The sequence below is a fragment of the Musca domestica genome, unplaced genomic scaffold (assembly GCF_030504385.1).
Source record: "Musca domestica strain aabys unplaced genomic scaffold, Musca_domestica.polishedcontigs.V.1.1 38, whole genome shotgun sequence".
Classification (NCBI taxonomy): domain Eukaryota; kingdom Metazoa; phylum Arthropoda; class Insecta; order Diptera; family Muscidae; genus Musca; species Musca domestica.
In genome coordinates this window covers 6,759,135-7,198,972 of record NW_026712324.1, presented here as the reverse complement: position 1 = coordinate 7,198,972, position 439,838 = coordinate 6,759,135, and the positions used below count along the sequence as shown (strand labels likewise).

The 439,838-nt window shown below is 35.6% G+C and overlaps 15 protein-coding genes across 37 annotated transcripts; 14 read left to right on the top strand and 1 right to left on the bottom strand.

Annotated features, from left to right (window-relative positions):
* Positions 1-5,344: 5,344 nt before the first annotated feature.
* LOC101889113 (G-protein coupled receptor Mth2) lies at positions 5,345-366,929 on the bottom strand. 8 transcript variants are annotated; one of them, XM_059126418.1, is made up of 12 exons: positions 366,840-366,929; positions 272,288-272,445; positions 208,496-208,580; positions 136,948-137,014; positions 46,981-47,059; positions 12,491-12,656; positions 8,507-9,122; positions 7,644-7,808; positions 7,344-7,580; positions 6,077-6,206; positions 5,837-6,013; positions 5,345-5,759 (listed from the first exon to the last, which is right to left on the bottom strand). In XM_059126418.1, the coding sequence occupies exons 7-12, from the start codon at positions 9,099-9,101 to the stop codon at positions 5,666-5,668; spliced, it is 1,398 nt and encodes a 465-aa protein (XP_058982401.1). In that variant the 5' UTR covers positions 9,102-9,122; positions 12,491-12,656; positions 46,981-47,059; positions 136,948-137,014; positions 208,496-208,580; positions 272,288-272,445; positions 366,840-366,929; the 3' UTR covers positions 5,345-5,665. The 8 variants fall into 8 exon arrangements, with proteins under 8 accessions (XP_058982401.1, XP_058982402.1, XP_058982405.1 ...); XM_059126419.1 differs by lacking the exon at positions 12,491-12,656; XM_059126422.1 differs by lacking the exons at positions 136,948-137,014; positions 208,496-208,580; positions 272,288-272,445; positions 366,840-366,929 and adding an exon at positions 128,295-128,661.
* LOC101900985 (odorant receptor 85b-like) lies at positions 12,173-30,482 on the top strand. The gene is made up of 6 exons (XM_059126427.1): positions 12,173-12,512; positions 12,586-12,678; positions 12,740-12,845; positions 19,982-20,294; positions 20,419-20,623; positions 29,723-30,482. The coding sequence occupies exons 1-6, from the start codon at positions 12,207-12,209 to the stop codon at positions 29,933-29,935; spliced, it is 1,236 nt and encodes a 411-aa protein (XP_058982410.1). The 5' UTR covers positions 12,173-12,206; the 3' UTR covers positions 29,936-30,482.
* On the top strand, positions 55,161-76,817 carry LOC101894839 (G-protein coupled receptor Mth2). 6 transcript variants are annotated; one of them, XR_009342892.1, is made up of 8 exons: positions 55,217-55,579; positions 63,349-64,032; positions 64,096-64,281; positions 64,368-64,613; positions 69,880-70,057; positions 70,137-70,337; positions 75,755-75,945; positions 76,047-76,817. XR_009342892.1 is itself a non-coding variant. In XM_005175004.4 (8 exons), the coding sequence occupies exons 2-8, from the start codon at positions 63,363-63,365 to the stop codon at positions 75,784-75,786; spliced, it is 1,599 nt and encodes a 532-aa protein (XP_005175061.1). In that variant the 5' UTR covers positions 55,217-55,579; positions 63,349-63,362; the 3' UTR covers positions 75,787-76,817. The 6 variants fall into 6 exon arrangements, 5 of the variants coding, with proteins under 5 accessions (XP_005175059.1, XP_005175061.1, XP_005175060.1 ...); XM_005175004.4 differs by adding an exon at positions 70,495-70,580 and having other exon boundaries at positions 75,755-76,817; XM_005175002.4 differs by having other exon boundaries at positions 55,161-55,301; positions 75,755-76,817.
* LOC101899086 (G-protein coupled receptor Mth2) lies at positions 90,969-127,563 on the top strand. 2 transcript variants are annotated; one of them, XM_059126416.1, is made up of 6 exons: positions 90,969-91,124; positions 111,259-111,933; positions 112,015-112,203; positions 123,140-123,400; positions 123,477-123,675; positions 125,645-127,563. In XM_059126416.1, the coding sequence occupies exons 2-6, from the start codon at positions 111,267-111,269 to the stop codon at positions 125,844-125,846; spliced, it is 1,518 nt and encodes a 505-aa protein (XP_058982399.1). In that variant the 5' UTR covers positions 90,969-91,124; positions 111,259-111,266; the 3' UTR covers positions 125,847-127,563. The 2 variants fall into 2 exon arrangements, with proteins under 2 accessions (XP_058982399.1, XP_019894526.2); XM_020038967.2 differs by lacking the exon at positions 90,969-91,124 and having other exon boundaries at positions 111,388-111,591; positions 111,657-111,933.
* LOC101899380 (G-protein coupled receptor Mth2) lies at positions 136,321-152,038 on the top strand. 2 transcript variants are annotated; one of them, XM_011296719.3, is made up of 7 exons: positions 136,321-136,733; positions 147,897-148,588; positions 148,670-148,855; positions 148,918-149,142; positions 150,891-151,035; positions 151,109-151,297; positions 151,364-152,038. In XM_011296719.3, exons 2-7 carry the CDS (start codon positions 147,904-147,906, stop codon positions 151,479-151,481), a joined length of 1,548 nt encoding a protein of 515 aa, XP_011295021.1. In that variant the 5' UTR covers positions 136,321-136,733; positions 147,897-147,903; the 3' UTR covers positions 151,482-152,038. The 2 variants fall into 2 exon arrangements, with proteins under 2 accessions (XP_011295021.1, XP_058982397.1); XM_059126414.1 differs by lacking the exon at positions 136,321-136,733 and adding an exon at positions 136,793-136,911.
* Positions 158,610-170,002, top strand: LOC101894951 (G-protein coupled receptor Mth2). The gene is made up of 7 exons (XM_059126415.1): positions 158,610-159,166; positions 162,941-163,100; positions 163,166-163,354; positions 163,416-163,670; positions 163,755-163,908; positions 169,558-169,752; positions 169,826-170,002. Exons 1-7 carry the CDS (start codon positions 158,672-158,674, stop codon positions 169,908-169,910), a joined length of 1,533 nt encoding a protein of 510 aa, XP_058982398.1. The 5' UTR covers positions 158,610-158,671; the 3' UTR covers positions 169,911-170,002.
* Positions 177,505-194,617, top strand: LOC101899552 (G-protein coupled receptor Mth2). Its single transcript, XM_005189558.4, has 7 exons — positions 177,505-178,128; positions 184,500-184,659; positions 188,482-188,670; positions 188,749-189,006; positions 189,082-189,238; positions 194,113-194,307; positions 194,374-194,617. Exons 1-7 carry the CDS (start codon positions 177,592-177,594, stop codon positions 194,504-194,506), a joined length of 1,629 nt encoding a protein of 542 aa, XP_005189615.2. The 5' UTR covers positions 177,505-177,591; the 3' UTR covers positions 194,507-194,617.
* Positions 201,445-215,975, top strand: LOC105262434 (G-protein coupled receptor Mth2). Its single transcript, XM_011297449.3, has 7 exons — positions 201,445-202,106; positions 205,532-205,691; positions 205,878-206,066; positions 206,134-206,391; positions 208,460-208,616; positions 215,450-215,644; positions 215,704-215,975. Exons 1-7 carry the CDS (start codon positions 201,570-201,572, stop codon positions 215,852-215,854), a joined length of 1,647 nt encoding a protein of 548 aa, XP_011295751.3. The 5' UTR covers positions 201,445-201,569; the 3' UTR covers positions 215,855-215,975.
* LOC131804080 (uncharacterized) lies at positions 220,871-222,322 on the top strand. The gene is made up of 3 exons (XM_059126428.1): positions 220,871-221,035; positions 221,183-221,444; positions 222,224-222,322. Exons 1-3 carry the CDS (start codon positions 220,996-220,998, stop codon positions 222,270-222,272), a joined length of 351 nt encoding a protein of 116 aa, XP_058982411.1. The 5' UTR covers positions 220,871-220,995; the 3' UTR covers positions 222,273-222,322.
* On the top strand, positions 223,960-231,231 carry LOC105262435 (G-protein coupled receptor Mth2). The gene is made up of 7 exons (XM_059126417.1): positions 223,960-224,456; positions 228,304-228,463; positions 228,529-228,717; positions 228,870-229,124; positions 230,570-230,723; positions 230,839-231,033; positions 231,093-231,231. The coding sequence occupies exons 1-7, from the start codon at positions 223,962-223,964 to the stop codon at positions 231,148-231,150; spliced, it is 1,506 nt and encodes a 501-aa protein (XP_058982400.1). The 5' UTR covers positions 223,960-223,961; the 3' UTR covers positions 231,151-231,231.
* LOC101895631 (G-protein coupled receptor Mth2) lies at positions 247,134-257,430 on the top strand. 2 transcript variants are annotated; one of them, XM_005191140.4, is made up of 7 exons: positions 247,134-247,768; positions 251,329-251,488; positions 251,616-251,804; positions 256,343-256,597; positions 256,655-256,808; positions 256,863-257,081; positions 257,145-257,430. In XM_005191140.4, the coding sequence occupies exons 1-7, from the start codon at positions 247,268-247,270 to the stop codon at positions 257,239-257,241; spliced, it is 1,575 nt and encodes a 524-aa protein (XP_005191197.2). In that variant the 5' UTR covers positions 247,134-247,267; the 3' UTR covers positions 257,242-257,430. The 2 variants fall into 2 exon arrangements, with proteins under 2 accessions (XP_005191197.2, XP_005191198.2); XM_005191141.4 differs by having other exon boundaries at positions 247,138-247,768; positions 256,887-257,081.
* On the top strand, positions 260,507-266,924 carry LOC101895928 (G-protein coupled receptor Mth2). The gene is made up of 7 exons (XM_059126411.1): positions 260,507-261,306; positions 264,796-264,955; positions 265,036-265,224; positions 265,283-265,534; positions 265,594-265,747; positions 266,458-266,652; positions 266,720-266,924. The coding sequence occupies exons 1-7, from the start codon at positions 260,794-260,796 to the stop codon at positions 266,850-266,852; spliced, it is 1,596 nt and encodes a 531-aa protein (XP_058982394.1). The 5' UTR covers positions 260,507-260,793; the 3' UTR covers positions 266,853-266,924.
* Positions 271,319-358,954, top strand: LOC101897422 (G-protein coupled receptor Mth2). Of its 4 annotated transcripts, none has more exons than XR_009342891.1 (9): positions 271,325-271,740; positions 306,328-306,358; positions 343,014-343,606; positions 349,458-349,809; positions 349,895-350,161; positions 353,693-353,864; positions 353,931-354,125; positions 356,938-357,125; positions 357,447-357,612. XR_009342891.1 is itself a non-coding variant. In XM_059126405.1 (9 exons), the coding sequence occupies exons 3-8, from the start codon at positions 343,061-343,063 to the stop codon at positions 357,065-357,067; spliced, it is 1,662 nt and encodes a 553-aa protein (XP_058982388.1). In that variant the 5' UTR covers positions 271,328-271,740; positions 306,328-306,358; positions 343,014-343,060; the 3' UTR covers positions 357,068-357,107; positions 357,447-357,612. The 4 variants fall into 4 exon arrangements, 3 of the variants coding, with proteins under 3 accessions (XP_058982386.1, XP_058982387.1, XP_058982388.1); XM_059126405.1 differs by having other exon boundaries at positions 271,328-271,740; positions 356,938-357,107; XM_059126403.1 differs by lacking the exons at positions 356,938-357,125; positions 357,447-357,612 and adding an exon at positions 354,239-354,911 and having other exon boundaries at positions 271,319-271,740.
* On the top strand, positions 363,543-370,634 carry LOC101897867 (probable G-protein coupled receptor Mth-like 9). 4 transcript variants are annotated; one of them, XM_059126409.1, is made up of 9 exons: positions 363,543-364,059; positions 364,517-364,911; positions 366,049-366,193; positions 366,250-366,441; positions 366,510-366,743; positions 366,804-366,960; positions 369,923-370,126; positions 370,196-370,275; positions 370,341-370,634. In XM_059126409.1, the coding sequence occupies exons 2-9, from the start codon at positions 364,705-364,707 to the stop codon at positions 370,373-370,375; spliced, it is 1,254 nt and encodes a 417-aa protein (XP_058982392.1). In that variant the 5' UTR covers positions 363,543-364,059; positions 364,517-364,704; the 3' UTR covers positions 370,376-370,634. The 4 variants fall into 4 exon arrangements, with proteins under 4 accessions (XP_058982392.1, XP_058982389.1, XP_058982391.1 ...); XM_059126406.1 differs by having other exon boundaries at positions 364,329-364,911; XM_059126408.1 differs by having other exon boundaries at positions 364,325-364,911.
* A 9,089-nt stretch (positions 370,635-379,723) lies between these two features.
* Positions 379,724-397,276, top strand: LOC101898033 (probable G-protein coupled receptor Mth-like 8). 2 transcript variants are annotated; one of them, XM_059126412.1, is made up of 7 exons: positions 379,724-379,910; positions 380,468-381,283; positions 392,678-392,869; positions 392,937-393,155; positions 393,228-393,378; positions 396,793-397,005; positions 397,078-397,276. In XM_059126412.1, the coding sequence occupies exons 2-7, from the start codon at positions 380,527-380,529 to the stop codon at positions 397,127-397,129; spliced, it is 1,584 nt and encodes a 527-aa protein (XP_058982395.1). In that variant the 5' UTR covers positions 379,724-379,910; positions 380,468-380,526; the 3' UTR covers positions 397,130-397,276. The 2 variants fall into 2 exon arrangements, with proteins under 2 accessions (XP_058982395.1, XP_005187337.3); XM_005187280.4 differs by having other exon boundaries at positions 379,724-381,283.
* The last annotated feature ends 42,562 nt before the right edge of the window (positions 397,277-439,838 follow it).

The window sequence follows — 439,838 nt, the reverse complement described above, 5'->3', positions numbered from 1 at the left end:
TAGCCTCCACCTTACATTATATAGAGGGTAGATTAAGTTCGTCATAGGTGCAGACAGCACATATGTATGCAAGTAAGTCCCCACATTATCGTGATTCACCACACATAGTGTGGAGGGTATATTAAGTTCGTTATTCCGTTTTAACTCATGGAAAAAATAATTTTAGACATAACAAAGTATATATATTCTTGATCAGTGTAAAATTCTAAAACATTTTAGACCTGCCAGTCCATTCGTCTGTCCGTCCGTTCGTCGCTAGAGTCAAAACGAATAAAGACAGGGAGCTAAAATTTTCCACAGATCAGTCTTTTGTCTGCAGGCAGGTCAAGTTCGAAGACGGGCTAAATCGGTCCACGATATCGTATAGCGCCCATATAACGGAACCCTTCCATATTCGGTATTTTGATGATTGTAGCCAAATTTTTCAATGAAATTGTCCGAAAATCCACAAAAGGAGTTCCTACTGAGTACTTTAGCCCATGGAAGAGTATTGTCTATATAGGTCCACGGTATCGTATATCCCTTCCTATATCGGTATTTTGATGATTTAGCAACATTTTTTTTTAACGGAATTGTCTAAATATCCATACTAGAAGTACTTTCTAAGCACTTTTGACCCCTGGAAGTGAAATGTCTATGGGCCCAGGATATCGTATAGCCTACATTCAACCCCCGATATTCGATATTTTGACAATTTTTGGGACATTATTTACTGAAGTTTTTTCAAATTTCGTATTTAAAATTCGTAATGGGTATTATAGCCTATGACAAAAAATTGCGTATGCAGGCCCAAGTCTTCGTATAGCCCCAATATGACGGTACATCCCAATATTCAGTAATTTAATGATTTTGGCGACATTATTCACAGGAGTTGTTTCGAATTTCGTACAGTATTTTTTGCTTACCTGCACAATCAAAAATTGCACGACATCTTGTGCAGCAATGCCCAAAATGCAGGTAGCTTCATTGCACTTATCTGCACAATGAAGCAGGTATCTTTAATTTTACTTACGTGCACAAAAAGTGCAGGTATCTTTAATTTTCTATTCGTATGTATTTGAGCATCAGTGGTGTTTTATCCAGCATAACCATCTTTTAGTGTGGCAGAGGAAGCGAGAATATGTTTTTAATGCATGCTCTTTTCTTGTGTTGTTATTGTTTTTGCGAATACAAAAACAAAACGAAGTGGTAGTTTCTAGTGTCTTTTTTGAGTTTGCAAACAATTTTCTTGTGCAGATAAATACAACTTTTGTAACCACATTAAAAAAAAATTACCAAATTTTCGAGGCAGGAATGTCCAATGTGCAGCTATCGATTGGGCACTTAAATACAATTCAAATAAAGGGATTCAGAAAAAAATGGCATAACAAAAGTTTTTTGGTCTGCAAAGGCCAATGCGCAGCTAATGTTGATGCAGGTAAATAGAAACCACTGTATTTAGAGTTCGTAATGGGAACTACACTCTATAACAGAGAATTGTCTACGCAGGTTCAGGTTTTCGCATATGCCCCATATATGAGTACCTCCCTATATTCGGTATTTTGACGATTTTATGTACAATATTCACCAAGATTTTTTTTCCGGATTTTTTTCAGATTTCTTATTTGAATATTGTAATGGCTTGTGACAAAAATTGGCTATGTAGGTCCACGTCTTCGTATAGACCTCAATATAATGGTAATATTCGGTATTTTTAAGAAATTTACAGAATTTTTAACGAATTTTATTTTTTTATACCCTCCACCTTGGAAAGGAGGGTATATTAACTTTGTCATTCCGTTTGTAACATCCTTATATATTCGTCTTAGACCCCATAAAGTATATATATTCATAATCAGCATAAAATTCTAAGTCGATTTAACGATGTCCGTCTGTCTGTCTGTCCGTCTGTCTGTCTGTCTGTCTGTTGAAATCACGATACAGCCCACATTATTTGACGTAGAGCTCCAAAATTTAGCAGAGCTATTTGCATTGTGTCTAGGATGGTTGGTATTGAAAATGAGATATATCAGTCCACGTTCTGGTATAGTCCCCATATAACGGTATCTCCCGATATTCGGTATTTTGATGATTTATGCCACATTTTTTCACGGATTTGTCTTAAAATTGGTATTTGTAGGTCATAGCGGGTCCCTGAGCGTGTGGCAAAACATTGCATGTATAGGTCCACGTTGTGGTATAGCCCCCATATAAAGGTACCTCCCGATATTCAGTATTTTAGTTTTTTTTTACCACATTTTTTCAGGGATTTGTTAAAAATTGTTATTTGTGGGTCATAATGGTTTCCAGCTCCGGTGGCGGAACATTGCATTGCATAATTTGGTATAGCCCCCATATAACGGTACCTCCAGATATTCGGTAATTTGATGATTTTTGCAACATTTTTTCACGGATTTGTCTGAAAATCGGTATTTGTTGGTCATAATGGTTTCCAGCTCCGGTGGCGGAACATTGCATGTATGGGTCCATAATTTGGTATAGCCCCCATATTACGGTACCTCCCCATAATCGGCATTTTAATGGTTTTTGCCACATTTCTTCTAATGTTTCTTTTACCCTAAGGTGGAGGGTATTAAAAGTTTGGCCCGGCCGAACTTAATGTTTTTTTACTTGTTTTTCGTTCCAACTGCTGAACTTAATGCTTTTTTACTTCTATAACTTGATATACCCCGTAGAATCTCTACACTTATCATGTTTTATATTGAACTTCATATCTCGATATTTTCATCTGCAATATTGCCGAAGACACCGTGCATCTAAAGTGCACGGATTTCAAGGAATCTTAATCCGAAAACTCTCAAAAGTGTGTAAGAGGGAAAGGCTGGGTTAAAGGATTGATGGAATTGATACTTGAATTGAAGTGACGAATATCCATGAAGAGATTAACGTGTCGTCTTTAGTCATTTTTGGCTTCATGACCCTATATTACAGAGACCTTGTGATTATTTCCACCATAACTTTTATGTCAGATTTCGCCATGGAAATGAGCGACCTTGATCTCCTTTCAGAGATCACTGGCCAAATTTTCTTGGAGGCATTACAAGACCTTCCATTTAGCCAGTTTTGTTGTAATTTTTGTCTATATGAGAAGAAGTGTGTTAATTGAATTTAATTCTTTGGTTCCTCTTCTTTTGAGGTTACGACCATGGTAACTCCCTGCATTATCCCCCGGTAAACATTAAGGATTTTCTCCAATTTTTTCCATAAAAATTGCAACAATTGTGGGATTGAGCCAAACGATTTCGCAAGGACAACATGAATCAATGGTATCCCAAACAAAATGCCAACACTGTTCTATTTAATTGTCCAGTTTCTTTCCCATAAGGTCAAAAATTTAAATACCAATAATCATAACACTCATTAAATGCGAAGTGATTGCCCCGGTTCTCTTCAAATATCTTCGCTTATTGAGGGATCTAAATAACTGAATTTTGAAAAATATAATCTTTGGAAGAACATACTAAACTAAAAAGCGAATTTTCAAAGACCATTTTATGGAGTACCGACTGAGCTATAAAAGTGAATTTTAAAGAATATTTTCTAAAGGACACCCGAAGTTACAAAAGTGGATTTTTGAATAATGTTTTGAAGGGCATCTAGTGTGAAGAAAATTAAATTGAAAAAATACTATTTTCTGAAGGACACATGAATCAAGAGAAGTTGTTCAAAAACATGTGGTGAAAGAACATCTTAGCTATAAAAGTGGATTTGTAAAGAATATTTTGTAAAGGTCCACTAGAGCTTTATTTAAAAAAAAACGTTTTCTAAAAGACACGCCGAACTATAAATGTAGATTTTAAACGCTTTTTTAAGAATATTATTTAATTTGGATTTTCTAAAAGTATTTTTAAGGACTATCAGCACTAAATGTATTAAACTTGTATTTTCCTTGTTACTTCTCCTACATACAGGGTGAGATAAAAACAAGTAAAAAACATTAAGTTCGGCCGGGCCAAACTTTTAATACCCTCCACCTTAGGGTAAAAGAAACATTAGAAGAAATGTGGCAAAAACCATTAAAATTCCGAATATCGGGAGGTACCGTTATATGGGGGCTACACCAAAACGTGGACCTATAATTACAATGTTTCGCCACACGAACTAGGACCCTTTATAATCCACAAATACAAATTTTTAGACAAATCAGTGGAAAAATGTGGCAAAAACCATCAAAATACCGAATATCGGGAGGTACCGTTATATGGGGGCTATATCAAATCATGGACCCATGCATGCAATGTTTCGCCACCGGAGCTGGAACCCATTATGACCAACAAATACCAATTTTTAGACAAATCCATGAAAGAGTGTGGCAAAAATCATCAAATTACCGAATATCTGGAGGTACCGTTATATGGGGGCTATACCAAAACGTGGACCCATACATGCAATGTTTCGCCACCGAAGGTGGAAACCATTATGACCTACAAATACCAATTTTTAGACAAATCCGTTAAAAAATTTAGCAATAATCATCAAATTACCGAATATCGGGAGGTACCTTTATATGGGGGCTATACCAAAACGTGGACCTATACATGTAATGTTTTGCCACACGCACAGGGACCCGTTATGACCTACAAATACCAATTTTCAAACAAATCCGTGAAAAAATGTGGCATAAATCATCAAAATACCGAATATCGGGAGGTACCGTTATATGGGGACTATACCAGAACGTTGACCTATATATCTCATTTTCAATACCAACCATCCTAGACACAATGCGAATTGCTCTGCAAAATTTTGGCGCTCTACGTCAAATACTGTGGGCTGTATCGTGATTTCAACAGACAGACAGACAGACGGACAGACAGACAGACAGACAGACAGACGGACAGACAGACAGACGGACATCGTTAAATCGACTTAGAATTTTATGCTGATTATGAATATATATACTTTATGGGGTCTACGACGAATATTTAAGGATGTTACAAACGGAATGACAAAGTTAATATACCCTCCTTACCAAGGTGGAGGGTATAAAAACTGCAACAAAGTCAAACGCCATAATTTTTATATAAATATTTTTTAAATTTAATTGAATGAAATAGCATCAAATTTTAAAATAAGTTTAGATTTGTTCGAATTGGTCACCTTTGGCACAAATTATGGCCTTCAAAATATATATATATATATATATATATATTTGTATATATATATAAATATATATATATATATATATATATATATATATATATATATATATATATATATATATATATATATATATATATATATATATATATATATATATATATATATATATATAAATATATATATATATATATATATATATATATATATTTGTGTGTTTATAAAGTAAATTTCGTATTTCATATTTAAAATTCGTAATGGGTACTACAGCCTATGACAAAAAATTCAGTATGCAGTCCCTCGTCTTCCTATTGCCTCCATACAACCGTACTTCCAATATTCGGTATTATGACGATGCGACATTATTCACCGGAGTTGTTCCAAATTTCGTATTTAGATTTTCGTATATAGGGTATTCAAAGTTAGGCCCGACCGAGGTTACTGTTTTTTACTTGCTGATTTTAATATAAACGGTTTGGTATTCCAAATTTAACATATTCTACTCTTTTATTATTTAATCTTACTTTGATAAATATAGTGGTGGAGCGTTAAAAACTCCATGTTGCTAACAATTATGTTGAACAGGAAGAATATCTCCCATTTCCATTGCTGCAGCATTGGTGTGGTAATCCTCAGGAAAATATCGATCACAACGATGTCTTAAAATGACATATGAAATAAATAAAACAAAAATTGTTATTCGTTCACGAAATACAAAATCAAAAAATCATAGTACCTCCATTTCAATCCAAATAGCAAAAATATTACAATGACAGGAGGGCCATTAAATAATCTGCTTAGATCAACCAACCAATTTGCGCTTGGTGAATCATAAATAAGTGTTATGTTTGCTATGAGTTCAATTAGACAGCATATAGTCACCGCGAAAAGCAAGTAAGCATAAAAATAGTACCTAAGGCAAAAGGGACATAATCAAATTGAAAATTAAGTTTTTATTTTTTTTTATTCAACATACGATTCGGTTGGGGGTGACAGCTTCTTTTCGGTCTTCAGAGTTCTAAAAACAGTAACAAGGTAATAGTAATCCGGACATAGAAGAGTGGCATTTAGGCCAGAACTAAATATCAATGATGGCCAGTTGTAGGCTGAAAGATAAAATGGCAATCTTTTACGTTAAAGGGAAAATGAGGTTAGACAAAAACAAGTAAAAAACATTAAGTTCGGCCGGGCCAAACTTTTAATACCCTCCACCTTAGGGTAAAAGAAACATTAGAAGAAATGTGGCAAAAACCATTAAAATTCCGAATATCGGGAGGTACCGTTATATGGGGGCTACACCAAAACGTGGACCTATAATTACAATGTTTCGCCACACGAACTAGGACCCTTTATAATCCACAAATACAAATTTTTAGACAAATCAGTGGAAAAATGTGGCAAAAACCATCAAAATACCGAATATCGGGAGGTACCGTTATATGGGGGCTATATCAAATCATGGACCCATGCATGCAATGTTTCGCCACCGGAGCTGGAACCCATTATGACCAACAAATACCAATTTTTAGACAAATCCATGAAAGAGTGTGGCAAAAATCATCAAATTACCGAATATCTGGAGGTACCGTTATATGGGGGCTATACCAAAACGTGGACCCATACATGCAATGTTTCGCCACCGAAGGTGGAAACCATTATGACCTACAAATACCAATTTTTAGACAAATCCGTTAAAAAATTTAGCAATAATCATCAAATTACCGAATATCGGGAGGTACCTTTATATGGGGGCTATACCAAAACGTGGACCTATACATGTAATGTTTTGCCACACGCACAGGGACCCGTTATGACCTACAAATACCAATTTTCAAACAAATCCGTGAAAAAATGTGGCATAAATCATCAAAATACCGAATATCGGGAGGTACCGTTATATGGGGACTATACCAGAACGTTGACCTATATATCTCATTTTCAATACCAACCATCCTAGACACAATGCGAATTGCTCTGCAAAATTTTGGCGCTCTACGTCAAATACTGTGGGCTGTATCGTGATTTCAACAGACAGACAGACAGACAGACGGACAGACAGACAGACAGACAGACAGACGGACAGACAGACAGACGGACATCGTTAAATCGACTTAGAATTTTATGCTGATTATGAATATATATACTTTATGGGGTCTACGACGAATATTTAAGGATGTTACAAACGGAATGACAAAGTTAATATACCCTCCTTACCAAGGTGGAGGGTATAAATATACACTTACGGCTTATCCAACAAAAATCTCCACTAATTCCCGACTTAAATTCACTTGAAATATTTAAATAATCCAATGTTAATAAAATTATAGTCAAACCCATTGGTATGCCCACGGCATATACAGCAAAACGTTTATCATCCGTCTGAGAAGTTCTTGCCGTTGCCACTCGCCGTTGGTATAAATTAAAATATATTACATTTAACCAGGAATGTTGGACCGTCTGAAAAAAATAGCCACCATAACCTACGGCATACAATGTCTATATGAATCAGTAAGACAAAGATTTTAAAGAAAAAATACTTTTACCCAAGAGTAAACACAAACATGGTGGAATTGTTGAATTATACGTTTCGACAAGCCATTGAAAGATACTGCCAAAAATTGTGTATAGCAACAGCGATCGTTCAATTTTTCTTACTCGTTGAATGGCCATATAGATGTACATGAGTATTCCTCCTACAGGTGAAAATACTTGTGAATAAAAAAAATATAAATTATTAATTATAGTTCTGAATTTTTCAAGTATATTTCTTAAAGGACAAGACTTGGATTTTAGGAATATTTTCTAAAGGTTGTGTGTACTTGTGTGTGTATGTGTGATATTCAAATCCAGGATTTTAAGGAACCTTTTTTAAATGGACAATCAATCGTACATTTTATAAATTTAAAAACTTTTCCTCTTAAAAAAATCCATGATTAGTATTCTTAAAAAAATATCAAAAATCACTATGAGATGTTTGGAAAATATCCTTAAAATCCATTATAAGTCTATAATTAGTTATTTAAAGATATTTTTGCAAGCGGACAGTCATGGATTAATACTGGATTTTTAAGAATTTCTTTTAAATATTTATTTTTAATGATATTTTCCAAAGAAGTAATCGAATCGGATTTCCGAAGAACAAATCGAGGATTTTTTAATTTTTTTTGCCAAGGAACAGTGGATTTGAGGGAAATTTTCCAAAAATCTAATCGTGGTTTTTGAGAATGTTTTTACAATGTTTTCCAAAGGACTGACGTGGATTTTTAAGGTTAATTTTAAAGGATATTTCGAAGAATTATTTCCAAAGGATTGAGGATATCAATATACATGGATATTTTTCGTGGATCATGGTTTTTAAAGGAATATTTTTTAAGGATATTTTATAAAGCATTTATCGTGAACTTACAATTAATAATTACAACATCCCGGCTGATCTCCTCGTTGTTTATCGTTAAACACAACATGGGAGTCAATATCATATCTATGCCACTCTTTTTTGGTGTCAACATCAGGCAATAGTCCTGCGGTGACAAAAGAGTTTCTCCATTCTGTATTGACAGTGTTCCATTGGCATATAAGTTCCACTCCATATTCATCGAATTGAGGTTTTGACACGGTTTATCCGAAAACAATTCGAAATCTTCCAAACCATTTGTTTCACAGCCAATGTTGGGATTGGTAATATACATCCCCGTGGATTGTTGACAACAAAATTGCAGACAATTGTTTTCTCCATCACAAATACAAGCACGTGCATGCGGTTCTATGGGAATGCGTTTGCCATCATCAGCAACTTCTTCATAATCGTACATTACAACTTGCTTGGCAGGTATGAAAATTTTGCTTTCATATAAATAGGATCCATTGGGGAATCTATGGGCAAGCCTTAAGTCTATCGTGTCTTCAAATTTGCAGGAATTTATTGTGTCGGCACTGCTAGTGTGTACCACATACAATAATGCTAGTAGCGGCAGAGAGGAAATTTTGTTTTTCGGATTCATGGCAGATTATGAAATAAAAAGCTGAAAAAAAGTTTTTTTTGTATTTTTAATTTTTTTTTTTAATATTGAGGTGTAGTTTGAGGTCAGTAGAATTGTAAGAGGTCGTCTATGAAGTAAAGAACTATCAGAGGTCTTATATCAGAAGTCTTCAACCTTTGTGGTTCTGCTAGAATATTTAAAATATTTTTTTTTCAGAGATCTTGAATCCATAGAAGACCAGTCAGGGTTCAGAGTTATGGAGAAGTCTTAAAAAAAATTGGAAACCTATTAGAGGTTTTAAGGGCTTTTAAGAATATATTTTAATGAACTAATGTTGGAGTTTTGAGGATATTTTTCAAAATTATTTTCCAAAGCACTAATCTTAGATTTTTTAAGAATATGTCCAAAAGACTGAGTGTGCATTTTCAAGGTTAATTTTAAGAATATATCCAAAGAACTAATTGTATTTATTTAAGGATATATAAGAATTATTTTCAATGTAACAATTTTGAATTTTTAAGAATTTTTCTCCTCAGAACATGCCGTAAATTTTTAAAGAACTTGTAAAGAAGGTTATCGAAAGAGCACATCGTGATGATATATCTTAGAATTTTGATAAGGACAAATGGTGGAATTTTTAAGGATATTTTTATGACATTTTTTTTTAGAATATTTGCTAAAGCAGTATTCATAGATATTTTAAGGATATTCTTTAGAATATTTTCCATAGGACCGATCTCCGATTTATAAGCATATTTTCTTCATCTGATTATGTTAAGGTACCATTATATGTGCGCTGTTGACAAATGTGTACCTTGATATTCAAGGTTCTTCTACTGGAGCCTAAACGCATTACGAACTATAAATACCAATTTTTAGACTTAAACCATCAAAATACCGAACATTGGAAGGTACCTTTGTCCGGGCAGAATTCGTTAAAAATTCTAAATTATAAATTTGGAACAAAATTCCGTTAAAAAATGTTTCAACAATTGTCAAAATGCTGAAAATCAGGGGCTACAGTTATATGGGGGTTATACCAAAACATAGACTGATATATCTCATTTTCGATACTAACCATCCTAAACACAATACAAACTATTGTACCAAATGTTACTCTAAGTTACATCTACGTCAAATAATAACGGTCTGTATCGTGATTTCAACCGACAGACAGGTAGACAGACGGCCATCGTTAAATAGAATTGACAAATTTAATATACTCTCCTTTCCAAGGTGGAGGTTATACAGATTATATGTTTACGTTTTTCTACACTCCACCATACATTGTATGGAGGGTAGATTAAGTTCGTCATTCCGTTTGTAACTCATCGAAATAATAATCTTAGACACAACAAAGTAGGTATATTTTTGATTAGCGTAAGATTCTAAGACGATTTAGCCCTGTCTGCTATAATCACGCTTGGGTCAAAACGAATAACGAAGATAGGAAGCTAAAATTTTGCACAGATCAGAGTCTTTTGTCTGCAGGCAGGCTATATCGAAGATGGGCTATATCGGTCCACGATATCGTGTAACGCCCATATAATGTTATTCCCCATTATTCTGTATTTTTATGATTGTAGCCAAATTTGTCAATGATATTGTTTGAAAATCCTTCGGAGTACATTACTCTCTGGAAGAATATTGTCTATATAGGTCCACGAGATCGCATATCGCCAACATAACGGTGCCTCTCTATATATTTGTTATTTTTATGATTTTAGCCGAATTTTTTAATGGAATTGTCTAAAAATCCATGCTAGAAATTCTTTTTAAGCTCTTTATCACCTGGAAGAGAAATGTCTATAAAGGTCTACGACATCGTATAGCCCACATACAACGTACAACCCCAAATATTCGATATTTTGACGATTTTAGGGACATTATTCACCGGAGTTATTTGAAATTTCTTATTTGAAATTCGTAATGGGTACAGCCTATGACAAAAAATTATGTATGCAGGCCCACGTCTTCGTATCTCCCAATATTCGGTATTTGGATGATTTTAGCGACATTATTCACCGGAGTTGTTTCAAATTTCGTCTTAAGAGTTCGTAATTACAACTTCAGTCTATGACAGAAAATTGTCTATACAGGCGCAGGTCTTCTTATAGTACCTCTCTATATTCGGTATTTTGATGATTTTAGGTACAATATTCACCGAAATTGTTAGAAATTTCGTATTTGAAGTTCCTAATAGGTACTACAGCCTGTGATAGAAAATTGTCTATACAGGTCTATGTTTTCGTATAGGCCCAATATAACGGTACCTGTATTTTGATGATTTTAGCTACATTATTCACGGGGCTTCTTTTCAAGTTTCTTGCAATGTCTTATGAAAAATGTTTCCTATGCAGGTCCACGCCTTCCTATAGATCCCAATAGAACATATGGTATGTCTTGGATTTTAAGAGAATTTCTAGCAAATTCCAAATTAGTCCGAAATTATGGAGAGTATTCAAAGGCATATTTACAGACTCTTTAACTTGTTGAATTTTTATTTTAAATACCAACGGAAGATTTACTTGATCGCATGTTATTATGAGACCCTGGACAAAAGAAACGGCCGAACTTTATAGTTCTCATAGAAATATATCATTAAAATTAGTTTATTAAAAAAACAAAAATTATTTACGACAAATTTGGTACTTTTCAGAATTCGCTGTAGATTTTCTTAGGACTGCACTGTGCCACTGCCAATTTGTTGAGTATAAAATTTAATGTGTATTCGGTTTACAGATCAAAGCCCCAAAACGATTTTTGGTTTCTCAATATTTTCTAACAACTATGAAAAAATGAAGAATTCATCGTCATATCCATTTAAAGTAGAGTACTACATCCCCAATTGTGAAATTGGTAGGTGGGGGGGGGTTAAGTTTAGGCGAAGTTAATTGCTCTATTATTAAAAAACAATCAACTCTAGTGTGAAGTGTTATCGTATTCAGTTAATTCGATACATAAATATATACATCACATGTTGTAACGCCACTAAACCTATGATTATTATCATTATTTTTTTTTGAAAGTTTATAGCTCATCACGGCTATAAAAGTGAAAGGATTACACAAATTGATAACACAATCGCGTAACCCTTGTCAAGTGTCGGTTTGGTAATTTACTAAAATGAAAGATAAATTTAAAACGTTTATGCGCGACTTTTTTCCTTCGAACGTGGAAAAGGGAGAAATCGGTTCGGTCAAACTGAATATTTGGTTGGCACAAATCACTGGTGTGCCCATAATAGGTCTGAAGAACGAATCGAGTCTGATCAAAAACCTAATTTTGTTATATGGCATTTTTACAACAACTGTAGTGACTTTCATCTACACGGGTTTTGAAATGTACGACTTGTATATGAATTGGCACGATTTGGATAGTTTAACACAAAATACTTGCCTATCTCTTACCCATGTCTCGGGCGCCATAAAGGTTGGCTGGTAGTTGCATGTTTTTTATGTAGATTTGAGAACGGTTTTACATTTTTTTCTCATTTTCATTTCAGACGGTTAACATAATTTTCCATCTGCCACGCCTTGAGGGTGTCATACGCAAACTGAAACATGTCACAAAAACCTATATAAAATCGGAAAAACAAGTAAGTCTGAAGTTTGAAATTGGGTGGTGTGGTGTTAAATGTTTCGAGTTTTTAATTTTAGTTGGTTGTTTTCTACGATGGTGAGGTGGAGAACAAATTGGTTCTTAGTATTTACATAGGCATTGTGGGCTTTACCGGATTCATGGGCATGATAATGTTATATATGAGTAAGTTGAAATATTCAATATATATATTGCGAAATTCCACAACACAGCTTCTTAAGACTAATGATCACACTGAGCGGCAACAATTCAATTTTTTCAATAATTACAGGGAAAATCCAGCAGATTATGAAAGTAGAGTTAAAAATAGTAGACACGTTTATCGACGTTTTGAAAGCTTACATTGCAAAGTAAGACAAGTTCACCCCTCTTTCATATTTTTTGCAATTTTCGGATTAGCATTGCTTGAAGTCCCTCAGACTCAGGTATTAGTATTATGGTCAATATTGCAGATAACAAGTTATAAAGTATCAGTCGGTTTTGCCGACGGAGGTTCAGTTATTCTCATATATAGTTTGACTTCGGTTATGATTATTCAAATTGTTGACCCTCAATGGAGTAGGTTCTCAAGGAATGGGATAAAATTTTCCATTTCCTATGGAACCTAAATATATGTCATATAAATATTGCGACGTGCCAAGTTTGGACTATATTGGTTACTTCCTGCACTCTATAGGATATATGTGATTGTTTTTAGAAGGAGGTTGCATGCTTATTTTACTTCTTTCGAGCGTTTTTATACCCTACACCACATAGTGGTAAGGGTATTATGTCTTTGTGCATTTGTTTGTAACATGAAGAAGGAAGCGAGATAGACCCATAGTTACTTTTGAGGATCTCCATAGAATCACTTTCTGAGTTCATTTATGCATGTCAGTCCGTCTGTCCGTCCGTCCGTCTGTCCATGTATTCTTGTGAACAAAATGCAGGTCGCATTTATTACCCGATTGAGATGAAATTTTGCACATATCATTTGTTTGGCCCAAGGACGAACCCTATTGAAATTGGAGATAATCGGTCAAAATTTAGATATAGCTCCATATATATCTTCGTCCGATTTGCCTTTTATTGTGCACCAAAGGTGTAATAATAGTTCGAATAGGATGGAATTTTGCACGTACGATCAGATTGGACCTGAAAATAAGTATGCCAAATTTGATCGAAATCGGTTAAGATATAGCTATAGCTCCCATATATATTGTTCATCCGATTTGTTATTTTTGTCCACCGCCGCCGTAATATGCATTCTACAACAACAATTTTTGGGGAAATATATCAAATACAGCTTAGAAATACATTTGCTAAATTTTATCGAGATCGGTTCAGATTTGGATATAGCTTCCATATATAACTTCGTCCGATTTACCTTCTATTGTGCACCAAACGTCTAATATTTGTCCAAATGGGATGAAATGTGGCACTTACGACCGAACTGAGTCTAGAAGCTAGTATGTCAAATTTGGTGAAGATCGGTTCAGATATAGCTATAGCTCCTATATATATTGTTCGTCCGATTTGTAGTATTTGTTACCCACAGCCGAAATATGCACTCCGTAACAACAATATTCAGGGAAATATATCAAATTAGGCCTGAAAATAAGTATGCCACATATGATCGAAATCGGTTCATATATAGCTTTAGCTCCTATATATATGGTTATATATATCTTTATATATCTTTATCCGATTTTAAATTAATTTAGCACCAAATGGGCAATACAAGTCCGAATTTCGGCATATTTAGTCCTTTGAACTTTAAATTATAATTATAATCATAGCGTGTATGATTGAATTTTCCCATAAAAACTTTTAATTGTTATGTGGAGCTCTACTAAATTAGCAAAGTGGTGTAGGGTATCAAAAAGTCGGCCTCGCCCGACTTTAGGACTTTCTTTACTGGTTCAAAATTTCGAACACTATTTGGGAAGATACCAGAAGAAACGATCCAATCTCTACCATCGTTATAGCAGATCTTGGGTTAATGGAAATAGTGAGTGTACGTAAGTCTGAATGGAATCAGAAGTTAATTTCACGTTTTACGAGTTATTAAAAATTCTGACCCTTTGTGGGAAAGTTAAAAGAAGAAGTGTATCGATATATTCCATCTTCACCTCGGACCGTGGGTTAATAACATATTGTAATGTGTGTAATTTGAGGAAAATCAGGCACTTACATTAAATTTCAATAAGAGCTATAATTATTCAATATTTTGACTCATTGTGGCAGAGATACTTCATGGAGTGCACCGATATTGTCCATTTTCTCACATGACCTAGAGCTGATGCAAATATTTAGATTTGCAAAGATGAAGCAAAATCGGATGATCCTTTGTGGCCAGTAAAATATTTCTATGAAAATGTCGACCTTTTGTGAAGGAGGTACCAGAAGTAGTGGACTGATATTGTCAATCTCCGATTGTTTGATAATAAAATTACGATGTATCAAGTTTGGACCAAATCGAGTAGCCCCTTCGCTAGATCGACTACAATTGTCCTGAAACGTTATTTCGATGAGGCACGTTTTTGTCTGTATCAAATGATATATACCTATCCTCTCTCTCTAGCCATATGGCTGAATGTATAAAAAGGAAAAATTCTAATTTTGCAATTTTGTTCGCAAAATTAATGCATTAAAAAAAAACAACAATATTTGTATACAGTACAAAAAATTATATATTTTGTACAGTACAAATTATACACATTAACTTGATTTCGCCTCCAAACGGTTAGTGTCAGAATTGAAGCGAATAACAGCAATAATGATATGGCAATAACTACAAATATCAGGTTCTTGTCAAGAATAAATAAATAGGAAGAAAATGATGTGGCTAACTGTGGACGCCATAAATTCGAAAAAAAAAACAATAATACTTTGTAAGTCAAAAAACATTCATAGGTAAAACTCAGCAGATTATGAAATAGAGCTAACAAGAAACCAGTAAAGAAAGTCTTAAAGTCGGGCGGGGCCGACTTTATGATACCCTACACCACTTTGCTAATTAATTAGAGCTCCACATAACAATTAAAAGTTTTTATGGGAGAATTCAATCATAAACGCTATGATTATAATTATAATTTAAAGTTCAAAGGACTAAATATGCCGAAGCATTTCTATCTTTTAAATTCGGAATTGTATTGCCCATTTGATGCACAATTAGTTTGAAATCGGATGAATAATATATATGAGAGCTATATCCAAATCTAAACCGATCTCGATAAAATTTGGCAAAGATATTTCTGAGCTGTATTTGATATATTTCCCTGAATATCGTTGTTACGGAGTGCATATTACTGTTGTGGGTAACAAATATAACAAATCGGATGAATAATATATATGGAAGCTATAGCTATATCTGAACCGATCTTCACCAAATTTGACATACTAGCTTCTAGACTCAATTCGGTCGTAAGTGCCAAATTCCATCCCATTTGGGCAAATATTAGACGTTTGGTTCACAATAAATGCTAAATCGGACGAAGTTATATATGGGAGCTATATCCAAATCTGAACCGATCTCGATAAAATTTCGCAAGTGTATTTCTGAGCTGTATTTGATATATTTTCCCAAATATTGTTGTTGCATAGTGCATATTACGGCGGCGGTGGACAAAAATAACAAATCGGATGAACAATATATAGGGGAGCTATAGCTATATCTGAATTTTGGCATACATATTTTCAGGCCTAGTTTGTGTGTATATGCAAAATTCCATACAATTCGGGCTGATATTACACGTTTGGTGCACAATAAAAGGCAAATCGGACGAAGATATATATGGGAGCTATATCTAAATTTTGACCGATTATCTCCAATTTCAATAGGGACAGACGGATGGACGGACATGTATAAATCGACTCAGAATGTGATTATATGCAGATTATCAAAAGGAACTATGGGTCTATCTCGTTTCCTTCTGCCTGTTACAAACAAATGCACAAAGACATAATACCCTGACCACCTTGTGGTGTAGGGTATAAAAAGCAGTAAATATTTTTTTTACCTCCACCATTTGGAAGGAATTTAACAAATTTCAACGAATACCGAAAAATACCAATACCATGCAAATGATGACCTTTATACGGCGGCTATAGGAAGACGTGGACCAGCATAAGTTATTTTTTCATTGGCTGTAGTACCCATTAAAATCTTCAAATACGATATTTAAAACAAAGTCAAGTCAGATTGTCTTTAAATTTAGCTCATCTCAATACTACTTCCAACACGAGATCTGGTATGAAAAACCCATAGAACGGACCACTTCTTTTGCCACCTCTGGCTAGTGAAAATTTTGAAAACGCGAAATGAGCATCCGGCAATATTTCTGCCAACACCAAACTAGGTGTGAAAATGAAATATATAAGACAACTACTTCTGGTACCTCCCTTACTACGAGTTTAAATTTTGAAGAATTATAACCGCCATCAAATGCGAAATAAACATTCGATTCTCTCATCTCGATTCGAAGCACAAAACAAATAAAAATAGGGAGCTAAAATTTTGCATAGATCAGCCTTTTGTCTACAGGCAGGTTAACTTCAAAGATGGGTTATATCGGTTGACGAAATCGTATAGCACAAATATAACGGTATTTGGTATTTTAATGATTGTAGCCAAATATTTCAATAAAATAGTTTGAAAATCCACGAACGGAGTTTTTTTCTGAGTATATTATCCCCTAGAAGAGTATTCTCTATATAAGTCCACGATATCGTATATCCTCCATATAACGGTACCTCCCTATATTCGGTAACAGGGTGAGATGAAAAAACTGCAACCAACATCAGACTGCTGTCATTTCTAAGCCACTCGTCCGACAGCTGTTAAAATTATTCCAGTGACAGCACATTATATTGTTTACAAGCGAACATAAACATTTTGGTGACAATTTTCCAGAAAAAAAGTTATTCGTGAAGGAATTCAAGCGTGATAGTGTGATTTCTTTACATTTGACTGGAAAACAACAAGTGGCTATCGTTAGAGCACTCCAGCATTTAAATGTGAATAAATCTTTTGTGTCTCGTACCGTCGCTCGTTACCGTGGTACTGGTAGTGTAGCCCGACGTCAAGGAAATGGACGGAAGAAAACAGCAACATCAGCAGAAATGGGTCGAAAGGTAAAGAAGCGACTCGATCGAAACACGCGTCGCAGTGGCCGAAAAATGGCTCGTGAGCTGAACATATCGCAATATGCCATTCGGCAAATATTGAAAAATGAGCTCGGAGTAATGCCACTGAAATTCCAAAAAGTGCAATAACTTACACCGCAACAGAAATAAAATACACTCAGAACAGCTAAAAAGTTTCTTCGCTTGGCCGAAAGTGCTGAACTGCCGAATTTGGTTTTCTCCGATGAGAAACATTCCAGCAGTTTGTAAACAAACAAAATGATCGTGTTTACTTGCCAAAGAGTTCAGCTGAAAATGTGTACCTTCGGCTGGCCATCAGAACTCAAGCGCCGGCCATGGTGATGGTGTGGGCCGCCACAACATCCGATGGTTGCTCTCCGCTGGTAGTAATCGATAGTGGCATCAGAATAAATGTCGAATATTATCGCTAAAATATTCTGGAGGGTGTAATAAAGCCTTGTGCACGCAAACATTTTGGCCGCAGACCTTGCAGACATTCCAACAGGACTCAGCACTAATTTTTTGGCAATTTCTAAATTCGTTCCAAATGGGGGAACTTTTTGCTTTTTTACTTGTTATTCTTGGTATATATAAATGTTTCTTCCAATTAAGGATCTGATGTGAATATGGAATTTATCGAACACTATTTTTCGGACCTCTCCCACAAAAGAATAAAATTTTGATTAACAATTACTCACGTAATAATTCAAAATAAATGTTCGATTTTCTTTAAATTTTGTATATCCCAATATTTTTATAAGTATTGGATGAAGTGGAATAGCTTGGTTCACTATATCTGGTACCGAACACCCATTTCAATATTTTCAAAAAATTATCAGTGAAGGAAATTGTCGATATTGTCGACATTGACTTAGGTCAGAAACGAATTGGACCGTTACAAGTTCCTAATGACAGAAATAATGTATACCGCTCGAATGCGCCTTAAAGTTCGAACCGATCGACCTGAGGTGCTTTTTATACCCTACAACACTATGTGTTGGGGGTATTATAAGTTTGATTGGGCCAGAATTTATGTAACACCTCAAAATATTGGTTTCCCACATAGGAAAGTATATATGGATCTTCCTAGCTCGCCGAGCTGAGTCGATCTAGCTATGTATGTCCGTCCGTCCGTCTGTCCGTCTGTCCATGTTAATTTGTAATCACTCCACAGGTCGCAATTATGGCCGGATCTTCACGAAATTTAGAATGGAGGTGGGGCTTAGGTCAGAATAGAACCCTATTTCTTTTGGAGATGATCGCATAATATTTAGGGGTTCAAATGGACCAAATACTGAAAAAATGTCGGATTTTGCTGTAGCTATACAGGTCTCAATTATAGACCAATCGACGCGGAATTTCGCATGTAGCTAGGGTTTAGGGCGGGGAAGAAGCCTACCAATTTGGGTGGTCATCGGATAATATTTAGCGGGTAAAATAGACCATATCTGTTGTGTTGAAAAAATTCAAAAATTTTCATTAAACCGCGAATATTTTAAATACCGGCGAAATCACAAAGCCATGACAAGGTTCCTTCTGACCTTTAAATTGATGTTAACATCCAACAAATCGGATATATAGCGAAATATGTGCGATATATATGTCTATCAAAGAAGATATGCTTGAAGGATCTCTTATATGTCGAGAACGGCTGAACTGATTTCGACAGTTCTCATTAATTCACAATGGCCTCTTGGCAGGAAACATAAAACTTCTAAAAAAATCGCATAAACTCTTTGTAGAATTCAGAAAGACGCACTTCTGACTATTTCGTTAACGCTGATTTCGTTGAAGAATATAGTCAAATGTCTGTATCTCATATAGATGCGTTTCAGTCAAAAACCAATAATAAATGTTAATCTTTTGCCACTTCTGAGAGATTATAGGTCTTTGGGAAATATTGGTTCCAGATCTAGGAAGACCATTTACGTGCAACATCTACCAATAAATTGGAAATGAGCAAATTAGCTTAAGTTGCTATTATTCGAAAATTAGAGAACGAAGCCTGATGGTTTTCTTTTATAATTTGTCACAATATCTTGTGGAATTCTTTCGAGTATCTCGCCTATATAAACAGTATCGTTTATTATAGTGTTGTAGGGTATTCAACGGTCGGCCCCGCTCGACTGTAGCCTTTGCTTACTTGTTTTTTGTTGTTTCCTCTATATTTTCAGATCCTGAGGCTGTTGCTGGTAAAATCTTCCCCTATCGTGTCATCTTGCCAGACTGGATGCCACAACAGCTACAACTGCTCTACATGGGTTTGAGTGTCATTATCTTTGCCATACAAATCATTGCTGTGGATTATTTAAATGTGACGATCATCAATCAAATTCGTTTTCAACTAAATATTTTAAATTTGGCTTTCGATGATCTGATTGTTGAGACTCAAGCGAATAGCAGGGAAACCAAAAGTTTGGTGTTATACAAAGATGATCCGGTGAAGAGAATGGATTCCATAGTCGAACATCATTGTCTGCTAAGAGAGTGAGTCAGACTGTGTGTGTGTGTGTGTGTGGGAGTGGATACTTCTTTCCTCCACCAGCTACTTTCCCCAATATCGGATTTTGTTTTGACTCGTTGTTTTTTTTTTTTTTTTGCCTTGTTCTAGACTACGTCAAGAAACTGAGGATATTTTTAGTCAACCTATATTGTGGCAGTTCATGACATCCGTTATTATCTTTGCCATGACTGGTTTCCAGGCAACCGTTCGCTCCAGTGGCAGCAGTGCGGCTGTACTTATTTATGCCTATTGTGGTTGCATTTTTTGTGAACTTTTCGTTTACTGCTGGTTTGGCAATGAAGTCTCCGAACAGGTAAGTTGTGAGCCGTGAGTGAGCAATGACGGAGAATGGAGGGGCGGGTGGAGGGGGCGATGTTGCCAATGGGATGTTAACGATTAGTGACTTGAACATACAATAAGGTTCGCTTGAGAAAAACATTGCAGAGGGTTCAACATGTTTATGTTCTTGCGGTTGGAGGGTTACCTACATCGATGCCTTCCTTGCTTCCTTCCTTCTGTGGCTTACGATGGATGGCAGACACGTGATAAAGAAAAACAAGTTTCCTGTCAAAACCAGTTTTCGAAGGAAGAATCACATTAAAGCCAACGATCTGCCACAACGCTCAGTTTGAAGTCAATGAATGCTTACATACTACCACCAAAGTTAAGATAAGTTTAAATTTCTGTCCGTTTCGAAACAAAACAGAGAGGAACTAAGTAAACCCACAAAAAATAAAAATAATAATAATCAGAAACACGTCTGCGAACATGCGTAGAAAGGTTAAATAACGCATTTAATATATTTTCCTGAGTGATAGGCGGCAAGCTACACATGATATGGCAAAATGTTGTCCAGAATATAAAGCAGAACGGATGAACAGATTAATAATGGTCGGTCCAGTACCCAGTGGCGTATTTTGTTGTTGACAACTGTGATATTAATTTCTTTTGAAAAAGGTGAGAAATGTGGAACAAGAATGATGGATGAGTCCATGGTTAGAGATGCAAGCCGCATATTTAGTTAAAAGTTGAAATGGTAGTGGGAAACAGTGGTATTGATGGAGAGGGTTCGTAAAAAATTAAATATTAAATTATTTGGAAGAATGGATTCTTAGTAATCACAGGTCACAAGTAACAATAATATAATCGTGATTTTCTGGGATACCCTTTTGAAAGCCCAACGCGGCTATAATGATTGACGTCTTAACGAATTAAAAAGCATCAGATGTATACCCTTAGGCAATGATCGACTCTGTTATGATTATTCAAATTGTTGATCCTCTATAGAGCAGGTTCCGAAAGAATGGCCCAATATTGTACATTTCATACCGGACCTAAATAAATATGATATACAGGGTGAGATAAAAAAAACTGCAACAAAGTCAAACGTCATAATTTTTACATTTTTTTAATTTTATTGAATGAAAACAAGAAATGTCGGAAATAATTTCAAATTTTAGAATAAGTTTAGATTTGTTCGAATCGGTCACCTTTGGCAAGAATTATGGCCTTCAAAGGGCAATGACGCCGTCACACGCTGCCCGAATGTCGCTCTGCGGTATTTCGGCCCATTCCCGGCGAAGCGCTTGCTTGGGGTAGTCGACACTTTGGTATTTTTTAGTGCCAACCTTGCTTTCCAAAATATTCCAGACACAATGGATCGGTATCCGGAGATTTTGGTAGCGAGGAACTTAATTTTGTAACCGTTGTTGGGTGTCGCGTGCTGAGTGCAATGTCCTGTTGGAATGTCCAAGGTCTGCGGCCAAAATGTTTGTGTGCCCGCCCAAGGCTTAATACACCCACCAGAATATTTTCGCGATAATATTTGGCATTTATTCTGATGCCACGGTCGATTATGGTACGATGGTACGAGACACAAAAGATTTATTCACATTTAAATGCTGGAGTGCTCTAACGATAGCCACATGTGTTTTTCCAGCCAAATATAAAGAAATCACACTATCACGCTTAAATTCCATCACGAATGACTTTTTATACCCTACACCACAAGGTGGTCAGGGTATTATGTCTTTGTGCATTTGTTTGTAACAGGCAAAAGGCAACGAGATAGACCCATAGTTCATTTTGATGATCTGCATAGAATCACATTCTGAGTCGATTTATGCATGTCAGTCCGTCCGTCTGTCCATGTATTTTTGTAAACAAAGTACAGGTCGCATTTATTGCCCGATCCAGATGAAATTTTGCAAAGATCTTTTGTTTGGCCCAAGGACGAACCCTATTGAAATTGGAGATAATCGGTCAAAATTTAGATATAGCTCCCATATATATCTTCGTCCGATTTGCTTTTTATTGTGCACCAAACATGTAATATCAGTCCGAATTGTATGGAATTTTGCATATACACCCAAATTAGGCCTGAAAATATGTATGCCAAATTTGATCGAAATCGGTTCAGATATAGCTATAGCTCCCATATATATTGTTCATCCGATTTGTTATTTTTGTCCACCGCCGCCGTAATATGCACTATGCAACAACAATATTTGGGGAAATATATCAAATACAGCCCAGAAATACATTTGCTAAATTTTATCGAGATCGGTTCAGATTTGGATATAGCTCCCATATATAACTTCGTCCGATTTACCTTTTATTGTGCACCAAACGTCTAATATTTGTCCAAATGTGATGGAATTTGGCACTTACGACCGAATTGAGTCTAGAAGCTAGTATGTCAAATTTGGTGAAGATCGGTTTAGATATAGCTATAGCTTCCATATATATTATTCATCCGATTTGTTATATTTGTTAGCCACAACCGTAATATGCACTCCGTAACAACGATATTCAGGGAAATATATCAAATACAGCTCAGAAATATCTTTGCCAAATTTTATCGAGATCTGTTCAGATTAGGATATAGCTCCCATATATATTTTTATCCGATTTCAAATTAATTGTGCACCAATTGGGCAAAACAAGTCCGAATTTGAAAGATACAATTGCATCGGCATATTTAGTCCTTTGAGTTTTAAATTATAATTATAATCATAGCGTGTATGATTGAATTCTCCCATAAAAACTTTTAATTGTTATGTGGAGCTCTACTTAATTAGCAAAGTGGTGTAGGGTATCATAAAGTCGGCCCCGCCCGACTTGAAGACTTTCTTTATTGTTTTTTTTTTCAAATCTTGAACCCTATGTGGGGGAGGTACTAGAAGAAATGGTCCGATCTCTACCATTTTTATAATACATCTTGTTTGAATGAAAATATTGAGATGTGGCAAGCCTGAATGGAATCGGATGTTAATTTCGCGTTTTATGAGCTTTATGGAGAATTTTGACCCTTTGTGAGGGAGGTATTTGATGGAGATATTTTCCATTTTTACACCTGCCCTAGCACCGATGCAAATAGTAGGATTTGCAAAGTTGGAGCAAAATCGGACTATCTTTTCTCTTTCTGTGCAGCAGAATATTTTTTTGAAAATGTCGACTTTTGCGGGGCATGTACCATAAGCACTGGACCGATATTGCCCATCTCATAACTCGATCTAAGTTTGATTATAATATTATGATATACCAAGTTTGGACCAAATCGGATACTTCCTTCGAGAGTTATCGTGCGCACCAGCCAGAAGACAGAATGACAGACAGACGGAAGGACGGACATCGCTAGATCGACTTCAAATGTCTTGAAACTGATATGGTCTAGGGTCTAAAACCGTTATTTCAATGAAACACATTTTCCTGCCATAAGGCAGGAACATCGTATTTTCTTTTAATATTTTTCTGCTAGAAATAAATATTTTGAAAAAAGTTCACAATTTTAATGCTGTTCATAGCGATTATCTTTAAAAAAATAAAGGAATACATAAAAATTTTGTTTCTGCTGTTACACAGCTTGTATCAGCCAAAACACAATGGAGTGATGACATCATTTTTGTCTTTTATGATTTGCTTCTTTTATGCATTCGGTTTTGCCAGAATTTTGTGGCTGTCAATGAACTTTTTTCGTTACACTCAGAGACGAATGAGAACTTTGCACCCCCATTTGAGGCAGTGTTTCGTTTGTTGAGGTGATGAAAATGATTATTATTGCCTTAAAAATTAAAAAAAAAAACGAATGAATGAATGCATGCCATTGTTTGTTGTTTGATTTAATTACATGTGGATTTTAGAGAAATTTTTGTTATTGCCAAAAAAAATTTTGTTGTGAAAACTTGTATATTTGCGGGATTTTGTATAGCACTGACACCTTTTTGGAATTTTTTTGTAATTCACATTTTTTTTTGAATACACAATGTAATTGTATTCCAAGTAAATGTTCAAGAATCTCGAAATGCTTATTTGATACCCCACAACGCTCATAATATATTTTAAGAAATCTTCAAATTCCATATATGAAATTTTACGACAATAAGTGTCGGCGGGTCGGCCACTTTTTATACCCTACACCACATAGTGGTAAGGGTATTATGTCTTTGTGCATTTGTTTATAACATGGAGAAGGAAGCGAGATAGACCCATAGTTACTTTTGAGGATCTCCATAGAATCACTTTCTTAGTTGATTTATGCATGTCGATGAAATTTTCCAAACAACATTTGTTTGGCCCAAGGACGAACCCTATTGAAATTGGAGATAATCGGTAAAAATTTAGATATAGCTCCCATATATATCTTCGTCCGATTTGCCTTTTATTGTGCACCAAACGTGTAATATCAGACCGAATAGTATGAAATTTTGCACATACAACCAAATTAGGCATGAAAATAAGTATGCCAAATTTGATCGAAATCGGTTCAGATATAGCTATAGCTCCCATATATGTTGTTCATCCGAAACCTTTGCTAAATTTTATCGAGATCGGTTCAGATTTGGATATAGCTCTCATATATAACTTCGTCCGATTTACCTTTTATTGTACACCAAACGTCTAATATTTGCCCAAATGGGATGGAATTTAGCACATGCGACCGAATTGAGTCTAGAAGCTAGTATGCCAAATTTGATCGAAATCGGTTCAGATATAGCTATAGCTCCCATATATGTTGTTCATCCGATTTGTTGTATTTGTTACCCACAGCCGTAATATGCATTCCGTAACAAGGATATTCAGAGAAATATATCAAATACAGCTCAGAAATATCTTTGCCAAATTTTATCGAGATTGGTTCAGATTTGGATATAGCTCCCACATATATCATTAACTGATTTCAAATTAATTTTCCACCAAATGGGAAATACAAGTCCGAATTTAAAAGATACAAATTCTCCGGCATATTCAGTCCTTTGAACTTTAAATAATAATTATAATCATAGCGTGTATGATTAAATTCTCCCATAAAAACTTTTAATTGGTATGTGGAGCTCTACTAAATTAGTGTGTAGTGGTGTAGGGTATCATATAGTCGGCCCGCCCGACTTTAGGACTTTCTTTACTGGTTATTGTTTCATTTTTTTGTTCATGAAAAAATGTGCAATATTTCCACATTTGTGTCAACAATCCCCACACCATGTGTCGTACAAAAATAAATATTTGCAGTCTTCCTCAAAACAATAACATGATAAAGACCAATATAATATGAAAAAAAAATTTCAATAATAAGATATTGAAAGTAGTAGTATAGTTTATAAATCGGATTTAAAGATATATTTGGGAGTTATATCCAAATCTCAACAGATCTCAATAACATTTGACAAATGCATTTCTGAGCTCTATAAGATATCTGGTACCAAATATCATTGTTGCGGAGTGCATATTGCGTATGTGAGGGACATAAAGACCAAATTGGATGAGACATATGGAAGCTATAGCTATATCTGAACCGATTTTCACCATATTTGATGTACTTGCTTCCAGATTGAATTCGTCCGGATGTGCCAAAATTCAGGGCATTGGGCCTGATATTGGCCATTTGGTACACAGTTAACCCGAAATATGGTATATATGGGAACTATATCCAAATCTGAACCGATCTTGACAAAATTCTGAGCTGTATCTGATATCTGGTACCAAAGATAATTGTTGTGGAGTACATATTACGCATGTGCGGGACTTAAAACCCCAAATCGGATGAAACATATATGGGAGCTATAGCTATATTTGAACCGATTTTCACCGAATTCTAAATACTTGTTTCTAGGATGAATTCAATCGGAACTGCCAAGATTCATGTCATTTGGACTGATATTGGTCATTTGGTACATACTTAACCCGAGGTCGGACGAAGAACTATATATTATATATATGGGAGCTATATCCAAATCTGAACCGAACTTGACAAAATTGTAGGCACTTATATCTGAGCTGTATCTGATATATGAGATGTATCTGATGCAAATTATGCTATGAGGGACTTAAAACCTCAAAGCGTATAAAACATATACAGGGTGAGACGAAGCAAGTAAAAAAAAACATTAAATTCGGCCGGGCCAAATTTTTAATGCCCTCCACCTTAGGGTGAAGGAAACATTAGAGCCCATTATGACCCACAATTACCAATTTTTAGACATATTCATTGGAAAATGTGCCAAAAATCATCAAAATACCGAATATCGGGAAATACGGCTATATGAGGCTATACAAAAACGTGGACCTATACATACAGTGTTTCGCCACAAGAGCTAGAACCCATTAAGACCAACAAATACAAATTTCTAGACAAATCCGCGAAGAAATGTGGCAAAAACCATTAAAATGCCGAATATCGGGAGGTAACGTTATATGGGAGCTATAACAAATCGTGGACCTATACATGCAATGTTTCGCCAAAGGAGCTAGAACCCATTATGACCTACAAATGCCAATTTTCAGACAAATCCGTGAACAAATGTGGCAAAAATCATCAAAATTCCGAATATCGGGAGGTACCGTTATATGGGGACTACACCAAAACGAGGACCTATAATTACAATGATTCGCCACACGAACTGGGGCCCATTATGACCTACAACTACCAATTTTCAGAGAAATTCGTGAAAAAATGTGTCAAAAATCATCAAAATACCGAATATTGGGAGGTACCGTTATATGGGGACTATACCAAAACGAGGACCTATAATAACAATGATTCGCCACACGAACTGGAACCCATTATGACCTACAACTACCAATTTTCAGAGAAATCCGTGAACAAATGTGGCAAAAATCATCAAAATTCCAAATATCGGGAGGTACCGTTATATGGGGACTATACCAAAACGAGGACCTATAATTACAATGATTCGCCACACGAACTGGGACCCATTATGACCTACAACTACCAATTTTCAGAGAAATCCGTGAACAAATGTGGCAAAAACCATTAGAATGCCGAATATCGGGAGGTACCGTTATATGGGGGCTATACCAAATACATGCAATGTTTCGCCACCGGAGTTGGAACCCATTATGACCAACAAATACCAATTTTTAGACAAATCCGTGAAAAAATGTGGCAAAAACAATCAAAATACAGAATATCGGGAGGTACCGTTATATGGGGATTATACAAAAACGTGAACCGATATATTTCATTTTCAATACCAACCATCCTTAACAGAATACAAATTGCTCTGCTAAATTTTGGCGCTCTACGTCAAATAATGAGGGCTGTATCGTGATTTCAACAGACAGACAGACAGACAGACGGACATCGTTAAATCGACTTAGAATTTTATGCCGATTATGAATATATATACTTTATGCGGTCTACGACGAATATTTAAGGATGTTACAAACGGAATGACAAAATTAATATACCCTCCTTTCCAAGATGGAGGATATTAAAATGAAAAATTATGGCGTTGGACTTTGTTGCATTTTTCTATGTCTCTATGTAATTTAGAAAATATTCTCAAAACTTCAAAAGGATTTCAAGTTCTTAGATCAAACTTATAAACGGATCGAATGTTTACATTTACACCACTGTTAACCACAGCTAAAAAAAAAAACTCTATATTGTGATTTTAACCACAAAAGATCTGTCTTTCCCTCTCAATCTCTCCCATTTAGCTGGAAGATAGTAACAGCGAACGGCAACATATATAATGCTTGGTCTAAGGTGTGAAGAAAAACGACATAATACATGAAAACGGCGACATTCAAAATTTGTAACACGTAGCGCAGACACAATTTGAGGCGGGTCTGCCCCAACAAGAACAACTGCAAAAGAAAAAACAAAATTACCGACTAAAAACGCGGGTGACTTAGACGTTGCTGTCTGGTGTCTCTCTGTCTGTCTTTTCTCCGGGTGACGTTAATCTTTTTGACATATGTCGTTGATTTATGAAGTCATTTAAGTCGGAGTAAAGAGGTTGCAGTTTTTCCAGATTAAATTGCTAAAAATAGGCGTGAAGTGTGTGGCAGATTGATTGTTCTCATGGTTGAGGGTGGATACTTGGCAAAGCACGAATTGTGAAAAGATATCGAAATCATGGAGAGTAATAATTTAGAATAATTTATGACAAACTAGAACAAAATATTCTTAATTATATAGAAAAAAAACAACAAAAAAACAATACTGGTAGCGTAGGCCGGCATCAAGGAAGTGGACGGAAGAAAACAGCAACATCAGCAGAAATCGTTCGAAAACTAAAGAAGCGACTTGGTCGAAACTCGCGTCGCAGTGTCCGAAAAATGGCTTGTGAGCTGAACATATCGCAATATTCCATTCGGCAAATATTGATGAATGAGCTCAGGGTAAAGCCATTGAAATTGCAAAAAGTGCAAGAAAATAGACCCAAAAGAGCTTCGCTCGGCCGAAAGTGGTAAACATTCTTTGTCCAACAGTTTGTAAACAAACTTTTCAAAGAGGTCAACTGAAAATGTGCGCCTTCGGTTGGCCACCAGTACTCAAGCGCCGGCCATTGTGATGGTATGGGCCGCCATAACAGCGAAAATATTTTGGAGGGTGTATTAAAGTCTTGGGCATGCAATCGATTTGGCCGCAGACCTTGGACAATCCAACAGGACTCAGCACCATTCGCTTCATTTCCAACGCACAATGGCCATTAAAATTTCCGGATACCAATCCATTGGACTTTTGCGTCTGGAGTATTTTGGAAAGCAATGTAGGCACTAAAAATATCAAAGTGTCGATCACCCCAAGCAAGCGCTTCGACGGGGATGGGCCAAAATACCGCAGAGCAACATTCGGGCAGCGTATTATGGTTCTATTGGCCGTTTGAAGGCCATAATTCGTGCCAAAGGTGACCAGTTCGAACAAATTTAAAGTTATTCTCAAATTTGATGCTATTTCCGAAATTTTTGCTTTCATTGAAAAAAATTAAAAAAAGAAAACTGTAAAAATGATGGCGTTTGACTTTGTTGCTGTTTTTTTATCTCATCCTGTATATATAATGGTTGGATCTAACCCTTGACAATGCATTTCCCCACTACACATTTTAAAATTATTGACCCTTAAAAAATAATTGATTTGAATGTGAATTTTCCATTCTCTTTTCAGAGCAAAACTCTCGGAACCAGCGGATTTCACTCATCATGGTATCATTTTGATCGACGTTATGGCAAATCTCTTCTGATATTTCTCACAAATGCCCAGAGACCATTTGTATTCACAGCTGGTGGGTTTATGGGCCTCTCTTTACCCAGTTTTACGGGAATATTAAGTAAATCGTACTCTTATATTGCGTTGCTGCGACAAATCTATGGCAAATGAAACGAAGAAGAACAAAGAGAACCTTGGATGGAATTAAGTTGGAGATAAGGAGGAAAACGAATGGTTCGACCAACACTCACACACACACACACACCCGCTAGCTGATTTTACTCTCTTTATTGTTGTTGGCACAATCAGTCAGACATTAACCGATTACTGTTGTTTTAATTAAAATGTAAACAAAACAGTCTAAGCACAATGTACAATGAGGGCAAAATACCAAGAACAAAAATGAAAAAAAAAATAATATAAATAAATGAAAAATGTATAAACAAATAATGATTCATTATTAACAAAATCTGAATGAAAAAAAAAACATTGTTTTAATTGCTCAACAATGTAGATTTCCATTTTTTATTATGTGCGAAAAAATTGGGGATTAGAAACATGAAATGGACACCTAAGGTCCCTGGCCCAAATCTCCGTGGAAAAACATTCTTAAAAGAAGCTTAAAGATTTCTTCCTAAAAACTCTTAAAAAAGCTCTGTTATTGAGGAAAATCTGTGATGATGGGTCTGATAGACATCCGGAAAACCCCACACAACGATACTTTAATTGTTCCCATTATACATACATAATTATATTACCATCGAGGGAGCAGATTACAAAGAATATAAATTATTGCTATTATTTTGAAAAAAAAAAAAAAAAAAACAACAATTGTTATTAATTAACATTGGAGATGATGAGGATGATGACTGACTGACAAATTGTCCAAATACATACAAAAACAACAAGGAAACTGATTAAAATAAATATTTTAATATATACATATATATATATATATATATATATATATATATATATATATATATATATATATATATATATATATATATTTTAATCAACAAAAATTTATGTGACATTTTTATGACGCAAATTATTGCTCCAGTGCTGGGCTGGGTGACTGGCTGGCTGGCAGCAGTACCACATTGGAAACAAACACAAGGTTCCTTATTGACATTGAGTCGCCGCCTCAAAAAAAGGGAAAGCAATTGCAAATAAATTCTTGTTGAATTGTTTCAAATGGAGTAGATGGTAATACGATTTTCATATGACACCATCGCCAGCCATTGGTTCGTATGTATATTTACCGCAAAACATGAAAGGAAACATATCTGAAGACAAATCGCACCACAGAGTGGTTGGTAGTTCAATATCCGATTGAAGCGTAAAATTAAAAAAAAAAAACAAGCAAAGGCTACAGTCGAGCGGGGCCGACCGTTGAATACCCTACAACACTATAATAAACGATACAGTTTATATAAGCGAGATATAAACTGCACGTAAATGGTCTTCCTAGATCTGGAACCAATATTTCCCAAAGACCTATAATCTCTCAGATATGGCAAAAGATTAACATTTATTGTTGGTGAATTGTGAATTCTCCAAAAAGTCACTGGAATGGACATTTTCGTATTTTGTCTACAAAAGTTGGCAAACTCTTTCACACATTGAATATTTTTGGATGGCCATCCAAAACTGTTTGGTTTGTGCAATGTCCGGTAACCTCCATTCAAATCTGCGTGAGGATTGGGCGATAATTACGACCTGCTGACAATTTTGCAGTTTTGTTGGTCCATTTCAACCCCTAAATATATGGCGATTATCTCCAAAAAGAGTAGGCTTCTATTCTGACCCTCATCTTATCCCCATGCAAAATTTTGTAAGTATCGGGCCATAAATGTGATCTGTATATGATATCCTGATATCCTAACTACTTAGTTCTGTTAGCTGTAGAAATATTACCAAATGTTTAATTCAAAATGAAAATATGCCAAAAATATGACAAAATTGAAAAAATATGAGAAAATGTTACAAAATCAATATTTTTATCTTTAGAGAGATATTTTTATGCGATTTTTTAGACGTTTTTTCTTTCCTGCCAAGAGGCCATTCTGAATTAATGAGAATTGTCGAAATCAGTTCAGCCGTTCTCGACATATAAGAGATCTTTCAAGCATATCTTCTTTGATAGACATATATATCGAACATATTTTGCTATATGTAAATAAATGTAAAGATCAGAAGTAACCTTGGAATGGCTTTGTGATTTCGCCGGGATTTAAAATATTCGCGGTTTAATGAAAAATTTTGAATTTTTTCAACACAAAATATACCCGCTAAATATTATCCGATGACCACCCAATTTGGTAGGCTTCTTCCCCGCCCTAAACACTAGCTACATGCGATTGGTCTATAATTGCGACCTGTATAGCTACTGCAAAATCCGACATTATTTCAGTATTTGGTCCATTTCAACCCCTAAACATTTGGCGATCATCTCCAAAAGAAATAGGCTTCTATTCTGACCCTAACCCCACATCCGTGCAAAATTTCGTTAGGATCGGGCCATAATTGCGACCTGTAGAATGATTACAAATTAACATGGACAGACGGACGGACGGACATACATAGCTAGATCGACTCAGCTCAGCGAGCTAGGAAGATCCATATATATTTTCCTATATGGGAAACCAATATTTCGAGGTGTTACATAAATTCTGGCCCAATCAAACTTATAATACCCCCAACACATAGTGTTGTAGGGTATAAAAACCAACTGAAAGGTTTAATAATATGAGTAGTTCGTGGAAGTTATGTGCAAATTGTCTAAAGTCTGACGGTAAATATCAGTTGATACGTCCAAAACGTGTGCTATGTCTCTTTGGGCCAAATTCTACCATTAGTATTTGTGTTAGGTCAGGTACGAAAAGTGCCAATATTGGCCCATTTTATCAAGTACCTCTCCCACAAAGGATCAAAATTGTGAATATTCATAACTTTTATAAAATGTGAAATGAGATCCCGATTCTTCTCCAATTTCGCAAATGCCAATATTTTAATAAACATAAGATCTGCTAGTAATAGTGTGAGGTGAAAAAAACTGCAAACAACTTCAGACTGCTGTCATTTCTAAGCCACTCGTCCGACAGCTGTTAAAATTATTCCAGTGACAGTTCATTATATAGTTTACAAGCATACAAAAGCATTTTGGTGAGAATTTTCCAGAAAAAAAGTTATTCGTGATGGAATTCAAGCGTGATAGTGTGATTACTTTATATTTGGCTGGAAAAATACATGTGGCTATCGTTAGAGCGCTTATGTGTCTCCTACCATTGCTCGTTACCGTGATACTGGTAGCGTAGCCCGATGTCAAGGAAGTGGACTTAAGAAAACAGCAACATCATCAGAAATGATTCGAAAGGTAAAGAAGCGACTTGAACGAAACCCGCGTCGCAGTGGCCTAAAAATGGCTCGTGAGCTGAACATATCGCAATATTCCATTCGGCAAACATATAGAAAAATGAGATCGGGGTAAAGTCATTGAAATTCCAAAAAGTGAAAGAACTTACACTGCAACGTAGAGAAAATGCGCTTCGCTTGGTCGAAAGTGGTGAACTGCCGAATTTGGTTTTCTCCGATGAGAATACATTCGTTGTCCAACAGTTTGTAAACAAACAAAATGATCGTGTTTACTTGCTAAAGAGGTCAGCTGAAAATGTGCACCTTCTGTTGGCCACCCGAACTCAAGCGCTGGCCATGGTGATGGTGCGGGTCGCCATAACAGCCGATGGTCGCTCTCCGCTCGTGTTAATCGACCATCGTGGCATCAGAATAAATGCCGAATATTATCGGGAAAATATTCGGGAGGGTGTATTAAAGCCTTGGGTACGCAAACATTATTGCCGCAGACCTTCCAACAGAACCCAGCACATGCCACCCAAGAATGGTTACAAAATTAGGTTCCTCGCTTCATTTCCAGCGCACAATGGCCACCAAAATCTCTGGATACCAATCCGTTGGACTATTGTGTCTAGAGTGTTTTGGAAAGCAAGGTTGGCACTAAAAAATACCAAAGTGTCGATCACCTCAAGCAAGCGCTTCGCAGGCAATGAGCCAAAATACCACAGAGCAACATTCGGCAGCGTGTGACGGTTTCATTGGGCGTTTGAAGGCAATAATTCGTGCCAAAGGTGAGCAATTCGAACAAATGTAAACTTATTCTAAAATTTGATTCTATTTCCGACATTTTATGCTTCCAGTCAATAAAATAAAAAAAATTTTTGCAGTTTTTTTTATTTCACCCTGTATAGCGGACAATATTTGCAATTAACTCCCCCACAAAGGGTCAACATTTTGAATACTTATAACACTTATACCATGCGATGCACTCGTCGGCGATTCTCTTTAAATTAACTATATTTCAAAGATTCGGTCGGGTCAAAATTTTGAATATCTATTGAGCTCATAAAAAGCAAAAATTACATCTGATTCCATTTAGACTTGGCACATCTCAATATTTCTTTCAACACAAGATCTCTTATAAAGCTGGTAGAGATCGGACTATTCCTTCTGGTACCTCTCCCACAATGAGCATCCAAATTTCACACATACAAACATTTTCGCTAAAACAAAATCTGTTGGATATAAATGTTGGTTTTTTTGTAATTTTGCCCATACCAATGTCTTTATCTGTATTAGGCAAAGTATGAAATTTGAATACTTCGGTCGACTATATCTATTATTACTATCTTATATAAAACAAGTAAGCAAAGGCTATATTCGAGCGGGGCCGACCGTTGAATACCCTACAACACTATAATAAACGATACTGTTTATATAGGCGAGATATTCGAAAGAATTCCACAAGATATTGTGACAAATTATAAAAGAAAACCATTAGGTTTCGTTCTCTAATTTTCGAATAATAGCAACTTAAACTAATTTGCTCATTTCCAATTTATTGGTAGATGTTGCACGTAAATGGTCTTCCTAGATCTGGAAACAATATTTCCCAAGGACCTCTCAGAAGTGGCAAAAGATTAACATTTATTATTGGTTTTTGACTGAAACGCACCTATATAAGATACAGACATTTGACTATATTCTTCCACGAAATCAGCGTTAACGAAATAGTCAGAAGTGCGTCTTTCCTGTATTTGTGAATTCTCCAAAGAGTCACTGGAATGGACATTTTCGTATTTTGTCTACAAAAGCTGGCAAACTATTTCACACATTGAATATTTTTGGATGGCCATCCAAAACTGCTTGGCTTTTGCAATGTCCGGTGACCCCCATTCAAATGTGCGTGAGGATCGGGCGATAATTACGACCTGCTGACAATTTTGCAGTTTTTTGGTCCATTTCAACCCCTAAATATATTGCGATCATCTCCAAAAAAAGTAGGCTGACCCTCATCTTATACCCATGCAAAATTTCGTAAGGATCGGGTCATAAATGCGATATCCTGATATCCTAACTACTTAGTTTTGTTAGCTGTAGAAATATTACCAAATGTTTAATTCAAAATGAAAATATGCAAAAAATATGACAAAATTGAAAAAGTATGAGAAAATTTTACAAAATCGATATTTTCATCTTTAGAGAGATATTTTTATGCGATTTCTTTAGACGTTTTTTCTTTCCTACCAAGAGGCCATTCTGAATTAATGAGAACTGTCGAAATCAGTTCAGCCGTTCTCGACATATAAGAGATCTTTCAAGCATATCTTCTTTGATAGACATATACATCGCACATATTTTGCTATATATCCGATTTGTTGGATGTTAACATCAATGTAAAGGTCAGAAGTAACCTTGTCATGGCTTCGTGATTTCTCCGGGATTTAAAATATTCGCGGTTTAATGAAAAATGTTGAATTTTTTCAACACAAAAGATATGGTCTATTTTACCCACTAAATATTACTCGATGACCATCAAAATTGGAAGGCTTCTGCCCAGCCCTAAGCTCTAGCCCCATGCTAACTTTCGCTTTAATTGGTCTATAATTGCGACCTGTAGAGCAACAGCAAAATCAGGAATTTTTTCAGTTTTTGGTCCATTTCAACCCCTAAATAGTATGGAATCATCTCTGACCCTAGACCCACCTCCATTCTAAATTTCGTGAAGATCGGACCATAATTGCGACCTGTAGAGTGATTACAAATTAACATGGACAGACGGACGGACGGACATACATAGCTAGATCGACTCAGCTCGGCGAGATAGGAAGATCCATATATACTTTCCTATGTGGGAAACCAATATTTCGTGGTGTTACATAATTTTTGGCCCAATCAAACTTATAATACCCCCAACACATAGTGTTGTAGGGTATAATGAAGGAAGTAATATAGTCCAATATAGTCCAATCCTGGCACGTCGCAATATTTATATCATATTTATTTAGGTCCCATACGCAATGGACAATATTGGCCCATTTCTCGGAAAAAGGGGGTAACAATTTGAATAATCACAACAGAAGTCAAAATATATTTAAATAATCGCGCATTGGCTAATCTATTGGTAAAACCGACTGATACATTTTAACTTGTTGAAGAATATTTTTTGACAAGGAACATTGAACCAGTAAAGTCAAAATTATTAACTTCCAAAAAAGATGTGGCAATCGTTTTACAGAAACTGTTTTGGTTCTCTCATTGTTATTAATCATCGGAGAATACAGGCTTTCGTACACATACTTTTCGTATTAGCCGCATTAATGTCATACACGATTTATATTCAAAATTTATGTTTTTTTTTTTAAATTATTTTCCAAAAAAGGCTTGTAGATTTGAATGTTGTGATTGGGCGACCAGATGTCGAATAATTTATCATTGTTTTCCAGGAAAGACATAACTGTATGCATGAGCACATTTTCATTAAAAGAAATATTACATTGAGCAATTTACTGAGACGAAACAAAGGATATGAATTTAAAACACACACAGCAAATATGTATGGCGAACATGTCCAGTCAAACGATAAAGAATGGCGCCCACATGAAGTGGCGTGATAATGGCACACATATATAGCAGGCCATATGCAACATTGGAGTCTTAAAACCAAAAGTAAGACAATTAAAAAAGAAATTAAAATTATAATCAATAAAACTGGAATCACACCAAGAGAATTCTTCAAAAAAAAAAAAAAAAAAAAAAATACAATTATTTTATTTAGGAAGAAAGTGAGTCCCCCTTAATCAAACCGTGTTCGAGAACATGAGCCGAAAAAAGAGATAATTTAAGAGAAAATTAAAATTCTCTTCTTCTTTATATTTTACGATTCCATTTAATTGTTGAATGTTTGCCAAAATAATTTATATAGAAAATGGATAAGAAATATTTGTATAAATAATGACTTAACACTGCTTTGTTCTTGATTTAAATAAACATAGAGAAATTTGACTGTAAAGAGATATTTATTCTTGAGCAGCGCTGTCCTTAATTCTAGCCACGTTCCATGCAACAGCATTCATCCAGTACTTTTGAAAGTACCGCCTGTCAGAGTAGACAGACCACTTTGAATTCAAATTATGATATCTTGATACCTTAAACTACAATCTCAATTGAGCAGCGATTCTATATTCAATTGCCATCCATCATCATAAAACTGGGACGAGTGAATAATTGAACCGCTGATGGAACTGCCAACGGTTTGTAATAAAAATGAAATGTGCGGATTTGCATTTGGTTTTGAATGCAAAAATAAAGACAAATTGATAAGCTGTTCGAATACACATTTATGCCTATTAAGTGTAGCCCCGGATTCATAAATGCTCTTCAATAATTCATTATGGGTTTGTTGTTCTTGTAATACCCCCAGCCATGTGACTACCCAGAGTATATATCAAAAAGTGCCTCATCGGCCAAAACGTGCCTCTCGAAATTACGGTTTTAGATCCTAGGTTTCTTTGGACCAAATCCGTTTCAACACAAAATTGGAGTCGATGTACCGATGTATGTCTGTCTGCTGGCTGGTGCGCACAATAACTTTCGAAGGGAGAATCCGATTTGGGCCAAAGTTGGTACATCGTAACATTATTATCAAATCTAGAACGAGTTTGGAGATGAGCAATATCGGTCCTCTCCTTCTGGTATCTGCCACCTAAATCTCAAAGTTTTAAAAAAAATACTTTACTGCACAGAATGAGAAAGGTTAATCCGATTTTGGTCAAACCTTGCTAATCCTAATATGTGCATCAGTGCTAAGTTGAGTGCGAAAATGGACAATATCGGTCCACTCCATCAAGTACCTTCCCCATTTAAACCATTAAAAGTATTATAAAATGTGATTTAAGAGCCCGATAGTCTTCAAATTACACACATCATAATATTTTGATTAACCTATGGTCTGGTGTGAAGTAGGAATATATCGCTCCACTCCTTCGGGTACATCCTCCACAAAGGCTCAACTTTTTGAATAACCTAAACGATTATAAAATCCGAAATAAGTATTCTATTATCTTCATATTTCACACATCCCATTTTTATACCCTCCACCTTGGAAAGGAGGGTATATTAACTTTGTCATTCCGTTTGTAACATCCTTAAATATTCGTCTTAGACCCCATAAAGTATATATATTGATAATCAGCATAAAATTCTAAGTCGATTTAACGATGTCCGTCTGTCTGTCTGTCCGTCTGTTTGTCTGTCTGTTGAAATCACGATACAGCCCACATTATTTGACGTAGAGCGCCAAAATTTAGCAGAGCTATTTGCATTGTGTCTAGGATGGTTGGTATTGAAAATGAGATATATCGGTCCACGTTCTGGTATAGTCCCCATATAACGGTACCTCCCGATATTCGGTATTTTGATTATTTATGCCACATTTTTTCACGGATTTGTCTGAAAATTGGTATTTGTAGGTCATAACGGGTCCCTGAGCGTGTGGCAAAACATTGCATGTATAGGTCCACGTTGTGGTATAGCCCCCATATAAAGGTACCTCCAGATATTCGGTATTTTAGTTTTTTTGCCACATTTTTTCACGGATTTGTCTAAAAATTGGTATTTGTTGGTCATAATGGTTTCCAGCCCCGGTGGTGAAACATTGCATGTATGCGTCCATGATTTGGTATAGCCCCCATATAACGGTACCTCCCGATATTCGGTAATTTGATGATTTTTGCAACATTTTTCACGGATTTGTCTGAAAATTGGTATTTATTGGTCATAATGGGTTCCAGCTCCGGTGGCGAAACATTGCATGTATGGGTCCATGATTTGGTATAGCGCCCATATAACGGTACCTCCCGATATTCGGTATTTTGATGGTTTTTGCCACATTTTTTCACTGATTTGTCTAAAAATTGGTATTTGTGGGTCATAATGGGTCCTATTTCGTGTGGCGAAACATTGTAATTATAGGTCCACGTTTTGGTGTAGCCCCCATATAACGGTACCTCCCAATATTCGGTATTTTGATAATTTTTTTTTACGAATTTCTCTGAAAATTTGGTAGTTGTAGATCATAATGGGTCCCAGTTCCTATGGCGAGTCATTGTAATTATAGGTCCACGGTTTGGTATAGCCCCCATATAACGGTACATCCCGATATTATGTAATTTGATGATTTTTGCCACATTTTTTTCACGTATTTGTCTGTAAACTGGTATTTGTAGGTCATAATGGGTTCTAGCTTCGTTGGCGAAACCTTGCATGTGTAGGTCCATGATTTGGTATAGCCCTCATATAACGGTACCCTCCGATATTCGGTATTTTGATGGTTTTTGCCACATTTCTTCTAATGTTTCCTTTACCCTAAGGTGGAGGGTATTACAAGTTTGGCCCGGCCGAACTTAATGTTATTTTACTTGTTTTTAAATACGTTTGTCTATTTTCCTCAAATAATCACTTTCGTAAAAGTATGGCTGGCAAGATGTCAAATGTGGGCACATTTTTTCGCATCTTAATATATTTGCCAAATTTTAACTAGATGTTAGGACATTTTCTAGCCAAAAATAGTGGGTTCCTTAAAGGAATTTCCTAAACATGATTCGTGGTTTTATACCCGCAGCTATATGGCTAAACATGCCTCATCGAAATAACAGTTTAAGACCCTAGGTCTCTTTGAACCAAATCCATTTCAGGACATTTAAAGCGATGTCCATTCTTCTGTCTGGCTGGCTGGCGCACACGATAACTCTCGAAGGCAGTATCCGATTTGGTCCAAACTTGGTATATCGTAATATTATTGTCAAACTTAGACAGAGTTCGGAGATGGGCAATATCGGTATGCTTTTTCCCATAAAAGGTCGACATTTTCAACCAGTAAAGAAAGTCTTAAAGTCGGGCGGGGCCGACTTTATGATACCCTACACCACTTTGCTAATTTAGTAGAGCTGCGCATAACAATTAAAAGTTTTTATGGGAGAATTCAATCATACACGCTATGATTATAATTATAATTTAAAGTTCAAAGCCGAAGAATTTATATCTTTTAAATTCGGACTTGTATTGTCCATTTGGTGCACAATTAATTCGAAATCGGATAAAAATATATATGGGAGCTATATCCAAATCGGAACCGATCTCGATAAAATTTGGCAAAGATATTTCTGAGCTGTATTTGATATATTTCCCTGAATATCGTTGTTACGGAGTGCATATTACGGTTGTGGGTAACAAATATAACAAATCGGATGAATAATATATATGGGAGCTATATCTATATCTGAACCGATCTTCACCAAATTTGACGTTCTAGCTTCTAGACTCAATTTGGTCGTAAGTGCCAAATTTCATCCCATTTGGGCAAATATTAGACGTTTAGTGCACAATAAGAGATAAATCGGACGAAGTTATATGTCGGAGCTATATCCAAATCTGAAACGATCTCGATAAAATTTAGCAAATGTATTTCTGAGCTGTATTTGATATATTTCCCCAAATATTGTTGTTACAGAGTGCATATTACGGCTGCGGAGGACAAAAATAACAAATCGGATGAACAATATATATGGGAGCGATAGCTATATCTGAACCGATTTCGATCAAATTTGGCTAACTCATTTCCAGGTCCAATCTGATCGTACGTGAAAAATTCCATACTATTCGGACTGATATTACACGTTTGGTGCACAATTAAAGGCAAATCGGACGAAGATATATATGGTAGCTATATCTAAATTCTGACCGATTATCTCCAATCCAATTTCAATAGGGTTCGTCCTTGGGCCAAACAAATGATTTGTTCAAAATTTCATTTGGATAGGGCAATAAATGCGAACTGTACTTTGTTTACAAAAATACATGGACAGACGGACGGACGGACAGACGGACGGACGGACGGACATGCATAAATCGACTCAGAATGTGGTTCTATGCAGATCATCAAAAGGAACTATGGGTCTATCTTGTTTCCTTTTGCCTGTTACAAACAAATGCACAAAGACATAATACCCTGACCACCTAGTGGTGTAGGGTATAAAAATGGATAATAGAGACCGACTCCTTCCAGTACCTCCCTCACAAAGTGTGAATAATCTCAATGCTTCTAAAATGTGAAATAAGAATCCTATTGCCTTAAAATTTAGCATATCCCAACATTTCTAACAACTCAATTTCTGGTATGTTGATGGGATGGGTCGGATCACTCCTTTTGGTACCTCCCCACAACGGGCTAAAATTTTGAATACCTATATCTCTTATGAGACACGAAATAACCACCAATTCTCTTCAGTTTTCACAAATCTAAATATATCGGTCCACTCCTCCTGGTTTTTTTAGTGATCAGTATTAAACACATTTTATAATTTAATAATTTTCAAAATAAAAGTTAATAATAATTTAAATAATTTTAATTTATAACAACTTGCTGAATCATTTGTTCCGTCAGATGTTTTTTTGTTTGGCACAATATTTATTGTAAAATAAGTTTTGTTTTCTTGTTATTTTGTTCTTAACTTTTTGAAATGTTTTTCACATTCTCAATAAACAACTGATTGCATTTGTTCCAAGGCTATGATGAAAAATAAAAATAAAAAAAAAATATTGTCGCATTCCGTGGCAGTCTCGGAGAATTTTTCTTGGCATTTCTTATCACTACTACTATTTTCTAGCTTAAAAAAACGAGATGAACGATTTTCTTAAAAAAAAAAAAAAATAGAAAAAACTAACAACTTGAGCCAGAAGATAATTCTTGAAAATAGGTAAACTAGCGAGAATGATAAGGGCTAAACAAACAAAACAAAATGCATTGTAAATAAATGAAAATTGATGTGAAACAAATAAGAACAATGCAAAGAAACTTCAGACATGACATGAGTCATTAAAATAATATGCGATAATAATTGTGGGGGTTTTGCTCCGCTTTACTCTTTATTTACAGGTCTTTACATATTTTTTAATATCGCAAATGGAGTAAACAATGTAGTATGTCCATGTGTTTGCGTAAGAAGGAATCGCTTAGAATATTATTTAACCAGTAGGGAAAGGTCAAAAGTCGGGCGAGGTCGACTATATGATACCCAACACCACTATGCGTATGTAGTAGAGCTTCCGTAACCAAACAATTTATATTGGTAATTTATGTGAAGTATATCATAATATGCACCAAATACAGTGCACGTTATGACTTCGATAAGGATTATATTCAAAACCACTAAGGAAAAGTCAAAAGTCGGGCGGGGCCGGCTATATGATACCCTACACCAATATACGTGTTTAGTAGAGCTCCCGTAACAAAGTAATTTTTTTTGAAGTAGATCATACCACCTATCAACATTTGGGCTTAGAGCAGTTATAGTTTGGTTTTAGAGAGTACTAATATACGGGAGGCATATCCATTGGGAGGCATTGGCCATTTTGGATACGTAGGAACTATATCCAATTCTTAGTCGAACTCGATAATATTTGACGAAGGTATTTCCGATATATCAATGAATATTACGAATTTGGGGAACTTAAACACCAAATCGGATGAAACATATATATATAGCTATATCTGAACCGATTTTCAATTTTTTGATGTACCCGTTTCTAGAATGAATTCGGTCGGATGTACCAACATTCAGGACTTTTGGTCAGATATTGGCCATTTGGTGCACAATTAACTCGAAAACCTGGCGTGAATGAGTATGGACTGAATATGAAGGAATGTATGGGGCCACTCCTTCTGGTACTTCCCTCATAAGAGTTCAAACTTTTGAATAAGAAAACGCTTATAAATGCGTAGTAGGCATCTAATACTCTTCAAATCACAATATGTTCGTTAACAAGAGATCTCCTGTGAAGATGGGTTATATCGGTCCACTTCATTAAGTAGCACAATTCTGAATATCAATGTAGCTCATAAAACGAAAAATTATCATCCAATTCCATTCAGACTTGGCACATCTCAATACTTGCATTAACAAAAGATCTGTGGTAGAGGTCTGACTACTCCTTCCGGTACCTCCCACATAGAGGTTCAAGATCTTGAAAAACAAAACAAAAAAAAAAAAAAACCCTCAAAGAAAGCGAAATAAGCATCCAGCTCTCTTCAAATTTCTCACACACAAACATTTTTGCTAACAAATGATCTGTTGTGGAGATGATATACAGGATGAGATAAAAACAAGTAAGCAAAGGCTACAGTCAAGCGGGGCCGATCGTTGAATACCCTACAACACTATAATAAACGATACTGTGTATATAGGCGAGATACTCGAAAGAATTCCACAAGACAAATTATAAAAGAAAACCATCAGGTTTCGTTCTCTCTAATTTTCGAATAATAGCAACTTAAGCTAATTTGCTCATTTCCATTTTATTGGTAGATGTTGCACGTAAATGGTCTTCCTAGATCTGGAACCAATATTTCCCAAAGACCTATAATCTCTCAGAAGTGGCAAAAGATTAACATTTATTATTATTTTTTGACTGAAACGCATCTATATGAGATACAGACATTTGACTATATTCCTTCACGAAATCAGCGTTAACGAAATAGTCAGAAGAGCGTCTTTCCTGTATTTGTGAATTCTCCAAAGAGTCACTGGAATGGACATTTTCGTATTTTGTCTACAAAAGTTGGCAAACTATTTCGCACATTGAATATTTTTGGATGGCCATCCAAAACTGCTTGGCTTTTACAATGTCCGGTAACCCCAATTCGAATGTGCGTGAGGATCGGGCCTGCTGACAATTTTGCAGTTTTTTGGTCCATTTCAACCCCTAGATATATTGCGATCATCTCCAAAAAGAATAGGCTTCTATTCTGACCCTCATCTTATACCCATGCACCATTTCGTAAGGATCGGGCCATAAATGCGATCTGTATATGATATCCTGATATCCTAACTACTTAGTTTTGTTAGCTGTAGAAATATTACCAAATGTTTAATTCAAAATGAAAATATGACAACATTGAAAAAATATGAGAAAATTTTACAAAATCAATATTTTCATCTCTAGAGAGATATTTTTATGCGATTTTTTCAGACGTTTTATGTTTCCTGCCAAGAGGCCATTCTGAATTAATGAGAACTGTCGAAATCAGTTCAGCCGTTCTCGTCATATAAGAGATCCTTCAAGCATATCTTCTTTGATAGACATATATATCGCACATATTTTGCTATATATCCGATTCGTTGGATGTTAACATCAATGTAAAGCTCAGAAGTAACCTTGTCATGGCTTCGTGATTTCGTCGGGATTTAAAAAATTCGCGGTTTAATGAAAAATATTGAATTTTTTCAACACAAAAGATATGGTCTATTTTACCCGCTAAATATTATCCGATGACCACCCTAATTGGTAGGCTTCTTCCCCGCCCTAAACTCTAGCTACTGCATAATCCGATATTTTTTCAGTATTTGGTCCATTTCAACCCCTAAACATTTGGCGATCATCTCCAAAAGAAATAGGCTTCTATTCCTTCTATCCCTAACCCCACCTCCCTTTTAAATTTCGTGAAGATCGGACCATAATTGCGACCTGTAGAGTGATTACAAATTAACATGGACAGACGGACATACATAGCTAGATCGACTCAGCTCGGCGAGCTAGGAAGATCTATACATACTTTCCTATATGGGAAACCAATATTTCGAGGTGTTACATAAATTCTGGCCCAATCAAACTTATAATACCCCCAACACATAGGGTATAAACAGCAACCAACTTCAGACTGCTGTCATTTCTAAGCCACTCGTCCAACAGCTGTTACAGTTATTCCAGTGACAGCTCATTATATTGTTTACAAGCGCACAAAAGCATTTTGGTGAGAATTTTCCAGAAAAAAAGTTATTCGTGATGGAATTCAAGCGTGATAGTGTGATTTCTTTTTATTTGGCTGGAAACCACAAGCGGCTATCGCTAGAGCACTCCAGCATTTAAATGTGAATAAATCTTTTGTATCTCGTACCATCGCTCTTTACCGTGATGCTTGTAGCGTAGCCCGACGTCGAGGAAGTGGAAACAGCAACATTAGCAGACATGTTTCGAAAAGTAAAAAAGCGATTTGACCGAAACCCGCGTCGCCGTCCAAAAATGGCTCGTGAGCTGAACATATCGCAATATTCCTTTCGTCAAATATTGAAAAATGAGCTCGGGGTAAAGCCATTGAAATTCCAAAAAGTGCAAGAACTTACACCGCAACGGAAAGAAAATAGAGCTAAAAAGTTGCTTGGCCGAAAGTAGTGAACTGCCGAATGTGGTTTTCTCCGATGAGAAAACATTCGTTTTCCAGCAGTTTGAAAACAAACAAAATGATCGTGTTTAATTGCCAAAGAGGTCAGCTAAAAATGTGCACCTTCGGTTGGCCACTAAACTCAAGCGCCGGTCATGGCATAGACAAATGAAAATATAGACAACGAAATGCTCTCACCGCTTATCTTCGAAAAAAATCGAATCAGCAGATGTCGTCTATATCGTTTCAGGGGTTTGAGTGGGAATATTGAAGTCACTCAATTCTTAAACGTTAAAAATAACAAAAACTGTAGGATGTTTGTCAGTTGGAAATTGTTCCATAATAAAAGAAATGTGAAAATTACGTGATGACATCAAAAAATTCCGGAATAATCAAGTGAAATTCTTGAAAAACGATAAAACGAAGCATGTATACTATGCAAAACATGAAGAGAGCCACCCGGATAAAAAGACAAAACTAACTTTTCGTTGTCTATATCTTCATTTGTCTATGGTCATGGTGATGATGTGGGCCGCCATAAGAGTCGATGGTCGCTCTCTGCTCGTATTAATCGACCGTGGTGTCAGAATAAATGCCGAATATTATATTGAAATTATTCTGGAGGGTGTTTTAAAGCCTTGGGCACGCAAACATTTTGGCCACAGACCTTGGACATTCCAACAGAACTCAGCACCATCGCACTCAGCACGCGCCACCCAAGAATGGTTACAAAATGAGGTTGCTCGCTTCATTTGGCCACCAAAATCTCCGGATACCAATCCGTTGGACTGTATTCGGGCAGCGTGTGACGTTTTCATTGGCCGTTTGAAGGCCATAATTCGTGCCAAAGGTGACCAATTCGAACAAATCTAAACTTATTGTAAAATTTAATGGTATTTTCGAAATTCAATAAAATTTAAAAAACAAAAAAAAAAAAAAAAAATGTAAAAATTATGGCCTTTGACTTTGTTGCAGTTTTTTATCCCACCCTATATATCTGCCAACCCCCTCTGGTACCACACCCACAAAGTGCCACAATTGTCTGCGATTCTTTACAACATGCTATATCTAAAAATATTTCTCTCAACCAGAAACCTGAGATGAATATGGAATAAAATTGGATATAAATGTTCGATTTTCTTGTAATTTTGCCCATACCAATAATTTTCTCTGTATTAGATGAAGTGTGAGAATAGAATACTTCGGTCGACTATGTTTGCTACATCATGCACATTTTAAAATTTTCTCCTATAAAGCGAAGGAATTAACCAACATAGTCCAAACCTGGAACGTCGCAATATGTATATCATATTTATTTAGGTCCGTTACGAAATGGACATTATTGGTCCATTTCCCCAGAATCTACTCCATAGAGGGTCAACAGTTTGAATGATTATAACTGAAGTCAAAATATTTTTTTGTAATAGAACGTTGGCTAAGGGAATTCATATGTCGGCAAAACCGACTGATACTTTATAACTTATTTTACTATAATATTTTCTTGCGTAGGTAATTCAGCTAACAAATTAATGATGTCATTAATACTTTTATCCGTAGGGTAATATCTTATAAATATGTGTAAGTTGAATGAACTTGTTGTCCATGATAATGGAATTACCATTGTAATGGAATATTTACATACCTGCAAGTGAAACCTTCCGTGAGAGCAATGTAATCTTTTCGTCTCTCTTTCTTCGTGGACTTATGAAACGGGAAAAAATCTGAAAGTAAATTAAATTAAATGTTTGTATTAATTTAAAATGAATATTTGTGGAAAAATAATGTATGGATTTATGAATGTAGAAAACTACGCAAAAGAATCTTCCAGTACAGAAATGCAAAAAAAAAAAATAAATAAATAAACAACACACACACAAATCGAGAAACATGCATTTTGTGTTAGCCGCTTGACAGTTGTGAGAACGTGTCCAGCAATTATAATTGACATTAGTTTTGTTCCCTTACTTTCTTGTTTAACATAAAATTAGTAACAGAGTGAAATGAAATAAAAATCACTGCTGAGAAATGAAGGCAACGTTAAAAAACCGTTAAAAATTTTCCATGGATTCTTTAAAAAATCCACGTTTATAATTTCGAAGTTCCTTGGAAAATATTCTTTAAAAAATCCACGTTTATAATTTCGAAGTTCCTTGGAAAATATTCTTTAAAAAATCCACGTTTATAATTTCGAAGTTCCTTGGAAAATATTCTTTAAAAAATCCACGTTTATAATTTCGAAGTTCCTTGGAAAATATTCTTTAAAAAATCCACGTTTATAATTTCGAAGTTCCTTGGAAAATATTCTTTAAAAAATCCACGTTTATAATTTCGAAGTTCCTTGGAAAATATTCTTTAAAAAATCCACGTTTATAATTTCGAAGTTCCTTGGAAAATATTCTTTAAAAAATCCACGTTTATAATTTCGAAGTTCCTTGGAAAATATTCTTTAAAAAATCCACGTTTATAATTTCGAAGTTCCTTGGAAAATATTCTTTAAAAAATCCACGTTTATAATTTCGAAGTTCCTTGGAAAATATTCTTTAAAAAATCCACGTTTATAATTTCGAAGTTCCTTGGAAAATATTCTTTAAAAAATCCACGTTTATAATTTCGAAGTTCCTTGGAAAATATTCTTTAAAAAATCCACGTTTATAATTTCGAAGTTCCTTGGAAAATATTCTTTAAAAAATCCACGTTTATAATTTCGAAGTTCCTTGGAAAATATTCTTTAAAAAATCCACGTTTATAATTTCGAAGTTCCTTGGAAAATATTCTTTAAAAAATCCACGTTTATAATTTCGAAGTTCCTTGGAAAATATTCTTTAAAAAATCCACGTTTATAATTTCGAAGTTCCTTGGAAAATATTCTTTAAAAAATCCACGTTTATAATTTCGAAGTTCCTTGGAAAATATTCTTTAAAAAATCCACGTTTATAATTTCGAAGTTCCTTGGAAAATATTCTTTAAAAAAATTTGATGAGAAACCATCAAATTATCTAACAATCAATAGGTGGCAACCACGCTTTTTTTGTTTATCAAATAAAAATGCCGGCAATTTAAAATACACAAATTTTATGTGAAGGAACAAAGCTAAGGTCATTAATATTTATTAATTTCTCTGACTTCTCAACAATAACAAAAATAAATTGTACTGTTTTTTTTTTTTTTTAGTTTTGAGAGCATTCAAACTATGCCACCAATTTTAATTAAAAAAATTTAATAAACCTTAAAAATTTATGAAAAAAATGTACGTTGTTAAATTTTTATGCGGCTTTTGCTATATGTATACATGTATGTATCAGGGACCTACGGGGGGTTGGGGCCCGTGATTTCTACGAAATGATTTTTTTTGCCACCTTAAGTGGAAAAGTTAACTTGTTTTTATTTAAACATTTCTCCACCCCACCACCAAAACGACACACTTACTTTCACGTCTCTAGTATTTATGTATGCATGTACAGTGAGCGTCAAAAGAAAGTTTACACCAACATGCACGTTATTATTAACGTTTTATTTATGCTTCTGTGACATTATGTGGTCATCACATATTTCTGCAATGACAGCTCTATTACTCTGATCCTAGCTCAAAAATTCACGCAGCAACAACAAGTGTTATTAAAAACAAGTAAAACATGAAGTTCGGCCGGTCCGATCATTTTGTATGGAAAACATTTTTATATAATATTATCTAAATTCAAGCGTGTTCCGCTTTAAACTACAAATACCAGTAAGACTATTTGGATAATGCAATATAACGTTTCAAAACCAGTAAATAAAGTCTTAAAGTCGGGCGGGGCCGACTTTGTGATACCCTACACCACTTTGCTAATTTAGTAGAGCTCCATATAACAAATAAAAGTTTTTATGGGAGAATTCAATCATACAAGCTATGATTATAATTATAATTTACAGATCAAAGGACTAAATATGCCGAAGCATTTGTGTCTTTTAAATTCGGACATGTGTTGCCCATTTGGTGCAATAATAATTAAAAATCGGATAAAAATATATATGGGAGCTATATCCAAACCTGAACCGATCTCGATATAATTTGGCAAAGATATTTCTGAGCTGTATTTGATATATTTCCCCGAATATCGTTGTTACGGAGTGCATATTACGGCTGCGGAGGACAAAAATAACAAATCGGATGAACAATATATATGGAAGCTATAGCTATATCTGAACCGATCTTCAGCAAACTTGATATGCTAGCTTCTAAACTTAATTCCATCCCATTTAGACAAATATTAGACGTTTGGTGCACAATAAAAGGTAAATCGGACAAAAATATATATGGGAGCTATATCCAAATCTGAACCGATCTCGATAAAATTTGGAAAGGACATTTCTGAGCTGTATTTGATATATTTCCCGAAATATTTTTGTTGCAGAGTGCATATTACGGCTGCGGAGGACAAAAATAACAAATCGGATGAACAATATATATGAGAGCTGTAGCTATATCTGAACTTTGAAATTTGGCATACTTATTTTCAAGTCCAATCTGATCGTACGTGCAAAATTCCATACTATTCGGACTGATATTATACGTTTGGTGCACAATTTCAATAGGGTTCGTCCTTGGGCCAAACAAATGATCTGTGCAAAATTTCATCTGGATCGGGCAATAAATGCGACCTGTACTTTGTTTACAAAAATACATGGACAGACGGACGGACGGACATGCATAAATCGACTCAGAATGTGATTCTATGCAGATCATCAAAAATAACTACGGGTCTATCTCGTTTCCTTTTGCCTGTTACAAACAAATGCACAAAGACATAATACCCTGACCACCTTGTGGTGTAGGGTATAAAAACCATAAAGTGAGTGAATCCGTTATATGGGGGACCATACTAGAAAAGGGTACCTATACAGACAACTTTATACTACAAGTTTCATGCTTTTTTTTTTTTGAGCTTCATGGGTATTCAAAATTGTAAACCTTTGTGGGGGAGGTACCAAAAGGAATGGTTCGATCTCTTCCATCTTTATAACTGATCTTGAGCTGATAGAAAAAATTGAGATGTACATAGTCTGAATGGAATTGGATGTTAATTTCGCGTTTTGTGAGCTTCATGGATATTGAAAATGTTAACCCTTTTGTTGGGGAGGTACCAGAAGGAGTGGACCGGTATAATCCATCTTCACACCAGACCTTGGGGTGGGTAATACAATCGGTTCATTCATTCCCTCTCTCTTTCTTTGCAGTAAAATATTGTTTTTGAAAAAAAAATAAATAAATAAAAAAAAAATACTTACAATTTGTTTATTTATTTAAAGTTGTGTTTGTCGCTGAAGGTATGTCTGGCCACTACAATGGTTTTATAAAAACTGAAGCGTTGATCATATTGAGATGATAAACAAATAAGAATATAACAAATGTCTTGTGTCGTCAAATGATATCATTATTAAATCCTATTGGTTGAAAATCAGGTGATATGATTTTAATATTACAAAATATATGTATGTATTTAAATATGTGTGTATGGTCAATGTGGAGAGTTTTTGAAGCGCATTCAAATTGAAATAAATTCAAACACGACAGATGAGTTGGAGTCTTCGCTGGACTTTTGAAATGTCTCTTAGGGATAGAGAACGCCTAGACTTAGGGTCGTGTATATGTCTTCTACAAACTGAAGGCTCTTAAAAAGTCATCCATATATACACTGGTGGCCAAAACTAAAGCAACTGAAATTACAAGGAGAATGAGAACCCTGTAACTTTTTCAAAAATTAAGAAAATGAGAAAGTTTTTCTTGTTTTAAATTAGGTACTTTATTCACTTTTTAAAAACCTAAAACATAAAACCAAAATTAATTTTTATATAAAAAATAATGGTTGGTAAAGTCAATTAACCCGATTTTGGCTTGGACAAAACAAAAGCAAGTCTTTTGTACATTCATATAACCGCTGCAATTTCAGTTGTTTTTACTGTGATATTTATCGCTTTTTGCTTCCTTCGATAATTTCGCTTGTCATAAATCCTTTTTGAGAAGTTTTTTACAACATTATGTGTTTTTCTTTTCGTTTTTTAAGTACTGCCTAAAAAATTTTAAAAATGGCTAAAAGCAAATACAGTACCTGAATAAAACAGCAAATTATCAGTGACTATCAAAACAACATATCACAGAAAATGATTTCCGAGAAATATTTCATAAATATTTATGTGATTTCATAATTATTTCTGTATACTAAATCGGTTTTTTGAACCCGGATCAGTAGTAACAGTCTATAACGGATGAAGGCCGTGAAAAACTTCAGCCCGTACTGATCCACAAATTGTGAGAGAAATAAAAAACAACTATTTAAGAGTTCAACTGGATTGGTGAGAGAGAAATCAATGGATATAAGCTCGAGATCAGTGCGTAGACGAGTAGTGGCAGCTGGTCTGCATGCCCGTAAGACATCAAAAAACCATTTATATCTGAAAAAATCAAAAAGGCTTTCGGAAACGATAATATTAAGTGTAATCAAGCTCAATGGAAAAAACATTATTTCTGGGATGAGTCTACGTTTAATATTAAAGGCTCCGACGTGAAAAATTTTACGGTGAGAAGACCAAAAAATGAAGGACTCAAGCCGCAGTGTTGCAAAGGTACAGTGAAGCATGAGGGAGGGTCAAAAATGGCGTGGCACTGTTTTTCTTTCTATGGACTTGGGCCTATCCATAAAATAAAGGAAGTTGTGGATCGGTTTGTTTACAAAGATGTGTTGGACATCACGTTGTTCCCTTACGCTGAGTAAAATATTCGGCTGATTTGGGTGTTTCAGCATGACAATGATCCCAAACTTGTATTAAAACTTGTCAAATATTAGTTGCTGGAGTCAAAAATTCATGTTTTGTTATGGCCGGCACAATCACCTGACCTAAACTCCTTAGAACACCTTTGGAGTATCGTAGATAGGAAGATCAAGAGAGATTCGGAAATAAATAAGCACAACATTTTCTAAAGAATTCGGGGTGCCTGGGAAAGCACACCCAAGGATCAAATTGAGCGTGTTATAGATTCAATGCCTCGTAGGTGTGCAGCTGCTATCAAAAATAATGGCTATGCTATCGACTACTAGCCAACATTTAATTATTTTAAAATAAAAAATCAAAAGTTGCTTTAGTTTTGACCAAGCAAAAATTGGGTCATTTTAGTTTTGCACATATTATTTTTCGTTCAAAATTATTTGTGTATTTTTATTTTTAGTTTCTTAAAAGTGAATTGAACCCCTCATTCAAAACTGGAAAAATAATTACGATTTATTTATTTTTGTAAAAGTTACAGGACATTTATTGTCTTTGCGATTTAAGTTGCTTTAGTTTTGGCCACCAGTGTAGCTAACCCTTAAAAGGTGCTCTGTAGACAAAAGGTACGTGAAGGAATAGGACGATAAATTCCATATTTACATCTCTGGTTGAGAGAAATACTAATATAAACCAAGTTTGAATAGAATCGCTAACTTGATTCGCAGATTATGAGAGATATATGCCATTTAAAATTGTAAGCCTTTGTGGGAGAGGTGCCAGAAGGGGTAGGCCGATATATATTATTTTCACATCAGATTTTGTGTTAGTATATATATTGGGATGTGCCGAGTTTGAAAAGAATCGATTGCTTATTTCGCGTTTTATGAGCTTTAGGATCATTCAAAATTGTAACCCTTTGTGGGGGAGGCACCAGAAGGTGTGGTCCGAAAAAAAAACCCATCTTCACATCAGGTCTTGTGTTAATAAAATTTGAAGAAAATCGAATTTTTTTTTTCGTATTTTATGAGTTTCATGGTTATTCAAAATGTTGACCATTTGTGGGGAAGGTGCCAGAAGGTTGGGTCCAATATATTCCATTTTCAGATCTTGTTTTGATAGATATTTCGCATTTTATAGGAGTTATCATTTTCACATCTTTCCTAGCTCTCATAAAAATATTAGGATTAGCAAAGTTTGCATAAAATTGTATGATATTTCATTGTTTAATAAAGTAAATTATTTTTTTTGTTAAAAATGTTTGTGAGGCAGGCATCAAATGGTTGATAATAATATTAAAATGTACCAAGTTTGGATCAAATCGTATGCTTCCTTTGAGGGTTTTCGTGCACACCAGCCGACCGGCAAGACAGACGGATGGACACCCCTAGATGGACTCCAATTATCCTGAAATGGGTTTGGTCCAAAGACACCTAGGGTCTAAAACCGTTATTTCGATTTGCTCGTTTCGTTTTGGTCGTATCAAACTATATATACCCTCTCTAATCATTTGGCTGAGGGTATAAACAAGTATTCTGAATGAGTCTTCAACTTTTCCACTCGAGCCAATTGCGAATGAAAAGATTTAATAGTCTTTAATAGTGCTAAAAAATACGAAACGTACTAATAGGTACAATTTTTTTTTTACGTGGGAAAGCTATAGTGGTGGAGATCTAAGATTTGGTTTTATGCTCACGTTGTTATACATCTGGTACTGGTCGATACCGCTATATTGAGCTCACGTCAAAATAGCTCAATCGTTTGACGGCCGTTATGTTTGAACTACCCTTAATCATGAGGTTGACAAAACTACAGGGTGAGATAAAAAACTGCACCCAACTTCAGACTGCTGTCATTTCTAAGTTACTCGCCCGACAGTTGTTGCAGTTATTCCAGTGACAGCTCATTAAACAAATCAAAACTTATACTAAAATTTGATGCTATTTCCGACATTTTTTGCTTTCATACAATAAAATTTAAAAAATGTACAAATTATGGCGTTTGAATTTGTTGCAGTTTTTTATCTAACTCTGTAAATACTCTGTTGCGCAAGTTATAACAGATAAAAGTATTGAAAATGTGCGTGAGGTACCGGAAGGGGTTAGAAGATATATATCATATATTAGCTAAAATGTTTGTATCTGTGAAATTTGAAGAGAGTTGGATGTTGTTTTCTCTTTCTTTGAGCTTTTGTTTTTCAAAATTGTGATCCTTTGTGGAGGAGGTACCAGTAAGAATGGACCGATTTCTACCATCTTCATAACAGATCTTGTGTTGATGGAAATATTTAGCCTGAATCGAATCGGATGTTAATTTCACGTTTTATGAACTTCGTGGATATTCAAAAATTTGAACATTGGTGGGGGAGTTACTAGTGGGGGTGGGCCGATGTTAACCATCTTAACACCAGACCTTGGGTTAATAAAAATATTGTGCTGTGTGCAATTTGAAGACAATCGGACCCTTACATCTCATTTCATGCGAGTTATAATTATTCAACATTTTGACCCTTTGTGGTGGAGGTACTTGATGGAGTTGACCGATATTGTCCATTTTTGCTCCTGACCAAGAACTGGCGCAAATAACAGGATTTGAAAAGATGGAGAAAAATCACTATATTTTTTCTTTCTGTATAGCAAACTAATTTTTAATTCATTGGCCGTTTAAAGGCCATAATTCGCGCTAAAGGTGACCAATTCGAACAAATCTAAACTTATTGTAAAATTGTCTTGTTAATCTCACCCTGTATACCTTCTCTAGCCATATGGCTGAGGACATAAAAAGCCCTAGATCATAGATCTTTTAAAGGTCTTCTGGCCATGGTAGATCTTTGAAATATCTTTTAAATGCCTTCTGCGCACAGATTTCCTTTCAATGGTATTTTGTTAGTGGAAGGGGACACTTAACTCGGACTTTTAAAGAGTTTTCTGCAGAACTTCAAAAAAATACACACATATATATATATATATAAAAGTTTCTTCTTCCGTATTTTTCAATAATACATTCGTTACCAGTTCACTTTGATATTTTTTCTCCAAAAGAGAACATGACTCTTTGAAGAGATCGCATGAATTGGCAATTCTCACCACCACTTGGCTGTTTAAATGAATGGCCCAAGAGCTCTCTCGATCGTATCAATTTAGTTTCTGTTCGACCGCCTAACAGTATGGGTGCCACACAAAAATGTGATCACGCAAAGTAAACGGACGCGTTATGAGACATGTAAGGAAGGGCTAACGTTTCTGCCGGCATAAAAACACGTGAAATATGCAACGCCCGCAAGAGGCGCGTGAACTTGAATGTGATATTAGATGCCTCATGCATGAAGTCACTTAGGAAAAATGCAAAAGTGAATTAAAAAACTCAAATAAATACAGGCAAAGGAATAATCAATAATTTCGGAATTTGTATGTTACTCGTATTACTCATACAAAATAATTAACAATAAGTATTTGAAAAGGTGTTAAGTTATTCCGTGTAATTAAACGGTATATATGTAGGTATGTGTTGCGGGGTTTTCGTTTTGTTTCCCGTTTTGTTAAAATGTATAATAATTAATGTCGAAGTAATATTTAATTCTACCAAATATGTGCAATAAATTATAAAAGTATTTACAAAATAAAAGTATTGCAAGGAAAGTGTCGTTTAACTGAAATTATTCTCAAAAAAAAAAAAAAACAAATGCAATCAAGAAAAAAAGTAAACATGTTATGAATTTTCAATTCAAATGGTGTTCCCAAAGTATTAAAAAAAACGTAATAAAAATATGATTCAAGCGATTTTTTCTATTGCCACTCTATCTTAAAAATTGATAAGAGCGCCAGGTGATAAGGCCCGTTCAAACGCCTAATAATTTAGCAATAATTCCTTCTGTGCTTTCTATTTAAAAAAAAAAAAAAAAAAAATATATATATATATATATATATATATATATATATATATATATATATATATATATATATATATATATATATATATATATATATATATATATATATATATATATATATATATGTGTCCGAGCCGAAATACTTTGACTCTACCTTAAAACAAAGATAACGGCGAAAATAAACAAAGAACAATAAATGATATATTGCCCAAACAAATAGAACAGTGTGGCTTGTTTGTTCGGGATACCGTAGTATTTTGTTGTTGCAAAATGGTCTGGCTTTATCCCTTTATTGTTGTTTTTATAAAAACAACGTTTGTTTATAGTGGAGAACGATGCTAATGTTTACCAAACAAATATGAGGAGTGTTTTGTGATTCCACGAAATTATTGTCGCTGAACGAAATTTTCAGAAAAATCAGGCTTGTTTTGCGTCAAAATTGGAACTTTTAGACATATACAAAACTGGTAAGGCTTAAAATGTCTGTTTCTATTCACAACAATAGCCATTAATAAGTAATGTAAACAAAGAAACTTGTGCATTACCAGTAAGATGAAAATAATGGGTTATTTCTTTAACAAATAACAAAAAAAAAAAAAAAAAAAAAACAAGTTTAAAAGTATCAGACGGTTTTGCCGACAGTTATATAGTTTCAGCCAATATTCGATTAATTAATTATATCTGTGTTGTGTTATAACCTTCTATGACTTAGGTTCCGAAGGAATGGTCCAAGATTGACAAGTTCATATCGGACTGAGAAAAAAACAAGTAAAATAGTATCAGTCGGTTTTGCCGACAGATGTATACCCCCAGCCTTATGTTATAAACGTGACATATTTGGATTATATCGACTACTTCTTGTACTTTACATGAGATATGTACACATTTTCGGAAATATGCGTCAGGTAACAGATATAGCGGACTGAAGTATTCCATTTTCATACTTCATCTAATACATATAATATATAATAATGGGTATATGCAAAATTTGAAGAAAATCGAACATTCGTATCCAATTTTATGCGAAATCATAAATTCCGACAAATTACATATTCATATCAGAATACTGGTTAAGAGAAATATATAGATATATCAAGTTGTTAAGAATCACCGACTTGTTTCGCAAGTTATGGCAACTATAAGTTGGCAGATCTTGTGTTGATGAAAATATTAAGAAGCTCCAAGTCCGAATAGAAGCGAATGTTAAATTTGCGTTTTACGAGTTTCATGGATACTAAAAATGTTGACCTTTTGTGGGGGAGGTACCAGAAGGAGTGGACCGATGTATTCCATCTTGGCACCGGACCTTGGGTTAATAAAATTATTGGGATATGTGAAATTCGAAGACAATCGGTCTCTTACATCAGTTGGAACAAAATCGGATTATCGATTCTCTTTCTGTGCAGAAAATATACTTTTTTTGAAAATCTCGAACATTTGTGTGGGAGGTACCAGCAGGAGTGGACCGATATATTCCATTTTAACACCAGACCTTGGGTTACATTAAATATTGGGATGTGTGAAATTTGAAGACAATCGGACGCTTACATCAATTTAATGAGAGTTTTAATTATTTAATATCTTGAGCCTTTGTGGGGGAGGTACCAGAAGGAGTGAACCGATCTTGTCCATTTTCACACTTGACCTAGTACTGAAGCAAATATTAAGATTTAAGCAAAATCGGTTTATCGTTTCTCTTTCTGTGCAAAAAAAAATATATATTTTTTTTAAATTTCGACCATTTGTGGGGGAGGTACCAGAAGGAATGAACCGATATATTCCATCTTAACATCAGACCTTGGGTTAACATAAATATTGGCATTTGTGAAATTTGAAGACAATCGGACTCTTATACCACATTTTATAAGAGTTGTAATTATTTAAAATTTTGACCATTTGTGGGGGAGGTACTTGATGAAGTGGACCGATATTTTCCATTTTCACACTTGACCTAGAACTGACGCAAATATTAAGATTTGCAAAGTTGGAGCAAAATCGGATTACCCTTTCTCTTTCTGTGCAAAAAATATTTGTTTTGAAAATTTCGACCTTTTGTGGGGGAGGTACCAGAAGGAGTGGACCGATATTGCCCATCTCCGAACTCGATCTAAGTTTGTCAAAAATATTACGATGTATCAAGTTTGGACCAAATTGGATAATCCCTTCGAGAGTTATTGTGCGCACCAGCCAGCCAGACAGACAGACAGACGGACGGACGGACGGACGGACGGACATCGCTAGATCGTCTCAAAATGTTCTGAAACGGATTTGGTCCAAAGAGACCTAGGGTCTAAAACCGTTATTTCGACTAGGCACGTTTTCACCGTACCAAATGATATAAACCTTCTGTAGCCATATGGCTGAGGGTATAATTATATAGATATTGTGACGTGACAGGTTTGGACTATATTGGTTAATTTCTTCACTTTTTATGAGATATGTGATAGTTTTTAGAAAATGTTAAAATGTACGTAAGGTACCAGATATAGTCGACCGAAGTATTCCATTTTCATACTTCATGTAATACAGATGTGCAGATATTGATATATGGGCAAAATTACAAGAAAATCGAATATTTATTTCAAAAATGTGGAATCATAAATTCCATATTCATCTCAGGGGTCTGGCTGAGAGAAATACTTAGATATAGCAAGTTGTAAAGAATCGCTTACTTGTTTCGCAAGTTATGACAGATAAAAGTATTGAAATTTTTTTTCGGTGAGGTACCAGAAGATGTTTGCAGATATATATCATCTTCACAACAGATCTTGTGCAAGGAAAAAATTTTTATATATGCGACATTTGAAGAGAGTTGGATGTTTATTTCGTTTTCTTTGAGCGTTTTATTTTTCAAAATCTTGAAACCTATGTGTGGGAGGTACCAGAAGGAATGGTCCGGTGTTGATGGTAATATTGAGATGTGCAAAGTCTGAATGGAATCGAATGTTAATTTTGCGTATTATAAATGTTAAAACCTTTGTGGGGTGTTAACCCTTTGTGGGTTAGGTACAAGAAGCAATGGACCGATATGTTTCATCTTCACACTAATAAAAGTATTGTGATGTGTAAAATTTGGAGACAATCACATCACATTTTATAAGAGTTATAATTATTCAAAATTTTGACGCTTCGAGGTACTTGATGGAGTAGGGCGACATTGTCCATTTTCGCACCTGACGAAGCACGGCTGGATTTAGGATTAGGATTTGAAAAGTTGGAGCAAAATCGGTTTATCCTTTCTCTCAGCTAGCAGACTATTATCATCAAACTTAGATCGAATTCTTAGATGAGAAATGTCGGTTTGTATAACTACAGGGTTGTTCAATATACGCCACGCGATAGCTCTGAAATAGTTGAAATTTACATTCAACAACATTTTTATAGACACAAGATCTGGTGTAAAGACAATCAAATTTCAGAGATCATTTCATTTCAGATCAAATTTTAGAATAAGTTTAGATTTGTTCGAATTGGTCAACCTTGGTACGAATTATGGCCTTCAAACACACGCTGGCCGAATGTAGCTTGAGGTGATCGACACTTTGGTATTTTTTAGTGCCAATCTTGATTTTCAAAATAGTCCAGACACAATAGTCCAACGGAATGGTATACGGAGATTTTGGTGGCCATTGTGCGCTGGAAATGAAACGAGGAACCTCATTTTGAAACCATTCTTGGGTCTGCTGCCAAAATGTTTGCATGGCCAAGGTTTTAATACTCCTCGTCCTCCAGAATATTTTCGCGTTAATATTCGGCATTTATTCTGATGCCACGGTCGATTAATACGAGCGGAGAGCGACCATCAGCAGTAATGGCGGCCCACACTATCACCATGGCCACGCTTGAGAAAACCAAATTCGGAGAAAACCAAATTCGGCAGTTCACCACTTTCGGTCAAGCGAAGCAACTCTTTGGCTCTTTTGAGTCTATTTTCTTTCTGTTGCGGTGTAAGTTTTTGCACTTTTTGCTACGAGCTACGCTACCAGTAACGAGCGGTGGTACGAGACACAAAAGATTTGTTCAGCTTTAAATGCTAGAGTGCCAGCCAAATGTAAAGAAATCCCACTATCGCGCTATATATATATATATATATATATATATATATATATATATATATATATATATATATATATATATATATATATACATATATATATATATATATATATATATATATATATATATATATATATATATATATATATATATATATATATATATATATATATATATATATATATATATATATACATATATATACATATATATAAATGATATTTCTTGGCCAACACCGAAATTGACAATAATGCCCCACTTCTTCGGAACCTGCCCCATAAAGGGTCAATACTTTGAACAGTCACAACGCAACTTAACTAAAATACCTGCAGTCGAAATATTTGAATTTTGATGTTAATTTCGTATATAAACCTCTTAATCTAATTTCAGTAAATATGTTGTAATAATCATCCATTCATGCTTTTGGAAAGTTAATAGGTCTCATATGTCGTCTTGGCCTTCGAAAAGCCCTTATACACAAAGCATTGTTAGAAATCCATTACATCAAACAAGCCACTTTAGAAGTTTGCCGGTAGTTTTTTTTTTTTTTTGTGAATGGATGACGATGGAAATTAGTCATTTCCGTTTGAAATAGAAACAAATGTAAACGGCTGGCGGGCCATTGGCATTTTTATATTTTCCCATTATCGATTAATACGAATTGGGCGGATGCATAATTTTTCCAAATGCTTTACAAACACAACAAGCCGTCAATGACATAAGTGAGATGAACAAGCAAACATCTGTTTTTATTCGTCGTCTAGTTTACACACGCTACACAGGGCAACACAATTTAACAGAAGCAATTGTTTCGGTTTTGTTTTTGTATTTTATGAACCCCGCCAAAAACCCGTGAGCCTTATGAAAAGAATAGCGCATTAAACCCATTAAAAAAGTTGAAAGGTCATAATGTCGGCAGGGCCGACTTTATGATACCCTACACCACTGTGAACATTAAGTTCAGCTACCGGTGTGTAATTTATGTAAAGTAGATAATACCAACTATGAGACTTTACTAAATGCGTATTATGGCTTTAAAGCAGCCATAATTTGAAACGGAGGAAAGAAAAATATGAAAGGCATACGCAATTTATGATATATTGAATCGATTTACACCAAATTTGACGGAAGCATTTGTACCTCTCGTATCAACTAACGTTAATGTAGAGTGCCTGATATGACTTTGAGAGGGATTATATCAAAACCAGTAAAGTCTTAAAGTCGGGCGGGGCCGATTTTATGATACCCTACACCACTTTGCTAATTTAGTTGAGCTCCACTTAATAATTAAAAGTTTTTATGGGAGAATTCAATCATACACGCTATGGTTATAATTATAATTTAAAATTCAAAGGACTAAATATGCCGAAGCATTTGTATCTTTTAAATTCGGACTTCTATTGCCCATTTGGTGCGAAATTAATTTGAAATCGGATAAAAATATATATGGAAACTATATCCAAATCTGAACCGATCTCGATAAAATTTGGCAAAGGCATTTCTGAGCTGCATTTGATATATTTCCCCAAATATTGTTGTTACAGAGTGCATATTACGGCTGCGGAGGACAAAAATAACAAATCGGATGAACAATATATATAGGAGCTATAGCTATATCTGAACCGATTTCGATAAAATTTGACATACTTATTTTCAGGCCTAATTTGGTTGTATTCGGGCTGATATTACACGTTTGGTGCACAATAAAAAGCAAATAGGACGAAGATATATATAGGAGCCATATCTAAATTTTTACCGATTATCTCCAATTTCAATAGGGTTCGTCCTTGGGCCAAACAAATGTTGTTTGCAAAATTTCATCTCAATCGGATAATAAATGCGACCTGCATTTAGTTCACAAGAATACATGGACAGACGGACGGACGGACAGACGGACTGACATGCATAAATCAACTCAGAAAGTGATTCTATGCAGATCATCAAAGGAACTATTGGTCTTTCTCGTTTCCTTTTGCCTGTTACAAACAAATGCACAAAGACATAATACCCTGACCACCTTGTGGTGTAGGGTATAAATATTAGTATGGGTAAAATCACAAGAAGATCGAACATTTATATGCAATTTTATGCGAAATCACAAATTCCATCAAGTTTCCTCAAGTTTCTGGTTGAGAGAAATATTTAGATTTAGAAAGTTATAAAGAATCGCTGACTTGTTTGGCAATTGTGCGATGGAAATGAGGCGAGGAACCTCGTTTTGAAACCATTCTTGGGTGGCTCGTGCTGAGTGCGATGGTGCTGAGTCCTGTTGGAATGTCCAAGGTCTGCGGCCAAAATGTTTGCGTGCCCAAGGCTTTAATACACCTTCCAGAATATTTTCTCGATAATATTCGACATTTATTCTGGTCAATTGATACGAGCGAAGAGCGACCATCGTTTGTTATGGCGGCCCACACCATCACCACGGCCGGCGCTTGAGTTATTGTGGCCAACCGAACGAAGGTGTACGTTTTCAGCTGACCTCTTTGGCAAGTAAACACGATCATTTTGTTTGTTTACAAACTGCTGGACAACGAATGTTTTCTCATCGGAGAAAATCAAATTCGACAGTTCACAACTTTTGTCCGAGCGAAGCAATTTTTTAGTTATTTTAAGTCTATTTTCTTTCGGTTGAGGTGTAAGTTCTTGAACTTTTTGGAATTTCAGAGACTTTACCCCTGCGACGAGGGTTTCGATCAAGTCGCTTCGTTACTTTTCGAATCATAACCTTAGATACAAAAGATTTATTCACATTTAAATGCTGGAGTGCTCTAACGATAGCCACTTTAGGGTTTCCAGCCAAATATAAAGACTATCACACTATCACACTGGAATTCCATCACGAATAACTTTTTTTTCTGGAAAATTCTCACCGAAAATGCTTTTGTACGCTTTTAAACAATATAATGAGCTGTCACTGGGATAATTTTAACAGCTGTCGGACAAGTGGCTTAGAAATTACAGCAGTCTCAAGTTGACTGCAGGTTTTTCGTGTCACCCTATATAAATATATATATTATATTTCGAGGTGTTACAAACGGTATGACAAACTTAATATAACCTCCATAATATGGTGTAGGATATAAAAACGAGAAAATATTTCCAATTTCTCTTGATCAATCTTTATTCGAGCTGACACCTAAATTAACATAATATTTATTTTGATGCAAAATGTGCAAAAAAAACTAATAATAAAATATACATCTAGGTATAGTCCTTGACCAAAACAAAGCTTAAGAAGTCCTATCAAAGTTCGGAGATTCAAAAAAAAATTCATAATAGCTAATTAAATCAAACTAAATAGCTAATTTGTTTTCATTTCAGTTATATCCATCAAAATGCATCTAAAAACAACTCTTCACGTTATACTTGCCTGCACATTCTTTGCATTTTGTATGGGCTCGGGAGATATAATTCCAAAATGTGCTTTCGAAGATACTGTCGATTTGACAAAGAGTCAAAAGTTCAATAATGGTTCCTATTTGTATGAAGATATTCTGATAACTCCCGATCAGATCAATATCTATGATTATGAAGAGATTTATCAGGGCATTCGACTGCCAAGGGAACCACATCCGCGAGCGTGTCTGTGCCAGGGACAACGAAGTTGTGTTCGCTTTTGTTGCCATCCCGCCCGGGAACTTATTGCCAACTATAGTCGTCGATGTTCCGGTGAAATGTTGCAGAAAGAGCTGGAATACGATCCATACATAAATGTGACGCTCAACAATGGCTCAGTGGTGAGCAAACATGTTACAAAAGAATTTACTGTGATCCAGGGTGTGCCCTGTGCTGGAGCCTATGCTTTGGCGCCCCAATACGATGAGGAGGACAGTTGGGTTATTTTCGAAAATGGTACCCTGCTGCGACACTATGACATGGCTTATCTAAGTAAAAGGGACTACTGCCTATTGCCAATGGAATTGGATACTGGGGAATGGGTTTTGAATCCCATGAACTGTCCCATTCTAAATGAAGCCTCACTTTCATTGCAGATCAATAATATCGGTGAGTCAAAACTGGTGGAACAGACTTTGTTTTTAGGCATATTCAAACTTGTTTTCATTACAGCCATGGCCGTGTCGGTTCCATTTATTATTTTAACCATTATTGTTTATGTTTTTATACCGGAGCTACGCAATCTGCATGGCAAGTGTCTGATTTCATATCTTTGTCCCCTGGCCGTTGGATATTCGATTTTAAGTACCATCTCACTATCCGAAGTTGTATTTCCCAATCTGGTATGCAGTTGTTTGGGTAAGTTGGTCATTTTGCTCTTTTTCTTGAAATATTTTCCAATAGTTTACGACCGAATTAAAAAAAAAAAATATTTTCATTTTCAGGTTATGTTGCATATTTTTGTTTCATGAGTGCCTTCTTTTGGCTGAGTGTGATTAGTTTCGATTTATGGCAAAATTTCCGCCTAACCGGTTCCATGCGTTTTGGCCAGCGTAAACGTTTTTGCTTATATTCCATCTATGCCTGGGGCATACCAGCATGTCTGACGCTTATAGTTATAGCCTTGCAGAATTCCAACATGAATGAATTGTATAAACCCGGCATTGGAGACAATTATTGTTGGCTGAAAAGTGAGTAAAGTAAATGAAAAGAACATCGAACCGTTTCGGGCCGACTACAACACTGTGCCACAAAATTCTAATTATGAAAGTAGAGGCAACAAGGTAAACACATTAAGTTCGGATGTGCCAAACGTTCAATACTTCATCCATTTGGCATTTTTATTTTTAAAAAGAAATATCGATTCTCAAACACCAAATTTGGTAAAAAAAATAGTAAAGAAAGTCCTAAAGTCGGGCGGGGCCGATTTTATGATACCCTACACCACTTTGCTAATTTAGTTGAGCTCCACTTTATAACTAAAAGTTTTTATGGGAGATTTCAATCATACACGCTATGATTATAATTATAATTTAAAGTTCAAAGGACTAAATTTGCCAAAACATTTGTATCTTTTAAATTCGGACTTGTATTGCCCATTTGGTGCGAAATTTATTTGAAATCGGATAAAAATATATATGGGAACTATATCCAAATCTGAACCGATCTCGATAAAATTTAGCAAAGGTATTTCTGAGCTGCATTTGATATATTTCCCCAAATATTGTTGTTACAGAGTGCATATTACGACTGCGGAGGACAAAAATAACAAATCGGATGAACAATATATATGGGAGCTATAGCTATATCTGAACCGATTTCGATAAAATTTGGCATACTTATTTTCAGGCCTAATTTGGTTGTATGTGCAAAATTCCATACTATTCGGGCTGATATTACACGTTTGGTGCACAATAAAACGCAAATCGGACGAAGATATATATGGGAGCTATATCTAAATTTTTACCGATTATCTCCAATTTCAATAGGGTTCGTCCTTGGGTCAAACAAATGTTGTTTGCAAAATTTCATCTCAATCGGATAATAAATGCGACGTGCATTTTGTTCACAAGAATACATGGACAGACGGACAGACGGACTGACATGCATAAATCAACTCAGAAAGTGATTCTTTGCAGATCATCAAAAGGAACTATGGGTCTATCTCGTTTCCTTTTGCCTGTTACAAACAAATGCACAAAGACATAATACCCTGACCACCTTGTGGTGTAGGGTATAAAAACTCCCTCTAAATGTGATCGCAACCAATCACAATATCCTACACAATTTATTTGCTACAAAGTCTCACTATAGATTCCATTAAAAATAAAAACAACTAAAAAACAAAAAGTTCGGCCGGGCCCCCACCATTGCGTAAAAAAAAATATTTTTATATAAACGTTTCTGAATCCAAGCGTTTTCCTCTTTAAACTACAAATATCAGTATAATAATGTTGTTAAACTTTTCAAAAAACCATAAAGTGGGTTAAATGCGGGGGCCATACCAAAACGGGAACCTATATAGAAAATTTATACTTTAGGGATTTTCATCTACCAAATCTTCTTAAATACCAAATTTGAAACAAATTCGTGGTTAAATGTGACTAGGATTATCAAAATACCGAATATCGGTGCATATCGTAATAGAGGGTAAGATAAAAAAGCTGCAACAAAGTCAAACGCCATAATTTTAAATTTTATTGAATGAAAGCAAAAATGTCGGAAATAGCATCAAATTTTAGAATAAGTTTAGATTTGTTCGAACTGCTCAGCTTTGGCACGAATTATGGTCTTCAAACGGCCAATGAAACTGTCACACGCTGCCCGAATGTTGCTCTACGGTATTTTGGCCCATTCCCGGCGAAGCGCTTGCTTGAGGTAATCGACACTTTGGTGTTTTTTAGTGCCTTTCCAAAATACTGCAGACATAATTGTCCAACGGATTGGTATCCAGAGATTTTGGTGGCCATTGTGCGCTGGAAGTGAAGCGAGGTACCTCATTTTGTAACCATTCTTTTGGTGGCGCGTGCTAAATGAGCCCTGTTGGAATGTCCAAGGTCTGTGTCCAAATTATTTTGATGCCACGGTCGTCTACACCTTCACCGTGGCCGGCGCTTGAGTTCTGGTGGCCAACCGAAGGTGCACATTTTAAGCTGACCTCTTTGGCAATTAAACACGATCATCGATTGTTTGTTTTCAAACTGCTGGACAATGAATGTTTTCTCATAGCAGAAAACCGAATTCGGCAGTTCACCACTTTCGACCAAGCGATGCAACTCTTTAGCTTCTTTGAGACTATTTATGGAATTTAATAGCTTTACCCCGAGCCAATTTTTCAATATTTGCCGAATGGAATATTACGATATGTTCAGCTCACGCTACTGCCGCTACTGCGACGCGGGTTTCGATCAAGCCGCTTTTTTACTTTTCGAACCATTTCTGCTGATGTTGCGGTTTTCTTCCGTCCACTTCCTTGACGTCGGGCTAAATTACCAGCGTTCACATTTAAATGCTGGAGTGCTCTAACGATAGGCACTTGTGCTTTTCCAGCCAAATATGAAGAAATCCGACTATCACGCTTGAGTTCCATCACGAACTTTTTGTGGAAAATTCTAAGCAAAATGCTTTTGTACGCTTCTAAACAATGTAATGAGCTGTCTCTGGAATAATTTTAACAGCTGTCGGACGAGTGGCTTAGAAATAACAGCAGTTTGAAGTTGGTTGCAATTTTTTGATTTCACCCTGTAAGTGCGCTATAGCAAAACTCATCTCATTTTCAATACCAGTTATCTCATACACAAGACAAGTTGTGCTGCCAAATTTTGAAGCTCTACGTCAAATAATGTGGGCTGTATCGTGGTCGAACTTTGAATAGCCTGCACCATTCGGAACTAACTTGCTAATTTTCAATAAATTAAATAAATAACCGTTGAAAAATACTACTCCAATTATAAAAATGGCGGCTATAGCGTATAGTCACCGTTATACGAAGACGTAAATCTGCATGAGAAATTTTTGTCATCGACCATTACGACATTCAAATACGAAACTTGAAACAATTTGGCTGAATAATGCCGCTAAAATCTGGAAAATACCGAATATAGGGAGGAACCGTTGTACGGGGGCCTGGACCTGCATATGCAATTTTCGGCCAAATATGGTAGTACCCATTAGGAACTTCAAATACATAATATAAAACAATTCCGGTGAATCAGGTATCTAAAATCATCAAAATACAGAATATCACTAGATACACTTTCTATGTTCTATGCAAGAGCGTTTAATAAGTTGGGGAAAAATTCTGCAAATCCGGGTTAAAAGTGTTACTAAAACACTAAAAATACCTTGAATCTTTAGGTACAGTTATACGGAGGCTATATCAAAACGTGGACCAGACGGACGGACATCGCCTAATCGACATAGAATTTAATGCTAATTAAGAATATGAAAGTAGGTTGATAAACATTTTACTCAGATCTCCTCCACATAACTGTACCTCCAGATATTCGGTATTTTAATCATTTCTTTCACACTCTTCACCGCTAATGTTTCAAACTTTGACTTTGAAGTTCCTAAAAGGAACTTGACAGAAAATTGCTCTTACGTCGTCTTCGTATAGTCTTCATATAACGGTACCTCTTTATATTCGGTATTTTGAAGATTTTAGCGACATAATTCACCAGAAATTGTTTGAAATTTCGTATTTGAAGTACCTTACAGGTACTACAGTCTGTGACAGAAAATTATCTTTGCATGTCCGGGTCTTCGTAGAGCCCCCATATATCGGTATTTTGATGATTTTATATGCATTGTTCATCAGATTTTTTTCTAGTTTCGTATTTGAATAGTGTAATGGCCTATGAAAAAATTGCATTTGCAGGTCCACGTCTTATTATAGGCCTCAATATAACGGTAACACCTAGTTTGTTAAACGATTTTTATACCCTACACCACAAGGTGGTCAGGGTATTATGTCTTTGTGCATTTGTTTGTAACAGGCAAAAGGAAACGAGATAGACCCATAGTTCCTTTTGATGATCTGCATAGAATCACTTTCTGAGTTGATTTATGTCAGTTATGTCAGTCAGTCCGTCCATCCGTCCGTCCGTCCGTCCGTCCGTCCGTCCGTCCGTCCGTCCGTCCGTCCGTCCGTCCGTCCGTCCGTCCGTCTGTCTGTCCATGTATTCTTGTGAACAAAATGCAGGTCGCATTTATTATCCGATTGAGATGAAATTTTGCAAACAACATTTGTTTGGCCCAAGGACGAACCCTATTGAAATTGTAGATAATCGGTAAAAATTTAGATACAGCTCCCATATATATCTTCGTCCGATTTGCGTTTTATTGTGCACCAAACGTGTAATATCAGCCCGAATAGTATGGAATTTTGCACATACAACCAAATTAGGCCTGAAAATAAGTATGCCAAATTTTATCGAAATCGGTTCAGATATAGCTATAGCTCCCATATATATTGTTCATCCGATTTGTTATTTTTGTCCTCCGCAGCCGTAATATGCACTCTGTAACAACAATATTTGGGGAAATACATATATCAAATGCAGCTCAGAAATACCTTTGCTTAATTTTATCGAGATCGGTTCAGATTTGGATATAGCTCCCATATATAACTTCGTCCGATTTACCATTTATTGTGCACCAAACGTCTAATATTTGTCCAAATTGGATGAAATTTGGCACATACGACATACGACGAATTTAGTTCAGAAGGTAGTATGCCAAATTTGGTGAAGATCGGTTCAGATATAGTTATAGCTCCCATATATATTGTTCATGCGATTTATTGTATTTGTTACCCACAGCCGTAATATGCACTCCGTAACAACGATATTCAGGGAAATATATCAAATACAGCTCAGAAATATCTTTGCCAAAATTTATCGAGATCGGTTTCGATTTGGATATAGCTCCCACATATATTTTTATTCGATTTCAAATTAATTGTGCACCAATTGGGCAAAACAAGTCCGAATTTAAAAGATACAAATGCATCGGCATATTTAGTCCTTTGAACTTTAAATTATAATTATAATCATAGCGTGTATGATTGAATTCTCCTATAAAAACTTGTAATTGTTATGCGGAGCTCTACTAAATCAGCAAAGTGGTGTAGGGTATCATAAAGTCGGCCCCGCCCGACTTTAAGACTTTCTTTACTGGTTTCTAGTTACGTATTTGAATAGTGTAATGGCCTATGAAAAAATTGTATTTGCAGGACCACGTCTTATTATAGGCCTCAATATAACGGTAACTCTTAGTTTGTTAAACGATTTTTTTTGCGTATTAATTCCAAATGATGGACGGTTTTTAAAGTTCGCCCCGGTCCTGCTTTTTAATTGTTTGATATTTTTTCATAATCTACTGCGATTTCCCGCAGTTATTTTTTGTGTAATCATTGTTTTTTTTTTATAAAAATGGGATTTTTTCTTCTTTCAGCCAACGATTGGTCTGCCATGATGTACTTCTTTGGGATCAATCTAATAATTGTACTTATCGACATAACCTTTTTCACCATGACCTATTTCAAGATCACGGTAATGCAAAGGGACATTGACAAAATTATTCGAAACGATACGATTGAAGGAAGACACCAGCTGAGGACACACAAGAACAAGTAAACGTCAACATCAATTGAATTTGGCAAATTCTTTTTGGTTTTGATTTTGGTTTGATTTTTGCATTATCTCTTTCAGTTTTGGTCTATTTTTGCGTTTGTTCCTCATCATGGGTGTCTCTTGGCTACTGGATATTGTTTCGTACATTGAGACCATAGTCTATCCCAATGACATTAATCCCATCTATTATGTTTCGGATTTTATGAATGCCATCTTGGGTCTGCTCATCTTTGTTTGTTTTGTTCTAAAGCCCAAGGTTTTGTCGTTAATCAAAAAGAGGTAAGTTCCGTTCTGAATTGCTGATGCTTTTTATTGCAGCCGATATGTTTCATAAAAAATCGGAAATGTTTTATATGACTTTCTTTATTGTGGCTTAAACTATTTACTTTTATTTGCATTTGCATTCCGAAAACAAAAACAAAACAAAAAAAAAAAGATTTTATGGTAAGCCAGATGAAACTGACAACTCTACCCATTCTGAATCCGAGGAAGAGGAAATCTCTTTGAATATTATTGGCTCAGGTACAGAATTTGTAAAATAGTTCGAAATTTGCTTTACTTTGCATGTAAATAATTAATTTTTGTTGTGTGTTTTTGTTGTTGGCAAAAATTTTTATTTTGTTATTTTTGTTTGTGTTGCCACGATTGCCCTAATTATTGAGCTGCCATCAGGGCTGCCATGGTTGTGGATTGCACGGTTTTTATAAATATTACACTCTCTACACCCCATCTATCTCCATAAACTCTTCGTATAGCTAATGGTGAATGCAATTTCAATTTCAAACTAATATTTTTATTTATCATCTAATAAAGCATTAAATGCAAGTGGAATTTCTGAATATACATCGTTGAAGAAGAAGAAAAACATGTTATTTATAAAAACAAGTAAGCAAAGGCTACAGTCGAGCGGGGCCGACCGTTGAATACCCTACAACACTATAATAAACGATACATTTTATATAGGCGAGATACTCGAAAGAATTCCACAAGATATTGTGACAAATAATAAAAGAAAACCATCAGTTTCCGTTCTATAATTTTCGAATAATAGCAACTTAAAATAATTTGCTCATTTCCAATTTATTGGTAGATGTTGCACGTAAATGGTCTTCCTAGATCTGGAACCAATATTTCCCAAAGACCTATAATCTCTCAGAAGTGGCAAAAGATTAACATTTATTATTGGTTTTTGACTGAAACGCATCTAATGAGATACAGACATTTGACTATATTCTTCCACGAAATCAGCGTTAACGAAATAGTCCGAAGTGCGTCTTTCCTGTATTTGTGAATTCTCCAAAGAGTCACTGGAATGGACATTTTCGTATTTTGTCTACAAAAGTTGGCAAACTATTTCACACATTGAATATTTTTGGATGGCCATCCAAAACTTCTTGGCTTTGGCAACGCCCGGTAACCCCCATTCAAATGTGCGTGAGGATCGGGCAATAATTACGACCTGCTGACAATTTTACAGTTTTTTTGGTCCATTTCATCCCCTAAATATATGGCGATCATCTCCAAAAAGAGTAGGCTTCTATTCTGATCCTCATCTGATCCCCATGCTAAATTTCGTTAGGATCGGGCCATAAATGCGATCTGTATATGATATCCTGATATCCTAACTACTTAGTTTTATTAGCTGTAGAAATATTACCAAATGTTTAATCCAAAATGAAAATATGCCAAAAATATGACAAAATTGAAAAAATATTGGAAAATTTTACAAAATCAATATTTTCATCTTTAGAGAGATATTTTTATGCGATTTTTTTAGACTTTTTTTCCTGCCAAGAGGCCATCCTTTAATCCATTAATGAGAGCTGTCGAAATCAGTTCAGCCGTTCTCGACATATAAGAGATTTTTCAAGCATATCTTCATTGATAGACATATATATCGCACACATTTTGCTATATATCCGATTTGTTGGATGTTAACATCAATGTAAAGATCAGAAGTAACCTTGTCATGGCTTTGTGATTTCGCCGGGATTTAAAATATTCACGGTTTAATGAAAAATTTTGAATTTTTTCAACACAAAAGATATGGTCTATTTTACCCGCTAAATATTATCCGATGACCACCCAAATCGGTAGGCTTCTTCCCCGCCCTAAACTCTAGCTACATGTGAAATTCCGCGTCGATTGGTCTATAATTGCGACTTGTATAGCTACTGCAAAATCCGACATTTTTTCAGTATTTGGTCCATTTCAACCCCTAAATATTATGCGATTATCTCCAAAAGAAATAGGGTTCTATTCTGACCCTAGCCCCACCTCCATTCTAAATTTCGTGAAGATCGGGCCATAATTGCGACCTGTAGAGTGATTACAAATTAACATGGACAGACGGACAGACGGACGGACGGACATACATAGCTAGTTCGACTCAACTCGGCGAGATAGGATGATCCATATATACTTTCCTATGTGGGAAATCAATATTTCGAGGTGTTACATAATTTTTGGTCCAATCAAACTTATAATACCCCCAACACATAGTGTTGTAGGGTATAAAAACAAATTCAATTAGGTCCTGGGAAAAAAAAAAAAACTTTTTTTAGGAAAAAGACTTTTGAAATAAGGCTTTAAAATATGTAACTATGTCCATACAAATATTTTCTTCCTTCAGAGTAGACAGACAAAGAATTCCAGAATTACAGCCTTATTTTAAAAGTCGCTAAAAGTTGATTTTTTTATATTCATAAATGACCCATGTCGGTCCACGTTTTCGTATAGCCCCCTTATAACGCTATATCCCGATATTCGGTATTTTGATGATTTTAGCGGCATTTTACACCGGAAATGTTACAAATTTCGTATTTGAAGATCTTAATGGGTGCTGCAATCGACGAAAAAAATTACTATGCAGCCCCTCGTTTTCGTATAGCCCCCATATACCCAAATTTTTCAATGAAATTATCTGAAAATTCACAAAAGCAGTTCCTTCTTAGAAATTTACCCCGTGGAAGAGTTTAATCTATATATGTTCACGATATCAAATTTGAATTTGAATTTCATGTTCCTACTAGAAACTTGATAGAAAATTGTTCTTACGACTTAGTATAGCCCCTATATAACGGTACCTCCCTATGATCGGTATTTTGATGATTTCAGCTACATTTTTCAATAGAATTGTCTAAAAATCCATACTAGAAGTTCTTTCTAAACACTTTACCCCCTGGAAGAGAAATGTCCACGATATCGATAAATTGCGTATGCAGGCCCACGTCTTCGTATAGCCTCCATATAACGGTACCTCCCAATATTCGGTATATTAGTGATTTTGGCGACATTATTCACCGGAGTTGTTTCAAAGTTCGTATTGAGAGTTCGTAATGGGAACTACAGTCTATGACAGAAAAGTGTATATGCAGGTCCAGGTCTTTGCATAGGCCCCATATATCCCTATATTCAGTATTTTGACGATTTTAGGTACAATATTCACGGAAATTGTTTGAAATTTCGTACTAATAGGTACTACAGCCTGTGACAGAAATTTGTCTATTCGGGTCCAGGTCTTCGTATAGCCCGATATAATGGTCCCCCCTATATTCGGTTTTTAGATGATTTAAGCTACTTTATTCACCGGATTTCTTCAAGTTTCGTATTCGAATATTTTAATGGCTATACAGGTCCACGTCTTCGTATAGCTCCCAATATAACGGCTATATTCGGCATTTTTAAGATTTTTAACGGATATTATTATACCCTCAGCCATATGGCTACAGAGGGTATATATCATTTGATACGGTCAAAACGTGCCTAGTCGAAATAACGGTTTTAGACCCTAGGTCTCTTTGGACCAAATCCGTTTCAGAACATTTGGAGTCGATCTAGCGATGTCCGTCCGTCCGTCCGTCCGGACTGGCTGGCTGGTGCGCACGATAACTCTCGAATGGAGTATCCGATTTAGTCCAAACTTGGTACATCGTAATATTTTTGTCAAACTTAGATCGAGTTCGAAGATGGGCAATATCGGTCCACTCCTTCTGGTACCTCCCCCACAAAAGGTCGAAATTTAAAAAAAAATATATTTTTTTTTGCACAGAAAGAGAAACGATAATCCGATTTTGCTCAAACTTTGCAAATTTTAATATTTGCATCAGTACTAGGTCAAGTGTGAAAATGGACAAGATCGGTCCACTCCTTCTGGTACCTCCCCCACAAAGGGTCAACATTTAAAATAATTAAAACTCTCATAAAATTGATGTAAGAGTCCGATTGTCTGCAAATTTCACACATCCCAATATTTAATGTGACCCAAGGTCTGGTATTAAGATGGAATATATCGGTCCACTCCTTCTGGTACCTCCCACACAAACGATCGAGATTTTCAAAAAAATGTATATTTTCTGCACAGAAAGAGAATCGATAATCCGATTTTGTTCCAACTTTGCAAATCCTAATATTTACGTCAGTTCTATATCAGGTGCAAAAATGGATAACATCTGTCCACTCCATCAAGTACCTCCCCCACAAAAGGTCGAAATTTTGAATATCCAACAAGCTCTTATAACACTAAATGATCATCCGATTCCATTAAGACTTAGCACGTCTCAAAACTTTTATAAACGCAAGATCTTTTATAAAGATGGTAGAGATCGGACCATTCGTTCTGGTACCTCCCACACAAAGGACCTAAGTTTTGAATAATCAAAACGAGCAAAGAATCCGAAATAAACATCCGATTCTCTTCAAATTACACACTTCCCATTATTTCTACTAACTCAATATCTGGTGTGAAAATGGGATATATCGGTCCACTCCTTCTGGTACCTCCCCCACAAAGGATCAAAATTTTGAGTATCCATGAAGTTCATAAAACGCAAAATTAATATCCGATTCTATTCAGACTTGGAGCTTCTCAATATTTTCATCAACACAAGATCTGCCAACTTATAGTTGTCATAACTTGCGAAACAAGTCGGTGATTCTTAACAACTTGCTGTATCTAAATATTTCTCTTAAACAATCTTCTGATATGAATATGTAATTTGTCGGGATTTATGATTTCGCATAAAATTGGATACGAATGTTCGATTTTCTTTAAATTTTGCATATACCCATATATTTTATCTGTATTAGATGAAGTACCTGACGCATATTTCCGAAAATGTGCACATAGCTCATATAAAGTACAAGAAGTAGTCGATATAATCCAAATCTGTCACGTTCATAACTTAAGGCTGGGGGTATAAATCTGTCGGCAAAACCGACTGATACTATTTTACTTGTTTTTTTATTTTTTTAACATTTTTAAATTTTTCCAAATGGTGGAGGGTATTCAAAGTTCGGCCTGGCCGGACTTAGTGTTATTTTACTTGTTTGGTCTATTGAGGGTTAAACAATACTTGGAATAAAATCAACATTATGAGGTTGCTGGGTACTTAAGAAAAATTGGGAAAATACCACGTTTAATGGTCTGTAGTTTCGTAAAAACATTATTTATAACTTATTATTAACAATGATTTTGTGTTCAAGTTTATAACAAAATATTGGTGTATTTTAGTACCTTTTGTTTTTTTTTTCCTAACGCTCTTTTCAACAATTAACCAGCAAGGGATTGTATTTAATGGCATGTAGTGTTGTTATATGTTTTTGGCATTTAAGTAAAATAAACGCTCTAAAAATCAAAAATTAAAATAAAAAAAAAAATCAAATCGAAACAAGACTAATTTTGTCTTCTCTTACAGATGTCAGCAAACAAAGGGAGGCGCTCAAATGAGACCAATGGTAAAACGGACCACAACATCGCAACTCAGCCTAACGAACATCAAGATGACTCCAATTCCGACACGTTGTTCGAACATGCAAAGCTGAATTGCCAATTCCATAGCATATTCATATGTCGAATAAAACCTTCGCCCTGCCAAAAAGCTCTAATGTAAACATACTATTATTTATACAAAATTCAATTATTCATTAAATTATTAAAATATTCGCGTTAAATTACACTGCGACAAAATTTTTTTTTAATAATTACAGAAAAAATCGCGAGTGGATTATGAAAGCAGCGGTGAAAATAGAAAAACTCGTGTATGATGATCAAGAAACTAATCCTTAAATGTTTATATGTAATATTGCCGAATACCTAAATTGTAAGGACTCCAAGGAAGCTTGATGTGAAAATTTCAAAAATGTAGAAGATGTTGATGATATTTGCCTCCTCTATTTAGGTTGCTTAGCGATGTTACCATTTAAAGCTCTGATACACGTGTCTTCCATTCTTAACTCTGCTTTCATAATCTGCTTAATTTTTCCCGTAATTATTGAAAACATTTAAATCTGTTTCACAGTGTAATTGTTTGGAAAATAGACATACACTAATATTAACAAAAGTATTATGACAGCTGTAAGTGTGCTTGTATGAACGTATTTGCAACCTGCAACATAGTGTATTACTGTAAGGTGTAGTGACAATAGAAGATTATTTTTTTACTGTTTTGTAAAATAAAATTAAACGACTTTAAAACCAAAATTTTTTTTTGTTCTATGTAAGTGAAAGATGCCTAAAATAATTGGGCTTTTTAACGAAATTATTACAAAATTACAATGAATAAATTAAGACATATGTTTTGAGAAAGAAATGGATTTGTATTAAAAATCCTGGAACGGACCCCATGCAATTCTACAAAAATCATCACTTATACCTCTTTATATAGATTATATATAAGTTTGTAGCATTTATTTTTACTTAATTTATTTGTAGAATAGTTTGTAATTTCAATAAATCAACATTACGTTTTTTACAAAAATTTTTACAATGTATGTGAACGTCTTTCCCAAAGGTATTGGAAAAAAGAATCTGAAGTATCCGCCCGTTTTTCCGACAGATGTATACCCTCATAGCAATAACCGTATCATTAATATATATATATTTTAATTTGTATTGTAATATGTTGACTTTTTTCCATTCGCACCTGACCTAAGTGTAATATAAATATTGTGGGATTACTCTTTATCCACTTCATATGAGACTAGCTGAACCCGGTGCGCTTCGCTACCCCTTTTTATACCCTCCACCATAGTATGGAGGGTATATTAAGTTTGTCATTCCGTTTGTAACACCTCGAAATATACATTTTAGACCCCACAAAGTATATATATTCTTGATCAGAATAAAATTCTATGTCGATTTATCAATGTCTGTCCGTCTGTCCGTCTATCCGTCTGTCCGTCTGTCCGTCTGTGGAAATCACTCTAGCTTCCGAACGAAATGAAGTAGGTTGATAAAATTTTACTCAAATGTGTACTATGTCTGCAGGACTTTTGGTATTGAAAATGGGCCATATAGGTCCACGTCTTCGGATAGCTCCCATATAACTGTACCTCCAGATAATCGGTATTTTGATGATTTTAGCTACATTATTTACCGAAATTGCTTCAATTTTGGTATTTGAAGTTCGTAATGGATACTACAGCATAAAACAGAAAATGGGCAATGTAGGTCCACGTCTTCGTATAGTCCCCATGTAACGGTACCCCCCGATATTCGGTATTTTGATCATTTTAGCCACATTATTTACCGGAATTGCTTCAATTTTGGTATTTGAAGTTCGTAGTGGATGCTACAACCTATCACAGAAAATTGTCTGTGCAGGATCACGCCTTCGTATAGCCCCCATATAACGGTACCCCCGATCTTCGGTATTTTCATGATTTTAGCGAACCTATTTACCGGAATTGTTTCAAATTTCGCATTTGAAGTTCGTAATGAATACTACAGCCTATGACAGAAAATTGTCTGTGCAGGTGCACATCTTCGTATAGCCCCCATATAACGGTACACCCCGATATTCGGTATTTTGACAATTTTAGGTACAATACCCACCGAAATTGTTTGAGATGTGGTATTTGAAGTTCGTAATGGATGCTACAGCCTGTGACAGAAAATTGTCTATGCTGGTCCAGGTCTTCGCACAGCTCCAATTTAACGGCACCTCCTTATATACGATATTTTGATGATTTTAGCTACATTATTCACCGTTTATTTCAAGTTTCGAATTTGAATGTGGTAATGGCTTATGACAAACAATGCCTAAGTATGTCCACGTCGTATAGACCCCAAAATAACGGCTATATTCGGTATTTTTAAAATGTTAACAGAATTTTTTAAGGATTTTTAAGGTGGAGGGTATTAAAAGTTCGGCCCGGCCGAACTTACTGCTTTTTAACTTGTTGATTTTATACACATTCAAAATTTTATATACGAAAGGCGTTGTGGGTCAATGCTTCTTAATAAAATCATATTCCAATCTGAACCGATTTCAATATAATTTGACAAAATTTACTTTTACATCAAATTCCGTCACATCTTCCATATTTCATTGAAATTGGTGCGTCACATATGGGAAATCGACCGAGAAAATATATACGGAAGATGTATCCAAATCTTAACCGATTTTCAATTAATTTGTCAAATTTATTATTGTAACCAAATTCCGCCACACATTCTGAATTTCATTGGATTCGGTTATATATATCCTGTTTGGTGCATAACATACATGAAATCGGCCGAAATATATGTGGGAGCTATACCCAAACCTCAACCGATTTCAATATAATTTGGCAATTTATTTTTTTTTTGTCTGCACCAGATTTTGTCTCTCTCTGTCCGAATTTCATAGGAATCGGGCATACATAACGCGTTGGGTGCATCACATATGTGAAATCGGCCGAAAATATATATGGGAGTTATATCCAAATCTGAACCGATTTCAATACAATTTGGCAAATTTATTTGCGTACCAAATTTAGGCACTCATGCCAAATTTCATTGACATCGGAAATACGTATCGTGTTTGCTACATCAAATATGTGAAATCGCCCGAAAATATATATGGGAGCTATATCCAAATATGAACCGATTTCAATATAATTTGACAAATTTATTTTCTGATCAAAATCCCGTCACACATTCCAAATTTCATTGGAATCGAACATACATATCGTGTTTTGTGCATCGAATATGTGAAACCGGCCGAAAATATATATATGGAAGCTATATCCAAATCTGAACCGATTTCAATATAATTTGGCAACATTTATTTTTGTTTCAAATTTCGTTACGCCTTCCAAATTTGGACGCTGTAGCTGTATTCGATCAGTAGTTATGTACATATAAAATCTAAATTTTTGGGAGGTACCTCCGATTCTGATGCTATATCTCCAGTTTCAAGTGGAATTTCAAAAAATTTTATAGCCTATGTTACTTTCAGGCGATGTTGTAGTATACTTGGAAATTTTCATAAAAAATCGGTTCAGCGGTTTTCGAGTCCATAAATTACAAACAAAGAAACATACAAACATTTTCCTCTTTTATAGATATAGATAGATATGTAATAATTTTAAGAAAATGTTAAAATGTGCGTGAGGTACCAGATATAGTCGACCTAAGTATTCCATTTACATACTTCATCTAATAGAGATAGAAGACAGAAATATTAGTATGGGCAAAATTACAAGAAAGTCGAACATTTATATCCAATTTTATATATAAATTCAATATTTATCCCAGGTGTCTGGTTGAGAGAAATGATTAGATATAGCAAGTTGTAAAGAATCGCTGACTTGTTTCGTAAGTTATGACAGATAATATTATTGAAAAATACGACCTTTTGTGGGTGAGATACCACAAGAGGTTCGCAGATATATATCATCTTCACAACAGATCTTGTGCTTGCAGAAATGTTTGTATATGTGAAATTTAAAGGGAGTTGAATGCTTATTTGGTTTCTTTGAGCTTTTTGCGTTTCAAAATCTTGAACTCTATGTGGGACAGGTAGCAAAAGAAATGGTCCGATCTCTACCATCTTTATAACAGATCTTGTGATGATGGAATATTGAGATGTACCATGTCTGGAATGGAATCGGATATTGACTTCGCTTCTTATGAACTTCATGGATATTCAAAAATTTGAGCGTTTGTGAGGGAGGTACTAGAAGGAGTGGACTGATATATTCCGTCTTACTACCAGATCTTGGGTTCATGAAAATAGAAGGATGTGTGAAATTTGAAGACAATCGGACTCTTACATTACATTTTTTAAGAGCTTTAAATATTCAAAATTATGACCCTTTGTGGAAGATAGAGTGGACCAATGGAAGATAGAGTGGACCAATATAAGTGGCACTTGATAGAGTGGACCAATATTATCCATTTTGGCACGAGTCCTAGAACTGACGCAAATATTAGGATTTGCAAAATTAGAGCAAATTTAGATTATTGCTTCCCTTTCTGTGCACAAAATATATTTTTTGAAAATTTCGACCTTTCGTGGGGGAGGTACCAAAAGGAGTGGTCCGATATTGTCCATCTTAACACCAGACTCTGGGTTAATATAAATATGGGATGTGTGAAATTTGAAGGCAATCGGACTCTTACATTAAATTTTATGAGAGTTGTAATTATTCAAAATTTTGACCATTTGTGGGAGGCACTTGATGGAGTAGACAGATATTGTCCATTTTAACACCTGACCTAGCACTGGCGCAAATATTAGGATTTGCAAAGTTGGAGCAAAATCGGGTTATCCTTTCTCTTTCTGCGCAAAAAAACATTTTTTGGAAAATTTCGACCTTTTGTGGGGGAGGTACCAGAAGGAGTGGACCGATTTTGCCTATCTCCGAACTCGACCTACGTTTGACAAAAATATTACGATGTACCCACTTTGGGTATCGTGCGCACCAGCCAGACAGACGGCCGGACGAACAGACGGACATCGCCAGGTCGACTCCATATGTTCTGAAACGTATTTGGTCCAAAACCGTGGAGTGGACAAATATATTCCACCTTCTACATTTTGATTTTGGTATATTTCGTGTTATCAAAGGTATAATTTTGAAAAATTGTAAACATATGATGGCACAAGATTATCTTCTTAATTCTACCATGAAACGTACTTCAACTTATCGAATTTTAACGCCAATGTGCCTACACAGACCGGTCATACTACAAAACAAATACGAAACACTGTTCACTAATATACGTATATTGGACGGGAAATGTCCACATCAGCACTGGCAAAGGAGAAAAAAATAAATTGTTTTTCCACCAATACAAAACTGTAAATAGAAAATCTTCAGGGTGGTGTAACATTCAAAGTGCAAATATTTATACCCAACACCACAAGGTGGTCAGGGTATTATGTCTTTGTGCATTTGTTTGTAACAGGCAAAAGGAAACGAGATAGACCCATAGTTCCTTTTGATTTATGCATGTCAGTCCGTCTGTCCATGTATTCTTGTGAACAAAATGCAGGTCGCATTTATTATCCGATTGAAATGAAATTTTGCATACAACATTTGTTTGGGCCAAGGACGAACCCTATTGAAATTGGAGATAATCGGTCAAAATTTAGATATAGCTCCCATATATATCTTCGTCCGATTTGCCTTTTATTGTGCACCAAACGTGTAATATCAGCCCGAATGGTATGGAATTTTGCACATACAACCAAATTAGGCCTGAAAATAAGTATGCCAAATTTGATCGATATCGGTTCAGATATAGCTATAGCTCCCATATATATTGTTCATCCGATTTGTTATTTTTGTCCTCCGCAGCCGTAATATGCACTCTGTAACAACAATATTTGGGGAAATATATCAAATACAGCTGAGAAATACATTTGCTAAATTTTATCGAGATCGGTTCAGATTTGGATATAGCTCCCATATATAACTTCGTCCGATTTACCTTTTATTGAGCACCAAACGTCTAATATTTCCCCAAATGGGATGGAATTTAGCACATACGACCGAATTTAGTCTACAAGGTAGTATGCCAAATTTGGTGAAGATCGGTTCAGATATAGCTATAGCTCCCATATATACAGTTCATCCGATTTGTTATATTTGTTACCCACAGCCGTAATATGCACTCTGTAACAACGATATTCAGGGAAATATATCAAATACAGCTCAGAAATATCTTTGCCAAAATTTATCGAGATCGGTTCAGATTTGGATATAGTTCCCATATATATCTTTAACTGATTTTAAATTAATTTTGCACCAAATGGGCAATACAAGTCCGAATTTAAAAGATAATTTGTATCTTCTTCGGCATATTTAGTCCTTTGAACTTTAAATTATAATTATAATCATAGCGTGTATGATTGAAATCTCCCATAAAAACTTTTAGTTATAAAGTGGAGCTCAACTAAATTAGCAAAGTGGTGTAGGGTATCATAAAATCGGCCCCGCCCGACTTTAGGACTTTCTTTACTGGTTTTATTTATGTTTTTTTTCTACACATTTAATATTGATACATCCCAAAAAACTACATTTAGTCTTTGTTAGCAATATAAAACTGATTTATTGTTTTATTATTATACTGACGATGGGATTATTATACGAACGGTGGAAAAAATATTAAATTTGCCATCTGATTTTATTTCGAAACTCTTAATTTCCCATCAGTAAAAGACCACTTGCATCACCATCGTTGAATGCAATCGGAATCATTTGTACTATGATCTAATGCACAGATACGGATACTCTGTCTGATATAGAGAATGTTATAAAATTTGTAACCTTACCTTACAACACTGTATTTTTTCGAAACTCCTAAAATTGGTCCCGTTGGAACTAGTAAAGGTACGTATTTTTCAGCAATACTTTACAAACTGAACTTGCCTAAGCGGACTGCAAAATTATGTTGTTTAAAAACTGAACTTGGCTGAGCGAAATGCAAAATGATGATTGTATGAGTTGTTATTAACCCTGTACTGTCGCAAGGGGTGCATGTGTACTTAAAAGTATCGTAAAGTAGACAGAATTAGTTTATGAGTGCCGCGGCTTTGCTACAAAAATTATGTTATGGCACAATACGATGTTAAATGGTGATCTTTCCTGACTAGAATTTGTATCACATTCATATCAAAACGTGGAACTATTTCTACTTGCATATGGCAATAATCCATCCAATGAGAACACGAAATTCATTAGGACTTCAATCAGTGAAATAACGAATATGAAGAGGCACTGTAAAGTAGAGTGAATTTAACATGAAAAGGATTAGTCCCTTCCAAAAATTCTTCCGTATCCTTAAAGATACCTTAAATCATTGGTCTATTTATACGGGGGTCTGATATAAATATATGTAAGTCCGATATAGAACAGTGTGGCTTGTTTGTTCGGGATACCGTAGTATTTTGTTGTTGCAAAATGGTCAAGCTTTATCCCTTTATTGTTGTTTTTATAAAAATATAAAATATAAATATTACAAAGTGCCAGATTTGGACTATATCGAGTACTTCATTCATACTTTGTATGAGATATGTGCAAATTTTTGGAAAATGTGAAAATATGCGTAGGGTACCAGAGATAACAGAACGAAATATTCCACTTCATGTAATACAAATAAAATATTGGTATGGGCAAAAACTGGTTCAGAGAAATATTTAGATATAGCAAGTTGTAAAGAGTCGCCAAAATGTTGAAAATTGTGACCCTTTGCGGGTGAGATACCAGAAGTTATAGTCCGATCTCTACCGTATTTACAACAGTTCCTGTGTTGATGGATAAATTGAGATGCGCCAAGTCTGAATGGAATTTGATGTTAATTTCGCGTTTTTTGAGCTTCATAGATATTCAACCCCTTTTTTTGACTCTTTGTGGGGGAGGTACCAGAAGTAGTTGACCGATATACTCCATTTTCACAACAGACCTTGTGTTGATAAAAGTTTTGTGATATGTGTAGTTTGAAGACAATCGGACTCTTACATCACATTTAATAAGAGTAATAATTATTCAAAATTTTGACCCTTTGTGGGGGAGGTACTTGATGGAGTGGACCGAAATTGTCCATTTCCGCACCAGACGAAGCACGCAAATAATAAGTTTATGCTTTCTCTTTCTGTGCAGCAACATATTTTTTTTTTTTTGAAATTTCGACCTTTTGGGGGAGAAGTACTTCAAGAGGTTTCAATGTTTGATAATAATATATGTACCAAGTTTGGACCAAATGGGATACTGCCTTCGAGAGTTACCGTGCGCACCAGCCATCCAGACAGGCGGGCGGGTAGACATCGCTACATCGACTCCAAATGTCCGGAAACGGATTTTGTCCAAAGAGACCTAGGGTCTAAAACCGTTATTTCGATGAGGCACGTTTTAATGTACACCCCCTTTAGCCATATGGCTGAGGGTATAATTAGGCTTGCTTACTCATAGACTAAGGAAAATATAGACGAAGAAATAATCAGCAGATGTCGCCTATTCGGTTTCAGGAGTGTATGACTGGAAATATTGAAAGCACACAATTCTAAAATGTTAAAAATATCATGAACTGTATGATATTTTTCGGTTGAAAATAATTTTCAATTGAAAATGTTCCATAATAAAAGATAAGTGAAAATTACTTGTTGACATTGAAAATTACGGGTATAATCAAGTGAAAATCTTGATAAACAATAAGATAAACAAGTAAAAAAGCTGTAAGTTCGGCCGGGCCGAACTTTTAATACCCTCCACCATTTGGTACAAATTTGGCAATTTCCAAAAAAAAAAAAAATAAAATAAAATAATAAAATCCGTTAAGAATTCTGTTAAAACCCTAAAAATACCGAATGCTTATACGACGACGTGGACCTGCATAGGCAACTTTTTCATAAGTTATTACAATATTTACATGCGAAACTTGAAGAAAAATCTGTTTATAATGTAGCTAAAATCATCAAAATACAGAATATAGGGGGTACCGTTATATGGGGGCTATACGTAGACGTGGACCTGCACAGACAATTTTCTAGCATGGGCTGAAATATCCATTACGAACTTCACATGCGAAATTTGAAACAATCCCGGTGAATAGTGTCGCTAAAATCATCAAAATACCGAATATCGGGGGGTACGGTATATGGGGGCTATACGAAGACGTGGACCTACATGGTCCATTTTCTGTATTATGCTGCAGTATCTATTACGAACTTCAAATACCAAATTTGGAACGATTCCCGTGAATAATGTCGCTAAAATCATCAAAATACCGAATATCGGGAGGTACCGTTATATGGGGGCTATACGAAGACATAGACTTGCACAGACAATTTTCTATCTTAGAGTGTAGTATCCATTTGGAACTTCAAATACCAAATTTGAAACAATTCCGGCGAATAACGTCGCTAAAATCATCAAAATACCGAATATAGGGGGGTGGCCCATTTACGAACTTAACCTGCCTACTGGAAAAATAAACATATGTGCAAAATTTAAGCCATCTATCTCAATTCATTCGAAAGATAGCGTGATTACAACAGACAGACGGACGGACAGACAGACGGACATCGCTAAATCGACTTAGAATTTTACGCTGATCAAGAATATATATACTTTCTTGGGTCTGACATGAGTATTTCGAGGAGTTACAAACGGAATGACAAAGTTAATATACCCTCCATAGTATGGTGGAGGGTATAAAAACAGTAGGTCGAGCGTGTAAACCAGCATGTTGACTGTCCAAAAGCGTGCTGAGATCTACCTGCATAAAAAGACAAAACTGACTTTACCTTGTCTATACATTCATTAGTCTCAGACAAGAGCCCAATACGCTGTAATGAAAAATGAAGCATATTTTTAGGCATTGACAAGATCTTTGCTAAAGCAATCGTATTTAACATGAAAGAATTTAAAATTGAAAAAAAAAAAAATGGTCAGGCATAGAAATTTTTGTTAATTTTGTTGATGGACGGTTCCAAAAACTTCTATACATGACTAGAATTTTTTGGAACCGTCCATCAGCATAAGATTCTATGTAGATGTAGTTCCGTTCCGTTCGTCTTTGAAAATCACACTAACTTCCGAACGAAATTAAATAGGTCGACAAACTTGTATAACCCCATATAACTGTACCACAGGATATTCGATTTTTTATATTTTAACGGCATATTGTCAACGATATGTTTTTACATTTTGCAAGTATCTTTCAAATAGTGGAGGGTATTAATGGTTCGGCCCGGTTGAGCTTAAGTTATTTTTTGCTTGTTAAATAAAAACATATTGCAAGTGTTTCTTTGCGTAACTACATATAAACAGACAGTAAGATAACATGTAAATTGGTATACAAACTCTGTCCATTGGTATACAAAAATCCAATGGGTTAACCCCTATATTTGTAAACTTACTGAAAGACTGCAACGCTTCTTGGTGTACAGTACAAATGAAACAGAAGAAAGAAAAAACATGCTAAAAGGCACATACAGGGTGAGATGAGAAAACTACAACCAACTTCAGACTGCTGTCATTACTAAGCCACTCGTTCGACAGCTGTTAAAATTATTCCAGTTACAGCTCATTATATTGTTTACAAGCGTACAGCCTTTTGGTGAGAATTTTCAAGAAAAAAGTTATTCGTGACGGAATTCAAGCGTGATAGTGTGATTTCTTTATATTTGGCTGGAGAACTACAAGTGGTTATCGTTAGAGCACTCCAGCATATAAATGTCAATAAATCGTTTGTGTCTCGTACCATCGCTCGTTACCGTGATACTGGTAGCGTAGCCCGACGTCAAGGTAGTGGACGGAAAAGTAAAGAAGCAACTTGATCGAAACCCGCGTCGCAGTGACCGAAAAATGGCTCGTGAGCTGAACATATCGGGATATTCTATTCGGCAAATATTGAAAAATGAGCTCGGGGTAAATCCATTGAAATTTCAAAAAGTGCAAGAACTTACATCGCAACAGAAAGCAAATAGACTCAAAAGAGGTAAAGAGTTGTTTCGCTTGGTCGAAAGTGGTGAACGGCCGAATTTGGTTTTCTCCGATGAAAAAACATTCGTTGTCCAGCAGTTTGTAACAAACAAAATGATCGTGCTCACTTGCCAAAGAGGTCAGCTGAAAATGTGCACCTTCGGTTGGCCACCAGAACTCAAGCGCCGGCCATGGTGATGGTGTGGGCCGCCATAACAGCCGATGGTCGCTCTCCGCTCGTATTAATCGACCGTGGCATCAGAAAAAATGCCAAATATTATCGCGAAAATATTCTGGAGGGTGTATTAAAGCAAACATTTTGGCCACAGATCTTGGACATTTCAACAGAACTCAGCACGCGCCACCCAAGAATGTTTATAAAATTAGGTTCCTCGCTTCATTTCCAGCTCATAATGGCCACCAAAATCTCCGGATACCAATCCGTTGGACTAGTGTGTCTGGAGTATTTTGGAAAGCAAGATTGGCACTAAAAAATACCAAAGCGTCGATCACCTCAAGCAAGCGCTTCGCCGGGAATGGGCCAAAATTTCAACATATGGGAAGCGTGTGACGGTTTCATTGGCCGTTTGAAGGCCATAATTCGTGCCAAAGATGAAAAATCAAACAACTCTTAATATAATGACGTTTGACTTTCTTGCAGTCTTTTTATTTCACCCTGTATACTTTTTGGGGTCTAACATTTATATTTCGAGGTGTTACAAACGGAATGACAAACTTAATATACCCCCCATACAATGGTGGAGGGTATAATAAAGAACACCTAATTGACTTCAACAAAGACCAGGTGGAAAGCTGTCATAGACTAATGTGGCACTTGATCCGCCCTCTATTCGTTGTTTGACCCTTAACTATGAAAAAACTACCTAATTCTTTACAAAAAATTTCCTGAGCGAACACTCGTATTTGTTCATTGTTCAAATCAAATCACTCTCAGAACAATGAAAAATATGTCCCATCCCTAACAAATGAGAGCATTTATCGAAAAAAAAAAATATTACATTTAAAAATTAAAAATAGAAAAATTTTATGAAATTTTAAAAATTATTGGGAAGACTGAAAATTATGAATGAAAACTACAATGTTGAATGGCGTATGTACATTCAAACGAAAGTACATTTTGTTTTCTCTCTCATTCGAGGTATGCATTTTGTCGACGAGTTGAAATTTCCACAGAAAACTGAAAACAAAAGAGGCAATATTTTCAAAATGTTTGTATCTGAAGAACAAAATGTTTGACAAGTGTCTCTCCAGCAGAATTTAGAAATAGAAAAATACAAAAATATGTTCGAAATATCAATATTTACACAAAATGTTGAAAACGTGAATGAAATTTGTAAAATTAATAATATTATAAATCTTTGGGAGAAAAACAATAGTTTCTTCTATTCATATTAGTGAAAATTTCATGTATCTTCGTATAAATTCGTATTAAAATCAACAAACAACATTTTTCAAAAAGGGAATTATTTTACTTCGAATTTCGAATCGTGCCGTATGAATGGCATTCTGAGAGCAAACAACGTTATTGAAAGTGTAATGAGAACATAGCATAAATTTAATTTGAAATTTAACGGAAATATGTAAGTACGCTCAACTTAAAGGAGCCATACATTTTTTTTATCGATAATCTATCCAACACGTCAAGACGATATGCATGAAATCGTGGCATGACAACGAAATGGTTATTATTTGCGTTTTTGTTGTCAACACCATTGGGGACATTTGTACCACTAAAACAGCTAAAAGGGCAAAAATATTCTCCTAACTTATATAGAAATAATTGTATATAGTTTCTTGTTCAGTTCTCTTTGTGTGCACATTAGCACAGCGATATGTTTAAATAGCTGGGTGTGACATTCGTGTTATCGATTCGATTTAACCCTATGTGTGGGCAAAAATAAATGTTTGTATTAACGATAATGTTTAATATTTGGGTATAAAAATAATTGTGAACTTATTTGTTTCAAGTAATTTTTCAAATAAAATTTGTTTTAATTTCTAACATTTTTGCATATGACGAATGAAATATATGACGGAATGAGCTTTTATCTTTGGTATTCGGCGGATTTTATGACCATATATACGGAAAAACTATAAAAGAATATTTTTACAATCATTGAGAGCACATAAATCTAATTTTTGATATTCACAAGTCAAGTACATTTAAATCTCAGTAACAATTTGAGGAGAGTATAAGCCATTCTTAGCATTACTAGTAATGACAAACACATACCCGTTGCATTAGCAGCTGGCTCAAAAATAATGACTTACTTCTATAGATTTTTTCTTATTTGCCATGACGATCCCGTATTTAAAGATTATGAAAAATAAATTCCCATTGCATTACCTGTAAAGGCATGATGGAATGCGGGATAAATGTATCAAAGGTTTTCCGAAAATCAAAATTGATCGTTATGAAAAATTTTAAAACGGTACAAAAATTGTTAAACGTTACCATTTGGTATACTATGTAAAAGAATAGAGCTAAAAAATTGGTATTACTATCAAGTTGCGATTGGAAGTTTGATATTTGATGGTGGGTTTGGAAAAGTGTTCTACTGTTGTTCGAAAAGTTTTAAATTGACCTAAATTAAGGATTGAGAAATGGAAAGGTATTGCAAATAAGTATTAAAATTACTAAGGGAAGTACTAAGTCTTACTTAACTTGGAATTGTGGAAACGCATAGATATTTAGCCCTACAAGCCTACCTTGTGTAAACAAATCAGAATCTATATATATATATATACATATATATATATATATATATATATATATATATATAGATTCCGATTTTTTTACACAAAGTAGGCTTGTAGGGCTAAATATCCGCATAAGTGCCACAATTTATTTATACCCTATATATATATATATATATATATATATATATAGATTCCGATTTTTTTACACAAAGTAGGCTTGCAGGGCTAAATATCCGCATAAGTGCCACAATTTATTTATACCCTCAGCCATATGGCTAGAGGGGGTATAAATCATTTTATATATACTCCAAAACTTGCCTCATAGAACTAATGGTTTTAGATCCTAAACCAAATCCGTTTCAGGACATCTGAAGTTGACCTAGCAATGTCCGCCCGTCTGTCTGGCTGGCTGGTACGCACAGTAACTCTCGAAGGGAGTATCTGATTTGGCCCAAACTTAGTTCACCGAAATATTATTATCAAACTTAGATCGTGTCCGGAACTGGACAATATCGGTAAACTCCTTCTAGTAGTTTCACACCCCCCCCATCCCTCACCACCCAAAAAATTTAAAAAAAAAAAAACCAAAAAAAATATATATATATATATATATATATATATATATATATATATATATATATATATATATATGTAAAAATAATGATTGATATATTGAGATGCGATAAGTCTGAATGAAATCGGATGTTATTTTCGCGTTTTATGAATATATATAAATATAAATATATATATATATATATATATATATATATATATATATATATATATATATATATATATATATATATATATATATATATATATATATATTTATATTTATATATATTCATAAAACGCGAAAATAACATCCGATTTCATTCAGACTTATCGCATCTCAATATTTCAATCAACACAAGATCTGCTCTAAATATGTTAGAGATCGGACTATGACTTTTGGTATCTCACCCACATAGGGTCACAATTTTCAATATTTCGGCGAATCTTTACTACTTGCTATATCTAAATATTTCTCTCAACCAGTGCATATGCAAGTAGTAGTAGTTCCACGTTTTGATATGTATGTGATACGAATTCTAGTCAGGAGAGATCACCATTTAACATCGAATTGTGCCATAATAGAATTTTTGCAGCAAAGCCGCGGCGGCTTTATGCACACATAAACAAATTCTGTCTACTTCACGATACTTTTAAGTACACATGCACCCCTTGCGACAGTACAGGGTTAATAACAACTCATACACTCATGGTAGAAGAATGTAGGTCGGCGCATCGACACAGCTGCTGGGACAACGAATTGTCAAACCGATTTTGGAATTAAAAATGTTGAATGAAAAATTATTTAAATTTATAAAAATTGTCGAAAAACGCATATTATAATAATCTCCGAATGACGTCGTATAAGAAAACATATAAAAGTCTATTTATTTTTGGAGAAACATTGAAAAAATTTGGCATTTCAATGTTCCCAAGTGTTGATGCATCTAGCTGTATTAGTCTACCATGCACACAAACATTATTTTGCAATCCGCTCAGGCAAGTTCAGTTTGTAAAGTGTTGTTGACTAATACGTACGTTTACCAGTTCCAACGGAACCAATTTTAGGAGTTTTTAAAACAAATGCAGTGTTGTAAGGTAAGGTTACAAATTTTATAACATTCTCTATATCAGACAAAGTATTCGTATCTGTGCATTGGATCATAGTACAAATGATTCCGATTGCATTCAACGATGGTGATTGAATGCAAGTGCAAGTGGTCTTTCACTGATGGGAAATTAAGAGTTTCGAAATTAAATGAGATGGCAAATTTAATATTTTTACCACCGTCCGTATAATAATACCATCGTCAGTATAATAATAAAAAGATAAATCAGTTTTATGTTGCTTACAAAGACTACATGTATTCATTGGTATGCATCAATATTAAATGTGTAGAAAAAAAAAAAAACATATTTGCAAATTGTATACACAGCTTTACAGCTTTGTATTGGTGGAAAAACAATTTATTTTTTTCTCCTTTGCCAGTGGTGATGTGGAACTTGTTGAATAGTGTTTCGTATCTGTTTTGTAGTATGGCTCGTCTTCGTAGGCACATTTATATGCGCTTCTCGTATAGACGCTTCGTATAGACCCCATATAACGGTAACTCCCTATAGTCGGTATTTTGATAATTCTAGCGGTATTATTAACCGGAATTGTTTTAAATTTCGTAATAGGTTCTAAGGTCTATGACAAAAAATTACTTTTGAAGGAAAATGTCTTCGTATAGCCCACATATAAAGTGTTTCATTTGAGAAGAATTTTTACGATTTTTTTAAGTTCCTTTAAATGGTGGGGAGTAATCAGTAATAAGTTCGGCCGGCCGAACTTACTTGCGTTTTGACTTGTTTCTTTTGCGATTTATAATCGAATTCGTCACGAAACTCTTAATGTCCTTTACGATTCTTCTCTTTTCCGAAAAAAAAACAAAACTTTTAGAATATTTGGCAATCTCGCACATTTTTGTTCCGAGTTCGACATCAGAATTGGAAACATGTGCAGATTTATTTTTTATTCATGAAAAATATTAGCTCGATAATCAGCTCTCAGTTGATGGAGTGTCGAGCGACATCATCACCTACAGCTGCAATATTTTTGGTCGATCGAACTGGTCGAAGGCGCGTTGTTGCCTAACAGACCCAGTTTTGGAAATTTAATCTCTTTACAGTTGACTCTTTTGAGCATGGTTGTGACCCGAAATTGATAGCCGCAAAACTTTAACAATGAAATTTATTATACACGTATTTCCATAATCAACACACACGCAAGAGTGAGCTCATTGATACAAAGCACACAAGGAGGGGACTAACAGACTGTATGACACTGTACACCACTCTAAATATTTCATAGCATTGCTTCAGCATTCCATTTCTTACAGCGGAAACCTTAACAAGTAAAAGAGCAGCATACCCTCCACCATTTGGATAGAACTTACAAAATGTTAAGAAAATTTCGTCGAAAAATACCGATTAAATGCAACCGTTATATGAGAGAGAGAGAGAGAGAGATCTATATGAAGACGAGGAGCTGCATGCGCAATTTTTCGTCATAGGCTGTAGTAATTTTTAAAAAAAAACAAGTAAAAAAGCAGTAAGTTCGGCCGGGCCGAACTTTGAATACCCTCCACCATTTGGAACCAAAGACATAAAAGTATAAAGATAGGACAAGACAGAGTAAAATATGGCAACCCTATGAAAAATACCTCTGTTGTTATGATATCGTAACAACATAGTTACCAATGTTAAGCAATTTAAACCGCTAAGGCAGTATGCAATTATTTGGGAAGGTATATGGAATAGAATTTTGAAACCAATATTTTGGATTGTCCAAACTTTTATCTGACATTATTTCCTATAATTGTGTTTTTTATATTAACATGCCTCCGTCAGGAGCTGTTATTCAAGGTAGCATAGCCACAAACCATTTGCTCAGAATGCATTTTGTCTAGTCTTTACCATTTTAGGTCTTTGTTGGAACGAATTAGAAAATTTTCAAAAAAATTAAATCCAATAAAAATTCTTTTAAAATCTTTAAAATATCTAATATAGGAAGGTGCCGATATATGGGGGGATATACGATATTGTGGACCTATAAAGACAAATCTATGTCTGCGTGTAAAGTACTCACAAGGAACTCCTTGTATGGATTTTCATATAATTCCATTGAAAAATATGGCTAAAATCATCAAAATGCCGAATACCGGGGGGTACCGTTATATGGAGGCTATACGATATTGTGAACCTATATAGATAATTCTCTACCGAGGTATAAAGTACCCACAAGGAACTACTTGTGTGGATTTTCAGACAATTCCATTGAAAAATGTGGCTAACATCATCAAAATACAGAATATCGGGGGTACCGTTATATGGGGGCTATACGATATCGTGGACCGATATAGCCCATCTTCGAACTTGACCTGCCTGCAGACAAAAGAGAGATCTGTGCAAAGTTTCAGCTTCCTATCTTAATTCGTTTAGACTGTAGCGTGATTACAACAGACGGACAGACGGATGGATGGACAGGGCTAAATCGTCTTAGAATTTTACGCTGATCAAGAATATATATACTTTGTTGGGTCTAAAATGATTATTTCGATGAGTTACAAACGGAATGACGAACTTAATATACCCTCCATACCTTTGTTGGTGGAGGGTATAAAAATGCTGTAAAAATGTCTCTAATATGATCAAACTGGAAACAATTTCTATGAATAATGCCGCTAATATCATCAAAATACAAAATAAGGCCATATGAAGATTTTGGACCTACATAGACAATTTTTCGTCATAGGTTGTACTACCCATTACGAACTTTAAATACGAAATTTGAAACAATTCTGGTAAAAAATATCGTTAAACCATCCAAATAGCAAATATCGAAAGGCATAGTTGTAATGGGGGCTACACGATATGGTGGACCAATATTCTCTTCCAAAGGGTAAAATACTCAGAAGGAACTCCTTGTGTGGATTTTCAGACAATTCCATTAGGAAAATGTGACTAAAATCATCAATATACTGAATATCGGAAGGAACCGTTATATAAGAGATATACGATATCGTGGACCCATATAGGCAATTCTCTTCCAGGGAGTAAAGTACTCACAAGTAACTCCTTTTTTGGATTTTAGGACATTTCCATTACAAAAAGTGGCTAAAATCATCAAATGGTCATAGTCATGGGTACCGTATATGGGGGCTATACGATATCATGGACCGATATAGCCCATTTTCGAACTTGACTTACTTGCAGACAAAAAACAGATCGGTGCAAAATTTTAACTTTCCGTCATAGTTCATTTTGACTCTAACGCGATTCGTCCTAGAATTTGATGATGGAAAAAATGTATACTTTGTTAGGTCTAAAATTATTATTTCGATGAATAACAATCGGAATGACGAATTTAATATACCCTCCATACTATGTATGGTGTAGGGTATAAAAAGAGTAATACATGAAGAATGAGAAAAAATAGAACTCACTGTATGTATGTGAGAACATGCATGTATAATGCATCTCATATGAGCATTATCGCATGCTGAAGCATAGCGAACTTAAAAAAAAATACAAAAACAACTGTGAGTCAGTTGACGTGAATAACCTTACACGACTTGTTCGGAGAATTTTGTGGTGACTGTACCCAGGGGAGCTCAAAACAAGAATTGTCGTTGTGTGCGTGAGAGTAACAGAATATGCACTGTAAGAAATGGCAGGCAAGATATACATGGTCTGACGGTAAAATGAAAAAAAAAAATACGCAAAAAAACAAAGTGTGTTAATTCAAAAGAAATTTTATAGATAGCAGTCAATACTGATTCGAGTTTATGGGTTGCAGTTTTTGTATGTTTTTGCAAGAGAAAAAAAATTGAATTCGATACATTTCACGATCTTTTAATTTTGCAAGAATAATCTTTTATTCATCTGCAAAAAAGATGTGAGGAAATATTTTGTTAAATTTAATTATATTTCAAATGAAAAATTAAATAATTCAGTGGAAGCTCAAATAAGTTTCAAAGACCAAAATAAAAGCTAATAATATTAAAATATAAAGTGCGTTTTAAACAAAATGGTATGAAATAACTAAAATTTGATAAAAAAAAACATGCAGTATTTTTTAGTTAAAAATATAGGAATACGAAATAAAAGATAAAATTCATCAATTAAGTAAAATATTTGTAGAGAAAACCACTTGTCATTGAATATATATTTATACATAAGGCAAAAAATGTATGTATTATTTAGCAATGTCGTCTTGAATTCAAAATTTCTAGTACTTGGAATAAAAAAACGTAAACTGTGTGCTGAGTGTTTGAATAACAGTTAATTTTATGAAGAAATTTTAAAATATTGCAATTATTTACATTCCATACAGGAAATATATAAAGCTTGTAAGTTTTGGAAGATCATATCTAATCATACAATGTATAATTTTCACAAATTAAGACTGTTGCTTTAAAAGGAAATGCCAGCATTTCTTATTAATAAAATGCTCCTCAGCTGTGTGGAGACTAATTTGTTTCTATATTTAGAGCAAATATACTTTAGGTCAGAAAATATTTGTTCGCAAATATAAGTTGAGGCAAAATATGATGCACATTTATATGATATATCTTTTAGATAAGGATAATCATTTTTGTCGATGCTTTTCCAAAACTCATCAAGTTCGATTTCTTGTGGGGCTTCCATTTCGCTACGTAGTATTATCAATTCCGTTTGATATTGTAGCGGATATTGAGATACATCACATGTAAATGGATTTTCGTACATGTCCAGCATTGGTTGAATTAGTTTGAAATCGTTGAATCTTTGTTGCATGTTATTAGCAAGTTCTTCTATGATTGATATATGTTCTTGTTTTTTTAAGCAATAGTCTTGGCTTTGAATTTGTGCAGTTCTCGGAAAACTTGTGAAGATATCTGACTTTAAATCTTCCTTTAAAAAATTTAACTTATTTTTAAAGTCAACAACTAACTTCCACAAATTATTTAAAGTGGAGCCTTTTCCTTGCAGTTTTTTGTTTAATTCATTCAGAATGCATGATATGTCTGCCAAAAATGCCAAGTCAGTTATGAAATTTTTATCTTTTAGTATGTTGTACTCTTCCATTTTTTCCAATTCTAAGAACTCCATTATTTCATTCTTTAAAGCAAATAATCGGTTTAAACAATCGCCTCGACTTAACCACCGTACCTCACTGAACATAATTAAATCATTATATGGCGCCGATTTATCTTTCAAGAATTTTACTAGTTTTCGGTGTGTTAAAGAGTGATGTCCCCCTCTAATCTTTTTAATAATTTGATCCGCCTTTTTCATTGGTGGAAGGTTGGTCATAAATTTTGATGCTAGGGCTACCTGATGGATTATGCAGTGGAAGTTTTCAAATTGAAAATCATACTTGTTTAATTGGCCAATAAATCCATCTTTTTTTCCACACATAACATACGCACCGTCAGTGCAAACACCAGCCAATTTATTAGAGTCCACAATTGAAAGAAGTTTTTCATTTACGACATCAAAAAGTACCTTTCCAGTTACATTGGAATGTAACGGAATTGCTTCAAATGTTTTATAGTCATTGTCTATGCATCGAATACAAATAACTAACTGGCTTATGTCATTTATGTCGACGCTTTCGTCCATCGCAAATGAAAAATATACGCAACTTTTTAATTTGTCTATTAACTGTTTTTCAATAATTGATCCTAACAGGAGGCAGTTGCGGGCAACACTCTGACGGGATAAAGGCAAAGATTGTGTAAATTTTAGGTCACGACTAAGATTGTTCATGGTGTTCATGAGAATTTTTTTTATATACGGGCCATCAGTAAACGGCCTTCCCTGCCTAATAATGTCAAGACATATATTTCTTGAAATTTCTTGTTTTAATTGTTTCTTACTGGTCTTATTTTCATCTTTATCTAAATTATATAGCCAGTTTTTTATTTGTTGCACAAAACTGTTCTTTTTTTGTACAAACAAATTTCTTTTTTCCTCTTCACTTAACTCGGAAATCTCTCTATGAAAATTAATAAAATGATTTTTAATGTCACGCTCTAATTTATTTTTTATTGTTTTAAAGCAAAACAAACATTGAGCTTGGTCATATGCATTACTAATCATAAAATATTTCCCCCGTGCAGTGCATACATGAAAATAATGCGCACACCATCCGCTAACATGTTGCTTTGTTGACATCTCAACAGCGACTGATTCACTGAGAATAAGAATGTGTGTGACTTCGCTCATGTTCTAGAACACGGTTTTGAGCAATCTGCTGTACCGCAGTAATGCATGACGAAAGCAGTCAACTGCAGACACTCATTTAATCTCAAATGTACAAAAGCACTTATTGGAAGAGAGAAGGAAAAGGAGGGTGAAACTCTTTGCCGAAGTTTGCAAGGCAGATCTATTGGTTGGCGCCTCAGCAATTTGTCAAAACAAAAACCTGTGTTTGTACCATATATGAATAAAAATGTTTAATATAATTCCCAAAACCAAATTTAAAAACAAATACATTTTTTAAGAAATTTAATAAAGATTCGCAATTTTAAATTTTGATGCGAATACCCAGTACAATTGCCTCTACAATTACGCTTTGTGTTTAATTCGCAATACTTCTTTGTTTGATTTCTCTTGATTGCAACTTCGCGTTGATATAGAGCAGGGATGCCAAATTCCGTAAAATGTTATTTTTTATACCCTAAGCCATATGACCACGGAGCGTATATATCATTTAATACGGCCAAAACGTGCCTCATCGAAATAACAATTTTAGACCCTAGGTGTCTTTGGACCAAATCCGTTTCAGGACATTTGGAGTCGATATTGCGATGTCCGTCTGTCATCTCGAAGGGATTTGGTCCGAACTTGGTACATCGTAATAGTATTATAAAACTTAGATCGAGGAAATGGGTCATATCGGTTCACTCTTTCTGGTACCTCCCCACAAAAGGTCGAAATTAAAAAAAATAAATATTTTTCTGCACAGAAAGAGAAAGGATAATCCGATTTTGCTCCAATTTTGCAAATCCTAATATTTGCATCAGTGCTAGGTTAGGTACGAAAATGGACAATATCGGTCCACTCCATCAAGTACCTTCCCCACCAAAGGGGTCAACATTTTCAATAGTTATAACTCTTATAAAATGTGATGTAAGAGTCCGATTGTCTTCAAATTACATACATCACAATATTTTTATTGACCCAAGGTCTGGTGCGAAGACGGAATATATTGGTGCACTCCTTCTGATATCTCCGCCATAAAGGGACAAAATTGTGCAAAAGACACAAAACTATCATCCCATTCCAAGACTTGGCATACATCAATATCTTTATCATCACCAGATCTGTTTTAAGGATGGCAGAGATCGGAACATTTCTTCTGGTACCTCCCCCACAAAGGGTCAACATTTTAAATAACCAAAACGATCATAAAATCCGAAATCAGCTTCCGGTTCTCTACAAATTCCACACACGCCATTATTTTTACTAACAAAAGATCTGCTATGAAAATAGGATATATCGGCGCACTCATTCTGGTAACTTCCCCACATGGTGTTCAAAATTTTGGAAAACAAAATGCGATTTAAGTGTTCGACTCTCTTTAACTTTTACACATCCAAACATTTTTGTAACGCAAAATCTGTTGTGAAGATTATAGATATCTGCCAACCCCTTCTGGTACCATACCGACAAAGGGTCACAATTTCCAATGCTTATATTTGTCATAAATAAAATTGGATATAAATATTCGATTTCCTTTAAATCTTGCACATATCAATATTTTTTATCTGTATTAGATGAAGTGCAATACTTTGGCCAGCTACATCCGGCACCTCACGCATATTTCCAGATTTTCCAAAAATTTGCATATACCTTATATAAAGTATGGGAAGTGGACGATATAGTTCAAATATGACATGTTGTAATATATGTATCAGACTTAGTTCAGATACGAATTGTACAATATTGGTCAACTTCTTCAGAACCGCCCCCATAAAGGATGAACACTTTGAATAATCATAATTCAAAACTGGGGGGTATACATCTGTCGGCAAAACCGACTGATACTATTTAACTTGTTTTTATTTTATTTTTAATATTTAGATGTGGCATTGGAACGTACGCTGGGACAAATCTTTTAAAAATATTAGATGATTTTCCAAAATCCGTATCAAACGTATGAAAAATATACCGAAATTTTCATTTCTTGTTTTGCGAATTTGAATCGAATTCGTCACGAAACTCTAATGTTGTTTCAAATTTCGGAATCTTGGGAAATCTCACACAATTATGTTCCGAATTCGAAATCAGAATCGGTAACTTGTGCAGAGTTATTTTCCGAATCCAGAAAAAAAAAAATTAGCTGGGGATTTTGTTTGGTTGTTGGCAACCCCGAACTTATACTGTTTACATTTATTATATATATGTGCACTCAAATACATACATACGTATATATTCGTTTCTAGATTGTACACAAATTCTTTGGAAAAAACAATTTACATTAATCAGCGAATATTGTTGCCCCCTCGTTTGAACTCAACACAAAGCATTATCTAAATAAACAAATATATATATATATATATATATGTACGTCGTTCGTAGACAAACCCAGTGAACTAAACTGTCCGAGTTCGGTCGGACTTCGAACCGAAAGTCTAATGAAACTTCCGATTTCGGATGCGTGTTCTGTCCGACTTCTCACCGAAAGTTATATTTAGTTGTTGATGTGTTGTCGGACCGAAAGGACGGACGGAAGTTTGAAGTTTTAGCCAACTTTCGAACCGAATTCGCAAAATGTGAACTCTTAAGCGAGTAACCAAAGGGGTCATTTTGTCCTTTTTAACATTTATTAAAAATACATTGGTGCGAAAATTTACCACCGAAAGTTATAGAGCATTAAGACAAAAGATGTCAAAGACAAATAAGTTCTTTATGAAATCTGACATTTGTGGTCACCAAAGAAAGGAAACCTCTAATTTCCATTAGATAAAACATTTGCCCAATGCTTTAATGCACTCTCCAGAATACTTTCGCGATAATATCGGCATTTATTCTGATGACACACTCCATTAATACGAGCGGAGAGTGACCATAGGCTGTTATGGTGGCAGACACCATCACCATGGCCGGCGCTTGAGTTCTGGTGGCCAACCGAAGGTGCACATTTTCAGCTGACCTCTTTGGCAAATAAACACGATCATTTTGTTTGTTTAAAACTGCTGGACAACGAATGTTTTCGCATCGGAGAAAACCACTTTCGGTCAAGCGAAGCTCTTTTGAGTCTACTTTCTTTCTGTTGCGGTGAAAGTTCTTGCATTTTTTGGAATTTCAATGGCTTTACCCCGAGCTCATTTTTCAATATTTGCTGAATGGAATACTGCGATATGTTCAGCTCACGAGCCATTTTTCGGCCAAAATGCTTTTGTACGCTTGTAAACAATATAATGAGATGTCACTGGAATAATTTTAACAACTGTCGGTCGAGTGGCTTAGAAATGACAGCAGTCTGTAGATGGTTGCAGTTTTTTCATCTCACCCTGATTATGCAGTTGCTCTACAGGTCGCAATTATAGATCAATCAAAGCGGAAGGGTTGGGCTAGAGCTTAGGGCTGGGCAGAAGCCTTCCAATTTTGATGGTCATCGGGTAATATTTAGTGGGTGAAATAGGCCACAACATTTGTGTTAAATAAAAGTCAAATTTTCCATTAAACCGCGAATATTTTTAATCCCGACGAAATCACAAATAGACGAACGGGTCAATTTTGACCGTTACGTAGATGCCGATAGTAAGTATATCGGTTATATATAGCGAAATATATACAATGTATATATACAAAGGAAGGGGATGTTAGTTAGAATGCTTATATCTCAAGAATTGCTGGACCGATTTTGACAAATTTTGTCAATTCAGAATGCCCTCCTGTCATTAAAGTATAAAATCTAAAAAAATCGCAGAAAAATATGCCAATAATGGTGTTAATATGGATTCTGTAGTATTTTGTGAATTTTTTTTTTATTTTCATATATTTTATCGCAATCGATTTTTTCAATTTGACTTATAATATTGAAGTGTATATTTTGTAATATTTTTTTTACCTTACAACACAGGTTGGGGATATTATATAAGTATTGCAAATATCGTTCGATCCGCACGAAAATTTTCGCAAGGGTACGGTTGGGCTCAGAAGGGCTAGGCCTATTGTTTTCAAAGATGTCCGCAATATATTAGGGGTTGAAATGGACCAACAACTAAAAATTTTCCTGATTTTGCAGCCGTTATAAAGGTCACAAATAGAAACCAAAGGACACGAAATCTGGCATAAAGTTAGAGTTTAGGACAGCGGGTACAATGGACCACTAATTTTGTGTGAAAAATACCAGCATTACTTACAGGCGATATCCGAAATACACAAAAGGCTAACTTCTGGCTTTTTTATGCTGATTTCGTTGACGAATATAGGCAAATATCGTAGACAAGCAAATCATAGAGATGAGTCTAAATTTGGAGATACGGAGGGGCTGCTTGCTTTTGGAGATGATCGCAAAATATTTAGAGGTTCAAGCGAACCAACAGAAAAACTTCCTGGTCACAATATTGAAGCCAATCGACACGCCTGTGAAGAGAGTTAAGGACAGGGAAGAATTCTTGCATTTTGGATGACCATTGGATTATATTTAGCTGTAAAATGGACTACAACAACTTGTTAGTTGCCCGACGGAGGGCAGAAATATTGGGCAAATGTCCCTAGTCAAAATTCTAATTTCAAAAGCGACTAACATATGGTAGTGTTGTAGGGTACAACATAGTCGACCCCGCACGACTATAGCCTTTGCTTATTGTTTTATTTGAAAATATTCAATGAGGTTGTTAATAAAATTTGTGATATATTTTGCTTGTTTTTTTTTTAATTATGCAGTATAAAATATTAAAATTTTAAATTCCAAAATGTAAGATTTCAAATATTTAAATTTTTAGGCGATTTTTTTTTGGATTTATCCTTTTCTGTCTAGATACAATTGCGAATTTATCTGAATCATTAAAATTATACCAGCGGTTCTTGAGTTATGAGCATAGTAACTAAGACAACTTTTATACTTTCTTTTATATATATAATAGATTTGAGAAAAGTTTGTGCAATATAAGTGTTTCTCAAGCGTTGTTAAAAAAAATGTTCTGATAAACTATTTTTATAATATTATTCTCAAGCTGTATTGTATTTTGGTATGTTGGGAGTGTTGGTGATGACACAGACATTCCATGGGATACTCTTTGCCTACCCCTGCTTTAGAGATGTAAATGAATATACATTTACATCTTACAACAAATGTTGATTGCAAACAATTGAATTAGTCGTCTCTGAGACTTCATTCCGGCTAGCACAACGTAGATTTTTTACTGCGCCTTTACTAAACTGTCGGGAATCAATTATACAAAAACATTAATGTGAAAAAAAACGTTAGTACCATGCATGGCATAATTACAGAGGATAGAAGGAAGCTACCCCATAAATACAATTTTTTCCCTTCTTTCGCGGGTTTTTTTTTTTTTTCAAATACAAAAAATTTGTTAAAGAAAAATTTGACACTATAATGCTAGGAACACAATTGGAGCGAACGACGAATTTTTTCGCGGCGTATGTTCGTCGTCAAAAATAAAACACATGTGTGTATATGGAAGTGCACACAATCACGGCACCGGCGAAAATTTCGTCGGTCGCCGCGAACTCAATTAGCTTTATTTCTATTTCATACGCCGGCGACCGGCGAACAAAACAGTACAAGGTGGCCATACTTGTACGAATTTTATGTGTTTTAGTAAATAAAGTTACTTTTTACTTTAAAATTTGTTATGGTCACTCTACTATCTGTTACTCGTATAAAAAAAACATAATTAATTTGTTTATTTATTTGTGTACTTGCGCCTGAGTGAAGATGGATATCAGTGAATTTATAATAGAGAAGATGGACATAAGTGAAATTATAATAGAGAACGTAAAGAATTATGTGTTCTTGTATAATTCATTGTAGTCAACAAATGAGCAAAAAGTAAACAACTTCATCAGCTGTTTTTTAATTTCGTCGGTATTGTGTTCCATACGACGAATTTTCGCGGCTCATTTTGTCGCCGCGTAGGGCGAAATTCGTCGTTCGCTCCAATTGTGTTCCTAGCATAAGACTCCATCACAGAGTTGCGTTTTTGTAGTATCTTTGAAGTTGAGTAACCTTTCTTACTGAGCCATGGTACAATGGTACAATAACAAGGTAAAACCACAGCTCAGATTTGCTCATTTTCACTTGGGAGAGAAACTTGCTCGCAAGCAGGATTACACAAAAAGTGGCAGTTTGAACCGAGTCTACACTTTTGTGTGGGAGCACTCCTGTTTGATAAATTAGATTGGGAGCAGAAACAACATAAAAAGATCAAGAGTTTGCTTTAAGCTGGCCATAGACGAACGATAAATTCGAGCAATTTGTTGGGTTTGTGGTCGCGTTTTTACGTCTGTGGGGTAGTTTGCGAACAAATTGCAAGTTTTTGAAAATTTTCAAAAACTTGCAATTTGTTGGCAAACAAATCATACGTGTGTGGGCTACTGCGCAAATTTTAAGCCATTTTGCCATTTCTGTTGCTCTTCAACCATTGTAACGAAAGGTCATGTAGTGCACACAAAAAATGGCAAGCAAAGACTTTATGATAGAATTTTTTGATGTGTTAAAAAATGAAAATGCCATTTGGCAAACAAAAAGTGAAAAATATAAAGACAAATTAGAAAAACAAAAATCATGGGAAAAACTCGTAACAAAATGGAAAATTTTTATAATCCCTTGGAGTAAGCATTTCCATATTTTTGAGCGTTGCTACATGGGAATGCTTTTTTCTTTCGAGCAACCACTCTTCACTCCATTTTCTTTTTTTTCGATTTTTTTCTTTTCTTGTTTTTTATTTTCCATGTCGAAACATGTATATATAATTAAAAGCGCAGCTGCATCAGCCACTGCATCGTCGCACATGTTTTTTTAAGTTTCCTATCAACAGAAAAAACCAATTGTTAAATAAAAAATTTTCTGCCACAAAATTCAAACAGAAGCACAAACCGAAGTTCAAACACAAAATGAACATCATCCGCTTCGTAGCATATGCTTACTCTTCAACGTCGGCCGAATTATGATTTGTTCGAGAGTGTGTGGAGAAACGATATGCAATAAATCGCAGCAATAAATTTGCAAATCACACCAACAAATCGTTCGTCTATGGCCAGCTTTAAGAATGAAAATGAGTTGAATATTTTTCTGTGTGGCGATTTATGTGTGCTTGTGTGCAACAGCAAACCGGTTTTAATGTTGCTGTGAACTTTGAAGAGACGGAGGCAGGGCGTTCAGCTCGATCGTGTACAAAATTAAATAACACAACAGCAGAGTGTATTGCAAGGAACCGGAGGGTATTGTTATTGTATACAAAACACGTTCCTAGTAGATTTCGAGCCCTGCTGTCATAATTTGTTAGGATGGCGCTTGCAGAGTTGATGTGAACTGTAATTCTAAATATATTTTCCAAAATTTTATATAATTCAAAAAATTGAAAAACTTACGGCTTTTAGTTTAAAGTTGGTGGATGCTCATGTCTACGCCAGCGTTCGAAAATAAACAGTATTGTGCTGTACCGCTCCGAGGTGGAGTGGTACACTAAGATAATGTACCGTACCGGAGCACAACCCTTAAAAATATTTTAACGATTCTGTACGGGAGCATAACGAAAATCGTACTGTACCGCAGTCGGAGCACTGAAAAACGTCTGTACCGCAGTCGGAACACTACAAAATCGTAGTGTTCCGCAGCCGGAGCACTACAAAATCGTAGTGTACCACATAGCAGAACATTAAAAAAAATAATGTACCGGTAGTGTACCACATAATTCAATTAAATTAAAAAAATATTGATTTTTTTGTCATGTATGTTTAGATTTGTTGCGAAATTGAAGAAAGTAGAAAATTGAGAATAGGTAGGACCAAAGAATAAAAAAGGACCAAATCTGAAGTGATAATAATTTGTATTTTAGTGGTTGCGTTGTAATGGGTTATTATGCAAATAATTTACCTGTTATTTTGTGGTACCGAAAAATCAATGAATGTAAGTGAAAAAAACAAAACTAGCAAGTTAAAAAGCAGTCGTATTTGGACTTCGTAATGGATGCTACAGCGTATGACAGAAAATTGTCTATGCTGGTCCAGGTCTTCGTATAGGCCCCATATGTCAGTACCTCCCTATATTCGGTTTTTTGACGATTTTAGGTACAATACTCACCGAAATTGTTTGAGATGTCGTATTTGAAGATCGTAATAGATGCTACAGCCTATGACAGAAAGTTGTCTTTGCAGGTCCAGATCTTCGTATAGCTCCGATATAATAATACCTCCCTATATATGGTTTTTTAATGATTTTAGTTACATTGTTCACCGTTTATTTCAAGTTTCGAATTTGAATATGGTAACGGCTTATGACAAAAAATGACCATGTAGACCCCAATATAACGGCTATATTCGGTATTTTTAAGAGTTTAACATTGTTTGAACATTTCCAAATTCATTCCAAATGGTGGAGGGTATTCAAAGTTCGGCCCGGCCGAATTTACTGCTTTTTAACTTGTTTTTAGTGACACTGTACCGGTACAGTACACTATGCTTGTGTACTGTTTGTTTTCGAAAGCTGGCCGCCTCCTGCTGGGGTATACTCAGGGTGGCAGGGTTCGTCACAGAAATTTATATTTTGCAGTGACGGAGAGGGAAGAAAATCAAGTTTTACTTTAGTTTACAAATTCAATGCCTTCCCTTTTATTACTATTTTACTGTATATATATGTACACAATGTGATTTATCAAAAGTCTGCTACTCGTGGTCTTCGTCGCCTCTGCGTACTGGTCGTCTCCGGCAATTGGTGGTTCCGTGATGATACCTCTTCCGGATTGTATTCCTCTGCTCAGGCCACTCGATGGGAAAAGTCGTCAAAACCAATGTGCGGGGGACCTTTCGGACCTCCTGAAAGCCCTCTCGGTCGTAAAACTTCAAATATTATTTTCGTGAGACCTTCCGGCCCTCTCTGTCATAGAAAGCACTAATTTTAGGTTCGTGAGACCTTTCGGCCCTCTCTATTCAAAAATCTTCAAATATTGTATTCTGGAGACCTTTCGGCCCTCTTGATGGAAAGAAACACTAAATTTAATAGTCGGGAGACCTTTCGGCCCTCTCGATCGGAAAGCACTAATCTTTATATTCGGGAGACCTTTCGGCCCTCTCGATCGTAAAAACTTCAAATATTATAGTCGGGAGACCTGTCGGCCCTCTCGATCGTGAAAACTTCAAATATTATAGTCGGGAGACCTTTCGGCCCTCTCGATCGGAAAACACTAAATTGTATATTCGGGAGACCTTTCGGCCCTCGATTGAATGAAACACTAAGTTTATAGTCGGGAGACCTTTCGGCCCTCTCGATTGAATGAAACACTAAGTTTATGGTTGGGAGACCTTTCGGCCCTCTCGATCGTGAAAACTTCAAATATTATAGTCGGGAGACCTTTCGGCCCTCTCGATTGGAAAACACTGATTTTTATATTCGGGAGACCTTTCGGCCCTCTCGATTGAATGAAACACTAAGTTTATAGTCGGGAGACCTTTCGGCCCTCTCGATTGGAAAACACTGATTTTTATATTCGGGAGACCTTTCGGCCCTCTCGATTGAATGAAACACTAAGTTTATAGTCGAGAGACCTTTCGGCCCTTTCGATCGTGAAAACTTCAAATATTATAGTCGGGAGACCTTTCGGCCCTCTCGATCGTGAAAACTTCAAATATTATAGTCGGGAGACCTTTCGGCCCTCCTGATCGGAAAACACTAATTTTTATATTCGGGAGACCTTTCGGCTTTCTCGATCGTGAAAACACTAAATTTTTATTCGGGAGACCTTTCGGCCCTCTCGATCGTAAAAACTTCAAATATTAATTTTCACTAGCACTTTAGGTTGGGGATTGGGTTGGGGTTACTTTTAATATTTCCTCAGAACAGTAAACTTACCCAAAGATTTTGTCCACCAGCTGCCAGCAATTCACTTTTTTTTTTCCACCGCCGATATTTCCCGAGACTTTGCTATCGCCGTCTTCCGATTTAATGTCCGCGCACGATGGACGTTCTTTACTCACTCTTCCCAAATTCGCTCAGCGCATCCCATTTAAAGCCAGGGTTCAGCCACGGCGAATTGGCGGCTTCGCTGCTATATCTAATTTTCTCTGCAGTAATCGCTCTACTGCCCATTGGCTACCGTCGTCGAACAACTGTACCTTGTTTACCAAATGTAGAAATGTAGATTATTGCGAACTATCACTGTTTTATCCGATGGCAGTCACTAGATAGTGTCTACACCAGAGGGCTGCAACGAGTATGCAAAAATTCAACCACTCTCGGTTTCTTACACGATTTTTGTTGATGCAGTCGTTTAGTTTGATATGAACGAAATGACCGTTTTCGCATCGAATCGAATCGGATCGAAATGAAAGCTCAGTTTGAATAACTTCACTCACAATCAAAAGAGTGTTCGAGACGGTTTGATATGTTCAGCAACATGAGTTGATCGAACACATGAATGTAAATGAGCAATCACAACCGTGGTTGTTTTCTTTGAATGGAGTTCCCTCAGCGTCATTGTTTATTCAACCATTCAATCAAGTTGGGACAGTTTATTTTGACTTTTTTTGATATTTGAAATGGAAGAATGTTGTGGTAGTGCGACCGAAATTGTTGCAAGTAGAAACTACACAGGTGTAGGTAAAAGAAAAGTTCGAAGTTTGGGAAAAATCTTGATAAAAATTTTAAAATAAAAAAATATTTAAACATTTTTTGTTTACTAAATACCAATGATGTGTTTCGGTATTGAAAATATTAATATTGTTTTTTAGAAATAAGTCACTGAAGTCTAACATACCAAAAACCCAAATAAAATGAAAACATTGTCTGTTTATTAAATATAATTTGCACCAATTTTTTAATGGGGACAGCTTTTAGTTATGAAATCCTTTGTAAAATTACAATCATGATTTCGCTCAGTTTCGAACATTTGTGTTTTAATCAAATCAAATCACTCACTTAACTGGGATGAATCAAACCGACAAGACTCCTCATAGATGATCGACCCGTTATGAACAATTCAACATAAGTTCGTAAACAAATAACTCATTGGAGCTGTTTGATTGCGAACACAACACTTCGATCAATACATGTTTGATCACAACTTTTTCGTTTGGCTTGAGCAACTCGAATAAACATGTTAAATCTGACCGACTGATTGAGTTTGATTGTATTTCTACTGTGTGTGATCAAGCATACTCAATCAAACTCATTGCAGCCCTCTGGTCTGCACACGCGACACCTCCCTTCAACTTTCTTGTCGACACTAAGTACTTACTACGAGACAATAGAAAGTAGACAACAGTAGTTTTGTTATTGTAAATGTAAATACTATCGCATTTATTAGTATTAGAAGCGTCGCAGAAGTGGCATCTTCAAATGGAAGTGAGTTACTCAATTCCAAATGCTTGCAGGGTCTACCCGAATTTGAACTCCCACTCAAAAACTAGCAAACATGCCCATTTCTATTCGAGTAACATCGAAAAAATGAGTTCGCTCAAATTTTTTCTACTCCCGGGAGTGCACTCACTCGAATTCGATTGAGTTTCACTCTTTGAGGAAAATCGAACGATTTTTTTGGAGGTCTGGTAGAACAAATTTACAAAAAGAAAAAATGACTAAAATGCATGCCCGTTTCTGTCAAAATCATTTATGACGACAAATATCAAGTTTTATTTACTTATTTTTTTAAGGTTTTACTGAATTCCACAAAAATAATAAATTTGAACTAGAAATTGAATAAAGACTATTTAGGTTAACACTTTTTAGTACTCAACATGGAAAATTTGTTCAGTTTGACAAAATTTTCAAGTAAAAATTTCATAGATCCCTCCAAATTTTGAGATTTTCAAGGTCTAATATATATTTTTTTAATTTTGAAGTTCACAGAGGAGGATATTAGTAATCATTGTACAATGGACCTACATCAATTTTTTCTGTCCAAAACTATTTCAACGTCTCCATAGGTGAGCCCGAAAAATCAACAGTAACCTCAATATTAAGTTTCGGCAATAGTAACATTTAGTAGGGATAATCCAAAATAAATCTACATCTCTCCATACTAGACACCAACAGTGATCGAAATTTAGTACTATTTAGTACTTTTTGAACAATTATTGTAGGCATTTCCAAAACCATTCTGTATTCCAAATTCCAGCCCTATTTCTACACCTAATACCGAATTTAGTACCATTTGTATTTTTCGTACATTTTAAACCACAGCCATACGGCTAAAGAGTATTGATACACACACAACGTGCCTCATCGAAATGATGATTTTAAGCCCTAGGTCTCTTTGGACCAAATCCGTTTCAGGACATTTGGAGTCGATCTAGCGATGTCCGTCCATCAGTCCGCTGGCTGGTGCGAACGATAAGTCTCGAAGGGAGTATACAATTTTGTACAAACTTGGTACATCGCAATATTTTTATCAAACTTAGATCGAGTTCGGAGATGGACAAGATCGGTCCACTCCTTCTGGTACCTTCCCACAAAGGCCCGACTTTCTCCAACTTTCCAAATCCTAATATTTACATCATTGCTATATAAAGTGCGAAAATGGGAAATATGTTTTAAAGCCTTGGGCACGCAATTATTAGACAACTTTCAGCACGCGCCACCCAAGAATAGTTACAAAATGAGGTTCCTCGCTATATTTCCAGCGCACAAATGCCACCGAAGTCTCCGGATACCAATCCGTTGGACTATTGTATTTCGGAAAGCAAGTCAACTGGACTAGACCAAAGAGATCTTAACGCAAGGCTGAAAAAACGGAGATATGTCTTTTCACTACCAAAAGAAAATTGGGGTACCTCGATGAACATGTCTTCCTAAACAAGACATTCAATATTGGCAAAAATGTTAAATATCTGTGCAAAATTTGCGGTTCAATTCTAAGAGTCCGTGGGAGAATGTGGCTTAACAATCAAAATACAGAATACAGGGTGAGATAAAAAAACTGCAACAAAGTCAAACGCCCTGTATACTTACACGCCCTGTATATTTACATTCATGGTAGAGGGTATAAAAACTATGCTGTAGAAACTGGAATTATTTATTGTTCTGTTATAGAAGCTGCAAGAATCGATAAGTTTTGCATTTTTATTCCCCCACAGGGGGTCAAAATTTTGAATATTAATAACAATTATAAAATGTTGTAAGAGTCCGATTGTCTTCAAATTACACACATCACAATATTTTTATTAACCCAGGGTCTGGTGTGAAGATGGAATATATAGGTCCACTCCTTCTGGTACCTCCCCTATAAAGGACCAACATTTTGAATGTCCATGATGCGCGAAATTAACATTCGATTACATTCAGACTTGGCACATGTCAATATTTCTATCAACTAAAAATCTGTTATAAATATGATATAGATGGTACCACTCCTTCTGGTACCTCCCCCATAAAATATCAATGTTTTAAATAACCAAAACGATTATGAAATCCGAAATAAGCATCCTTTATATTCACAAATCTTATTATTTCTGCTAACACAAGATCTGCTGTGAAGATGGGGTACATTCGTGCACTCCTTCTTGTACTGCCCCACAAAGGGTCAACATTTTGAATATTCATAACATCCGATTCCATTCAGACTTGGCCCATTTAAATTTTTCCATCAAAATGGTGGTAGAGATCGGACCATTTCTTCTAGTACCTCCCCAAAATATGGTTCAAGATTCCCAAAAACCAAACTCTCAAAGAAAGCGAAATAAGCATCCTACTCTCTTCAAATTTCACACACACAAACATTTCTGATAACAAAAGATCTGTTGTAAGGATGATATATGTCTGCGAACCAATTTTGATATAAATCTACCAATAATATTATTTATCTGTATTATATGAAGTATGAAAATGGAATACTTCGGTGGAATACTTTGTTGTTTATTGTTTTTTTTTTTTTTTTTTTTTTTGAGATCCTAATAGGAAAATGTGTTATGGCAGGTTTTTCACATTTTTGCCGTTCTGAAACAGCACTTATATTAATGTAATTCTACATTTCCTTTTGACTCTGACTGTATATACCATTTTTCTCTTTTTTAGAACAATATATGCATCGATTATATCATATACTACTGGTTTCCTATGCCTCATACAATTGGGCGTTTGCTGAACCACTTATCTCCCTTAAGCCAAGACCATTATGCAATTTCGACGAAACGGCCAATTTAACAAATGCACATCGTTTTTCAAACGGATCGTATCTTTACGACAATGTTATAATTCCACCTGAACAAGTCACCATATATGATTATATAGAAGTGTTGGGCGGACAAAGGATACCATATCCACCACATCCCCGTGGCTGCGTATGCCAAAATGGTGGTTGCATTAAATTCTGTTGCCATCCGACTAAACAATATCTCAACTCCGAGGGTAAATGTCGTCGCATCGAACATGAAATATCGAATAGTTTTTATGTAAATGTTACTTCCAATAAGGGTGGGACGATGCCGCGCAATGCTATTAATGACTTTATTAAATTGAATGGAAGACCCTGTCAATATCCCGAAGCTCTGCTGCCAGAGATGCACAAAGAGGACGGATGGCAAATTTTAGAAAATGGTATGCTGACATTGCCCCATTATGGAACAGTTGTATCCAAAGGAGAATACTGTCTGACTCTATTACGGACAACGGACGGCGAATGGTCATTGACGGCAATGGTCTGTCCCGTACCCAATGTCTTGTCAACATGGAAACGGGTTTCTAATTGGGGTAAGTGAAATTTGAATAGTATAAATACAAAAAATGGAATGTTGTATGCAAATATTTCACATTTAAATCCTTTTACCATAGGTGTGGTGTTTTCAACATTGTGTCTGATTTTAACTGTGATAGTTTACCTTGCAATACCCGAACTGAGAGGGAGCATCTATGGTTGGTTTATAATAAGCAGTCTGTTGTCATTGGTCATTGGCTATACGGTTTTGGCTATTATTTCATTGTCGGAATATACATTTCCCGAGATGACATGCAGTCTTATTGGTAAGTTTAATGGCAGTTATCAAGTATACCTGTGTGAGTTAGTAAAGCAAGCCATACCACAAATGCAAAATAAGGACATCAAATAGGTTTGTAAAAAAAAAAATTACTAAAATACAATCATGAATAGGAACATTTTTCAAAAAAAAAGGAAAAAGTTAAAAGGTGTCAGATACATGTAATGAATATTGTCCCCCTTTGTGGGGTGACAAATCTTGCGTTAGTAAAAATATTGGGATGTGTAAAACTTAGGGAGAATCGGGTGCTTATTTGACACCCTGTAAGAGTTATTATTATTAAAAAATTTGACCCGTTGTGGGAGAGGTACCAGAATTAGTGGTTCTATATATATATCTGTTCTCCACTCCACATCAGAGGAGGAGGTACCAGAAGGAGTCTTCCGTTATATTGTTTCTTTTATACCAGATATTGGGTTAGTGGAAATATTAAGATGTGTCAAACTAGAAGACTATCGGACTGATATTTCACATTTTATAACAGTTATTGTTCCAAATTTGGACCCTTTGGGGTTCAAACCTAGATCGAGATCAGAGATGGGCAATATCGGTCTACTCCTTCTACAAAAGGTCGAAATTAAAAATTTATATTTTACCGCAAAGAAAGATAAAGAATAATCAGATTTTGCTCCAAGTTTGAAAATCCTAATATTTGTATCAGTGCGGAAATGGACAATATCGTCCTAATCCATCAAGTATACCCCCCCCCAAATTAACATCCGATTCCATTCTGAATTTTCACATCTCAATATTTCCATCAACACAAGATCGGACCATTTCTTCTGGTATCTTCTCCACATAGGTTTCAGGATTTTGAAAAACGAAAAAAGCATCCAACTCTCTTCACACATGCAAACATGTTTGCTTACACAAGATCTTTTGTGAAGATGATATATATCTGTGAATCCTTCTGGTACCTCACCAACAATTTTCAGTACTTGTGTCTGTCATAACTTGCGAAACAAGTCATACATTCTTTACAACTAATATTTTTCTCTACCGGAAACCTGAGATGAATATGCATTTTATGATTTCGCTTTAATGTGAATATAAATTAGCGATTTTCTTGTAATTTTGCCCATACCAATATTTTCATCTGTATTAGATGAAGTATAAAAATGGAATACTTTAGTCGACTATATCAGGTACCTCACCCAAATTTTAACATTTTTTTTAAAAATTATCACATATCTCATATAAAGTGAAGGAAGTAGTCGATATAGTTCAAACCAAGCCATGCAAGAGTTCAGCTCAACTTATATATTTGTACAGAGTTTTTATACCCTACAACACTATGTATTGGGGGTATTATAAGTTTGATTAGGCCAAAAATTATGGATCTTCCTAGCTCGCCGAGCTGAGTCGATCTAGCTATGTATGTCCGTCCGTCCGTCTGTCCGTCTGTCCATGTTAATTTGTAATCACTCTACAGGTCGCAATTATGCCCCGATCTTCACGAAATTTAGAATGTAGGTGGGGTTGAGGTCAGAATAGAACCCTATTTCTTTTGGAGATGATCGCCAAATGTTTAGGGGCTGAAATGGACCAAATACTGAAAAAATGTCGGATTTTGCAGTAGCTGTACAGGTCGCAATTATAGACCAATCGACGCGGAATTTCGCATGTAGCTAGAGTTTAGGACAGGGAAGAAGCCTACCAATTTGGGTGGTCATCGGATAATATTTAGCGGGTAAAATAGACCATATTTTTTGTGTTGAAAAAATTCAAAATTTTTCATTAAACCGCGAATATTTTAAATCCCGGCAAAATCACAAAGCCATGACAAGGTTACTTCTGACCTTTACATTGATGTTAACATCCAACAAAACGGATATATAGCAAAATATGTGCGATATATATGTCTATCAAAGAATATATGCTTGAAAGATCTCTTATATGTCGAGAACGGCTGAACTGATTTCGACAGTTCTCGTTAATTTAGAATGGCCTCTTGGCAGGAAAGAAACAACGTCTAAAAAATCGCATAAAAATATCTCTCTAAAGATGAAAATATTGATTTTGTAAAATTTTCTCATATTTTTTCAATTTTGTCATATTTTCATTTTGAATTAAACATTTGGTAATATTTCTACAGCTAACAAAACTAAGTAGTTAGGATATCAGGATATCATATACAGATCGCATTTATGGCCCGATCCTTACGAAATTTTGCATGGGGATAAGATGAGGGTCAGAATAGAAGCCTACTCCTTTGGAGATGATCGCCATATATTTAGGGGTTGAAATGGACCAAAAAACTGCAAAATTTGTGAACAGGTCGTAATTATCGCCCAATCCTCACGCACATTTGGATGGGGGTTACCGGACTTTGCAAAAGCCAAGCAGTTTTGGATGTCCATCCCAAAATATTCAATGTGTGAAATAGTTTGCCAACTTTTGTAGACAAAATACGAAAATGGCCATTCCGGTGACTTTTTGGAGAATTCACAAATACAGGAAAGACGCACTTCTGACTATTTTGTTAACGCTGATTTCGTTGCGTTTCAGTAAGAAACCAATAATAAATGTTAATCTTTTCCCACGTCTGAGGGATTATAGGTCTTTGGGAAATATAGGTTCCAGATGTAGGAAGACCATTTAAGTGCAACATCTACCAATTAATTGGAAATGTGCAAATTAGTTTAAGTTGCTATTATTCGAAAATTAGAGAACGAAACCTAATGGTTTTCTTTTATTATTTGTCACAATATCTTGTGGAATTCTTTCGAGTATCTCGCCTATATAATCTGTATCATTTATTATAGTGTTGTAGGGTATTCAACGGTCGGCCCCGCTCGACTGTAGCCTTTGCTTACTTGTTTTATATTGTACAGAGTTTAGCAACAAAGTAGCCTTAATCAACATTACACATACAAGCCAAATCGATTGGAAAATGTTTTTAAGAACCCTGAAATAGAGCAAAATCAGAAGATACCTTTATATGGGCGCTACTCCAAAACTTTGAACATCTTCTGTGAATAGGTTTTCTATCCCCTTATAAGCCAAGATGCCAAATACTCCCTGGAAATAGCCAAAATCAGGTGACATCTTCATATGAGGGTTATACAAAACTGTGACCTATGTTGGATATTTTCTTCTTTCTAAAAACTCAAATCACAAACTTTTGCCAAAATTGTTTTGAAAACTGTTAAAAAAAATTGAAAATAAAAAAATATGGCTTTATCCCTTTATTGTTGTTTTTATAAAAACAACGTTTGTTTATTAGTGGAGAACGATGGTAATGTTTACCAGGGGGTAAGGCAGGGAATACCTAGGTTTCGGAAAGAGCCACCAATCCTCATCAGTTCCCTTGTTTTTGTCTGGGATATTCTCCCCAGAAGTTATTTTAAAAATAACTTCTATGACAAAAAAAACATTTTTTACCCAAGTGACGAGATCGTAAGCTCAATAGAAGAGGAACCAAAGAATTAAATAAAACTAAAAATCTCTTGGAAAGTCTTCTAAATCTTACAACCGCACTTATAAACATTTACATCTTTCTCCACTCGTTATGCTTTCGTTCAGCCTGAACGAAGTAGCATAACCATGTAAGTTGGTTTTGTCTGTTACAACAAAACCCCTTCGTAATGTTTACCCCCTGGTAAACATTACCATCGTTCTCCACTAATAAACAAACGTTGTTTTTATAAAAACAACAATAAAGGGATAAAGCCAGACTATTTTGCAACAACAAAATACTACGGCATCCACACTGTTCTATTAATAGACAAGGCACGGTCGACGAAGGGGTTTTTGTTGTAACAGACAAAACCAACTTACATGGTTATGCTACTTCGTGCAGGCTGAACGAAAGCATAACGAGTGGAGAAAGATGTAAATGTTTATAAGTGCGGTTGTAAGATTTAGAAGACTTTCCAAGAGAATTTTAGTTTTATTTAATTCTTTGGTTCCTCTTCTATTGAGCGTACGATCTCGTCACTTGGGTAAAAAATGTTTTTTGTCATAGAAGTTATTTTTAAAATAACTTCTGGGGAGAATATCCCAGACAAAAACAAGGGAACTGATGAGGATTGGTGGCTCTTTCCGAAACCTAGGTATTCCCTGCCTTACCCCCTGGTAAACATTACCATCGTTCTCCACTAATAAACAAACGTTGTTTTTATAAAAACAACAATAAAGGGATAAAGCCAGACTATTTTGCAACAACAAAATACTACGGTATCCCGAACAAACAAGCCACACTGTTCTATAAAAAAATATATATTAAAATTTGCCCTGGAAACCCAAAACCCTTTGGGATTTTCCTCAATTAACCGAATATTCTCCTACACTTAGAATTTCGCACCCACCCTGATAGGGTATATATATCGTATATATATATATATATATATATATATATATATATATATATATATATATATATATATTCTGCATCAGCGTAAAATTCTAAGACAATCTAGCAATGTCCGTCTGTCTGTCTGTTGTAATCACGCTATCTCTCACGCTATTTTGCATACATGCATAGTTTCGTATAGCCCCAATATAACTGTAGCTCCCGATTTTCGGTATTTTGAGGATTATTACCGGAAGTGTTTCAAATTTTGCATTGGGAGATCTTAATGGTTACTACAACCAATGAAAAAAAATGTCATATGCAGGACCACGTCTTCGTATAGCCTCCATATAACGGTACCTCCCGATATTCGGTATTTTCATGATTTTAGCGACATTATTTGCCGGAATTATTTCCAATTTCGTATAAAAAGTTCGTAATGGGTACTACAGTTATAAGCGTAGTAACTAACATAACTTTGTGTGATATGTTAATAGATAGATTGACAAAAAAAAAAAAATAAATAAATAAATAAAATTAAAAAAGAAAAACAAATAGAAACAAGTAAGCAAAGGCTATAGCCGGGTGGGGTCGACCATGTGATACCCTACAACACTACAATATGTTAGAAGCCCCCTTATGTCAAAATCAATTTTGGAAGATTTAGCTTTTGAAATTATTTCACGGAGCACTGCCTAGATATTAGCATTTTGGCCAGGGAAATTTGCCCAATATTTACGCACTCCGTCGTACTGTTAGTTGTTGTGGTCCATTTTAAAGTTAAATATAATCCGATGGTCATACAAAATGCTTAATATTTTGCACTCATCTCCAAAAGCTAGAAGCCCCTCTGCATCTTCAAATTTAGACTTATCTGGTCTACGATAAAAAAAAGCCAGAAGTTCACCTTTTGTGTATTTCAGATATCATCTGTAAGTAATGTTGGTATTTTTTCACGCAAAAGTAGTGGTCCATTCTACCCGCTGTCCTAAACTCTAACTTCATGCGAGATTTCGTGTCCGTTGGTTTCTATTCGTGACCTTTATAAGGGCTGTAAGATCAGGAATGTTTTTAGTTGTTGGTCCATTTTAACCCCTAAATATATAGCGGACATCTTTGAAAACAATAGGCCTTCTGAGCCTAACCCTACTTTTTTAAAAATGTTCATGAAGATCGGACGATAATTGCAATCTATATATAATAACCCCAACCTGTGTTGTAAGCTGAAAAAATATTACAAAATATGCACTTCAATATTATAAGTAAAATTGAAAAAATCGCATGCGATAAAAAATATGAAAAAATAAAAAAAATGTCACAACATACTACAAAATCTATATTAACATCATTATTGGCATCTATTTATGCGATTTTTTTTTAGATATTTTACTTTTATGCCAAGAGGGCATTCTGAATTGACAAAATTTGTGAAAATCGGTCCAGCCTTTCTTGAGATATAAGCATTCTAGCTAACATCCCTTTCCTCTTTATATATACATTGTATATATTTCGCTATACATATCCGATATATTTAACATAGGCATCTACGTAACGGTCAGAATTGACCTGTTCGTCTATTTGCGATTTTGCCGGGATTAAAAATATTCGCGGTTTAATGGCAAATTTTACTTTTATTTAACACATATGTTATGGTCAATTTCACCCACTAAATATTACCCGATGACCATCAAAATTGGAAGGCTTCTGTCCAGCCCTAAGCTCTAGCCCCATGCAAACTTCCGCGTCGATTGGTTTATAATTGCGACCAGTAGAGCAACTGCAAAATCAGGATTTTTTTCAGTTTTTGGTCCATTTCGACCCCTAAATATTATTCGATCATCTCCAAAACCAATAGGGTTCTATACTGACCCTATCCCAACCTCCGTTTTCAATTTCGTGATGATCCGGCCATAATTTACATGGACAGACGGACGGACATATATAGCTAAATCGACTCAGCTCGTCGAGCTAGGAAGATCCATATATACTTTCCTATGTGGAAAATCAATATTTCGTGGTGTTACATCATTTTTGGCCCAATCAAACTTATAATACCCCCAACACATAGTGTTGTAGGGTATAAAAAATATATTAAAATTTGCCCTGGAAACCCAAAAACCCTTTGGGATTTTCCTGAACTAACCGAATACTTCTTCTATCTTTGGAACGAATTGAGATAGAAAATTTTGCATACATGCATAGTTTACCAGTAGGTATGTGAAGTTCGTAATGGGTACTACAGCCTATGACAAATTTGCAGGTCCACGTCTTCGTATAGCCCCCATATAACTGTAGCTCCCGATTTTCGGTATTTTGGTGATTATTACCGGAATTGTTTCAAATTTTGTATTGGGAGATCTTAATGGTTACTACAACCTATGAAAAAAAATGTCATATGCAGGTCCACGTCTTCGTAAAGCCTCCATATAACGGTACCTCCCGATATTCGGTATTTTCATGATTTTAGCGACATTATTTGCCGGAATTATTTCCAATTTCGTATTAAAATTTCGTAATAGGTACTACAGTTATAAGCGTAGTAGCTAACACAACTTTGTGTCATATGTAAAAAGATAGATTGACAAAAAAAAAAAAAAAAAATAAATAAATAAATAAACAAAATTAAAAAAAGAAAAACAAATAAAAACAAGTAAGCAAAGGCTATAGCCGCGCGGGGTCGACCATGTGGTACCCTACAACACTACAATATGTTAGAAGCCCCCCTATGTCAAAATCAATTTTGGAAGATTTAGCTTTTGAAATTATGTCACGGAGCACTGCCTAGATATTAGCATTTTGGCCAGGGAAATTTGCCCAATATTTACACACTCCGTCGTGCTGTTAGTTGTTGTGGTCCATTTTACAAAAGCTAGAAGCCCCTCTGTATCTTCAAATTTAGACTTAAGCCAGAAGTTCGCCTTTTGTGTATTTCAGATATCATCTGTAAGTAATGTTGGTATTTTTTTCACGCAAAAGTAGTAGTCCATTCTACCCGCTGTCCTAAACTCTAACTTCATGCGAGATTTCCTGTCCGTTGGTTTCTATTCATGACCTTTATAAGGGCTGCAAAATCAGGAATGTTTTTAGTTGTTGGTCCATTTCAACCCCTAAATATATAGCGGACATCTTTGAAAAAAGTAGGCCTAGCCCTTCTGAGCCTTACCCTACCCTTGTGAAAATGTTCATGAAGATCGGACGATAATTGCACCTATATGTAATAACACCAAACTGTGTTGTAAGCTGAAAAAATATTACAAAATATAAACTTCAATATTATAAGTCAAATTGAAAAAATCGCATGCGATTAAAAATATGAAAAAATTAAAAAAAATGTCACAACATACTACAAAATCTATATTAACATCATTATTGACATCCTTTTATGCGATTTTTTTTAGATATTTTACTTTTATGCCAGGAGGGCATTCTGAATTGACAAAAATTTCAAAATCGGTCCAGCCATTCTTTAGATATAAGCATTCTAGCGAAATATATACAATGTATATATAAAGAGGAAAGGGATGTTACTCTTTATATATACATTGTATATATTTCGCTATACATATCCGATATATTAGGCATCTACGTAACGGTCAGAATTGACCTGTTCGTCTATTTGCGATTTTGCCAAGATTAAAAATATTCGCGGTTTAATGGTAAATTGTACTTTTATTTAACACAAATGTTCTGGTCAATTTCACCCACTAAATATTATCCGATTACCATCAAAATTGGAAGGCGTCTGTCTAGCCCTAAGCTGTAGCCCCATGCAAACTTCCGCGTCGATTGGTTTATAATTGCGACCAGTAGAGCAACTGCAAAATCAGGATTTTTTCAGTTTTTGGTCCATTTCGACCCCTAAATATTATTCGATCATCTCCAAAACCAATAGGGTTCTATACTGACCCTATCCCAACCTCCGTTTTCAATTTCGTGATGATCCGGCCATAATTGCGATCTGTAGCGTGATTACAAATTTACATGGACAGCTAAAACGACTCAGGTCGGCGAGATAGGAAGATCCATATATACTTTCCTATGTGGGAGGTGTTACATAATTTTTGGCCCAATCAAACTTATAATACCCCCAACACAAAGTGTTGTAGGGCATAAAAAAACTACAAATGTGCATTTGAAAATAGCAAGGCAAAATGAAAAAAAAAAATCATGCAGTATAAAACATTACAATTGTAAATTCCAATTCCAATTTTTTTTTTTTGTTTTTTTTTTTTTTTTTTTTGTCTGAATCGTTAAAATTAGGCCAGCGGTTCTTGAGTTATAACACAACTTTCCTTTGTATATATAGATATGTGCAAATTCTTGAAAATGTGGAAAAATACGTCGGGTAACAGATATAGCGAACCGAAGTATTCCATTTTCACACCTCCTCTAATACAGCTAAAATATTGGTATGTGTAAAATTTGAAGAAAACAAGTAAAAAAGTATCGGTCGGTTTTGCCGACAGATGTATACCCTCAGCCAATGTTCGATTATTTTAAAATCTTTTGACTTCTGGTTAGATTAATCAAATGTTTAAACCTTTATGCAGTTGGTTCCAAAGGAATTGGCCAATATTGGCCATTTCGTGTCGGACCTAACTAAATATGATATAAATATAGCGACGTGCTAGGTTTGAACTGGGTTGTGTTAATGGAAATTTTGGGATGCACCAAGTCATGAATAAAATAATATAATTATTCAAAATGTTTACCCTTTGTGGGGGAGGCACTTGATGAAGTGGACCAATATTATCCATTTTTGTACCAGACCTAGAACTGGCGAAAATATTAGGATTTGTCAAGTTGGAGCAAACCCGGATTACAGCTCCTCTTTCTGCGCAGAAAAAAATATTTTTTTTTGTTTTTTTTTTTTCTATTGGAAAATTTTGACCTTGTATGGGGAAGGTACCGGAAGAAGTGGACCGATATTGTCCATCTTAATACCAGACCTTGGGTTAATATAAATATTGGGATGTGTGAAACTTGAAGACAATCGGACTCTTACATCAAATTTTATGAGAGTTGTAATTATTCAAAATTTTGATCATTTGGGGGGGGGGGGGGAGGTACTTGCTGGAGTAGACCGATATTGTCCATTTTCACACCTGACCTAGCTCTGACGTAAATATTAGGATTTGCAAAGTTGGAGCAAAATCGGATTATCCTTTCTCTTTCTGTGCATAAAAATATATATTTTTTGAAAATTTCGACCTTTTGTGTGGGAGGTACCAGAAGGAGTGGGCCGATATATTCCATCTTAATACCAGAACTTGAGTTAATATAAATATTGGGATGTGTGAAACTTGAAGACAATCGGACTCTTACATCAAATTTTATGAGAGTTGTAAATATTAAAAATTTTGACCATTTGTGTGGGAGGTACTTGATGGAGTGGACCGATATTGTCCATTTTCTCACCTAACCTAGCACTGACGCAAATATTAGTATATGCAAAGTTGGAGCAAAATCGGATTATCCTTTCAATTTCTGTGCAAAAAATAATTTTTTTGAAAATTTCGACCTTTTGTTGGGGAGGTACCAAAAGGAGTGGACCGATATTGCCCATCTCCAAACTCGATCTAAGTTTGACAAAAATATTACGATGTACCAAGTTTGGACCAAATCGGATACTCCCTTCGAGAGTTATCGTGCGCACCAGCCAGCCAGACAGACGGACGGACGGACGGACATCGCTAGATCGACTCCAAATGTTCTGAAACGGATTTGGTCCAAAGAGACCTAGGGTCTAAAGTCGTTATTTCGAATAGGCACGTTTTGACCGTATCAAATGATATATACCCTCTGTAGCCATATGGCTGAGGGTATAATGAAGGTATGTGTGAAATTTTGATAACTTACACAAAACTTACATATTCATATTTCTGGTTGAGAGAAATATTTAGATATACCAAGTTGTAAAGAATCGCCGACTTGTTTCGCAAGTTATGACAGATATAAGCATTGAAAATTGTGACCCTTTATGGGTGAGGTATCAAAAGGAGTTGGAGTTGTGTTAGCAAACATATTTGGATGTGTGAAATTTGAATAGAGTTGGATGCTTACCTCGTTCTAAATATAATCCTATGTGTGGGAGGTACCTGAAGAAATGTTCCGATTTGTACCATCTTTAAAACAGATCTTGTGTTGATGGAAATATTGAGATGTGCCATGTCTGAATGGAATGTTAGTTTAGAATTTTATAAGCTTCATGAATATTCAAAATATCGTTAACAAAAATATTGTGATGTGTGTAATTTGAAGACAATCGGACACTTACATCACATTAGGCAGTACTAATGCAAATATTAGGATTTCCAAAGTTAGATCATCCTCGTATTATCCTTTATCTTTCTGTACGGTAAATTATTTTCTTTGAAAATTTTCTTTGACATTTTTGGGGGCGGGTACCAGAAGGAGTGGACCGATATTGACAATAATATTACAATGTACCAAGTTTGGACCAAATCAGGCAGACGACGGACGGACATCGCTAAATCGACTCCGCTGTTGTGCAAAAAAAAAAAAAAACAAATTGGTTTATTCATGTACACCCTCTGTAGCTATTTGGCTTATTCATATACCCTCCATCTAGTGATGCATTTGTAAATGTCAAATTTCTGTTTCGCAGGTTATGTGGCTTATTTCTTTTATGAGAGTGCCTGCATTTGGTTATCCGTGATTGGCTATCACTTATGGCGTTCAAGTGTCCGAAATAAGGAAACAGCTTCTGTGGATCTGGTAAAACATGGTAAAAGATCCTATTTCCAATGCTTTTTATTTACATATCTGTTAAGTTTTGGCTTAACTTTTGCATTGGTGATCATACAAAACTCGAATATACCCAATGACTTTAAGCCGGGAATTGGTGTTGAATACTGTTGGTTAGATGGTGAGTAGAACATGCATTTTTTTCAAAATCGCTTTCTTAGCTAATTGGAGATATTTTTTTTTCGTTCCACTTACAGTACACATCTGGGCGGCGTTGCCTTACTTTTTTGCCCTGAATGGTGTAATTTGTGTTTGCGGAATAATGTTTACTTACCTGGCGGCCAAAGTTGAAAAGACGGAAATGGAAAAATACAATGATCTCAAACCAATTGTTAGTGAAATCTCCGATCTAAATCTAAGCGGTCGTTTTGCATTTGTACGGGATAATCGAAGAATGTATGTATAAAAGTTACAGATGATTCCATGAAGGAATAATTGGAGATTGCAGATTTCAACATGTCGTTCCAATGAGTTTGCACTGTCATCGCCAAATTGATTAGGTGCAAAAATCAAGAAATTGATTTGCAATTTCTTTCTTATTGAATGTACCATCGATTTTATGGTGCTAAAATCACCAAAATAACGAACAAAGAGACATACCTTTAAATGGGAGCTATACGAAGACATGGACCTGCATACGACATTTTTTTTGACATAGGCTGGAGTACCCATTACGAAATTTAAATACGAATTTTGAAAACAATTTCTGTGAGTAACGTCGGTAATATCATCAAAATACCGAATAAAGGGAGGTATCGTAATATGGGATCTGTAAGAAAACGTGGACCGACATGGCCTTTTATCTCAATTCGATAATGTCACTAAAATAATCAAAATACTAAAAAAAACCGTTATATGGGAGCTCTACGAAACCGACATGGCCTATTTACGAGCTTATCCTGTCTACTGGCAAAACACACACGTCTGTGCTAAATTTTAGCCTTTTATGCATATATAGATATAGTTGGAAAGATTATTAAATACCTATCCAACAAATGGTCACATAATGGAGTTATTTGAAGAAGTTCGTAAGTTATAGTCAAATGATTGATTTTTGGAACCGGATTTTATTTAAAACCCCCAAAAAGTCAAAAAAGGTCCCAATAACGGGGTAACAAAATTGACGTCAAATTAAAGCTGACACTCCTACCTTTTCAAAATGCCACAATTTGTGCTAATAAATTTTTTGGATCCTATATTGCCTATATCGGTTAAGTGGATCCGGGTCTAGCCCAGGTTTTCAACCTTTTGGGACTAAAATCGTACCCAAAGAAAAAAGTAATTTCCTGGAATCATAGTAAAAATACCTTCTTCTGAACCCAAAATTTTGAAAAAATTAAAGAGTTTTTACTTAACTAGAGTTGTTCCTCGACCAATAGCCAAAGAAGTCATTTTAGTATAAATGTATCTGAATTCAAACGTGTTCCAGTTTAAACTGCAAATACCAGTGAGATTGGTTAGAGAATACCGTTAAAGTTTCCAAATATCAATTAAGTGGTTGATATGGTGGCCTTATCAAAATAGGGAACTGTATTGACAAAATTGGGTAAATGTGACTAGGTTCATTAAAATACTGAATAACGGTAGGTATCGTTATATGGAAACTGTGGGCCAGTATGGACGATGTTTTGACACCGGTTGTTGAACCAATTGTGCACTAAAAATACCAATTTTGAAAAAAATCCGATAGAAAATGTGGCCGTCGTTAAAGTCGTTAAAATACTATATAACTGCAGGCACCGTTATATGTGCGCTATAGGAAAACGTGGTTTACATTCACAATGTTCTGCCACCGGAAAACCTAGTACGAAGTGCAAATTTCAATTTTTAAGCACAACCGTGGGCTAAAGCTATAAAAATACCGAATATCGGGAGGTACCGTTATATGGGGCAGTACGAAAACGTGGACCGATATATCACATTTTCAATACCAATAATCCTACACACAATTGGTCTGTTCTAGAACTGTTGCTACGATAACCGATTTCCCTATATGATATCGAAAAAATTGCAAAACTAGTAGGTTCTGGCAGGTTCTGGAACAGATCAAATGCTCACACTTGTGCCAAAATTTAAAAGCTCTACGCCAGATAATGTGGGCTGCATAGTGATTTCAAAAATTCGTCTACCACGAATATTAAGAGGTGTTACAAACGGAATGACAAATTCAAAATTTAAATATGAAATTGTAATTTCGCCGAACAATGTAATGAAAGAATCGATGAGAAAGGCAATAACAACCAAATATCGACATTGATTTTTTTGTTAGTTTTTTTAAAACCGCAAAATTTTTTCCTTCATGCGATTTTCGGAATAAGTTTTGAACTGAATTTGAGTTTTTAATTTGGAAATATTTTTTTTTCAGGATTTCCAACTACTCCCTGCTGTTGCTTGCATTTGTTATAGTCTGGCTTTTAAATATATTATCGTATTTGGGTGAAATGTTGAGTCTAGATAATGGCAATCCTCTTCTCTACACTACAGACATTGCTAACTTCATTGAGGGTCCCTTAATATTGTTTGTACTTGTGATACAAACTAAAGTTCTGTTCTGTCCTAGGAGATAAAAATATATATACTCAGCCGTTTATGTTCATGACCTCACAGAGAGTCAGAGTCATTTTCAATGTTATTTAATTTTTCTAAGCAGTATTTTAAGACGATATTTTTTTGATGTTTTCTGAGTTGTGTTCTTCCCTCTCCTTGTTCGTTTTTTCATCGTCTTTTCGCTGCTTCAATTTATTTTCGTTTTCCGTTTCGTTTTCTCTTATGTTCTATTGTTCTATTTGACGAACCACACGTTTCTACTACGTCAAGTACCAAATTCGCTTTTTCGGAAAGGACATTCAACACATCTGTTCAATATTGAACATTTTGTTTTCATTTCATTCTTGAAGTAATGTCACAGAGTCTTGTAAAAGTTTTATCTTGGCATTTGACCGAAACTACGAGGTCATGCCAATCTTCGTAGCATATACGCCTCATGTTAATGGATATTCAAAACAATATTTGAAAATTTATCTTTCCTCTATATAGTATCCTGTGTCTCCGATATTTAGCTATATTCGTTACAGAAATCACCATCAATATGAAGGTCCATGATTTCGTTAATTTTCGAAATTTTCATATAAAAATGGAGATTTATTTCACCAGCTAAATATTAACAGATAACCATCCAAAATGCCAGGCTTCAGCTCTGTCCTATACTCTGACCTCAAGCTCCAAATCTATTGATCCTTAGTTGAGAACTGTAGAGCCACGAATTCCAAATCTAGACAATTTTTAGATTTTTTAAATATTTTGAGACCATCTGCCATAACACCTGCCAAAAAAATGGCAGGTGTACAAAATACTTTGTACATACTTTTGATACATACAATAGCAATAAACAATAAATATTCTAAAATTAAATATTTCCCAGCCGCCATAAAATATCACATGTGAAGTATTCAGTGATCTTGTGCGCTGACGCATACGATAATCTGTGAGATAATAAAGGTTATGTCCATTCAATGTAGCCCTGCAATGTTCTCCATTCAATATTAGAATAGATAAGAACAATTGTGTGGCTGCGACTAGGTTAAGTTAGATTAGTTTCAGTAGTACGTAAGGAATATATTTAGAAATAAAATCAGAATTGAATCAACAGCCAAACCTTTCGGTTGGTTTTCTTTTCTCACTCAGCAGGGTACCACGCTGCCTAATGCTAGACAAGGTTGCTAGCAAAAGTGATTCATTCGATATCACGCCGGTAGCAAAGACGTTTGAGGCATTGTTCCACCCCAGCGTAATAGAGTGTTTCTCAGAAGCTGCTGATCATCAACAGGGATCCCGCAAATTGCATAGCACAAAAACAGCTTTACACGTTGGATCGTCAATTACATGTGTGGGCGCTAGTTGTACGAGGAATTCCGAAACTAGAAGTCGAATATTCGTAGAGTGAAACAGTGAATTCCCCAATGAGAGTTTATATCTTTGAAACTATTTAACTTCCTACTTTCTGGCATTGAGTTAATAACGAACGCAGTTGACGATATCTGCGACGGCTACATATTTCACAACATGGACAGCAGAGATGAGGCTTTTACTGAAATTACAGGTCGATGGTGTTGTAATTCCGTCCACCAATTACTCTAAGGTTTATGGTTTTATTGAGCCTTTTTAAACAATATAATGATATAAACAGACTTTCAATCATTTTATGTAAGACCTATGATTATAAAGCATGTTCAAAATTTACAATAAATGTTTGCAGTATCAAGCTTTTGCTTTAAAGAAAAATAATTAATTAAATCATTAATTGTTATTATAATTCCTAGCCATTCCCAGGAATCATCCTATATTTTAATGATCACGGATTTGCTGAATAAATTTTGAAATCAATTCATAGACGTGCAAACCAAGGGGTTTAATTTTGGATTCTTCATACACTACCGGTTTTATATAAAAATAATTTTGTTTTACTTGGAAGATTTGTCAAAATTCTAGAAAAAGTTCCAAGTATTCCGTATACACTTCCCAAAACCTGGCTAGCCTGTTGGTTAAATTTTAATAAATTGTTGAATGTAATACGTAAATATTTCATAATATTATCTGAAGGTATATCTACATCATTTATGGATAGCTCTAAAGCTTTACTTTCAGGAACCACATATTTCTTGGTCTCGATTTTAGATGGATTGATTTTAATGTCCCCAGTTATCATAAAATCGCGAAACCTTATTTAAGTGATGCTTAACTTTTCACATTGCCATATTTGGTGATTCATCGGGAGCATATATGTAGTAGTCAGTATATAGAATCCCACAAGAATCTCTTTCTAAATGAAGAATATCATACATTTATATATTATATAAATGTGGAGCCAGTATAGATCCTTGGGTTAACATCGTCCAAGTCTCATATACCAATTGCTCTACAGAGTAGCTTTAAAACCGAAAGCATTAGTTGCACAAATACAAACAAGAATAAATATGAATTTTACACAAAATAAAAAGTATATAGGCGATACGTACGTGTTGTTAATAAGGCACTGGTGGTTTGGGTTTCAATATAACACTTGTATTAATTCAAAAACTCTTGAGGTCTAAATTTATGTTTCATTTATCAAAACAATTATTTTTGTGTGCAATTTTTTAGATTTTTGCTTCTTCTTTCTTAGCGATCGATATTCATTGATAACAATAATTAATCGATGGGGTTTCGATTGCTGGCTTATCGGTGTTGAATCATTAGTGGGATTCTTTAACTCATTTTTTGAGTTATCGACAAAAATCGAAAACTTTCAAACCCAAAATGTTAACATAAAAACGAAGTTATAGTTGACAACATTGGTGTCTAACGGTAGATCTAAAGGTACGGTCAGACTGAGCAAATATTTGAACCAACATTGTTTTCCCATATTTGACTGAACAAAGGTGAATTGGCGGTTGTTATGATATGCAATTTTTTTTAATTTTTACAAATTTGAATAATTGCCCGACTTCTGCCAATTTTGTGTATGTATTTGTTCTTTTGAAAAATAAAAACAAAATATTTTCAAAATCAATGATTGGAAGAAACTTAAATTGCGGGGCGCGTATTAAAACTAGTGACCAGATTAGCCATAGAATTGAAAGATTGAAAACTTAGGATCATATTTTTGAGAGAACATCCAGGCATTTCATTTATATATCGCGCTATTTGACTCATTTCGAAAATGAATGAAAAAATATCAAATAAATGAAAACAAATTCTTGCCAATACTTGTGAATAATTCTGATAGGAAGCGGGCATAGCCTCAGAGCTCTATTTTTGTAGTTTTACAAATCTGTTCTACCTCCTTAATGTACCATGGCTGTATTCCTCTGCCATGGTTCATACGTTTTATTTAATACATATGAAGTGTTTTTATTGTTCGTGGTAATGTAATTAAACTTGGTGAAGAATAAAATAAATAAAATATAGTCAACTAATATGAGGTAAGTAAAGAGTGTTTATTATTATTATTTTTTTAACACTGCCTTTTTCACTGTCATACATCCTGAACTACAGAAACTGGGTCAGACAGATAGACTGACATCGTTAAATCGACTTAGAATTGTATGCCGAATATGAATATACAGGGAGAGATGAAACAATTGCAACTAATTTCAGACTGATGTCATTTGCCAGATGCCACTCGTCCGACAGCTGTTAAAATTATTCCTGTGGCAGCTCGTTATATTGTTTACAAGCGTGCAAAAGCATTTTGGTGAAAAATTTCCTCGTTACCGTGGTACTGGTAGCGTAGCCCGACGTCAAGGAAGTGGATGGAAAAAACAGCAACATCAGCAGAAATGGTTCGAAAAGTAAAGAAGCAACTTGATTAAAACCCGCGTCGCAGTGGCCGAAAAATGCCTCGTTAGCTGAACATATCGCAATATTCTATTCGGCAAATATTGAACCAGTAAAGAAAGTCCTAAAGTCGGGCGGGGCCGATTTTATGATACCCTACACCACTTTGCTAATTTAGTTGAGCTCAACTTAATAATTAAAAGTTTTTATGGGAGAATTCAATCATACACGCTATGATTATAATTTAAATTTCAAAGGACTAAATATGCCGAAGCATTTGTATCTTTTAAATTCGGACTTGTATTGCCCATTTGGTGCGAAATTAATTTGAAATCGGATACAAATATATATGGGAACTATATCCAAATCTGAACCGATCTCGATAAAATTTGGCAAAGATATTTCTGAGCTTTATTTGATATATTTCCCTGAATATCGTTGTTACAGAGTGCATATTACGGCTGCGGAGGATAAAAATAACAAATCGGATGAACAATATTTATGGGAGCTATAGCTATATCTGAACCGATTTCGATACAATTTGGCATACTTATTTTCAGGCCTAATTTGGTTGTATGTGCAAAATTCCATACTATTCGGGCAGATATTACATGTTTGGTGCACAATAAAATGCAAATCGGACGAAGATATATATGGGAGTTATATCTAAATTTTTACCGATTATCTCCAATTTCAATAGGGTTCGTCCTTGGGCCAAACAAATGTTGTTTGCAAAATTTCATCTCAATCGGATAATAAATGCGACCTGCATTTTGTTTACAAGAATACATGGACAGACGGACGGACGGACGGACTGACATGCATAAATCAACTCAGAAAGTGATTCTATGCAGATCATCAAAAGGAACTATGGGTCTATCTCGTTTCCTTTTGCCTGTTACAAACAAATGCACAAAGACATAATACCCTGACCACCTTGTGGTGTAGGGTATAAAAATGAGCTCGGGGTAAAGCCATTGAAATTCCAAAAATATGCTAGAACTTACACCACAACAGAAAGAAAGTAGACTCAAAAGAGCTAAAGAGTTGCTTCGCTTGGCCGAAAGTGGTGAACTGCCGAATTTGGTTTTCTCCGATGAGAAAACATTCGTTGTCCAGTAGTTTGTAATCAAACAAAATAATAGTGTTTACTTGCCAAAGAGGTCAGCTGAAAATGTGCACCTTCGGTTGGCCACCAGAACTCAAGCGCCGGCCATGGTGAAGGTGTGGGCCGCCATAACAGCCGATGGTCACTCTCCGCTCGTATTAATCGTCTGTGGCATCAGAATAAGTGCCTAATATTATAGCGAAAATATTCTGGAGGGTGTATTAATGCTTTGGGCTAAATATAAAGAAATCACGCTTGAATTCCATCAGCAATAACCTTTTTCTGGAAAATTCTCATCGAAATGCTTTTGTACGCTTATAAACAGTATAAAGAGCTGTCACTGGAATAATTTTAACAGCTGTCGGATGAGTGGCTTAGAAATGACTGCAGTCTGAAGTTGGTTGCAGTTTTTTCATCTCACCATGTATATACTTAATGGGATCTACGACATATATTTAACAATGTTACTAAAGGAATGTCAAAGTTAATATACCCTCCTATTCAAGGTGGAGCGTAAGGTTTATTTTATTGAGCCTTTTTTCAAAAACGTTATAATTGGAGAGAGCATCTAAATTCACAATACAGTTATACCGAACACCTAGCTTGAGAAGAGTTGGAAAAATATAATGATTTATAATACATCAGTTTTAAAATTCCTTGCTCCCTGAAACTCATAAGGTGGAGGGTATAAGAATTCGAATCAGCTGATGTCATCTATGTCGTTTCAGGGGTATGAGTAAAAATATTGAAGTCACCCTAACCATTTAGGATGTTAAAACCAGAGATGCCAAACTGCTTCCACTTAAAAATCGCTTCAGATACGTTTTTTTTTTAAATCACCGTAAATCGCTACTGACTAAGCTTAAAAAAGACTATGAAAACTACCACAAATCTCAACTGACAAAGACCAACAAACACTATGTAAACTTGTAAAAGGGGCAAAAAAAAATCATTCGTTACACAGAAAGAGGAAAAAATTAAAAAAATAAGCATATACATTCATACGTATTTTAAAATTCAGTAAATTAATTTAAAAGTAAATATATGTTTTTTTTTTTTAATCTGACTTGAACACAAACTACAAAACCTAATCAAAAAGAAGAATTGATCTCACCCCCACATATGTACAGTTTGTCAAATAATTCTTTGCAAAATGCAAAAAAAGTCGTAATTTTGATATTTAAATTGAAAATGTATAAACAAAAAGGTGACAGTTACTATTGACATTAATAAAAAAAACATGTAATTTTCTATATAAAGCAAACCAAAAAATAACAAAAACAAGACAGAAGCAAATATTCTCTTGTCAATTAAATCTTTGCAAAATGTAAACATAGGTCGAAAAGGAAAACAAAACTAAATAACGGTACATCATTTTCGAAAAAAAAAAATTTGGTCTGCTTCTTTAATTTGCTCTCCACTAATATTTTAATACGATTCATTATTTGGACAAGTGCACATTTAAACAGAAACTGCGATTTTAACCATGCCTGGAAAACGAGTTGATGATAATTTAATTCAGTTAGTTTACGGCAAAAGAATTGGCGGAAATGTTTAATATTAAATTGAGAACCATATATAATATAATTAATCGTGCAGAAAAAGAAAATCGTCTGCACCTTAACAATTCTAAGGGAAGACCACCAAAACTCAGCAGACGCGATCAGTCCAAAATTTAAAAAAAAAAATATAAGAAAATCCGCAAACAAGTCTGAGGCAGTTGGCATTGGACATAAAAAATGAGTGTCATAAGGAAGTGAGCCACGAGACTGTTAGAAAAGTCTTAAAAATCCACAAGTACTCGTCTCATGTAGCCAGAAAGAAGACTTTGCTTTCTGCTGTTAACATTGAGAAGCGGCTTACATTTTCTATTAATAATGTTACAAATGCTGAGGAGTACTGGAACGACGTAATTTTTTGCGAAAAGACAAAAATCATGTTATATCATCATGACGGACCCAGTAAAGTATGGAGAAAGCCAAACTCTACACTTCAACAAAAAAATATAATACCAACAGTTAAGTTTGGCAAGCTCTCTGTAATGGTGTGGGGTTGTATTTCTTCAAAGGGCGTTGGGGAGCTGCGTATTTTTAACGAAACTATGACGAAAGAATATTATCTGGACATTCTGAAAAATGAATTATCCAGGAGTGCCAAAAGTTTCGGGTTTTTTGATCGTCAAAAGCCAAATAAACTTAAGTATAAGTTGTATCAGGACAACGACCCCAAACACAAATCGTTACTTTGCAGGACCTGGTTGCTTTATAATTGCAGCAAAGTTATTGACGCTACTCCCCAAAGTCCAGACTTAAATCCCATAGAAATTTTGTGGGCATTATTGAAGAAAAAGGTTGCAAAACGCGGTCCTACCAATAGAAACGCTTTAGTCAAAGCAATACAAGAAGAATGGCTGAAAATTCATGAATATTACGATATAAATGGACTAATACAGTCAATGCCGCGTCGGCTAAAGGCAGTCATGGATGCTAATGGACACCATACCAAATATTAACCTTCATAGTAAAAAAATTTTAAAGTTTCTGTTGTAATTCTACTATGAGTTTTCGTTTTGCAAAGAATTTATTGACAAGGAAATATTTGCATATGTACAATCAACCGTTTCTCAGTTTATTTCCAAACTCATCAACTTCTACATAGAAAGGTTCTTTACAAGGTCTATAAAAGGTCGGCTAGTAATCTAATCTCTGAGTTTGCGGTCAAAATTCATACAAGTAATAAGTTTATTGTCAAATAGTTGTTACAAGTAGTCTTCTTGTCCAAGCTTATATAGGCTTTGGTCCGTTATTCTTTTTTGTTTGCTTTAAATGTTATGACAATAAAAATCGCTACAACCACTACCTTAAACAGACAAATCGCTACTGTAGCGATTTAAAAAAGAAAATCTCTACAACACTTAAATAGTGGTTTTCATGCGTCAAAAATCACCAAAAGTAGCGGGAAAACTACCAACTTGGCATCTCAGGTTAAAACTTTTAACCACTGTAAGAGATTAATGAACTTTTCGAATTCGAGCGACTCGACCATGCACACACCCAGGGCTGCCAACAAAATTTCAAGAAAAATCGTATTATACGTGAAAATCGGCAAATAATCGGCAAAGTATATATGATTAAATTAATTATAACAAAACACAAGTGTTTATTACATATGCATTTCAATAAAAATAAGCAAAAAAATTTAGCTCCTTCTATGGAGAAGGTTCTGAAGGAAATGGGCCATTCTCATCCATTTCGTATCGCACCTAAGAAAATATGATATAAATAATGCGACGTGACAGTTTTGGCCTATATTGGTTACTTTCTTCACTGGATATAACATATGTGTTAATTTTTTAAAATGTTGAAATATGCGTGAGTTACCAGATATAGTCGACCGAAGTATTCCATTTTCATACTTCATCTAATACCGATAAAATCCCATGTTCATCCCAGGTTTTTGGTTGAGAGAAATATTTAGATATAGCAAGTTGCAAAGAATCGCTGACGTGTTTCGCAAGTTATGACAGAAAAATGTATTTAAAATTATAACCCTTTGTTCGTGAGGTACCAGAAGGGGTTCGCAGATATATATCATTCACAACCGATCTTGTGTTAGCAAAAATATTTGGATGTGTGAAATTCGAAGAGAGTTGGATGCTTATTTCGATTTCTTTGTGCGTTTTGTTTTTCAAAATCTTGAACCCTATGAGGGGAGGTACCGGAAGAAATGGTCCGATCTCTACCATCTTTATAAAATATTTTGTGTTGATGGAAATATTGAGATGAACCAAGTTTGAATAGAATCGGATGTTAATTTCGCGTTTTATGAGCTTCATGGATATTCAAAATGTTTACCCTTTGTGGCGGAGGTACCAGAAGGAGTGGACCGATATGTCTCATCTGCGAACTCGATCGAAGCTTGTTAATAATATTACAATGTATGAAGTTTGGACTTAATTGGATACAGCCTTCGAGAGTTATCCTGCGCACAGCCAGACAAACGGACGGACGGACATCGCTAGAACGACTTACAATATTCTAAAACGGATTTGTTCCAAATTGACCTAGGGTCTAAAACCGTTATTGAGATGAGGCACGTTTTGGCCGTATCAAATGATATATATTATATAGCCATATGACTGAGGGTATAAAAATTAGTGGCCACAAAGTCAGTTAAATGAATAGTATCTCTTATAACGTCATGTTTGATGAAATTATTCAAAACGATTCTAAAAAGAACTGCATTGGGTTAAGTAAATTATGAATTTCGGTAGATGATTTTTCAAATAATTTGTAGGCGTTGACAATATGTGCCAAAAACAAGTAAAAAAAACAGTAAGTTCGGCCGGGCCAAACTTTTAATACCCTCCACCTTAGGGTAAAGGAAACATTAGAAGAAATTTGACAACAACCATTAAAATGTCGAATATTGGGAGGTATCGTTATATGGGGGCTATACCAAATCGTGGAACTACACATGCAATGTTTCGCCAACGGAGCTAGAACCCATTATGACCTACAAATACCAATTTTTAGACCAATCCGCGAAAATATGTGACAAAAATTATCAAAATACCGAATATAGGGAGGTACCGTTATATGGGGGCTATACCAAAACGTGGACCTATAATTACAATGACTCGCCACACGAACTGGGACCCATTATGATCTACAACTACCAATTTTTAGGGAAATTCGTGAAAAAATGTGTCAAAAATCATCAAAATACCGAATATTGGGAGGTACAGTTATATGAGGACTATACCAAAATGTAGACCCATACATGCAATGTTTCGCTACCGGAGCTGGAACCCATTATGACCAACAAATACCAATTTTTAGACAAATCCGTGAAAAAATGTGGCATAAATCATCAAAATACCGAATATCGGGAGGTACCGTTATATGGGGACTATACCAAAACGTGGACCTATACATGCAATGTTTTGCCACACGCACAGGGACCCGTTATGACCTACAAATACCAATTTTCAAACAAATCCGTGATAAAATGTGGCATAAATCATCAAAATACAGAATATCGGGAGGTACTGTTATATGGGGACTATACCAGAACGTGGACCGATATATCTCATTTTCAATACCAACCATCCTAGACACAATACAAATTGCTCTGCTAAATTTTGGCGCTCTACGTCAAATAATGTGGGCTGTATCGTGATTTCAACAGACAGACAGACGGACATCGTTAAATCGACTAAGAATTTTATGCTGATTATGAATATATATACTTTATGGGGTCTACGACGAATATTTAAGGATGTTACAAACGGAATGACAAAGTTAATATACCCTCTATCCAAGGTGGAGGGTATAATGACAGATATATTTTAATTGTTTCTGTATATTTTAGATTTTAAATTAAAATGTGGGGCAGTTTGAGATGATCACTAAAATGTTGTCCTTTTTGAGGCAAAAATCGAAAAAATCGGCATTTCTCAATTTTAGAGTGCATAATCGTCAAAATGCCAATAAATCGGAAAAAATGGCAGCCCTGCACACACCAGACCGCTCAAAAACTATTGTTGCGACATCTGTTAGCTAACGCTTTCGTTTCGTTGAAAGCTTTTATTGTACATATTTTCATTAGTCTATGTTGAAACCGTGATGCTCAAACGAAAAGCTCAAAAAGCTTTTGTCTATGAAAAACCAGTATCTGTATTCGATGAATTTTGTTGTTCGGCAGAGAATAGACAATGCAGGCTTGGCGTTCATGCATGAAAGGAAAGAGTAGTTGGCCCAATGATCGCAGCGGCTTGTTTTTGTCGCACCTCTCCAGAAAACAAAACTCTAGTTGTTTAGATGAGAGAACGATTGTCGCAACTAATAGATAAGTCGGGTTAGAGGCGCTCAGTAATCATTGAAACTTGCTTTGGAGTGGCGGTTCGTGGTTGTGTTCGCAATAAAACGAAGTCCGTTTTTGTATTATTTGTTTATTTGTTACCAAATGTTTTAGCCAAATTGAGATTGGTGGGCGATTAAAATTCAATCTAAGCTACCAAACCTAAAAAGTACGCATAACGATACAAAAAAAAAAAAAATAAAATAAAATAAAATAAAATAAGTTTTAAAAGAAAATTGCAAATGAATTCAATTAAAAAAGTAGGGAACATAAAAAAGCAAAAACAAAAAAGTATTAATTTTTAAAGTTTGGCTTGGTGAATAAGTGTCATTGGAAACGTAATAAAAGTATGATCAAATGGCAGTAGCAAATTATTAACTCACCTCATAAATCCATAGGCTTACAAAAAATCCGAATCGCTGTCAGCCAGCCAGCTTCAAAATAGAAAAACTGAAAATAATAATAACAAAAAAAAAAAAAATACAAAAACAATAAATAAATAATAGAAAAATACTCTAAAACGTGAACGAAAATTTATTGAAATCCAGTTTTTTTGTTTCTTTAATCTCTTTTTGTCTTGTCTTGTTTTGTTTGATGTTTCAACTTTGGGTGAGGTAATCATGCAGAATGGAATCAATGCCATTGTTTTTCCGGCGTATCATAGAAACTAGTTTCGACGGTTTTTGGTATTGCGGCTACGACGATAGATGATAATAGAAAATCCAGCAACAATCCAAATTTGAATAAATATCAACGCCACAATTGTCATCTCATCACCAAATTTATTTATATTAATGCTAATTTTGACGTGCTCTGCATAATATCTTTATTTTTATTTGCTTTTATACACATTTACCGGTATTCACTCAATGTGTCATTTTCGTATTGGCACAAACCAATCAGTTTCCAAATTAATTGTACGGTTTCGAATTGTTTGCTGAAATATACATTTGTATAATATGTCTCATCATAAGTTCATAAAGATACCAGTCAGAAAAGGTCAAAAGCCGGACGGGACCGACTATATGATAGCCTACACCACTATGCGTATTTAGTAGAGCTACCGTAACAAAAAACCAGTAAGGAAAGTTCTAAAGTAGGGCGGGCCGATTTTATGATACCCTACACCACTTTGCTAATTTAGTTGAGCTCCACTTAATAATTATTACGGCTGTGGATAACAAATACAATAAATCGGATGAACAATATATATGGGAGCTATAACTATATCTGAACCGATCTTCACCAAATTTGGCATACTACCTTCTAGACTAAATTCGGTCGTATGTGCCAAATTCCATCCCATTTGGACAAATTTTAGATGTTTGGTGCACAATAAATGGTAAATCGGACGAAGTTATATATGGGAGCTATATCCAAATCTGAACCGATCTGGATATAATTTAGCAAAGGTATTTCTGAGCTGCATTTGATATATTTCCCCCAATTATTGTTGTTACAGAGTGCATATTACGGCTGCGGAGGACAAAAATAACAAATCGGATGAACAATATATATGGGAGCAGATATAGCTATATCTGAACCGATTTCGATAAAATTGTTCATACTTATTTTCAGGCCTAATTTGGTTGTATGTGCAAAATTCCATACTATTCGGGCTGATATTACACGTTTGGTGCACAATAAAAGGTAAATCGGACAAAGATGTATATGGGAGCTATATCTAAATTTTGACCGATCATCTCCAATTTCAATAGAGTTCGTCCTTGGGCCAAACAAATGATAGGTGCAAAATTTCATCCGGATAGGGTAATAAATGCGAACTGTACTTTGTTTTCAAAAATACATGGACAGACAGACAGACGGACGGGCGGACATGCATAAATCGACTCAGAATGTGATTCTATGCAGATCATCAAAAGGAACTATGGGTCTATCTAGTTTACTTTTGCCTGTTACAAACAAATGTACAAATGTACAAAGGCATAATACCCTGACCACCTTGTGGTGTAGGGTATAAAAAGTAAAAAAACTGTGAGTTCGACCGGGCCGAACTTTGAATACCCTCCACCATATGGTACAAATTTGGCAATTTTCAAAAAACTAAAATCCATTAAAAATTCTGTGAAAATCTTAAAAATACCGAATGTAGCCGGATATTAGAGTCTATACGACGACGTGGATCTGCGTACGCAACTTTTGTCATAAGCCTGCACAGATAATTTTCTGGCATAGGATGTAGTATCCATTACGAACTTCAAATACAAAATTTGAAATAATTCCGGTAAATAATGCAGCTAAAATCAACAAAATACTGTATATCGGGGGTACCGTAATATGTGGGCTATACGAAGACGTGGACCTGCACGAACTATTTTCTGTCAGAGGCTGTAATATCCATTACGAACTTCAAATGCGAAAATTGAAACAATTCCGGTAAATAATGTCGCTAGAATCATCAAAATACCGAATATCCGTAGCGGTACCGTTATATGGGTGGATATACGAAGATGTGGACCTGCACAGACAATTTTCTGTCATAGGCTTTAGTAAAGTAATTAAAAATGTCTCTTAACAGTTGTTCCAGAAATAAACAAACAGAACAATGTTGACAACTTTGAGCATGCGAAAACCACTTACAAACACCTAATATAAGAGCGTTCGCTCTGAAATTTGCTATCGCAAATTGGAAATGGCAGCGTACGACGCTTTTCATTGTTTCATTTCATTTCATTGTTTTAAATACAGCGTTTAGATTAAAATGTACGTAGTTTAAAAAAAGGTGGCACAAAAATTCAAAAAAGTGGCTCATTTAGGATCAAAATAAAAAAGTGGCAAAATTGGAAGAAGATGTATATCGAAGTTACATAGAAATCTGAACCGATCTTCAAAAAAAGTTGGCAGAGGTATTTTCGAGCTGTATCGGATGTCCGGTATCATCTAATATCTTTAATGTGGAGGGCACATTATGCATGTAAGTGACTTTAACACCAAATCGGATGAAACATATGTATGGCAGCTATAGCTATATCTGAGTCGATTTCCGAATTTGTAATACTTGCTTCTGGGCTGAATTTCGTCGGAAGTGCCAAAATTAAGTCCATTTGGGCTGATATTAGTTATTTCGTACACAATAAACTGATATCGGATAAAGACATATGTGGGAGCTATATCCAAACAAAATTTTAAGCATTTATTTCTGAGCTGTATCAGATATCTGGCACCTGAGATCATTGTTGTGAAGTGTTCAAATCCGATGAAAAATATATGTGAGCTAAAGTTATATATCAGAACCGATTTTCACCAAATTTGAAGCACTCGATTCTGGCGTAAGTGCCAAAATTCTGTCCATTTGGTGCACAATAAGCTTGATATCGGATAAAGATATATATATGGGAGCTATATTAAAATCTGAACTTATTTCTGAGCTGTATCTGATATCGGGTACCCGAGATCATTGTTGTGAAGTTCACATTACGCATGTGATAGACTTTAACTTTAAATCGGATGAAACATATATATGGCAGCTTTAGCTTGCTCCATATCAATTTGGTGCAGAATAAACCTATATCGGATAAAGATATATGTGGGAGCTATACCCAAATCTGAACCGCTCCTGACAAAACTTTAGGCACTTTTTTCAACCGATTATCACCAATTTCAATGGGGTTAGTCCTTGGGCCAAACAAATATTGTTTGGAAAACTTCATCTCAATCGGATAATGAATGCATTTCGTTCATAAAAATACAGTAAAAGATGTACATAAATCGACTAAGAAAGTGATTCTACGACGATCCCCGACCTTCTTTCTAATATTCTTCTATGAGAAGACCTTCTGATCTGCTTCTATAAAAAGACATCGTGGTATTCTTCTATAAGAAGATCTTGTGATCTTTTCACAAAAGAGAAGACCTTGTTGACTTTTTCTAAAATAAGACCTTGTTTTCTTCTATAAGAAGACCTACTGGTCTCCTTCTATGAGAAGACGTTCCGGACTTCTACTATGAGAATACCTTGTGATCTTCTTCTATAAAAAAAACCTTCTGGCCTTTCTTCTATAGGAAGCCATTCTTTGTGCATGAGAAGAATTTGTGGTATACTTATTTAAAGAGGCCTTGTGGTCATGTTATATACTATGAAGTCCTTGTGGTCTTCTTCTGTAAGAAGACATTGTGCTCTTTATACCCTACACCACATAGTGGTAAGGGTCTTATGTCTTTGTGCATTTGTTTGTAACATGGAGAAGGAAACGAGATAGACCCATACTTACTTTTGAGAACCTTCATAGAATCACTTTCTGAGTCGATTTATGCATGTCAGTCCGTCTGTCCGTCCGTCCGTCTGTCCATGTATTCTTGTGAACAAAATGCAGGTCGCATTTATTATCCGATTGAGATGAAATTTTCCAAACAATATTTTTTTGGCCCAAGGACGAACCCTATTGAAATTGGTGAGAATCGGATCAAATTTAGATATAGCTCCCATATATATCTTCATCCGATTTCGGGTTAAATGTGCATCAAATGTCCACTATCAGTCCAAATTACCTGAATTTTGGCACACCCAACCGAGTTCGGCCTAGAAGCAAGTATATTAAATTTGGAGAAAATCGGTTCAGATATAGCTATAGCTCCCATATATATCTTTCATCCGATTTGGTGTTTAAGCCTCTTACATTCGTAATATGCACTCCACAAGAATGATATTTGGTACCAGGTATTAGATGGAGCACAGAAATAGCTGTTTTAAATTTTATCGAAATCGGTTCAGATTTGGATATAGCTCCCATATATATCTTCATCCGATTTCGGGTTAATTGTGCACCAAATGGCCGATATAAGTCCAAATGGACTGAATTTTAGTACATCGGACCAAATTCAGCCTAGAAGCAAGTATATCAAATTTAGTGAAAATCGGTTCAGATATAGATATAGCAACCATATATATGTTTCATCCGATTTAGTGTTTTAGTCCCTTACATTCGTAATATTCACCCCACAACCGTGATATTTGGTACCAGGTATTAGATGGAGCACAGGAATAGCTGTTTTAAATTTTATCGAAATCGGTTCAGATTTGGATATAGCTCCCATATATATTTTCATCCGATTTCGGGTTAAATGTGCACTAAATGGTCAATATCAGCCCAAATCACCTGAATTTTCGTACATAAGACCGAATTCAGTCTAGAAGCTAATACGTCAAATTTGGAGAAACCCGGTTCAGAGATAGCTATAGTTCGTAAAATGCACGATAGAATTAGATAGATTTTGATTTTGTACCAAATATCTCATAGAGCTCTGAAATGCCCTGTATAAACCCTTTTACGAGAGCTCTACTTAATATGCATAGTGGTGTAGGGTATCATATAGTCGGCCCCGCCCGACTTTTGAGCTTTCCTTACTGGTTTTCTATATGAAGACCTTGTGCTTTTCTTATATAAGAAGATCTTGCGGTCTTCTCCATAAGAATACCGCATAGTATTATTCTTCCAATTAGTAGATCGTCTGTTCTTCCATAAGAATTCATTTTGGTCTTCTATAAGAAGATCTTCTAGTTTTCTGTGATCTTCAGGTCTTCTATTAGAAGACCTTCTGTTTAATTTTATATATCAAAACTGATTTATATATCTTTGGTCCTAACCTAGAACTCTCTTCAAGATAGATCAAAACCGAATATATGGAGTTGTCCCCTAAAAATTGGGATCTGGTCATTGGCAGAGAAAATTCTCCAATATTTCGTTATCTTTCCCGCATGCCGTGCATATGCACATCAAATCTTATGCAGATGAGCTTGTAGACCCAGATGCCCCGAAAGGATGTCTGTTACGCCAATAATCTCTTTCTTACCTAGTAACAAAAGATTCTGCGTTTTTATCTCATGGGAGTTGCCCTAGAGGATTTTTGTGGGTCTTTCTATGCTTTTATTTTCTTCATAGGGTCGATTAAATCCTCGCCAAAAATATTCAATGTAGTTCCACTTGTTGCCGCCAAAGCACCTATATAATGGTACCTCCTGATTTTTGTTACTTTCAAGATCAAGTTGAGCCTTCGAGTTGCAACGGATTTTAACAATCAATCTTAGATTGACTTTTTTTGTCACTTACTTCCGGAGGTGAGGGGAATATATGGATTGCAAAGATTCGATTTGTTGTTTTGTTTTTCTCCCAATTCATTGGGAAATGCCTAGGGTCCATTGCATTGTCTGACTCCAATATGATTCATTTTGAAGTTTTGCATAAAAGCTATTGCAGACATGTATGTTCCAATTTTTTTTATTCCATTTTCTTTTTTAAAAATTGATTCCGACCATAAAGAAAATATTTTGTATATTCTTATATAATTTTTTGTTATCCAAAAAGTCATCTTCAAAGCCAACCAAATACAAAAAAACAATCTTTCATACACTCAATTTCAATTTTTAGGTTTCTCCAAACTGTATATTACGAGCTTTTATAATGACCTAGTTTCATTTTTCTTGAGGAGCAGTTCATATCAAAAAAGTTCAGCGTGTTTGGCTGTCGGTGTACTTAACTTGTAATTAATACGCTTGAGGGCATAGGTTGGTAGTTTACTACCACAAACGGACGGAGCAAAAACGTAACAACTTCCGTTATTTAGAAATTATTTCGAGCACAAAAGTCAAGTGAAAAAGTTGCTAACAACAAATAAATAAACTTGGAAACACAGTTAGAAATCCAACTACTTATGATAGAAATATATATATATAAACCAAGTTGCGGATCTTCTGTGAAAAGATCTGCATATAATCTATAAGATAATACCTACGAGGACAATACCGGAGAAGATTTTCAAAACTTCGGAGGAAAAACATACGGATCTCCAAGAAACATATCGACAGACCTTTAATTGAAATTCTTACTTCAGGCGGAAAAATGGCAAAATTTTGTTATTGATCAATAAAAATCGCGTTGCGAAAAAAATCAGAATTTCCATAATTACAGAATTATAAAAGCGGTTACATAGGGTATATATCATTTGATAAGGCCAAAACGTGTCTCATCGAAATAACGGTATCATTCCCTAGGTCTCATTGGATCAAATCCGTTTCTGAACATTGGAGTCGATCTAGTGATGTCCGTCCGTCCGTCTGTCTGCTGTGCACGATAACTCTCGCAAGGAGTATCCGATTTGGTCCAAACTTGACACATTGTAATATTATTATCCAATAACTTAGGTCGAGTTCGGGGATGGGCAATATCGGGTACCTCCCACCACAAAATGTCAAAATTTTCACAGTAAAAAAATTTACTTCAGAGAACAAGAAAGGATTTTTGATTTGGGATTTTAGCAAATCCCAACATTTTTATCAGAGTTAGGTTAGGTATGAAAATTGGCAATATCGGTCCACTCCATCGAGTACCTCCTACACAGCAACATTTGGAATGATTACAGGGTGAGATGAAAAAACTGCAACCAACTTCAGACTGCTGTCAATTCTAAGCCACTCGTCCGACAGCTGTCATTATATTGTTTACAAACGTACAAAAGTATTTTGTTGAGAATTTTCCAGAAAAAAAGTTATTCGTGATGGAATTCAAGCGTGACAGTGTGATTTATTTATATTTGGCTGGAAAACCACAAGTAGCTATCATTAGAGCACCCCAGCGATTAAATGTCAATTAATCTTTTGTGTCGCGTACCATCGTTCGTTACCGTGATACTGGTAGCGTAGCCCGACGTCAAGGAAGTGGATGGAAGATAACAGCAACATCAGCAGAAATGGTTCGAAAAGTAAAGAAGCGACTTGATCGAAACCCGCGTCGCAGTGGCCGGAAAATCACACTCAGTACGCGCCACCCAAGAATGACTACAAAATGAGATTCCTCGCTTCATTTCCAGCGCACAATGGCCACCAAAATCTCCGGATACCAATCCGTTGGACTATTGTGGCTAGAGTATTTTGAAAAGCAAGGTTGGCACTAAGAAATATCAAAGTGTCGATCACCCCAAGCTAGTGCTTCGCCGGGAATGGACCAAAATACCGCAGAGCCACATTCGGGCAGGGTGTGACAGTTTCATTGGCCGTTTGAAGGCTATAATTCGCGCCAAAGGTGACCAATTCGAACAAATCTAAACTAGCGGTACCTCCCGCACAAAAGGTCAAATTTTTGAATAACAAAAACAATCCTTAAATTCGAATTGAGTATCCAATTGTCTTAACATTCCACACATTCCAATATTGCCACTAAAAGAAGATCTGGTATGAAGGTGGAATATATATGAGCACTCATAACTTTGGCACCTCCCCCACAAAGGTGTCAAAAATATTACTAACCCAAGATAAGGTGTTTAAGATAGAATGTATGGGTCTACTCCTCCTGGTAACTCCTCTACACGGTAAAAATTGTCAGTATTTATATCTCTCATAACTTGCGAAACAAGTCAGAGATTATTGTAAAACTTGGTGTATCTAAATATCTCTCTCAACCAAGGATGTGATGTGAGTAAGGAATCTATGGGCCCATTCTTTGTGATACCTTCCCCACAAAAGTTGAACATTTTGAATATCATTTATTCGAATAAAATTGGAAATAAATATTCGATCTTCTCTAAATTTTGCACACAACAATATTTTTTTTTTTTTTTGGGCATAATATAAAGTGGAATACTTCGGTACGCTACCTAAAGTATATATTTGATTTAATATTCCTGGCTGCACTGAATTTTATGACAAACGTGTTGATGTTTTACCAAAGTAATCCTCGTATTCTCGCATCTGAAATATTGTCGGAGACACCACATATCTAAAATAAATTGAAAACTGAAATATTTAGAAAATGTGGAGAATTTGACCCCTCCATTTGGGTTACTTTGTTATGTAAACTTTCAAACTCAACTTTTATAACCTGCTGGATTCTTCCTGCAAATGTCAAAACAATTAATTCATGCAGCTAATTTTTAAACCCTACAACACTATGTGTTGGGGGTATTATAAGTTTGATTGGGCCAGAATTTATGTAACACCTCGAAATATTGGTTTCCCATATAGGAAAGTATATATGGATCTTCCTAGCTCGCCGAGCTGAGTCGATCTAGCTATGTATGTCCGTCCGTCCGTCTGTCCATGTTAATTTGTAATCACTCTACAGGTCGCAATTATGGCCCGATCTTCACGAAATTTAGAATGTAGGTGGGGTTAGGATCAGAATAGAACCCTATTGCTTTTGGAAATGATCGCCAAATGTTTAGGGGTTGAAATGGACCAAATACTGAAAAATTGTCGGATTTTGCAGTAGCTATACATGTCGCAATTATAGACCAATCGACGCGAAATTTCGCATGTAGATAGACTTTAGGGAGGGGAGGAAGTCTTTGGGTGTTCATCGGATAATATTTAGCGGGTAAAATATACCATATATTTTGTGTTGAAAAAAATTAAAATTTTTCATTAAACCGTGAATATTTTAAATCCCGGCGAAATCACAAAGGCATCACAAGGTTACTTCTGACCTTTACATTGATGTTAACATCCAACAAATCGGATATGTAGCAAAATATGTGCGATATATATGTCTATCAAAGGAGATATGCTTGAAAGATCTCTTATATGTCGAGAACGGCTGAACTGATTTCGACAGTTCTCATTAATTCAGAATGGCCTCTTGGCAGGAAAGAAAAAACGTCTAAAAAAAATCGCATAAAAATATCTCTCTAAAGATGAAAATATTGATTTTGTAAAATGTTCTCATTTTTATACCCTACAACACTATGTGTTGGGGGTATTATAAGTTTGATTGGGCCAAAAATTATGTAACACCTCGAAATATTGGTTTCACACATAGGAAAGTATATATGGATCTTCCTAGCTCGCCGAGCTGAGTCGATCTAGCTATGTATGTCCGTCCGTCCGTCTGTCCGTCTGTCCATGTTAATTTGTAATCACTCTACAGGTCGCAATTATGGCCCGATCTTCACGAAATTTAGAATGTAGGTGGGGCTTGGACCAGAATAGAACCCTATTGCTTTTGGAGATGATCGCCAAATGTTTAGGGGTTGAAATGGACCAAATACTGAAAAAATGTCGGATTTTGCAGTAGCTATACAGGTCGCAATTATAGACCAATCGACGCGAAATTTCGCGTGTAGATAGAGTTTAGGGCGGGGAAGAAGCCTACTAATTTGGGTGGTCATCGGATAATATTTAGCGGGTAAAATAGACCATATCTTTTGTGTTGAAAAATCAAAATTTTTCATTAAACCGTGATTTTAAACCCCGGCGAAATCACAAAGCCATCACAAGGTTACTTCTGACCTTTACATTGATGTTAACATCCAACAAATCGGATATATAGCAAAATGTGTGCGATATATATGTCTATCAAAGAAGATATGCTTGAAAGATCTCTTATATGTCGAGAACGACTGAACTGATTTCGACAGTTCTCATTAATTTAGAATAGCCTCTTGGCAGGAAAGAAAAAACGTCTAAAAAATCGCATAAAAATATTTCTCTAAAGATGAAAATATTGATTTTGTAAAATTTTCTCATATTTTTTCAATTTTGTCATATTTTTGTCATATTTTCATTTTGAATTAAATATTTGGTAATATTTCTACAGCTAACAAAACTAAGTAGTTAGGATATCAGGATATCATATACAGATCGCATTTATGGCCCGATACTTACGAAATTTTGCATGGGGATAAGATGAGGGTCAGAATAGAAGTCTACTCTTTTTGGAGATGATCGCCATATATTTAGGGGTTGAAATGGACCAAAAAACTGCAAAATTGTCGGCAGGTCGTAATTATCGCCCGATCCTCACGCACATTTGAATGGGGGTTACCGTACATTGCAAAAGCCAAGCAGTTTTGGATGGCCATCCAAAAATATTCAATGTGTGAAGGAGTTTGCCAACTTTTGTAGACAAAATACGAAAATGTCGATTCCAGTGACTTTTTGGAGAATTCACAAATACAGGAAAGACGCACTTCCGACTATTTCGTTAACGCTGATTTCGTTGAAGAATATAGTCAAATGTCTGTATCTCATATAGATGCGTTTCAGTCAAAAACCAATAATAAATGTTAATCTTTTGCCACTTCTGAGAGCTTATAGGTCTTTGGGAAATATTGGTTCCAGATCTAGGAAGACCATTTACGTGCAACATCTACCAATAAATTGGAAATGAGCAAATTAGTTTAAGTTGCTATTATTCGAAAATTAGAGAACGAAACCTGATGGTTTTCTTTTATTATTTGTCACAATATCTTGTGGAATTATGTCGAGTATTTCGCCTATATAAACTGTAAGGTTTATTATAGTGTTGTAGGGTATTTTGCTTACTTGTTATTATTGCCGTTATTAGAATAATTAATAATTTTAAATTTTCTACTTCCTTCACAGTTTTAAAATGATAAACGCACATATTATACGAATTGTTTTGCTCGTCGGCTGCTTTAAAACCTACCAAGCTGTCGTTAGTGTTTCATATTGCAATTTTGAAGATACCGTCGATTTAACTCATTCTCAGAAATTCACAAATGGATCCTATTTGTACGGCGACGATTTGATAATACCTGCCGAGCAGGTAAGCATCTACGATTACGAAATCATCTACGACGGAGATCGAATATCACGAGAACCACATCCGCGCGGTTGTGTCTGTCGACCGGGTGAGCGTAGCTGCATCAAATTTTGCTGTCATCCGCAAAGGCAAGCCTTGTCGAACAGCAGCCGCCAGTGTGAAGAGTTGTACGAAGTACCAAAATTTAATCACAACATGAAGGTGATCTCTCTGAATGGTACACGACGCATTGTCGATATAACCAAAGAGTTTACCATGGTCCTGGGCATACCGTGTGACAATGCCTATCCGTTGAATCCATTGATGAATTTGCACGAAAAATGGAATCTGCTGGAGAACGGGTCGTTGGTTTTGTACTATAATTTACGTATTTTAAGTAAGAGTGAGTATTGTTTTATGCCCGAGCTGAGGAGCGACAATGCCATCATTGGGGGCAGTCCATGGGTACTAAGTCCAATGATATGTCCGGTAGCGAAACCGGTTTCCATTTCAAGACTCTTCAATAATGTGGGTGAGTATTGCGGACAAACTTTCTTCCTTAGCTTCCATAAAACATACGAACATTTTATATTCCCCCTCTCCGTTACTCCAGCTGATTGCATATCCATAGTTTTCCTGGTACTCACAATTCTGGTAATCTTGGTGAAGCCCGAGAAAATCAATCTGCAAGAGAACAGTTTAATGTGCTTCCTGGTTGCGCTAACCATTGGCAATATCATTGTGGCTTCGACCTATATTTCTGATACCCAATTGACGGGTATCTGGTGCAGTATTGTAGGTATGGAAGCAGTTAAAAAATTTAAATTTTGACATTTATTGAAGCTTTAATTTGGTTAACAGGACTTGCAGGCTATTTCTTTTCGGTTGTATCTTTCTTTTGGCTAAATGTAATCTTTTTTGACCTGTTGAAGAGCATAGTGAATAGAGAAAACCACTTTGTCACATATTTAGCCTACGGCTGGGGTGTTCCAGCGGCCCTCACTGCAGTACTACTGATAATTCAAAACTCCAATATGCCCGAAAAATATAAACCCGGATTTGGTGAGGAATCCTGCTGGTTCAATTGTAAGTATGAAAAAAAATGTACCTATAAAAGAAGGACTTCTATTCAGAGATGAGAGAAAATGGACACAAAAAGAATGTCTTCCCATCGAAGACCTCGAAGACCTCTTCTCAATGAATAGCATATGGTTGTCTATTCCAATAAGAGCAGGAGGTCTACTCAAAGAAGACCATAGGGCTTTCAAATAGCAGATCAGCTGGCCTCCGCGGGTTTGCGCATTAAAGAGCAAGAAGTGTAGCACACGAACTTCAAATAAACGACGAGAGGGCCTCCTAGGAGAGCACGAGGTCTTCTCATAAAAAAGCATGAGGTATTCTCTTAGAAGAGCAAGAGGTTTTCTCATAGAAAAACGAAGTCTTTTCCTTGAAGAACACGAGGTTTTCTGATAGCAGAGCACGAAGTCTTCTCGTAGCAGAGCATGAGGTCTTCTCATAGAAGGAGGAGTTAATCATCTAACAGAAGACGAGGAGCTCATCTTATAGAAGACAAGCGGGAGGTTTTCTCATAAAAGATGATTTTTTTCATAGAAGAGCAACGATGAATAGTTCTTCGACTAGAAGGCGAGAAGGTTTTCGCATACAGGGTGAGATGAAAAAAAAATGCAACTGCTGTCATTTCTAAGCCATTCCTCCGACAGCTGTTAAAATTATTTCAGTGACAGCTTATTATATTGTTTACAAGCGTACAGAAGCATTTTGATGAGAATTTTCCAGAAAAAAAGTTATTCGTGATGGAATTCAAGCGTGATAGTGGAAAGCAACAAGTGGCTATCGTTAGAGCACTCCAGCATTTAAATGTGAATAAATATTTTGTGTCTCGTACCATCGCTCATTACCGTGGTACTGGTAGCGTAGCCCGACGCCAAGGAAATGGACGGAAGAAAACAGCAACATCAGCAAAAATGGTAAGGAAGCGACTTGATCGAGATCCGCGTTGCAGTAGCCTAAAAGTGAGCTCGGGGTAAAGCCATTGAAATTACAACAGAAAACATTCGTTGTCCAGCAGTTTGTAAACAAACAAAATGATCGTGTTTACTTGCCAAAGAGGTCAGCTGAAAATGTACACCTTCGGTTGGCCACCAGAACTTAAGCGCCGGCCATGCTGATGGTGTGGGCCGCCATAACAGCCGATGGTCGCTCTCCGCTCGTATTAATCGACCGTGGCATTAGAATAAATGCCAAAGCCTTGGGCACGCAAACATTTTGACCGCAGACCTTGGACATTTCAACAGGACTCAGCACGCGCCACCCAAGAATTGTTACAAAATGAGGTTTCTCGCTTCATTTCCAGCGCACAATGGCCACCAAAATCTCCGGATACCAATCCGTTGGACTATTGTGTCTGGAGTATTGTGGAAAGTAAGGTTGGCTCTTAAAAAAATAACAAAGTGTCGATCACCTCAAGCAAGCGCTTCGCCGGGAATGAGCCAAAATACCATAGAGTAACATTCGGACAGCGTGTGACGGTTTCATTGGCCATTTGATGGGCATAATTCGTGCCAAAGGTGACCAATTCGAATAAATCTAAACTTATTCTAAAATTTTATGCTATTTTCCACATTTTTTGCTTTCATTTATTAAATTTAAAAAAAAATGTAAAAATTATGGCGTTTGAATTTGTTGCAGTTTTTTATCTTGCCCTGTAGAAGACGGAAAAGACTTTCGTATGGAAGACGAGAAGGTCTTCGCATAGAATCCACTATTATTTCTTCAATCTATAAAAGTTGTCATGTTATTTATTTATCTTCCAGCTAATAATTTCTCAGCTCTATTCTACTTGTATGGCCTAAATATATTCCTATTGTGTTTGAATATTTTCTACTACATTACGACATGGCACAAGATGAAATCTGTTCTACAACATCAACCCACAAGGAAGGACGATTTGGTGAAGAGGTAGAGGGAAAAGAATTCGTAAAAAATCTCAAAATATTAAATTTAAATTGTGTGTTTTTTTATTACTTTGCAGTGCCGATCAGTATGGCCGTTTATTAATTCTCATGATAGTATTGGCTTGTTTCGAAACCATATCGAATATCGAAAGTGTTCTACATCCGAATAGTGAAACCATATGGTATTTTGTGGCAGATTTTGTTGATGCCCTGGAGGGTCCGGTGATCTTTTGGATATTTGCTGTGAGACCAATCATTGATATAAGGTATGGAATTTATTTGTGATTCGTTAAATTTAAAAAAGAAAAATAATGAAATATTCAATTTTACAGAAGAAATCGTTTCCTGGAAAACGGCAATCGGTATGATCCCTTGGACGAGGGCATTACTTTATCTGATGCTCCGGGTTTTAAAGCGGAAAATGGCCATCAAATTTATGACCGTTTTTAAAACGCTGGCAACGGAGCAGTTCCCGTTTCAGAGGAGAGAAAGCAATATTTTAAACCAAATAAAGACATCATTAATGTTTAAGGCGAAAATATCAAACTGGTTTTCCAAGAAGTACTCTGCGCGCATACCGCGCATTGAGCGTGAAAAGAAAGTACTTAACATTCAAAATTATGTTAGCCATTATAATACAATTTTAATAACTTTAAATGATTATTCGAATAAGACATTGTTCCTTTTGGACGCTCTGCAGACATGCAGAAATATATATATATATATATATATATTATAATATAGGTATATTTAAAAATTATATAAGTATTAAAAACAATGTAAATAGTTCCGTCTTAGTATTTAAAAGCAATCGTTTGGAAAGCCAAGTATCTTTCATGTTCTACCACGACATTATGTTTTTTTTTTTGTTTTTAACAGCAGATGAATTGTTTTGTATGAATTATATTTCCTTGAAATAATACTCTGGGCTGTGACTTTAAATATACTCAGATATCATGATGAATAAAAAAGCTAAGATGTTGAGTCATTTCTTAGCTAAGTTGGAATACATTTATGTCTATTTTCATACAACGGTCGTACAATTTTGAAGTACTGTCACAAGGGAGCTATACCTATATTGCATATTATTTCATAAAAGCAAATGTACCCACATAGAGACCAAAATGCCAAAATAACAGCTAATTGAGCTGGATAATGGGGTCAAATTCTTAAAAATTAGATGGGAGCTATCTATGCCTAAAAGTGAACACATTCGGACTCATAAATCTATGAAAGAGTAGTGAAATAACTGACTGATAGACCTAGAATCAACGACAGACGAAAAGACTGAAGCTAGAATTTTTAAATTTGACGAGGGAGGAGGGTAAACAAATTTATCTATACTGGATATTTTTTATTTGAGGTGGATAATGGGGTCAAATTCTTAAAAATTAGATGGGAGCTATCTATGCCTAAAAGTGAACACATTGGCACTCATAAATCTATGAAAGAGTAGTGAAATAACTGGCTGATGGACCTAGAATCAACGACAGACGAAAAGACTGAAGCTAGAATTTTTAAGTTTGACGAGGGAGGAGGGTAAAAAAATTTTTCTATACTGCATATTTTTTATTTACAGGGTGAGATGAAAAACTGCTACCAACTTCAGACTGCTGTCATTTCTAAGCCACACGTCCGACAGCTGTTAAAATTATTGCAGTGACAGCTCATTATACTACTTACAAGCGTACAAAAGTATTTTTGTAAGAATTTTCAAAAGAAAAAGTTATTCGTGGTGGAATTCGTGATGGAATATATTTGGCTTGAAAACCATAAGTGGCTATCGTTAGAGCACTCCAGCATTTAAATGTGAATAAATCTTTCGTGCCTCGTACCATCGCTCGTTGCCGTGATACTGGTAGCGTAGCCCGATGTCAAGGAAGTGGACGTAAGAAAACAGCAACATCAGCAGAAATGGTTCGAAAAGTAAAGAAGCGACTTGATCGAAACCCACGTCGCAGTGATCGAAAAATGTCTCATGAGCTGAACATATCGCAATATTACATTCGGCAAATATTAAAAAAAAGAGCTCGTGGTAAAGCCATTGAAATTCCAAAAAGTGCAAGAACTTCCACCACAACGGAAAGAAAATACACTCAAAAGTGCTAAGGAGTTGCTTGGCTTGGCCGAAAGTGGTGAACTATCGAATTTGGTTTTCTCCGATGAGAAAACATTCGTTGTCCAGCAGTTTGTAAATAAAAACAACATTTACTTGTCAAAGAGGTCAACAGAAAATGTGCACATTCGGTTGGCCACCAGAACTCAAGCGCCGGCCATGGTGATGATGTGGGCCACCATTACAGCCAATGGTCGCTCTCTTTCTCATTAGAATAAATGCCGAATATTATAACGAAAATATTCTGGTGGGTGTATTAAAGCCTTGGACAGGCAAACATTTTGGCCGCAGACCTTGGACATTCCAACAGGACTCAGCACCATCGCACTCAGCAAGCGCCATCCAAGAATAGTTACAAAATGAGGTTCCTCGTTTAATTTCCAGCGCACAATGGTCACCCAAATCTCCAGATACCAATCCGTTGGACTATTGTGTCTGAAGAATTTTGGAAAATAAGGTTGGCATTAAAAAATACTCAAGCTAGCGCTTCGCCGGTAATGGGCCAAAATACCGCAGAGCAACATTGTGACGGTTTCATTGGCCGTTTGAAGGCTATAATTCATGCCAAAGGTGACCAATTCGAACAAATCTAAACTTATTCTAAAATTTGATGCTATTTCCCACATTTTTTGCTTTCATTCGCAAAACTTGCTTCACTTTGGTAAAACAATTTCACAATGAGTATGCGTTGTTATTTCGTGCAGCACTCCATTTTTGCTTACCTTGTACTGGCAAACAGTAACAATTGTTCATCAAATGTCAAAAAATGACACTTAAAATTGCGCCAAATTTAAAAATTTAGTTGGAACACCCTTTACAAAAAGTACATCATTCAAAAGTCAACAACCTGTCATAATCAATTGTTATTTTTATTAAAATATCTAATAAGAGCTGTGTTGTGCGAGCGGAGCACGTGCTTAGCCGGGGTTTTGCCAAACATTTTATTTTTCATGCGAACTCAATGAAGAAGCGCTGCCAGACAGCGTTGCATTGAGTCACTGCAAATTCTAAGACTTGATTTTTTTTTCTTCTAAATAACACTGGGCGACACAAAAAGTAGTTGCAAGGAAAAACTGGTAGAAATGTCTATTCGAATTTCGAAATTTTAAATCGGGAGGTAACCAAAGTTACTGTCATTTTTATTTTTTATACCCTACACCACAAGGTGGTCAGGGTATTATGTCTTTGTGCATTTGTTTGTAACAGGCAAAAGGAAACGAGATAGATCCATAGTTCCTTTTGATGATCTGCATAGAATCACTTTCTGAGTTGATTTATGAATGTCATTCCGTCTGTCCGTCCGTCCGTCTGTCCATGTATTCTTGTGAACAAAATGCAGGTCGCATTTATTATCCGATTGAGATGAAACTTTGCAAACAACATTTGTTTAGCCCAAGGACGAACCCTATTGAAATTGGAGATAATCGGTAAAAATTTAGATATAGCTCCCATATATATCTTCGTCCGATTTGCCTCTTATTGTGCACCAAACGTGTAATATCAGCCCGAATAGTATGAAATTTTGCACATACAACCAAATGAGGCCTGAAAATAAGTATGCAAAATTTGATCGAAATCGGTACAGATATAGCTATAGCTCCCCTATATATTGTTCATCCGATTTGTTATTTTTGTCCTCCGCAGCCGTAATATGCACTCTGTAACAACAATATTTGGGGAAATATATCAAATGCAGCTCAGAAATACCTTTGCTAAATTTTATCGAGATCGGTTCAGATTTGGATATAGCTCCCATATATAACTTCGTCCGATTTACCTTTTATTGTGCACCAAACGTCTAATATTTGCCCAAATGGGATGGAATTTGGCACATACGACCGAATTGAGTCTAGAAGGTAGTATGCCAAATTTGGTGAATATCGGTTCAGATATAGCTAAAGCTCCCATATATATTGTTCATCCGATTTGTTGTATTTGTTACCTACAGCCGTAGTATGCACTCCGTAACAACGATATTCAGGGAAATATATCAAATACAACTCAAAAATATCTTTGCCAAATTTTATCGAGATCGGTTCAGATTTGGATATAGTTCCCATATATATCTTTATCTGATTTCAAATTTATTTTGCACCAAAGGGGCAATACAAGTCCGAATTTAAAAGATACAAATGCTTTGGCATATTTAGTCCATTGAATTTTAAATTATAATTATAATCATAGCGTGTATAATTGAATTCTCCCATAAAAACTTTCAACTCAACTAAATTAGCAAAGTGGTGTAGGGTATCATAAAATCGGCCCCGCCCGACTTAGGACTTTCTTTACTGTTTTTTTTTTATATTCGTCTTTGGCAAAAATCCAGGGAATATTTTTTGTTAAAAAACTAACCCTCAATCGAGAGACTTTTAGTTTAAAAGATGTAAAAATTGTCGCCCCATTTTGGTTGACTCCCTATGCAATTTTTAAAAAAAAAATATTATTTCGACGCATAGTGTAACGAAATGAGTCAGCAAATGATTTGTGGTAATTTATTTATTTTTTTTTTTTTAGAAAATTTGGTGTTTTGTAATCTTATTTCCATTTGTCAACCTGATTTAGAAATGACTAAATTAATATATAATAAAAACACATCGTAGTCGTAAAAAATATCTACTGTATAATATATAGATTGTAATCTCTTGATCGATTTCATTAAGTATTTCAAAAAAAAAAACTTGTTTTTAGTGACCTAAAAGCTCAGCGATTAAAGTGGTTCTTTGTAAAAATTTAATTTCATTTACATGGCAAATAATATTTGTATTATTCATAGTCACACAGTGGCTATGAAGATGAACAATTTTGCGGAAGCAGAGGATCGTTTTTCGTTCAATAGAAAAAAAGGGTAAACTATAGAAAAAAAAATACCCCCAGTGAACCAGTAAAACCTTTTTCATAATGCAGTTAAACTTATCAAAAAACCATTAAGTGAGTGTGGACGTTATATGGGGCCGTACCAAAACGGGAATCTTATAGACAATTTTATTCGTCAAGGATTGTCATCTATCAAATCTTCTAAAATACCAAATTTGAAACAATTATGTGGGTAAATTTGGCTAGGATTATCAAATATATATGTATATATATACCAAAACGTGGACCAACACATATAATGTTTCGCCACACGAGCTACAACCCATTACGAACTACAAATACCAATTCCTGGACAAATCCGTTACAAAATGTGAGAAAAAAACCATAAAAACACCGAATATTGGGAGGTACCGTTATATGGGGGCTATACAATACAATGTTTCGTCATACGAGCTAGAATCCATTATGACCCACAAATAGCAGTTTTTAGCAAATTTGTTTGTATACCCTCCACCTTGGAAAGGTGAAAACTACTAATAATCCCATTAAACTACTGAGGATCGATTTTTTTCTATAGAAAAAATACCCTCAGCTAACTTAGGATCGATAGTTTTTATAGCAAACTGAAGATCGATTTTTTTTCTGTAGAAAAAAATTGATTGCTAGAAAAAATAGCCTCAGCAAAATGCGAATCGATTTTTTTTCTGTAGAAAAAAATTGTTTTAGCAAACTAAAGAAAAAATACCTCAGTAATCTGAGGATCGATTAAGTTAAATGTAAGTTCGGCCGGGCCGAACTTTGAATACCCTCCACAATTTTTAACGAATTTGGTAAATCTAAAAACAAAAACAATCTGTTAAAATCTTAACAAGTAAAAAAGCTGTAAGTTCAGCCGGGCCGAACTTTTAATACACTCCACCATTTGGTACAAATTTGACAATTTCCAAAAAAAAAAAATCCGTTAAAAATTCTGTTAAAATCTTAAAAATTCCGTAATGCCTATACGATGACGTAGACCTGCATAGGCAACTTTTGTCATAAGTTATTACAATATTTAAATGCGAAACTTGAAGAAAAATCTGTTTATAATGTAGCTAAAATCATCAAAATACCGAATATTGGGGGTACGGTATATGGGGGCTATACGAAGACGTGGACCTACATGGTCCATTTTCTGTATTATGCTGCAGAATCTATTACGAACTTCAAATACCAAATTTGGAACGATTCCGTTAAATAATGTCGCTAAAATCATCAAAATACCGAATATCGGGAGGTACCGTTATATGGGGGCTGTACGAAGACGTGGACCTACATGGCTCATTTTTTAATTTAGGATGTAGTATCCATTACGAACTTCAAGTGCCAAATTTGAAACAATTCCTGTGAATAATGTCGCTAAAATCATCAAAATACCGAATATCGGGAGGTACCGTTATATGGGGGCTATATGATAACTTGGACCTACATGGCCCATTTACGAACTTAACCTGCCTACTGGCAAAATATACGTGTGTGCAAAATTTGAGCCTTCTATCTCAATTTGTTCGAAAGATAGCGTGATTACAACAGACAGACAGACATACGGACAGACAGACAGACAGACGGACATGGCTAAATCTTCTTAGAATTTTACGATGATCAAGAATATATATACTTTCTTGGGTCTGAAATGAGTATTTCGAGGCGTTACAAACGGAATGACAAAATTAATAAAACCTCCACAGTATGGTGGAGGGTATGAATAATGTGGCTAAAATCATCAAAATACCGAATATCGGGAGTACCGTTTTATGGGGGCTATACGAAGACGAGGACCTGCACAGACAATTTTCTGTCTTAGGCTGTAGTATCCATTTCGAACTTCAAATACCAAATTTTAAACAATTCCGACGAATAATGTCGCTAATATTAAAATGTCAAAATACAGAATATCGGGAGGTACGTTATATGGGGACTATACCAAAACGTGGACCTACATAGCCCATTTTTTATGCCAAAGATCCTGCAGACATAACATACATTTGAGTAAAATATTATCAATCTACTTCAATTCGTTCGGAAGCTAGAGCGATATCCACAGACGGGCGGACTTGACTAAATCGACATAGAATTTTATGCTGATCAAGAATATATATACTTTGTGGGGTCAAAAAGGTACAATTCGAGATGTTACAAACGGAATAACAAACTTAATATACCCTCCATACTATGGCGGAGGGTATAAAAATGCCTCGGTAAACTGAGGATCGATTTTTTCTATGGAAAAAAAAATTGTCTCCGTAAATTAGGAATCGATTTTTTTCTAAAGAAAAAATGCCTCAGCAAAATGAGGATCGAAAATTTTTTATAGAAAAAATACCCTTTACGAAATGAGAATCGAATTTTCTTCTCTGTAGAAAAAAAAATTCTCATAATAATGAGGACTATTTTCTCCCTCACAGCAGTACTAAAAGGGACACTGTGCTGGATGGTATACCCTCCGGTTCACTATTATTTTGGTATATAAGTCGGACCAAAGGCACATTTTATTGATGAAAAAACATTGACATAACCCAATGTGCCCTCCTATAGTCAATGTGTGGTTTACAACTCAGCCACTCACTCTCCGCCTCTCTGCGGCATACCTAACCATTGAATCTACATTTATTGTTTTAAATTCCCTGCAGTCAAATCAATACCATTGCAGCGTGAACGACGGCTCGTATAAATGACGCGCATAATTTTCTTATTGCTGTTGTTAGCGATTTCTTCGGCGTTGGCAATACGGACGGGCAAAGAAAAATGTCCTTTCAACGACACGGTGGATCTGTCAAACTACATGCCCTACGACAACGGTTCCTATAGCTATCAAAATATTATAATACCCAAAGCTAATGTCAGTATCTATGAGTATCGCTTGGAATTTCTGGATATTCGGCGTCCCGTACCTGGTCACCCTCGAGCTTGTGTATGCGGTCCCAGGCACCATGGAAAATATTGTATCAAATTGTGTTGTGAACCTGGAGAATTCTACAATGAAACTTCATTGAGCTGTATGGAAATTCCGCGATATCAAAATGTGCCGAGTGAAATGACAATTATGGCCGAGGATTATGAACAGAAGTTGGTAAATGTGTTTCAGAAATTTACATATCAAGTGGGTCTGCCATGTGACAAGCCAAAAGTTCTATCCAGCGATTTGGACACATGGGACATTTTAGAGGTAAGTCATAACGTTCGGATGGAAGCTGAATCACAGGAAAAAAAATTGAACGGTCGGATAAAGTTGTAGTGAGTCAGATGCTGCAGTTACAGTAATTTAGATGAGCAATAAGGTTTATTTTTATAGCGCCAGCAGTTTCAAGCAAGCTTATCATTGGAAATATTGAGAGAAATAAAAGAGATTCTTAAAAAAGAATGTATCTTTCCCCGTCTATGACAAATAGTTAAGAACTAGAAGACGCCTCCAAGATTCTGTATAAGGCAGGGTCCTTTCTAAATTCTCTAATGTATAGGAGAACATTTGGTCTCTTGGTATGCGACATCTCTTTGTGAAATCCATCGTATTTTGGTGATTGATAAACTACCATCAGACCATCTGTTAATAGCATTGGAACCTTTTCTTGATATTTTGTACCAGAAATACCAGTTAAAGTGTAAAGTTGGTCATACATACAATAATTTTCTCGCCTTTTATGAGCTGATCTTCGAGCTACTTTAAGATAAGAAGAGCTTTGTCCTCGTGGATGTGACAGAAGTAGAAAACCAGCTGTTCTTCCGTAAGACATTTTTGTAGGAGAAGGCAACCTGCTCTTTTGATCTCTCCATGAAGAGACTCTTCCTCTTTCTAAGATAAGCCCCTTAAACTTTTATGAGAAGGTAGTTTCGCCTTCTAAGAGAAGACCATTCAGCCTTCTATGGAAGACCTTCTAGTCTTCTATGGGAAGACCTTATAGTCTTCTATAGGAAGACTCTTTGGCCTTCTATGAGAAGATCATTCGGCCTTCTATGGGAAGACCTTCTAGTCTTCTATGGGAAGACACTTTTGTCTTTTATGCGAAGACTCTTTGGTCTTTTATGGGAAGAGTCTTTGGTATTCTATGAGAAGACTCTCTGGCCTTCTTGGAGAAGACCCTCTGCTTTCCTATGGGAAGATACTGTTTTTCTATAAAGAGACCCTCAGATATTCTATGGGAACGCCCTGTGGTCTTCTATGAGAAGACCATTTAGCCTTCTATGGAAGACCTTCTAGTCTTCTATGGGAAGACCTTCTAGTCTTCTATAGGAAGACCTTCTAGTCTTTTATAGGAAGACCTTCTAGTCTTATATGGAAAGATTTTCTAGTCTTCTATTGGAAGACTCTTTGGCCTACTATGAGAAGACCATTCGGCCTTCTATGGGAAGACCTTCTAGTCTTCTATGGGAAGACCCTTTTATATTTTATACGAAGACTCTTTGGTCTTCTATGGGAAGACCCTTTGGTGTTCTATGAGAAGACTCTCTGGTTTTCTATGAGAAGATCCTCTACGTTTTTTATGAAAAGACCCACTGGTCTTCTATAGGAATACCCTCTGGTTTTCTATGAGAATATCCTCAGGTCTTCTGGAGAAGACCCTCTAGTTTTATGGGAAGACCCACTTATCTTCTTTAAGAAGGGAAGACCTTCTAGTCTCCTATAGGAAGACTCTTTGGCCTTCTATGAGAAGACCATTCGGCCTTCTATGGGAAGACCTTCTAGTCTTCTATGGGAAGACACTTTTGTCTTTTAAGCGAAGACTATGGGAAGAGTCTTTGGTATTCTATGAGAAGACTCTCTGTCCTTCTTGGAGAAGACCCTCTGGTTTTCTATGGAAATATACTGTTTTTCTATATGAAGACCTTCAGATTTTCTATGGGAACGCCCTGTGATCTTTTATGAGAAGACCATTTAGGCTTCTATGAAAGACCTTTTAGTCTTCTATGGGAAGACCTTCAAGTCTTCTATAGGAAGACCTTCTAGTCTTCTATAGGAAGACCTTCTAGTCTTCTAAAGGAAGACATTCTAGTCTTCTATAGGAAGAACTCCTAGTCTTCTATAGGAAGACCTTCTAGTCTTCTATGGGAAGACTTTCTAGTCTTCTGTAGGAAGACTCTTTGGCCTTCTATGAGAAGACCATTCGGCCTTCTATGGGAAGACCTTCTAGTCTTCTATGGGAAGACCCTTTTATATTTTATACGAAGACTCTTTGGTCTTCTATGGGAAGACCCTTTTGTGTTCTATGAGAAGACTCTCTGGTTTTCTATGGGAAGATCCTATAGGTTTTTATGAAAAGACCCACTGGTCTTCTATAGGTATTCTATGAGAATATCCTCAGGTCTTCTGGAGAAGAAAAGACCCACGGATCTTCTATCTTATCTTCTTTGAGAAGATCCTTTGGTCTTTTATGGGAAGACCCTCGGGTCTTCTCTGAGAAGGCCCTCTAGGTTTCTATGAGAAGAACCTTTGGTTTTTTTGAGAAGACCTTCGTTCTATGAATATATTGCTATCCATCTATGAAGAGTCCTTAAGCTTTTCTTTGCTGACCCTGTGGTCTTCTATGAGAAGAGCCTCGGGCCTTCTCTAAGAAGGCCCTCCAGGTATCTATGAGAAAAGCCTTTGTTTTTTATGAGAAGACCTTCGTTACTTCTATGTATAATATTGTATATCCATCCATGAAAAGTCCTTAAGCTTTTCTTTGCTGCTGGATTCTTAGTAGAACATGAGAGAGAGAGAAAAAGAAAAGTTAAATGATAAAATTTAGATTCAACGGGGAAAACATTATCCGAATTCAACATTGCCATAATAATGCTTTTTTATACCCTACACCACAAGGTGGTCAGGGTATTATGTCTTTGTGCATTTGTTTGTAACAGGCAGAAGGAAACGAGATAGACCCATAGTTCCTTTTGATGATCTGCATAGAATCACATTCAGAGTCGATTTATGCATGTCCGTCCGTCCGTCTGTCCGTCCGTCTGTCCATGTATTTTTGTAAACAAAGTACAGGTCGCATTTATTGCCCGATCCAGATGAAATTTTGCAAAGATCTTTTGTTTGGCCCAAAGACGAACCCTATTGAAATTGGAGATAATCGGTACAAATTTAGATATAGCTCCCATATATATCTTCGTCCGATTTGTCTTTTATTGTGCACTAAACGTGTAATATCAGCCCGAATAGTATGGAATTTTGCACATACAACCAAATTAGGCCTCGAAATAAGTATGCCAAATTTGATCGAAATCGGTTCAGATATAGCTATAGCTCCCATATATATTGTTCATCCGATTTGTTATTTTTGTCCTCCGCTGCCGTAATATGCACTCTGTAACAACAATATTTGGGGAAATATATCAAATGCAGCTCAGAAATACCTTTGCTAAATTTTATCGAGATCGGTTCAGATTTGGATATAGCTCCCATATATAACTTTGTCCGATTTACCATTTATTGTGCGCCAAACGTCTAATATTTGTCTAGAAGGTAGTATGCCAAATTTGAGGGTCGGTTCAGATATAGTTATAGCTCCCATATATATTGTTCATCCGATTTATTGTATTTGTTACCCACAGCCGTAATATGCACTCCGTAACAACGATATTCAGGGAAATATAACAAATACAGCTCAGAAATATCTTTGCCAAATTTTATCGAGATCGGTTCAGATTTGGATATAGTTCCCATACATATTTTTATTCGATTTCAAATTAATTTCGCACCAAATGGGCAATACAAGTCCGAATTTAAAAGATACAAATGCTTCGGCATATTTAGTCCTTTGAATTTTAAATTATAATTATAATCATAGCGTGTATGATTGAATTCTCCCATAAAAACTTTTAATTATTAAGTGGAGCTCAACTAAATTAGCAAAGTGGTGTAGGGTATCATAAAATCGGCCCCGCCCGACTTTAGGACTTTCTTTACTGGTTGTTATTGTTTTAGAAATGCAAAAGCATAATTTTAACTTTTCTTTAGGACGGTACTCTTATGATCTCCAATTATGATGCGCACTTAGACACGGTTAGTTATTGTCTAACGCCAAAATGGGATGATTCCTTAAATTTAAATGTTTTTATGCCGATGAGCTGTCCAATGAAGTCTGAAGTTCAATTTTCAACAATTCTGAATACCTATGGTAAGTAAGTGTTTGTTTTTATTGTGGCTCAATCTCTAAACACTGTTTTAAACGAATTTCGACAGGAATGCTGTTATCGGTGTCATTTCTAGTACCAACAATTGCCGTTCATTTGCTGTTGAAGGAACTCAGGGAAAATTTGAAGAATAAGATATTGATTTGCTATCTACTTTCTCTGACTGTGGGCTATTTAATTATATCTCTGATTAATATAACCCAGGCACGATTTGATTTTGTTTCATGCAGCATAATTGGTAATTACAACAAATTACGTGGTAAATGTGTTGGTAAATGTAGTTATGTCTTCATTTCTAGGTTATATCGGCTATTACTTCCTCATGGCAGCCTTTGTTTGGATCAGCGTTTTGTGTTTTGAGCTATGGTATAATTTCAAAGCCCAATCATATGAATTCTGTACCAGTCGATGTTTGCGCCGTTTCAAGATCTATTCAATGTATGCATGGGGCTTATCCGCCCTTATGACAGCTATTGTCGTATGGACACAGTTATCGGATTATGTTGATGATTTATATAAGCCCGGTATTGGTATTAAAGTCTGTTGGCTTGATAGTAAGTATGATAAAAAAAAGAGCAAAGCTATCCTGGATTCGAGATATTTATTTCAAATTACGTTTTAAATATTCTATGCAACAGCCAGAAAATGGTCAGCTGCCTTGTATTTCTATGGACCAAACACGATCATTTTGATCTTTAGTGCAATCACATTTGTCTACGTGACCATGAAAATGTATCGAATGCGCTGCGATTCTATTACGAAGATACAAAAACAGAGTTTTTTCCAGGAAAAGTAAGTAGAAAGAAAAGGAAAGTATTGTTACCAATTGCAACTAATTGAAAAAACCAGTAAAGAAAATCCTAAAGTCGGGCGGGGCCGATTTTATGATACCCTACACCACTTTGCTAATTTAGTTGAGCTCCACATAATAATTAAAAGATTTTATGGGAGAATTCAATCATACACGCTATGATTATAATTATAATTTAAAATTCAAAGGACTAAATATGCCGAAGCATTTGTATCTTTTAAATTCGGACTTGTATTGCCCATTTGGTGCAAAATTAATTTGAAATCAGATAAAGATATATATGGGAACTATATCCAAATCTGAACCGATCTCGATAAAAATTGGCAAAGATATTTTAGAGCTGTATTTGATATATTCCCCTGAATATCGTTGTTACGGAGTGCATATTACGGCTGTAGGTAACAAATACAACAAATCGGATGAACAATATATATAGGATCTATAGCTATATCAGAACAGATCTTCATCAAATTTGACATACTAGCTTCTAGACTCAATTCGGTCATAAGTGCCAAATTCCATCCTATTTGGACAAATATTTGACGTTTGGTGCACAATAAAAGGTAAATCGGACGAAGTTATATATGGGATCTATATCCAAATCTGAACCGATCTCGATAAAATTTAGCAAATGTATATCTGAGCTGTATTTGATATATTTCCCCAAATATTGTTGTTACAGAGTGCATATTACGGCTGCGGAGGACAAAAATAACAAATCGGATGAAAAATATATATGGGAGCTATAGCTATAACTGAACCGATTTCGATCAAATTTGGCATACATATTTTCAGGGCTAATTTGGGTGTATGCGCAAAATTCCATACAATTCGGGCTGATACTACACGTTTGGTGCACAATAAAAGGCAAATCGGACGAAGATATATATGGGAGCTATGTCTAAATTTTGACCGATTATTTCCAATTTCAATAGGGTTCGTCCTTGGGCCAAACAAATGATCTGTGCAAAATTTCATCTCAATCGGATAATAAATGCGACCTGCATTTTGTTCACAAGAATACATGGACAGACGGACGGACTGACATGCATAAATCAACTCAGAAAGTGATTCTACGCAGATCATCAAAAGGAACTATGGGTCTATCTCGTTTCCTTTTGCCTGTTACAAACAAATGCACAAAGACATAATACCCTGACCACATTGTGGTGTAGGGTATAAAAAACACCATTTTGATTTTGCTAGCGATACAGGCCTGGGGACGCGAGCCCTATACTATGGGTATTACTATATTTTTAAGAAAAAAGATTTTAAAAACGTGGATTTTAAAAATATATTTTTCAGAGTCAAACTGGGAAGCGTGGATTTTTTAAAATGTAATATATTTTTAAGGATCATCAAGGGCACCAAACATGGATTTATAAGAATTTTCTCCAAGGAACAAGACAACAAAACCTGGTTTATAAAAATTATGATTGAAGGATTTTGGTCCCAGAATATTCAGGCCCAGAAAACCTGATTTTTTAGATAATTTATCAGGACCATTCGAGCTCTATAAGCAGGATTAAAAAGAGTATATTTTAAGAACTATCAGAGCCACAAAACCTTTACCTTTGAAAAAATGTTTGGAAGGATTGTCAAACCATTTGAGAGTATTCTTCTAAGAAAAGTGAAGGCCACAAAATCTGCTTCTTTAGAATGTTTGTAAAGATAAACCTGGGATTTTGGAATCATTTTTCAAGGATTTCTGTTTCGTGGCATGTTTTCGAATATTTTCCAAATGCCATTAGGACTTTATTATTTAGATTATATATTTCACGGACCATCAGGATCTCCAAACCTGGTAATACACTTTAGCTAAACGGAATCGTAAAAGTTAGTATTGAGGAAGATTGATTGATTGAAATTAAAACAAGTAAGCAAAGGCTACAGTCGAGCGGGGCCGGCCGTTGAATTCCCTACAACACTATAATAAACGATACAGTTTATATAGGCGAGATACTCGAAAGAATTCCACAAGATTTTTAGATGTTTTTTCTTTCCTAACAAGAGGCCATTCTGAATTAATGAGAACTGTCGAAATCAGTTCAGCCGTTCTCAACATATAAGATATCTTTGAAGCATATCTTCTTTGATAGACATATATATCGCACATATTTTGCTATATATCTGATTTCTTGGATGTTAACATCAATGTAAAGATCAGAAGTAACCTTGTCATGGCTTTGTGATTTCGACAGGACTTAAAATATTCGCGGTTTAATGAAAAATATTGAATTTTTTCAACACAAAAGATATGGTCTATTTTACCCGCTAAATATTATCCGATGACCACCCAAATTGGTAGGCTTCTTCCCCGCCCCAAACTCTAGCTACATGCAGTCTATATTTGCGACCTGTATAGTTACTGCAAATCCGACATTTTTTCAGTATTTGGTCCATTTCAACCCCTAAACATTTGGCGATCATCTCCAAAAGAAATAGGCTTCTATTCTGACCCTAACCCCACCTTCGTGCAAAACTTCGTAAGAATCGGGCCATAATTGCGACCTGTAGCGTGATTACAAATTAACATGGAGACGGACAGACGGACGGACGGACATACATATCTAGATCGACTCAGCTCGGCGAGCTAGGAAGATCCATATATATTTTCCTATATGGGAAACCAATATTTCGAGGTGTTACATAAATTCTGGCCCAATCAAACTTATAATACACCCAACACATAGTGTTGAAGGGTATAAAAATATATATATACAGTATCAGTCGGTTTTGCTAACAGATATATACCCTTAGCCTAAATCTTGAACCCTATGTGGGGAAGGTACCAGAAGGTATTGTCCGATCTCTATCATCTCTATAACAGATCTTGTTTTGATGTTCGTATTGAGATGTTCCAAGTCTGAATGGACTCGGATTTTATGAGCTTGATGAATATTTACCAGGAGGAGTGGACCAATATATACCATCTTAAAATTTGGCCTTGGGTTAACAACAATATTGTATTGTATGCAATTTTAAGTCAATCGGACATTTTACAAGAGTTATAACATTTCACAATTTTGACCCTTTGTGGGGGAGGTACTTGATAGAGTATACCGACATATATTTTCTCAACTGACCTAGCGTGATGCAAATATTAGGATTTACAAAGTTGGAGCAATATCGGATTATCTTTTTTCTTGCTGTGCAGTAAAATAATTATTTTTTTTTTTTGAAAATTTTGATCTATTGTGGGGAAGGTACCAGAAGGTGTGGACCGATATACTCCACCTTCGCACAACACCTAGGGTTAGTAAAAACATAGTGTGTTGTGTGTAATTTGAACAAATGACTCTTACATCACATTTTATAAGAGTTATAATTATTCAAAATGTTGACCCGTTGTGGGGGTGTACTTGATGGAGTGGTCCGATATTGTATATTTTCGCACCTGACCTGGCACTGATGCAAATATAAGAACTCGCAAAGTTGGAGCAAAATCGAATAATTCTTTCACTTTCTGTGCAGTATATCAATTTTTTTTTTGAAAATTTTGACATTTTTTGAGGGAGGTACCAGAAGGAGGGGAACGATATTGCCCATCTCCGAACTCGACATTAGTTTGACAATAATATTACAATGTACCAAACTTGGATCAAATCGAATACTCTCTTCGAGAGTTATCATGCGCACCAGCCAGATAGACGGACGGACGGACATCGCTAGATCGAATGTAAATGTCCTAAAACGGATTTGGTCCAAAGAGACCAAAGTTAATATAAGTTTTAGTATAAACCCGACAGATATCTGTATCTTTAGATATTCTGTATGTTGATGATTTGTTTCAGTTTTCAACTGGATTGTTTTTTTGGATTTGGTATTTTTGAACTTCGCAATGGGTACTTCCTGCTATGACAGAAAATTATACGTACAGTTCCACGTCATTGTATAGCCCCCATATAACGGTACCTCACGAAAATCGGTATTTTTATGATTTTATTTATATTTTTTTACAAAATTTCAATATTCTTGGTCAACATTTTTAATATCCATGAAGTTCATAAAAGGCGAAATTAACATTCAGTTCCATTCAAACTTCGCAAGACCAACACAAAATTCGGTATTTTTATGATTTTATTAATATATTTTACAAAATTGCATTATTCTTGGTATTTGGAGTTCGTAAGCGGTACCACCTTCTCCGACAGATAACACTGTGCGACCCAAAAAACAATAACGGGGATAATCAAGTCGATTATGAAAGTAGATGTAAAAAAAACCTGTGTATCGACGTTTTGAAAGTTTACATCGGGCAAGTTCCCCTCTCTTTCATACTTTTGGAAATTTTCGGATTAAGATTTCTGGGAATTCATAGTATATAGTGTCCGTCGCAATATTGTGGATAAAAATATGTGGAATAATTTGGCCGAAAGTTGAAACCCTCAGGCCGGTCAATAAAGGGGTATTTTTTGGTCCTTTTTAATATAGTTGATAACATCCTTTATACGGGATCGTAGCAAGTAAAATCATCGACGTTTCAAAAAAAAAAAAAAAAAAAAAACACCGAAAATTATCTCTAATTTATAACCTCAGTCATATGACTACCCTCAGTAATTTGATGCGGTCAAAACGAGCCTCATCGAAATAACCGTTGCAGGACATTTATGGTCGATCTAGCGATGTCCGTCCATCAGCCTGTCTGGCATGTGCACACGATAGTATTCACACGGGAGTATTCAATTCGGTCCAAACTTGGTATATCATAATATTATTATCAAACTTAGATCGAGTTCGGAGATGAGCAATATCGGTCCACTCCTTCTTCCTTCCTCCACCACAAAAGATCGATATTTTCAAAAAAAAAAAAAAAAATCCTGCGCAGAAAGTACAAGGCTAATCCGATTTTGCTCCATCTTTGCAAATCCTGATATATGTATCAGTCCTAAGTGAAAATGGACAATGTCGGTCCACTCCATCAAATAAACCACCCCACCACCTCCCCCCAAAACACTCAAAATTTTGAATAATTACAACTTTTATAAAATGTGATATAAGAGTCCCATTGTCTTCAAATCACAATATTTTATTAACCCAAGGTCTGGTGTGAAGATGGAATATATCTGTCCACTCCTTCTGGTACGTTTACCACAAAAATTCAACATTTTTAATATCCATGAAGTTCATAAAAGGCGAAATTAACATCCAGTTCCATTCAGACTTCGCAAGACCAACACAAGATTTGTTGTGGAGATGGTAGAGACATTAGAGCAGACATTTCTTCTGGTACCTCCCCCACATAGGGTTCAAGATTTTGGGAAACAAAACGCTCAAAGAAAGCGAAATAAGCATCTGAAGGTGATATATATCTGCGAACCCCTTTCTGGTAGGGTCACAATTTCCATACTTTTATCTGTCATAACTTGCGAAACAAGTCAGCGACTCTTAAGAACTTGCTATATCTAAATATTTATCTCAACCAGAAACCTGAGATAATTACTTAGGAGAATTTTTGCATAAACCCATATATGTGTATTTTAGTAATTATAAATTCCCGGCCATTAAGGATGATCTCGAGTTGTGATGTATTCTGGGACTTATAGCAGATCGATCTGTAGAACGGTTAAACATGTTTTTTAAGAACTCCAAAAATATTTTTTTTTAAATAACCCATGCAAATCTTTCAGTGTTGTTATATTAGTTCGCCTCTTCCTTTTAATGGGTATAACCTGGATAATGGACATTCTGTCGTTCTGTGTACGCAACTACCCACAATTCGATATGTTTTTTGTTTTGACAGATTTCTGTAATGCCATTCAAGGTGTTCTCATATTCATTTTATTTGTTATGAGACGTAAGGTGACGTCACTTCTTAAAGCCAAGTAAGTCGAATGTAAAAAGTACTAATTTCATATTCATATGCATATAAAACTAAAACAAATGTCCTCTTTGCAGATTCTTGGGAAAAACTGTCAAAGGAAATTGTGACGATTCGATACAATTTCATAGTACCCTGTCGATGAGTACCAAAGTGACGTAAAGGAGGTTAATGCGTAGAAAATCATGTTTTAAATTTGTAAATGTCTTGTTAAATTTGATGAATAAATAAATAATTTCGTTGCAAAATTCACACAAAACACAAGTTGTTATTTAAAATTTACTCAAAGTACATTTTCAGAATATAATACCAAAGGTAATATGAAAACAGGGTTTTAAGTGGGAATCTTGTTTTTTTTTTCTGGGACAGTGAAACCTTCGCAGTGTTACTATGGATAGTTGCCAATCATTTTGTTTTTTTTTTTTTTTTTTTTTTTTGAGAATCCTTTTTGTCGGAAGTATTCATTGAGTGGGATTATTATAGAATTAAGAGCGAAAATGATTGGTAAAATAGGTTCTACTGTTTACGTTTTTGTATCCAACAACTCCCTGTTGACCTCTTCTACCAAAGGATTTTAATTTTAAATTCTATATCCCAATAAAGAAGTGAAGAGCAAATTGAAAAGGAATCCAGTAGATCGTTTTTTTTTTCTCTGACATGAGGGTTATACAACATTAGATTGGATGTCCCAAGACCTAAAATGGTCACACAATACATTAGGGAAAAATCAAAAAAGAAAAAACATATTTAAAAAAAAAAAAAAAAAAAAGGCCTAAAGTCGGGCGGGGCGATTTTATGATACCCTACACCACTTTGCTAATTTAGTTGAGCTCCACTTAATAATTAAAAGTTTTTATGGGAGAATTCAATCATACACGCTATGATTGTAATTATAATTTAAAATTCAAAGGAATAAATATGCCGAAGCATTTGTATCTTTTAAATTCGGACTTGTATTGCCCATTTGGTGCGAAATTAATTTGAAATCGGATAAAAATATATATGGGAACTATATCCAAATCTGAACCGATCTCGATAAAATTTGGCAAAGATATTTTTGAGCTGTATTTGATATATTTCCCTGAATATCGTTGTTACGTAGTGCATATTACGGCTGTAGGTAACAAATACAACAAATCGGATGAACAATATATATGGGAGCTATAGCTATATCTGAACCGATCTTCACCAAATTTGGCATACTACCTTCTAGACTAAATTCGGTCGTATGTGCCAAATTCCATCCCATTTGGGCAAATATTAGACGTTTGGTGCACAATAAAAGGTAAATCGGACGAAGTTATATATGGGAGCTATATCCAAATCTGAACCGATCTCGATAAAATTTAGCAAAGGTATTTCTGAGCTGCATTTGATATATTTCCCCAAATATTGTTATTACAGAGTGCATATTATGGCTGCGGAGGACAAAAATAACAAATCGGATGAACAATATATATGGGAGCTATAGCTATATCTGAACCGATTTCGATAAAATTTGGCATACATATTTTCAGGCCTAATTTGGTTGTATGTGCAAAATTCCACACTATTCGGGCTGATATTACACGTTTGGTGCACAATAAAAGGCAAATCGGACGAAGATATATATGGGATCTATATCTAAATTTTTACCGATTATCTCCATTTGCAATAGGGTTCGTCCTTGGGGCAAAAAAATGTTGTTTGCAAAATTTCATCTCAATCGGATAATAAATGCGACCTGCATTTTGTTCACAAGAATACATGGACAGACGGACGGACGGACTGACATGCATAAATCAACTCAGAATGTGATTCTATGCAGATCATCAAAAGGAACTATGGGTCTATCTCGTTTCCTTTTGCCTGTTACAAACAAATGCACAAAGACATAATACCCTGACCACCTTGTGGTGTAGGGTATAAAAATAATACGCACCACCATTTGTAAGGAACTAGAAAAATGTTAAAAAATTCCGAAAAATACCGTTGAAATGAAAACCGTTATACAGGGGCTATACGAAGACGTGGACCTGTATAATTATTTTTTTTGTCATAGGCTGTAGTACCCATTAAGATCTTAAAATATGAAATTTGTCGCTAAAATCATCAAAATACCGAATATTGAGAGGTACCAATATATAGGTGCTATACGGAAACATAGACCGACATGGCCAATTTACGAGCAAAATATATCCCTCTATCTCAATTCTTTCGCAAGATAGCGTGATTGAAACAGACAAACGGACAGACAGAGGGGCATCGCTAAATCGTTTTAGAATTTTACGCTGATCCAGAATACAGGGTGAGATGAAAAAACTGCAAGCAACTTCAGGCTGCTGTCATTTCTAAGCCACTCGTCCGACAGCTGTTAAAATTATTCCAATGACAGCTCATTATATTGTTTACAAGCGTACAAAAGCATTTTGGTGACAATTTTCCAGAAAAAAAGTAATTCGAGATGGATTTCGAACGTGATAGTGTGATTTCTTTATAGTTGGCTGGAAAACCACAAGTGGCTATCAGCTATCAGTTATAGCGCTCGAGTATTTAAATGTGAATAAATCTTTTGTGTTTCGTACCATCGCAAGGAAGCGGATGGAAGAAAATAGCAACATTAGCAGAAATGGTTCGAAAAGTAAAGAAGAGACCCGAGACTCGAAACCCGCGTTGCAGTGGCCGAAAAATGGTTCGTGAGCTGAACGTATCGAAATATTCCATTCGGCAAATATTGAGAAAAGAAATTCCAAAAAATGCAAGAACTTACACCGCAACAGAACGAAAATAGACTCAAAGGAGCTAAAGAGTTGCTTCGCTTGGCCAAAAGTGGTGAACTGACGAATTTGGTTTTCTCCGATGAGAAAACATTCGTTGTCCAGCAGTTTGTAAACAAACCAAATGATCGTGTTTACTTGTCAAAGAGGTCAACTGAAAATAATTCGTGCCAAACGCGCTGTACATGTCAAATTTCAATGAAATTTGGAATGTGTGATGAAATTTAGTCTAACAAATTATTTTCCCAATTATATTGAAATCGGTTCAGATTTGGATATAGTTCCCATGTATATTTTCGGATGTTCATGTGTATTCCCAATTTCAATGATATTTTCGGTCGACTTTATGTATTCGATGCACGTTATATTTCCCCAACATCAATGAAATCCGTAAATAAATGCACCAATTATGGGTCGGAATTTGATATGAAAATAAATGATGTCTACTTATATTAAAAGGGGTTCAGACTCAGATATTATTTTATTAAGGAACCTAGGCCCCCAACGTCTTCGCTGTGGTACTAGTCTAACGGTAAAAAAATTGCACAACAATTTATTAGAGGCTACGATTATTACGGAAGAATCTTTCCCATAGCAAAAATAATGCGGTTTAACTTGAAAAGATTGCAGTCTACTGTCGTGTGATACCCCTTCCCGGCGAAGCGCTTGCTTGAGGTGATCGACAATTTGTTATTTTTTAGCTCCAACCTTGCTTTCCAAAATACTCCAGACACAATAGTTCAACGGGTTGGTATCTGGAGATTTTGGTGGCCACAGTTCGTTGGAAAAGAAGCGATGAACCTCATTTTGTAACTATTCTGAGTCCTTTTGGAATGTCCAACGTGGGTGGCCAAAACGTTTCCGTGCCCAAGGCTTTTACACCGTCCATAATTATTTTGCGATAATATTCGGCATTTATTCTGATGCCACGGTCGATTAATACGAGCGGAGAGCGACCATCGGCTGTTATGGCGACCCACATCATAACCATGGCCGGCGCTTGAGTTGTGGTGGCCAACTGAAGGTGCACATTTTCAGCTGACCTCTTTGGCAAGTAAACACGATCATTTTGTTTGTTTACAAACTGCTGGACAACGAATGTTTTCTCATCGGAGAAACCAAAACTTGGCAGTTCACCACTTTCGGAAGCAACTCTTTAGCTCTTTTGAGTCTATTTTCTTTCTGTTGCGGTGTGAGCTCTTGCTCGGGGTAAGGCCATTGAAATTTTTGGAATTTCTCATTTTCGATCAAGTCTCTTATTTACTTTTCGAACCATTTCTGCTGATGTTGCTGTTTTCTTCCGTCCACTTCCTTGACGTCGGGCTTCGCTACCACTATCACGGTAGCGAACGATGGTACGAGACACAAAAGATTTATTCACATTTAAATGCTGGAGTGCACTGAAGATAGCCACTTGTAGTTCTTCAGCCAAATGTAAAGAAATCACACTATCAAGCTTGAATTCCATCACGCATTACTGGAAAATTCTTACCAAAATGCTTTCGTACGCCTGTAAACAACATAATGAGCTGTCACTGGAATAATTTTAACAGCTATCGGACGTGTGGCTTAGAAATGACAGCAGTCCGAAGTTGGTATTTTAATATCACCCTGTAGTGTCCATTCCAAAACCACCTCCTAATCAAAAACCAACCACCAACAGGGACTCCAATGGCAAAATTTCAAAATTCCATTTTCATCCGTTCACCCTAAACAAAATTGTTCCCAATATAAATTAGTACAGTTCGCACACTTAGCACTTACTTCCATATATCAAACCAACTTTTTGTGCATTTGTTTGTAACATAGAGAATGAAGCGAGTTAGACCCATATTTTATTTTGATGATCTGCATAGAAAAACATTCGATCTATGCATGTCCGTCTATAAGTCTGCCCATGTCATTCTGACTAAAAAGTGTATTATCAGGTCAAATAGGATTCACTTGGATGAATATATGCTCAGGTGTAGGGTATCACAAATTCGACCCCGTCCTATTTTTGGCCTTTCTTTACTGGTTTTTATATTTATAATGGTTAATCGAGCTATATGTGGTTTTTGTTGTGTATTCTGTGCCTCTCCCATATTCTCTCCCTTCCTCTCTCTCCGACAACTACCAACTAGCAGTAACTCAACACATCCATATTTTAATTTGCTCCAGTTAAATGTAAATGTAATATTTATTCCTGGGGGTACCGCCGGCCAACATTTTGGAATATACGACAAGAGGGTTGGGATTCAATTTGCGATAATTAAGAAAATGGATTTCCCGCAATGACTTGAGATGACAAACTTCACCTCAAATCATTTCTCCAAACACAGGGCGCTACAACGAACGTACCATAAAATCATAATTAAATTGTAGTTAGCAATAATTTATTCTTGAATGACAAAGACATATAAAGTAATTACAAACACACACACACATTTATATATATGAATAGAAGGCGAATCATGACACTTAATAATAATTTTAAACAACAATGTATTATTTGTGGATGAGTGGAACCAGCAAACATATCAGGTAGTTTATTCATTACCCATGAGAAATTCGTTAGGCGCAAGTGCCACTTTGATTCATCCATACATCTGCATTACCAGCATTCCAAAAATAATTCATAATAAAATCAAAATTATATATATATAGCATTCCAAATAATGAATGCGGCGATTCAGAGTGAACACGCCCGACTGCCATCTATATTTCTAACTATTAACTATTCCAACAGGACTCAGCACAATGCAATGGTGCTGAGTCCTGTTGGAATGTCCAAGGTCTGCGGCCAAAATGTTTGCGTGCCCAAGGCTTTAATACACCCTCCAGAATATTTTCCCTATAATATTCGGCATTTATTTTGATGCCACGGTCGATTAATACGAGCGGAGAGCGACCATCGGCTGTTATGGCGGCCCACACTATCACCATGGCCGGCGCTTGAGTTCTGGTGCACATTTTCAGCTGACCTCTTTGGCAAGTTTAGCTCTTTTGATGTATTTTATTTCTGTTGCGATGTATGTTCTTGTACTTTATATACCCTCCACCTTGGAAAGGAGGGTATATTAACTTTGTCATTCCGTTTGTAACATCCTTAAATATTCGTCTTAGACCCCATAAAGTATATATATTCATAATCAGCATAAAATTCTAAGTCGATTTAACGATCTCCGTCTGTCTGTCTGTTGAAATCACGATACAGCCAACATTATTTGACGTAGAGCGCCAAAATTTAGCAGAGCTATTTACATTGTATCTAGGATGGTTGGTATTGAAAATGAGATATATCGGTCCACGTTCTGGTGTAGTCCCCATATAACGGTACCTCCCGATATTCGGTATTTTGATGATTTATGCCACATTTTTTCACGGATTTCTCTGGAAATTGGTATTTGTAGGCCATAACGGGTCCCTGAGCTTGTGGCAAAACATTGCATGTATAGGTCCATGATTTGGTATAGTCCCCATATAACGGTACCTCCTGATATTCGGTATTTTGATGATTTTTGACACATTTTTTTACGAATTTCTCTGAAAATTGGTAGTTGTAGATCATAATGGGTCCCAGTTCGTGTGGCGAATAATTGTAATTATAGGTCTACGTTGTGGTATAGCCGCCATATAAAGGTACCTCCCGATATTCGGTATTTTAGTTTTTTTGCCACATTTTTTCACGGATTTGTCTCAAAATTGGTATTTGTTGGTCATAATGGGTTCCAGCTCCGGTGGCGAAACATTGCATGTATGGGTCCATGATTTGGTATAGTCCCCATATAACGGTACCTCCCGATATTTGGTATTTTTATGATTTTTGCCACATTTTTTCAGGGATTTGTCTGAAAATTGGTATTTGTAGGTCATAATGGGTTCTAGCTCCTTTAGCGTAACATTGCATGTATAGGTCTACGATTTGGTATAGCCCCCATATAACGGTACCTCCCGATATTCGGCATTTTAATGGTTTTTACCACATTTCTTCGCGGATTTGTCTAGAAATTGGTACTTGTTGGTCTTAATGGGTTCTAGCTCTTTTGGCTTAACATTGCATGTATAGGTCCACGTTTTTGTATAGCCCCATATAGCCGTATTTCCCGATATTCGGTATTTTGATGAATTTGGCACTTTTTCATGAATTTGTCTAAAAATTGGTAAATGTGGGTCAAATGGGCTCTAATGTTTCCTTTATCCTAAGGAGGGGGGTATTAAAAGTTTGGCCCGGCCGAACTTAATGTTTTTTTACTTGTTAGTATTGCAATGGCTTTACCCCGAGCTCATTTTTCCATATTTACAGAATGGAATATTGCGATATGTTCAGGTCACGAACCATTTTTGGGTCACTGCAACGTGGGTTTCGATCAAGTCGCCTCTTTACTTTTCGCACCATTTCTGCTGATGTTGCTGTTTTCTTCCGTCCACTTCCTCGACGTCGGGCTACGCTACCAGTATCACGGTAACGAGCGATGGTTCGAGACACAAAAGATTTATTCACATTTAAATGCTGGAGTGCTCATACGATAGCCACTTGTAGTTTTCCAGCCTAATATAAAGAAATCACACTATCACGAATAATTTTTTGCTGGAGAATTTTCACCAAATTGCTTCTGTACCCTTGTAAACAATATAATGAGCTGACACTGGAATAATTTTAACAGCTGTCAGACGAGTGGCTTAGAAATGACATCAGTCTGTCATCAGTCAGTTTTTCCATCTCACCCTGTATATATAAAGAAGGCAGAAGTAGGGAGAGAGGGTGTTATGGTGGATGGTATTTTATGTTCGTTCATTTATTTGCTATTTTTATCCTTTTGGTTTTTTCTCTCTTTTAATAACTGCATGTCAATTGGTTTGCTGATCTTTCGATTATCTTTTACCTTTTTTTTACTTATATGTATTTACATATGTATTTATAAGAAACTGCTTTGCGGTTTTATTGGTCTTAAGAGAGTTCATTTGCTGTTCTAAGCTTTTTTATGTGCTCTTCCTCGACATGATGGGCATGCATGCGATGTCTTGACACTTTTCGTTTGCAATTGCAGTCTTCAGTTTGGACCATTTGCCAGCGGACGTGTTGTTTTGCAGTGCAGTGAAATGCAATGGCCAGTGATCATACGGTGTTGGTAGTAGTTTTCATTTCCATTATGGTCATCATATTTGGTATAGGTCTGTTTTTGGTGCCAATACTTGGCGCGCCGGAAATTGAACACAGCGAAAAGTGCCCTTTCCGTGATACCGTCGATCTTACGAATCACACGCGTCTTCAAAACGGTTCATATCTTTACGATGGCATTTTGATAGCGGCAGATCAATTGTCCTATTACAAATATCGATTGCAGTTCCTTAACACCACCCAGCCAGCTGAGCTGCATCTGAGAGGGTGTATTTGCGACAATTCTAAGAATAGATTCTGTACGAAATTGTGCTGTGAACGGGGTAAGTTTTTCAATCAGACGTCGCGTCGTTGCGAAACGTTGGCGAATACCAGCGGCGTGCCAGAGGAAATGGAAATTTTGCTGAAAAATAAGTCACACAAAACTTGGAATATTTTTAAACATTTTGTCATACAAATCGGTGCGCCATGCGAGAAACCTCAGGTTCTCTCAATGACAGATGATCCTTGGATATTGTTTGAGGTAAGAAGAGATGTATGCATGGGTGTAAGGAAAATAATTGATCGTTTGTTGACACTGATTCAGAGCTTTAGTATTTGTTATTATTATTAGTATTTGTATTTTTGTTCTGTTCAGTTTGTATACGGAGATAAAGAGCCGCGGTTTGATTACACAGGGGGATTTTGCTTTTGTTGTTTTTACAAATTACACACTGAAACAGAAAAAATAATTACACGAAATAACTTAATGGTTGATCTGAGGATCGAGTTTCGGATATGTCTGATTTTTCTTATATCTATAATATACCTTTTCTCTTGTCCCACTGAAATTCTTCATCTTTACGATGTCAATGAAGTTTGTTCGAAGTATGTATTTATACTCTATACCACAATGTGGTCAGCATATAATAGCATTTGTTTGTAACATGGGGGAGGAAGCGAGATAGTCCCAGATTTCATATAGATCAGATTTGGATATAGATCCAAATTTATTAATATAAGTCCAAATTTAATAAATTTTGGCACATATGACCGATTTCAGCTTGGAAACATGTATGTCGGATCGAAAATCGTTTCAGTTCAGTTCGGCCAGCTATCAGCTACAGCATAGCAATATGTCTGCAAAATTTTATAGAGATCGGTTCAGATTTGGATAAAGTTTGGATACATATTTCTTCATTCTATTTCACGTTTATCATTCACCAGAAGTATAATATCAGTTCAAATATGATAGGCTTTCTGAATTATAGATCTGAAATATACGTTTTAAATTTAACATGCTCAAAGTCGAGAGATACACCTGCCTCCGTCAAACTTATTGAAAATCGACTCTGACTTGGATATACCGCACATATATTAGCTATTTCCGGTTTCAAATTATAACTGATCTACGAGTAAGATCATAATAAGCGTTCAAAAAAAAGATCATCTAATTCATATAAATTCCCAATGTAAATGTTTATTAGTTACGAGTTGACCCCGACCCCGCCCAACTTCTGACCTTTCTTTACTGGTTAATTTTTAACAAAATGTTTATTCACAAACAACATTAGATAGTCATTCAAAAAAAAAAAAAAAAAACTTTTGAAAATTTCACGATTTTAGATAGTTTTTTCGGAGATAGTTTTTCAAACCACCTCAAATAGAAATAGTCCTTTAAAATGTATTTTAAAACAAGTAAGCAAAGGCTATAGTCGTGCGGGGCCGACCATGTGATACCCTACAATGTAGAAGCCCTACTACAATGTTAGAAGCCCCCTTATATCCAAATCTCTTTTGGAATATTTCGCTTTTGAAATTGTGTCACGGAGCACTGCCCAGATATTACCCTCAGCATTTTGAACAGAGACTCCGTCGTGCTCTTATTTGTTGTGGTTCATTTTAAAGCTAAATGTAATCCAATGGTCAACCAAAATGCTAGAATTATTCCCTGTCCATAACTCTCTTCTCAGGCGTGTCGATTGGCTTCAATTGTGTGATCAGGATTTTTTTTTTCTATTTTTGGTCCATTTTAACCCCTAAACATATTGCGGACATCTTTGGAAATAATAGGCTTAGCCCTTCTGAGCCTAACCCTACCCTTGTGAAAATATTCGTGAGGATCAGATGATAATTGCGGACTGTATATAATAACCAAAACCTGTGTTGTAAGGTGAAAAAATATTACAAAATATACACTTCAATATTAAGTCAAAATGAAAAAATCGCATGCGATAAAATTTATGAAAAAATTAAAAAAATTGCACATAATTCACTACAAAATAATTCACATAATTCACTACAAAATCTACAAAAACACCATTACTGGCATCTTTTTATGCAATTTTTTTTTTTTAGATTTTATTCTCTTATGCCAATAGGGAATTCTGTATTGACAAAATTTGTCAAAATCGGTCCAGCCATTCTTGAGATATAAGCGTTCTAGCTAACATCCCCTTCCTTTGTATATATGTATTTTATATATATCGCTATATATATCTGATATATTTACCATCGGCATCTACGTAACGGTCAGGATTGACCTGTTCGTCTATTTGTGATTTCGCCGGGATTAAAAATATTCGCTGTTTAATGGAAAATTTGAAGTTTATTTAACATAAATGTTATGGTCTATTTCACCCACTCAATATTACCTGATGACCACCAAAATTGCTTCTGCTTCTGCCCAGCCTGAAGCTCTAGCCGCATGATAGTTTCCGCTTCGATTGGTCCAAAAGTGCGTCCTGTAGAGCTACTGCAAAATCAGGAAATTTTTCAGTTGTTGGTCCATTTCAACCCCTAAATATAAAGAAATAGGGTTCTATTCTGGCTCTAGCCCGACCTCCATTCTAAATTTCGTGAAGATCGGGCCATAATTGCGACCTGTAGAGTGATTACAAATTAACATGGACAGACGGACGGACGGACATACATAGCTAGATCGACTCAGCTCGGCGAGATAGGAAGATCCATATATACTTTCCTATGGGGGAAACCAATATTTCGAGGTGTTACATAATTTTTGGCCCAATCAAACTTATAATACCCCCAACACATAGTGTTGTAGGGTATAAAAATAAACAAAAGAGATGGCAATGTAAAATTTTTAAAATCCCCGATCATATATGGTTGTCTATTGGTAGAAATTAGAACTGAAATTAAAAAAGGAACATACAGGGTGAGACGAAAAAACTGCAAAAAACCAAATTCGGACTGCTGTCATTTCCAAGCTACTCGTCCGACAGCTGGTAAAAAAATATTCCAGTGACAGCTCATTATATTGTTTACAATCGCACAAAAGCATTTTGGTGAGAATTTTTCAGAAAAAAAATGTTATTCGTGATGGAATTCAAGCGTGATAGTGTGATTTCTTTATATTCGGCTGGAAAACCACAAGTGGCTATCGTTAGAGCATTTAAAGCATTTGAATGTGAATAAATCGTTTGTGTCTCGTACCATCGCTCGTTACCGTGATACTGGTAGCGTAGCCCGTCGTCAAGGAAGTGGACGGAAGAAAACAGCAACACCAGCAGAAATGGTTCGAAAAATTAAGAAGCGACTTGATAGAAAACCGTGTCGCAGTGGGCAAAAAATTACTCGTGAGCTGAACATATCGCAAAATTCCATTCGGCAAATATTGAAAAATGTGCTCAGGGTAAAGCCATTTTAATGAAAGTGCCAGAACTTACACCGCCACAGAAAGAAAATAGACACAAAAGAGCTAAAGAGTTGCTTCGCTTGGCCGAAAGTGGTGAACTGCCGAATTTGTTGTACATCAGTTTGTAAACAAACACCATGGTGATGGTGTGGGCCACCATAACAGCCGATGGTCGCGGAGGGTGTATTAAAGTCTGGGGCACGCAAACATCCTGGCCGCAGACTTTGGACATTCCAACAGGACTCAGCATATCGAACACAGCACGCGCTACCCATGGCTACAAAATGAGGATCCTCGCTTCATTTCCAGCGCACAATGGCCACCAAAATCTGCGGATACCAATCCGTTGGACTATTGTGTCTGGAGTTGGCACTAAAAAATACCAAAGTGTCGATCAGCTCAAGCAAGCGCTTCGCCGGGAATGGGCTAAAATACCGCAGAGCGACATTCAAGCAGCGTGTGACTGTTGAAGGCCAAAGGTGACCAATTTGAACAAATCTAAACTTATTCTAAAATTTGATGTTATTTCCGACATTTTTGCTTTCATTCAATAAAATTTAAAAAACATATATAAAAATGACTTTGTTGCAGTTTTTTTCTCACCCTGTACAAATTTTTTTTAATTTTTTGTATATATAGTCCTTGAAAAATAGTCCTGAAAATGATCATTTTTAAAATCCGCGATCACAGATTGTTGCTGGAAAATAATTTTGAAAAAATCTACGATTGAGAATATGTTTAAAACTTGTTTTTTATTATATCCAAAACTAAGAAATCCATTCGTTATAAAAAGGGTGCCCCAACTAGAATGCAATTTGTAAAATTTCTATGAAATACCGATATTAAAAAAACAACAATAATATCCTCCACCATGTGCAACGAATTTGGAAAATTTCCAAAAATAAATCCGTAGAAAATTCTTTTAAAATCTTAAAAATACCGAATATAACCGTTATTTTGGGGTCTATACGAAGACGTGGATCTGCATAGACAGGTCAATATTCAAATACGAAACTTCCGATGAATAATATAGCTACAATTATCAAAATATCGAATATAGGGAGGTACCGAATAAATATCGGAGGTACGTTACGCTATACGAAGATGCAGTTAGTTCTGGCGTGTTGAACTCTGAATATCCTCCACCATGTGCAACGAATTTAGAAATTTTCAAAAAATAAATCCGTTAAAAATTATTTTAAAATCTGAAAAATATAACCGTTATATTGAGGTGTATACGAAGACGTGGATCTGCATAGGCAGGCCAATATTCAAATACGAAACTTCCGGTGAATAATATAGCTACAATTATCAAAATATGGAATATAGGGAGGTACCGAATAAATATCGGAGGTACGTTACGCTATACGAAGACCTGGACCTGCATAGACAATTTTCTGTCACAGGCTGTAGTACCTATTAGGAACTTCAAATACGAAATTTCTAACAATTTCGGAGAATATTGTACCTAAAATCGTCATAATACCGAATATAGGGAGGTGCCGTTACATCGGGGCATATACGAAGACCTGGATCTGCATAGAGAATTTTCTGTTACAGATTGTAGTTCCCATTACGAACTCTAAATATGAAAATTGAAACAATTCCGGTGAATAATGTCGCTATCGTCAAAATATCGAATACCGTTGTAGACCTATATATACATTTCTCTCCCTGGGGGAAAAGTACTTAGAAACAACTTCTAGTATGGATTTTTAGACAATTCCGTTGAATATAGGGAGGTACCATTGTATGGGGGATATGCAATATCTTGGACTTATATAGACAATACTCATAAGGAACTCCTTTTGTGGATTTTCAGACAATTTCATTGACAAATTTCGGTACAATCTTCAAAATACCGAATATCGGGAGGTACCGTTATATGGGGGCTATACGTTATCGTAGACCGATATTGCCCATCTTCGGACTTGACCTGTCTGCAGACAAAAGACTGATCTGTGCAATATTTTAGCTTCCTATCTTTATTCTTTTTGACTCTAGCGTGATTACAACATACGGATGGACGGACAGTGGCAAATCGTCAAAAAAGTTTACGCTGATACGTTAGACATAAAATTATAATTTCGATGAGTTACAAACAGAATCCATACTATGTATGGTGGAGGGTATAGAAAATCTTGAAACGTTATTGTATCGTAAAGAAGACAAAATGAGGTCAAGGCATATATGGAACAAGATATCGAGCAGAAAATTTCATAAAGTTTTCAATGGTCGTTTGGCATAAATGTGGAGATATTTCATTAATGTGCGTCCAAATTCCTCTTTAAAGGTTTGAGTCGTCATCAGGTTATTCACTTAAAACATCGACCCAAAAAACGCCAATGTCAAAAATCTAATGGTATTAAATAGCCAATTCTGGTCTCCAAAACTCGAAGTAACACGACACGACAAATGAGTGATGCAGCAATTGAATTATTTCTCTGGTTGTATGACATGTGGCGCCGTCTTGTTGAAACCCCATGCCCTGCACTTTCATTTCTCAATTCTATTCAAAAAAATTAATAAATAAATAAAAAATAAATAAAAAATGGTTATCATTTCATGGCACAGAACACAATTTACTATTTGCGCTTGACCTGCCTAATTGTCATAAAGAGGTCCAATCATTCCTCCAGCTCAAAAACCACAGGATACTCTTCCTTTTCACTCATCATTCAAAGAATTTCCTCACCCTCAATGCGACAATTTTGCCTACTGACGAAGTCATCAAGACGGAAATGGGCCTCGTCACTGAAGATGATTTTATCATATCGATGTTCCTGAGTCAGTTGAATTTTGTATTTCGTCATTCGTCAAAATTCGCTGCATAGTGGATTCGGAGACACCAATTTGCTGACCTCGGTGTCGAATTGAGGTGGATGGAGTTTGATCGACATCATCACGTACGGCTGTGATATTTTCGGTCTATCGAGTTGATCGAAGGCGCGTTGTTGTCTTTACATCACTAGCAGACCCAGTATTGGCAAATTTATCGATTAATCTTTTCGCAGTTTACTTTTTTGCAAACAATAACAATTGTTCAAATTTTTAAAATGGCATTCTAGATTGGACACCCTCTCTCGAAGAGGGCTCCCCATTCGAGCCGGAATTTAATCAACGTAATATATTTATCACACTGATTTCTTCTCGGAATTTCCTAACATAGAGTTAACATTTTTGTCTCAGTCTCTAGTCGGGCTGATTTAAAGATGGGCAAAAAAAGTTATTTTTGTTGTTTTTAACATCCTTTATAGAATGGCGAACTGTGGGTTGAAACCGATTACACCAAATTGGATACGGTACACTATTGCATCTCACCACAGTACAATGGAACGAGCAAAAAACTAGAACTAATGGCCATGAGTTGTCCGATGAAAAATGATCCAGACTCTTCAATGGTATTTAACACTTACAGTAAGTATAAACATAAGTATAAACATAAAGTGTCCGTTAGAATCCCCTCTCGATGGAAAAAAGAAAAGGGGAAAATCCAGCCGATTATGAAAGTAGATGAATAAAAAATTACACGTTTTGAAAGTTTGCATCAAATAATCTAAATTGACACTTCGGATTAAGACTCCTCGGAATCAGTACATTTTAGGTACATAGTCTCTTCGACAATATTGCAGATAAAAATACAAGGTATATTTTTGTTGAAAATGTTAACCCTCATATATTAAGTAGAGCAAATTCTTTTGTTCAGAGGCTCACAACGAAATTTGATGTAGAAAAAAGTAAATATTTCTTCTTTTGACACCTTTCAAATTAAGCGAAATGTTATGCAAAAGGGATAAAAAAGCAAGTTCAATGGAATCAGTCAGTATTACCGACAGCTGCATACCCTCATCCGATTTTCGGTTATTTAAATATATTTTAACTTGCGTAACGATTATTTAAACTGTTGATCCTTCCGGTTCCGGAGGTTCCGAAGGAGTGGGTAAATATTTTTCATTTCGTATCTGATTTGCATTTTATAGCGACTACTTCCTTCACTTTATACGAGATATTTGATAGTTTTCGAAAAGCTCGTGTTTTATGAGAGTTATAATTATTTAAAATGTTGACCCGTAGTGGGGGGGTGGGGTACCAGAAGGAGTAGTCCGATACTGTCTATCTTCACAACAGTTTGAAAGCTCATTTCACGTATTTATGAGGTTAATGGTTATTCCACATTTTAACCAGTTGTGGGGGAGGAACTATATGGAGTGGTCCGTTCAGTCCGCTCTTCATACCAGACCTTGTGAAAATATTGAAATGTGCGAAATTTGAAGAAAATCGTTCTATTCTTATAAAAATTATAATAATTAAAAATTTTGAAGCTTTGTGGAGGAGATACCCGAACGAATGGTCACATATCTAAAATCTACACCCCACATCTTGCTTAAGTAGAAGTATTGGGATGTGGAAATTTGAAAAGAATCGGATGCTCATTTCACGTTCTACAAGCTTCATGGTTATTAAACATTTTGAACCGTTGTGGGAGGTCTACCGATATATCTTATCTTCACACCAGATCTTGAGTTCGCAAAAACATTGGGTTGTGTGAAATTCAGACATATGGCTAGAGAGGGTATATATCATTTGATACGACCAAAACGTGCCTCATCAGGACATTTGGAGTCGATCTAGAGATGTCCGTCCGTCTGTCTGCTGACTGGTGCGCACGATAATTCTCAAATGCAGTATATGATTTGGCCCAAACTCGATATTACGTAATTATACCCTCAGCCATATAGCTACAGAGGGTATATATCATTTGATACGGTCAAAACGTGCCTAGTCGAAATAACGGTTTTAGACCCTAGGTTTCTTTGGACCAAATCCGTTTCAGAACATTTGGAGTTGATCTAGCGATGTCCGTCCGTCCGTCTGTCTGTCTGGCTGGCTGGTGCGCACGATAACTCTCGAAGGGAGAATCCGATTTGGTTCAAACTTGGTACAACGTAATATTTTTGTCAAACTTAGATCGAGTTCGGAGATGGGCAATATCGGTCCACTTCTTTTGGTACCTCCCCCACAAAAGGTCGAAATTTTCAAAAAATGTATTTTTTGCACAGAAAGAGAAACGATAATCCGATTTTGCTAAAACTTTGCAAATCTTAATATTTGCGTCAGTGCTAGGTCATGTGTGAAAATTGACAATATCGGTCCACTCCATCTGGTACCTCCCTCACAAATGGTCAAAATTTTGAATAATTACAACTCTCATAAAATGTGATATAAGAGTCCGATTGTCTTCAAATTTCATACATGCCAATATTTATGTTAACCCAAGGACTGATGTTAAGATGGAATATATCGGTCCACTCCTTCTGGTACCTCCCACACAAATTATCGAGATTTTCAAAAATATATATATATATATATATTTTCTGCACAGAAAGAGAATCGATAATCCGACTTTGTTCCAACTGTACAAATCCTGATATTTACGTCAGTTCTAGGTCAGGTGCAAAAATGGATAATATCGGTCCACTCCATCAAGTACCTCCCCCACAAAGGTCGAAATTTTGAATATCCATCAAGCTCTTAAAACACTAAGTTAACATCCGATTCCATTCAGACTTGGCACATTTCAATATTTTCATAATCGCAAGATCTTTTATAAATATCGTAGAGATCGGACCATTCGTTCTGGTACCTCCCACACAAAGGACCTAAGTTTTGAATAATCAAAACGAGCAAAGAATCCGAAATAAACATCCGATTCTCTTCATATTACACACGTCCCATTATTTCTACTAACTCAAGATCTGGTGCCAAGATGGAATACATCGGTCCACTCCTTCTGGTACCTTCCCCACAAAGGGTCAAAATTTTAAGCATCCATGAAGCTCGTAAAACGCAAAATTAACATCCGATTATATTCAGACTTGGAGCTTCTCAATATTTTCATCAACACAAGATATGTTATAAAGATGGTAGAGATCGGACCATTTTTTCTGGTACCTCCCCACATAGGGTTCAAGATTTTTAAAAACAAAACGCTCAAGGAATTCGAAAAAAGCATCCAAATGCATCCATCCCTCTCCCCAAATTTCCCACATACAGACATTATTTCTAACTTATAACTCTCATAACTTGCGAAACAAGTCGGCGATTCTTTACAACTTGATATATCTAAATATTTCTCTTAACCAGTATTCCGATATGAATATGTAATTTGTCGGAATGTACGAATTCGCAAAAATCTGTCACGTTCATATCTCAAGGGTGAGGCTATACATCTATCGGCACAACTGACTGATACTATTTTACTTGTTTTATCAAACTTAGATCGAGTTGGGAGATGGGGATTATCGGCCCACTCATTCTGCTACTTCCACCAAAAAAAAAAAAAAAAAAAAAAAAAAAAAAAAATATATATATATATATATATATATACATATATATATATATATATATATATATATATATATATATATATATATATATATATATATATATATATATATATATATATATAATATATAACAGATCTTGTATTGATATAAATATTAAGATTTGGTACATCTTAATATTTCTATCAATACAAGATCTGTTATAAGGATGGTAGAGATCGAACTATTTCTTCTGCTACATCTCCCATATAGGGTTCAAGATTTTGAAAAACAACTCCCTTTAAATTTTGCATATACAAACATTTTTGATAACCCAAGATCTGTTGTGAAGATGATATATCAGCGAAACCCTTCCGATACCTCATCCACAAAGGGTCACAATTTTCAATACCTTTATTTGCCAAAACATGCGAAAAAAGTCAGCGATTCTTTACAACTTTCTATATCTAAATATTTCTCCCAACCAGAAATTAGAGATGTATATATAACTTATGATTTCACATAAAATTGGATATAAATGTTAGATTTTCTTGTAATTTTGCCCATTTCAATATTTTTATCTGTCTTAGATGATTATGAAATTTGAATACTTCCGTGGGCTACATTTTCTAAAAATTAACATAATGTAAAGGAAAGGGGTTCGCATATACCTGGCACGTAGCAAAATTTATATCATATTTATTTAGAGCCGATACGAAATGGACAATATTGGTCCATTCCTTCGGAACCAAGTCAAAGTATATTTAAATAATCGAATATTACATATGATCGCAAAACCGACTGATACTTTTAAACTAGTTTTTAACTCAACTTTCATAATCTGCTGTATTTTCAATATTCCGTAATAATTGGAAAAAAAATTAATTGAGTCCCACAAATTGTATTTTCTTTCCAGGCATGCTGATATCTGTGGTATTTTTCATACCTACCATCCTAATTCATTTAGCTGTTAAGGAATTGCGCGACAGTTTGACAGGCAAACTACAGACATGCTATCTGATTGCATTGGTGGCAGGATACTCAATTATTGTCTTTATAAACATCTTGCCGGAGCGATGGCCGGAACCAACATGTCAAGCAATAGGTAGGTTCTGCACATACCAAAAATACACCCCTCCTCAACAACATATCTCTCAACTTTATAAAAATTGATTATTTTTAGGATTCTCGGGATATTACTTCTTCATGTCAGCCTACTTTTGGTTGGGCGTCCTTTGCTATGACATGTGGAAAACCTTTGGGGAGTATAGAAAACCTGTGGATAGTAGTCGTGAAATTATGAATCGTTTCATTATTTATTCTGCTTTTGTCTGGGGCACTGCTGGTGTATTGACGCTGATTGTCATCTGGGCCCAGTTAAACAAAGTTGTGCCGAAAATCTATAAGCCCGGCATTGGTTTGGAAATGTGTTGGTTGGATAGTGAGTGAATAAAGATTTAATTCCCTGCCTCAAACACCATTATTAATAAATATCTTGTTTTCTCCCATCATTTAGCTCGTAAATGGTCTGCAGCTTTATATTTTTATTTACCCAACTGTATCATTATGCTGTTTAATATTGCGGCTTTCGTTCAGGTGTCAACGGTGATCTATACAGTTAAGCGAAATGCTTTAAAATATAAAACAAACCAAGATAAAGCTGCAAAAAGGCAGTAAGTTGACAAAAGTTTAAACATCAACGATTATATACTAGCAAAACTTCATAAATCGTTCTAAATTTTCCGACTCTCAAGGTTTTATATATAAGGGGCGCAATAGAAGACTATCGACGTTTTTTGTTGGCTGTTGTTTAAAAAAAAAATGATGGATTATTTTTATACCCTCGGCCATTCTTTGGAGGGTAAAATTCTAAGACGATCTAACGATGTCCGTCTGTCTGTTCCTATGTCTGTTGTAATCACGCTATCTTTCGAAAGAATTGAGATAGAAGGCTAAACTTTTGCATACATGCATAGTTGACCAGTAGGCAGGTTATGTTCGTAAATGAGCCATGACGGTCCACGTTTTCGTATAGCCCCCTCCCGATGTTCGGTATTTTCATGATTTTAGCGGCATTATTTATCGGCCCATGACAAAAACTTTTGTATGCAGATCCACGGCTTCGTATAGCCCCCTGTAACGATACATTCCGATATTCGGTATTTTGAGGATTTCAGCAACATTATTTCTCCTCCAGCAAAACCGGACACCATACAGGGACTTTGAGCGGGTGTGATGGCTCTTCGTTGTGTGCCGTTGCATCGTCGTTGATCATTGCTTTGTAGCACTCACCATTCGCAGTAACAGTTTGGCGCGCGACGTCTTCAAAGAAAAAAAGACCTACGATACAATGACTTTGAGCGGGTGTAAGGGCCCTTCGTGGGTTACACGCGGATTTTCAGTGCCTCAGTAACGTAAATTTTGCTTATTTACGTACCGGCTAAGATGGAAATGGGCCTCATCACTCATGATTATTATACCCTACACCACAAGGTGGTCAGGGTATTATGTCTTTGTGCATTTGTTTGTAACAGGCAGAAGGAAATGAGATAGACCCATAGTTCCTTTCGATGATCTGCATAGAATCACATTCTGAGTCGATTTATGCATGTCCGTCCGTCCCTCCTTCCGTCCGTCCCTCCTTCCGTCCGTCCGTCTGTCCATGGTCCGTCAGTACAGGTCGCATTTATTGCCCAATCCAGATGAAATTTTGCAAAGATCTTTTGTTTGGCCCAAGGACGAACCCTATTGAAATCGGAGATAATCGGTCAAAATTTAGATATAGCTCCCATATATATCTTCGTCTGATTTGCCTTTTATTGTGCACCAAAGGTGTAATATCAGCCCGAATTGTATGGAATTTTGCATATACACCCAAATTAGGCCTGAAAATATGTATGCCAAATTTTATCGAAATCGGTTCAGATATAGCTATAGCTCCCATATATATTGTTCATCCGATTTGTTATTTTTGTCCACCGCCGCCGTAATATGCACTATGCAACAACAATATTTGGGGAAACATATCAAATACAGCTCAGAAATACATTTGCTAAATTTTATCGAGATCGGTTCAGATTTGGATATAGCTCCCATATATAACTTCGTCCGATTTACTTTTTATTGTGCACCAAACGTCTAATATTTGTCCAAATGAGATGGAATTTGGCACTTACGACCGAATTGAGTCTAGAAGCTAGTATGTCAAATTTGGTGAAGATCGGTTCAGATATAGCTATAGCTTCCATATATACTATTCATCCGATTTGTTATATTTGTTACCCACAGCCGTAATATGCACTCCGTAACAACGATATTCAGGAAAATATATCAAATACAGCTCAGAAATATCTTTGCCAAATTTTATCGAGATCGGTTGAGGTTTGGATAAAGCTCCCATATATATCTTTATCCGATTTCAAATTAATTGTGCACTAAATGGGCAATACAATTCCGAATTTAAAAGATACAAATGCTTCGGCATATTTAGTCCTTTGAACTTTAAATTATATATAATCATAGCGTGTATGATTGAATTCTCCCATAAAAACTTTTAATTGTTATGTGGAGCTCTACTTAATTAGCAAAATGGTGTAGGGTATCATAAAGTCGGCACCGCCCGACTTTAAGACTTTCTTATACAGGTTTTTCATGAAAAATGATCTACTTCTTGGCTCATGATTATTTTTCATGAAAAATGGTCTACTTAAGGATGACTTGAGCGTATATTAGACGCGATTGGCGGGCAGCAGCTAACAGCTGATGCCCCATCCGGACTTTGTACGGAAATATCTTCTAATCTTGTAACAAAATTCGCTGTAAATACCATCGACTGCGCTTCCGTGACATCCTCGGCTACAGCAGCAATATTCTCTGCATAACGGATACTCCGGGGTCTTATCTTATCTCCGGGGAATCTTTTGCTATGCCTGTCTCTTCGAGGCTAGCGGCTTAACGTCGCAGGGTTTCACCAGTAGGCGTTGGACGGCCAGGAATTCTGCAACGAAATTCACGTTGAGCCAAAGTCACCCACCGATTATTGGTCAAATTAATAGTCACCATTAATCCGCGATCTGAGCATTGTTTATTAACGAGTATTTCGCATGTGTTTACTACAAAAATTACAAAACAGAACTGACATTAGGGGCCGATCGTAAAATTTATAGAATTTTCTTGTAGAAGGATTACTTTTACTCCTCCTTATATTATCGAACTTTTTTTCTTTTTCGCAACAAAGATCTTCAAAATCTCTCTTTTTTCTGTCCAAAACGCCCCATATCCAAACCCTAGAAACCCACACTGTTGGGGTACCAAATTTTGGGATTCCAGTTCTATCCCTTCACCCAATACCAAATTTAGTACTATTCGTAAAATTATAGTACACATTTCGAAAACTATCCATATCTAAATTAAAGATACCAAGTGAGACCTCACTAACATATTTGAGGATTACAGCCCTATCTCTTGACCCAATACCTTAAGTAGGTTTCGTACAAATCTATGACGCACTTCCAAACCACCATCAAATCTCAAACACAGATACCATCAGAAATCTAAATATCAAATTTCAGAATTTCACCTATATTCATTCACCTAAGATATAATACCACTTAGTACTTTTTGTACAATTATAGCAGACATTTCCGAAACTTTTCGTACAATTATCGTAGAGATTTCCGAAACTACCTTCATATGTCCAGGCTACATATGAACAGGGTCGCTGTTACTTAATTTCATATTTCATGCACTATGTGTGCACCCAATACCGAAATGTACCAAAAATAGTTCTATTTACTGTACTTTTCGGTCACTTGTTGTACACATTACCAAAATCACATTTTAACTCAAACCTACTACCGATCAGGATCCCAATACAACATTTCAAAATTCCTGCTTCATCCGTTCACCCTAAACCAAACTGTTCCAAATTTAGCACAATCTGGAGCAGTTCGCACACCTAGTACACAAAAAAAAACAGTAAAGAAAGTCCTAAGGTCGGGCGGGGCCGATTTTTGATACCCTACACCACTTTGCTAATTTAGTTAAGCTCCACTTAATAATTAAAAGTTTTTATGGGAGAATTCAATCATACACGCTATGATTATAATTATAATTTAAAATTCAAAGGACTAAATATGCCGAAGCATTTGTATCTTTTAAATTCGGACTTGTATTGCCCATTTGGTGCGAAATTAATTTGAAATCGGATAAAAATATATATGTGAACTATATCCAAATCTGAACCGATCTCGATAAAATTTGGCAAAGATATTTCTGAGCTGTATTTGATATATTTCCCTGAATATCGTTGTTACGGAGTGCATATTACGGCTGTGGGTAATATGCACTCCGTAACAACGAACAAATTTGGCATACTATCTTCTAGACTCAATTTGGTCGTATGTGCCAAATTCCATCCCATTTGGGAAAATATTAGATGTTTGGTGCACAATAAAAGGTAAATCGGACGAAGTTATATATGGGAGCTATATCCAAATCTGAACCGATCTCGATAAAATTTAGCAAAGGTATTTCTGAGCTGTATTTGATATATTTCCCTGAATATTTGTTCTTACGGAGTGCATATTACGGCTATAGGTAACAAATACAACAAATCGGATGAACAATATATATGGGAGCTATAGCTATATCTGAACCGATCTTTACCAAATTGGCATACTAGCTTCTAGACTAAATTCGGTCGTATGTGCCAAATTCCATCCGATTTGGGCAAATATTAGACGTTTGGTGCACAATAAAAGGTAAATCGGACTAAGTTATATATGGGAGCTATATCCAAATCTGAACCGATCTCGATAAAATTTAGCAAAGGTATTTCTGAGCTGCATTTGATATATTTCCCCAAATATTGCTGTTACAGAGTGCATATTACGGCTGCGGAGGACAAAAATAAAAAATCGGATGAACAATATATATGGGAGCTATAGCTATATCAAATTTGGCATACTTATTTTCAGGCCTAATTTGGTTGTATGTGCAAAATTTCATACTATTCGGGCTGATATTACACGTTTGGTGCACAATAAAAGGCAAATCGGACGAAGATATATATGGGAGCTATATCTAATTTTTTACCGATTATCTCCAATTTCAATAGGGTTCGTCCTTGGGCCAAACAAATGTTGTTTGCAAAGTTTCATCTCAATCGGATAATAAATGCGACCTGTATTTTGTTCACAAGAATACATGGACAGACGGACTGACATGCATAAATCAACTCAGAAAGTGATTCTATGCAGATCATCAAAAGGGACTATGGGTCTATCTCGTTTCCTTTTGCCTGTTACAAACAAATGCACAAAGACATAATACCCTGACCACCTTGTGGTGTAGGGTATAAACATCTACATATGTCAAACTTACTTTCCAACCTTAATTCTCATAACAAATTTCATGTTTATAGCTCTATCCATTCACATAGAACCATATGGTACCATTATTTTCAGAAGTTTAGTACCATTTTAGAACTTTTCGTAACTTTTTCGTTTTATTACTTTGTTTTTTTTTTTTTTTTTGCCTCTTACAGAGTAATTATCATTCTACGTCTTTTTCTTATCATGGGCATATCCTGGATAATGGATATCATATCGTATTGCTTCCGCAATTATAAGTCGTTGGACTTTCTCTTTAATGTAACCGATTTTTGTAATGCCTCGCAGGGTGTTTTAATATTTTTTCTATTCATATTTCGTCGCGATGTCTTGAAGGCGATTAAACAACAGTAAGTAGTTTTTTGCTGTATTTAAATGTCATTAAAATAAACACGTGTCTTTTTTTAATTTTCTAGATTCGGAACTCGTAAAAAAACTACTGTGAATAAAAGTAACGAAATGGTTCTGACCATACAAAGCCAACTGTCGAAGACCAGTACCATTCCACGTACACCATCTACCCCGCATGATTCTGCACCACTACCATAGAAGACAAACCGAAACAAATGCAGCAGCAAATTTAACAAAATATATGTTTTAAAAAAAATTAAATATATGTGTGCATAGTAAATAAAATGCTTTTGAACATTGGCGAACTTAGGATATTTTTCTCTCAATACAATAGCCGTGGGACTATCCTGAAACCAAATGTTCTAGCCGATTTCAAGCTAATCGTATGCAAAATGCTTAATATAAGCTTGAATTGAGTGGATTTTGGCACCAATGATTTTTATACCCTACACCACAAGGTGGTCAGGGTATTATGTCTTTGTGAATATGTTTCTAACAGGCAAAAGGAAACGAGATAGACCCATAGTTCCTTTTGATGATCTGCATAGAATCACTTTCTGAGTTGATTTATGCATGTCAGTCCGTCTGTCCGTCCGTCCGTCTGTCCATGTATTCTTGTGAACAAAATGCAGGTCGCATTTTTTATCCGATTGAGATGAAATTTTGCAAACAACATTTGTTTGGCCCAAGGACGAACCCTATTGAAATTGGAGATAATCGGTAAAAATTTAGATATAGCTCCCATATATATCTTCGTCCGATTTGCCTTTTATTGTGCACCAAACGTGTAATATCAGCCCGAATAGTATGGAATTTTGCACATACAACCAAATTAGGCCTGAAAATAAGTATGCCAAATTTTTATCGAAATCGGTTCAGATATAGCTATAGCTCCCGTATATATTGTTCATCCGATTTGTTATTTTTGTCCTCCGCAGCCGTAATATGCACTCTGTAACAACAATATTTGGGGAAATATATCAAATGCAGCTCAGAAATACCTTTGCTAAATTTTATCGAGATCGGTTCAGATTTGGATATAGCGCCCATATATAGCTTCGTCCGATTTACCATTTATTGTGCACCAAACGTCTAATATTTGTCCAAATGGGATGGAATTTGGCACATACGACTTTAGTCTAGAAGGTAGTATGCCAAATTTGGTGAAGATCGGTTCAGATATAGTTATAGCTCCCATATATATTGTTCATCAGCTATCGGAGACTTGGAGATTTTGATATAGCTCCTATGTGCAGGGTGGGGCAAAAGTAAACTTCCGATGTTTTTTGGCTGTAATTAAAAAAATAAATTAAAATCGTTGATTCTTCTTGTGGATTATTTTTATTCGCTCTTTTAGTTTTTATACCCTCCACTATTCTATGGAGGGTATATTAGCTTTGTCAGTAGCTCTGTCTGTAACTCCTCGAAATATTTATAATATACCCTACAAATTATATATATTCTGGATCTACGTAAAATTATAATACGATCCAGCAATGTCCGTCTGTTTGTTGGTATCACCCTATATTTCGAATAAATTTAGATAGAAGGCAAACATTTTGGAAACATGCATAGTTGACCAGTAGGCAGTTCGGGCAAATGGGCCATGTCGGACCACGTTTTTGTATAGCCCCCATATAATGGTATCTCCAGATATTCGATATTTTCATGATTACAGCGACATTATTTATGACAAAATTTTTTGAATGTACGTCTACGTCTTCGTATATCCCCCATATAACGGTACATCCCGATATTCTGTATTTTCATGATTTTAGCAACAGTATTTTCCGAAATTATTTAAAATTAAATATGTAAAGTTCGTAATGGGTTCTACAGCCTATGACAAAAATTTTTGAATGCAGGTCCGCGTCTTCGTATAGCCCCATTATGGCGGTACCTCCCGATACTCGAATCGAACATTTAAATCAAATTTTGAGCGAGATCATAAATTCCATTATCATCGTATGTTTCTGGTTAACATAAATATTTAGATAAAGCAAGTTGTAAAGAATCGCTGACTTCTTTGGCAGACAAAAGTATTGCAAATTGTGACACTTTGTGGGTGAGGTACCAGAAGGCCGTCACTGTGTATATGAAATAAATTGGTACAGGTCATATTTATCAAACGAATTGGAATTAGCTCGGTTTCCTAGAGTGCATAACAACTTTGCGCAGTAAATTTGATTGAAATTTTAAAAAAATATAGGAGAGGGGAAGATTACACTTCCTATATTCACAACGGTTGCTTGTAAGACAAGAGATTCAATCCGCTTTTACCTATGCATACCTCTCCACAAGTCATAACTACGTTTACAGAAGCACTCAAACATTCATCGTGCATTGTAACACAAAGAAACAGACAAGCGCTGCTAAATTATCGTATCCATGACCACAATTCACCTGAGAGTTTTTAACAATTTCTCTCTGTTATCCTTGAGATAAATAGGTGTGATTCGAATTTGATCGATATATTCGAAACGCGGGCACCTCGAAAGACTATTCTACAGTACACAGGATGATTACAAAAGAATTATAAAATCGTTTCTCAGTAATGTGTGCTTGGCAGTATATTATTCTAGAAAGACATTTGCTTAAGTCTTTTACGTTATCCAAATGTCCATACATGTTCACTAATACATATGTTAATTGATTTATGATAACAATTAATATTTTTTTTTGTACAGTCGAATCATTTGTTTTTATAACCAGCAAACAAACATAAATATTTAAAAACTAACACAAAAAGTTAGAAAATATCAGTCGGTTTTTCCGATGTTTTTTATACCCTCCACCATACTATGGAGGGTATATTAATTTTGTCATTCCATTTGTAACGCCTCGAAATACTCATGTCAGACCCAACACAGTATATATATTCTTGATCAGCGTAAAATTCTACGACGATTTAGCCATGTCCGTCTGTCTCTCTGTCTGTTGTAATCACGCTATCTTTCGAACAAATTGAGATAGAAGGTTAATCTTTTGCAGACATGTATATTTTGCCAGTAGGCAGGTTAAGTTCGTAAATGGGCCATGTAGGTCCAAGTTATCATATAGCCCCCATATAACGGTACCTCCCTATATTCGGTATTTTGCTGATTTTAGCGACATTATTTACCAGAATTGTTTCAAATTTGGCATTTGAAGTTCGTAATGGTTACTACAGCCTAAGACAGAAAATTATCTGTGCAGGTCCACGTCTTCGTATAGCCCCCATATAACGGTACCTCCTGATATTCGGTATTTTGATGATTTTAGCGACATTATTTAGCGGAATTGTTCCAAATTTGGTATTTGTAGTTCGTAATAGATACTGCAGCATAAAACAGAAAATGGGCCATGTAGGTCCACGTCTTCATATAGCCCCCATATACCGTACCCCCTGATATTCGGAATTTTGATGATTTTAGCTACATTATAAACAGATTTTTCTTCAAGTTTCGCATTTAAATATTGTAATAACTTATGACAAAAGTTGCCTATGCAGGTCTACGTCGTCGTATAAGCATTCGGTATTTTTAAGATTTTAACAGAATTTTTAACGGATTTTATTTTTTTTTTGGAAATTGCCAAATTTGTACCAAATGGTGGAGGGTGTTAAAAGTTCGGCCCGGCCGAACTTACAGCTTTTTTACTTGTTATATAAATATTTTGACTTTCGTTATGATTATTTAAACTCTAGACTAGATATTTCAACTATATCGACTACTTCCATTGCTTTACAATTTTTGGGAAATATTGAAATGTGTTTAAGGTACCAGATATAGCGGACCGTGATACAAATTATTGGGATGTGTAAAATTAAAAGAAAATTAATATGTATTTGCAATGCGAATAATCAAAATGTTGAACTTTTGTGGGGGAGTTCCTAGAAGGGGTTTATCGATCTTTGCTTGAGAAAAATATTAAGATATACCAAGTTTGAAAAGCTCGCTGATTTGTGTCACAAATTACTGTAGATATAAGTATAGGAAACTGTGACCCTTAGAAGGGGATATAGATTGATATTGTCTTTACACCAGCTCTTGTGTTAGTAAAGATGTTGCAATGTGTAAAATTAAAAGACAATTCACATTTTATAAGAGTTATAATTATACCCTCATCAGTCATATTGCTAGGGAAGGTATATCTCATTTGACACGGCCAAAATGTGCCTCATCGAATTAACGGTTTTATACCCTAGGTCTCCTTAGACCAAATCCGTTTCAGGATATTTGGAGTTCATCTAGCGAAGTCCGTCCGTCTATCTCCCTGGCGGGTGCGCACGATAACTCTCGAAGGGAGTGTCCGATTTGGTCGAAATTTGGTACTTCGTAATATTATTGTCACTTAGGACATGTTCAAACAACATTTGTTTGGCCCAAGGACGAACCCTATTGAAATTGGAGATAATCGCTAAAAATTTAGATATAGCTCCCATATATATCTTCGTCCGATTTGCCTTTTATTGCGCACCAAACGTGTAATATCGGCTTGAATTGTATGGAATTTTGCATATACACCCAAATTAGGTCTGAAAATAAGTATGCCAATTTTTATCGAAATCGGTTCAGATATAGCTATAGCTCCCATATATATTGTTCATCCGATTTGTTATTTTTGTCCTCCGCAGCCGTAATATGCACTCTGTAACAACAATATTTGGGGAAATATATCAAATGCAGCTCAGAAATACCTTTGCTAAATTTTATCGAGATCGGTTCCGATTTGGATATAGCTCCCATATATTACTTCGTCCGATGTACCATTTATTGTGCACCAAACGTCTAATATTTGTCCAAATGGGATGGAATTTTGCACATACGACCGAATTTAGTCTAGAAGGTAGTATGCCAAATTTGGTGAAGATCGGTTCAGATATAGTTATAGCTCCCATATATATTGTTCATCCGATTTGTTGTATTTGTTACCTACAGCCGTAATATGCACTCCGTAACAACGATATTCAGGGAAATATATGAAATACAGCTCAGAAATATCTTTGCCAAATTTTATCGAGATCGGTTCAGATTTGGATATAGTTCCCATATATATTTGTATCCGATTTCAAATTAATTTCGCACCAAATGGGCAATACAAGTCCGAATTTAAATGATACAAATGCTTTGGCATATTTAGTCCTTTGAATTTTAAATTATAATTATAATCATAGCGTGTATGATTGAATTCTCCCATAAAAACTTTTAATTATTAAGTGGAGCTCAACTAAATTGGCAAAGTGGTGTAGAGTATCATAAAATCGGCCCCGCCCGACTTTAGGACTTTCTTTACTGGTTTTTATGAAAACAACGTTTGTTTATAAGTGGAGAACGATGGTAATATTTACCAGGGGGAATACCTAGGCATGGACTACCAAGGTTTCGGAAAGAGCCACCTATCCTCATCAGTTTATGTAAAACGAAATTTCATATAAAAGTGGAGAAAGATGAAAATGCTTATAAATTCCAAAAGAATTTTAGTTTTATGTAATTCTTTGGTTCCTCTTCAATTGAGCTTACGATCTCGTCACTTGGGTAAAAAAAGTTATTTTTAAAATAACTCCTGGGGAGAATATCCCAGACAAAAAAACAAGGGAACCGATGAGGATTGGTGGCTCTTTCCGAAACCTAGGTATTTCCTGCCATGCCCCCATAGTAAACATTACCATCGTTCTCCACTAATAAACAAACGTTGTTTTTATAAAAAAAACCACAGTAAAGAGATTAATCCTGACCATTTTGCAACAACAAAATACTGTAGTATCCCGAACAAACAACCCAAAACACTGTTCTATAGTCATTTTTGCTAACACAAATGTTGGATATAAATGTTCGATTTTCTTGTAATTTTGCCCATACCAATATTTTTATCTCTATTAGATAAAGTATGAATATGGAATATGTGAAATTTGGATATTTGAAATTTGAAGAAAATCGGATGATTATTTCGCATTTTATTAGGGGTTTGGTCATTCAAAATGTTGTCCCTTTTTGGGGTGGGGTGGGGTTAGTGGTATTAGAAGAAGTTGGCAGATAAATACCTTCTGTCGAATTTGAAAGGCATTGGATACATATTTCGCGTTTTATATATACTCCAAATTTTGACTTGCTGTGGGGGAGGTACTTGATGGAGTGTTTAGAATTTGAAAAGCATTGGATGCATATTTCGCGGTTAATAAATGCTCCAAATTTTGACCTATTGTGGGGAAGGTACTGACAATTCGTTTGTAAAGAGCATTAACTCCTCAAACTGATGTATTTTCGGTGGTAGCGGACTTAATTGTTCTATGGGTATTAAAAATCACTTAAGAAGTGAAAATATCATTTTTTGTTAAACAACTTATAACAGATGTATACCAACAATATTTGTCCATTTTTGATGAACCTTTATAGTTGATGTACCGTGGAATTGGGCTTATGTTGTGAACCTCGCTTCAGTCTGATATAAATATTACGAAGTGTCAGGTTTGGATTAAATCGACTTTTTCCCCCATTTTATATGAGATATTAGTGCATTTGTTTTAGAAAACTTGGAACTCTTTTCAGCAGTAACCAGAAACAGTTTCAAAGTGGGCCGACATAGCCCATTAAGATACAACATTTTCGAAAAGAATCGCGGACTTTTTCTCGCATATTATAATTATTCAAAATACTGACCCCTTTTGGTAAAGGTATCACAAGAAGTGGACCGATATATCCTATTTCCATCTAGATTTGATGTTGATAGTAATATTAGAATATTAATTCATAGAAATTCAAAATTTTGACCTTTGTGAGGAAGTACCAGAATTGACGATACTTTTTCATGGTATATATTAGGTATACACATTTCTTATGTTTAGAGACTCACAATGAAATCTGATCTAGAATATTTATTCCTTTAAAACTTTCCTCAGAAAATTAATTATTTAGGGAGATTTTGACCATGTTTAAAATAAGAGTTTTGGCCAATATAGTCTCCGTTTAGCTGTACTTTTATAATTTCAACAAACACAAATATAAATTTCAAACTTAAGGTTTTCAACCTATCACATCTTTTGCTGGGTTATGGCAAACATTCATTAATTTTTTATTTTATTTTTTTTAGCTTAGAAAGCTCGTTCAGGAAACTTTTTGCGGTTTTATTGGTCTTAAGAGAATTCGTTTACACTGTCCACTCGTCTTTGTGCACACTCACTCTCTTGGCATAAACACGATGTTGACTAAGATTTCTATGGTAGTCTAAGGTAAATACCCTTAGCAAACGGACGACGGATTGTGACGCCTAGTGATAATTCGCAATGGAAAGCAGCAAAGTTCTATCGGCAGCAATTTTCATGTTCACCATGCTGCTTATAACATGCATAGGTGTTTTTGTGGTACCGGCTTTAATAGATCTGGAATATGAACCCGCGGAAAAATGTCCTTTTCGTGATACCGTTGATCTTTCGAATCACACAGCGCATCGAAATGGTTCATATCTCTATGATGGCATCTGGATAAATGCAAATCAAACGTCGTCGTATAAGCACCGTTTAAAGTTTCTCGATAAACCACAACCCAGCGAATTGCATATTCGTGGTTGTATCTGTGATCGGACCAAACATACCTATTGCGTGAGATTATGTTGCGAACGAGGTAAATATTTCAAGCCCACTTCCCGACGTTGTGAAAAGCTGAGGGATGTTCACCACATGCCAAACGAAATGGAGATTCTGATGAGAAATAAAACACGTACGAAATGGAATATTTTTAAACATTTCGTTATACAACACGGAACGCCATGTGAAAAACCGGAAATCATTTCCCTGACGGAAGATCCTTGGATATTGCGAGAGGTGGGTGGGAGATAAAAAATGTTTCTTTTCTTTTAAATGCGAAGGGAAATTATGTGAATTTATATTTGTAAATCCCCTATCATACATTGAAAGATAACTCTTCTACGAAAATTGTTGGATGCAGAATTCTTGGAATCCTTACATTTTGTGTATATAGTTTCTTCGACAACATTAAAAAAAAAAAAACAAAACAGGGATTATTTCGGCCAAAAACTTTATCCCCCATGCGAGTCACCCGATGGGTCCTTTTTCGAAAATTCGGAAAGTCAAAATACCATACAGGCTGAGATAAAAACAGCAACAAAGTCAAACGCCATAATTTTTACATTTTTTTTCTTAAATTTTATTGAATGAAAGCAAAAAGTTTCCGAAATAGCATCAAATTTTAGAATAAGTTTAGATTTGTTCGAATTGGTCACCTTTGCCACGAATTATGGAATTAAGAATTAACGGCCAATGAAACCGTCACACGCTGCCCGAATCATGCTCTGCGGTATTTTGGCCCATTCCCAGCGAATCGCTTGCTTGAGGTGATCGACACTTTGGTATTTTTAGTGCCAACCTTGCTTTCCAAAATACTCCAGACACAATAGTGCAACGGATTGGCATCCGGAGATTTGCTGGCCATTGTGCGCTGGAAATGAAGCGAGGAACCTCAATTTGTAACAATTCTTGGGTGGCGCGTGCTCAGTGCGATTGGAACTCGCTCTTTTAAGTCTACTTTCTTTCTGCTGCGGTGTAAGTTCTCGCACTTTTTGGATGTTTTTTTTTTTCAATGGTTTTACACCGAGATCATTTTTGAATGTTTGGCAAATAGAATATTGCGATATGTTCGACTCACGAGCTATTTTTCGGCTACTGCGACGTGGGTTTCTATCAAGTCGCTTCTTTACTTTTCCATTACGAATAACTTTTTTCTGGAAAATTCTCACCAAAATGCTCTTGTTCGCTTGTAAACTATATAATGCGCTGTCACGGGAGTAATCTTAACAGCTGTCGGACGAGTGACTTAGAAATGACAGCAGTCTGAAATTTGTTGCAATTTTTTCATCTCACCCTGTGTATAAGCAATTTTCTGTCAGTGGAGATAGTATCCATTTTGAACTCCAAATACCACATTTGATATAATTCTGGTAATAAAAGTGACACAAATCAACAATATATCGAATGTCGGGAAGTACAGTTATATGGGGACTATACTTAAACTTGGATCTATGGAAACATATATCCTGCTCAAAGGATTTTCTCAAAAATGACTATAAACCTCGGGATCGGCCGGTTGTATAAACAACCACTCCACTCGGGGACCTATTGGTCCGTTTTGTTCATCCTAATAAAAGAGGATATTAGTGAAACCATTACCCGATGGACGCACCGACATTTAATTTTTCTATCCAAAACTATTCACAACGTCTCCATATGTAAAGTCTAGAAATCGACAGTGAAATCAATATCAGCCATATCTTTTCAACCAATAAAAAATTTAATAACATTTAGAACACATATCCAAAGCAATCATCTCTCCATCCTAGACAACAACAGTGACCCAAAATTAGTTCCATTTAGTACTTTTCGACCAATTATACGCCTTTTAGAAAAATCTCTATAACTCAACCTCAAATACCAGCAGCGATATTTATGTATAATTTCAAGATTTCAGGACTCGTTATCATAACCCATTACCCAATCTAGTAACACTTAGTGCACAGAAAAAAATCAAATTTCCGGATTTTAGACCTATCCCTTCGCCCAATACCCAGTTTAGTACCACTTAGAACATTTTGAAAAAAATATAGGTCACATTTCCGAACCATCGCCAAATCTCAAAAGCAGATACCATCAGTAATGTAAATATCAAATTTCGGTATTTCATCCCCATTGCTTCACCCAATACCCTATTTAGTACCACTTTGTATTTTTGGTACAAATGTTGAACGTATTTTCAAACCACTTCCGTATGTCCCGCTACACATGAACAGTGATTCTAATAATTAAGATTGTTCACCTGTTCACACAATACCAAACTGTACCAAGTATAGTACTATTTAGTACATTTCGTGCACTTGTTGTACACCAAACCACCTTTATAACACAAACCTACCACCAACATGGACCCCAATACAAATCTTTAAAAATCCTACTTCATCCTTTCACTTTAAACCAAGCTGTTCCAAATTTAATAGCACTTAGTAGAGTTCGCACACGTTTTTGTTGCAATATTTTTATACCCTACACCACAAGGTGGTCAGGGTATTATGTCTTTGTGCATTTGTTTGTAACAGGCAAAAGGAAACGAGATAGACCCATAGTTCCTTTTGATGATCTACATAGAATCACTTTCTGAGTTGATTTATGCATGTCAGTCCGTCTGTCCGTCCGTCTGTCTGTCCATGTATTCTTGTGAACAAAATGCAGGTCGCATTTATTGCCCGATCCAGATGAAATTTTGCAAAGATCTTTTGTTTGGCCCAAGGACGAACCCTATTGAAATTGGAGATAGTCGGTAAAAATTTAGATATAGCTCCCATATATATCTTCGTCCGATATGCCTTTTATTGTGCACCAAATGTGTAATATCAGCCCGAATAGTATGGAATTTTGCATATACAACCAAATTAGGCCTGAAAATAAGTATGCCAAATTTTATCGAAATCGGTTCAGATATAGCTATAGCTCCCATATATATTGTTCATCCGATTTGTTATTTTTGTCCTCCGCAGCCGTAATATGCACTCTGTAACAACAATATTTGGGGAAATATATCAAATGCAGCTCAGAAATACCTTTGCTTAATTTTATCGAGATCGGTTCAGATTTGGATATAGCTCCCATTTATAACTTCGTCCGATTTACCATTTATTGTGCACCAAACGTCTAATATTTGTCCAAATGGGATGGATTTGGCACATACGACCGAATTTAGTCTAGAAGGTAGTATGCCAAATTTGGTGAAGATCGGTTCAGATATAGTTATAGCTCCCATATATATTGTTCATTCGATTTGTTGTATTTGTTACCTACAGCCGTAATATGCACTCCGTAACAACGATATTCACGGAAATATATCAAATACAGCTCAGAAATATCTTTGCCAAATTTTATCGAGATCGGTTCAGATTTGGATATAGTTCCCATATATATTTTTATCCGATTTCAAATTAATTTCGCACCAAATGGACAATACAAGTCCGAATTTAAAAGATACAAATGCTTCGGCATATTTTGTCCTTGAATTTTAAATTATAATTATAATCATAGCGTTTATGATTGAATTCTCCCATAAAAACTTTTAATTATTAAGTGGAGCTCAACTAAATTATCAAAGTGGTGTAGGGTATCATAAAATCGGCCCCGCCTGACTTTAGGACTTTCTTTACTGGTTTTCTGTGTCACAGTGTTGTCATAGTTTCTTGGCTTCCCAACAGGATGGATATCTAGCAATAGATACTGATAATACCACTCTGGATACGGTGAACTATTGTATATCGCCTCAATATGATGGACAAAGTCAAATTCCCAAATTGATGGCCATGAGTTGTCCGATGAAAACTGAAAAAACCCCTTCGATGGTGCTGAATACATATGGTAAGTATACAAAAAAAAAAAAAATAAATAAAATAAAAATAAAATAAAGAAAAAAAATTTGCAAATCGATTGGAATTCAAAATACATGATGTAAATACATTCAATATCGTAAATACAAAAAATATCTCATTCTATTTCTTTTTATTTTAAGAAAATTATTTCCGCACTAATTTCGCTCTCTTCCAGGTATTGCTATATCGGTGGTATTTTTTATACCTACCATCCTTATACATTTAGCGGTGAAGGAATTGCGTAGCTCATTGACAGGCAAACTACAAACATGCTATCTAATTGCCCTGGCAACTGGATACTCAATAATGGGCTACATTAACATGACACAAGGACGTTGGCCAGTCTCAAAATGCCGATCAATTGGTTAGTGTCTCATCATCATGTCTCACCCTCTCCCTGTCTGTCAAACGATTTACATTTTTTTTTTTAGGTTTCACGGGATATTACTTCTTTATGTCAGCCTATTTATGGTTGGGCGTCCTCTGCTACGATATGTGGAAAACATTTCGAGAATGTAAAATCAACAACGAGAAGAATCGGGATAATATGAACCGTTTCATTTTATATTCGGTTTTTGTTTGGGGTACCGCCGGCACGTTCACATTGTTCGTAATATGGGCCCAACTTACCAAGGTCATAATGGAGCAGTATAAACCTGGCATTGGGTTGGAAATGTGTTGGATAGACAGTAAGTAGTAGTAGCAGTATTTTCATTACCATATATATCCTCAGCCATATGGCTACCGGGGGTATATATCTTTTGATACGTCCAAATCGTGCCTCATCGAAATAATGGAACAAATCCGTTACAGGGCATTTGCATGGCGTCCGTCCTTCTGTCTGTCCGACTGGGTGGAGCGCACGATAACTCTCGAAGAGAGAATCCGATTTGGTCCAAACTTGGTATATCATCATCGTCGTATCCTTCTGGTCGCTGTCCCATAAAAACCAAAATTTTCCAAAAAATAAATAAATAAATAAAAAACCAGTAAAGAAAGTCTTAAAGTCGGGCGGGGCCGACTTTATGATACCCTACACCATTTTGCTAATTAAGTAGAGCTCCACATAACAATTAAAAGTTTTTATGGGAGAATTCAATCATACACGCCATGATTATAATTATAATTTAAAGTTCAAAGGACTAAATATGGCGAAGCATTTGTATCTTTTAAATTCGGAATTGTATTGCCCATTTGGTGCACAATTAATTTGAAATCGGATAAAGATATATATGGGAGCTATATCCAAATCTGAACCGATCTCGATAAAATTTGGCAAAGATATTTCTGAGCTGTATTTGATATATTTCCCTGAATATCGTTGTTACGGAATGCATATTACGGTTGTGGGTAACAAATATAACAAATCGGATGAATAATATATATGGAAGCTATAGCTATATCTGAACCGATCTTCACCAAATTTGACACACTAGCTTCTAGGCTCAATTCGGTTGTAAGTGCCAAATTCCATCACATTTGGACAAATATTAGACGTTTGGTGCACAATAAAAAGTAAATCGGACGAAGTTATATATGGGAGCTATATCCAAATCTGAACCGATCTCGATAAAATTTAGCAAATGTATTTCTGAGCTGTATTTGATATATTTCCCCATATATTTTTGTTGCAGAGTGCATATTACGGCTGCGGAGGACAAAAATAACAAATCGGATGAACAATATATATGGGAGCTATAGCTATATCTGAACCGATTTCGATCAAATTTCGCATACTTATTTTCAGGCCTAATTTGGGTGTATATGCAAAATTCCATACTATTCGGGCTGATATTACACGTTTGGTGCACAATAAAAGGCAAATCGGACGAAGATATATATGGGAGCTATATCCAAATTTTGAGCGATTATCTCCAATTTCAATAGCGTTCGTCCTTATGCCAAATAAATGATCTGTGCAAAATTTCATCTGGATCGGGCAATAAATGCGACCTGTACTTTGTTTACAAAAATACATGGACAGACGGACGGGCGGACAAGCATAAATCGACTCAGAATGTGATTCTATGCAGATCATCAAAAGGAACTATGGGTCTATCTCGGTTCCTTTTGCCTGTTACAAACAAATGCACAAAGACATAATACCCTGACCACCTTGTGGTGTAGGGTATAAAAACGCGAAATGACCATCCGATTATTTTAAATTTGTTACATCCCAATATTTCTATCAACACAAGACCAGTTGTGAATATGGAATGTCGGACAGCTCCTTTTGATGCCTCCCCCCAAACGGGTCAAAATTTTGAATATTTATTTCACTCATGAAATGCAAAACTAACATCCGATTCTCTTCAACATCTTAATATTGCTATCAAAACAAGATTTGTTGTGAATATGGTAGATATCGGCCCGCTTCTTATTTCACCTCCCTCAGATTTAAAATGTGGAATAATTATATCTCTTATAAAATGCGAAATAAGAGTCTAATTATCGTAAAATTGCACTCATCCTAATATTTTTATTAACACAAGATCTGGTGTGAAAATGGGATAAATCAGATCACTCCTTCTGGTACCTCGCCCAGAAGGTGGCAAACACTTTGAATAATTACGTCAGATATATAATGGTCAATATTGGTCTAGTCCTTCGGAACTGACCCACACCCCCACAAAAAAAAAAAAAAAAAAGGTGAACAGTTTGAATAATCTTAACGTAAGGCTGAGGGTATACATCTGTCGGCTAAACCGACTGATACTTTTCAACTTATTTTTGATATTAATTAATTCCCGTTTTTAGCTCGTAAATGGTCTGCAGCTTTATATTTTTACTTACCGAATTTTGCGATTATGGTATTTAATATTACTGCTTTTTTCCAAGTGGCCATGGTGATATATGAGGTCAAAAGAGACGTGTCAACCTACGAAACGAATAGAGAGAAAAAACGACGCGAAAAGTAAGTAAGGATTTGTTGTACATCGGTAGGAGCTAAGGCCAAAGCTGTAGTTTGGTATTATAATTTATGTTTAAATTAATATAAGAAAGAGTTTCATAAACAAATAGATAAACAAATATTGTAAACCAAATATTGCAGAAAAAACCAGTAAAGTATGAAAGTAAAACTCACAAGTAACAAGTAAAAAAGCTATACGTTCGGCCGGGCCGAACTTTTAATACCCTCTACCATTTGGTACAAATTTGGCAATTTCCAAAAAAAATAAAATAAAAAAAATCCTTTAAAAATTCTGTTAAAATCTTAAAAATACCGAATGTCTATACGACGACGTATACGTGCATAGCAACTTTTGTCATAAGATATTACAACATTTAAATGCGAATCTTGAAGAAAGAAGAAGAAGAATTTGTTTATAATGTAGCTAAAATCATCAAAATACCGAATATAGGGGGTACCGTTATATGGGGGCTATACGAAGACGTGGACCTGCACAGACAATTTTCTGGCATGGGCTGAAGTATCCATTACGAACTTCAAATGCGAAATTGGAAACAATCCCGGTAAATAATGTCGCTAAAATCATCAAAATACCGAATATCGGGGGGTACGGTATATGGGGCCTATACGAAGACGTGGACCTACATGGTCCATTTTCTGTTTTCTGCTGCAGTATCTATTACGAACTTCAAATACCAAATTTGGAACGGTTCTGTTAAATAATGTCGCTAAAATCATCAAAATACCGAATATCGAGGGGTACCGTTATATGGGGGCTATACGAAGACGTGGACCTGCGCAGATAATTTTCTGTCTTAGGCTGTAGTATCCATTACGAACTTCAAATGCCAAATTTGAAATAATTCCGGTGAATAATGTCGCTAAAATCATCAAAATACCGAATATCGAAAGGTACCGTTATATGGGGGCTATATGAAAACTTGGACCTACATGACCCATTTACGAACTTAACCTGCCTACTGGCAAAATATACATGTGTGCAAAATTTTAGCCTTCTATCTCAATTTGTTCGAAAGATAGCGTGATTACAACAGACAGACAGACACACAGACAGACAGACGGACATGGCTAAATCGTCTTAGAATTTTACGCTGATCAAGAATATATATACTTTGTTGGGTCTGACGTGAGTATTTCGAGGAGTTACAAACGGAATGACAAAATTAATATACCCTCCATAGTATGGTGGAGGGTATAAAAAAGCACCATTTGGAAGGAACTTGAAAAAATGCAGAAAAAAATCCATCGAAAATACCTCTCAAATAAAATCAGTCATATGACGGCTATACGAGGAAGTGATCATGTACATATACGCGATTTTTTGTCGTAGGCTTTGGTACCCATTACGAACTTTACATTTGAACACAATTCCGGTTGAAGTGTCGCTAAAATCATCAAAATACCGAATGTTGGGAAGTACCGTTATATGGGGGCTTTACGAAAATATGGACCACCATGGACCATTCACGAATTTAACCTTCTGGCAAAATACACATGTAGGCAAAATGTTAGCCTTCCATCTCAAATCTTTCCAGACATAGCGTGATTACAACCGACAGACACCCAGACAGCCGCTGATCATAAATATATGTACTTTGTTGGGTCTAACATAGGTATTTCGAGGAGTATGGTGGAGAGTATAAAAAGCAAAGTAAGTTCCACATTTTTTATACCCTCAGTCATATGACTAGAAAGGATAGATATATCAGAACCAAATCCGTTTCAGGATTTTTGGAGTTAATCTAGCGATGTCCCTCCGTCCGTCAGCCTGGCTGGTGAGCATCAACTCTCGAAGGGGGTATCCGAAATCATTCAGACTTGGCACATTTCAATAATTTAATCAACACAATATCTGTTATAAAGATGGTAGAGGTCGGACCATTCCTTTGATACCACCCCCACAAAGCGTCAACGTTTTGAATAACCAAAACCATTTTATTATCCGAAATAAACATCCGGCTCTCTTCATAGTTCACACATCCCATTATTTCTACTAACACAAGAGTGTTATATATCAAGAGAATATATCGACCAACTCCATTTGGTACCTCCCGCACAAATTGTTAACATTTTGAATATCCATGATGCTCATAAAACTCAAAATTAACATCCGATTCCGTTCAGATTTGGTACATCTCAATATTTCCATCAACACAAGATCTTTTTTAAAGATGGTAAAGATTGAACCAAAGTTTTGAATAACCAAAACGATTATAAAATCAAAAATAAGCATCAGTTTCTCTTTATATTTCAAATATCTCATTATTTTTACTTACACCAGATCTGCTGTGAATATGCGATATATCGGTCCACTCCTACTTCGTCAAATGTTTGAATACCCATGAAGCTCATAAAATGCGAAATTACATCCGATTCCATTGAGACTTGGTACATCTCAGAATTTTCATCAACACAAGATCTGTTATAAAGATGGAAGAGATCGGACCATTTCTTCTGGTACCTGCCCCACATAGGGTTCAAGATTTTTAAAAACAAAACGCTCAAATTTCACACATACAAATATTTTTTCTAATGTCCCCTTCGGTACCTCACACACAAATGATAAAAATTTTCAATAATTTTAGCCGTCATAACTGGCGAAACAAGTCGGCGATTCCCTACAACTTGTTATATCTAAATATTTCTCTCAACCAGAAACCTGAAATGAATATGGAATTTATGCTTTCGCATGAAGTTGAATATAAAAAATATTCGATTTTCTTGTAATATTTAGCAGGTGAAATAGACCATAACATTTCTGTTAAAGTAAAGTCAAATTTTCCACAAAACCGCGCATATTTTTAATCCCGGCGAAATCACAAATAGGCGAACAGGTCAATTCTGACCGTAACGTAGATGCCGATAATAAATATATCGGATATATATATATATATATATATATAGCGAAATATATTCAATGTGTATATACTTACAAAGGAAGAGATGATAGCTAGAATGCGTTTATCTCAAAAATGGCTGGACCGATTTTGACAAATTTTGTCAATTCAGAATGCCCTCTTGGCATAAAAATATAAAATCTAAAAAAATCGCTTAAAATAATGTCAATAATTATGTTAATATAGATTTTGTAGAATTTTGTGACATTTTTTTAATTTTTTCATATTTTTTATCGTATGCAATTTTTTCAATTTGACTTAAAATATTGAAGTGTAAATTTTGTAATATTTTTTCACTTTACAACACAGGTGGGGTTATTATATGGGGGCTATATGAAAACTTGGACCTACATGACCCATTTACGAACTTAACCTGCCTACTGGCAAAATATACATGTGTGCAAAATTTTAGCCTTCTATCTCAATTTGTTCGAAAGATAGCGTGATTACAACAGACAGACAGACACACAGACAGACAGACGGACATGGCTAAATCGTCTTAGAATTTTACGCTGATCAAGAATATATATACTTTGTTGGGTCTGACGTGAGTATTTCGAGGAGTTACAAACGGAATGACAAAATTAATATACCCTCCATAGTATGGTGGAGGGTATAAAAAAGCACCATTTGGAAGGAACTTGAAAAAATGCAGAAAAAAATCCATCGAAAATACCTCTCAAATAAAATCAGTCATATGACGGCTATACGAGGAAGTGATCATGTACATATACGCGATTTTTTGTCGTAGGCTTTGGTACCCATTACGAACTTTACATTTGAACACAATTCCGGTTGAAGTGTCGCTAAAATCATCAAAATACCGAATGTTGGGAAGTACCGTTATATGGGGGCTTTACGAAAATATGGACCACCATGGACCATTCACGAATTTAACCTTCTGGCAAAATACACATGTAGGCAAAATGTTAGCCTTCCATCTCAAATCTTTCCAGACATAGCGTGATTACAACCGACAGACACCCAGACAGCCGCTGATCATAAATATATGTACTTTGTTGGGTCTAACATAGGTATTTCGAGGAGTATGGTGGAGAGTATAAAAAGCAAAGTAAGTTCCACATTTTTTATACCCTCAGTCATATGACTAGAAAGGATAGATATATCAGAACCAAATCCGTTTCAGGATTTTTGGAGTTAATCTAGCGATGTCCCTCCGTCCGTCAGCCTGGCTGGTGAGCATCAACTCTCGAAGGGGGTATCCGAAATCATTCAGACTTGGCACATTTCAATAATTTAATCAACACAATATCTGTTATAAAGATGGTAGAGGTCGGACCATTCCTTTGATACCACCCCCACAAAGCGTCAACGTTTTGAATAACCAAAACCATTTTATTATCCGAAATAAACATCCGGCTCTCTTCATAGTTCACACATCCCATTATTTCTACTAACACAAGAGTGTTATATATCAAGAGAATATATCGACCAACTCCATTTGGTACCTCCCGCACAAATTGTTAACATTTTGAATATCCATGATGCTCATAAAACTCAAAATTAACATCCGATTCCGTTCAGATTTGGTACATCTCAATATTTCCATCAACACAAGATCTTTTTTAAAGATGGTAAAGATTGAACCAAAGTTTTGAATAACCAAAACGATTATAAAATCAAAAATAAGCATCAGTTTCTCTTTATATTTCAAATATCTCATTATTTTTACTTACACCAGATCTGCTGTGAATATGCGATATATCGGTCCACTCCTACTTCGTCAAATGTTTGAATACCCATGAAGCTCATAAAATGCGAAATTACATCCGATTCCATTGAGACTTGGTACATCTCAGAATTTTCATCAACACAAGATCTGTTATAAAGATGGAAGAGATCGGACCATTTCTTCTGGTACCTGCCCCACATAGGGTTCAAGATTTTTAAAAACAAAACGCTCAAATTTCACACATACAAATATTTTTTCTAATGTCCCCTTCGGTACCTCACACACAAATGATAAAAATTTTCAATAATTTTAGCCGTCATAACTGGCGAAACAAGTCGGCGATTCCCTACAACTTGTTATATCTAAATATTTCTCTCAACCAGAAACCTGAAATGAATATGGAATTTATGCTTTCGCATGAAGTTGAATATAAAAAATATTCGATTTTCTTGTAATATTTAGCAGGTGAAATAGACCATAACATTTCTGTTAAAGTAAAGTCAAATTTTCCACAAAACCGCGCATATTTTTAATCCCGGCGAAATCACAAATAGGCGAACAGGTCAATTCTGACCGTAACGTAGATGCCGATAATAAATATATCGGATATATATATATATATATATATAGCGAAATATATTCAATGTGTATATACTTACAAAGGAAGAGATGATAGCTAGAATGCGTTTATCTCAAAAATGGCTGGACCGATTTTGACAAATTTTGTCAATTCAGAATGCCCTCTTGGCATAAAAATATAAAATCTAAAAAAATCGCTTAAAATAATGTCAATAATTATGTTAATATAGATTTTGTAGAATTTTGTGACATTTTTTTAATTTTTTCATATTTTTTATCGTATGCAATTTTTTCAATTTGACTTAAAATATTGAAGTGTAAATTTTGTAATATTTTTTCACTTTACAACACAGGTGGGGTTATTATATATAGATTGCAATTATCGTTCGATCTTCACGAAAATTTTCACAAGGGTAAGGTTAGGCTCAGAAGAGCCATTGTTTTCAAGAAAATTTTCCTGATTTTGCAGCCGTTCGATCATCTCAAGCAAGAGGCCCCTCTGAATCTTCAAATTTAGACTCATTCGTTCGCCTTTTGTGAATTTCGGATATCGCCTGTAAGTAATGTTGGTATTTTTTTTTACACAAAAGTAGTGGTCCATTCTACCCGCTGTCCTAAACTCTAACTTCATGCAAGATTCCGTGTCCTTTGGTTTCTATTTGTGACCTTTATAATTGCTGCAAAATCAGGACCTTTTTTAGTTTTTGGTCCATTTCAACCCCTAAATATATTGCGGACATTATTGAAAACAATAGGCCTAACCCTACCCTTGTGAAAATGTTCGTGAGGATCGGTGAAAATCGCCCCAACCTTTCTTGAGATATAAGCATTCTAGCTAACATCCCCTTCCTTTGTATATAAACATTGTATATATTTCGCTATATATATCCGATATATTTAATATCGGCATTTACGTAACGGTCAGAATTGATCTTTTCGTCTATTTGTGATTTCGCTGGGATAAAAAATATTCGCGGGTAAATGGAAAATTTGACTTTTATTTAAGACAAATGTTATGGTTTATATTACCCGATGACCAAATTCAAAATTGGAGGGCTTCAGCTCAGCCCTAAGCTCTAGCCCCATGCTAACTTCCGCGTCGATTTGTCTAAAATTGAGACCTGTAGAACAAGTTTTGGTCCATTTCAACCCCTAAATATTATGCGATCATCTCCAAAAACAATAGAGTTCTTTTCTGACCCTACCCCCACCTCTATTTTCAATTTCGTGGTGATCGGGCCATAATTGCGACCTGTAGCTTGATTACAAATTAACATGGACAGACGGACGGACGGACATACATTGCTAGATCGACTCAGCTCGGCGAGGTAGGAAGATCCATATATTGTTTCCCATGTGAGAAACCAATATTTCGAGGGGTTTCATAATTTTTGGGCCAATCAAACTTATAATACCCCCAACACTTAGTGTTGTAGGTTATAAAAATATTATAAAAAACCATAAAATTGGACCATAAACATTTAAAAATACAGGATGGTGTTCAAAAGAATTTTATAGCAGTTACTCTACGAGGAGTATTTTAAAAATATCAGAACTATACATAATATATTTAATAAATAACAAATAGTCAGTCACATAATAATGAAACTGAATGTGTTTTTTTTTTGTTGGTTTCTTTCTTTTAGTGTGCTTATCATTCTACGTCTCTTCCTGATCATGGGCATATCCTGGATAATGGATATCATATCGTACTGTTGCCGCAAATACGAATCGCTGGACTTTCTATTCGGCATAACCGATTTTAGCAATGCCTCACAGGGTGTTTTGATATTTTTCCTATTTATACTTCGACAAAATGTTTTAATTGCAATTAAGGAACTGTGAGTTAATTAAATTTTAATGTCCATTATCGTCGTATAAATAGTGTTTTTTTTTGCAGTTTGTACAGATTTGGAATAATCAAACGGCCTCCTGCTCCTCCCATAAAATGTCAAGGCATTGGCCGGACAACAGAAGGACAAACGTCGAAAAAGAATACTTCTTCAGCAAGAATATCTTCTAGATTTTCTGTTTCGACGGCACCACCATAAAGGGCAATTATGTTGTTTATGTATTTCAGAATGGCTTCTAAGATACAAGTACATGTTATATGTTTATATTGACGATAAATGTTTATAAGCAAATACATATTTGAAGTGTTGTACAAAGTCAGAGTTTTTTTCTTTTTATACCCTCCACCATACTATGGAGGGTATATTAACTTTGTCATTCCGTTTGTAACTCCTCGAAATACTCATGTCAGACCCAACAAAGTATATATATATTCTTGATCAGCGTAAAATTCTAAGTCGATTTAGCGATGTCCGTCTGTCTGTCCGTATGTCTGTCTGTTGTAATCACGCTATCTTTCGAATGAATTGAGATAGATGGCTAAAATGTTGCACACATGTTTATTTTTCCAGTAGGCAGGTTAAGTTCGTAAATGGGCCGTGTAGGTCCACGTTTTCATATAGCCCCCATATAACGGTACCTCCCGATATTCGGTATTTTGATGCTTTTAGCGACATTATTCACCGGAATTGTTTCAAATTTGGTATTTAAAGTTCGAAATGGATACTACACCCTAAGACAGAAAAATGTCTGTGCATGTCCACGTCTTCGTATAGCCCCCATATAACGGTACCTCCCTATATTCGGTATTTTGATGACTTTAGCGACATTATTTAACGGTATTTTTTCAAATTTCGTATTTGAAGTTCGAAATGAATTCTACACCTTAAGACAGAAAATTGTTTGTGCAGGTCCACGTCTTCCTATAGCCCCCATATAGGGGTACCTCCCAATATTCGGTATTTTCATGATTTTAGCGTCATTATTTACCAGAGTTGTTTCAAATTACGTATTTGGAGTTCGTTATTAGAACTACAATCTGTGACAGAAAATTGTCTATGTAGGTCCAGGTCTTCGTATAGGCCCCATATATCAGTACCTCCCTATATTCGGTGTTTTGACGATTTTAGGTACAATACCCATCAAAATTATTTGAGATGTGGTATTTAAAATTCGTAATGGATGCTACAGCCTGTGACAGATAATTGTCTATGCAAGTGCAGGTCTTCGCATAGCTCCGATATAACGATACCTCCCTATATGCGATATTTAGACGATTTTATCTACATTATTCACTGTTTATTTCAAGTTTCGACTTTGAATATGGTAATGGCTTATGACAAACAACGCCTATGTAGGGGTCCACGTCGTATAGACCCCAATAGACGGCTTTATTTGGAATTTTTCAAAATTTTAACAGAATTTTTTAAGAATTTTATTTTTTGAAAATTTTTAAATTCGTTCCAAAAGGTGGAGGGTATTCAAAGTTCGGCCCGGCCGAACTTACTGCTTTTTAACTTGTTTTTAATTTAACTTTCGGTACACATAGTACATTCGAGTCTTTAATTGTATGGTCGATGTTGAAAAAGTTGTACCATTATAGGTATATGTACGAAAAAGTACTACTCCTGGAAAACTTTCTGTTTTACCGTTTTCCATAAGTATGAAATCCTTTGAGCCACGAATATTTAGTTGAAACTAACTTTCATTTTTTTTTTTGCACGGGAAGGAATAGCTAGTACAATTTGATATCCAAAGTGTAGGTACTAAAATAGTACAACAATTACATCCTCAGCCATATGGATTCAGGATATTTGGAGGGATGTCCGCCCGTCTGTCTGTGTGTCTGGCTGGTTTGCACGATAACTCTCGAAGGGAGTATCGGATTTGGTCTAAACTTGGTGCATCGTGATATTATTATTAAACTTTGATCGAGTTCGGAGATGGGCAATATCGGTTCACTCCATCTGGTCGACATTTTCAAAAAAAATATTTTTTACACAGAAAGAGAAAGGATAATCCAATTTAGCTCCAACATTGCACTTCCTAATGTTTGCATCAGTGATAGATTAGGTGCGAAAATGAATAATATCGCTCTACTCCATCAAGTACCTGCCGCACAAAGGGTCAAAATTTTGAAAAATGCTAACACAAAAAGTGATGTAAGAAGAGAGAATTATACAGATAATACTATTTTTACTAACCCAAGGTCTGGTGGTATACCACTCCTTCTGGTAACTGGTAGCAAAGGCTTTAATGGGGCGGGAACATTTTGAATTTTGAATTTTGTACCCGAAGAAGTGGTCCGATATTTTTCCATCTGCGAACTAGATGTAAATTGCATAATAATATTACGATGTACCAAGTTTGGGATAAATAAAAAAACAAGCAAAAAGCAGTAAGTTCGGTCGAGCCGAACTTTGAATACCCTCCATCATTTGGAACGAATTTGGAAAAAATTCTGTTAAAATCTTAAAAATACAGAATATAACCGTTATATTGGGGTCTATACCAAGACGTCGACCTATATAGGCAACTTCTGTCATAAGCCATTATAATTTTCAAATACGAAACTTAAAAAAAAAAACGGTGAATTAGCTAAAATCATCAAAATACCGGATATGGTGAGGTACAGTTACACGGGGCTATATGGTGGAGGGTATGAAAAAAATAAATTTCAGCAGAAAATTTATATATTAAAAACAAGTAAAAAAACATTAAGGTCGGCCGGGCCAAACTTTAAATACCCTCCATCTTAGGGTAAAAGAAACATTAGAAGAAATGTGGCAAAAACCATTAAAATGCCGAATATCGGGAGGTACCGTTATATGGGGGCTACACCAAAACGTGGACCTATAAATACAATGTTTCGCCACACGAACTAGGACCCATTATGACCCACAAATACCAATTTTTAGACAAATCAGTGAAAAAATGTGGCAAAAACCATCAAAATACCGAATACCGGGAGGTACCGTTATATGGGGGCTATACCAAATCATGGACCCATACATGCAATGTTTCGCCACCGGAGCTGGAACCCATTATGACCAAAAATTCAGAAAATTTCAGATAAATCCGTGAAAAAATGTGGTATAAATCATCAAAATACCGAATATCGGGTGGTACCGTTATATGGGGACTATACCAGAACGTGGACCGATATATCTCATTTTCAATACCAACCATCCTACACACAATGCAAATTGCTCTGCCAAATTGTGGCGCTCTACGTTAAATAATGTGGGATGTATCGTGATTTCAACAGACAGACAGACAGACAGACGGACATCGTTAAATCGACTAAGAATTTTATGCTGATTATGAATATATATACTTTATGGGGTTTAAGACGAATATTTAAAGATGTTACAAACGGAATGACAAAGTTAATATACCCTCCTTTCCAAGGTGGAGGGTATAAAAATCCATAATTATAAAATTTATTTTCTAAAATATTAAAAATTTTCCGAAACTTCACTATTATAACAGGATTCCAAAACATAGTTTATTATGGCTGGGGCCTTAACAATTAATGCCGGTGTTTTTAGTGTTCGAATGTGTAACGGAATTCGGAACAAAAATAAATTTGGCAAATTATATTGAAATCTGTTCAGATTTGGATATAGCTCCTTTATGAATTTGATACCCAAACACGTTATGTATCTCCAATTCCAATAAAATTTAGAATGTCTGATGGAATTCGGTCTATAATTTATTATCCAAATTATATTGAAATCGGTTCAGATTTGGATATAGCTCCTACACGCAGAAAAATATATGTTAGAAATATGTTTGGATCCAAACATATATTTGTTTGGGACTGGTTGCAAACAAATATATTTTTGGATGCAAACATAATTTGTTTCGGTGCAAACAAATATTTGTTTGCAACATTTTGTAACATAACTCAATTTTATTTGTTAGGTACCAACATATTTTATATGTTAGAACATATTTTTTTATGGGTGCGGAGAGGATTTTTTTCAAAGAGCTAAACAACAGAGCTCTCGATTACTTTTGAATTGGTGTTATAGGTGACTTAAAAGAAGACAGGAGGGTGAGAAGTCTGTTTTTGCGTTGATGATGTGTTGGCTTGGTTGGCCGCACAACAAAGCAGAACCGAAACATTTTTTGCTCTCTTCCAAATATAACTGTAAATAGAAGTTGTATGTATGCATGAACATTAGTAAGAAGTAACGTCTCAGCAACAACTAGAAAATACACACCGCACAACAACAACAACGAAAAAACTTTTTGCATGATTTTTCGTTGCTGTTGTGCGGTGTGAATTTTCTAGTTGTTGCTGAGACGTTACTTCTTACTAATGTTCATGCATACATACATACATGCGTTTTTCGCATTAACACCGACATATATACAGAGGAGTCAATTTTTTTGTGTGTTGTTGTTGTAACGTTTTCTTTCTCAAGTAGGCATTTTTTGGTGCATGGACAATAGAAAAGAAATAAACGTCTCAGCAACAGTTTCCATCCCTCTTGCCGCGCACACACCACACATAGTTACAGCAGCGATCGGCAGTGTTTGCTTGGTGAGAGCAAAAGAGCGTAATATTGGCGCGTGTCTCAAGTTGAGATGGGATGGAAACTGTTGCTGAGACGTTTATTTCTTTTCTATTGTCCATGCACCAAAAAATGCCAACAACAACACACAAAGAGCTGTTTGGATGTTTTTTTGTTGCTGAGACGTTGCTTCTTACTAATGTTCATGCATACATACATGCGTTTTTCGCATACACACCGATTTGCTTGATGAGAACAAAAGAGCGTAACATTTGCGCGTGTCTCATGTTGGCATTCTGGTTGTGTTCTTTTTTTATTCTTTTTATTTGTTTTGTGCCTTCGCGTCGTGTCACAAGTGTTGTAATAAATGTTGATACCAACTGTTTTGGGGGAAGACAAATTATTTGTCGAAGCGCCGGAGCCTTTAAATCAGGGGTGCTCAAGAAGAAATATCTCTTTTCAGTCAAATTTCTCTTTGCTTATTTAAATCAAGAACAAAACAGTGTTAAGTCATTATTTATACAAATATTTTTTATCCATTTGCTTTATAAATTATTTTGGCAAACATTCGTGTTTAAAAACAATTAAATAGAACCGTAAAATATAAAGAAAAACAGAATTTTAATTTTCTCTTAAATTATCTCTTTTTTCTGTTCATGTTCTAGAACACGGTTTTGAGCACCGCTGCTTTAAATCTACAAAGCTTTATAAAAGCAGCCAAATTAGAGTTAAAAATTGATGCCTCAAGAAAAATAACAGCCTTAGTGTTTGGTGCAACCATTAAAGAAGACCAGTTTGAAAAAGTAATTCATCAATATATGTCAACACCTACTTTTCAAATTGAGTTGCAATTTGGAGGTAAGTAAACTGGATTTACAGCCTGTTTCTTTATGTCGGAACAAAAAAAATTTCGTTTCAAAATAAAGAAACAGGCTGTTAATATTTTTTTCTTTTTTTTAATTAATATATTTCTTTTTTTAAATAATATATTTAATTTTCATTTAGACTCCGTTCGATCAGTGGCACCAGCATCGACAGTTAGTGGCACTCTATCGGAGTGTGAATCCGTAGGTGGTTTTGGGGATCTTACCCCAAAAACAAATGTTATTTCAACTTTAAAGACTGACATAGAGTCCATCAAGTCAATTCCGGCTGTCAACAAAATATGGAGAATTTTTATTGCCGAAAAACGCCTGCAAAATAAAGATAGGGTGAATATTTCGAAGGCCCTTATTGACGAATGTCTAAAAGAAGACCCTAACAGATTGTAAGTATTTTACTTTATTGAAAAAATAGTGATTGTAATAAAAGGAAAAATAATAAATTAATAAATAAAAATAATAACAAATATTAAGAATAATATTAATAATAATAAATTAAAAAATTAATATAAAATAAAAGTTTTATGAAAACTGGCACGATATAAATTATAAACTTATTAACAAATGTTTATTTTATTTTATCAATAACAACAATATATTATTTATAAAAATTAAAACATAATAAATTAATATTAGAAACATAAGAATAATTTTAAGCATAATAAAAATTGTAATAATTAAAATAATAAAATAATATCAGTAATAAAAAATTGTTAAAAATAATAATATTAAAATAAAAATTCTAATTATAAAGATATTAAAGAAAATAAAAAACTATGTTTCAGTATAAATTATTTATTTTCTTTAATATTTTTATAATTAGAATTTTTATTTTAATATTATTATTTTTAACAATTTTTTATTACTGATATTAATATTATATTAATTATTACAATTTTTATTATGCTTAAAATTATTCTTATGTTTCTAATATTAATTTATTATATTTTAATTTTTATAAATAATATATTGTTGTTATTGATAAAATAAAAATGTGTTAATAATTTAATATTAATTATTAATATCAATATTTTTATTGATTTTAATCAGTTTTATTATTATTTTTTTAGTATTTGCAAAAGTTTTATATTTTTTTGCTTTTATTATTTTTTAATACTTCAATAATTATTGTTATTTATTTATTAAAAAAAAAAATATCTTTCAGACTTAAACGTGAAGATTTTGAAGTTCTGAAGTTATATTATATATTATAATATGTATGAATTTCTTTTATGTTAAATAAAATGTGAATATCAAAAATTGATTTTAAAACTAGTTTGCATTATGGTTGAATTATATCTGCAGTAAGTATACAAATGGACCCAATCATAAATTTATGTTTGCACCCCAATATATATTATGTTTGGACCCAAACATAAATTATATCTAGGTCCAAACACAACTTATGTTTGGACCCAAACATAAGTTCGTTTCCAGTCAAACATACATTATGTTTGGATCTAAACATAAATTATGTTTGCACCCAAACATAAATTATGTTTGAACCCGAACAAAAAATATGTTTGGACCCAAACATTAATTATGTTTGGACCCAAACATTAATTATGTTTGGACCCAAACATAATTTGTTTGCAGCACCCAAACATATGTTATGTTTGGGAATGTTTGCAAACATATATTTGTTTGCTGCAAAATATGTTTGGGACATATGTTAGAGAGGCTTATATTTTTTTGCGTGTATATACATTTGATGCCCAAACAAGTCATGGATCTCCAATTTCAATAAAATTTAGAATGTCTAATGGAATTCGGAATTTATTATCCAAATTATATTGAAATCGGTTCAGATTTAGATATAGCGCCTATATACATTTTCGGCCTATTTCATGTATTTGATGCCCAAACACGTTATGTATCTCCAATTCCAATAAAATTTAGAATGTCTGATGGAATTCGGTCTATAATTTATTATCCAAATTACATTGAAATCGGTTCAGATTTAGATATAGCTCCCACATATATATATATATATATATATATATATATATATATATATTCGGCCGATTTCATGTATTGGATGCACAAAACACGCTATGTATCTCCAATTTCAATGAAATGTGGAATGGTTAACGGGATTTGGAACAGAATAAAATTTGCAAAATCATATTGAATCGTTTCGGATTTACATATAGCTCTCTTATATATTTTCAGCTGATTTCATGTATTTGACGTTATATTTATCCAATTTCAATGAAATCTGGAAACAAATTTATAAAATTACAGTACAGATTTGGATATAGTTTCTATATAACTTTTTTCGCCTGATTTCGTGTATTTGATGCACCAAACATATGATATGTTTCTCAAATTTCAATGAATATTGGAATGTGTGACGGAATTTGGCTAAGTACTCGTAGGCTAACAGTAAAAAAAAAACTACAAAACAATTTAATTGAGTCTACGATTATTACGGGTATGATATGTATTGCTACCTAAAATCTCTCCAATATCTACAAAAATGCAGTTTAACTTGAAAAGATTGCAGTTTCCTCTACCGTTGGCATTTACTATGACAAATAATAAATCCCTGAGACAAACTCTTCTTGTATGCGGACTAAATTTAGCATGTTCCTGCTTTGCTCATGATCAGCTTTACGTGGAATGTTCATGTGAGGGTAGACCTAACGATATGTTTGCTAACGCTTCTATAAAATATATAGGGAAGCCTTTTTGGATACTTCTACCAGACGGTCTTTGAAATAAAAATTTTGTTATTTTTATAATTACTGTCACTTACGGGCTTAGCCCTACAGAGAGCGCAATATAAAGCCAAAGATGATGCATACTTATAAATATCTTAAAAATTCATTTTCTATAAATCATGCCAATGCTGCTGTGGCATATGCAATATTCAGTTTAGAACAAGATCTACAACAAAAATGATGTTGTCAATAAAAAACGTCATAATTTTTCTATTGCTACAAGTGAAAAGACTGCAATTGGCGCCTTTAACAAACGGTGCGTTGTGTCCCTTTAAGGACACAATTGATCTCAGCGGTAAGCGGCCACTTGAAAACGGTTCATATATCCACGAAAACGTGTTGATATCGCGCACCCAAGTCGCCGAATATAAATTTCGTCTGTACTTCGGCAACAATGCACGGGAAACTGAAACACATTTACGTGGTTGTGTCTGTGGTAAACCAAAGATGTGCGTGAAGTTATGCTGTCGCCATGATGAGTTCTACAACGAATATACTTTTCGTTGCGAAAGAATACCCAAAGATACGAAAATAAATGTTTACATGAACATCGCCATGGACAGTGGAAAGAAGCAGCGGGTGAATATATATCAACGTTTTGTATTGCAAATGGGTAGGCCCTGTCAATATTTGGAATATTTATTGGGCGACAAGGATTTGTGGGAACTAAAGGAGGTGGGTAGGGAGGGAATGTTTTAAAATGTATTCATTATTGAAGATGTAACATGTACAAACACGTAGTAGTAACGAGTAAAAGATGTGTTGAGTGTGAACACCATTACCAAATAATTAAAGAAAATAAAACCAGTAAAGAAAGTCCTAAAGTCGGGCGGGGCCGATTTTATGATGCCCTACACCACTTTGCTAATTTAGTTGAGCTCCACTTAATAATTAAAAGTTTTTATGGGAGAATTCAATCATACACGCTATGATCATAATTATAATTTAAAATTCAAAGGACTAAATATGCCGAAGCATTTGTATCTTTTAAATTCGGAATTGTATTGCCCATTTGGTGCGAAATTAATTTGAAATCGGATAAAAATGTATATGGGAACTATATCCAAATCTGAACCGATCTCGATAAAATTTGGCAAAGATATTTCTGAGCTGTATTTGATATATTTCCCTGAATATCGTTGTTACGGAGCGCATATTACGGCTGTGGGTAACAAATACAATAAATCGGATGAACAATATATATGGGAGCTACAACTATATCTGAATCGATCTTCACCAAATTTGGCATACTACCTTCTAGACTAAATTCGGTCGTATGTGCCAAATTTCATCCCATTTGGACAAATATTAGACGTTTGGTGCACAATAAATGGTAAATCGGACGAAGTTGTATATGGGAGCTATATCCAAATCTGAACCGATCTCGATAAAATTTAGCAAATGTATTTCTGAGCTGCATTTGATATATTTCCCCAAATATTGTTGTTACAGAGTGCATATTACGGCTGCGGAGGACAAAAATAACAAATCGGATGAACAATATATATGGGAGCTATAGCTATATCTGAACCGATTTCGATAAAATTTGGCATACATATTTTCAGGCCTAATTTGGTTGTGTGTGCAAAATTCCATACTATTCGGGCTGATATTACACGTTTGGTGCACAATAAAAGGCAAATCGGACGAAGATATATATATGGGAGCTATATCTAAATTTTTACCGATTATCTTCAATTTCAATAGGGTTCGTCCTTGGGCCAAACAAATGTTGTTTGCAAAATTTCATCTCAATCGGATAATAAATGCGACCTGCATTTTGTTCACAAGAATACATGGACAGACGGACGGACGGACAGACGGACTGACATGCATAAATCAACTCAGAAAGTGATTCTATGCAGATCATCAAAAGGAACTATGAGTCTATCTCGTTTCCTTTTGCCTGTTACAAACAAATTCACAAAGACATAATACCCTGACCACCTTGTGGTGTAGGGTATAAAAATGACAGATGTCGTCCGGGACCGACTATGTGATACTCTACTCCACTATGCGTAATTAGTAGAGGTACACGTAACGAATGTAGTGAAGTGTCTAAAACCTATGTTAAATTCGATTAATTTGAGATCGGATTTTCATATATATCCAGGCCCGCCAGAACATCTGCTTGAGAGCGGAAAGCATGTGCCAACGCCTGGAGTACCTCTCTATGTTGTCGTTGTCTCCTTCGGCGTATTCTGGCGGTAGCGACCGCAGACACGCTACGATTAACAGATGCCCGGGTGTCAGAGTTTCTACGAGGTGGTTGGGGTCTGGAGACAGCGATGATATGGAGCGACTGTTAAGCACCACTTTTATTCCTTTTTATGGCTGCTTCCCACAGGCCTCCGACGTGAGGAATCCTCGGAGGAATAAAGCTGAATTGTACGTTCAGTAATCCACCACGGCGGCGTGGTTCGCGAGGTACTTATCCTGTTATATCTAAATCTGAATCGATTTCCACTTAATTTAAAATATTTATTTTGTACAAAATGTTGGAGAATGCTCAAAATTAAAAGCAAGTATATTCTATATATCGAAGCTATAGCTAAATCTTAGCCGATATGGCCTATACTTGGCAGACGACTTTATTTTGAGTCCAAAATCGTATTTGTTATTTCTTATAACGTATTCCAAGAATTCAGTCTTAATGTTCTGATTTTGATTCCGAATCCCATATAAATTCCGTAGGAAATGTATTTTGCCCAGACCAGTCCATATCGAAAAGCTTTGTCGAAAGTAGTTCAAATAGAGCATAAAACTTTTCCAAACGATGCCAAATAAAATTGACTTAAATGTTATTTTTTTTTTTAATATGTAGTTCTGTCAGGTATAAATCGTCAACATACCGAATTTCTGGCATAAACTGTAGGTTCCCATTATGAACTCTAAATACTAAATTTGAAATAACTCCGGTCAATAATATCGCTAAAATCATTAAAACACCGAATATTGTGAGGTACCGTTATATGGAGGCTATACGAAGACGTGCGCCTGCATGCGCAATTTTTTGTAAAATGCTGTACTCGTAGTACCCATTACGAATTAAAATACGCAACAAAGTCAAACGCCACATTTTTTACATTTTTTTACGTTTTTTTTTTATTTTATTGAATGATATATATATATATATATATATATATATATATATATATATATATATATATATATATATATATATATATATATATATATATATATATATATATATATATATATATATATATATATATATATATATATATATATATATATACATACATAGGGGTGTAGGGTGTCATATAGTCTGGTCCGCTTTTTATACCCTACACCACACGGTGGTCAGGGTATTATGTCTTTGTGCATTTGTTTGTAACAGGCAAAAGGAAACGAGATAGACCCATAGTTCCTTTTGATGATCTCCATAGAATCACATTCTGAGTCCGTCCGTCCGTCCTTCCGTCTGTCCGTCCGTCTGTCTGTCCGTCCGGCCGTCTGTCCATGTATTTTTGTAAACAAAGTACAGTTCGCATTTATTACCTTATCCAGATGAAATTTTGCACAAGTCATTTGTTTGGCCCAAGGACGAACCCTATTGAAATTGGAGATAATCGGTCAAAATTTAGATATAGCTCCCATATATATCTTCGTCCGATTTGTCTTTTATTGTGCACCAAACGTGTAATATCAGTCTGAATAGTATTAAATTTTGCACATACAACCAAATTAGGCCTGGAAATAAGTATGCCAAATTTGATCGAAATCGGTTCAGATATAGCTATAGCTCCCATATATATTGTTCATACGATTTGTTATTTTTGTCCTCCGCAGCCGTAATATGCACTCTGCAACAACAATATTTGGGGAAATATATCAAATACAGCTAAGAAATACATTTGCTAAATTTTATCGAGATCGGTTCAGATTTGGATATAGCTCCCATATATAACTTCGTCCGATTTAACTTGGATTGTGCACCAAACGTCTAATATTTGCCCAAATTGGATGAAATTTGGCACTTACGACCGAACTGAGTCTAGAAGCTAGTATGTCAAATTTGATGAAGATCGGTTCAGATATAGCTATAGCACCCATATATACTGTTCATCCGATTTGTCATGCACTTTGTCATGCACTCCGTAACAACGATATTCAGGGAAATATATCAAATACCGCTCAGAAATATCTTTGCCAAATTTTATCGAAATCGGTTCCGATTTGGATATAGCTCCAATATATATTATTATCCGATTTCAAATTAATTGTGCACCAAATGGGCAATACAAGTCCGAATTAAAAAGATACAAATGCTTCGGCATATTTAGTCATTTGAATTTTAAATTATAATTATAATCATTGCGTGTATGATTGAATTCTCCCATAAAAACTTTTACTTATTATGTGGAGCTCAACTAAATTAGCAAAGTGGTGTAGGGTATCATAAAATCGGCCCCGCCCGACTTTAGGACTTTCTTTACTGGTTTTTTCATGTTATATTTAAAATTATCTACATTTCAATTAATTTTTTTTATGATTTCAGAATGGTGAACTTTTTATTAGCCGCACTGGCGATATAATCGATACTGTCAGCTACTGTCTTTCACCATATTGGAAGGAGGATTCGAAAGAGCTTCAATTGATGGCCCTGAGCTGTCCCATACTAAATGAAGCAAAATTCTCACTCGCTTTGAACACATACGGTGGGCAAGAGGGAAAAGATTTTAGATATGTTTGTAACACAAAAAATGATTTCATTTCTTTGCAGCTATGGCAATATCAGTGATCTTTCTGGTGCCTACTACACTGATATATCTATTTGTAGGTGATCTAAGTCGCGACATAAGAGGCAAACAATTGATTTCCTATTTTATTTCCCTGATTGGAGCCTATTCGATATTCAGTTTTATTAATATCTCGGAATATGTATTTGAGGATTTTTACTGTAAACTGTTGGGTAAGTGGTACGAAACGCATCAGTCGGTTTTGTTGACAGACCCAGAGTCATGGACTGAGGCTATATATTTGTCGACAAAATGCTTCTGATATGTTCGCACTAATTTGTGTTTTGTTTGCTTTTAACATATTTTGCCCCCAAATCATTCTCAGGTATATCCAGCTATTTCTTTTTCACCTCCACCTATCAATGGTTATCAATATTATGCTATGACATGCTGCTGAACTTCAGGCACTTGAAAGAAAATTCCTTATATCGAAGGCACACAAAACGTTTTGTTTACTACTCCAGTTATGGCTGGGGTACGGCTCTGCTGTTTACTTTGATTGTAATATGGGCCCAGTTGTCGGACAAGGTGCCGGACAAATTTAAACCAGGCATTGGCAATGAAGCTTGCTGGTTGGATAGTAAGTTTGGATGGGAAGAGTTTGTAATTTTGTTTTTTATATCCTCAGCCATAGGTCATGATGCGGCTAAAACGTGCCTCATCGAAACAACGGTTTTAGATACTCGGTCTCCAAATCCTAGCATGTTTGAAATCGATCTAGCGTTGTCCGTATGTCCTTTTGTCTGTCTGGCTGGTGCGCATGATAACTCTCCAAGAGAGTATCCGATTTGGTCCAAACTTGGTACATCTTAATATTATTAACAAGCTTAGATCGAGTTCGGATGTAGGCAATATCCTTCCCCTCCTACTGGTACCTCCCATACAAATGGTCGAAATTTCCAAAAAAAAAAAAAAAAATATTTTAGAAAGAATAATTCGATTATGCTTCTACCTTGCAAACCCTAATATTAGCATCAGTGCTAAAATAAAGCTCATAGAACGCGAAATAAACATCCGATTCCAGTAATAACTTGGCACATCTCAAAATTTCTATCAACAAAAGACCTGTTGTAAAGATGGTAGAGATCGGACCATTCCTTCTGCGATCTCCCACACAAAGGGTAAAAGTTTTCAATAACCAAACCGATTATAAAATCCGAAATAAGCACCCGGTTCTCTTCATACATCAAACATCGTATTTTTTACTTACACCAGAAACTCGTTCTTCGTCAAATTTTTGAATACCCATGGAGCTCATAAAACGAGAAGTTGACATACGATCCCATTCAGACTTGGTACATCTCAGTATTTCCATCAACACAAGATCTGTTATAAAAATGGAAGAGATCGAACCCTTTCTTCTGCTACCTGCCCCACATAGGGTTGAAGATTTTTAAAAACAAAACGCTCAAAGAAAGCGAAATAAGCATCCAACTCTATTTTCAAATTTTACACCTACACACACATTTTTACTAACACATGATCTGTTATGGAGATGATACATATCTCCGAACTCCTGCTGGTACCCCACCCACAAAGGGTCACAATTTTCAATACTTTCACCTGTCATAACTTGCGATTCTTTACAACTTGCTATATCTATTTCTCTCAATCAGAGATCTGAGATGAATATGACATTTATGATTTCTCATAAAATAGGACATAAATATGCGATTTTCTTGTAGTTGTGCCCATACCAATATCTGACCACCTGTATTAGATGAAGTAAGGAAATTGGAATACTTCGATCGATTTTATCTGTTAACATATCTCATATAAAGTGAAGGAAGTAACCAATATAGGTTAAACCTGACACGTCGCAATATTTATATCATATTTATTTAGGTCCGATATGAAATTGATGAATTTGGTCCATTCCTTCGGAACCCACTTCATAGAGGGTAAATAATTTGAATAATCGTAACAGAAGCCAAAATGTATTTAAATAATCGAACAAATGGCAGAGGGTATACAACTGTCGGCACAACCGACTGATACTTTTAAACTTTTTTTTACACCTTACAGCCAACCAATGGTCTTCGGCCATTTACTTCTACTGGCCAAATTTGATAATTATGTTGGTCAATGTCGCAATATTTTTCTCCTTGTCATTGCATATTTATCGCATCAAACACGACGTGGCCGCAATGAAACTGACAAAGAAATTTTTCGGAGAATAGTAAGTAGAATTTGTTTTTGGAGTTTTCTATGTTTGCTGCTGATTCATTTAATTTATAATGACCACAAAACCACATTGATGTGATGTGAGGCATTCAATTATTATTATCCTGCAGTTGTGTTATAATTCTACGCCTCTTCATTGTAATGGGCATCTCATGGATTATGGACATATTATCGTTTTGCCTGAGAGATTTTGAAATATCCGATTATGTGTTTATGGCCACCGATGTTTGCAATGCCCTACAGGGAGTATTCATTTTTATAATATTTGTACTGAAACATAATGTGATTCAGGCAATCAGGAAAAGGTATATCGACGTTGCCTTCAAAAAGGAGAAAACGAAAGTGATTTTTTTTCTCATTTCAGCTGCTTTCGTGGGGATTTTATTGCAGTTAATTCGAGAGAACGTGCCACATCGAGTTAATTTCTGTTCTCAAAGTTTTATGAAATAAACATAATCAACATATTGAATAAGTTAATTAAAATGAAAAATTTTGGAATGAACGGTCTTGGTGTCCTCCATCAGCCCACTTTAGTACTACCTCGATTCTTGGCCCGGAGAATCTAAAACAAAACCAGTAAGGAAAAGTCAAAAATCGGGCGGGGCCGACTATATGATACCCTACACCACTATGCATATTTGGTAGAGAATTTATTTCAAGTAGATCATACCACCTATCAACACTTGGCTTTAGACCACTCATAGTTTGCTATAGAGTACGGGATATAACTTGGAGAAGGATGATATTAAAAAAATATATATCGGAGCCGAGTTGCACAAAATGGAAATGTACTTTCCGAAAATCACTCCATTTGGACTAATATTAGCCATCATTTGCAGTATCTGTTATCCGGTACCAAATGTCATTCTTCTGGAGTGTATAATACACATGTGGAGGACTTAAAACCCCAGATCGGATGAAACATATATATGGGAGCTATAGCTATATCGAAATTTTAAGTAGTAGTTTATAGGATGAATTCAGTCAAATTCAGTCCATTTGGGCAGATATTAGTCATTTGGTGCACAATAAACCTGATATCGTATAAAGATATATATGGGAGCTATATCCAAATCTGAACTGATTTCTATAAAATTTAAGACAGGTGTTTTCGAGTAGTATCTGTTATCTGGCACCAAATATCATTGTTGTCGAATGCATATTACGCATTTGAGGGACTTAAAACCCCAAGTCGGATGAAACATATATATGGGAGCTACAGCAAAATCTGAACCGATTTTCACCAACTTTAATTTACTTTCTTCTAGACTGAGATCGGTTGGATATGCCAAAATTCAGGTGATTTGGACTGGTATTGGCTATTTGGTGCACAATTAACCCGAAATCGGTTGAGGTTATATATATATGGGAGCTATATCTAAATCTGATCCGATTACTGCCAATTTCAATAGGGTTCGTCCTTGGGCCAGAAAAAAGAGTGTTTGCAAAATTTAATTTCGATCGGATAATAAATGCGAGCTGCGTTTTGTTCACAAGAATACATGGACGGACGGACGGACTGACATGCATAAATTGACTCAGAAAAAAAGTTATAAAGTATCAGTCGGATTTGCCGACAGAGGTATACCCTCTGCCCAAGTGCTATTATTAAAATATTTATGGACTTCTGTCATGACCATTTAATTTGTTGAACCTCTATAGAGTAGTTCCCGAAGGAATGAACCAATACGGACCCTTTCGCATTGGATCTAAATAAATATGATAAAAATATTGCGACTTTATATGACATATGAGATTTTTAGAAAATGTTAAAATGTGTGCGAGGTGCCAGATATAGTCGACCGAATTATTTAATCTCATTATTAACCTAATACAGATAAAAATATAATATTACAGACATCTGATCAGAAAAATAAAGAAAATACAATAAGAGAATGCTGCTGAATGCTACAGATGGCAACAACACATGGTCGGCGTCGAAGCTTGGCGATATTTTGTAAAATTTTGTTATATGTTTAAACAGTATTGTTCCTGATGATCTCTTCCGTTGGAGGACGAAATATCGGAAATAATAAATAATTAAACAACAACAAAGACCTCGAGCTCGTTTTTTTTTATTAAATTTACATTTGTAACAAAAATATAATACATACAAAAATTACAATAAAATCGAAATCATAAATTCCATGTGCAACTCGAGTTTCTGGTTTAGAGAAATATTTAGATATAGCAAGTTGCAAAGAATCGCTTACTTGTTTCGCAAGTTATGACAGATATAAGTACTGAAAATTGCGACCCAGAAGGGGTTTGCAAATATGTATCATCTTGAGAACAAATCTTGTGTTAGCAAAAATGGTTGTATGTGTGAAATTTGAAGAGAGTTTGATTCTTATTTTGATTTCTTTGAGCGTTTTTTTCCAAAATGTCGAACCCTATGTAGAGCAGGTAGCAAAAGCAATGGTCCGATCTCAACCATCTTTATAACAGATCCTGTGTTGATGAAAATATTGTAGATGTACCATGTACCATGTCTAGAAGGGAATCGGATGTTGATTTCGCTTTTTATGAGCTTCATGGATATTTAAAATTTTGAGCGTTTGTGAGGGAGGTACCAAAAGGAGCGGACCGATATTGTCAATTTTCGTATGAGACTTAGAACTGAAGCAAATATTAGGATATGCAAAGTTTGACCAATTATCGCTTCTCTTTCTGTGCAAAAAATATGTTTTTTTTTTTTTTTATTTGAAAATTTCCACCATTTGTGGGGGAGGTACCAGAAGGAGTGGACCGATATATTCCATCTTAACAACATTGAAGACAATCGGATTCTTACATCACATTTTATGAGAGTTGTAATTATTCAAAATTTCGACCCTTTGTGGGGGAGGTACCAGAAGGAGTGGATCAATATTGTCCATTTTCACACAAGCCCTAGCACTGACACAAATATTAGTATTTGCAAAGTTGAAGCAAAATCAGATTATCCTTTCTTATTCTGTGCAAAAAAATATATTTCTGATAATTTCGACCATTTGTGGGGAAGGTACAAGAAGGAGTGGACCGATATATTCCATATTAACACCAGTCCTTGGCTTAATATAAATATTGGGATGTGTGAAATTTGAAGACAATCGGACTCTTACATCACATTTTATGAGAGTTGTAATTATTCAAAATGTTGACCCTTTGTGGGGGAGGTACTTGATGGAGTGGACCGATATTGTCCATTGTCACACCTAACATTGCAATGACGAAAATATTAGGATGTGTAAAGTTAGAGCAAAAGTGGATTATCCTTCCACTTTTTGTGCAAAAAATATTTTTTTTTTTGAAAATTTCGACCTTTTGTGTTGGAGGTACCAGAAGGAGTAGACCGATATCGCCCATCTCCGAACTCGAACTCTAAGTTTGACAAAAATATTACGATGAACCAAGTTTGGACCAAATCGGATACTCCCTTCGAGAGTTATCGTGCGCACCAACCAGCCAGACAGACAGGCAGACGGACGGACGGACATCGCTAGATCGACTCCAAATGTTCTGAAACGGATTTGATCCAAAGAGACCTAGGGTCTAAAACCGTTTTTTCGACTAGGCACGTTTGGACCGTATCAAATGATATATACTCTCTGTAGCCATATGGCTGAGGGTATAGTGATTCTATGAAGATTCTCAATTGTAACAAATAAACAAATGCACAAAGACATAATACCGTTACCACTATGTGGCATAGGGTATAATTAAAAAAATCGCCTATACTTGGCCGCAAATTCCCTTAGAATTTTTATATTTCAAATTGTAAAGTTGTCCTACTAAAAGGGTATGAAAAGTAATAAAATGTACTAAAAGGTTTATGCTTGTTTGAAGTGCAATAAATCTATAATGGTAGAAAACTTCTAAAACCGTATCATTTGGTATTATGTGAACGGATAGGGCTAAAAACTTGAAATGTTGGTATGAGAATCAAGGTTGAAAAGTAAATTTAATATATAAAGGTGATTTTGGGAAAGTGTACTAAGTGTGCGAATTGTACAAAATGGTAATAAATTTTGGAACAGTTTGGTTTAGGATGAACGGATAAAGCAGGAAGTTTGAAATTTTGTACTGTGGTCCCTTTTGGAGATGGTTTAGGAAATGTGAACTACAAGTACTCAATAGTACAAAAGTTGGTACAATGCGGTATTGGTTGAAAAAATAGTGCTTGAAATCTGAAATTTGGTATTAGGGTTCACACTGTTCATGTGTAGTCTGAACATATTGTTGTGGTTTCGGAAATGTGTATTACAAGTGCACGCGAAGTGCACAGAATGATGCTATATTTAGTATTGGGTGAAGGGACAGAAATATAATTCTAAAACTGATATTTAGATTACTGAAGGTTATTGAGTTTGAGATTTGGTTGCGGTTTAAAAATGCGTTCTATATTTGTACGAAAAATACAAAATAGTACTAAATTTCGTATTGGGTAAAGGGATGGAGCTGAAATCCTCAAATTTGATATTGAATTCTCTGTTGCTGTCTGAATTTGAGATATAGTAGTGGTTTTGGAAACATAATTTGGTGTAGGGTGAAGGGACATCCTAAATTTTGATATGGATGTCAGTGATGGTGCATGTGGTTGGATGTGCGTATTACAATTTTACTAAATGGTGCTACATTTGATAATTGGTGAAAGGATAGGCCTGAAATCCTCAGATGTATGTTTTCTGTTGGTATTTGAAATTGAGATATCGTGCTGGTTTTCGAAATGTGTATTCGCTGAAGGAGTTGGGCTGAAATCTGGAAATTTAATATGTATGTCACTATTGGTACCTGTGGTTGAGAAAATAAGCTGGTTTTTTGATATGCATACTATTATTGTTGGTATCTGAGGTTGAAATACAGAGATTTTTTGAAAATGCGTACTATAATTGCTCAAAAAGTTCTAAATGGGTGTGGGATTCTGAAATTTGGTCAGTCGAGGTCATTGTTGGTTTCTTGGGTGTAGATATGGTGATGGCCAATATTTATTATGAAAAAGACATTGAAATAGTTTTGGCCAGAATAATTGGATGTGGAACCATTGTGCAGTGGTGGTAAAACTAACATGCCCTTAGACAAACTTTGGAAAAAGTAATATTTTTTCTTTTTTTCGATAAAGGAAAATCTTAAATAGAAATAAAATGCCATCAAACTGGTGCAGCTGTTTTTGAACCCTACAACACTTTGTGTTAGGGGGTATTATAAGTTTGATTGGGCCAAAAATTATGTAACACCTTGAAATATTGGTCCTCCACTTAGGAAACTAAATATGGATCTTCCTATCTTGACGATCTGAGTCGGTCTAGGTATGTATGTCCGTCCGTCTGTCTGTCCGCGTTAATTTGTAATCAAGCTACAGGTCGCAGTTATGGCCCGATCTTCCCGAAAGTGAAAAATTAGGTGGGGTTAGGGTCAGAATAGAACCTTATTGGTTTTGGAGATGATCGCACGATATTTAGAGGTTGAAATGGACCAAAAACCGAAAAATTTCCTGATTATACCCTACAACACTATGTGTTGGGGGTATTATAAGTTTGATTGGGCCAAAAATTATGTAACACCTCGAAATATTGGTTTCCCACATAGGAAAGTATATATGGATCTTCCTAGCTCGCCGAGCTGAGTCGATCTAGCTATGTATGTCCGTCCGTCCGTCCGACCGTCTGTCCATGTTAATTTGTAATCAAGCTACAGGTCGCAATTATGAACCGATCCTCACGAAATTGAAATGGGAGGTGAGGTTAGGATAAGAATAGAACCCTATTGTTTTTGGAGATGATCGCACGTAATTAAGGGGTTGAAATGGATCAAAAACAGAAAAATTTCCTGGTTTTGCAGTTGCTCTATAGGTCACAATTATGAACCAATCGACGCAAAAATTTACATGGAGTAACAATTTGGGCGGCCATCGGACAATAATTAGCGGGTAAAATAGACCTTAACTTTTATGTAAGAAAATAGGAAAATTTCCACTAAACCGCGAATATTTTTAATCCCAGGCAAATCAAAAATACATTAAAAGATCACTTCTGACCACTAAGTGATGCTAACAGGCAAGAAATCGGATATATAGCAAAATCGGTAAAAAATATATATAAAAAAATGATCTTATTTATTCTGCTTATAAATCAAGAACCCCTGGCAGATTTTCACAATTCCCATCAAATTGGAATGGTCTCTCGCCAGAAAAGGATAAAATCTAAGAAAATCGCGGGATATACCAAAAAAAAAGTTATATATTTTGTTTTATTTTTTTTTTTCATTTTTGTCGAATTTTTTTTATCGCATGCGATTTTTTCAATTTGACCTACAATGTTAAATTTTCTAAATTTTTACACCCACCCAACACTACGTTTTGAGAGTATTAAATCTATGTCGCAATTATCGTCCGATCCTCACGAAATTTTGCATGGGGGTAGGGTCGGTATTAAAGCCTACTGTTCTTAGGATGTACATTTATAGGTTTAAATGGCTAAAAAATTTAATTTTTTTTTAATTTTTAGTCGTTCTGTAGGCCACAATTGAAAACTGATCGACACGGAATTTCGCATCGGAAGAGAGTTAAGGACAGGGAAGAAGCCTAGCATTTTGGATGACCATTGGATTATATTTAGCTGTAAAATGGACTACAACTTTCGTGTGCAATTATTTTGAATACTTAACAACACTACGGAGTGCGTAAATATTGGCCAAATTCTCCGGGTCAAAAACTTAAGGGTAACCTCTGGGCAGGGCTCTCTTGCATTATTTGGATAGAAGAGGACTTCGAACATATTGTAGTGTTGCAGGGTATCACATTTTTAAACAATTACAATTTTGAATTGTACATTTTGTAAAGACTATGTATGTGTTGAAGGTATTATATAAAGGTAGGGTTAGGGTCGGAATTAAAGCCAATTGTTCTTGAAGATGCAAATATAGGGATTCAAATGAACCAAATGAAATAAACCAATCGTAGCCAAACGTAATTTGGACCTAAAGGGTCCTCCAATATATTTTAGTGTTGTAGGGTATCACATGGTCGGTTCTGCACGACTATAGCCATTCTTACTTAATTATACCCTCAGCCATATGGCTACAGAGGGTATATATCATTTGATACGGTCAAAACGTGCCTAGTCGAAATAACGGTTTTAGACCCTAGGTCTCTTTGGACCAAATCCGTTTCAGAACATTTGGAGTCAATCTAGCGATGTCCGTCCGTCCGTCCGTCCGTCCGTCTGTCTGTCTGTCTGTCTGTCTGTCTGGCTGGCTGGTGCGCACGATAACTCTCGAAGGAAGTACTCGATTTGGTCCACACTTTGTACATCGTAATATTTTTGTCAAACTTAGATCGAGTTCGGAGATGGGCAATATCGGTCCACTCCTTCTGGTACCTCCCCCACAAAAGGTCGAAATTTTCAAAAAATATATTTTCTGCATAGAAAGAGAAATTATGATCCGATTTTGCTCCAACTTTGCGAATTCTAATATTTTTGTCAGTGCTAGGTCAAGTGCGAAAATGGACAATATCGGTCCACTCTATCAAGTACCTCCCCCACAAAGGGTCAAAATTTTGAATAATAACAACTCTTATAAAATGTGAAGTAAGAGTCCGATGGTCTTCAAATTTCACACATCCCAATATTTTTATTAACCCAAGGTCTGGTTTGAAGGTGGAATACATCGGTCCACTCCTTCTGGTACCTTCCCCACAAATGGTCGAAATTTTCAAAAAATATATTTTCTGCACAGAAAGAGAAAGGATGATCCGATTTTGCTCGAACTTTGCGAATCCTAATATTTGCTTAAGTGCTAGGCCCGGCGCGAAAATGGACAATATCGGTTTACTCCATCAGGGACCTCCCCCACAAAGGGTCAAAATTTTGGATAATTATAACTCTTATAAAATGTAATGTAAGGATCCGAACGTCTTAAAATTTCACACATTCCAATATTTTTATAAACCCAAGATCTGGCGTTAACATGGAATGTATCGGTCTACTCCACCTGGTACCTCCCCCACAAAGTGTCGAAATTTTGAATACCCATAAAGCTCATAAAACGCCAAATTAATATCCGATTCCATTTAGACTCTCAATATTTCTATCAACACAAGATCTGTTATAAAGGTGATATAGATCGAACCATTTCATCTCCCCCAAACATAGGGTTCAAGATTTTGGAAAACCAACCCCTTCTGGGGTCACAATTTTCAATAATTTTATCTGTCATAACTTTCGAAACAATTAGAAAATTCTTTACTACTTGCTATGCTCAAATATTTCTCCCAATAAGAAGCCTGATATAAATATGAATTTTATCGGAATTTACGATTTCGCATAAAATTGGACATAAATATCCTTTGCAATGTTGTCCAAGATTCCGCTCAATATTTTTATTTTTATCAGATGAAGTATAAATGTGGAATATTTCGGTAGATTCTATCTTGTACATCAGGCACATTTTAACATTTTCTAAAAATTATTACATATTTCCTATAAAGTGAAGGAGTTAGTCGATATAATCCATACCAGGAACGTCGGAATATTTATATCATATTTTTGGGTCCGATACGAAATATACAATATTGGCCCATTCTTCCGGAACCTGCTCCATAGAGGGTCAAACGTTTGAATAATTGTAACACTAGTCAAATTATATTTAAATAATCGAACACAGGCTGAGGGTATATATCTGTCGGCAATACCGACTGATACTTTTTAACTTGTTTTTTTTTTAAATTTCTATCCAAGAAATAATAAACAAATTGTGTAAATACTAAAATAATTTGCTTGAACCAATCTAAAAGGTATTTAAGGTGGACTTTCCGCTGGCGAAGGCGAAGTTGGAAGAGTTTGCCGTTAAACAATAAGATCGCCAGTTCAACCCCTCCATCAGGCACTTCAAAATATAAAGGGTTGACAAACACAAATTCAACTCCTGTATTCTAAAAATAGAACGACAGCGGATTGATTTTAACTGTGAGAAAACAGAATGATTTTAGCTTTTGTGGCCAGGTACGAGATAGAGTAGGCCGACATTGCTTATTTTTCACCTGAACAGAGTCTGAAATACATAATTCAATGTTCGGACTATATCGATTGGGCCCCTCCCTTTATATCACATATTCTTTTTTATTGGGTTTGTTTTATTTTCTTTTGAATCTGGACCGATGTATTTCATTTCATTTTTCACAAGAGATTTGGCAATAATATAGGGTGCGAGTGAGGTTGGAAGAAATCGGATACTGAGAACTCACATTTCTGGAGAATTGATTTTATTATTTAAAATGTTGATATTTTTTGGGTACGAGAAGCAGTGGACGAATTTCGTCCATTTTCGCATTTGACCTAAGCGTAGAAGACGGCATTATTTCCAAACCTCCGGTTTTTTTTCTCTGTGAATTCCAAATTATGTTTTTTCTTTACTATACTTGAATATAAAAAATGTTCGAAAAAAGTACACCAGCCTTATCATGTACATTATACATCATGATTTATTTACAAACTTGGTGGTATTATGCGCGCTGTGCTAAAATACTTTTGCGGTCATTAACCACAATTCACATTTCATATTCGATTATTTTCAATAATTGTAGTATTAACCAGCAAAGACTATATGATACCCTACACCACTATCAACTTTGAACCTTTTGTGTACCCTTCACCATACATACAGAGTGAGATGAAAAACTGCAACCAACTTCAGACTGCTCTCATTTCTAAGCCACTCGTCCGACAGCTGTTAAAATTATTTCCGTGACAGCTAGTAATATTATTTATAAGCGTACAAAAGGTTGTTGGTGATAATTTTCCAGAAAAAAAAAGATATTCTTGATAGAATTCAAGCGGGATAGTGTGATTTCTTTATATTTGGCGGGAAAACAACAAGTGGCTATCGTTAGAGCAATCCAGCTTTTAAATGTGAATAAATCTTTTGTGTCTGGTACCATCGCTCATTACCGTGATACTGGTAGCGTAGCCCGACGTCAAGGAAGTAGACGCAAGAAAACAGCAACATCAGCAGAAATGGTTCGAAAAATAAAGAAGCGACTTGATCGAAACCCACGTCGCAGTGGCCGAAAATTGCTCGTGAGATAAGCATATCGACAAATATTGAAAAATGGACTCGGGGTAAAGCCATTGAAATTCCAAAAAGTGCAAGAACTTACACCGCAACAGAAAGAAAAGAGACATAAAAGAGCTAAGGAGTTGCTTCGCTTAGCCGAAAGTGGTGAACTGCCGAATTTGGTTTTCTCCGATGAGAAAACATTCGTTGTCCAGCAGTTTGTAAACAAACAAAATGATCCTGTTTACTTGCCAAAGAAGTCAGCTGAAAATGTGCAACTTCGGTTGGCCACCAGAACTCAAGCGCCGGTCATGGTGATAGTGTGGGCTGCCATAACAGCCCATGGTCGCTCTCCGCTCGTATTAATCGACCGTGGCATCAGAATTAATTTCAGAAATTATCGCGAAAATATTCTGGAGGGTGTATTAAAGCCTCGGGCACGCAAACATTTTGGCCGCAGACCTTGGACATTCCAAAGCGTCACCCAAGAATGGTTACAAAAAGAGGTTCCTCGCTTCATTTCCAGCACACAATGGCAACCAAAATCTCCGGATACCAATACGTTGGACTATTGTGTCTGGAGAATTTTGGAAAGCAAGGTTGGCACAATAAAATGCCAAAGTGTTGATCACCTCAAGCAAGCGCTTCGCCGGGAATGGCCCAAAATACCGCAGAGCAACATTCGGGCAGCGTGTGATGGTTTCATTGGCCGTTTGAAGGCCATAATTCGTGTCAAAGTTGACCAATTCGAAGAAATCTAAAGATATTCTAAAATATAATGCTATTTCCGATAAGTTTTGCTTTCATTTAATAAAATTAAAAAAAAAAGATTTAAAAATTATGTCATTTTTTATCTCACCCTGCATACCCTCCCTAGCAATGTGGCTGAGGGTGTAAATATTAGGAAATAATTTCGATTTGTTTTTTCAAAATTTATGCAATTATTTATACAATGAAAAAAAAAAAAAGATTTCTTTCCTCCGGTGACTTATATTCGATAAGGAATACTTTTGTCTTTGGTACTATACTTCTAAAATGCTGCCCTCACACACCACCACACCAAGTGCGCCTTTCAGATTTGGACGTATAATGTATTCTGGTACCTAGGAGTAGAATTTTATGATGAATAAATCCGTAGATTACTTTCTTTGTTATATTTTGATTTGCTATGAAACCGCTTAAAGTGAGTTGTTAATCATATTTAGAAAAACGGACCGAAAAACTTCATCGCTGAAAGGCGTTACGATTTTTGGACGGAAATAGACCGCGCATTTTTATCTGAAATATTATTAGTATCTCTAACAATATTTCAGATAAAAATCAATGGATTCCAAGGAAAATTAATCCGAAAAATTCAAAATCTGTCTAAGAGGGGTGAACTTGTCTCCGTCCATTTCGGTTAATTTGCAATGCAAATTTTCAAACGCCAATACCTATTCATTTTGGAAAAAACATCAAATTTGAAACAATTTTAGATTTGTTCGAATTCATACGGCCAATGAAACCGTCGCAAGCTGCCCGAATGTTGCTCTGCGGCCCATTCCCGGCGAAGTGCTTGCTTGAGATGATCGATACTTTGGTATTTTTTAGTCCCAACCTTGCTTTCGAAAATATTCCAGACACAATAATCCAACGGATTGGTATCCGGAGATTTTGGTGTCCATTGTGAGCTGGAAATGAAGCGAGGAACCTCATTTTGTAACCATTATAGGGTGGCGCTTGCTGAGTCGTGTTGGAATGTCCAAGGTATGCGGCCAAAATTTTTGCGTGCCCAAGGCTTTTATACACCCTCCAGAATATTTTCGCGATAATATTCGGTATTTAGTCTGATGCCACGGTCGACTAAAACGAGCAGAGAGAGAGACCACCGGCAGTTATGGCGGCCCACACCATCACCATGGCCGGCGCTTGAGTTCTGGTGGTCAACCGAATGTGCACACTTTCAGCTAACGACACACGATCATGTTGTTTGTTTACAAACTGCTGGACAACGAATGTTTTCTCATCGGAGACGGATAAAACCAAATTCGGCAGTTCACCACTTTCGGCCAAGCAAAGCAACTCTTTAGCTCTTTTGAGTCTATTTTCTTTCTGTTGCAGTTTAAGCTCTTGCACTTTTTGGAATTTCAACGGCTTTACCCCGAGCTCATTTTTCATTATTTGCCGAATGGAATTTTGGCCACTTCGACGCGGGTTTCGATCAAGTCGCTTCTGTACTTCTCGAACCATTTCTGCTGATGTAGCTGTTTTCTTCCGTCCACTTCCTTGACGTCGGGCTACGCTACCAGTATCACGGTAATGAGCGATGGTACGAGACACAAAAAATTTATTCACATTTAAATGCTGGAGTGCTCTAACGATAGCCATTTAGGGTTTTCCAGCCAAAAATAAAGAAATCACACTGTCCCGCTTGAATTCCATCACGAATAATTTTTTTTCTGGAAAATTCTCACCAAAATGCTTTTGTACGCTTGTAAATAATATAATGAGCTGTCACTGGAATAATTTTAACAGCTGTCGAACGAGAGGCTTTGAAATGACAGCAGTGTGAAGTTGGTTGCAGTTTTTTCATCTCACCCTGCATATATTTTGTGCTTGAAAACATCCAACCCAATATACCACCATTTTTATATGTATGTTTATTTATTTTTGAAAAACAACAATTGTTTTTGTTTTAATAAAAAAAATCCAAACAATAGAATGCGTATGTATGCGTATGCATATAAATCTACTATACATATTTACATACTAAGCTACTACATCACACTATACATATATATACACATATATGCTACGAAAAAGTCGAAGGGTTAATTTAAAAGTAACAACATATACACCACTCATTTGTTTTGAGAATAACATTGAACTGTAGTATATTTAATTTTTTAAATAATTGTTTTTATTGATAACGCCACAAATGTCCACTGGTGACATTCATGTATTTAGGAATTTCCACAGCAAAATTTATTAGGGCATACCAAGAATGAAGCATATATTGTGTTTCTTATCATTAAATATTTTTTATAATACACTGTGCAACAGAAATAAAAAAATATTACGGAAAAAGTTGAAAGATTTGAAAGTAACCCTAATAGAGAGAGAGCAGGTTTCGACTTTTCTATATTTTGTAAAATTTTTGGATTAAGATTTCTGGAAATTTATGCATTTTAATTAGATAAAGTCTTCGGCATTTTTACAGATAACAATACGAGGATTGTTTTGGTCATTGATGTTAACCCCTGAGCGAGTCACGGAAGGGGTTTTTGGTCCCTTTTCCATAATATGTTTAAAGCCTTTCCTTAAATAGAATCTAGCAACTCAACATATTCTACAAATGTTACTTCGCTATTTTTATACCCTCCACCATACATAATATCGTGAGTATATAAAGTTCGTAATTCCGTATGTAACTCATACAAATAATAATTTTAGACATAACAGAGCATACATATTCTTTATCAGCGTAATATTCTAAGGCGATTTAGCAGTCCGTCGGTCTGTTGTAATCACGCTGGAGTCAAAACGAATTGCGACAGGAAGTTAAAATTCGGCACAGATCAACCTTTTGTCTGCAGGTCAACTTTGATGATGGGCTACATCATATAGCCACCATAAAATGGTACCCCCGATATTCGGTATTTTAATGATTGTAGCCAAATTTTTCTATAGAATTGTCTGAAAATCCACACAGGGAGTTCCCACTGTGTAGTTTACCTACTGGATGTGTATTGACTATCCATATAGTTCTACGATGATTATACCCTACAACACTATGTGTTGGGGGTATTATAAGTTTGATTGGGACAAAAATTATGGAACACCTCGAAATATTGATTTCCCACATAGGAAAGTATATATGGATCTTCCTATCTCGCCGAGTTGAGTCGATCTATGTATGTCCGTCCGTCCGTCTGTCCGTCTGTCCATGTTAATTTGTAATCACTCTACAGGTCGCAATTATGGTCCGATCTTCACGAAATTTAGAATGGAGGTGGGGCTAGGGTCAGAATAGAACCCTATTTCTTCTTCACCGCCCTAAACTCTAGCTACATCCGAACTTCCGCGTCGATTGGTCTATAATTGCGACCTGTATAGCTACTGTAAAATCCGATATTTTTTCAGTATTTGGTCCATTTCAACACCTAAACATTTGGAGATGATCGCTGATGGTTTTCTTTTATTATTTGTCACAATATCTTCTGGAATTTGTTCGAGTATCTCGCCTATATAAACCTTATTGTTTATTATAGTGTTGTAGGGTATTCAACGGTCGGCCCCGCTCGACTGTAGCCTTTGCTTACTTGTTTTAGCTACATTATTCACCGGAATTGTTTCAAATTTCTTATTTGAAGTTCCCAATGGGTACTACAGCCGGTGACAGAAAATTTTCTATGCAGGTACAGTTCTTCGTATAGCCTCCATACAGTACCTCCCTATACTCGGTATTTTGACGATTTTAGCTACATTATTCACCGAATTTGTTTCAATATTGTAATGACCTATGATAAAAGTTACCTATGCTTGATTACGTCTTCGTTTAGACCCCAATATAACAGCGACTTCCTATACTCGATATTTTCTAGTTTTTACCAAATTTGTTTTTCGAATTTTATTTATTTTTGATAATTTCCAAATGCCTTGCAAATGGTGGAAGGTGTTCAAAGTTCGGCCTGGCCGAACTTAAAGCTTTTTATTTTTTTTTATACCATCAACCATATGGTTAGAGAGGGTATATACCAAAACGAGCCTCATAAAAATAACGGTTTTAGACCCTAGGTCTCTTTGGATCAAATACGTTTCAGGACATTTAGAGTCTATCTAGCAATGTCGGTCCGTCCGTCCGTCTGTCTGTCCACTGGCTGGTATGCATGATAACTTCCGAAGGGACTATCCGATTAGGTCGAAACTTGGTACATCGTAATATTATTAACAAGCTTAGATCGATTTCGGAGATGGCCAATATGAAGCGAGGAACCTCATTTTGTTACCATTCTTGGGCGTCCTGAGTGTGATGAGTCCTGTTGGAATGTCCAAGGTATGTGGTCAAAATGTCTGCGCGCCCAAGCCTTTAATACACCCTCCAGAATATTTTCGCGATAATATTTGCCATTTATTCTAATGTCACGGTCGACTTATACGAGCAGGGAACAACTATCGGCTGTTATGGCGGCCCACACCATCACCATGGCCGGCGCTTGAGTTCTGGTGGCCAACCGAAGGTGCACATTTTCAGCTGACCTATTTGGCAAGCTGGACAACGAATGTTTTCTCATCGGAGAAAACCAAATACGGCAGATCATCACTTTCGGTCAAGCGAAGCAAGTCTTTAGCTCTTTTGAGTCTATTTTCTTGCTGTTGCGGTTTAAGTTCTTGCACATTTTGGAAATTCAATGGCTTTACCCTGAGCTCATTTTTCAATATTTGCCGAATAGAATATTGCGATATGTTCAGCAAACGAGCCATTTTTCGGCCACTGCGACGCGGGTTTCTATTAAATCGCTTCTTTACTTTTCGAACCATTTCTGCTGATGTTGCTGTTTTCTTCCGCCCAGTTCCTTGACGCCGGGCTACGCTACCGAGCGATTGTACGAGACACAAAAGATTTATTCACATTTAAATGCTGGACTGCTCTAACGATATCCACTTGTGGTTCTCCAGCCAAATATAAGGAAATCACACTATCACCCTTGAATTCTTACCAAAATGCTTTTGTACGATTGTAAATAATATAATGAGTTGTAACTGGAATAATCTTAACAGCTGCCGGACGAGTGGCTTAGAAATGACAGCAGTCTGAAGTTGGTTGCAGTTTCTTCATCTCACCGGTCCACTCTTTCTGGTACCTCCCCCCACAAAGGGTCAAAATTTTGAATATCTATGAAGATCATAAAACTCGAAATTATCATCCGATTCTATTCAGACTTGAAACAACTCAATATTTCCATCAACACAAGATTTGCTATAAAGATTGAAGAGAGCGGATCATTTCTTCTGGTACCTTCCCAAAACCAAACTCTCAAAGTAAGCAAAATAAGCATCCAACTCTCTTTGTAAGTAGATTGTTTGCAGTTGAACATTTGATTGATTTGAAATTTTGTCGCAAAGTATAATCTTTGGAGCTTTTCTTGTGGCGATGTTCTGCCTCTGCCTCTGTGTTGTTCTTAAACATATAAACATTTTTGTCAGTCAACTCCAAGTAAAATTGTGTATGGAGAAATACTTAAGCATGACACCGACAATAAACCGAAGAATCGTGTAGGGTGCTTACATTTATACCTCGAAATTATTTCTAATTTTATTTTGCGGGCAGTTGTTGTTGTTTTTCGTGAATTCTTTCTGTGTTCGTGTGCTTTATTTCTGTTCCAATTCTCAGAGAAATCAATCGCAATCTAGTGGACTATAGTTTTCTTTTCGCCACCATTTGTTTTCATTCTTTGGTCATGTTTTCGTGTGTAAAGTAATAATATTCGCGGGAAACGATAAAGAAAAAACTCTTCTGCAAATAAAATGAAGCTAATATTTAAACTGTCGATTCTTGTAATTCTAACGGGACTGCTTAAATGTGAAAATCTAGATTTAAATCTCGCTCCACCAAAATGCCCCTATAGAGATACGGTTGATTTGAGTGATGTGACACCTTTTGAAAATGGTTCCTATTTATATGAAAATGTCTTAATACCCAGTGCAGAGGTATACGAATATAATTATCGTTTAGCATTTCGAAATATCGAAGAAGAAGCCGAAACGCATTTGCGTGGCTGTGTGTGTGGCAAACCGAAGAAGTGCATAAAATTATGTTGTAAACATGGTGATTATTTCAATGAATTAACTGGGGAATGTGAATCGATTCCCGAAGATATGAATATACCAATTTATTTGAATGTAACATCGGCGGAGGATGAAGTGAACCTTGTCAATTTGTATCGGGAATTTGTTCCGTTGGTCGGTAAACCATGTTGGAATTTGGAGAGTCTAACATTGGACACGGATATGTGGACTTTAAATGAGGTAGGTGTACTGAGGGAGGAGTTAAGATTTTGGTTAAAAATTATGAAAAAGATTTTGAAGTCTTCGAGAATAGAGATCAATTTGAAGGAGGATATTATATATTTTCACATTTGCCTAAAGTTTGATTCATATTTACTATGTGCCAAGATTGAAGCAAATTGTAGGCAATTAAGAGCGGATCAAAGTTACATCTGAATTGATTTGGGAAAACCACTTGATCGAATTTGTTTAATATTTGTTTCAGAGTTTGGTATTTGTACCCCGATTACGGGAACGTATTTATTTCTTGGGATTAGACCCGGATACTCGGACATTTGACCGGAAAATATGGGTCCAAGACCCGTTTTCGACCTGCATATTCTAAACCGATGTAAAAAATAAAGGATTTTTTATGGTTAGATATTTTCAAAAGATATCCAATATTATTCTATATTCGTTTCTAGTCAGAGTCTTGAACTAGGACTTTCGGGTTAAATATAATGGTATGCAGGTCCTTCCGGCAGGAAAAAAAATACCTTTCCTCAATCAGAATACAAAAAGCTTCAAAAACAAAAATCCAAGAGTTTCTATTAAATTAGTTACCGTTATATATTTTCAAGCATAATTATACCGCATTGTTATCAGTAATATTGCCAAAGACAGTATTTACCTAAAATATAAGGATATCAAGAAATCTTAATCTGAATAGTTCTAAAAATGTGGAAAAGGTAGCAGATTTCCCCTTACACTTAGGTTATTTTGGAATGTTAGAAGTTGAGCGATCTGGCGGGCCAGAGAGTTTATTCACTTGATACATTTTATGTAAAACAAGCAAAAAAGCAGAAAGTTCGGCCCGACATATGGTGGAGGGCCACCACATGGAAAGAATTTTCAAATTAAAAAAAAAAAAAAACAAGTTAAAAAGCAGTAAGTTCGGCCAGGCCGAACTTTTAATACCCTCCACCATTTGCAACGAATTTGTAAATTTTTAAAAAATAAAATCCTAAAAAAATTCTGTTAAAATTTTAAAAATACCGAATATAGCCGTTATATTGGGGTCTATACGACGTGGACATACATAGGCATTGTTTGTCATAAGCCATTAAGCAAATTCGAAACTTGAAATAAACGGTGAATAATGTAGCTAAAATCATCAAAATATCGTATATAAGGAGGTGCCGTTAAATTGGAGCTGTGCGAAGACCTGGACCAGCATAGACAATTTTCTGTCACAGGCTGTAGCATCCATTACGAACTTCAAATACCACATCTCAAACTATTTCGGTGGGTATTGTACCTAAAATCGTCAAAATACCGAACATAGGGAGGTACTGATATATGGGGCCTATACGAAGACCTGGACCCGCACAGACAATTTTCTGTCACAGACTGTAGTTCCCATAACGAACTTCAAATACCAATTTTGAAACAATTCCGGTGAATAATGTCGCTAAAATCATAAAAATACCGAATATAGGGAGGTACCGTTATATGGGGGCTATACGAAGACGTGGACCTGCACAGACAATTTTCTGTCTTAGGGTGTAGTATCCATTTTGAACTTCAAATACCAAATTTGAAACAATTCCCGTGAATAATGTCGCTAAAATCATAAAAATACCGAATATCGGGAGGTACCGTTATATGGGGGCTATATGAAAACGTGGACCTACATGGCCCATTTACGAACTTAACCTGTCTACTGGAAAAATATACTTGTGTGCAAAATTGCTATACTTGAAAAAATTCCGTCTAATAATTTCTCTAGAATCATCAAAATAATGAATGACCATGGACGGTACCCATTAGGAACTTCCAATTCTGCCTTTGAAATATTTCCGCTAAAAAAGTGTGACAAAAATCAGATATGGTGCTACACCAAAACGTTGACCTATATAGCCCATTTTCAAAGTTCTGCAGACATAAAACACATTTAAGTAAAATTTTATTAACCTACTTAACTTCGGTCGGAAGCTAGAGTGATTTCGACATAGATCAAGAAAGCATTGAAGGTTAGATGGGCTTCGAAAAATAATCAATAAAAATTGATGAAATTGAGGTCAGATGGGCTGTGAAAACCATTTAAAAAAATCCGCTGAAAACTACTCCCTATAAAATTTGTGATTTAAGATGAGATGGATTTTGAAAATTATTTACAAAAATGCACTATTTTAAAATTAGAACTCTCCAATGTATCTCAAAATTAATAAATTTCTAATATCTGTTGTTGTTGTGTATTGTTGACCTGTTATATTTTTATACCCTACACCACAAGGTGGTCAGAGTATTATGTCTTTGTGCATTTGTTTGTAACAGGCAAAAGGAAACGAGATAGACCCATAGTTCCTTTTGATGATCTGCATAGAATCACTTTCTGAGTTGATTTATGCATGTCAGTCCGTCTGTCCGTCCGTCCGTCTGTCCATGTATTCTTGTGAACAAAATGCAGGTCGCATTTATCATCCGATTGAGATGAAATTTTCCAAACAACATTTGTTTTGCCCCAACGTGTAATATCAGCCCGAATAGTATGGAATTTTGCACATACAACCAAATTAGGCTTGAAAATATGTATGCCAAATTGTATCGAAATCGGTTCAGATATAGCTATAGCTCCCATATATATTGTTCATCCGATTTGTTATTTTTGTCCACCGCCGCCGTAATATGCATTCTACAACAACAATATTTGGGGAAATATATCAAATACAGCTCAGAAATACATTTGCTAAGTTTTATCGAGATCGGTTCAGATTTGGATATAGCTCCCATATATAACTTCGTCCGATTTACTTTTTATTGTGCACCAAACGTCTAATATTTGTCCAAATGGGATGGAATTTGGCACTTATGACCGAACTGAGTCTAGAAGCTAGTATGTCAAATTTGGTGAAGATCGGTTCAGATATAGCTATAGCTTCCATAGATATTATTCATCCGATTTTTATATTTGTTACCCACAACCGTAATATGCACTCCGTAACAACACTATTCACGGAAAAATATTAAATACAGCTCAGAAATATCTTTGCCAAATTTTATCGAGATCTGTTCAGATTTGGATATAGCTCCCATATATATCTTTATCCGATTTCAAATTAATTGTGCACCAAATGGGCAATACAATTCCGAATTTAAAAGATACAAATGCTTCGGCATATTTAGTCCTTTGAACTTTAAATTATAATCATAGGGTGTATGATTGAATTCTCCAATAAAAACTTTTAATTGTTATGTGGAGCTCTACTTAATTAGCAAAGTGGTGTAGGGTATCATAAAGTCGGCCCCGCCCGACTTTAAGACTTTCTTTACTGGTTTAAAATTAGAACTCTCCAATGTATCTCAAGATTAATAAATTTCTAATATCTGTTGTTGTTGTGTATTGTTGACCTGTTATATTTATTTTTACTTTAAAATATCCCTGAAGATGCTTTCCGGAGGAAATCAAAATATTGGATAAATAAAAAAGGAAAAATTCAAAAATAAAAAAACATAGTTTTTCAATGATTTTAAACAAAGCAATTATCCAAATAAGTAAAATCTCTAAATTTTCCCGTATTTTTTTTTTTTTTTTTGTTCAGGATGGTACTCTCTATGTGCACAACGATGACGCCCTATTGGACACCGTCAGCTACTGTCTGTCACCCTATCGTTACAATGGATCAAATGAATATGTTCTAGTGGCCCTGAGTTGCCCCATCAAAAATGAGGAATCATTTGCAGTCACTTTCAACACTTACGGTAATGTACAGCGTATTCCGCATAATATTCTAGATTTTTTAAATAAAATTATTATTTTCAATTAAATTAAATTAAATCAATTAATTAATTCAATTAATAAATTAATTTCATGCTACATCATCAATAGCCATGGCAATATCCGTGATATTTTTAGCACCAACTGTGCTCATCTATATATTTGTACCGGAATTGAGAGGCAACTTGAGAGGCAAACTACTTATCTGCTATTTAATCTCGCTGATTGGTGGTTATTCCATAATTAGCTTAATAAATATCTCGGAATATGTCTTCGAAGATATACCATGCAATATTCTTGGTGAGTGTTTGAGAGCTAGAGATCCATTTCAAAATATTTTTGTTTTATTCAAATGGAAATAGTAACATGACTGTACTGAAATCGGTACATATATGTGTGTGTAAATGATTCGGATAAGTTATTGTGAACGATTCAAAAATGTTTTTACATTTAAAATCCACGGCTAATTGCTTAATTGGTTCACTATGGGCAATTGCGCATTTCCTTTGGGGATCGGGCAGTGAACTTTGCGTATAAGATTTTATATTTTGCTTTCGAAAAATCTGCGACTTGAAAAATAACGTTCACAAAATCTTAAAAAAAATTTATGAAAAAACAGTATTGATAGATAAGTATTTTTTTGGAAAATACTCTATCAAAATCCACAGTTGGTATACAAATGGGCTTTGGAAAATATTATTTAAAACCAGTAAAGAAAGTCTTAAAGTCGGGCGGGGCCGACTTTATGATACCCTACATCACTTTGCTGATTTAGTAGAGCTCCACATAACAATTAAAAGTTTTTATGGGAGAATCCAATCATACACGCTATGATTATAATTATAATTTAAAGTTCAAAGGACTAAATATGCCGAAGCATTTGTGTCTTTTAAATTTGGACTTGTTTTGCCCAATTGGTGCACAATTAATTTGAAATCGGATAAAAATATATATGGGAGCTATATCCAAATCGAAACCGATCTCGATAAAATTTGGCAAAGATATTTCTGAGCTGTATTTCATATATTTCCCTGAAGTGCATATTACGGAGTGCATATTACGGCTGTGGGTAACAAATACAACAAATCGGATGAACAATATATATGGGAGCTATAGCTATATCTGAACCGATCTTCACCAAATTTGACATACTAGCTTCTAGACTCAGTTCGGTCGTAAGTTCCAAATTTCATCCAATTTGGGCAAATATTAGACGTTTGGTGCACAATCAAAGGTAAATCGGACGAAGTTATATATGGGAGCTATACCCAAATCTGAACCGATCTCGATAAAACTTATCAAATGTATTTCTGAGCTGTATTTGATATATTTCCCCAAATATTGTTGTTACAGAGTGCATATTACGGCTGCGAACGACAAAAATAGCAAATCGGATGAAAAATATATATGGGAGCTATAGCTATATCTGAACCGATTTCGATCTAATTTGGCATACTTATTTTCAGGCTTAATTTGGTTATATGTGCAAAATTCCATACTATTCGGGCTGATATTACACGTTTGGTGCAAAATAAAAGGCAAATCGGACGAAGATATATATGGGAGCTATATCTAAATTTTGACCGATTATCTCCAATTTCAATAGGGTTCGTCCTTGGGCCAAACAAATGATTTGTGCCAAATTTCATCTGGATAGGGCAATAAATGCGATCAGTACTTTGTTTACAACAATACGTGGACAGACGCACGGACGGACAGACGGACGGACGGACATGCATAAATCGACTCAGAATGTGATTCTATACAGATCATCAAAAGGAACTATGGGTCTATCTTGTTTCCTTTTGCCTGTTACAAACAAATGCACAAAGACATAATACCCTGACCACCTTGGGGTGTAGGGTATAAAAATCACAATTTGAAGACATATGACCTTTGAAAACTAGCCAGTGGGTCTTTGTACAGTAGTCTTGCAAAAAAATCATGATTGGGTGTCAGATGATCTCTGAAAGATATTATCAAATTCACGATTTAAGATAAGCGGTTTGAGATCAGTTTTGTTTTGAAAATGATTCTTGGGAACTACTCTTTAAAAATTCCAAGATGAGCTTTGAAAATATTTTTTTTTAAAAAGTAAAAGGATCAAAATAAGATTATCCTTTCTCTTTCTGTGCCGTTAAATTTTTTTTTTTTGTAAATTTTGACCTCTTCTGGGGGAGGTACCAGAAGGTGTGGACCGATATTGTCTATTTTCGGAGTTGGGATTTATGATTTCGCATAAAATAGGGTATAAATGTTCGACTTTCTATTAATTTTGCTCATACCAATATATTTATCTGTATTAGATGAAGTATGTGAAAATACATCGGTCGACTATACAGGGTGAGATGAAAAAACTGCAACCAACTTCAGACTGCTGTCATTTCTAAGCCACTCGTCCGACAGCTTTTAAAATGATTCCAGTGATAGCTCATTATATTGTTTACAAGCCTACAAAAGCATTTTGGTGAGAATTTTCCAGAATAAAAAAATTATTCGTGATAGAATTCAAACGTGGTAGTGTGATTTCCATGCGGAAAATATTGAAAAATGGACTCGGGGTAAAGCCATTGAAATTCCAAAAAGTGCAAGAACTTAGACCGCGACAGAAAGAAAATAGACTCAAAAGAGCTAAAGAGTTGAAGTAGTGAACTGCCGAATTTGGCTTTCTCCGATGAGAAAACATTCGTTGTCCAGCAGTTTGTAAACAAACAGAATGATCGTGTTTACTTCTCAAAGAGGTCAGCTGCTCAAGCGCCGGCCATGGTGATGGTGTGGGCCGCCATAACAGCCGATGGTCGCTCTCCACTCGTATTAATCGATCGTGGCATCAGAATAAATGCCGAATATGATCGTGAAAATATTCTGAAGGGTGTATTAAAGCCTTGACCACGCAAACATTTTGGCCGCAGACCTTGGACATTCCAACAGCACCATCAGCAACATCGCACTCAGCACGCGCCACCAAAAATGGTTACAAAATGTGGTTCCTCGCTTCATTTCCAGCTCACAATGGGCACCAAAATCTCCGGATACCAATCCGTTGGACTATTTTGTCTCGACTATTTTGGAAATCAAGGTTGGCACTAAATAATAACAAAGTGTCTATCACCTCAAGCAAGCGTTTCGCCGGGAAATGGGCCCAAAATACCGCAGAGCAACATTGGCCGTTTGAAGGCCATAATTCGTGCCAAAGATGACCAATTCGAACAAATCTAAACTTATTCTAAAATTTGACGCTATTTACGACATTTTTTGCTTCCATTAAATAAAATTTGAAAAAAAAATGTAAAAATTATGGCGTTTGACTTTGTTGCAGTTTTTTTGTTGATCTCACCCTTTATAGTGTAATAGCAAAAAATCCTGGAAATATGTTTAGTAAAACAAATTTAGCCTAAGTCGCGTCACTAAATGAATCTTTCAGTTATTTTTTTTTTTCAAAAACGTTAAAAAATTCCATTAAAATGTGATCGTTCGTATCAAGTCCAAATATATTACGAAATTTTTTTATTCTTAACTTGAATTCCATGGAATCCTAAAACGATTAAATTAAAAAAAAATAAATAACAAGTAAAAAAGCAGCAGCCGGGCCGAACTTTGAATACCCTCCACTATTTGGAACGGATTAGAAAATTTTCAAAAAAATAAAATCCATTAAAAATTCTTTTAAAATTTTTAAAATATCTAATATAGGAAGATGCCGATATATGGGGGGATATACGATATTGTGGACCTATATAGACAATTCCGTTTCAGGGGTAAAGTGCTCACAAAGAACTCCGTGTGTGGATTGGAAAATCATCAAAATACCGAATATCGTGGGGTACCACAAAGAACCCCTTGTGACCATTCCGTTCAAAAATGTGGCTAAAAACATCAAAATGCCGAATATCGGGGGTACCGTTATATGAGGGCTATACGATATCGTGGACCTATATAGATAATTCTCTGTCGAGGTATATAGTACCCACAAGGAACTACTTGTGTGGATTTTCAGACAATTCCGATGAAAAATGTGGGTAGAATCATAAAAATATCGGGGGGTACCGTTATATTAGGGATATACGATATCGTGGACCTATATAGACAATTCTTTTTGAGGGGGTAAAATGCCCATAAGGGACTCCTTTTGTGAAATTTCAGACCATTCCATTGAAAAATGTGGATAAAATCATCAAAATACCGAATATCGGGGGTACCGTTATATGGGGGCTATACGATATCGTGGATCTATATAGATAATTCTCTGCCGGGGTATAAAGTACCCACAAGGAACTCCTTGTGTGGATTTTCAGACAATTCCGTTGAAAAATGTGGGTAAAACCATCAAAATACCGAATATCGGGGGGTACCGTTATATGGGGGATATACGATATCGTGGACCGATATAGCCCATCTTCGAACTAGACCTGCCTGCAGACAAAAGAGAGATCTGTGCAAAATTTTAGCTTCCTATCTTACCTCGTTTAGACTGTAGCGTGATTACAACAGACGGACAGACGGACGGACGGACAGGGCTAAACCGTCTTAGAATTTTACGCTGATCAAGAATATATTTACTTTGTTGGGTCTGACATGAGTATTTCGAGGAGTTACAAACGGAATGACAAAATTAATATACCCCCCCATAGTATGGTGGAGGGTATAAAAATCGGTGGATGTTCCCCTCCCTACTTTGCTTACCAAACGATGTAAACATTGAAAACACCGATACATTTTTAGCTTTTCTTCCAAAATCTTTTCGGAATGTAATGTAATTTTGGAAAACATTCATTTTAAGCTTTAAAAAATAACTTTGAGTACCATTCTTTAAAAATAATTGAATTGCTCTTGACCAGGTTTTACATGCTACTTCTCCTTTATGTCGGCATTCCTGTGGCTAAGTGTTCTATGCTTCGATATCTGGCTTAATTTCAAGGATCACAGCGTGGACTTTTCAAGACAACGACATAAGTTGCGTTTCCTTTTTTATTCGTTGTATGTTTGGGGTACAGCCACTTTGCTCATGGGCCTAACAATGTGGGCGCAGTGGTCTGATTTGGTCCCAAAGATTTACAAACCAGGAATTGGGGATGATATCTGTTGGTTGGATAGTAAGTGGAACTCTAATAAAAAAAAACAAACACAATTAAAATGATCTACCCTTTTAGCCAACAAGTGGTCGACCGCCCTGTATTTCTATGGACCGAATTTATTGATAATTCTCTTCAATGTTGGCACCTTTACCATCTTATCGTTGCGTATCTATCGCATTCGCAGTGATGTGGCCAAGTTGACACAAAAACAAATGTTCTTCAAAGAAAAGTAAGCGTCTAAGGATAACGTGTACAAAAATTCAATAATGCACTTCAACAACAGGTATCTGCTCTCAATCAATTTCAGTGGCGTCGTAATTCTACGCCTATTCATTGTAATGGGCATCAGCTGGATAATGGACATCATTTCGTTTTGCCTCCGTGATTATAAGATGGCCGATTATCTATTTTTCATAACGGATTTTTGCAATGCCATTCAGGGAGTTTTGATTTTCATTCTGTTCGTCTTGAAACGCAACGTGATAGCGGCCATACGCAAGAGGTAAGGTTTCGAGTTGAAGCATAAGATCTATCTATGATCGCTAAATACTATTTTACCTTTCAGTGTCAGGCAAAAATACCACAGAAAGCCCAGGCCGAGTGTTACCTCAATATCGACACATTTCTCAAAACTTTCATCTAGTCATTCGACAAATGCCTAAATGGAACCCGATATACTCTGAAAAATGAAGTATGATTTATAGGGTTTCATAGCTGTACTTAATATATCACTTATTATCGATGTATTAGAATTTTATTGAAAAAATATGTTAACACAATTTTAAGGAAATAATAGCTTATTTTAAATATTTGTAGTGCAAAATAAAGACATATATGAATAATACCTAAAACGCGATGGAACCATTTCTTCCCCAAGGTCGTCTATGGATAATAGAAAACAAAAAGTTTCTCAGTAGACACCAGAAGGCCTGAAGCTTTTTTATTGACAATAAAATACCTCAAGGGCTGTCTTCTATGCAATAAAAGACCTCAAGATCTTCTAAACACAATAGAAGACTTCATTTAGACCTTGAGGTCTTCTATACACAACAGCAGACCTCAAGGTCCTCTATAAGCAATAAAAGACCTCAAGGTCTTCCATAGACATTACGAGATCGGAATGTTCTCTATAGGCAATAGAAGAGCTTAAGTTCTTCTATACGATCTAAAAATTTTCTACAGACAGCAATAGGCCTCAAACTCTTCTGTAGACAATAGAAGACCTCTATGTCTTCTTTAGAAAATAAAAAAATTCAAAATCTTCTACAGACAATAGAAATCAAGAACTCAAGGTCTTCTTCCATACAATAGAGGACCTCACCTTAAGGTCTTCTGCGAACAATAGAGGACCTCACCCCTGAGTCTTCTATAGACAAAAGAGGACCTCATTGTCTTCTATAGATAATTGAGAGAAGACATGATCTAGAGTCTAGACAATACAAGACATCAAAGTTTCCACTAGACACTAGAAAACCTCAAGGTCTGCTAAATATAATAGAAGACCTCAACGTCTGCTAAATACAATAGAAGACTTCTGTGGACAACAGAAGACCTATTCTATTGTCTATAGACAATAGAAGACCTCAAGGTCTTCTATAGACAATAGAAGACCTCAAAGTATTCTATAGACAATAAAAGACCTCAAAGTTCCTATGGAAGACCACAAGGTCTTCTATAGACAATAGAAGACCTCAAGGTCTTCTATAGACAATAGAAGACCTCAAGGGCTTCTATAGACAATAGAAGACCTCAAGATCTTCTATTGACAATAGAAGACCTCAAGATCTTCTATAGACAACAGAAGACCTAAAGGTCTTCTATAGACAATAAAAGACCACAAGGCCTCTATAGACAATAGAAGACCTCAAGGTCTTCTATAGACAATAGAAGACCTCAAGGTCTTCTATAGACAATAGAAGACTTCAAGGTCTTCTATAGACAATAGAAGACCTCAAGGTCTTCTATATACAATAAAAGACCTCAAGGCCTTCTATAGACAATAGAAGACCTCAAAGTATTCTATAGACAATAAAAGACCTCAAAGTATTCTATAGACAATAAAAGACCTCAAAGTTCCTATGGAAGACCACAAGGTCTTCTATAGACAATAGAAGACCTCAAGGTCTTCTATAGACAATAGAAGACCTCAAGGGCTTCTATAGACAATAGAAGACTTCAAGATCTTCTATAGGCAATAGAAGACCTCAAGGTCTTCTATAGACAATAGAAGAAGACCTCAAGGGCTTCTATAGACAATAGAAGACCTCAAGGTCTTCTATAGACAACAGAAGACCTTAAGGTCTTCTATGGACAATAGAAGACCTCTTCTATAGACAATAGAAGACCTTAAGGTCTTCCATAGACAATAGAAGACCTAAATGTCTTCTATAGACAATAGAAGAAGACCTCAAGGGCTTCTATAGACAATAGAACACCTCAAGATCTTCTATAGACCATAGAAGACCTCAAGATCTTCTATAGACCATAGAAGACCTCAAGATCTTCTATAGACCATAGAAGACCTCAAAGTTTCTATGGACAATACAAAACCTCAAGGTCTTCTATAGGCAATAGAAGACCTTAAGGTCTTCTATAGGCAATAGAAGACCTTATGGTCTTCTTTAGATAATACAAAACCTCAAGGTCTTCCATAGACAATAGAATACCTAAAGGTCTTCTATAGACAATAGAAGACCTTAAGGTCTTCTATAGGCAATAGAAGACCTTAATGTCTTCTATGGAAAATAGAAGACCTTAATGTCTTCTATAGACAATAGAAGACCTCAAGGTCTTCTATAGATAATAGAAGACCTCAAGGTCTTCTATAGTCTCGCTGTAGCCTTCAAATTGAAGACCTCAAGGTCTTCTATAGAAAATAGAAGACCTCAAGGTCTTCTATAGACAATAGAAGACCTCAAGGTCTTCTATAGGCAATAGAAGACCTAAAGGTCTTCTATATTCTATAGACAATAGAAGACCTCAAGGTCTTCTGTAGACAATAGAAGACCTCAAGGTCTTCTGTAGACAATAGAAGACCTCAAGGTCTTCTATAGACAATAGAAGACCTCAAGGTCTTCTATAGACAATAGAAGACCTCAAGGTCTTCTATAGACAATAGAAGACCTCAAGGTCTTCTATAGACAATAGAAGACCTCAAGGTCTTCTATAGACAATAGAAGACCTCAAGGTCTTCTATAGACAATAGAAGACCTCAAGGTCTTCTATAGACAATAGAAGACCTCAAGGTCTTCTATAGACAATTGAAGACCTTAAGGTCTTCTATAGAAAATAGAAGACCTCAAGGTCTTCTATAGAAAATAGAAGACCTCAAGGTCTTCTATAGAAAATAGAAGACCTCAAGGTCTTCTATAGAAAATAGAAGACCTCAAGGTCTTCTATAGAAAATAGAAGACCTCAAGGTCTTCTATAGAAAATAGAAGACCTCAAGGTCTTCTATAGAAAATAGAAGACCTCAAGGTCTTCTATAGAAAATAGAAGACCTCAAGGTCTTCTATAGACAATAGAAGACCTCAAGGTCTTCTATAGACAATAGAAGACCTCAAGGTCTTCTATAGACAATAGAAGACCTCAAGGTCTTCTATAGACAATAGAAGACCTCAAGGTCTTCTATAGACAATAGAAGACCACAAGGTCTTCTATAGACAATAGAAGACCTCAAGGTCCTCTATAGACATTAGAAGACCTCAAGGTCTTCTATAGACATTAGAAGACCTTAAGGTCTTCTATGGACAATAGAAGACCTCAAGGTCTTCTATAGACAATAGGGCGCACTAATATCAATACAAAATAACAAGTTCACTGTGGTACAGACTTTCAAAATTTCGACTACTGCAATAGATGTACAATGTCTTATGGTTTATTTCAAGTAATTTTGAACACAACACAAGGTGGATATAAATGCAGTATGACTAGTAATGGGTGTCATTGAAATGATTTAAACCACATCTCGATATAATGACCCTCCAAGAACCAAGAAAACTCTATGCTAAATTTATGTTTTGGCGTGTCCGCCGGAAGATTTGATACAATGGTTATCCTCAATGCTTTATTTTATAATCTTGAGTTCTTGGTTTTGCGGTTTTCTCAACGTTTTCGAAAGGCAGAAACTCAATTAGTCACTCTTTCAGGGATCTTTCAAAGAAATTGAAAACAGTTCTTACAAACATTTTGAAAACACAACAAGCAAACAAATTATGCGTTTACATAAATTCGGTTTACATCTGAGCATACTTATACTGGGGACTGCAACAAAGGCAACTTCATCTGAAAACCCTGGCCAAAATCTCACTGAAAAATGTCCCTATAAGGACACCGTGGATTTAAGCAATATCAAACCGTTAGATAACGGTTCCTATGTGTATCATAACACTGTTATTGAAGAACATAAATTAGCTCAATATGATTATCGCTTGGCAGCTTACAATGAGCGTAAAAACTCCGAGTTACATTGGCGTGGATGTGTCTGTGATTCGACGAAGCCGTGTGTAAAAGTTTGCTGTGAATGGGGTGAATATTTCGATGAGACCTCATATCGGTGTGAGAAAATTCCCGATCATTTGAATGTTCCGACGGAATTAACAATTATTTCAATGGATACCCCAGATCGCCTCGTGAATATATACGAACATTTTACCTATCAAGTTGGTTTGCCGTGCAAACATCCGGAAAGTCTTACCATGGAAGATGATCAATGGCATTTATTGGAGGTGGGTAATTGAGTAATGAAGTGAGATTTTTATAAATGGCAGAGATGATTCAATTGAAATTCAATTGAATGAATGTGAGCAGCCGTAATTCATTATTTTATTATTATTCATACTAACCACACAGAGACAAGAGTGCGATCCTCATACATTTTATTAAGATTTATTCAAAGGGAAACCCCCATCGTACGCAAGATACTAAAGTACTAAAAGTACTACAAATTTTGTACTTTTATAACTAGAATCTTAAAATTTGGGATGAAGGTCTCATTTTGCTGGTAAATTTGCAGTGCTAAATAATATTATGCGTTTTCTACGCTGTGTACGAAATTAGGTGTCCTTTGGACATTTGTACTAGAAAATTAGTAAAAATTATAAAAGTACTAAAATGTACTAAAAACAAGTTAAATAATATCAATAGGTGTTGCCGACAGATGTATACCCACAGCCAATGTTCGATTATTTACAGGGTGACATAAAAAAACTGCAACAAAGTGTAATGCCATAATTTTTACATTTTTTTTTAATTTTATTGAATGAAAGCAACAAATGTCTGACATAGCATAGAATTTTAAAATAACTTAGATTTAAGTAGATTTGTTCGAATTTGTCACCCATGGCACGAATTATGATCTTCAAACGGCCAATGAAACCGTCACACGCTGCCCGAATGTTGTTCTGCGGTATTTTGGCCCATTTCCGGCGAAGCGCTTGCTTGAGGTGATCGACACTTTCGTGTTTTTTAGTGCCAACCTTGCTTTCCAAAATACTCCAGACACAATAGTCCAGCGGATTGGTATCCGGAGATATTGGTGGCCTACGTGCGCTGGAAATGAAGCGAGGAATCTCATTTTGTAACCATTCTTGGGTGGCGCGTGCTGAGTGCGATGGTGCTGAGTCATGTTGGAATGTCCAAGGTCTGCGGCCAAAATGTTTGCGTGCCAAGGCTTTAATACACCCTCCAGAATATTTTCGCGATAATATTCGGCATTTATTCTGATGCCACGGTCGATTAATACAAGTGGAGAGCGACCATTAGCTGTTATGGCGACCCACACCATCACCATGGCCGGCGCTTGAGTTCTGGTGGCCGAACGAAGGTGCGCATTTTCAGCTGACTTCTTTGGCAAGTAAACACGATCATTTTGTTTGTTTACAAACTGCTGGACAAAATTCGGTAGTTCACCACTTTCGGCCAAGCAAAGCAACTGTTGTGGTGTAAGTTCGTGCACTTTTTGGAATTTCAATGGCTCACTTTTAAATATTTGCCGAATGGAATATTGCGATATGTTCAGCTCACGAGCCATATTTCGGCAACTGCGACGCGGGTTTTGATCAAGTCGCTTCCTCTTCCTTTTTTTGAATTGAATTCCGTCACGAATAACTTTTTTCTGCCGAATTCCTTTTGCTTTTCTACGCTTGTAAAGTAAAATAATTTTAACAGCTCTGAAGTTGGTTACAGTTTTTTCATCTCACCATGTAAATATATTTTGACTTCTGTTATTATTCAATTGTTGAACCTCTATGGAGTAGGTTCCGAAGGAATGGGCTAATATTGCCCATTTCGTATCGGACCGAAATATATATATATATATATATATATATATATATATATATATATATATATATATATATATATATATATATATATATATATATATATATATATATATACATATATATATATATGTATATATATATATATATATATATATATATATATATATATATTGCGACGTGCCAGGTTCGGACTATATTGGTTACTTCCTTGATAATTTTTATAATCGGCCGAAATATTCCATATTTACAATTCATCTAATACAGATAAAAATATTGGTATGAGTAAAATTACAAGAAAATCCAATATTTAAATTCAATTTTATGCGAAATCATAAATTCAATATTTATTTGAGTTTTCTGATTGAGAGAAATATTTAGATATAGAACGTTGGAAATCGCTGACTTGCTTCGCAAGTTATGACAGATAAAAGTATTGAAAATTGTGACCCTTTGTGAGTGAGGTACCAGAAGGGGTTCGCAGATATATCATCTTCACAAGAGATCTTGTGTTAGCCAAAACGACTGTATGTGTGAAATTTGAAGAGAGTTGGATGCTTATTTCGATTTCTATGAGCGGTTTGTTTTTCAAAATCTTGAACACTATGTGGGAGAGCAACTAGAAGAAATGGTCCGATCTCTACCATCTTTATAACAGTTCTCATGTTCATAAAATATTGAGATGTACCAAGTCTGAAAGGTATCGGATGTAAATTTCGCCATTTATAAGCTTCATAAATATCCAACCCATGACCCATTATGGGGGAGGAAGAGAAGAACCGATACATTCCATCTTTACAGCAGATCTTGTGTTGATGGAAATATTGAGATGTCCAAGGCTGAATGGGATCGGATATTAATTTCGCGTGTTATGAGCTTCATAAATATTCAAAATTTTGACACTTTGAGGAGGAGGTACCAGAACGAGTGGATCGATATATTCCATCTTCACACCAGACCTTGGGTTAATAAAATGATTGTGATGTGTGTAATTTGAAGACAATGGAATTTTTATATCACATTTTAAAGGAGTTATAATAATTCAACATTTTCACCTTTTGTGAAAGAGGTACTTGATAGAGTCGACCGACCCTTTGTAACCATATGGCTGAGGGTATAAAAAAAAAACTACAAAAAAAGATCTAAATATTGTACTATTAGCGCAGAATTCCAAAATTTCAATTATAAAATTTACCTGAGACTGCAAAAAATCTTAACTCTACTTTTGGGGTACGAGATGTACTAGGGGGTACCAAGATGGTCAGTGCGAAAATGGTACAAAATTGTAATTGAGTCCTTGCGTAAGTGGAGCTTGACAAAAAGTAGTAGTAATAGGTGCCAAACTTGATTTATAATTACAGAAACACCACCACCAATTGAAGCGAATTTGGAAATTTTCAAAAAAAAGTTGTTAACATCATAAAATACCTAATATTAGGGCCTATACGAAGACGTGGACCTGCATGGTCAATATTCTATCACAGGATGTAGTATCCATTAAGATCTTCCAATACTAAATTTGAAACGATTCTGGTGAATAATACCACTAAGATCATCAAATACCAAATATAGGGAGGTACAGTTTTATGGGGGGCTATACGAAAACGTGGAACTTTTTTAAAAAGCTCTGCAGTCCAAATACACATCGGAGTTAAATTTGGTCTACTTACTTCATTTCATGCTTCCAAACCTCATCTAAATCTCAACCGTCCACACTAACAGTGATCCTAATTCCAAATTTAAAACACTATCCGTTCACCCAATGTGTTTGAATTTCTAAAAACCCATCGTTATCACACCCCCTCGCACCAACATTGAACCACATTAAAAATATCAATATTCTACTTCCTACGTTTCGCCTGTACGTCGACCACTCATTACTAGAATCTTCAATATATATATCTCAATGAAATATTTGTCATTCTCTTCTCACAGGATGGCATCTTATATATTCTCAACGATGATTCCTATCATGATACGGTTAGCTATTGTCTAACAGCATATCGTTACAATGATACAAATGCCAATGTCCTGGTGCCCATGAGCTGTCCGAAGAAAAATGAAATGACTTTTGAGCTGGCCTTTCACAGTTATGGTGAGTCTGAAGAGTCTGTGGCAAGGAATTGAAACCAAAACAAATTTAAAATATCTGTTTTCAATTATCATTTCATTTAGCCCCACTGGTGACGGTGGTATTTCTAATACCCACAGTCGGGATCTATCTCTGGCTAAAAGAGTTACGTGAAAATATGCGTGGCAAATTGTTGATATGCTATATGATTTCACTGATTATCAGTTATTGCATTTTGGGTTATATCAATCTATCGGAGGTGGTATTCGATGACAACATGTGCTGTATTTTGGGTAGGGAATACCTACATACATATGCACAGAAACTAATATTTCTTTTATAATTTTAAAGGCTTCACGTGCTACTTCTTTTTCATAGCTGCCTTCCTGTGGCTAAGCGTTTTGTGCTTTGATATTTGGATAAATTTCAAAGATACCCGCTTCCCTAGTTCAAGCAAAAATCACACACGCTTTATATGGTATTCTTGTTATGCCTGGGGCATTGCCACCCTGCTGACCAGTATGGCAATGTTATGCCAGTGGTCGGACCACATTTCCGAGGATTATAAACCGGGCATTGGTTATGATGTGTGTTGGTTGGACAGTAAGTTTGTCTGAAAATCCTGACCGGAATTTTTAATAAAATTGCTTTTTAATTTGTAGCCAACAAATGGTCCGCAGCAATTTATTTCTATTGGCCAAATTTGATCATTTTGTTATTTAGCATTGTTACCTTTACCCACTTAACGCTGAGGATTTATCGCATACGCTCCGATATGGCTCAAATGACACAGAGGAAGGAGGTGTTCAAAGAAAAGTGAGTAAAAATGTACAAGGAGAAGAACTCTTTTAGGGATAGAAGACCTTCTATCTAGAGAAGATGTCTTCTATCCATAGAAGTGGTCTCCTAACCATAGAAAAAGTGTTCCATCCACAGAAGAAGTGATAGAAGAGGTCTTCTATCCATACAAGAAGTCTGCTATGCATAGAAGAGGTCTTTTATCCATAGAAGAGGTCTTTTATCCATAGAAGAGGTCTTCTATATATAGAAGGGATATTCTATACATAGAGGGTTATTCCCTCCATAGAAGACCTCTTCTAGGGATAGAAGACCCCTTCTATGGAGAGAATAACCCTCTATGTATAGAATATCCCTTCTATGTATAGAAGACCTCTTCTATGGATAAAATACCTCTTCTATGGATAAAAGACCTCTTCTATGCATAGCAGACTTCTTGTATGGATAGAAGACCTCTTCTATCACTTCTTCTGTGGATGGAACACTTATTCTATGGGTAGGAGACCACTTCTATGGATAGAAGACATCTTCTCTAGATAGAAGACCTCGTCTATAGATAGAAGACCTCTTCTGTGGATGGAAGACTTATTCTATGGATAGGAGGCCTCTTCTATGGATAGAAGTCCTCTTCTATGGATAAAAGACATCTTCTATCAATAGAAGTCTTCCTGAAGCAACGATCTACCAAATCCTCTTCTTTTTACAATTAATACACACTTTCTTTGCAGCGCTGTTGTAATCCTGCGAGTCTTCATTATCTTGGGCCTGTCTTGGATATTGGATATTCTATCATATTTTTTACGCAACTATGAAGCCTGGGATTTTCTATCCATATTATCTGATATGCGTAGTGCTCTACAAGGACTGCTTATATTTATTTTGTTCATTTTGAAACATAATGTCTTACAGTCGATAAGGAGGAGGTATGTGTATAATTTGATTTTAAAATATTGTTAGTAGAACTTTTATATTATCCGATTTTAAAAATAGCATTTTCAGACTGCGCAACACGAACAGACCATCGATATTTTCAAGGCTGTCATTTTCGAAATCGTCTGTGACACATGGACCACAAACCGAAATGGAATATATTGAAGTAAATCCAATTGAACCAAGGGTATAATAGTTAGAAATTTGAAAAAAATTTTTAATTTTTCATGAAGCAAAAATAAATTAACAGTAATATTCGGATGAATGAATGTGTGTATGCATGTAAAATATTTTAGAGAAAGAGAAAAACCTTGCACAGCGACATCTACTCGCCAGCGGACAAGTGATAATATTATTTAGGTTTTGTCTTGGATAATTCAAACCGTTTCTGTTTACGTAAAAATTTCAAATATGATTGTGTAAAAACGACTCGAAATGATGAATGGAAAGAAAGACATATAATATAATAAGATGGCACCAAAGACATACAACTATAAAGATTGGACAAAATCAAAGACATAAAACTATAAAGATTGGATAAAATGCATATGGGCTTTAATTTTTCCATCAGGTAATAGATGGCAGGCGACATAACAGAAACGCATTGGAAATTTTTAGGAAAATTTGTTATTCCGATATCGCCGAAAAATGACGGAAATACGCGGGAAAAATATCAGTTATACAGACATGTATCGATAAAAATCAACAAAAACCCTTAAAAAGTGCCAGTTCTGTTAAATTATAATAAAAAAAATAAAAATAAATTATAATAAATTATATACATACACGAAGGGTTTGTCCTTCGGATTTATTTATTTCATAGCAAATACCAAGCGTGCAGTAAACTGCAATCTTTGGAAGTTGAGTGGCATTTCTATTGCAATTAGTAAATTCGAGATAGCAACATATTTCGCCGTAATAAGCGTATTTCAAATCAATTGTTGTGTTGTTTTTTAGTGTTAGCCTAAGGCGTTGTGGGTCAATGGTTCTTATTAAAATCATATCCCAATCTGATCCGATTTAAATATAATTAAAAAAAAATTACTTTTACACCAAATTCCGCCACACCTTTCATATTTCATTGAAATTGGTGCGTCAAATATGTGAAATCGGCCGAGAATATATATATATATATATATATATATATATATATATATATATATATATATATATATATATATATATATATATATATATATATATATATATATATATATATATATATGGGAGCTATATCCAAATCTTAACTAATTTCCAATTAATTTGTCACATTTATTATTGTAACCAAATTCCGCCACATATTCTGAATTTCATTGAAATCGGCCGAAATATATATGTCTTTGTGTCTCTCTCGCTTTGGGTGCATCAAATATGTGAAATCGGCCGAGTATATAAATGGGAGCTATAATCACATCTGAGCGTATTTGAATATAATTTGTCAAATTTATTTTTGTACCAAATTTAGCCACTCATGCCGAATTTCATTGGAATCGGAAATACGTATCGTGTTTTGTGCATCAAATATGTGAAATCTTCGGAAAATATATATGGGAGCTATATCCAAATCTGAACCGATTTCGATTTAATTTGACAAATTCATTTTGGCTCCCAATTCCGTTACTTATTTTAAATTTCATTACAATTGGAAATACATATCGTGTTTGGTCCACCAAATACATGAAATAGGCCGAAAATATATATGTAAATCTGAACCGATTTCAATATAATTTGGGAAATAAATTTTTTAGATAAAATCTATCATACGTTTCAAATTTCATTGAAATTGGGGATACATAGCGTGTTTGGTGCATCAAATGCTTGAAATCGGCCGAAAATGTATATGGGAGCTATATCCAAATCTGAACCGATTTCAATTTAATTTGACAAATTTATTTTCGGATCAAATCCTGTCACACATTCCAAATTTCATTGGAATCAAACATTCATATTGTGTTTGAGGCATCAAATGAACAAAATCGGTCGAAAATATATATGGGAGCTATATCCAAATCTGAACCGATTACAATATAATTTGGCAAACTTATTTTTGTTCCAAATTCCGTTATGTATTCCAAATTTGGAGACTGTATCTTCAACCAATCAATAGATATATGCATATAAAATCTAAATTTTTGGGTGGTACCTCCGAGGTACCTCCACGTATTTGTATTCGTTTGTCTTAACACATCACAATATTTTTATTGACCTGTGAAGATGGAATATATCGGTCCGCACCTTCTGATGTTCATTAATCGTGAAATTAACATCCGATTCCAGACAGATTTGGCACATCTCAATATTTCTATCAATACAAGATCTATTGGTAGAGGTCGGAATATTTCTTCTGGTACCTCCCCCACAAAGGACAAAATTTTTAATAACCAAAACGATAAAAAAAATCGGAATAAGCCTGTGTTTCTCTTCATACTTCACATATCACATTAGTTCTACTAAAACAAGAACGGCTGTGAAGGTGGGATAAATCGGTCCACTCCTTGTGGTACCTCCCCCACAAGTTTCAAAATTTTGAATATACAAGAAGCTCATTGAAAACGCGAAATTAACATCCGATTCTCTTCAGACTTGGTATATCTCAATACAAGATCTGTTATAAAGATGGTAGAGATCGGGCCATATCTTCTGGTACCTCCCCCACATAGGCTTCAAGATTTTGAAAAACAAAACGCTCAAAGGAAGGGAAATTAGCATCCAACTCTCTTCAAATTTCACACACACACATTATTGCGAATCCATTCTGGTACCTCAATACTTTTATCTGTAATAACTTCCGAAACAAGTCAGAGATTCTCTATCTAATTTTTTTCTCTACCAAAAATCTAAGATGAATATGGGATTTATGATTTCACATAAAATTGGTTATAAATGTTCGATTTTCCTTAAGTTTTGCCCATACAAATTTTTTATCCGTATGAGACGGAGTATGAGCTAGTAAAAAAGCAGCTAAGTTCGGCCGGGTCGGGCCTTTTAATACCCTCCACTATTTGGAAGGAACTTGAACAATAGAAAACAAATTCCGAAAACTACCACTTAAATAAAAACCGTTAGATGGGAATTATGCGAAGACGTGGACCTGCGTACAAAAATCTTTGTCATAAACTGTAGTACCCATTACGAACTTCAAATACCAAATTTGGAACAATTCTGCCGAAAATTTCGCTAAGATCATGAAAATACAAAATATCGGGAGGTACCGTTATATCGAGGCTGTACGAAAACGTGGACCGACATGGCCCATTGACGAACTTATCCTGCCTACTGGTACACTATGCATCTATGCAAAATTTTAGCCTTCCATCACTATTCGTTCGAAAGATGGCGTGATTACAACACAGACGGACATAGCAAGATATATATATATATATATATATATATATATATATATATATATATATATATATATATATATATATATATATATATATATATATATATTGCCTATTATGAATATTTCGAACGCAAGTGATTGCGTGCCCAAGGCATAATACCCCCTACAGAATATTTTCGCGATAATATTCGACATTTATTCAGATTCCGCGGTCTATTAATAAGAGCGGAGAGCGGCCATCGGCTGTTATGGCGACCCACACCATCACCATGGCCGGCGTTTGAGTTCCGGTGGCCAACCGAAGGTGCACCTTTTCAGCTAACCTCTTTGGCAAGTAAATACGATCATTTAGTTTATTTACAAACTGTTGTCCAGCAGTTTACTCATCGGATAAAACCAAAATCGACAGTTCACCACTTTCGGCAAAGCGAAACAACTCTTTAGCTCTTTTGAGTCTATTTTCTTTCTGTTGCGGTGTAAATTCTTGCACTTTTTTCGAATTTCAATGGCTTTACCCCGATCTACTTTTTCAATATTTGCCTCACAAGCCATTTTTCGGCCACAGCGGCGCGGGCTTCGATCAAGTCGCTTCTTTACTTTTCGAGCCATTTCTGCTGATGTCCACTTCCTTGACGTCGGGCTACGCTACCAGTATCACGGTAACACAAAAGATTTATTCATATTTAAATGCTGGAATGCTCTAACGCAGGTGGCTTACCTGCGTATTTCCAGTTAAATATAAAGAAATCACACTATCACGCTTGAATTCCATATAGCTTTTTTCTGGATAATAGTCACCAAAATGAATAAAACTCACCAAAATTTTCTGGATAATACTCACCAAATGCACGCTTGTAAAAAATATAACGAGCTATCATTGGAATAATTTTATCAGCTGTCGGACGACTGCAGTCTGAATTTGATTGCAGTTTTTTTCAGCTAACGCTGTACAGTCCAAATCTGGTACCTCACAATATTTATATCATTTTTATTTAGATCCGATACGAAATGGACAATATTGGCCCATTCCTTCGGAACTCAGTCCATACAGGTCAACAATTTGACTAATCATACAAAAAGTCAAAATATATTTAAATAAACGAACATTGTCTGGGAGTAAACATCTGTCGGCTAAATGGACTGATTCTTTTTTTAATAGTTTAATTCAACCCAGTCGGCATCCCTAAACAACTCAACACACTTCACACCAAAAACAGGTTGGATACCAGCCCCAACTAACAACAATGCAAAGACCTGTTCGATGTGGAGGAACACACGAGAACAACACCGGCGACTGTTGTTCTTCGTTGTTGTTGGAAAGCAACAGCAGCAGCAGCACTTGGAGCTGTGGACAACCAACAACTGTTGATAGTTTTGGCCGGCCAAACAACTTTTGTTTCAGTTGATGCGTAACTTTTAAAGAGGACGGTTAACGCAGAAGTTTTGCTGCGGCAGGCGATTCGGAGTGGTGTGTGCCTTATAGTGTTTCTGCTGTTGTTTTTGTATTTTTATGATAGCATTTTTGTTTATAAAAATTTTGAGAATTTGCAAATGGAGAATGAAATAAATTGCTGTTATTAAATTAACAATTGCCAAAAATAAAAGTGTTGATTGGTTATAAACAAAAGAAAGAAGAAATAAAGAAAAAAACCCAATAAAAATAAAGAGCATTGGAAATTTAAAAGGCGAGTGAAACGTAAATTCCATAACAAGAAATAGAAAAGAATTTCGAAATGTGCGTAATACCCGAATTTTGAATTTATTTATTAATAAATAATGTAATACGTTTTCAAACAAAACTTAAACATAGTTGTGAGGCAAAAAAAAAAAAAAAAAAAAAAAACAATATTTTAAGTTTATTATTTATTTGGGAATTTGATATTTTGTTTTTGTTTTAAGTTATATCTCCAGTAAAGATAGCCGTCGTCAGTCAGTGTCCCCAAAGATAATACCAACCCACCAACTGAAGAGGTGTTGTGTGTGTGGTTTCCCAAAGATATGAAAAGGCGAACAAAAACAAATAATCAAGAAAAGTTCACACTGCAAAATGATAATAAATGTTGTTGTTTAAAGTTTGTTTACTTTTTGTTGTTCCTGCTTTTGTTGGTTGCTTCAATTCAAGGGCCAGTCAGGTTGTCAATGGCGTTTCGTGGTTTATGGTTCTGTGGCTCTGTGGTTGTTTCTGATTTCTTGAATTATTCTTTTGACATTTTATCAAAGCAAAATGACCACAAAGTAAAGTGTGAAATAAAGTGACAATTCGTTGTTGTTGTAGCACTTACCTTGTTCTTGTTTATTTTTTTGTTGCCGATCGCAAAATATTGTCAACGCAGGTCACTCACTGCCATTCAAAATTGTATCAAAGTTTCGTTTTTGTCTCGTTTTACTTCTTCTTTATGTGTGTGTTCACCACAATCGTTTAAGTTTGTCAAGTCGTAAACTGAAATTTAATAAAATTAAAAATGAAATACAATAAAAACATTTAAAGAAATTTCAGCTGAAACACTTAAACGGAAATGATAATCGATCGAACGACAAAGAACAAAAAAAATACAACAAAGTTAATCAAAACCAATTGAAAGATATTAGCTTTATTTTGAACACTACACGGCAATCCAAAAAAAGAAAGAGAGAGAGAGGGGGGTTAGTTGGTGCGAAAAACAATACAGGCCAGGATTTTAAAGTCCATTGGGGAGTTGTAAAAGTTATTATTGGTGGTAAAGTTCAAACGAATTATGGACAAAATTATAAAAAAGCCGAGAAAGTAGAGCTAACAAGTTAAAAAGTATCAGTCGGGTTTGACGAAAGATGTATACCCTCCTCAGCCAAAGTTCGATTATTTAAATAGATTTTGACTTCTGTTATGATTATTTAAATTGTTGACCCTCTATGGAGTAGGTTCCGAACGAATGAGACAATATTGTCCATTTCGTATCGGACCCGAATAAATATGATATTAATATGCGACGTGCCAGGTTTGGACTATACTACTGGCTACTTCCTTCACTTTATATGAAATATGTGATTTTTTTTTTTTTTTTTGTAAAATGTTGAAATGTTTTTGAGGTACCAGATATATTCGACCGAAGTATTCCACTTTCATACTTCATCTAATACAGATAAAAATATTGGTATGTAAAATTGTTTGCGCAATCATAGATTCCTGAACATTCCATATTCATGTCAGGTTTCTTGTTGAGAGAACCAGTAAAGAAAGTCTTAAAGTCGGGCGGGGCCAACTTTATGATACCCTACACCACTTTGCTAGAGCTCCTATAAACAACTAAAAGTTTTTATGGGAGAATTCAATCATTTGGTGCACAATTAATTTGAAATCTGATAAAGATATATATGGGAGCTATATCCAAATCTGAACCGATCTCGATAAAATTTGGCAAAGATATTTCTGAGCTGTATTTGATATATTTCCCTGAATATCGTTCTTACGGAGTGCATATTACGGTTGTGGGTAACAAATATAACAAATCGAATGAATAATATATATGGAAGCTATAGCTATATCTGAACCGATCTTTACCAAATTTGACATACTAGCTTCTAGACTCAATCCGGTCGTAAGTGCAAAATTCCATCCCATTTGGAACAATTTTAGACGTTTGATGCACAATAAGAGGTAAATCGGACGAAGTTATATATGGGAGCTATATCCAAATCTGAACCGATCTCGATAAAATTTAGCAAATGTATTTCTGAACTGTATTTGATATATTTCCCCAAATATTGTTGTTGCAGAGTGCATATTACGGCGGCGGTGGACAAAAATAACAAATCGGATGAACAATATATATGGGTGCTATAGCTATATCTGAACCGATTTCGATCAAATTTGGCATATTTGGGTGTATATGCAAAATTCCATACAATTCGGGCTGATATTACACGTTTGGTGCACAATAAAAGGCAAATCGGACAAAGATATATATGGGAGCTATATCTAAATTTTGACCGATTATCTCCAATTTCAATAGGATTCGTCCTTGGGCCAAACAACTGTTTTGTGCAAAATTTCATCTGGATCGGACAATAAATGCGACCTGTACTTTGTTTACAAAAATACATGGACAGACGGACGGACGGACATGCATAAATCGACTCAGAACTATGGGTCTATCTCGTTTCCTTCTGCCTGTTACAAACAAATGCACAAAGACATAATACCCTGACCACCTTGTGGTGTGGTGGTATAAATATTTGAACATAGCAAGTTGTAGAGTATCACTGACCTGTTTTGCAAGTTACGACACATTAAAGTATTGCAAATTGTGACCTTTGGTGGGTGAGGTACCAGAAAAGGTTCGCAGATCTTCACAACAAATCTTGTTTGTGTGTGTGTGTGAAATTTGAGGAGAGTTGGATGCTTATTTCGCTTTCTTTAAGCGCTTTGTTTCTTGAACCCTATGCGGGAGAGGTGTCAGATATGATATGGTCCTATCTCTACCATCAGATCTTGTGTTGATAAAAATATTGGGATGTGCCAAGTCTGAATGGATTTGGATGTTAATATCGGGTGGGGGAGGAACCAGAAGGAGTGGACCGATACATTCCATCTTCACACCGTCGTACCTGGCCTAGCAGTGATGCAAATTTTATGATTTGCAAAGTTGGAGTAAAAAATATTAAAAATAAATATATATATATATATTTTTTTTTTGAACTTTCGACCTTTTTTTGGGGTTGTGGACCGATATTGCCAATATCCGAACTTGATCTTAGTTTGATAATAATATTATGTTTTATCAAGTTTGGACAATATCGGATACTCCATTCGAGAATTATCGTGCGTACCAGCCAGACAGACAGACAGACGGACTAGATCGACTCCAAATATCCTGAAACGGATTTGGTCCAAAGAGTCCTGTGGTCTAAAACCCTTATCTCGATGAGGCATTCCTTGGATTCCGACCATATTAAGTGTTTTCGGCAATATTAAAATATAAATATAAGAATTAGTACACAAGCCACCATATGTATTTTTTTGGCCTCTCCAAAATGTTTAAACCCTAGCCATATGGCTAAGGGTATACCATATGACTAGGGTATAAACATTTTGGAGAGGTGCGAGTTTGTAAAGAACTGAGGAATTATTTCACATATTATGAGAGTTATGGCTATTATGGGAGTGGTACCAGAAATCTGAGAAAAAATCAGACACAGATTTTACATTTGATAAGAGTTATTAGAATACAACCCTTTTAGTCCTCTTTGGACGGTGGGGTTGTCAGAGATGCAATGGCCAAGAATGTGGGGTCGGGATCCTGGGGATCAGATCCCCTCCGAAATTGTTAAATTTGTGTTTTTGGTAAATTTTTCCTAGTTGGGCTGTATTTCTGGATGCGTCACGTGATCTAAGCCGGATTTAAGTATTACTCCTCGAACTATATGACAAACATTTAGAACTGTTTAGACCCTCAGACATATTGCTACATATAACATTTGATACGGCCAAAAAGAGCCTCATCGAAATTTTAGACCCTAGGTCTCGTTGAATCAAATTCGTTTTAAGGCATTTGAAATCGATCTAGAATATATCTAACCCCACAAAAGGTCGAAATTCTCAAAAATAATATTTTACTGTACAGCAAGCGATCGAATGGTGCGATTTTTCTCCAACTTTGCAAATCCTAATATTTTCATCAGTGCTGGGTCAGGTGCAAAATAGGATAATATCGGTCCATTTCATCAAGTACCTCCCCCCAAAGGGTCAAAATTTTGAATAATTATAACTCTTGTATTATGTGATCTAACAGTCCGATTGTCTCCAAATTACACAAATCACAATCATTTTACTAACCCAAGGTCTGGTGTGAAGATGGAATATATCGGTCTACTCCTTCTGGTACCACCCCCACAAAGGTGTCCAAATTTTGAATAAGCAAAACGCATTTATTGTATGAAGTTACCTATTTCTCTAACATATTTCAAAGACCTTGTGGGCTATATTTTCTTTATTATACCCTCAATCATACGTCTAAAGAGGGTATATATCATTTGATACGGCCAAAACGTTCCCTATCCCCAAATCAGTTTCAGGAAATTTGGACTCGATCTAGCGATGTCCGTCCGTCCGTCCGTCCGTCTGGCTGGCTGGAGCGCATGATAACTCTCGTAGAGAGTATCCGATTTGATCCAAACTGGCTACATCGTTCTATTATTGTCAAACTTAGATCAAGTTCGGAAGATGGGATAGGTCGGACCACTCCTTCTGGCACCTGCCCCATTATGGGTCAAGATTTTGATTACTTATTTATCTTATGGAACACGAAATAACCATCCGATCCCCTTCAGAATTCACAAATCTGAATATTTTTTCTAACCTAAGATCTAGTGTGAAGGTGCTATGTGTCGCCTCAATCTGTCTGCTACACACCCCCTTCCACCCATCCACACTAAGGGTCAACTTTTTGAATACTCTCTACGCTAATAAAATGTAAAATAAAAATTTTAAAATTGAAGTTCATAAAACGCGATATAAGCATCCAATTTATTTTAAACTCTGCACATCTTAATATTTCTATCAACGCAAGATCGTAAGTGGAGATGGGATATATCGGACCAATAATTCTGGTACTTCTCTCATAATAGACCAAGATTTTGAAGAATAATAACTCTCAAAGTGTGCAAAGTTTGTGCATTCTAACCAATAATTTTACTAACGCAAGATCTGGTGTGAAGATGACAGGTATCCCCCACAAAGGGGCGACAATATTCAATACATATATCTCTTATAACTTGAGAAACAAATAAACGATTCTTTTCAAACTTGATATATCTGAATATTACTCTCAGCCAGAGATCTGATGTGAATATGGAATTTATCGTCCCACTCCTTCTCTCTCTTCCCCATTACAGTTTAACATTTTGATTAACAATTGTTAGCTCATAATAATATAAATAATTTTTCGATTTGACCCCCATAAAGGGTCAACAGGTTGTATAATCATAACACAAGTCGCAATAGATTGAATTAAACGGATAGTATCTGAGGGTATATATTTGTCGGCAAAACCGACCGAGACTTTTCAACTCGTTAGCCGTGTCAGTTCAAACACTAGAAATAAGCGGTGAGTTTGCAGAGTTGGATTTGATTCAATAAGTTATATCGGTTGATGTTTCGAATACCACCGGTGGGAGCGCACAACCGTATTGTCACGTAGCACACATATTCAAAAATGATTTCAGTGATTTTCCACAGCCAATAAAAATGACCAATGACAAAATTCGGAGTCTTACAATCTATGAGTCAAGAAAGAATACAGGTAGTGCTGTTATAATTTATATTAAATTATAATTTTTATTATTTACGCCACCAATTTGCATATTTTTTGACGAACGCCACATGCGAAGCATTTTAAAATGTTGAAATCGTTTCGACTCTGTTTAACTTGCGTGTAACTTGTGTGTAAATATGTCACTTACATTCAATACACTGTAAATAATGTAGAATTTCAAAGGTCAACACATAAGTATTCGAATACAAAGCATTCGTATTCAGTTTTTGAATCAAGACGACATTGCCGGCGGGAATGTGGTTGAGTGATACGTGCCTGGGTGGGAGGCATTAATTTGGTATTTTTTTATTGTTTAAATTTTATTATAACGATTTATTTATTATTTATTTATTTATAGTTTACATTTATTATTTATATATTATATATATATATATATATATATATATATATATATATATATATATATATATATATCTATCTTCTTCTTCTATATCTATAAAAGAGGAAAATGTTTGTATGTTTGTTTGTTTGTTTGTTTGTTTGTTTGTTTGTTTGTAATTTATGGACTCGAAAACCGCTGAATAGATTTTCCTGAAAATTTCCATATATACTGCAACATCGCCTGAAAGTAACATAGGCTATATACATTTTTGAATTTCCACTTGGAACTGGAGATATAGCATCAGAATCGGAGGTACCTCCCAAAAATTTAGATTTTATATGCACATATCTATTGATTGGTTGAAGATACAGTCTCCAAATTTGGAATACGTAACGGAATTTGGAACAAAAATAAGTTTGTCAAATTATATTGTAATCGGTTCAGATTTAGATATAGCTCCCATATATATTTTCGACCGATTTCGTTCATTTGATGCCTCAAACACAATATGAATGTTCGATTCCAATGAAATTTGGAATGTGTGACGGGATTTAATCCGAAAATAAATTTGTCAAATTATATTGAAATCGGTTCAGATTTGGATATAGCTCCCATATATATTTTCGGCCGATTTAAGCATTTGATGCACCAAACACGCTATGTATCCCCAATTTCAATGAAATCTGAAACGTGTGGTAGATTTTATCTAAAAAATTGATTTCCCAAATTATATTGAAATCGGTTCAGATTTGGATATAGCTCCCATATACATTTTCGGCCGATTTCATGTATTTGGTGGACCAAACACGACATGTATTTCCAATTGTAATGAAATTTAAAATAAGTAACGGAATTGGGAGCCAAAATGAATTTCTCAAATTAAATATATGGATATGGATAGATATAGCTCCCATATATATTTTCGACCGATTTCATGTATTTGATGCACCAAACACGCTATGTATCTCTAATTTCAATGAAATTTGGAATGTGTAGCGGAAATTAAAACAAATATACATTTGTCAAATTATATTAAAATCGTTTCAGATTTGGATATAGCTCTCATATATATTTTCGACCGATTTCATGTATTTTATGCACCATATGCGATATGTATGTTCGATTCCAAAGAAATTTGGAATATGTAACGGGATTTTGATTAGAAAATAAATTAGTCAAATTATATTAAAATCGGTTCAAATTTGGATATAGCTCTCATATATATTTTCGACCGATTTCATGTATTTTATGCACCATATGCGATATGTATGTTCGATTCCAAAGAAATTTGGAATATGTAACGGGATTTTGATTAGAAAATAAATTAGTCAAATTATATTAAAATCGGTTCAAATTTGGATATAGCTCCCATATATATTTTCCGCCGATTTCACATATTTGATGCACAAAACACGATACGTATTTCCGATTCCAACGAAATTCGGCATGAGTGGCTAAAATTGGTACAAAAATAAATTTGACAAATTATATTCAAATACGCTCAGATGTGATTATAGCTCCCATTTATATACTCAGCCGATTTCACATATTTTATGCACCCAAAGCGAGAGAGACAAAATCTGGCACCAGAAAAAATTGCCAAATTATATTGAAATCAGTTGAGGTTTGGATATAGCTAACATATATATTTCGGCCGATTTCATACATATTATGCACCAAACACGATATATATGACCGATTCCAATGAAATTCAGAATGTGTGGCGGACTTTGGTTATAATAATAAATGTGATAAATTAATTGGAAATTAGTGAAGATTTGGATATAGCTCCCATATATATATTCTCGGCCGATTTCACATATTTGACGCACCAATTTCAATGAAATATGAAAGGTGTGGCGGAGTTTGGTGTAAAAGTAATTTTTGTAAAATTATATTTAAATCGGATCAGATTGGGATATGATTTTAATAAGAACCATTGACCCACAACGCCTTAGGCTAACACTAAAAAACAACACAACAATTTATTTGAAATACGCTTATTACGGCGAAGTATGTTGCTATCTCGAATTCACTAATTGCAATAGAAATGCCACTCTACTTAAAAAAATTGCAGTTTCCTGCACGCTTGGTATTTGCTATGAAATAAATAAATCCAAAGGACAAATCCTTCGTGTATGCATGTATTAACGCATTAAATTAGTGCAATATTTATTTTTTTTAATTTTTAAATTTGTTTTTCTTTATCCAACATATGTTCGTAAATAAAATTTTGAATGCATATAAAATCAACAGGGGTAGCGAAGCGCACCGGGTTCAGCTAGTATATATATATATATATATATGATTGAGAGAAATATTTAGTCGTAAAGAGTCGCTGACTTGTTTCGCAGGTTATGACAGATATAAAAACTAGAAATTGTAACCCTTCGTGGGTGAGTTACCAGAAGGGGTTCGCAGATATACATCACCTTCGCAATAGATCTTGTGTTACCAAAAATGTTTGTGTGTGTGTGAAATTTGAAGAGACTTGGATGCTTATTTCGCTTCTTGAAGTCAGAATGTAATCGGATGTTAATTTCGCATTTCATGAGCTTCATGGATATTCAAAATTTTTACTCTTTGTGGGGGAGATAACAGAAGGAGTGGACCAATATATTTCATCTTTACACAAGATCTTGTTATATATATATATTTTTATACCCTCCACCATACTATGGAGGGTATATTAATTTTGTCATTCCCTTTGTAACTCCTCGAAATACTCATGTCAGACCCAACAAAATATATATATTCCTGATCAGCGTAAAATTCTAAGACGATTTAGCCATGTCCGTCTGTCTGTCTGTGTGTATGTCTGTCTGTCTGTGTGTCTGTCTGCCCGTCTGTCTGTTGTAATCACGCTATCTTTCGAACAAATTGAGATAGAAGCCTACAATTTTGTACACATGTATATTTTGCCAGTAGACAGGTTAAGTTCGTAAATGGACCATGTAGGTCCAAGTTATCATATAGCCCCCATATAACGGTACCCCCCCGATATTCGGTATTTTGATGATTTTAGCGACATTGTTTACCGGAATCGTTTCAAATTTGGTATTTGAAGTCCGTAATGGATACTACATCCTAAGTCAAAAAATGAGCCATGTAGGTCCACGTCTTCATATAGTCCCCATATAACGGTACCCCCCTATATTCGGTATTTTGATGATTTTAGCGACATTATTTAGCGGGATTGTTCCAAATTTGGTATTTGAAGTTCGTAATAGATACTGCAGCATAAAACAGAAAATGGGTCATGTACCCCCGATGTTCGGTATTTTGATGATTTTAGCGACACTATTTACCGGGATTGTTTCAAATTTCGTATGTGAAGTTCATAATGGATACTTCAGCCCGTGCCAGAAAATTGTCTGTGCAGGTCCATGTCTACGTATAGCCCACATATAACGGTACCCCCCATATTCGGAATTTTGATGATTTTAGCTACATTATAAACAGATTTTTCTTCAAGTTTCGCATTTAAATATTGTAAAAACTTATGACAAAAGTTGCCTATGCAGGTCCACGTCGTCGTATAAGCATTCGGTATTTTTAAAATTTTAACAGAATTTTTAACGGATTTTATTTATTTTTTTTTTTTTTTTTGGAAATTGCCAAATTTGTACCAAATGGTGGAGGGTATTAACAGTTCGGCCCGGCCGAACTTACAGCTTTTTTACTTGTTTTTTTTTTTTAATGTGCAAGTTCCTTCCAAATGCAGCTGCTTTTTACTAGTTTGTTTTCCCTGTGTCATTGTCTTGTGAATGGACTGAGGTCGACCCTAGATACAGCGGAGCCCAGTTTACTATACAGTCGGTACCCTATATAGGTTACTATACAGTCGGTACCCTGACTGCAAACTTGTAAAACTGATTAGTCTTTATGTTGGGAGAGTGCCAGAGGTTTAGCTATTTTAGAGCGCTGAAACATCGCCTCGTGAGTCGAAGATTCATTGGCAATCGGGTATTTAAGCCGAGGCTCTAACCTAGTCCCGCTGGATGCCCGCGACTGTTTATTTAATTCGTAGCTTCCATGTATATCTTTTGACTTTCCACTATCTGTAATCTATCCACCAAAACGAGATTTCAATCTAAAGGGCACGAAATAATCTAAAAGTTACAATAACTTATTTATCATTGTAGTTGTAGGGATCGATAGACGCTAGAATGTTAAAATGGCGAAAAATCGAGATTTTCCGAATTTCCCACTTTAAAGGTACACAAAGTACTGAATGGTACAACATCGTGAAGAGCGAAAATGATGATGAAAACCAAAAAAAAAAAAAAAAAAAAAAACAAAAAAATCGGTAATATTTCAAAAAACACTTCCAAAAATGTATTTCACAAAAGTTATTCTCTAATTCTTAAAAATGCTAGGGATAAAAAAATAAAAAAAATAAAACAAATCAGAAATTTACCAAAATTCATAACATTATTGTTCGTCAAATTGCAAAAACAAAACTCAAATGTCCGTCAATGTCCCTATCCCTCTCATTCTCTTCGTCTGTTTGTCTGTCTATTGGCCTATGTATGTTTTATAAATGCCTCAGGCTGACCAGTAGCATATTTTTATCAGACGCCACTCAGTTGGCCTCTCAGCCCTAACAGCAAAGAAACACAACTGTTCGCACACATCACACTTAATGGTCCATTGAGTTTTTATTGTTATTCCTCTTAAAAATAATCATTAACAAATTCTGCGTGGTATACGAGGGGAGGAGAGCAAGGGACTGGGTCAGGTGTTTTCTTCAATCAATGTAAACAATTCGAACTAGCGAAAGATATACTGGAAAAGCATAGAGTACTGTTGCCACTGCCCACCAGCTTTTTGTTCAAGATAATTAATTTGTTTATAAGCGAGTTTTTTTGTTTGCTTAACGCTTGCTGGTCAAAATCCAAAAAAAAAAAATGAGTTTTGTTTGGTGATAATGAGTTTTCAATAGTTTAACGATTTTATTATTTGTTTAATGTGTGCATGTACGTGAACAAAAGTAAATGGCAATTGAGTTTTAAACAAATTATTGGTATGTTTTTTAACAGATTGCAAGCTTCGCGAATTTAAAATACACAAAAATATATTGTCAGAAATAGAAGACCTTTTAGAGGTTATTTAAAACAAAGTTCTGAATCGCTTCGGATAACAGAGGACCATAGAAAGACTTTTATTTACAAAGGCCCTTACAACTTCTCTTATTCATAGAGGAACTTCAGGGCTGTATGAAGCAGAGATAGAACTAGGCAAATCCTCTGGAAGATGACTCTTCTATGAAGAACCATAATACCTTCTACTCATTGATGATTTCAGCGAGGTTTTGTCTATTCTCTGTTTATTCTTCTACCCACAGAAGACTCTTGCCCCAGAAGTTTTCCCAACACTCCAAACCCTTATGAGAGTTTTTTTTATTGAAAACCCTTGGAAAGCTTGTATATAAAGAAAATAATATTACAAATTGGTAGTATTCAGTCCAGCCCTAAACTCTAGTTCCATACAAAATTCCGAATCGATTGGTCTATAATTGTGACCTTTAGAGTAATTACTAAATCAAGAAAATTTTCGGTTTTTGGTCCACTTCCACCCCTAAATATTTCGCTTACATCTTACCCAACAATAGGCCTATATTCTGACCTTAACCCCACCTCCATGCAAAATTTCGTTGGGATCGGATCGTATAATTGCGAACTGTAGCGTGGGTACAATATAAAATGGAAAGAGCTAAAGAGTTGTTTCGCTTGGCCGAAAGTGGTGAACTGCGGAATTTGATCGTGTCGAAAATGATCGTGTTTACTTGCCAAAGAGGTCAACTGAAAATTACACCTTCGGTTGGCCACCAGAACTCAAGCGTGGGTCATGGTGATGGTGTGGGCCGCCATAACAGCTAATGGTCGCTCTCCACTCGTATTAATCGACCGTGGCATCAGAATAAATGCCGAGTGTGTATTAAAGCCTTGGACAGCCAAACATTTTGGCCGCAGAATTTGGACATTCCAACAGGACTCAGCACCATTGCACTCAGCACGAATGGTTACAAAATGAGGTTCCTCGCTTCATTTCCAGCGCACAAAGGCCAGCAAAATCTCCGGATACCAATCCGTTGGACTATTGTGTCTGGAGTATTTTGGAAAGCAATGTTGGCACTAAAAAATACCAAAGTGTCGATCACCTGAAGCAAGCGCTTCACGGGAATGAGCCAAAATACCGCAGAACAACATTCGGGCAGCGTGTGTCGGTGTTATTGGCCGTTTGAAGACCATAATTCGAGCCAAAGCTGACCAATTCGAACAAATCTAAACTTATTCTAAAATTTGATGCTATTTCCGACATTTTTTGCTTTTATTCAATTAAATGTAAAAAATGTAAAAATTATGGCGTTTGACTTTTTTCCAGTTTTTGTTATCTCATCCTGTAATACCTCTAAATATTCGTCATAGACCCCATAGAGTATATATATTCATGATCAGCATAAAATTCTAAGTCGATTTAACGATGTCCATCTGTCTGTCATTGGACGTAGAACTTTAAAATTTGGCACAGTAGTTTGCATTGAGTCTAGGATGGTTGGTATTGAAAATGAGATATACCTGTCCACGTTTTGGGGATAGCCCCCATATAATGGTAGCCCCTTTTTTCCACAAATTTGACTAAAAATTGGTATTTCTGGTACGTTATGGGTTCTAGCTCCAGTGGCGGCACATTTTATACATAGGTCCACGTTTTCGTATAGCCTCCATATAAGGGTACCTTCCCATATTTGGTATTTTGACGATTTTTGCCACATTTTTCCACGGGCTTATTAAAAAAACTGTATTTGTTGTTAATAATGAGTTTCAGCTTCGCTGACAGAATATTCGTTATATAGGTCCACGTTTTTGTGTAGCCCCCATATAACGGTTCTACCCGATATTCTGTATTTTGACGATTTTAACCACATTTGTCCACGGATTTGTCTAAAAATTGGTATTTCTAGCTCCGCTAGGGGGACATTGTACATTCATATTTAAGGTTCATGATCTCGTTTAACCCCCGTTTAACGATTCCTCCCGATATACGACATTTTAACGGTTTTAAGCACATTTTTCCACGGATTTGTCTAAAAATTGGTATTTGTAGTTTGTAATGGGATCTAGCTCCTGTGCTCCAGAACATTGAATATCTTAGTCCACTTAGTCTACTTAAGCCACATTTTCTAATAGATTTATTTGTGTGAAATTTAGTATTTGGTCTTCATAATGGGTTCTACAACCGGTGCCAAAACACAGTCCAAATTCGTCAACGGTTCGGCATCTTCTTCTCTATATCTATAAAAGAGGAAAATGTTTGTATGTTTGTTTGTTTGTTTGTTTGTTTGTTTGTAATTTATGGACTCGAAAACCGCTGAATAGATTTTCCTGAAAATTTCCATATATACTGCAACATCGCCTGAAAGTAACATAGGCTATATACATTTTTGAATTTCCACTTGGAACTGGAGATATAGCATCAGAATCGGAGGTACCTCCCAAAAATTTAGATTTTATATGCACATATCTATTGATTGGTTGAAGATACAGTCTCCAAATTTGGAATACGTAACGGAATTTGGAACAAAAATAAGTTTGTTAAATTATATTGTAATCGGTTCAGATTTAGATATAGCTCCCATATATATTTTCGACCGATTTCGTTCATTTGATGCCTCAAACACAATATGAATGTTCGATTCCAATGAAATTTGGAATGTGTGACGGGATTTAATCCGAAAATAAATTTGTCAAATCATATTGAAATCGGTTCAGATTTGGATATAGCTCCCATATATATTTTCGGCCGATTTAAGCATTTGATGCACCAAACACGCTATGTATCCCCAATTTCAATGAAATCTGAAACGTGTGGTAGATTTTATCTAAAAAATTGATTTCCCAAATTATATTGAAATCGGTTCAGATTTGGATATAGCTCCCATATACATTTTCGGCCGATTTCATGTATTTGGTGGACCAAACACGACATGTATTTCCAATTGTAATGAAATTTAAAATAAGTAACGGAATTGGGAGCCAAAATGAATTTCTCAAATTAAATATATGGATATGGATAGATATAGCTCCCATATATATTTTCGACCGATTTCATGTATTTGATGCACCAAACACGCTATGTATCTCTAATTTCAATGAAATTTGGAATGTGTAGCGGAAATTAAAACAAATATACATTTGTCAAATTATATTAAAATCGTTTCAGATTTGGATATAGCTCTCATATATATTTTCGACCGATTTCATGTATTTTATGCACCATATGCGATATGTATGTTCGATTCCAAAGAAATTTGGAATATGTAACGGGATTTTGATTAGAAAATAAATTAGTCAAATTATATTAAAATCGGTTCAAATTTGGATATAGCTCCCATATATATTTTCCGCCGATTTCACATATTTGATGCACAAAACACGATACGTATTTCCGATTCCAACGAAATTCGGCATGAGTGGCTAAAATTGGTACAAAAATAAATTTGACAAATTATATTCAAATACGCTCAGATGTGATTATAGCTCCCATTTATATACTCAGCCGATTTCACATATTTTATGCACCCAAAGCGAGAGAGACAAAATCTGGCACCAGAAAAAATTGCCAAATTATATTGAAATCAGTTGAGGTTTGGATATAGCTAACATATATATTTCGGCCGATTTCATACATATTATGCACCAAACACGATATATATGACCGATTCCAATGAAATTCAGAATGTGTGGCGGACTTTGGTTATAATAATAAATGTGATAAATTAATTGGAAATTAGTGAAGATTTGGATATAGCTCCCATATATATATTCTCGGCCGATTTCACATATTTGACGCACCAATTTCAATGAAATATGAAAGGTGTGGCGGAGTTTGGTGTAAAAGTAATTTTTGTAAAATTATATTTAAATCGGATCAGATTGGGATATGATTTTAATAAGAACCATTGACCCACAACGCCTTAGGCTAACACTAAAAAACAACACAACAATTTATTTGAAATACGCTTATTACGGCGAAGTATGTTGCTATCTCGAATTCACTAATTGCAATAGAAATGCCACTCTACTTAAAAAAATTGCAGTTTCCTGCACGCTTGGTATTTGCTATGAAATAAATAAATCCAAAGGACAAATCCTTCGTGTATGCATGTATTAACGCATTAAATTAGTGCAATATTTATTTTTTTTAATTTTTAAATTTGTTTTTCTTTATCCAACATATGTTCGTAAATAAAATTTTGAATGCATATAAAATCAACAGGGGTAGCGAAGCGCACCGGGTTCAGCTAGTTTGATATATAGACCGATATTCGGAATTTTGATATTAGTCACATTTCCCCTCGAACTTATTTCCAATTTAGTACTTAAGACTCGCAATAGTATAAAATTGTCTATGTAGGCTCCCTTTTTTACGGCCTCCAAATAGCGGCTCCAACCAATATATTGTTTTTTGAAAACTCGAACTGCATTCACCTACCGATCTTACTGGAGTTTGTTGTTTGAAATGGAACACATTTGAATCCAGATACTTTTGTATAAAAATGTTTTCTTTACCCATTGTTGGAGGGTATTGGAAGTTCGGCTCGGCCGAACTTAATGTCTTTTTACTTGTTTTACTATAAATATGTTGAATTGATAAATATTGCTTAGATGCTAGCCACATTTTTATAAAAAATCCTAGCGTTTAGAGAAGATTAAGACTTTTGATGTATTCTGGCAAACATATTGACATTTTCCGACAAATAAATTTTTAGAATATTTTTGGACTTGCTACGATCCCATTTAAAGGGAGTTTTTAAATTTGCTGAACAAAATAATCCCCGTATTATAGTATTGCCAAATTTTACCAACTTTTATATATAAAATACAATTTTTTTCAGGCATTCAAGAATTTACAGCCTTCCTTTATCTTTAAAATGTGTCACCATTTCCAGGATATTCCAAGACGACATAAAAATTATGTGTTTTATTTTTACTTCCTTTGAGGGAAACACATAAATTGCTATCTTTTGTTTTTAATAACGTTCTTCACGAACAAATTCTGTCGCAGAACTTTCCATCGTTGCTGTAATCAAAAACAAGTTTAAAACTGTCTCTGTTTTATTACCAATAAACATCTGGTTTTATCGCAAATGTAAAAACCATGTGGTCGAAACGCCACTTAAGCTCGAATCTTTTTAACTGGTATTGAGGCGGGTTTTACATTTATTATACCCTACACCACAAGGTGGTCAGGGTATTATGTCTTTGTGCATTTGTTTGTAACAGGCAAAAGGAAACGAGATAGACGCATAGTTCCTTTTGATGATCTGCATAGAATTACAGTCTGAGTCGATTTATGCATGTCCGTCCGTACGACTGTCCATGTATTTTTGTAAACAAAGTACAGTTCGCATTTATTGTGATATCCAGCTGAAATTTTGCACAAATCATTTGTTTGGCCCAAGGACGAACCCTATTGAAATTGGAGATAATCGGTCAAAATTTAGATATAGCTCCCATATATATCTTCGTCCGATTTGCCTTTTATTGTGCACCAAACGTGTAATATCAGTCCGAAAAGTATGGAATTTTGCACATACGATCAGATTGGACTTGAAAATAAGTATGCCAAATTTGATCGAAATCGTTTCAGATATAGCTATAGCTGTCATATATATTGTTCATCCTATTTGTTATTTTTGTCCTCCGCAGCCGTAATATGCACTCTGTATCAAATACAGCTCAGAAATACATTTGCTAAATTTTATCGAGATCGGTTCAGATTTGGATATAGCTCCCATAAACATTTTTATCCGATTTCAAATTAACTTCGTCCGATTTACCTTTGATTGTGCACCAAACGTCTAAAATTTAGCACTTACGACTGAATTGAGTCTAGAAGCTAGTATGTCAAATTTGGTGAAGATAGGTTCAGATATAGCTATATATATTGTTCATCCGATTTTTTATTTTTGTCCTCCGCAGCCGTAATATGCACTCTGTAACAACAATATTTGGGGAAATATATCAAATACAGCTCAGAAATACATTTGCTAAATTTTATCGAAATCGGTTCAGATTTGGATATAGCTCCCATATATATTTTTATCCGATTTCAAATTAACTTCGTCCAATTTACCTTTGATTGTGCACCAAACGTCTAATATTTGCCCAAATTGGATGAAATTTAGCAGTTACGACCGAATTGAGTCTAGAAGCTAGTATGTCAAATTTGGTGAAGATAGGTTCAGATATAGCTATAGCTCCCATATACACTGTTCATCCTATTTGTCATATTTGTTACCCACAGCCGTAATATGCACTCCGTAACAACGATATTCGGGGAAATATATCAAATACAGCTCAGAAATATCTTTGCCAAATTTTATCGAGATCGGTTTCGGTTTGGATATAGCTCCTATATATATTTTTATCCGATTTCAAATTAATTGTGCATCAAATGGGCAATACAAGTCCGAATTTAAAATAAACAAATGCTTCGGCATATTTAGTCCTTTGAACTTTAAATAATAATTATAATCATAGCGTGTATGATTTAATCTCCCTCAAAAAAACTTTTAATTATTATGCGCAGCTCTACTAAATTAGCAAAGTGGTGTATGGTATCATAAAGTCGGCCCCGCCCGACTTTAAGACTTTCTTTACTGGTTTTTTGTTTTGCGTATCGTATTGATTTTTAATTATAAAACTCGTCCGTATTTTTTAATTTCTTTCACTGGTTTAACAAAAGCCGGTGTGATCTGAATTGTAAGCAACATTTGCTTGATTAGCTGTAATTATAGGCTCTAGCCAGACGTTTGGATAATACAAACTCAATATGGTAATTTGTTAGAATTTTTGCGTTTGTTTTTGTTTTTATTTTTTTAATAGAACCCAAATTGATTTAATAAATTATAATAAATATAATTATCTCATTAATTATCTGAGTTTTAATAACAAATAAAATAAAACCAATGAAGGAATTTATGGGTCTAGTGGTGACTTGTTTCCGATTTATTTACCGAAATGTAATAAAAATTAAAGTAAAGGTTGAAATCGCTTTTGATGTTGGAACAGTCACATAAAAAAATCTCCTGTAAAAGGCGTCCCACTTAGAAGTCATTTTTAAGTTTTAAATATTGGATTGGTGATTCTTGCCGAAATCTAGGTCTTTCCTGCTTACCCCCTGGTAGACATTAGCATTGTTCTCCACTAATAAACTAACGTTGTTTTTATGAACAACAACAATAATGCGATTAAGCCTAACTATTTTACAACAACAAAATACTATGATATCCTAAACAAACAAACCAGCACTGTTCTAAAACACAGATATTTAAAAAAAATCTTAATTAAATCTGAAATAAGACAGAATGAGTTTATGTCTGGAACAAGATAAGATGCAGATGGCCGCGCGGCTTTTAATGAAATTGCATAAATGCTGCGGTATTTCATTAATGCGGCGTCCAATTGCCTCTTTCGTCGGACCCAAAAACAAAAGTAACAAATAAAAAAGCCGCTAAGTTCGGCCGGGTCGAACTATAAATAACCTCCACCATTTGGAAGTAACTTGAACAACTTCAACAAATTCTGAAAAATACCGTTTAAATGATGAGCTTTATATACGGGGGCTATACGAAGACGCAGACTTGCATAAGCAATTTTTTGTCATAGGTTGTAGTACGCATTAAGATCTTCAAATACGAAATTTGAAACAATTCCGGTGAATAATGTCGCTAAAATCATCAAAATACCGAATATCGGGAGGTACCATTATAGGGGGGGCTATAAGAAGACTTAGCCTGACATACGAAATTTTTAGACATAGATCGTAGTACCCATTACAAACTTCGAATACGAAATTTAGAACAATTCGGGTAAACGATTTCGTTAAAATTCAAGCGTGATAGTATGATTTCTTTATATTAGCCCGGAAAACTACAATTGGCTATCGTCAGAGCACTCCAGCATTTAAATGTGAATAAATCTTTTGTGTCTCGTAGCATCGCTCGTTACCGTGATACTGGTAGCATATCCCGACGTCAAGGAAGTGGACGGAAGAAAACAGCAACATCAGCAGAAATGGTTCGAAAAGTAAAAAAGCGACTTGATTGCAACCCGCGTCATAGTGGCCGAAAAATGGCTCGTGAGCTGAATATATCGCAATATTCCTTTCGGAAAATATTCAAAAATTAGCTCGGGGTAAAGCCATTGAAAGTACTTACACCGCAACAGAAAGAAAAAAGACTCAAAAGAGCTAAAGAATTGCTTGGCTTGGTCGAAAGTGGTGAACTGCCGAATTTGATTTTCTCGGATGAGAAAAAATTCGTTGTCCAGCATTTTTTAAACAAACAAAATGATCGTATTTACTTGTCAAAGAGGTCAGCTGAAAATGTGCAACTTCAGTTGGCCACCAGAACTCAAGCGCCATGGTGATGGTGTGGGCCGTCATAACAAATGGAAGCTCTCCGCCCGCATTAATCAACCGTGGCATCAGAATAAATGCTGAATATTATCGCGAAAATATTCTGTAGGGACATTCCAACAGGACTCAGCACCCAAGAATGGTTACAAAAAGAGGTTCCTCGCTTCATTGCCAGCACACAATGGCCACCAAAATCTCCGGATACCAATCTGTTGGATTATTGTGTCTGGAGTATTTTGGAAAGCAAGGTTGACATTAAAAATACCAAAGTGTCGATCACCTCAAGGAAGCGCTTCGCCGAGAAACGGCCAAAATACCACAGAGCAACAATCGGGCAGCGTGTGACGGTTTTTTGGCCGTTTGAAGACCATAATTCGTGTCAAAGATGACCAATACGAACAAATCTAAACTTATTCTAAAATTTGATGCTATTTCTGACATTTTTTGCTTTAATTCAATAAAATTAAAAAATAAAATAAATAAAAATGATGGTGTTTGACTTTGTTGCAGTTTTTTTTATCTCACCCTGTATATATGTTTCATAGCTAATTTCGTATGACTAGATTTTCATTGAGAATTACCGCTCTTGTTTATTTGGAATTCAAACAAATTAAACTATTTAAAAACTACATAATTTTTAAAGAGAAAATATAAATAAATTAAGATATTAATTACGTATGCATTCATTCATGAAAATCATTAATAATAATTAATTATGTGACATATTTTATGAATTCCAAGCAAAAGGTGGATTGATCTGTTTTTTTTTTTTTTTGATTCTATACATGCTATTAATAAATTTCGAATAACACAAGGCTACAAGAAATGGTACTAAGAAATATATTAAAATACATATTCATTTTAACACACAACCGGTTGGACATATGTTTCTTTGAAATTAAAAAAAAATGTGTTGAATATATCACATATATATATTTATATATCTATATATTTTTATAAATACTGTACGTTTGTAAGTTGTTGTTTAGTGCAATATATGTTTTTATACCCAACAACAATATAAGTTTAATTGGGCCAAAAATTATGTAACACCTCGAAATATTGGCTTCCAACATAGGAAAGTATGTATGGATCTTTCTGTCTCGCCGAGCTGTGTCGATTTAGCTGTGTATGTCCGTTCGTCCGTCTGTCAATGTTAATTTGTAATCACGCTACATATCGCAATTATGGCCCGATCCTCACGGTTTTTTGCATGGAGGTGGGGTTATGGTCAGATTGGAAACCTGTTGGAGATGATCGCATAATATTTTGGGGATGAAATGGACCAAATACTGAAAAATTTCTTAATTTTGCATTTGCTCTACAAGTCGCTCTACAAGACGCGGAAGTTCGCATGGGTTAGAGCTTAGGGCTGGGTACAAGCCTTCCAATTTGGATGGTAATCGGGTAATATTTAGTGGGTGAGATAGACCATAACATTTGTGTTAAATTAAAGTCAAATTTTCCATTAAACCGCGAATATTTTTTGTAATCCCGGCGAAATCACAAATAGAAGAACAGGTTACGTCGTTACGTCGTAGATGCCGATAGTAAATACATCGGATATATATAGCGAAATATATAGAATGTGTATATACAAGCGATAGGGGATGTTAGCTAGAATGCTTATATCTCAAGAATGGCTGGACCGATTTTGAAAAATTTTGTCAATTCGGAATGCCCTCTTGGCATAAAAGAATAAAATCTAAAAAATCGCCGAGCTACCAAAAAATACCAATAATGACTTTCGATTTTTTAGTATTTTGTGATATTTTTATATTTTTTATCGCATGCGATTTTTTAAAACTTATAATAATGATATTTTTTCACCTTACAACACAGGTTGGAGTTATTATATGCAGATTGCTTTTGGAGATGATCGCAAAAGATTTAGGGGTTCAAATGAACCAAAAACAGAAGAATTTTCCGTATCTCACAATGGAAACCAATCGACACGGAATTTTGTATGAGAAGAGAGTTAAGGGCAAGGAAGGATTATATTTGGCTGTAAAATTTACCACAACAACTAACAGCATAAATATTGCCAAAACGGATTTGGACATAAGGGGACTTCTAATATATTGTAGTGTTGTAGGGTATCACATGGTCGGCCCTGCACGACTATAGCCTTTGCTTACTTCTATTAAATATATTTGTTGAACATAAAATTTTTGTGAAATAAACCTTTTTGATAATTTCATCGTCAGCACTTGCCATTAAATTTTAAACCAAATGGAACATTTAGTCAATGCTAATATTTATGCTATGTATCTATTTTTGGATGACGGGCGGATTTTCTCTTTTAATTACCCGTATGATTTATGTGACACTTAAATTGTGACTAAGAATATATATGTAGGCAGCTAAATAAATAAATTTCTTGGCAAAAATGTATGGAAAGTATAAATAATAGAATTAAAAATATTGACAGTTGGCTTTTTTAAATTCTTTGAAATATTTGTAGAAAATCGATTGGAGCTCCCGTAGACCCTCAAAATTATTTAAACATATTCTCAATTGTGCTCAAGTAGTCCTTAAGAATCCTCAAGACTCAAAAAAGATTCCTTTGAAATAAAATTTCAAAAGCGTTAAGATTGTGGCTCAAAATTATTTTTAAACCAGTAAAGAAAGTCTTAAAGTCGGGCGGGGCCGACTTTATGATACCCTACACCACTTTGCAAATTTAGTAGAGTCCACATAACAATTAAAAGTTTTTTTGGGAGAATTCAATCATACACGCTATGATTATAATTATAATTTCAAGTTCAAAGGTCTAAATATGCCGAAGCATTTGATTCTTTTAAATTCGGACATGTATTGCCTTTTTAATATATATGGGAGCTATATCCAAATCTGAACCGATCTTGATAAAATTTGGCAAAGATATGAGCTGTATACATACAAGCTTTGACATACAAGCTTCTAGACTCAATTCGGTCGTAAGTGCCAAATTCCATCCCATTTGGGCAAATATTAGACGTTTGGTGCACAATAAAAGGTAAATCGGACGAAGCTATATATGGGAGCTATATCCAAATCTGAACCGATCTCGATAAAATTTAACAAAGGTATTTCTGAGCTGTATTCGATATATTTCCCCAAATATTGTTCCAGAGTGCATATTACGGCTGCGGAGGACAAAAATAACAAATCGGACGAACAATATATATGGGAGCTATAACTATATCTGAACCGATCTTCACCAAATTTGGCATACTATCTTCTAGACTAAATTCGGTTTTATGTGCCAAATTCCATCGCATTTGGATAAATATTAGACGTTTGGTGCACAATAAATGGTAAATCGGACGAAGTTATATAGGGGAGCTATATCCAAATCTGAACCGATCTCGATAAAATTTAGCAAAGGTATTTCTGAGCTGCATTTGATATATTTCCCCAAATATTGTTGTTACAGAGTGCATATTACGGCTGCGGAGGTCAAAAATAACAAATCGGATGAACAATATATATGGGAGCTATAGCTATATCTGAACCGATTTAGATCAAATTTGGCATACTTATTTTCAGGCCTAATTGCTTGTATGTGCAAAATTCCATACTATTCGGGCTGATATTACACGTTTGGTGCACAATAAAAGGCAAATCGGACGAAGATATATATGGGAGCTATATCTAAATTTTTACCGATTATCTCCAATTTCAATAGGGTTCGTCCTTGGACCAAACAAATGTTGTTTGCAAAATTTCATCTCAATCGGATAATAAATGCGACCTGCATTTTGTTCACAAGAATACATGGACAGACGGACGAACGGACGGACAGACGGACTGACATGCATAAATCAACTCAGAAAGTGATTCGTTTCCTTTTGCCTGTTACAAACAAATGCACAAAGACATAATACCCTGACCACCTTGTGGTGTAGGGTATAAAAAAAAATTTAGTCCATTTAGACCCCTAAATGTACATGTTAAGAACAATAAGTTTTAATTCTGACCCTAACCCTACACCCATTTAAAATTTCGTGAGGACCGGACGATAATTGTGGCATGGATATAATATCCAAAAAACATAGTGTTGCGGGGTGTAACAATTTAGAAAATGTACAATTCAAAATTGAAAGTCAAATTGAAAATATCGCACGCGATAAAAAATATGACAAAAATTTATCCTTTTCTAGCAAGAGACCATTCGGAATTGAGAAGAATTGTGAAAATCGGCCCAGCGGTTCTTGACTTATAGGCAAAATAATCATTTCCCGACCTAAATATAATACCCCCAACACATAGTGCCACAAAATGTACGAGTCAAATTGAAACAAGCATGGATTCCATGTAGAAGAACTTACGACAGCAAGACAGGACAGATGTCTGAAGTTGCTTCCTTTGTGACTTTAGTGCTAGTAATTCACATTTTGATTGAGTAATTTACTCAAACATCACCCACTGTTCGACATTACGAAAACTACCTTGGATTTGAAGTCAGAACAGCAGCAAACGAACCAATCAATAGGTGAGCAATCATTCATCAAATGTGTATCTACCCAACAACGTGACGAATGCTCACTGAAGAAAAAAAAAAACTTAAACAAAAGACCAGTGGTGAGAAATTGGCAAAGTAATTATCGCAGATGGGACTGATCACCTCTCTGTGGCTAAGCTGGATGAACAGAAGGACGGCTGTCTATGAGTGTCTAGATATGTATGACTCTACAAATATTTCGACGGCGGCCTACATTTAACATGTGCTTGCTTTTAGCGTGGTAGATGTCTTGTGAGGTGTGTGGGGTAACCCCTACGTGCGAGCCATGATTATTAGAAATTTTTGTTATTGCAAAAATAGGTTTGAAATATTTTTAAGCGGCAATTTTTTTTCTCCGATTGTTTTTTTTTTTTTTTTGTTATGTGAACCCCCACCCTCACTGCACCCCTGCCGAAAATCAAAAATATCTTCTTTTTCTAATTTAGATGACAGTTTCATGTATTTATAGTTGATATTTCGATTGAATTCCCCAAATCTCTCAATGTCAAACAAAAAAAAAAAAAACACACACACAAAGAGGAGGATGATATGCCATGGCACACATGTTTGACAACAGCAAAAACAAAAAGAAAAAAAGAGCAAACCAATAACCGGTTTAATGACTTCCAGGGAATTCCACTAAAAAATACAACAATTCTGTCTTAGTGTGTAGTCTTAGCCAACATCGCTCAATGACTGACTGCCCGCAAAATATCAATTGTGATTTTTGTTCATTTATTTATTTTGCTCTTGTTTGGTTTCTTTGTTAAAAACACACACACACCAAACAAAATGAATGCTATTTTTCATTTAAGATGCGGAATTCGGCTTTAAATACATCCATTCATTTTACGCTGCATTAAATGTAAGTGCCCTCATTCAAGGATAAGTTTTTTTTAATTACTTCGTCCTTAAGGGAATCATTGTCGGTGACGCAATTCGTTGTGTTTTTCAGACTTATTAGCCCGATATATGAAGTACAAGTTTGAATTTTGGGATACGTGAATAGTGGCCACTCATGTTATAGCTTTAACTTAAACTATGCTCCCATAAGAATATATGTAACAAGTGCAAATGTATCAGTCGGTTTTGCTGACAGATGTATACCCTCAGCCAATGATCGGTTATTTAAATATATATATTAGCTTCTGTTATGATTATTCAAATTGTTGACCCTCTATGGAGTATGTTCCGACGAAATGGACCAATATTGTCCATTTCGTATCGGATCTAGATAAAAACCAGTAAAGAAAGTCTTAACGTCGGGCGGGGCCGACTTTATGATACCCTACACCACTTTGCTAATTTCGTAGAGCTGCGCATAACAATTAAAAGTTTTTATGGGAAAATTCACGCTACGATTATAATTATAATTTAAAGTTCAAAGGACTAAATATGCCGTAGCATTTGTAACTTTTAAATTCGGACTTGTATTGCCCATTTGGTGCACAATTAATTTGAAATCGGATAAAAATATATATGGGAGCTATATCCAAAAAGGAACCGATCTCGTTAAAATTTGGCAGAGATATTTCTGAGCTGTATTTGATATATTTCCCTGAATATCGTTGTTACGGAGTGCATATTACGGTTGAGGGTAACAAATATAACAAATCGGACGAATAATATATATCGAAGCTATAGCTATATCTGAACCGATCTTCACCAAATTTGACATACTAGCTTCCAGACTCAATTCGGTCGTAAGTGCCAAATTCCATCCCATTTGGACAAATATTAGACGTTTGGTGCACAGTAAAAGGTAAATCGGACGAAGTTATATATGGGAGCTATATCCAAATCTGAACCGATCTCGATAAAATTTAGCAAATGTATTTCTGAGCTGTATTTGATATATTTCCCCAAATATTGTTGTTGCAGAGTGCATATTACGGCGGCGGTGGACAAAAATAACAAATCGGATGAAGAATATATATGGGAGCTATAGCTATATCTGTACCGATTTCGATCAAATCTGACATACATATTTTCAGGCCTAATTTGGGTGTATATGCAAAATTCCATACAATTTAGGCTGATATTACACGTTTGGTGCACAATAATAGGCAAATCGGACGAAGATATATATGGGAGCTATATCTAAATTTTTACCGATTATCTCCAATTTCAATAGGGTTCGTCGGGCATCGGGCAATAAATGCGACCTGTACTTTGTTTACAAAAACACATGGACAGACGGATAGACGGACGGACGGACGAACATGCATAAATCGACTCAGAATGTGATTCTATGCAGATCATCAAAAGGAACTATGGGTCTATCTCGTTTCCTTCTGCCTGTTACAAACAAATGCACAAAGACATAATACCCTGACCACCTTGTGGTGTAGGGTATAATAAAATTTTGTCGCGTATTGTAATTTACATCTACTTTTGAAAACCACCAAGCTAAGCTTATACAAATGTGGTGGCTCTTTCTATGCAAATTTTGAAACTATTTTTTTTTTTGAAATTCAATAAAAACAAATGGATATAAAACTAGTTTTTAATATCTCGGACGATTTGTTTATTGTTGTGAAGATTTTCTCTCCTATGAAATCATAAAAATTCATGAGTACCACTTGTTCCTTAAAAAAAACAACAACAAAGAACAAAATAATAATATGACAGAATTTGAATTGAGACTCACGGTATCGAAGCTTAATTAAAATATAACTACATAAAAATGTTAATTTGAAATAAAATTAAAGAGCTTGTTTCTAGTTATTTTTATATATTTCCCCAAAAAGACATCGTAATATGGATCTCTGTTGCCTGTTAATGTCGTGGTGTCAGGCGCTAACTCAACACTCACCTCGTCAGTCAGTCAGTCAGTTAGTATCCGCGCACCCGGTTCGCACATTAACAAGCTGTCGGTCTTGCTGTTCGTCAATTCTCTAGAAAGGCATTTGCATAACTTAAAACACGATTAAAGGTGGACGGAGAAATATATTTTCCTTGTGTTATCTGGACATTTTAAAATTATTCAAGGGTACAAGGGACCATTTGGTTAATTGTGTGTAGGGGGAGAAAACCGCAAAGCGACATTGCATTCACATGAAGTGATGTTAAATTTCTATTAAATTATATAAAATTGTAGTGTGGTAAACGGAAGTGAAAGTGGAGAAAAGTAGGTGCAGAACCGTAACTTGTCTTACAAATAGTCGGATTATTTTAGGAAAAACTAAAAGATTTTTTTTTACACCGAAAGTTTTCTTACGGAGATTAAATGGTCGTCTCCGATCTGTATCTTTCTGGCATAGATCTGTAGGTTTTCCGACATAGAAGGCCAGCAATCTATGGAAAGTATTCTGTCATAGAAGACCATAAGGCCTAATTCCATAAAAACCGAGGTGTCTCCCACCAAAGTCTTCTTCTATAGATGGTAACAAGGTCATAGATACCCTCCCAAAGAAGGCCACATGTTTCTCTTCCATAGAAGATTACAGAGTCTTTTCTCTTAGAAGACCACAAGATATTTTCCAGTAGAAACCAGTAAAGAAAGTCCTAAAGTCGGGCGGGGCCGATTTTATGATACCCTACACCACTTTGCTAATTTAGTTGAGCTCCACATAACAATTAAAAGTTTTTATGGGAGAATTCAATCATACACCCTATGATTATAATTGTAATATAAAATTTAGAGGACTAAATACGAAGCATTTGTATCTTTTAAATTCGGACTTGTATTGCCCATTTGGTGCAAAATTAATTCTAAATCAGATAAAAATATATATGGGAGCTATATACAAATCTGAACCGATCTCGATAAAATTTGGTAAGAATATTTCTGAGCTGTATTTGATATATTTCCCTGAATATCGTTGTTATGGAGTGCATATTACGGCTGTGGGTAACAAATACAACAAATCGGATGAACAATATATATGGGAGCTATAGCTATATCTGAACCGATCTTCACCAAATTTTGCATACTACCTTCTAGACTCAATTCGGTCGTATGTGCCAAATTCCATCCCATTTGGGCAAATATTAGACGTTTGATGCACAATAAAAGGTAAATCGGACGAAGTTATATATGGGAGCTATATCCAAATCTGAACCGATCTCCATAAAATTTAGCAAAGGTATTTCTGAGCTGCATTTGATATATTTCCCCAAATATTGTTGTTGCATAGTGCATATTACGGCGGCGGTGGACAAAAATAACAAATCGGATGAACAATATATATGGGAGCTATAGCTATATCTGAACCGATTTCGATCAAATTTGGCACACATATTTTCAGGCATAATATGGGTGTATATGCAAAATTCCATACAATTCGGGCCGATATTACACGTTTGGTGCACAATAAAAGGCAAATCGGACGAAGATATATATGGGAGCTACATCTAAATTTTGACCGATTATCTCCAATTTCAATAGGGTTCGTCCTTGGGCCAAACAAAAGATCTTTGCAAAATTTCATCTGGATCGGGCAATAAATGCGACCTGTACTTTGTTTACAAAAATACATGGACAGACGGACAGACGGACGGACAGACGGACGGACGGACGGACATGTATAAATCGACTCAGAATGTGATTCTATGTAGATCATCAAAAGGAACTATGGGTCTATCTCGTTTCCTTCTGCCTGTTACAAACAAATGCACAAAGACATAATACCCTGACCACCTTGTGGTGTAGGGTATAAAAATAAGGTATTTTCCAAAAAAAAGCCACAAGGCCTTCTGCCATAGAAGACCATTATGTTTTATCAAAGAATAAAACAAGGTCAACTGTGATTGAAAAGCAGTCTCATAGAAAACCACACAGCAGACCACAAGCACTTATCTAACTGAGGCCACAAGTTTCTCATCCATAAAATGCCACAAGGTCTTCTACCATAGAATCCGACAAGGTCTTTCCCCATGGAAGACCATAAGGTCTGCTGCTATAGAAGACCACAAGGCCTTCTGCTATAGAAACCGATAACTTGTATACCCTCAGCCATATGGCTAGAAAGGGTATATATCATTTGTTACAGGCAAAACGTGCCTTGTCGAAATAACGGTTTTAGACCCCAGGTTCCTTTGAACCAAATCCTTTTCAGAATATTTGGAGTCGATCTAAAGATGTCCGTCAGACTGTCTGTTTGGTGTGCACGATAAATCTCGAAGGGAGTATCCGATTTGGTCCAAACTTGGTACATCTTAATATTGTTGTCAAACTTAGATCAAGATCGAAGATGGACAATATCGGTCCACTCCATCAAGTACCTACTCCACAAAGGGTTAACATTTTGGTTAATTTTAACCCTTTTAAAATGTGATGTCCACTCAAAGTTTTGAATAACCAAAACGATCATAAAATCCGAAATAGGCATCTGGTTCTCTTCTTATTTCACACATATCATTATTTCTACTAACACAAGATCTGCTGCGAAGTTGGGAAACATCGGTCCACTCCCTCTTGTACCTTCCCCACAAAGGATAAACATTTTGAATACCCATGAAGTTCATAAAACCCGAATTTTACATCCGATTTCATTCGGACTTGTCTCATCCTAATATTTCTATTAACACAAGATCTGTTATAAAGATGGAACAGATCGGAACATTCCTTCTAATACCTTCCCCAAATTTTATACTTGGTACATCTTAATATTTCCATCAACACAAGATCTGTAATAAAGATGGGAGGGATCGGACCATTTCTTCCCCACATAGGTTTAAAGATTTTGAAAAACCAAACGACCAAAAAAAATAAACGAAATAAGCATCCAACTCTCTTCAAATTTCACACATACAAACATATTTGTTAACACCAGATTTGTCATGAAGTTGATATGTATCTGCGAACCCCTTTTGGTACCTCACCCAGAAAGGGTCAAATTTTTTTCAATACTTTTATCTGTCATAACTTGCGAAACAAGTCAGCGAAACAAGTCAGCGATTCAACTTGCTATATCAAAATATGCCTCTCCAGCAGAGACCTGAGATGAATATGGAATATATCTTTCGCATAAAATTGAAATTAAATGTTCGATTTTCTTATAATTTTGCCTATACCAATATTTTTATCTGTATTAGATGAAGTATGAAAATCGAATACTTCAGTCGACTTTATGAGGTACCTCACGTCCATTTTAACATTTTCTAAAAATTATCACATATCTCATATATAGTGAAGGAAGTAGTCGATATAGTCCAAACCTGAAATGTCACAATAATTATATCATATTTTTAGGTACAATACGAAATGGCCAATATTGACCCATTCCATCTGAACCTACGCCATAAAGTGTCAAAAATTTGAATAATCATAACAGAAGTCATATTTGAATCACCGAACATTGGTGAGGGTATACATCTGCCGGCAAAACCGACTGATACATTTTAACTAGTTTCTTCCATAGAAGATCACAAGATCTTCTGTCAAAGAAATCCGCAAGGCCTTCTTCCATAGAAGACCACAAGGTGTTCTCCTATACAAAACCACATGTTCTCGTCCTATAGATGATCACAAGATTTTTGCCCATAGAAGACCGAAAATCTTCTGCATTGAAGTCCCGAAGATCTTCTGTCATAGAAGCACCAAGGAGGTTTTCTACCACAGAAGGTCTTCTTTTTATAGAGAACGAGTGAAAACAAGTAAAAAAGCTGTAAGTTCGGCCGGGCCGAACTTTTAATACCCTCCACCATTTGGTAAAAATTTGACAATTTCCAAAAAAAAAAAAAAAAATAATAATAATAAAATAAAATCCGTTAAAAATTCTGTTAAACTCTTAAAAATACGACGACGTGGACCTGCATGGGCAACTTTTGTCATAAGTTATTACAATATTTTAATGCGATACTTGAAGAAAAATCTGTTTATAATGTAGCTAAAATCATCAAAACACCGAATATAGGGGGTACCGTAATATGAACTTCACATGTGAAATTTGAAACAATCCCGGTAAATAATGTCGCTAAAATCATCAAAATAACGAATATCGGGGGGTACGGTATATGGGGGCTATACGAAGACGTGGAGCTACATGGCCCATTTTCTGTTTTATGCTGCAGTATCTATTACGAACTTCAAATGCCAAATTTGGAACAATCCCGGTAAATAATGTCGCTAAAATCATCAAAATACCGAATATCGGGGGGTACCGTTATATGGGGGCTATATGAAGACGTGGACCTGCACAGATTATTTTCTGTATTAGGCTGTAGTATCGATTACGAACTTCAAATGCCAAATTTGAAACAATTCCGGTGAATAATGTCGCTAAAATCATCAAAATACCGAATATCGGGAGGTACTGATATATGGGGGCTATATGATAACCTGGACCAACATGTCCCATTTACGAACTTAACCTGCCTACTGGCAAAATATACATGTGTGCAAAATTTTAGCCTTCTATCTCAATTTCTTCGAAAGATAGCGTGACTACAACAGACAGACAGACAGACGGACATGGCTGAATCGTCTTAGAATTTTACGCTGATCAAGAATATATATACTTTGTTGGGTCTGACATGAGTATTTCGAGGAGTTACAAACGGAATAACAAAATTAATATACCCTCCACAGTATGGTGGAGGGTATACAAAGAAGACCAGAGACTCTTTCCGTCCACAAAAATCAACACATTGCATATCCAAATATTTCTGTAGACCTGTGTAGTTTACTTTAGAATTTGCAAAAAAAAAAATCAATTGTTTTCTTTCTTTTAGTTTTGTTTTATTTATTTTCTCATCTCCGGATTCTGTTGTTGTTTCTGCGCTGTTTTGCATTTTTTTTTTCCAATCAAATTCAAATGAGAAATTCCAGTGAAGCCGGTTAAATGTGAAATCGACCAAACAACAACAACAACAACATCCGAGTAAATTCCGAAAATCTTTATGTGTTAATCTCGCGGTGTACAAAATTTTGTTTACTTGTAGCTAAAAACGTGTTTAGCTGGTGCAAATATTTATTTTTAGCATTTACTTGATATTGTTTGCTTTAAATAATTGAAACCCAAAAACAAAACGATCAAAGGATTTATTTGAAATTTTGGAAATTTGTCACAGTCGTTTGTAATTAAATGTCTAAACAAAAAAAGTAAAGTTTTGAATGAGAGACCTTGTTCCTAGATACTTCTTGGGATTTAGCAAAATATTCAAAACAAATAAACGATATGACAATGGTCTTCACGAAAATCAGCCATCGACGATTCGAATTTTATTCATTTCGCCCCAAATTATTTCATTATAACCGTGATGTATATAATATATATATAAATATAAACAAATAAAATTAAACAAAATGTTTTGAATTAGAAAAAATTACGAGAATAATAGACCAAATCAAAGTATAATTATACCCTACACCACAAGGTGGTCAGGGTATTATGTCTTTGTGCATTTGTTTGTAACAGGCAGAAGGAAACGAGATAGACCCATAGTTCCTTTTGATGATCTGCATAGAATCACATTCTGAGTCGATTTATGCATGTCCGTCCGTCCGTCTGTCCGTCCGTCCGTCCGTCTGTCCATGTATTTTTGTAAACAAAGTACAGGTCGCATTTATTGCCCGATCCAGATGAAATTTTGCAAAGATCTTTTGTTTGGCCCAAGGACGAACCCTATTGAAATTGGAGATAATCCGCCAAAATTTAGATATAGCTCCCATATATATCTTCGTCCGATTTGTCTTTTATTGTGCACCAAACGTGTAATATCAGTCCGAATTGTATGGAATTTTGCACATACACCCAAATTAGGCCTGAAAATAAGTATGCCAAATTTGATCGAAATCGGTTCAGATATAGCTATAGCTCCCATATATATTGTTCATCCGATTTGTTATTTTTGTCCACCGCCGCCGTAATATGCACTCTGTAACAACAATATTTGGGGAAATATATCAAATACAGCTCAGAAATACATTTGCTAAATTTTATCGAGATCGGTTCAGATTTGGATATAGCTCCCATATATAACTTCGTCCGATTTACCTTTTATTGTGCACCAAACGTCTAATATTTGCCCAAATGGGATGGAATTTAGCACTTACGACCGAATTGAGTCTAGAAGCTAGTATGTAAAATTTGGTGAAGATCGGTTCAGATATAGCTATAGCTTCCATATATATTATTCATCCGATTTGTTATATTTGTTACCCACAACCGTAATATGCACTCCGTAACAACGATATTCAGGGAAATATATCAAAAACAGCTCAGAAATATCTTTGCCAAATTTTATCGAGATCGGTTCAGATTTGGATATAGCTCCCATATATATCTTTATCCGATTTCAAATTAATTGTGCACCAAATGGGCAATACAATTCCGAATTTAAAAGATACAAATACTTCGGCATATTTAGTCTTTGAACTTTAAATTATAATTATAATCATAGCGTGTATGATTGAATTCTCCCATAAAAGCTTTTAATTGTTATGTGGAGCTCTACTTAATTAGCAAAGGGGTGTAGGGTATCATAAAGTCGGCCCCGCCCGACTTTAAGACTTTCTTTACTGGTTAACTCTGTGATTTGATTAGATTAGCTTATATAATTCCTGTTTTTCTAACTAATTGCTATTATAGTAACTCATTTGGGGCTTTTTATACCCTACACCACAAGGTGGTCAGGGTATTATGTCTTTGTGCATTTGTTTGTAACAGGCAAAAGCAAACGAGTTAGACCTATAGTTCCTTTTGATGATCTGCATAGAATCACATTCTGGGTCGATTTATGCATGTCCGTCTGTCCGTCCGTCCGTCCGTCCGTCTGTCCATGTATTTTTGTAAACAAAGTACAGGTCACATTTATTGTCCGATCCAGATGAAATTTTGCACAGATAATTTGTTTGGCCCAAGGACGAACCCTATTGAAATTGGAGATAATCGGTAAAAATTTAGATATAGCTCCCATATATATCTTCGTCCGATTTGCCTTTTATTGTGCACCAAAAGTGTAATATCAGTCCGAATAGTATGGAATTTTGCACGTACGATCAGATTTGACCTGAAAATAAGTATGCCAAATTTGATCGAAATCGGTTCAGATATAGCTATAGCTCCCATATATATTGTTCATACGATTTGTTATTTTCGTCCTCCGCAGCCGTAATATGCACTCTGCAACAACAATATTTGGGGAAATGTATCAAATACAGCTCAGAAATACATTTGCTAAATTTTATCGAGATCGGTTCAGATTTGGATATAGCTCCCATATATAACTTCGTCCGATTTACTTTTAATTGCGCACCAAACGTCTAATATTTGCCCAAATGGGATGAAATTTGGCACTTACGACTGAATCGAGTCTAGAAGCTAGTATGTCAAATTTGGTGATTTGGTTCAGATATAGCTATAGCTTCCATATATATTGTTCATCCGATTTGTTATATTTGTTACCCACAACCGTAATATGCAATCCGTAACAACGATATTCAGGAACATATATCAAAAACAGTTCAGAAATATCTTTGCCAAATTTTATCGAGATCGGTTCATATTTGGATATAGCTCCCATATATATCTTTATATGATTTCAAATTAATTTTTCACCAAATGGGCAATACAAGTCCGAATAATTATAATCATGGTGTGTATGATTGAATTCTCCCATATAAACTTTTAATTGTTATATGGAGCTCTACTAAATTAGCAAAGTGGTGTAGGGTATCATAAAGTCGGCCCGCCCGACTTTAAGACTTTCTTTACTGGTTTTCTTTGAATGTTTGCAGATTGTTTGCCTTCTCGTTTTTTTACGAAATATACATTAAAACGTGCTTATGGTCAATGTTATTTAAATTTTATTATTTTTTTTTAATTACAGAAAAAAAAGAACCGCCAATTCGAAAAGAAAGGTAAGAAAAACTTTGGAAGTTGATATCAATAATGTACAGGGTGAGTAAAAAAACTGCAAGAAAAACCAAGGCCATAATTTTTACATTTTTTTTTTAAATTTTATTGAATGAAACCAAAAAATGTCGGAAATAGCATCATATTTTAGTATAGGCTTAGATTCGTTCGAATTGGTCACCTTTGGCACGAATTATGGCCTTCAAACGGCCAATGAAACCGTCACACGCTGCCCCAATCTTGCTCTGCGGTATTTTGGTCCATTCACTGCGAAGCGTTTGCTTGAGGTGATCATCACTTTGGTATTTTTTTAGTGCCAACGCTGCTTTCCAAAATGCTCCAGACACAATAGTCCAACGGATTGGTATCCGGTGATTTTGGTGGCCATTGTGCGCTGGAAATGGCTGAGTCCTGTTGGAATGTCCAAGGTTTGCGGCCAAAATTTTTGCGCGCCCAAAGCTTTAATTCTCCCTCCAGAATATTTTCGCGATAATATTCGACATTTATTCTGATGCGACGGATGATTAATACGGGTGGAGAGCGACCATCGGCTGCTATGGCGGCCTACACCGTTACCATGGCCGGCGCTTGAGTTCTGGTGGCCAACCGAAGGTGCACATTTTCAGCTGACCTCTTTGACAAATAAACACGATAATTTTGTTTGTTTACAAACTGCTGGACAACGAATGTTTTCTAATCGGAGAAAACCAGTTCATTACTTTCGGCCAAGCGAAGCAACTCTTTTGAGTCTAATTTCTGTTACTTTTTGTTGCGGTGTAAATTCTTGCACTTTTTGTAATTTCAATTGCTTTACCCCGAGAATTTTTCAATATTTGCCGAATTTTTCAATATTTGCCGAATGAAAGATTGCGATATTTTCAGCTCACGAGACACTTTTCGGCCACTGCGACGCGGGTTTCTCATTAAGTCGCTTCTTTACTTTTCGAACCATTTCTGCTGATGTTACTGTTTTCTTCCGTCCACCTCCTTGACGCCAGGCTACGCTACCAGTAACACGGTAACGAACGATGGTGCGAGACACAAAAGATTTATTCACATTTAAATGCTGGAGTGCTCTAACGATAGCCACTTGTAGTTCTCCAGCCAACTATAAAGAATTCACACTATCACGTTTTAATTCCATCACGAATGACTTTTTTCTGGAAAATTTTCACCAAAGTGCTTTTGTACGCTTGACCTGAGCTGTCACTGGAATAATTTTAACAGCTGTCGAACGAGTGGCTTAGATATGACAGCAGTATGAATTTGAGTGCAGTTTTCTTCATCTCACCCTGTAAATGTTCGCTTTTCTTGAAGTTTTGTTCATACCAATATCTGCTCATCTGCATTAGATGAAGTATGAAAATGGAACTTCACGCACATTTCAACATTTTGTGAAAAAATATCACATATTTGATATAAAGTGCGGTACGGAAGGGACAATATTGGCTTCAGGACCTACCCCATCCATAGAGGGCCAAAAATATAAATAATCATAACATAAGTCAAAATATATTTTAATAATCGGACATTGGCTGAGTGTATACATCTGTCGACATACTTCGACAAACGATACTTTTTAACTTCTTAATTTGACACTTAACTAAAAAGAGTATTTCATCTCCCAAAGAATACGCTTTAAAACAATTTATGAAAGGTATTTTTTCCAGAGAAAAAATAACACTCCCATCAAAGCTGGAATTCAATATTCTTAAAAGAAAAAACAAAAACAAATACATTTCTCGATTATGTTTTTTGTGATAGCATTACTACCACTTTGCATGCCGGTGGTATCTGCTATCAATTTAAACGTCACACCTTGCCAGGTTCACCTAGACATGACGTTTGTATAGTTGAAAAAAAAAAAACATCGCGAGTCCGACTGATAGAGATTTGTTCACGTACATCTAATACACAAACACACACACACATACATTTGTACATCACGAGTCATTTTATTATGAATTTATGGTAAAGCAATTGTTTTTGATTTCAATCTAAAAACAAAACACAAACATATACAATTACACTTGCTCAAAGACCCACTGCAATACAATATAACCCAGTGAAATTTTTTGCGGCATTTAGATGGATGTCCGTCCGTCTGTTTATCTGGCTGGTGCGAACGACAACTCTCGAAGGCAGTATCCGATTTGGTCCAAACTTGGTAAATCGTAATATTATTATCAAACTTGATATTGAGATCGGAGATGAACAATACCTCCCACAAAAGGTCGACGTTTTCCAAACAAAAAAAAAAATGTAGGTCCACGTCTTCGTATAGCCCCCATATACCGTATATATATATATATATATATATAGATATATATATATATATATATATATATATATATATATATATATATATATATATATATATATATATATATATATATATTATATATATATATATATATATATATATTGTACAAAATACTTTGTACATACTTTTGAGTGAGATTGAGGCGCTGGGAAAATCCAACAATTAAAAATAAATATTTCCAAATTATCAGTTTCCCAGCGGTCATAAAATATCACATGTGTAGAATTAAGTGATCTTGTGCGCTGTCGCATACGATAATGTGTAAGATAATAAAGGTCATGACCCACACACACAGTATCGATGCGTACAGTGGATAGCCAAGACCACTTGAATGAAGGGACAAGCACCCATGCAATGTTTCTTTTAAATCTAATAATAGATAAGAACAATTGTGTGGCTGCGACTAGGTTAAGTTAGATTAGTTTCAGTAGTACGTAAGGAACATATTTTAAAAATAAAATCAGAATTGAACCAACAGCCACACGATACGGTCGTGTTTTCTCTTCTCCCGCTTAAACATGGTCAATCGAGCCTTCACTTTTTTATAAAGTGGAAATAACTAGCGGCCGTAAAAAAATTGTAGGAGTTTTCCCCCACCAGTGGTAAGAGACTCACTACAAGCAGAAATAGATATTCTCCAGAAATAGAGGAGAATTTCTACACAAAACAAAGTCCGTTAAGGCATTTTAAATATAAGACCATAGGGGCATTTTGAAATAGCCGAAGGGACTAATTTGAATAAAAAAGCCATAGGGGCAAAATAAAAAAAAAAAGCCATAGGGGCAAAATAAAAAAAGCCATAGGGGCAAAAACAAAAAAAAAAGCCATAGGGGCAAAAATAAAAATAAAACGAAAAGAGGACAACAGAAGTCCCAAATAAAATAAAAAAAAAAATATATATATACATAAAAATAAATTTTGAAAAGAGGACATCAATTAGTCCAAGTTAAAACTCAAAAAGAATTCCGAAAAAAAAAAAAAAATGGATCAAGAAGCAAAATTTTTGGTCTTGGCTGACTATTTCTGCACAACATTGGCATCGGCGACTCAATTTAAAAAAATTCGTAACGTGAACAAGTATAAGATTCTTGTTGAAAACACGTATTACGTTTTACAACAAACGTTGAAAAGTTTTAAAAAGTACATTCCTCAGAGAATCCAGGAAAGTTCAGTAGCAGTGGATAAATGCCTTGTGTTAGCGCATAAATTAATGGCGACGAGAACACGAGGTTGCAAGTTGAATGGAGATACTGCACAAGCGGAAATTGAAGAATGCTTAAAACCACCAGGACCCTGGAGAATTGAACTGGAGTACTATTTCCTTAGTCCGGAGGAAGTAGCAATGGAAGCTGAGGAGTGTGCAAATATTGTATTTCCCACCTTTGGGCTGACAACAGAGCAGAGGCCCTCGAAGACCACAAGTTGTGGAAAAGATGCAAAGGGTGATATTACATGCCCTTTGGATGATAAAAGAGAAGCGGAATATTGTATTGGTGATCGAGACACTCTTGAAATGGCTAGAAGATATTGGCTATTTTATCCACATGATTGCGAATGTGACTGGTGTGTTTTTGTTGCAGCTCGAAACTTTGAGGATATGAATATATTCCCGCCGGCAAGTCCTAACTCGGAGGAAAAAGTTAGAGCTCTTACCCAAAATAATGAAGAGGGAAGACTCAATACTGCATCACAATTAGCCGAATCAGCTTCCCGAATCAAAATATTAGAAGATGGCCTGAAAACCGCTAATGATGAAAAACTGGGGCTTGAAGATTTGGTGCAGTCCTTGCTAACTAAATTTGAAAGAGACATACAGGCCATTGAAGAAAAAGCTCAAAAGCAACGGCGTGACCTGGAAAACCAAGTCCAAGATCTGGAAGCTAAGCTGGAACATCAAAAGAAAAAATTGGAAGCCATCGTAGAAAAACTCGACACATCAGAGGAAGTCAGCAGTGACAAAATGGACAAGCATGTACAAAAAGTGTCCTTGGACAATATGAATTTGAGAAGCCACAGGGAACAGAACCACCAACAAGAGAAGAGCAAAAAAAGAAATCCGGTGTATATTGGTACTTCTCTAAAAGACACGTTTGGCAAAGATAACGATAAATGCATCGAGGAAGCGGAGAAAAAAGAGCGCGACAAGGTAAAGAGGAATAGAATTAATAACAAACACCGGGAATCCTCATTGAAGCAACCGCGTATAAAATACATCAGCAATGACCTAACCTTGGATGCCCTACGAAAAAATGACTCCTTGGATGATCGCAGCCAGCAACTACCAAATCACAAGTCGCCAAAGAATTATAAAGCTTGGAAGTTAAAACCGGCAGATAAGGGTGGTGGTATTGGCGAGCGAGGCTGGATAGATAAGTGGAGCCGTTTCCTGCAAGCGGTTACCTAGGATAATTTATATAATATAATCATTTTCAAAGCTATATGTCTAAATATTTTTTATATAATCCTCTTCATGATCCATTTTTAAATACAGTCCACTAAAAATATACACATTTAAGCCGCCCGGGAGAATGTACAAAATACTTTGTACATACTTTTGAGTGCGGCTGAGGCGCTGGGAAAATCTAACCATTAAAAATAAATATTTAAAAATTGTCAATTTCCCAGTGGTCATAAAATATCACATGTGTAGAATTAAGTGATCTTGTGCGCTGTCGCATACGATAATGTGTAAGATAATAAAGGTCATGACCCACACACACAGTATCGATGCGTACAGTGGATAGCCAAGACCACTTGAATGAAGGGACAAGCACCCATGCAATGTTTCTTTTAAATCTAATAATAGATAAGAACAATTGTGTGGCTGCGACTAGGTTAAGTTAGATTAGTTTCAGTAGTACGTAAGGAACATATTTTAAAAATAAAATTAGAATTGAACCAACAGCCAACGATACGGTGGTGTTTTCTCTTCTCCCGCTTACATATGGTCAATCGAGCCTTCACTTTTTTATAAAGTGGAAATAACTAGCGGCCGTAAAAAATTGTAGGAGTTTTCCCCCACCAGTGGTAAGAGACTCACTACAAGCAGAAATAGATATTCTCCAGAAATAGAGGAGAATTTCTACACAAAACAAAGTCCGTTAAGGCATTTTAAATATAAGACCATAGGGGCATTTTGAAATAGCCGAAGGGACTAATTTGAATAAAAAAGCCATAGGGGCAAAATAAAAAAAAAAAAAAGCCATAGGGGCAAAATAAAAAAAGCCATAGGGGCAAAAACAAAAAAAAAAAGCCATAGGGGCAAAAATAAAAATAAAACGAAAAGAGGACAACAGAAGTCCCAAATAAAAAAAAAAAAATATATATACATAGTTTTGAAAAGAGGACAAAGAGTCCCATCTAAAAAATTTTAAATTCATTCAAAAATGTTCAAAGACATAGAAGAAGCTGTCACCACTTTGGCAGACTATTTCGAGGTGTTAACGTCGACGTCAACCTTTGAAAAAGTGAAACACGTCGAGGCATGGAAAGTACTGGTAGAAAATACATATTACCAGTTACGACGGTACTTGAGGATATACCAAAAATATCTTCCAAGCCATATGAATGCATTACCATGTGAGGTGGATATGTGTTTACTGTCGGCAATGAAACTTCTAACAACTCGGAGTCGGAAATCCACAGATATGTACATCGATGATGAAATCGAAGAGTCGATGAAACCTCCATTAGGATGGATGCTCTCCGTAAAATGTGACTATTCAACTTGGGAAGAACAATTGGAAGAAAGCAGACAATTAAACTACGTAGAAAAAAAGGAAGATTACGACAGAGAATTGGAAGATGGTTTGCACGGACAAATGCGAGCCTATGAACACAATTTACAATCTCTGCAGGGGCAAGTAATCAAACTGCGTTCTCAAATAAAAATCGAAGTTGAAAAAAGTGAACGGATATTGAGAAATGCGAAGGCCCACGAAAAATATCTGCTCGCCCAACATGAAGAAAACATGCGGGCCAAGGATGAAGAATTGGAAGAGAAATATCGTGTTCATAAAGGTCAAGTGCGACATCTGGAAACCAAGTTAGAAAATATGAATGAAAAATTAGCTAGTTTGGAAGGAGCGCGGCAAGTCGTCGAAGCTGAGAGAGATGACCTGCCCAAACAACTGACAAATTTAAGAGAGGGACTTAATGCTGATAATCTAAAACAGATTCGCTGCTTAGAAGGTAATATTGTGAAGTTTTTCCCGCCGGCAAGTCCTCAATTTGAGGAACAAGATGATGGAGGAAATTCAGAGGTCGAATCCGCCCCCACCAATGAAGCACTCGGTGAAGAACGAATGGATTTTTACGATGACAACGAAAAGATTGATAATGGGGACTACCTAAATATACATTTGGTAAGAGAAGAAATAAATAATCTTGTTGCAGAAGAGACAAAAGAAGGAAAGCCGTTATGCACAAAAGGCCCCAACATTTACGGCGAATATAATTATTACGACAACGATTCTAACGGAAAAGAACGCATCGAAGAAGTGGGAAAAGCCGAACAAATTTCTCTGGCTCCGGTTCCGAAAGAAATCAATAGCAAACCGTCAATGGCCATTAAAACAGAAGACGACAAACCGAAACTTACCATAAAACCATTGCCAATACTTTTCTACAGTGATGATGACAGTCTGCAACGATGGACTATCAAATCGGCAGCATGGACAATGAAGCCGGCAGATAAAGGTGGCGGTATCGACAAGAGAGACTGGGCAAAGAAATGGAGTCGTTTCCTGAAAGCGGTTACTTAACGAGACATTCATATTATTTTACATAGTATATACATGTTTATATATAGATTATATTTCATATTGTTATATTTGAATATTTCGTGCCAATCATTTTATAAAAAAAAAAAATACAGTCCACTATAAAAATATACACATTTAAGCCGCCCGGGAGAATGTACAAAATACTTTGTACATACTTTTGAGTGAGATTGAGGCGCTGGGAAAATCCAACAATTAAAAATAAATATTTCCAAATTATCAGTTTCCCAGCGGTCATAAAATATCACATGTGTAGAATTAAGTGATCTTGTGCGCTGTCGCATACGATAATGTGTAAGATAATAAAGGTCATGACCCACACACACAGTATCGATGCGTACAGTGGATAGCCAAGACCACTTGAATGAAGGGACAAGCACCCATGCAATGTTTCTTTTAAATCTAATAATAGATAAGAACAATTGTGTGGCTGCGACTAGGTTAAGTTAGATTAGTTTCAGTAGTACGTAAGGAACATATTTTAAAAATAAAATCAGAATTGAACCAACAGCCACACGATACGGTTGTGTTTTCTCTTCTCCCGCTAACATATATATTACAGCACAGGAAGTGAAAGGATAATCGCATCTTCAACTTTGCAAATCCTAATATTTGCATCAGTACAAGGTCGGTTCACTCCATCAAGAACCTCTGCCACAAAGTGTCAACATTTTAAATAATTATAACTCTCACAAAATGTGATGTAAGAGTTCGATTGTCTTCAAATTACACACATCACAATACTTTTATGAAACCAAGATCTGGTATACCTCCCCCACAAAGGGTCAATTCTTTGAATAATTATGAAGCTCATAAAACACGAAATTAACATCCGATTCCATTCAGACTTGGTACATCTCAATATTTCCATCAATACGAAATCTGTTTAAAAGATGGTAGACATCGGACCATTCCTTCTGGTACCTCCCCCCCAAAAGATTAAAATTTTGAATAACCAAAGGATCATAAAATCTGAAATAAACATCCGGTTCTCTTCAAATTACACACATTACAACATTTTTATTAGTCCAAGGTTTGGTGTGAAGATGGGTATAAAGGCCCACTTCTGCTGATACCTCCACCACAAGGAGTCAAAATTTTAAATATTTATGAAGCTCATATAACGCGAAATTAACATCCGATTCCATTCAGACTTGGCACATCTAAATATTTTTATCAACACTAAATCTGTTATAAAAATGGTGGAGATCGCACCATTCCTTCTGTTCCCCATCCCTCACAAAGGGTCAAAATTTTGAATAACCAAAACGATCATAAAATCCGAAATAAGCATCCACTTCTCTTCATATTTCACAGATCATATTATTTCTACTAATAAGAGATATGCTATGATGTTGGGATATATCGATGCACTCCTTCTGGTACCTCCCGAACAAAAATGTCATAAAATGCGAAATTAATATCCGATTTAATTCAGACTTGGTACATCTTAATATTTCCATCAACACAAGATCTGTAATACAGACGGTAGAGATCGGACCATTTCTTATGGTATCTGCCCCACAGGGGGTCAAAGGTTTGAATAACAAAATGCTTATAAAAGCGAAATAAGCATCCAATTCTCTTCAAATTTCACACATACAAACATTTTTGCGACACAAGATCTGCTGTGAAGATGATATATATCTGCGAACCCTTTCTGGTACCTCTCTCACAAAGGGTTACAATTTTTTAATACTTTTATATGTCATAACTCTCAGTATTTCTCTCAAGCAGAATATGAATATGAACGCAATCTGCTAGATTTCCAACATAATTAGTGAAACACTCAAAATTTGTCGCACAGTGTAATTAAAAAAATCCATCTATTTCTTTTAATTGTGTTAACGCTAATGTGCAATGACATTGTTTACTGGGTTACACCATAAAGCTATCAACACTTCAGCTAACAAGTGCCTGTGGTATATTAAGCCATTAGTTGCATGTAATGCTTGTTGTCGTCATGTAATTTAATTAAATTTGTTCTATTGTCAAATAAAGTCGATTGTCGTGGAAATGTTAATAAATAATGGGGAATTTTGGGTGAATTGTTTAATATTTCTGATGAGTGCATCGTTTTCTAACAATTTAATTAAACTATAGATAATATTTTTAGTTATTTTATTACGAATTTACACTTTACTGCTGGCTTTCGATTTCAATATGATCGTGATCATATTTTCACATATGAATGAGACAAATGGGGTCGCTTTTGCTAAAGATTATAAGGTTACATCAATACGCTGTTCTTTCCGGGAAGAAAATAGTTCGGTGAATGTCGGAAGATTGATTTTTGGAAAAATAATTTACTTGGTTCTTTAAAAAGATAATATTTTGAATTGATAAATCATGTGACGAACAAGCTGTATGACAGACATATCGCAAGGTATTTACCTATTCTACAAGAAAAAATAAACAGCGTTGGAAAATCTTTTCTTCCGGCCGAGAAAATATTGAAGTATTCTTCGAAATATTGTTAGAAAATGCGCAAAAGTGAGTAAATGCTCATCGATTAAAAGGTGACACAAGGCCGTTATTACGATGAGGTACGTTTTGGCCGTTTGAAATGATATATACCATCTCTAGCAATATGGCTGAGGCCAAAACGTGCCTCATCGAAATAATGGTTTAGACCCTAGGTATCTGAGGACCAAATCCGTTTCAGAACATTTGGAGTCGATCTAATGATGTCCGTCAGTCTGTCTGATTGGCTGGTGCACACGATAACTCTCGAAGGGAGTATCCGATGGGTAATATCGGTCCAATCCTTCTGGTACCTCCCGCAAAAAAGGTCGAAAAAAAAATAAATAAATAAAAAATATTTTACTTCACAAAAAGAGAAAAGATAATCCGATTTTGCTCTAACCTTGCAAATCCTAATATTTTTATCAGGTGCGAAAATGGACAACATCGGTCCATTCCATCAAGTACCCCCCACAAAGTGTCAACATTTTGCATAATTATAACTAATATATAATATAATATAATATAATATAATATAATATAATATAATATAATATAATATAATATAATATAATATAATATAATATAATATAATATAATATAATATAATATAATATAATATAATATAATATAATATAATATAATATAATATAATATAATATAATATATATAATATAATATAATATAATATAATATAATATAATATAATATAATATATATAATATAATATAATATAATATAATATAATATAATATAATATAATATAATATAATATAATATAATATAATATAATATAATATAATATAATATAATATAATATAATATAATATAATATATATATAATATAATATAATATAATATAATATAATATAATATAATATAATATAATATAATATAATATAATATAATATAATATCATATAATATAATATAATATAATATAATATAATATAATATAATATAATATAATATAATATAATATAATATAATATAATATAATATAATATAATATAATATAATATAATATAATATAATATAATATAATATAATATAATATAATATAATAATATAATATAATATAATATAATATAATATAATATAATATAATATAATAATATAATATAATATAATATAATATAATATAATATAATATAATATAATAAATATAATATAATATAATATAATATAATATAATATAATATAATATAATATAATATAATATAATATAATATAATATAATATAATACTATAATAAATATAATATAATATAATATAATATAATATAATATAATATAATATAATATAAATATAAATATAATATAATTATAATAAATTAATAATATAATATAATATAATATAATATAAATATATAATATAATATAATATAATATAATATAAAATATTATGTAAAAGTCCGATTGTCTTCAAATTACACACTTCGCAATATTTTTAATAACCCAAGGTCTGGTATGAAGATGGAATATCTCGGTCCACTCCTTCTGGGTACCTTCCTCCACATAGTGTCAAAATAATGAATACCCTGAAGCTCATAAAACGCGTAACTAACATCCGATTCCATTCAGGACTTCGAACTCACAATATTTCTATCAACAAAAGATCTGTTATAAGATGCAGAGATCGGACCATTTCTTCTGGTACCTTCCCCCACATAGAGTTCAAGATTAAAAAAAACGCTCAAATATGCATCCAACTCTCTTCAAATTTTACATGCACAAACATTTTTGCTAACACACGATCTGTTGTGAAGATAATATATATCTGCGAACCCCTTCTGGTACCTCACCCACAAAGGGTCACAATTTTCAATAATTGTATCTGTCGAAACAAGTCAATGATAAAACTGGTCATAAATGTTCGATTTTCTTGTGATGTTGCCCATATTTTTATCTCTATTTGATGAAGTATGAAAATGGAAGCAGTCAATATATTACAAACCTGGCAAGTCGCAATATTTATATCTTATTTATTTAGGTACGACAATATTGGTCCATTGCTTCGGGATCTACTACTAGGATTAACAATTTTAAATAGAAATCAAAATATATTTAAATAATCGATCATTAGCTGAGGATATACATCTGTCGGCAAAGTGACTGATACTGATACTTTTTGACTTATTTACTTGCTCAAGATTATAAGGTTGCATCAATACGATATTCCTTCCGGGAAGAAAATAGTTCGGTGAATGTCGGAAGATTCATTTTTGGAAAAATAATTTACTTGGTACATTAAATAGATAATATTTCGAATTGATAAATCGTGTGACGAACAAGCTGTATGACAGACATATCGCAAGGTATTTACCTATTCTACAAGAACAAATAAACAGCTTTGGAAAATCTTTTCTTCCGGCCGAGGAAATATTGAAGTACTTTTCGAAATATTGTTAGAAAATGCGCAAAAGTGAATAAATGTTCATCGATATTAAGGTGACACAAGGCCGTTATTACGATGAGGTACGTTTTGGCCGTTTGAAATGATATATACCATATCTAGCAATATGGCTGAGGCCAAAACGTGCCTCATCGAAATAACGGTTTAGATCCTAGGTATCTTAGGACCAAATCCGTTTCAGGACATTTGGAGTCGATCGATGGGTAATATCGGTCCAATCCTTCTGGTACCTCCCCCAAAAAAGGTCAAAAAAATAAATAAATAAAAAATATTTTACTGCACGAAAAGAGAAAAGATAATCCGATTTTGCTCTAACCTTACAAATCCTAACGTCTAATCACGTCTAATGTTAAAGACATGGGCAAAAAACGCCCATATATCCTTATGGAACGAAGAGGGCGTAGGGAAAACCACGAAAATCCTGTGGGGTGACCCAAATGAGATAAAAACGAACAATCTTTTATTGCTAGGCAAGAAGGAGATCAGTGAGGTGACAGGCATCCTTACGGGGCACCTGGGCCTACAAGCTCATCTATACAAGATAGGTTGCACAGATAATAACATACGCAGGGCGTGCAGGGAAGACGACGAAACTTTGGAACATTTTCTCTGTATATGCCCAGCGTTTGCTAATATCAGAGCCCAATTCTTAGGGAGCGACACTATACCAGACCTTAGTCGGATCATGGTAAATGATATAAAACAGTTAAAGAATTTCATAAAGGCAACAGAATTTCAATTATGACAGACTGTTACTGCACGTCTTCCTCGGTAAAACCCCTCTGACTAGAGCGCACAACAGGCCTATACTGGCTTAAGTGGATGCCCAAAAGGCTTGAGGCGAAATTGTTTTGCCCCTCTTTTTCAACCTAACCTAACCTACAAATCCTAATATTTTTATCAGGTGCGAAAATGGACAACATCGGTCCATTCCATCAATTACCCCCCCCCCCCCCCCCCCCCAAAATGTATAATATAATATAATATAATATAATATAATATAATATAATATAATATAATATAATATAATATAATATAATATAATATAATATAATATAAAATATTATGTAAAAGTCCGATTGTCTTCAAATTACACACGTCGCAATATTTTTAATAACCCAAGGTCTGGTATGAAGATGGAATATCTCGGTCCACTCCTTCTGGTACCTCCTCCACATAGTGTCAAAATAATGAATACCCCTGAAGCTCATAAAACGCGTAACTAACATCCGATTCCATTCAGACTTCGAACATCACAATATTTCTATCAACAAAAGATCTGTTATAAAGATGGCAGAGATCGGACCATTTCTTCTGGTACCTTCCCCACATAGAGTTCAAGATTAAAAAAAAACGCTCAAATATGCATCCAACTCTCTTCAAATTTTACATGCACAAACATTTTTGCTAACACACGATCTGTTGTGAAGATAATATATAAGTTAATGTTAGAAGTTAAAGTTTATTTCACACTGCTATGGTGTTTCTTTATTTTGTTACTAACATTTATGTTGCGGTGCTATGCACCTCTCTTGTTGGATTTACAATTATGAATCCTTCAACTTAAAAACTAATATTATACTGCAGCCTGGTCGTGCTCGTTATTACGCTGAGTCATCACTTGCGGTGCGCTGGTATTAGTGCGCGTGTTTGTGGCGGATGACTGCCCTGGTGTCATATTTCTGTTGATTTGTCGGACTGCTTGCGCACTGCTTGCGCAGCATAATGATGGGAATGTTTACTAGTTGGTTTGCATATTTAGTTTGATGTTTATTAGGGTGAGCCGTTAACTCCTCCCTCTCGAATTATCAAGCGTCTCGATTGATGTGTTTAGAAATATGGCAGATTATAAAGACTGCCGCGTTGATTCAAGTTAATATTGTGGTTTGATAGTTGTTTTGTTTTGATAACAGATTCTGTTGTGCCGGCTGCCAATTGGCTTTCTGACACAGTCATCTCTATTTGAGGTCTAGACATTCCTTCATGTGGGGTCATTTTTATAATTTTCATACTAGTTTTGCGCCTTTGCCTCATTTTTACTGCCATCAGGAGGATGACCAATGCTAATATGAGACTGATGTTAAAACATAAACTGGTCTTGAATTCAGTATTTAGACGCTCGATTCTTTTATTACTTTTCACGTGCAACGTTTTTAGTAGTTGTAGAGATAGTATTTCTTCGGTGTAGTTGTTTCTAGCTGAGTGTTTTAGTAGCGCAGGCAACGGTTTGGAGTAAGCAGCTTCTTCGACGGTGAAATTTTTGTTGCCTATCCTAATTGTAGAATTACTAAATCTTATTAAATAAGTTCCTGTTACATTTTTTTCGTTTCCATTTATGACAATATTTTCTTTTATGTTATTTATCAAAATTAATCCAGGTTCTATTTCCTCTAAATTATTAATGTGATCTGCATTTACTATTGAACAATTATGTGGGCTATTAGTTACTAATTTAGGAATACATGTATTGTTTGTTATATTGGCTACATTAGATTCTAGACATAATTCAATACCATTTATTTTTTGACAAGGACTTTTAATTCCAAATGTTGCTCTTTCACATTTTACAATTTTCTTATAATCAAGATTTAAAACAGTATTTTGATTTTTTACAGGTCTTATGGTTATGACATTACAAATTTCTTTTACAGTTTTGGGAATGCTTATAATGTAAATTATATTAGTACTATTGTTTACAATTTTTATTCGTGCGAAATTTAAAGCTTGTTCAATGTTTTGAAACGGGATTTCATCTTGATTAAATATTTCTTCTATTTTTCTAATTTCTATTTCCGATAAAATAAATGTGTTTACAATGTTGGATTTTGTTAAATGAATGGCCGAATTAATATTCGTTATTTCCTCCTTTAAAATTTCAACTTTGTACTTTGCCTGCAATATGAGGGTATTACGGAAGTCCTCACTAGTCTTTAAAATTTTTGAAATACTATTTGTCGCATTCGTTATCTCCTGCATTCTTTCTATTAGATCTCTGTTGATTATTAACTGGTTATTGCTGTTGTCTGTTAACTCATTGATTTTGTTTTTCAAAAGCATAAGGTCATCATGGTCTGGACTACCTGCCAGCCATTTCCACGCCGTTCCAATCTCATCAAGAGATCTTTTAGATCTCTCTTCAGGCATTAGCCGATTTATAAGGTGAGATAGGGTAGTGATGTCATTATGTAGGAAGGGGAGTAGTGGGTGGTTGTCTGGAATTCCTTTGGCCAAGTCGTCCTTGATCCTCTCTAGAGTGTCATGATATTCCTTGATGTTAATAACATGCAAAATTTTGAATGTCCCTGTTTGTATTTTTCCTATTCCACTCTCTATAAGAACCACTTCTGATTGAGAGTAGTCCAATATTTCTGTGACCCCTAGGCAACCTGTAATTAAGAACTGGAAACCCGGTAAATAAGTAAGTCAGTTTCTGATATGACTCTTATGGACTATTCTCCCTGATTGAGTCAGGACAGTTGAGTGCCTATTCTCCTTTACAACTTCTTCTTTGAAACGTTTAGATAATTTGGTTCCTAATCTCTTGTTCTGTTTGACAAATATTTTCTGACCTTCTTGATATTCTTTTGGTTCTTCCCTAACACGATTATGATTTGCCAAATCATTTTCCTGTTTCCTCAAGAGTCTTTCGTAGTTGTTAAGGCGAGTCCTTTCGTAGTCCTCTGGTCCAAAGGTCGTCGGTCGTCCAAAAAATAGATCTACGGGTTTCTTTCCAATTGACGAATGTATTGTGTGATTGTACTTGTTAACGCTATCTTGCAATAGCTCCTCAAAAGAGTAATCGGGTCGCTCACACTTACTGCAACGCATAATTTCCGATAAGGTCGAATGGAATCTCTCTATTTGCCCATTAACCTCGCTCTTATAAGGCGGTGCCGTAAAAATTTCCATGCCAAGTTCGTCTTCCAACATAAACCGAATGGTCTGAGAATTGAAAGATCGTTCGTTATCAAATACAATTGACTTCGGGACCCCAAAGTAGAAAATTATTTCTCTCAATGGTTTCCTAATGTCTTCAATGCCTTTGCCATTTATCATTCTGGTTACTGCGAATTTTGTAAATTTGTCTATTGCGGTTAAAACTCGAAACTTGTCTGTAGAGAAGATATCTATGTGGATTGTATGCCCAGGATAAGTTGGCATAGGTGTCTTATTAAGTTTGGGAGCGTTCGGATGTCGCTCATACTTATTTTCTTTACATACTTTACAGATATTGATCACATTCTTTATTTTCCTAGTCATGGAAGGGAAGTAATAGCTCTCTAAAATTTGTCTCCTATTCTCGGCATTATTCCTATGTGCTCTGTTGTGAGTCTCAATAATGATTTGTTTTTGTCTCTCCTCATCAGTAACATCTTCAACCATTGTTCGAGCGAATCGTACTTTAATGTTTCTGAAGTGATGAGGGTACAGTGCTTGAATCATAAGCATAACTGGCTCTGAGGTCTTGATGCCGTTGACTACTGTAGGATTTAAGTATCTCTTTAATATGACTTTCAGATCTGATTCCGCTAGACTGGTTTCTTTAATGATATGTCTATGGTAGGAGGGAAATACAATGTTAAATTCATATGAGGAAGCTGATGATTCCTCAATAATGATCTGATTTTTGAAGGTATTTATTGGCACCTCAGCGGAAGGAATTAGGTCTTCCGATGAGTCCTCGGCACTGTGAACCGTGGGCGTTAGGGAGTTAACATCTGTCACTGGTGGTCTCGATAGCGTGTCCGCGACTACATTCGTGCTACCTGGTTTATAAATTAACTCGTAATTATATTCTTCTAACTGTGCCTTCCACTTCTTCATCTTCACATTTGTGTTCTTGTTGCTTAGCGCAAATGTCAAAGGTTGATGGTCGGTAAATATCTTTATGCTTCTTGCTCCATACAAGTAACAATTCAATTCCTTTAAAGCCCAAATTATCGCCAGCATTTCTTTCTCATTTGTCGCATATTCCTCTTCTGCCCTACTGAGAGTTCTAGAAAGGTATGTGATAGGTCTATTGCCTTGCGATAAAACTGCTCCTAAAGCGTATTTCGAGGCGTCAGTAGTGAGTTCAAAGGGCTTATCAAAGTCGGGATAGTTCAAAACGACTTCCTCCGATACCAAACAGTTCTTGAGCTGTTTGAAACTTTCAATCTGTTCGGAATTCAAATTGACACTGATTTTTTTTGACTGGTTTCTCGGGGTTTTCCCTATATCGCCTCTCATCATGGAAGTTAGTGGTTTGGCTATTTGAGCATAGCCCCTTATGAATCTCCGATAATGTCCGGTCAAACCCAGGAACGATCGCAAGTCATGAACTGTTCTAGGTTGAGGGAAATTAACTATGGCCTTAAGTCTGTCTGGGTTTGCAGAAAAACCTCCTTCCTTTACATTGAACCCTAAGAAGTCAATTTCTTCCTTTAAGAATTCACTCTTGTCCAAATGAACTTTCAGATTAGAGTCTTCCAAAGTGCGGAATATTATCCTCAAATTTTCAATGTGTTCCTTTTTAGTCCTACCAAATATCAAAATGTCATCAATGTAGACGTAGCACCGTTTCCCTATATGCTCTCTAAGAATATCATCTAGAGCTCTTTGGAATATTGCAGACGCGTTACGTAGTCCAAATGGTAGTCTTGTGAACTCGAACTTTCCATTCTTGACGGAAAAGGCTGTTTTCTCAATATCGGATTCCCTAAGTGGAATCTGATGGAATCCGCTCTTTAAATCTATGGTGGAAAAGTATTTCTGTTCGCCTAAGTTAGCCAAGATTTCTGTAATTTCAGGTATGGGGTATCTGTCAGGTCTAGTTATCTCATTAAGTTTCCTATAGTCAATAACCATGCGGTATTTTTTCACACCTGAAGCATCTGGTTTTTTTGGTACTATCCAAACTGGAGCATTATATGCGGACCTGGAAGGGCGAATTATCCCGTCCCTTAATAGTTCTTCTATCTGTTTGTCAATTTCGGATTTCAGTGCCATTGGATACGGATAGGATTTTGAATAAACTGGACTATCACTACTCGTATTAATTTCAGCTTGTACGATTGTTGAATAAGTGAGTTTTTTATTGGGATCTGCAAAAAGGTTTGGATGGTCATCCAAAATATTCCTGACTTCTTTTTCATCTTCGGGATTTAGATGATTTAAACGTAGATTCATGTTATTAATCTCATCAATTTGCAGCTCTTTCAAAGGAAATTTCTTTCCATCCAGAATTGTGAGATAGGATCTCCAAGTGTAAATCACTGCATTCAAAGATTTCAGGGTATCATTCCCTATTATCCCATCAAAGGTCTCTAGACCAGGAAGGATGTAAAATTCTAACTTTCCGATCCCGCAATTAAAAATGTCAATAAAACTATGGGTCTCTATACTAACTATGCCGCCTACGGACTTAACATGAAAAGGTTTCTGGTTCTTTAGAGGGTTTCTAATAAATTTGCCATTAATATAATTTTTGTTCGAACCGGTGTCTATAAGAAATTTAAGTTCGTTGCCATTTTTCATTCTGAAAGGGAGGTATGGCAACGTTGAAGCTAGTCTAAAAAATTAACGTCATCTACAATTGCCAACTGATCGTCTAGATCCTCCTCGTACGCTTCGTCATAGGAAACCTCATATTCCTGTTCATCAGAACCATTCATTTCATCCGGCTCTGCATCCTCACGTATTTGGGCCTCAACATTAAACATTCTCTGCTGCTTTTGCGGCTGATGAATATTTCCTGAATTATTTCTCTTAGAGTTAGGCTGAACATTGTTAAAAGCATTACTCAACTGTGGCCTATTCTGATAGTTTACCTGCCTAGTCTGTATTGATTGATCCACGTCCATTGGTACAGCAGGTTTAGGAGGAAGTGGGGGTCTGTATCCTCCGTATTGGGGGTGTCCAAAATTATTCACTACTGGAGGTCGATTCGAAAAGTTCGCCGGCCCTCCGTATTGTTGTTCTCCACTTCGGAAATTCCGATAACGATATTGAGTAGGGCCTCTGTACCTTTGGTCACCTTGAAAATTCCTATCACCAATCGTCAGCTGTGGGTAAAAATGTCTAGGAGGGTTAGTTTGGGGGATCCTGTTTGGTCTAGATCCTTTCTCGGTAGCGTGTTGAATACGCACACCTAGATTACCTAATTTTAAACAGGCATTTAGAGCCTGAGGCAAACTTGTCGGGTTTGTAACACTCATTAAGCTTGGAAGATTACCATTAAGTCCTCGAACAAAGGTGTCCAAAGCCTTGTCCCTATATGTTTGGGTCAATACATCCAAAGCCTCGTTCCCTATATCCAGACAATCAATCTTGTCCAGAATCAAAGACAAATGGTGGTAAACCTTCTGGTAAAAATCTGTTATGGTTTGCCCACCCTGAGATAGGACGGTCATTTGATACTCTAAGGTCGAAATATCTCTCTTATCTGAAAAATGAAGCACTAAACACTTTCTTATCGCTTTCCAATTTAATGGGGTCCGATAAGACTCCAAAGCCGTGTCGGCCTCACCAACAATTTTATGCCTAACAGTGTGTAGAATTGTGAAGTATTTGGTTGTTCCCCTTTGTGACTCATAAATGTTCATGATCCTATCAACAGCTTTCCTCCACGAACTAAATTCTCCTGGCTTGCCCGAGAATTCCCTTAACGTCTTCACTATGTCTGGTATTCTCTCTCCTTCTGAGATATCCCCAGATCCTTCTATGTCGACATCTTTAGTGGCGGTAACATCCTCCCCCTGTTTGAGAAGGTTTGCCACCGTCTCACTTATTATTCGTTTCACCTCATTAGTCTGACTTTCCGTAAAGGGATTAAACCTTACGGGAGCTGCCCCAGAAGGCGAAGATGTCTGTCCTGAAACACTCATAGCTTCGACCCTTGTTATTAAGTTGTCTAAATCTTCCGGCATTGGCCGCTCGAAAAAAAGGAGAAAAAGAAACACCAAATCCTAGTTCTCGTCACAAATCTATTATCAAAATTTCTTTAAACTTATTTCAGCACGGATATGACTCTTTAAATTTGGATGCCACACTCTATTTTTTTGTTTAACTTAATCTAACATTTCATATTTCTTACATTTGTTAATTTCGCACAAATATGATTTTTTTGTAAATTTAGATGTCACACTTTATTTTTTGTTTTACCTTACTCTAACATTTCTTTCTTTTTACTTTGTTATTTTTGTTAAACGTATTCTAGCACAAATATGATTTTTTGTAAATTAGATTTCACACTTTCACTTTCTGTGTTATTCCTTATTTTGTTTAATTTTATTTTAACATTTCTTCTTTTTTACTTTTGTTAAATTTATAATAACTTACTAATAATAATTTGATCATTTTCCTTATATCCCGGTAGTCCGCTAGTTCTTACGTAACATCCTTTTCGTACTCCTACTCAGGAACGGTTCTCGTACCGGCTGTTGGGATGTTTTAATCCTTGTGGTTGTTGGGTTCTAGGATGTGTTGATCCTTGTAGTTGTTGGGCGCCAGTTAATGTTAGAAGTTAAAGTTTATTTCACACTGCTATGGTGTTTCTTTATTTTGTTACTAACATTTATGTTGCGGTGCTATGCACCTCTCTTGTTGGATTTACAATTATGAATCCTTCAACTTAAAAACTAATATTATACTGCAGCCTGGTCGTGCTCGTTATTACGCTGAGTCATCACTTGCGGTGCGCTGGTATTAGTGCGCGTGTTTGTGGCGGATGACTGCCCTGGTGTCATATTCCTGTTGATTTGTCGGACTGCTTGCGCACTGCTTGCGCAGCATAATGATGGGAATGTTTACTAGTTGGTTTGCATATTTAGTTTGATGTTTATTAGGGTGAGCCGTTAACTTATATCTGCGAACCCCTTCTGGTACCTCACCCACAAAGGGTCACAATTTTCAATAATTGTATCTGTCGAAACAAGTCAATGATAAAACTGGTCATAAATGTTCGATTTTCTTGTGATGTTGCCCATATTTTTATCTCTATTTGATGAAGTATGAAAATGGAAGCAGTCAATATATTACAAACCTGGCAAGTCGCAATATTTATATCTTATTTATTTAGGTACGACAATATTGGTCCATTGCTTCGGGATCTACTACTAGGATTAACAATTTTAAATAGAAATCAAAATATATTTAAATAATCGATCATTAGCTGAGGATATACATCTGTCGGCAAAGTGACTGATACTGATACTTTTTGACTTATTTACTTGTTAATACATACGAATTCCAGGCGTTTAGGTAAAATTAAGCCTTTTAACGTGGTCTAGGACTTATAGTAGAATTTTATGATAAATAATTTTGTGGAGTATTGTGACATGCTACGATCACGTTTTAATGGAGTTTTTAATCATATTCAAAAAGAAGGATGAAAAATAACCCTTTGTTGACTCGTTGACTATCTGCAATATTGCAGGAAGGAAATGAACGGAAAAAATGTGGAAGAGGGTGGAACTTGCCCCCTTATTTAGGTTACTTTGTGATATAAGCTTTCAAAACGCCGGTAGACGTGACTTCTTTTTTAGTTCTACTCCTGGATTTTCTCCGTAATTATCTTGTTTTTGTTGCACAGTGTAATTTAAAGATTCTTGCTACATTTTAAAAAATATATGGTCGAAGTTTATATTTTTGAATTCCTTATAGGTAGAAAGACCCCTCCCTTCCTTGCGAAATCTTTGAATGAGTACTTACATTATTTTCCATAAAAACTTAGGCCTGAAGACTCAGTAAATACAAGAACTTAAGCCAAACGAGTATTAAAAGGCGACAAATAGTGTGGCTTTTGTAGACACAAAACCAAAATTCGCCGTGGAAGATAATGGTTTCCCTTTAAGCACTCATTCCCCATAATTACAAATTGTGATATTTCACTTTTAATGTTGGTAATCCATTATTTTATATTCATTAAATTAAGTTATGTAATCAAATAAATTTAATCAAATTTATGTATTTTATCCATATAAAATTTGCCATTTGCAAATAGAGTACGTATACGCCCACGGCAATTTTACGACTCCCTGCTTAACAAATTAAACATAAATTATTTTTATTTGCTAAATATTTTATCAACCGAAAAATAAGAGAAATAAATAGGCAAAATGTTCATAAATATTATTTTGACTTGGCACTTTAGGCGACAGTAATTATTCAAATTAATTGCCCACCAAATGATATAAGGGAAGGACAAACATGCCTCCCTTCGGTAAGACTTTATCCTCCACCACACCTCATCTTTCGAAAGGGAGAAAATCAAACATTTCGAAATGGGGGGACATGGGCGGCAGGCAACGCATGCAAATAATTATAAAAAATTTGGTTCGGTGCTGTTCTATCTACAATTGAGTTCTGCCACAGAAGTCAGATAAGAACAGAAGTGTCAAACCTACAAATCCATTCATGGCCCGTTTGATTGTCGGTCTAACGAGCGGACTGAGTGAATGTTTTGATAAATTTATTTGAACAAAGAATAAACGCCCCTCTGAAAAAAAATTATGTTGGGAGGCAACAGAGTTTTTGGGGGTAGGAGACTATACAAATATTTTTTCCGTGGTGTGTAAAAGTTTAGCAGAATGCTCCAATGAGATATGATATCAAAGTGAAACTAGGGTAATTTGAGTGATTTATGAAGATATGGACCAAATTTGGACAAATATTATGTGAACTTGAAACTTGGTATGGTTGGTATGAGAACCAACGTTGGATAGGAGGGTTTCGGAAATGTGTATTAAGTGTGCGAGCTGTACTAAATGGTACTAAATTTGGAACAGTTTGGTTAAGAGTGAATGCATGAGGATGGAATTTTGAAATTTGGCTTTGGGGTCCCTGCTGGTGGTTGGTTTGTGATAAAGAGGTGATTTTGAAAATGTTGGTGGCCATTGTGAATGAGGCGAGGAACCTCATTTTGTAACCATTCTTGGGTGGTGCTGGCTGAGTGCGATGGTGCTGAGTCCTGTTGGAATGTCCAAGTTCTGCGGCGAAAATGTTTGCGTGCCCAAGGCTTTAATACACCGTCTAAAATATTTTCGCGATAATATTCGAAATTTATTCAGATGCAACGCTCGATTAATACGAGCAGAGAGCTGTTATGGTGGCCCACACCATTACCATGGCCGGCGCTTGAGTTCTGGTGGCCAACCGAAGGTGCACATTTTCAACTGACCTCTTTGGCAAGTAAACACGTTCATTTAGTTTGTTTACAAATTGATGGACAACGATTTTTTCCCATCGGAGAAAACCAAATTCGGCAGTCACCACCTTCGGCCAAGCGAAGCAATTCTTTAGCTTATTTGAGTCTATTTTCTTTCTGTTGCGGTGTAAGTTCTTGCACTTTTTGGAATTTCAATGGCTTTACCCCGAGCTCATTTTTCAATATTTGCCGAATGGAATGTTGCGATATGTTCAGATCACGAGCCATTTTTCGGCCACTGCGACGCGGGTTTCGATCAAGTCGCTTTTTTACTTTACGAACCATTTCTGCTGATGTTGCTATTTTCTTCCGTCTACTTCTTTAACGTCGGTCTACGATACCAGTATCAAGGTAAAGAGCGACGCTCTGTTACGAGGGATTTTTTTCTATGGAAAAAATTCGACACTCTGTTACGAGGGATTTTTTTCTATAGAAAAAAGTGGACAATCTGTTATGAGGGATTTTTTTCTATAGGAAAAATTGGACAATCTGTTATGAGGGATTTTTTTTCTATAGAAAAAATCTACCCTCAGAAATGAGGGAATTTTTTTCTATAGAAAAAAATCGACCCTCAGAAATGAGGGAATTTTTTTCTATAGAAAAAAATCGACCCTCAGAAATGAGGGAATTTTTTTCTATAGAAAAAAATCGACCCTCAGAAATGAGGGAATTTTTTTCTATAGAAAAAAATCGACCCTCAGAAATGAGGGAATTTTTTTCTATAGAAAAAAATCGACCCTCAGAAATGAGGGATTTTTTTCTATAGAAAAAAATCGAGCCTCTGTATTGAGGAATTTTTTTCTATAGAAAAAATCGAGCCTCTGTAATGAGGGATTTTTTTTCTATGGAAAAAAATTCGACCCTCTGTAATGAGGGATTTTTTTCTATACAAAACAATCGACCCTCTGTAATGAGGGATTTTTTTCTATAGAAAAAAATCGACCCTCTGTAATGAGGGATTTTTTTCTATAGAAAAAAATCGACCCTCTGTAATGAGGGATTTTGTTTTTCTATAGAAAAAAATCAACCCTCTGGAATGAGGGATTTTTTTTTCTATAGAAAAAAATCGACCCTCTGCAATGAGGGATTTTTTTTTCTATAGAAAAAATCGACCCTCTGTAATGAGGGATTTTTTTTTATAAAAAAATCGACCCTCTGTAATGAGGGATTTTTTTTTCTATAGAAAAAAAATCGACCCTCTGTAATGAGGGATTTTTTTCTATAGAAAAAAATCGACCCTCAGTAATGAGGGAATTTTTTTTATATAGAAAAAAATCAGCCATCAGTAATGAGGGATTTTTTTTCTATTGAAACAAAAATCGGACCTCCTAAAGAAACAAATCGGCCCTCAGTTATAAAAAAAATGAGAACAGATACATGAGAATATTACAGATGCTGGTCTCAACCTTTATGTATGATGTCAAACATTTTACAAGTTGCATCTAACATCATACCATTTCAATCATAATACTCCCCCAACTGACACACAACGTGCTGTTCTTTGTTTACAGCAAAATTAACAAAAAAAAAAAAATAAATAAATACACAAGCACAAAAAAAAAAAACACAAAAAATATCACAAATCGTGACATGCTTCATTATTACAAATTCTGATCAATTAATATTCATTTAATAGTAGAGTTACGTGTCTAATTATTGTTTATTTCCACATTTGAGATGTATAGCAACCAATATCAAAATTCCAACAAAAACGACAACGTCTGAACATTTACTGGGAACCATATGCCAAATTCTCATTCTATATTGGGTTTGAAAAATCCAAACGTTCTTTCGTGGCTCGTTCAGGTGAATCAATTCTCTCACATTTAAATAGAAAACACCAGACTGATACAAAAATTCGAATTTGGGAATTTTTTGTTGCTGTTCTGAATTTGTTAACTAACGAAAATAGAAATTGCAATTTTACCAAGACGCAAACAAACAACACAAATTGAACATAAATCGTCTGTAAACAGCAACGCTGTTAGCAACCTGGCAGGCTGGCTGGCTGCGCACATCAACAACAGAAATTTTGGATTCCAGAGGTTAATGCCAAAGATGTTGTGTTAATGAAAATTATTAGAAATACAGTGGAATGTATTGAAGATGGAAGTTTTGAATGCAATAGGAAAGAAACAGATGGGAAATAATCTGCAAAGTACAGGCTGAGATAAAAAAAAGCTGCATCCAACTTCAGACTGCTGTCATTTCTAAGCCACTCGTCCGACAGCTGTTAAAATTATTCCAGTGACAGCTCATTATATTGTTTACAAGCGTACAAAAGCATTTTGGTGAGAATTTTCCAGAAAAAAAGCTATTCGTGATGGAATTCAAGCGTGATAGTGTGATTTCTTATATGTGGCTGGAAAACTACAAGTGACTATTTTTAAACCATTCCAGCATTTAAATGTGAATAAATCGTGTGTGTGTCTCGTACCATCACTCGTTACCGTGATACTGGTAGGGTAGCCCAACGTTAAGAAAGTGGACGAAAGAAAACAGCAACATCAGCAGAAATGTTTCGAAGAGTAATGAAGCGAGTTGATCGAAACCCGCGTCGCAGTGGCCGAAAAATGGCTCGTGAGCCGAACATATCGCAATATTCCATTCGGCAAATATAGAATGGAAAAGCGATTTAAATTCCAAAAAGTTCAAGAACTTACACCGCAATAGAAAGAAAATAGACTCTAAAGAACTAAAGAGTTGCTTCGCTTGGCCGAAAGTGGTGAACTGCCGAATTTGGTTTTCTCCGATGAGAAAACATTCGTTGTCCAGCTGACCAAAGAGGTCAGTTGAAAATGTTCACCTTCGGTTGACCACCGGAACTCAAACGACAACCATTGTGATGATGTGGGCCGCATAACAGCCGGTGGTCGCTCTCCGCTCGTATTAATCGATAATAAATGCCGAATATTATCGCGAAAATATTCTGGAGGGTGTATTAAAGCCTTGGGCACGCAAACATTTAGGCCGCAGGCCTTGGACATTGCAACAGGACACAGCACCATCGCACTCAGCACGCGCCACCCAAGAATTGTTACAAAAAGAGGTTCCTCGCTTCATTTTCAGCGCACAATTGCCACCGAAATCTCCGGATGCCAATCCATTGGACTATTGCGTCTGGAGTATTTTGAAAAACCATGTTGGAACAAAAAAATTCCAAAGTGTCGATCACCTTAAGCAAGCGCTTCGTCGGGAATGCGACAAAATATCGCAGAGCAACATTCGGGCAGCGTGTGACGTTTGAAGGCCATAGGTGACCAATTCGAAAAAAACGAAACTTATTCTAAAATTTGATGCTATTTCCGACATTTTTTGCTTTCATTCAATAAAATTTGAAAAAAAATATAAAAATTATGGAGTTGGACTTTGTTGCAGTTTTTTTTTTTTATCTCACCCTGTATATATTTTTAATTTCCAATTAATCATGATGGTGGTATTGCATTTGTAGGGTAGATACTAGACGAAGTTTATCTTTATCTTCAAATTCTATTTAAAAATTTAAATTGATTGACTAGCTGTGTGGTTTTTCTTTTAAATTCCTAAAAATCCTAAAACTATTAATTTAATTGAGATTTATTTAAATTTACAAAATCTAGCTCCATTTTTATCTCATCCTGTATATATTTATAATTTCCAATTAATCATGATGGTGGTATGGCATTTGTAGGGTAGATACTAGACGAAGTTTATCTTTATCTTCAAATTCTATTTACAAATTTAAATTGATTGACTAGCTGTATGGGTTTTCTTTTAAATTCCTAAAAATCCTAAAACTATTAATTTAATTGAGATTTATTTAAATTTAAAAACTCTAGCTCCATTAAAAAACTAAACCTAAAATATTCGAGCAACATAATTTTTATTTTACATTTACGTATTTTGGCGGCAATCTTTACTACTTTGCAGTGATTTGAATATTAATGGATTGGGTGATTTTTTTAATTTTTGGAATACGTCCAAGCGATCCAACTTATTGTGCTCTAAAAGACATAGCTTGAATATTAAGTAAATTAAAACACACGTTAAAATTGCCTGTCAATAGGGAAGTGAATATTTAAATACTTTTATGGGCGGACGACTGTTAAATTTTCGGGGAAATACAAAGTGGGCTGATGCCTAATTGATGAAATGCAAAGAAACAAAGAAAAATATAATGGATTAATGATAATACTCTAAGATGGAAGACGGAACTATGTACTAGAATAGAACTTATGATTTAGAAATCATTGCGGTGGGGGAAAATATGTTTTGTAAAATAAACAAGAGTAAAAAAATCACTCGGCTGTGCCGACAGACCTTCAGCTATTGTTCTATTATTTAAATATATTTTGATTTCTGTTATGATTATTCAAATTGTTAACCCTCTATGCAGTAGGTATCGAACCTAATTAAATATACTATAAATATTGCGGCGAGCCAGGTTTGGACCACATTAACTACTTCCTGTTCTTTATATGAGATGTGTGATAATTTTTAGAAAATGTTAAAATGAAAGAAATGAAAATGTTAAAATAGTCGACCGAAGTATTCTGTTTTCATACTTCACCTTATACAGATAAAAATATTGGCGGGGATAAAGCTACAAGAAAATCGAACATTTATATCCAATTTCATGCGAAATAAATAAATATGCAAATAAATAAATAAGTTCCATATTCCAGGTTTGTTTGGGAAAAATATTTGGATGTAGCAAGTTGTAAAGAATAGTTGACATGGTTTGCAAATTATGACAGTATTGAGGTACCAGAAGGGCGAGGTACCAGAAGGGGCTCGCAAACATTATCTTTAGCAAAAATGTTCGTATGTGTGAAATTTGAAGACAGTTAGATGCTTATTTCGCTTTCCTTGAGCGTTTTGTGGAGACGTACCATGGGGGATGTACCATATATATATATATATATATAACAGATTTTGAATTGATGGAAATATTGAGTCTAAATGGAGTCGGATGTTAATTTTGCGTTTTATGAGCTACATGGATATTCAAAAATTGACCCTTTTGTGGGGGAGGTATCAGAAGGAGTGGACCCATATATTCCATCTGTACACCAGACCTTGGGTTAACAAAAATATTGTGATGTGTGAAATTTGAGGAAAATTGGAGGCTTATTTCGGATTTTTATACCCTCCACCATACTATGGAGGGTATATTAACTTTGTCATTCCGTTTGTAACTCCTCGAAATACTCATGTCAGACCCAACAAAGTGTATACATTCTTGATCAGCGTAAAATTCTAAGTCGATTTAGCGATGTCCGTCTGTCTGTCTGTCTGTTGTAATCACGCTATCTTTCGAATGAATTGAGATAGATGCCTAAAATTTTGCACACATGTTTATTTTTCCAATAGGTTAAGTTCGTAAATGGGCCATGTAGGTCCACGTTTTCATATAGCCCCCATATAACGGTACCTCCCGATATTCGGTATTTTGATGATTTTAACGACATTATTCACGGGAATTGTTTCAAATTTGGTACTTGAAGCTCAAAATGGATACTACACCCTAAGACGGAAAATTGTCTGTGCAGGTCTACGTCTTCGTATAGCCCCCCTATAACGGTACCTCCCTATATTCGGTATTTTGATGATTTTAGCGACATTATTCACCGGAATTGTTTGAAAATTGGTATTTGGAGTTCGTAATGAATACTACAGTCTGTGACAAAAAATTGTCTGTGCGGGTCCAGGTCTTCGTATTGGCCCCATGTATCAGTACCTCCCCATATTTGGTATTTTGACGATTTTAGGTACAATACCCACCGAAATTGTTTGAAATGTGGTATTTGAAGTTCGTAATGGATGCTACAGCCTGTGACAGAAAATTGTCTATGCTGGTCCAGATCTTCGCACAGCTCCAATTTAACGGCATCTATTTATATACGATATTTGATGGTTTTCGCTACATTATTCACCGTTTATTTCAAGTTTTGAATTTGAATATGGTAATGGCTTATGAAAAACAATGCCTATGTATGACCCCAATATAACGGCTATGTTCGGTATTTTTAAAATTTTAACAGAATTTTTTAAGGATTTTATTTTTTGAAAATTTCCAAATTCGTGCAAATGGTGGAGGGTATTAAAAGTTCGGCCCGGCCGAACTTACTGCTTTTTAACTTGTTGATTTTTGATTTTGGTTATTCAAAACTAAACGGCTGTTAATTTCGCTTTTATTGAGCTTCACGGATATTCGAAATTTTAATTTATATTCCGCCTTCACACCAGACCTTAGTTTAATAAAAATATTGTGATGTATATAGTTTGAAGACAATCGGCATCACGTTTATTCAAAATTTTAACCCTTTGTGTGGAGGTACTTTATGGAGTGGAGCGAGCCATTTTCACAGTTGACCTAGCGCTAAAGCAAATATTAGGATTTGCAAAGTTGAAGCAAATTTGGATTATCCTTTCGCTTTCTGTGCATTATTTTTTGAAAATGTTGACCTTTTGTGGGTGAGGTACCAGAAGGGATGGACCGATATTGCCCACATCCGAACTCGATCTTAGTGTGATAATAATATTACGATGCACTAAGTTTGGACCAAATCGGATACTCCCTTCGAGAGTTATTGTGCGCACAAGCCAGCAGACAGACGGACGGACGGACATCGCTAGATCGACTCCAAATATCCTGAAATGGATTTGTGCAAAGAGACCCAGGGTTTTAAAAAATTTAATTCGATAAGGCACGTTTTGGCTATACGGCTGAGGGTATAAACACTGCAGTAATATATGCCAGGCATATGAATCCTTAAACTTTCATTAGGTACTAGCAAATGCCCGCTACTTCGTATCTGGAATAAGGAGTTTATATTGAGTGCATTCATATTAAGAGAATTGTTCACCCCAAATAAAATAAATATTATATGAAAGCCCCAATTTATTAATGTCAAGTTACAAATTGTGTAACAATTGTGCAATTGTGCATTATTCGATTTATACAAAACTATCATTTCCAAAATCACCTTCTTACCTACCAACCCAATTTCCAAGCTTTATTATACCCTCAGCCATATGGCTACGGTCAAAACGTGCCTAGTCGAAATGACGGTTTTAGACCCTAGGTCTCTTTGGACCAAATCCGTTTCAGAACATTTGGAGTCGATCTAGCGATGTCCGTCCGTCCGTCCGTCTGTCTGTCTGGCTGGTGCGCATGATAACTCTCGAAGGGAGTATCCGATTTGGTCCAAACTTTGTACATCGTAATATTTTTGTCAAACTTAGATCGAGTTCGGAGATGGACAAGATCGGTCCACTCCTTCTGGTACCTCCCCCACAAAAGGTCGAAATTTGCAAAAAATTTATTCTTTGCACAGAAAGAGAAGGGATAATCCGATTTTGCTCCAACTTTGCAAATCCTAATATTTGCATCAGTTTTAGGTCAACTGTGAAAATGGACAATATCGGTCCACTCCATCAAGTACCTCCCCCACAAATGGTCAACATTTTGAATAATTACAACTCTCATAAAATGTGATTTAAGAGTCCGATTGTCTTCAAATTTTACACATCCCAATATTAATATTAACCCAAGGTCTGATGTTTAGATGGAATATATCGGTCCATTCCTTCTGGTACCTCCCCCACAAATGGTCGAATTTTTCAAAAATAAAATATATTTTTTGCACAGAAAGAAAAATGATTATCCGATTTTGCTCCAACTTTGCAAATCCTAACATTTGCATCAGTGCTAGGTCTGGTGCGAAAATGGACAATATTGGTCCACTCCTTTTGGTACCTCCCCCACAAAGGGTCAACATTTTAAATAATTACAACTCTCTTAAAATGTGATGTAAGAGTCCAATTGCCTTAAAATTTCATACATCCAAATATTTATATTAACCCAAGGTCTGGTGTTAAAATGGGCAATATCGGTCCACTACTTCTGGTACCTCCCCCACAAAAGGTCGAAATTTTCAAAGCATATATTTTTTGCACAGAAAGAGAAACGATGATCCGATTTTGCAAATCTTCCAACTTTGCAAATCTTAATATTTGCAACAGTGCTAGGTCTGGTCCGAAAATGGACAATATCGGTTCACTCCTTCAAGAACCTCCCCCACAAATAGTCAAAATTTTGAATAATTACAACTCTCATAAAGTGTGATTTAAAAGTTCGATTGTCTTCAAATTTCACCCATCCCAATCATTTTATTAGCCATGGTCTGGTGTTAAGATGGAGTATATCGGTTCACTTCTTCTGGTGACTCCCCCACAAATTGTCGAAATATTTTCTGCACAGAAAGGGAAGCAATAATCTAATTTTGAAAAACATAACAGTCAAAGAAAGCGAAATAAGGATCCAACTCTCTTCAAATTTCACACATACAATAATTTTTGCTAACACCAGATCTCTTGTGAAGATGCTATATATCCGCGAACACCTTCTGGTACCTCACCCACAAAGGGACACAATTTTCATTATTTTTATCTATCATAATTTGCGAAGCAACTCAGCGATTCTTTACAATTGCTATATCCATCTGCTATACTTTTTTTTATATATATAATTATTTTTATATATAATAATATTTATATCATATTTATTTAGGTGGGATACGAAAGGGTCAATATTGACCTTTCTTTCAAAACCTACTCCGTAGAGGCTGAAGAGGGCTGAGGGTATACATCTGTCGGCAAAACCGACCGATACTTTTTCACTTGTTCTCATAAAAATTTCAAGCTCACATAATTCCAATTGGCATTAAATTTTGTGTATTTTAGTACTTTTGACATACTTTTTGTCCAAATTTCGGAAAAAAAAACCTTTGGTTCATCTGTCCCACATATTCACGAAGATTATCGCTCTATTCCTTCCCGAAAATACCAAAAATGATTACCATTTAATAATGTTTGTACTTTTAAGTACGTATTTCCAAATCCCCCGCCATGTGTAAGACAAAACCTCACAAAAAGGTGATTCCAATTCCAAATTTTAGACTTCCAACTCAATCCTTTAACCAAATAATAAATATGTAGTACTTTTTAGTATATCCCATATCCCAATAATCCCATACACTAACAGTGGCCCTAATGCCTAATTCAGATATCAAGCAATATAAATACCATTTACACCTACGCCTGCTAAACGTCCTTAACCAGCAGAGACCCCAATACCGACAATTTAAATTTCCGGATCAATTCGTTCAACCAAAACCAAATTGTAACAAATTTAGTATCATCTAGTACACACAAGTACAAATCTTATTCTGAATTTCAGCATTCCAGCTCTATCGGTTGGGCCAAATACCAAATTTAGTACCAAATTTAGTACACATAAGTACGAATTTCCAAAACTTCCTACATAACCCAATCCTACACTCCCACAGTAATCTTAATTCCAAATTTCAGAATCGGTTCAGCCGAATCCAAATTGTACCAATTTCTGTAGTCTGCGGTTACATATCGGTCGTAAAACAATATTTGGAGACAAGTTTGCCACAATGACGAATAAATTCTTAGCAAGCAACCTGGGAAGTTGATGTGTCTACATTCATATTCCGTTGTCAGAAGTTCACACCCAAACTCGTTATTACGCTTCCGAAAGGGAGACCATTATCATCTCCTCATTTTCCCACGTTGTATTTCAATATTCAAGGACAATTAACAAAGTGAAATTACTATTTGGAATGAATTACCAAATACCAATCAACAAAATGTAATTTTGTTGTTCTTATTGTTGTTGTTGTTGAAAGACAACAAAAAATAAACATTCCACAAATATGATGCCAACCAATTGTGTTCGAAGTATTACATGAAAATTCTGTGAAAATTCATTCAATACTTCCGCTGTTATTTATCGATGTTGTGTATTTCTAAATTCTTAAGTTTTCAAAAACGAAAAAATCCTTGTTGACAGATATCCAGGCAAAATTCAGAGACAGAGAGAAGTTGGTGAGGGGTTTCGAAATATCATCATATGTACATACATTTGAACTATTCTTATATTTATTTTTTATCACAGATATAGCAAAAAATTGACCACAAAATAGACATAGAAGCATCGACATACACACACATATATATACATAGTATATTTCGTATGTATATAACCAACGTCATGCGTACTTCGATAAAATATGATACCACACATACGTCACAATAACAACTTAACGCCAAACAATCATATTTCCATCAATGACTGACTGACAAAATAAGTGAGTGACTAACTACTAATCTGCCACAGCTGGAGGAGCATAAGGAAGATCATTGACTAAATTGCCGGCGCAGCTTTATGTGTGGGCAATGCGTCTAAATGTAATGACACGATGTAACATTAACAAGCCAAAACATGACAACTATAATGGATGTGACGGCAAATGTCAAAATGTATGGACGTTTTAGGCTCGAAAAGAAATGTTCGTAGAACTGTAAATTAATCTCTTCAGGTGTTCTATAAGAGTTCATTCATATTCTCTTTGAGAAGACACACAGGTCCTCTATAAAAAGATCTATATGTCATCCAAAAGAAGACATACTTTATATAAGAAGACCTACAGGTTCTCTATAAGGAGACCAACAGGTCCTCTATAAGAAGACCTAGAGGTCCTCTATAAGAAGAATTAGAGGTCCCCTATAAGAAGACCTAGATGTCCTCCATAAGAAGACCTACATGTCCTCCATAAGAAGACCTAAAGGTCCTCTATAAGAAGACCTACAGGTCCTCTATAAGAAGACCTACAGGTCCTCTATAAGAAGACCTGAATGTCCTCTGTAAGAAGACCTGAAGTTCCTCTATAAGAAGACCTGAAGGTCCTGTATAAGAAGAATTAGAGGTCCCCTATAAGAAGACCTAGAGGTCCTCTATAAGAAGACCTAGAGGTCCTCTAAAAGAAGAATTAGAGGTCCCCTATAAGAAGACCTAGAGGTCCTCTATAAGAAGACCTAGAGGTCCTCTATAAGAAGACCTAGAGGTCCTCTATAAGAAGACCTACAGGACCTTTATAAAAAGACCTACATGTCCTCCATAAGAAGACCTACATGTCCTCCATAAGAAGACCTAGAGGTCCTCTATAAGAAGACCTAGAGGTCCTCTATAAGAAGAATTAGAGGTCCCCTATAAGAAGACCTAGAGGTCCTCTATAAGAATACCTACAGGTCCTTTATAGAAAACCTATAGGTCATCTATAAGAAAATGTTCAGGTCTGCTATTAGAAGACATACGTGTCCTCTATATGAAGAAATACTTGTCCTTTATAGAAAACCTATAGGTCCTCTATAAGAAGACACACAGGTCCTCTATAAGAAGACCTACATGTAATCCATAAGAAGACATACTTCTTCTCTATAAGAAAAGAACCTCTGATCCCCTAGGCGAAGAAGATATTTAGGTCCTCTAAAGGAAGATCTACAGGTATTCTGCGCGAAGACCTACACGTCCTCTATAATAACGCCTACGGGTCCTCCATAAGAACGCCTACGGGTCCTCCATAAGAAGACCTACAGGTCCTCCATAAGAAAACCTACAGGTCCTCTATAAGAAGACCTACAGGTCCTCTATAAGAAGACCTACAGGTCATCTATAAGAAGACCTAAAAGTCTTCTATAAGAAGACATACAGGTCCTCCATAAGAATACCTACATGTCATCCATAAGAAGACATACTTCTCTAGGCGAAGAAGACCTATAGGGCCTCTAAAGGATCTGAAGGTCCTCTATAAGAAAACCTGAAGGTTCTCTGTAAGAAGACCTAAAGGTCCTCTATAAGAAGACCTAAAGGTCCTCTATAAGAAGACATACATGCCATCCATAAGAAGACATACTTCTCTAGGCGAAGAAGACCTACAGGTCCTCTATAAGAAAACCTACATGTCCTGTATAAGAAGACCTACAGGTCATCTATAAGAAGACCTGAAGGTGCTCTATAAGAACGCCTACGGGTCCTCCATAAGAAGACCTACAGGTCCTCTATAAGAAAAATTACAGGTCCTCTATAAGAAGTCCTACAGGTTCTCTATAAAAGACCTATAGATACTATATAGAAGACCTATAGGTCTTCTTTAAGAAGACGCACAGGTCCTCCATTAGAAGACCCACATGTCATCCACAAGAAGACATACTTCTCTAGGCGAAGAAGACCTATAGGTCCTCTAAAGGACCTGAAGGTCCTCTTTAAGGAAACCTGAAGGTTCTCTATAAGAAGTCCTACGGGTCCTCTATGTGAAGGCCTACGGGTCCTCTATGTGAAGATCTACAGGTCCTCTATAAGAAAACCTACAGGTCCTCTATAAGAAAACCTGAAGGTTATAAGAAAACCTACAGGTCCTCTATAAGAAAACCTGAAGGTTCTCTATAAGAAGTCCTACGGGTCCTCTATAAGAAGACCTACAGGTCCTCTATAAGAAGACCTTCAGGTCTCCTATAAGAAAACATACCTGTCCTGGGTCCTCTGCAAGAAGACCCATAGGCCTTCTATAAGAAGACATATACGTTCGCCATAAGAAGGCATACATGTCTTCTATAAGGAGACCTATTAGTTCACCATAAGAAGACCTACAGGTCCTTTATGAGGAGACCTACAGGTCTTATATAAGTAGAGCCAAGTCCTCTGGTTTTCTATGTGAAGAAGATTTTTTGGTCTTCTATGCGAAGAGGCCCCTCTGGTCTTCTTCTGTTCGAGAAGACCCTCTGGTCTACTATGCGAAGAAGACTCTCTGGGCTTTTGTTTGGATAGAAATTGACAGATGACGATGCGTCTATTTCACTTTGAGTGTAAACAACCCTCACTTCTAACATTTGATGGGGAAATTCGTAATATTTGCAGAATTATTGACAGTTTGACATTAGTATTTGCTTAAAGATAACTTCGATTATTTATGCGTGTCTGATAGTGGGGCGTGTGTAAATAGACGTAAGGGTGTAAGGACATTATATTTCTTTTTTAAAAATAATAGGTAAAAGTTACATTTATTTACGTTTTACCATGGAGATCCTAAACTACATAATGTCACAAAAGGTTAACTTTTCGTTATCATGATGTCGACATGGAGTTCAGTACACCCTAATATTTTTATAATCGATAATTGATATTAATAAATAAATAAATGAAGTACGTATGTGTGTATAGAAAATATTAAAATGATTAATGACACGCAGACCGTCACCCACCAACAAAATGACGACGACAACATTTAAAGGATACGTCAAAAGACCGTGTAGTTTAACAAATATTTAAAGAGGTTGTTGACAATGCGCCAGCAGGACACAATTAGGTGGATGCGCGCGTGTGTGTGTGTGGAACTAGGCGGCAGTTAGCCAATGAATTGGGACATTGGGATTGGGAAGGAATGTGAAACAGCAGTTATGTTCAAACTGTGGCGAAGTTTCTTGGAATAAGAAATAACAAAAGGAATTAAATTGCCGTATATAATTAACAAAAAAAAAAGGCAGTGTCAAAATCTTGGGCTAGGTGGAAGTGTAAATAAAATAATTTTATCAATATGCTTACGAACAACTCTAATTTTAATAATTTTCTTTACTTTTGCTTTACAGCTTTAATACCCCTCATCAACTTGGAATTTTAAAACCTGCCACCAAAAATGACATCCACCCATCTGCGACGGCTACCCATCATAATTTTAATCTACATATTTATATTTGTTCCGGAACTATGGGCCACGGCGTCCATAGATGAATTGGAAAAATCCCATTTACGCGGTGATTTCCACACGCCATGTTTCTTCTTTCAAACGGTAAATGTTACAGCCGATAAGAGATTTGCTAACGGCTCGTATCTACACGATGGCGTTATTATCCCACACAATCTTATCGGAGTCTATAACTATGTTTACAAGGATCCTGTGACCCAGACACGAGTTGCTCCACATCTGCGTGGTTGTATTTGTAAACTAAAGCCTTGTGTTAATTTCTGTTGTCCCTATGGTCAGGTGCACAATGGCACAGATTGCTATGACGCTTCCAGTGAATTGGATTGGCCACATGAAATAAATGTGACCTTGCGCAATGGTCTCCAGAAAACAGTAGATGTTTTTGAACAATTTGCCGTCGTACCATTTCGTCCGTGCGTGTCGATGTATGCTTTGGATCCAACACAATTTCCTGAGGATGAATGGCAAATGCTTGAGGTGAGTTAAAAAGATTTGAGAATTTCTTGGGATAACTGTTAATGATGACTGACTTACCGGAGAATTCCAGTAGTTTATGAATTAATATAACAAAAAATTAGAGTTTTCAATATAACCGGAATGTTCATGAAAAAATTAAAAAGTTTTGTTTCTGATAGCTCAATAACAATTTTGCAAAATTTTGTACCATTATAGTACAAATTTCTGAAATAAGTACTTTTTAGTACTAATATTCAAAAATCCTGCTCACCGAAAGTCATCCTAAGTCAAAATTGAAATCTGATTATCTGTAATCGCTAAATATTTTACCATACTGTACCATTACAATACCCTAACTGTGGGCCGCACTGAGACCGATTTTAAAGTTTGTACCTTTTAACAATTTTCGAACCCTTAACGTACGAATTACCCCAGACAGATTTATACCCTCAGCCAATGATCGATTGTTTAAATATATTTTGACTTCTGTTATGATTATTCAAATTGTTGCCAATATTGACCAGGGTTGCCCATATTCGACGGACCCATGGGCCCATTCCAATGGACGAGGCTTGTCCGCAGGCAACATTCTTTGCGTCAATTGAATTTTGTACGGGAACAAATGCAAATCAATGCGAATAATCTGTTGTAAAGTGGACCGAGCCATGCCCAACTGCTGAGAACGGCGTTTTTGAGATGTTCTTGGGGACCTCTCAACACTGGCTCGTACGGCAGCGATATTCTCGGCCGATCGCCTTGGTCGACTTTTATATGGCCTCTTCGGATTAGAAAGAGCCTTACCAGTCGAAAATTTTTCGTATAAACGCTTAATGGTGTTCTTAGAAGGCGCACTTCTCACATTTTTTAATGTTTTAAAAGCACGTTGAGTTTTCACAATTGACTTCTTCTGTTGAATGTAAATTTCAACTATTTCGCGTGGCGTGTATTAGTTCATGGTAAAAATCTGCTTGGACTGACGCTTCAAACGCGGTATGTCATTAAGCGATGTGACATCTCTGTCAAAAGTTATGGCGTTGCCAGATGGGTCCGTCGAATATGGACAACCCTGTATGGAATAGGTTCCGCAGGAATGGGTCAATATTTCCCATTTAGTACCTGGACCTAAATAAATATGATATGAATATTGCGACGTGCCAGGTTTGGACTGTACATGAGATATGTGATAATTTTTGAGAAAATGTTTAAATTTGCGTAATGTACCGCATACAGGGTGAGGCAAAAAAACCTCAACAAAGTCAAACGCCATAATTTTTACATATTTTTTAATTTTATTCAATGAAAGCAGAAAATGTCGGAAATAGCATCAAATTTTAGATTAAGTTTATGTTGCTTCCCAGCGAAGGGTTTCCTTGAGGTGATCGACACTTTGGTATTTTTTAATGCCAACCTTGCTTTCCAAAATACTGCAGACACAATAGTCCAACGGATTGGTATCTGGAGATTTTGGTGGCCCATGTGCCCTCAAGAATATTTTCGCGATAATATTCGGTATTTGTTCTGATGCCATGGTCGATTAATACGAGCGGAGAGCGACTATTGGCTGTTATGGCGGCCCACACTATCACCATGGCCGGGGCTTGAGTTCTGGTGGCCAACCGAAGGTGCACATTTTCAGCTGACCTCTTTGGCAAGTAAACACGATCATCGGAGAAAACCCAGTTCGGCAGTTCACCACTTTCGGCCAAGCGAAACAACTCTTTAGCTCCTTTGAGTCTATTTTCTTTCTGTTGCGGTGTAAGTTCTTGCACATTTTGGAATTTCAATGGCTTTAACCCGAGCTCTTTTTTCAAAATTTTCCGAATGGAATATTGCGATATGTTCAGCTCATGAGCCATTTTTCGGCCACTGTGCCACGGGTTTCGATCAAGTCGCTTCTTTACTTTTCGAACCATTTCTGCTGATGTTGCTGTTTTCTTCCGTCCACTTCCTTGACGTCGGGCTACGCTGCCTGTTCACGGTAACGAGCGCTGGTACGAGACACAAACGATTTATTCACATTTAAATGCTGGAGTGCTCTAACGATAGCCACTTGTGGTTTTCCAGCCAAATATAAAGAAATCACAATATCACGCTTGAAATTCGTCACGAATAACTTTTTTCTGGAAAATTCTTACTAAATGCTTTAGCTATAAAGAATCGCTGACTTGTTTCGCAAGTTATGACAGATAAAAGTATTGAAAATTTGGTTCGGTTCGATTCGGTCTCAGTATATATCATGTTGCATTAGCAAACATGTTGCCATGTCTGAAATTTGAAGAGAATTCGATGCTTATTTCGTTTACTTTCAGGAGTTTGCCTTTCAAATCTTGAACCATATGTGGGGGAGGTACCTGAGGAAATGGTCTGATCTCGACCATATTTCTAACAGATCCTGTGTTTATGGAAATACTGAGATGTACCAAGTCCAAATGGAATCGGATGTTTATTTCGAATTTTATTAGCTTCATGAATATTCAAAATGTTGACCCTTTTGTGAAGGAGGTACCAGAAGGAGTAGACCGACATATTACATCCTCACACCAGTTTGAAAGGAATATCTCACACCAGTTTGAAAGGAATATCTCCCCCGTTGCGGGGGAGGTATCAGAAGTTGTGGTCCGTTCTTCTTGACAGATTTGTTAGAGGGCCAATATTATCCATTTTTACACCTTAATTAGTACTGATAAAAAATACTAGGGTTTGCGAAGTATGAACAAATCGGACAATCCTTTCCCTCTTTAATTCTCTTTGAAAATGTTGATATTTTTTTTGTGGTGGAGGTATCAGAAGGAGGAGACCGATATTTTCCGAACTCGAACTCGATGTAAGTTTGAAAATAATATTACAATGTACCAAGTTTGGACCAAATCGGATACTCCCTTCGAGTATTATCGTGCATACCAGCCAGCCAGATGGTGGGTGTACACCATCGACTCTAAATGTCCTGAAACGGATTTGGTCTAAAGGGTCTAAAACCGTTATTTCGATAAGACACGTTTTGGCAGTGTCAAAAGATATATACGTTTTGAAGCCATATTGCTGAGGGTATAATAACATGTACCACTTTGTAGCTTGAAGTACATTTTAGTATTTTTCGTACCCATAAATTATAGATTTCTTAAAACTCCATCTTATATAAAATCTCATACTAATAGTGTCGTCTCGAATAATGATCACAAAACTCCAGACTACAGTATAGCACACCTTGTTCAAAGTTCTAGCTATTGCCTATCACTTGGTAGCAATGATGAACCATTGGCAATAACAAAATGTTTGAAAAAATGGTCAGGCTTAACCCTTCTATTGTTGATTTTATAAAAACAACGTTTGTTTAATAGTGGAGAACGATGGTAATGTTTACCAGGGGGTAAGGCAGGGAATACTTAGGATTTGCGAGATCGTAAGCTCAGCAGAAGAGAAACCAAAGAATTAAATAAAAGCATAATTCTTCTGGAAAAATAAACAAACGTTGTTTTTATAAAAACAACAACAAAGGGATTAAGCCTGATCATTTTGCAACAATACAATACTATGGTATCCCGAACAAACTAGCCAACACTGTTCTAAAATGTTTAAAATTTAAGAACTTTACGGACACTTAAAGAACGAATTTCCAAATAATTCTGCCATATGACATCTCTCGGTACCAAGAATCGTCTCGCCGGGCTTTGATGTATCAGTCGAGCAGGAGCACAGTTAGTAATAACATATAAAAAACATTAAGTTTGGCCGGGACGAACTTTTAATACCCTCCACCTTAGGGGAAAGGAAACATTAGAAGTCATTATGATCCACAAATACCAATTTTTATACAAATTCGTGAAAAAATGTGGAAAAAATCATAAAAATACCGAATATGGGGAGGTATCGTTATATGGGGGCTATACCAAAACGTGGACCTGTACATAAAATGTTTTGCCACACGAGCTAGAACTCAAATACCAATTTTTGGACAAATCCGCGAAAAAATGTGGCAAAAAACATCCAAAAATATCGAATATCGGGAGGTACCGTTATATGGGGACTATACCGTTATATGGGGACTATACCAAAACGATATATCTCATTTTCAATACCAACCATCCTAGACACAATGCAAGTTGTTCTGCTAAATTTTTCTACGTCAAATAATGTGGGCTGTATCGTGATTTCAACATGCAGAGAGGCGGACAGACTGGCCGACAGACGGACTCCGTTAAATAGACTTAGATTTTTATGCTGAATATGAATATATTTAAACTTGGGATGGGATCTACGACGAATATTTAGGGATGTCACAAACGGAATGACACAGTTAATAATCCCTCCTCCTTTCCAATAATTCAGAGAATTTTGAAGGTCTTTCTGGAAGGAGGGGGAATTATTAGGATGTGCAAGAAATTGATCGAGTCCTTCAGCCAGATATACGGATAAACATCTCCGAAACGACTCTAAATATTCTAAACTATATTTCATTCAAAGAGGCATAGAGCAGAAATGTACGCAGGGTGGAGGTAATTCTGAGAATTATGAACGTTTTTGACGAGGGAAGGAAAGGAAGTGAATTGTTTAATTTTCTGAGATGTTTTTGGATTTAAGAAGGGTTTTTTGTAACCTCAGCCTCCTTCCGGAAATCATCACATCTCTGGCATGGGACAGAAAATTATATCCAAGGATGAGAATTCGCCCGATTACCCTCAAATTATCGGCAACATTGCATTTTTCCAACAATTGTTAACTCAGTCAGGTCAGGTGGTCAGGGTATTATGTCTTTGTGCATTTGTTTGTAACACGAGAGATAGACCCATAGTTCCTTTTGGTGATCTGCACAGAATCACATTCTGAGTCGATTTATGCATGTCCGTCCGTCCGTCCGTCTGTCCATGTATTTTTGTAAACAAAGTACAGGTCGCATTTATTGCCCGATCCAGATGAAATTTTGCACAGATCTTTTGTTTGGCCCAAGGACGAACCCTATTGAAATTGGAGATAATCGGTCAAAATTTAGATACAGCTCCCATATATATCTTCGTCCGAATTGCCTTTTATTGTGCACCAAACGTGTAATATCAGGCCTGAAATATGTATGCCGAATTTGATCGAAATCGGTTCAGATATAGCTATAGCTCCCATATATATTGTTCATCCGATTTGTTATTTTTGTCCACCGCCGCGTAATATGCACTATGCAACAACAATATTTGGGGAAATATATCAAATACAGCTCAGAAATACATTGGCTAAATTTTATCGAGATCGGTTCAGATTTGGATATAGCTCCCATATATAACTTCGTCCGATTTACCTTTTATTGTGCACCAAACGTCTAATATTTGTCCAAATGGGATGGAATTTGGCACTTACGACCGAATTGAATCTAGAAGCTAGTATGTCAAATTTGGTGAAGATCGGTTCAGATATAGCTATAGCTTCCATATATATTATTCATCCGATTTGTTACCCACAACCGTAATATGCACTCCGTAACAAAGATATTCAGGGAAAAATATCAAATACAGCTCAGAAATATCTTTGCCAAATTTTATCGAGATCGGTTCAGATTTGGATATAGCTCCCATATATATCTTTATCCGATTTCAAATTAATTGTGCACCAAATGGGCAATACAATCCTGAATTTAAAAGATACAAATGCTTCGGCATATTTAGTTCTTTGAACTTTAAATTATAATTATAATCATAGCGTGTATGATTGAATTCTCCCATAAAAACTTTTAATTGTTATGTGGAGCTCTACTTAATTAGCAAAGTGGTGTATGATATCATAAAGTCGACCCCGCCCGACTTTAAGACTTTCTTTACTGGTTAGATATATATACTTGCCCACATCATCCCTACAATTTTCTCCAATTTGTTTTTTTTTTTTTTTTCAGAATGGTACCCTCTATTTACAAGCCGGAGAAATGTATTTAACGCGAGAGGATTTCTGTATGATGACCAAGGTAGATGTAAATGGTACAAACATTCGTTATTTGAATCCGGCAAATTGTGAAGTTGGCTCCGCCCGTGGTACTGTCAAAATCATCAATGCCTATGCCATGTTGTTCTCCATTCCGTTTATGGTGCTTACCATCATCGTTTACCTGGCCATACCAGAGTTACGCAACCAACATGGCAAATCTCTGGTGTGCTATTTATTTGGTCTCATCGTTGGCTATTCCCTGATGGGTGCAAGCATCTTAAATGTCAGCATGGATGTGTTGGGTATCGAGTGCAAGATTGTGGGTAAGTTATGAGTGGATAAAAACTATATGCTGACAATTAATTAAATGTCCTTTTTGTCGCCAAAAAAAAAAAAAAAAAACAAAAGGTTATACCTGTTATTATTCCTTTATGTCTGCCTTTTTCTGGTTAAACGTCATCAGTTTTGATTTATGGCACAATTTTCGTGGCACCCGTGGCATCAATCGTTCACTGGAGAAGAAACGTTTCATCATGTATTCACTGTACTCGTGGGGCATTCCGATACTGTTCCTCTTGGCAACAATGTATGTCCAAGAGTATGTGGATATACCGGAACGTCTGCAGGACGATTTGAAACCTGGCATTGGAGGAGGACATTACTGTTGGATAAACAGTGAGTAATGCAGCATGACATTTTTTTTGTAGCCTCAGCTTTATGACAATGGTGATGTTAATATGAACAAAGGTCAGTTACAAAAATGTACAGTATTGCTTTCCCCTTATTATACCCTCCACCATACTATGGAGGGTATATATGAAATTTGTCATTCCGTTTGTAACAACAAAGTATACATATTCTTGATCAGCGCAAAAATTCTAAGTCGATTCGGAGATGTCCGTCTGTCTGTCTGTCTATTGTAATCACGCTATATTTCGAACGAATTGAGATAGAAGGCTACAATTTTGCACACATGTTTATTTTGCCAGTAGGCAGGTCACCCCCATATAACGGTTCCTCCCAATATTCGGTATTTGGATGATTTTAGCGACAGTATTCATCGGAATTGTTTGAAATTACGTATTTAGAGTTCATAATGGGAACTACAGTCTGTCACAGAAAATTGTCTACGCAGGTCCAGGTCTTCGTATGGGCCCCATATGTCAGTACCTCTCCATATTCGGTATTTTGACGATTTTAGGTACAATACTCATTGAAATTGTTTGAGTTGTTGGATGCTACAGCCTGTGACAGAGAATTGTTTATGTCCGGGTCCAGATCTTCGTATAGCTCCGATATAACGGTATCTCCCTACATACGGCATTTTGATGATTTTAGCTACATTATTCACCGTTTATTTCACGTTTCGAATTTGAATATGGTAATGGCGTATGAGAAACAATGCCTATGTAGGTCCATGTCGTATAGACCCCAATATAATGGATATATTCGGTATTTTTAAGATTTTTACAGCACTTTTAACAGAATTTATTTTTTGAATATTTCCAAATTCGTTCCAAATGGTGGAGGGTATTCAAAGTTCGGACCGGCGGAATATACTGCTTTTTAACTTCTTATACCTTGAAACACAACGTGTTGGGGGTATTATAAATTTGATTGGACCAAAAATTATGTAATGCCTCGAAATATTGGTTTCCCACATAGGAAAGTATATATGGATCTTCCTATCTCCCCGCGCTTAGTCGATCTAGCTATGTATATCCGTCCGTCTGTCTGTCCATGTTAATTTGTAATCATACTACAGGTCGCCATTTTGGTCCGATTCTCACGAAATTGAAAATGATTGATGAATGGACCTGCTCTATAGGTCGCAACTATAGACCAATCGACGCGGAATATTGCATGGGCCTAGAAGACTTCCGATCTGGATTGTCATCGGGTAATATTTGTGTATATACAAAGGACAGGGATGCTAGCTAGAATGTTTATATCACAATTAAAAATTAAAAAAAAAAAATAACTTACAGGCGAAATCCAAACTTCTGGCTTTTTATACCCTCCACCATGGGTAGGAGGGTATATTAACTTTGTCATTCCGTTTGTAACACCTCTAAATATTCGTCGTAGACCCCATAAAGTATATATATTCATAATCAGCATAAAATTCTAAGACGATTTAGCGATGTCCGTCTGTCTGTCTGTCTGTCTGTCTGTCCGTCTGTCTGTCTGTCTGGTGAAATCACGATAGAGCCCACATTATTTGACGTAGACCTTTGAAATTTGGCACAAGTGTGTGTATTGTCCCTAGGATGGTTGGTATTGAAAATGAGATATATCGGTCCACGTTCTGGTATAGTCCCCATATAACGGTACCTCCCGATATTCGGTATTTTGATGATTTATGCCACATTTTTTCACGGATTTATCTGAAAATTGGTATTTGTAGGTCATGACGGGTCCCTGAGCGTGTGGCAAAACATTGCATGTATAGGTCCACGTTTTGGTATAGCCCCCATATAACGGTACCTACCGATATTCGGTATTTTGATGATTTATGCCACATTTTTTCACGGATTTGTCTGAAAATTGGTATTTGTAGGTCACAACGGGTCCCTGAGCGTGTGGCAAAACATTGCATGTATAGGTCCACGTTCTGGTATAGTCCCCATATAACGGTACCTCCCGATATTCGGTATTTTGATGATTTATGCCACATTTTTTCACTGATTTGTGTAAAAGTTGGTATTTGTGGGTCATAATGGGTCCTAGTTCGTGTGGCGAAACATTGTAATTATAGGTGCACGTGTTGGTGTAGCCCCTATATAACGGTACCTCCCGATATTCGTCATTTTAATGTTTTTTGCCACATTTCTTCTAATGTTCTTTTACCCTAGGGTGGAGGGTATTAAAAGTTTGGCCCGGCCGAACTTAATGTTTTTTTACTTGTTTATGCTGATTTTTTTGCCGAATATAGCCAAATATCGTAGACAAGCAAATCATGTAGATGAGACTAAATTTGGAGATACAGAGGGGCCTCTTGCAATTGATCTCACAATTGAAACCAATCGACAAGGAATTTTGCATGAGAGGAGAGTTAAGGAAGTCTAGTATTTTGGATGACCATTGGATTATATTTAGCTGTAAAATGGACCACAATACCCCTGGACAGTGTTCTATAACATAATTTAAAAAGCGAAATCTTCCGAAAATGGATTTGGACATAAGTGACATTCTAACATATTGTAGTGTTGTATGGTATCACATGGTCGGCCCCGCACGGCTATAGCCTTTGCTTACTTGTTTGAATAATAAGTCTCGTTAAGTGTGAGTGGAGTGAGTGAGGAGTGGATTTTTTAAAAACATTTTTTAAGGACGTGTATTTGTTTCGGTATTTTGGAGAACGCGAATTTTGTAAAATATTTTATATTTTTTTGATATTTTTTAAAGTACGTGGATTTTTATGCCCTGCAAACCTATGTAAAGTAAAGTTTGTAACATCTTGAAATATTAGTTCTGGACATTAGATGTTATATATGGAAAATATCAGCCATATGGCTAGAGAGGGTATAAATCATTTGATGCGGCCAAAATGTGCCTCATCGAAATAGCGGTTTTAAACCCTAGGTTTCTATGGACCAAATCTGTTTCAGTGCATTTGGTGTCGATCGAGGGGTTTGTGTCCGCACTATAACTCTCGAAGGGAGTATCCGAATCGACCCAAGCTGGGTATATAGATCGAGTTCGGGGATGGGCAATATCGGTACCTCTACTTCTTCTCGTACCTACCCCACAAAAAATCGAAAAATCGAATAAAAAAAAAATATTTTACTGCACGGAATGAGAAAGAATATTCGGATTTTGCTCGATCTTTGCAATTCCTAATATTTGCATCAGTTCTAGGTCAGGTGCGAAAATGGACAATATCGGTACATTCCATCAAGTACCTCCCCCACAAAGGTTCAAGATTATTAAAATTATTCTTCAAATTACACACATCATTAAAATTATTTAAATTAATCCATGCTAATGTGGTTTTTGTTTTTAGTATGAAAAATTTTGGGATCGCCTTACAGTATACTATGAATTTGTTATAATAAAATCTTTACACATGACTGCAACATGCTGTATAATCTGTTCTTAGATTGTCATATGCGGAGGGTATACATATATATATATATATCTGTCGGAAAACCGACTGATACATTCTAATTTGTTTTATTTTGTCATCCATCTCTTCAATTACAGTGGACACGTGGGCTGGTTTTGTTTACTTTTTCACGCCGATTTTGTTTATCATGGTGGCCAATATAATAATGTTTGTCATGACGGCAATGAAAATTCATCGAGTACAAAACGAAATGGCCCGCATAATGGCCAAGGAGGACAGCACCAGAAATCTTAAAAAGGAAAAGGACAAGTATAGCCACATTTCCTCAAAAATATATCTGATTTCTAAATAATTTCCTTTCAATGTGTATTCTAGGTTCGGTTTATTTTTACGCCTTTTCCTGGTAATGGGTGTCACTTGGTCCCTGGAAATCATCTCATATTTTGTTGGGTCCGATAGTAAATGGGCGAAAATCTTCTATGCAGCTGATATTTGTAATGCCGTGCAGGGTTTCTTGATTTTCATGCTATTCGTCATGAAACGCAAGGTCAAACAATTGATAACGAATCGGTAAGTGATATCTTGAACGATTTTCATAAAATCTCCCCCTAAATTTGTGGCGTCCATTGTTTTTTTATTTAATTATTTATTTTTTTTAAATTCAAATTTCTTTTATGGTTTAGTAGTTGTCGCGAACGTCCGTCCCGCGATACAAATAGTACAACACTGGCCCAGTCTATGGTGCGACGACGTTTTCACGAAGTCTCCCTACAGATTAAACACATGATTATGATACGACGAGCTCTGTCGAGTAATACCTCGAATTTTCATTCTCACGCAGTATGAAGAATGTTACTGCTAGCGCAGAATGAGAATGGCAGGTTTAGGGGTTTTGTTTTTAGTAAATATTATTTTTTCATCTAGTCCAACTTTTCAAATGGTATAGAGAAAATGTAAGACTGGCAGTGGTACCACCATCTCGTTCCTCTTTTGCTCTCTATTGGTGTCGTGTTGTGTAGATGTTGTAGTAATTTTATATTCTTTTTTTTTTAATTGTTGTAAATACATTTTTTGTTTTTAATTTGCAAAAAGTTTTCCCAAAATGGAGATAATCCGCAGATCATTTAACACCTTTAATATACTCTCTATTCGAACCACAGATTTGATCATTTAACGAAAGTCTTGCCTCGCTGATCTATGAGAAGACCTCTACCTATTCTACGAGTAAACTTTAACTCTCCTTTGCGCAGACCTACTCTAGCTCTATTCTGAAAAGATCTCCTCTCGCTCTCTTCTGAAAAGACCCCTTAGCTCTTTACTGAAAAGACCTCCTCTAGCTTTCTTAAAAGCTGTCCTCTAGCTCTTCTTCTTCGAGAAGACCTCTAGCTCTTCTTCTTCGAGAAGACCTCTAGCTCTTCTTCTACGAGAAGACCTTAAGCTCTTCTACGAGAAGACCTCTAGTTCTTCTTCTACGAGAAGACCTCTAGTTCTTCTTCTACGAGAAGACCTCTAGTTCTTCTTCTACGAGAAGACCTCTAGTTCTTCTTCTACGAGAAGACCTCTAGTTCTTCTTCTACGAGAAGACCTCTAGTTCTTCTTCTACGAGAAGACCTCTAGCTCTTCTTCTTCGAGAAGATCTCTAGCTCTTCTTCTACGAGAAGACCTCTAGCTCTTCTTCTACGAGAAGACCTCTAGCTCTTCTTCTACGAGAAGACCTCTAGCTCTTCTTCTACGAGAAGACCTCTAGCTCTTCTACGAGAAGACCTTTAGCTCTTCTACGAGAAGACCTCTAGCTCTTCTACGAGAAGACCTCTAGCTCTTCTACGAGAAGACCTCTAGCTCTTCTACGAGAAGACCTCTAGCTCTTCTATGAGAAGACCCTTAGCTCTTCTACGAGAAGATCTTTAGCTCTTCTTCTACAAGAAGACCTTTAGCTCTCCTTCTACGAGAAGACCTTTAGCTCTTCTACGAGAAGACCTTTAGCTCTTCTACGAGAAGACCTCTAGCTCTTCTACGAGAAGACCTCTAGCTCTTCTACGAGAAGACCTCTAGCTCTTCTACGAGAAGACCTTTAGCTCTTCTTCTATGCGAAGACCTTTAGCTCTTCTATGCGAAGACCTCTAGCTCTTCTATGCGAAGACCTTAAGCTCTTCTATGCGAAGACCTTAAGCTCTTCTATGCGAAGACCTTAAGCTCTTCTATGCGAAGACCTTAAGCTCTTCTATGCGAAGACCTTAAGCTCTTCTATGCGAAGACCTTAAGCTCTGCTATGCGAAGACCTCTAGCTCTTCTACGAGAAGACCTCTAGCTCTTCTACGAGAAGACCTCTAGCTCTTCTACGAGAAGACCTCTAGCTCTTCTACGAGAAGACCTTTAGCTCTTAAATGAGAAGACCTTTAGCTCTTCTACGAGAAGACTTTTAGCTCTTTTACGAGAAGACCTTTAGCTCTTCTATGCGAAGACCTCTAGCTCTTCTATGCGAAGACCTTTAGCTCTTCTATGCGAAGACCTTTAGCTCTTCTATGCGAAGACCTTAAGCTCTTCTATGCGAAGACCTTAAGCTCTTCTATGCGAAGACCTTTAGCTATTCTTCTACGAGAAGACCTTTAGCTATTCTTCTACGAGAAGACCTTTAGCTATTCTTCTACGAGAAGACCTTTAGCTCTTCTACGAGAAGACCTTTAGCTATTCTACGACAAGACCTTTAGCTCTTCTGCGAGAAGACCTTTAGCTCTTCTATGCGAAGACCTTTAGCTCTCCTATGCGAAAACCTTTAGCTCTTCTATGGGAAGACCTTTAGCTCTTTTATGCGAAGACCTCTAGCTCTTCTATGCGAAGACCTAGAGATCTTTTATGCAAAGACCTTTAGCTCTTCTATGCGAAGACCTAGAGATCTTCTACTAGAAGACTTAGAGATCTTTTACCCGAAGACTTAGATATCTTCTATCCGAAGACCTAGAGATCTTCTATTTGAAGACCCCCAGTTCTTCTATGAGAAAGCTTCCAGCTTATCTATGAGAGGCCCTCAGCTCTTTTATAGGATCTCTAGTTCTTCTATGCGTAGACCATTAACTCTTTCATGCAAATTTTTTGTAGGTTTTGCATAGATATTCTCGATTACGTTTTGTAGCTTTGTATTCTACGTAGTTTTTTCATACCAATTTAGAGGAGTCTGGTATATATATTATCGATTACTGGCTAATCTTTTGGTTTCTGAAAAGAGCTTAGCAAAGAATTTGAAAGCTCTTATAAAAATAAATTTTCACAAAGATATTCGAAGAAAATTAAAAATTCTATATAATAACGTTGTTAAGATCCTGAAAAAATCTGCAAAAAATATTAGAATATTTATAACACTTTACTTTATTCTCCCCTTGTTAAGATATTTCAAGAGACCCGGTACGCCCAAGTCAAATTCCACAAATTCAACGAATTCCATAAATTCGGTGACGACACAGAAATCTAAAATATTTTCCATACCAATGACAACACCTGATCAAATGAAATTTTGAAAAGTAGCTATCGAAAATACATTCAGAATCTTCGAAGAAGGTAAAAAAACAACGTTGCGTAAAGAACAGTAATTATTTGCAATACTCTACACTTATGGGGTGTGGTGATATTTTTTTTGGGACAATATACACTTGCATTGGACCATGGATATAATATATACACAGAATTAATAACATTTCAAATTTCCCCAACCTCTTTGTAAATAATCCTTCATATTTTGAAACAGCAACTAATATTTAAAATATTCTATTTATGTAAATTACTAAACAAGAGAATGCTTTTATATTAATGCATGTTAATGAGTGTACGTGTAATAAAGACAATTTTACAAAATTGTTAATTTTTTTAATTTTCTCTCTGTCTATGTCCTCCCCGCAGATACTCATCGGTGCGTGAGACCAGCAGTAATCAACGACAAAGTCAATATTCTAACCGAACCACAACTAGCAGCATGGGCAATTTGGCCAATAACGTGCAGCAATCCGAGAAGCCTTTGATCCGACATCTAGAAAGTGTTACCAGTTTTGACTAAGTCAACTTTGTGCCAAAATGTGCCTTTTAGTAGCTATGTATCCCACTCGATGAATATGTGTCACATTCATTTCTTATATCGAATCTTCTCTGAGTAATTTTAGTTATTTAAGAATATTTTAGTTATTATTTTAAAAAATAAGATTTATTATCTAGCATAGCATTAGCATTAGGAAAAAAACAACAAAAGACATGAACAAAAGAAAACTAATGGCGAATTTGCTTATGTTAATTTTTTAGTTAGTGTGGATCACTATTTGCTTTTTAGAAGAGAATACAAGAAATAAAAAGAATTTAACGGACACTTGCAAATCACATGAAAAAAGCCAATACCCATAGAAGGTAAATTAAATAATACTGATAATAATAATAATAATAATAATAATAATAAAAATTGTTATTATATTTAATTATTGTAATTACAATTATATAGTTATGTTTGTAAATATAATTATTATAAGAATAAATATAATTATTTATAATGATTATAATTACAATTATAATTATTATAATTCTAATTTAAAAAAAAAAATAAACACAAAAAATCATTTTAAATATTATTTTAAGTGTCTGTATGTAATATCTCAAATCATTCCTTTTTGTAAAGCTAAGTTTCCGATCTATGTAAGCTTATTCTCATTCTACTATAATTGTAAATTTTCTCTGTGGATTTCCTTTGTTGCTATTATTATACCCTCCACCATTCTATGGAGGGTATATTAACTTTGCCATTCCGTTTGTAACCCCTCGAAATATTTATAATAGACCATATAAAGTATATATATTCAGGATCAGCGTAAAATTCTAAGACGATCTAATGATGTCTGTCTGGCTATTTTAATCACGCTAGCTTTCGAACGAATTGAGTTAGATGGCTAAAATTGGATATTAAAAAAATTTGCATACATGCATAGTTTATCAGTAGGCAGGTTAAGTTCGTAAATGGGCCATGCCGGTCCACGTCTTCGTATAGCCCCCGTACAACGGTACATGCAGACATTCGCTCTTTTCATGATTTTAGCGACAGTATTCACCGAATTTCTTTCAATTTTCGCATTTGAAGTTCCTAATGGGAACTACAGCCTGTGACAGAAAATTTTCTGTGCAGGTACAGGTCTTCGTATAGCCTATAGTACCTCCCGATATTCGGTATTTTGATAATTTTAGCCACATTATTCACCGGAATTATTTTAAATTTGGTATTTGAGGTTTATAATGGATACTACAGCCTAAGACAGAAAATTGTCTGTGCAGGTCCATGTCTTCGTATAGCCCCATATAACGGTAGCTCCCGATATTCTGTATTTTGATGATTTCAGTGACATTATTTTCCGAAATTATTTCAAATTTCGTATTTTAAGTTCCTAATGGGTACTACAGCCTATGACAAACATTTTTGTATACAGGTCCACGTCTTCGTATAGCTAACGATATTCTGTATTTTGATAATTTCAGCGACATTATTCACCGGAATCGTTTTACATTTCGCATTGAGAGATCTTAATGGTTACTACAACCTATGGAAAAAATTTCGTATGCAGGTCCACGCCTTCGTATAGCCCCCATATAACGGTACCTCCCGATATTCGGTTTTTTCATAATTTCAGCGATATTATTTACCGGAATTATTTCAAATTTCGTCTTTGTATAGCCCCCGTATTGAGAGATCTTAACGGTTACTACAACCTATGGAAAAAATTTCGTATGCAGATTCACGTCTTCGTATAGCCCCCATATAACAGTATCTCCCAATATTCGGGCTTTTCATAATTTCAGCGACATTATTTACCGGAATTATTTCAATCTTCGTATTTGAAGTTCGTAATGGGTACTACAGCCTATGGCATAAAAATCGTATGCAGGTTCACGTTTTCGTATATCTCTCATATAACGATACATTCCGATATTCGGTATTTTGATGATTTTGGCGACATTATTCACCGGAATTATTTCAAATTTCGTATTTGAAGTTCGTAATGGGTAATACAGCCTATGACAAAGCAGGTCCACGTCTTCTTATATTCTCCATATTACAGTTTTCATTTAAGGGGTACTTTCCGGAAGTTTTTTTTTGAAATTTTTCAAGTTCCTTCCAAATGGTGTAGGGTATTAAAAGTTCGGCCCGGCCGAACTTAGTTGCTTTTTTACTTGTTTTTAACTCATTTCTACATTATTGTTTATTCATATAATAATAAACATATAAACTAACTGTAAGCATATAATGTTATAATGTTATAAAATAAGAATGAAAAAACGGATCAAATTGCACAAAAGCTATTCAAAATTCTTAAATGTTTTGTTGTAAATAAAAAGCCAAAGAATTTTTCAAGTATGAAATAATTTATGGTTTTCATGTTTAAATTACATTTTTTTTTTTTGGTTTTGTTCCCCTAATTTTTACATCGTATAACACTATGTGTTAGGGGTGTAATAACTTTGAGTGGGCCAAAAATGTAGCACCTCGAAATATTGGTCCTGGACATGGGATATTATATGGGCAATGAATTTTCCTATCTCGTCGAGCTGAGTCGATCTAGCTATGTACGTCCGCTCATCAGTATTTTCATGTTAATTTGTAACAAGTTAAAAAGTATCAGTAGGGTTTGCCGACAGATGTATGCCCTCAGCAAATGTTCGATTATTTAAATATATATTGACTTCTCTTCTGATTATTCAAATGTTTGACCATCTATGGAGTATCGGACCCAAATAAATACGATATAAATATTGCGACGTGCCGGGTTTGGACTATATCGACTGCTTCGTTCTCTTTATATGAGATATGTGATAATTTTTAAAAAATGTTACAAGAAAATCGAACATTTATATCCAAGTCATAATTATTATATTCATCTCAGGTTTCTAGTTGAGAGAAATATTTTGATATAGCCAGTTGTATATTGATAATTCTGGGCCTTTGTGTGTAGGGGTTCGCAGCTACATATCCTCTTTACAACAGATCTTGTGTTAGGAAAAATGGTTTCATGTGTGAAATTTGAAGAGACTTGGGTGCCTATTTCGTTTTCCTTGAGCGTTTTTTTTTCAAAATCTTGAACCCTATGCGGGGGAGGTACCAGAAGAAATGGTCCGATCTCTAAAATTTACATTGATGGCAATATTGAGATGTATCATGTCTGAATGGAATCGCATGTTAATTTCGGGTTTTATGAGCTTATGAATATTCAAAATGTTGACCCTTTGAAGGGGATGTACCAGAAGGAGTGGGCCGATATATTCCATCTTTACACCAGACGTCTTCGGGCTTATAAAAATAATGTGATGTGTGTAATTTGAAGACAATCTGATCGCATTGTATAAGAGTAATAATTATTCAAAATGCTGACCCTTTGTGGAGGAGATACTTGATGGAGAGGACTAATAGTGTCAATTTTCGCACCTGATCTAACACTGATGCAAAAATTAGGATTTGCAAAGTTGGAGCAAAATCGGAATATAATTTTTATTTATTTATTTATTATTTATTTTTTTTTTTTTTTGAAAATTATGAAATTTTGTGTGGGACCTACCAGAAGGAGTAAGCCAACATTGCCCATCTCCAAACTCGATCAATGTTTGATAATAATATAACGATGTCTCAATTTGAACAATATCGGATACTCCCGCCGTGAGTTACCGTGTGCACCAGCCAGCAGGCAGGCACGTTTTTACCGTATCAAATGATATACAGGGTGAGATGTAAAAAACTGCAACCAATTTCAAACTGCTGTCATTTCTAATCCACTTGTCTAACAATTGTTAAAAAAATTTGGTGAGAATTTTCAAGAAAAAAGTTATTCGTGATGGAATTCAAGCGTAATGGTGTGATTTCTTTATATTTTGCTGAAAACCACAAGTGGCTATCGTTAGAGCAGCCCATCATTTAAATGTGAATAAATCTTGGGTGTCTCGTACCATCGCTCGTTACCGTGATACAGCTAGCGTAGCCCGACGTCAAGGAAGTGGACGGAAGAAAACAGCAACATCAGCTGAAATAGTTCGAAAAGTAAAGGAGCGATTGATCGAAACCCGCGTCGCAGTGACCGAAAAATGGCTCGTGACCTGAGCTCGTGGTGAAGCCATAGAAATTTCAAAAAAGTGCAAGAACTTACACCGCAACAGATAGAAAATAGACTCAAAAGAGCTAAAGAGTTGCTTCCCTAGGTCGAAAGTGGTGAACTGCCGAATTTGGTTTTCTCCGATGAGAAAACATACGTTGTCCAGCAGTTTGTTAACAAACAAAATGATCGTGTTTACTTGCCAAAAGGTCAACTGAAGGTGCACATTTTCAGTTGGCTATCAGAACTCAAGCGCCGGCCATGGTGATGGTGTGGGCCGCCATAACAGCCGATGGTCACTCTCCACTCGTATTAATCGACCGTGCCATCAGAATAAATGCCCGATATTATCGCGAAAATATTCAGGAGGGTGTATTAAAGCCTTGAGCACGCAAACATTTTGGCCTCTGACCTTGGACATTTCAACAGGACAGGCACCATCGCACTCAGCACCCACATCCCAAGCATGGTTACAAAATGAGGTTCCTCGATTCATTTCCAAAATCTCCGGATACCAATCAGTTGGACTATTGTGTCTGGAGCATTTTGGAAAGCAAGGCTGGCACTAACAAATACCAAAATGTCGATCACCTCAAGCAAGCGCTATGCCGGGAATGGACCAAAATACCGCATAGCAACATTCGGGCAGCTTGTGACGGTTTCATTGGCCGTTTGAAGGCCATAATTCGTGCCAAAGGTGGCCAATACGAACAAATCTAAACTTCTTCTTAAATTTGATGCTATTCCTGACATTTTTCGCTCTCATTCAATAAATAAAAGTGGGAAATATGAAAGCTTCCACATCGGACCTAATCCCCATGGGGAGTATTACCGCTTGCTGTGGGGACTGCTTTACAAAAATGTTTAAATGTAGTAAAGTTTTGTTCGCGTTAGGGGAAAAAGGAGAAAATCTGAAGTCCCGGGCGAAGGCCGACTACTAAAACAAGGTACCAAATTTACAAAACTTCGGTTTGTGTTAGCCGGTACCGGACATACACAGAGGCGATAATCTTAAGACCAGTTCAAAGGCCGGCTTTATCAAATCTAGATAACTTAGAAAAAAAAAAATAAAAAAATTGATTAAATTCGAAACCTTAGATTCGAAAATCTCAAGCCAAAAGACTATGACCGAAAAAACAGATCATAATCTCCATAATTGTAATGGAGATTATGTTCGTTATGAAGATGAAATATGTAGGTCTAGTCTTTCCGGTAAAACCCATACAAAGATTACCTAGAGGAAAAAGAATCAAGCTCTGGCCAAGGGCCGGCTATTTACAAAAAGTTTTAATTTAGAAAACTTTGGTTTGCCATAGCCGGGCATACCCAGAGGAGAAAAAAATTAAAATTTAGAAAACTTTGATTCGAAAATCTCAAGCCAAAAGACTATGACCAAAAAAATCGGTCATAATCCCCATAATTGTAATGGAGATTATGTCCGTGGTGAGTATGATACGACACCTGCATAGGTAATGTCTTTTATAAAGATAAAATATGTAGGTCTAGTCTTTCCGGTAGCATCCATACAAAGATTATATGCAATACATGACCAACAGATTCTTAGGGCATCGATTTACAATAAAACGATGTACCTGACTCTTGTTTTTTTATGGAGGACTGGTTAGTTGAATATTTTATGGAGAGCTTCAACTGTACACACCCGGAAACATAACACTGCCACCTATTAGGCAACCAACAATTTGAGGAAATTACCAACAAAAAAGCTGCAACTAAAGCTTTCAAAGCTCATATTAAATTGGTTTAGAACTTTGCTAAGTTAGCAAAAAGCTATCCCCGTTTTCTCATGCATTCGAAAGCGCAACAAGAAAATTTCTCAACCGGTCCCAACACGAGAGGCGACGGTTATAAACAAACAGTTTCTAATCAACGGTAGCACGACAAAGTACAGAAAACGTTTCGCTGGCTGAATGACTAGCTGGCTGGTGGTGATCGCATCCCATTCATTATTCGTTGTGGTCGGTTTCATTTCGTCGCTCCAAAGGCAATGGAGGGATAGATCATTAAGTTCAAATATCTAAATTTAAAACAAACAAACAAACAAATAAGAAATCTGAGCAACAAAGGCCGCCGCACAATAAAAAGAAAGCATAGCCAAAGCAAAAGAAAGAATTTAATCAAAACCGCCTAAAAAGAATGGGAAAATCTAGTGAAAATATGTGAAAAAAAAACTATGTAAAATATATAATTTAAACTGGCATAGAAGAAGATACCACAAATCTACATTTGTTTATTCGGAAGTAATTGCTAAAATAAACCACATTAACTTTGAAAGTCAATTAAAATCAACAATAGCAGCAACAACAACCATAGAGATCCCACAAATCCATAATAAACACATTTTTTATTCTTCAAAATTTTGATTGATAGAGACTACGCAAGGCAAGGTAAGCCATTTGAATCATTCGTGGGGGATACGTATCAATGAGATCACTCACACTCACTCTCGCTCTTTATCTCTTTTCTTGTTTTTGTTCTTCATGGAATTACTCTCACTGTTTTGATCTCTAACTCTCATTGTTTTCATGTTTTGTTTTTTATGGGCCACTTGCACAATTTCCCCCAACCCAACAACAAACCGTTTTTGTTATTGTTCTCATCAAAACCACATTTTGCATTGTGTGTGTGACTGTGCTCCAATTCTATAGCGAGAGAGAGAGAGAGAGATGGAGACCCAAAACCGGCACGCTCATTACTCAGCCACATTACAATCACGAAAAACCCCCGCCATCACCACACTACGTCTCTCCAAGTCCACCGCCATCTCCATTGTTTTGTTTACATTCTTCACGATTCCGACTACGACATGTGCCAAAGAATACCCCTGTCCCTATTCCCAAACAGTGAACATAACGGATGGTCTACGCCTGAAAGATGGATCCTACTCGTTTGAAGGTTTGATTATACCGGCAAATCTCACGGCGGAATACAAAATCAAAATAATCGATGGCATCGAATATTCGGCACCGAAACATTGGCGCGGCTGTGCTTGCCTCCTGAAACCCTGTGTTACCTTCTGTTGTGCCCCGAAAATGCACTACGACGAGAAACATCACAACTGTAGTCTCAACGAAAAGGATGGGCATTCCCAACACACCCACATTGAGGTCACTTTCGGCAATGGAACTACTAGTGCTTTGAATATTAAGGATACGTTTATTGTGCGCTATGAGTTTGGCTGTCAGAATAAAATCGTCGAAAGGAAGAGAAACGAATTTTGGAAATGGGATCTATTTAAGGTGAGTATGGGAAAACATGTTTCTATGAATGTTGAATGCAATATCATCATAGAAAACCTTATCCGGTCAATAGTAGAGGTAGAAGAGGTATTTTCATAGATGAGCTGGAGGTCTTCTTGCAGAAGAGCTGGAGATCTTCTCATAGGAGAGCTGTAGATCTTCTCATAGAAGAGCTGGAGGTGCTCTCATAGAAGAACTGGAGATCTTCTCATGGAAGAGCTGTAGATCTTCTCATAGAAGAGCTGGAGGTCTTCTCATAGATGACCTGGAGGTCTTCTCATAACAGAGTTGGAGGTGCTCTCATAGAAGAGCTGGAGGTCTTCTCATAGAAGAGCTGGAGGTGCTCTCATAGAAGAGCTGGAGTTCTTCTCATAAAAGAGCTGGAGGTGCTCTCATAGAAGAGCTGGAGGTGCTCTCATAGAAGAACTGGAGGTGCTCTCATAGAAGAGCTGAAGGTGCTCTCATAGAAGAGCTAGAAGAGGTCTTCTCATAGAAGAGCTAGAAGAGGTCTTCTCATAGAAGAGCTAAAAGAGGTCTTCTCATAGAAGAGCTAGAAGAGGTCTTCTCATAGAAGAGCTAGAAGAGGTCTTCTCGTAGAAGAGCTAGAAGAGGTCTTCTCATAGAAGAGCTAGAAGAGGTCTTCTCATAGAAGAGCTAAAAGAGGTCTTCTCATAGAAGAGCTATAAGAGGTCTTCTCATAGAATAGCTATAAGAGGTCTTCTCATAGAAGAGCTAGAAGAGGTTTTCTCATAGAAGAGCTAGAAGAGGTCTTCTCATAGAAGAGCTAGAAGAGGTGTTCTCCTAGAAGAGCTAGAAGAGGTGTTCTCATAGAAGAGCTAGAAGAGGTCTGCTTATAGAAGAGCTAGAAGAGGTATTCTCACAGAAGAGATAGAAGAGGTAGGTATTCTCATAGAAGAACTAGAAGAGGCATTTTAGAGCTAAAGGAACTGAATACGAGAGCTTCCCACGAATATAAAAGGGTTCTCACTTTAGACAAGGATGACACCTTTTGTGCCATTGAAGACCATTGGAAACCTGCTTGAGAGCCTTTAATCCAAGAGACATTTGAAAGGTTCTCCATTTCAAATCTCCATTTCCAAGCCTATGACTATATTAAAATTTACCCTTAATTTTTAGAACGGCACACTGAAACGTGACGGCCGCTTGTACTCTACCGATGAGTATTGCTTTACACCGTTAGAGAATAAAAAAACCTGGAGCTTGACACCATTGACATGTGAAAGATTTAAGAAAGGATTTCGGGTATGGATCTATGCCATATGTAAGTATTGTCAAAATAATTTCTACCGCAGACAATGATCGAGAAAATATTTGCAGGCACCAGTTTGGCGATAATTATCAACATTGGCATTATACTGATGTTCATAGCCATAAAGGACGTAAGGAACAGTAATTATGGAGAAGGATTAATATTTCATCTATTTTCACTGACCATGGGTCTGTGTTTCCTGGTGTATTTGCATTTGAAAAATCCCTTGAATTTGTCGCATACAGCGTGTCGAAATATAGGTGGGTACTAACAAAAAATATATGTATACATTTAAATTGAAACTAAATAATTTAATTTATCTTTACAGGCTTCCTGGCATATTTCTTCATAATTGTCTCCTTTTTAATTCTGAACATCATAAGCGGTAGCTTTTGGGCCATATTTTCGCTGAAGCCCATCAAGACTTGGTATTTAAAAGTGTTGTATGGCCTCACATTTGCTGTAGGTTTGGCCTTGAAATATATTGTCAAGGCTGTGCAAGATTCAAATACGGGTCGTCACTTAAAGCCCGGCATTGGCGAGGATTTTTGTTGGTTCGACAGTAAGCAAATGAAAATCTGTTTTTCGATTGGTGTAAATAATCGGTAATTATTGTTTTTAGCACGCTTATGGGGTATACTTTTGTATTTCTACATACCAATACTGATCTCCATGGCTGCTAGCATGTTTTGTTCGGCCCGTGCCTATTTTAAGATCTTCCAATTGCCCAGTGACACTCAGATGGTTGCTGGAAAAGATTTTAAAATAACAAAAACACAGTAAGTATTGATGGCGAAATTTAATAAATACCGCAGAAATGTGGTTTATAAAAGAAATTTATAAAATTAAATCGAAATTTGTAATTATTTTTATAACCTCACCATATGACTAGAGAGGGTCTATATCATTTGAGCCGACCAAAACGTGCCTCATCGAAATAAAGGTTTTAGGACATTTGGAGCCGATCTAGCGATGTCCGTCCGTACGTCTGTCTGTCTGGCTGGTGTGCACTATAACTCTCGAATTATCCAAAATAGATCGAGTTCGGAGATGGGTAATATCGGTCGACTCCTTCTGGTACCTCCTCCACAAAAGGTCGATAAATATTGTACTGCACAGAAAAAGAAAGGATAATCCGATTTTGCTCCAAGATTTGCTATGAACATGGTATTTATGGGTCCACTCCTTCTGGTACACCCCACCCCCACAAAGGATAAAAATTTTAAATATCCATGAAGCTAAAAAAACTCGAAATTAACATCCGACACAATTTACACTTGGCACACCTCAATATTTTTATCAACATAAAGATGGTAGAGATCGGACCATTCCTTTTGGTACCTGCCCCACAAAGAGTCAAAGTTTTAAATAACAAAAACGACCATAAAATCCGAAATATGTATTCCATTCTCTTTATATTTCACACACCCCATTACTTCTACTAAAAAAAGTCAGCCTCAAAATTTTGAATATCCATTAAGGCCATAAAACGCGAAATCGTCAACCGATTCCTTCGAACTCGTCACACCCCAATATTTTTTTTAACACAAGATCTGTTTGGAGAGGGTAGTTATCGGCCTACTCCTTCTTGTACCGCCCCCACAATGGTTTAAAATGTTAAATAACCAATATATAAAATGTGAAATAAGCATACCACTCATTCTAAGCTTCACAAATACCAATATTTCCACTAACTCAAGATCTGGTATGAAGATGGAACATATCAGTTTACTCCTTCTGTTACTTGCCCTACAAAGAGCCAAAGTTTTGTATAATTATATTCCTTATAACATGCGGAACAAGTCAGCGTTTTTTTTTTTTTTTTTCAAATTTGATTTATTTAAATATTTCTCTCACCCTGAGATCTGATACGTATATAGCATTTATTCCACTCCTTCAGTACCTCCCTTACTAGGGGTCAAATTTTGAATAATTATATCCCTTATAACATGTGAAAGAGCAAGCGACATACTTCATACTTTGTGTATCGCTATGTGTCTATTAACCATTGCGATACACGATCGCAATCGATCGTAACAGATATTGCGGTCCACTCTTTCTGGTCAAAGCTTTGGCCAAAAATTCTGTCAAATTTTGAATTGTAAATGAGTGTTCGATTTTCTTTAAATTTTGTACATACCAATATTTCTATCAGTATTAGATTGAGTGAAAACTTCTGTCCTCCTTTGGCACCTAGTGATATTTATATCAGACTTAGGGGCCGGAATAATCAGGTCAAGATATATGTAAACAAAGAGACTTTGGCTGAGGGTATACACCTGTCGGCAAAACCCACTGATAAACTTGTTAGAAATATTTTTATATCCTAAACCACAGTGTGGTAAGGGTATTACGTCTTTGTGCATTTGTTTGAAACATGGAGAAGGAAGAGAGATAGACCCTTTTGAGTCGATTTCTGCATGTCAGTCCGTCCGTCCATATTTTTTGTGAACAAAATGCCCAAGGCCCAAGGACGAATTGAAATGATGAGAATCGGTTCAAGTTTAGACATAGCTCCCATATACATCTCCAACCGATTTTAGGTTAGTTGTGCACCAAATAGCCAATATCAGTCCGAATGACCTGAATTTTAGCACATCCGACCGACTTCAGTCTAGAAACAAGTACATCAAATTTTGTGAAAATCGGTTCAGATATAGCTACATCTCCCATATATAGGTTTCATCCCATATGGTGTTTAAGTCCTCGCATTCGTAATATGCACTCCACAAGAATGATACTTGGAATCAAATAACTTATGGAGCTCAAAACTACCTCTGTCAAATTTTATCGATATCGAATCAGATTTGGATATAGCTCCCATATATATCTCTATCTGATATTAGTTTTATTGTGCACCAAGTGGCTAATATCAACCTAAATGGACTGAATTTTGGCAATTCCAACAGAATTCATTCTAGAAACAAGTACTACGAATTTGATGAAATTCGGATCAGATATAGCTATAGCTCTCACTTATATGTTTCATCCAAATTAGAGATTTAATTTCATCACATGCGCAAATGCACTCCACAAGAATGTAGCTCAGATGAGAGAAGAAATCTCGGTCTTCTATGAGAAGACCGCATGATCTTCTATGAGAAAACTTCCTGGTTTTCTTTGATTTTTTATGAGAAGAATTTCTGGTTTCCTATAAGAAGACCTCATGAGTATCTATGCGAAGTCATCATAGTCTTCTATGAGATGACCTCATGGTCACAAATCAGAAGATATATTGGTCTTCTATTAGAAGCAATATTGGCCTTCTATTAGAAGACCTCTTGGTCTACAATTGGAAGACATTTTGGTCTTCTATTAGAAGATCTCTTCTATGAGAAGATCCCCTGTCTTCTTCTATCCTTTGGGGAACTATTTCTGTCTGATGAGTCCTTTAAATTTATTTTTTAATAAGATCACTATTATAGCTCTGTTCACTATTTTAAAAATTCTCTAATAAAACCCTAACTATAATTTAAATAGGCCTTAAAAAATAGTTTCCACAGAACCCACCACACAATTGACCAATGTCTGCCACTGAAGCAGCTGCCGACTTCAGTGTAGCTGTACAGCATGTAACCTAACCTAAACACACGATTATAGCTCAGATTGTCTTTTAATATAACATTCAGGCAATTAAACGATTAAAACTATTTTTTACACATATTTTATTATGTTTTTATATATATTTTTTTATTATTTATTATTAAACATTTAAATCTATTATTTACCTAATTTTTCCAGCTTTATCTCGTACTGCATTTACATTTTGGTGGTATTCTCTATTTGGATGCGTGAAATGATTGTCTATATAACAGCACGTATAAGAGAACATTTCTTCATTATCGATTTCTGGAGCGGTATATGTGTACTGTCGCTGGCCTGTGTGGGTTTTGTATTTTTGCTGTACAAAAATAAATTCGTTCAGAAATGGTGGAGTGAAAATGTGTAAGTATTCGAAATGAATACATTGGTTCCAAAGCCCAAGTCATTTCAAACTGTTATTGTATTTCATAGCACCGGTACTGCCAAAAACACCGAATACGATTTAACGCCGGACTACTCCTTTTTACGTGTTCAAAATGTCAAAAAATCGGGTAATTTAAAAAAAATATCACTATTTTTGTTTGACAAATAAAAATTAATATTTTATGTTTTATAGAACCAAGTGATAATGCTGAAAATGGAACGGAATAAACATGGAATGCTGTCCCTTCCCATAAAGCCATTGCAACAAATTTTCACAAAAGAAAAGTCTGAAATATAATTTTCTGCAAGTCATTGTTAATCTATGTACTTAATAATAAATATTTATATATTTAATGGTTGATCTAGTAAATGAGGAAGATGTTCCAAAATGTCAAGTGGTGAAAAGACAAAATATTTGTTTGGGAAAATCAAATACATTAGCGTCGATTTTTTAAAAATATTTTTCAAAAGAACATCAGAACCATAAGCATAATTTTTTTTAAATTACATTTTCAGGTTTCTTCGAAGTTATTAGCATGAATTTTTAATGTAATTTTTTAAATATTTTTTTTTTTTTGCAAGGAATGTCAAAGCCATTAGCGTGTGTTTTTATACCCTACACCACATAGTGGTAAGGGTATTATGTCTTTGTACATTTGTTTGTAACATGGAGAAGGACACGCGATAAACCCATAGTTCCTTTTGGTGATCAGCATAAACTCACATTTTGAGTCGATTTATGTATGTCCGTCCGTCTGTCCATGTTTTTTGTAAACAAAATGCAGGCCGCATTTATTATTCGATTGAGATGAAATTTGTTTGGCTTAAGGCGAACCCTATTGAAATTGGTGAAAATCGGTCAAAATTTAGATATAGCTCCCATATATCTTAATTCGATTTTAGATTTCTTGTGCACCAAATGGCTAACAAAAAAATGGTGTGAATTTTGCTACATCCGACAGAATTCAGCCAAGAAGCTTGTGCTTCAAATGTGGTGAAAATCGGTTCAGATATAGTTATAGCTCCCATATATATGTTTCATCCGAATTGGTGCTTAAGTCCCTCACATTCGTAATATACGCCCCACAAAGATGATATTTAGTACCAGATATTAGATTCAGCCCAGTAATACATGATTCAAATTTTATCAAGATCGGTTCAGATTTGGATATAGCTCTCCTATATATCTTCGTTCGATTTTAGGTTTCTTGTGTACCAAATGGCTAATTTCAGCCCAAAGTGAGTGAAATGTTGCACTTCCAAGCAAATTCATTCAAAAAAATAAGACTTAAAATTTGGTGAAAATCGCTTCAGATATAGCTATAGATCCCATATATATGTTTCATCCGATTTGTTGTTTGATTCCCCAACTTTCAGAATATGTACTCTACCATAATCAAATGTTGTACCAGATATCTCATAGAGCTCAGATATAAACCTCAATATGAACCTTTCTTTTACGAGAGCTCTACTAGATCTGTGTAGGGTATCATACAGTCGGCCCCGCCCGAATGTAAGCTTTCCTTACAGGTTAAAAACTTTTTTTAAGTACCATCGAAGTTATAAGGTTGGATTTTTTAAATATATTTTTTCAAAGACTATCGAAGCCTAAATTGTGGATATTTTCAAGGTCCTTCGCACCTATAAGCGTGAATTTTTTTAAACGTAGTTTTTCAAGGATAATCAATCTATTAGCGTGGATTTTCTTAAATATATTTTCAAGGTCATTATAAGATTAAAGCGTGGATTTTAAAAAATATTTTCAAGGTCCTAAGAAGCTTAAAGCGTGGGTTTTCTAAATATTTTTTCAAGGAGCATCAAAGCTGTAAGCGTAAATATTCAAAATTTTTTTTCAAGGACCAACGAAGCCGTAAGATTGGATTTTTTTAAATATATATTTTCGTCCTTCGAAGCTTAAAGCGTAGATTTGTTTAAATATATATTTTCAAGGTCCTTCGAAGCTTAAAGCGTGGTTTTTTAAATATATATTTTCAAGGTCCTTCAAAGCTTAAATCGTAGATTTTTTTAAATATATATTTTAAAGGTCCTTCGAAGCTTAAAGCGTGGATTTTTAAATATATATTTTCAAGGTCCTTCGAAGATTTAAACGTGGATTTTTTAAATAATTTTTTTTGAGGGACTAACGAAGCTTTGAACGTGGATTTTTTAAATAATTTTTTTAAGGAAGCTATAAGCGTGGATATTTTAAATAACTTTTTTATGGAAGCTATAAGCGTGGATATTTTAAATATTTTTTTTTTAAATAATTTTTTAAGGAAGCTATAGGCGTGAATATTTTAAATAATTTTTTAAAGGGATATTTTAAATATTTTTTAAGGAAGCTATAATCAAAATTTTTTCAGGGACCATCGATCGTGGATTTTTTAAATAATTTTTTTAAGGAAGCTATAAGCGTGGATTTTTTAAATATTTTTTTAAGGAAGCTATAAGTGTGGATTTTTTAAATATTTTTTTAAAGAAGCTATAAGTGTGGATTTTTTAAATAATTTTTTTAAAGAAGCTATAAGTGTGGATTTTTTTAATATTTTTTAAGGAAGCTATAAGTGTAGATTTTTTAAATAATTTTTTTAAAGAAGCTATAAGTGTGGATTTTTTTTAATAATTTTTAAGGAAGCTATAAGTGTAGATTTTTTAAATAATTTTTTTAAGGAAGCTGTAAGCGTGGATTTTTTAAATATATTATTTTTAAGGAAGCTATGTGGATTTTTAAAATAATTTTTTAGGGACCATCTAAGGTATAATCGTGGATTTTTTAAATAATTTTTAGGGACCATCGAAGCTACAAGCTTGAATTTTTTAAATAATTTTTAGGGACCATCGAAGCTATAAGCGTGGATTTTTTAAATAATTTTCTTTAAGAACCGTGAAAGCCATAAGCTTGGATTTTTTATATAATTATTTAGGGACCATCGAAACTATAAGCTTAGATTTTGTAAATAGATTTTTAGGGACCATCGAAGCTATAAGCTTGGATTTTTAAATAATTTTTAGGGACCATCGAAGCTATAAACGTGGATTTTTGAAATATATTTTTTTTTTCAAGAACCGTAAAAGCCATAAGCTTCGATTTTTTTATATAATTTTTTTAGGGACCATCGAAGCTATAAGCTTGGATTTTTAAATAATTTTTAGGGACCATCGAAGCTATAAGCTTAAATAATTTTTTTAGGGACCATCGAAGCGTGGATTTTTTAAATAATTTTTCCAAGAATCGTGATAGCCATAAGCTTGCATTTTTTAAATTATTTTTTTCAAGAACCGTGAAAGCCATAACCTTGGATTTTTTAAATATAAATTTTGAAGGACCCTTAGCGTGGGTTTTTTTTAATAATTTATTCAAAGACCACCGAAGCTATTAGTGTGGATTTTTTTATTATTTTTTTTTTTTTTCAAGGACCATCAAAGCCATTAGCGGGGAGTTTTTAAATAATTCAAAGCCAAAATTGTGTTATTTTTAAATTATCTGAATTTTTTAAGCATAAATTCTATAATAGTAATTGTTTGAAGTATTTCAACATTTAACTTTCAGTAAAGAAATTAAACTAAAAACAATTAATTTCAAGAATCTAAACTTTTAAAAAAACACAAATTAATTTACACTCAACAGGATATCAAATTTTAGCTGTCCTAAGTTATTTCCATTTCATATTCCATCGCCGACAAATGCTTCGTCGAAAACACTTAAACGAGTGACATCAACACCCACTCATTTAGCCAGACAGACAGGCTGACAGACATAGAACAGGTGAAAAAGGAAATTACAACATCGGTGGCGGATATTAATAATTAAGGACTTTTACCTGGTGGCCTTTTGGGACCTAAAGCAAAAAACAGCAACACCATGAATGGAAAATGGCGCCAAAAGTTATATGCTGAATAAATATACGCACAAACATATACATGCGAATTTGTGAGTATGAGTGTGTGCACCTCAGAGCATCGAAGACATCTACAGGAGACGGACGAATTAGGAACGTTTAGATGTGTAAATTGTGTAAAGCGAAAAAAAACACCAGAAGAGTGAATCTAGCAAACAGGAAAAGCAACAGAAACTTGTTGGTTAAACGCAGCAACTTAAGTCAACGGCAAAAATAAAATTGACTTGCAATTTATGGAGACATGAGAAAATTTTTAGGTTTAAGTAAGTGTTTATTAGCGTGTTATGGTATGGTATGGATGTTATGGAAATAAATCTATGAAAATATTCTACGAGAAGACCTCTTGGTTTGTAATGAGAAAACTACTTGGTCTTCGGTGAGAAGACCTCCTGGTCTTATATGAGGTCATGATCTTCTATGAGAAGACCTCCTTGTCTTCCCTATGAAGGCGTTTTGCATTCAATGAGAAAACGCATGACCTTCCATAAGAAGACACTTGATATTCTATGGAAAGACCTATTGGTCTTCTATGAGGTCATGGCCTTCTTTGAGAAGGCCTATTGGTCTTCTAAGGGAAGACCTCCTGATTTTCCATGTGAAACGCTTTTGTATTTAACGTAAAGACCTCTAAGTATTCTGTGAATAGACCTATTGGTCTTCAATGAGAAGACCTATTGTCTTCTAAGAGACGACTCTTTGGTTTTCTGTGAAAAGACGTATTGGTCTTTTTTTGAGAAGAACTCTTGGTCTCTTCTTCTTGGTCTTCTATGAGAACCTCTTGGTCTTCTATGAGAAGACCTCTTGGTCTTCCATGTCTATGTCCTTTAGATTTCCTATGAGACGACCTCCTTGTCATTAAGTCTTTTATAGAAGATCTCATGTTCTTCTATGAGATGGTCCTCTATGAGAAGACCGCATGGTCTTCTATGAGAATATGAGGTTTTCTATGATCTTCTATGAGAAAAACTTCTGGTTTCCTATGAGAAGACCTCATGGGTTTGTATGCAAAGACATCATGGTTCTCTACATGGTCTACCGCATGATTACATATCAGAAGACCTATAAGTCTTTTATTATAAGCACTATAGACCTTCTATTAGAAGACCTCCTGATCTTATATTAGAATACATCTTGGTTTTATATTAGAAGATCTCTTCTATGAGAAGATCCCCTAGCCTTCTTCTATCATTTGGGGAACTATTCTTCTCTGATGAGACGTAGTGGTATATTATAATAAGATCTTTTTGTCTCCGCTTTCACAAGTTTTAAAATTATTACCAATTATTAAATTTTTCTCACGGTGAACTTGAAACAATTTGTATCAAATCTATCCAATTCAAAACAATTTATTTTAATATTTTGTGTTAAAATATTTTCTAAATGTATAAAAATAATAACAATAATAATATTTCTTTATCTAAACAAATATACAAATGATATATTCGTCCAAATGTTGCTAATTTATCCTAATATCCATCCACCATTCACCCACACGCACACAAAGAGCGAATATCTTAAGTTTCGAATAAACAAATGCTAGTACAAATATCTTTATGGCAAAATGCTGCTTACCTATTGATTTGCAATAAACAAAAGTGGTGAAAATACACAACAAAGAATTATACACAACACGTATGCAATGATATAAATGTGTATGTATTTAGTTTACCGTGCAATTATATACTTCTTGACAATATAAAAAATCACCCTACAATGACATTGGAAATTTGCAACAAGTGTTGTAGTATACGTGTATGTGTAGATAGTATTGTAGTGCTGTAGTTTTAAAAGTATTTGTGAAAATTCTTGAGTATCCTATTCGACTATATGAGCCGACAAAACCATGAAAAGGTAATGTAAACAAAACTACCCTCTGCATTGTCAGTTATATGAAAATAATGGGATATTCCTAAAAAAAATACAAAGGAAATGAACTCACTACACTCTTTACCGAGTAATGTGTAACGTCGAAACAAAGTGTCGAAATTTTTTTGAAGAATATTTTTTTTTCAGGGGCCATTGAAGCTATAAGCGTGGATTTTTAAAATAATTTTTTCAGGGACCATCGAAGCTATAAGGATTTATTAAATAGTTTTTTTAAGGAAACTATAAGTGTGGATTTTTTAAATATTTTTTTAAGGAAGCTATAAGTGTGGATTTTTTAAATAATTTTTTTAAAGAAGCTATAAGTGTGGATTTTTTTAATATTTTTTAAGGAAGCTATAAGTGTGGATTTTTTAAATAATTTTTTTAAAGAAGCTATAAGTGTGGATTTTTTTTAATATTTTTTAAGGAAGCTATAAGTGTGGATTTTTTAAATAATATTTTTAAGGAAGCTATAAGTATGGATTTTGTAAATCATTTTTTTAAGGAAGCTACAAGTGTAGGTTTGTTAAATAGTTTTTTTAAGGAAGCTATAAGCGTAGATTTTTTAAAATTTTTTTAAGGAAGCTATAAGCGTAGATTTTTTAAAATTTTTTTATGGAAGCTATAAGTGTGGGTTTTTTAAATAATTTTTTTAAGGAAGCTTTAAGTGTGGAAATTCTTGTGTGTGAAATTCTTGAGTATTCTATTCGACTATATGAGCGGACAAAACCATGAAAAGGTAATGTAAACAAAACTACCCTCTGCATACAAAGGAAATGAACTCACTACACTCTTTACCGAGTAATGTGTAACGTCGAAACAAAGTGTCGAAATTTTTTTGAAGAATCTGTTCATTATTTGTAATGGATTGAGGATTGAGAAGACCAAGAGTCTTAAAAGAAAACTAAGTCTTCTTTTTAGATAAGGCCAGCAGATCATTTTTAGGAGACCAACAATTTGTTTTTTTTTTCCTGGAAGGTTAAGGGTCTTCTTTTAGAGACCAGCAAGTCTTTTTTCCTGGGAAGATGAACCAAAACCCCTTAAGCAGGTCTTCATATAGAAATCCAATGGATGTTTTTTTATGAGACCATTGTGTCTTCTTATAGAAGAGCATGGGTCTTCTTATAAAAGGTAAATGGGTCAACTTATAGAAGATAAATGGACCTTCTTATAGAAGACCAATGCTCCTTCTTATAGAGGATCAATGTTTTTTTTTTATAGAAAACCAAGGGATCTTCCGACATTAGACCATCGGGTCTTCTTATAGAAGACCAATGATTTTTCTTATGGAAGACCAACGATCTTCTTATAGCCTCCTTCATTTTACAGAAGACCAATCGGTCTTCTTACAGAATCTAATAGATCTTCCTTTATACCAATGGGTCTTCTTATAGGTGACCAATGGGCCTCCTTATAAAAGAAGACCAATCGGCCTTCTTAGAGAAGACCAATAGGTCTTCCTTTATTCCAATGGGCCTTCTTATAGAAGACCAATGGTTTTTCTTATAGAGGATCAATGGCTTTTTTATAGAAGACCAACGGATCTTCTTACATCAGACCAACGGGCCTTCCTATAGAAGACCAATTGCTTTTCTTATGGAAGACCAATTAGCTTTTCTTTTCTTACAGAAGACGAACGGATGTTCTTGTATAAGACCAACGGGCCTTCTTATACAAAACCAATGGGTCTTCCTATAGACGACCAATAGGCCTTCTAATAAAAGACCAAGATGTCCATTGGTCTTCTTATATAAACACAATATACATTTTATAGAAGACCAAGAGGTCCTCTTAAATAGAACCAATAGACCTTCTATAGAGACCAACGGGTCTTCTTATAAAGGAAGACCAACGGACTTCTTATAGAACTTCTTATAGTCTTCTTCTTCATTTTACAGAAGATCAATCGGCCTTCTTATAGAAGACTTGTAGGTCTTCCTTTATACCAATGGGTCTTATTATAGAAAACCAACTGTTTTTCTTATAGAATACCCATTGGTATAAAGGAAGAAGGCCAATTGGTCTTCTGTAAGAAAAACAAGTAAAAAAGCTGTAAGTTCGGCCGGGCCGAACTTTTAATACCCTCCACCATTTGGTACAAATTTGGCAATTTCCAAAAAATAAAATCCGTTAAAAATTCTGTTAAAATTTTAAGAATACCGAGTTCTTATACGACGACGGGGGCCTGCATATTTTGTCATAAGTTATTACAATATTTAAATGTGAAACTTGAAGTAAAATCTGTTTATAATGTAGTTAAAATCATTAAAATACCGAATATGGGGGGGGGTGGTACCGTTATATGAGGGCTATTCGAAAACGTGGACCTGCACAGACAATTTTCTGGCATGGGCTGAAGTATCCATTACGAACTTCACATGCGAAATTTGAAACAATCCCGATAAATAATGCCGCTAAAATCAGCAAAATACCGAATATCGGGGGGTACGGTATATGGGGCTATATGAAGATGTGGACCTGCACAGACAATTTTCTGTCTTAGGCCGTAGTATCCATTACGAACTTCAAATACTAAATTTGGAACGATTTCGCTAAATAATGTCGCTTAAATCATCAAAATACCGAAAATCGGGGGGTACCCTTATATGGGGGCTATACGAAGACGTGGACCTACATGGCTCATTTTTTGATTTAAGATTTAGTATCTATTACGAACTTCAAATACCAAATTTGAAACGATTCCGGTAAAGAATGTCGCTAAAATCATCAAGATACCGAATATCGGCGGGTACCGTTATATGGGGGCTACACGAAGACGTGGACCTGCACAGATAATTTTCTGTCTTAGGCTGTAGTAGTCATTACGAACTTCAAATGCCAAATTTGAAACAATCCCGGTGAATAATGTCGCTAAAATAATCAAAATACTGAATATCGGGAGGTACAGTTATATGGGGGCTATATGATAACTTGGACCTACATGGCCCATTTACGAACTTATCCTGCCTATTGGCAAAATATACATGTGTGCAAAATTTTAGCCTTCTATCTCAATTTGTTCGAAAGATTACAACAGCAGACAGACGGACATGGCTAAATCGTCTTAGAATTTTACGCTGATCAAGAATATATATAATTTGTTGGGTCTGACATGAGTATTTCGAGGAGTTACAAACGGAATGACAAAATTAATATACCCTCCATAGTATGGTGGAGGGTATAAAAAGACTATAAGAAGGTCCATTGTTCTTCTATAAAAGGACCCATTGGTCTTCTTCTAAAAGAAGGCCCATTGGTCTTATATATGTTAACCCGTTGGTTTTTTATAAGACTCGTTGGTCTTCCACAAGAATGGGTCTTCTTATAGAAGATCAATGGGCCTTCTTATGGAAGTCCAATGGCATTTTTTATGGAAGACCAACAATGTTTCTATGGAGGACCAACGGATCTTCTTATAGAAGACGAATAGTTTTTCTTATGGAAGACCAACGGTCTTCTTGTAGAACACCAATGGGTCTACTTATAGAGGACAACTAGTTCTTCTTATAGAGGACGAATGGGCGTTCTTATAGGCCCAATCGATCTTTTTTTAGAAGACCTAAATGATCTATAGAGACCAACTAAAAGAACCGCTTACGACAACCTGAAGCCCACCAAGTGTCATATCACAACCAATACCCCATGAGCTGTAGGGCACTCACCTTAACTCACACATAGACACATAAATTGTATGGGAAAAAACGATTGCCTCGTTCAAAGGCAAAACGATACGAAATGATTGGGCGAATTTGACACGAACACTGCTGCTGCTGCTGCTGCTGTTTGCCCTCTACGACTATGGACAAAACGATCCCCACCGTTTAGTTGGCGGCGAAATTGAGGCAGGAGTAGTTGGTTGTATTTCTTCGTTGTGCGAAATTCAATTCGTGGTGTTCGAAGGCATTTATATCGTCTCGCTTTAAGGAATTTAACTGTCATATGGCAATAAACCCATCATTCCTTTGAAATATGAAAGCAGCACACCTAAAGGATAAATAGTAGTTTTCTTTTTACGACCTAACGGGCGAATCATGTAGCTTTGAAAGAGAGCCACAAACAGCAAAAGGATTTGAATATTTCCAAACAATAGCGTCATCAGTGGGTGCGCGCGAGACTGTTTTAACCATAAATTGATGTGTGCGTGTGTGTGGATGTGTGTGTGCGCGCCTTCAAATTGTTGCTGTCTGTGTGACATAAACGACAGGATACTTGTCAAGAAATGAAGGATTAATAATTTACTCAAACATTGTTGATATCAATCGGTTCGTTACAAGCAACAGTTGAGGAATAAAATATTCAATATGTGAATATAGTGACCGGAAAATTTTGTGGCCAAACGAGTGGAACATAATAATAACAACAACAACGATAAATTAATTAAGAAAATAAGAAGCCAAAAAAATTGTGGCCTTAACACAAAGAAATGAGAAAAAATTCAATTAATTAATTAAACAAAAAAACCCCAAAGGGAAAATAATTTGAAGCAAACAATTTTTTCTTTGTTTAAAATTTGTTGTGTATTTTTCGCGTTTTTTGTGAAAATTTTTGTTTTTAGTTATTCCATTGGCCCGGCTAAAATAAACAAATCCACAAAACAAAACAACAAAAAAAATAATGTTTTCTCGAAATCAAAAACAAATCAATTCCAAAAATATCGAACACCCAACAATGCTAACGTCGCTCCTGCTGTTGCTGATGTTGGCCCCATGGTGTGTGGGTGCCCAGTACCCTTGCGCTTTTATGGACACCGTAAATATAACCGGTAGCTATCCTCATGAGACCCATTTGGCCAGCAGCAGCAGCAGTGGCGAAGAATTGACCTCCAACCACAGTTACATTTACAAATGGATGGTTGTGCCACCGGATTTGGTGGCCATCTATGACTTCATCATGGTCAATGGGCAGCGTGTGAATACGGCCCGTCATCTGAGGGCTTGTGTGTGCAAACTGAAACCCTGCATAAGATTCTGTTGCAATCCTGGCTTCTATTACAACTTGCAGGACAATGCCTGTCAATCGCTACCCAGCAACGATACAACAAACCTTGATCAACAAGCAATGCCCGTGCGTTTTGGAAATGGTTCGACGATAGCTGTTAACTCCAGTTCACATTTTTTGGTAAATATTGGTGCACCCTGCGAAAATATGAGCCTGGTTTTGAAGGACAATAATCGAGTTAATTGGTTGCTATACGAAAATGGTTCGATTATACACAAGCAGCGTTACTTCTCGAAACATTATTGTTATTCGCCACTAGCGACGCGAAAGGGTAAAGATGACGAGACTTTCGTTTGGCATTGGGAGCCATTGACATGTGTTCCGGATAGATTCCCCTTTACGTTGGGTGTACGCGAATGGACTTATGCGATATGTAAGTACTAATAATCGGCTAAATGTTGGTAAGCTTATCATACATCTTACTGCTACAACTACTAATAACAACAACGAACCCTATGCATTAACGCTGGAACAAAAGTAATTACAACCATGCACTCCTTCTACATTACCAGAAAGCTAGAAAATAATAATAATAATGATAACAATTGAGTTTTTTGCGCAGCAGCAAAAAACATAAACAAACAAGTAAAAAAGCGGCCGGGCCGAACTTTGGATACCCTTCACGTTTAAAATTGTGTTTAAATCTTAAAAATACCGAATATAACCATTCTATTGGGTTCCATACGAAAACATGGACCTGTTGCAATTTTCATTTCAAAAAAACCTGTGAATAATGTAGCTAAACTCGTCAAAATACCGAATATAGGGAGATGCCTTTTTATCAGGACTGCACGAAGACCTAGCTGTAGTATCTATTAGGAACTTAAACTACGAAACTTCAAACAATTTCGGTGACTATTGTACCTAAAATCTTCAAACTTGACCTGCCTGCAGACAAAACACTGATCTGTGTAAAATGTTAGCTTAGTATCTTTCTTCGATTTGGCTCTAGCGTTATTACAACAGGGCTAAATCGTCTTAGAATTTTACGCTGATCGCTTGAATTGTCTTATGGGATTCACATATATAGGAAAGGGATTTTTCAAAATTTGAAGGTAGAAGGGTACGAAGAGTACTAATGTGTATTAAAAATTCGATGTTTCAATTGTATTTGCCTCATCTTCCCACGGAATTATTTGAAATTTGGCATTCGAAGTGGGTAGGGTAAGTGTCTAATTCTCTGCAAAAAAAAAAAAATGATAATATAGGTCAAAGTTCCGATTCAGAATTTGTATTAGGTATTTAGAATATTTCATTAAAATATAAAGTTAAAATATAAAGGATGTATGTGTTAAAGAGGGATCTAGTGTTGACAGAAACATAGGAATGTGTAAAGTTTGAAGACATTTGGAAAGACTTTTGTCTTTAGAAGAAATATGGTGAAGGACCACTTTGGAAGGTTTCTCTCTTTAGAAGACCTTTGGAAAGTTGTTTGTACATAAAGGACCCATGGTGTAACATGTCTATAAAAACATTTTTACACGTTCAGCCATATAGCTAGATATATCATTTGAAACGGCTCAAACGTTCTTTATCGAAATAACGGTTTTAGACCCTAGGTCTCTTTGGACAAAATCCGTTTCTGGCTGGTGCGCACGATAACTCTCGAAGGGAGTCCAAACTTGGTACATTGCAACCTTGTTATCAAACTTTGATCGAGTTCGGATATGGGCATTATCCGTCCACTTCTTCTGGTACCTCCCCTAGAAAAGTCGGCATTTCCAAAAAAATGTTTTACTGCACAGAAAGAGAATAGATAATCCGATTTTACTCCTATTTTGTGAATCCTAATATATGTTATAAAGATGGTAGAGATCGGACCATTCCTTGTGGTACATCCCCCCTCAAAGGGTCAACATTTTCAATAAGCATCCAGTTCTCTTCAAATTTCGCACATGCCACTATTTCACCTAACACAGGATATGAATGTGAAGATGGGATATATCGGCGCACTCGAAGAAAGCGAAAAAAACATCCAACTCGCTTCAAATTTTACAAATCTAAACAGTTTTGCTAACACAAGATCATTTGTGAAGATGATAACAATTTTCAATCTTTTTATCTGTCATAACTTGCGAAACCCGTCAGGGATTCTTTGCAACTTTTGAAGGGAGTAATAAATATAACAGCACGTCGCAATAGTTATATGATATTTATTTAGGTGCGATACGAGATGGAAATATTGCCCCACTCCTTCGGAACCTACTATAGAGAGGGTCAACAGTTTGAATATTCAAAACAGAAGTCACATATTTTTAAATAACCGATCATTGGCTGAGGGTATACATATGTCGGCAAAACCGACTGATCTTTTTTATTTGTTTTTTTTTTTTTGTAATTTTGCCCATACCAATATTTTTATCTGTATTAGATGAAGTATGAAAATGGAATACTTCGGTCGACTGTATCTGGAAACTCACGCACATTTTACCATTTTCTAATAATTATCACATATCTCATATAAAATGAAGGAAGTAACCAATATAGACCAAATCTGTATTAAAACCAGTAAAGAAAGTCTTAAAGTCGGGCGGGGCCGACTTTGTGATACCCTACTAGATTAAGTAGAGCTTCGAATAACAATTAAAAGTTTTTATGGGAGAATTAAATCATACATGCTATGATTATATTTATAATTTAAAGTTCAAAGGACTAAATATGTCGAAGCATTTGTATCTTTCAAATTCGGACTTTTATTGCACATTTGGTGCACAATTAATTTGAAATCGGATAAAGATATATATGGGAGCTATATCCAAATCAGAACCGATCTCGATAAAATTTGGCAAAGATATTTCTGAGCTGTATTTGATATATTTTCCCGAATATCGTTGTTACGGAGTGCATATTACGGCTGTGGGTAACAAATATAACAAATCGGATGAACAATATATATGGCAGCTATAGCTATATCTGAACCGATCTTCACCAAATTTGACATACTAGCTTCTGGAAACAATTCGGTCGTAAGTGCCAAATTCCATCCCATTTGGACAAATATTAGACGTTTGGTGCACAATAAAAAGTAAATCGGACGAAGTTATTTATGGGAGCTATATCGAAATCTGAACCGATCTCGATAAAATTTAGCAAATGTATTTCAGAGCTGTATTTGATGTATTTCCCCAAATATTGTTGTTACAGAGTGCATATTACGACTGCGGAGGACAAAAATAACAAATCGGATGAACAATATATATAGGAGCTATATATATATATATCGATCAAATTTGACATACTTATTTTCAGGCCTAATTTGGTTGTATGTGCAAATTCCATACTATTCGGGCTGATATTACACCTTTGGTGCACCATAAAAGGCATATCGGGCGAAGATATATATGGGAGCTATATATACATTTTGACCGATTATCTCCAATTTGAATAGGGTTCGTCCTTGGGCCAAAAAAATTATTTGTGCAAAATTTCATCTGGATAGGGCAATAAATGCGAACTGTACTTTGTTTACAAAAATACATGGATCGACGGACGGACATGCATTAATCGACACAGAATGTGATTCTATGCAGATCATCAAAAGGAACTATGCGTCTATCTCGTTTCCTTTTGACTGTTACAAACAAATGCACAAAGACATAATACCAAGACCACCTTGTGGTGTAGGGTATAATAATCGTACGTTGGCTGAGGGTATAAATCTGTTGGCGGAACCGGCTGATACTTTTAACTTTATTTCTTTTACAGAAGATCTGTGGAAGGTCTTCCGTGTATAGAAGAGCTTAAGACAACACCTTTAAGGCGTCTTCTGTCTATAGAAGCGCTTAAAAGGCCTTCGGTTTAAAGAAGACCTTATAGTGGTCACCTATCTATAGAACATGTTCAAAAGTTTTTCTGTCTATGGAAGATATCCTCTCTGTGTAGGTCTTTTGTCTCTAGTAAACCCTTAGAAGGTATTTTGCATATAAAATAACTTGAAAAACTTCCAAAGACGACCATAGCAAGGTCATCGTTTAATGATTTTCAGTTTCCAATCATTGACATTTCATAAAATATTCAAATATTCAAAATTTAATGTGATTTATACGAGGGCGTTGATCTATGTACGTCTGAATATAATACACATCTCTGGAAAATAAATCCAGATGATGGGTGCGTTCGTTAAATGTGGTAAAAAAATGCTAAAAAAAAATCACATTCCTGCAGAAAGATTCTTGTCAAATATTCCTCTGATCGATTAATGGCCATCGAAATTGAAAAAAGCGAGCAATGATCTCCTCCGATGGCGTCAAAATAGACGGAATCAATTTGTGAGCAGCATTAGCTGTTGTGAAGTTGAGTTGTTGAAAATGAAAAACAAAAATCTGTGTAAATAAACAGCAAAAATATATTGAATTGCTGGCAGAACAAATAACAACAAATGCTGTTGTTTCCTTATGTTTAAAAGATTTATTTATTGAAAGATTTATTTCAATGTTTCTACAATAACAACTAATGACGTAGTGTCAGATGAATTTTAATGCTGGTTGTGAATTTTTTTGTTGATTATAGAAAAAAAGTTTGTTGCATATTGTTATTATTTTGTAAATTCCAATCATTTTTACCCACAATTGCGGTATTATTTGTTGATTTTTTAACAAAATCTAGAAATAATTGACCTACCTTTGCTTATATTGCAATTTTTGCTTTATTAATAATTACTTTTAAAATATAGGGTGGACGAAGCACCATGAGAACTCTTGCAAGACGTTACAGAAAACAAGCCATATTTACGCTCTGATATTAGTTCATACAATCTCTCCTTAGTTCGTACTTACTAAGGTTGCTGAGTACGAGTTATAGTCATCAACTCCGCGTATACATAAAAGCAGACGGCATATAGCAAAACGTTCCTAATCGAAATAACGGATTTAGACCCTGGTCATTTATAGTCGATCTAGGGATGTCCGTCTGTCTGGCTGGTGCCCACGATAACTCTCGAAGTGAGTATCCGGTATATCTTAAAACTACTGTCAAAATTAAATCGAATTGGGAGATGGGTGATATCGTTCCACTTCTTCTGGTACCTACCAAACAAAAGATGAAATTTTTCATTAAAAAAATTTGCGTCGGTTGCGAAAATGGACAATATGGGTCTACTTCATCAGGTTACCTCTACCACAAAGGGTGAACTTTTAATAATCATAACTCTTATAAAATATGACATAAGAGTCCGATTATGTATCTTCAAATTTAACATATCGAAATATTTCTACAAAGATGGTAGATATGGGACAACTTCATATGGTACCGCCCCAACAAAGGTGAAAAAGGTCGAAATTAAACAAGTAAAAAAGCTGTAAGTTCGGCCGGGACGAACTTTTAATACCCTCCACCATTTGGTACAAATTTGGCAATTTCCAAAAAATAAAACACGTTAAAAATTCTGTTAAAATCTTAAAAATACCGAATGCTTATACGACGACGTGGGCCTGCATAGGCAACTTTTGTCATAAATTATTACAATTTTTGAATGCGAAACTTGAAGAAAAATCTGTTTATAATGTAGCTAAAATCGTCAAAATACCGAATATGGGGGGTACCGTTATATGGGGGCTATACGAAAACGTGGACCTGCACAGACAATTTTCTGGCATGGGCTGAAGTATCCATTACGAACTTCACATGCGAAATTTGAAACAATCCCTGTAAATAATGTCGCTAAAATCATTAAAATACCGAATATCGGGGGGTACCGTTATATGGGGGCTATATGAAGACGTGGACCTACATGGCTCATTTTTTGACTTTGGATGAAGTATCCATTACGAACTTCAAATACCAAATTTGAAACGATTCCGGTAAACAATGTCGCTAAAATCATCAAAATACCGAATATCGGGGGGTACCGTTATATGGGGGCTACACGAAGACGTGGACCTGCACAGATAATTTTCTGTCTTATGCTGTAGTATCCATTACGAACTTCAAATGCCAAATTTGAAATAATTCCGGTGAATAATGTCGCTAAAATCATCAAAATACCGAATATCGGGAGGTACCGTTATATGGGGGCTATATGATAACTTGGACCTACATGGCCCATTTACAAACTTAACCTGCCTACTGGGAAAATATACATGTGTGCAAAATTTTAGCCTTCTATCTCAATTTTTTCGAAAGATAGCGTGATTACAACAGACAGACAGACAGACAGACGGACATGGCTAAATCGTCTTAGAATTTTACGCTGATCAAGAATATATATACTTTGTTGGGTCTGACATGAATATTTCGAGGAGTTACAACCGGAATGACAAAATTAATATACCCTCCATAGTATGGTGGAGGGTATAAAAAAAGAAAAATATTTCACTGCACGGACAGAGAAAGGATTATGATTTTGCTCCAACTTTACAAATTCTAATATTTGCATCAGTGCTAAGTCAAGTGCGTAAATGTACAGTATCGCTCCACTCCATCTGGTACCTTCAACAAAGGGTCAAAATTTCGAATGCCCATGAAGCTCATAATACGCGAAATTTAAAGTCAAAGTGAATAACCAAAACGATCATAAACTCCGAAATATGCATCCCGTTCGCGGAATATATGGGAGCTATATGTAAATCTGAACCAACTTTGACCAAATTTGTCAAAAGTGTTTCTAAGCTGGATCTGATACCTCGTATCGAATATCGCTGTTATAGAGTTCATATCACGACTCTGAAGTGCATAAATCTCAAATCTTCTTGCCTATTTCAAAAAAATTCGGCAGATGTTCTCATCACAACTAGCGTTTAAAAAACGAAATTTGCAAGCTCTACCTCGTCCCTGTGATATGTTACCTCAAAAATATGCCTTCGGCCCCATAGTGCCCTGGAAGAGAAATGTCTATATAGGTCAACGATATGGTATAGACAACGGTATCCCCGATATTCGATTTTGACGATTTGACGATTTTGGGACATTATTCACTGGAGTTGTTTCAAATTTCATATTTAGAATTTGAAATGGGAACTACAGCCTATGACAATAACAATACCCTCCACCATTTGAAACGTATTTGGCAATTCTCAAAAACAATTAAATACGTTACAAAATTCTGTTAAAATCATAAAAATACCGAATGTAGCTGTCAAATTAGGGTCTATATAACATTTCTTATAAGCCATTACAATATTCAAATGCGAAACTTAAAAACAATCGGTAATAATGTAGATATAATCATAAAAATAGCGAATATCGAGAGGTACTGTTATATGGGGGCTATACGAAGATGTGGACCTGCACAGAGAATTTTCTGGCATTGGCTGTAGTATCCATTACGAACTTCAAATACCAAATTTGAAACAATTCCGGTGAAAAATGTCGCTAAAATCATTAAAATACCGAATATCGGGGGGTACCGTTATATGGGGGCTATATGAAGACGTGGACCTACATGGCTCATTTTTTGACTTTGGATGAAGTATCCATTACGAACTTCAAATACCAAATTTGAAACGATTCCGGTAAACAATGTCGCTAAAATCATCAAAATACCGAATATCGGGGGGTACCGTTATATGGGGGCTACACGAAGACGTGGACCTGCACAGATAATTTTCTGTCTTATGCTGTAGTATCCATTACGAACTTCAAATGCCAAATTTGAAATAATTCCGGTGAATAATGTCGCTAAAATCATCAAAATACCGAATATCGGGAGGTACCGTTATATGGGGGCTATATGATAACTTGGACCTACATGGCCCATTTACAAACTTAACCTGCCTACTGGGAAAATATACATGTGTGCAAAATTTTAGCCTTCTATCTCAATTTTTTCGAAAGATAGCGTGATTACAACAGACAGACAGACAGACGGACATGGCTAAATCGTCTTAGAATTTTACGCTGATCAAGAATATATATACTTTGTTGGGTCTGACATGAATATTTCGAGGAGTTACAACCGGAATGACAAAATTAATATACCCTCCATAGTACGGTGGAGGGTATAAAAAAAGAAAAATATTTCACTGCACGGACAGAGAAAGGATTATGATTTTGCTCCAACTTTACAAATTCTAATATTTGCATCAGTGCAAAGTCAAGTGCGTAAATGTACAGTATCGCTCCACTCCATCTGGTACCTTCAACAAAGGGTCAAAATTTCGAATGCCCATGAAGCTCATAATACGCGAAATTTAAAGTCAAAGTGAATAACCAAAACGATCATAAACTCCGAAATATGCATCCCGTTCGCGGAATATATGGGAGCTATATGTAAATCTGAACCGACTTTGACCAAATTTGTCAAAAGTGTTTCTAAGCTTGATCTGATACCTCGTATCGAATATCGCTGTTATAGAGTTCATATCACGACTCTGAAGTGCATAAATCTCAAATCTTCTTGCCTATTTCAAAAAAATTCGGCAGATGTTCTCATCACAACTAGCGTTTAAAAAACGAAATTTGCAAGCTCTACCTCGTCCCTGTGATATGTTACCTCAAAAATATGCCTTCGGCCCCATAGTGCCCTGGAAGAGAAATGTCTATATAGGTCAACGATATGGTATAGACAACGGTATCCCCGATATTCGATTTTGACGATTTGACGATTTTGGGACATTATTCACCGGAGTTGTTTCAAATTTCATATTTAGAATTTGAAATGGGAACTACAGCCTATGACAATAACAATACCCTCCACCATTTGGAACGTATTTGGCAATTCTCAAAAACAATTAAATACGTTAAAAAATTCTGTTAGAATCTTAAAAATACCGAATGTAGCTGTCAAATGTAAGGGGCTATATAGATAACATTTCTTATAAGCCATTACAATATTCAAATGCGAAACTTAAAAACAATCGGTATTAATGTAGATATAATCATTAAAATACCGAATATCGGGAGGTACCGGTATATGAAACCTATACGAAGACGTGGACCTGGACAGAACATTTTCTGTCTTAGGCTGTAGTATCCATTATGAACTTCAAATGCCAAATTTGAAACAATTCCGGTGAAAAATGTCGCTAAAATCATTAAAATGCCGAATATCGGGTGGTACCGTTATATGACAGCTATACGAAGACGTGGACCTGAAAAGACAATTTTCTGTTCTTGGCTGTAGTATCCATTACGAACTTCAAATGCCAAATTTGAAACAATTCCGGTGAATAATGTCGCTAAAATCATCAAAATACCGAATATCGGGAGGTACCGTTATATGGGGGCTATACCAAAACGTGGACCTACATAGCCCATTTTCAATACAAAAAGTCCTGCAGACATAACATACATTTGAGTAACGTTTTATCAATCTACATGAATTCGTTCGGAAGCTAGAGTGATTTCCACAGACGGATAGACGAACGGACATCGCTAAATCGACATAGAATTTTATGCTCATCAAGAATATATATACTTTGTGTATATATATATTCTTGTGTGTGTATTTTGAGGTGTTACAAACGGAATGACAAACTTAATATACCATCCATACTATGGTGGAGGGTACACCACGAGGTGGTCAGGGTATTATGTCTTTGTGCATTTGTTTGTAACAGGCAAAAGGAAACGAGATAGACCCATAGTTCCTTTTGATGATCTGCATAGAATCACATTCTGAGTTGATTTATGCATGTCCGTCCGTCCGTCCGTCGGTCCATATATTTTTGTAAACAAAGTACAGTTCGCATTTATTGCCCTATCCAGATGAAATTTTGCACAAATAATTTGTTTGGCCCAAGGACGAACCCTAATTTAGATATAGCTCCCATATATATCTTCGTCCGATTTTCCTTTTATTGTACACCAAACGTGTAATATCAGTCCGAATAGCATGGAATTTTGCACGTACGATCCTGAAAATAAGTATGCTAAATTTGATCGAAATCGGTTCAGATATAGCTATAGCTCCCCTATATATATTTTTCATCCGATTTGTTATTTTTGTCCTCCGCAGCCGTAATATGCACTCTGTAACAACAATATTTAAGGAAATATATCAAATACAGCTCAGAAATACATTGGCTAAATTTTATCGAGATCGGCTCAGATTTGGATATAGCTCCAATATATAACTTCGTCCGATTTAATTTTTATTGTGCACCAAAAGTCTAATATTTGCCCAAATTGGATGAAATTTGGCACTTACGACCGAATTGAGTCTAGAAGCTAGTATGTCAAATTTGGTGAAGATTGGTTCAGATATAGCTATAGCTGCCATATATACTGTTCATCCGATTTGTTATTTTTGTCCTCCGCAGCCGTAATATGCACTCTGTAACAACAATATTTGGGGAAATATATCAAATGCAGCTCAGAAATACCTTTGCTAACTTTTATCGAGATCGGTTCAGATTTGGATATAGCTTCCATATATAACTTCGTCCGATTTACAATTTATTGTGCACCAAACGTCTAATATTTGTCCAAATGGGATGGAATTTGACACATACGACCGAATTTAGTCTAGAAGGTAGTATGCCAAATTTGGTGAAGATCGGTTCAGATATAGTTATAGCTCCCATATATATTGTTCATCCGATTTGTCATATTTGTTACCCACAGCCGTAATATGCACTCCGTAACAACGATATTCAGGGAAATATATCAAATAAAGCTCAGAAATATCTTTGCCAAATTTTATCGAGATCGGTTCAGATTTGGATATAGCTCCCATATATATTTTTATCCGATTTCAAATTAATTGTGCACCAAATGCGCAATACAAGTCCGAATTTAAAAGGTACAAATGCTTCGGCATATTTATTCCTTTGAACTTTAAATTATAATTGTAATCATAGCGTGTATGATTGAATTCTCCCATAAAAACTTTTAACTGTCATGCGCAGCTCTACTAAATTAGCAAAGTGGTGTAGGGTATCATGAAGTCGGCCCCGCCCGACTTGAAGACTTTCTTTGCTGGTTTTAAGTTTCGTATTTGAATATTGTAATGGCTTATGACAAAAGTTGCCTCTGCAGGTTACATTCTGTATTTTAAGATTCTATTATTATTATTATTATTATTATTATTATTATTATTATTATTATTATTATTATTATTATTATTATTATTATTATTATTATTATTATTATTATTATTATTATTATTATTATTATTATTATTATTATTATTATTATTATTATTATTATTATTATTATTATTATTATTATTATTATTATTATTATTATTATTATTATTATTATTATTATTATTATTATTATTATTATTATTATATTATTATTATTATTATTATTATTATTATTATTATTATTATTAGTTATTATTATTATTATTATTGTTATTATTATTATTATTATTATTATTATTATTATTATTATTATTATTATTATTATTATTATTATTATTATTATTATTATTATTATTATTATTATTATTATTATTATTATTATTATTATTATTATTATTATTATTATTATTATTATTATTATTATTATATTATTATTATTATTATTATTATTATTATTATTATTATTATTATTATTATTATTATTATTATTATTATTATTATTATTATTATTATTATTATTATTATTATTATTATTACTATTATTATTATTATTATTATTATTATTATTTTTTTTTTTTTTTTTTTTGAAAATATCCAAATTTAACTGCTTTTTTACTTGGTCGCACTAGTCTAGCGTGAAGATGATGCATGTCGATAGATTTCACAACATAGACCAAAGTTTTCACATCGCTACATAGGACTACATACAACTAAACTCAAACCTTATATTGAGCGTAGATATATGTTTCCTATTTCACTATTATTTTTTATTTATTTTTAATATGTTTTCCATTTTGTTGCAGGTCTCATCATTACGGTCATCTGTATGATAATTGTACTCTTCATGTATCTGCTGTGCACAGAGTTGAGAAATACATTTTACGGCGTTGCCATAAAAACATACACTCTATGCATAATAATTGGATATTCTCTATTGGCCCATTTGACATTGACCAATCCGATGGATATGACAAAATATGCCTGTAGCAAAATACGTAAGTGTTAAGCGTAAGATAAAGCTAATGCTAGTATATTTATTAAAAATCGACATTTCTTTTCCAGCTATTTTTGCAATGCTCTACTTGATTCTGTCGTTTTATATTTTAACTTTTATCAGTTTTAATTTTTATTTGAGTTTCTTTGGCATTCTGTTGAGTAAGCTGATGTTTTGGTTTATGTTCTTTCCCACGGTGCTGATCACGGCATGCTGGTCCTTTTTTGTCAGCTATACCAGTTACAACAATCGGCCGGTGTTTGGTAGCGATATTTGTTGGTTTGATCGTAAGTAGAATGGGAACAGGATCTTTAATTTCGAATAATATATATTTTTTTTTTCGTTTGTACTTATTTCAGCACGCAACTATTCGATTATTGTCTACTTCTATGCACCGATTTTACTGGCATGTATTTTCAGTGGAATTTTTTATATTCTATCTTTGTTGAGAATAGGCGAAATGACAAATGGAGATTCGAGTAAAATGTCCGTATTTACAACTCATAATTGGTAAGTGGTGAGAAATCGCTATTCGAATATTGAAAATATAGATAGATATTGAAAATATGGATGGGGGTATCAATGGATAGGTTAGCTTTTGAATTTAACCAAGAATAGTGCAAAATGTATTGAAAACCCTTTGATGTCTGCTATGAATCGAAGACCCAATGAGATTTTCCATGGATCGATTTCCATTTTAGGTCTTCTACAGAACGAAGAGCCTTATGAGGACTTTTATGGATCGAATAACCTTTTAACTCTTCTATAGATGAGAGACTCTTTGAAAGCCGTATGGCTTGAAGATCCATTGGAGTCTGTTGAGGAAAACCCACTGTGACCTTCTATAAATAGAATTCCTTCGAGATCCCCTTTGGATCGAATATCTTTTGAGGTCATCTATCAACGTAAGACATTTTTAGATCTTCTATAAATAGAAGACCCTTTGAGAGTTTTTTTATGGATCGAAGGACCTTAGAGTTCCTCTATGGATCGAAAACACTTTGAGAGCCCAATGGCTTAAAAACTCATTGAGGGCTGTTGAGGACTAAAGACGCAGTGTGGCTTCCTATGTATTGAATTCCTTCAATGTTCTCTTTGGATCAAAGACGTTTTGAGATCATCTATGGGTGGAAGACAGTTTAGGATATTCTATGGATAGAAGACTTTTTAATGACTTCTATGGACGTAGGTCATTTTAAATTCGTCAATGTATGGAAGACTTGGAGCACTTCTATGAATCAAAGACCCGATCATGATTCGAAGATCTTTGAAGTCTTCTATAGATGTGCGACATTTTGAGGTCTTCTATGAATAGAATACTCTTTGAGAGCTTTTAAGGGCGAATGACTTATGACCTATGAATCGAAGACACTTGGAGGTCATATGGCTTCACGACCCATTGAGGGCTTTGAGGACTAAAGGTACACAGTGGTCTTCTATGGGTTAAGTTCCTCCGAAGCCCTCTTTGATTCGAGGACCTTTTGAGATCATCTATGGATGGAAGACTCTTTAGGGTCTTCTATGGACATAAGACCTTTTAATGATTTCTATAGATGGACGTCCTTTTGTGGTCTTCTATGTACAGAAAACTTTGAGGACTTCTATGGATCGAAGACCTGTTATGGAATCGAGGACCTTTGAGGTTTTCTATGGATGTAAGATATTTCGAGATCTTCTATAAGTGAAAGACCCTTTGAGAGCTCTTATGGATCGAGGGACCTTTGAGCTCCTCTATGGATCGAATACACTTTGAGAGCCCTATGGCTTAATAACCCATTGAGGGCTGTTGGGGACTAAAGGCTTTCTATGTATTGAATTCCTTCAAGGTTCTCTTTGGATCGCAGACTTTTTGAGGATGAAAGACTGTTTAGAATATGAGGACCTTTGAGCTCTTCTATTGCTCGACACTTCGAGAGTCGTATGACGTAACGGGCCATTGAGAGCTGTTGAGGACTGAGGTTGAGTTTCTTCGAGGACCTCTTTGATTCGAGGACCCACTCTGGTTTTCTATAGAATGAACTCCTTCGAGGTCTTATTTGGATCCAACACTTTTTGAGGACATCTATGGATGAAACTGCTTAGGATATTCTACGGACAGAAGGCATTTTAACGACATCTATTGATGTATGTCCTTTTTTGGTTTTTCTATGTATGAAAGACTTGGAAGACTTCTATGGATCAAAGACCCGATCATGATTCAAAGACCTTTGAGGTTTCGTATAGATGTAAAACATTTTGAGATCCACTGTGGTCTTCTATGGGTTGAGTTCCTCCGAAGCCCTCTTTGATTCGAGGACCTTTTGAGATCATCTATGGATGGAAGACTCTTTAGGGTCTTCTATGGACATAAGATCTTTTAATGACTTCTATAGATGGACGTCCTTTTGTGGTCTTCTATGTATGGAACACTTGGAGGACTTCTATGAATCGAAGACCTGGTCTGTATTCGAAGACCTTTGAAGTTTTCTATGGATGTAAATAGAAGACCCTTTGAGGGCTTTAATGGATCGAAGAACCGTTAAGCTCCTCTATGGATCGAATACACTTTGAGAGCCCTATGGCTTAAAGACCAATTGAGGGGTGGTAAAGACTAAAGACCCACTGTGGTTTTCTATAGATTGAATTCTTTCAAGATCCTATTTGGATCGAACATTTTTTCAGGGCATCTATGGATGAAACTGTTTAGGATATTCTACGGACAGAAGACATTTTAACGATTTCTATTGTTGTAGGTCTTTTTGATTTCTTCTATGTATGGACGACTTGGATGACTTCTATGGATGGAAGACCCAATCATGATTGGAAGACCTTTGAGGTCTCCCATCGAAGACCTTTTGATGTCTCCACTGAATCAAAGACCCTTTGAGGTCTTCTGTGAAAAGAAGATTCTCTGAGGCATTTTATGAATATAAGACGTTTTAAAGTCTTCTATGGAGAGGAGATATTCTGAGGCTGAGAGACCAAAAACCTATTTTGGTGACTTTGGTTTGAAGACCATTCAAGGTCTTTTATGGAGAGAACAACTTTAAAGGTTTTCAGAAAAAATTAGACCTTCAGAAGTCTTCCAGGCATTAACCATTTTAGGTCTACTATATGTAAAAGATCTATGTGGCCTTCTAAAGAAAAAAAGAAGTTCATTTCGAAGTGTTCTAGAAATAGAACCACTTCTATAGACAAAAGTCTTTTTTTTTAGTTTTCAAGGCATTTAGCATTGCAGGGCATAAACTTCCTTTTGAGACATTCTAGAGATGAAAACGCTTTTTGTCTTAAAGATTTTTAGAAGTCTTCTAAGGATGGACGTCATTTTGAGTCCCTCTATAAATGAGTAGCCGTTAGAGGTCAGCTAAAAAAAGAAGATTTTTTCAAATCTTCTTCGGAGAGAATATATTTTGAAATAGAATGCCCTGGAGTTCTTGAATTTTATGGCCTGGGAATGATCCCCATTAAAATTCGTAGTAATCCGCAAGTCTGTCATATTTGATTAAAATTAATGCAGATATAGGTATTGATCGCACTGTTTTGGTACCACATTACACATTTTTTTTCATAATTGTGGAAGAAAACCCCAGTAGATTATCAAATTTGAATTAAAAATAGAAAACGCGTGTATCGAAGTTTTGAATGTTTTTAAAAATAATCTGAATAGACATCCCAACACCTCATCAACATTTTTTAAAATGTTTAAATTAAGATTCCTTGGATCCATTCATTTTAGTCATATGGTGTCTTACAGAGAACAATACGAGAATTCTTTTGATGACAAAGGGTTTTTTTTGGTGATTTTTTTATGGTTAATATGGTTAAAATGTTCCTTTAGAAAGTCAAAGTATTCCTATCTTCTATTTTTCGTTCTACTTTGTAACACAGTGTAGTAATAAATTTAATAAACATTACTTAAAGTCCTTTCTTTTTCTCCGCTTTCAGTTTCCAATCATTTTGGATATTTGTCGGCTATACCCTGTTCGCCTGGCTCGTCTGCATTTGTTCGTTTGTAATCAACTATTATCGCAGGGATTACACACATATCAACTATGTGGTATGTCTTTTTGTGGCCTTTCATGGTTTCGGTGCCATGTATGCATTGTTGGGTAAGAATCAACAGGTCCAGCAGTTTTTGCGACGCATTGACGATGATATGTGAGTAGAGGAAGTTAAAAATGTTTTTTTTTTTCTAAAATAATACTTATGAGTGTTTTTCTGCTCCCACAGGGATAACGATGACATGGCCGAAATATCCGTACCAATGACGACATATTCCTAAGGCGGAAGTGTTTCTCTAGTCATTGCAGTTATAATCAGAAGAAACTATGTGTAGTCATTGTGTAGTTTAAAGCTAAAAAAAATATCAATTTCCGCTAATAAATTTCTGAATAAAATCTATTTATTCAGCAATTTTGTAGTAACAAGATATGTGATTTTTTCATATGGAAGGATATAAAATGGCAATTGATAAGAAGGAATTTCACAAAACATACATAATGTTCGAAATTTAACAGACTTGATCGAAATTGCCATTTTTCTGGGGGCTCATAACACCTATGTAGCAAATATATATTTTTAAGTAGAGAGAGACCGCTAATTTCAAAAAAAAAAAATGGTTGGGTTAACAAAAACCTTAAAATATGATCATAAAATTCTACTATAGGCCCTAGAAGACATCAAAAAATCGAAATCTTACCTAACAGCCAGAAATTCATATATATTGAAGACAAAGCCGAATTTGTGTGAGTCTGTAAAAAAATCTCCAATGAAGCATCATTTTAGAGGCTAATGTCAAAGACAAAAATATTCTTCATCAAATTTCACTATAATTATTGGAGAAAATAAATTTCTATTTTTATCGCAAATTAAAAATATATTAGCATCAATGTTAACAAAAATATTGTGGTACTTGGTTTATTCTGAGAATTATAGTGAGATTTTGTGTAGATAGTTTCTTCTTTCACCTGAAACGATATTTTTTGTTACTTTCGGGCGTCAACTTGAAAAAAGTCCAGGCCTAAATTGATCAAAAAAATTAGGACATATTTTCGGTTTTTTTTTTTTTTTTTTTTTTTTTTTTTTTTTTTGGACCGTTGATGCAGTTAATTTTTTAATGCACAATTGACTCGCTTGAGGGTTAATATCAAAATACTTCTCTTAATTTCATCTGCAATATTGCCGAAGACACTATGTACCCTAAATACACGAACTATGAGGAATTTTAATCCGAACATGACCATAAGTGTTGAAGAGAGGAGAACTACTTCTTTTTTATACCCTCCACCATTCTATGGAGGGTATATTAACTTTGTCATTCCGTTTGTAACTCCTTGAAATACTCATGTCAGACCCAACAAAGTTTGTATATTCTTGATCAGCGTAAAATTCTAAGACGATTTAGCCATGTCCGTCTGTCTGTCTGTCTGTCCGTCTGTCTGTCTGTTGTAATCACGCTATCTTTCGAATGAATTGAGATAGATGGCTAAAATTTTGCACACATGTTAGTATTCCAGTAAGCAGGTTAAGTTCGTAAATGGGTCATGTAGGTCCACGTTTTCATATAGCCCCCATATAACGGTACCTCCCGATTTTCGGTATTTTAATGATTTTAGCGACATTATTCACCGGAATTGTTTCAAATTTGGTATTTAAAGTTCGAAATGGATACTACATCCTAAGACAGAAAATTGTCTGTGCAAGTCCACGTCTTCATATAGCCTCCATATAACGGTACCTCCCGATATTCGGTATTTTAATGAATTTAGCGACATTATTCACCGGAATTGTTTCAAAATTGGTATTTGAAGTTCGAATTGGATACTTCACCCTAAGACAGAAAATTGTCTGTGCAGGTCCACATCTTCGTATATCCCCTATATAAAGGTACCCCCCTATATTCGGTATTTTGATGATTGTTGCGACATTATTCATCGGAATTGCTTCAAATTTGGTATTTGAAGTTCGAATTGAATACTACACCCTAAGACAGAACATTATCTATGCTGGTTCAGGTCTTCGTATAGGGCCCATATATCAGTACATCCCTATATTCGGTATTTTGACGATTTTAGGTACAATACCCACCGAAATTGTTTGAGATGTGGTATTTGAAGTTCGTAATGGATGCTACAGCCTGTGACAGAAAATTGTCTATGCAGGTCCAGGCCTTCGTGCAGCTCCGATATAACGGTACCTCCCTATATACGATATTTTGATGATTTTAGCAACATTATTCAACATTTATTCATTATTCACGTTTATTTCAAGTTACGAATTTGAATATGGTAATAGATTATGACAAACAATGCCTATGTAGGCCTACATCGTATACACCTCAATATAATTTCCTTGTAACTTTTATGTTTTGTTTCGCACAGTGCTATAAACTACTTGAATAACACCATGTTAAAAAAAGCACAGGGTGATATGTTGGACTAGGCAAGACACCCACCATTTTAGTTTGTTATTCTATTACAATAAAAATAGCTGGGTCACACACCGACCGACCAACCTTCAATTGAGTCACAAACCCCGCCCGGGGTAATCCTTTTCAAAAGTTTCCAAAATATCTTAAATTTGTATTGGAATAAATGAATAGGAATAGGTCAATGTTTTGGAAGGTGAAGATGTATCGTGCCCCACTCAAAGACTCCTACGAATGGTATATTAAATTAATCATTTTGTTTTTACCTCAAACTTAAAATAACCATCTAATAACCTCTCTAACCTCTAAATTGTGTCTTCGGCAATATTACTCCGATTAATATGCCAGTGAGACAAATTCCATTTTTTTTGCGACAACTAAGGGGAAAATCCGCCAGTAAATAAAAGAAGATCTAAAACAAGTTAAAAAAGTTTCAGCCAGGTTTTGTCGATAAATATTAACCCTTAGCTAATATTCGATTATTTAATTATATTTCAACTTCTGTTATGATTATTTAAATTTTTGACCCTCTATGGAGTAGGTTCCGAAGGAATGGACCAATATTGTCCATTTGGCAAATATTGTCGGACATAAATAAATATGATATTATACGTTGTAACGAATCGCTAACATATTTCGCAAGTTATGACAGATAAAAGTATTGAAAATTGTGACCCTTTGTGGGTGAGGTACTAGAAGGGGTTCGCAGATATATATCATCTTCACAACAGATCCTGTTTTAGCAAAAATTTTTGCATTTGTGAAATTTGCAGAGAGTTGGATTCATATTTCAATTTATTTGAGTGTTTTCTTTTTTCAAAAAGAGGTTCCAGAGGAAATTATACGATCTCTACCATCTGCATAACAGATACGACAGTATGAATGGAATCGGATGTTAATTTCGCGTTTTATGAGATTCATGGATATTTAAAATTTTGCTCCTTTGTAGGGAGGTACCAGAAGGAGTTGACCGGTATATGCCATATCTACAGCGGATCTTGTGTTAGTAGAAATAATGGGATGTGTAAAATATGAAGAGAACCGGTTGCTTATTTCGGATTTAATAATCGTTTTGGTTATTGAAAACCTTGACCCTTTGTGGGGAGGTACCAGAAGAAATAGTCCGATCTATACTATCTTTATAACTGATCCGTCTGTCTGTCTGTGTGTCTGTCTGTCTGTCCGTCTGTCTGTCTGTGTGTCTGTCTGTCTGTCCGTCTGTCCGTCTGTCCGTCTGTCTGTCTGTCTGTCTGTCTGTTGTAATCACGCTATCTTTCGAACAAATTGAGATAGAAGGCTAAAATTTTGCACACATGTATATTTTCCCAGTAGGCAGGTTAAGTTCGTAAATGGGCCATGTAGGTCCAAGTTATCAAATAGCCCCCATATAACGGTACCTCCCGATAATCGGTATTTTGATGATGTTAGCGACATTATTCACCGGAATTATTTCAAATTTGGTATTTGAAGTTCGTAATGGGTACTAGAGCCTAAGACAGAAAATTATCTATTCGGTATTTTGATGATTGTAGCGACATTGTTTACCGGAATCGTTTCAAATTTGGTATTTGAAGTTCGTAATGGATACTTCACCCAAAGTCAAAAAATGAGCCATGTAGGTCCACGTCTTCATATAGCCCCCATATAACGGTACCCCCTGATATTCGGTATTTTAATGATTTTAGCGACATTATTTACAGGGATTCTTTCAAATTTCGCATGTGAAGTTCGTAATGGATACTTCAGCCCATGCCAGAAAATTGTCTGTGCAGGTCCACGTCTTCGTATAGCCCCCATATAACGGTACCCCCCATATTCGAACAGATTTTTCTTCAAGTTTCGCATTTAAATATTGTAATAATTTATGACAAAAGTTGCCTATGCAGGCCCACGTCGTCGTATAAGCATTCGGTATTTTTAAGATTTTAACAGAATTTTTAACGGTATTTTTTTTTTTTTTTTGGAAATTGAAAAATTTGTACCAAATGGTGGAGGGTATTAAAAGTTCGGCCCGGTCGAACTTACAGCTTTTTTACTTGTTTTTTTTTTACAACCCTTTTATGGGGGAGGTAGAAAAAAGAGTGGACCAATATTGTACATTTTCGAACAAAATCTAAGTATGATAATAATATTACGATGTGCCAAGTTTGGACCAAATCGGATACTCCCTTCCATAGTTATCGTGCGCACCAACCAGATACACCGACGGATGGACGGACGGACATCGCTAGATGAACTCCAAATTTCCTAAAACAGGTTTGGTGCAAAGAGACCTAGGGTCTACAACCGTTATTTCGGTGAGGCACGTTTTGGCCGTATCAAATGATATATACAGTATACAGTTCGTAGATCAAGACCACAAACTAGTTTTTTTTTTTTGTTCTCAGGACAAACTATTTTAGAGTCATTATCCCATTTACCAAAATGGGTTCCAATATTTTGAGCTATATTTCGCAACATTAAATATAAACATTTGATATTTGATCTAAGGCTTTGGACTAGTTCAAGAATCATTGGCTTAAAAAATAATTCATATCGGTCCACTTTTGGTATAGCCCACTGCATAATGGTAAAAACCGCTTTCAATTATTTTCATCATGTTTGTGGTCATATTATCCATTTAATTTCGCCATAATTTGAAATTTCTAGTTCTTATTACCCCTTTATGAAAAAAAGTTATCAATATATGTTCCTTATATAAATTACTCCCTGATCGTTGGCACATTTTACAATCCATGAGGCTGAAAATTTGTATTTTGAGTTTTCAGGGTTGAAAGACTTCCTACAGAAGATATTTAATACAAGTAATATAAAGAGAGCCTCAATGTAAACTAAAAGTATTAAAAAAAGCATTCGAAACCTTTTAAAGTTTAGCTCCTCCGACCTCATACTATAATTTGACAGAAATCACTACAATGTGGAAGTAGGGGGAGCTCTACACCCCTTATGACGCATACAACCCGGAAATTCCTATGTCTTTAAAAACCACTTGCATATAATTAAAATAACGACATTCTTCTAATTATCTTCAAAGCCAATCATGATTTTACTGCATTGGGTTAACCAGATTCAAAATTAAAAAAAAAAACTATTATCAATATATATACACACATATGTTCATCTTCCACAACATCTCTTTATAATGCTATAGTTTTATGGGAAGAAAAAAAAAAAGCAATTTGTTGCCATTTTATTTTATGAGAATGTTTACCTTTAAACAAAAAATCGCTGATATTCTTTTGTAACATTTTTGTCATAACTCTTTGGAAACTACAATTATACAAATATTTGCTCAAACTTAACTACAAGGATAATGATACTCGTCCTTATACCCATTGCACTTCAGTAAGCAATAAGAGCTGCCATAACACGGTAAAAAAAAGGAATAAGAATGGGCCTAGGAATCACATTTACAAACAACTTGAAATTACTCACAAAAAAAAAAAAAAAAAAACAACTCTGATGATGCGTTGTAGTAGAAGATTTTTACGTATACTATTATATACTTGTTGTTATGTATACGGTGGAGGTATATATTACATCAATGTTTGCGTATATTCCCATTGAGGCTTAGTATACATATATGGGACAGAAAGAGAAACGGTGGAGCTTCGCTAAAGTGAACTGAGTGGGAGTTCATGCTAGTGAGAATGCAGGAAGGAAGACGACCGGACAGAAGCCTATAGAGACATTTAGAAGTAAGGCTTTCAGGGAGATCAGAAGAAGACAGATAGAAAGCAGGCTTGTTAGTAAAGAAAGGATATTTGCAGATGCCTAGGGGCTTTGATTTTATAGACGCCCTGTTGCGTTCCCTAATATACGACCAGAAAACTATATATATAGAGGCCCAAGAGGGGTCCTTAAGGTGGCCCCGAGAAGGAAATATTTATAAACACACAACATGTAGTTTTAACACACTCAGAAGGGAGTCGCTATATCTGCTCAGATGGGATTCTACAAAGGCGCACTAAACTCTCTCAATGGTCTATATAGACGCCCAGTAGGCGGTCGTTACAGATGGGCTGAAAGGCGATCAAGACGTCCAGTATTGGGTACTTTAAGATGACTTATAGACGTCTTGAAAGAGGCCTTACAGACACCCATAGGAATAAGTCTTATATTCACGCTCAGTAGGGGAAAAGTCCTAGTCTAGACGTCTAGGAGGGATCATTCCTAAAAAAGGCATTTATAGACTCACAGGTATAGGTCTTAATGCAAAGGGGAAGCCAGAAGGATCCCGGAAGGAGATAAGATCTTTACAGATGCCCTGAAGGGGTTCGGTATAGACTCCCTGGAGAGGTACCTTATATGCGCCCAGAAAAAGAGTCTTTGTAGAAGTCCTGAAAGAAGTATATTTCGATATTCTGATAGAGCCCTTCTGGACGCACAGGAAGGGTATTTACAGAGAAGCCCAGAAAGAGATGTTTATAAACTCCGAAGACATGCTGTTAGAAGATCCCTATGTACAGCCAGAATAAGGTCTATATGGAGTGAATGAAGAGATCTTTATTATAGGCTTCCAAAGTCTCAGATAAAAATCGTAACAAATGCCTTGAATTAGATACTATAAACAATCAGAATATGTTTTTTTTATAAATCCCCTGAATAGGCTTCTAATAGAATCCCTGAACGACGTCCTTATAGATAGCCCTCCAGATTATGTTAAAGACGCCCAGAACGGTTTTTTATAGACACTCTGCAGAGACTTTATAGGCTCCCCAAATAGGTTGCTTATGGACTTCTGAAGAGGATCCTTATATGTGGCAGCCAGAATAAGGTATATATGGAGTGAATGAAGAGATCTTTATTATAGGCTTCTAAAGTCTCAGATAAAAATCTTAACAAATGCCTTGAATTAGATACTATAAACAATCAGAATGTTTTTTTTTTATAAATCCCCTGAATAGGCTTCTAATAGAAGCCCTGAAAGACGTCCTTATAGATAGCCCTCCAGATTATGTTAAAGACGCCCAGAACGGGTTTTTATAGACACTCTGCAGAGACTTTATAGGCGCCCCAAATAGGTTGCTTATGGACTTCTGAAGAGGATCCTTATATGTGCCCGAAAGGGATTTTTATGAACGTAAAAACGGGGTCTTTATAGACGCATTTAAAGGCATCTGCAAGCATGCAGAGTAAGGTTTTTATATAAGTCTTTAGGTGTCCGTAAAGAGGTTTTCCCTAAAAGAGGTTTTCAAAAACAACACGAGGGACAACGCCTAGAGGGCTCTCTTCAGAAGTGTCCAAAAGGGAGTCTTTATGGTTGATCTGAAGGAGATCTTTAAAGAAGCCCGGAGAAAGGTCAGGCGTCAGGAAAGAAGAAGCCCCCTGAACTCCTAAGGGACGGCCGGAAGTTAGTTTTAGCAAATATCTGTTAATTCCCAGAAATACTTTATAGAAGCTGATAACTGTCGAGGTGGTATATTATGATCAAAAAAGATTATTTACAGAGCCAGAGTCATAAATGTTCAATAGGTAGTCTTTATGGTTAACCCGAAGGTGATCTTAATGGAAGACCGTGGTAAGGTTACTGACGTTAGGATGGGAAATTTTTATAGGTAACCAATTTTGAATGCAGCGAGAAGCTCTCAGGTTTAAGTTTGAGGAAATAGTTCTGGTACCCAGAAACGCTTTAAAGAAGACACCTTGAGAAAAGTCCTAAAGGGCGCTCTGATGGAGGTATGCTCTGTATGGAGACATATGCTTAAAAAGGAGTCTTTATAAAGAGTAGATGGGGGTCTCTACGAATAAAGAGATTTTAAAGGCGCCAGTTACAGGCGTCAAGAGGAAGATTGGTATACACGTTTGGAAGGGAATACCTATAGGGTCACAGAAGGGTTTTATTGATATGGACAATTAAGACTTTTTATACACCCCGATATCTCGTTTAATGAACACCATAAAAGGCGTATATAGAAGCGAAGAAAATAGAATACGTACAGAGTCCCAGGAGGGCTATATAGACACTTTACTGTGTCAATGAGAGCTTATAAAAATTTCCATGGTGGCCTTTAAAGTGCGCCAGGGGAAGGATCGTATAGACGTTTCGAAGGGAGTAGGGAGTAGGGACCCTGAAAAATGAGTAAACGCCCTTAGGGGGAGTCCTTATACACCCCCTAAGCGAGGTCTTTAAGGACCCTCGGAAGACAGTTTTAAGGACATCCAGAATGACATCTGACCAGACATGGGGATGGTCTTTATGGAAGTTCAGATAAGGTGTTTATACACATCGCAAAGAATATTTTATGACGATGTAACACTCTTCGACGTCTTTAAGGGCATGCAGATGCGGCCTCGTATCTGCAGTCTTCTCATCAGTAAAATTCATAATTCGTTCCTTCAAGTCAGCAATATCCCTTCTGCTTCGGAGTCTACTGTCTACTTTCTGCTCCTTCTCATACTTTACTCTATCCATGTAAAATCCTGCTGAGGGTCTTTACTGTTCCCTCCAAAATTTCATTACAAAAAACATTTATATGTATGTGTGTATAGGCACATTCAACAGAATATATACAGTAAATAAGGCGCGTACACACAATATCCACTCTCTAAAGGCATAAAGCAGCATACGAACCTAAAAACAATTACAAAAACTACAACGACGAGGACGACGACAGCACGAAGAACTTACGAATATATGTATGGCTGGCGATTTGTAAAGTTACGCGCCAAACATGGCCTACCTCGCCTCAAATGTTAGTGAGTCCATCAGTGATGTATTTATGTACACCATGTTTCACCACCAATACATGTACCAACAAACCACGTGAATTTATGTAAGTGAGTGTGTGTGTGTGTGTGCGTCTGTTGGTTATTTTTGCAGAGAGAAAAAAGGCCAGACCAGAAACATGTTTTCTGGATGCTTTACATGCGGCTGACTGCCTGGCTGATGCTTCTTGTTCTTTTGCTGCTGCTGCTGCTGTTGCTCCCAACCTTCCATTTCAGCCAGATAGAATTACACAGTTGTATTTCATGTCCCCATTATATTACGCATAGTACCTCCACTATCGCCACAATGCCGTACGTTTGTGTTGTACTACTACTGCATCGTTCAATGGGAATTGTACTCTGTCTGGGCCATTTGGTAGCTGCAAAATAGGCGTCAGAGCGCTCACACTACGTATATCATTTTCGTTCGTAATCGTTAAAGGGAATGCATGTCTATGTTCGGGTTGGTGTGCCACACATTTTTATTTTAGGGATATCGAATCGAAAAAATCCCTCTTGGAATATACTTATTTGGATTGTGGTATACAAGTGTATAGAAAGATTTTTCTCGTCACGCTGGGATCTTAAAATGAGGACCCTTAATTGCACCGAGGGGTGGTGACAGTGTAGCACTTTGTCTTGTCTAATTTTATACCCTTCTCCATTTATATTAGGAGGGTATATTAACTTTGTCATCCGTACAAAGTATATATATACTGGATCAGCGTAAAATTCTAAGTCGATTCTTAGCGATATCTACTATCTGTCTGTTGTAATCACGTTATCTTTCAAACGAATTGAGATTAAAGGCTATAATTTTGCACACCTTGTATCTTGACAGTAGGCAGATTAAATTCGTAAATGGGCCATTTCGGTCCACATATGGAAGAAAATTACTTATGCAGGTCCTCGTCTTTGTGTAGCTTATCATATAATGGTTTCCATTTAAGCGGTATTATTCGACTGATTTTTATACCCTCCACCTTGGAAAGGAGGGTATATTAACTTTGTCATTCCGTTTGTAACATCCTTAAATACTCGTCGTAGACCCCATAAAGTATATATATTCATAATCAGCATAAAATTCTAAGTCGATTTAACGATGTCCGTCTGTCTGTCCGTCTGTCTGTTGAAATCACGATACAGCCCACATAGAGCGCCAAAATTTAGCAGAGCTATTTGCTTTGTGTCTAGGATGGTTGGTATTGAAAATGAGATATATCGGTCCACGTTTTGGTACAGTCCCCATATAATGGTACCTCCTGATATTCGGTATTTTGATGATTTATGCCACATTTTTTCACGGATTTGTCTGAAAATTGGTATTTGTAGGTCATAACGGATCCCTGAGCGTGTGGCAAAACATTGCATGTATAGGTCCACGTTGTGGTATAGCCCCCATATAAAGGTACCTCCCGATATTCGGTATTTTAGTTTTTTTTTTGCCACATTTTTTTTACGGATTTGTCTAAAAATTGGTATTTGTGGGTCATAATGGTTTCCAGCTCCGGTGGCGAAACATTGCATGTATGGGTCCATGATTTGGTATAGCCCCCATATAACGGTACCTCCCGATATTCGGTATTTTGATGGTTTTTGCCACATTTTTTCACTGATTTGTCTAAAAAATGGTATTTGTGGGTCATAATGGGTCCTAGTTCGTGTAATGAAACATTGTAATTATAGGTCCACGTTTTGGTGTAGCCCCCATATAACGGTACCTCCCGACATTCGGCATTTTAATGGTTTTTGTCACTTTTCTTCTAATGTTTCTTTTACCCTAAGGTGGAGGGTATTAAAAGTTTGGCCCGGCCGAACTTAATTTTTTTTACTTGTTTTTTAATTATTTAAGTTCTTTCCAAATGGTGCAGGGTATTAAACGTTCGGCCCGATAGAACTTAGCTTGTCAGTCGCAGATCTTCACAATAATTCAAAATGCCAAAATTTGGCAAAACTAAATGAAAACTATGACTAAAATGTAAAAATGACTGAAATCGGCGTTTCCACTACAAGGAGACTATTTCAAAATGTGGACGGACGATGCTCATTTTCTGTGCCAATGATTTTGAATGTAGCCAGAATATCTCTATCAAATTTCAAAGCTCTATCCTAAATATTACAAACTATATCTCAAACTATAGGGGTCCCTTGTATATGGTAAAAACTATATGAGGGCCTCAACAACATTTGGCCTAGGAAGCTAAAACTCCTTTGGGGTTTTAATCTAAGCCCGAAGAAGTAGTATCAAGAATATGTTTGTCTTTGACATCACTCTTCTAAAATATTGCCTTTTTGAAGATTTTTGCACAAACTCATACAAAGTACGGCTTAAAACCTACAACTTGTTTTTATACACTCAGCCATATGGCTAGAGAGGGCATGTACCACTTGATACGGCCAAATTCCTCATCGAAATAACGATTTTAGATCCCAGGTCTCTTTGGACCAAATCCGTTTCAGGATATTTGTAGTTGATCTATCTGTCCGTCCGTCTGGCTGATGAGCACAATAATTCTCGAAGCGAGCATCCGAATTGGTCGAAACTTAGTACTCCGCAATATGATTATCAAACTTCGATCGAGTTTGGAGATGAGCAATATCGGTCCTCATATTCTGGTACATGCCCCACAAAAGCTCGAAATTTTCAAAAAACACATACATTTTACTTCACTGAAAGAGATAGGACAATTTAAGATTTAGCTCTAACTTTGCAAATACTTATATTTTCATCAGTGCTAGGTCAGGTGCGAAAATGGACATTATCGGTCCACTCCATAAAGCACCTCCACCACAAAGGGTCAAAATATTGAATAACTTTAACTTTTAAACCAGTAAAGAAAGTCTTGAAGTCGGGCGGGGCCGACTTTATGATACCCTACACCACTTTGCTAATTAAGTAGAGCTCCACATAACAATTAAAAGTTTTTATGGGAGAATTCAATCATACACGCTATGATTATAATTATAATTTAAAGTTGAAAGGACTAAATATGCCGAAGCATTTGTATCTTTTAAATTCGGAATTGTATTGCCCATTTGGTGCACAATTAATTTGAAATCCAAATCTGAACCGATCTCGATAAAATTTGGCAAATATATTTCTCAGATGTATTTGATATATTTCCCTGAATATCGTTGTTACGGAGTGCATATTACGGTTGTGGGTAACAAATATAACAAATCGGATGAATAATATATATGGAAGCTATAGCTATATCTGAACCGATCTTCACCAAATTTGACATACTAGCTTCTAGACTCAATTCGATCGTAAGTGCCAAATTCCATCCCATTTGGACAAATATTAGACGTTTGGTGCACAATAAAAAGTAAATCGGACGAAGTTATATATGGGAGCTATATCCAAATCTGAACCGATCTCGATAAAATTTAGCAAATGTATTTCTGAGCTGTATTTGATATATTTCCCCAAATATTGTTGTTGCATAGTGCATATTACGGCGGCGGTGGACAAAAATAATAAATCGGATGAACAATATATATGGGAGCTACAGCTATATCTGAACCGATTTCGATGAAATTTGGCATACATATTTTCAGGCCTAATTTGGGTGTATATGCAAAATTCCATACAATTCGGGCTGATATTACACGTTTGGTGCACAATAAAAAGCAAATCGGACGAAGATATATATGGGAGCTATATCTAAATTTTGACCGATTAGCTCCAATTTCAATAGGGTTCGTCCTTGGGCCAAACAAAAGATCTTTGCAAAATTTCATTTGGATCGGGCAATAAATGCGATCTGTACTTTGTTTACAAAAATACATGGACAGACGGACGGACGGACGGACATGCATAAATCGACTCAGAATGTGATTCTATGCAGATCATCAAAAGGAACTATGGGTCTATCTCGTTTCCTTCTGCCTGTTACAAACAAATGCACAAAGACATGATACCCTGACCACCTTGTGGTGTAGGGTATAAAAATGTGATGTAAGAGTCCGATTTTCTTCAAATTTACACATCACAATATTTTTATTAACCCAAAGTCTGATGTACCTCCCCACAAAAGGTCAACATTTCATATAACCCGAAATTAACATCCGATTCCATTCAGACTTGGCACATCTCAATATTTTCATCAACACTAGATCTGTTATAAAGATGATAGAGATCGGGCCGTTCCTTCTGTTTCCTCCCCCACAAAGGGTCAACGTTTTGAATAACCAAAACGATCATAAAATCCGTAATAAGCTTCCGGTTCTTCTCATATTTTACACATCCCATTATTTCTACTAACACAAGGTCTGCTGTGAAGATGGGATATATCGGTTCACGACGTTACACATTTTTTGCACGCCTCTTTTGAATCCTGTCAGACCTAAATCAGACATCGATTAATACAACTATTTCGAAAATTTCCAATCGATATTTTCCCTCACCGGCATTCCTAAGACGCGTATGAGTATTCTGTCTTGTCTGCGTGTGGTCCCTTCCTCCGTCTGCTGATTCCTAGCGTTTGGCCCTCTTCACATGAATGCTACAGATTTACTACGTTTTATTGATTTTTCATGTTTTCTTGTCGTCTTTTGCTTCTTTGACTTTTCCCACCAGTTTTTTTTTTTTTTGCAGATTTGCTTAATGTTTATGCCAGCGAAACGAAACGGAATACTATAATGTAGATATGTAAATGTTGGTGTATATATTATATAATACAACAAAAAAAAGTAACAACAATGGTGACAATCCCGAGGAAGAGCAAGACACTAGCAACGACGATGATGATGACTACATAAAACGAGGACAGATTAAATCCACGACCACCGACGCTCCAGAAACCTCCAACAACTTAAATTTTTTCTGTAAATCTGCACTGTAATAAGGAAAACTATATTGTCACAGAAGTTGTGGGAGAGGTAGCATTTACATCCATACAATATGCATGCAACTACCAGACAAACCAACAAAATGGTTCGTCCACATTTCATTGGTAGATCCATGTACAAGTGTTATCGGTTATGTGTGTTCCATATGCTCCGAGAGAGCAGTGTTCCACAATATGAGAAAAAAAAAAACGAAAACCCACATCGGAGGTGGTGTGGAGCACATGTTGTCTCCGTTGTCCTAATTAGGACAACATCTTATTAAAGCCAACACCATCCGGGTGTTTTACATATACATAAATATATATGTGAGTGTAGATCGTCTGTATGGGCAAAAGGAAGGAAATGCAGCAGACTGTAACGTTCATCCAAGATGAAAATGAAATTTTATTTAAAATATATTTCAGAATTTAAGAGATGTTTTATGTTTCAGTTGTAACATACTGTACTGTATACTGAAAAAAAAATCACGGAGGAGGTTACATCATGCTATCAAAACATGGGTCCGTTCGGTAGAAAATTTATTAAACTGAGAATAAACAGCACAATATCTTCGTGCCGACTAACTAACATTCCCTTCCTTTGTATATATGTGTTGTATATATTTCGATATATATCCGATATACTTACTATCGGCATCTACGTAACGGTCAGAATTGAGCTGTTTTTCTATTTGTGATTTCGCCGGGATTAAAAATATTCGCGGCTTAATGGAAAATTTGACTTTAATTTAACACAAATATTGTGGGCTATTTCACCCACTAAACATTACCCGATGACCATCAAAATTGGAAGGCTTCTGCCCAGCCCTAAGCTCTAGCCCCATGCTAACTTCCGCTTTGATTGGTCTATAATTGCGACCTGTAGAGCAACTGCAAAATCAGGCTTTTTTCAGCTTTTGGTCCATTTCAACCCCTAAATATTATGCGATCATCTCCAAAAGAAATAGGGTTCTATTCTGACCTTAACCCCACCTCCATGTTCAATTTCGTAAAGATCGGGCCATAATTGCGACCTGTAGAGTGATTACAAATTAACATAGACAGACGGACAGACGGACAGACGGACGGACGGACATACATAGCTAGATCGACTCAGCTCGGCGAGCTAGGAAGATCCATATATACTTTCCTATGTGGGAAACGAATATTTCGAAGTGTTACATAAATTCTGGCCCAATCAAACTTATAATACCCCCAACACATAGTTTTGTAGGGTATAAAAACGTCAAAGGGCGGAACATCACTATGCATATTTAGTAGAGCTTACCGTAACAAAAAAAAAATATTGGGACCTAACAAGTGCCCGCTATTTCGTCACCGAAAAACCACCTTAAAATTTAGATTCTTTTTAAGAGTCCTTGTTAATCCTATTTAGTACTCCACATGCATCTCATTCTTGATCAGCATAAAATTCTATGTCGATTTAGCTATTTACGTCCGTCTATCCGTCTGTGGAAATCACTCTAGCTTCCGACCGAAATGAAGTACGTTCATAAAATTTTACTCAAATGTGTATTATGTCTGCAGGACTATTGGTATTGAAAATGGGTTATGGTATAAGTACCGATAAGGGGAGATACTTTGTTGATTTTAGTGACACTATTCACCGGAATTGTTTTAAATTTGGTATTTGATATTCGTAACGGATGCTGCAGCCTATGACAGAAAATTGTCTGCGCAGGTCCACGTCTTCGTATAGCCCTCATATTACGGTAACCCCTGATATTCGGTATTTTAATGATTTTAGCGACATTATTCACCGGAATTGTTTCAAATTTGGTATTTGAAGTTCGTAATAGATACTACTGTATATGCAGAAAATTGTCTGTGCAGGTCCACGACTTCGTATAGCCTCCATATAACGGCACCTCCTTATATTCGGTATTGTGATGATTTTAGATACATTATTCACCGATTTTTTTTCAATTTTCGCATTTGAATATTCTAATGGCTTATGGCAAAAGTTGCCTATGCAGGTCCACGTATAGACCCTAATATAACTGTAGATTCGGTATTTTTAATATTTTAATAGAATTTTAGACGGATTTTATTTTTTTTTTTTTTTCTTAAATTGCCAAATTCGTTCCAAATGGTGGAGGGTATTCAAAGATCGGCCCTACAGAACTTACAGCTTTTTTACTTGTTTAATCATACATTCATGCCTGGTATTTAATTGTAACACTTTCAAGGTGTTATAAATCATTATTCAAGTTTTTCATTTTTGGAAGGAATAATAGGAAAATTTTTGTCATTTACACCAAAAAGTCTTCAAAATCCTTCATTTTAAAGTTGACCGATTGCAGAATGGACGAACAATTATAGTATGCATTCCCAAATTCATCCGCTTTTCTCAACACTATATACCAGCAGTGGTTTCCTTCTTTCTTTTCACCACAGACACTAACAGCGACTTCCATATTAAATCATCAGGTTTCCTGTTCTATCCCTTCACAGAATACCAAAATAGTAATAACCACCTCCAAATCTTAACAACAGAACAGTGACTTTAATATTAAATTTGGGTATTCCAGCTCTATCGGTTCACACATATCACAATTGTACCAAATTTAGTACACATAAGTACGAATTTCCAAAACTCGTACAATGTGTACTATTTCGAAAACCACCTCCATATCTTAACCACAGACAGCAATAGTAACTTCAATATTAAATTTTAGGATTCCTGCTCTATCGGTTCACACATATCCCAATCGTGCCAAATTTAGTACACATAAGTACGAATTCCCCAAAACTTCCTACACACCCCAATCCTATACTTAATATTTCCAAAACTACCTAAAACTTCCAAAACTACCTAAATACGCCAATCAGCCCTAGCCCCATAGAAATTCCATTTCCAATTTCAGAATTCATACTCTATCGGTTCACCGCAATTTCAATTCAATATCCCAGTCCTACACTCCGCCAAATTGTACAAAATTTAGTACTGTTTGATACTTGAGTACACACACCGATGAGTACTTTTTGTAAATTTAAATTTAAATTTTTAAATTTTCGCCCATTTTTACATTTTCGCCCATACTTTCAGATTTTTGAAGTCATAAAATATGTTTTCAATTTTAAGGATGTACTCTTAAAAAATAGTATTTCTTCATTTCGACCACGACCACTGAGACCCCATTATTTTGAAGCCTTTAAACGACAGAAAAAAATTTACTCACCAAATTCATAATCGATTCGTTGTACATTTTTCATTACAAAGATTCAATAGAGACATTCGCAAATACACTGATGTTTAAATTCTTTAAGAGATGTTTAGTACAAATCAAAACTTTACCGCGGCTTATGAGCCAAAAATCTGATTTCTTCTGCAGCAAAATATCTCATCGCTTTATCCAATGGAACAGGGCTCCAAAACTATACTTCTATATAAATCGGCTGATTTTCAACTTCTTCTGAAGTGAAACGAGTCATTGGCGCTTCATCACTTCACAAAAATTGTCCAGCTCATATTTTGGGAGCCTCGAAATTTGACAGCAACTTTTTGTATTGAATTCTGAAAAAAATATGAAACAAAGAAAAAGAAATTAGATTAAAGTACAATATTTTCAAAGTTAATATGTTTTATTTGTATTTTTACCCCACAAAACACAGTAGAATAGATGGAGGCAAAAAGTTACACTCAATTCGAAATTTCATGAAATTTCCGAATTAATATTACTTGGAACATTTATATATTAATTAGACTGTGCAACACAAAGAATAGTTACGTGGGGGAAATCCAGCTGATAATGAAAATAGAGACAAGGAAAAAAGAGACGTGTATCGGCGTTTTAAAGGTTTACATCGCAAAGTAACCCAAATAGACGGAGCAAGTACCCCCTCTCCCAAACTAAATACGTGCATTTTATGTATTTAGTGTCTTCGGCAATGTTGCTAATAAAAATACGAGGAGTATTTTGGTAAATAAAAATTTTTTTTGGTCTTTTTTAAATATGCTTAAAAACTCCCATTAAACGGGATGGTATCAAGGCAAAATATCCTACAAAATTTTTTGTCAAAAGACATCTAGGGTCTAAATCTTACCGAAATTAATTAAAGCCGTACTTTGTGTGACTTTAGGGCAAAAATCTCCAACAAAGCATCATTTTTCATTGTCTATTTAAATAATACTTACTTCAGTGTTTCCAAATAAAACAGAAAATATTTCCCAATTTTTTTCGACCTTATTTGGAGTTGATGTTTGGAAATAACATGAAATTTCATTTTAAGCCGAATGTGTCAAATGGCGAAATATTCTACATAAAATTTCCCTATAAAAAATATAACCTATATATAGGTTTAATAGTTTTGAAGAAAATTCCACTCAAATTGTATATATTACAAGTGAAAATTATTACGTTCAAGTTTCTTACTACTAATTTAAAACATTTCCTTTCGAAATCAAAGTCGAAATGTCTTAAAAAAACTTATTTTTATACCCTACAACACTATGTGTTGGGGGTATTATAAGTTTGATTGGGCCAACAATTATGTAACACCTTTAAATATTGATTTCCCACATAGGAATGTATATATCTTCCTATTTCGCCGAGATGAGTCGATCTAGGTATGTATGTCCTTCCATCCGTCAGTCCATGTTAATTTGTAATCAAGCTACAGGTCGCAACTATGAACCGATCCTCACGAAATTGAAAACGGAGGTGGGGTTAAGGTCAGAATAGAACCCTGTTTCATTTGGAGATGATCGCACAATATTTAGGGGTTAAAATGGACCAAAACCTGAAAAATTTCCTGATTTTGCAGTTGCTCTATTGGCCACAATTATGAACCAAACGACGTGGGAATTTACATGGAGTTAGAGGTTAGACCTGGGAAGAAGCCTACCAATTTGGGCGGCCATCGGACAATATTTAGCGGGGAAAATAGACCCTAACTTTTTTTTAACCCCAGCCAAATCACAACTACATTAAAAGGTCACTCCTGACCATTAAAGCGATGCTGTTAGCCAAGAAATCGGATATATAACAAAATAGGAACAATATATATGGAAAAGAAAGAGATCTTATTTATTCTGCTCATAAGTTAAGAACCGCTGGGTCGATTTTCACAATTCCCTTTAATTCTGAATGGTCTCTGGCCAGAAAAGGATAAAATCTAAGAAAATTGCAGAAAAATATACCAATAAATGAGAGAATATCTTTTGTTCCATTTTTTTTCAATTTATGTTATATTTTTTATCGCATGCAATCTTTTCAATTTGACTTACAATTTTGAATTCAAAATTTTCTAAATTTTTACACTTTTCAACACTACGCTTTGAGGGTATTATATGTATATTGCAATTATCGTCCGATCCTCACGAAATTTTGCATGGGGGTAGCGTTAGGGTCAGAATTAAAGCCTCGTGTTCTTCTATAGGGGTTCAAATGGATTAAAAACGCTTTGAGGGTATTATATGTATATTGCAATTATCGTCCGATCCTCACGAAATTTTGCATGGGGGTAGCGTTAGGGTCAGAATTAAAGCCTAGTGTTCTTCTATTGTTATTCTATAGGGTTTCAAATGGACTACAAAAAATTAAATTTTTCTAATTTGTAGTCACCACAAATTGAAAACTTATCGACACGGAATTTCGCATCAGAAGAGAGTTAAGGACAGGGAAGGAGTCTATCATGTTGGATGACCATTTCGTGTGAAATTGTTTTGAATACAATACGACGGAGTACGTGAATATTGGCCACATTCTACGAGTCTGGGCAGAGCTCCTTGACATCATTTGTAGTGTTGTAGGGTATCACATGGTCGGCCCCGCACGACTATAGCCTTTGCTTGTTTGTTTTTTTTTTTTTTTTTGGGAAAGTCTATAAAAAAATCATCAATTTTTTTTATAATAAAAAACCTTGTTTAATTATTCTGAACATGTTAGTCTTTTTTCCAATTCCCTGCAAATTTTCATATAATTTCACTACACAATAGTCTGTTGCAAGTTGCGGCAAATACCAAGTGACTCTATAGTACTCGTTTTTAGATCAAAAACCCACAAGAGTTTTACATTCCTAGGCCAAATGTTGAAAAGACACTTATATAGTTTTGACCATGTACAACGGAACCCCTATAGTTTGAGATGTATTTCGCAAATATTTAGGGAAGGGCTTGATACAGATCTTTGGATTACATCCAAAATCATTGATACAGAAAATGGGACATGTTCATGTGATATATGGAGGTGGTTTCGAAATGTGTACTACAATTGTACGAAAAGTACTAAATAGTACTATTTATGGTATTAAGTGAAGGGATAGAGGTAAAATTATGAAATTTGATATTGAGGTCTCAGTTGGTATCTGGGATTAACATATGGAAGTGGGTTTGGAAATGCGAGCTATAATTGTTCGAAAAAGCACTGAATTGAACTATATTTGGTATTGGGTGAAGGAATAGAAGTAAAAAAGTTAGATTTGATAGAGGTAACTGTACGTATCTTGAAATCAGATATATTTCTGGGAATATATAAAGTTTTGAATAAAAAAAATTGTCAAAATGAACAAATGTTGGTAGTTTGACTTGTCGCTGAAGAAGTACTGGGAACTTGCTAGGTCTAATGAAATACTGGTTTTTAGATGAGGATTAGGGTAGCGTTTCGATGTATTCTGTGATAGAGGTAAAATTCTGAAATTTGATATTGAGGTCTCAGTTGGTATCTGGGATTAACATATGGAAGTGGGTTTGGAAATGCGAGCTATAATTGTTCGAAAAGCACTCAATTAAAATATATTTGGTATTGGGTGAAGGAATAGAACTGAAAAAGTTAGATTTGATGTAGAGGTAACTGTACGTATCTGGAATTCAGATATATTTCTGGGAATATATAAAGTTTTGAATAAAAACAAGTAAAAAAGCTGTAAGTTCGGCCGGGCCGAACTTTTAATACCATCCACCATTTGGTACAAATTAGGCAATTTCCAAAAAAAAAAAAATAAAATAAAATCCGTTAAAAATTCTGTTAAAATCTTAAAAATACCAAATGTCTATACGACGACTTAGACCTGCATAGCCAACTTTTGTCATAAGTTATTACAATATTTAAATGCGAAACTTGAAGAAAAATCTGTTTACAATGTAGCTAAAATCATCAAAATACCGAATATAGGGGGTACCGTTATATGGGGGCTATACGAAGACGTGGACCTGCACAGACAATTTTCTGGCATGGGCAGAAGTATCCATTACGAACTTCAAATACCAAATTTGAAACGATTCCGGTAAATAATGTCGCTAAAATCATAAAAATAACGAATATCGGGGGGTATGGTATATGGGGGCTATACGAAGACGTGAACCCATTTTCTGTTTTATGCTGCAGTATCTATTACGAACTTCAAATACCAAATTTGAAACAATTCCGGTGAATAATGTGGCTAAAATCATCAAAATACCGAATATCGGGGGGTACCGTTATATCGGGGCTATATGAAGACGTGGACCCACATGGCTCATTTTTTGACTTAGGATGTAGTATCCATTACGAACTTCAAATACCAAATTTGAAACGATTACGGTAAATAATGTCGGGTCTGACGTGAGCATTTCGAGGAGTTACAAACGGAATGACAAAATTAATATACCCTCCAAATGTTTTGTTAGTTTGACTTGTCGCTGAAGAAGTACTGGGAACTTGCTAGGTCTAATGAAACACTGGTTTTAGTTTCGATGTATTCTGTGATCTATAATGTTACGATTCCGTTTAAGGAGTTTTTTATAATTTCATGAAAAAAAAAAAAAAAATTAAAGAGCATCAGTCGGTTTTGCCGACAGGTGTATACCCCCAGCCTTGCGTTATGATTATTCGAACTGTTGAGCCTTAATGGGGGATTTCCGAAGAAGTGGGCCAGTATTATCCATTTCATATCTGACTGATATAAATATTACAGAGTTCCAGATTTGGACTTTATCGGCTAATTTCTTTCAAATTTTATGAAATAAAAAAATACATATACCCCAACTGCTGACTTGTTTCGCAAGTTATAAGCAAGATATATAAATGTTGGCAATTGTGACCCTAGTTGGGGGAGGTACTAGAAGGGATAGGTCAATATTTATCACCCTCACACCAGATCTTGTGTTAATAGAAATATTGACACGTGCGAAGATTTAAAAGATTTAGATGCTTATTTCACATTTTATGAGAGATATAATTATTCAAAATTTGACACTTTGAGGGATAGGTACCAGAAGGCATAGGCCGACATATTCATACCAGATCTTGTGTTGCTAAAAATATGTGCAAAACTTGAAGACAATCTGACTGTTATTTCACAGTTGACCCCTTTTGTAGGGGAGGTACCAGAAGGAAATTTTAGGATATGCCACGTTTGAAGAGAATCGGACGCTAATTTCGCCTTTTATTAACGTCATGGCTGCAGGACAAGAAATGATCTCCCAATATTGAATAATCTTTGTAAATCGCAATATTTTTACGTACGAAAATTGATAATATCGGTCCAATCCATCAAGTACCTTCCACCTAAAGGGTAAACATTTTGAATGGTTATAACTCTTATTACACACACCACAATGGTTTTATTAACCCAAGATCTGGGGTGAAGATGGAATTTATCGGCCCACCTATTGTAGTACATTCCCCACAAAGGGGTTAACATTTTCAATGTCCATGAAGGTCATAAAACGCGAAAATAATAACCAATTCCATTCAGACTTGGTACATCTCAATAGTTCTATCAGTACAAGATATGTTATAAAGATGGTAGAGATCGAACCATTCCTTCTGGTATCTCTACCACAAAGGCTCAAAATTTTGAATTACCAAAGCGGTAACGGCGAAGAAGGGATATATCGGTCCACTCCTTCTGGTATCTCCCCCATAATGGGTCAAAATTTTCAATATCAATGAAGCTCATATAAGGCCAAATTTACATGCGATTCCATTCAGACTTGGTACATCTCAATATTTTCATCAATATAAGATGTGTTATAAAACTGGTTGAGGTCGGACCATTTGTTCTGGAACCTCCCCCACATAGGGTTAAACATTTTGAAAAATAAAACGCCAAAAAAAAATCGAAAGAAGCATCGACCTCTCTTCAAATGTGGCACATACAAACATTTTTGCTAACACAAAATCTGTTTTGGAAATGTTATATATCTGCGAACCCCTTTTACCCATATTTAAATAATTAATTTTTTATACCCTACACCACAAGGTGGTCAGGGTATTATGTCTTTGTGCATTTGTTTTTAACAGGCAAAAGGAAAGGAGATAGACCCATAGTTCCTTTTGATGATCTGCATAGAATCACTTTCTGAGTTGATTTATGCATGTCCGTCCGTCCGTTTGTCCATGTATTTTTGTGAACAAAATGCAGGTCGCATTTTTTATCCGATTGAGATAAAATTTTCCAAACAACATTTGTTTGGCCCAAGGACGAACCCTATTGAAATTGGAGATAATCGGTAAAAATTTAGATATAGCTCCCATATATATCTTCGTCCGATTTGCCTTTTATTGTGCACCAAACGTGTAATATCAGCCCGAATAGTATGGAATTTTGCACATGCAACCAAATTAGGCCTAAAAATAAGCATGCCAAATTTGATGGAAATCGGTTCAGATATAGCTATAGCTCCCATATATATTGTTCATCCGATTTGTTATTTTTGTCCTCCGCAGCCGTAATATGCACTCTTTAACAACAATATTTAGGGAAATATATCAAATGCAGCTCAGAAATATCTTTGCTAAATTTTATCGAGATCGGTTTAGATTTGGATATAGCTCCCATATATAACTTCGTCCGATTTACTTTTTATTGTGTGGAATTTGGCACATACGACCGAACTGAGTCTAGAAGGTAGTATACCAAATTTGGTGAAGATCGGTTCAGATATAGCTATAGCTCCCATATATATTGTTCATCCGATTTGTCATATTTGTTACCCACAGCCGTAATATGCACTCCGTAACAACGATATTCAGGGAAATATATCAAATACAGCTCAGAAATATCTTTGCTAAACTTTATCGAGATCGGTTCCGATTTGGATATAGCTCCCATATATATTTTTATCCGATATCAAATTAATTGTGCACCAAATGGGCAATACAAGTCCACATTTAAAAGATACAAATGCTTCAGCATATTTAGTCGTTTGAACTTTAAATAATTATAATTTTCATAGCGTGTATGAATGAATTCTCCCATAAAAACTTTTAATTGTTATGCGCAGCTCTACTAAATTAACAAAGTGGTGTAGGGTATCATAAAGTCGGCCCGCCCGACTTTAAGACTTTCTTTACTGGTTTTTAATTGAACATTGGCTGAGGGTATATACTGATACATTTTAACTTGTTTAGATCCACTTTTTTAATTAATTAAAAATTTATTCTTTCAATTTCCGAAAAAATTGATTCATGTCGGACAGTGTAATCCAAGTCGTTAGAATTATAGAAATTATATGCTTGCATCTAGTTATATAAGTAGTTATCAATCGAACTAGCTTAGGTTTGAATAAAAATGATCTGAGTACATTCATTAACAGATTAACTTATAGTTCAGGATATTTTGTGTGTTTATATTGATTTGTGTGGTAGTCCAAAAACATTGCTACACTGCTATCAGAAAGTAGGACCAGCTTCTGTTAAAAAATTCGAGAGACCTAGTTATTACATGGCAAAGTTTTGTTTACCAATAACTTCCAGTAAAACGAAAAATTAATTCTATTTGGACGTTCAAGGGCCATAAGGTCCTATAATTTTGACTGATGAGCATATGATATTGGTCAAAATTATAGGAACACCATCTGAAATCCGATGTCTGAGGATATCTTCCTTGTGCAGTACCTTGGCCCCATACATGTATATATAGATGCAATCTATTGGGTGACCTGATTCCATGGACTCTTGTAGTGCCACAATGCATGAATAAAATTCCAATTGAAAATTTGATCGTCACGACAGGTGGTGATACACAAGTTCTTCGAATCAGACCTACGGTTCTTCGAGTCATACCCTTTGGGTTTAGTTTTTATTAAGCCAATGGTCCAGTGGAAATTATTAAAATTTAAATAATTGTAATCCTCACATACGTTTCCACATTCCCCAGCCATTTCGCTGGAAATTTAAAAGCGAACAGTCAAAGTTCATTCACCGTCCTCGATCTTTGTTACCGATTGATGCCATCATAAACCACTTATATAGAAATAATTCCCCCAAGAATATTCCACAATAATGTTTATTGCAAAATAACAAAAATAACAAAAAAACAACTGAATAAAATAAACGAAAGAGTAATTCCACTTGGAACATCAATATCATCGCCATCAACAGCAGCAACGACAACATCATCATAACAATAATCTCAGTCAGAACACGAGGACACACCCCAAGACATGGAATGGGAGACCATGGCGTTCACATGCAATCGTCAACGGTTGGCAAAGATGTTCTCGACAAGTACGTTGTACCATTCACTGCCTCGCCTCGTCTCGCCACTACTTATTGCTGCCGCTACCGCCACTACGACTACTACTACTACCACTCAAAGCCTCCATCAAACCAAAGTGAAACCATTGATGCTGTTTTTCCGCATTTTCCATGACATGATGCACCCCTACCCATCACCCACAGTGGGGACACAATGGACCATACTCCTCTCCTCCTGGTTCTAGTGTGGTACGTTTCATTTTCATAATGTTTCATTTTACAAGAATGCGCCGGATATTTTGATGAGAACGAGAGTTGTGTTGGGCACTGCAGACGCCAGTCGGCATGCAGAAACATGCATACATACATACATCGATCTATCCATCCAACACAGCCGCCCAACACTTGTTCCATTTTATAATTTAGGTTACCCTCGGAATTTTTCAAATTGTCTGAGGTCAACAGGGAATGGGGTGTAGTTGAGGCGCAACAAAAGCCTGCCATTATTTGTTGCTGCTGTTGTTGTTGTTGTTGTTAAATGGATACTCTACATCTGAAATCCGATGTCTGGGTTGTTTGGTTGTGAGGTTTTGGTTCGGTGAAACGAACACGTTCTCATCGAAAACTCAGACAACAACGACGACAACGACCACACTAAGAGCAGCAACAATAACACCAACAACACCATCAGCAGCAGCAGCAGCAGCAAAACTTGTAGATTTGCCACAATTGGTGGCATGTTCGTTGTATGCCTTTTGAGAATGTAAAAACCCAAAACAAGCTTTTGCCAGCGCGCGCATTTTTAGAATTCCATTGCAATCGCAATGAAATGAAATGATGCTGTCTGTACCCCCCAAGAGTACTTACGTATGGTATGTACACATGTATGGATGGATGGATGTATGTACGAATACAGATCCAGAACCAGAACAAGGCATATAAACTTACCCATCAGACTTGAAATCGATTCTATGTTTGCAGCATCATCTCCCCACACATACAAACACTACCACATTTCCCGCCTTCTATTTTATAATAATTGTATGATAGGGTTGCAGTGTTTTCTGAATTGTTAAAAGTTGAAAAAGTCATTTTAATTTCTACGAGTAAAATAACGTTAAGTTCAGCAAAGGCGAATTTCCAAAGACGCATCTTCCAAAAATATCGAACGGCCTCGATTTTAAACAGACCTCCGAAAACCTCGCTCAAATTTGTACAAAGAGCAAAAGTCACTCGAATTCGAGAGCGCTCCTCTTTGAACTTAATAGACAGGGTTTGTAATTGTATTGTGAGCTTCAAATACAAAATAATTACGTGAAACAATAATCAAAATATCGCGTATTGGTACCGTTGCACGGGGGCTATAGGTAAACGTGGACATAAAGACAATGTGGTGCTACTGCTACAAATATCAAAATTTAAGCAATTCCGATAGAAAATGTGGCCTAACTCGTCCTAATATCGAATATGCAAAGGTACTATTTTTTGATTTATTCTTTGGTCCTATGAAAAATAAGTTTTGAGTATAAACAAAGACAAACCAGTAAAGAAAGCCTTAAAGTCGGGCGGGGCCGACTTTATGATACCCTACACCACTCTGCTAATTTAGTAGAGCTCTACATAACAATTAAAATTTTTATGGGAGAATTCAATCACATACCCTATGATTATAATTATAATTTAAAATGCAAAGGGCTAAATATGCCGAAGCATTTGTATCTTTTAAATTCGGATTTGTGTAGTCCATTTTGTGCACAATTAATTTAAAATCGGATATATATATCTATATATATATATATGGGAGCTATATCTAAATCGGAACCGATCTCGATGAAATTTGCCAAAGATATTTCTGAGCTGCATTCGATATATTTCCCTGAATATCGTTGTTACGGAGAGCATATTACGGTTGTGGGTAACAAATATAACAAATCGGATGAACAATATATCTGAACCGATCTTCACCAAATTTGACATAGAAGCTTCTAGACTCAATTCGGTCGTAAGTGCCAAATTCCATTCCATTTAGATATATATTAGACGTTTGGTGCACAATAAAAGGTAAATCGGACGAAGTTATATATGTGAGCTATATCCAAATCTGATACCCTCCACCATTTGGTTGAGAATTTTCAGACAATTCCATTAAAAAAATGTGGCTAAAATCATCAAAATACTGAAAATCGGGAGGAGCCGTTATATAGGGGGTATATGATATCGTGGACCTATATAGATAATTCTCTGTTAAGGGATAAAGTACTCACAAGGAACTCCTTTTGTGGAGTTTCAAAAAAAAAGAATATCGGGAGGTGGCGTTATATGAGGGATATACGATATTGTGGACCTATATAGACAATTATCTTCCAGGGTGTAATGTATTCCTAAGGAACTTTTGTGGATTTTAAGACAATAGCATTGAAAAATGTGGCTAAAATCATCAAAATACCAAATATCGGAGGTACCTTTACCAAACGCCATAATTTTTTCATTTTTTATACCCTACAACACTATGTGTTGGGGGTATTATAAGTTTGATTGGGCCAGAATTTATGTAACACCTCGAAATATTGGTTTCCCATATAGGAAAGTATATATGGATCTTCCTAGCTCGCCGAGCTGAGTCGATCTAGCTATGTATGTCCGTCCGTCCGTCTGTCCGTCTGTCCGTCTGTCCATGTTAATTTGTAATCACTCTACAGGTCGCAATTATGGCCCGATCTTCACGAAATTTAGAATGTAGGTGGGGTTAAGGTCAGAATAGAACCCTATTTCTTTTGGAGATGACCGCATTATATTTAGGGGTTGAAATGGACCAAAAACTGAAAAAATCCTGATTTTGCAGTTGCTCTACAGGTCGCAATAATAGACCAATCGACGCGGAATTGCGCATGTAGCTAGAGTTTAGGACGGGGAAGAAGCCTACCAATTTGGGTGGTCATCGGATAATATTAAGCGTGTAAAATAGACCATATCTTTTGTGTTGAAAAAATTCAAAATTTTTCATTAAACCGCGAATATTTTAAATCCCGGCGAAATCAAAAGCCATGACAAGGTGACTTCTGATCTTTACATTGATGTTAACACCCATCAAATCGGATATATAGTAAAATATGTGCGATATATATGTCTATCAAAGAGGATATACTTGAAAAATCTCTTATATGTCGAAAACGGCTAAACTGATTTCGACAGTTCTCATTAAGAATGGCCTCTTGGCAGGAAAGAAAAAACGCCTAAAAAATTGCATAAAAATATCTCTCTAAAGATGAAAATATTGATTTTGTAATATTTTCTCATATTTTTTCAATTTTGTCATATTTTTGGCATATTTTCATTTTGAATTAAACATTTGGTAATATTTCTACAGCTAACAAAAGTAAGTAGTTAGGATATCAGGATATCATATACAGATCGCATTTATGGCCCGATCCTTATGAAATTTTGCATGGGGATAAGATGAGGGTCAGAATAGAAGCCTACTCTTTTTGGAGATAATCGCCATATATTTAGGGGTTGAAATGGACAAAAAAAACTGCAAAATTGTCAGCAAGTCGTAATTATCGCCGGATCCTCACGCGCATTTGAATGGAGGTTACCGGACATTGCAAAAGCCAAATAGTTTTGGATGGCCATCCAAAAATATTCAATGTGTGAAATAGTTTGCCAACTTTTGTAGACAAAATATGAAAATATCCATTCCAGTGTCTTTTTAGAGAATTCACAAATACAGGAAAGACGCACTTCTGACTATTTCGTTAAGGCTGATTTCGTTGAAGAATATTGTCAAATGTCTGTATCTCATATAGATGCGTTTAAGTCAAAAACCAAAAACCAATAATAAATGTTAATCTTTTGCCACTTCTGAGAGATTATAGGTCTTTGGGAAATATTGGTTCCAGATTGGTACGTGCAACATCTACCTATAAATTGGAAGTGAGCAAATTAGTTCAAGTTTCTATTATTCGAAAATTAGAACGAAACCTGATGGTTTTCTTTTATTATTTGTCACAATATCTTGTGGAATTCTTTCGAGTATATGGCCTATATAAACTGTATCATTTATTATAGTGTTGTAGGGTATTCAACGGTCGGCCCCGCTCGACTGTAGCCTTTGCTTACTTGTTTTTTTTTTTTAATTTTATTGAATAAAAGTAAACAATGTCGGAAATAGCATCAAATTTTATAACTGTTCGAATTGGTCACCTTTGGCACGAATTATGGCCTTCAAACAGTCAATGAAATCGTCACACGCTGCCCGAATGTTGTCCTGTCCTATAAGGATTTCCAAAATCCGCGGCCAAAATGTTTTCATGCCCAAGGCTTTAATACACCTTCCAGAATATTTTCGCGATAATATTCGGTATTTAGTCTGATGTCACGTTCGATTAATACGAGCGGAGAGCGTCCATCGCTGTTATGGTAGCCCACGCTCCACACAGATGTGCCCTTTTAATGTATTTGTGATTTGGCCGGGATTAAAAATATTCGGGGTTTAGTGGAAATTTTCGTATTATTTGACATAAAAGTTATGGGTTTTTTTCCCGCTAAGTATTGTCCGTTTACCATCCAAATTGGTTCGCTTCTGCCCAGCACTATAGAGCAACTGCAAAGTCAAGAGAAATTTCTGTTTTTGGTCCTTTTCAATCCCTAAATATTGTGCGATCATCTCCAAAAACAATAGGGTTCTATTCTGACCCTAACCCCACCTCCATTTCCAAAGGACAGAGGGACATCCATAGCGATATCGACTCAGCTCGCCGATATAAGAAGATCCATATATAGTTTCTTATGTCGGAAACCATTATTTCGTGGTGTTACATAATTTTTGGCCCAATCAAACTTATAATACCCCCAACACATAGTGTTGTAGGAAATAACAAGTAAAAACGCTGTAAGTTCGGCCGGCCCGAACTTTTAACACCCTCCACCATTTGTTAGAAATTTGGCAATTTCCAAAAGAAAAAATAAAATCCGTTAAAATTTCTGTTAAAATCTTAAAAATACCGAATGCCTATACGACGACGTGGACCTGCATAGGCAACTTCTGTCATAAGTTATTACAATATTTAAATGCGAAACTTTTAAGAAAAATCTGTTTATCTGTCTGTTTAAAATACCGATTATAGGGGGTACTGTTATATGGGGGCTATACGAAGACGTGGACCTACACAGACAATTTTCTGGCATGGGCTGAAGTATCCATTACGAAATTGACATGCGAAATTTAAAACAATTCCGGTAAATAATGTCGCTAAAATCATCAAAATACCGAATATCGGGGGGTACGGTATATGGGGGCTATACGAAGACGTGGACCTACATAGCCCATTTTCTGTTTTATGCTGCAGTATCTATTACTAATTTCAACTACCAAATTTGAAACAATCCCGGTAAATAATGCCGCTAAAATTATACAAATACCGAACATCTGGAGGTACCGTTATATGAGGGCTATATAATAACTTGGACCTACATGGCCCATTTAAGAACTTAACCTGCCTACTGGCAAAATATACATATGTGCAAAATTTTAGCCTTCTATCTCAATTTCTTCGAAAGATAGCGTGATTACAACAGACAGACAGCCGGACATGGCTAAATCGTCTTAGAATTTTACGCTGATCAAGAATATATATATACTTTGTTGTTTCTAACATGAGTATTTCGAGGAGTTACAAACGGAATGACAAAATTAATATACCCTCCATAGTATGGTGGAGGGTATAAAACGCCGAGATAGGAATATCCATATATAGTTTCTTATGTCGGAAACCATTATTACATAATTTTTGGCCCAATCAAACTTATAATACCCCCAACACATAGTGTTGTAGGATATAACAAGTAAAAAAGCTGTAAGTTCGGCCGGCCCGAACTTTTAACACCCTCCACCATTTGTTGGAAATTTGGTAATTTCCAAAAGAAAAAATAAAATCCGTTAAAATTTCTGTTAAAATCTAAAAAATACCGAATGCCTATACGACGACGTGGACCTTCATAGGCAACTTCTGTCATAAGTTATTATAATATTTAAATGCGAAACTTATAAGAAAAATCTGTTTATCTGTCTGTTTAAAATACCGAATATAGGAGGTACTGTTATATGGGGGCTATACGAAGACGTGGACCTGCACAGACAATTTTCTGGCATGGGCTGAAGTATCCATTACGAAATTCACATGCGAAATTTAAAACAATCCCGGTAAAAAATGTCGCTAAAATCATCAAAATACCGAATATCGGGGGGTACGGTATATGGGGGCTATACGAAGACGTGGACCTACATGGCCCACTTTCTGTTTTATGCTGCAGTATCTATCACGAACTTCAACTACCAAATTTGGAACAATTCCAGTGAATAATGCCGCTAAAACCATAAAAATACCGAATATCGGGAGGTACCGTTATATGGGGGCTATATGAAGACGTGGACCTACATGGCTCATTTTATGACTAAGGATGTAGTACACATTACGAACTTCAAATACCAAATTTGAAACGATTCCGGTAAATAATGTCGCTAAAATCATCAAAATACCGAATATCGGGGGGTACGGTATATGGGCGCTATATGAAGACGTGGACCTACATGGCCCATTTTCTGTTTTATGCTGCAGTATCTATTACGAACTTCAACTACCAAATTTGGAAAAATTCCAGTGAATAATGCCGCTAAAATCATAAAAATACCGAATATCGGGAGGTACCGTTATATGAGGGCTATATGATAACTGGGACCTACATGGCCCATTTACGAACTTAACCTGGGTCTAACATGAGTATTTCGAGGAGTTACAAACGGAATGACAAAATTAATATACCCTCCATAGTATGGTGGATCATCAATATTGGTTTTAAAACAAACTCTTTTTTATATTTAACAAATTTAGCAACTTTTTCGGGAGCCAGGGTACATACGACAGATATTGGTAACCCTGAGATATGCATAAAAGTTTATTGAATGCTGACTGAAATTTCGCGCTCTTTTCTCTTGGGCCCAGGGAACTGTTTTGGTTTCCGCCACAATTCACAATTCCATTGCTCTCTGTCTCTCTCTCCTTCTCTCAATGCAGTAAAAATTTTGCATTAGTGCTAGTACTCTCTTGCTAAATACATACGTCTCTTCGCCATCATAGTAAGATGTGAATAAAAATCTCCTCTGGTTGTATAAAATCGTACGATGACCTCTGATGTCAATTGCTGCAACACACTGTTGCTAATGTTGTTGTTGTCGTTGTTGCTGCGGATGCTGATGCGGCTGTACATAAATATTTGTATAATATTGTGAATTTGCTGCTCAGCCATGCGGTCGTTGCTCATTCGTTGGTCTTCGTCGTTGTTCTCGTTGTCGCTAGAGTATGTATCTTGTGCATGATGCTGGTGATTGATGCTGCAGCGGCAGCAGCAGCAGCATCCGCACATGCATCCGCTGTTGTGCCGCTGCTGTGTTGTTGTTGGTATGAATTTTCTTACGTTTTACTATTGAACAATTTTTGTGAATGGAGTGAGCTTTTAGTTGTATATACTATGTATATTGGCTGATATATGCATGTACTAGGCATACATAGTATATAGTATATATTAACGTTCTCATTTGTGTACATACGTACAATATATGTACTTTTGTGTGGTTATGTATTTACTCAGTAACTTGAATTGCAGCAGCAGCAGCAGCTATGCATTGTGTAATAGCTTGTGACACAGACACACGCTCTTCGTAATGTTCATACAATAAATCTATTTTACGTTTGTAAACTGTTTTTTTTTTTCTTGGGTTTTCATTCTCTCAAGCTGCAGCAACAACATTTTAAGCGCGCAATCTTTCAGTGATGCTTTTTACGTTTGCTTTTTGGCATTTTTCAATAAAAGCGGGAACATTGCCATCGTATTTCTGTTCGTTTCTCCCATGTTTGCTCCCCTCTTCACCCAGACTTCCCAGCAGAAGCCTGGTTCTGTTTTTAGTTTGTGTTGCTGCTCTTTACTTATTGCATTTAAATCAGCAAAGAAGAAATGCTTTTCACTAAGGAATTGGGTGTGTCCCCCTTAAGGAAAAGTTTCTGTGCTTCTTCTTTCCGGCACTCTCCTCGATTGCTTGCCGCCACTTTTTTGAGGTGCACTTAGAAAATGTAGTTTCGTTGTTTTTTTGTGGGTTTAGGAAATTTTTTGGCAGCGAATACTACTACGCGAACCCAGTGAGTGAATCTTTTGTGGAGAATTAAAAATACATGCCTCCTCTGCGTATAGATAGACAGGCGACAGACAGACAGCTATACATTGTTACATAAGTAGTTCTGAATGGTATCTCTGCTCTAATGATGATTGCAAAATTTTGGCGCAAAGCAAATAATGGTACAGTCATTCGGATTCTGATGTAAAATAATGTAATTATGAAAGATTTACTAACCAACTTTCGTTTAAAACATACAACTAAATGCAAAAAAGGTAGATCATATAGCTATCGAAAAATAATTTTAAAATTTGATACATATGGGCTAGGTGCTTCAAGACCCATTAAACCTTCAAAACGGTGTCTTCAGCTACACATTCAGACGGGCTAGAAAAATATGTATATGTGCATGTTTAGAAAGGTCTTCTAAACCTATAATCGTACTTTGATAATAGTTCGTTTATGAGAGTATTTCAAGAACTTTTAAAACACTTATTATGAAATTTCATATGAATGCCGACGTGTCCAACAAGACATACCCGTGATGATTTTTAAAAGACCTATTAGACTTAAAAGCTAGAAGCTAGAGTGATTTCCACACATGAACAGACGGACAGTCGGACGGATATCGCTAAATCGACTTGGAATTTATGCTGATCAAGAATATATATACTTTGTGGTATCTAAAATGTATATTTCGAAGTGTTACGAACGGAATGACAAACTTAATATACCCTCCATACTTTTGGGGGTGGGTATAAAAACATAGGTATTTGACGAATCAGATGTTCCTGCTACGTCAATTACGCTCTTTCTTAAAGAACAGAAATTTTATATTCAATATTTTTTTCCATGACTTATGCACATTCTATTTTCATTTCATTCTTGAAATAAAAACTTAAAAACTTTTATATTGGCTTTGGCTGACCGAAACCACAAGGTCATGCAAATCTTCGTGGCAGTTACTCTATGTCGTGTTTATGGGTATTCAAAACAATATTTGAAAATATAGATTCCTCAATAAATGTTTAGGTTTTGGTGCCCATTTTAAACGCCAAATGTTAATATTTAAAATAAAAAATATTTTGCGAACATCTTAAAAAAGAATAGGCTTCTATTTTGATCCTAATCCTACCCCAATGCAAAATTTCGTGAAGATCGAACGATAATTGCGACCTGAATTATTAACCCAAACACATGGGCTGCCCGGTAAAAAATATATATTACAAACTGTACAATTCAATATTGTAAGTCAAATTGATATGACAAAGAAGTAAGTAAGTAATATCCTACAACACTATAATATGTTAGAAGCCTCCTTATGTCCACATCCATTTTGGAAGATATCACTTTTGATAGGTTTCAGTTGTGTGATCAGGAAAATTTTCTGTTTTTGGTTCATTTGGACTCATCTATACGATTTTCTTGTCTACAATATTTGACTATACAGAGTAAGATGAAAAAACTGCAACCAACTTCAGACTGCTGTCATTTCTGGGCCACTCGTCCGACAGCTGTTAAAACTATTCCAGTGACAGCTCGTTATATTGTTTACAAACGTAAAAGAGCATTTTGATAAGAATTTTCCAGAAAAAAAATTATTCGTAATGGAATTCAAGCGTGATAGTGTGATTTCTGTATATTTGGCTGGAAAACCACAAGTGGCTTTGGTTAGAGCACTCCAACATTTAAATGTGAATAAATCTTTTGTGTTTCGTACCATCGCTCGTTACCGTGATACTGGTAGAGTAGCCCGAAGTCAGGAAAGCGGACGGAAGAAAATAGCAACATCAACTGAAATGGTTCGAGAAGTAAAGAAGCGACTTGATCGAAACCCGCGTCGCAGTGGCTGAAAAGTGGCTCGTGAGCTAAAAATATCGCAATATTCCATTCGGCAAATATTGAAAAATGTGTTCGGGTTAAAGACATTGAAATTCCACAAAAGGGCAAGAACTTACACCGCAACAGAAAGAAAATAGACTCAAAAGAGCTAAAGAGTTGCTTCGCTTGGCCGAAAGTGGTGAACTGCCGAATTTGGTTTTCTCCGATGAGAAAACCTTCGTTGTCCAGCAGGTTGTAAACAAACAAAAACCAGTAAAGAAATTCTTAAAGTCGGGCGGGGCCGACTTTATGATACCCTACACCACTTTGCTAATTTAGTAGAGCTCCACATAACAATTAAAAGTTTTTATGGGAGAATTCAATCATACACCCAATGATTATAATTATAATTGAAAATTCAAAGGACTATATATGTCGAAGCATTTGTATCATTTAAATTCGGAATAGTATTGCCCATTTGGTGCACAATTAATTTGAAATCGGATAAAGATATATATGGGAGCTATATCCAAATCTGAACCGATCTCGATAAAATTTAGCAAAGATATTTCTGAGCTGTATTTGATATATTTCCCTGAATATCGTTGTTACGGAGTGCATATTACGGTAGTGGGTAACAAATATAACAAATCGGATGAATAATGTATATGGAAGCTATAGCTATATCTGAACCGATCTTCACCAAATTTGACATACTAGCTTCTAGACTCAATTCGGTCGCATGTGCCAAATTCCATCCCATTTCGGCAAATATTAGACGTTTGGTGCACAATAAAAGGTAAATCGGACGAAGTTATATATGGGAGCTATATACAAATCTGAACCGATCTCCATAAAATTTATCAAATGTATTTCTGAGCTGTATTTGATATATTTCCCCAAATATTGTTGTTGCAGAGTGAATATTACGGCTGCGGAGGACAAAAATAACAAATCGGATGAACAATATATATGGGAGCTATAGCTATATCTGAACCGATTTATATCAAATTTGGCATACTTTTTTTCAGGCCTAATTTGGATGTATATGCAAAATTCCATACAATTCAGGCTGATATTACACGTTTGGTGCACAATAAAAGGCAAATCGGACGAAGATATATATGGGAGCTATATCTAAATTTTGACCGATTATTTCCAATTTCAATAGGGTTCATCCTTGGGCCAAACAAATGATCTGTGCAAAATTTCATCTGGATCGGGCAATTAATGCGACCTGTACCTTGTTTACAAAAATACATGGACAGACGGACATGCATAAATCGACTCAGAATGTGATTCTATGCAGATCATCAAAAGGAACTATGGGTCTATCTCGTTTCCATCTGCCTGTTACAAACAAATGCAGAAAGACATAATACCCTGACCACCTTGTGGTGTAGGGTATAAAAAGCTAAAGAGTTGCTTCGCTTGGCCGAAAGTGGGTGAACTGCCGAATTTGGTTTTCTCCGATGAGAAAACCTTCGTTGTCCAGCAGTTTGTAAGCAAACAAAATGATCGTGTTTACTTGCCAAAGAGGTCAGTTGAAAATGTGCACCTTCGGTTGGCCACCAGAACTCAAGCGCCGGACATGGTGATGGTGTTGGCCGCCATAACAGCCGATGGTCGCACTCCGCTCGTATTGATCGACCGTGGCATCAGAATAAATGCCGAATATTATCGCGAAAATATTCTGGAGAATGTATTAAAGCCTTGGGCTCGCAAACATTTTGGCCGCAGACCTTGGGCATGGGCATTCCAACAGAACTCAGCACCATCGAACTCAGTACGCGCGCCACCCAAGAATGGTTCCTCGCTTCATTTCCAGCGCACAATGGCCACCAAAATCTCTGGATACCAATCCATTGGACTATTGTGTCTGGAGTATTTTGGAAAGCAAGATTGGCACTAAAAAAGTACCAAAGTGTCGTTCACCTCAATCAAGCGCTTCGCTGGGAATGGGCCAAAATACCGCAGAGCAACTTTCGGGTATAGTGTAACGGTTTCATTGGCGGTTTGAAGGCCATAATTCGTGCCAAAGGTGACCAATTAGAAAAAAATCTAAATATTATAAAATTTGATGTTATTTCCCACATTTTTAGCTTTCATTCAATAAAATTAAAAAAAAAAAATTTAAAAAATATGGCAATAAAGTCCAATTATTGCAGTTTTTTTTCTCACCATGTACATATGTAAAACAATCCTCGTATAATTTCTTCATTCCCTAGTTAACCACAAAAATTTTGTCAATATTTAACCTGTCACTCAATTGAATGGGTTTAGAAAACTTTTCAAGCCAAACAACAACTGTTCTTGATATGCACATCAACTTGGTTCAAGGTTAAAACTCCCGCGCACGTGTGAAATAAAATTTTGTCAAACGAATATTAAGAATATTGATTATTTAAATACACAACACAACAACATAAATCTAAACAAATATTATCGAAGAATACGACAACAGCAGCAAAAGATAAAAAAACAAGAGAAAAGAAATGCCGCCGACTGACGCCGTCATCAAAAAGGGGCGTCCAATGACACGACATTTAAGCGCATTGCAATTGTTTTAAAACAAAACAGTATTTCGTTTTTTTTTTTCTCTTTTAAGTCATATGTCGTTGCTTCACGTTTTTGTTGTTGTTGTTGTGTTATTCAAAAATATATGAACCAATATTTGAATATTTTTTATAAGCTGTCGTATTTATTCAAATGCACTACAGTGCGATATAAAAAAAGACAAAATATTAAGATTGGTTGTATTTAGAGACATCTTAAAGGAAAGAAAGCATATAATTTTTACGAAACAGCATATTATGTTGGCGTAAACCCTACATTCAGAGATCACGTCATTTTATATACCCTCAGCCATATGGCATCATTTGATACGGCCAAAATGTACATCATCGAAATAACGATTATAGACTCTTGACATTTGGTGCCGATCTAGCGGTGTCCGTACGTCTGTCTGCTGGCTGGTACGCACGATAACTCTCAAAGGGAGTAGCCGACGTGGTCCAAACTTGTTACGTAAAATTATTGTCAAACTCAAATCGAGTTCGGAAATGGTCAAAATCTGCCCACTTCTTCTGGTACATCCCTACAAAAGGTATTTTGATGATTTATGCCACATTTTTTCACGGATTTGTCTAAAAATTGGTATTTGTAGGTCATAACGGGTCCCTGAGCGTGTGGCAGGTCCACGTTATAGTATAGCCCCCAAATAAAGTACCTCCCGATATTCTGTATTTTATTTTTTTTTTGCCACATTTTTTCACGGATTTGTCTAACAATTGGTATTTGTGGGTCATAATGGGTCCTAGTTCGTGTGGCGAAACATTGCATGTATGGGTCCATGATTTGATATAGCCCCCATATAACGGTACCTCCCGATTTTCGGTATTTTGATGGTTTTTGCCACATTTTTTTCACTGATTTGTCTAAAAATTGGTATTTGTGGGTCATAATGGGTCCTAGTTCATGTGGCGAAACATTGTAATTATAGGTCCACGTTATGGTATAGCCCCCATATAACGGTACCTCCCGATATTCGGTAATTTGATGATTTTTGACACATTTTTTCACGGATTTGTCTAAAAATTGGTATTTGTGGGTCATAATGGGTCCTAGTTCGTGTGGCGAAACATTGCATGTATGGGTCCATGATTTGGTATAGCCCCCATATAACGGTACCTCCTGATATTCGGTATTTTGATGGTTTTTGCCACATTTCTTTCACTGATTTGTCTAAAAATTGGTATTTGAAGGTCATAACGGGTCCCTGAGCGTGTGGCAAAACAATGCATGTATAGGTCCACGTTATGGTATAGCCCTCATATAACGGTACCTCCCGATATTCGGTATTTTGATGGTTTTTGCCACATTTTTTCACTGATTTGTCTAAAAATTGTTATTTGTGGGTCATAATGGGTCCTAGTTCGTGTGGCGAAACATTGTAATTATAGGTCCACGTTTTGGTATAGCCCCCATATAACGGTACCTCCTGATATTCGGTATTTTGATGGTTTTTGCCACATTTCTTTCACTGATTTGTCTAAAAATTGGTATTTGAAGGTCATAACGGGTCCCTGAGCGTGTGGCAAAACAATGCATGTATAGGTCCACGTTATGGTATAGCCCTCATATAACGGTACCTCCCGATATTCGGTATTTTGATGGTTTTTGCCATATTTCTTTCACTGATTTGTCTAAAAATTGGTATTTGAAGGTCATAACGGGTCCCTGAGCGTGTGGCAAAACAATGCATGTATAGGTCCACGTTATGGTATAGCCCTCATATAACGGTACCTCCCGATATTCGGTATTTTATTTTTTTTTGCCACATTTTTTCACGGATTTGTCTAAAAATTGGTATTTGTGGGTCATAATGGGTCCTAGTTCGTGTGGCGAAACATTGCATGTATGGGTCCATGATTTGGTATAGCCCCCATATAACGGTACCTCCTGATATTCGGTATTTTGATGGTTTTTGCCACATTTCTTTCACTGATTTGTCTAAAAATTGGTATTTGAAGGTCATAACGGGTCCCTGAGCGTGTGGCAAAACAATGCATGTATAGGTCCACGTTATGGTATAGCCCTCATATAACGGTACCTCCCGATATTCGGTATTTTGATGGTTTTTGCCACATTTTTTCACTGATTTGTCTAAAAATTATTATTTGTGGGTCATAATGGGTCCTAGTTCGTGTGGCGAAACATTGTAATTATAGGTCCACGTTTTGGTATAGCCCCCATATAACGGTACCTCCCGATATTCAGTAATTTGATGATTTTTGACACATTTTTTCACGGATTTGTCTGCAAATTGGTATTTGTTGGTCATAATGGGTTCCACCTCCGGTGGCGAAACATTGCATGTATGGGTCCATGATTTAGTATAGCCCCCATATAACAGTATCTCCCGATATTCGGTATTTTGATGGTTTTTGCCACATTTTTTTCACTGATTTGTCTAAAAATTGGGATTTGTGGGTCAAAATGGGTCCTAGTTCGTGTGGCGAAACATTGTAATTATAGGTCCACGTTTTGGCATAGCCCCCATATAACAGTACCTCCCGATATACGGCATTTTAATGATTTTTGCCACATTTCTTCTAATATTTCTTTTACCCTAAAGTGGAGGGTATTAAAAGTTTGGCCCGGCCGAACTTAATGTTTTTTTACTTGTTAATAATTATAACTCTTATAAAATGTGATGTAAAAGTCCAATTGTCTTCAAATTACACACACCCCATTATTTCTACTAACACAACATCTGCTGTGAAGATGGGAGGTACCATAAAGGGTCAAAACTTTGAATATCCATGAAGCTCATAATTCGCAATATTAACATTCGATTCCATTCAGACTTGGTACATCGCAATATTTCTATCAACAAAAGATCTGTTATAAAGATGGTAGAGATCGGGCTATTCTTTCTGGTAGCTCCCCCACAAAGGTTCAAAGTTTTGAATATCCAAAACGATCATAAAACACGAAAAAAACATGCAGTTCACCTGATATTTCACACATCCCATTATTTTTACTAATACAAGATATGCTGTGAAGATGGGATATATTGGTCTACTCCTTCTAGTACCTCCTCCACAAAGGTTTAAAATTTTGAATAGTCATGAAGCTCAAAAAGAGCGAAATTAACATCCAATTCCATTCAGACTTGGTACGTCTCGATATTTCCATCAATATAAGATCTGTTATAAAGATGGTAGAGATCGGACCATTCCTATAGGTACCTTTTCCACACGGGGTTCAAAAACAAAACGTTCAAAGGAAGCGAAAGAAAAATCCAACTCTCTCTTTAAATTTCACTAATACAAACATTTTTGGCAACACATGCTGTGAAAATGATATATACCTGCGAAACCTCTGTGGTACCTCAGCCACACTTTTATCTGGCATAACTTGCGATTCTTTACAAAATGCTATATCTAAATATTTCTCACAACCAGAAACCTATGATGAATATGGAATTTATGATTTTGTCGCATTCTTAGTGGGACAAAGATGGAGACGAGGTGTATCTAAGGATCCACGTACCAAAATTTCTTCTTAAATGCATTCTTGTTCAAACATCCGATTTTTAACCCTTTACATCGAAATAAAATATATTGAAACATAATTATATATGTGTGATACACCATGATCCCTCCAGACTGAGTAGCCCACTTTGCTTTCTCATACAGTAGTAGAATTTTTGTTTTAACAAATTTCAACAAATTTATATATTTTATAATATGCATTTTGTTTTTTTTCTCTTCTTATAAAGTGGCCGACAACGGGGACGAGTTCATTTTTATAATTTTTTGCATTTTTTGTTGCTGTGCATGGCCATAAACTAGGAATATATATGACGATGATGATATGCTTATAATAAAAATGTTGCAACATTGTTGCATTATGACGATCGCTCTTTTATTTTTTTCTCTCTTCAAATTGTTATTGTTAAATGTTGGTGTTTTTGTTCGTGATTAAAGCGGGAAGGATGGATTCTTGTCGTTCGCAAAAAAAAAACTTTACGATCACGTTTTCCGATTAAAGTATTTTACGCGTTTTTAATGACACAAAGTCACAAACTACAGATGTTTATTGAGATGCACTCTACACATACTCATATAGACAGACGAAGATGGTTTGCCACCTACGAATATTGTTAAGGAAAAACTGGGCTCTTCGTTGAAAAGAAAGGTCAGTGTAATTTTAAAAGCTGATTTATGAAGGTAAACTTTGCTGACATACAGGGTGAGATAAAAAACCTGCAATAAAGTCAAACGTCATAATTTTTACATTTTTTTAATTTCATTGAATGAAAGCAAAAAATGTTGGAAATAGCATCAAATTTTAAAATACGTTTAGATTTGTTCGAATTTGTTACCAACCGAACCGTCACACGCTGTCCGAATGTTGCTCTACGGTATTTTGACCCATTCCCGGCGAAGGGCTTGCTTGAGGTGATCGACACTTTGTTATTTATACCCTATACCACAAGGTGGTCAGGGTATTATGTCTTTGTGCATTTGTTTGTAACAGGCAAAAGGAAACGAGATAGACCCATAGTTCCTTTTGATGATCTGCATAGAATCACATTCTGAGTCGATTTATGCATGTCCGTCCGTCCGTCTGTCCATGTATTTTTGTAAACAAAGTACAGTTCGCATTTATTGCCCTATCCAGATGAAATTTTGCAAAAATCATTTGTTTGGCCCAAGGACGAACCCTACTGACATTGGAGATAATCGGTCAAAATTTAGATATAGCTCCCATATATCTTCGTCCGATTTGCCTTTTATTGTGCACCAAACGTGTAATATCAGTCCGAATAGTATGAAATTTTCCACGTACGATCAGGTTGGACCTGAAAATAAGTATGCCAAATTTGATAGAAATCAGTTGAGATATAGCTATAGCTCCCATATATATTGTTCATCCGATTTGTTATTTTTGTCCTCAGCAGCCGTAATATGCACTCTGTAACAACAATATTTGGAGAAATATATCAAATACATCTCAGAAATACATTTGCTAAATTTTATCGAGATCGGTTCAGATTTGGATATAGCTCACATATATAACTTCGTCCGATTTACCTTTTA

Coding starts and splice junctions, on each gene's coding strand:
- LOC101889113 (XM_059126418.1), bottom strand. CDS start 9,101: ATGAATCCGAAAAACAAAATTTCCTCTCTGCCGCTACTAGCATTATTG. Junction 7,581..7,643: donor ATGTTTGTGTTTACTCTTGG/GTAAAAGTATTT, acceptor TGTATGCCGTAG/GTTATGGTGGCTATTTTTTT. Junction 6,207..7,343: donor AGATTTTTGTTGGATAAGCC/GTAAGTGTATAT, acceptor TTTATCTTTCAG/CCTACAACTGGCCATCATTG.
- LOC101900985 (XM_059126427.1), top strand. CDS start 12,207: ATGAAAGATAAATTTAAAACGTTTATGCGCGACTTTTTTCCTTCGAAC. Junction 12,513..12,585: donor ATGTCTCGGGCGCCATAAAG/GTTGGCTGGTAG, acceptor TTTTCATTTCAG/ACGGTTAACATAATTTTCCA. Junction 20,624..29,722: donor GCAATGAAGTCTCCGAACAG/GTAAGTTGTGAG, acceptor TTCTCTTTTCAG/AGCAAAACTCTCGGAACCAG.
- LOC101894839 (XM_005175002.4), top strand. CDS start 63,363: ATGCATCTAAAAACAACTCTTCACGTTATACTTGCCTGCACATTCTTT. Junction 64,033..64,095: donor ATTGCAGATCAATAATATCG/GTGAGTCAAAAC, acceptor TTTTCATTACAG/CCATGGCCGTGTCGGTTCCA. Junction 70,058..70,136: donor CTGAGGACACACAAGAACAA/GTAAACGTCAAC, acceptor TATCTCTTTCAG/TTTTGGTCTATTTTTGCGTT.
- LOC101899086 (XM_059126416.1), top strand. CDS start 111,267: ATGCATCGATTATATCATATACTACTGGTTTCCTATGCCTCATACAAT. Junction 111,934..112,014: donor GAAACGGGTTTCTAATTGGG/GTAAGTGAAATT, acceptor CTTTTACCATAG/GTGTGGTGTTTTCAACATTG. Junction 123,676..125,644: donor GTACGGGATAATCGAAGAAT/GTATGTATAAAA, acceptor TTTTTTTTTCAG/GATTTCCAACTACTCCCTGC.
- LOC101899380 (XM_011296719.3), top strand. CDS start 147,904: ATGATAAACGCACATATTATACGAATTGTTTTGCTCGTCGGCTGCTTT. Junction 149,143..150,890: donor GGAATCCTGCTGGTTCAATT/GTAAGTATGAAA, acceptor TTTATCTTCCAG/CTAATAATTTCTCAGCTCTA. Junction 151,036..151,108: donor AAGGACGATTTGGTGAAGAG/GTAGAGGGAAAA, acceptor ATTACTTTGCAG/TGCCGATCAGTATGGCCGTT.
- LOC101894951 (XM_059126415.1), top strand. CDS start 158,672: ATGACGCGCATAATTTTCTTATTGCTGTTGTTAGCGATTTCTTCGGCG. Junction 159,167..162,940: donor ACACATGGGACATTTTAGAG/GTAAGTCATAAC, acceptor ACTTTTCTTTAG/GACGGTACTCTTATGATCTC. Junction 163,671..163,754: donor TAAAGTCTGTTGGCTTGATA/GTAAGTATGATA, acceptor TCTATGCAACAG/CCAGAAAATGGTCAGCTGCC.
- LOC101899552 (XM_005189558.4), top strand. CDS start 177,592: ATGGCCAGTGATCATACGGTGTTGGTAGTAGTTTTCATTTCCATTATG. Junction 189,007..189,081: donor GGAAATGTGTTGGTTGGATA/GTGAGTGAATAA, acceptor CCCATCATTTAG/CTCGTAAATGGTCTGCAGCT. Junction 194,308..194,373: donor TTGAAGGCGATTAAACAACA/GTAAGTAGTTTT, acceptor TTAATTTTCTAG/ATTCGGAACTCGTAAAAAAA.
- LOC105262434 (XM_011297449.3), top strand. CDS start 201,570: ATGGAAAGCAGCAAAGTTCTATCGGCAGCAATTTTCATGTTCACCATG. Junction 205,692..205,877: donor GATGGTGCTGAATACATATG/GTAAGTATACAA, acceptor GCTCTCTTCCAG/GTATTGCTATATCGGTGGTA. Junction 206,392..208,459: donor GGAAATGTGTTGGATAGACA/GTAAGTAGTAGT, acceptor TCCCGTTTTTAG/CTCGTAAATGGTCTGCAGCT.
- LOC131804080 (XM_059126428.1), top strand. CDS start 220,996: ATGTCAACACCTACTTTTCAAATTGAGTTGCAATTTGGAG. Junction 221,036..221,182: donor AATTGAGTTGCAATTTGGAG/GTAAGTAAACTG, acceptor ATTTTCATTTAG/ACTCCGTTCGATCAGTGGCA. Junction 221,445..222,223: donor AAAGAAGACCCTAACAGATT/GTAAGTATTTTA, acceptor AATATCTTTCAG/ACTTAAACGTGAAGATTTTG.
- LOC105262435 (XM_059126417.1), top strand. CDS start 223,962: ATGTTGTCAATAAAAAACGTCATAATTTTTCTATTGCTACAAGTGAAA. Junction 224,457..228,303: donor ATTTGTGGGAACTAAAGGAG/GTGGGTAGGGAG, acceptor TTATGATTTCAG/AATGGTGAACTTTTTATTAG. Junction 231,034..231,092: donor ATTCAGGCAATCAGGAAAAG/GTATATCGACGT, acceptor TTCTCATTTCAG/CTGCTTTCGTGGGGATTTTA.
- LOC101895631 (XM_005191140.4), top strand. CDS start 247,268: ATGAAGCTAATATTTAAACTGTCGATTCTTGTAATTCTAACGGGACTG. Junction 247,769..251,328: donor ATATGTGGACTTTAAATGAG/GTAGGTGTACTG, acceptor TTTTTTGTTCAG/GATGGTACTCTCTATGTGCA. Junction 256,598..256,654: donor TGATATCTGTTGGTTGGATA/GTAAGTGGAACT, acceptor CTACCCTTTTAG/CCAACAAGTGGTCGACCGCC.
- LOC101895928 (XM_059126411.1), top strand. CDS start 260,794: ATGCGTTTACATAAATTCGGTTTACATCTGAGCATACTTATACTGGGG. Junction 261,307..264,795: donor ATCAATGGCATTTATTGGAG/GTGGGTAATTGA, acceptor CTCTTCTCACAG/GATGGCATCTTATATATTCT. Junction 266,653..266,719: donor TTACAGTCGATAAGGAGGAG/GTATGTGTATAA, acceptor TTTTAAAAATAG/CATTTTCAGACTGCGCAACA.
- LOC101897422 (XM_059126403.1), top strand. CDS start 343,061: ATGACATCCACCCATCTGCGACGGCTACCCATCATAATTTTAATCTAC. Junction 353,865..353,930: donor CTTAAAAAGGAAAAGGACAA/GTATAGCCACAT, acceptor TGTGTATTCTAG/GTTCGGTTTATTTTTACGCC. Junction 354,126..354,238: donor AAACAATTGATAACGAATCG/GTAAGTGATATC, acceptor TTTATGGTTTAG/TAGTTGTCGCGAACGTCCGT.
- LOC101897867 (XM_059126406.1), top strand. CDS start 364,339: ATGGAGACCCAAAACCGGCACGCTCATTACTCAGCCACATTACAATCA. Junction 364,912..366,048: donor GGAAATGGGATCTATTTAAG/GTGAGTATGGGA, acceptor CTTAATTTTTAG/AACGGCACACTGAAACGTGA. Junction 366,961..369,922: donor TTTAAAATAACAAAAACACA/GTAAGTATTGAT, acceptor TAATTTTTCCAG/CTTTATCTCGTACTGCATTT.
- LOC101898033 (XM_059126412.1), top strand. CDS start 380,527: ATGTTTTCTCGAAATCAAAAACAAATCAATTCCAAAAATATCGAACAC. Junction 381,284..392,677: donor CGAATGGACTTATGCGATAT/GTAAGTACTAAT, acceptor ATTTTGTTGCAG/GTCTCATCATTACGGTCATC. Junction 392,870..392,936: donor ATATGCCTGTAGCAAAATAC/GTAAGTGTTAAG, acceptor TTTCTTTTCCAG/CTATTTTTGCAATGCTCTAC.